We start from the raw sequence: 576,716 nt of genomic DNA, 5'->3' as shown, positions 1-576,716 counted from the left end.
TAATTGGCTTCATAGCCTCAAGAACAGATGCTGTAAGGCGTTCTCTGTGCAGGTATGATTCACCACTGAACTGGGCTTTGTGGACCAGGTATCGGCGTCCTACGGGCAAAGCCTGTGGTATGGATTAGTATCGATTGATGCCATGTGGAAATATGCGCTCGGCTTCCTTGGCTCGCATCTCGTCGGTGTTACCCGAGCGCCGCCTGCATTCTAGAACGTGATCGGGTGCATGGATGCATGCATGGACGGATGGATGGACATACGGACGGACAGACAGACAGACGTATGGACGGATAGATGGACGCATGGACAGACAGACGGATGCGCAAACAGACGCATGGATTGACACAGGGACCAACACACGGACGAATGCACGGACGGCCGGATGTATGTACGGAAGCATGGATGGACTATGGAAGCTCCGCCCCACTCATCATCCTTCACTATGTTAATCTGCTGTGATTTCTTTAGCTGCCCACGTGTCAACTCAGGTGAAGCATACCTAAGGGGGGGGAGGGGTGAGCAGTGCGCCGCATATGTTTCGAAATATGTAATTTTTAGACAAAAAAAGTCACGCTGGAAGAAACAAATGACTGATTCTGATTTAGAAAAGACTGCAGAATTCAAATTGCGCAAAAAACTTTTTTTTCAATAGTGTTGCTTACCCTGTCCCCTTAAAATCCCTGTGGTTGCTCTCTCTCCAGCCGCTGCCGAAGCGCGCAGGCCGCGCGCACGCTTGCGTAATCATTTTGAAGATGGAGAGGGTTGCAATCTCGCCCACTGTTTCTTATCGCCAATAACTGTTTGTCTTGCTCACCACTAGGTGACATGAAAATAGGCTTTGGTTTAAAGCCCCTCTGGTCACTCTCGCTCCAGCAGCCGCCGGAGCGCACCGGCCACGCGCACGCCTGCGTAATCGTCTTGAAGGGAAAGAGGTGCGATCTTGCCGCCTGTTCCTTATCGCCAGTGACTGGTTGCCTTGCTTGCCACTAGATGACACGAGAAGAGGCTTTGGTTTGAAGCCCTTGTGGTTGCTCTCACTCACGCAATCGCCAGAGCACGCAGGCCACGCGCACGCTGGCGTGATCGCCTTCAAGGGAGAGAGGGTTGCAATCTCGCCACCTGTTTCTTATCGGCAATGACGGGTTGTCTTGCTCGCCACTAGATGACACAAAAATTGATATGTGGGGTTTAACGTCCCAAAACTACCACATGAGTGTGATAGACGCCATAATTGAGGGCCGTGGAAATTCTCACCACCTGGGGCTCTTTAACGTGTACCCAAATCTGAGCACACGGGCCTACAGCATTTTAGCCTCCATCCGAAATGCAGCCGCCGCAGCCAGAATTCGATCCCGCGACCCGCGGGTCACCAGCGACACGAAAATAGGCTTTGGTTACAAGACCCTGTGGTTGTTCTCGCTCCAGCAGCCGCCGGAGCGCTCAGGCCACGCGTACGCTTGCGTAATCGGCTTGAAGAGAGAGGGGTTGCAATTTTACCGCCTGTTCCTTGATTTGATTGATTTGTGGGGTTTAACGTCCCAAAACCACCATATGATTATGAGAGACGCCGTAGTGGAGGACTCCGGAAATTTTGACCATCTGGGGTTTTTTAACGTGCACCCAAATCTGAGCACACGGGCCTACGACATTTCCGCCTCTATCGCAAATGCAGCTGCCGCAGCCGGGATTTGAACCCGCGACCTGCGGGTCAGCAGCCGAGTACCTTAGCCACTAGACTACCGCGGCTGGGCACCGCCTGTTCCTTGTCAACTATGACTGGTTGTCTTGCTCGTCACTAGGTGACGCGAAAAGAGACTTTGGCATAGAGTAACATAAAAATTAAAAGTGGTCACTCTGGCCAAAAGCAGCGGCGCTACACCGCTTTACGCCGGCTGTGAGATGGCAAGACATCACTCACTTCTTTCAAGCAAACGCGCGTGCTATACTTATCTACTACAGTACCTCTCCTAGTGCAATGTACGTCTCCGTGTCTTTGCGACTGCAATTGTGCCTTTCTTATTTGTTTTTACTGCCTCGCGTGCTCAAGGTCAGGCAGCATCTCGTATGATTCGGATACGAGAGAAGTGAACATGGCGTCGACGCAATGGCAGCTTTGTCACACTCCATGTTCATGAGCACTTAAACCAATAAGTAAGTACGGACAACAGTAGGGAGACGCAATAAAAGATGTGCGATAACGTGCCCCGCGTGCGTCGTGATCTTCGCTTGTTTCATCTGCCTTTCAGCCCCACGTCTGGAGCTTTGGCACCCTACCAGAGTCCTGGTAGACTGCGGTCATCGCCCCGACCTTGAAGTCCCGGAAGAAAGTACTGATGCTCTCCTCATACAGGCCAGTCTCTCTCCTTCTGTGCCCTGCAATATGATGGAGAAAGGTGGCCTTGGAGCGATTCGAGTGGATCGCTGGCCAACTCGACTTCTTCCCGGAACAACTGACATGATTCATACGGCTCCGGTGCACAGCCCCTTCTATCTCTGACGTCGTCGCCACCATCTAGGATGCCAAGAGCTGCGAAAACGTGGCCATGCTGCTCCTGCTGGACGTGGAGAGTGCCTTCGACGGTTTCCCAGACGAATGCCATCCACGCGGCCCTGGGTCGACTTGGCATCTACGGGTGCTTCCACAGCTTCGAGACCGCCTTCCTGTCCGGCAGGACCTTCCTGGTTCGAGTCGGAAAGGAGACCAGCCAAGCCAGGGACATCACCGCAGGCGTGCCACAGGCTTCCGTACTAAGCCCCCTCCTCTTCAACTTGGCGATGGCAGAACTCCCAGGCATCGCCACGTTGAAATACAGGCACCAGGATCCCGGCCCGCTGCTTCGTCTACGCCAACGCCATGGCACTCTGAACTCGGATACCGGAGCGGTTCATTCCAGTCATCAGAAAATCACAGCAGGCGGCGTTGGACACCATGATCACCTACCTAAGAGGCGTCGGACTCAAGGTCTCCGCCACCAAGACCAAGGCCCTGCTGATCCATTCGCTGGTGGTAGGATGACGCTACGTGAAAAATATAAGGGTCTGCAAACGCTGCCTGCCTTTGCCATACTGTTAATTGCTCGAATATTGGGGGGGGGGGGTACCGTTCCCTGGCATTTGCTCTCCTAATTAGAGCGATGGCGTAAACCTGGGTGACAGATACCACCAGCAGCGGGCATTGACGGTTAAGTAATTGGTGTTCACCATCGACCACTGGTTCACTTGGATCCCAGCTGCCAAGGTTACCACCATACAGGTCCGACGTGCCCAGGGAGCCATCAGCAAGCTGCAGCAGCATGGTCAAGGCGGCTCCACCAAGTTGGCTTTACTGCTTAACAGTGCTTCGGCGTCCTCTGTCCAGCTGTACGACTTCCCACGGTTGGCCTTCACACCTGCCAGGAAAATGAACCTGGATGGTCATCGCAGGAGAGCGGTGAGGGCCATCCTCGGGCTCCCCAAGTACTCCCATGGCAGCGACTCTGGCTGACGCCAGAGACTGACCATGGTCGCTTCGTATGCTCCAGCGTGAGATTGGGAACATCGACTGCCTTCACCCTGCCACGGACAGCCGGACCCTCATAGAGCACCTTCGCAGGCAGCCGAGGTTACGGATGGGCGGTCTCTGTGCACTCTATTACCAAATGCTCCCGGAGCCACCACCACCCCATCATTCCCCACCTGAAGTTCACTGCCCTTAGATGGGGCAACCAAGCGCTGAACACATGCTGCGTCACTGCAACAGGCTGCCGCTTCCAAGCTCTAGAAGGAGCTAGCCAGGCCGACTGGAAGTCTTCGCCGACGGATTAGTCATGCCAGATAGAACTGAAGCGGCTACCTGTGTCATCCCATCCCGTTCCGTCAGCAGGCAGTGCCAACTGCCCTTCCCGGCTAGCTCCACGGCAGCGGAGCGGGTGGGACTCCATTTGGCAGCGGACCTGCCAATTGACGACGTCCCTGCTGAGCCGATTGCAGTTCTGTGTAACAGCAAAGTGGCCCTGCAGACGCTGGCCAACCACCGCCATAACGGGCTCACGGGGAGCCTCCTGGCGTCCAACTACAGGGCCCTTGCGGTGACCGGGACATCCGTGCCCTTCCACTGGCTGCCCTCTCACGTAGCCATCGGTGCCATCGCTGGCAACGATGAGGTGGACACCCTGGCCAAGGCAGCACACCAGCCGGGCATCCCTATCACCCAGGCCGTGGTGGCCAGAGGCTTCACGCAGGCTCGTATCAAGACGCTCCTCGCCTCGGTCGAGCCAGACCAAGGTGAGGAACTTCTTGATACGAGCTTCAGGAAAACGCTTGGTTCCCCAGCCGGAGACCAAGCGTCTTCTAAAGGTAGACCTTACCAGGAGGGAACGAGCGGGCCTGCTGAGGCTGCGGACTGGATGCGGGTGGTCCGCGGCCCGCCGCTACCTCAAAAGACGCTGCGCCTCAGCCTGCAGCTGCAGCGGTTCCCCTCGACTCTCGAGCACCTCCTCTGGGCCTGCCCTGCCTTCGAAGAGGAACGTTTGAGGGTGTCACCACGGCCAACTGGAGACATGGCCTTCCTGCCACCAGCCTTGAGTACCTGCTCTTCCCATATCATCCCCAGTGCTCTCGAGCCTGGCAAAGTTTCTGGACGAGACGGGAATCGCGGTCTACCGCTGAGAACGGGACCCTTGCCACCCCTTTCCTTGCTTCTGGACTGCTGTTCGGGCTGCACACGTCTGTGTCACCGCTCACTTAACCGTTTTCTCTCCTATCCACTTCTTTACCATTCCCTTTTCTCACAGAGGCTGTGCAATGATCGCTACCGGGCTGCAGAAACTCAGTGCCTTCTTTCTCTTCTAAGCACTATTACCAGGTTCGCTGGCCGCTTGAGTGATGGGGCGATTCGTTAAATTTTGTTAATCTCTTTTTTTTACTTTTGTTCTGGTGTTCTGAAATGCAAAAAATTAAGCTGCCTAATTTCTGAGTAATACGAAACTCAATCGGCGCAAATAAAATGAAATTTTTATTGCACGTTTTGTATAAAAAAAATTAGACATGCACGTAGTGTGAAAGTGTCAATCTATAAAAGCAGCTTTTATTCACAATCAACTTACGGACACAACTCACACACATCGAACAGAGAATACCAGAACCAATGCGAAAATCAAGATTTGCGAGTAGGGCACATCATATTTTACGACGTGTCCTTCTCAATCACGTTTGTGAAGACGGCGCGCATAGTTTTTTCACAAAACTTGAGTACCAAACAAGACTGAAGTTGAACGGTACGAAGAGGCTTGAAGCGATGAAGTTTTTCGGAAAATAGCGTCACTGAAAACGGTGTTTCGGCAAGTTGGCTTGTCCTCGTCGGCGCAACAGCGTTGCCTTGACGATGAAAACTTCACGTGTCGTAACGTTCGCTCAAGCGACACACTCTGTAATATTTGAGTGACAGTAATAAAAGTTGACTCTGAAATTTTCAAACTTCGGCTACAAGAATTTCATGAACAGGACTCGGCCTATTGATTGATCATCATCATCATCATCATCATCATCATCATCAGCCTTACTACGTCGACTGCAGGACAAAGGCCTCTCCCATGTTCCGCCGGTTAGCCCGGTCATGTGCTTGCTGCTGCCACCGCAAACCTCTTAATCTCATCTGCCCACCTAACCTTCTGTCTCCCCCTAACCCGATTCCCTTCTCTGGGAATCCAGTTTGTTACCCTTAATGACCAGCGGTTATCCTGTCTACGTGCTACATGCCCGGCCCATGTCCATTTCCTCTTCTTTATTTCAACTATGATATCCTTAACCCCCGTTTGTCCCCTAATCCACTCTGCTCTCTTCTTGTCTCTTAAGGTTACACCTACCATTTTTCTTTCGATTGCTCGCTGCGTCGTCCTCAATTTAAGCTGAACCCTCTTTGTAAGTCTCCAGGTTTCTGCTCCGTAGCTAAGTACCGGCAAGATACAGCTGTTATATACCTTCCTCTTGAGGAATAGTAGTGTAGTGGCAATCTACCTGTCATAATTTGAGAGTGATTGCCGAATGTGCTCCAACCCATTTTTATTCTTCTAGTTACTTCAATCTTGTGGTTCGGTTCTGTGGTTATTACTTGCCCTAAGTAGACATAGTCTTTTACAACTTGAAGTGCACTATTACCTATCTCGAAGCGCTGCTCCTTTCCGAGGTTGTTGTACATTACTTTCGTTTTCTGCAGATTAATTTTAAGACCCACCTTTCTGCTCTCCTTGTCTAACTCCGTAATCATGAGTTGCAATTCGTCCCCTGAGTTACTCAGCAATGCAATGTCATCGGCGAAGCGCAGGTTACTAAGGTACTCTCAATCAACTTTATCCCTAGCTTTGATTGATAGGTGGGGTTTAACGTCCCAAAACCACGATATGAATGTGAAAGGCGCCGTAGTGGAGGGCACCGGAAATTTTGACCATCTGGGGTTCTTTAACGTGCACCCAAATGTGGGTGCACGGGCCTACACTATTTCCGCCTCCACCGGAAATGCAGCCGCCGCAGCCGGGATTCGATCCCGCGACCTGCGGGCCGGCAGCCGAGTACCTTAGCCACTAGACCACCTCGGCGGGGCGTGGAAGCAGCCTATAATTACCTGACATCGTTTGAACTACACGCCAAATTAAAATAGTGCTAAAACTATGTAGCCAATCCAACTCGAATCCAAGCTTTTAAATTTGCCTTCACCAATCAGTCAAGCGACACTGCACTTCTGTCAGTCCAGTGAGGCTTCTAGAGAACTGGGTTTAATCATATGTACTCATGCAAAATCAATACCTGTTCAATTGATTTGTCTGAATTCTCGTGCTGACCTATTGCATTTAGGAAACAATGAAAAACCTTCGTGGAACAAGAAATCTTGGGTTTAGCACACAAAACAGCCGCGAAAAACATGTGCTGCCCGATTGAGTCATTTTCAAAGAATGCATGGTGTACTTTTTCGGCGTAGCTCACTGTGACTTTTGTTCTCTGCCCGATAGAACTTACTGTCTTTGTCTTTTCTCTAGTTAGCACACTAACCGAGCGAGATAAGTGAGCACGATCCAACGTCTAATATCGCTGAGCGAGAGGCGAGAAGGAGCGCAGGCAAGCACTACGAACACAAGTCAATCCCTTCTCGCGCTTCGCCCGATTTAGAATTCACAAAATAAACAATAAGAAAAGACATATAAACCAAAAAAAACTTCTTTACAAGGGTATTTTTTTTCGCAAAAGCTTGAGAGAGCCAATAAATGCGAACGTTCACATCAACGTCCCCTCGTTCAACTGGATATTTGGATCATAGAGTTATTTGGATGCCCGGTCACGACTACGAGCGTGCATGCATGTTCCTTGAAGCCAAAACTATCGCTGAGCTTCCGGAGCCTGGCTATACTACAAGCACAGGGTTCCCATTACGCTGTAAATCATTGTTTGGAAGGCAGGCAATCACTATGCCATCCTTCGTCAATCTTCGGGGAAGCTTGGTACCTGCTGCACACTTACAAAGAACTTTGTACATTTTTGTATCATTTTAATCGTGACATACGACGATTAAGAATTATCCAGGAAGCTTTCTTTAATCCCCGAAATTCCACAAAGTGGCTATGCGCCACAGTTAATTCGTGAACATGATCAAGCTTTTGTACAGACTTGCAGCATTGGACGACCCCCTCGTTGCACAATTCGCATTCTGACACCTGATTGTTCCTTTGCTGCTTTTAACGCTTTATCACTGATATTAACAATATTATTTTCCTGACATCAAGCCGTCCTAAAGCCAGTTTACAAAGCAGTCCCAATCTGCAGTGCGCCTTAGTGGTAAAATACTGGGCTGGCACGCAGGGAACCCGGGCTCAAATTCCATTGCCGTTCCAGTTTTTTTTTTTAAGTTTTGTGCGGTAGTGGTTACAGACACCAGCGGCGGCGGACAACTTCGGCGTCGCACTAGACTTGTGTTGTGGTGCCATAACAGTTTTCGCTGTAAAAAGCGATGAAAAAAAAGATCGACACCTCCCACGCACAGTGGTAATTGATGATATGCGAAAAGCACGAGTGAGGAAGGTTGACATGTCACTTTAAAATCAGCACAACGTTACCAGGCCGACGTGAATTATGCCGTACATGACATCCATGTCATATGATTATAAAGTTAGGACGTGTCATTTACCTTTATCGTCTAAACACATCACGTGATACCAAATTCGGTATATGTGGAGCTAGCGAAACGGCCGCGAGCGCGCTACGAGCGTAGCATGTAATCAAGTTTTACATGACACGTGTATTATGATTATCATGTTACGACGTGTCATTTACCTTCATCGTCTAAACACATCACAGGATACCAAATTTGGTATATGTGAGCTAGCGAAACGGCCGCGAGCGCGCTACGAGCGTAGCATGTAATCAAGTTTCACATGACACGTGTATCATGATTATCATGTTACGACGTGTCATTTACCTTCATCGTCTAAACACATCACATGATACCAAATTTGGTATATGCGGAGTAGCGAAACGGCCGTGAGTGCGCTACGAGCGTAGCATGTAATCATGTTTTACATGACACGTATATCATGATTATTATGTTATGACGCGTCATTTACCTTCGTCGTGTAAACACATCACGTGATACCAAATTAGGTATATGTGGAGCTAGCGAAACGGCTGCGAGTGCGCTATGAGCGTAGCATGTAATCATGTTTTACATATCTAACACATTCTAAATGCCGCAATAAATAAAATATATCTGATGAAACAACAAAATTTATTTGACGAAGTTTGACAAGATTACAAGGTGGACTATAAGTGCAACTTCGGAGGTCCCGGAGTGAAAATTGTCGGGGGGACCTCCTAACAAAACGTAAATGGGGGTTCACAAGAAACTAGGCAAACAGTTAATTATTTATGTTATATAACTTTTATAGTTTTGGTAATAAAGGGTAAAGTATTCATAAATATTAAAAATAAAAAAGCCATCCATGGCGATCACAAATGTAAATTATAAAATAATTTTAACAAAGCCAGAAGAAATCACAAAAATTAATTCAAACAAGGAATAATGACAGGAACAGCTACACATGCGAACAAAAATCAAAATGGGCAAAAGTAGAACACTTGGAAGTGGCAACAGCCCATTGCGAAGTAGTAGGGTAGACAAAACCTAATTAATTTTAAATGTCTAACAAAGTGGTAATGAAATGCTCCTTAGTTCTACGTTTGAATGAGAATAATGAGGATGACTTTATATTCGATTGCAATGAATTCCAAATTGAAATGCCTAAAAAGCAACAGTGAATTGCCCATAACTTGCTCTAATTTTAAGAAGGAGTAGATTAAGTCGCTTTGAAAATCTTGTATTATTGTTATTCTTGAAGCTGGAGCGAGTAAAACCTGGAATATTGGGATCGGTATTGATACGACGAAACATTCGTAGTGACAACTTATGATGGAATAACATGCGCAAAGGTAGAACATTTACACAACGTAATATGGGATCAGAGGTATGATATATGGTATTATGGAATCAGAGATGATATTGAAATGTAACCAATTGTATATAATGCCTGCTTTTGTAAGATTTCTAGATGAGCAAGATGTGTGTAATATGAATTACCCCAGGATGAAAGGCAGTATGAGATGTGACAGGTGACTGTATGGCGCACAGTATAAAGACATAAGAATATCCAGTTGAAAAAAAATAGCGAGTTTTTATAATGATATGAATGCCGAATGAGATTTTTTGAATAAGTGATTGTGTATAATAGTGGAACTTCAGATTCTCATCTAGAAAAACTCCAAGAAATTTTGTTGTCGTGTACCTTGAAATCACATCATTATTTAAAGAAACTGCGTTAAGATGAATGAGCAGATTTTTTGACGAATAGAATAGCACAAATGTTGTTTTAGATGGATTAATTATCAGCTTGTTTTTTACACACCATGAATGAACACTATATAGGTCAACGTTCAGTTTATTCTGCAATGAGCCAGGATTGCTATCAGATACGAAGACGGTGGTGTCATGGGCATAAAGTAGACAATGTGCATGGGTTAATATTTGTGGCAAATCATCGATGAATATTAGGAATAAAAGTGGTACAAGTATTGATCCTTAAACTTCAAGTTTGTTCAAAAGAATATGATGATCGATGGAATCAAATGCTTTGGTGGTGTAAATGAAGAGAGATCCGACTAAAAGACCTTGGTCAATGGCTAGTTTAACCCTTTCAACAAAACTAATAGGAGCTAATTCAGTAGACATATGCTCGTTAAAACGGAATTGGTCATGAGTTTGAAGAATAAACTTGGACAAGTATTTACTTAGGTGATTGTGTATTTATTTTTTATTACCTTGCTGAGGAAAGGCAAAATGCAGATAGGACGATAATTACTTATGTACGTGTGGTCACCTTTTTCAAATACTTGGAATATTTTAGCAGTTTTGAGTCTATTAGGAAAGATCCCATCTATAAATTATTTGTTCATTAGATGTGCTAACGCAGGCGAGATCTCTTTAAACACAAGTTCAATGCCTGAGGGGTTTAAAGGATCAAGACCTGGATCGGTTGATTCAAGAGAGTTGATGATAATTCATACTTCTTCCGGCGTCGTTGGAAATAAGTAGAAAGAATGAGGACAGCGCGGAAAAGTGAGTTGCATCGAATTAGCTTGACCACTGTCTGTGAAGCTGATATTATCGCTGAAAGCATTAACAATATCTTCAGGGTAGCAGAATTGTGGTGTACACATGATATGCGGTTTCTGGTTGTACTGATGTTCAAGAATTCTTTAATTACCTGCCAGTTCCGTCTAGTGTCGCTTACGTTTCTTTTTATTTTATTTTTGTAGTACATACGCTTGGAACTTTTTAACCTATCGTGACTGATATAATATTTGAGTACGTGTTAAAGCGCGACCGCAAAGCATTATTAAAGGGCTGGGCGTTAAGCTTCTTACGAAGATTATCTCTCATTTTAATAGATCGCAATAAATAATCACTGATCCAGGGCTTTTTTGGTTATCTAAACCATCGAGTGATGGTTGTGTTACTTGTGCATAAATTAGAACATTCTGATATTACTTTAGAAAAACATTCAAAAGCATTAACGCTGCATTGTTCTTTCCGCACGTTAGTCCAATCAATCGCACGAATCATGCTTATTAATTTCTTGGAATCAAATAATGTTCTTACATAATTTTCAGACTGAAAACGTGATGAATGACCTATGCAAAAAAAAAGTAGGGTAATGGTCTGTTGCGGCATATTCCACTATTCCCGCTGTGCTAAGATCTGCAGGTAAGCTAGGAAGCAGATGGTCAATTAAAGTATTGGGGCCATCTATCTGACATCTAGTTGGGACACAATTAGTGACTGAGAGACCGCAGCTAGGGTAAGTGCGTAAGTACTCGGAACATGATTGGTTGTTAGGATCGATAATGTGGATGTTAATATCACCACATATAACCTTATCTTTGTTTTCATCAACTAGTATGTTCATTAACTGCTCAAATTCCTTACAGAACTCAATGTATGAGGATGAGGGTGAACAATAGATGCACGCAATTATGATGTTACGTTTAGAAGGGAGCTGCAGGCTATTACTGTCAACTTCTAACCATACTGATTCGCACAGACAGTGATGAAAAACAAGGTCATGACGACGTTTATATGACAATGATTTTACTGAAATAGTTGAACCACCACTACGATAACCTTCGCGGTGACAATATTCAGGCGAGTAACCAGAAAGACGGTATAAATTTCCGTCATGGGATGATAACCACGTTTCAGATAGGCATACAAAAAAGGCATGATCCAAAACACAAAGAGCGATGATAGATCATCATGATGCGTACGAACACTGCATGTGTTTAAATGCAATAAGGATAATGTGGGTTGTTTTTTCTGAAGCAGAGTTTTCGCTTCATCAAGAGTAAAGACATGTTCATCTATGATGATTCAGAAGTTATTGATTCAAGCACAGAACGTACATATTTCCCTACTTGAATACTGACACATCATTCACACAAGATATGCGATGAACACGGGTATCTTCTGACTTTCTGGCCTTGATAGTACAGTTATCGGTCTCCAAAAACTTCCAACCCTTAGACTTCTTCAGTTCTAGCATACCATGCATGCGCAAAGAGCCGCTTGTTGTCGGGTGTGAGGTGATCATTCACGAATATGGAAGTCGCTGGCTTCTGTTTCAGCCATATTGCAGTTGTTATGAGCCTTGACCGAGGAGCTTTGGAAGCGAAGTCAGCTTTTTTTGTTGTTGTTGTTCCTTCCTTCGCAGATACGCGGTGAACAATGTCAATGTCACCAGCAGCGACTGGGCATCCAATCTTGTCACCTAAAGCCTGCATAATTTCCAAACAACCTTCACCTTGCGTTTTCGGGAGGCATTTAATTTCTACGTTATTTTGGCGCGAATACTGCGCAAGGTCAACTACTCGTAGTGTAAGGCTCTTGAAATTCTCCAACCAAACCTTGTTTTTGTCTTTCAAGGATTTGTTTTCTTGGAAAAGGCTCTCGCTTCTTGTTTTTATAGACTCATACAATTCAGTAAATACACTGAGACTTGGGCGCATATCTACGACATCAGAACGGAGAAGGTCAAGCTCTTTAACAACTCGCAGTTGGTTGGCATATTGCAGAATTATACAGGTCAATGCACACAAGGCACAAGAAAAAAATGGCAGTATGGGTAGCTGCGGGAACGTATGAGCTATACATAAAAATATTAATGGCGCTAACCTGTACAAATATACAGAAGATAGTCAGGGCAGTCTTTAAGCCTGAACCACTGCTGCCAAAATGATGACCACCGTTACAGGGCAGTCGTTTTTATATGCAGTGATCCCTGCATTGGCGTCGCTGCACGCACCACTGCGATGACGATACTTGGGTATACAGCCTGCTTTACATGTGTGCTTCTTGATAGCAGCGTCACACAGGATGTCGCTGGGAATCAGACGTACTCGAGATCTGTACAAATTAGCAGATGATAGTTAGGGCAGTCCTTAAGCCGAAACCACTGCTGCCAAAGTGATATACATGACACGTATATCATGATTGTGATGTTTGCACCAGTCGTATACTTTCGTCATCCATTGGCGTCACGTAACACCAAATTTAGTATATGTCAAGCTAGCGAAACGATCTCGAGTGCACTATGAGCGTAGCATGTGGTAATGTTTTACATGGCACGCACATCATGATTCTCGGCTGCTGACCCGCTGGGCGCGGGTTCGAATCCCGGCTGCGGCGGCTGCATTTCCGATGGAGGCGGAAATGTTGTAGGCCCGTGTGCTCAGATTTGGGTGCACGTTAAAGAACCCCAGGTGGTCTAAATTTCCGGAGCTTTCCACTACGGCGTCTCTCATAATCATCTAGTGGTTTGGGGACGTTAAACCCCACATATCAATCAATCAAATCAAGCACATCACGATTATCATGTGTGGACGTGTCATTTACCTTCGGTGTCCGTTCGCTTAAGGTGATACCAAATTTCGTATATGTGAAATTAGCGAAACGACCGTGAGCGCATCATGAGCATGGGATGTAGTCATGTTGTTACATGACACGCATCTCATCATTATAATGTTTGCACCAGTGATATACTTTGTCATCTATTCACGTCCAGTAATCCCCAATTTGGTATGTATGAAACTAGCGAAACGAGCACGAGAGCACCATGAGCGTGGTTTGTAGTCATGACTTACATCACGTGCATATCATAATTTCCACGTTAAGGTCTGTCACTTATGCTCGCCATGCAGTCTTGTCATGACATACCAGTTTTGTAATATGCCATGTGAACTCTCGGCAAGCACTCTCAAATTATGACAGGTAGATTGTCACTATCCCTCAAGAGGAAGGTATATAACAGCTGTATCTTGCCGGTACTTAGCTACGGAGCAGAAACCTGGAGACTTACAAAGAGGGTTCAGCTTAAATTGAGGACGACGCAGCGAGCAATGGAAAGAAAAATGGTAGGTGTAACCTTAAGAGACAAGAAGAGAGCAGAGTGGATTGGGGGACAAACGGGGGTTAAGGATATCATAGTTGAAATAAAGAAGAGGAAATGGACATGGGCCGGGCATGTAGTTTGTAGACAGGATAACCGCTGGTCATTAAGGGTAACTAACTGGATTCCCAGAGAAGGGAAGCGGGTTAGGGGGAGACAGAAGGTTAGGTGGGCAGACGAGATTAAGAAGTTTGCGGGTATAAATTGGGAGTAGCAAGCACAGGACCATGTTAACTGGCGGAACATGGGAGAGGCCTTTGTCCTGCAGTGGACGTAGTCAGGCTGATGATGATGATGATGATGATGATGATGATGATGATGATGATGATGATGATGTGAACGAAACCATCGCAAGAGCAGCAAGACCATGAAATGTAAATCATTACATTCATGTCATGAACTTCATGTTATGACTAGTCATTTATGCTCGTCAAACGGTCATGCTATGCTACCGAAATTTTGGTATAGATTCCATTATCAAAACGACCAGGAAAGCTTAATGTTGTAGGCGGCTAGATAGATAGATAGATAGATAGATAGATAGATAGATAGATAGATAGATAGATAGATAGATAGATAGATAGATAGATAGATAGATAGATAGATAGATAGATAGATAGATAGATAGATAGATAGATAGATAGATAGATAGATAGATAGATAGATAGATAGATAGATAGATAGATAGATAGATAGATAGATAGATAGATAGATAGATAGATAGATAGATAGATAGATAGATAGATAGATAGATAGATAGATAGATAGATAGATAGATAGATAGATAGATAGATAGATAGATAGATAGATACGCTCAAAGTCGCCGAAGTTCGCTAAGAAATGCTCCGCATTTAATAACCACGTGACAACTGCTTGCCGGACAAGACAATCGACCAAAGGTAAGAGCGCACAGTCGAATTTTTTTTTACCACTTAGTATGCCCCCAATATAGGAAAGAAACCAAAAGGATAGTTGATCGTGAAATTAACTGGCAAACACGTTAAAGGCAGAGAAGCCAAGCCAGCCACACAAGGTGTGTTTACATATGTGTGCTCGAGTGTTCTTTATCCATGTACTGCTCTTTATTATCAAGTGCAAAGCATTTCTTAGCAGACAACGGTGATTTTGCCCGTATCTATCTATCTATCTATCGATCGATATATCTATCTATCTATCTATCTATCTGTACGTCCGTCTGTTTGTCCATCCATCCGTCCGTCCGTTAGTCTTTCTGCCTGCCCGTGCATCTACCCGTATGCTGTCTGTCTGTCTGTCTGTCTGTACGTCCGTCCGTCCGTCCGTCCGTCCGTCCGTCCGTCCGTCCGTCCGTCCCTCTGTCTGTCTGTCTGTCTGTCCGTCCGTCCGTCCGTCCGTCTGTCTGTCTGTCTGTCCATCCGTCCGTCCGTCCGTTTGTCTGTCTGTCAGTCTGTCTGTCTGTCTGTCTGTCTGTCTGTCTGTCTGTCTCGCCACCTACGACTTCTAGCTCTCCTGGGCGTTTCGATAATGGGATCTATACCAAAATTGGTATAGCATAACATGACTGTATAACGAGTGTAAGTGACTAGTCATAACATGAAAATCATGGCACGCATGTCATGAATGTGATGATTTACATGTCATAACCTTGCTGCTCTTGTCCTGTTTTCTTTCACATGACATATTGCAAAACTGGTGTGGTATGACATGACTGCATGGCGAACATAAATGACAGGCACTAACGCCAAAATCATGACGTGCTTGTCATGTAAGTCATGACTACATGCCACACTTATGATGCGCTCGCGGCCGTTTCGCTAGCTTCACCTATACCAAATTTGGTATTACATTACTTGAATGGATGGCGAATTTATATGAGTGGTGCAAACATGATAATCATGACATGCGTGTCACGTAAGAACATGGCTGCATGCCACACCCACTATGCGTTCGCGGCCGCTTCGCTAGCTTCACATATACCAAATTTGGTATGACGTACGTCACACGAACAGACGACGAAGGTAAATTCCACGTCCAAACATAATAATCAGGAAAAGCGTGTCATATAAAACGTGACTACATGCTACGCTAATTGTGCACTCGCGGCTGTTTCGCTAGCTTCACAAATACCAAGTTTGGTGCTCCATGACGCGAACGTACGATGAAGGTATATGACTGGTGCAAATATGAAAGTCATGACATGCGTGTCATGTAGCCCCGCCGTGGTGGTCTAGTGGCTAAGGTACTCTGCTGCTGAGCCGCAGGTCACGGGTTCGAATCGCGGCTGCGGCGGCTGCATTTCCGACGGAGGTGGAAATGTTGTAGGCCCGTGCGCTCAGATTTGGGTGCACGTTAAAGAACCCCAGGTGGTCGAAATTTCCGGAACCCTCCACTACGGCGTCTCTCATAATCATATGGTGGTTTTGGGACGTTAAACCCCACATATCAATCAATCACCAATGCGTGTCATGTAAGAACATGACTACATACAATGCACATGATGCGCTCACAGCTGTCTCGCTAGCTTCACATATACCAAATTTGGTATGATGTGACGTGAACGGCCGACGAACACAAATGCAATGCGCAAACTCGATAATCATGACATGGAAGTTATACACCCATAATTAACATGCCTACCACTGCTGGAGCTTGTATATCAAGTTAGTGGTGCCATCGTTACGTGACTATAGACAAAATACTGGCATCTTACCTAGATACTTGAGTGTGCGTAACATTTCCACTTATGTTTACTTTGTACTACCTCCGTCTGCCTCGTAACTTAGTGCTGATTTTCAAGTCACATATCAACCTTCTTCATTCGTGCTTCGCATATCATCGATTGCCAATGTACGTGAGATCTGCAAACTTTTTCTTCGCGGTGTATCTTCAATAATCACTCAACGGTTAAGGTGTAGCTGGCTTTCACTTGTGCGCCAACATCTCCTGATATATCATACCAATAAATATGAATAAAACGGTCTAAAACGCTAAAAAGTTATATCACAAATAATGACGTTGTAGCGGACGTTGATTCCGGTAGTCGCAATAGTTTTTAGTTGGGTGCGCGTACCAATTCATATGCCGAGGCACATGGCGCCATGTGCGGCAAACATAAACCACACTTTATTTTCCGGCGGGCTGCGGGAGAGAAACGCGGCGGGCCGCGTTTTTCGAAGCCCGTTTGTTCATGGCAAATAAACCACAGTTGTCTGAAATACCAATGTGTTCTTTTCACTCCAATTTGGGGCGAGTACGCAACAAAGTGGTGACCCGCGACGTTTGGAAAAACAGCATACGTGACAGACGAGGAAGGCACTTCCAGCTTATTCCTAATCAATGCCTTGAATTTAAGGTGCCCTCATTTCTGGCCCACAACCCCAAGGGTGTGGTGGTTCAGCCAAGTCGAGGCCCGCTTCCAGCTTCTCCGCATCACCTCGTCAAAGTACTTCCGCGTCGTTGCAGCACTGCCACTTGGCATCACTGACGCTATATGCGATGTGCTCACTTCCACTCCATCAAAGAAGTGCTACGACAAATTAAAAGCACCACCTTGAGATGTGTTGAGGTGTCCGAACAGAGCAGGCTGCAACAAGTCTCCCCTCATGAAGAGCTCGATGATCAGCGTCCGTCGCAACTACTTTACCAAATGCATCAGCTGCTGGCAAACAAGCATCCGAGGAGCGTCAACAGCCATTGCCTCATGAGTTGTTTCTGCAGAGATTGCCGCAGTCAACACGGATGATGCTCGCTGGTTTGGACGACATGACTTTCGAGCGTCTGGCTGAACTCACCGACCACATCAACGACAGCACCGAGCCATCAAAAATGTCTAGCGGGAATGTGCGAACATGCAGACTGGTTAGATCGCTTAGAGGGCAGAGTTGACCGACTGGCTGCAGCAGTCGAAAACATCGCCCTTTGCAACAAACACCGTCCCGCACGGCCAACTACTTTGTCCCGTGCTGGAGCCCGCAGCACCACGACCATTCAAGAGCGTCTGCTGGTACCGCCGCCCTTTCAGAGAGCAATTGCCACTCGCTGCACTCAACTGTGCTCGTGGACGGGAAACGCACCAGCCAGTCGCTAACGATGAAATGTGACACCTGCCAGTGCTCAGGTCGCCTCTTCTTCATGGTCGATCGCATCACCCGCACACGCCTCCTTGTCGATACCGTAGCTTAGCTATCCTATACTAGCAGCAGCTCAACATCGCCGACGTGACAAGTCCATTTCCAGCCTGATTGCGGTCAATAATACTGCTATTGCATTATATGGAATTCAGTCAATGACGATAGACATCGGACTCAGGTGCACATTTCGATGGCTCTTTGTTGTGGCCGGTGTCAGAATTCCCATTCTGGAAGCGGACTTTCTGAGCCACTTGAATCTTGACGTTAGAGTTCGTGATCGAAATCTCGGGGACATTGTCATTTCGCTCTCTGTTGTCGGAATGAAGTCTGACATATCCTCATGCGGTATTTGCACTTTCAACCCAGAGTCAAACGTTTAAAAAATTCTGGCGGAATTCGCTGAAATCACCCAACCTCGCAGCCCCAAACTGCCAATCAAGCACAAGGTGACGCATCACATTGTCACCACCGGACCGTCCGTCACCGCTAGACCTCGAAGGCTCGCTAGACAAACACACGAAGTCACCCGCCGTGAGTTCGGCTACACGCTCCAGTTCAGACTTCTTCGACTTTCTTCCAGCAACTGTTCTTCTGCGCTGAACATGGTGCCAAAACAAGAACCCGGTGACTGGTGAACCTGTGGTGATCATCGGGCACTCGTTGTTGTGACAATGGCAAATCAATATCCTCTCTCTCACATTCATGATTACAGCGCACGCCTTGCGGGAACGATCATCTTCACTAAGCTAGACCTGCTGGCTGCTTATTACCAGATTCTTGAAGAATCGAGCGGAATTCGAAATACGACCTTCACAACACGCTTCGGCCTCTTTGAATTTGTTCACGGACTGAAGAATGCAGCACACTCGCTCCAGCGTTTCATGAACGAGGTCACTCGCGTACTGTTTTTTTGTCTTCGTCAACTTATACGAGATCTTTGTCACAAGCGAAACGCTGGAAGAACAAGAAAACCACCCGAAGCTCCTTTTAAAGCGTCTTCACGAGCGTGGTCTGGTCGTCTTGACGGCACGAACGTTTACTTCTAGCGAACGCTCATGCCAGTGGTCGCGATTATTTTTAGTTGTGTGCGCATACCAATTTATAAGCCGTGGTGCACGGTGAATACGCGGCCAACATACCACACGTTATTTCCGGCGTGCCACGGGAGATACGCAGCAACGCCCCTTTTGTGTTATCGCGTTTTTTGAAGCATGTTTTTTTGTGGTAAATAAACTAGTTTTATCCAAAGTTTCAAAGGATGTAGGTGTGTTCATTTCACTCCTACTTTGGGCGAGTACGCTGCAACGTGTACTCTTGTGTGGCTGCCTTGGCTTCTCTGGCTTTAAAAAGAGCCTGCAACACTTTTTCAAGTATCCATTAAATGAATTCGCTAAAGGAACTTATTGCATAACGAATTCACGACCGTAAAAAATTTTTGAGAATCCTTCCTGTAGGGGCAGGGTTACTAATATTTGTTGCACGCTGCAATTGCATTCTCTGTTCTCTCGTCCTGACGAGAGAGCTCGGAGCTAAGCAGGGAAGCATGACACGAATAACGAAAATGCCTTTCGTGCGCCTCGTAACCTTGAGCACATTTCTGGCGAATTTCGTCTTGCTCCTCGGGCCAGGTCCCTTGCCGCGTCGTGCCCACTGGTTCTCAAGGCGAGCGCGAGTGCTTTTGGCACGCTTCTTTTCTAATCACTGGGTATACTCAGTGAGTGCAGATCTCCACGCAGCTACTCATCATTAACACCTTGAAAGCGAAGGAAGCGGCGCGGAGAGCTCGCAAAGCTACAATGAGCGCCAGCCGCCAAGACGCCGCGGTGGGAGCTTGCGAGCACGAAGACGCCAGCGTAAACAGCAATCGCAAGCCGGCACATAGCAACTATCCGGAGGTGGCGGCAGTGGCGGGGGCTCGCGCAGCCGCGTTCGTCGACAAGTGGGTCGTTAAGTGAGAGCCCGTGAAGCAGAGGCGGCACGTAAACTTCGAATCGGAGCGGACACGGGAAGTAGGTGTCAAGTGCCGGAAATGGTCGTTGCCTGAGGTTGGTGGCGCCGACGTGCGCTTCAAGCGTGACTTCTTCGGTCACTCATTTAGCCACAGCTGTAAAGTATGTGACTACTGGTGGTTTGACAGAAACCTCACCACCATCGTCTCCACCTAAAACAACCAGTCCGGTGCCAACGCTTCTATCGTGCTTCAACGAGTTTCAGCCGCTGTCACGTCATCGGCACCGCCAACCGACTATGGTGAGTACCGCGTTTGCTTCACGCGCGAATACTTTTTGGTGGCGGAAAAGGTTCCCACCATGAGTGTAACGCACGTGTACTACAAACCTCCCAGGCCTGACCGCCTGCGCGTGCTCAATCCAGTCGAAGAACGCCCGATAGCTCTACGACTACCCAAGTGGACATCATGGCGGCTGACAACTGCCGGCTAGTCCCACACATGATGTCCCGTTACGGTCTCTCGTTTAGCTCTTATGACCACAAGCACCCCCCACCCCCCCCCCCCCACGATCAGAGGGACCTGTATGAACATTGCCTTCTCCAACTTTCAGATGCAGCCTCTCATTTATGACCATACCGCCACATACTTCACTGCACCCAAAGTTGTATTCTTCAAAGAATAACGCGTCTCACAAGTCTGTAATCAGTAATGTAATGGTTTTATATATTTTATACATATGCAAATGATTACATCTTCTCTGTATATAAGTATATAATTCTACCGGTATTTGAATAATAAACCTTGTGTTATAGGGCTGTATACAGTCACCCCTATAACATGAAACGTGTAGTCTATATTTAATATGATGATGATATGTGGGTTTTAACGTTCCAAAACCACCATATGGTTATGATAGACGCCGTAGTAGAGCGCCCCGGAAATGTCGACTACCCGGGGTTCTTTCACGTGCACCCAAACATGAGCACACGGGGCTACAGCATTTTCGTCTCCATCGAAAATGCAGCCACCGCAGCCGGGACTTCATATAATGCGGGGGCGAATGTTTTATGGTTTTACAGCCATTGCAGCTTCGTCCTCTCATCATCGTTCACTTCGTGGTGATAGCGTTTTTTTTTTTTTAATACGCGGCTTTTCTGTGCGGTCACGTGCGCATTCATGGACAAGTCGCGGCCTCTCGCGGTGGAGCCAGCCATGCTCAAATCAGCCAATGACTGATGCATTGACTGTGACGAGCGATTTTTGAGCTTGTGTTGTCATTTGTCAAGAGATGGGAAAGCATCTTTGAGCTGACTTTGGGAATTTATTGCGAGTTCCAGGCCGCGTGCTGCGTTATAGTATTTGAAATAATTGACTCGTGTGTTCTCTGTAGCATCAACTCCATTATCAATCGTCAGCGTTTTCTGACCACGCTCAAAAATTGTCGCACGGTCTCCTAAAAAGGGCTATAGAAAAACTGCTCTTCCAGATTTTGCTGCGACTACACTGAGCGTTGCGCGCAGGCGATGGCTTATAAAGCATACTTGTGCAATGTTTTCTCCCATTTTAAAAATAGGTCTTCGAAAGCGAGCAAATGATGCAGGCTCCCGTAAACAGAGCATGTGATTAGCTGTTGCAGTCACTAGAAATACCCATTTGTAAATCGAGTCGAAGTAATAAATCGGCAACCTTGGAAAGGGACGTTATGCGAAGCATGCGGGGGAAAGGAAACCGTGTTGTAATATTTTTATTGAAGCAACGGGTTATCAAAATGACCCTGGATATGTGTACCAATGTTGCACGCACAGGCATGTGTTGAACAGTCTCAGATGTTCATATAACCAGTTGCTTGCACCTGCGCAACGATGCCAACAGGAACTTGAGTATTAGCACCAGAAGTTATAACCTGATATGAAGCGCTGGTGCTCGCGAGGATTGTAGTCCTGGACACTGCTACATATATCAACTTCATTGGATGGAACTTGTAACCACAAATGACGTTAACCCGGCGTGACGGCTCTGTCATAAGAGTACAGTGGCGCCCACGTCTGTGTACAGCGCGCAAAGAGCTGGTGTTTGCTCTGCGGGGTGTAACCTTGCGGCAGGTTCGGGCTCTGACTTGAGGTGTCAGGAGCATGCGCGACCTAGTAGTCAGGATGATCACGTCAGATCCTGCAACTACCTGTAGGTGTCGCCCCACAGAGCACAAACCACGTGCCCACTCACTCTACAAACGTGGCTGCGACTGTACATATATAATGGGATAACTCTGTGGGATAGCCAGCACTGCAACCCCAATTGACGTTTCACGTACATTAGGGTCTGTTTGAAAAGTAGTTCGGAGACCTAGCGTCGCTCTGTGATAGAATACTTGATTGGCACGCAGAATGATGCGGCTCAATTCCTGCTGGGGCCGTGACATTAGTTCTTTGCATACGTCGAGTCAACGCTGCCGATGTCAGCTATTTCCTAACGCTCACACGTTAAAATTAACCATGTGTTTTTTTTTCTCGCCGTTCCTGAGTACATAGTAAGTGTCAATCACATGTGGCATATATACGGCATACTAGTGGAACATAACAGCCCGCGGATATGTGCCACTCTTTGGCGAAAAGTGTTTGCCATCGTACGAGACGGAGGGGGACAGTGAGAATTTATTAGAAGGCAGAGAGGTCGACCTGAGCTAGTTCGCTCTAGCCTGCTTGTCTACACAGGGGATAAGGGAAAGGGGAAGGAAAGAGGGATGAAGGGTGATGATGGGGACAAGAAGAGGTGGTGCGTATGTACAGTAGCCACTTAGCAAGGTGGTGCGTATGTACAGTAGCCACTTAGCATAGTACCCTACAGTCTAGTTTCTAGTCCAGTGCTTTTTATAAAGTCTAGAACAGCCTTTGTAGCAGTTTTTGACACTGTCTGGTCATTCATTGCTGACAATATGTGGCTTTCACTTAATGGTGTTCGTCCAATGCTTGCCAGCGTTGCAGTTAGCATTTTTCTTTGCGCCACGTATAATGCACAGTCACAAAATATGTGAGCTATCGTTTTGCGCACTTGGCAGCGTTCACAATCCGGGCTGTCCGCACGGCCGATTAGGTGGGTGTAGTGGTGAGTGAAGGCAACGCCCAGGCGAATTCGGTGCAGTATATTCGCATGTCTTCGGCTGATTTTATCTGGAAGACGAAAAGTCATACCGGAACCTGTTTCCCGCAGGCACTTGTTCCGGTGATCTGGTAGCGACCAGTAAGTGGCAGCGCATTCGCGCATGAGTGATCTCAACAATGTGTTGACGTCACTTCGCGAGTACGGTACTTTGACGTACATAAGAGCGTTGTATATTGCCGCTCATGCTTTGCCATCGGCTGTTTCGTTGCCAACCAGGCCGCAGTGTCCAGAAATCCATTGGAGTGTAATCAAGTGACCGCTCCTGTGTGTTAGGTCAAATGCTTGGACGATTCCTAATGCTTACTCGTAAAATTGGCCTCTTCTTGAGCAAAAATGGACGGGATTGTGACATTATTCATGTCTTGAACAGCGCGCCATATTCGTCAAACCATCTTACCCTCCGAAACTAATTTTGGTTTACGCCAAGTTAGAGGGTGATCCCGAGAGCCTCCGTACGCAAGCGAATAGATAGATAGATAGATAGATAGATAGATAGATAGATAGATAGATAGATAGATAGATAGATAGATAGATAGATAGATAGATAGATAGATAGATAGATAGATAGATAGATAGATAGATAGATAGATAGATAGATAGATAGATAGATAGATAGATAGATAGATAGATAGATAGATAGATAGATAGATAGATAGATAGATAGATAGATAGATAGATAGATAGATAGATAGATAGATAGATAGATAGATAGATAGATAGATAGATAGATAGATAGATAGATAGATAGATAGATAGATAGATAGATAGATAGATAGATAGATAGATAGATAGATAGATAGATAGATAGATAGATAGATAGATAGATAGATAGATAGATAGATAGATAGATAGATAGATAGATAGATAGATAGATAGATAGATAGATAGATACGCTCAAAGTCGCCAAAGTTCGCAAAGAAATGCTTCGCATTTAATAACCACGTGACAACTGCTTGCCGGAAAAGACAATCGACCAAAGGTAAGAGCGCACAGTCAATTTTTTTTTATCACTTAGTATTCCCCCTATATAGGAAAGAAAAGAAAAGGATAGTACGCGAAGAAATGCAATAAACTGAATCAATTACAAAAACCGTGCTGAAGCCAAGCACCTATGCGTTCTCTGCTCTACTATGGGCAACATCTTTTACACGCCCGCTGCTCTTTAAAGAGACACGTCCACTCTCATTGGGGGTCATTGTACTATCTTCGGAGAGTCGTACGCGCGAACCACAAAAGAGCTAGGGCGCTTATTAAGAGAATGTCATCAATGGCATAGCCAAGAGTTGGCACACCAAGCCCTGCTCCCTTCCCGAAATTTCTGTTTGCCATGACATACAGAGCGAAAATTTACCATTTCAAAGGGGTGCCTCCCCTCCTTCAAATCAAGAATGTACCCCCCCCCCTGGAAAAATTTTCTGCCTACGCCCCTGAATGTCACATATAAAGCAAGCCAAGACTCTTCGAAAGAAGTCACACATCTTGAGTGCAATAAATATGGTGCAACGTTCCACCACTTGTGCGAGTCGGCTGCCGAGAACTCGGTACGTGTATGTATAGCGCCGAGCCAGTGCCTCCACTGGCGAGCACAGCAACCATGTCTAGAGCTACATCAACAAAATTTGTTGCAAAAGCGCCTTCATTTATCAGAATAGCTACAATTCGACAACCGTGCATATGCATAGCACGTTCTTCTTACAAAACTTGCGATAAATTTAAAGCTGAAAGTGAAACGAATTGTGTCTCATTTATAGACCACTGTGTGAAGATCACGGGCATAAACTAACAGCTTTGACGTGAGAGAAGGAGCTTCGCACAAAATCGTGAGGCGAGGACTTCTTCACGGTGATCCAACCGTTGAATCCTGAGGTCGTATGCTCTCAAAGTAACGGATCAGCGAGGACGCCTTGAAGCACTCGACGCCGGACTCCGCTGCAGCTGGCGTCGACCCGCGGCGAGACACCCAGCTGCCGGCCTCTGAGTAACTCGCCGAAGCAGCCTGCAGCACGGCCGAGCTGCGGCTCGAAGGGTCGCTCTCGAACGAGTACCATGACGTAGACGACTCGTGTGGCGACGGCGAGCCACCGGCACGGCTCGTCGCGATGCGCTCGGTGGCAAGTTCGCTCGTCTCGGTCGGCAGCATGGTCAAGTCCAGCTTAACCAGGCTACTGACCTCACCCGCATCGCTGATTCCGCTACAAGAACGTCCTGCTGCAGTCACGACGCCCAGCTCACGCGTGTAGTAGCGTCGCACTCTACGACGGACCAACTCAGCGGCCGACACCCGCTCCAGCTCACACTTGTCTAATACCTCCAGGAGAGGCATGTCCCTTACGCCCTCCGTGTCGTCTGGAACGAGCTGGTAACACTCCTCGCACGCGTCGTCGAGTTCCAGCGGCGGGGCAGGCGGTGACGGTGGCCGTTGTTTGGGTTTCTGCAACTGTGCATGCGACGGCTGCTGTGGCTTGGCGGCAGCGCCGATCACTATCTGCGTTATCTTGGACAGCTTGCGCGCAGCCTGCTCGCCGTCGCCTGCACGCAGCAGCGACGACTTTTTGAGCGTCAGACCGGCGATCTGAGACTTGACGTGGTTCATGTTGAGCTGCGAAGGCGAGTAGGCGGGTGGGAGAGTTGCACACCTGACGACCGGAGGCGTGGGAGTCGCTTTCCCTGGAACGGCCCCTCCACCTATTCTGGCCTTGATGCCTCCCATGTGCTGCAGCCGGGAGCAAGATGCACCCTTGCGTTCCAGGACGGGTCCCGGGGCACTGCGAACTTTCTCTTTGAAGTAGAGCATCTCGTCCGAGCTGGACAGGGCACGGGGACCACTGGTAGGCAAGGCGGCAGCTGTGGCGGGGACACCTTTGACCACAGTGATCGGCGTTTCAGACGCTGGCTCCTGGATCGTTCCGAGCACGTGGTAGCGTAGCGTGATGTTCTGGGTGGCCTCAAGAAGCACAGACAGGTTCTTGTCCTCCAGCAGCAGTGACTTGCGGTCCGTAAGAGTGGGGTTCTTGAGGCGACTTTTCTTGAGCAGCTCACTCACCATGGTTCCCTCGTCAAGCGCCACGTCGTTTTGCCGCAACGGCGTTCCAGGCTCAGGCAGCTGGTGGAGCACGTCGTCGCCGTGTTCTTCGACCAGTCTCGAAGGCACTCTCTCGTGCTGGCCTTCGTCGGGGTCCTTGTCCTTGGAAGCCTGGTCACCCTCAACGAAGAGCCCCTCCGCCATGCTCGCCTGCTTAAAAGCTCCTGCATCCACGACAATGCAGTTCAAGAGACGCATTCAGCACAGCGCCATCCTGATAACTACGACCACTGTTAGCATTATGTGCTAACTTGAGGCTGAAAATATTGTTTCTCCGCCGAGCTTCTGCGCTGTTAGGTTTCTAAAAGGAAGAGAGATTCATTATATGGCTGAATTTGAATTTGCCCACATATGGCATTTAGGAAGACTGCTGTCCCGCATGGCAGCTATACCTATAGTCGATAAAACGTGATTTAACTGCCCCTGCTGTTAGGTATACTACATTTACATAATCGGTCACATCCGCCACTGCAACACGCGCCTTGTATTTAGCGTAATAAGATCAGTTATATATGTTTATTCTACGTACTTTATATATTATATTCTGTAGCCTCAAGTTGGCATTTCTAGAGGTACTGCAAGAACATATCAACTCATCTACTAGAACCTCATTCACACCCTCCATTCCCGGTTTATAAATAAATTTGTCACAAGCAAAGGCAAGACACTATTTCTCCGCAATGCGGTCGCATACGACCACAATGTCTTCGCAGGCGATCTCTCTCCCTTGCAGTCTTCTCGGCTCAAGATACATTTTATCCAGCGCAGCCACCGGCGTCATACACTACGCCACTTACCTTATGCAAGAGCCATTTGATTAGTCATACCCGATCAAAAGTTCGTACGCGCATGCTCACCTCTCCATTCTCGTACACTACACGCGTGATTCGTAGTTAGAGATGCAAGCCGAACAACCGTAACCGTTTCCTTTTTCGCTTTCGAGCCTACCTTTGGGAGAGGCAACGAGTGAAGGTCAACGTATGTGCACAATTGAAACTGAGAGAAAACTCCATTATGCTGACACAGAAAACAATTAGGTCGGCAAAATAAATGCACAGCTTAATGAGACTCAAAAAGTATATTCTGCCTTTAGGGCTCACTCGGGATCAGACACGCCAAATTTTTCCTGAACAGGACTGACTCCAAATCGTCCTAAAGTTTTTTCTTCTTAACATGAAAGGGGATGTGCACATTTTTCCCAAGTACGTTTCTGAGAATATACCATTATCTTTTACGCCAGTTTCATGGCCCAGCTTTGCGCACGTATCGTGCCACGGCCAACGCATTGGCCTCAAACATTTCTTGGTATCTTTTGATCAGTCGGTATTGGCGTGTGAGGCACCTCATATACCAATGACGTCTTACTAGACAAATGAATGGGAGCCAGAAAAGCTATTGTCAGCACTTATTCTCGATGTCCAGATTGTCAACAATTATGCAGAGCAGACTTACAGCACCTCGTTTGGATCTGTTCTGCTTTCTCGCGAGGAAGAACACACATCCACCACCTGCCCCGCGACGACATAAGAAGCTTAGGCGTTGCGTTACAATCTATTGACGAAGCACGAAAAGCACTTGCGATCAATGCTGTACTATATAGCATACTATGCGACGACGCAAGAAGCTCAGGTAGCCCCACCGCGGTGGTCTAGTGGCTAAGGTACTCGGCTGCTGACCCGCAGGTCACGGGATCAAATCCCGGCTGCGGCGGCTGCATTTCCGATGGAGGCGGAAACGTTGTAGGCCCGTGTGCTCAGACTTGAGCGCAAGTTAAAGAATCCCAGGTGGTCGAAATTTCCGGGGCCCTCCGCTACATCGTCTCTCATAATCATATGGTGGCTTTGGGACGTTAAACCCCACATATCAATCAAGAAGCTCAGGTATTGCGCTACAACCTATTGATAAAGCGCAATCTATCGATAAAGCTCAATTCCTGAGCTTCTTACGTCGTCGCGTGGTATGCTATATAGTATAGCATAGGTCGAAAGCACAGAAAGCACTTGCGACCTATGCTATATATAGTATATAGCATACCATGCGACGACGTAAGAAGCTCAGACACTGCGCTGCAATCTATTGATGAAGCACAAAAAGCACTTGCGATCTATGCCATACTACATAGCATATGTGGTCTCTTTCGAGTGGCATCGATGAAGTCGACCATATGGCGCGAGAGTGACTCTATTGATCCTTTGATGAAAACGGATTAACACGGATGCTGTACACCCAGCAATCCCTAGCTATCCCACCTATATTCCCAAACTACAGGCCGAGAGCCGTCGTCCTATATGAAATAAAGGTTCTGCTCATCCATTCATTCTCAGTGTGACTCAATCGTGCTGAGAATCACCAAAACATTACTCCTTTAGAACGAATAAAGGCTTTGACTCAAAGCTCGGTCCGAGTATGAGTGAGACGACTATAATGAATGAGTTTGCCGACATATGCAGCAAATAACACGAGAGGTTTTACGCACAAAAACCACGATATAATTACGAAGCACGTATTGTGCAGTGCTTAAAAAAATTAAGATCTCCTGATGCTCTTTAGCGAGCACTGACATCACACAGTGGCGGGCCTATATCGCAAAAATTGCGCGCTTTGTATGTCAGTCCTCATTGCGAGCTATAAAAGATTTCACATCATATTTTGATGCATCTCGCACTCGCTGTAATGTTTTCTCAGGTTCGAAGAAAAGGTGCTGCATGGTCGTACTATGTACAACTGTCACGCAACCTGAATTCCATTGGCTCATCGCACAGTTTTGAGGAAACAGGGGCATGGAAGCTTCCCTCTATTCGAATTGTTAGTGAAAGAAACAGGGCCTAACTTCTATGTCTGGCTCACGACATGTGCGCGAATAACCTCGCGTGTTATTTTTGAATAAGAACGTTCCTGAGCAAACAGTGGCATTGAAGGAGGAGAATAAAGAAGGAGAGGCTTGTCTGATTGCTGATTGCACGCTTCTGAAGCATTCGAAAAGCAACTTACCCGAGGAGCTCCTCGCAACAATGCTGCGGTAATTTGGTTTGTCACATTGTACACCGATGCTGATGCTGATGACCTCAGATGGATGGCGCTCACCCACAGAGGGGGATGGGCCAAGTTGATTATTATGATGATGATGATTCTTGTTACTATGGCGCACACCCACAAAGGGGATCGGCCAAGATCCGGGTGGCAGGATCTTAAGGAAAAGGCTTATGGTATTTCAAACACAAAGTAATTTTGCACTGAAAAAATATATATAGAGAAAGAAAACCCCAAAATCAAAAAAAGGAATATATCTGAGCAGGGATCGATGCAGGCTATCAGATGCGATTTGAGACAGGAGTAATGGTGGGTCTAAAACGAATGATATATATATATATATATATATATATATATATATATATATATATATATATATATATATATATATATATATATATATATATATATATATATATAGTCCAGTAGATCTTCCGTGAGCGGTCACAACGTGGTTGATTTCGATGTTTCGGCCTAGAGTCTGGCCTTCATCAGGATTAAAGGTACGGTTTGTTGGTGCTCAGCTTTATACAATCTCAAATCAGAGGGAAAGTAAAGAGGAATATATATATATATATATATATATATATATATATATATATATATATATATTAAAATAGAGGTGTTGTACGTCGAGAAAGGTTCAGACGCAGCTTGGCAAAATGAGCTTTATCAGGCAGGTCTGGCTAATGGCGAGCGGCGTGCACGAGCCACCTGCAGCCACCGATCATCCTCGTCTTCTTCATTACCAGCAGAGCGTCCGTTATTCAGATTCATTACAATTACTCGCCGCGAAATAAGGAGCCATCCTGGTGACCTATGGACAAGTAAACAAGGGAGGGTCGTAGCAGGGCTTAAGTCTCGAGACGTGGACAATTTCCTGGTTACGACGACGTTGGTCAGAAGATGGTTCCAGCGGCTCGATGAGGTAATTCACCGGTGACGTTTTTTGTAGCACACGATATGGGCCGTGATACATGGGGACCAACTTGGTAGAAAGACCAGGTGTAGCAGAAGGGACATGCAGCCAGACGAGTGAACCTGGATCGCAGGAAGTGGTGTTATTTGATGCGTCATGGTGGTGCTTTTGGCGTCCTTGGTCTTGGGTTGTGAATGATCTTGCCAGTTGGCGGCATTCTTCAGCGTATGTAGCGGCTTGAGACAAAGTCGTGGACTCTGAGGAGTCAGGTTTGTACGAAAGAATGGTGTCCATAGTGCAAGAAGGTTCGCGTCCGTAAAGGAGGAAAAAAGGAGAGAACCCAGTAGTGCTTTGAATGGCGGTATTATAAGCGAACGTGATAAACGGGAGCACTCGGTCCCAATTGGAGTGGTCTGACGAGATATACATAGACAGCATGTCACCAAGGGTGCGGTTGAAGCGCTGTGTCATTCCATTGGTCTGGGGATGATAGGCGCTTGTAGTGCGGTGAACGACGTGGCACTCACGCAGCAATGCTGTGATGACGTCTGACAAGAATACGCGACCACAATCACTCAGTGACTCCCGAGGTGCTCCATGACGTAATACGATGTTGTGAAGAACGAAAGTCACAACGTCTTTTGCTGTAGACGAGGAAAGGGATGAAGTTTCGGCATACCGCGTGAGATGGTCGACGGCAACTATGATCCAGCGGTTACCGTCAGCGGTGTTGGGAAGCGGACCATAGATATCGATGCCGACGCGGTCGAATGGTCGGGATGGGCATGGTAAGGGTAGCAAGGTACCGCTGGCGTGATAAGGGGGAGTTTTTCGTCTCTGGCACGTCGAGCAAGCCCGAACGTATTGTCGTATAAAACGGTACATGCCACGCCAGTAATATCGGAGACGTATGCGAGAATAAGTCTTCAGGAAACCTACGTGGCCACATTGGGGGTCGTCATGAAACGTGCAACAAATTTCGGATCGCAGATGACGTGGATTCACGAGTAGCCACTGACGTCCACCGGGTGCGTAGTTGCGTCGGTACAGCACGTCGTCGCGAGTGGCGAAGTGCTCGACTTGCCGACGCAACGTGCGAGAAGGGGGGGAAGCCGTCCGCCCAGCCAGGATGTCTAGAATCGAAGCAACCCAAGGGTCCTTGCGTTGCTCAGATGGCATGTCGGCGATGGTGACGGCAGTGGCATCACAGGTTAGACTTTCGCAGAAGTCCGGGTCTGGGGGTTGAGGCGAACGGGATAGGACGTCTGCGTCCGAATGTTTCCGGCCGGAGCGATAGACCACGCGAATATTATAATCTTGGAGGCGTAATGCCCATCGGGTGAGGCGACCGCTTGGATCCTTTAGTGACGACAACCAGCAGAGGGCGTGGTGGTCAGTCACGACGTCAAAAGGGCGCCCGTACACGTAAGGTCGAAATTTCTCTATCGCCCAAATAGTGGCGAGGCATTCCTTTTCAGTGACAGAATAGTTGGTTTCGGCTTTGCTAAGAGTTCGGCTTGCGTAGGCAACCACGTGCTCTTGGAAGCCGTCTTTCTTCTGTGCAAGAATAGCGCCTAGCCCGACACCACTAGCGTTGGTGTGGATCTCTGTGGGTGCCGATGGGTTGTAGTGTCGCAGAATAGGCGGCGACGTGAGGAGGCGGCGCAGTTCATTGAAAGAATCGTCACAGGTGGCAGACCAGGCTGAAAGGTCTCTAGAGCCGGCGAGGAGCTTGGTCAAAGGAGCGATGATCGTCGCGAAATTGCGGACGAAGCGCCGGAAGTAAGAGCAAAGGCCTATGAAGCTTCGGAGCTCTTTCATGGTGGTCGGTTTGGGAAACGCTGAAACGGCTGTAAGTTTGGCAGGGTCAGGAAGAATGCCGTCTTTTGAAACCACGTGGCCAAGGATCGTAAGCTTTCGAGCGGCGAAATGGCACTTCTTCAGATTCAGTTGCAGCCCCGCGGCAGAAATACACGCGAGGACTTTCTCGAGGCGGGTTAAATGGGTTGCGAAATCAGTTGAAAAGACGACAATGTCATCTAAATAACAAAGACAAACGTTCCATTTGAGGCCTTGAAAGATAGAGTCCATCATCCACTCGAAAGTAGCTGGCGCGTTGCAGAGGCCGAAGGGCATGACTGTGAATTCGTAAAGCCCATCGGACGTGATGAAAGCAGTTTTTTCACGATCGGTCTCTGCCATGGGTACCTGCCAGTATCCAGACCGCAGATCTAAAGAAGAGAAAAATTCGGCCCCCTGTAGGCAGGGGCCCCCTACTGCAGCCACCGATCATCCTCGTCTTCTTCATTACCAGCAGAGCGTCCGTTATTCAGATTCATTAATATATATATATATATATATATATATATATATCTGTGTGTGCGTGTGTGTGTGTGTGTGTGCGTGTGTGTGCGTGTGTGTGTGTGTGTGTGTGTGTGTGTGTGTGTGTGTGTGTGTGTGTGTGTGTGTGTGTGTGTGTGTGTGTGTGTGTGTGTGTGTGTGTGTGTGTGTGTGTGTGTGTGTGTGTGTGTGTGTGTGTGTGTGTGTGTGTGTGTGTGGGAGTAATAATTCAATGGGCCAGTTAGTCTTCGTGAAGGTATGGGATATGGCACAACGGGAGCGTTGTCAACAAGGATAAATATATTTATTTCCCAACAGTTTCGGAAGGGGTCCTCCCTTCATCAGGGGATGAGTTATACTGACATGAACTTCCAAACTTCGTTGCTGCTGCGTCCCTCTCGCCTCGAAAGATGTTTGCGAGAGTGAGAGGGAACTAAAAAAAGGAAAGAAAGAGAGAAAAAAATAGAAGAAAAAAGACGAAAAAAAGAAAAAAAAAGGAAAGAAAGAAAGTAAAAAAGAGGAAGAACCACTGTCAACACTGAGAACGAAACGTACACGGACAGTTGGTTTCGTTCTCAGTGATGACAGTGATTTTTCCTCTTTTTTACTCTCTTTCTTTTCTTTCTTTTTCTTTTTTTCGTCTTTTTCTTCCCTTTTTTTGGTTCCCTCTCACTCTCTGTTTGCAGTTGTATTCATGCAAACAGAGGTTTCTAAACCTTACTGCTGTCGCGTAAGCCGTATGAGGCAAAATCGGGATAAGGGGACCGCTAAGAGATACTGTGGCTAGTGCATCCGTCCTCTCATTGAGATATATGCCACGATGGCCTGGTACCCATAAGAGCTGCAGTTTTTGCAAGTTTGTCATGAACCGCCAGTGGGGCTCCAGGCCAACTTCGTCGTCCTCGCCCACTTGCCATTAGATGTGCTGGCGGTGTTTTAGTGCGATAGCGATATTTTTCGTCTCTAGTACGTATACTTCAAACCCTTAATGCATATTTTTATTGTATGGTGTTACTCTTGAAATTCAAACTGTGTATTACCACAATGTAATCGACAAAGTTTAAAGTGACTTGTGTCAGTGAAGCTTTCGCATATGGCTGCGTTATGTGCAATGGGTAGCAATATGAACAATTATGCACTGAAATATTGTTGAACTTGCTGTGCACCCACCACGTGGTCTTACGAGAATACGCGCAGTAACGTCAGTGCCTTTTGTAATGGATGGCCACCTCTAGATCACGAAGTTGTTAATATTGTTACGTGAGTAACGAGACAAAGTATTGCGAATATATTCGAAAAATATATTTGCAAGAGCGGTTGCAGCACTGGCCAGTCTGGCTCCGAGCTCGAGCAGCCAGCGAGCCTCATCTTCTTCGTCGGGCGCACACGCGCATTCGCACTATGGTTTGTGGCAGCCTACAGGTAGCATATAACCCCCGTCGGCAAAGGCGCCGTCTCGGCGCATCTAGATGTCAAGATCATTGGGCGAGTGGTACTGCTTCAGGCGTGCGACGTGTACGATGTCGCTGGCCCTAGGGGTGGATGAAGACGGCGAGGCAGCAGGAGTGATTTCATAAGTGACGGGAGTCACCTCACGAAGCACTCTGTAGGGCCCTGTGTACCGAGAGAGCAGCTTGTCAGACAGGCCAACGTGCCTGGTCGGAGACCACAGCAGAACCAACGAACCGGGCGAAAAGTGCACATCGCGGTGTCGTTGGTCGTACCGACGCCGTTGGTTTGCTTGGGAGGTCAGAAGGCGAGCACGAGCGGTTTCGCGTGCGTGGGCGGCCCGGCTGATGGCGTCCAGAGCATATTGTGAAGTTGGAGCTGCTGGTAACGGCATCGTCGTATCGAGGGGTAATGTGGGTTCGCGGCCGAACAGCAAGAAAAAAGGGGAGTAACCAGCCGTGTCGTGGCGCGAAGAATTGTAGGCAAATGTCACGTATGGTAAAGCGATGTCCCAGTCAGAGTGATCTGAGGAAACGTACTTTGCAAGCATGTCAGTTAGGGTTCGGTTCAGGCGTTCTGTGAGGCCATTTGTTTGCGGATGGTACGACGTAGTGAGCTTGTGGCGTGTTGCACAAGAGCGTAGAATGTCCGCTATGACTTTCGATAGAAATGTGCGGCCTCGGTCCGTGAGCAGCTGGCGTGGAGCACCATGTTGCAAGATCACGTCGTGTAGAAGAAAATCGGCGACGTCAGTGGCGCAACTTGTTGGAAGGGCGCGTGTGATTGCGTAGCGTGTGGCGTAGTCTGTGGCCACAGCTATCCACCTGTTGCCAGCAGAAGACAGAGGAAAAGGGCCGAGTAAGTCCAAGCCGACGCGAAAGAAAGGTTCAGTAGAAATATCGAGTGGTTGAAGGCGCCCAGCCGGAAGCGTCGATGGTGTTTTGCGGCGCTGACATTCCTCACACGCCGCGACGTATCTTCTGACGGACCGTGCCAGACCTGGCCAATAGAAGCGACGGCGAATCCGGTCGTATGTGCGGGACACACCCAGGTGACCGGCAGTAGGAACGTCATGAAGTTCGTGGAGTACAGCCAAGCGGAGGTGTTTGGGTATGGCAAGCAGCAGAGATGGGCCGTCTGGATGGAAGTTATGCCGGTATAATGTGCCATTCTGGAGTACGAACGAGCGATAGGATCGGTTCGATGGGGAGGAGTCGAGGCGCTCAATGATAGCTCGTAGGGCTGCATCACGGCGTTGCTCGTCGGCTATGTGGTTCAGTTGAGAAACGGAGCACACGCAGGCGTCGTTGTCAGGTATGGTGGCCGATGGGTCAACTGGATAGCGAGAAAGGCAATCGGCGTCCTGGTGCAGGCGTCCAGACTTGTATATCACAGAAAAGGTGTATTCTTGCAGTCGCAGAGCCCAGCGACCAAGTCGACCTGTAGGATCTCTTAAGGATGAAAGCCAGCAGAGCGCGTGGTGGTCGGTGACGACGGAAAAGTGAGTGCCATATAAATATGGACGGAATTTTGAGACCGCCCAGACAAGAGCAAGGCATTCTCGCTCTGTGATCGAATAGTTACGCTCTGCAGGTGTAAGGAGGCGGCTAGCATACGCGATAACGCGGTCGTGTCCCTGTTGGCATTGGGCGAGAACGGCTCCGATACCGTGACCACTGGCATCAGTTCGGACCTCAGTTCGGGCAGATGGGTCAAAGTGGGCGAGGATAGGGGGCGTCGTCAAAAGTGTTATGAGGTGAGAGAAGGCGGCAGCTTGAGTGGACCCCCACGAAAATGGAACGCCTTTCTTCAAAAGATCGGTAAGTGGTTGGGCGATTGCCGCAAAATCTTTCACGAACCGCCTAAAGTAGGAGCAAAGTCCCACAAAGCTCCGGACATCTTTGGCGGATTGGGGTACTGGGAAATTCGTGACGGCACGAATTTTCTCAGGGTCCGGTCTCACACCAGAAGCATCGACAAGGTGGCCCAGCACGGTAATCTGTCGGCGGCCGAAGTGACACTTCGAGGAGTTCAACTGGAGGCCAGCTTTGCGGAAGACGTCGAGAATGGCCGACAGACGCTCAAGGTGGGTCTCAAACGTAGGTGCAAATACGAGGACGTCGTCTAGGTAACACAGGCATGTTGACCATTTGAACCCGTGTAGCAGAGAGTCCATCATACGTTCGAACGTGGCGGGGGCATTGCATAGGCCGAAGGGCATAACCTTGAATTGGTATAGGCCATCTGGAGTGATGAAGGCGGTCTTTTCTTGGTCTTTCTCGTCTACGGCAATCTGCCAATAACCAGAACGAAGGTCGATGGATGAAAAGTAGCGTGCGCCGTGGAGACAATCGAGGGCGTCATCAATACGTGGTAAAGGATACACGTCCTTTTTGGTGATTCGATTTAGATGCCGGTAATCGATGCAAAAACGCCATGTGTTGTCCTTCTTTTTAACCAGGACGACGGGTGACGCCCATGGGCTTGATGAGGGCTCAATAATGCCTTTAGTTAACATCTTATTCACTTCAGCTTGAATAATCTGGCGCTCCGACGCGGACACGCGATACGGTCGACGGTGAATGGGAGCAGCATCACCGGTGTTGATGCGGTGCTTTACAAGAGAAGTTTGGCCGAGTGGGCGGTCGTCAAGGTCGAAGATGTCACGGTAGGAAGCTAGAAGGCGTGCGAGAGCGGCTGATTGCGCTGGGGGAAGGTCAGGGTCGATCATGGGACGTATTGACATGTCGAGGCATGTGGCATCGAGTGGGCGACAAGGAAAATTGGGGCATGCGTCGGCTGCGAAAGTGGTGACGTGATCATCGGCTAAGGACCGCAACGTGGCAATTAGGATGCCTTCAGGGAGGACTTGCTTTGTGAAGCCGAAATTTATGACGGGTAGACGGGTCCGGTTGGAGGCTACAGTTACGATGCAGTGAGGGACGGTGACGTCACGTGCCAGTAGGACATCAGGAATCGGCGTGACGATGTAATTCCCATCCAATACGGGTGAGGTCGTGGCGAATTCGGTGAATGTGAGGGCTTTAGGCGGTAAGCGGAGGAAGTCTGTGGCAGAAAGGCCGTGTTGAGGTTCAGGGTGAATATCCGGCTGAAGAGGAAGGTCTAAGCAAAGAGTACCAGCGGAACAGTCGATCAGAGCAGAATGGGTCGACAGGAAGTCCATCCCTAAGATGAGGTCATGAGGACAGTTCTGGAGCACCGTGAATAGAACAGGGATGTAACGGTCGGCGATGCGTATGCGAGCCGTACACATGCCAATGACAGGAACAGTGCCGCCATCGGCCACACGTACAGCTTCGGTAGCAGGGGGCGTGAGTACTTTTCTTAAGCGGCGACAAAGATGAACGCTGATTATGGATACATGAGCGCCAGTATCGACTAGTGCCGACAGAGAAATACCGTCCACGTGTACATCGACAAGGTTTTTGTTCGTATGAAGCGTCAATGGAGGGTTTGGTTCAGACAGGGATGATGCAGCACTACCTCCAGGGGCTGCACTGTCTAGTTTTCCGTCGGGTACGATGAAAAGTTAGGCGGCGAGTGATGGCGGCGTGGCTGGGGCGACGGGGAACGACGGCGTTGAGGGGACGGAGAACGAGCAGGAAGGCGGCTGTTAGACGTGTCGAAAGCAGGGGCGGTACGGCTGGACGAATACCGGCGAAGATCTTCATATGGGCTATAAGGTGCGAAAAACTGGCTCCTATGTGGCGGCGTCCAGGAGGCACGGCAGTAGCGGGAGACATGTCCAACGCGGTGGCACCGGAAGCAGATCGGTTTGTCGTCAGGAGTTCGCCATTCCGCCGGGTTGCGAGATCGTGGAGCAACAAATGGGTCACGTCGAGGTGCATTAATGGGAGTTGGTCTGGAGGAGGGGCAAGAGATGGGGCAAGCATCAGGGAACCCGCGGTTGGCGAATTCTTGTCGTACGACCGCCTGAATAACGGAGATCGCGGGGGTTGTCGGTATCGTATGGTCGAAAGAAGTGGGCTGAAGCGGCGCTGGACTTGCTGCTTCAAGTTCCCGTCGAACGATACGCGTTACACTCTGCTCAAAGGGCGGTGTGCCGGTAGAATCGGAGCAGGTGGACGTAGCCGCCGTGTTTGGCAACCGAGAAAAAGGAGGGCGCACCCGACGGCTTTTTGCTGTTTCGAAACGGCGGCATTCTTGAATTACACGGTCGATGGTCGAGACGTTAGTGTACACCAGCAAATTGAAGGCGTCGTCCGCGATCCCCTTCAAAACGTGTCCAACCTTTTCAGCCTCAGACATCGCCTCGTCCACTCTTCGGCAAAGAGCGAGAACTTCTTGGATGTATGACACATACGATTCAGTTGGCGACTGGACACGGGTAGCCAGCTCCTGTCGTGCAGCTGCGTGGCGACCGGTCGGGTCCCCAAAGATGTCACGTAGCTTCTCCTTGAACGTGTCCCAGCTGGTGAGTTCGGACTCATTTGTCTCGTACCAGACACGCGGGGTTCCGTCCAAGTAGAAGAGAACATTAGCGAGCATCATGGTAGGGTCCCAACGGTGAGTTTGACTGACCCGTTCATAAAGGCGAAGCCATTTGTCGACGTCGAGGCCAGGTTGCGCAGAAAATGTCCCGGGATCACGTGGTGTTTGGACGGCGACAAAGGTTGTCGGAGAAGCCGCAGATGATGAAGCGGACGCGTTGTCACTGGAAGCCATGGCGGGAAGCTGGAGGATGCGGCCACTGCGGAGCTGCGTGGTGAGGACGGGGATCGTTCCACCTCCACCAAATATGTTACGTGAGTAACGAGACAAAGTATTGCGAATATATTCGAAAAATATATTTGCAAGAGCGGTTGCAGCACTGGCCAGTCTGGCTCCGAGCTCGAGCAGCCAGCGAGCCTCATCTTCTTCGTCGGGCGCACACGCGCATTCGCACTATGGTTTGTGGCAGCCTACAGGTAGCAATATAAACACATGTTGTGACACCCGATGGCAATGCACGCTTGTAACGCGCAATTTTACTGCGATATTACACCTTGTATGGTGAATCTTGTATACAGGACGCACGCGTTTGTAAAGCATGAAAGTTGCTTTCACTGCATTTCCAAGCAGAGGAAGTTATCATCACTATAATTCTACGCGGTCGCGTGGCTGTGTGCTAAAACACCTGCTTGCCACTCAGAGGCCCTGGGTTCGATCCTAACTTGGACTCAGAAAGTTTCATTCTTTAATAACGCGGTTGCGTTCAAGAGCTCGCTTCGCAGACATTCCGGCGTCGGTGTCAATGGTTGTGAGCGAAAAATTATCCTGTACGTGACCTAAACATCAAGAAAGATGCAAATAAATGAAAATTTTTTAGTCTGAATGGAGGTGAAACCCGGGTCGTTTGCATGGCAAGCAAATGTGTTCTACCACAGAGCAGCGCATCTGCTTACAAATGTAGTGAAAATAAGTTTCTCTGCTTGAAAATGCAGTGAGAGTAATTTGCGTGCTTTACAAACACACATGTACTCTAAGGCTGAGCTTCACTAGCACCATGACAAACTTGAATTGTTGCACAAATGAAGAAATGAGTAGACATGTAATATCACAGTAATAATACGTGGTACAACTACATTGCGTTCGGGCGTCAACATATGCGATTATCATTATTTCGTGGTGTAAAGCGCGCCACCCACTACGAAGGGCACTCACTTTACTGCGCCTTTTCCCTTAATGCCACGTAGTGGGTGCATGGCAAGTTCGAAAAGATTTCACGCACGCAATGTCCCGTGCTTTAAACCATGCTACCCATTCCACATAATGCAGCCGTATGCGAAAGTTTCACTGCCACAAGCCATTTTGAACTCAGTATATACTCATTAGGGACAGGATATCGCTATGGCGTTCAACTCTTCAAAGCGACGCTTAAGGGTCCCTCAATTCTTTAATTGTTTGCGTCTTCGTCAATTTTTCGGTGACGCACAAGATGATTTTTCGCCCACAACCAACGACGCCAACACTGATTTCCTATAGGTGGTGTTGCTCGAGCACACATTTCCGGACGTTCCTGAGAGGCGCCCAGGCAGCCAAAGGTCGAGAGTGAGACGCGATCGGACGAGAAAGAGGGGCGAAGGAGGAGGGAGAGCAAACGGTGAGACAAGGAATGGCGAAGCACTGCACCTACCCTCTCCTACACTCTCTCGCACCACATTATCCGGTTGCTAGGGGTAAGAATTCAGCTTTCAGTAATTAGACGTGAACTAAACACGACACTAAAGAAATCGCAATAATGCAGCAAATGCAGTCAGTTTCAATGTTACGCAAGAGACGCCTGCGAAGAGCACAACACAGCGGAGTAATTAACGTACCGATATTATTACATGCGCAGTACACTGCGAGCTTGAACAAGAGGCACACGCTTTCGTTTTTCTCGCTAAAGTGACCTGGCTCAGTACGCTTGCGTCAAAGCACAGGTGCCTTGTAACGTGGGTCTAGCGAATAATTTAACGCTCCAGATACTTTTCATTCGATTGATCAAAGCTGTTGGTGAGTCATGCACGTGAAAATGTCAGTGCCCCATGCAATGGTGTTTTCACGTGCGCTGTTAAGCCCGCAAATTCATTCGTAGGACGTCGCTCTAGCATCAAATTAATGGGTAAACTCGAGTTTGGCGCTTACAGGTATAACTTCAGATTATCTTACCATTGCGCGCACAGCGACGCAGTCACCATGACTTTTCAGCGAGGGTTCGTGGGCAAACCCATTAGTCAAGCATTCAAAGATTTCTTGACTTTGAGTCGTTCATATACGTCACCAAACTTGTCGTATGCACCAAGCAGTCCTCCATGCCTCGGAGTTCCACCTTCGAAACGAGCTCGGTGTCAAATGCGACCTTCTCGCTCGTCAGCATGAGTGGGTCAACGCACACTGCCAAGAGCTACTTTGTCCTTGTATCGCTGGTCAGCATCGGCGTCCAATTTCTAGCCGTACACGCTCAAGTGAGCCGAGCACGCATCGCCCATGGCTGCAGCAGCTTCACAAATGGTAAATCTCATACGTTATAAAGGCAAATAAAATTAAAACAAGAGCAACTTGCCGGCAGTAACTTGTGTGAGCCTGTTGCAACCGCCGGACTGTACTGCTGGTATACGCCGCCGGTCGCATGTATGGTGGACTTCAAAATGGTGTCCGCGTGGTTGACAGTACAGCTGGCGAACTTTCCGTTGTCGTGCCCGCCAACGTGACGTCACGTGAATACAGTGTACTAGAAGGGGAAGTGTGTCGTGCGCGGCGCGTTCTGATGGAGGCGAGGGGGCCCCCGCCGCGATGAAGCAGGTTGAGTACAGCCTGGGGACGCTGCGAGCCAGAGGAGCGCGTGTGTCAACACATGTTGCGCTGTAAGTTTGGCTGTTAACGCGTGATCAGTTCCTCGTTGCTGATATTTCTCGCATTAAATAACTCCGCTCCTCGCCAGATTGTGCTGTACGTGAGTGAAGAAATTGTGGTGGTGTTTGCACTTGTCTACTGGAATGAGAAAAAATGGCTGGGAGGCAGCTTTTGCTTTGTGCCAAATTGTAACAGCGGCTACCACTCGTGTAAAGAGGCGCACTCCTTATTTCGAGTGCCGTTGAAGCTGACCGCCGGAAAGAATGGTCGCGAAACATCAAGAGAGGTGATCGAGTCCGCGACAAGAACAGCACTGTCTGTGAGCGACACTCCAAAGCAAGCTTCATACAGCAAACTTTCAAGACGACCATCGACGGTAAGGTTATTGAGATCCCCAGACACCTGCCGCCCTTATCAAAAGATGTCATTCCTACAATTCTCCTTTATGCTCCCAAGTACCTTTCAAAAGCACTGCCGAAAAAACAGAAGAATCGCAACCTTAGTGATCAGATTCTTCCCAAGTCGAAGTGAAGACGTGAAAGCGACACGTTATCAGAAGTTGAGTCAAACGAGGTTATCAAGGCATGATGTTCCTGAACAGGAATGCCAAAGAATGTGGAATGATGTTGATCGAGACGGTGCTGCTGATAAAGCTCGTAACCAAGAATTTCAAGGGCTGTCATTTTCAAAGCACACGATTCTAAATGAGTAGTCGGAAATTTTTCTGCCGTGTGTTGGGGACTCATTTCTTCATGCCGAGTTGGAAGCCGGCGCTGTTGAACATAGCAAGGTAGCATTGAAAAAACTCATTCAGATTACGAAGCAAGCTGCTGAAAGTGCTGCAACCACCAAAATTCTCATAAGAGGATGCACCAAGAGGAACTCGTAGCACGAGAAGAAGCAGAGTTGCTGATAAAAAATGTGAGCAAATTGACTTTGTGTCCTGGCGTGGGAATGGAGCCTTTAGCTGGTAAATGTCCATCGTTTAGTGGGTGTTCTCTTCGAAGAACTGCACGCTTGTAGTAAATGACTTCAGTGCTTGTGTTCACTGCAAATATAAGAGAAAGCTGATACTCAACCAGCTTTCCAAAAGACGATGTCAGAAGATGTTTACGAAACAATGTCCTCGCAATGTACGACGTAACTTTCGGAGAACGAAAGCTAAGCTTAGCAGCGCAAAAAATAGCTTGAGTCGAATGAAAGCAAAAAAATGAGCAGCCATCTAAAAAAGCAGCAGCTGAAAAATTTAGAGGCGTTCGATTGGCGCATCCCGACCGTTTAGTATGCGAAGCAGTATAAAAGATATAAAACATACAGGACCGAACGCAGACACTTGCATGCAAAATAGATATTTAAGCTCTATAAGTGAATACGTTGAAACTTACCCAATACTATGTGAAAGTACATCACTACGATATAAAATTTAGTAACTTCAAAAAGAAAAGCGTTCAGCTGGTGTAAACGATCTCACCGAATTGTAGTCGGGTGTTTTCGTGTACGCTCGTTATAGCGAAAGAACCACTAGTGCCTATGCGGAAGGGCTGAATTTCTCCACTAAGTGGCAGTTATTGCATAAAAAAATGGCAGCATATCCACGGAGTGAATGATGGAGAGTGGGGCGAAGCATTCGTCCGTCTATGCGTCCGTCTGTGTGACCGTCCATGCGTCTTTTCGTGCGCCCGTCCCTGCGTTCGTTCATGCATCCGCCCCTGCGTCCTTTCATGCGTCCATCCATGCATCTGTCTGTGTGTCCGTTCGTCCATCTATTCAACACTCCAAGTCCCACCATCTCGCATCTTTTTCTCATATATTCCCCATATAGAAGCACCGCCATTCAGTGGACATTCCAAGGACTAAACTAGAGGTGGCACACGCACACTTTCTTACGGCTTGCGCTTCGGGTCTACTTCCCACCTTCAACCACCTTGAGTTCATGGTATATACTAGTTCACTGTATTCATGGCACTGCGGCCCAATGCTCGCTAAACCTTTCTAAAACCAGGGAGGTTACGCCCAGCGAGTATAACGTAGCAACCTTTTCCTGTCAGATAGTGCTCAATGTACATGCCAGTGGCTGCTAATGTGAAATGAAAGACTGGAGGATTCAGCTTTTAATTTCTTACGGCTTGCGCTTCGTATCTGCTTCCCCCTTTAACCACCTCGAATTCATTCATGGTATATACGAGTTCATTGTATTCATGGCCCTGCGGCTCAATGCTCGCTAAACTTTTCTAAAACTAAGGAGGTTACACCCAGCGAGTATATTGTAGCAACCCTTTCTTGTCCGATAGTGCTCAATGTACATGCCACTGGCTGCTAATGGGGATCGCAGCGTGCGCGTTGACTAAAAGCCGAATGCTGCTGTCTCTCATTCCCCATGAGCAGCCATTGGCATGTACATTGAGCACTATTTTTTATTGTTAAACAACGCACAGAAGAAATCTCTCACCGGCACCACCTTGGAGGTCAAATGTTATACCTATTTCGGGTATGTGCCACTAGTGGTTACGTACTACGAGGAACGCACAAGCCACGCCATAAGGAGCTTCGCCCCTAAAAGTCGCGACGACAACTTGGAGCAATACACAAATCAGCCACGCAGCCCTATCACAGAGCCATCATGGCAGCGAGCGTATGGACGGTGGCATCATGGACGGACGGACGGACGGATGGATGGATGGATGGATGGATGGATGGATGGATGGATGGATGGATGGATGGATGGATGGATGGATGGATGGATGGATGGATGGATGGATGGATGGATGGATGGATGGATGGATGGATGGATGGATGGATGGATGGATGGACGAATGGATGCGCCACCTAGCCGTAATACTTGGTGAACTAACGACTAGATTTATCTTTTTTTTCTTTAAATAGTGAAGTTGAGGACTGGTACTTTGCAATTAAGGGCTTAATTTTCACTCGTGCCTTGACTTTAGCCACCAATCAGATAACCTTCTTCTAGTTAGTTCTACACGCTTAAAGTCTATTTTGCCCTCCCTGTCCCTAAACCCCAGTGCTTTGGAAAACTCTGCGCCATCATCCTGAACTATAGGGTGAAGCCTTTTACAGAACATTATCAGGTGTACCGCAGTTTCCTCCTCCTCTCCAAATGCACTGCATACCGTGTCTACCCCTTCGTATTTGGCCCGACATGCTTTGCTCCACAATACTCCCATCCTTGCCTCAAACAGTAGAGAACTACCCCGAGTATTATCATAGATTTTTTCCTTGGCAAATTCCTGCTTAAAAGTTCAATAGATCTCCGTATTGCGGACATCTTAATCATGCCAATTCTCCACATGTCAGTCTCCGTTTCATTCACTTTCTTCTTAACCGATAGTTCTTCTTGGTTTGGCCACCTGCTGTTTTCTAAGTATTTACCAGTTAATTTCCTGGTTCGCTTCCTCCATTTTGTATCAACATTCTTCATATACAAGTAGCTGAAAACCTTCCTAGTCCAACGCTCCTCCCCCATTTCTCTCAATCACTTCTCAAATTTTATCTTGCTGCTAGCTTCCCTGCCCTCAAATGATGTCCATCCCATATCACCTTGTACTCCCTGATTTGGTGTATTCCCGTGAGCTCCTAAAGCAAGCGTACATATTTCACGTTGCTCAATTTCTAATCTTGCTTGAACTTCTGATCTCATGCACAAGACCGCATTGCCGAACGTCAGCCCAGGAACCATGACCCCTTTCCATATTGCTCTCACAACATCATACCTATTGTAATTCCACAGTGCCCTATTTTTCATGGCTGCTGCATTCCTGTTATCTTTAGTCGTCACGTAAATTTCGTGTTCCCTTAGGTACTAGGTCCCATTGCTTATCCATACGCCCGGATATTTGTATTTATCTGTTATCTCTAGCGTAACCTCTTGTATCCTAAGCTCACTACCTTCATTATCATTAAAAATCATGACTGCTGATTTTTTTCTTACTGGATCTGGAATCTAACCTATCTCCTTCATTACCGCAGATATCTATCAATCTCTGCAAATCTTACTTGTTGTCAGTCATTAGCACTATATCATCTGCATACATTAATGCTGGTAGTGCCTGATCAATGAGTTTTCCTTGTTTGACGAAAGAGAGGTTGAAGCCAAGTCCACTTCCCTCTAATTTGGCCTCTAATTCTTGTAGGTACGTCATGAATAACAAGGGTGACATTGGACACCCCTGCCTAAGCCCCCGTTTCCCCTCTGTGGGCTTGGATACCGGTTTTTCGCATTTTATAAATACCTTGTTACTTTCATAGATTTCCTTTAAAAGATTAGTGACTCGATCTGCCACACCTAGTGTGTCCAGTATTCCCCACAATGTCTCTTGAACCACGCTATCGTACGCTCCCTCGATATCCAAAAATGCTAGCCACAGGGGCCTGAGTTCCTTTTCTGCTATTTCAATGCACTGCGTCAGTGAGAACAGATTGTCTTCCAACCTCCTGTGTTTCCGAAACCAATTCTGCAGTTCCCCCAGCACCCCCTCATCCTCTATCCGTGCCTGCAGTCTTTCCTTTATAATCGCATCGCCAGCCTCTAGCCAGCAGCGCTCTCTAGTGGCGCGCGGAGCGGTCATCACTATAAGGACCCTCTTTCCGATGCCGCATAGCACACTTCCCCTTCTAGTACACTGTACCTATACACACAACACAGTCCACTGAGAATTCATAATCTAGAGGTGGCTATATACTACATACGGAGGAGGGAACGACCCACGGCCTAAGGAGCTTCAGCCTTAAAAAAACGGCAGCTAAAGCAGCCTGCTGGGCGCTCTAGATAAGTCTGAATCTATCTGTACGTGCGTCTGCGTGCAAGAGGCGTTCTGGGGTCTCTAGTAACTCTCGTCGTCCAAACCACTGTACGGATATCGAACACCGAACGTGCAGCAAGTTTTCTGCGCGTGTACGCGGTGAGTGCGTTGACATCCAAAATGCAATCCCGCCGCTAGTGCTCCTCGGTGATGACGGCAAGCCTTATTATTTGGTATAACAATACAATTTGTTGCTATCCCACTGAAATTGCTAAGAGCTTAAGTGAAACTAACATATTGTATCTCTTGGACCCGATGTCATATAACTCCAAAACGCTGACTAAATTGACAATGGCCACTCAAGTTGCCGAAGCTGTTTTCGTACTGTCAGTTACCTAAACGCGAAGCAGAGCTTAGTAGCACAGAACACTTACGACAGTCTGATTAGCGAATGCGCTTTTCGAGCGTCGCAGCCTCCCCCACCCCCACACATAAAAAAACGAAGCAGTGAAGGCGATGCCATGATGCTCTTTGTTTTTATTGCATAGCAAATATATGGACACTCTCGGGCTGGATTTTGCTGCCAGCGTCGACGTCGCCATCACTCACCGTATATATATATATATATATATATATATATATATATATATATATATATATATATATATATATATATATATATATATATATATATATATATATATATATATATATATATATATATATATATATAGGTGTGTGTGTGTGTATGTGACGTAGGAAGGCAGTGACTTGTAGAAGAAGCCGAGAAGAAAGAAGTCGGAATGGAATAAACATGGTGTATGAGCAAGGCCACGTCGCCCATTCATCATAGCGTCGCACGACTCGACAGGATGAAGACCTGGAAGCCACTTCACCAGCCACGCATCATCAACGAAGTCCTCAACATGACGCCTTGACTGTATGTGGCCTGCAGAAGCGGATCATCGCTGTATGTCGTGACTAGCACCATGGCATCATCACTGACAGACCTGGACATCCCGAAGTACACAGGATCAGTGGACGACGGACCCGTACAGGACTGGTTCAACTTGTTCGAGCTCCACGCCGCCGCTGCAACGTGGTCGAAACGGGAGATGATCACCAACTTCACTGACTACATTTCAGGTGAGGCACTCAAAGTTACCTCACTCACATATTCGAGAATGATGAGTCTTGGGAAAAGATCAAAGAAGAAATGATCACCTGTTTCAAGAGAGAGAGAGAGAGAGAGAGATAAATAGAGAGGAAAGGCAGGGAGGTTAACCAAGCTTGGCTCGGTTGGCTACCCTACACTTGGGGTGGGGGAAAAGGGGAATAATAGAACGAAAAGAGACAGAAAAGAAGAGGAGTAAGAAAGAGAAGCATAAATAGTCAGCTCGAAACTACACAGCACGGCCTCGCACAGTTCTTTCACAAGTGGTCGTGAAGTTTGGTGTTCCTTAAAAAGTACAAGAGGGCTTTCGTGGCTTTGCGCGTATGGGAAGCTGTCGGCCAAGGTCCCAGGATCTTCTCTTCTGTAAGCGGCCGTGAATCCAGCTGACAGAGCTTGGCTTCCATAATACGTCGTTCGGTCTGGTATGCTGGGCAATGACATAGAATGTGCTCAAGCGTTTCCTCGCAGGCGCAGATGTTGCATGCCGAAGTGCTCGCCATTCCAAGGAGACGAGAGTACGAATTCGTAAATGCCACGCCCAACCTCATGCGACACAGTAAAGTTTCAGCGCATCGTGGGAACCCGGATGGCAAACGAAGTTGCAAGTTTGGGTCGATCGAATACAGGTGCGTGTTGGAGAAACCCTGCGTATTCCATTGTAGGAGAGATATACGGCGAGCAAGTGATTGTAGTAGCCTTGCAGCGTCCGTTCTCAAGAGTGGTATGGGCGTGCGCTGGTCTTGGTCATGAGCCGATCGAGCAGCTTCATCTGCGCGGTCATTGCCAACGATTCCGCAATGACTCGGCAACCACTGAAATACAATATCGTGACCTTCCGCGAGCGCTTCGTGGTAGTCGTGCCTTATCTGATATACTGATTGTTCATGTAGCCCGTGCTGCAGAACAAACCGTAGTGACTGTAAGGCTGACCTGGAGTCGCAAAAGATGGCCCATTGGTTAGGTTCCTGGTGAAGAATGTACTTTACTGCACCTTGAAGTGCTGCGAGCTCTGCTGCTGTCGACGTCGTGGTGTGAGAAAACTTGTACTGAAGCAACACATTTTCAGATGGAACAACCACTGCTCCTGTGGAGCTGTTGGAATTAGTGGAGCCATCGGTGTAAACATGTATGCGGTCGAAGTACCTTTCGTCCAACAGACGCAAAGTCAGTTGATTCAGGGCTAGCGTTGACATGCGTGCCTTCTTAAAGATTCCAGGAACTGATAAGCGCACGTCAGGTTGACGAAGACTCCATGGCGCAGTTTCTGGATGCATGGCAAGTTTGAAGCCAGGCGGTAGTATGTCCTGATGTTTTGTCACGATACCGCAGTACGAAGAATGGGGCCTCCGAGCTGTCAAACACGCTAAATGATGTGACGGTAGCCGTGATAAATGCCGAATGTGCGCTCTCAGCGTCTCGACAATGATGTGCGTTGTGACCGGTTGTTCTTGTGCAATAACAATAGTTGACACTGTCGATGAGCATCTTGGAAGGCCAAGGCATGTCCGAAGTGCTTGGGCTTGTACGCTTTGCAGTGCACGGATGTTAGTCTTGCACGTGTTGGACAGGACCGGAAGGCTGTACCGGAGAGTTCCGAGAAAGAGGGCTGTATAAAGCTGCAACATGGAGTCCACGGATGGGCCCCATGATTTCCCGGCGACGAACTTGAATACATTCTCAATTCCAATGAGCTTTTTCTTCAGGTATGTGACATGCGGGCTCCAGGTTAGGTCACGATCTACGATGACGCCTAAGAATCTATGAGTGCTCTTATATGGGATTGATCTGCCATCGATGCACAATGAGTTGAAAGACATCGGTTTGCGTGTAAACGCCACCGCTGCGCATTTTTCTGTGGCGATAGTCAAACCTTGCTGGCGAAGGTATGTCGATGTCATTGTTGCTGCTTTCTGTATTCTTGCGCGCACTTGAGGTCGTGTCACGCCGGACGCCCAAATGCAGATATCGTCAGCGTAGAGATATACATAAGCCGTCTGTGGCAGCATTTCAGTGAGCCCCACGAGAACCAGGTTGAAAAGTGTAGGACTCAAAACACCGCCTTGTGGCACCCCACGACTTGTGAAATACTTATTCGTAGACCCATCTTCAGATAAAACGAACATAGATCTCTTTGTGAGGTAGCTTCTTACCCATCGAAAGACACGACCTCCAAGTTCAGCTGCTTCAAGAGCATTGAGAACAGCCTCGTGGGTCACGTTGTCATAGGCACCCTTCACGTCTAAGAACAGAGCTACCGACAGCCGCTTCTGAGCTTTCTGATGCTGAACAGAGGTCACTAAGTCAATAACGCTATCAATTGAGGAGCGACCTCGTCGAAAACCAGCCATAGCATCAGGATAGATGTTATAATGTTCCAGGCACCATTCCATGCGTGTAAGCAGCATCCTCTCCATGACCTTGCCAACGCAGCTTGCTACTGCTATAGGCCGGTATGATGCCAAATCGAATGGAGACTTTCCGGGCTTCAGCAAAGGCACCAGGCGACTACACTTCCACTCATCAGGCACCATTCCATCATGCTGTTTCAAAGAATACGATGAAGACCTGTCCATACCTCATCAGCGGAAGGCTTTTCAACTCACCCATCGCAGTTACGCGAAGTCTTCCCGCAGTAAGCCTATTTTCCAAACGAGACCTTAGAGAAAATATACCATTATTGTACCATCATATGACTATTCAGAAAAAAACGTCACGCATTCGAACACCGACTGGTAACTTGCACGTCGCAACAGACAAGGTAAAACCTCCGTATACCGAAAGGAATCAAGACTATTTCGCCAAAAGACTGAACCTAAAGCCGGCTTTCTCAAGAGCAATGAAATCGGCATTTTCAACGCGTTCACTGCACCACAACACTTCAGATTTTATTGAACCACCCGAATCCCTTGATGCTTCGTGTCACACACAAGGCCCAGACGGTTTCGAACGTGCGACGGAATGTATGCGTGACGAGCTGGTGAACCCTCACAATACCAGCCCATACCCTGACGTTCCGAACCAGGGTCGTTCGACAGACATTCTCAGCCAAATCACGCTGCAAAAAGAAAAACATACGCCATTAGAACCATCTGAAGTCATGTCTGTTGTGCTCTCATCGTCAAGGGGTAACACACATGAGAGTCAAAGCACTGCAGAAATGTCGAATCCACCAACGCCGGCGCATTGTCAACTGACAGAAGCATTTACAATCAATGATGACTCACAACCATCTTGGGAGCTTTCTCATCAGTCTGTAACGATGATTTCATCTCAAGACAAGCCTATCAGTACAGTATCGACTACTGGCTATCTACTTATCACATCACCATGCAAAGAAAAGCAGACTTATGTTCCTGAAAGATGCCCATCTGACCAACTGTCGCAACAAAACGAGCAATTTCAACAAAGGCAACTCCACGAACTTCAGGAACTACAACGGCTACTCGAACAAGAACAACGATCAAGTGAAACCTCCTCACAAGTACACTTGTGGCTTAAAGGTCATCAGAGACAATAGCAATTAAAGAAGCAAAAACAAAGTCAATAATGTCTAAGCCATCTTCGCAGAAAGCAACATCGGCAAAATTTTTTGCACCAGTTCTCAAGGCCGTGTCTGCGATCCAATAAACTGAGAGAACGCCACAGAAAGTTACGAGACATGAAGCTACCACATATACAACGGAGAAAAAAACATCGTCCCATCAGGCTTGGTTCTCACGCACGCCGACTAGAAGCAAAGCGTCTGTTGCCACGACGGCGCTGGATCCGATGCCGAAGACATTCGTCAATTCAATGCTACACAAATTTCAAGCCTTGTTCGTTCTTCACGAGACCTCAAGTCGTGTCATCATCAGTGCAGATATGCAGCGCGGGGTTATGCTATCCCGGGCGCAACAGCCAGCCTCGTCTACCAGAGCTACCCTAGATATGACCGGACTGCTGCCCTCTGCTGTGAAGCTTTTGTGAGAGTTAAGAAACTCCCTCTGAAATCGAACTACTGCGCATTTTGACATTTTTCACTTTATGCTTTTTGTTGTTTTGTTGATTGTAACGTGCTCATTCTTGCGGGGGGGGGGGGGGAATCCTGTGACGTAGGAATGCAGTGACTTGTAGTAGAATAGTAGAAGCCGAGAAAAAAGAAGTCGGAATGGAATAAACATGGCGTATGAGTCAGGCCACGTAGCGTCGCACACACACACACACACACACATATATATATATATATATATTCCATTTGTTCTAATAACTTGACCCCTATACATTCTTGGCATTAGTGTCTGTTAGATCTCATTAATATTGTGTCACAACAGGGAAAAACGAGCCCTTAGGTATACACTTCTTTCCCTTATATATATATATATATATATATATATATATATATATATATATATATATATATATATATATATATATATATATATGCAAACGCAAGAAAAAAAATCCAGAAAGACTCCGGCGCACAAAATCGAGCGTGGAACCTCTGCGTCGCGAATGTGAGGCATTAACCACTGAGCCACCGAGGAGCGCGTCCTTCAACGTTCAAAGGGCAAGCTATTTATATCTGCCACTTACCTCAGCTGATGGGACTCGGGGGGAAGGGTGGGGGATTATCGTGTTTTCAGCATTACTAGCCATTACTAGCACGATGGCGCAATGAGCACGCGCTCTAATCTTCCACGCGTACTTTGTCCCGCTTAGAGCAGGGAGGCGAGGCTTCCTCGCGCGCCCTTATCTCGCGGGGAGGATCGTGTGTCTTGGCTGGCCTTGGGCTTTACCTGGAACAATTCTGTTGTAGATACCGGGTGCCCAAAGGTCACTGCAATCATTAAAGTCTTAGTTCACGAAAAGCACGCGCTTTCCAGACATAGTGAAGCAACAACTGAAACGATTATTTGCGCGCAACTGTACCTGAGAGCATGTTTCATGCGTCATATGCGCGTGAGAAACGCGGGACACGTTTCGATCTGCTTTCCATTCTGCGCGTGACCTTCCAATTTGTTGCTATCGCGTTAAATGCTTCGCCTTTGCGGCAAAGCTGTGACTTTTTATTTTTTAACCATCAGCTACTCCCCTTGGAAAGCGAGGGGCGTACGTGTAACACGCCGTGGCCATTTCACAGTGAGCCTTCCGACAATAACCGCCAGCGATGGCCCCACTACTGAAAGCTGCGCTTATTAAAACCTAATCACTGCTGATCCGACCAGAGAGGTGTGCTTTTATTAAAGAGATCACATTTTTAAAAAATTCGGACCCTATATAGCAAGCTTGAGTTCGAAAGGGCATGCAGGGTCTTTGAGGGGCTTTTACCGCAAGAGCGATTTCAAATGCGGATGTGCAGGTGGAAAGAATTACGTAAAAGGACTTCTGAATGAGGATTAACGAATAAAGGAAAAGTGTCAACGCACTCCGACCGTTCACGTGTTATGTTGACGCGAAGTACGGAAAATTAGATCACGATGTCCTGAAGTAGACGTGACTGACATTCGGGCGGCACGAGTGCAGTTATTAGTGAAAATTCCTTGAATTACGTGCCGCGCAACTCTTCAAACGAGCTATCAGCTGCGTTCCTGAAACGACGACCGCCGATGAATCGCCGCCTCCGTTCAAGCTACCAGTTGGACTAGACGTCAGGAGCCACTGCGGAGAGCACGTTTTCTCGTTGCGGACTTGCACAAAAGAAGTTTCGTCGGCACCAAACATAGCATCGTGGATTACTTAGGATGCACGTGCGACAGCTGTTTATTCAGCGGAATATAATTCTAGATACATGATTGTGACTTTGGTGGCCCAGAGAAAAAGGTGCACATGTTTTGATGCACAGGCGTGGCTATTGCCGGAGAGACGCACTTCCAAATACGCAGTGAATCTGATTCGGCGAAGGAGTGGAATCACTGTAAATATAGATATTATGCATAAAATTTATATGCACAATTAAGACAAAGTACCAAAAGGAAAGTTTCATCGAACACCATACTAAAAAGTTTTAAAAGGCATGCATATACAGGTTAAAATGTAAAGTAAAAAATATACAAAATGTGGTTAAACGTCTTCGTTTTTAAATGTACAGGCTTGGGCTGCCCATCTATAACTTCCTATTTTTATTCCACTTCAGAATCGGTGCACTCGTCAGCAAATCAAAGCCGATGGCTCTGATGCCACTGCAGGAAATAATTCATAGTAGTGAACCACAAGTACACATCACATGTCCTGCAGAAACAATTAGTTTTCAGTTTTACTTAACCTGAGATAATAGCACAGCTTGCAGCTTCTGCACCTTTCTGCCTTTTCTGGCTGGTGGAGAATTCGTTTAGTGGAAGGTGGTGGAGCAGTCCGAGCTGGCTTGGCACCATTGAGGCTAAATATCTGACGAATGAGTTCTCTTAATGTGAGCTGGTCATTATCTGTTTTTTTTTTTCAAGTTCCGGAACCTCCGAGTATGACGTGTGGTGTGCTTGATATAATATCTGTTAACACGAGCAATGTCAATACTGTGGAAGAAGAGTATCTTCCACCAGCGAACACTCCTTATGAGGACACTGTAGTAGCCAATCATCTGGTTCAATTTATCTAATCAATAGCATTTCAGCATTGTACTCGTGTATTAGCAATGGCTTCAGTGCAGAAATATCAGCCGAAGTATTCCCCCTTTTTCCCCTTCTTTTTGGTGTGACAGTGACATTTGCTGTGTAGGTGGTGTTAATCACGTTGACAGCATGATATTCTTTCCATTAAAAGTAGTAATATACCATGATCACAGAGCCATCTTAAGTCTCCTCGTAGCACTTTTTCTCCCATCGTGCGTCTTTTAGTTCACCAGGAAATCCTCAGCGGTCCTTTCTCGTCAAACCACAAGCCAACGTTCTTTGGTCAATCGGGTAGCTGAATAAACGTGTCGATGTGTAGAAGTTGTACATGATTATTCAGTACCCCTGATCAAGATAATGACACACAGCAAAAATCAATGAGGTCCTGGCTAATCACGCTTACCTGTATATGCACTGAAACGTACCATGTATCTGGTGCTGGTATCAGCTAGGACCCAGAGCTGGCAGCCCCATTTTGTCACCTTTTCTTACATATATTGTGTAAGGCTCGATTCCCTTTACATTTCACCATCCGGTTCAGAGATCACATTGCAGTTGAAAAAGCTTCGCCGACACATGATTCACGTGCTCCGTAAGCTACCACACGAACCGGAGCTTTCTTTTAGATAGCTGGCTCACATCGTCCAAGTGCAACATGGAGCACAGCAAGCAGCGCTATGAAACGGCATCGACACATTATTTGGCGTGGAAGCAGGTCACTGTGGAGTTCTTCGACGTTCCAGTAAGGCTTCAGCCATGGAACCTTGACGAGGCCCATGTAGACTATAAGGCCAATGAACTTCATTATTTCATCCGGGGAGCGAGAATGCATCGTTTTTTCGAGCATTTTTGTCCAGTCGTATTTGTGTTCTCGCAAAGCTTAGTAGATCACTTGCATATTGAAGAAAAGGGCAAAAAAGAAAGGCTGTACAAAATTTTTTTTTGTCCTTTCCCGAGTGCCACACCCATGTAATCGATCATGTAAATGTCAGCTGCTTGTTGCGGTACAAAGATGATCCGCTTCTGCAATGGTGGCAGGACATCATTGTAATACGTTGTTGAAATACTGCCAAATAAAGATAATGCAATAGGCACATGTAGTGACCCCGCAAGCTTACTCAACAGCAAGCTGAACGAAACGCGAAACTAACCTTCGTCCACTTGTTGAGCTTCCAAGCTGATCGCCCTAAGTTGCTGCCCAAACTGAAATCCGAGCTTCCAAAGTCGTCTTCTGACTTTTCGCCGCTCGTTTTGTCACAAAATCAGCCATTTGAACTTTGGAATCATGATATCCGCGTCGTTTCTTAAGCGCGTCGAGTCGCGAACTTCAAGCCATTCTCTCAATTAGCTGACACGACCGCACTCGAGATAAACCGCAATTTTGCACTGCCACCTCACAGAAAGAAAAAAAACTACTCCAAGAAAGGAAAAGTAGTGTTGGAAATACAGCGTTGATGGCGCTACATGTCAGGGTGCACTAGCAACTCTACAGTGCACAAAAACAAAATCAGTTTGAAAGCATGTTGAAAGCTATTGGTCGTATATGACCCATGGCCTGATGGGGCGGCCCCGAAAGTGTTAAAAATTATGATCATCAACCAACAGCCGAGGCAATTTGAAAATAAATGTGAAAAAATGTGGAGTTGTCACGCTGCTTAAAAACGTGCGTAAGAGAGAGAAGCACTTATAAATGAAAGAACCAGCGTAGACTAATTCATGCCAACAAACTCTGGTTGGCAGAAAACCCCCCTGAAGATGAGTGGTTTCAATGGCAGAAAATAAAGGACAAATGAGGCCCTCATCTCCTTGAAATGTTCATACCGCCATCACATGTATACATATACAAATGCCAGGGGTGAAACAAGGTAGATCTGTTCGGGAGCAATCCTAGGAGCAGGCAAAAGTGCTTTTTGTAGCAGACTTGGAGCACCTAAAAAAACGTTTTAGAGCAGGCTTGGATCAGCTAGGAGGGCCTTTTCGAGCAAAGTTTACAGCAGTAAGAACAGTAAGAGCAGATGTAGCCCTGTTCAAAGCATTTTTTGAGCAACGTTTGTTGAATGCTGCATTTTTTCAAATTGTGCAACAGCTTACTATTGTGATAGTATGGACACTCTACACGGGTGTTCGTTGTTGCCTGCGCATCGTATGTCCTATCTGCGTGTTAAAGTGCGCGAATGAAGGCAACAAACACGGCTAAAGCAGAAATCAAACGATGTGGCTCATTTCCGACGCTCGACGAGCGCATGCGAAAACATCTCCCCATCTGCCCCAGGAGGCCTGTAGACAAAGCACAGAGGAAGTGCTCCGCCTGTCTTGCAAAAAAAGAAAAGTCACAGTTTCGTCGTAAGGGCAAAGCATTGATTGTGATAGCAGTAAATTGTAGTGTTATACGAAGTGAGGCTAGCAGCTCCAGGAGCAGTATTAATCGTAGCAAACATGCCCTTGCTAAGTAGCCTAGGTTTATTCAGCGTGGCCACAGTGGACGAGCACAACAAGGGGCGTGCGGAACGACTGCGTTGATCAGGAGCACCTCCCACGAGCAGCAAGTGATGACACGTGTGTCGCCTCTGGGGACAGCTTTCAATGTGTAGGGCACACGAGTATTGGGAGGCCCTTGTCCGGGCATGCTTGGATTGATAGTAATGCAAGAAACACATGAGCAAACAAACGACATGTTTAATAACGTGCATAAAGAAAATGAAATACAATATTTAATAGAAACACAGGTGAATGTAAATGAAGCAGTTCACTCGATGACCGTGATCACCGCCTTGTGGTCACTGTAGGTTGGCAATGGCACGCACTGCACTCGTGACGCGATACCCTTTCCAAATACAAGATCTAAACAGCTGTTGTTGCATGTAGTTGACTGGGTGATGTCGAAAAGGAGATGAAGTCTAAGTTCAGCATCAAGAAACGCCGGAAGTTCCCAGTGACGATCACCGGCACATTCCTCTTCGCACATTGCAGAGAAGTTGTGACGCAAGAAGTTAATGACGTCGTTTCACGAGGTTCCTGGGGAGATGTAGACTACTGCGACAACGAAGCCCTGCGATGTTTTCACCGCACACGCATCCCCCCCAACTCATATGCGGCAGCGAGTTGAATGGATAGGGAGTGTTGTGTGGTAAACGTGTGATCTCGTCCAGGCGTTCGTAAACTACCACTGTAGAAGCTCGACGGCGTTGTCGTATTGCAAGGCTGACACACTTGTATCCTGGCAATTTGACAACAGTGTCTATCCACATCTCTGTGAAGCATAGCAAAGGTACCAAATGAATAATGTGGCCGTAGGTGACATCGACAGCGTGAGCGAGCAACAAGCGTACATTGATGTTGCAAATTGCTATCTGTGCGGTGACTGGAGAATGGCAAAGCATTTGGCGGTGATTGTACTAATTCGATGACTTTCTAACCGACGAAATTTGTCTGACAATGCCCGATCCGGATTCTCTCTACCATCGTAAAAGGTGAAGTTCTGTTCTGCGTTTGTTAAGAACAGTCCGTCCAGTGTGGTGGCCCCGCCTCAAAGCAACGTAAACAAGCTTCTGAAAATGGCGCTTGTGGTGTTCGCACACCACCTGGCTGTATGTTCCCCCCTGGGATTTGTGTATGGTTACAGCACTTTCTTTCATTTCAAGGAATTGCTTGCGATGGCAAGAAACACCTGTTTTTTTGTCCAAAGCGATAGTGGAGGTGCGAGTTCGATGGTCACGGGATCGGCAGGCACAACAGGGCCAGTGACTTCTCGAGTAGTCTTGGACTTGACGCGAGCAATGTTGCCTGTTGCTTGAGGGTGAAAGTGGAGTCAAAGACGTTTGGGGAGGCCCATTTTACCAACTGCACGTGCTTGAGTGTGACCCGCCGCTTCATTAACGAAGCCGTCGGACACGTCAATGTTGAGGCTTTCTTGAACATAACACAAGTTTTCGCAGCAGTTTGCCGACCTCAGCTGTGGTGAGCGAGTCTAACCAGCGCTGCACGAAAATTTTTCATCTCCTTGAGGTGGCCTTTTCTTGTACACCAGCGTTTTTTGTACGCTAGCGTTTTTTACAGTTCCATGAGATGGGATCAAAAACAATTAGCTGCCAGCCTTGCTTTGTATGATATTACAATTTGCTGCTATTGCATTCATTTCTTCGCCTTTATGGTGCACGTGTGACTTTTTTAGTTGCGTACAGCAGCCCATTTTTTTTAACCTTAACGCGCAAGTGTCAACCGCACAGTCAATAAGTGCGAAGCACAGCGGTCAAATGAACGAGAATACATGCATGCACTCTTTAGCAGTCATGTGCACCTGTCTTGGCTAGTAGGCTGTTCAGAAAACTCGACACTATCCCCACTTCTTTTGAGCAATGCTAATGCCATTAAAGTAAAAAAAAACAGTTTCACCCAAAAAGCGAAGCAATAAATGGGATAGCAACATATTGTATTATTGGCACTCTTTCAGATCGGATATCACGTAACTCTACAAAACACTGGTGTAAGAAAGAACAGCCGCGCCAGAAGAGATACTCTTCTTGCAGTCTCTTCCCATTGAGAGCGTAGCACGTAGACATGCCGATGGCTTCATGAGCCATTCGCACTGATGCCTGCCACAATCGCGACCATGCCCTTAGAATCAGTGTTCAGTGCTGCTGCTGAAGCGATCACAGCCTTTATGAAACCGAAACTATAATCGTTTAGATAAAACCAAAAAGACAACATTTAATTATGCTTTCAAGCACGACGCCTGATGACCTGGGCATCTTACGGCTAAATTCTGCTGCTGCGGTGCACCAGGAGTGATCCGGCGCAGGAAAACAAGTTCGGCACACAATGGCGAAAATGATGCAGCTGTTCCACCCCTGAAATACACGGTGGTATAGACAAATCCCTCAAAAAATAGTATTTTGGCTAGGCCCAGGCCCCGAACAAGAACTGCAACCACCTTGCTGAATTCACTGTTTTTGTAAGGAGTGGAAACTGAACTTATACCCACAAGTACTCTGTACTTCTTTATTACGAATAAGTTTTGAAAGAGGCTGACTTATATATGGCCTAACCTTGGGTGGGAACACTGCATGTGCGTTATTAGTGGCTTTTTTTTTTTCGAAAACATTGATTCAGTGTATATTTCCTTGTATATTAGTTCATTCCACAAAGCAAGAAAATAAGCTATAAAATGAACAAGGATATGGTATTTCTCGCCTTTTGTCTCAGCCCCTGTGAAATGATGACACAAACCCAAGATGCCTAAGTTTTGGTAGCACAACCTTTCCATCTTGAAACTTCATCTTTGATCTAACATCTGAGAAACTTTTGGGTGGAAGCCTTGAGAGCAAGTGAACATAATTAATGGCTGCACTGTGTGCCACATCAAGGAAGCCTGTGCACTCCACCATCACCACCACATCAGTGTGTCTTTGCCATTTCTTCTGGTTGGTGCATGGCCGTCCCTTGAGCTGAAGCTGCCCCGCTTCCATCAATTCAAGTGAAAGTTGCAAACTGACCATGGCTTGCAACGCGAAGAGTGTGTGTGTGTCTCTGTATGTCAAATGCACGAGCGCAAAACTACACTCAGGGCAAGTATTGTGGGGGGCACAAGCATCAGGATGGACTTCCAAGGCTGCTGGACGACAAAAAAGCTGCACACATTTCATAACTGTCCTTGAGCATGGGCACACGAGCCTCGGAAGGGAGCGGAATGTCAATAGAGCTTAAGATGTCCGGTCACGGAGTCAACTAGCTGCTCGGGCGCTGGTCCTACCCCGAGCACGGTGCGAGTGCCGGGTGCCAGTTGTGTGCGACCAGCATCACGTACCAGGCTTGTGATGAGACCCTTGGCACGTGCTTGGCTCGCCAACGAGAGCATCTCATTCTCCGTCGATGCCCGAAGCACCACCTATCAATAAATACAAAATCAGCACAGATCAATTTATATGAATAACTGACAAAGGTCTCCAGACCTGGTAAACCAAGGGAACTACTGACCATTAAATCCATCTAATTAACCATACTATGAAATTACACTTAGTCAAATCAGTGGTAGCTTATGTAAGAACTCGAGCAGTTGTTTTGGCCTTATTATAATGGCTGAATGCAAGAGACAACTCAAACTGCGTGTACAACTGGTAAGAGCCAAAGCTCGTGCAGCTGGCAAGCAACATCATTTCTACATCATCACAAAAAAATTTAAGTAACCGCAACATCTAGCACACAGAACAAGCTCACGAATTACTCCTTGATGCTGCCATTCATTTCCAGCGGGCTATGAATAATCAAACATTTATGTCTGAAAAGGGGTCGTGTTTACACAGTGCAGAAGAACGAGGACATAAGGACACAATACAGGTGCTGGACATAAGGACCCAATCATTTTAACAAGTCAAGGACCACCCCTCAGACTTGGTGAGAAAACACAGGGCGGAGGGGGGGATGTTATCTCACACGCTCATCAAGCGTCGGAAATGAGTCGCATCATTTGATTGCTGCTTCAGACGCAAGTTTCTTCCCCGTGTCATCTCTCTATACTTATCTTAGAGCAAGCTTGACAGGACCAGAGGAGAGTGCAAGCACTGAAAGTACATGGCCTACCCAACACTGCAACTTCGCTTGTTGTTGAGTGATGCTATCAAGGTCTGGTGATTTGGAGCAATTTTTGGAGCAGAAAAAATTTACATTTTAGAGCACTGTGGAGCAGCAAAATCTGTATTTTGGAGCACTTAGGAGCAGCAAAATTTTCTATTTTTGAGCACTTTGAAGCAGCAATATTAATCATTTTGGAGCAATCCGGAGCAGCTAAGGGCACATCGTGAAGAAGCAAGATGCATTCACATTCAAGGACATGAATAATTATTTTGGGGTCCTTGTGAGGAGCTAGAAATATTTAAATTCATTGCAGACCTCATGAAGCCAGACATCTAAGAAGCACTCCCTATTTCAGTTGATTATGCAAAAATAATATCGTCATGCTGTTGAGCATTCTGGAAAAATTATTCAGTGATTGTTTTCGTTGCAAATAAACAGAATACTCGTTGAATAAAATAGTACTTCATGAAGTAACATTCTAAATACATCTACGTGGTTATCAGCAGATATGGTAGACAAACGCAGCGACATGCAAGGCTAGAGACTCACACAGTCCCAACTGCATTTTTCTAAGATGAATTCAAGAAAAAAAAAAGATGGGGGGGGGGGGGTCTTTTTCTTTAGAATTGATTATATTTCTGGCGTAACATGACGCCATTTAGCTAGTCTCATAAAGCCAACTTCCTCTCGCACTCATCTCTTCGTGCTAAAACTACACTCATGCTAAACTACACTCATGCTACACTCATGCTACACTCATGCTAAACTACACTCATGCTACACTCATGCTAAACTACACTCGCACTCATCTCTTCGTGCAAAACTAACGCTGCCGAGCGCGTCCTGTGCTCGGCAGCGTTGCAGCAAGATTTTTGCAACAGCACTGCGGTCTCTATAGTTTGCTTAAAAGCTTTGCTGCTAAAGCATATATAGAGTCGCATAATGAAGTATGCCCACAACGTCACCTTAACAAGAATCGTGCATTGTCTTCGCGTGGGGCAAGATTCATGCATGATCCAAAATACGTTTGATATAGATGTGGAATTTTATATAGAAACGGTTGCGTACTTTGTGAGGCCCACGCGTACTGCTCGGTCACAGATAAAACTCTGGGCTAAATTTGGCATTCCACGTGTGAATTGCCGCATAGGCGCGGCTCAGCACAGCACTTCTACCCGTGAGTCTTTCAGAGCTATCTACGATGTTGCTGCAGCCCCAAGAAGTAGTAAATCAAAATGTACACAAGTTTACTTTTTTAGCGTCAAAATCCTTGCTTTACGAATCTCAAGGTCTCCAGATTGACAGGCATGTATATGTGAATGCTGCCTCATAACACATCTTGGTAATTTAATTATTTATTTATTTATTACATGCTGTGGACACAAAGACCATATGGAGTAAATAAAATACATTAGGTCCACAAAAATTAAAAATTAGGGGACCCTCGAGCTTTGCCTTTAAGAGTTGAACACGATAGCGATACCTCGTTCCTAGTGCATACTTAGTGCACGAAACCTTTTCAAACTTGCTATGCGCCCACTACGTGGCCTTAAGGGATTAGGTGCAGTAGCGTGTGTGCCTTTTGTAGTGGTTTGTAGTGGATGACCGGTTTTAAGCCACGAAGTCATTATAATTTTGATTAAATAGTCAACAACGCGCTGAATGAACAACCAGACAGAGAAAACAACACACAGACACCACGGGCGCTCACTTACAACTGTTTATTCCTTGAAGAAACAGGCTAATATAAACCCACTCTTCGTCGACACATGCGAAACATGATCAGCCCTTCCCTTACGTAAAACGCTATCGGACACATGCTCTCTAGATAACGTGTTTCTGACTTCTACAGGTTTAGTGACGTTTTGCTTACACATTTATTACCCCATTTTTTTATGTGATATGCCTCCAAAATTTCCTGTGCTAACTTGTTTGTACTTCTTCCCGGGATCCTAATCTGCGTGAAGTATGGGGTGCATCCACAAGCTGTAACATGCGCGCTTATATGTGAGTCGTCCTTATTCTTTCTTCCTTGCATCATTATGAAAGGAAGACTTCCCATTACAAGTTAGCATGGGAAATTTTGGAGGCATATCACATAAAAAAATGGGGTATTAATAAACATCAGTCAGAAACCTGTATGAGTCAGAAATGTGTCCGATAGCGTGATTATGTAAGAGAAAGGCTGATCATGTTTCGCATGTGTCGACGAAGAGTGGGTTTATATTAGCCTGTTTCCTCAAGGATTAAACACTTGCAATTGAGCACCCGTGGTGTCTATGGGTATATCTTTCTATGTGTGGTTGTTCACTCGGCGCGACGTTGACTATTTAATCAAGACATGCACCTACTAGCCCAACAGCGAGTTCTACTAAAGTCATTATGAAATCACATTTTCTGACGCCCGATGGCAATGGTCGCTTGTACACGAATTATTACGGCAATATTTGATGCATTGTGAAGCATGTATACAGGACACATGTGTTTGTGAAGCATGAAAGCTACTTTCACTGCATTTCCAAGCAGAGGACATTCTTTTCACTGTTTTCCCAAGCATAGGAGTGGCTTTGTGGTAGGACATCCGCTTGCCACGCAATCAACCCGGGTTCGATCTTTACTCCGACTTAGATTTTTTTAATTTATTTTATTTGCATCGTTCTCAATTTTTCGGTTATGCATACGATGATAATTCTTCACTCACAACCAATGACGCCAATGCCAAAATTTCTGCAAAACGAGCTCTTTAATGCTATCGCGTTAGCGATCATGAAAGCTGAATGATACGGTTGTGGGCACCGAACCGTAAAAATAGGAAAACACGGTTTTAGTGAAGGCCACTTTAACGTAAAATATTACACCATTTAGAGAGGTGTAACACCCTATCAATCCATAATGATGCAAGGAAGAAAGAAGTATTTGACTACGTTATATCAAGCAAAATTGGGGGTTAAAGCACTTGGGTGATGGTTCCCCGAATCACATGAATCATAATTTCTAACAATTAAAACTTCTCGCAATCGAAGCAACATCCCAGGTTCCACTCACATTTGTATTTTAGAGAGCCTAGCTGATTTATGCCACACAGCTTCCTTTGGTACACAGTGCAGAAGTATTTTTACAATTGTTCCCCAAGCAGAAAATGGCAACGCTTGCTGGAAATTGAGCTCTCGACATCATGCTATGCAGACGAATGAAGGGAATTCAATCACTGAACCCGATGCTGAAATGACTTTCAAGAGATGGCCTTGGGAAGGAACCCACCTTCCTTTGCCCCTGGCGCTCCCACTGGCGCAACGCCCTGGGTGCGTCCCTCTGTGCCTGCTTGTAAGCAAGCACAGCTGCATGCGAACACTGGGCAGCCGCCTTGCCCTTCTCCATCTTGATGTCGGCACGCACCACCAGCACCAGCTTAAATTCACTGCTGTCGTCGCCGCTACTCTGCAAATCCACACCAAGACCAATCGAGGCTTCCGCAACACTTAAAACCTTGAATGAGCACTGAAACCTGTCTAACAGCAGCGGTACTGTAAGACCCAGTCAAGACAGTGCAGTAGACATTTTTCTGTAGTACACTCTCAAAGCAGTTGCACTCTTCGAGGTGTCCATGATAATACCAATGAGTAGGAGTGTGCAAATATTCGAAATTTCGAATATTTTTGTAATAGTGTTTGCTAGGCTAGTGCGAATAGTGGTTTTGATTATAATTTCGAATCTAATAGTGTATATCACATGTTATAAGCAAAAACGGGTATATTTGTCATGATCTAATGATAAATATTTTTCAAATTGAAACAAGGCCTGAGCAAATGCCATTTTTTCGTTCAAAGGAAGCGGAAACAACTTTGAATAATAGCAGGATTAGACTTTTGGTGTAATGCAAGTGATAACCAGCAAAATATGTTATGTTTTAGTATTTACTGTACTTTGAGCATATAAGCCGGTATAACTAAGATTTAAACATCAAAACTGATGAATCGATGTGAGGTTATGTTCATTTAGCCTTGAAGTGAGGAATTTCCAATAATTAGGCGTTTTCACGGCCCAGAACCCCTTCACTACAGTGATACCATCATTCCAGAAAGTTACATGAGAATTATAACACACATTTAAATAGGTGCTTTCACAGCTTAGCAGTCATTTACTGCAGTGAAATCACCTTTGCGGAGATTAAACGCGAACTGATATACATTTATTTGTTCATTTTGAATACTTGAAAATTTTCAATAATCTAAATTCAAATCGAAGCGAGTTTGAATATTCCAAGCATTCAAATATTCGCGCAAGCCTAGAGTTTGCTAGTGGATTCACACTGGAACATTTACTATTCGAACTTTTCAAAAACAAATGCAGTCAACGTTTGATTAAAAGCAACACCTTCAGACCTATGATATGCTTCATGTCACACATTTTGGTACTGCGGCAAAGCTGCCTATCAGGCTCCACTACGGTCGGAAATGTATTGACTCGAGAAATTGCTTATTCCAACAAAAAAAAATGATACATGTGGCAGAGCTGGGGGTTTAATTAATGCCGGCTTGGACCTGAAATTTGGGCACGAAGTCTGAAAAATCAGATGCTGAAGATTTTTAGCATACCAAATTTCATATGAAGTTCTGAATGAGATCTAAGAGACAATCGTGCCAAGGAAAATGTTTTTTTTTTTCACTATGTTTATGAAGTGCCGACGGAGTGGCACTTCAATTCAATTCATCTATTATTCCATTTTTCTATCCATACACAAAAAAATGGAGAAGGCCCGAACAGAAAGTGAAACACCATTCACTTGAAGGGGATTCGGGCCCCCTTACAAGGTATACAGCAGAACAGTGGATGTGATACAAAGAAAAACGTACGATACACGCTTATGTGCCAGCACATACCGCTTGTTTGTACATTTCCTGTTTTGCTGTTTTTTTTTTTTTGAAAAATAAATATTCTTGGTACGTGTGAGAAACCGCACGCTATACTTCTGAAATGAGAGAGGCCTTCATTACATTTTGCAAAAGAAGAGAGAAATAACAACATTATATAAATGCATATAAACTCATAAGAAACAAAAAAACAACGTACAATTTCTCATAGGCGTAAACTACCGAAGATACACAAAAAAATGACCTGATGTTTTCTTACTAGTTGACTCAAACATAGCTGTCTTATCAAGAATGAAGCAATGCAGAGGACAAATTGTATTAGATTTGGTGCAACTATAGTGTTGCCGACAACACTACATAGGAAAGGCAAAGACGCTCAGCCTCTCCTCCTCTTTCAACTTCTGTGGAAGCCCAGTACAGCGTAGTCCCTATCATAGGTGTACACTTGAGGAAGGGGGTAGCGATTGTGGTGAAAATGTGTCAGTGGTAATAAACTGGAGCTGACTGGTCCCAGCCTGACACCAACCGTTACCAGTTCGGGGCCATTTGTGACCAGTCGAGGACAAGCTGGGACCAGAAGGCTCACATCCATTCCCAGTAAGGGGCAAACTGAGGCCAGCTAGGGCCTTAACTGGGCCAGTTACTACGAGTGGGGAGCTAAGACCACACTCAACTGGCACCAGCCGGGTGCCAACTGAGCACACCTGGACAGTTACTGAAGTCTCGCATCACTTGGACCAATACAAATTCCTCTTAGTTGCGCATACTCATCTGCGAGACCAGTGTCCTGCATGTTAAACTTGCTAGTCTTGTAAAGGTAATGCTGCTCTTTTACTGTTTCATCAGGTAGCATCATGCGAACTGTTGCTCGTTAAATATTTTTTTTGCTGTAGTAGGCAACATTTATTAGTGGTTTCTGCTGTTTCTCTGAAAAACCAAGCATTTGTTGAGTGTTAATGAATATTGTTCTTTAGTTGATAGATCAATGCTGACTGATCCTGGCACACCAACATGAAGACATCTGCGTTCGATAACTGATTGAATGAAAAAATAACTAGTGCTCACAGATCAATAATTACAACTCTGTGAGATACAGCCACTTGTGACATATTATGCAATATACAAGGCTGGAATGAACATAAAGAAACTAACACTTGACAAACCTAAATGGTTGCATCTACATTCCCTGAAGTAGCTCAAGGCTCGTAAGCCATAATGTCAGTTTTGAGAGCTCTTTTTAAAAATGCAAGAACGGTAACATCAAAATGCTGCATATAATACAACCGGGTGATTCCATGAGAGATCGACAGGGGTCCAAAAGTTGATATTTTAGATTTCATTGAGTATTTTATATTTCGTGCACCTCTCACCAGGTAGCCCGAAAGTCAACTTTGTTTTATGATTAACGGCATAACTTACGAGAAAAAAAATATCAAACTTCACCAACACGGAGGCACCAATTTCGTCACCTGTCATTTTCGAAAATTGCAGATGCTATAAAAAGACAATTATTTTTGTTTCAAGGAAGATATTTTTTACCTGAAATGCAGGTCTAATGAAGAATGAATTCATTTGGTTTCAAGTTTGTAGACCTTAAGAAAATAGCCTTTTAAAATGTCTAATTTTGCAACAGTTTAAAGTAAGTTACGTATTCCCCATTTTTTTCTCTGAAAGTAATGCAAGCAGCGTTTTCAAACTTGACACGTTTTAAGGATATAGTGTGTTCATTAGGTTCATAAATTATTGCTGCCGTAGGGCAAATGTAAATTTATATATATTGCCTCAAAGTTTTCATATTGGCAAAAGTGTACTCCACTGAAATTTGAATAGTAAAAAAACCCCCATCTTCGATTTTTCTTAAAATGTCGTAAATAGACAACCGAAGGCCATCATACAGTAATATAGAAAAACATGTTGCATTATTTTATTTTTAGCGACAATATGCGTGCTACAAATCAGAGCTTTTCGAGAATGCGCTGATACTCGTATTTCACTCGTATTTCGAGATCCAGGCTTCGACATCAACGCTGTCCGTACCGCTGAAGTTACCAGAACCGTGCACCTGAGTCAATACCACTGGCTGCACCGGAACCGCAGTCAAAGTAGAAGCCACAAAATTTCCTTCTGTTGACATTTCGGAGCTGTCCAGACCACGTTCACTGTGTAATTCTATCTTTCGTCGTACCTAGCACCCCGCACCAAAATGTTGCAAATACATTCGTTTATTTACTTCTTTATTCGATAATGCCAGCTTGCATGCTAAGTCATAGGCAGGAGTGGATTACTTATTTATACATATACATTTGATTTTACATTTTTCAATGCAAGAAACAACAGAAAGGACTTATAACAAGAACAATGCATTAAGTATTAAAAAAAATCTATGAGTTTTAACTTAGAAAAATTGAAAACAAGAGTCAATGTAATACTTTTTCTCCATTTTTGCACAGAATAAGCAAGTTTAGCTTAAAGGGACACTAAAGTCAAATAACAATTTACGTCAGAGTGAAAGCTCAATGTATGACGTCTAAAATGACAATATTATCAACAACAGTGCCCTACTTACCCTACTTACAAGAACACAAGCGCCGCAGTAGGACATCTTCAAAATTATCCTGATGACATCAGGCGGACCACTTACAATTAATCACTAGTAATCGACCTAACTGCACCACATAAAAACCTTTCCATGCATCAAGAGACGCAATAAAATGCTGCTTGTTCGTTTCTGTTAGATTCATGAAAAAAAAAACTGCCGGAAGTTACTATGGGGAATAGCAATAGTAGTTCAAAAATTAAATTTTCGCATGGTTACACGGTAAAGGTGGCGCCATATAGCAGGGTGCAGTTGAAACAAAAGCATCTGCAATCTCGAAGCCAATGGCGGGAAATTGATCAATGGCCGTTGTTGCTGCTTCGGCTCCCGCTGCTTTCAGTTTGCTGCTACTAGAGCAGTAAAGCCGGGGAATGTTGTGCACGGCAACAGTGATGTGAAACGGTCTAGTCGGTCCACTTTTTGAGGCGGGTAATTCGAAGTGCGCTAACCCGATGCAGAGCAGTATATTGTGATTTTATTTCAAATTAGGCCCTACCATGGCACGAAAGTAACACTATGAGGTTTCTGGACCACCATTTCTGCAATCAACGTCAACTTAATAGTTTACATTAGTGTCCCTTTAAAACGACATGAATTAATTCATCAACACAATGAGCTATCAGCTTTCATAAGCTATTTACAATTAAAAATAGTCCAGCAGCGAAGATGGCGGCCATTATCAACCAGAACACCAATATGTCTTCTTTTTCATTTTGCCTCCCTTCCCGACGGCGATAGTTGCGACACCGCAACAATATATTTGAATTTGATGCAATTTTCCAATGAAAACCTGTTGGAAGTCAGCGCCCGTCTGGCTGCAGCGGTAGCCATTGTGCCAGATGCATCAGGTGTTAAGCAAAAATGTGCTTCCCAGCTACATGAATATTTATTCAGTGAGCCGTTTTCCAGGAGACTAGCCTGCGCATGCGCAGCGGCTGTGACGTTACGCGCACCATAACTTTTAGGGACCACTGGCATAAAGTTTCTCACAAAAATGCCTAGAAGGAAATCTGGTGCCATCGTCTATGCGAATCTTTTAAGGGGCCTCGTTGAAGCGCTGGGAATGATGGTATATGTGTCTGCAAGGCTTGTGTTGACTGGTGTTGAGTGAGGCTTCAGCTCAAAAGTGAATACCACTGTGTCTATAACAAAACCTTAATAAGCGGATCTCATCCACGCATATTATATTCTAAAATAAAAGTCCACTCACTTTGACGGCACTACTAAACGGCAAAAGAAAAAAAACAGATGACATAAAATGGCTGAGGGAACGCTGGCTTTGTCGTCTGCCTGCCAAGTTTAGCGGCCGTTGGTTACTTTTTACGCTTCGTAAAACTGTACATCGACGCAAAAGTTTGAATGTTAAATAAAACACGTTTCTGTGCAATGGCAAAACATAAATTGTTTATTACATGCTCTTTTAGTCAGAAATCAACAATTTTAACATGAAGCCAGACAAGTCTTCAAGGTATACAAATCCGCGTCAAGTTCAATGCTCGCATATCCCGGAATTCCTTTGCATCCTGCAGGTCCGCCAGATTTCCTGCTAGGTAAGTTTGTGAGAAACTCTATAGTCACTGGGTGGGGCCATTTGCAAATTATCATGAAAAATACCTAGCCCTCGAGATTTTCTACGAACAACTTCAGAGGCCACAGACCCCCAGTTTCAATTGTGGCGATCTCCACTGGAGGCGCTGTTCGGGACAGAAAAAAGCTCATTCCACTAAGCTAAGAGCCTAGGGCACTAATGAGTAAGAGCCTAGGGCACTAATGAGTCCACCCCGTACAAAGGGCCACACATCATTATTGCTTTTTTGCCCGTCATGCACAGTACTACGTTCAAAAACGACAAAACCAACAAACCTAATCTTGCGCATAAAATAAACTCTCCAGACACTTTTAGACCAAGTTCGTAAAGTTAAAATTAAGAACTATAAACTGATCCAATATATCAGGACCGATTCGGTCCCTTCTTCAGGGGTGACTATTCGACCAGCTCCGGAGCTAGCGCCTAATATTCAACACTTATCTGCTTATCGGGACGTTGACTCTAGAGACATCCAGTTTTTCGAGGATTTTAACCTCCGAGCGCGTCCGCATACTGTTCGAGCGCACGCGACAGGTGCCACGATCCGGGGAATTAGCATGCAGTACAGGATGGATGGATGGATTGATATGGCTGTGCCAGGTGCGCAGCCAGAAATTTTTTTCGTGGGGGGGGGGGGGGAGGATACGACCTCAATTTCGGGAAGGGCACCCCCTTAAAATGGCCATTTTTTGCTCTCTATGCCATGGTGGAAAAAAATTTGGGGGGATGGGGGGGGGCACGTGCTTGGTGTGCCCCCCCCCTGGCTACGCCCCTGGGCTGTACCCTTTAGATCGGTCAGCGGCTAATGCCACCTAGTCGTAACACTAAGTGAACAATAACTAAATTTATCTTTTTTTTATGGTGAAGTTAAAAAACGTTTTCAAGTAACCATGGAATGAACTATCTGGAAGAGCTTATTGCCTCACAAATTAAACGGCTCAAAAATTTTGAAGATTCGTCCAGTACGAGTAGAGTTACAAAGATTCGTCGCATGCTGCAATTGCATTCTCTCGTCTCTCGTCCCGACGAAAGCGCTGGAAGAAAAGAAGGATGCAGGCGCAAAAAAAAAAAAACGTCACACGCACCTTGTGACCTTGAGCGCTTTTTCCTTTATTTGTCTTCAAATGCTCGAATGAGCGGCTTTTTCTGTGTGATCGCGCGCGCTGTGTGGACAAGTAAAGCTTCCTGCGGTAATCTTTGTAACGACCGAGCGCGCCATGTTCCAATCAGCCAATGGCTGACAGATGGGCTTTTTACGAGCATAGGCGGATCAGCCGAGGGGCCAAGAAAAGCACGAGCCCCCCCCCCCCCGAGAAAAGTTGGGGGGGTGAGCCCCCACCCACTTTTGACAGTGGTCACTGTCGGCTGCACGCTGGGGAAACCAACAACCAAGGCAAAATTTTCTCTTACCACAGTAATCGCTCAATTATATTGTTATGAGGAAATGAAAATGTTACCAGGCAATGTTTTAATATAGTGAAATTTTTCCAAGATTTCTGCTGTGACGATTTTCTTGAAGGCTCTTTGACTTGCGGGCCGCCTATGCGATGCTTTCGCACCTTGTACTGTAGCATTGCAAAGCAGGCTACAGTACAAGGCGCAAAAACGTATACTGCTTTGTTATGGATGCTTTGCCTGCTTTACTACGAATGGGAACGAGCAATCGTTTTATGGACCCGATCAGAGCGTTGGCTTCTTCGGGAAAATCATTTTCTTTCACCGAAAATGAATAGCACCATCCCTGTCCTGTCAAAGCTGCTGTGAGCCGATGATTGTGACGAAATATTTTTAAATGTTTTAGTTTTGCCGGTACTGGAAGTGCCAAAAAAAGGTCAGCCATATATATATATATATATATATATATATATATATATATATATATATGGCTGACGAGTGAGGTAGGTTTGCCCCCTCATTCGCGAAAGAGTTGGTACGCCACTGACTTTGAGTGATTTTTGGGCTTATTCCGTGATTTGTCGGGAGAAGAGAAAGCAATTTTTAGCTGACTTTGATAATTTCTTGTGAATTCCAGGCCGCGTGCAGCGCTATGATATTTGGCTCGCGTGTTGTCGGGAGCCTCTACTACTGATCCCCCGTGTTTTTTGGCCATGCTCAAAAAGCGCTGCAGGGCCCCTATAAGCACTGGCGCTTTGCAGTGAAGAGCTTAATTTTCACTCGTGCTTTGATTGTAGGTACAAATCAGATAACTTCCTTCTAGTAAATTCTACCCACATAAAGTCTATTTGTCCTCCCTGTCCTTAAGCCCCAGTGCTTTGAAGAACTCTGCGCCATCATCCTGAACTATAAGGTGAAGCCCTTTACAGAACTTGATAATATCAAGTGTTCGGCAGTTTCCTCCTCTCCACACGCACCGCATACCGTGTCTACCCCTTCGGTATTGGTTCGCAATCCTCCCGTCCTCGCCTCAAACAGAACAAAACTACCCCGAGTATTATCATAGATCATTTCCTTGGCAATTTCCTGCTTTAAACAGTTCGATAGATCTCCAGTGCGGACTTCTAGATGGATGGATTGAATGAATTGATATGGTTTTACCCCTTAGATCGGACATAGAGGCACATAAGCGCATCAACACTCACCTCGCCGACGTCCCGGATCATCACTCCACTGGTGCAACCCAAGAGCTTCGAAAGGCCGCTGCGAAGTCCAAACTTCGCGCCCAGCAACCAGCCCAGGGTCAGCCCCGAACCCAGGCCCAGCAGCAGCGACACGCCATTTGCCATCAAAGCTGACCCGATAGACTGCATGCCGTGCCTACGTATCGTCGCGACAGCCTACGGTAATTGGTTGCGTCATGTTAACGCAGCCTGCCGCGTACACGTGGAGGTACCAAGCAAGAACAAACACGCGCTCACCTCGCAAACGTCCCGCGTGTCCTAGCTATCAGTCCGCCGGCGTTGCCCTGCAACCAAACGATAGGGTCAGGCCACGTTCAGTGAAATCGACGCACTTATTGACATGAAAGTGCCGCCATCCATACCGTCAACGCAGCCTGCTCTCTTCTGCCAATCTAGTTGCTTCGGCACAAGTACAGTGTACTAGAATGGCTTCTAGATCGCCGTAGCACACGGACGAAGCAGCGGGTCAGCTCGCACCGCTGGGCGCCGCCATTTTGCTTGCATCAATGTATCCAGCCCTGTGCATTTCTTAGTGAACTTCGGCGATTTAGAGCGTATCTATCTAACCTATGTATACGACTTTTAGCTCTCCTGGACATTTCGATTATGATATCGATACCAAAATTGGTATGGCATAACATGACTGTATGAAGAGCATAAGTGACTAATCATAACATAAAAATCACGACTGTATGTCATGATTTACATGGTCTTGCTGCTCTTGCGAAACTGGCATGGTATGACATGACTGCATGCCGAACATAAGTGATAGACCCTAACGTAGAAATTATGACATTCATGTGATGTAAATCATGACTACACGCAACGATCATGGTGCGTTCGCGGTCGTTTCGTTAGCTTCACACGTACCAAATTTGGTGTTGCGAGACGTGCGAAGGTATATGACAGGTGCAAACACATGATAATCATGATGCATGTCATGTAAGAACATGACTACATGTTAAGGTCATGATGTGCTCGCGGCCGTTTGGCTAGCTTTCTATATACCAAATCAGTATTACGAGGCGTGAATGGACGACGAAGGTAAATGACACGAGGAAACATGATAATTATGACATGCGTGTCATGTCAAACATGACTACAAGCTACGCTGTTTGCGGCCGTTTCACTAGCTCGTGACGTGAATAGACGACGAAGGTAAATGACACGTCGACATGGAAGTCATGTACGTGGCATAATTTACGTCCATGCATGCTCGTAGTTAACGTTGTGGCAATTTTAAAGTGACATATCAACTTTCCTCTGTCGTGCTTGGCATATCATCGATTCCCACTGTACGTGGGATCAGCCAATTCTTTTATTGCGATAACAATTACCTATATGGACACTCTACCGCTGGATTTTGCCGCCGGCGTCACTCACCACACATGTATCGTCATCATCAGCATGAGTATACGTTCACTGCAGGACAAAGGCCTAGCTCTCCCATGATCCACCAGTTAACTCGGTCCTGTTCTTGCTGCTGCCAATTTATATCCGCAAACTTCTTAATGTCATCTGCCCACCTAACCTTCTGTCTCCCCCTAACCCGCCTGCCTTCTGTGGGAATCCAGTTAGTTACCTTTATATGACCAGCGGGTGCGCGCTAGATGCCCGACCCATGACTATTTCTTCTTCTTGATTTCAACTATGATATCCTTAACCCCCGTCTGTTCCCTAGTACACTCTGCTCTCTTCTTGTCTCTTGAAGTTACACCTACCTTTTTTCTTTCATTGCTCGCTGCATCGTCCTCAATTCAAGCTGAACCCTCTTTGTAAGTCTCCAGGTTTCTGCTCCGTAGCTAAGTACCGGCAAGATACAGCTTTTATATACCTTCCTCTTGAGGGACAGTGGTAATCTACCTGTCATAACTTGAGAGTGCTTGCCAAATGTGCTCCACCCATTCTTATCCTTCTAGATAATTCAATCTCGTGGTTTGGATCTGCGGTTATTACCTGCCCTAAGTAGACATAGTCTTTTACAACTTGAAGTGGACTATTACCAATCTCGAAGTGCTGCTCTCTTCCGAGGTTGTTGTACATTAAGGTGCGAAAGTAATTACTTTCGTTTTCTGCAGATTAATTAAGGTACCTTTCTGCTCTCCTTGTCTAACTCCGTAATCATGAGTTGAAATTCGTCCCCTGAGTTACTCAGCAATGCAATGTCATCGACGAAGTTCAGGTTACTAAAGTACTCTCCATTAACTCTTATCCCTACTGTTCCCATTCTAGGCCTCGGAAAACCTCCTGTAAGCATGCGGTAAATAGCATTGGGGAGACTGTATCCCCCATCGTTACACCCTTCTTGATTGGTATTATGTTGCTTTCTTTATGAAGCACTATGGTAGCAGTCGATCCCCTGTAGATTTCTTCCTGTACGTTTATTTTTGCTTCATCGACGCCCTGATTCCGCAGTCTCTGCATGACTGCTGATATTTCTACTGAATCAAACGCCTCCTCGTAATCTATGAAGGCTATGTATAGTGTGTGACTATATTCTGAACATTTCTTTACCACCTCATTGATAGTATGATAGTATGTGGTCGATTGTTGAGCCTGTTCGAAATCCTGCTTGTTCCTTTGGTTGATTGAATTCTAATGTTTTTTGTTAGCAATTACCTTTGTAAATAGCTTGTGTACTACAGAGAGCAAGTTTATCGGCTTATATGTATACGTATCTATATATATGAAAACGCAAGAAAGGAAAAAATCCCGAAGACGACTCCACCGCGCGGAATCGTACGTGAAATCTCCGAGTCGTGAATGTGAGGCGTCAACCACTGAGCCACCGAGCAGCACCTCCTTCATCGTTCAAACGGCAAACTATTTATCGCGGCAACTTATTTATCTACCACTTACCGCTGGTGATGGGCATCTTGGGTGGGGGGCTATCATGTTTTCAGCATTACCAGCAAGATGGCGCAATGAGCGCGCGGCGACGCGCGTTCTCATCTCCCGCGCGTACTTTGCCCTGCAGAGTGGAGAAGGTGGACGCTCGCTCGCACGCCCTTATCTCGCGGTGGGGACGATCGTACGTCTTGGCTGGCGTTGGGCTTTCACTAGAATGTTTCTGTTGTAGAGGGCACACAAAGGTCAATGCAACTGTTGAACAGCTTCCGTTTGCGAAAAGGGCGCGCTTTTCAGACACCGTGAAAAGACGCTTATTCACGTTCATCTGTACCAGTGAGTTATCGTGCGTCATTTGTGCGTGAGAAACGAGGGGCGCGCTTCGATCTGATTGCCATTCAGCGCGTGACCTTCCAATTTGTTACTAACGCATTCACTGCTTCGCTTTTGCAGAGAAAACTGCGACTTTTTATTCTCTGACTCGTTATTCTTTTGTGTTTCACTCACCCAACGATATCAAATTTTTTTTATAAATTTTCTTTGGACCTTTCATGTTAACTGCAGCATGCAGCTGTTAACTGCAGCACGCATACTGCAGGGAGCCACTTTGTCCGTGTGTCGCTGTTTAGCATCGGCTTCCAGTTTCTCGGCGTACGCGCTGCAGTGTACGCATCGCCCATAGTTGCAGCAGCTCCACAAATGGTAAATCTCGTACATTCTAAAGCCAAATGAAATTAAAAGAAGAGCATCATGCCCGCAGTGACATTGAAACCACAGGTACACCTGCCATTTTCAGAATGGTGGCCACGCGCAGTTGCCAGCACAGCTGCTATGGCCAAAGTAGTAGACCAGGTGTTCTGTGGGTATGTTCTGTGAGCTGGCGCACTTATCACTGCCGTGCCCGCCAACATGACGTCACAGGATGCAAAAAAAGAGTGGCAGATACGACGTACAGTGGGAATCGCTTATATGCGAAGCCCGAATGAGGAAGGCCGACATGTCACTTTAAAATTAGCGCAATACGAGGCGGTGGTAAATGATGCGACACGTAACTTTCACGTCATGATTATCACGTTTGCATGTATCATTTTCCTTCGTCATCTATTCACGTCACTTGATACCGAATTTGGTATATGTGCAGCTAGCGAAACGGCCGTGAGCACGCTATGAGCGTAGCATGTAGTCAGTGGCGTACCAACTCTTTCGCGAGTGTGTCACAGAACACCTACCAGTTGAGTGGGGGAGGGGGGGGGGGGCTAATTTACTGCACTCGGCATCCGGTATATATATATATAGCGAGAGACAACTTCTTCGACGCGCCAACATGTATGTGTTGGGCATTGCTTCACAACTTTTTGCGGCGTGCGGCGTGAATACAGTTATGTTGATGGTGGCCTCCTCAACAGTAAATATTCTACTGCTTTATTCATCACCGCTTTGCAGGCTGCCTCCATCACTCCAAGTTGCAATAAGCAAGGCTGATCAGAATTATATGAGATTAAAGTGGAAACTTTTCTTGGCGCTTCTCGTACGGCAGAACTAAAATATTTAGAAAGATTAGTCGCAATTATGTGCTCACAGCAGCTTTGACAGAGCAACGGTGATGGCAATCCTTTTCGGTAAAAGAAAATGATTTTCCTGAAGCAGTAAATGCTTTGACGAGTCCATAAAAAGTTTGTTCGTTCTTATTTATAACTGCATCGGCCAGTCACAAGTGAATAAAAACATGAACAAGTGATGCAATAGGATCCCCGTTCAGCGCTAGGCTGCTCTGCAGTGCTACTGCACAGGGCGGAAAACGTCACAAAGAGCCTTCAAGAAAAATTGTCACTGCTGAAATGTTGGTAAATTATCACTACATTGTATCTTTGCCTCGTAATATTTTCTTCTTCTCGTAACAATATAAAGAAGTGATTACAGTGGTGAGCGATAATTTTGCCCTAGTTGTGGGTTTCCCCAGCGTGCAGCCGACAGTGACCACTGTCGAAAGTGGGGGGGCTCAGACCCCCAACTTTTCCCTTTGGGGGGAGGGGGGGCTTGCTCTTTTCTTGCCCCCCCCCACCCCCGGCTTATACGCATATGCATGTAGTAATGTTTTAAACCACACAAATATTATGATGATCATGTTTGGATGCGTCCTATACCTTCGTCGTCCATTCACGTCCCGTAATACCAAACTTGGCGTATGTCAAGCTAGCGACAGGGTGGCGAGCGCAGTTAACGGTGACGCGTGCCCACGCTGGGCTCAGCGACACCACGCTTGCAAAACGCGACCTTTCTGACACTAGGCGCGACCAGCGTCTGTCGGCGAGGCATGGTAGCAACCGGCGCGAATTGCGACATGCTGCATTTCGCGCCGACGATATGTTACCCAGACAGCACCAAGTCTGCTTAGCTTCATGATGGAAGGACGCCGGGTACGCTAAAACGCGCATGCGTCAAGGCAACGCACCACGGCGTGCCCCTGCGAGTATATGCCAGGCAGAACAGCGCCTGGCGTGACATCGCCAGCATGACGCGACGAAACGAACGCCGGCGCACACGCACGCCGGGTCACATCGAAGTGTTTTGGCGTCTTGAGTGTGGCACGTAGTCATGTTCTTACATGACACGCATCTCATGATTACCATGTTTGCACCAGTCACATATAGATTCGCCATCCATTCATGGGACGTAATACCAAATTTGACATATGTGATATAAAAAGCTAGCGAAACTGCCGCGAGCGCATCATGAGTGTGGCATATGTAGTCTTGGTGGTAAATGACACGCATATCATGATTATCATGTTTGGACGTGTCATTTACGTATGCCATTCGTTCGCGTCACGTAATAACGAATTTAGTACATGTGAAGCTAGCGAAACGGCCGCGAGCGCATCATGAGTGTGGCAGGTAGTCATGTTATTACATGACACGCGCACGCATCTCATAATTATATGTTTGCAACAGTCACATACCTCGTCATCCATTCACGTCCCGTAATACCAAATTGGTGTATGTGAATTAAGCTAGGAAAACGACCACGAGCGCATCATGAGTGTGGCATGTAGTCATGTTGTTACATGACACGCATCTTATGATTATCATGTTTGCACCAGTCACATACCTTCGTCATCCATTCACGTACCGTAACACCAAATTTGGTATATGTGAAGCTAGCGAAACGACTGTGAACGTACCATGAACGTACCATGAGGGCGCGTAGTCATGAATCATGACTTACATGACATATATATGTATGTCATGAATTCCACGTTAGGGTCTGTCACTTGTGTTTGCCATGCAGTCATGTCATACCATGCCAATTTCGCAACATGAACGAAACGACAACGTGAACGAAACAACCGCAAGAGCAGCAATTGATTGATTTGTGGGGTTTAACGTCCCAAAACCACCATTTGATTATGAGAGACGCCGTAGTGGAGGGCTCCGGAAATTTTGACCACCTGGGGTTCTTTAACGTGCACCCACAAGAGCAGCAAGACCATGAAATATAAATCATGAGATTCATGCCATACATGTCATGATAGTCTTGTTATGACTAGTCAATTATGCTCGTCATAAGTCATGTTATGCCAAATTTAGTATTGATACCATTAACAAAACAGCCAGGAGAGATGAAAGTCTTAGGCGGCTAGATAGATAGATAGATAAATATGGGCTCAAAGTCGCCGATGCTCGCAAAGAAATTCTTCGCATTTAAAACGTCTGCGCGCGGTAGTACAAAGGATAATGGCATAGCTTCCACAGTGTACTTGGGGGGGGGGGGGGGTCGCGACTATTTGCGCAGCCCAGGAAGGACTATAGCGGCGCCCAAAGAGCCGTTCATGAAAAGTTCAAATAAAAGGGAGTTTTAGAATACCGTTTGCAAGCGCTGCGGGCATTGCGGGCGTCATAAGAGCTTTAGAACAGCGTTTGCCCTGCTGCGAACCGCAACGCACGACCGCAGCGACATTGCAGCCTCGAAACCAGCGCTTGCGAGCCACATTTGGGCCACCATCACCGCATGCAATTTCGAATTTTCTGCGTGCGGTCCGCGAACGCGAACGCCGACTCACGTTACGACGCATGCGCAGGGCTTGCGGTGAGCTATTCTAAAACTCCCTAAAGTTTTACACCTTGCAACTTAGAGTCAACGTTATTCAATCATATATGATTGAATAACTCTGCTTAGAATTATGACAGCTTGGGCTAGTTGGTATGAAATGATGATCATAGCACGAGAACAAAACGACGACAAAGAGACAAGAAGGACACGAAGGACACTCGTGTCTTTCTTGTCTCTTTGTCGTCGTTCTGTTCTCGCGCTATAACTATCGTCTCTGCTTAGAGTTGCAGTTTTTTACGGAATGTTTTATGTTGTGAAGTGACAATAAACATTTTGCATTTCCTTAAGCCAGCACACCATCATTTTTAGTGGCAAAAACAAAATATTTTAATAATGCAACTGATTCACTCATACAGCCAAAAAATAGAAAGCAAACGCACCATTTGGGCTGCCAGTTGCTGAACTGAAGGAAAACTTATATAAACTAATACAAAAACTCAATACTTTTTGCATGTTTGCAAAATAGTAATTGCATGAGCACAAGAAAAACAAAAGAAATTATTTGGGTTCTTTCAAAGTTATGCATTTGACCACGTTTGGGCTATTGCAGAGTTCAATTTGGCCGTTGGAGGTATGCGCCATCTGGCAACACTGGCACTGTAAGCTGCATTTCACGGAGAAAAAAAAAACTGCATCTGCTACTTTTGTTCGATTTGCGGCAAGCGTGCAGCGTGCGTTATCACTTTCGCTTGTGGCCGGAGGTGCAACACGACGATGTATGAGCCTTCTGACCGGCAGAATGTGATCAAAAAGTACCTCCAAGGCTTGCATCATCACGACGACGGCTACTCCCACGGCTACCTAAAATCAGATGAAGAGCTTGAGCTTTTTGAGATGTCATTGGCTGCCGTCAACGAGAGGTATGCTGTGCGGACATCAAGAGACCTCACCAAGTCGTCTAAACGTAAGGATATATCGATTTCTTCTTAATGTATCGCTGTGCGCTCTTATTAGCATTCAAAAACACAGCAGTAATTTCAATCTGGCAGAACGAATTTTTAGTTCGGGTTAGTGCTACAATAGAGTTGGCGTTTTGGGGTTTAGAATATAGAATAGCGCACCGCGAGCTCTTGCGGTGTGGTCGCTGCCACTGCGCATGTGTCGTAACGCGAGTCGCCGTTCGCGGCCCGCCCGCAGAAAAAGATCGCGGCCCGCGAGGCCCGCGAAGTGCTGGTGTCGAGCAAGGAGGTTTAAAAAAAAAATGATGGAGTGGAAATTCTTGCCCACGAGTGAAGCCGTGCCAACCGTAAGATGGCGGCGGCGGCAGCCATCTTACCATGGGCATAATGAGCTGTTGGCGTTCGGCGATTGAGGAGAAGTTTACTGTACACTTAACTTGTACATGCGCAAACGAAACGAAAGATAGTGTATACATCTTACAAATGAGCAGCAAAATTTAATTGATTACTGGGTATCCAAATGTTACATGTCAAAGGAAAATTAAAGTGAACCAAGTTAATCACATCTTACAGGATAACACTGACGCATGCGTACTGGAGTGGGTGCATGGCTAGTACGGAACAGCTGGAAACTTCAGCTGTCCCTCTTTTACTTTGAAGAAACATGCGTGCCATTGTCGAAGGAAAGACTCTTTGCCGTGCGTTTCCAGCTGCTGATCGAGGTAATTCCACACAATGAGCCGTATTTTCTGGTGTGCGGGATAGGCGCCTCAATGAGGCTTGTGCCATACTTCCGCTAAACAGAGTCGCCGCCACAGTACGTACAAGGTCACTGTAAAGACCAGTCTTGCAAACAGCCCACGTTCTGTTCCCATGCCCACCGTGCGAAAGCCAAAGAGGCGTTGCACCATGTGCCAGACGCCCCTCGCCACCGAGCACTGAAACAGGGCATGTTGGGTCGTCTCTCTTTTGCCACAGTTTGGGCAGCGGTCATTTGGAACGACTCCCCAATGGGCTAACCGGTCAAGCGTAGCACATCTTGTCAACCAGTCAAATTCGCGTACCTGTTTAGGTACGCCATTGCAACGCGATCGTTTCCATTTTTTCGTGCAGGATGCTGTTTCTTCCTCTTTGCTCAGTGTGCTACTTGTCACCATTTTTATTTCCTGCGATGAAACATCTTCCCGACTGCATGAACCTATTGATTCCAGTGTTCGTTTTAAGCCACTGGCACCTCTGTAAAACTTAACGGAATTTCTGCTTGTGGCCCGATGTACAGATTTGCTGTGAAAGTACCTTTTAGTGTATTGCTCCAGTACATCAAGAGCCTGTACCCAGGGTAGTTGCTGTCATCGAAGAGCTTCTGTGTTTTTTGTGCCGCCAGCACTCTCGTGAATATTGGTATGTCTGGGAGACTCAGGCCTCCACGGTTTGTGGGAAGCTGTAAAAATTTCCTTTGTACCTTTGCTGGTTTTCCTCCCCAAAGGAAGGTCCCCGCCATGAAGGTGAGGCGTCTTGTAACACGGCGAGGTAGAAGGCGATGTGTGCTACGTAAAACGCAAGAGCACATGCACGTGTCTTGATTACTGTTGCTTTTGCCGTTAGTGACAGGTTAAAATAAGTGGCTGCTGCTATGACATCGGTGGATTTCCTAAGCACATCATCCCAGGTCCTTTTTGAGACATCTCTTTCCTCAAAAAGTAAATGCCTAACACCTTACAGGTTGAACGTATTCTAAGTCTCCTGGCAATTGTTCTCTGAAGCCTCCAAAGCGCAGCGCCTTACATTTGGTGATGTTTAAAACAGCACCAGACAGATAGGAATACTCAGCAAAAATGTCAAGGAATGTACTATAGCTAGACAAGTTACGAAAAAATACCAAAATATCATCGGTGTATGCGACCATTTTGAAGGTTTCCTTGCCTGGCAGTTTGAAACCTTTCTAATGAAAGGATTTTGAGACAAAATGAATAATACCGGAGACAATGGACAGCCTTGCCTCACCCTTACTTGAATTGCAAAGCTTCTGGCCACTTTGTTGTTGATATAAAGACAACTTGATAGATCCTAATAAAGTATTTATACCAGTCGCACATACTGCTCTGGGAGACCGAAATGCGCGAAATAGCGAAAAGATACCTGTGTTCAACTTTATCAAATGCTTTGGCCTGAGTAAGAGAAATATATACTCCTGAGATCTATATTTCTTTGGCTTATGCAAAGAGGTCTCTGATGATTGTAAGAGGTACGAAGACGGAACATCCTGGTACTGCACATGACAGCAAGGGGGACACAATCTCTTTCAAGAAAGGCCGCAGACGCCGTGATAGCAGCGTGGCTAATAACCTATAGTCTGTGTTTAGAAGGGTAATGGGCCTCCACGATTTAGGATCTGACGGTTCCATACCCTCTTTCAGCAAGAGAATCACCCTTCCTTCACAGAAGGACTGCGGTTTTCGGCCATCATGCAACAAAATATTCACGAGATCGGTGATCGCATCTCTCAAGATATCGAAGAAACGCAGATAAAATCCCGTGAGTATTCGATCTGGGCCTGGTGACCTGGACGTATTCATTGATTTTAAGGCGTACCGTACTTTTTTATCAGTTTCTGCATATACTACTAAACCGTCTTCCGAGCCAAGCGATGGCAAACCTTTGCAAAAGGCTCAGAGTTTGGCACTAAACTCGTCGTCCCGTGCATCATGGTCTGCAGTAAACAGTTTTGCAAAGTAGTATCGGAAAACTTCTCGAACTTTGTCCAGGTCACTAACAATGGTATTGTTACGGGGAATAAACCACTCGTCTTGCTGTGGTAACCACAGCAAGACGAGTGACCCCGGAGAGTACTGTACGTCGCGGTGCCGGCGATCGTAAGCACTCTTTTGGTTAAGCTGCGAGGCACATAAACGATCCCGGGCGACTTGGCGGGCGATGTCAGCTCGGGCCAGGGCATCACGAGCATAAGCAGTCGATGAGGCGGCGTCAGATTGGAGCATGGTGTCCATGGGCAAAGGCGGGTCATAACTGAACAGTAGGTAAAAAGGGGAAAATCCAGCTGTATCATGACGTGAACTGTTGTATGCGAAGGTACCGAAAGGTAAGTGGATGTCCCAATCTTTGTGATCCTTGGAAACGTACATCGCTAACATATTCGTCAAGGTACGGTTGAGGCGTTCCGTGAGGCCGTTGGTTTGCGGATGGTACGCTGTAGTGAACTTGTGGTGGGTAGAGCAGGATCGCAGGAGCTCGTCGACTACTTTAGATAGAAAACAGCTGCCGCGGTCGGTGATCAACTGACGAGGAGCACCATGACGCAGAATGATGTCATGAAGAAGGAAATCGGCTACATCAGTAGCGCAGCTGGTGGGGAGGGCGCGTGTAACGGCATACCGCGTTGCGTAGTCGGTAGCAATAGCAATCCACTTATTACCGGTGGCCGACACGGGAAAGGGTCCTAGAAGATCGAGGCCGACTCGGAAAAATGGCTCATCTGGTACTTCAATGGGCTGGAGGGTACCAGCAGGTCTCAGAGCAGGGGTCTTGCGGCGCTGGCAGAGGTCGCATGCCGCAACGTACTGTCGCACAGAACGGTAGAGGCCAGGCCAAAAGAATCGGCGGCGAATGCGGTCATACGTGCGTGACACCCCTAGGTGTCCAGCGGAGGGGGCATCATGCAGCTGGGCCAAAACGTCTGAGCGAAGATGCACAGGAACAACGAGTAAAAGCTCAGCACCATCAGGGCGGGTGTTGTAGCGGTGCAAGATGTCGTTGTGAAGAACGAACAGTTGTAAGGAGTGGTCAGGGTGGGGAGAGTGCAGACCATTGATAATAGCACGCAAAGAGGGGTCGCGGCGTTGTTCAGCAGCTATGTCGGTGAAGTCGGTAATTGAAAGAACGAGGGCCTCTTGCTCATCTTCCCTCGTGTCAGGGGGATCGACTGGGTAACGGGACAAGCAGTCGGCATCCTTGTGAAGTTGTCCGGATTTATAGGATACGGAAAAAGTGTACTCTTGTAAGCGCAGCGCCCAGCGACCAAGGCGTCCCGTAGGGTCCTTGAGTGAGGAGAGCCAGCAAAGCGCATGGTGGTCCGTAATAACTGAGAATGGTCGGCCATACAGGTACGGTCGGAATTTCGCAATGGCCCAGACGAGAGCTAAGCACTCGCGTTCTGTGATGGAATAATTTTGTTCCGAGCGCGACAACAGACGGCTTGCATACGCGACGACGCGGTGCATTCCTTGTTGCCGCTGCGCGAGCACTGCGCCTATGCCGTGGCCACTGGCGTCAGTACGAAGCTCCGTAGCAGCAGATGGGTCGAAGTGTGCTAGGACTGGTGGATTGGTGAGAATGTCGACGAGCGACGAGAAGGCGTTTGCTTGCTGTTGGCCCCAGGTGAATGCGACATCCGTTTTGAGGAGGCAGGTTAGAGGACGGGCTACTTCAGCGAACTTCTCGACAAAACGACGGAAATAGGAGCACAGTCCCAGAAAACTTCGGACGTCCTTGACTGAGTGGGGTGTGGGGAAGTCCCGAACTGCTCGGACTTTCGCAGGGTCTGGTTGAACGCCCGCAGCGTTAACAAGATGGCCGAGTACGCAAATTTGGCGTTGCCCAAAGCGGCATTTGGACGAGTTAAGTTGCAAGTTGGCACGTCGAAAAACATCAAGCACTGCGGACAGACGGGTAAGATGGTCGTCGAAAGTAGTCGAAAAAACAATAACGTCGTCAAGATAGCAGAGGCAGATGGTCCACTTCATGCCTCGAAGGAGAGAGTCCATCATGCGCTCAAATGTCGCGGGGGCATTGCATAATCCAAAAGGCATCATCTTGAACTGATAAAGACCATCAGGAGTCACGAAGGCCGTCTTCTCTCTGTCTTTGTCGTCCACAGCGATCTGCCAGTAGCCTGTGCGAAGGTCTATTGAAGAGAAATATTTGGCACCGTGCAAGCAATCGAGTGCATCATCTATGCGCGGTAGGGGATAGACATCTTTCTTGGTAATATGGTTGAGATGGCGGTAATCAACACAGAATCTCCAGCTATTGTCCTTCTTTTTAACAAGTACAACGGGTGAGGACCAGGGACTAGATGAGGGTTCGATTATGCCCTTATCAAGCATTTTATCGACTTCTCGCTGTATAATAGCACGCTCCGGGGCTGACACACGGTAGGGTCGTCGGCGAATGGGTCGAGCGTCACCGGTGTCGATGCGATGGGTTACTACAGATGTCTGGCCCAAATTACGGTCGCCGAAGTCAAAGATGTCCTGATAAGAAGCAAGCACACGGCAGAAAGCAGAGACTTGTTCAGAGGTGAGCTTGTCAGATAGCATTGGCTTGAAAAGGTCGGAACAGGAACGTGACAAGAACGACGTTGATGAAAAATCGGGTGGCGAATTGGTGGTTAGAGCGGAAACTGTGTGGTCGACCAGTGGTGTAAGATGCGCAAGTGACATGCCGCGAGGAATAACTTGCGCTGAGAGGCCGAAATTGAGGACGGGAAACGAAGTTCGGTTGTCCTTAACGGTAACCACCGTGTTGGGGAGTGCAACATTGCGTGTCATGGCGACGTCAGAAATCGGGGCAGCAACATAATCACCATCGGGTACTGCAGGATATGGCGAGAGTTGGACTTGGACTGCGGCTTGCGGCGGAAGTCTAAGGAAATCGACAGAGCGTAGACGAGGTGGGCTGGTAGAGACGGTCTCCGAAAAGGATGGTAGTTCGAGCTGAAGAAGACCTTTGGAACAGTCAATGAGCGCAGCGTGTGAAGTCAGAAAGCCGAGTCCAAGGATTAGGTCATGAGGGCAATTTTCCAGTACAGCGAACAGAACTGAAGTTTGATGCTTAGAAATTGTTAATCGCGCAGTGCACATTCCAAGCACAGCAGGAGTACTCCCATCCGCGGTACGAACGGTAGGTGCAATCGCAGGCGTCAGAACTTTTTTGAGGCGGCGGCGGAGGTCGGAGCTCATCACAGATATTTGTGCACCGGTATCAATAAGAGCCGTTATAGGTAAATCATCAACGAGAATTGTTAGGAGGTTGCACCGCTGGTCGGGAGTAATCAGAGGATTTGCAGTCCAAGTCGTGTATGCAGCGTCACCTCCGGGGGCTGCACCGGCTAGTTTTCTGAGCGACGGTCGTAAGGAGACCGAGAACGGCGGGGTTGGGGCGAGCGGGACTGACGACGCACGGGCGATGGCGAGCGACTGGTCCGACGTTCTGGATTATACTCTGCACCTGTCTCAGCACGGTAGGACGGGGCATAAGGTGCACGTTCAGAGCGAGGCCGCCAATCATAGAAGCTCGGTCGAGGTGATGAGGTCCACCGGCTGCGGCAATGGCGAGCGATGTGTCCTATCCGATGGCACGTAAAACATATGGGCCGATCATCATGAGTGCGCCATTCAGCTGGGTTTCGTCGTGGCGCGAACGTGCGGTTCGGAGTGGCAGCCGCAACGACTGGAGCCGAGCTGGAAGTAGCAGAGGCATTTTGATGAGGTGGCGAAATGCCCATATTCGCGATCTCTTGGCGAACCACGGCCTGTATCATTGAAACAGCACCGAGGTTGTGTTCTGGCGCGCTGACGCTAGACATAGCGGGAGCCATGGCCTCGAGTTCCCGACGGACTATTCTGGTGACGTTTTCTGGCGCTGGTGGTTGGTGTAGTGTGGGCAAATCTTCGCAAGAGGACGTAGCCGCCGTGTTGGGAAGGCGGTCAAATCGGTGAACTATGCGCCTACTTTTTGCCTGTTCGAAGCGACGACATGCTTCGATGACTGACTCCACCGTCGAGCAGTCCTTGCACAGGAGAAAATTGAAGGCGTCATCCGCAATTCCTTTCAGGATGTGTCCGACTTTGTCCTCGTCGAGCATGTCCTTGTCGACCTTGCGGCACAAAGCCAACACGTCCTGGATGTACGCGATGTACGGCTCCGTGGATGTCTGGGCACGAGTCGCAAGCTCTTTCTTTGCGGCCACTTGACGTCCGATGGGTTTCCCAAATAGATAGCGCAATTTCTGCTTACAGACGTCCCAGCTAGTCAACTCTTCTTGATGTGTCTTGTACCAGAGTTTTGCCGTGCCATGCAAGTAGAAGATGATGTTCGCCAGCATAAGCGTTGGACCCCAATGGTTGCTGCTGCTGACGCGCTCATATTGAACAAGCCAGTCATCGACGTCTATGCCACTTGTGCCGTTGAATGGACCTGGGTCACGAGGTTGCACCACAACGATCGGCTGCGGGGCTGACGGATCTTGTTGACATTGAGTAGCCTGGTCAGTCATCGTGGTAGCTGCAATGCGCCGTCCGCTGCGAAGATCCAGCTCGTTGGGCTGTATAGCGAGTGGTACCCAGCACCTCCACCAATGATGTTACGGGGAATAAAGTATACACTGATGAACAAATGTGTACTGGCGAATATACTGGCGAGCTAATGCGTACGACGCTGCTGCAGTCCGAGCACGTTCCCGTTCAGCACTTCGTCGTCGTCATCCTCAGGCATCTACTTAGCCCGTGACAGTATCATCCTCATTTAGCACCTCCTTCATCGATGTAGCGGGGCTGGCATCGACGATCACGGTTTCTTTGCCCAAATGTCAAGTTTTCAATTTCATCTGCCGATAAGTGCATTTCTCTTACGAGCCTTGTAGCCTGAGACCTCTGCTTTAAAAGATTTTGATATTTAATTTTTTGTGCTTCAAGGTATTCGAGCATAGTGAATGTAGTTGACTCACCTCTTGAACGTGTCGGAGAATCTCATTCATCTTGGCCGTGAGGCGAGCGTGGCATGCGTTTTCTGCCTGTTGAGCTATGAGGTGCCATCGAGGTTTTACGTAGTTCCATGTAGTCGAAGTTATGCAACCCACTTCTGCCAGTGAGGCTGCCAGGTCAGTTTGAAGCACGGAAATACTTTCATCATCATGAGCAATAGTTGGGTCCATCCTCCATGGTTTGTGGATTCTTCTTGTGCTCACATTTAAGTTGAAGAGTAACGGAGCGTGGTTGCTGAGTTTCTGCTGGCTTGGCACAAGCTGGACCACCTCACATGCTTGTAGGTTTGCTAAAAAGTTGTCGGGCACATAAACTCCATCAATTCGGCTTTGGTAAAGGCCACAAGCGCGGGTTGCGACGAATCCGACTCCATGTAGAGTTAACCACCCATCTGTCAGCTTGTGATCTTGAACTAAAGCTTTAGTTCTCTGGCGTAAAAATTGTTGGCGCCTTGGCCGGGACCCTGACGTCCCGTGCAATATTGAGCACGCAGTTGAAATCTCCAACAAGCACGTATGATATCGACTCGATCAAAAATTTTCTGACACCGTAGTAGAACCAGTTCATTTCTGACCTCGTTACGGGCGCATATACGTAGACTAATGTGACTTGTTGGCAGTTAAGTACCACATATACTGTTATGATGCGGCCTTCGGTGTCAATAAGACAGTGAGCACCCCTCCTGAGTGTTGCGTTCATGAAAACAACTCCTGTGCCACGTGCACGTGCATCTGTGAGTGAGAAGAAGGCCTCTGCATGAAACCTCTCCTAAAACTCTGCAACATCAAGCTTAGTACGAAAGTTTGTCTCCTGCAAAAAGAGCATGTCAACGTGATGCGCCCGCGCGAAGTCAAGTACTACCTGCTGCTTCACCAAATTGTGGAAACCGCGAACATTGAACAACATAAAAGAAAGTGATGCCATTGTTGAAATAAAGGTGAGGAAGTTGCTCAAAGCAAAGAAAGGTTAGAGTGAAGAGAGCCAAATGCTCGAAGTACATATCGTCGTCGCACACAGTTGGTGACGTTCGCCGTGGCAGTGATCCCACGCGGGATTTCTTAAATGTTTCCTGTTTAGTGGAGTCACTGCCGCTGCTCCCACTGCCTGGCTTGGAATGGCGTTGGGAACTCGAAGGACTCGATGCGTCTACAGATCGTGCGGGTTTGGAAAAAACCTCGATGTCCGCCGGTTCGTCCTCGTTGGTGGTCGGCTTCTTAGCTGCTTCATCGATGTCGAAGGCGTAGCGTTCATATTCTTCAATGTCGTCGTGATTGCAAGGTTAGCGTTTGGTGTGTTGTCATTGGCATCTGTCGCTGTTGTGGCAGAGGAAATCAAAGCAGTGCTTTCTGCAATGCCTCTTGTAAATGGGTAGCTGGTCGTCCGGCGTTTGGCGCTCCTTGGACGCAATTGATGCGCTGCAGTTATGTCAAGTTTCGATGCTGCCTACTGGTGAAGAAAAATCACTGGACATTTCCGTGGAACTCCTATTTTTGTGTTCATATTGCGTCTGAGGGGACTGTTCATCTGTAGTTGCCTTTTCTGGCGTACTGGCCGGCTTGACGTGAGTAGCGTCTTCTGACTGTGCATCTATGAATTCATCGGTCAGGCTTTCTTCATCCCAGTGGTCTGGTGTCTTGACTCGTGTCGTTTTCTTTTGAGGACGCAGTACTTCATAGGTTCTAGATTGCTTGGCCAAACCTGAGGAGCTTGAAGTGGATTCTTCAATTGTTGGGAAATCTTGGACACTCGGTGACGACGCCTTATGAGTTGCGTCTGCGTATGATCCGCGCTTGAAACAATCTTTGGTCGGTTGATCACCTCCACACCTTCTGCAGGCTTCATTGCACTCTTCCACAGCGTGTTCGTACGCGCTGCACCTATGACAAAAAGGTGTGGCACAGGCCACGGCCATGTGGCCTCCATTGTGGCAACGCGCACAGTCGCGATGCATGCTACGGTACTCCAACAAAACGTGGTGTCCATGGATCGAAATGAAGTTCGGTGCGGACTTTGCCATTTCCATCTTCACCACTCGTGTACCGGTAAATGTAGACTGGCGTCTGCAGAGTAACATATTGTTATAGCGAGCTGTGATGAAATGGCTTTATTTAGAAGAAGTGAGCGATGGTCGTTCACGCCAGCGCACTGCGATCTTGCCAAGACTCTTCGTCTTCCTCTCTCTCTCTTCTCTGCCTTTTACTAGCCCGTTACGTTCTCCCGCAAGCAGACGAAGTCAGTAGGGCGAGTTATGATACACCCGGAGGGTAGAAAGGTTCCAGGCGAGCAATGTGAGTGAGCTGCATTCTGCTCGATCGTTGACCATTAGACAAAAGACCAGCTATTACGTAAGTGAGCTGGCTGAGACGCTCCAAAACTACAAATGGGCCTGAATATCGTGACAGAAGCTTTTGACACAATCCACGCTTGCGTTGCGGTGTCCAAAGCAACACCAAGTCACCTTTTTCGAATAATACCGGTTCGAGACGGTCGTCGTAATGTTTCTTCGAACGACGTTGAGAGGCCAGAGTTCGAAGACGAGCGATTCGACGGGCTTCTTCCGCAAGGCACAGGGTGTTCGATACAGAGTCGTCTTTGTGTACAATGAAGGATAAGAAAGTGTCTAGAGGGCATAGTGGCAACCTGGCGTCAACAGATAAAGTAGGCTGAAGTTTGTTGTTTCATGTTTCGCCGTGTTGTAGGCGTACGTGACAAAAGGCAGCACTTCATCCCAGTTTTTGTGATAGGAAGAAACGTACATGGCAAGCATGTTGGTCAGCATTCTGTTTGTCCGTTCGATGAGGCCATTCGTCTGCGGGTGGTACGGTGTGGAATGACGGAACTGTGTCGTGCACATGCGTAGTAATTCTTCAACGGCATCAGCAGTGAACTGGCGGCCACGGTCACTGATAATAACACGCGGTGGGCCATGGCGAAGGACCACGGAGTGGAGCAGGATGACTGCCACAGATGCAGCGGTAGAAGAGGGTATGGCTGCGGTTTCGGCATACCGCGTAAGATGTTCTACGCAGACGATTATCTAACAGTTCTTATTGTTAGATAATGGAAATGGACCCATAATGTCAATTTCTACTTGTTCGAAAGGCATACTTGGTGGTGTTATTGGCTGAAGGGGACCTGGTGTAGCGGTGGCCGGGCGCTTGTGACGTTGGCACGTCTCGCAGCTAGCGACGTAACGTTTCATTGTTTCATACATCTTAGGCCAGTAAAAGCGTTCCTGTGTGCGGTTCAGCGTTCGTATAAAGCCGAAATGACCGGATGTCGCATCGTCACGCATAGCACGTAGAACATCGAAGTGAAGGCTCTCGGGAACAACTAGAAGAAAATGTGCTCCATGTCTGGAGCACATTTTAGTAGTTAGTTTTATAGAGCAACTTGTCTCGGACCGTAAAGCGACCGCTGTGTTGGGAGGCACGTGTGGCGGCAAAAAGAGGATCCAGGTAGAGATCGTTACATTGTTCTCTCTGGAAGTCAGCCGCGTTGGGGAACGTGCTTGTAACAGCGGCAAAGCAGTCGTCAAAATTCTCAGCATCGCAGTCAGTAGTTGCAAGAGGAATCCGGGAGAGGCAGTCTGCGTCAGCGTGCGACGGCCACTCTTGTACGACACCGTAAAGTCGTATTCCTAAAGTCGGAGCACCCAACGTGCGAGGCGGCCAGAGGGGTCATGCAAACCAACCAGCCAGCATAACGAATGGTGATCTGTAATTATCTTAAATGGCCTCCCGTAAAGATGACAACGAAACTTTTGTACGGCGAAAACAGCTGCCAGACATTCCTGTTCCGTAGCTGTGTAATTGCGTTCAGATTTGCTCAGGCATCGGCTGGCATATGCCACGACATGCTCTGCGCCATTGTGATGTTGTACAAGCACCGCTCCTACGCCGATATCACTAGCGTCTGTGTGGACCTCAGTCGGGCAAGATGGATCGAAGTGATGCAACAGTGGAGCTGACGTTAGTACAAACTTAAGTTGTGAGAATGTGGCGTCACATTCTGGTGGTTGAAGGTTGCATCCTGTCACAAGATGCTCGTCAGCGAGTACACGATCTCCGCAAATCGTGGAACAAAACGACGAAAATATGTGCATAGGCCGACAAATGAGCGAAGTTCTCGTGCGGATTGTGGTGGTTTAAAAGAACTCACTGCTTCTATCTTGCGAGGATCGGGTCTGACGCCATCCTTGTCGACCAAGTGCCCCAGCACCAGAGTTTAACGTTCGCCAAAGCGACATTTTTTTAAATTCAGAACCAGCCCAGCTTTTTTCGATGCAGTCGAGAACAAGATTGAGACGGTTGTTATGTTCCTCAAACGTACGGCCAAAGATCACAACATCGTCAAGGTAGCACATGCATATCTCCCATTTCAGACCACGTAATACAGTGTCCATAAATCTTTCAAAAGTGGCTGGAACGTTACAAAGGCCAAAAGGCATGGCATTAAATTCAAATAGGCCATCCGGAGTTACGAAAGCAGTCTTTTCTTTGTCGCCGGGTTCCATAGGTATTTGCCAATAACCAGATTGCAAATCAAGGGTTGAAAAATAAGAAGCGGCGTGCAAGCAATCTATGACGTCGTCAATCCGCGGTAAGGGATATACATCTTTCTTCGTCACAGTGTTTAGACGCCTGTAATCTACACAGAATCTCCAGGAACCATCCTTTTTCCTGACAAGAATCACCGGGGCTGCCCACGGGCTGGACGACTCTTGCACGACACCTTTGTTCAGCATGTCCTTTACTTGTTCGGCGATAACTTTGCGCCCAGAGGATGACACTCGGTAGGGCTTTTGGCGGATGGGGTGTGCAGAGCCGGTGTCTATTCTGTGACGAGCGCGGGACGAGGGTAACTGAAGAGGTGCATCTCTGTTTGAAGTAGAAAGCAGCAACATGTCGAGAAAGGACCTGCACCAGCGCTTGCGGTTCCGTTGTACTGAGAGTCTTGCTGATCATACCAAGCATTAGATCTTCATTATGGCGAATATCACAAGGAGAGGAAGAGGTGGTGAGGTCCGTAACTAGTGCTGCTATTGAGCTGCATGAGGCTTCATCAAAGCGAGCTATCTTCATCCTGCGAGGAAGCACAACCGGCATGGCAGAACAGTTCAGCGCCCACAATGTTGCTAATCCTTTTGTCATGTACACAACAGAACAGGGTACAAGTATGTCCTTCTTAGAACAGTTCTTGCGTAGAGGCCCCACTATGAGGTCAACACAAGCAGCATCAACCGTTGTGAAAGAGACTCGGAACGGGTGTCAGGCACCAAGATGGTGCTATCACTTCATCAATCACACTAAGTGTGTTCCTATCTTCGCCACGGTAGTCTTATTCGAAAGCGACGGTAGAAACAAATTGTTTAATGATATTTCCCCACTACCACAGTCGACGGAAGCACCGCATTGCTCCAGAAAATCGATACCAAGAATTACATTGTGCGAACAACGAGATAAAACCATAAATTCAGATACAAATACTTTTCCAGCCAATGAAACACTCACAACGCATACACCAAGAGGATTAAGCGACTCGCCACCTACACCACGAAAGGTGATTGTATCGTTCCATGAAAACATAACTTTGCGACCTAAGCGGTTTCTGAAGGCGAGGCTCATCACAGACACAGTATCCCCAGTATCAACTAATGCCATCGTCGGTATTTCATCAATCAACACATTCACTTTGTTTTTCAGCATCACAACAGGCAGAGGTATATCTTGAAAAGACCGTCCGGCGACCTCACCTCTATTGGCCGCGGATGCTAGTTTCCCGGCGGCGGCGGAGAACGACGCAGAGGAGACGGCGAGCGACGAGAACGGTTGGATGGTGGTGTGAAACTCCGCTCGGATGCCGGCGAATCGCTGCGTCTAGTCTCCCGCGAAAAACGGTCCCTCGGAAACAAGTCAGTTGTCCGCATGTCATATGAAGCACCGGGTCTTGGTGGCGAAGATATGACTGGTGTCCTTTGTGATTGGCGGCGTTGTTGGCGGCAATACCGAGCGATATGTCCAGTGAAACCACAGTTGTAGCACACGGTAGGGTCACGTTTTATACTATATTCATCGGAACGAATTCTGGCCGCTGCTGTCGGCGAGGAAGTTTGTTATCAGGCGAACGAGTTTCTGCAATTCTTTGGAATCCATTGTATTCGTCGTAAGTTGCATCTTGGTAGTAGGGTCGGTACTGTCCTTGCCACAGCGGGACGTAGTCAGGCTAAGAGTCCTGAGTATAAGAACGCGGCTGTCCTCGTCGTGATCGAGCGTCATAGGCAGGGCCTCTATCGTAGAGACGTGGCTGATACTGAGGTGTGGTATTAGAATCCTCAATGTCCTCCGTCACTCGTTGCAAGGAGAAAGAAGCAATGTTTCGCTCGAACTCTGTTGGCAGGTAGGGGGGATGAGCGCTTGGGTGGTGTGCCACTTGCGCGTACAGGCGGTGTTCTTCGCGTACTATTTGCCTGGTTGCTGTCTATACTCGCGATAGTCGTCACATTGGCTAGCCTGCCGAACTTCGGAGTGATGCGCCTCGTCTTCAGTTGCTCAAAAGTGCGGCAATGGCGAATGACATCGGGGACAGATGTCATGGTGTCTTTCGCGATGAGGAAACTGTAAACATCCTCGGCGATTCCTTTAAGAATGTGCCCGACTTTGTCTTCCTCAGACATTCTGGAGTCAGTGATCTTACATAGCTTTATTACTTCCTCAATGTAGGTCATGCAAGCTTCACCTGGCACTTGAGCGCGTTGCATTAGCGTCTGTTCTGCTCTTTTCTTCTTCGTTGTTGGGTCGCCGAAAAGCTCTTTCAGAAACAAATCCCACGTCGTTAGTGTTTCCTCCCGATTCTCGTACCTCATTGATGCAGTATCCGTCAGAAAACGCGATGTACAGAAGCTGAGAAGCAGCATCCCATTTGTTGGCGGTGCTCACCCGTTTGTAATGGATGAGCCAAGCCTACATGTCTTCATCAGGTCTGCCGGCGAAAGGACGAACATCTCTCAGTTGTTGAGCCGAACTGGTCGGCGCAGAAGTCGAGAGGGGTTGGTGGTCATCTGATTTGTGGGACATGTCCAGCCCAGATGGATTCGGTGGAAGTCCAGCAAGGCGACGGCTTTGTCGAAGAACTTGCGGTTCAGCCTTCGTCTTCGGGTGTCGATTACCCAGCACCTCCACCTCAACTGTTACAGCGAGCTGTGATGAAATGGCTTATTTACAAGAGGTGAGCGATGGTCGTTCGCGACAGCGCACTGCGATCTTGCCAAGACTCTTCGTCTTCCTCTCCTTCTCTTCTCTGCCTTTTACTAGCCCGTTACAATATGTTATACGACGTACTTTGCCGAAAGGCTGCAAAGCAGAGACAACCGCGTCGTCGGACATGTACGGCGGCAACCTATACACACTCACAAACAAACTTGGTATGGCCGACGACTTCCACTTGAACTTTTTTCTTCTGAAGGACAAAACCTTCATTCACCATGAGCTTGATGGCTTGTTCCGCTGTCCTTGTCGCTACAAAGAACTTCAAAGCACCGAGGTGTTGCAGGAACAGCACTCATTCCCTATCGGTCATCTCTTCGAGACACTCGATGATCTCATCGATGGAGACCACGCCTTCAAGAACAGTAAACGTGAAAAGATGTTCTTTTGGTGGGGTGCGTACTGGCCTCGACCCCATCCTCTCAGGGGCCCCAGGGGTTGGTGACTTATCGGCCGAAGCCCCGGGAATCCTGACTGTGGGTGAGACGCCAAAGGGACGACGCCGTAACGCTGGATGCACGCGTCGGCGAGAGCCGTTCTCACACAATTAAACACGAACGCTGACAAAAGAGCGTTTTCCGCGCACGCCCAACGAGTTTAACGTGGCAATTTTTCGGGTCAGGTATTGCTCAAAGTGCGCCCTTGTGTTACTAGTTTTCTCTTGGAAGCCTTGAATTCGAGGCAAATTTTATTGAAGATCAAGTCACTACCACCAGTCTCTGCTGAGTATTTCTTCGAAAACAACTATATTTTAATTTATAATTAACATAACCTTTAGACTAAGAAGTTAAAGCCACTTTTTGTCAAAGTCGGCTCCTCCAGAAAAGAAGCATGTTTCTGAGATCTTTGGAGGGCAAAAGCTGACTTCACTACTGCTGGTAAAGCATTGCAGGAGCTTTCACTCCAGCTATTTCCTTTAAACCTCCTTGGTGTCGAAGCCATAGAGTTTCTCACAAATACCTAGAGGGAAATGTAGCACTACCGTCTATGCGAATTTCTTAAGGGGTGATGTTGGAGCGCTGGGAATGATGGTATATGTGTCTGTGCGAGGCTTGTGTTGGCTGGTGTTCAGCAAGGCTTCGGCTCAAAAGAGAATACGACTGCATAAATGAAGCTTTACTAAAACAAAATTTATAGGCTGATCTCATTCGCACTTATTATATTCTAAAATAAAAGTCCATTTACCTTGACGGCACTATCAAATGGCGAAAGAAAGAAACAGGCGGCTTAGAAGTGGTGGAGAGAACGCTTGCTTGTCGTGTGTGGAAGTTTAGCGGCTGTTGGTTACTTCTTATGCTTCGTAAAATTGTACATCAATGTATAAGGTTCTAGTGTTAAATACGTGTTTTTGTGCAATAACAAAAATAAATAGCTTATTACGTGCTCTTAGTAAGAAATCAATCATTTTACCGTGAAGCCAGATGCATCTTCGAGGTATACAAATTCGAATGAAGTCCGAAGCTCACGTATCCCATCAATCTCTTTCATCCAGCAGCTCACTAGCGCCACATATCCCTCTAGGTATGATTGTGAGAAACTCTATGGTCGAGGCCATGTGTAGTTTCCGTGCATTTGAGTTTGCGGGGCAGCTAAAGTCTCTAGATTATTCCCCAGTAGGGGTAAACATTATTCTAAAACTCATATGGTGCCTGCTATGTCCGCAGCGCCTGCGAACGTTATTGTAAAGCTCCCTAATAATTAGTGTCCGTGCAGCGCTTGTCTCCTCCTTTTCCTGTCTGCCGTGTATTTTTTGTGCTGTTAAACCTTAAGTATGCTATACCAACTAGCCCAAGCAGCCACTTAGTGCAGCACTATTTTGGAAGATCAGGTTATCATTGTTCTGGTTACCGGTTCAAAGTTTTCCTGGCACCAATTTCATTAGGTTTTAGTAGTGGAGCGTTGCTTGGGTTACTGGGCTATGACCCGAAGTTTAGAAATTCTGGTAAACGTAATTGGAACTTGACTGTTATTTTTAGGTTTCAGTCATCATTAGATAGGCGCTTGCATGCAAATCGTCATTTTAAAGAAAGTAACAAGTCTGCCCCTGTGATGTTTACATAAATGCTCTGAATTCTAAGAATAGCCGCACGTGGTCGTTTGTTTTGTATGCACCTGTGCCTTTTTTTCTTTGCAAATTGAAAAAGCAATCAGGTGCGCAACACGAGACACCATGTTCAGTTTGGCTGAACTCCATGCCGGGCCATGGTCGTGTGTGCCATCCTTCGTCCTGCTAGAAGTGTGAATTAGGCATGAAGAGCGAGGCATATGCCTGATGTGTAACTCTGTATATGAGATGCTGATGTACGTGTCACCGGCAAGCTTTTTGTAAGTCGCAAGGCCCAGCCAAACTATAGCATGTTAGTGCTGCTTTTAAGATGTTCCGTCTTAAAACAACACAAATAAGTTTGCTTGATTTGTAAATATAATCATATTTATTTTCATTGAGGAGAGCCTTGGCGGAGGCAGCGCATTTTTATGTTTCGTTGCATCCATTACACAAAAACTAGACCTGACATTGCCCTCGGCCGTGCACAAAACTAGGCACAGTCATTAAATCGTATTTATTGTTACTGTTTTTTTTTTTTTGCAGCCAATGTCGTCTTCTCTATGATCCACTCCGGCTGTAGGATCTCCCTGGACAATGTGCCATTTCGTGTTGTCAAGGAAACCGTCAAAGTCTGCGTATTCGGAACGGAATACTATAAGAAGACTCTACAGAAAAAAAAGGACCTGGTATGTCTTATGGTTACGTGCTTGCGAAGCAGGCTCATAGGCAGTCATTATAGAAGATAGAAGTGGGGCGCAGTACTTAACACCGACTTGAGGAGAGAAGAACACGGACTTGAGTGTTCTCTTCTCCAGGCCGTGTTGAGTACTGCACCTTATGTGTATCTTTCATAATGAAATGCTACCAACTAGCTCAAATGGCCGTTTTGCTTCACAACCAGTCAGCCAGACGAAGGAAGAGCTAAAGGACTTGCCCCCTCCCCTCCTCGAAAATTCGAATGAAGTGGGCTGTTTTGCCGTACATAAATAATAAAAGTATAGGTTTTTCATGGCCTTCAAGAAGTGTACCCCCTTTCCCCCCCAAATAAAAATCCTGGTTATGGGCCTGTTACAAATGTTTCAGTCTCGTGCAGGTATCCAGAAGCTTTCCTATTCTAAGATTATGTGCAGGCAGTGTAGAGAGAGAGAGAGAGAGTATGCTAGAGAAGGAAAGGCAAGGAGGTCAACCAGACCAGTGTGACTGGTTTGCTGCCATCCCATTCCTATGTGTACATAGGAATGAGATGGGGGAGATTGCAAGAAGGAGAGAGGAAGAAAGATAACTCCTCACTCAGCGTTATGTTACTATAGGTTAGGTTACTCCAGGTTTGCTCCAGAAATCAATATTTTTGATTTTATTCACAGGGTTCCAACATCATTGACTGGCCAAAGGAGGTGCGTGAAAAGAAGCGAATGAATCTTCAAGGAACAAAGAAGAAGGGCTGTGGAGCAACAATGACCTTGAAATGGATTGAATTGTATCCAGGTTATAAGGTACTTGAATATACAACCACAACTAAGAATATTCGTGGGTTATTTTCTGGGGACCTTTAACATGGCACTTAGGTCTGTGCAAACCAACAGAAAACAAGCAGTTTTAAAAAATACACATTGTCCTCGTAGTGGCTCATGAATAATTTGTAGCGGATGTCCACTATTATTGCTTCTGCTGATAGTAGGGGGCTTTAGTAGAGGGATCAGATAACGATGCCTCCTCTCCTCTATGACAGTCTTGAACACATGTTGTGTATCGTTACGGTATCGTTATCGGGGCTAAGGAATGGTCCGCTAAAACTCCCTAATATCAGCTTTTTCTGTTGACCCCAGTGCACTATGCAGACAAACTTGTTTGGCATAAAGTGGGGCACCTAAAAACTTGTTACTGTTTGCTTTAAACAGGTTTGTTTTGGCTAGTTGGTCAATAATTAATATGATTTAAAATGGTACTTCAAGATAAAGACAAAGTGATGAATGAACAGAAGATAGAACTTTTTAACTCAAAATTGAAAGTTTATTGCCACTATTTACAGTAATATATATATATATATATATATATATATATATATATATATATATATAAACTTCGAGAATAGTGCAGCATAGGAAACAAAACAATAAAATATTTATTTAATCCTAACAGTTTCGGCTAATGGACCTGCCTTCTTCGGAGGATCTAAGTGAAATGATACAAGTTCCCGTTGCAGAGGGCCACCCTCACAGTTTGAAGACCCCCAAAACGAAAAAAAGAAAAAGAAAAAACGAGAGAAACGGGCGAACGAGGCAGCAACAGACAAGAAGAAGAAAGAGAGGAAGAAAAAAGGAGCGACGGAGAGCCGCCAGAAAAAGGCGCGTAATCCTTGCATTGTTACTAAGGATAGATAAGACGCGCCACCAGTGGAGGCGACCAAGGAAAAGGGAAAAAGTGAAACATATTGCCGCTTACTCGCATCCCACACATAGATTGAGTTAAAGTTCACGTGGTTCGAGAAGCATACGACCCGCTCCAGCTTTAGGAAGATATTGGCCAGGGTGGAAAGCTAATTTTCCCTCTCCCCCTCACCCATCTGCCCTCTCTTGCAGAAAAGTGTACAACCAGTCATACTAAAAATAAATTAATGGGTATTCTTTAAAGGATGAATAAACAAAAATGTAAACAAAAAATAATAAAAAAATTAATATAGTATAAAAGAAGTACTTAAAAATGAAAATAAAGTAATAATACTAACACACACCGGTTGGTGCACGTAGCATCGAATTCGTTTATTTTCACGCGCTATATTGATCATCCTATGTGTGCGACTTCACATATGTATAAATAAATTGAGTAATTCACTTTCTGTGTTTCACGAAACTTCGCGGAGGCACGTCAGTCGGCCAGGGCTCTCGTTGATTTCGTGGGTAAGTGATCTGAATTTCTTTATAAAGTATGACTCCTGCTGTTCGCGCTACGGTGTGTTCTGCAAGACGAATTGTACAAGTATGACACGCGTTCGAAAGAGTGACCAGGAAGGTTGATATGTTTGGAGAACGGCAAATTGGGGAGGCCCTTTACGTGTTCCCTGTGGTTGTTGAAACGCAAACAGAACGCGGGAACTTCAATAATTTCGCTTAGATCCTCCGAAGAAGGCTGGTTCACCTGCTGAAACTGTTAGGATTAAATAAATATTGTTTTGTTTCCTATACTGCACTATTCTCGAGGTTTATAACTTTAATTACGGTAGCCGGAAAAAAGTCTCATCATATAAATAAATAAATAAATAAATATATATATATATATATATATATATATATATATATATATATATATATATATATATATATATATATATATATATATATTGTAACGCACTCTTCAATAAACTCTTTTAATACGCTAACGTACGCTGGGAGAACTTGTGCCCGATAATAATAGCACAGCTAGATTGTCTCGAGGATTCCCTTCTGCCTCTTCTTCTACGTTCGTCTTTTTTCCCAACACGGTTCGCGCGCAGCTGGGTCCCACAGGCTTGTGCGTCGCAAATCATCTAGAAGGCACAAGTATTTGCTAGCGTGCGTAATTTGAAGTCACCTTGTGTTATTGCCCCCCTTTCCAGAGTGCATCGTCCCCATGCTTGTGTCAAACTGGTCGCATGACAGTCATTCACAAACCCTAGTTGGGGATGTCGTTAACGTCAAAGAACGTTGTATCTTCAGCGTTTCATTGCCTGTCGTGATATGGTTTCATCCTGACGACATGCACAGTTTCCATGCGATGCCGCCGTCGGGATTGAATATCCTGTCCCTCTGGCATAACTTCGTAGTTGAGCGAGCCGACGCGACGGAGCACTCTGTACGGACCGAAATAGCGGCGAAGCAGTTTTTCTGACAGGCCACGTACTCGTACAGGAATCCACACCCATACTCTGTCTCCTGGTGCGTACTGGACGTCTCTTCTTCGCAGATTGTATCGATGCGTGTCGGTTTTCTGCTGTTGGAGAATGCGATATCGTGCCAGCTGTCTGGCTTCTTCTGCTCTTTGTATGTAGTCGTGAACGTCATAGTAATTCTCGGGCGTCTCGTCAAAAGGTAACATTGCATCTAAAGGTGTCGTTACCGTCCGGCCAAAAACAAGTTGGAATGGCGTCATCCGTGTTGTCTCTTGCATCGCAGTGTTATAGGCGAATGTTGCATAGGGTAATATTTTATCCCAAGTACGGTGTTCTATATCAACGTACATTGACAACATATCAGCCACTGTTCTGTTCAGTCGTTCCGTAAGACCATTTGCTTGAGGATGATTTGCCGTCGTTTTTCTATGACTGGTGTGCGTCAATTTCATGATACATTTCATCAGGTCGGCCGTAAACGCAGTCCCTCGGTCCGTGATCAACGCTTTTGGAGCTCCGTGCCGCAGTACTATGTTGGAGACGAAAAATTCGGCTACTTCAACGGCTGATCCTTTAACAAGAGTAGCTGTCTCGGCATATCTGGTTAAATAGTCGGTGGCTACTATTATCCACCGTTTTCCCGATGACGACGTAGGAAATGGGCCCAGTAAGTCCATTCCCACTTGTGTGAATGGGGCTTCTGGTGGTTCTATCGGTTGAAGGAGACCTGCTGGTTTTAGCGGTGGCGTCTTACGTCTTTGGCAGTCCCGGCAGGTTCTGACATAGTGTCGTACAGAGCTAAGCAACTTCGGCCAGTAGTATTTAGTGCGGATGCGTGCTAACGTTCTGCTTACTCCTCAGTGTCCAGCTGATGGATCGTCGTGGCAAGCCTCCAAAACCTCTGGTCGCAGAGGTGAAGGGACGACAAGCAGGAATGTCGCTGTATTGTTGTCAAAGTTCCTTTTATACAGGATGTTGTTTCGTAGAACAAACGCTGACAAGCCGCGGACAAAAGGTCGTGGAACATCGACAGACTGTCCTTGTAGGTACTTGATCAAGAGGAGTATCTCAGGGTCGGATCGCTGCTGAAGTGCCATCTCTGATGGTGTCACAGCTCCCAAGAAAATAAAATCTTCACCATCCTCGGTGGAAGCAGAAGCAGCAGGTTGAATCGGAGCACGTGACAAGCAGTCCGCATCACTGTGCTTGCGACCGGACTTGTACACAAGCGTGATATCATACTCCTGTAATCGCAAGCTCCATCGTGCAAGCCGTCCACATGGGTCCTTGAGATTAGCCAGCCAGCATAGCGAATGATGGTCGCTTGTAGCCCGAAAAGGCCTGCCATATAAATATCGTCGAAACTTGCTGATAGCCCATACCACGGCAAGACATTCTTTCTCGGTCGCTGAGTAGTTCACCTCAGCTTTCGAAAGAGTGCGACTGGCATACGCAATGACTCGTTCTTGACCGTTTTGCCATTGGATGAGCACGGCCCCAAGACCTAAATTGCTTGCATCTGTGTGGATATCGGTTTCCGCTTCCTCGTCAAAATGCGCCAGAACAGGATGGCTTTGAAAGCACTTTCGTAGTTCATTGAAGGCATCCTCTTGTTCGGCAAGCCATACGAAAGGCATTTCCTCTTTTGTCAGCCGTGTCAGCCTTGCCTCCACAGGTCGCTGACTCTAGTTTTCCCGATGTGGGCTTGGGGAACGAGACCTTGGGGAGCTTGCTGAAGGTCGGGGGCTAGGCGATCTATACCTCCCCGTTGTCGTTGCCCGAGGTCGGTGTCGTTGGAAGCCACTTGAGGTTTGACGACCTGACAGGTATTCTTCAATTTCGAAGGGACGTTCACCATTTTGTGGTCGAGGTGCATTAACAGGAAAACCACGTAGTCCTGCCTGGCGGTAGTGGCACGTTCGGTAGAGATGACCAGGCTCCCCACAGTGGTAACACAGCGGTATCCTGTCGGGGGTGCGCCAGACATCGCTCTTTCTTAGTCTCCTCTCTGGCGTTGGCTGCAGGGTGCTCGGCGGCATCGGGTACTGCATAGGTGTAGCCACCGCGACGTCCGCACGTCCTGGAGGTCCTCGTAGTAGGACATCAGCATACGTCATTCTCGTCTGCTGTTGTAGTGGCGGCCCTGGCTGTGCGTTGCTCGAAGGTTCGCGTACCACCTGCCTGACCTCCTCACGGATCACATCGGCCAGAGACGAAATCATTGGAGTGTTCTGGTCAAGATGCTGCCTCTGCAGCTCTTCTCGCACAACAGACCGCACCAGCTCGCGTAGTGCTTCCATGCCGTTACCGAAGGCTGGTGGCAACAAGTCCAAGGAAGCGACGATCGCATCCCGGTTGTATACCCTTGCTCGCTGTTGTAGCGTCCTTTCCATTGTAGTAGCCTCGGAACGAAACTCGGCGACGGTGCGCGGCGGGCTTCGAATTAGTCCGGCAAAGAGTTCTTGCTTCACGCCTCGCATCAGATGGCGCAGCTTCCTGTCTGCGCTCATATTTGAATCCGCTCGGTGGAATAAGCGAGACATGTCTTCCACATACATGGCGACAGTTTCGTTATTGCGCTGATTTCTTGTCTGGAGCGCAGCTTCAGCTCTCTCTTTGCGGTCTGTGTTCGGGAAAGCAGCGAGCAGCTCCCGTCGAAAATCATTCCATGACCGGAAGGTGGCTTCGTGGTTTTCATACCACGTTCGTGCGCTATCTTCCAGTGCGAAGTAGACACTTCCAAGTTTGTGCTCTTCCCCATATCCGTTAGCCTTTGCGACACGTTCAAAGTGCTCAATCCAGTCCTCTGCGTCCTCGTAGCTTTCGCCGTGGAAAGGCTTTGGTAGCATTGGCTGGTTTACTACAATGTTGGCTGGAGTGACCTGAGCTGTCATGTCAGTTGCGTACCCGTTCACAGCCGTTGATGTTCCAAGCGAAGTCGATAAAGGTGAAAATTTAGGACCGTCACCACGTAGGCGTCGACTGCAGCGCTGATGAACAGGTGTCAGCTCGTTGGGTCGAAATCGCTGTGGTTCTGGACTGTGCTCCGTCACTCGAGAGGGGCTTGGCATCATACCCAGCACCTCCACCAGATTTGTAACGCACTCTTCAATAAACTCTTTTAATACGCTAACGTACGCTGGGCGAACTTGTGCCCGAGAATAATAACACAGCTAGATTGTCTCGAGGATTCCCTTCTGCCTCTTCTTCTACGTTCGTCTTTTTTCCCAACACGGTTCGCGCGCAGCTGGGTCCTACAGGCTTGTGCGTCGCAAATCATCTAGAAGGCACAAGTATTTGCTAGCGTGCGTAATTTGAAGTCACCTTGTGTCATTATGCACGTGAAAAATAGCAAGAAAATGCATACCATAACGAAATGTACCACACGGAGAGTCTCGGCATTCAAGCTGAGACTATATGTCTTGTACTCTTTTGATTTTTCATCCTCTGTTCATTCCCACGTGTACACATTCGGGAAAAATAGAAATAAAATTTGTGTTCTTCTTTCAGTGCTTCCTTCTTACCCTATCTTGGCACACTGTCTTAAACTGTGAAGTAGGCTCAATATATGTGACAATGCCTACTTTCTAGGTGGACGTACCCCAGCCATGCGGCCAGACAAGACAGGGTCGTCTGAAAGCGGACAAGGCCAAGCAGCTGCAGGAGGCTCTCAGGAAGCAGCAGGCTGTGACCAAAGAAACACGAGTATACCTTAGAATCGCCGACTGCAGCTCTCATAACCATGGATTCGAGAACATTGAAGCTTTTAGCCATAATATGGACAGTAGGAAACGTTCGTTAACATTCCGTATCACACCTGTCATTCATGGCTACCTTCCTGACAAAGAAACAAAATTTTATGAGGAAGCAAGGAGGCAGTCATCAGTGTGCGGACATTACAGTGAAAATGTTCCTGCATACCTGCGCAATCGGCCTCACGGGTTTGTTAAACATATGTTGAGGCGGCTTGTTAATGCAGAGGAATACACCCACACAGACATGAAAGAGCTGCCCATTGAAGGCATGTTCTCTGTTCATTCTGAAAGGAGTGATGATGATGTGTACATAGTTGACTTCACAAAGCCATCGTGTACCTGCCCTGACTTCAGGAAGCATAAGTATCCCTGCAAACACTTTTGTGTTGTTTTCAAGTACAGTGACAGGTGGGGCTTTTCCTCTCTTTCGCAGAGTTACCTCAATCAACTGCAAAGTACACTTGGAAGCTGTCCACAAGCAGGAACAGGTTCTGAGATTCCTCTTGTCAATGAGCCCAGCTCGTCCGAAGTGTCGCCACAGCCTTTTGGCCCAGCAGTATCAGAGTCGGACATTCCCTTGATTGAATCAATCATTGGTGAAGTGCCCTCACAGCCTGCAATCGCTTTGGTTCTTGGTCCCTCACTATCAGAGTTGCGCAAAAGTATAACCGAGGAATGGGAGAAGTGCAGTTCCCTCCTTAACAGCTGTCGTGATGTTCAAACACTGTTGGAGGCGAAACGCTTATTGCAAGCCACTTTCCGTAAGTTAGCTGAATCTGTGCCACGTACTTCAGGCCTTGACACACCGACAAAGGGATGCTCGTCTTTGGAGCCCCCTCGAAAGAGAAAGCGCCTATAGTTTGCCATCACTCTGCCATTAATTGGTTGACTGTTTGCAGGAGCTTTGGCTCGGACTGATTGGAAAAGATCAAGGGGGAACTTTCAAGAGATGGCGACTCAGCAAGCTTTTACATTGTTTAAAAAAATTACAAACGTAAAAACTCAATTTTTACCACATGTATAATACTTACTCTATAACCCTCTCTTACTCTCAATGAAGCTTTCTGCCTTTTCGGCGGCCTCCAAAGGAAGCATTATCTTGCTCGGGGTTTCGTTTTGAATGACGAATGCACGGGCTTTTGTACCCAAAGTGTCGCGAGGCCTGTCAGTTACTATTAAATTTCTGAATTGTCCGACCTTACCAACTTTGTAGCCATTAGGGCAGTAAATTAGGTAATCTTCAAGCCTCACTGCAAATTGTGACTATGTCCCATCTGTCATTTTTTCGATTGAGTAAAAAGGCGGCAATACTCTGTGGAAGACAGTCTGGGACCTTTGAGCACTGTTTCTTTAAGCATGTTAAAATCCTTCCTTTCAACTGCACTGAGTCGAACAAGCAAGCTCCTGGCTCTCTTGTTTAGTCGGGGCAACATGAGCCCCGCTCTCCACTCAAGTGGTACATCATAGCAATCAAATGTGGCCTCGATGTCGTCGAACCATGACAGAACGAGCCATACCTGCGTAGGCATGGGCAGCAACACGTCCTTTAACAGGCTCGTGTACTTCCTCCTCCTGTCCTCACTCCGAGCTGCCTCTGTGTTCTCGGCATTTGCAGCGGCATTGGCACTGTTATTTCTAAGCCATCCCATTGCTATTTCCATCTCCGTAACGCGTTGCTGCATTTGTAACATTGTCATCTAGTCGGAGCCTGACCCCCCTGAAGGCTCTCCTGTGACCCTAGTCATCTCAACGTTCAAGCCCACATCCGTCAGCCCCCCACTTTGGTCGGGTTCCATTTGCCCCACCCCGCCACTACGCAAGTTATACCCACTGGTCATAACAAGCTGTCAGCCAATAGAGAAATTCAACACCCACCTGCGCACCTTGTGCTTCCAGCAGTAGCGGCTACAGCCTCGTCAGCTCACGCCCCAGATGAGTCCGTCACCCTGGAGTCAGCCCGTGTCTGCTCTTCCATCACAATGGATGTTGTTCCGATCTTCTCAGCAGGACATCCTGTCAACTGCGCCTGTGAAGTTCGTGTGTGTGCCCCTTTCTTCGGTGCGAACCGACAAAGCAGGCTCTCGTATGTCGCTGCTGAGAATGAGACTCCGACTGTTTGTATGCAGTTGGTTTATTCACCATGTGCACTCAGCACGCTCCGGAATTCGTTTCTTTCCCTACGCTCCCGATGTGTCTGTTATAAACACTGCTGCACGGGGTCTTCATAAGTTCATGCACGGTGTTCTCAGGCAAAGGTCACATCCCACAATTTGGGCACAACGCTCGAATGCCTCCAGTCGTCGGGCCATTTAGCGCAGAAGAGTCGCAGTCCGTGGCGAGCACTTGAAGTCATAAATTGGAGCCCCGAGCTCGTTGTGTAGACGCTTGCTATCGTGGACCCCTCGCAATGACCTGCACCCACCGCACGGTCGTCAAGTCTGCTGACAGAGGTGTTCCGACCCACATCAATATGTGTTCTCGAAGGCCCGCTTCCCAGAGACACCACCGTAGCCAGTCGATGTATGTGCTAAGCACACGGTGTAAGAAGGAGAGGTGACCGAACAGCGCTCCTGTAGCGTGGCCCTGTAATGGACGGAGTTCTCCGGCGCGATAGCAGATGGCGCCACAAACTCCGGCCCGTCGCTTCGCGAAGCGGCCCTGTCAGGACGGAGGGCTTGCGGCTTGCTAAGCCGCAAATAAAAGCCATTGGGGTTCATTATGATCGTAGATTTTTCCTTACATCGCAAACTAGGGCTTGCCGCGCAACTAGTTCGACAGATCTCGCTAGCTGCTGGCGCTCACAACGATCATCAGCACAGTCGCAACGGGCAGTTCGCGGTGTCTCGCGCATTTCGCCTTCCGCGCTCGAAACATCGTCTGCTAAAACTTCCTACTTCAGTTTACAATAAATACATACGCTACCGCTAGCGGGTTTCCGGGAAGACGCTTTTGTTGGTTTCCGAGTCTAATTTACGAAGACTAACAAGCTACTTGAACTTCCTGAATGTTAGCAAGTATCATGAATCAATCATGCGACCATAGTATTTTGGGGGATTTCACTTGTTGGTAATGCAAATAAGAAAATGGTGGACTTTTATTTTATGCTTTCGGTGGCATATAAATAATAGGACAGATTCTCTCAATTCTTATTGCCTGTTTAATGTGCCTTCAAAGCAAAAAGCAAGGTCACTTCTGTCACTGTAGCACAGCTAGGTCACTGTAAAGATCACCTTCACAAGGTCACTGTAAAGCACAGAGCAACTCGGACAAGCTTGGACCACTTCCTCATTTCTTGGCTTTTCTTTGCCTCCTTTTGTCGCTGCTGCTTGCAGTGCTGCCGCATCCTCATGCAAATGTAGTAGTGCAGCACCTTCGCCATTACGTCTGCTTTGTGCAGGGAACATGAGAACATGAAAAGATATGTAAGCAGCACATGGTCCAGTGTCTTATTGTACACACAGTTGTCGCTGGGCTGTTTCGCGAACTCCTTTTCCGTTGCCTTCAGGAGGTAGTATATGTTCAAGTTTAGATGGATGAGCTTACCACGCGTTTTGCAATTCACCAGATCTGCCTCTGTAATGCCACAGAATCCAGTTTGTTTAATGAGTCCATCTCTGCAAGTAGCACACACGGTCTTTTTACCAATATTTCTGCAAAGATAACCGGTGACGTAGTAGATTATGCAATCTACCGTATCTGCCATCCTGTAGTCATGCTCCAGGACATCTTCACATTCCCAACTTCCTACCTCAATGAGTCCATCGAGTCTCGCTCTCAGGCTGTCAAGCCTGCTCGATTGCTGCTCATCTGGCTGAAATGCCAACCTCATATCACCAAGAGTGATGCAAGGTCTTTTCTCTTCGGCATTTACCGTGCAGTTCCCAAATTTTCGTGGTTTAAGAAGGGTGTACAGGGAAAGCATGCGATAAAGCTGGAGAAATGTAGGGAACGTAGGGGATTCGTTCTGACCTCCAGCTTGCCGAAACGTTCCGAAGAAACACTCGAGGCGGTCTTGATTCAGTTTTGCTGTTAGGATGTAGTCAAAGCCACACTCAGTCAGTAGATAATTTGACAGTTGAACAACTGACTTTAAAGTCACCCTGAGGCCTTCTGCAGTAGAGGGGGTCAAAAAGAAGTCCTTGTGAATTTTTCCACTGACAACTTCTTCTTCCCATTTGTCAAGCCACTGTAACGCGTCTTCAATGACTTGGAAGTCATTTCCACCCAGTCGCACTCCCTCAGCCGGAAACCGACGATTCAAGTCATCAAACAGATTGTTCATGAGTAGAGTAAACTGCACTGTGGGGTCCACATCATACAAGCGGGGCGCACCCCGCTTAGCGTAGAACTGAAGCCCCTTGGCAACAGACTCGCTAAATATCTGCGTTGCCAGCTTTACTCTCATCTTCAACATGTTTGAAGGGTTCACATGATTGTATGTGATTTTCGGGCATGCTCTTTCATCCCCTGCGTGCTTTGTATCTCCTACATACAAAGCGTCATAGCATGACCACCGTACACACTTCCCATTGATGTGGAACTCCTTTTTGCTGTAGAGGCGGTTTCTAATGCATTTAAATAAATGCGGTGCATCTGAGAGCATGTAAACTTGCCTCGAACTGTCAGATGGGTGTTCAAAAGAGTTGGTGTTACTTTCCAAAACACCACTAACTCCGAAATGCTTCCACATGCTACGATTGGTTGATGCACCATCACAAACAACTCCATCGATGCGTATTCCAGCTTGTTCAAGTTTTAGGATGCATTAGAGGAGCAGCTGTGAAAGCACAGTTCCTTTCGTTGGTCCTTTCGATGCAAAAACTGCAACAGGCTGGAGATAGCTGTCAGCAAATGGAGCAAAAGCAAATACAAGTCCATGGTCGGCAAGCTCCTTACAGTCTCCATCGTCCTGCCCATGGTCAACTAACCCGGAGTATGTCATGGTCTTCGAATTCACAGCCAGTTCTTTCCTGACTTGAATTTCATCAAGCACCAGCATTTCTCTTCGTTTCATAGCACTCTTGGTTGCCATCTTTGTTGTGAGGGCTGCCAGAAACCGCTCATCAAAGCCGCACTTCAGTCCCATCATGCTGACGTATTTCCTGATGGTGGTGACACAGGGCAGAGGGAGGTTCCTCAAGAACGAGTACGTAGAGGAACTGCGGATAGTACGAGAGGAACTACGAGTACGAGAGGAACTGCGAAGAAGGAGACACAGTAACAGCCAGTCATCTGTGTATCTTCGATTTCTCTTATTTGTGCATTTTGCTGCTGAAAGACACTCTGAAATGAGAAGTAGCTGTGCTGACGGAATGTCGTGCTGCTGCAGGCGGTGCTGGAGGTCTTCATTTTGAAGCGACTTCATCTTGTTCTTCGACTGCTTCAGTTTCATCGATAGCACCTTGTTCCTTGCCAAAAAGGCGCGCCTTTGACCTTGTCAGTGACGTTTGTCAGTGACGTCTGTCAGTGACGTCTTGGCCCTTCGGAGTGTTTCAATTTTTCCCCTTTCTTTATAGATTGCACCGGTATCCTACCACGCTGAAGCACCCTCCGTCCCTTCTTTCTGGCCACCTGACGAGACGTATGGATGCGGAGGGTGTCACAAAGAGAGCTGCAAGCCTTGCAGAAACTTCCTTCGGCCACTGTCATTGTGCACCTTGAATGCCTCCATTTTCCTAGAAGATCGCCATAAGCACACTGAGGCTCCGCTTTGGGATATTCCTTGATGCTCGGTCCTCCTGAGCAAACCTTGATTGCTTCTACGGCGTTCACAACTTGTTCCACATCAGAAAGGGTCGTCACACTCGCAATTAGCCCAACGACGGCAGGTTTGAGGGACTTCCCGAGCAGAACAATGTTCACACTACGGTGGAAGAATAATAAGAGGTGTGTGAACGAAGGCCGTTGAGGGCACCGACGGTTCAGTTGCGCTTCCGTTCCCTTCGGCAGGTGGCAGCACTTGTGTCGGGGCCATCGTAGCTGGGCTCAATGCATTGCCCGTGCCCGTCGGGGCCGTGAAAGGCAAGCGCAGCAATCACAAACTCAATTGATGGCTTGTGTAGACTGGGTGAGCAGTAATGTGCGTCTTTGCTCTATTCGATGCAGCACGAGAGATCGCAAGGAAACCTGTCTCCTACGCAACGCGGGCGTTTAAAACGGGATGGGTACAATCAGCTGGCGCTACGTTATGTGCACACGGCATGCGGCCGCTATTTTCGTTTAGCCTACAACAGAAATATGGCAGTCGTGCAGGGGATTAAATCTAACACTGCTATACCGCACCTAAGAGGCAAGCACTACTGTTGCATAAAAATAGGAAGCTAATGATGACCCCCCACTGAAAACTCGAAAAATCACTTTTGCGACTGCATTTCTCCGCTAACCGCTGCGGTAGCTTCGTGGCTATGGCGTTGTGCTGCTGAGCCCACGGACGCGATTCCCCGCTGCTTTTATGATGAAAGTGAAAAGCAAGAACACCCGTGTGTTCGAGATTCCGGGCACGTTAACCATCCCCAGGTGGTCAAAATTAATACGAAGCTATCTTCCACTACGGCGCGCCTCATAACTCGCGTACTTTCGACTTTCGGCGCCGTAGCCCCATCATTTTCACTTTTTTGTTAAAGACATCAGAATTTACACATTACAGCACAATGAACTAGAAAACACAAGAACTTCTACTCACGTCCTTCCCCTCTTTGTGTAAAACAGGCGTGTAACAAACACTGCTTCGGCAATTGCACACAGTACAATCCACCAAGTCACGTCAGCTTGGCAAGCTTGCGCAGTTGCTGGGCTTTGTTCTTCATTTGAAGTAGCCTCTGTTTGCAAAACTGCCTCATTCTCATGGCAACGTAACCATGTAGCAAGGTAGCCATGATTTCTTCTTTGTGGTTTGCACAAGGCCCCGCCACGGTGGTCTAGTGGTTAAGGTACTCGGCTGCTGACCCGCTGGTCGCGGGATCGAATCCCGGCTGTGGCGGCTGCATTTCCGATGGAGGCGGAAATGTTGTAGGCCCGTGTACTCAGATTTGGGTGCACGTTAAAGAACCCCAGGTGGTCTAAATTTCCGGAGCCCTCTACTACGGCGTCTCTCATAATCATATGGTGGTTTTGAGACGTTAAACCCCACAAATCAATCAATGGTGTTTGCACAAGGAAATGAAAATTTTTGCTCTTCAAGAACACTCTCGACAGTGAGTTCATACACATTCTTGTCAGCCTCATGCCTATGAAAGTGGGCTTCTGCGGCTTGAAGAAAGTGGAAAATATGACGCTTCGGGTGCAGAAGGCCACCTCTGGTTTTGCACAAAACAAGAGCTCCTTCCGGTTGTTTGTGCACTTCACTTTCTTCAACCAGGCCTTCTCGATATACGAGGCAGACCGTGTTCCGAAGAACGTTTCCTACACATGAACTCTGCAAGGTGATAAACAATGCACTCAGAAGTCCCTGGGATTTCATAAACATGATCAAAGACATCCTCACATTCCACTTCTGCTGAAACTAATCCATCTAGTTTTTCTTTCAGCTCCTTGAGCTTTGTCGTCTGTGCACCAGCTTCTTGGAAAGCAAGCTTTAGGTCTGTCAGCGTTAGTGCACAGCGTTCCTGGCTACCCTGAAGTTCGCGATTTCCAAATTTCGGTGGCTTCATTAGGCTATAGAAGGACAGCATATTATAAAGTTGAAGGAAAGTGGGCATAGAAGGGTGCTCATTCTGACCTCCTACATGGCGAATGATGCCAAAAAACCGCTCTAGCACATCCTGATTAAACTTCCCCGGCAAAACATACTTAAAGCCGCAGCTTTTTAAGAGGTATCTTGACAGCTCCAGTGCTGAGAGGACTGTCACACGAAGGCCTTCAGCTGTCTGTTCGGTTAAGAAGCTTGCTCGGGCTATCCTGCCTGATGCGGCCTCCTTTTCCCACATTTTTAGCCAATGCAGGAAGGAAGCAAGAACCCCTAAATCCTTGCTTCCGTTTGTAATTCCCTCCTAGGGATGGTTCCTGTTCAGAGCGTCAAAGAGGTCATTGAACTTTTTGTGAACTGCGCTGTCCCTTTAACATTTTGAAGGCCATCTGTTCCCCTAGTTGAGTAGAATTCTAGGCCATCTGCTACGCTTTGGCTAAAAATTTGTGTGGCCAGCTTCACACGCATCATTTCAGTGTTTGTAGGGTTGATGTGCGCAAAAGTTATCTTAGGGCAGACACGCAGGTGGGCAGGTTGCTTCCCATCCTCAACAAATAGCTTATCGTAATGAGCCCAATGAGCATGCTCACCATTAAAACAAAGCACCTTTTGGGCATGAAGACGATTACGCACACACTTCATCAGATGCGGCGCATCTGAAAAGACATAAACACTACGTGTGTCGTCTGCTGGGTGTACAAAGGAGTGCCTAGTGCGCTGCAGCGATTCACTTATTCCAAACTCCCTCCACATGGAGCGATTTGTGCTTGCACCGTCACACACCAGTGCATCCACGAAGGCCCCAGCCTCCTCTAGCAGAAAAATCGCTTTCAGAACCAGCGTAGCCAACTTCTTCTTGAGGGCAGCGAAAAATCGGCTGTCAAATCCGCATTTTGCCCTAACCAAGCTCAAGTACCTCCGAATTGTTGTTACACATGGTAAAGGTAGCACATCATTGCCACGAAGGAAAGAGTATGCTGCAGGGCTGCGGATGTGGAATAGGAGGCACATCAAAAGCCAGTGTTTTGTGTAACGCCGGCTTTTCCTATTCTGAAATCGGGCTGCTGAAATGCACTCTTTGACTGCGGTTAGTTGTCCGCTTGGAAGATTCATTTGACTAAGTTTGACATCAAGCTCTTCCTCGGAAAGCGTTTCAATGCGTTGACGAGCTTGCTTAAGTTCTGCAGAAAGGTTCTTGAACCTCCTGAGAAGGCGACTTTTCGATCTCTTCAAAGCATAATTAGCACGTCGCTGGGCTGCTATCTTGTTTTTGTTTTGCTGCCATGGCAAAGTGCGCAAACCCTGAGACTTCCCTTTGCGTTTTTGCACCAGTTTTCTTTTTTGGTGTATCCGCAAGGTGTCTGAAAGGCTGGTGCATTTTTGGCAAACGGATGCGTCCGTGTTGAGTATGACTTGGCAGATGTTGTGCCGCCATTTGTCGTACATGTCAACAAATGCACTTTTTGGCTCCACATCTGGATACTCAAGCGTACTTAACCCTCCAGCACAGAGCCTGATTTCTTCTACATGCTTCAGGAGGTCTCTGACATTTGCAACTGTGGATATTGGGCCTGAATGCTGAATCTTTTCTACCAGCACTGCCTTTTCTAGGAGCACCGTCTTCATGTTCATACTCGCGTCGATCTCCACAATTCTTGGTGCCACCAATGATGATGTAAAGCTTGCGACTCCTGAAGAACACGACGCAGCTGCGCCTGGCTGGTTGACATGTGGTGAATTTGACGCACCTTCATTGGCGATTTTCACACACTTTAACTGGGAAAAGACGACGCTTTTTGATTGGCCAAATTCAATCCTGTGAAAACCCCATGTTTTCGATGGAAGGCAGGGCTCCAGTGGGCCATCAAACAACGTTCCGAAGGGCGAGGAAACAGCCTTCGTTGACAAATTCGTTGACAAACAAAATTTGCGCTTTCATCGGGCTGCGCCGCGAAAAGTGCGCCGGAGCCGCATCCTCCGTGCTCTGGGCTATGGAGATCAAAAGCGGCTGTTCAAAAAGCTCCTTCATTACAGGCGCCGCATTCTTCTTTTTCGCTGGGGGAACGGGCTGGAGAGGCTGTCGTTCTGCGAGTCGCTTCCTGCTTTTAGTCGTCTCAGAAAGGTACACAGGGTAATCAGGAAACTTCGTTGGCACAGCGTCCTTTGAAAGTTCCGCACGTCATGGTACGCTCATCAGGACGTGTCCCTTGTATTCGGTAGTCCATGTTTTCGATACCAGGTGCGGCTCAAAATGTCTTTCACACACGTGGTCCGTTGGTTGCAGCACCCGGTCTTTCCTTGGGATTGCTTGGCGCCACACTTTCAGTTGTTCCTCTTCTTTCGGTGCCGAAAACAAGGAAAACTTCTCGCGACAGGACTTATATCCTGTCGTGCAAAGAGGCACGAAACACTTTTTTCCCATCACGGAACTTCACTGAATACTTCAAACAAAAACACGGCACTCCATTCCGCTGAACATGCCCGTGAAACAAGTCGCTGTCGCAGCTTTCTTACGTTCCGAAGGCCACCGAATATGTGGCGCCATCTAGCGGAGCTCCTCAAAAGCACGAGCAGGCTTCGCGCTCGCCACTGAAGCGGTTAGCCGGCCCCGTTGAGACACCTCTTATTCTTCCACCGTGGTTCATACTCATGTCACTTTTGATGTGCACTGCCTTAGATATGTAGATTCGCTGCCGCAGAATCTTGCTTCACAGCCATTTTTGAGTACACATTATCTCAGATGCCCTCCATATCTACGCGATGTACAGCCCATGAGAATTCGGGAAGACGCACGGACTGTGCACTTTCACAAAGTACGTCAAAGGCGGATGGGCAAAGCTCTGCAATTCCAGTTCTGTTCTCTGTTAAGTCAAGCGTGTTGTCATCACCATCCGGTGGATTGTCAAGTGCATTTGCTGCGCTATGACTGCATTCTCCATACTGGGAGACAGGCGGCATGACTTGGCTGGCAGCTCACTGGTGTTAGTTTTCCGCTTCACCGGTTTTCTCGAAGGCTTCACTTCCTTCGTGAGGTAAGTGGGGCATCCATCAAAAATTGATGGTATTGCGTCCTTCGCCAACGTAGCTCTACGCTCACCTTGCATGAGGATATGTTCCTTGTACTCGGCACCCCACGTCTTCACCATGAAATGTGGAGCAAAATGCCGCTCGCACACAAGGTCCTTCCGGGTCAGAACACGGTCCTTTCGTGGGATCGCCCACCTCCATGCCGCGAGTTTCTCGGCGTCTGCGGGCGGCTTGAAGAGCGAGAATTTTTTGCACGACTTGTAGCCGCTGTTGCACTGCGGAACGAAGCACTTCCCCATGTCACTGATGCCTTATGAGGCCATAAAGCACGCATGCGAGGTGTGACAAATAAAATAGCGGGAACAAAGCAACAAAGCCGACGCTGCTGTCACACTCGACTACGGGGTGCGCTCAACAAGCGGCCACTCGGGAGGGCTAGAACGACGCCCGCCATCTAGTGGAGAGGCGGCCAACTGCGAGCGCTACGAAGTGCGCTCGTCGCGGCCGCTCGCCGCAGTCGTTCGGTCACTTCTCCTTCTTACACCGTGGCCAAGCATCAGCATTCGCCGGCAACTCGTTTTGTTTATGTGAGTCGCAGGCGCCGCGTCGGTTCACCCGACATTAACCTTCCCAATGGCTGAAATATAAGAGCAACTGTAGGCTTCTGCCATGTTTTGTTGTCAGACCAGGCTTTGGGCAAGTTTCATAGTGCAGTGATGCATAAAAATATTCATCATTCCAGAACGACTAGGGATAGCTAAATGAAACTTTGTCATTTATCATTCAGCGCAATTTCGAATAAGCATGCCAAATTTGATTGCTGTACAACAAAAACTAAAAAATTTCACTTTTGATCCCCTCCTCCCCCTTTAAAATGTTTAGAGCTTTTAAGATTAATATGCTACGTTTAGTGAAGTGCTGCTACAGTGTGTAATATTTCTTAGTAACTGCTCTGAAACTGCTCCAAAATGGTGTTGAGAAATTGAAAACACCGTACTTTAACCGTGTGATCGTACATCGAGTCTTAAAAAACTGTATACTATCGTCGAGTACGTGGCTTGTATACATTCTGTTAACTAGCACAATGACAATGCTACCTAAAGTACTTGCATTGTTTATATACGTGATGTAGCTTCATATATTATTACAGGTAAATGGGCATGAGCCATCAATTGTAGTGTGAAATCGCTTGGAAGCGGAGAAAGAAGAGGACATTGCTTTCTGGTCTGGGTGCGGACAAGACGTCGACTTCTGGCTGTCTCTGTTATTTCGCTCGTGGTACTGGTGCGGGGTGAATGTGCCTCGGCTCCAGATTTTCAGTTGACACACCGAGCTAATCGGAGACAGCTACAGCTCCCACGGCAAGAAGCAGTCGCCACCTGCGAATACTATCTCCCGAATACGGTCCTCTCTCTCTCAAGACGAGATGGCAACCTCGACTACCAACCAGGCGAGTCAAACCAAGGACGCCTATTAAGTCTATTGGATTCAGGAAAAGTGCACGGAACCGTATACAAAAAGGTGCAGCCGGTGCCGACACCTGGTGCAGCAGTGTCGCAGGTTTCTCGGCACCCGTTTCGGGGTGCAAATGCAATGCATCAGCAGCGCCACTGCTAAAATGTCAATCGAATGTTGAGGTGCAGTGCAAGCCTTTCGTCTGCTACGGTACGGGCAGTACGGGGCTAGTGAGGCTTAGCACGCACCGGCAAGCGGTTGTCAGTTGTGTCAGTTGTGTGTCCGAGGATTTGCACGTGATTTGTTAACATGGAGGAACTCCACATCGCCATGGAATTGGTTGAATCTGACAGTGAAGATGAGGAACTCGACGCAGTGTTGTGTCAAATTGGTGCCCAATTGGTCCGCAGCGATCGTAACCGCACACCTAGATGCTACGAGGAAGTTGTGGCCCGTTATTTTGACTACGAATTCAAGCGCCTGTTTCGGCTGTCAAGAGAGACGTTCGAAACACTCGTGGGGCGCTTCAAGTCGTCGCCCTTTTTTCCTATGCCGCGGGGAGGACGCCCCCTAATCCCAGTGGAGAAAGCTTGCCCGATTTTTCTCAGCTACTTGGGCACGCAGAATAGTATGTATAGAATCGCGGATACCTTTGATGTCTCCGAGTCATCCGTGTCTTTGTGCTTGAAACGGGTTCTTGACTTTCTCTTTAGCATCAGTGATGAAGTGATTGCTTGGCCCAGCGATCAAGAGCGGGCGAATATCAAAGCAGGCTTTGCTGCTAGGAGCGACGGTAAAGGTCCGAAGAACACTATTGGGTGTATTGATGGTTGCCACATAGAGATTCCGCACCAGAATGAATCACCGGCATCCTACTACAATAGAAAAAAATTTCCTTCAATCATTCTTCAAAAAAACTGCGATGCAAACAGCCGTTTCACTGACATTTTTGTTGGTTATCCTGGCAGCGTACACGACGCACGTGTGCTGAGAGAGAGCCCCTTCTACGGCGCTGCAGAATCTAAGTGCACCAGCGATTATTTACTAGGGGACGCAGCGTACCCGCTCCTTCCATGGCTATTGCCTTCATACAAGAACAACAGGGCCACGTTTGAGCGCTACAAGCGAAAGTTTAATAAGAGGCTCAGCCAGCGACACGTAGCTATAGAACATGCCTTTGGCATGTTCTATAGCTGGCCTGAACATGCCTTTGGCATTTTGAAGCAGCGCTTCAGGTGGTTATATCTTGTGGATGCAGACACCATTGATCAGTGTTGCCTCATTGTCGCAGCAGCATGTGTGCTGCACAACCTATGTAGCAGAAGTCGCGGCACATTGATCAACTTCGAGGATTTACCGAGGGAAGACGACATTGAAAATGACAACGATGGAGCCATCACAAGCACTGCAGCTGTTGGAGAGATGTGTAAACGCCAACGCAAGAACATTGCCGAAACGCAGTGCTGAGACTTCAGGTTCAGTGTTTTACATGCTTGTGTGAACTACTTTGCAAGAACATTGTCGATACACAGTGCTGAGGAGACTTTTAAATGTTTTGCATACTTGTGTGAACTGCTACGCAAGAACATGGCCGTCAAGACTTGAAATCGTGTGTTTCACATGCTTTGCTCCTCCGATTTTCACCTTCCTATGTGATTTGTACCAATGCCATAAAACGAGACTTCATGAGAACAAGAAGTTTATTTTTTTGCTTCATATGCTGTCACAAAACGTTCCAGCAGGGTCTGTGTGTTGAGCAGCCCTGTTTTTTTTCAATCTCTTCAAGCTCCTGCAGCAGCTGCACCAAAGGCGGATCTTTCGCCTTACGCTTCTGCACTTCTGCTGTTTCCTCAGCACTAGACTCCTGGCTGGCTGGGGCTGCAGCTTGCACTCGAGCCTCTGGTTCTCTGTGAAAAAATATATTGTATAGTAGTGGTGCTTTTACCTCTCTTTGATGACCAAACTTACGTTTCCTTGTTCTCTCGGACCATTTTGCACCCCTGTGTATAAGTCACGATTGGGCTGACATGGTGTTGCTTATCCATGATGTCTGCCATCTCTCTGAAAATTGAATGCAATTGGCATCAAAGCATCAGTATGTACATGGCAACGTGCCTTCGTCACCACTTTGGTGACGAAGGCACGGGTGGGCTTGGTGTCTGTGCCACTGCACGGATCACTAATCAATTCGCTCCCGCTATGCAGATGGTCCGTTACGTCATCGCTCATCTGCTGCTACCTGCGCTTGCGCATGCGGTAGCGCCGGCGGAACATGGCTTCAGCTGTCCTGGAAGCGACGAAGGCAGCGCATGCCCTCTGCCTATCGTCAAATGCCTGGCTCGACCAGAAGAGGGACTCTGGGCAGCTGAGCTCAACCAAGCCTGGACGGTTGCATCATCATCGACATCCACGAGCCCGACACCTATAAAAGAACAAGGACCTTCAACGGAGCGCTGTGGGCTTGGTGTCTGTGCCACTGCACGGATCACTAATCAATTCGCTCCCGCTATGCAGATGGTCCGTTACGTCATCGCTCATCTGCTGCTACCTGCGCTTGCGCATGCGGTAGCGCCGGCGGAACATGGCTTCAGCTGTCCTGGAAGCGACGAAGGCAGCGCATGCCCTCTGCCTATCGTCAAATGCCTGGCTCGACCAGAAGAGGGACTCTGGGCAGCTGAGCTCAACCAAGCCTGGACGGTTGCATCATCATCGACATCCACGAGCCCGACACCTATAAAAGAACAAGGACCTTCAACGGAGCGCTGTGGGCTTGGTGTCTGTGCCACTGCACGGATCACTAATCAATTCGCTCCCGCTATGCAGGTTGGTGAGCCCTACGTTGTCTTTTCGAAAAGATCTGGTAATTACTTTCTGGTACAGCTGCCAAGCCCGCATTGCTGTATGGTTATTATTGCCGAGTGTGTCCATGTAATTCGTGCACTACTAATTCTAGCTGGAGATGTTGAAACTAACCCTGGCCCTTCAAATATCTCTGAGAACCTTCTTGCTGAATTGCGTAAGCTATCTACAGGTCAAACACAACTAATTGCAGAAGTACAGGGCTTGAAGTCTCAGCTCGGTAACACCGATAAAACAATTGGCGAACTGAACAAAAGATTATCAGACCTTGAAAGTCATTATCAGTCTCTGGTACCACTTCGAAAAGAAATAGAAGTCCTGCGCGTTAACACGGAGCAGACCTCCTGCAGAATCTTTGCACTAGAAGCCCGTATTGATGACGCTGAAAATCGCTCAAGGCGAAACAACCTAATATTTTACGGTATCCCGGACCCTTCCGCATCTGAAACATTTTCTGAATCGGAGCGGCTGGTAATGAATCTTTGCCGGGACAACCTACAGGTTCACTTAGAACCAAGAGATATCGAACGCGCGCATCGTCTCGGTCGACATTCACCTGAACGCTCCCGGCCCATAATCGTGAAGATTGCTCTGCACAAGACAAAAACTGCAATATTATCGAATGGTCGCAAGCTTAAGGGGACAAGTTACGGCATAGGTGAAGACTTCTCACGCTCAGTCCAAAATGCTAGAAAACAACTAATTGCTTTTGCGAGAAGTAACAACAAGCCATTTTCAATGCACTTCAAAACACTGCACATGAATCAGAAGCGCTACATTTTCGACGCCGAATCAAACACCGTCAAAGAACTATCGTAGCAATCAAGCCACCGGGAAAAAAAAACGACCGCTGTTGCGGTTACTAGCAAAACTCTTTCACTTTCTGTTATTTACACTAACATTCGCAGTTTCCTACCCAAACGGGAACTTATATCTAGCACTGTATCATCCTCTGAAAGCAATGTGCTATTACTTACCGAAACGTGGTTAACTGATGACATCCGTGATGACGAAGTTCTGTCAGAATTACCAAACTTCCAGTTGTACAGGAATAACCGCGCATCTACTCGTGGTGGCGGTGTACTCATTGCTGTTCACGAGCAATTATCTTGCTCAGTCGTACATATTAAAACAGAGCTAGAAATGCTCTGGGTACTTATTAAGGCACATCCTCAGTCCGTTGTACTGGGCGTTTGCTACCGACCACCCCGTGCTAGTTCCAATTTTAGCAACCAACTTAATCAGGCCATGTGCCAGCTCACGTCTGCTCATCCAAACGCGCACGTACTTTTATTCGGTGATTTTAACTTCCCACAAATAGAATGGCGCACCAGCAATGTGCATTCATCTACGGGTGTAGGTGAAGCTAATGCGTTTCTTGATATTTGCCTAAACTTCAACATGACCCAACTAGTCACAGAGCCAACACGTGTATCGCAAGATACAGCCAGTGTCCTGGATCTGATACTAACCAACAATCCTGAAAGCCTGTCACGCATTCACTATCTACCCGAAATCAGTGACCATAAGACAATTCACGCCACTTTTTCTTTTCAACCACTTAAACGAGAAACCTACAAAAAAACGATCCATCTATATGACAGAGGGGATTACGAAACAATAAACGAAGCTCTTAGCGCATTCTTCCACACTTTCCAAGCAACTTTACATCAACACACAGTAGATACGAATTGGACCCGCTTTATCGGTAAACTGACGGAGCTAACCGATAAATTCATACCTAAAGTCAGCTTCACAAGCACCTGCAACAAACCCTGGTTTACTAAAAATCTAAAACGCCTTGAAAATAAAAAGAAACGTTTATTCCGATCTGCCAAACGTGCAGGTCAACCGAGTGTATGGGATAGGTACTATGAGGCTGACCGCAATTATCTTTTAGCCCTGCGCAAAGCAAAAAACTTCTTCTATAACACAGACCTACCCAAGCTACTGCAGACTAATCCCAGACAGTTCTGGAAAACACTTAAGGCTGACAAACCGCGTGACACTGTACTAACCCTTGAATCTGGTGAAGCTATTACTGACGGGGAATGTGCGAATCTATTCAACGCTTCTTTTGCTACAGTTTTTACTGATGAACCAAGCATACACTCCCGCATACCTTCACTTGGCTTTAATTGTAATCATGACATGCCAGCAATCAATTTCTGCGCAAATGGAATATTGTCTATAATAGAAAAAATGAAATTGTCATCCTCTGCGGGCATGGATGGTATCAATTCCAAAATTCTAAAAAATGTTAAAGAGAGTGCTTCGCTTTTTCTTGCTCTAATATTTTCCCAGTCCCTTTCCTCAGGAATCATCCCATGTGACTGGAAGATAGGGAAGGTCGTTCCGGTCTTCAAATCAGGCGATAGAAACTCTCCACTTAACTATCGCCCCATCTCCCTAACAAGCGTCCCCTGCAAGATCATGGAGCATGTCATCTACTCCCACATAATGAATTTTCTCGACAGCAATAATTTTTTTCACCCTTCACAACACGGCTTCCGCAAGGGGTTGTCGTGTGAAACACAGCTGGCAGCCTTCTTGCATGACATTCATACTAACCTCGACGTTAACGTGCAAACTGATGCCGTTTTTCTTGATTATGCTAAAGCATTCGATAAGGTGCCTCATCAACGATTGTTCGCTAAACTTTCCCAACTAAATTTACATCCCACCGTCATAAAATGGATAATAGAGTTCCTTACTAATCGATCACAACGCGTCGCTGTAAATAACCACCTGTCTACTGCCATCCCAGTAACATCAGGTGTCCCTCAAGGCTCCGTCCTTGGCCCGCTACTATTTTTAATCTATATTAACGACTTACCTTTGCATGTAACCAGTAATATACGTATGTTCGCAGATGACTGCGTTGTCTACCGCACAATACTAAACACCTCTGACCAGTTAACCTTAGAGAACGATCTTACTAACGTTTCGAAATGGTGTACCACTTGGTTAATGACACTAAACGTAAATAAATGCAAAACTATGTCATTTACGCGTAGCAATAATCCGCTCATGTTTCCGTACACAATCAACAGCTTACCCCTAGAACTGACTAACTCTTATAAATACCTAGGTGTCACCGTGACTAGCGATCTGATCTGGCGTACGCATGTCCAAAACATCATTTCATCGTCTAACAAAACCTTAGGCTTTTTAAAACGTCACCTCAAAAGTGCTCCAATGCAAGTAAGATTACTTGCCTACACATCACTAGTTCGACCGAAATTGGAATACGCATCCGCCATCTGGGACCCGCACCAAGCATACCTCATCTGCGCTCTAGAATCAGTTCAAAACCGTGCAGCTCGCTTCATTCATTCTTCGTATTCATACGACATCAGCGTCACATCACTAAAATTACTATCCAATCTTCCATCGCTCGCTCTTCGTCGGCGCATTTCTTCTCTTTGTCTTTACCATAAATTTTTTCACAGTTCAATCCTGCATCAACCATCTTACATCAAACCCGCAACACGCATATCAGCCAGGACAAGCCACACGCAGCAGGTTTCATTAATGCGCGCTCGAACATCAACATTTCTCGCGTCATTTTTTTCCCGCACAGCAAAAGACTGGAACGACCTCCCTTTTTCCATTGTCGACATAATATGTCCATCTTCTTTTGCACAACATGTCACTGACCATCTTCTAACAAATAACTTTTAAAGTGCTTTTTTGAATTACATGTTGGTTACGTGTGTTATTTATTGTACATGCATATTTCCTTGTAATATGAAGAAATGTATATAGTTGAAACCCATGTATTGATTACGTTTGTTAAATATTATTCCCACCCCTTATGTAATACCCCCATTGGGGGTCTTTAAGGAAAATAAACTGACTGACTGACTGACTTGCACTCGCACTATAAAGAAGTTTAGGAGAAGATAGAGGCTTGCAATGATGTGATCTGTTGAACAGGAAATGTCGCTTGAGCCAAAGTTATCACAAGAGGAAAGACAAGCCCTCTTAAACTTTAGCTTCAACATCATTCTCTTTCAATTATCTTTCATGTTAAGGCAGGAGAAAGACAATGGAAAATCAGCCAGTTCGGTTTATTATTGCATTCATAACCGGCAAATAGTGCAACAGAGGATCTCTGGGTTGACGTGTGCAAACAAAGTAGTGCTACTAGTGCATAATGGAATACAAACAAATTGTGGCCGGACCACACGACTTGTAGGAACCATAAGTGCACCCTACAGTGGTGCAATCGCCTGTCTACAGTTCCCATAACAAGGATGACAAAAATAGCTGAAGCTCCAGACTTGCTAGAGACTCAGGCTTTCCTAATGCTTTAGCGTAATGTGACTTTGGGCGACTGGTTGCATGTAGTGCAAAGAAATGAGAAAGAGATGCATGATTGCTAACTAAATTTATTTTGCACAAGCCCTGCCACTTTAAAAACAAAAAACTGGGGTTTTCAAAAACATTTTTGAAACTCCTAACAGCTCTTTTGTTGCATGCAGGTTGTTTTGCATGATAACTTTTTTGGGGGCACATTGGGGTTTACTGTAGGGCATATTTGTTCTGCAGAAAAAAAATTCAGTAAGGGAGAAGGCTGCTTCAATAAGCTGGTTCGAGTGAAAAGAAAAACCACTTAAGTGCGTGCCACTGTGCAAGTTTTTTGTTTTCTTTTTCTACGCATGAAATAGAAGTTGGTTATGGACAGAATTACGCACTCAGAAGGAAGATATAATAAGCACTGAAAACTTACTCTTCAAACCTACACTCCACAGTTCCGCTACCGGACTTCCGATTGTTTTCTCGGGCTCTTTTGTAGGCTCTTTCAAGTGATTTCCACTTATTCATCACTTGGAGCACACTCGGGGAGCACTCGAATTCCTCATTCAGGGCATCCGTCATGTATAGGAACAACTGCTTTTTGTTCCTGTGAGCAAGAAAAAAAGTTAACAAAGTAACGCACACGTGCTTATCACCAACGTGCTCATCACTGCCTCACCTCAGTCCTCCCTTCTTGCCGATGTTTCTGAAATTCTCCTTATAATTTTCAATCAAAAATCTGGTCCTCCGACCGCTCCATAGAGCTTCTTCCGAGTCGTCGCGACGCGCACAACCCGGAGAAAGCGCAGCAGCTGCAGCAGCGGACGCCTGCGTCGTTGGCTCAGCATTGTTTGGCGGTGTTGGCTGCGTTGTAGGCATAGCCGGCATGGCATGCTCGTTTGTCGGGTCAGCATTGGCAAGACAACCCGACGCACAAACTACCCGCACTTGTCTCCCATCTGAAAAAGGCAAAACAGCAACCACAAAAAAAACAAAGGGTAATGAAGAAATGTCCCCGTCGGGCCAGTGAGCGGACAAATGGTCCAGCATGCTTTTCCAAAATTACCTGTGGTAGTGTAGAGTTCGGCGTCGCCGTCAAAGACGATAACTCCAAACTTGTCCACGATGGGAAAAATTTCGGTCTGGACACCGTCGATGTCCGCGACCACCGGCATATTTGTCGTCTGCTGGTCGCGTTGTCGTCTGCTGTCTGCTAAGCATGCGCGGGGAGCAGGTTGTGTGACTGCACCCAAAATGCTGCACCCTCGCGATGGGAGGTTCAAGGGTTCGCGGCACCGCGGCAGCACCTTACCTGCACCCGCCACAATCGACGTTGGTACAGGGGGCGCCGCTGCACCTTCGGGAATCGAGGACCTAGATGCAGCGCACCATGAAAAAGTGCAGAAAGTGCAGAAAACCTAGGCTGAATCGAATAGACCTATTCTTTCCTCCCGCATGTTTTTCATGCGCCGCAATCACCACGCTCATTTCATGCAGACATTGATGACGATGTTGATGACTGGCTTGACCACTTCGATCGAGTTGCCAGCATCAACGAATGGGATAAAGCTTGCAAGCTGCAGAGAGTTTATTTTTCTTTGGAAGACTCTGCCAAAACGTGGTGAAAACCCGAGGGTTTCTTTGCGACAACGCAAGAGTTCAGCCGACTGTTTCGTGATGCGTACCGCAGTGCCGAAAGGAAGGAGAGGGCAGAGCAGGCCAGCTCGTCTCGGAACCAACAACCTAACGAGAGAGTTTCGATGTTTGTCTAGGACATGCTTCGACTTTTCAAGAGTGTCGAACCTGCAATGTCTGAGGAAAAGAAGATGCAGCATTTAATGCATGAGGTACAAGAGCAGCTCTTCGCCGGGCTCGTGCGCAATCCACCGACGACTGTGGCCGAGTTCATAAATGAGGCAACCACAGTGGAGCGTACTCTCCAGCATATGTCGTCACAGTATGAACGCCACGACGTCACCACTGCTGCATGCTCTATCCGGCCTAACAGCGAGAGGCATGCCCTCGCAGAGTTCCATATGAAGCGTCGTGCGAGACGAGCTGCGCCAATTCCAAGCAGCGGGACCCCAATCACCCGTAAATGCTCCGGCAGACTTCATCTAAAATGAGGTCAGACAGGTGGTCACCCCACTTGCACCAACAAGGCCTGAGCCTCCTGTGCTGACTTATGCGGCCGCCCTGCGATCTCCTGTACCGCATGCTCCCGATCCCACTATGCGGACAATGGATCAGGCTGGCCATCAATTTCAGGGCACCTCTTAGACTCCGCCACCAGCCTCAAGGTTTCCAACTGCACCCACTTATCATCCGTCTGGATCGCGACAGAACGGCACAAATGCCAGCGTGTGGCGTACGTCGAATAACCGTCCACTCTGCTACCACTGTGGCGAAGGAGGTCACGTCTATTGCAATTGCCAGTACTGCCAACTTGGTCTCCGTGGCTTCCACGCTGATGCTCGATTTCCACGTTACGGTGAGCGTCCCCGCGACATCCAAGCGTACCTTATGGGCCAGCAAGATCCTCGTTTTGGTCAACGCCCCCAATCACAATCACCATCACCTCGCCGCCCCCCATCACCTAGCATTCCCTCGTCATCTTATGCTCCTTTCAGAGGCCGGTCACCGAGTTTCCACAGGGGAAACTAGAAACCGCGGCTCTTAGGGGTGAAGCCGCATCCCAACGAACTGCCAAAGAGCCCCCCCTCGATGATGCAAAGACCCGACGAAGACCGTTCTGATTTTTCAGTAGTTTCCAAAGGTCGTAAGACTGTTTCCGCCGACATCACCGTACACGTCGATAATCACGTCGTGACTGCCCTCGTCGACACCTGCGCCGATTGTTCGGTTATGAGCAGCGCCCTGGCATCCCAACTGAGGAAGGTAACTACCCCTTGGCAAGAACCCTCGTTGCGCACGGCAGGGGGCCACCTCGTCACGCCGACTGGAATGTACACAGCACGTGTTCGAGTCCGTGCTTCGACGTTCACAGGGTCTTCCCTCGTATTACCTGTGTGCTCCCGTCCACTTATTCTGGGACTGTACTTTCTTCACGAATACGGCGCATTTATTGACCTACGAGACTTGCAGCTGTCGTTCGAGGACCCGTTTCATCCTGAACCTGAGAACACCTAGTTACCGAAGGCGGCCCTACCAGTGTCCTCCGAACCTGTTTCTCTGCCTCCCCTCAGCAGCCTCGTTATCAGCGTTGAATGTGACCAAGACATCCTCAATGCTGTAATTGCGGAATAAAATTTGTCCCTACTTTTTGCACAACAAATCTGCGTTGTCCAAGTATTCAGCCCAGGAGGAAGTAGGTTTGCCTATTAGTCACAAATTTCAGCGAGGAGTATCGCCATCTTACCAAACACACTGCGATCACATAGCTTGAGGATATTGCTGACGTCCCTGGTGCCTCAACATTATCTACCCTTTCGTCCATTCGACCATTCCGCCATGACATTCGCAAGCACTCTCAACGTAAACCAGAATCTACCGTCTGTACAACGGGAACATCTTTTGAAGATACTCAGCTCATTTCGGGACTGCCTTGCTACGACTTCGAAAGTGAACCAAACACCACTTGCCAAGCATTGCCTCATGACTGGGCCTACCGAAAGACCTATACGACGACATGCCTACAGAGTCTCGCAAAAAGAACAAGACTCTATACGCCAACAGGTCCAGCAGATGCTCAAGGACGATGTAATCCATCCATCGACCAGTCCCTGGGCGTCGCCTGTTGTGTTAGTAAAGAAAAAAGATGGTACCCTGCGATTTTGCGTCGACTATCGAAAGTTGAATGAGATCACAAAGAAAGACGTGTATTTTTTACCTCGAATAGATGACTCGCTGGACCACATTCAGAACGCTCGTTACTTTTCTTCCATGGATCTACGCAGTGGCTATTAGCAAATTGCTGTTGATGATCGCGATCGCGAAAAGACCGCCTTCATTACTCCTGACAAACTCCTGAGTTCAAAGTCCTTCCTTTTGGCTGATGCTCGGCGCCTGCTACTTTTCAAAGAATGATGGACACGGTTCTTTCTGGGCTAAAATGGCAATCGTGTCTTGTCTACCTCGACGATCTGGTCGTCTTGTTGGACACATTTGAGCAGCATGTCCAGCGCTTACAGACAGTTCTTCAGGCGATTCGAACAGCTGGACTTTCTCTAAAACCTGAGAAATGCCACTTTGCTTTCAAGGAACTGAAGTTCCTTGGTCATGTTGTCAGCCACGCCGGTAGTATACACCCAGACCCTGAGAAAACGAGTGCTGTTGCCGCATTTCCTGTGCCAACGAACAAGCACGATCTCCGCCGATTTCTGGGACTGTGTGCATATTACAGATGCCTCGTCAAAGGTTTTTCTAAAATCACTGAGCCTCTAAATGAACTAACAAAAGATGGCGTATTACTTGTTTGGGGGTCGGGATCAGCGTCACACCTTTGACACGCTACTACGAAACCATCTCCAAGCCCCACCTGTACGTAGTCACTTTGACGAAAACGCTGCCACAGAGGTACACACGGATTCCAGCAACGTCAGACTTGGAGCTGTATTGGTTCAATGCACAATGGCGTAGAGCGCGTCATTGCCTATGCAAGTCGAACATTATCATCCGCAGAGAAAACTACTCTGCAACAGAAAAAGAAAGCTTAGCCGTTGTTCGGGCTATAACAAAGTTTCGGCCTTATTTGTACGGTCGCCCATTCAGGGTAGTTAGCGACCACCATTCTTTATGCTGGCTCGCCAACCTCAAAGATCCTTCCGGTCGTCTAGCACAGTGGAGCCTTCGGCTGCACGAATTTTGTGTTACAATCATTCACAAATCAGGACACACACACCGATGCTGACAGTCTCTCACGTGTGCCATTCGGAAGTATGAACGCGGACGTTGAAGAGGATGATACATTCCTTTCCTCTGTATCAGCAACCGACTTGGCTCAATAACAACGCGACGACGTGGAGCCAAGTCCGCTGATTGACTACCTCCAAGGCCGAGAAAGAAGTCTTCCTCGAAACTTCGCATGCTCACTGGCCTCATTCTGCATCAGGGATGGAGTCCTTTATAAGAAGAATTTCCATCATACCCAGGCTACTTACCTACTGGTTGCGCTGACCTCGCTTCCTGACGATATTTTACATGCTTGTCACGACAAACCATCATGCGTACACCTTGGCTACACGCGCACCTTGAAAAGAATTCGCCGCTCCTACTACTGGCCACGCCTCGTGAAGACAGTCAAGCAGTACGTCCGCACATGCCGCGGTTGCCAACGCCATAACACTCCACCTGTCCAACCAGCAGGACTACTACAGCCTATCCCCACACCGAAAACACGATTCCATCAAATTGGCATTGACTTGCTCGGATCGTTTCCCACGTCTTCGTCTGGAAACCGGTGGATCGTGGTCGCCACCGATTATTTAACATGTTACAGTGAAACAAAGGCCCTGCCCAAAGCTACCGCAGCCGAAATCGCCCAGTTTTTCATCACCAGCATCGTCCTTCGTCACGGAGCACCAGCTGTGATAATTACTGATCGTGTGACAGCTTTAACCGCAGAGATGCTTCAAAAAGTGCTGAAACTAAGTCGTACAGAACATCTGAAAACCACGGGTTATCACCCCCAAAGAAACGGACTAACTGAACGATTGAACTAGACCATTGCAGATATGTTGTCAATGTATCTGGCCATTGATTACAAGAACTGGGACGATGTACTCCCTTTCGTAACTTTTGTTTACAATACAGCAGTCCAAGAGAGTACAGGTTTCACCTCATTTCGCTTAGTTCATGGTCGAGAGGTCACTACAATGCTCGACGCAATGCTCCTTCCCAGCAACCTGGGCATGTTCAACGCGGACGCTGCCTTGTTCACTCAACACGTCGAGGAAGCCCGTCAACTTGCTCGACGCCGTATTCAGACTCGCCAAACTGCCGACGCACGCCGCTCCAACCTTACACACCAAGAGGTTACCTTCCGACCAGGCAATGAAGTTTGGATGTGGACCCCCATCCGACAGCGTGGTCACTCTGAAAAGTTGCTACGGCGCTACTTCAGCTCGTACAAAGTTCTACGCCGACTCAGCGACGTTACATACGAAGTTCTCCCTAAGGGCACCTCAAGACGTTGCCGTCGATTTCCACAAAGTGATGTGCTGCATGTGTCAAGGCTCAAGCCATATTTCTCGCGTCGTCAATCGAACGTGGACTGACTTATCATGCAATGACTACTTTTTTTTTTTCACTTTTGTTTCTTTCTGGTGTGTCTTGTGTCCTAACTCCTTTCTCAATTAAGTACGTCTGTGATACCAGCCCATTTTTTTTTTTGCCTCACGATGCAGTTGTTAGATTCCATAGTAGCATCTTTTATTTCTCTTTTTTTTTTTCAACGCTCATCACCAGCATCGAAAGGATGCTTTTTGAGGAGAGGGAATAATGTCACAGGTAAATGGGTATGAGCCATCAACTGTAGTGTGAAATCGCTTGGAAGTGGAGAAAGAAGAGAACATTGCTTCCTAGTCTGGGTGCGGGCAAGCCGTCGACTCCTGGCTGTCTCTGTTAATTCGCTCGTGGCAATATGTACATGTACCTGACAAGCTATTTCTATGAAATATGCGCGAGATTATTTTGATATGTGCTATTTACTAATTATTACTGTGACGGCTGTGATGTCCGACTGATTGCATTTAGAACTCATCAGCTTTGGCTTTATCCCACAAAAACTTTCATTTCAAGTGCATAGCGCATTAAGCTGATTTTAGTTTCAATTTTTAATGTTTGCTGTTTTGACGAAGTATGAAAACATATTGAATATGTACCAATATTAAACTGCTACTTTGGCAATATTTACATGGGACTGTAACTACTTTTGAAATTTACTCAGCTTAATTGCTTCTATATCATGTCTGCCGTAAGTTATGGTATTTTGAATATATGTTGCCCGTATTTGTGTTCAATGGCCGTCCATCTGTTCAATTATTTCTCTCTTGCCATTTGAAGTATTTATAGCACATGCAATATATTTATTCATAAATAATATCTATGAGTGTTTAAGTGATGCTTTAATTTCAGGATGTTCTGAATGTGCTGCCATTTTCTCTGAAAAGCACCATTTTTCTGCTCTAAAATCAATGTCACTCCCATCATCGTATGTTTTATACTAGCCGTTGTTATGGTCATATATTTCCAACATTGGAAACAGCTGCGTGTGTAGAGATACTAGCTTCATCTATCGTGTCACTTGCATTTTCAATTCATAGATTGTATAAAAACATGTTTTTATGGTTCTGTTTTCAGAGTGTCTATATAAAACTTTCTGAAAAGTTGGCATCGTCTCAGTACTTTTATGAAAGCGCATGCGTTTATACTTTCTTTTTAGCATTTCAGTATAGCAGCCCTTGACAAGATGCTCTTACATTTTTTTTTCTGGTGGTTACCTCAATCCTTGAATTGTAAGAGTGGTGGATATCTGCACGAGACTGCAACATTTGCAACAAGCGCATAATCGTAAGACATACCGGATCCTCTTTTTTCTTCTCTGGAGTCTTCTTATAGTATTCTGTTCTGAATATGTGGCCTTTGACGGTTTCCTTGACAACTCAAATTAGCACATTGTCCACAGCAATTGTACACCCGGAATGGATCATGAACAAAATGACATTGGCTGAAAAAAAAACAATAAATGCGATTTAATCATTGTGCCTAGTTTTGTGCATGGCAGAGGGAAATGTCAAATCTAGTATTTGTGTAATGGCAGCAAAGAAACTTAAAAATGCACTGCCTTCACCAAGAAATTATGGCTCTCCTCAACGAAAATAATTATATTTGCAAATGATGCAGACTTTTTTGTGTGGCTTTTAAGAGTGAACATCTTGAAAGCAGGACCAACATGCTACAGTTTGGCTGGACCTTGAGAGTTTATAATAATATGACAAAAAGCTTGCCAGTGACACATACATAAGTATCTCAAATGGAGTTCAACACCAGGCTTGTGCCTCGCTCTCGACGCCCAATTCACACTTCTAGCAGGATGATGTATGGCACACACGGCCATTGCCCGGCATGGAGTTCAGCCCAACTGCACATAGTGTCTCGTGTTGCACGAATGCTTTTTCAATGTGCAAAGAAAAAAAGTTCACAAACAAAAGAAACGACCACGCGTGGCTATTCTTAGTATTCAGAGCATTTATGTAAACATCACAGGGGCAAACTCATTAGTTCTGTTAAAGTGCAGATTAGCGTGCAAGCACCTATCTCATGAAGAATGAAACCTAAAAATAACAGTCAAGTTCCAATTACGTTTATCAGAAATTTATGAACTTCGGGTCATGGCTCGGTAAGCTGAGCAACGAAAATAAATCGGGGCCAGGAAAACTCTGAACCAATAACCCCAGCAATTATAACCCGATCTTCCCAAGGGCCAAATCATTTCTCTAATATTGCACTCACCCTAGCCCTTGGAGGTGCTTGCTTGCTTGCTTGTACCTATGCCTTGGCTCGTACCCACCATAGGAGATCGGCCATTAAACCGGCAGTAATTGTAATGGGGAAAAAATGAATTTCAAATTTTGATGAAAAAAAGTTTGGCAGATCCCACGTACAGGGGCATCGATGACATGCGAAGCACGAATGAGAAAGGTTGATATGTAACTTCAAAAATGCACAATGTTATGAGGTAGAGGTATGCCCGCCGCGGTAGTCTAGTGGCTAAGGTACTTGGCTGCTGACCCGTAGGTCGCGGGATCCAATCCCGGCTGCGGCGGCTGCATTTCCGATAGAGGCGGAAATGTTAGAGGCCCGCGTGCTCAGATTTGGATGCACGTGAAGGAACCCCAGGTGGTCGAAATTTCGGAGCCCTCCACTACGGAGTTTCTCATAATCATATGGTGCTTTTGGGACGTTAAACCCCACATATCAATCAGATCAACGAGGTGGAGGTAAATGATGCCGTACATGGCTTCCGTGTCATGATTATCATGTTTTGATGTGTCGTTTACCTTCTTCATCTATTCACGTCATGTGATAACAAATTTAGTATATGTGGAGCTGGAGAAACGACCGCGAACACGCTATGAGTGTTGTGTGCTGTCATGTTTATTTATTTATTACATGACACGCGTATTAGGATTATCATGTTTGCACCAGCCATATACTTTCGTCATTCATTGACGTCACGTAACACCAGATTTGGTGCTAGCAAAACGGCCGCTAGAGCATCATGAAGGGCTCAATATACTCCAACGTAGCGTTGACGCGCACACACGCTGGGCACAGCGACGCTACGTTAGTGAAACGCGAGCGCTCTACAGCCTGACGCCAGGCGCGACCATCGTCCGTCGGCGCGGCCCGACGGCAACCGGCGCGAAATGCGACATGCTGCATTTCGCGCCGATGCGTTACCCAGACAACGCTGCGTCTCCCTCTTTTGGTGACGGCCCTGCCGCGGTGGTCCAGTGGCTAAGGTACTCGGCTGCTGACCCGCAGGTCGCGGGATGAAATCCCGGCTGCGGTGGCTGCATTTTTGATGGAGGCGGAAATGTAGGCCCGCGTGCCTCCACTACGGCGTCTCTCATAATCATATCGTGGTTTTGGGACGTTAAACCCCACAAATCAATCAAAGCCCTACATGTTTATATGGACACTCTCGGTTGGATTTTGCCGCCGGCGTCACCGTCACTCACCCGATATGTGTATTTCTCGATAACTCACAGCGCAAGAAGGACGATGACGCAGCTAGGCGAAGGATAAGACAACACGAGCACTGACTCTCAACAAAAGTTTATTAAAAGGAAAGGCACGAATATATACACAGGTGAACCAGCTTCGACAGAGCAACTACGCATGTGCAGCAGTCATTCAAGTGACAACACTTTAGAACACTTTAGTTGTCAACGGCAACTAAAGTGTTCTCACTTGAGTGACTGCTGCACATGCGCAGTTGCTATGTCGAAGCTTGTTCACCTGTGTTAAATTCGTACCTTTCCTTTTAATAAACTTTCGTTGAGAGTCAGCGCTCGTGTTGTCTTATCCTTCGTCTTCATCTTCGTCCTTGCGCTGTGAGCTATCGAAAAATCACAGCACATCCACGGAGTGAATGATGGTGAGTGGGGTGAAGTGCCCGTCAACCTGTCCGTGCTTCCGTCTGTCCGTTCGTTCTTGCTTTGTCTTGCTTTGTCCGTCTGTGCGTCTGTCCATCTACCTCTCCGTCCGTCCATCTATTGAACACTCCAAGTACCGCCATCCCCCATCTCGCATCCCCCGTATGTGGATGCGAGATGGGAGATAGCGGTATGTGGATGTATCCCCTGTATGTGGATGCTAGTAGCAGGTATGTGCCACCGGTGGCTACCCACTACTCTACACACATCGCAGGATATATAGACCGACGCCTTAAGGAGCTTCGACCCTAAAATGAACTACTACCAACTGTGTCCAGATTTCCCTTCTTATTCACTATATATATATATATATATATATATATATATATGTGTGTGTGTGTGTGTGTGTGTGTGTGTGTGTGTGTGTGTGTGTGTGTGTGTGTGTGTGTGTGTGTGTGTGTAACGTAAGAAGGCAGCGATGGTTCGGAGTTAGAAGTAGAAGCCGAGAAGGAAGAAGTGAGAATAGAATTAACATGGCGTATGAGCCAGGCCACGTCTCCCAGTCACCATAGCGTCACACGAGTCGACAGGATGAAGATCTCACAACCACTTCATCAACCGGCCATCATCATCGAAGACCTCAGCGAGACGCAGTGACCGCACGCGGACCACAGAAGTGCATCACCACTGGACACCGTTGCAACCATCATGACGGAACTATCAACGGACCTTCCCATCCCGAAGTACACCAGAGCAGCGGACGATGAACCCGTGCAGGACTGGTTCTACCTGTTCGAGCGCCACGCTACCACTGCATCATGGTCGGAACGGGAGATAGTCGCCTACTCTACCGACTACGTCTCCGTTGAGGCCTTCAAATTCTACCTCACCCATATATTTCAAAACGACGAGTCATGGGAAAAGATCAAACAAAAAATGATCGTTTGGTTTAAAGAATACAATGACGACTACGACGAAGACTTGCTTATAACACACCATCCACAGACAACCGCACTCGGTCGTCAAAGTCAAAAGCAGCCTCCACGCATTGACCAACCTCATGCTTTTCCATCGCGTGGATCTTCGGTCGCTCACATCGCGCACCTCGCGTCTCACATGTTCACTATGGTCGGAATAGAGCAGAGAAGCTCGGAGCATACTCAGTCAAGCCCGGGACCTATGTTTCAGTTTCATGCGCCAGAAGAGCTCGCATCGTTCGTTGCACAGAAACACAGTCATTCCCAACTATATTCTGACCCATCCACGCCTATTTCGGTGTCGCCATTGAGAACACAGCCATCCGAAAGCCCAAACACGGGAGGCTCGGAAGCAACTCGTTTACAGGTTGCCAGGTGCCAGAAGCCTACGTAATGAATGCTGTCGCAGGCGCCTCTGATGTTCCTCCAGCCAAATCTGTCCTACCAACGTCACTGCCTGAAAAGCGTTACAACAGCCCACAGACTACCAGCTGCCGACTGGACACTACATCAATTTGTAAAGAAAACCGGCATGATGTTCAAGAAAGGCCCCCACCTCAGCACGTTCCAATACAACTGCAGCAACGCCAGCAAAAGCGAGTCCAAGGATTCGAGACACTCCAGCAGATGCGGCAACAAGGACGACGACGCAAAGCGAGGCTCTTAAAGCAAACTCAAGACGCGATCGAGGCATATACGCATAAGGTATCGGCGCCACAAACGCGTTTTGCACAAGAGATCAAGACTGCGCCTACGATTACAGCTCCGAAACCACAGAAAACGACAAAAGGGACGAAAAGGCATCATCTGTAAAACGCAGAGACCAAGACACCATTCCGTCAGCCGCGACCGTCGCACTCGCAAACTGGAAGCACACCGTCTGTTCCCACCACGACACACAATTCGACGCCTTCGACATTCGAACCTGAAATGCTACAGGGACTCCTAACCTCGCCCGTTCCTCACAAGAACTCAACCGTTGTCATCACCAGTGCAGATCTCCAGGGTGTGGTTATGCCATCCAGGACGCAACAGCCAGCCTCGTCCACCCGAGTTCTCTTAGATATGGCCGGACTGCTTCCCTCTGCTGTAGATTTTTTTGTGCGAGTTAAGGAACTCCCTTCTGAAATGGAACTATGGTGCATTTTGACATTTTTCGCTCGCTTTAACGCCCCTTTTTGTTGTTTTGTTAAGTGTCTAACGCGACTTCTTCCGGGGGAGGGGGAATCCTGTAACGTAAGAAGGTAGCGATGGTTCGGAGTTAGAAGTAGAAGCCGAGAAGGAAGAAGTGAGAATAGAATAAACATAACGTATGAGCCAGGCCACGTCTCCCAGTCATCATAGCGTCACACACACACACACACACACACACACACACACACACACACACACACACACACACACACACACACACACACACACACACACACACACACACACACACACACACACACACACACACACACACACACACACACACACACACACACACACACACACACACACACACACACACACACACACACACACACATATGAAAACACAAGAAACAAAAATAATCCACCCAGAAAAACTCCAGTGCACGTAATTGAACTTGGGACATCTGAACTGCGAGTGTGAGGCGTAAATCACTAAGCCATGAAGAGGCACGGAGACGCTCTAGGTGCCGACCAGTGCGGACGCGCGAAGATCGGCTCCTGCTTTCAAGAATGCTTTCCTGTGGTATTCACGAATTTGTCGCCGAGTTTTTACTCTCATCGTGTGCCTAAGTTCTTAAGAAATCAGCAGATACCACCTTTGTGCCGGTGAGTGGACTTTTAAACCATTTTTTGGGACATTTTTACACGGCAACGCCACCGGGGGATTTAGGCCTAACCAAGGAGGCGATTGTCGCCGATGCGCCGGCTCGGCGCCAACGCGACTCAACGCTCTGCGCGTTCCAGTATCTGCAACTGAGAATAGAATACCAAGTAGATGGAGAGGACATCTCTCCAGAGGATTGCACGGAAGAAATGGGTTGGAAGGAAGCCGAAACGAGACGCTCAAGGAATAAGCAAGCCGCGGTTAGCGTTCCTGCTGCCAAGGGTTCGACCGAGGCCGGCGTTGCGGGAGACGCTCGAGCCAGTCGTAGTAGGTATGACACCAAGCATACAATCGTGCGAGCTGGACGCATGCCGCCACTACCTAAGGACTTCAGCAAAATTGTGCTACGACCACGTGGAGGATTAAATATCTCGAGAATTGGCACTGGAGCCGTGGCAGACGCGATAGTACTGGCGGCCGGCGTCAAAGAGGAAGAGGCCATGCAGGACATCATCTGTTCCAACTTGCAGCAAAACATTATGGTGGCAAGCACTCCGGACCAAGACAGAGCTTCAAGATACCTCAAGGTCAAGCAAATTGACATTGGAGGCAAAGTTTTCGAGGTTAGCGCGTACGCCGCGGCACCCCACGACACTTGTAAAGGAGTGATTCGCGGGATCCCCGTAAGCGATACTCAGGACATTTTGACCCGAAAGATTGTGAACGCGAACAACCCGCTCGCGCTGCAGGCGAAGAGAATCAAGGACACCGGGACAATCATCATAGCGTTCGAAGGACACAAGGTGCCCAGATTCGTGAGATATGGACCTTCACTTTTGCAGTGCTCCCTTTACCGCAAGAACATCGATATTTGTTACGTCTGCGGAAAGCTGGGACATCGGGCTGACGTCTGTCCGAACCCAGCTGAAACAATCTGCAGAGGCTGCGAAATCAAGAACCCAGATAGCCTGCACCAGTGCAATCCAAGATGCAGGCTGTGCGACGGTCACCATCCCACGGCAGACAAGGAGTGCAAGAACAGGTTCTTAGTGCCATACGTCGTCAGACGCAGACGTTGGGAAAGATCGCGAGCAGCCGCAGAAGCCCGGGACGCATCAATCACATCGAGTCCAGACATCAATGACAAGCAGCTTATTCCAGCCTACGGGACCCAGAGCATCCAGACTACACAAGAACAGGAAAGGCGGCCCCACTCCAGGGGGAGGTCGCGTTCCAGAAGAGGTTCTAGACCCAAGGCCCGCTCCCAATCACGGGGGCGCTCGTGTTCTCAAGGTCCCCATCAGGGTCGGGATCAGCCTGGGCGGCACCCGAACGGCCAGCTACCTGGCGTTCAGTTCGAGATCACGGCTTCACATCCGGGGAGGACACCTGCAGTTACTTCGAAAGGCAGCTGGGCTGAGCGAGTGCGCAACGGCGGGGCAGATGTGATGACAGGTAAGCTGCCAGAGCATGATAGAATTGCCCAGCTAGAGCAAGAAAACGCGAGACTTACAAAATCAAATGAGAGGCTATCAGCTGAGTTAAAGGAAATAAAAATTCTTCTCACTAAGCTAACCAGCGCGCAATCTTCACAGCCAATGCCTCAGCCAGTTGATGTCCCTGTGGCTGAAAACGTGGGGGACTCGAGAACCGCGAAAAAAAGGGCAGTCATGGCAGAACACGTGGAAGCCAACCAAACGACCATGTCAGATATGAAAGAGGTGTTTGTAACGCTCAGCAAAGTAGTAGCCAATCTTAGCGAGCAGATGGGTAGGCTACAATCAAGCGTGGCGGCACTGGAAGAGCATATGACTTTGCGCATTACAAAGGTCGAATCATATCTGCACAACACAGCAAGGCCTCCTCATGCACCAAGCTCACCCCTTCGGCCACCAATACTAGTGGTACCAAACCTGTCGACAGGTGCAGCATCAGGCTCTGGCCACCCATGTAATAACCATGATGGCAGCGCTACGTGAAGCATTTCGTATCTGGCAATGGAACTGTAGAGGTTACCTTAAAAAGAAGGCAACCCTGCAGCAGTATATCAGGAGCAGCCAAGAAAAGCCTCATATTATATTATTACAAGAGACCCTTTCACCTCAAGCAACGTTGCCTGGATTCCGGCCTGTAATAGGGGATACTGAAGGGAGGGGAGTCTGCACCTTCGTATGCAACAAACTAACGCACGTAACCCATGACCTCAAGATAGAAGCAGGCCGATTGGAACACGTCTTGGTAGAGATCGTGCCGGGTACCAGCAACCGTCAGAGCATTTTCATTCTTAATATATACAGCAGTCCAAAGGAACAAAAGCAAGGGTTCAAGACGGTTCTAAAGAAAGCTGTTAATATCGCCGGGGAATGTCCACTCGTCATAGCAGGTGATTTCAACGCCCCTCATCATACATGGGGTTACAAGTACAACACTGGGAAAGGAAATCGACTTTGGCAAAGTGCCAGTGAACTTGATCTCACCCTAATCACAGACCCCAGCCTACCAACAAGGCTTGGTACATCTTGCTGCAGGGATTCCACCCCGGACCTTACATTTGTAAGGAACATCAAGAAGGCCCAGTGGATGAACCTTGCTGTAGACCTAGGGAGTGACCACTGCGTTCTTGCCACTACCTTCTCCGTGGAGCGTAAAAAGCAGAGAGAATTCCACTTCACAGACTGGGATAAGTTCAGGAAGATAAGGATGGAAAGGGAACAAGATGGCCACAGACAAAGCTTGGAGCAGTGGGTCAAACAGATTAAAGATGACATCAAATCCGTCTCCTCCACCATTACCACAGATATTCTGGTTGAAAGAATGGATAGCCGGCTTGCTCATCTTCTTGAGGCAAAGCAAGCACTACTGAACCGTTGGAAGGGTCAGCGCCTGAACCGAAGACTGAGGAAGAAGATAGCTGAGGTAAACAGATCAGTCGAGGAACATTGTCGCGCACTATCGAGGCAGCAATGGGACGAAATCTGCAACTCCGTCGATGGTCAGATGCGCAATGGCAAGACATGGAATATGTTAAAGCATCTCCTCAACGAAAACACCACCAAAACAAATTAAAAGCATGTTATCACTCGAATTTTGCATAAAGAGATAGGGCGCACTACAGAACAGCAAGTTGTCCAGCAGCTCGTGCATAAGTACCTCCCAATCAAAAGAGGATTGGCACCACCAAGTAGACAGTACCAGGGCACACCAAATCCAGGTCTTGAGGGCGACTTTAACATCGAGGAGATCAGAAGAGCCTTGCATGATCTCAACGGTAGGTCGGCCCCTGGCCCGGACGGTATATCAAACAAGGCCCTGCATAACCTTGATGACGATTCAATTGAAACCCTGAGGGATATGATCAATTCAGCATGGAAAGAAGGCAGGGTGCCAGAGCAGTGGAAGCTGGCCAGCACAATCCTTATTCCTAAGCCAGGAAAGCCCCTTAACTTGGACAACATGAGGCCAATATCCTTGACATCATGTATCGGCAAGGTCGCAGAACATGCCATACTGCACAGGATAAACAAGTACTTGGAAGATAACAACATATATACACACAATATGGTTGGATTCAGGGCAGGGCTATCCACACAAGATGCATTGAAGCTTATCAAACACCATGTCATTGACAATGAAACCAGAGACGTGAGAGCCATTCTGTGCCTAGATCTAGAAAAAGCGTTTGACAACATCCACCATTCATTCATACTCGAAGCAATTTCCAAGCTTGGTCTAGGGAAAGCCTTCTATGACTACGTATGGTCCTTTCTTACAGATCGGAAAGCCGTGATGAAGATTGCAGATATCGAGACCGCAGAAATCGAACTAGAAGCAAGGGGCACGCCACAAGGGGCAGTGATTTCACCAATGCTGTTTAACATTGCCATGATTGGACTGTCAAAGAAATTATCGAGCATTGAAGGATTGAAGCACAGCATCTACGCAGATGACATTACCATCTGGTGGACAGGTGGAAGCGAGGGGCAGATTGAGAGCGCTCTGCAAGAGGCGATTGACACCGTAGAAGACTACCTTCGCCCTTCCGGGCTCAAGTGCTCCTCGAGTAAGTCAGAACTTTTGCTTTATCGGACTGCACGCCGGGGACCAAAGCCCAGGGGATGGAAGCCGTTAAACCAGATAGACATCCATCTCCGTACAAATCAAGGGGATGCCATCCAGAGGGTCGACTCCATCAAAGTCCTGGGAATGCTGATAGAGTCTACCGGCGCCAACAGCAAATCTATAGCCAAGTTAACTCGGAAAACAGACAGTGCGGTGCACCTCATACGCAGAGTGGCCAACAAAAGAAATGGGATCAAGGAGACAACCTCATCAGGTTGATGCATGCGTTTGTTCTAAGTCACTTCACATACGAGGCAGCAATGCACAACTGGTCAAGAGCAGAGTCCGAGACACTGAATGTGCTCCTCAGGAAAGTTATCAAGAAGGTCCTGGGCCTACCCATACATACCAGCACCGAGCGTCTGCTTGAGCTTGGCATACACAACACGCTCGAAGAAATAGCAGAAGCCCAAGAGAGAGCACAGTTTGCAAGGTTATCTACTACAAGGTCGGGGAGAATGATCCTGCAGGAGCTGGGCCAAAACCCAATAGCAATCAGACGCAATTACAATGATATCCCTGACAACATCAGGGAGACTATCACGGTATCTCCTATACCGAGAAACATGCATCCAGAACACAACGTCGGAAGAAGAGTAGCGAGGGCCAGGACTATACTTCGTCAAGTCTCAAACGAGGAACGAGGGGTCGTATTTGTTGACGCGGCTTCCTACGCCAATGGGAAAGCGTTTGTGGCAGTGGTAGTCGATGGGGCTGGCCATGTCGTCAACTCAGCGACGGTCAGGACGAAAGACCCAATCATTGCGGAACAAGTGGCCATCGCCTTAACACTCAAGATGGATAACATTGAGGTGGTCTACAGTGATTCCATGGCAGCACTACGGGCGTTCGCCAAGGGGACGGTCTGTGAACAAACGCTAAAAATACTGCAATGCAAGAACATAACACATCATCTTCTGAGTTGGTTCCCAGCTCACCTTGGACAAATCAACGATTCCCCTCCCAATCTCAACTAAGCAGCACACGAGGCGGCGCGAGAACTCTCCAACCGCGCCTCCCCGGGGATGCGTTCTAGCGGTGAAGGGGATAACCGGGAAATTCTTACAACATATAACGAGCTCACTAAACATTTCTACCTGTCTAGAAGGATTTTTCCTCCACCTCACAAAAATCTAACCCGGCCCCAAGCACTTACATTAAGGCTTTTGCAAACGCGGATGTACCCTACTTTGAAAATGTTACACATCATGTACCCTGACCTATATCCAAGTAATCTTTGTCCACATTGTGGGGAAATAGCTTCATTAGAACACATGCTCTGGCAGTGCACCAAATTCGCTCATTTATCGCACATCACCTCTGCCAGATGGGAGGCGGCAATTCGCAGCTCATCCTTGGCAGATCAGCTCTGGGCTGTCCACCAAGCCCGCGAGGCGGCTGAGGAGCTTGGCATCTCAGTCCCCACGTGGGAGCTGCCCGCAACACAGTGATCTGTGTTTTGGAGGACCAAATAAAAGTTTATCCAATCCAATCCAATGAAGAGGCACATCCTTCAACGTTCGAACGGCAAGCCATTTATATCTGCCACTTACTTATATCTACCACTGGCGATAGGCATCTCGGGGAAACTACCATCGTGTTTTCAGCATTGCCAGTACGATGGCGCAATGAGCGCGCGGCGCCAGATCGTCACGACGTGGCGCCGCGTACTTGGCCCCGCGCAGAGGAGGGGGGTGGACGCTCGCTCGGGCGCCTTTAGCTCGTGGTGGGGAGGGTCGTACGTCTTGGCTGGCCTTGGGATTTCACTGGAACGATTTTGTTGTAGTTACCGGTTGCACAAAGGGCGCGCTTTTCAGACACAGCGAAGTAACAACTGAAACGCTTATTCGCGTTCATCTGTGCGTGACAAACGCGGGGCACGTTTCGATTTGCTTGTCATTCTGCGCGCGATCTTCAAATTTGTTGTTATCGCGTTCATTGCTTCGCCTTTGCGGCAAAACTGTGACATTTTTCATTTTGCTTGCAATTCCCAGCTGTACACACAGTAGTAAAATGGGTCCAGTGTGCCGTATGGTTACGGTCGTCGGCAGGATTTTGTATTGGGGTATTGGGGGGGGGGGGGGAGGTTGCAAACTCGTCTTGCACCACTGCTGGGGGAGGGGACGAGCACTGGTGTAGCTTGGGAGGGGGCAAGTGCCCCCTTTTTTACCCCCAAGCCGACGCCCATGCACGCATGTGATCGATATTCTTCACCCTCAAATGCACAGCCTGTATTGCCGAGAGTTCACTTTCATTGTCTAGGAAGAAAAGTTGAATTGTGGAATTCAATTTGTAACACGTGAGACTTTAGTTAGCAAAAATCTGGCAAAAAAAGCTTGTGTTACAAACGAGCAAACACGGTATACACTTAATCTATCCCTTGTATGTAGATCAATTTTTTGTTTGGCTCGAATTTCTTTTGTTAGATTACCACTCTCAAAGAGAAAAAATTCATGCTAATCAAGCAAATGATTTCTAACTGAAGATGGAAAAATTTCCAGCTGAAAATCTAACTTCCAAACTCGGACTGGAAAACTTCAAGCTGGAAATGGAAATGATTCCCGATTGGAAAGCCATTTTTAGCTTGAAGCTTTCCAGTCTCAGTCTGTAAGTTACATTTCCAGCTGGAAATGGCTTTCCAGTTGGGAATCATTTTCATTTCCCGCCTAGAATACCATTCACAACCTAGGGTTGGTTTAATTCTTTGCCGGAAATGGCATTTCTAGCTGCGAATTCTCTGCCTGCATAGCAGTTTCCAGCTGAAATCCAGGCTGAAAACTCAATTTTCAGCGGGAATTCGCATCCCATTTTCATGCCGGAATCCCGCAATATGCTCACATGCTTCCTAGATGTTGCGAAGGCATACGACTGTGTTCCACACGACCTAATGCTGCAGCGCATGACCGAGCTGGACCTGCCACAAGAATGGATAGACCTACGTCGCCTCTATTCCGATAGCTCGGTGATGGCACGCTTGGCAGATACGTTCTCTGAGCCAGTAATGGTCTGCAGGGGACACAAGCAGGGATGCCCACTCTCGCCACTGCTTTACATGCTATATGCATCAGACTTGGAAAGTGCGCTCATCCAGTCAAATGTCGGTTTCCAGATGAAATTCCTGTCGGAAGGGCAGCCCGAAGTATGGTCACTGCCAGGGCTGGTTTTTGCACATGACAATTGTTCTTCTTGCAGAAGACTGACATCAGCTACAATAGCTGGTGGCAATATCAGATCACCATTTGGCAGACCTAGGCTTTCAGTTTAACCCTCAGAAGTCGGCTGCTGTCCAATTTGCTGGAGAAGTGGACACAAACCTCCCGTTAGAACTTCCTAATGGAGACAAGTTGCCTTTCTCAACAGATTACCGGTATCTGGGAGCGACCATGGGCATGGGAGAAGACCCATTCTCGGGGCACGAGGATTGATTGCGACTGACCTCCCAGCGCGCGAGCTGCAGTCTGCGCCGGAGAAGCCTCTGAGGCTGCAGTAAATATGTATTGGTGCTAGGGCTGTGGAAATCGATCCACGTGCCTTGTGTGAGAGAGATAATAAAACATTTATTTGTGACCGAGGAAGGAATGACGGTGAATGGGATCCTTTGTCCAGGATCCCATTGGCACGGACCGCTTTCCTCGCTCGTCTCACGAGGGCCTCTTGGGTCTTCGGATCCGAGCTGGACAGAGCTGCCTCCCACACTACAGTGTTGTGCTGTGCAATGGGTTGTAGAGGTGGATTGTGTGGGCATTCCCATACCTTGTGTTACAGGGTGGCTGTTTTAGTGACGCAGAAACCAAATAAAGATCTTGTAACGTTGGCAGAACCTTCAATGTGGTGCGTTTGTGTCGGGATCTATCTTGGACAGTATGTATGGATTGGGGTAAGGGAAGCCGGGGCAAAGTTTATAGCGCCATCTCCCAGGCTCCTAGCGAAGCAGAACATTATCGGGCAGTGGTTTGTCCCGGCGTTCACTCACCTAAAGTATTCTTGCACCGTGACTCGACCCTATACAGAGCGTGCGGAGCGGAAAGGTAGACAGTAGAGCACTTTCGTCAGAGACTTGGTGCTACAGTGCCAAAAACTTCCATCCTGCCCACCAGATAACACTGCACTACCTTATATAGTACGCAATTTTATGGCTAGGTGGCGTGAGCCACCGCCTAATCTAAAGGGCACAGCCAGATACATCCTTCCATCCACTGGTCCTGTCGGACAGGAATGCAGCAGCAGATGCCACCACAAAGACAATAAGGCTCCAACCGTGGTGGAAGTGGTGCCAAAAGTGAACTCTATTTTGACTTTCGTTCATTTTTGCAGCGAAGACTGTCATTAGATCACAACTCGAGTCTCGCGCAGTGCCGTAGTTGTCCGCCGCCGCCGCCAGTGTCCGTAACCACATTGCACGAAATTATAAAAAAAAAAAGCTGGTACCAATGACGCAGTGCGGCTCGAACCCGGGTCCGCACGGTGTTAGGTCAGTATTCTACCCTGAGCCACTCTGGCTCTCTTCCTTTATTGCCTAAGTAACACTGGTGCTTGGCACTTGTTGGCAAACTTGCCTTGGGCAGGCTTGATGTTGGGAAAGCAATCGCGTTATTACGACTTATAAAGTGTTTTAAAAGAGCGAAAGAACAACCAAGTCGTCGCACAATGCGAATAGCGTAACGGGTAGGTTGTCCAGTGCTCCAACCCATTACAAAAGCTTGTTGTTGTTCACGGATTAACTTTGGCGCATACCCACTCTTCGTCATCAGCCACTGCATGAAAAATTGGCGCAAAATGTTTAGTGGATACCATGCTTCTCTTAAGAATGACGAAAAATACCATAGCGAATGCCAGCCTACTACACAAAAATTGTTGTTATTAATGCCGTAGTGGGTATCAAGCAAGTGTGCTTGCAGCAGTTGCCCGATGAGTGTTTAGAAAAGGCTCTGAAAGGCCGCTCTTCTAGATTTCGCTGTGACTGTGCTGCGCCTTCCAGGAAAACCTGGCGTTTTTTTCTTTGTTCTTTGCTTTTTATATGCCTAGGCTGGAACACAACATATATTTTCACCCGTATGTTTTCAGCCACAAATCATCATCATCATTCCGAAAAATTCGGTCCACTGCGGCGTTCGTATTTTGGAACGCATTTTCGCAACTCGTATGGTTGAATAACTCTGGTCGGGAGAACTCATGTGCCACTGCAGGGTCTGCTTGTCTGCCATGAATTGTATATGTGTAACCGGCGCTTGCTTTGTTGAGCGCGCGGTTTCCTTTTTCGTGTGGGTCGGCGTGCGATGGGTGGCAAGTGGTTTCCTGTGGTGTTGCGTTGTGGGCCGCACACGATTCGCCATATATTCACCTTAACAGCGTAACGTTTTAGCCGATCGGCGTAGACAAACTTGGACGGTGTAGACAAGAAGTGCTATCTGGCGGCGTTATGGACAACCAGGCAAACAAATAAAACCTTTTCTGCTTTATCCTAGAGGAACGGTGATGTTCGTTGACCTGCACATGCTTCCGAATAGTATCTGTCATTGTTTGACAGTTCCGAGGAGCTTTTGCATGAGGCACGATCAGTCACAGACATGCTGTGACGTTGTTGACGTGTGAGCTATCCGCTGAGCGTCTGCTCTTCGCTGATTTCGCATAGAGAAAGAAAAAAAAAGTTGTTTTCTTTCTCTATGGCTTTGTACTCCACACTGGCAAAGCCGGCAGCATGGACTGGCATGCCTTGAAGGATTTCGGGTTTTGTAAAGTTAGTACATCATACGTAGACAGCGCATTCGGTTGGCTTTTGTTATTGCAGTCTTCGTCTCACCCAAAATTGTTTATGAGTTTGTTGAGCATTTCGGCTATCAAGAGCGTGAGAAGAGTGCCTCAGAGAAAACACACACACACACACACACACACACACACACACACACACACACACACACACACACACACACACACACACACACACACACACACACACACACACACACACACACACACGCGCGCGCGCATGCACACACACAAAAACGAATCATTTCCCTTACTTCCCCAAAATATCAGCTGTCGCCACGGGAACACGCTTCCACAAAGAAAAAAAAAAAAACGCCGGGTAGAAATGAACAGACATGGCGCATGTTGTTCTTGATTGGTTTATGAAATCATGGAGTTAACTGCACTGTCATATGAAGGTACCAGAAATAAATGGGCCTAATTTGTAAAAATTCTTCAATCCAAAGTGACTAAACCAAAAATAAAATAATGCACTTTGAAAACTGGAACAACACTTTCACATCTATAGAAATGTTGCCGCGAAATTTAAAACCTTTTGTCATCTTTTTTTTTTCGTTTGTTCATCGTGCTTGAATTAACGGTAGCGAAGGTCAAAAAGGAGAATTCGCCAGTCTGAATTGAGTCATTGGCTAACTTAAGCATCCTTCTCAGGCAGTTTTAATTCAACAAATCAAGAACTTGCACCAGGTCGACAGCTGTAATTGTTATGATTTTATTAAATACAAGGGCAAAATTTTTGCTACGTGATAAATCAAGCCTTTGCAAACTTTAAGGACCACATTTTTGCTCTGTTATAAATGCATGACGTCAAAATTACCCAGCATGCGCATTAAACAGTGATCGTGCGTTTACCGCGGATTTCGTCATTATTTCATTTTTGCTTCGTAAAATATGGGGCGGCCTCGGGTAAAATTGTGTTACAGCGTGCGAAAGGCTTCCTTTATGTGATACGGTATGCGGTGCTGCGGGCGTTTAAAAATACCTACAGCAGTGAACGAAAGCAGCGCGCAAGTGAGCGTTCCATTTCGCCACAACTGGCCAAGATAGATACAATACAAGGAATGTATATCTGGAATTTACGCTTCAAACACGCAATCATGCCGATATATATGACTCTCATCTCCTTTCTTCTTCGTTGACAAAAACACGCCACTGGTCTGCCCATTGAGCAAAGAATACGGCTGCCGTGTTTTGCTCCATATTTCACGTAACGGCAGCGGAGTGGCGGCACGCTTCCTGGGCCGTCGAACTGGCTCGCAAAAAGAACGCAGCGGCGGCAGAGGAATGCGCATTCCTGCGCCCGCCGGAGCTCGACCAATGGGCGTCGTCGGCGGTGACCACGTGACCCACGGCATTCCGCGCGTGCTTCTGCTGCAGTCGTTGGAATGCGCGCTGCTGCTTCTGCTGCTGTTTTTGTCTGAACTTCGGCGACGCGGCTGGCGATTCCTGACGAGGAATTCTTCGATGCTCGGCGCACGAAGAGACGTGAGCGAAGGAAAGATTGTCACCGCTCGTTGCGGACCTCAAGTTTCGCACTGACCGTGGCCGTACCATCTCCGCGCGGGTGTTACCTCCTGCCGGCATTCCTCTGCCGACGAGCGTTGGTGCGCCAACGCGCATCCTACTGCCCTGTTGATCAGCTGACAGCTCGGGCGACCGTCGTTACGCGGACTTCCTCACCTGTTTCGTTCTGTTCACCGTGCTGGCCACGCTGGATAAGATCGGCACCCCTAGCGTTTAGCGCGCATAGCTACAGCTGGGTCTCCTCCGCAGCGCCGTGTGCGCACTCCATCAACCGCGTTCATGCCTGTCCCAAAAATGTAGGTATACATTTTTGTGCCTATTTCTTCTTTACACTTGCTCAATGTTCCTCGCTCCTATAGCCCGGAATGCGCATGCCAGTCACTGCATGCGCTCTCTCGTGCAGCACCGGTAGATTCTTGTATTCAACTTTTTTTTTTTCTGCTTCCTCCCGCTCATTCTTTTTCTTTGAAGTACTGTGGAATGCGCAGACATAAACGTTAACTTCTCTCAACCTTAGCATCATTATGAATGTGATATAGGTATGACTGACGATAGCTTTGCTCAACGTTTAAATACCTCTCACAGCAGGAGAAAATAAATTATCATTTTCAGGTAATTTGTTTATAACTAAAAAATAAAATGTTTCACTCATCGTTTAATTTGTGTGGCACGCCAAACTTGTGACTAACCCTGGGTATGGTAAAGTAGGGAGCATTCGTAATTCATTAAGTAAACAGAGTACAAAGGTGCATGATGTACTTGTGCATCTGAAATAGGTAGTATAACTGATGAATGGTCGTATAATGACACAGTGAGCAAAGATATGTGTCATTAAAAGAATAAATAAAAAGCAAACAACAACAAAGGCATTGCAGGAATTATGATACTCAACGGATGTGACGGTGCAATCATTGCACGCTTTTTACGGTCCTTGCATGATAAAAGAAATGTTTGCTTCTCAAAACGCGTGAAATATATTTTTTTCATGGTTATATCTGGAAATCTACTCAGATGCCTTAAGTGTTACATATATTAGGTTCCTATTAAGCAAATGTGCCGCTGTTACATCTACAGCTTCCATGCTTTCGAAGCACTACTTACCTCTACGGTGCCTTTCACATTAAGAGGCGCTTGCTGCGTGTCATGTAGCTCGGACCTTCTTCCACACTTGCATCACTTCTTATATAGGTCTGTACTTGCCTTTTACACATACAAATAGATGGATTTCACTAACCTCACTGAGACAATCACGTTCCAGCACCAACATGGCAGGACACGAATTATGATGTCATGTCAGTGTCATCAGTAGCTCACAAGCTTGTTCCTTCGTTATGCACGCACAGAAGCCCAGCAACGTTCCAGTGATGTTATCACCCTGAAGCAGGTTAGTTGCTGTGTGCTTATATTGCTTTGGATATCCTCTAAGCTATCATGTTGGAGTCATGTAATGGGTGCATTACATCATGTAAAACATATGTATACTTGAAAATTAACTATTGGAATGTCTTATTTTTTGGGCACTTTGTGTCACCTCTTGTGCCTCATTTCTAGGATGAAAGGAAGTAGGGCTAGTTGGTCGTGCTCCACCATAAAATTAAACTACGTTGTGCATTTGCACTCTAGTGGAAAGAAATGGAAGACATCTGGAAAAGCACATTTTGCCAGAAAGGAAGGCAGGAATAACATGTGACTGTACATGCTTGGTGATTGCGGTTCCACCGATAAATCTGGCACACATGTGGCTCTGTGTGAGAGATAGCCATTCAGGCATAGCAAGTTTATCGAAGACTGGCTCATGCAGCGCACATGCATCCACTAGTATCGATATGCCTAGCCTTAAATGCTAGATGTGTTCCTTCGTTCATGTGCCCATATAAAACTGCACGTTCATCAATATTTTGGTTTATATTTACCAAGACAATGCAACGGACTCTGATAACCTGATTAATGGTCCCTTTGTGCAGCTGCTAATCTCCTATTTATGCCTACGACATGTCTGCCCTATGGAGCAGCGACATCAGATACCCTACACAGTGTCTCTATAGAATTCTGTAAAACTTGTTGGTATGCGTTTTGAAACACATCTGTGTTCTTGTTGTTCATGCGCTCTTCACGTCAGTGTGTAATGTTCCTAGCTTATCAGCAATTCTAATTATCTTTTCAACCTCAACACTTTTCGCTCAGCTGGCTGCTGTTTTGATGTTTGTGTGCTGTTTTTTTTAGGCTTTTTCTGCATCGGCTATAGCACTTCTCCACTGTTCTTCGGCTTGGAAAGATGCTACATCGCAACATCAAAATGCATTCCGTTATTGTTGGCCAGTCTAATGTTTTGACCAACACTGTTTTCCACTGCTCTTCCATGCATGTCATTGCTAGGCACTGATTAAATGGCTTGCAACACTAGTGCGTGTTGTGGTATCTACCACTCTGAATCATGATCCTTGGTCCACGATGCTTTTTGGCATTCTACGCTTGGCTACCATTGCTTCTGCCACTGTGCATGCACCAGCACCCAGAGTAAATGTCTTCTTCAGTATGAGCGTTTTGTAACTGAAGACAGTTTAAGGTACACGAAATACAAAAACATTTTTCTCATTTTAGTATTTAGTGTACCTTTAACTGGCTAAAACAGCACACAAACATCAAAACAACAGTGAGCTGAGTAAAAAGTATTGAGGTTGAAAGGATAATTAGAATCGCTGATAAGTTAGGAATAACAATCACTGGTGTGAAGATAAAAAAAGAGCACGTGGACAACAAGAACACAGATGTGTTTTAAAAGGCATACCAATGAGTTTTACCAAATGCTATAGAGACCCAGTGAAGGGTATCTGAGGTCGCTGCTCCATAGGGCAGACATGTCGTAGATTTTCAAAATTTAAGAAATGCAACTCTATCCACAAGAAGACAAGGGCAAAGAAGAAAATGCTGGTGGCAACACCTGTAAATTCTCACACAATCGACCGTGGCAATCACAGATTCTGACAGCACCTAATAAATCTTACTTAGGTTTTTAATCAATGAAAATTGGAGTACACTCTGCTCTCCAAAGGCCAGAGACATTAAACGGCACATGCAAGACATTTAGCTGAAATGTTGGGGCTGAAATATGAAAGAAGTGACTTGAAATGCACGACATTGTGCTAACATTGTTGCACAAAGGTTTCTGCGAAAAATCTAAAAATGAAACTCTGACCTCTATTTTCTCTTTTAATAATGAGTAAATGTTCAGAATATTAACATAAAAATGCTCAAGCATTAATTTGTCAGAACCAAGTGATTCTTTGTTTCACTTTGTGTCCCTTTATTAAAGTGATTCTGAAATTTTCTGAATTCTTCTTGGATGCCTCGTTGTTGTGCATTGTCTTCGTTGTGGTACATAGGTTTATATTCATAGAGGTTCAGCAATGGTTGAACTGTTTTCATTGTCTCTGTTCTCAGCGAGATCTTAGTCATTCACGTCTTCTACTTCATAGTTTAGTATTTTGATGATAGTTTTTATTGTACAGCATGATGAAGTTTTCACTACAACATTGGTATTTCACATTCCACTCTGGTTCTTTTTTTTCTTCGTCTTTTGCCGCTAAGCTGCAGTGATATAGTAATTCTTGAGCATGGCAGATCGGTAAATTTGATATGGCATTGTCTTTTGATTGGCATAGCTCAGGTCATAGATGGAGAGTACAGGAGAGCTGGAGGGTTCAGACCTTTTCCCGGCAGCCCAGGATACTTCTAAGAGCTTGGCTAAGGCTTTCGTCTACTGGCAACAGACTGTTGGCCATCCTGTTTTACAGCTATTTCACGGGGGACTATTCATGTCCGCTCGTTCACCTTTCATGCTTTTAAAATTCAATCACGGGGCAGTCCAAGGCCGTGGTCACATTGAGAATGAATTCACAGGGCGATGCCAATTGCGGCATTTGCATGGCTTTCGTGCAAAACAGGTACAGAATGCACTAATACGTACAGGACAATTAAAGTTTGTTTATGCAACAGACATTTGTTAATTATCTTCGTATTGCTTTCAATAAGTCTTTCTCACTCACTATGCATATATATATATATATATATATATATATATATATATATATATATATATATATATATATATATATATATATATATATATATATAAAGGGAGACAAAAAGAAATGTGGAAGAGTAAGCCGACTGCCCTGCCCCTTCTGGGAATGTTAAAACTCTCCGCCTATGGCTCAGCTTGAGCGCCGAGGAAAATGTGGCTAGCGTGTCTGGTACATTTCCTGGCACATACAAACCCTTCTTTTTTTCGTTATTAGCTCATGAAAACACAACACTCATGAAAAGCGTAAATGAAAAGCATACTAGACCTCTGCAAACCTACCGAAAAAGGTTCAATTCTTTGTAAAGGAAAGAGGGTGAGCTCACACTTGTGCCAGAATATTTTGCTGTTGCTACAGCCCTACTCGTCTTATTAGTGTGCATATGGTTATCAGTGTTTGAATTAATATTACTGGCTTGATTTGTTGTTTTCATTGTCGTATTCTTGAACGCGGACCGTTTTGACGGTTGAGTTTCATGTTTCTATTCAAGTGATGCTTGCTGAATAGTTCATAAAAACGCATAATCATGTACAGAAATTCGGGTGAGTTTGTACTTGGTCCACAGTCGTATTAGGAGTGCATAATAATATAATGCCTATTAAGAATGACTTTTTTAAAACTCAGATGCAATAGCTGTTCTTCGGTTTTTAGATGGTGCTTTCACGCATGTTTCCATGTTTGGTGTATAATAAAACCTGGCTAGTTTCTGTGAATAAGCTTTAGTTTGAAGTGTTTGCTTCGTCTGTCTGTAAGTCTGTCCGTCTGTCTGCCTGTCTGGCTAAACCACACTCGTCACGCCATCTAGTAGTCACTTCACGTACTTTAACAGCGCAGTGCCATCTAGTGAACATTGTAAGAAGCAAGGGGTGGCTACTACAGTGGAGGGACTGGGCCACATCATAGGGAGCTTTGCCTTTAAAAGTGTTGCAGGACCCTTTCAAGTTCAAGTATCAAGATGCCAAGTTGTAAAGTTCAAGCAACTATGAGATCGGGCCAACATTTGGGAACAGGTCAACTGCTACTGTGGGTGAAACCCAAAAAAATGCAATGTCGAAAGAAAGAAAGAAATAAGAGAAAACAAGGCAACTGAACATTATGTGCATTTGAGTAGTGCAGCCCTTGCATTGAATATGTATATTATAAATAAATGAAAGCTATGCATGTTGCATCAAACTCATACTAAGTGGTAATCCTTGTTTGTCTCTGAGCAATGAAAGAGCATCCAATGAGTATAAATGTACACAACCAAAAATGTTTGTTTTAAGTGTGTTTATGTATAGGAGAGTTGAATGAACGAAGAAAGTTCTGTCCACTTACCGCAGCATTATGGTGCAAATTTTCAGAATCACAAAAATGACAGTGATGGATCATGTGATGTCAGCTAGAGCACATAAGACTAGAAAGCAGACTCTATCTGTCAAAGTAAAACTGAAAAATGACTGCACCCATAAAATGAATGAAAAAGGACTGCACGCAAAAAGCTCTTTACTTAGGACCACTGGTCGAGTGCTTTTACAGTGGCTCTCTGAAATTGTGTCCTTTATTTCACACTTTAAACATGTTAAAATAATGAGTTCTGCTGACTCAGTTCTGAATTCACTTCTAGTTAGAAATGAAGTGTTCTCTGAAGCAGGCATTCATAGGCTTCTTAATTCATATCACATTAAATTGCATTGTTTGTGTTGCTGAGACACTAAAAGGTCAGGTAGCATTACTTACTAAACTATTAGTCACTTGGTGTAGCCACTGTACGGATGCAATTTGCACGTATCTGTGCACCCTTGACATACTATAAACACTGACACGTCTGATTATTTCGTCATTATCATCAGCCTGTTTTGCGTCTTTTGCGGGACGAAGGGCTCTTCCAATAATCACTAACCCACATCATCATGCACGAGTCAATTCCATTTTATGCCTCTAAATATTTAGGTTTCCTCACTCTAACCAACCCTTTGCCATCCTCGGCCACGCTTCTTATTTCTTGGTATTCATTCACACATTCTAACTGGCCATCTGTTTTCATCCTTGTCACAATGTCACCTACAGTGGTTCATTTTTTTCTCCCAATGTCAGCCGTAATATTGTTGACTCATGTTTCTCCATTTAAAAATAATAGAGCTTTGTGAATATCACACTACAAGTTATTGGGTATACTGATAAGTTGTAATGTGCTGAGCCAAGTATAAACATTCATTGAATCTATTGTTTTTTTATCTGCTGCTCGTAGTAATGATGCATAGTTCGTCGTAGTGCATCTGCTAAGAGTTTTGAAAACTGGGCGAGCTTGAAATTCATACCTACTGAAGCAGGGGACTAGAATAAGTGGATGACAGAGGCACAGATGCTATGTTGTCCACTTCTTCTGGTACCATGTTTCTCATGTACTTCAGTGAAGAACAGTTGTTCTGTCATACTAAGCAAAAACCGAGTGAGAGAATTTAAGCTCCATTGAAAGGTGAGTATGAAAAATAATTTTTGGCATTCTCCTGGGCTCTTGCTGGGCAGTGAATGTTTCATAGGGGACTGATGTACTGGTCCTACATGGAAGATGTGGTTGCATTGGAATTTTGTACAGGTGTGGTCCTACAGCAGCCGAGAAGCGCAAGCTTCCGTTACCCCTTACGACGTCTTCATCATCGGCACCTCCCAGTGAAAAGCAGCCCCGGTTGTATGACAATGGTTCCGTTGATGTCGAGCCATTGCAGCCACTCGACATGCGACGCTCGCGGCCTTCGGTGATTCGGCGCTGCTCAGCAGCAGTGCGGCCCTCGCATGAAGAGCGGGAGCCGTCGAGGTTGCTGAGGAGCTCAACAACCACAGTGTCCGGCATGACGGGCATGCGCGGACCTTTCGATCAACCGGACCCCGCGGTGGAGGCGCACTTCAGAAGGTCACTTGGGCCTCAGTACGCGGCTCTGTTTGCTGGACCAACCGAACCTGCCAGTTCGGCACTCACCGTGGACGACCACTTCGCTCGGGCGCTTGGGCCAGACACTTGGTTGCGCCTTCAGGATGGCCTGACCTCCTCTTGACTGACGCAGCAACGTCAATCGCCGGTGCGTTCATGGCGACGTTGCATATGCTGGGGAAGTGAGATCAAGTCAGGCCCACAAATCAGGCAATCTAGGCTGCGAACCCAATAGGGCTTTGCAAGCACTTTTGCTCTGTCTACTTTACTAGACCTACATACACTGGATAATGCAAAAATGAAAACTGACTTTATAGTTTATTCCAACATGATGATTCCTGTGTGTGGATAACGTTATCACTTGAGAATTTTTATGGCAGAAACTGTGGTTTGTAGCTGTGACCTCTACCAACTTCAACGCTTTGGGCACCAACACGTAACTGAAAAATAGAGACTCTGCAAGGCAGTGCGTCACTGAATTTTTTGTTTTCATTGGTTCGACATACACTAAGTCAGGAACCAGGTCATTGCAGAGCTGAGTTGAAAACAATCACGAAGTAAAAATAGAACAATCAAATAGAAATGTGAATTATGATTTTGCACTGTTCGGCCATTCCAGTACAGGTGAATCGATGGCAGTTATAAATGTTGGAAAATTATACCTTATTCTTATGTCTGCACTGAGAATGACGGAGGAAAAAGCATCAATCTAACATAAAAGAATTTTCACTGCTTCTTCATGCTTCACGTATCATGAAAGCTTGAAGAACACTTGATGTTTGACTTCAGAGGTAGAACACAGTAGCTTAATCACGAACCTGAGTACAACGCCTTCACATTCATTAGTCAGGCTTCACTTTTTGGTGGACACCTCTACAGTGCTGCAGGGTAAAAAATGTCTGTACGTGCAAAAATCTTTCTTAGAGATACAACCTAATAAAGTGAAGCTTTCGGCTAGTAGTTGCTGTAGCTTTATGAAATTCGAACAGCGCGAATCCAACATGGAGATACAAGAAGAGACCGATAAGCTCTTGTCTGAGTCTCTTCTTGGATCACTGTGCTGATTTTGTGCTGCTCTTACTCTCTTAGAGCACATGCCTTCTGCAAGCATAGTGGCGAAGTGCCCAGTACACCACATTTAATCATTTACCGAATCAGTGGAGTACTCTCTACGCATCGGTGTGGCATAATGTTCCTCTATACAGCTGCACACTTTGTTGATGCTGTTGCTGCTGATGATCCCGAGTGCTTTCTAATGAGTAGGTCTTTAGACCACCCATTTGTTGTCCCGTTCATGTGGTGCGTCACCTTATGCAATTTTATGCTTCTTCCACACAGTGTTACATCTGCTAACTAGACTTTCTGGCCTGCATCACCCAATTAAAAAGTTTTTTTTTTTTCGGAATAGCTTCAACCGTTGGCATGGTTCTGTGATAGAACATGGCTGCCACGTAGAAGGCATGGGTTTGATTCCGGATGGAGCCCCTAGGCTTCATTATATGAATCCACCGTGACATTAAGAAAATGCTACTGGCACCAGAGTTTTTGTGACATGGGCTCTTTATCACTATTGTGCTAAAAGACAATATAGAGACTGTATAAACCTAGTTCAAAGGCTGCGATGAGGAAATGTAGTGTAAGAAACTGTGCAAATTTAATTACCATTAATTCATCTTTTGAGTGCTCAATCACGATTCAAGCAAGAGAGGCACAATGTGTGAATATTAAAAAAAAAATGAAAAATTTAAACGTGATGTGTGGAAAAATTACCAATTATAATAGCAGTGAATAAGCCACAAACCTTGATGACATGCTGAAGAAATGAGCTGTGTAAATAAGAAAATTTTGCATGCAAAGCAAATTTGAATATTAAAGTGCGAGTGTATATCAAATTGAATATTTTTTTAATTATTCGTGGCAAAACTGCAGAAAAAAATTTGGAGACGATTCTTTAGCACATGAGACAAGGAAAGACATGGAAATTTTCAAGGCTTGCTTTTCTGTTAGACACAATATTAATGAGAATCAATGCAAAATAATGCCAAGAAGAGCATTATTGCCTTGGCATAATTGTCTGTTAGTTCTTATGAAATTGAAACAAGCAAGTTTTTCTTTTTGCTAGGTTGATCAAGCACTGATGGGGTGATGTTCCATGGTTGTTTTATTAAGATTGATGCAATGTGGAGGCTGAATTGTATGTATGTACAGCATTTGGTGCAACCAAGATGTTGCTGACAACACTTGGCACGTGAAAGGCAACGATATTGTATTCTCAGCCTGATTTTCTTTTTCAACTTCTCTGGAAGCCCAACTGACGTGGCAGACAAGGGTGTGCTGCCTTCCAGTTCAGAGTTCCAAATCTGTCTTGTAGACATCAATATATAAGAACATCTGAAAATTAGCTCGCTAAAAGTCTTTGGTATCTGATTTCGCTGACTTTCCACCTTAATTTTAGGGGGTTTCAAAATAAGCAGCACCCAAGGAAATAGAGAGCACGGGATGAATCGCGCAGTCCTGTCTCCTTCTTTTTCTTGTGTGCTGTTTATTTCGCGCGCCCCTCTTTTGGAAACCGGCACCAACTCGCCCAACATTTTATTTTACCGTTACTCGAGCCAATACACTTGCGACCGTAGCGGAACTTGAAAGGCCGCTTTGCCATAATATAGAAGTGTATTGAGACGAAGCATATTAAGAAAACTGGAGGGGCACTTTGCAGGTTGTTTTCGAGAAATTCGAGCGTAGTAAAGCGTTAAAAGAAGCTTTGCCGCAATATAAGTGTGTGATGAAGTGATGCATATATAAAATCTAAAGTGGTCACTTTTAATTGGACTGACAGTCTTTAAAAAATTCGACCGTAGCGGAGTGTTAAAGGCAGCTTTGCCGCAATACGAGTGTGTGATAAGATGAAGCTAAAAATTGACAGAAAATTTTTTTTTCAATTTTTTTTTGCCCACAATTTCGTGTCGAGCTATTTGAAAAACATTATAGAAATATTCGATTTGGTTCACATTTAAATACTTGAATTCTCTTTGCACTCGAAATTTCGATATTTGCACAGCTCAAGAAACTTATTTTAAATAAGTTTATGGCTACATCTTCTGTTCACGTTTTGCAGATGACTTGTGTGTGTCCACACAAATCTGTGTCATAACTGATCTCGTTTTCGGAACTTTCGTGTCAGGGCTCCTCTTGCTGTCTGAGAACTGGGAGGTCATTTGACGTCCACGACATTTGCCGATTGGTTGTGATTCTCATAATGTAGCTTCACACCATGCACTACAATGCAGTCTAACCGCTTTATGGAGGACACTGATGTAACTGAAAAATGGGTATAACTGATCGCCTACATTATAACAGAGGTTGACAAGAAAAAAAATTTGGGAGGATGCTTGAGCTTTGTCGTCAAGACTAAAATGCGACAGTGTAATCGGCCCCTAGCACATCACCTTCATTCTTGTTGTAAAAAAAAAAAAAAGGAACTTTTGTGCAGGTAACATTGGCCATTTCAAATTATCCGAGGATGTTTACTTGATGTGTAGTTCCCAAGTGCCCATTATGGCATTACACCCATTGGCATTGGCAGAGGGGTGCACCTGTCCCCCTCAAGCTTCAGCAGCACTTGCCCTCAGCCAAGCTACACCACTGCTTTCCCCTCTCCCAGCCGCAATGTAACACTGGTTTGCACGCCCCCCTCTAAAGAAACCCTGCTGACGACCATGATTACACAATAGTTCTTCACTTTGCTAATTGGCAAAGTACCCAGTACTACTCGTCTGAAAGATGCCATGTGCACTTGCGCAGCTGCACACTTTGCGATGGGCGGGCAGCTTTAAACCACCCGCTCATTGCACGATTCACATGTTTTGACACCTGGTGTGATTTTAGGATTGTGCTATGCATCAAACTACATGCATTAGAAAGCCTTCTTTCACCACATGACCCTCATATAGTGTTTTTTTTTCCATTATTATTCCATGTATAAATCATTTCTCGTTCCTCTTTACATGTACATTGCGACATGTCTTGATTGCATTTCTTTTTTGGGTATTGGGTAAAAGGTGAATTCACAGGGTTTTCTCGCTTACATGCAATATCTTCTCGAAATCTCCAAACAATCTTTCATCCAAAAACTCATTTTCCTCTTCTTGTTTGTGCAGGTGTGTAAATAAACTCTTCTGCAGCGAATCCTTGGCCCGGTGTACAGGAAGCCTCCTACAATGCGCCTCACCGTCTTCTGGACTGGGGAGCACTTCCTGCATGGCGTTACCCGGTACTTTTGCAGAGGAGTCCTTGTACAGAATATATGTGTCGCTTAACAACGTCTTTAAGAACAATCTCGGGAAAGAACGTGCAACAGCCCTGTAGGCCTTGTGGTGTACAAGGTAGCATAAACACTAGGAGTGCAACAATTGACGACCCAATGGTCATCATGTGGAGCTCTCAGTGAACACTGACCCTTCGCTGTGTCTATCACTTGGGCTGGTTGGTTGTATATGGTTCCTAATAAAAGCACAGATATATTTGTGACCTTTAAGTGGTAGTTGTTCATGTTGCCATCATTCTAGTTCCATACAGCTGAGTCGGCATGTCTTTTCCCACTTTCGAGTTCTGCCTGAAACGTAGATGCACAGCGCGATGAATTACACTGAAATGGAGTGTTCTGTCTGCCAAGAGAACACGAATGACGAAAGCGTTTTTTCTCGTATTAGTACATGACACTTTGCCAATACTGAAAGCACCACCTTTACCCCGATAATATGAGAAAACGTGTGGCAAGAAAATACATGCTGCCTTGAAATTCCTGCAGTAGGTCGTCATGACGTGATTGATTCTGAAGGTGTCTGCTAGGGCCTAAGTAACTGCTTATTACTAAAAACTATTTAATTTACATTATGCAACAATAATGGACACGAAATTTTAACATAGCAAGTTTTATTTATTCAAACCAACATGGCCTAGGTAGATAAGAGGACTGATATTGGTAACATGACACGGATGATGTGCTGAAGCTTCTGTGAAAAATATCAAACATACGAATTCGACCTTTAATTTTTCTTGTAAATCCCATGGTGCCAAGGTTACCGGAGTTCTGAAAGGTAATTTGCTTGTGTAAACTGATTTAGTGTTTCAGTTAAGTGTCCTTTAATGACATAATAAAGAAAAAGACCATATTTCTCAGATCAACAAGTTACTCTTTCATGATGCCAAAATCACCATGCTTGCTGCAAGAAGATGCTTGGTAAGTGAAAAAGTGTGTGAAAGAAAATACAGCTGCAGATATTGATTTTTATGGCACGATATTGCAGCATTCTTGACAAGTGACAAGAGCCTGGTCCTGAGTCGGCCATCGTACCACAGTGCCTGGATTACCCACCACTAAATACTGAGCATAAGGACAATACCGTTCTGAAAGGAGTGTGCTCAGCACGCGGCCTATCTTCGAGTCTGCTACTGTGCCAACATTCTTTTCTAGATACTACTCTGCTATCCAGCTGGCAACAGTACTAAAAAACGCCCACTTTGACAATACTTCAGGCCACGACACTGCAACCGTTGGGATGCCACGCTCACTTTTCATGCTTGTACAGGTTGATTTAAACGGTGCTTATTCTTTTCGCGACAATGATGTGTTCTTATTAGCAGTGTCGTGGTCACCCAACTCAATGAAGTGTTTTCACGATAGTGTTATGTATCTGTTGTGCCTACTGCTGCTTGGTGCTATCGAGGCAAACCCGGGTCTGATGGCTAAATCGCAAGAAGAAAAGCTTGATTTTGTATTCAATACTGTTCAAAGACTGGATTCAAGCAGTGCAGGTATTTTTGAATGTGTTAAGAAGGTGCTTTAAATTCATATCGATTGTGGGGTCTCGAATGGGCAAGCGCCATCACCTCCCTCTTGGAGTGAACGGACACAGCTGACGCGGTCGGAACAAACCAAACAACACATTTATTTAACTACTTTTGAACGACGATATCGTCAGCTGAGTTATGATTCCATCAATCGTGATCGTCACGCTAGGACATGCTTACACAATAGTAAACAACACTAAACAACATGATAAACAAGGCGGTGTCGCTAACGCCTGACTCACGAAGTGGGCCCACCGCAGACAGCCCGCGGTGCTGACCACGGCAGACTCACCTCCGGAGGCAACCGTCTGCACCACCGCCCCACGCCAAAAGAGACTCGCTCAACTCTCTCGCCCGCCAACAAGGCTTGCCTTCCGCCAGGGGTCACGGGTGGATGGATTGATCTTGCTGTACCCTTTAGATCGAGCGGTGGCCAACACCACCTAGCAGTAATACTTAGTGAGCCAACAACTAGATTTATCTTTTTTTTCCCTTTAAATGGTGAAGTAAAGGACTGGTACTCTGCAGTGAGGGGTTTAATTTTCACTCGTGCCTTGACTTTAGCCACCAATCAGATAACCTCCTTCTAGTTAATTCTACCTGCTTAAGGTCTACCTTACCCTCCCTGTCCCTAAACCCCGTGCTTTGAAAAACTCTGCGCCATCATCCTGAACTATAGGGTGAAGCCCTTTACAGAACATTTTCAAGTGTTCGGTAGTTTCCCCCTCCTCTCCACACGCACTGCATACTGCGTCTACCCCTTCGTATTTGGCTCGATATGCCTTGGTTCGCAGTACTGCCGTCCTGGCCTCAAACAGTAGAGAACTACCCCGAGTATTATCATAGATCCTTTCCTTGGCAATTTCCTAGCTGCTTAAAAGTTCGATAGATCTCTAGTGCGGACTTCTTAATCATGCCCATTCTCCACATGTCAGTCTCAGTTTCCTTCACTTTCTTCTTAACGGATAATTCTTTTTGGTTTGGCCCCCTGCTGTTTTCCAGGTATTTACCAGTCAATTTTCTGGTTCGCTTCCTCCATTTTGTATCGACATTCTTCATGTACAAGTAGCTGAATACCTTCCTAGCCCAACGCTCCTCCCCCATTTCTCTCAATCGCCTCTCAAATTTTATCTTCCTGCTAGCATCCCTGCCCTCAAATGATGTCCATCCCATATCAGCTTGTACTCCCTGATTTCGTGTATTCCCGTGCGCTCCTAAAGCAAGCCTACCTATTCCACGTTGCTTAATTTCCAATCTTGCTTGAACTTCTGATCTCATGCACAAGATCGCATTGCCGAACGTCAGCCCAGGAACCATGACCCCTTTCCATATTCCTCTCACAACATCATACCTATTGTAATTCCACAGTGTCCTATTTTTCATCACTGCTGCATTCCTGTTACCTTTAGTCGTCACGTATATTTCGTGTTCCCTCAGGTACTCGGTCCCATTGCTTATCCATACGCCCAGATATTTGTATTTATCTGTTATCTCTAGCGTGACCTCCTGTATTCTAAGCTCACTACCTTCGTTATCATTCAAAATCATGACTGTTGATTTTTCCTTACTGAATCTGAAATCTAACCTATCTCCCTCATTACCGCAGATGTCCATCAATCTCTGCAAATCTTCCTTGTTGTTGGCCATTAGCACTATATCATCTGCGTACATTAATGCTGGTAGTGCCTGATCAATGAGTTTTCCTTGTTTGACTAAAGAGAGGTTGAAGCCCAGTCCACTTCCCTCTAATTTGGCCTCTAATCCTTGCAGGTACATCATGAATAACAAGGGTGACAGGGGACACCCCTGCCTAAGCCCCCGTTTTACCTCTGCAGGCTTGGATACCTGTTTTTCCTACTTTATAACTACCTTGTTACCTTTATAGATATCCTTTAAAAGATTAGTGACTACATGTTCCACGCCTAGTGCGTCCAGTATTCCCCACAATTCCTCTTGAACCACGCTATCGTACGCTCCCTTGATATCCAAAAATGCTAGCCACAGGGGCCTCTGTTCCTTTTCTGTTATTTCTATGCACTGCGTCAGTGAGAACAGATTGTCTTTCAGCCTCCTGTGTTTCCGAAAACCATTCTGCAGTTCTCCCAGCACCCCCTCATCCTCTGTCCATGCCTGCAGTCTTTCCTTTATAATCTGCATCGCCAGCCTGTAGACCACTGATGTAACTGTTATGGGACGGTAGTTGTTTATGTCAGCTTTGTCCCCCTTTCCTTTACAGATCATGCTCATCCTGCTAAGTTTCCATTCATCGGGAACTTCCCCATCGATTATTAGTTTGCTCACTGCCTCTCTCAAAGCCTACTTAGACTTCGGACCTAATGTCTTTATCACCATAATTGGAATGCCATGTGGACCTGTTGCTGTACTACTCGGAACCCTTTTCTCAGCCCTTTCCCACTCTCTTTGTGAAAATGGAGCCATTGCACCACTTGGTTGGTCCTTGTCTATTGTGGTGCATAAAGCACTTCTTTGTTGAAATTTTTCTGTCACCCTTGTTCTTATATATTCAATAGCTTCGTCCCCTTCTAGCCTAGCACCTAGGGCTGTAGTTATAAACCTCTGCTCTCGGCTCGTCTCATTTCTTAGGGAGTTTAGATGGCTCCAAAATTTCGCAGCTGCCTTTCTATCTTTTTTATGTACTCTGCCAGCCACTGAGCTCCTTTTCTTCTAATCTTTTCATTGATCAGAAGGGAGGCATCCCTTCTACAGCTTAGAAAGGTTTCCCATTTTCTTTCAACATCATCTGTCGGTTCACCCCGCTGCTTAGCATGTCTGTGTTCCCTAGAGGCTTTCTGACGTTTTGCTATGGCTCTCTTAACTTCCTCATCCCACCAACTTTTGGGTTTGTGACTTCTTTTCCGGGTTGACTTGTCACGCGTCTTAGCAAGCTCTAGCTGAAACAGTCTAATTCGATTCGTTTATGTCCACACTGTCTTATTATCCTCCGTGATTACTTTCTCAATTTGTTTAGTGGCTATTTCAATTTGCCTTTCTGAATAAAAATTTTGCTGTAGTTGCTCATCTTGTCTCCTTCCCACTTTCACTGCTCTTCCAAAACTTAGCTCGATACGTTTGTGATCACTACCCAGACTTCTGGAGCTACCTTCATCTATGTGCATTCCCCTGAGCTTATCATACATCCTATGTGACATCAGTGCATAATCTATCGTCGACTGCAGCCTTCCTACCTCCCATGTTATTTGCCCTTCACACTTCTCGGTACTGTTGCAAATGATCAAATCAAGCGTTTCACACATATCCATAATCATTTTGCCTGTCGTGTCAGTATACCCATCTATATCGTCTATGTGCGCATTCATGTCTCCTAGTATAATTATCTCGCACTCTCTTCCTAACTCCTGAATGTCCTTTGATATACACTCTACCATTGCCTGGTTTTCTTCTCTGGCCTTTGCTCCCGTGCACAAGTACACGAAACCAAGGAGTGTCATTTGACCTGCCCCTTTCCCTTTTAGCCATAAATGTTCCTTGCACTCCTGCTTGACCCTTTGCCAGTCTGTACTTTTATGAATGAATGCCCCAATACCACCCCCCTTTTTGCTGCCTTCTGTTTTATTACAATATTCCCACACGTAGTCCAGATTGTTCGGAGGTTGTTCCATGTCCCTGAGATGTGTTTCTACAAAGCCGTATACCATCGGCCTCTCTTCCCTTAGCTGTTCTTCTATCTCTTCCCACTTCAGCTTGTTCCTACCACCCTGCATGTTAATATACCGTATGTCTGAATTGGCTCGGTGCTTGTGGCTACGTCTATTTATGCCCCGGACTCCACCTATCTTAGATACTGGTGTCACTTTGGAATCGTATCTGTCCATACCACCTGTCGAAGAGTCTCCCTGGCTGTTTTCCTCGTTACTAGCTATCCTGCACCCCGAAGGGCTCGCTTGCCCCCCAAAAAAGCTACTGCGCGTCCTGCAAGCCGCCAGCCCACCTCATGACTTAGCCGTCCATCGAAGTGAATTCTGTCTCGTTGAAAACCACCCCACCTATGCACCTCTCTGTTTATTTCCACCACCTCAAAGCCTTTCTCTCGACTCATCCGCCATATCTCTTGGTTTGCGTTGACAACCGCTTTTTGCAGGTGGCTATCACGCGCTGGTACCTCCGGTATCGTGCATATCACTACGTGTACCTTAGGAGAAGTGGCGCGCATATCATCGACGCCTTTCGCCAGTGTAGTTTCTAGTCCTGCTGTATCTTCATTTAAGACATCGTTTAAACCACCTGAAATTATCACGAGGTTTCGTCTATCAGCTGTAGATTTGAGTTTTGCGCTCGCTTGCCTCATGACTGCTTCAAGCTTGCGTCCTGGGAACACCTCTACTGCAACCCTCTTGTCACCTCTTACCCTCTCTTTGATGGCTTCAGTGCATCGATTTAAATTCGAGTCCCCGGCGATTATCACATGCTGTGACTTTTCAGCTGGAGCGTTCTGCACCTGGGGGCTACTTGCACCTGTGACGCCGGCTGCTTTGTCACCTCCCAGCCCCACCACTACCTCGCTGAAGCTAGGCCTTGCGACAATTGAACCGGCTGAACCTGTTTTTTCCAAGCTTGCCTGCTCTTCCTTCTCCACCGTTCTGGTTGCTGGTTCCCCGCTGTTCTCTCCGTAGGCCGCTTCTTTGTTCAGCTTCGCTAGTGCTTCCTCGGCGGACTTCAGTCTTTCTCCCATTGCCCTCGTGCTCTGTCGCCAACGCAGTCTCGAGCTCGGTGATTCTCATCAGCAGTTCACTCTGGGCAACCATCATTTTCTCCATTTTTTCCTCGACCTCACATTGCCTACACTTCGCGTCAGCCTCTTCTCTATCCGCTTCTACACTTGGGTCCACTTTCAAAACCACTCCACATCCTGAACACTTTACAGTCTTTTTAACCATGTCTTTCTGACACCAATTGTCCCTATACTCGATAATTACTAAACTCGAGCCCTGCACTACGAAAAAAAAAAAGAAAGTCTAAGCTCTACTACAAAAATTTGCGCGTTCAATGTACGCGCACCTCCCCCACGGGGTGGCAAAAGGAAAAAAAAACAACAAAAAATTTCAAACACACACACCCGCACTAACTAATAAATACTTGGTGACTGGCCCCAGAAAAAGCCGTACCATAAAATAAGTGCTACAAAGATTTCAACCGCTGCCTTATAATTATAAAGACAAGCTCAAAACATGCAAAAACACTTATCTGCGCAGTCGATCCGGAGCACTCAAGAAACACGTCCATCCGCCGTGACAGCCCGAACCGAACCGACAGCCCGAACCCGCTCGCTAGCACAACGCCACCTATCGCTCAATATTTGTCATCCCCAAAATACGGCTTCTGTGCGAGACAAGTGCGCCACGCGGCGCAAACAACTTTACAAGAGGTGTGAGCATCCTTACACAATTTAAAGTGAACTTGAACAATTAGCTCGGCGTGTTTTGGAAGTTGAAGCCAACATTCAGTTTGATGTTTCTGACAAAACCCCACGAATTTGCGAAGGGTGGCTTTCTAAAATGCAAAATCAACTCGATAATTTTGAGCGAAAGTTAACTTGAGGTTCCTTGTCAGGGGAGGCTACTGTGCACTCTGCTACATCACAAGTAGTAAATATTTCCAAAATAGAAGACAAGGTGGATGATTTAGAGAACCGCTCCCACAGGTGCAACTTGCCGTGTTACGGGCTTCCGGACTCTGAACAGAATGAGAGATGGGAAACATCTGAGCGTCTCGATCAGTAATTTTGTGATAACCTTCTTGGTCCAAAAGTGTCCTCCATAGCAAGAGCACACAGATCGAGCCGTTTCGTGAACGATAAGAAGCGACCAATTATTGCAAAGTTTTTTTAATGACAAAGAACTGGAGGCAATACTCGGCTATGGTTACAAACTCAAAGAAAGACTGTTCAGCATCTCGCGTAATTACTCCCAAACAGTGCGAAACAAGCGGCGCAGCCTTCTACAATATTTAAAATCAATTCAGAAAGAAGGTGATCGTGTGCGACTCGTGTTCAATAAGTTGTTTATAAATGATGATATTTATCTATGGAACAGCGATCTGACCTGCATGACGAAGATGTCCAGACGAGCCGCAGATGGACCATTATCAAGTGATCACGCCACAAATCTGCCCACTAGAACATTATTGGGGAAGAATGACGCTCAATGCCTTATTCCTTTCCTGTACACTAACATACGAAGTGTCCTATCTAAAACAGTGCCTTTTTCATCCATGATTGATTCATGTTCAGCATCTCTTGTAATACTAACTGAAACGTGGCTCACTGATACTGTGCCCGATAACTGTATTCTGAATAGTTGGACGTCCTTTAACTTATTTAGGTTTGATAGGAATAATCGATTAGGTTGGGGTGTTTCGGTAGCTGTGCAAAAAGAGCTTTTTGTGGCACGTATCTTCCTCGACACTTTTTTAAAAAGTGTATGTGCTAAGCATAAATAAGGTCTGATAATCATTGGCGCCATTTATCGACCCCCTGACATGAATAAGACGTTTTCTCAAGAATTCCGACGGCTTCTTGAAATCATGACTGCTTGTTTTCCTAATTTGGTCTTGCTAATATTTGGTGATTTTAATTTCCCCAATATTGATTGGGACAACCTTTACACAACAACCTGCCTATGGGTGGCGCATAGTTTTTCGTTGTCACGTCTCGACTTTTCTCTGACACTGCTTATCACCCATTTTACGTGGTCTTCGACTACATCAGCCAATATTTTAGATCTTCATCTAACCAATGATCCTGACATATGCTCTGACCTAACTCATCAGGATGAGCTTTCTGATCATGACATCATAACAAGCACTTTGACAGCTTGCTTTCCAAGACGTCACTGTTCTGATAAATATATACGATTCTATGGCAGAGCCGATTTCGACAGCATAAACTCCGAGCTTCACGTGTTTACTTTACCGTTCCCTAAAAATTACAAAGCTCGAACTGTTGAACGTAACTGGTCAATGATTAAAACCACTCTTACCAACCGATCGTTTCATTCTACTAACAAAGATAGCCTGCTCTTCAACAGCACCTTAGTTAGCCACAAAGCTTCGACGCCTAAATAATAAGAAGAAATGTTTGTATCGTTCAACAGATAAAGACCGTCGCTCCGATTCCCGCTACCATTACAAGTTTTGTGATAGGCAATATCAGTCGCTCTTGAAATCATCAGTGACATTTATTTGCTCATGACTTGTACTCCATGCTCACTAACAATTTACAGCGCTTCTGGCGTGTAGTAAATCCTAAAAGCTAACCTGACATAACACTTGTTGACGAGCACGGCGATATATGGTTCATGACTGAGAATGTGCGAATCTGTTTAATAACGCCTTCTCATCTGTATTAACACATTAAGACACCACATTATTACCTTTCGTTGTGAACCTTACCGGCGTATCTATGCCTGAAATGACCATTAGTGAGGCAGGAATTTCTTCTTTGCTAAATAACCTTAAAACTTCTTCAGCATTCGATCTCGATGGCGTAATAATAAAGTGTTGAAAAATTTGCCTCCTAGCTTATAAGTAATCACCATTATTGTGCGCAATCTTCTCGCTGTCTTTATCTACTAACACTATTCCAAGCGGCTGGAAGGTAGCAAAAGTAATACCAATATTCAAGTCCGGAGACCGCATTCATCCATTAAACTACCGCCTCATTTCTCTAACCAGTGCCATTTGCATGTTACTTGAACATGTGATCTACACTGAAATTATTAACTATTTAGAAGACCACAACATCATTTTTGAGTACCAACATGGATTCCGTCAAGGTTATTCATGCGAAGCGCAGTTAGCCAGCTTTTTAGATCAAATACATTCATGCAAAATAACAAAAACAAAAACGCTGACTAAAGTGAAATACACAAAACTTAAAAAGACGTTTCGGCTCCGCACACGGGAGCCTTGTTCACAGTGACCGCAAATGGCGTAGTGCGCTCTTCTTATGCATGTTTAATCACGTGTTGCAGACATCGCGCGTACACAGGGGGGAGTGTCCCAGTATTTCTGTTCAACGTATGCGCAGTAGTTTGAATGGCCAGAGATTCCATGTGCAATCGTGGTAACAACTTTCTTTCCGTGGCAATGATGCAGGCTTTATTCCAGCCGATAGCGTGCCCAGCAGACGCAACATGTTCTGCGAGGGCATTAGAAGCTACTTTCTTGTTCTTTACGCCATTAAAATGTTCCCGGAGCCTTCTTTTGTAATTGCCCGTTTCGCCAATGTATCCATAGTCACAGTCTTTGCAAGGAATTTTATACACCACGCCTGGAAAATCATGTCTGTCCAACTTATCTTTGACATTTGTAAGACGGCCTCGGAGCTTTCGTGTCGGAACGTGAGCCACTTAGACGTCGTAGCCGCGCAATACCCGAGCGAGGGGTATTGTTTGTCCCCGACCAGACGGGATTCCGTCGGACTCTTGACTAAATACATTCATGTTTAGACTTAGGACATCAAGTTGATGCAATTTTTCTGGATTTTTTCAAAAGCTTTCGATCGCGTTACTCACCATAGACTAATAATAAAACTAAGCAACCTTAATATACATTCAACCGTTATTGGATGGATCAAGAATTTCCTCTCATCTAGATCACAATACACATTTGTTAACAACAACACCTCGTGATCCACTAACGTAACCTCCGGTGTTCCGCAAGGCAGCGTTCTTGGCCCTTTGATTTTCTTGATCTATATTCAATGACTTGCCCAACTGCGTGTCCTCTCACATCAGACTTTTCGCAGATGACTCTTGTAGTATAGTGCGGCGGACGCGCCACACGGAGAACACAGGGCACGGTGCTGAAGCGCCGGCCGACAAGAAGTATGCAGCAGCCGGTAGCAAAGCAGGAACTCTTTTTTTTTATATACACAAGCACCACGATATATACTAAAACCTCTTGATATTGGGAAAGTAACGACACTCTCCTCTACGCACGTGTTTCCTCCTAGATTCTCCTCGCCAGCTTGCCGTACGCGCGGCGCCATTTTTCGCCGACACTCCCGTGGGCGCGCCGCAGAATTCAATGGAGGCGGGTTATTCGCGGCAGCTCGCGCGCCACAGTAGGACTGAAATTGTTTTTTATGGTAATAATAAAAGAAAAACACTGAGGACAGTTTATTAAAGAATTAGCTTCTTCCAAAGGTTGTTTAAGTGGGGCATGCTAATTAAATAAAAGTTTTTATGAGGCGCTCTACGATGCGGATGTTTTTCTTCCGCATAATAACAAGCTGTGCGATTGCATCTCGTGTAGTTTCGCTTGTGGCGTGTCCGTGTGTGTTCGGATATTTTTTTTTTCGCGCTTGTGCGCCAGTATACAACACAGGTACACACAGCGTCACATATTGCAATGACTTCGTGGATGGCGGATCGTTTAACCATGTGTTCATGTTTTCGGCGTGAAAGTAGGTTTGCGCAGTGGTCTCCAAACTGAAGAAGGCCTTTGAGCAATGCGAATGCGATTAAGTGTCGCCAACAGTGACTCATCTACCACTATGACAGAAACATAAAAAATCATTAATTAAAACACTGTGTTTGGACGTTCAACTAGCGATCAGAGTACTTGTGAGAGGAAAAACTCTGTACCAGGAATGTCATCATAATTTGCGGGTCGATAGCTACCAAAAAATCTTGTCTGGACTAACTGATCCCCGTCAGAAGTACCCATGTGACGCTGGTATGAAAGATAATATAGGTTCTTATTCGGGAATGGAAGGCATGATAATGCAGGCGTCACCAAAACGATTGCGACTACGGTCTCCTAGAAAATGGCTCACTCGCTATCACCATGCTATAGCTTTTTCTTCGTTGCTTTTCTGTATTTCTCTCTTTATTTCGATGGACCGCACCTCTTCCGTGATATTGCGTGTTAAAAAACAAATAACAAAGTAAATACTCTTATGAAAACGAGCGCCAATTATTGTCATCTCTATTGATTTATTCATTTTTTTCGCCAACAAACGTTCTCGTAAACGACTTCTAACAGTCGCAAAAGCGTGATCGAGGAGCTGTGTCATCCCACGTAATTGTTCGCAGCAAAAGCAGACTACAGTTGTGCATTTTCGACGATTGCCGAGGTGCGTGCAAGGTGAAGAAGTATGAGCTGAATATTTTATTTATTTTATTGATTGATTTAGACACACTGCAGACCAGTATTTTGGTTCAGGCAGGAGGGGCATAAAAAACATCACGTGATTCGTAACAGCAATAAAAAAACTTGTATCCATGCGCTAACAGAGGTAACATGTCTGTGAAATAGCAACACGATTTATAACACATTTGAACACTCGAATCAACAAGCAGATAACGCGTTTGAGCGACATAGCGAAATTGTCATCTGAAAAAATCTGATGAGGCAGTGAATCGCATTATTCAACTGTTCTGGGAAAATAACTTCATTTGTAAACACTAGTTCGTGCAAATGTGGTAGACAAGGATTGACCATGTTTACGGCGGGTATTCCTAGCAGTGGCTGGCTGAACGCAACAACGTACATTTAAAGCAACTTTCTGTGACATAATTTTGTATACAAACGTTATAAACGATTCAACTTTCTTTTTGTTTCTAACAAAGGAATTGAGCACATTGATGACAACTCCACTTTGAAGCAACGCACGAGTAGCCGAGAAAAAAAAAACTACATATCCACGAGGTGAATGATGACGAGTGGGCCGAAGCGTGCGGACGGATGGATGCACAGACGCACGGGAGCATGGACGGACTGATGGACGCTTCGTCCCACTCATCATCACTCCGTGGATATGCTGTGACACCGTTTTTATAGACATCCAATGCAATGCAACTTGTTACTACGACGACATGGGACTTACGACCCACGGCGCAAGGAGCTTCGCCCCAGAAACACGTATCCCGATGAGAAGGCGGAAACAATATCTAAAATGCAGCATTCGGTGATGCTTTGATACGAGCATTAGGAAAGGCGCCTTACCTGGCAAAGTACACTGTTCTTTGTCACAACGAAGTATTTTCGGCCGATGTCGTGCAGTCACTGCTGCTTGCGCAAGCCATTGCGTTTATCTTGGGGTATCATAAAAGGGCGGAGTTATTTCACTGTGGTTGTTGTAGTCGTAGGTGCAACAGCATGGCTAAGCGCCCTCACAAAGTACCGAAACAAAGCGTGCGCTACGTTTGTTACGCAGAGCATCGGTGAAAAATGGCGCGAGAGAAAAAAATTGCCCGCAGCTTCCCTCGGGGGAACACTGAGGAGGATGCGGAGCATATAATTGGTTAACGGGGTGTTAAAGTGCGACTTACTTGGGTCGATGGCTAAATTGGTTAACGTGGTTGTGAAATGGGGTGTTAAATTGCGACTTACTTGGGTCGATGGCTAAATTGGTTAACGTGGTTGTAGGAGGGGGTGTTAAATGAGTGAACACGTACACACGTATGCGAAAGGACGGCGCTGGTCGAAGGGACGTCGATCATTGTGTTTGTGGATTCGTTGGAATTCATTTCACCGTGACCTTGGACGTCGACGCGCCGTACAAACCAACCGACGAGCGGCAACTGAGCGAGCGAGCGCCGACCTTGAGTATATATACAGCACAACGGCGCATGCACTGTCAGCTGTTGAATGTTCTCGAAGCGCGACGCCACATGCGCGTCCACTGGAGAATCAGGAGAATTGTAGATGTCGAACGCGGTGTGTAGAGGAGGAAGGGTGCACAGATGGTGGAGGAGTGAAGCGCGCGCGGTGTGTAGAGGAGGAAGGAATGCACAGATGGTGGAAGAGTGGGCGACGGCGCGACGGCGCATGCGCGCGCGTCAGCTGTCGAATGTTCGAGAAGCGGTGCGGACGGCGCACTACAAGGCGCGAGTATAAGATGCTCCGCATCTAAAAGCAAAACACAAGCAAAGCCCAACATCCAAGCGTCTCTAAGGGCAACCGGGAAGAAGACCAATCATCGTGCAGAAAAAATGTCTGAGCGCGGGAGGACGCGAGGGGGGCTAGAAGGGAGAGAGCCGGTCGAGCGCGCGGCGGCGAGTACAGTGGATGGCGGTACTTTCCCAAGATCAAGGGGTTTTATTATATACTAGGGTTCCTCAAGACACCCTAGCGGGCATCGAGGCACTCTAATGGATGGATGGATTGATATGGCTGTGCCCTTTAGATGGGGTGGTGGCTCAAGCCACCTAGCCGCAATACTTAGTGAACAAAAACCGGATTTATCTTTTTCCCCTTTAAGTAGTGAGGTTGAGGACTGGTACTTAGCAGTGAAGGGTTCAATTTTCACTCGTACCTTGACTTTAGCCACCAATCAGATAACCTCATTCTAGTAATTCTACTCTCTTAAAGTCTATTTTGCTCTCCCTGTCCTTAAACCCTAGTGCTTTGAAAAACTCGGCGCCATCATCCTGAACTATAAGGTGAAGCCCTTCACAGGACATTATCAAGTGTTTGGTAGTTTCCTCTTCTTCTCCACACGCACTGCATACCGTATCTACCGCTTCGTATTTGGCCCGATATCTCTTGGTTCGCAACACTCCCGTCCTGACCTCAAAAAGTAGAGAACTACCACGACTATTATCGTAGATCCTTTCCTTGGCAATTTCCTGCTTAAAAGTTCGACAGATCTCTAGTGCGGACTTCTTAATCATGCCAATTCTCCACATATCGGGCTCCATTTCCTTCACCTTCTTCTTAACCGATAGTTTTTTTTTTTTTGGTTGGAATGCATCTGTCGTGTGATGAAGTGCGAGGTTCCTACACCACGCATAAGGCACGTGACGTCAGCATAACATGAAGTCAACAAAGACGTCATCATGACGTTTAAAAATGTGAAGTTTTGTGACGTCCTCGTGATGTCGTGAGCCTTCCTGCAATGCGCATAACGCGTTTTGCGCTGCTTCCGTCAATGAACAGTCCTGCTTTGATCGCATGGATGACGTCATACACACGGCATGGCCGCCGCTAGGCCGATTTTTGACGGAGGCAGTGCAAAACGCGCTGTGTGCGGTGCAGGAAGCCTCATGACGTCACACGAGGACGTCATAATACCTGGCATTTTGGGACATCGTGATGACGTCTTTGTTGACTTAATGTGGTATTGACGTCGCTCAACTTTCGATACACTGACGATACACACATTCACTTGACTGTCGCGTGACTTTTCACCGACTATTATTACTCGGTTTTAAGTGTGGAACACTTTGAGGGCCCGCGCTTGTTTTATGTTGTCTTCAACTGAGTTGGAGTAGCAAAGCCTTCTGTAGCACATTCAGCTTGTGCTCGCACCAAGGAGAAATCTTTTTTTTTCTTGATAGGGTATATAAGGAGACGTTAGAGCACAAGTAAGGCGCCGGCTACTCCTTAGCCCTTTAGTGAATGTTGCACACATATCTTAACGGAAAAAATAAAAACGAAGTGCATGAAAAATAGGACACCCGAGCACACATGAACAAAATCACACTCATACGCACATATCCAACACCAACACAAAAATAAGAAAATGGTCGAAAGTAAATGGATGTTAACTATAGTTAACATTCAATCCAACCTGCACTAAAAGCAGGACTGATAGTTGGGCTAGTTGGTGATACATTAAGGGAAGTACCGATGAGTTTGTGTGCTGGTACTTCTCATACTGCACTAAAAAGCAGTGCACATGTCTGGTCCTTATGGAGATGTAATCGCTTATGTGTACATATCAGTCAACACGCCATGCACTTCAGCACACACGTATGACAGATGTGATATAATACTGCGCATAATGAGTACGACATGTGTTACACAAATGAAAGTTCGTTATTTCTGAGTACTTGCCAACGAATTCGCTGTCTTCTAAAAAACATTTTAACGCTTTTAAAGCTTGCGTCTGTAAAGCACCAGTTGGCCACGGGACCAGAAGTTTCCTGATACTAAATGGTCTGCGCGCCTATATGCCCACAGTTCCGCTTCAAGACGGCGAATCGGCGCGTCATGATGTGGACTGTCAATAAGAATATGTGGACAGTCTATAGGTTTTCATCTACAAATTCACATTCCCATTCGGGAGTTCCAGCTCTGCCAATTCTGTAAAAAAAAAAAAAAAAATGGTGCATGCGGTGCCTTCTATTTAGTGTTAGCGTAATTTCGAAATCAATGAATGAATCGATGTGATATGAATCACAGCCCTTTGTACCTTGGTCAAACCAAGTATTTTACAGCGAAAGCTGTTATGGAATGAAAACTCCGGTCACGCGCGGCGCCGTAGTTCTCCACCGCCGCCGGTGTCTTTAACCCCACTATCGCGAAATAAAGAAAAAAAAATCACCAAAGACACAGTGGGGCTCAAACCAGGGTCCACTGCGTGCCAGCCCAGTATTCTACCTATGAGCCTTACCGGTGCTTCGCACTTGTTCGAAAATTGCCTCAGGCAGGCTTGATGTCGGGAAAGGAATCGCGTTATTATGAGTAATAAAACGTTTCATAAGAGCAAAAGGACAACGAGGCGTCACACAATGCAAATAGCGTAACGAGTGGGTCGTGCAATGCTCCAACCCATTACAAAAGCTTGTTTTTTGATCACCTATTAACTGTGGCGCATACACACTTAAGGCATAAATTTCTCATCGTCTTCAGCCACTGCATGAACAATTGGCACAAAATTCCTTGCAAGTGTGTAGTGAATACAACGCTTCTCAGAAGAATGACAAAAATAGCATAGCGCATGCTGGTTTATTACCCAGAAATTATTAATATTATTGCCGTAGTAAGTACCCAGCAAGTGTGCTTGCAGCAGTAACCCACTGAGTGTTAAGAAAAGGCTCTGAAAAGCCGCTCTTGTAGCTTTCGCCGTGACTGTGTTGTGTCTTCCGTGCAGGCCAGGCGTTTTTTGCTGATCCGGAAAGTTGTGGCCGTTATAATACTACGCAATGATTTTTTTCGATATTGGCAAAGAAAGTGCAACATATTTACGAGGTGCCTGTCATGCCGCTTCACAGCGGCCGCTGTGTTTCCAAGAATGTTGCAATGGCCAGACAAATCCATTGGAATTTGATCTCATTTTGCGCCTGGCTTGCTTTGATGAGCTCTTTAAGTGTTTTGTCATACTACCACTAATTAGTAATTACCGTCGTGTTTGTACTGGAGAGTCGTGTTAATGCGGCCTGCGAATCGCTGAAAAGTACCCATTTTTTCGCGTCTGCTATCAAGTGTATAAACTTGATAGCATACAGAATAACGAGGAGTTCAGCTGTTGTAGATGACGTCGTGACACATATTTAAATGATTCCTTAACATTGAGCTGCGATATAAATGCTGATGTTGAAGACTTAGAATACTTGAGCCATCTCTGTAAACGCGTGTGTATCCTGGGTATATACATACGCTTCAAATAAAGATATCACATTTTCATCACAGTCATTCGTCTTATACACATCACGCACTTTGACTACAGTTTCTACGAAACACTCATGAACCGATAGTACTCTATCATCCCACTGTCTGTAAGCGAAGTAGCGGCGCCATACCGAATGTAGAGCAAGTAAAAAGATAACGTCCAAATGCCCAACAAAATTTCCAAACGACGAAAAGCGTATGCCGTGCGGATTAACAGGGAAATATATTTTTAATGTCCTCTGCAATATGTCCCAGAGGAATATGGCATTCTTAAAATCAATTTATACATGTTCAATAGTTTGTGGCTCACTGCAAAGAAAGCACACATTTCTCCTTAGTACATAAAAACCTCTGCCTTCCAGCCATGTTTTCACAAGCAAGATTCCTGTGTGTAGTTACCCACATGTTTTAACTTGCTTTAGAACATCTTGGTCAAGCGCTTTTAGACATTGATTTATGATGGAGTACAGGAAATATTACACTGTCAAATAAGTCCTTCCGAAGACACTTTCTTTTCAAGTTAGATAAGTAATCCTTAAAAAACCTTGCCCTTATAAATCGATATGACAACACAACTTCGCGGAAGAACAGCGACAAGCAGTATCGTTCCCCTTTCTCTGACCGTGCAGAGAAGTCATGAGGCATTTGATGAAATGGCATTGTTTGAAGCAAAAAAAAAAACATAACAACGCACCCCTCTTGTCTCTTAACAGCATGAAACGAGATACTATTTGGTTCAGAAACAGGTGACGCAAAGAAAGACCTCCTTGCTTAACTGACCGAAACGAATTTGTTCTTGATGTGCACTTCCATGTAAAACTCCAGATGAATGTAGCAAACAGCCTTTGAATTTACTGAATGCTTCTACACGCGCAAGTGAGTGCTTGCAACATATACGTAATTTTAGCAGCTAGAAAAACGTTTCATATTGCGGTACAAGAGAAAATTGATGATTCCCGGTCTCTTCAAGTTCCAGCTGTCGCCCGCAGCTCCTCTGTTTTCTCAAACCATGGAGTGATTCTCTGTCTTAATATATGTCCAGTGGCATCCCGACATAACGGCTGGGTGTCATGAGCGATTGAATATTTTTTAAAGAAGCAGGCGTAAGCTCCCAACTGTTATGCCACAAGCCGGCGCTTTTATCCTTATCATACTGCCGCTTGTATCACAAAAATTTTCAGTTATTCTCAATAAGGAATTGAAACTCTCTGTATCAACACCCAAAAAAGCAATATCATCAGAGTATGCCGTCACACAGACTTCACATGCATGTAGCTTAAACATTTTAATTAAATTGCTGCGAAAAACGTTTCTGAAAAGTGATTTTAAAAATAAAGCAAAAAGAAAAAAAAACGCCAGGCCTGCGCGGAAGGCGCAGCACAGTCACAGCGACAGCGGCCTTTCAGAGCCTTTTCGAAACACTCATTGGGTAACTCCTGCAAGCCCGTTTGCTTAATACCCATTAGGTAATTATTAATAAATTTACTTGGAGAGTAGGCCGGCGTTCGCTATGCTATTTTTCGTCATTTTTCTGAGAAACATCGTACCCTCTAAACACTTGCAAGGGATTTTGTGTCAATTGTTCATGCAGTGGCTGACGACGATGAGAAATTATGGCTGAAGTGGGTATGCGCCACAGTTAATTGGGGAACAAGAACAAGCTTTTGTGATAGGTTGGAGCATTGAATGGGCCACTCATTACGCTATTAGCATTGTGCGATGACTTGTTGTTCTTTCGCTGTTTTAAAACGCTTTATAAGTCGTATTAACGTGATTGCTTTCCCGACATCAAGGCAAGTTTGACACCAAGTCACAAGCACCGGTGTAGCTCAATGGTAGAATACTGGTCTGGCACCCAGCGGATGCGGGTTTGAACCCCACCGTGTCTTTAGTGCTACTTTTTTTGTTGCAATTTCGCACGATGTGGTTACAGACAGTGGCAGTGGTGGCAGCGGCGGGGACAGACAACTGCGCGTTACCCGAGTTGTGATATTATAACAGCTTTCGCTGTAAAAGTAAAGGGCTTAACGGACGGCCCTGGCGCACAGAGGAAAGGATTTGTATGCGCTAGCTTCATGGTATGTGCTGTGAAACTGTCCATTTCACAATTAAATTTGTAGTTGAACTTTTGTATTACATTCTAATATCTTTACACATGACCGAACGAAGACCAACGAATTCGATTAACCCAGACGGAATAATAAGTATTACCATGCCAAATGCCATGGCTAGATTATTTTGAAACATGGCCACTTTTAAGAAGTGCCGCATGGCATTACTCCAAGATGCTTTCGACGACGTGAATATTCGTGTATAAACTCCTGCCTTTAATGCCACCCGTCGGATGCGGCCCAACCAACATGGGTATAACTTCCTATATACAACCTCCTTGCTAGAAATTTTATTGATATCTTGTATCCACATTCGTCAATGTGATTGGCCTTTATCCTGTTACTTTACGTAAGACATGTTAATATTTTACTTTGGGCATAAATACAGTGTGCGCACGATTAAACGATGGAGGCGAAGTTTCGCAATCAAAAGACTCTGAAAATACAACACACAATGCTGCAGCCACGTCCGACTGGAACACTTTGCAAATAATTAGCAGATCCCACGTACGGTAAGTATCGATGATATGCGAAGCATGAATGAGGAAGGTTGATATGTCACTTTAAAATGACCACAACGTTGCGAGGCGGACGTACATTATGCCGTACATGACTTCCATTCCGTGATTATCATGCTTGAACGTGTCATTTACCTTCGTCGTCTGTTGACGTCACGTCATACCAAATTCGGTATACCTGAAGCTAGCAAAACCACCGCGAGCGTGCTATGAGCGTGGCACGTAGCCAAGTTTTACATGGTACATATGTGTTCATTATCATGTTTCGACGTTTCATTTGCGTTCGTCATCTATTCACGTCACGTCATACCAAATTTAGTACATTTTGGAGACAGCGAAACGGCCGCGAGCGCGCTATGAGTAGCATGTAGTCAAGTTTTACATGACACGCAAATTATGATTATCTTGTTTTGACTTGTCTTTTACTTTGGTCGTCCATTCACGTCACGTGATATAAATTTATTATATGTGGAGCTAACAAAACGGTCACGAGGGCACTATGAGTGTAGCTTGTAGTAATGTTTTACACGACATTCATGTCATGATTATCATGTTTGGACGTGTCATTTACCGTTGTCTTTCATTCACGTCACGTAATACGTAGTTTGGCGTATGTGAAGCCAGTGAAACGGCTAAGAGCGCATCATGAGCGTGGCATGTAGTCATGTTGTTACATGACACGAATCATTATCATGTTCGGACATGTCATTCACCTTCATCGTGTCTTCGCGTCACGTAATACCAAATTTTGTATATGGGAAGCTAGTGAAACCGCCATGAGCGCAGCATGAGCGTGGCATGTAGTCATGTTGTTACATTCTACGCATCCCATGATTATCATGTTTGGACGCGTCCTTTACTTCCGCCAACCGTCATCCGTTCGCGTCCCTTAACACCAAATTTAGTAATGGGCGCGAGGACGTCCACTAAAGGCGCAAGCACTGCAATCGCTGTGAGGCACAGGTTTGGATCACATGATCTTGCCTCGCTCTGGCGAAGGAAAACTGGCGGTTGCATGCGTTCTTTTTAACCGTGACTTCGCGGTGTCTTCATTCTGAACAGCGTTGTATTGCTCTGGCTTAAGGTGCGCGGGCCTCTGCAGACTACATAATGCGAGAAGTCGCAGTAAAGTTAACGGTGGTGTGCCAGAGTTTGCTGCGTATGCGATGCCTCAGCCACGGCCGCAGGCAGTGCTACTGTCCTCTCTCCCTTTATTTGTTGTGGTTGTTATTTCAAGCCCAAGAGGTTAAAAAAAACCCAGACCATGAATGTTCACATAAAAGCACAGAGTTTCCCAGAATACCTAATATTGAGGGAACTCTGGCGCTAGTGTCTATGAGAGTTGCAACACACGGCGCTTCAGCGAGCATGGGAATGATGGGTAGTACACACATTTGTCTAATTTTCGTACTTCTGGCCTGCTTCTGGCTCCGTGTGTGCTCGTGTGGCTCGGAGCTGTTTTTTCACGAAAACATAAATTAGCAAATGTTCACCGTTTGCGCTTCACAACCTTATTCATTTCAGCTTACTATTTCGAATCAAGTCCCTAAGTTCAAAAGGGTTCGTTCTTTCTTTCAAAACAAAACCGTAACCAGTAATAAACAAAGCCGCAAGTACGATTCGCCACCCTCAAGTACGAAGACTAGGCAAATGTGCGTACTACCCATCATTCCCATGGTCGCTGAACGATCGCAGCGCCAGAGTGCCCTCGAGTTAATTTTAGGAAACTCTATGCATAAAAGCATGCTGTTTCAGTTTCCGCACGGGAGCCTTGTTCACATAAAAAAATGAATGTGCAAACGGTCTGAATATGTATATTTTAAAATAGGACGTAGGAGCGTACATGTGGGGGAAGTTGCCATTAGTACTAAAAATGTGCGCCGTTGTCTAATTGTCAGGGAGTGAAGATAGCCTGGAATTCCAATTCTTTTCTCTTCATTTTAGCTATTTGCATCCTACTTCGATCTATTTCCTGGCCGTGTTTCCGTGCGCCAGTCGTAGTCAGGGGCTGGCACAGCAAGCCCGTGACCCCTCCCCCCCCCCCCCCCCGAAAAAATATCCCATTATATATGCGCACAAAATAAGGGTGTAGCACCTTTGCCAGACCGGGCTCAACTCTAATCAAGGTGGTGCCCCGTCTGAAAAAAATTCTGCCAACACCTCTGCCATCCGCGACTTCAGCTCACAGGTTTAATTGCTTGCTTATAGACAACGTCTGTAGAATGGGCCCATAGCCACTGTCACTTTCCCTCAAAATTCTTTTGATCTACAGGCGAAAACCTGGTCAACTTCAACAACCGATTCATCTTCTGAGAGCTGCATGAAATAAACACAGCCAGCACCTCCTCTATTTGTTTCAGTGACCGGGCGAACACTATCTTCAGGCCGTCGAGTGTGCACTCCGCAACCGCTCACCGCTGCCGCATGATGGCGCTGCGCGGGTAGATAACGGGACGTAGATAAATAGACGTAGCCACGAGTGCCGAGCCAATTCAGACATAGGGTATATTAACATGCAGGGTGGTAGGAACAGGCTGAAGTGGGAAGAGATAGAAGAACAGCTAAGGGAAGAGAGGCCGATGGTATACGGTTTTGTAGAAACACATCTCAGGGACATGGAACAACCTCCTAACAATCCGGACTACACGTGGGAATATTATAATAGAACAAAAGGCAGTAGAAAGGGGATGGTATTGGGGCATTCATTCATAAAAGTACAGACTGGTAAAGGGTCAAGCAGGAGTGCAAGGAACATTTATAGCTAAAAGGGAAAGTGGCAGGGCTATGGACCCTCCTTGGTTTCATGTATACTTGTGGACGGGAGCAAAGGCCAGAGAGGAAAACCATGCAATGGTAGAATGTATATCAAATGACATTCAGGAGTTAGGAGGAGAGTGCGATATAATTATACTCGAAGATATGAATGCGCACATAGAAGATATAGATGGGTATACCAACCCGACAGGCAAAATGATGTTGAATAGGTGTGAAACCTTGATTTGATAATTTGCAACAGTACCGAGAAGTGTGAAGGGCAAATAACATGGGAGGTAGGAAGGCTGCAGTCGACGATAGAATACGCACTGATGTCACACAGGATGTATGATAAGCTCAGGTGAATGCACATAGATGAATGTGGTTCCAGAAGTCTGGGTAGTGATCACAAGCGTTTTGGAAGAGCAGTGAAAGTGCGCAGGAGACAAGATGAGCAACTACAGGAAAATTTTTGTTCAGAAAGGCAAATTGAATTAGCCACTAAACAAATTGAGAAAGTAATCACTGAGGATAATAAAACAGTGTGGACATACACGAATCTAATTAGACTGTTCGAGCTAGAGCATGCTGAGACGCGTGACAAGTCACCCCGGAAAAGAAGACACAAACCCAAAAGTTGGTGAGATGTGCAAGTTAATAGAACCATAGCAAAACGTCGGGAAACCTCAATGGAACACAGGCATGCTAAGCAGCGGGGTGAACCGACAGAGGATGTGGAAAGAAAATGGGAAACTTTTTTAAGCTGTAAAAGGAATGCTTCCCTTCTGATCAATGAAAATATTAGAAGAAAGGAAACTCAGTGGCTGGCAGAAGTACATAAAAAGATAGAAAGGCAGCTGCGAAATTTTGGAATCACCTAAACTCCCTAAGAAATGAAACGAGCCTAGAGCAGAGGTTTATAACTACAGCTCAAGGTGCTAGGCTAGAAGGGCACGAAGCTATTGAATACATAAGAACAAGAGGGACAGAAAAATTTCAACAAAGCAGTGCCTTATGCATGGTAATAAGGGCTGCAGCGCGAGCACGAAGGTGCTAGACCACAGTACCACAGTACCACAGTAGACAAGGATGATTCAAGTGGCGCAATGGCTGCATTTTCACAACGAGAATGGGAAAGGGCTGAGAAAAGGGTTCCTAGTAGTACATCAACAGGCCCAGATGGCATTCCAATTATGCTGATGAAGACATTAGGTCCAAAGTCTAAGCAGGCTTTGAGAGAGGCAGTGAGCAAAATAATAATCGATGGCGAAGTTCCCGATGGATGGAAACTTAGAAAAATGAGCATGATCTATAAAGGAAAGGGGGACAAAGCTGACATAAACAACTACCGTCCTATAACAGTGACATCAGTGGTGTACAGGCTGGCGATGCAGATTATAAAGGAAAGACTGCAGGCATAGATAGAGGATGAGGGGTTGCTGGGGGAACTGCAGAATGGGTTTCGGAAACACAGGAGGTTGGAAGATAATCTGTTCTCAATGACGCAGTGCACCGAAACAGCAGAAAAGGAACACAGACCCCTGTGGCTAGCATTTTGGATATGAAGGGAGCGTACGATAGCGTGGTTCTAGAGGAATTGTGGAGAATACTTGACACACTAGGCGTGGAAGATGTAGTCACTAATCTTTTAAAGGGTATCTATAAAGGTAACAAGGTAGTTATAAAGTGGGAAAACAGGTATCCAAGCCTGCACAGGTAAAACGGAGGCTTAGGCAGGAATGTCCCCTGTAACCCTTATTATTCATGATGTACCTACAAGGATTAGAGGCCAAATTAGAGGGAAGTGGACTGGCCTTCAACCTCTCTTTCGTCTAACAAGGAAAACTCATTGAACAGGCACTACCAGCATTGATGTACGCAGATGATATAGTGCTAATGGCCGACAACAAGGAAAATTTGCAGAGATTGGTGGATATCTGCGGTAATGAGGGAGATAGGTTAGATTTCAGATTCAGTAAGGAAAATCGGCAGTCATGATTTTTAATGACAATGAAGGTAGTGAGCTTAGTATACAGGAGGTCACGCTAGAGATAACCGATAAATACAAATATCTGGGCGTATGGATAAACAATGGGACCGAGTGCCCAAGGGAACACGAAATATACGTGATGACTAAAGGTAACAGGAATGCAGCAGTGATGAAAAATAGGGCACTGTGGAATTACGATAGGTATGATTGATTTGAGAAGAACATGGAAAGGGGTCATGGTTCCTGGTCTGAAGTTTGGCAATGCGGTTTTGTGCATGAGATCAGAAGTTCAAGAAAGATTAGAAATTAAGCAACGTGGAATAGGTAGGCTTGCTTTAGAAGCTCACGGGAATACACCAAATCAGGAAGTACAAGGTGATATGGGATGGACATCATTTGAGGGTAGGGAAGCTAGCAGCGAGATAAAATTTGAGAAGCGGTTGAGAGAAAGGAGGGAGAAGCGTTGGGCTAGGAAGGTATTCAGCTACTTGTACATGAAGAATGTCGATACAAAACGGAGGAAGCGAACCAGAAAATTGACTGGTAAATACTAAAAAAAACAGCAGGGGGCCAAACCAAATGAATTATCGGTTAAGAAGAAGGTGAAGGAAGTTGAGACCAATATGTGAAGAATTGGCATGATTAAGAAGTCCGCACTAGAGATCTATCGAACTTTTAAGCAGGAAATTGCCAAGGAAAGGATCTATGATAATACTCGGGGTAGTTCTCTACTGTTTGAGGCCAGGACGGGAGTGTTGCGAGCCAAGACATATCGGGCCAAATACGAAGGGGTAGACACGGTATGCAGTCAACTCGCTCGCTGGATGCCGTGCCGACCGGTTGTGCCCTCGCGATCTCCGACGTCAGCGTAGCTCTGGCTGACTGGGCTCGCCCTACGTGATCTCCTGACGCCGACCTCCAATGACAGTGTAGCTATGACCGACTGGACTTGCTCTACGCCACCTTTTGTCGACGACAAGAGCTCTCGCAAGTGGTGTCCCGTCCTCAGACTCCGGTGACCATGTTTCCATCTTTCTTATCTCTTCTATCTCCTCGAAATGACGTCGCTCTCTGGCTTACCACCTCACGCCTCTTTCTCTCTTTCTACACCTTTATTCCTATCCTTTTAATTCCTCCTCACCACCATCTCTTGTGAGCTACTGTTGAGGTGTGGCTCGCTGAAGCAGACAGTTACGGGGCTCCCTTTTCTCTTCCTTTTCGTCTTAGAACCACTTTGTGAGTCGGCCTCATGCCTCTTTCTCTCTCTCTACACCTTTATTCCTATCCTTTTAATTCCTCCTCACTCCCATCCCTTGTGAGCTACTGTTGAGGTGTCGCTCGCTGAAGCAGACAGTTACGGGGCTCACTTTTCTCTTCCTTCCTCTCTTATAACCACTTTGTGAGTCGGCCTCATGCCTCTTTCTCTCTCTCTACACCTTTATTCCTATCCTTTTAATCCCTCCTCACCTCCATCCCTTGTGAGCTACTGTTGAGGTGTCGCTCACTGAAACAGACAGTTACGGGGCTCACTTTTCTCTTCCTTCCTCTCTTAGAACCACTTTGTGAGTCGGCCTCATGCCTCTTTCTCTCTCTCTACACCTTTATTCCTATCCTTTTAATCCCTCCTCACCCCCATCCCTTGTGAGCGACTGTTGAGGTGTCGCTCGCTGAAGCAGACAGTTATGGGGCTCCCTTTTCTCTTCCTTCCTCTCTTAGAACCCTTTCTGAGTCAGCCTCATGCCTCTTTCTCTCTCTCTGCACCTTTATTCCTATCCTTTTAATTCCTCCTCACTCCCATTCCTTATGAGCTACTGTTGAGGTGTCGCTCGCTGAAGCAGACAGTTACGGGGCTCCCTTTTCTCTTCCTTTCTCTCTTAGAACCACTTTGTGAGTCAGCCTCATGCCTCTTTCTTTCTCTCTACACCTTTATTCCTATCCTTTTAATACCTCCTCACCCCCATCCTTTGTGAGCTACTGTTGAGGTGTCGCTCGCTGAAGCAGACAGTTACGGGGCTCACTTTTCTCTTCCTTTCTCTCTTAGAACCACTTTGTGAGTCAGCCTCATGCCTCTTTCTTTCTCTCTACACCTTTATTCCTATCCTTTTAATTCCTCCTCACTCCCATCCCTTATGAGCTACTGTTGAGGTGTCGCTCGCTGAAGCAGACAGTTACGGGGCTCACTTTTCTCTTCCTTCCTCTCTTAGAACCACTTTATGAGTCGGCCTCATGCCTCTTCCTCTCTCTCAGCACCTTTATTCCTATCCTTTTAATCCCTCCTCACCCCCATCCCTTGTGAGCTACTGTTGAGGTGTCGCTCGCTGAAGCAGACAGTTACAGGGCTCTCTTTTCTCTTCCTTCCTCTCTTAGAACCACTTTGTGAGTCAGCCTCATGCCTCTTTCTTTCTCTCTACACCTTGATTCCTATCCTTTTAATTCCTCCTCACTCCCATCCCTTGTGAGCTACTGTTGAGGTGTCGCTCGCTGAAGCAGACAGTTACGGTGCTCACTTTTCTCTTCCTTTCTCTCTTAGAACCACTTTGTGAGTCAGCCTCATGCCTCTTTCTCTCTCTCTACACCTTTATTGCTATCCTTTTAATTCCTCCTCACTCCCATCCATTATGAGCTACTGTTGAGGTGTCGCTCGCTGAAGCAGACAGTTACGGGGCTCACTTTTCTCTTCCTTCCTCTCTTAGAACCACTTTGTGAGTCAGCCTCATGCCTCTTTCTTTCTCTCTACACCTTTATTCCTATCCTTTTAATCCCTCCTCACCCCCATCCTTTGTGAGCTACTGTTGAGGTGTCGCTCGCTGAAGCAGACAGTTACGGTGCTCACTTTTCTCTTCCTTTCTCTCTTAGAACCACTTTGTGAGTCAGCCTCATGCCTCTTTCTCTCTCTCTACACCTTTATTGCTATCCTTTTAATTCCTCCTCACTCCCATCCCTTATGAGCTACTGTTGAGGTGTCGCTCGCTGAAGCAGACAGTTACGGGGCTCACTTTTCTCTTCCTTCCTCTCTTAGAACCACTTTGTGAGTCAGCCTCATGCCTCTTTCTTTCTCTCTACACCTTTATTCCTATCCTTTTAATCCCTCCTCACCCCCATCCTTTGTGAGCTACTGTTGAGGTGTCGCTCGCTGAAGCAGACAGTTACGGGGCTCCCTTTTCTCTTCCTTTCTCTCTTAGAACCACTTTGTGAGTCAGCCTCATGCCTCTTTCTTTCTCTCTACACCTTTATTCCTATCCTTTTAATTCCTCCTCACTCCCATCCCTTATGAGCTACTGTTGAGGTGTCGCTCGCTGAAGCAGACAGTTACGGGGCTCCCTTTTCTCTTCCTTCCTCTCTTAGAACCACTTTGTGAGTCAGCCTCATGCCTCTTTCTCTCTCTCTACACCTTTATTGCTATCCTTTTAATTCCTCCTCACTCCCATCCATTATGAGCTACTGTTGAGGTGTCGCTCGCTGAAGCAGACAGTTACGGGGCTCCCTTTTCTCTTCCTTTCTCTCTTAGAACCACTTTGTGAGTCAGCCTCATGCCTCTTTCTCTCTCTCTGCACCTTTATTCCTATCAATTTAATTCCTCCTCACTCCCATCCCTTGTGAGCTACTGTTGAGGTGTCACTCGCTGAAGCAGACAGTTACGGGGCTCACTTTTCTCTTCCTTCCTCTCTTAGAACAACTTTGTGAGTCGGCCTCATGCCTCTTTCTTTCTCTCTACACCTTTATTCCTATCCTTTTGATCCCTCCTCACCCCCATCCTTTGTGAGCTACTGTTGAGGTGTCGCTCACTGAAGCAGACAGTTACGGGGCTAACTTTTCTCTTCCTTCCTCTCTTAGAACCACTTTGTGAGTCAGCCTCATGCCTCTTTCTTTCTCTCTACACCTTTATTCCTATCCTTTTAATTCCTCCTCACTCCCATCCCTTGTGAGCTACTGTTGAGGTGTCGCTCGCTGAAGCAGACAGTTACGGGGCTCACTTTTCTCTTCCTTTCTCTCTTAGAACCACTTTGTGAGTCGGCCTCATGCCTCTTTCTTTCTCTCTACACCTTTATTCCTATCATTTTAATTCCTCCTCACTCCCATCCCTTGTGAGCTACTGTTGAGGTGTCGCTCGCTGAAGCAGACAGTTACAGGGCTCCCTTTTCTCTTCCTTCCTCTCTTAAAACCACTTTGTGAGTCGGCCTCATGCCTCTTTCTCTCTCTCTCTCTACACCTTTATTCCTATCCTTTTAATCCCTCCTCACCCCCATCCCTTGCGAGCTACTGTTGAGGTGTCGCTCGCTGACGCAGACAGTTACAGGGCTCCCTTTTCTCTTCCTTCCTCTCTTAGAACCACTTTGTGAGTCAGCCTCATGCCTCTTTCTCTCTCTCTGCACCTTTATTCCTATCCTTTTAATTCCTCCTCACTCCCATCCCTTGTGAGCTACTGTTGAGGTGTCACTCGCTGAAGCAGACAGTTACGGGGCTCACTTTTCTCTTCCTTCCTCTCTTAGAACAACTTTGTGAGTCGGCCTCATGCCTCTTTCTTTCTCTCTACACCTTTATTCCTATCCTTTTAATCCCTCCTCACCCCCATCCTTTGTGAGCTACTGTTGAGGTGTCGCTCACTGAAGCAGACAGTTACGGGGCTCACTTTTCTCTTCCTTCCTCTCTTAGAACCACTTTGTGAGTCAGCCTCATGCCTCTTTCTTTCTCTCTACACCTTTATTCCTATCCTTTTAATCCCTCCTCACCCCCATCCCTTGTGAGCTACTGTTGAGGTGTCGCTCGCTGAAGCAGACAGTTACGGGGCTCACTTTTCTCTTCCTTCCTCTCTTAGAACCACTTTGTGAGTCGGCCTCATGCCTCTTTCTCTCTCTCTCTCTACACCTTTATTCCTATCCTTTTAATCTCTCCTCACCCCCATCCCTTGCGAGCTACTGTTGAGGTGTCGCTCGCTGAAGCAGACAGTTACAGGGCTCCCTTTTCTCTTCCTTCCTCTCTTAGAACCACTTTGTGAGTCAGCCTCATGCCTCTTTCTCTCTCTCTACACCTTTATTCCTATCCTTTTAATCCCTCCTCACCCCCATTCTTTGTGAGCTACTGTTGAGGTGTCGCTCACTGAAGCAGACAGTTACAGGGCTCACTTTTCTCTTCCTTCCTCTCTTAGAACCACTTTGTGAGTCAGCCTCATGCCTCTTTCTCTCTCTCTGCACCTTTATTCCTATCCTTTTAATCCCTCCTCACCCCCATTCCTTGTGAGCTACTGTTGAGGTGTCGCTCGCTGAAGCAGACAGTTACGGGGCTCCCTTTTCTCTTCCTTCCTCTCTTAGAACCACTTTGTGAGTCGGCCTCATGCCTCTTTCTCTCTCTCTACACCTTTATTGCTATCCTTGTAATTCCTCCTCACTCCCATCCATTATGAGCTACTGTTGAGGTGTCGCTCGCTGAAGCAGACAGTTACGGGGCTCCCTTTTCTCTTCCTTTCTCTCTTAGAACCACTTTGTGAGTCAGCCTCATGCCTCTTTCTCTCTCTCTGCACCTTTATTCCTATCATTTTAATTCCTCCTCACTCCCATCCCTTGTGAGCTACTGTTGAGGTGTCACTCGCTGAAGCAGACAGTTACGGGGCTCACTTTTCTCTTCCTTCCTCTCTTAGAACAACTTTGTGAGTCGGCTTCATGCCTCTTTCTTTCTCTCTACACCTTTATTCCTATCCTTTTGATCCCTCCTCACCCCCATCCTTTGTGAGCTACTGTTGAGGTGTCGCTCACTGAAGCAGACAGTTACGGGGCTCACTTTTCTCTTCCTTCCTCTCTTAGAACCACTTTGCGAGTCAGCCTCATGCCTCTTTCTTTCTCTCTACACCTTTATTCCTATCCTTTTAATCCCTCCTCACCCCCATCCCTTGTGAGCTACTGTTGAGGTGTCGCTCGCTGAAGCAGACAGTTACGGGGCTCACTTTTCTCTTCCTTCCTCTCTTAGAACCACTTTGTGAGTCGGCCTCATGCCTCTTTCTCTCTCTCTCTCTCTCTACACCTTTATTCCTACCCTGTTAATCCCTCCTCACTCCCATCCCTTGCGAGCATCTGTTGAGGTGTCGCTCGCTGAAGCAGACAGTTACAGGGCTCCCTTTTCTCTTCCTTCCTCTCTTAGAACCACTTTGTGAGTCGGCCTCATGCCTCTTTCTTTCTCTCTACACCTTTATTGCTATCCTTTTAATCCCTCCTCACCCCCATCCCTTGCGAGCTACTGTTGAGGTGTCGCTCGCTGAAGCAGACAGTTACAGGGCTCCCTTTTCTCTTCCTTCCTCTCTTAGAACCACTTTGTGAGTCAGCCTCATGCCTCTTTCTCTCTCTCTGCACCTTTATTCCTATCCTTTTAATTCCTCCTCACTCCCATCCCTTGTGAGCTACTGTTGAGGTGTCGCTCGCTGAAGCAGACAGTTACGGGGCTCACTTTTCTCTTCCTTTCTCTCTTAGAACCACTTCATGAGTCGGCCTCATGCCTCTTTCTTTCTCTCTACACCTTTATTCCTATCATTTTAATTCCTCCTCACTCCCATCCCTTGTGAGCTACTGTTGAGGTGTCGCTCGCTGAAGCAGACAGTTACAGGGCTCCCTTTTCTCTTCCTTCCTCTCTTAGAACCACTTTGTGAGTCGGCCTCATGCCTCTTTCTCTCTCTCTCTCTACACCTTTATTCCGATCCTTTTAATCCCTCCTCACCCCCATCACTTGCGAGCTACTGTTGAGGTGTCGCTCGCTGACGCAGACAGTTACAGGGCTCCCTTTTCTCTTCCTTCCTCTCTTAGAACCACTTTGTGAGTCAGCCTCATGCCTCTTTCTCTCTCTCTGCACCTTTATTCCTATCCTTTTAATTCCTCCTCACTCCCATCCCTTGTGAGCTACTGTTGAGGTGTCGCTCGCTGAAGCCGACAGTTACAGGGCTCACTTTTCTCTTCCTTCCTCTCTTAGAACAACTTTGTGAGTCGGCTTCATGCCTCTTTCTTTCTCTCTACACCTTTATTCCTATCATTTTAATTCCTCCTCACTCCCATCCCTTGTGAGCTACTGTTGAGGTGTCACTCGCTGAAGCAGACAGTTACGGGGCTCACTTTTCTCTTCCTTCCTCTCTTAGAACAACTTTGTGAGTCGTCCTCATGCCTCTTTCTTTCTCTCTACACCTTTATTCCTATCCTTTTAATCCCTCCTCACCCCCATCCTTTGTGAGCTACTGTTGAGGTGTCGCTCACTGAAGCAGACAGTTACGGGGCTCACTTTTCTCTTCCTTCCTCTCTTAGAACCACTTTGTGAGTCAGCCTCATGCCTCTTTCTTTCTCTCTACACCTTTATTCCTATCCTTTTAATCCCTCCTCACCCCCATCCCTTGCGAGCTACTGTTGAGGTGTCGCTCGCTGAAGCAGACAGTTACAGGGCTCCCTTTTCTCTTCCTTCCTCTCTTAGAACCACTTTGTGAGTCGGCCTCATGCCTCTTTCTCTCTCTCTCTCTACACCTTTATACCTATCCTTTTAATCCCTCCTCACCCCCATCCCTTGCGAGCTACTGTTGAGGTGTCGCTCGCTGAAGCAGACAGTTACAGGGCTCCCTTCTCTCTTCCTTCCTCTCTTAGAACCACTTTGTGAGTCAGCCTCATGCCTCTTTCTCTCTCTCTGCACCTTTATTCCTATCCTTTTAATTCCTCCTCACTCCCATCCCTTGTGAGCTACTGTTGAGGTGTCGCTCGCTGAAGCAGACAGTTACAGGGCTCACTTTTCTCTTCCTTCCTCTCTTAGAACAACTTTGTGAGTCGGCCTCATGCCTCTTTCTTTCTCTCTACACCTTTATTCCTATCCTTTTAATCCCTCCTCACCCCCATCCTTTGTGAGCTACTGTTGAGGTGTCGCTCACTGAAGCAGACAGTTACGGGGCTCACTTTTCTCTTCCTTCCTCTCTTAGAACCACTTTGTGAGTCAGCCTCATGCCTCTTTCTTTCTCTCTACACCTTTATTCCTATCCTTTTAATCCCTCCTCACCCCCATCCCTTGTGAGCTACTGTTGAGGTGTCGCTCGCTGAAGCAGACAGTTACGGGGCTCACTTTTCTCTTCCTTCCTCTCTTAGAACCACTTTGTGAGTCGGCCTCATGCCTCTTTCTTTCTCTGTACACCTTAATTCCTATCCTTTTAATCCCTCCTCACCCCCATCCCTTGTGAGCTACTGTTGAGGTGTCGCTCGCTGAAGCAGACAGTTACGGGGCTAACTTTTCTTTTCCTTCCTCTCTTAGAACCACTTTGTGAGTCGGCCTCATGCCTCTTTCTCTCTCTCTCTCTACACCTTTATTCCTATCCTTTTAATCCCTCCTCACCCCCATCCCTTGCGAGCTACTGTTGAGGTGTCACTCACTGAAGCAGACAGTTACAGGGCTCACTTTTCTCTTCCTTCCTCTCTTAGAACCACTTTGTGAGTCAGCCTCATGCCTCTTTCTCTCTCTCTGCACCTTTATTCCTATCCTTTTAATTCCTCCTCACTCCCATCCCTTGTGCGCTACTGTTGAGGTGTCGCTCGCTGAAGCAGACAGTTACGGGGCTCACTTTTCTCTTCCTTTCTCTCTTAGAACCACTTTGTGAGTCGGCCTCATGCCTCTTTCTTTCTCTCTACACCTTTATTCCTATCATTTTAATTCCTCCTCACTCCCATCCCTTGTGAGCTACTGTTGAGGTGTCGCTCGCTGAAGCAGACAGTTACAGGGCTCCCTTTTCTCTTCCTTCCTCTCTTAGAACCACTTTGTGAGTCAGCCTCATGCCTCTTTCTTTCTCTCTACACCTTTATTCCTATCCTTTTAATCCCTCCTCACCCCCATCCCTTGCGAGCTACTGTTGAGGTGTCGCTCGCTGAAGCAGACAGTTACAGGGCTCCCTTTTCTCTTCCTTCCTCTCTTAGAACCACTTTGTGAGTCAGCCTCATGCCGCTTTCTCTCTCTCTACACCTTTATTCCTATCCTTTTAATCCCTCCTCACCCCCATTCTTTGTGAGCTACTGTTGAGGTGTCGCTCACTGAAGCAGACAGTTACAGGGCTCACTTTTCTCTTCCTTCCTCTCTTAGAACCACTTTGTGAGTCAGCCTCATGCCTCTTTCTCTCTCTATGCACCTTTATTCCTATCCTTTTAATCCCTCCTCACCCCCATTCTTTGTGAGCTACTGTTGAGGTGTCGCTCACTGAAGCAGACAGTTACAGGGCTCACTTTTCTCTTCCTTCCTCTCTTAGAACCACTTTGTGAGTCAGCCTCATGCCTCTTTCTCTCTCTATGCACCTTTATTCCTATCCTTTTAATTCCTCCTCACTCCCATCCCTTGTGAGCTACTGTTGAGGTGTCGCTCGCTGAAGCAGACAGTTACAGGGCTCACTTTTCTCTTCCTTCCTCTCTTAGAACAACTTTGTGAGTCGGCCTCATGCCTCTTTCTTTCTCTCTACACCTTTATTCCTATCATTTTAATTCCTCCTCACTCCCATCCCTTGTGAGCTACTGTTGAGGTGTCACTCGCTGAAGCAGACAGTTACGGGGCTCACTTTTCTCTTCCTTCCTCTCTTAGAACAACTTTGTGAGTCGGCCTCATGCCTCTTTCTTTCTCTCTACACCGTTATTCCTATCCTTTTAATCCCTCCTCACCCCCATCCTTTGTGAGCTACTGTTGAGGTGTCGCTCACTGAAGCAGACAGTTACAGGGCTCACTTTTCTCTTCCTTTCTCTCTTAGAACCACTTTGTGAGTCAGCCTCATGCCTCTTTCTTTCTCTCTACACCTTTATTCCTATCCTTTTAATCCCTCCTCACCCCCATCCCTTGTGAGCTACTGTTGAGGTGTCGCTCGCTGAAGCAGACAGTTACGGGGCTCACTTTTCTCTTCCTTCCTCTCTTAGAACCACTTTGTGAGTCGGCCTCATGCTTCTTTCTCTCTCTCTCTCTACACCTTTATTCCTATCCTTTTAATCTCTCCTCACCCCCATCCCTTGCGAGCTACTGTTGAGGTGTCGCTCGCTGAAGCAGAGAGTTACAGGGCTCCCTTTTCTCTTCCTTCCTCTCTTAGAACCACTTTGTGAGTCAGCCTCATGCCTCTTTCTCTCTCTCTACACCTTTATTCCTATCCTTTTAATCCCTCCTCACCCCCATCCTTTGTGAGCTACTGTTGAGGTGTCGCTCACTGATGCAGACAGTTACAGGGCTCACTTTTTTCTTCCTTCCTCTCTTAGAACCACTTTGTGAGTCAGCCTCATGCCTCTTTCTTTCTCTCTACACCTTTATTCCTATCCTTTTAATCCCTCCTCACCCCCATCCCTTGCGAGCTACTGTTGAGGTGTCGCTCGCTGAAGCAGACAGTTACAGGGCTCCCTTTTCTCTTCCTTCCTCTCTTAGAACCACTTTGTGAGTCAGCCTCATGCCTCTTTCTCTCTCTCTGCACCTTTATTCCTATCCTTTTAATCCCTCCTCACCCCCATCCCTTGCGAGCTACTGTTGAGGTGTCGCTCGCTGAAGCAGACAGTTACAGGGCTCCCTTTTCTTTTTCTTCCTCTCTTAGAACCACTTTGTGAGTCGGCCTCATGCCTCTTTCTCTCTCTCTCTCTCTACACCTTTATTCCTATCCTTTTAATCCCTCCTCACCCCCATCCCTTGCGAGCTACTGTTGAGGTGTCGCTCGCTGAAGCAGACAGTTACAGGGCTCCCTTTTCTCTTCCTTCCTCTCTTAGAACCACTTTTTGAGTCAGCCTCATGCCTCTTTCTCTCTCTATGCACCTTTATTCCTATCCTTTTAATTCCTCCTCACTCCCATCCCTTGTGAGCTACTGTTGAGGTGTCGCTCGCTGAAGCAGACAGTTACAGGGCTCACTTTTCTCTTCCTTCCTCTCTTAGAACAACTTTGTGAGTCGGCCTCATGCCTCTTTCTTTCTCTCTACACCTTTATTCCTATCATTTTAATTCCTCCTCACTCACATCCCTTGTGAGCTACTGTTGAGGTGTCACTCGCTGAAGCAGACAGTTACGGGGCTCCCTTTTCTCTTCCTTTCTCTCTTAGAACCACTTTGTGAGTCGGCCTCATGCGTCTTTCTCTCTCTCTGCACCTTTATTCCTATCATTTTAATTCCTCCTCACTCCCATCCCTTGTGAGCTACTGTTGAGGTGTCACTCGCTGAAGCAGACAGTTACGGGGCTCACTTTTCTCTTCCTTCCTCTCTTAGAACCACTTTGTGAGTCAGCCTCATGCCTCTTTCTCTCTCTCTACACCTTTATTCCTATCCTTTTAATCCCTCCTCACCCCCATCCTTTGTGAGCTACTGTTGAGGTGTCGCTCACTGATGCAGACAGTTACAGGGCTCCCTTTTCTCTTCCTTCCTCTCTTAGAACCACTTTGTGAGTCAGCCTCATGCCTCTTTCTCTCTCTCTACACCTTTATTCCTATCCTTTTAATCCCTCCTCACCCTTATCCTTTGTGAGCTACTGTTGAGGTGTCGCTCACTGATGCAGAGAGTTACAGGGCTCACTTTTCTCTTCCTTCCTCTCTTAGAACCACTTTGTGAGTCAGCCTCATGCCTCTTTCTTTCTCTCTACACCTTTATTCCTATCCTTTTAATCCCTCCTCACCCCCATCCTTTGTGAGCTACTGTTGAGGTGTCGCTCACTGATGCAGACAGTTACAGGGCTCACTTTTCTCTTCCTTCCTCTCTTAGAACCACTTTGTGAGTCAGCCTCATGCCTCTTTCTTTCTCTCTACACCTTTATTCCTATCCTTTTAATCCCTCCTCACCCCCATCCCTTGCGAGCTACTGTTGAGGTGTCGCTCGCTGAAGCAGACAGTTACAGGGCTCCCTTTTCTCTTCCTTCCTCTCTTAGAACCACTTTGTGAGTCAGCCTCATGCCTCTTTCTTTCTCTCTACACCTTTATTCCTATCCTTTTAATCCCTCCTCACCCCCATCCCTTGTGAGCTACTGTTGAGGTGTCGCTCGCTGAAGCAGACAGTTACGGGGCTCACTTTTCTCTTCCTTCCTCTCTTAGAACCACTTTGTGAGTCGGCCTCATGCCTCTTTCTCTCTCTCTCTCTCTACACCTTTATTCCTATCCTTTTAATCTCTCCTCACCCCCATCCCTTGCGAGCTACTGTTGAGGTGTCGCTCGCTGAAGCAGACAGTTACAGGGCTCCCTTTTCTCTTCCTTCCTCTCTTAGAACCACTTTGTGGTATGCAGTGCGTGTGGAGAGGAAGAAGAAACGGCCGAACACTTGATAATGTTTTGTAAAGGACTTCACCCTGTAGTTCAGGATGATGGCGCAGAGTTTTTCAAAGCACTGGGGTTTAGAGACAGGGAAGACAAAATAGACTTCAAGCGGGTAGAATTAACTAGAAGGAGGTTATCTGTTTGGTGGCTAAAGTCAATGCACGAGTAAAAGTTTAACCCTTCACTGCAAAGTACGAATCCTCAAGCTCACTATTTAAAGGAAAAAAATAAATCTAGTTTTTGGTTGAATAAGTATTACGGCTTGGTGGCGCTAGTCACCGTTCGATCTAAATGGTACAGCCATATCCATCCACGGGATGCTGGCACTGAACGAAGGAAGCTCGCGCGCGAATTCATGTTTTCATGCGAGTTAATTAGCAGTCGTGCTTCTTGAGTGCTTTCACGGATGCAAGGAGGATGCAAAGTAACACGAACATAGCGGCACGCTGTTATCACCGCGCTCTGTTAGGCCGTGCCAACGGTTCGATATATGCATTCACGTTTCATAGCATTCGCGTTTTATTTTCTCTTTCAAGCTAATGCAACCGCTTTATTTGCATGCCTCAGTATATAATACTGCTGTGTACCACTCTGCATATTTGACGGGAAAAGAAAAATAAACTGTCCTTATTTTTCGTTCCTCGTTAGCTTCAAACAAAAAACAAACAAAAAAAAACTCGCCGGTCCCTTTATGGATTCACCTGAGACAACTGAAAAGCAAAAACAATCTTCGTTTTCTTCCGATACAATACACTGAATGTTTTTTACTTCCCTCCGGGATCTTTTTGCACCTAACATGGTTTCTTTACTGCCTCAAGGACTCGTTATGCCCTCAAGGTGGTTATGCCCTCATGATCGACCCATTTAAACCAAGCGAAGATGCTATATTACACCGTCAAGTTCTGTGATCTTCCAATACGTCACAAACATTTATGTTATGTGGCGCCACATGATGACGCTTTCATGTAATGATAATTTCTTGCATCACTCGTGTATCACGCCGCAAACGCGAGAAGACGACGGACGCCGCCGCCCATCAATTTTCACTTTTGAATGAGGCAGTTAAATATATCGCTTCAATGCACTGTATGACTGTAGGTAGCTCCACGAAATTTCAGCTTGCGCTGCTGAATGGGTAACTGTGCTTGCAGTAATCAGACAGAACAATATTGGTCTCCTAATCATAGAGAGAATCAAATGAGGGTAAGACAGAGATGTTAACCTAAAATTGGAGCATCCGGTTTGCTACCCTGCACTAAGGGAAGAGAGAATGGCGAATAAAGATGGAAAAGAAAGCGAAGAGCGAAATAGACGCGCGAAAAAAAAATGAGCTGGGGTGCTATAGCCTATTCAATAGGCCACTACCACGCAATAAGTTCAATAAGGCCTTCCGGGCTATCTTGACTCTGATATGCCGTCAGAGTCAGAGTAGCCGTCATTTACAACCCGAGTATTTTATAGATTATAAGTAGTCGTGGCTGAATTATACCCGTCACGTTTGGCAACATGGCAATTGGTATCACTAAACGGGAGTGCGCTGCATCCGAACAGTCAACAATTGAGTCTATCAGTAACAACGCTGCCTCGCGATCACTGCCGTGCGCAACGCTAACATTATGCCCCGAAACCGAATGGGAGTCCCTGGGCACCACACAGCCATTCGGCCTCTAGTCTGCTCGCTACCGAATTAAGATGCTAAAGGGAAGAAGAAAGAAACAGAGCTGGGCACTCGGATATTAAGGCTACAACAATCCGTCCACGAATACACAGACAAGCTGAAGCAACTGACCACAGGCCGCATTTTTAAAGCCTTTCCCCTTGGCTGAAGTTGAGAGTAGGCAAGAAACTTCAGTCTTCAACAGCACCTGCTCAAAACATAGGCCCTGATCGCAGAAATGACGCCGCATACGGAGCTGTTCTTGTTTATTTCACGATGATTTCATTGTTCAAGCTATCAAATGGGGAATCATCTGCCATAGTTCCTCATTTTCTGCCACTTGATTTTTTCGGTGGCAACACATGTAATGCTTTTAGAAGGGAACGAATGATGGCCTATGTCCCTGGAAGCAGTCTAGTGGCATTTTGTGTTGTTTAGTGCATGAATTTCAGGCTTTTGTATAATGTGCTACGCCACTAGAGAGTAGCAAGCATCGGGGAACATTGGGTATCTAAGCTTTTATTATTAGCTCCTGGCAAAGCTTTTTTCTCAAAAATCTACTTTCAGTTAGTCAAAGAAGCAACTCTCAGTCAAGCGAACGCCACGGTGACAAAACGATCTTCCGTGGATTATTGGCATGAGCTATCTTGTATAGGCATAGCAGACGACGCGCGAGCTGCTCGATCAAGTAGTCGCGAACGACGCTTGTCTGAATTGAGCTGGGTGTCCAGAACAACATGTGCTTCATGGTTCTCGTTTCCAAGTTTCCACTACATCTTAGACAATGCGAATACTGCCGGAAACCGAGCCGTATAGCAGCTTCGATTGCAGCCGTGGCATTCGTTTGCACGAGCGAGGACGCGGCGGCATCTGTAATCCAGTTAAGGCGCCTAGCGGCGAAACGGCCCGTTCCCATTGAAATCCGCTCCTTCGCCCGGGCACTGAACAAATGGAGGAGGCGCTGACACAGCTTATGAATGAAGCTGTAAAAAAAAAAAAAACAGGATATTGGCAATTTTACTGAAACATGAAACTGCCGTTCCGATCATGGTATGCAAGACCTATAGCAGCATGCACATTCAAGGCCGCAAAATGATATGGCTGGCTGATCACATTTTTTATCATGATTCACCCCTTTATAAAAGCTCTGTAACTGAACCAGTCATTAACAATTTTCACCCATGTGTGGCTCAATGGTGACCAATTGTGCAAAGTGTGACCCGCATAAAACCTATGGTTGTTGCCATTTCTAATAGTTCTGTTTCCTTGGCTTTAAGTCGCGGCATTTCTGTCAAGAAAGCATCTGCATAGTCCGACTTCTTTGGCGCATGATACGAAAAAAAACAAAACAATTCCTGGTAGTATACATTAACTGCCAAAAGCTTTCATATTATCATTATGTCCTCTCACTCATTTTACTTTTGCGCAATAAATATAAGGATGTGCCGCAGAGAAAAGTTATAACTCTGAATGAGGCACGCGCCTGCGTGATTCTCACATTTGCCCACAATGATAACAAAAATCCGTGGCTGGATGAGGCTGTAATAATGCTGTCTTGCTTCTCGCAAAGCGTGGAATCCGCTTGCGCTGAACTTCGTATAGGGCTATGTGTGCTAAACAAAAATGTAATTTTCATATGCTTGTCATGTCAACCGTGGCCCCGCGTAAGACGCAAACCTACAATGAATGAAGTAGCGTGGTACGTTGCACGCATTTCTAGTGGTGAAGTTTTTTTAACCGTTGATACTGATTTGATACTTCAATTCGACACGGAATAAGTTGCCACCTCTTACAGAGGCGGCGCGCTCGGCCCCCGTGGTTTTCATTCAGGTAGCCATAGCAGACGACGCCGGCATTGAGGCATTATGAGAAGCGTAAAGCTTTTCCAGCGCAGTTATTTAGCACTTCGTCTCGTCAGGAAGGAAGCTGCAGCAGCATTTTACTGATTTAGTTGAGGGAAGTATAAGAAAATATTAATAAAAAGAAGAGACGCGAAAGCGGCTGCGGGCGAGAGGGCGGCGGAGCAATCCAACCACGTACGTCACAGGTACGCCTCTGCATGGTGGCGCCACGGTATGTCCTCGCGCCCATATGTGAAGCTAGCAAAACGACCGAGAGCGCACGATGAGCGTGGCGTGTAGTCATGACTTACACGACACACATGTCATTATTACCTCGTTAGGGTCTGTCACTTATGTTCGCCATGCAGTCATGTCATACTATATTGGTATTGCAATATATCATGCGAACGAAACCACCGCAAAAGCAGCAAGACCATGACACGTAAGTTATGACATTCATGGCATATATATGATTTTCATGTTATGACTGGTCACTTATGCTCGTCATATATACAGTCATTGTATGCCATACCAATCTTCGTATAAATTTCATCATAGAAATAGCCAGGAGAGCTAACACTCATAGACGGCTAGATGAATAGATAGATAGATAGATAGATAGATAGACAGACAGACAGACAGATATATATATATATATATATATATATATATATATATATATATATATATATATATATATATATATATATGTATATATATATATATATATATTGTTACGTGAGTAACGAGACAAAGTATTGCGAATATATTCGAAAAATATATTTGCAAGAGCGGTTGCAGCACTGGCCAGTCTGGCTCCGAGCTCGAGCAGCCAGCGAGCCTCATCTTCTTCGTCGGGCGCACACGCGCATTCGCACTATGGTTTGTGGCAGCCTACAGGTAGCATATAACCCCCGTCGGCAAAGGCGCCGTCTCGGCGCATCTAGATGTCAAGATCATTGGGCGAGTGGTACTGCTTCAGGCGTGCGACGTGTACGATGTCGCTGGCCCTAGGGGTGGATGAAGACGGCGAGGCAGCAGGAGTGATTTCATAAGTGACGGGAGTCACCTCACGAAGCACTCTGTAGGGCCCTGTGTACCGAGAGAGCAGCTTGTCAGACAGGCCAACGTGCCTGGTCGGAGACCACAGCAGAACCAACGAACCGGGCGAAAAGTGCACATCGCGGTGTCGTTGGTCGTACCGACGCCGTTGGTTTGCTTGGGAGGTCAGAAGGCGAGCACGAGCGGTTTCGCGTGCGTGGGCGGCCCGGCTGATGGCGTCCAGAGCATATTGTGAAGTTGGAGCTGCTGGTAACGGAATCGTCGTATCGAGGGGTAATGTGGGTTCGCGGCCGAACAGCAAGAAAAAAGGGGAGTAACCAGCCGTGTCGTGGCGCGAAGAATTGTAGGCAAATGTCACGTATGGTAAAGCGATGTCCCAGTCAGAGTGATCTGAGGAAACGTACTTTGCAAGCATGTCAGTTAGGGTTCGGTTCAGGCGTTCTGTGAGGCCATTTGTTTGCGGATGGTACGACGTAGTGAGCTTGTGGCGTGTTGCACAAGAGCGTAGAATGTCCGCTATGACTTTCGATAGAAATGTGCGGCCTCGGTCCGTGAGCAGCTGGCGTGGAGCACCATGTTGCAAGATCACGTCGTGTAGAAGAAAATCGGCGACGTCAGTGGCGCAACTTGTTGGAAGGGCGCGTGTGATTGCGTAGCGTGTGGCGTAGTCTGTGGCCACAGCTATCCACCTGTTGCCAGCAGAAGACAGAGGAAAAGGGCCGAGTAAGTCCAAGCCGACGCGAAAGAAAGGTTCAGTAGAAATATCGAGTGGTTGAAGGCGCCCAGCCGGAAGCGTCGATGGTGTTTTGCGGCGCTGACATTCCTCACACGCCGCGACGTATCTTCTGACGGACCGTGCCAGACCTGGCCAATAGAAGCGACGGCGAATCCGGTCGTATGTGCGGGACACACCCAGGTGACCGGCAGTAGGAACGTCATGAAGTTCGTGGAGTACAGCCAAGCGGAGGTGTTTGGGTATGGCAAGCAGCAGAGATGGGCCGTCTGGATGGAAGTTATGCCGGTATAATGTGCCATTCTGGAGTACGAACGAGCGATAGGATCGGTTCGATGGGGAGGAGTCGAGGCGCTCAATGATAGCTCGTAGGGCTGCATCACGGCGTTGCTCGTCGGCTATGTGGTTCAGTTGAGAAACGGAGCACACGCAGGCGTCGTTGTCAGGTATGGTGGCCGATGGGTCAACTGGATAGCGAGAAAGGCAATCGGCGTCCTGGTGCAGGCGTCCAGACTTGTATATCACAGAAAAGGTGTATTCTTGCAGTCGCAGAGCCCAGCGACCAAGTCGACCTGTAGGATCTCTTAAGGATGAAAGCCAGCAGAGCGCGTGGTGGTCGGTGACGACGGAAAAGTGAGTGCCATATAAATATGGACGGAATTTTGAGACCGCCCAGACAAGAGCAAGGCATTCTCGCTCTGTGATCGAATAGTTACGCTCTGCAGGTGTAAGGAGGCGGCTAGCATACGCGATAACGCGGTCGTGTCCCTGTTGGCATTGGGCGAGAACGGCTCCGATACCGTGACCACTGGCATCAGTTCGGACCTCAGTTCGGGCAGATGGGTCAAAGTGGGCGAGGATAGGGGGCGTCGTCAAAAGTGTTATGAGGTGAGAGAAGGCGGCAGCTTGAGTGGACCCCCACGAAAATGGAACGCCTTTCTTCAAAAGATCGGTAAGTGGTTGGGCGATTGCCGCAAAATCTTTCACGAACCGCCTAAAGTAGGAGCAAAGTCCCACAAAGCTCCGGACATCTTTGGCGGATTGGGGTACTGGGAAATTCGTGACGGCACGAATTTTCTCAGGGTCCGGTCTCACACCAGAAGCATCGACAAGGTGGCCCAGCACGGTAATCTGTCGGCGGCCGAAGTGACACTTCGAGGAGTTCAACTGGAGGCCAGCTTTGCGGAAGACGTCGAGAATGGCCGACAGACGCTCAAGGTGGGTCTCAAACGTAGGTGCAAATACGAGGACGTCGTCTAGGTAACACAGGCATGTTGACCATTTGAACCCGTGTAGCAGAGAGTCCATCATACGTTCGAACGTGGCGGGGGCATTGCATAGGCCGAAGGGCATAACCTTGAATTGGTATAGGCCATCTGGAGTGATGAAGGCGGTCTTTTCTTGGTCTTTCTCGTCTACGGCAATCTGCCAATAACCAGAACGAAGGTCGATGGATGAAAAGTAGCGTGCGCCGTGGAGACAATCGAGGGCGTCATCAATACGTGGTAAAGGATACACGTCCTTTTTGGTGATTCGATTTAGATGCCGGTAATCGATGCAAAAACGCCATGTGTTGTCCTTCTTTTTAACCAGGACGACGGGTGACGCCCATGGGCTTGATGAGGGCTCAATAATGCCTTTAGTTAACATCTTATTCACTTCAGCTTGAATAATCTGGCGCTCCGACGCGGACACGCGATACGGTCGACGGTGAATGGGAGCAGCATCACCGGTGTTGATGCGGTGCTTTACAAGAGAAGTTTGGCCGAGTGGGCGGTCGTCAAGGTCGAAGATGTCACGGTAGGAAGCTAGAAGGCGTGCGAGAGCGGCTGATTGCGCTGGGGGAAGGTCAGGGTCGATCATGGGACGTATTGACATGTCGAGGCATGTGGCATCGAGTGGGCGACAAGGAAAATTGGGGCATGCGTCGGCTGCGAAAGTGGTGAGGACGGGGATCGTTCCACCTCCACCAAATATGTTACGTGAGTAACGAGACAAAGTATTGCGAATATATTCGAAAAATATATTTGCAAGAGCGGTTGCAGCACTGGCCAGTCTGGCTCCGAGCTCGAGCAGCCAGCGAGCCTCATCTTCTTCGTCGGGCGCACACGCGCATTCGCACTATGGTTTGTGGCAGCCTACAGGTAGCAATATATATATATATATATATATATATATATATATATATATATATATATATATATATATATATATATATATAGATAGATAGATAGATAGATAGATAGATAGATAGATAGATAGATAGATAGATAGATAGATAGATACGCTCAATGCCGCCAAAGGTCACTGAGAAATGCTTCTTTAAAAGCGGCGTCAATCCCATATGGACCAGGGGACCTGCTCGTGCTTTGATTTTTTATAGTCTTATCAATTTCACCTACAGTAGTTGCCATTTCTAATAGTTCTGTTTGCTGAGCGTTAAGTATCGGCATTTCTGTCAATAAAACATTTCCATAGTCCTACTCCTTTGGCGCATGACACGAAAAAAAAAAACAATTCCTGGTAGTAATTATTAACTTTCAAAAGCTTTCATAATAATATTATGTCCTCTTACTATATAGTGCCATTTACTTCTAGTTCTAATATCTTGTTTTCTGGAGCATATACATTTTTTTATCTGATAAAACTCGCTTTGTCGGCGTTTCACCCACTAAGTATTTCTCGGCTCTTACACGTATAATTGCCCCTCTATATTTATCCTGTTCAAAACTTCCCAGTTTGTTTTTAGCTGGCTGCAATTCATTCGTCGACAATCCTGGGTTTTGGGTTTCGATTTTCACCGGCTCTATTAGCTCCAACCGGAGGTCGCTTTCCTGTTTGTATGGCATGACTGTACGATCATATTTCGATGGAGGCGGAAATGCTGTAGGCCCATGTGCTCAGATTTGGGTGCACGTTAAAGAACCCCAGGTGGTCGAAATTTCCGGAGCCCTCCACTACGGCGTCTCTCATAATCATATGGTGGTTTTGGGACGTTAAACCCCACAAATCAAATCAATCTGTACAATCATAAGTGACTATTCATAACATGAAAATCATGACATGTATGCCATGAATTACATTTCATTGACTTGCTGCTCTTGCGGTGCCACCCTCCCGAAAGAGTGAGCAGGCGTTGTGCCCCTTGTTACGGCTCGCACCGCCGCCGACACTGCGATATTTCACCGAGGTTACGGGCCGCCAAGGTTGTTAGGTTGTGCGTTTCTCAGCTCGCGACTGCTTCTGTGCAGAGCTGATAGACGAGCGGACAAGACAACGGTGACTTAAGGCAAATTTTATGTACAACATAGAATAGAGGTGTTATATATTGGGCGCTGGAGCCGACAGCTTAGGGACTCGAAGAGCCGAGATACCTTCGGACGCTCTAAAGCTGTCGTCTTCTCCCTGACGCTTAGGTCGGCTGCTTGGCACCACGCTGCTTGGTTCTTTATAAACCCCTGTTGAATCCTAACATCATTGATTGATACGTGGCGTTTAACGTCCCAAAACCACCATATGATTATGAGAGACGCCGTAGTGGAGGGCTCCGGAGATTTCGACCACCTGGGGTTCTTTAACGTGCACCCAAATCTGAGCACACGGGCCTCCAACATTTGCGCCTCCATCGGAAATGCAGCCGCCGCAGCCGGGATTCGAACCCACGACCTGCGGGTCAGCAGCCGAGTACCTTAGCCACTAGACCACCACGGCGGGTCAACCCTAACATCAGCGACGAGCAATCAGTACTGCCGCTATGTTGCGCCAGAATCCTCCAATCTAGAACCGCCGCGCTGGATAGCATCCATGAGCGAGTGGTATCGCTATGCGTTGCGTAAGACTCGCCACACTTGATGGCGTCGATCGCATCATCGAGCTGCTATCAGGCCCATGGGTTGAGGCAGCTCGCCGTGCGTTTCGTAAGACACACCAGTGCCGCCTGGCTAGATGACGTCGTTGAGGTGATGACGTCAGGTGGGCTCGCTCGCTGCTTAACGCTGGTTGCCTTTGCAGAATCAATGACAATCGGTCTGGACTCCCAGGCATGACACCCTCCAGGTGGCAGTTGCCAGCTTGCTCTCTCCCTCTTTCCTCCTTGTACCTGTGTTTCCACGTTTGCAAATATAATAATAATAATAATAATAATAATAATAATAATAATAATAATAATAATAATAATAATAATAATAATAATAATAATAATAATAATAATAATAATAATAATAATAATAATAATTTATCGAATTCATACAAATACCTCACGGGTTCCTATATTTGGAACATTGTGTGAGGGGTAGGATAAGACTAGTAAAAAACAAAAGCTAGAAAATTGTGCAAGATATGGCAAATCCAACTATACAGTAGAAAAGAAAACAGATGATTAAAAAGGCATTGATGGACATGAAATGAGGCGTAACAAAACACGCTAAGGCAACTGCAATAGATACATACATATGTGAAAAAGAACCACGAATTAGAAATATATCCTATACAAGAATACAACATAAATGTATGGAACATTTAAGAAACTTCTAGTAGCATAGCAGTAAGACAGTGAATTTGTTTGATAAAGCACTTGCATGCAGAGAATCTATGAGGAAAAGAATAGAATTAGCTTATCTCTAAATGTTGTGGGCTCATGTATGTTCACAATGGCATCAGGGAGCCCGTTCCACATTTTTATGCCCCGCAAAGTGCAGAGTTGTCATATGAGTGCGTTCGCCCTGGCACGCGTTGAAAGCATAGGCTATTGTTGAGACTGCTAGCAGAGCGATGCGGTTTTGTAAAAGGCAATGTGGTTTGACGGTTACAGTAAATGGTCTTGAGTAGCAAGCAAATAGAGCAATATTCCTACGTGTCTGAACATGTGAAAGTGAATGCTTAATTTTAGGGGCGAAGCTTCTTAAAGCAGCACCCATTTGTCCCTCGTAGTCGTAGTAGTAGTAGTGTGTAACCAGTCTAATACCCCTGTCACACGGCCACCACCAAACTCCGTTGAACACCGTCGACGTAAATCTCCCCTAGGGGGTTCGACGAAGAAGGAGTTGTGGCAGTGTCACACGGCAATGACAAGGTTGTAACAGTTGCCGCGAGGGGGCTCAGCTGGCGCTGTTTGATTTTCGGAAAAGTATTCTAATTTGATCCCTATTGATTTTTTTGTGAATCCTCGTTATGCGTTTTTTACAAAAAAGCACTATAAAGTAGGTATGCGACTAACAAATCATTAAAAATAATTTCAAATAAAAACGCATTTGCTAAATGTAGCAATGCTGCTAGTGACGCTGGCCACATTGTGTTTTTAGTTGTTTTGTTGCTTGTGTACATGCCCGGTACGAAAGTTCTTATGCTTCCTTGCCTCGTGAGCGCACATTTTGTGTTCTTCAGCCATGAGTGACACAGCGGACGACGTGAGGAAGTGGTGCGATATTGCGCTGGTAATGACGTTGATCGGCTGGCGCCGGCCGGCCCGAATCGCGAGACGCGAGGCACGGTGTGTAGGGCATCGGTGTTGAGAGTAAGTGAACTCTGGTGGGCGTAAATATTGTAAACAAACACGCGTTGTGAATGAGTACTACAACGAAAGAACGTTTAATATTGCTAAAATGTATTATTCTTTCACTGCGGCCACTTAGTGCTCGAAATTTTTTTCTGACCTCTAGACTGCTGGGGACGAGAGTACCTCGTTTCGCTGCGAAGGGAGATCGTTGAACGTCCTTTGCGAAATGCTCCGTTCACTTTCGTTTGCGTAAGGGTAGCCGTGTGACACCGACCGCATCTTCGTTGTCGTAAAGACGAGGGAGTTAAACGGTCTTCACGGGTGCTTGTGTGACAGGGGTATTACATTTTGACCTCCCGGGTGGGGCCGGTGGGAGATTTCTTCTGTGCGTTGTTTAACAATAAAAAATTTGCAGCGTGCGCGTTAACTAAAAGCTGAATTCCCCTGTCTCTCATTCCCCCTCAGCAGCCATTGGCATGTACATTGAGCACTATTTGACAAGAAAGGGTTGCTACGTTATACTCGCTGGGCGTAACCTCCTTGGTTTTAGAAAGGTTTAGCGAGCGTTGAGCCACAGTGTCATGAATACAGTTAACTAGTATATACCATGAACTCGAGGTGGTTAAAGGTGGGAAGTAAACACGAAGCGCAAGCCGTAAGAAAGTGTGCGTGTGCCTCCTTTCGTTCAGTCCTTGGAATGTCCGCTGGATGGTGGTGCTTCTATATGAGAAATATATGATGAAAAGATGCGAGATGGTGGCCCTTGGAGTGTTGAATAGGTGGACGAACGGACACACAGAAAGATACATGGACGGACTCACGAATGGCTGCACGGACGGATGGACGCATGAACGGACGCAGGAGCGGATGCATGGACGAACGCAGGGACGGACGCACAGATAGACGTGCGGACGCACGAACAGACGCACGCACGGACGGGCGGATGGACGCATGGGCGGCCACACAGACGCATGCATGGACGAACGGAAACAAAAACGAATGGACGGACGGATGCTTCGCCCCACTCTCCATCATTCACTCCGTGGATATGCTGCCATTTTTTTTTATACTAGATAGTCTGTTGTATTCATGAGCAATGAAGCGAGCTGCGCGATTCTGGACAGCTCAATTGATTTTATGAGGTAGTCCTGGTGGGGAGACCAGATGGCTGATGCGTATGCGAGCTGAGGGCGTATGAAATTTTGGTAGGTGAGCTTGCGAGTAGTCGCAGGTGTGCTGGTAAGGTTACGCTTTAGGTAGCCTAATGTTTGCGATGCTTTCGCAGTTATTTTTTCTATGTACGTAGACTACGATAGGTTAGGTGTGAAATGAATACCAAGATATTTGTAGCAGGATGTAGTTAAGAGAGCGTCATTTTTAAAGGTATATATAAACGCGGGAATCGATAGCTTTCGCCCAAAATCATGATTTTGCATTTGATAGTGTTTAAGCTTATAAACCATTGACCACACCAATGTTTTATACGACCGAGGTCACGTTGTAGCGCACTGTAGTCACCGACTGTATCAATGATTCTATGTAGCACACAGTCGTCTGTGAACAATCTGATTTTGTATGTTATCTAGGATGGCAGGGAATTAATGAATATGAGAAATAATAGAGGGCCTAAGGCGCTCCCCTGTGGAATACGAGAAGAAACGTCAGTAATGGGAGATGAAGTGCCTTCGATGACCACGCGTTGTTTGCGGAATGACAAGAAGTTTCGAAGCCAGAAGACAGATAAGGAATCAACATTTAGTGATGAAAGCTTTTCTGTGAGGCGACAGTAGACGACACGATCGAATGCTTTTGAGAAGTCTATAAATATGCAGTCGGTCTGAGAATTATCATCAGCGTGTCGGAATAAGTCATTAGTTAATTCTAAAAGCTGCGTTTCGCATGAAGAACCTGTTCTAAACCCATGTTGGTTATGAAAAAAGAAAGTGTTAGATTCCAAATGACTGGTTACGCTTGAGACAATGATGTAGTCAAGTAATTTACCGGATACACTAGCTAGTGACATCGGTCAATAGTTACTAACCTTGTTTTTATCTCCCGATTTGCTAACGGGAATGACTTTGCCAATTTTCCAATCGTATGAAATTTCACCTGTGCTCAACGACTACTGAAAAAAATATGAGCGATAAATATACTCGACGGGATAACTGTTATTTTAAGAATTTTTGAGTTAATGCTGTCTGTTCCAGATGAAGTGGAAATTTTTAATTTGTTGATTAATGACGCTATTCACTCATTTGTACCATTTATAGGGCTCATGTACTCGTAGTTCACATCTGGGGGAAAAGGCACACTGAAACAGTTTTCCTATGTAAACACAGATGTAAAGTAGTCGTTGAAAATGGTTGCAAAATCACTGCGTGGAATGGCATTCCCGTCGTAGTCGGAGAGTGAGATGTGACATGACTTTTTTGAAGGCGAGATTGTTTTGCAGAATTTCGCAGGATAATTGATGATTCATGATTGAATGTCATGCGATAAAAATTTGGATTTAGCCCTGCATACAGCATCCAAATACTCTTTTTCAGAAGCTTTATGTCTTTCCTTTGACAGTGAAGAACCCGAGATCTTAGCTATTTTGTACAAACGTCGCTTTTTATTTCTTAGTGGACGTAGTGACTTTGTGAATTATGGCTATGATATGTTAACACGAAAGGAAATCCGTGGTATAGGATCATGAATGTGTTGGTGTATTTTGTATTTGAATAGTGCCCAGTTTTTATGAACCGATCACTGCGAAAAAGAAGGGAGGAATTCGTCAGAAAAATGTTGCATGCCTCTGTTGGTGGCTTCATTGTCGGCTTTCTTTAATTTAGTATTAGTGTAGGCGTATAATGACGCGAGAAGTGTGGCTTTTGAATATCTGCGTGTATGAGGGCATGATCACTGAAACCATCGTGACAAGAGAGGTCCGACTCTTTCCGGGGAGTACGGTAAAATGAGATCCAGGATGTTCTTACCGCGGCTAGGTTGGTTCACAAGCCGGACAAAGGAGAAGTCAAGTGCGAGTTGTAGGAATTCATTAGAAGCACCTGTTAGGGAAATCAAGTTAGTCCAGTCTATGTGGGGAAAATTGAAATTCCTGAACAAACATATATCCGATTTTGGGTATTTCACCTAAGAGCGCTAATATTGTCATGTATACCTTGAGTGAATTCCGTGGAAGAATTGGGTGGGCGATAACAGATGCCGAAAGTGGTGTTGGATGAGCACGACGTGATTCCAACGCATAAAATCTCAAGTGGGCTATTACTGTCGACTAGGAAAGAACTAACATGCTTACTGACGGCGATAAAAACACCGCCCCCTCTTTCAGCAGTCCTGTTGTTCATATGTATATTGAAACGGCTACAATCCGATAGAACTTCATCAGCACAAGTACCTGGACGTAACCATGTTTCTGCAAGCAAAAGAACGTCGCAGGAGCTATCATCCAGGTACGAACCAAGTCGGTTGCGTTTCGGCAAGAGACTGCGAATGTTCGTAAAAGATACTGATGAGTAAGCATTTGAAGCCCTTTTATTAGTTGGCATATTGTTGCGATCAGCTACACGTGGTCTTGATCTGGCTGTTAGCCATCTAGAAGATTCTTTTATTGTGTCAGCAGTAGGATCGTAAGAATAAACAACGCTGTCAATGCACAGTCTGTCCATGTTAAGCTTGTAGGGTACATTTTTTGACTTCGCATGTTCTAAGAGCTTACGTCTGGCTAATCGTGTAGGTGCTGAAAAATCTTCCCTTACAGTGAACTGCGTGCATTTAAATTTATTACCTCGTTCTAAAATATCCTGCTTGTCTGTGTAGAATGCAAGTTTCACTACAATAGGTCGTTTTTTATCAGCGCGATACTGACCAAATCTATGGGCACGCTTGATTTGGGCTGGTAGCAGAGATGTGCCAAGCTTCTGGGAAAACAGATCAATGACCCTTTTTTCTGCTGATGACCAAGTTTCGTGTTGATCGTCCAAGACACCAAAAAATACCAGGTTCGATCGTCTCAGTCGATTTTCGGTATGGTCACACCTAAGTTCAATTCGCCTGATTTGCACGTTCAAAGCATCCGAAGGACCAGCAGTTGGATCACATATTGTCTGAACCTGTTTTTTTTTTCATTTCCACTGCCTCGACCTCAACAACGCGAATTCTCGAGGATAACTGTTTTAACTCAACGTCGACCGTCGCCTGCCAGTGGGCGCGTAAGTCATTGCGTATTTCCTCTTGGCCTGCTTCTGTACTTCGAACTGTAGCAAGAACTTTTGTTAGTACGTCATTGTTAGAGGAACCTGAATTTAGTTCAATATCTCCAGAAAGAATTAGGAATAGGTTTACAAGACACATGGCTACTCTACGTTTGAGCGTCAGAAACATGTTCAATACATCAACCACAATTTAAGGGCAGGACACCACAATGAAACAACGATGGCTGGTTTTCACAGCAGCGTTTACGCTGAAGTAAATAACCTGAAATAATACGGAGGGTGAGTGCACTATTTTGCGAGCGGTGTCGTGCCCCAAAAGGGCGGAACTCATCGGCTGCTTAGACCCTGTGTGGCCATCGACGATTGTTTCCTTTCTCCGTGCTGATTGTGGCAAAAGGAAGCCAATGTTGTCAGGCGAGATCAATGACGGAGGCTAGGGTAGGGGCTTGGTCCAATGTTCGGGTTGTTCTTCACTTCTACTGGCGCTGTACGGGCTCGCAGGGAGTCCGCAACAGGCATGTTAGCAGGCAGGAGCAGAAGGGCAGCTTGGAATAATACGCAGGGTGAGTGCACCGTTTTGCAAGAGGTATATTAATAATAATAATAATAATAATAATAATAATAATAATAATAATAATAATAATAATAATAATAATAATAATAATAATAATAATAATAATAATAATAATAATAATAATAATAATAATAATAATAATAATAATAATAGTAATAAAATCAAAACTGGTATGGTATGACATGACTGTAGGGCGAACATAAGTGACAGACACTATCGTGGAAACTATGACATGCATGTCATGTAAGTCATGACTATCCGCCGTGCGCAAGCATGATAAACATGAGATGGATGTCATGTAAGAATATGACTACATGCCACGCTCATCATGTGCTCGCGGCCGTTTCGCTAGCTTCACATATACCAAGTTTGGTATTACGTGACGTGAACAGACGACAAAGGTCAAGTACACGTCAAAATATGATACTCCTGATATCCTGTCATGTAAAACATTACTTCATGCTACGCTCATAGCGTGCTCACAGCCGTTTCGCTAGCTCCACATATACCAGATTCAGTATCACGTGAAGTGAACAGACGATGAAGGGAAACGACACGTTCAAGCATGATAGTCACGACATGGAAGTCATGTAAGGCATAATTTACGCTCCCCTCGTAACGTTGTATTGATTGTAAAGTGACATATTAACCTTCCTTATTCGTGCTTTGCATATCATCGATTCCCACTGTACGTGGGATCTGCCAATTTTTTTTTGTAAATAGTTTGTAGAGAACGGACAGTGAGCTGATGTGCCTGTAATTTTTCAAATCCTTGATATCTCCTTGCTTATGAATTAAGAGGATGTTGGAGTTCTTCCAAGGTTCTGGGACCTTTACCGTGAAGAGACACTTCATATACTATAAGGTGGTCAGTTTTTCTAACACAATTTCTCCGCCATCTTTCAGGAGGTTCATTATTACATCATCCTCACCAGCGGCTTTGCCTCTTCGAATTCTTTCTAGGCCTTCCCTTACTTCCCCTGTCGTTACTGGTATAATGTCGAATTCCTCTGGACTGTTATTTTTTCTCAGTATATCATCCTGGTTATTTTGGCTTCTGTACAGCTCTCTGTAGAACTCCCCCACCATCTCGTTTATCCTATTCATAATAATTATGACATTGCCTTTTTTGTTCTTTAATGCATACATCCAATTTCCGCGTATGTACAAGTTGACCTTCGCAGCTTTTAGTCTTCTGCTACTTGTTACAGCCTGCTCAATTGTCTCAATGTTATACCTTCTGGGGTCGGCTACTTTACGTTTAACGATTAACTTTGAAAGCTCCACTAGCTCGATTTCGTCGGTTGCACTTGAGGTTTTTATAGTTCATCATCTCTTAATATGATTTTTCGTCTCATGAGATAGTTTGCTAGTGTCCTGTCTAGTGATTGTGCCTCCGACTTCCCTTGCACTCTTTTTGATGATACTAGTAAGATTGTAGTTCATTGTGTCAACGCTAATGTTGGTTACATCGTTTAGTGCCTCGAATCTATTCTGAAGCGAAATTCCGAATTCCAGTACTTTTGCTCTCACCGCTAGTTCATTAGTTGGATTTTTGCGTATCAGTTTTTGTCATTGTTTTCTTAAATCTGTAAGTAAATACGTGCTCTTACCATTCTATGATCACTGTATCAGATCCTGCCAACTACTTCAGCATCCTGTACGATGCCTGAGTGTGCAGAAAGAATGAAGTCTATTTCATTTTTATTTTCGCCATTAGGACTTCATCATGTCCATTTATGGCTAGCCCGTTTTCTAAAGAAGGTATTCAAGATCTGTAAACTATTACGTTCTTCAAACTATACTAATAACTACTGTCTGACATTTTTAGAGCCGGTGCCATATTCTCCCACTGCATGGTCTGTGGCCTGCTTCTTGCCTACTTTGGCATTAAAGTCGCCCACCAGAATATCATACTGTGTCTTTACTTTATTAATGGCTGATTCTACATTTTCATAGAAGCGTTCTACCACATGATCATCATGGCTCTATGGAGGCGCGTAGGCCTCTACCACCTTTACCTTGTACCTTTTGTTAAACTTAATTATGATACTTGCCACCCTCTCTCTCACTGATGATATAGTATTTCTCTGTTGCAAACAATATTCTTGTGTTTGAGAAAACCCAATCTAGTTTTTTTTTTCTGTCAATAACCCATGGTAGCATAGGACGTGTCGGTTCTTCAGCACTGTATAGGCCTCACGTGTCCTCCTGACTTTGCTGAGCCCTATTATATTCCATTGAACACCCTCTGATTCCTCAAATAGGACAGCTAGATAGCCTCACTAGACAGCGTTTTAGCATTGAAGGTAGCCAAGTTAAGAATAAATGCTTTGAAAACCTATTACAGGGAATGTCGATGGAAGGAACGTTTTGACAGATGAACTTTTCTTCGTCAAAGCAACGCTATTGACCTGACGAGAACAAGTCAACTTTCCGAAACACTATTCCAGCGACGTTTTTTCTCGAAAAACTTCTGATCGCTTCAAGCCTCTCCATGCTTCTGAACTTCAGTCTCGTTTGCTAATGAAGTTCTGTAAGAAAACGATGCGCGCCGGCATAGCAAACGTGATTGAGTCAAATACGTGTCCTACTCGTGATTGTTGATAATTTTTGCATTAGTTTGGATATTCTGGTTTCAATGATTACAAATATCCGTGTGCCACTTGTAAGTTAAAGCTGAATTTATAGATTGACACTGTAACACTACGTGAATGTTTTTTTTACAATAGGTGTGATAAAAAGCTTCATTTCATTTGTGCCGATTGAGTTTCATTTTATGGAGAAATCAGTCAGTTAACCTTCGCCTCTTCAGAACACACAAACAAAATTGAGAAAAATGATAAAAGTTTACGAATGGCCGCATCGCCCAAGCGGCGAGCGGACCTGAAAGAAGGAACGAGTGCATTCCGCTTGTATGTGAAGAAAGAAGGGCTTCACTGGCCACCTTCCTCCCCTTTCCCTTTTTAGTCTTTTCTCTCTGTTTGGTGACCTCACCAGGGACGTCATGAAAAAAAAATTTCAGTTTGTGATTTATTTCTAAAAGATGCCCGGCAACCGCCAGTGATAAAACCGGTGCTGCGCTACGTAGCGTGAATACCTGGGAGGTATAGGGAGTTTTCGCCCCCTGACGGGGTATTGGAAGCTTCACGCTTCCATGTCGGCGTCGGCGAGTGAGTGTTGTGGCCTCAAGTAACAAAATGCCATCGAGAAAAAGCACGTTCAGGTCGTTACCTTAAACTACAGCATTCCTGAGCTCATTCTCGTTTGTTTTATTCTGTTAATGCCACATATAGCCGCACAGAAGTTGCAGTAGAGTGCTTCGTTTTTTTGTTGCCTTTTTTGCGTGAATGAAATACCACACACGGTAAGTCCTCATTGCGGTATTCCCCGCCACAACATATTGCGGTTCACACACAAAGAAAAAAATATACTTGAACTCACTCCGTATCACAGCGTTTCGAAAGAGCAAACAGCGTATGCTGTCAAACTCTGTTTCTAGAACCTCATTATCGAAGGCTGCGAGCTTGGAATCGCACAAAGTTTATACGAAATATCGGCCTAGTTTCCGCAGCAACCATGAAACCAGCAGATTGCCCGACAATGTGACTAGCGCGCACCTCCGTCGCAGACGATGTGGTTCAACAGCTAGCACGCTCTTCAAGCGTCCGCGCATGGGCTAGCTGCTGCCGGAGCGTGGCTGCAGCGCTGGCCGCATCGTGATGCCATGAGCTCCGAGATTTCCCCGAAGTGTGAAACGAACTGTACATATTGTCATATAGTAGTGACGTGGACGAAGGGAGCAGATAGTAGGTAAGAGATCAAGCTGTTTATTAGGCCGAGCTTGTGGCCAGAAAACTGAGGATTAGAGTGCGTCAATACAAACTGGCATCGCTAATCGGCGAACAAAGCGTCGGCAGTCGATGAACAGACAAGTGTTGAAGCGCGTCGGCATTTATAAACGTGCCTACACGTGCCGTGGAATATTCTAGCGTTATCGCTAGCGGCCGCATAGGTTCCAGATTAATCTGTAATGTTCATAAAGTGGGCGCAATCTTAACAACACAATCTACTTTACAGGCCTAAAGCTTCCTGAACACTGCCGGCGTGGTTTGCGCTAAGAATTACTAGCAGAGTAACGGGCCGATAACAAATCTTAAGGAAAGACCGTGGCACTGCCCCCCCCCCCCCCTTTAAAGAGGCATAATCCCGATGCTTTAACAAAAGATGGAAGTACCATAATAAAGTAATACCCATGAAACACGGGAAAAAGTAATCTACATTGAAGTAAACCCCTTTTTGTCGCCAAAAGGGTATTTTTACAGAAAAGAGTTGCACCAATGAGACACGGCACCAGACACAGTAATGGCCGCTGCCAACCCGTTGCTAGGGACGTCATGCAGGCGTTTGAGAGTTCGCCTTTCCGGGTCGAAAAGTAGAAGCGGGATCTTCTTTACCCAAAAGGGTCTTTGCCGGAAAGGAGTCACTTCTTTGTCGTGTGTTACTGCGCCCGAATGCCTTTTCGGATGATGTCCCCTTGTCTACATTAGGGCGCCCGTGTGTCACGGGTATAAAAAAATAAACCATAAGTACAAGCAATGAAGCATGGCAATAACAAAATACAGTTCATAAGTTAGCGCCTGAAATGGCTTGAGGCGGACGACATGGGTGACTTCAACTCATGCATGGAGCCGTTGAGAGTTCGTAATGCCATCGGAAACAACCTCATTTAGTCGAGTGAGCCGAGACGTTGAACAACCCTGCATGGTCCGAAGTACCGTCGCTGAAGTTTTTCGCTGAGTCCACATCATCGTATCAGCAGCGTCCACACCAAAACGTGGTCACCGAGCTGGTATTCCACAAAGCTTCGTCGAAGATTGCAACGGCGCATGTCTGTTGGTCTGTTGGTTCTAGATGCGGAGGCGGGCGAGTTGTCGTGCTTCTTCGGCACGCTGCAAGAAGGGGGGGGGGTCGAAGTTTTCTTCTTCAGCGACGTTGGACAGCATGGCAACGAGCGTCATTGCCGGGTTTCTACCCTAGACCAACTTGCATGGCGTCATGGGCGTCGTTTTTTGAACGGTGGTTTTGTATGTGAAGGTGACGTACGGAAGGATGGCATCCCACGTTTTGTCTTCGACGTCGACGTACATGGCCAGCATCTCGGCGATGGTCTTATTTAGACGCTCGGTCAAGCCATTGGTTTGAGGGTGGTACGCCGTTTTCGGCAGTGGCTTTTCTGGCTATAACTCAGGATTGTCTAAGTCAGGTCAGCAGTAAACGCCGTATACCACTGTCGGTGATAAGAGCCTCTGGGGCGCCATGTCATAGGACGAAGTTCTAAACGAAGAACATGGCTACCTGGCGGCACTGCCCTTAGGCAGAGCTCTTGTTTCGGCGTAGCGGGTGAGGTAGTCAGTAGCTACAACGATCCATTTATTTCCCCAAGTTGACGTTGGGAACTGCCCCAAGAAGTCCATACCGATCTGCTGAAACGGTCGTCGGTAGGGTCGATTGGCTGGATGAAGCCTGCTGGTCTCGTGGGTGGTGTGTTTCGTCGCTGACAGTCTCAGCTCGTCCTTACGTAGCGAGAGACGTCGGTGGCAAGGCGCGCCAAGTACTTTTCTTGTACTCTTGCGAGTGTGCAGGAAATTCCGAGGTGTGCAGCCGTCGGGTTGCCATGTAGAGCCCGGAGAATGTCTTGTCGCATTGCTGAACGTAGAATGATGAGACAGCTGGCTCGGACCGGAGAGAAGTTCTTCTTTAGGAGGACGTTGTTTTATAAGAAAAATAATACTTTCCTCGCCTGAATACTTGTCGAATGACGGTAATCCGGCCCTCGAGGCCGGACTATCATCATTCCGAGCCGACCCGGAACTGAGGAGCCTAGTGGTCTGGCCCACTAGGCTTTTCAGTTCCGTGTCGGCTCACTGTCCCTCGGCGAAGTCGTCGGCACTTATGGTTCCTAAGAAGCACTCATTATCCTGGTCGCCCTGTGGTGGAGGATCGATGGGGGCGTAAGACAGGCAGTCAGCGTCGAAGCGTTTCCTTCCGGACTTGTACACGACGGTAATGTCGAATTCTTGAAGTCTCAGACTCCACCATGCGAGAAGACTTTAAGGGCTCTTAAAGTTAGCTAGGCAAGACCGGACGTGGTCATTACTCACAACTTTGAAATAAGGTAAGGGTGAAACTGACGACGCCCGAATGATGGCAAGGCACTCTTTTTATATTGTGGAATATTTGGCCACGGCCTTGGATAGCAACCGGCGAGCTTAAATGATAACCTTTTGCAGGCCATCGGTGCTTTTGCCCAATGACGGTGGCGTCCTGCGTTGCTTGCGTCTGTGTGTTCTTCTGTTTCGGCGCATCCGGCAAAATGCGCAAGTGTCGGAAGTGTTTGCAGGCATCGTTTAAGTTCCTGATACGCGTCCTCTTGTGCCGTTTCCCGCCTGAAGTCGATGCCAGTTTTCGTGAGGTGAGTTAGCGGCTCGGTAATCTCTGAGAATCCCTTTACAAATCGCCTTTATGGGCACATAGTCTAAGCAATCGACGTGCTGCTATCTTGTGAGTGGGAAGTGGAAAATCGGCCATAGCGGCTGTTTTGCGTGGGTCAGGACGGACTCCAAGCTTGCTAATAACGTGTCGCAAGAACAGCAGCTCCTTGTAAGTGAACCAGCACTTTTTCTGGTTTCAGGGCGAGTCCAGAAACCTTGGTAGCTAGAAGTACAGCTTCAAGGCGCCAGAAATGTTCGTCGAAGCTCGAGGAAAACACGACGACGTCGTCCAAGTAGAGGAGGAGAGCCGGCCATTTCAATTCAGCCAACATTCTGTCCATAATGCGCTGGAAGTACGTCAGAAACAACCAAATGGCATGCCTTCGAACTCGAGGAGGCCGTATGGTGTGATAAAGGCAGTCTTTTGTCGATCTCTCTCGTCAACCTCGATTTGCCAATAGCTGGTCTCGAGGTTCATCGAAGAAAAGTACTTCGCGCAGTGGAATCGATCGAGGGCGTCTTCTATACGTAGGAGAGGGTACACATTCTTTTTAGTGATTTTGTTCAGGTGGTGGCAATCGACGCAAAAACATAGAGCTGCGTCCTTCTTCAAGAATACCACGGGTGATGCCCATGGACTCTTGGACAGCTGATTGATGTCATCACGTAGCATCTTGTTCACTTCTTTCTTCACGGCCTCGCGTTCGCACGTCAAAACTCGGTACGGGCTCTGTCGAAGTGGTCGGGCACTTTCTTCTGTCATGATGCGATGTTTTGCGGATGTGATTTGTCGACTTCTTCATGATGACCAGAAAGAGCCCTTGAGTTGCAGGAGCGGGGTCATCAGCTGATCTTGCTCGCGCTTCGGAAGGCTCGGGTTGACGTCGAAATCTGGTTGGGGACGTTGATTCGTCGAAGTAGCTTCGGCAGCCTCAAAGAGGGCGTAGGAATAGCTGGCGTCCACAAGTTCATCGATGTAGGAGACCGTCGTACCAACGTTAATGTGGCTATATTCGTGGCTAAAATTTGTCATCACTATCTTTGTTTTGCCGTCACGCAGCTCGGCTACGCCTCTTGTGACGCAAATCTGACAGTTTAAGAGCAGATGCTGATTGCCCTCGATGATGTCTTCACGGTTTCCATGTTTTTCGGTACCGAAGCAAATTTCAACGCTGGAGAAGGTTGGCACGGTGACCTGATTTTTTATGCCATTTAATGCGTGATTCTCCAGCGTCGTGTAATGCGGTAGCTCTTTCTCTGATGTTAGTGTTATTGGCTATGCCTCTTGTGACGCAAATCTGACCGTTTAAGAGCAGGTGCTGTTCACTCTCGATGACACCTTTGAGATTTCCGGCTCTTTCGGTGCCGACGGAAATGGTAATGATGGAGAAAGGCAGCACGGTGACCTGCTCTCATAGTGCATTCAATACGTGATTCTCCGGCGTCATGTAGGGCGGCAGCTCTTTCTCGGAGGTTAGTGTTATTCATTCAGACCTCAGGTCGATGACGGCGCCATGGTGACTTAGGAAGCCCATCTTTAAGGATCATGTCCCTCGAGCACTGTTTTAGAATAACAAAGCGCGCAGGATAAGTCTGGTTGTTGATTTTGATTATCGAAGTGCAAGCTCCAAGCAGTGGTAGCAGGTGGCCAGCAGAAGACTGTATTTCGGGTCCATTCCAAGCAGTCCTCACTTTCTCCAGCTTGGCGACGAACGGCCCTCTGATGACGGAGTAGTCGGCGCTTGTATCGACGAAAGCGGTGACGTTGTGACCATCGGTGAGAATGCCGAGGTCGCTAGTTGGTCACCTGAGGCTGCGGTTGGGTCGTGACAGCAGATAACAGCTATGGCGGTTTGTAGCACTGTTTCGATGTTGCATCATCAGGTCTTCTGACTGCGAAGTTTGGACGTCGGGACAACGTGGAGGTCACGCCGGCTTATTGAAGTTTCCTCGCGTCGTCGTCGTCGTTGGTGGATGACCTTCGGCAGTTCGTGGTACAGCGACCACACCACTGGCTGCTCCCTTTAGTTTTCCGAGTATTCGCTCGGGGAACGGCCCGGAGTACGGCCGGTGTACTAGCGGCGTCGCGGTGACGTGTAGCGTCCTGGCGACGGTGAACAATAAGGTCATCGGGGTGTCCACTTCGCTCCTGCCAGGTAGTCGGTGATATCTTGACGTCGTTTATCCCGCTGTCGACACGGCGCGTTCACGTCGAAACCGCGTAGTGCCATTTGTCAGTACTGGCAGCGGCGGTACGTGTGGCCAGTTTCCCTGCAATGGTAGCATAGTGGGCGGTGGTTGGGAACACGCCAAAAGTCGGTCTTCCTCGGCGTGTATCGCTGGCCGGCTGGCGGGCGGTGTTACGGGGGGGGGGTTGGTGGTTTTTCTGGCGGTGTAACTGCGGCGTCTAGGCGTGGGCATGGAGGAGGGGCCTAACGGCGGGCTGCTGCAGCATAGCTCAAGGCCTACACCTGCGGCTCTAGAAGCTTACGAATGCCCAGAGATTGCTGGATACCTCCTGATGGACGACGGCCACGATGGAGCCGACTTGAGGTTGCGCTGAAGCTAGCAATTTCCACAGCTCCTTTTGCAATGTGGCTCGGATTGTCTCACGCAGGTCGGTGGTTCCTAGCACTTGGTTGTTGGTGTAGCTTGTAGCCGAGCGGTTCTATTGCCGTGTCCGCATGCCGAGCGTCATCTCAATTGTGGATGCTTCCGAAGCGAATTCAGCGACCATCTTCGGAGGGTTCCTGATCAATCCGGTGAAGAGTTCCTGCTTCACACCTCTCATAAGGAAGCTCACTTTCTTCTCCTTGGTCATGCTGGGATCAGCGTGACGGAACAGATGCGTCATTTCTCCTGTGAAAATTGTGACATTTTCGTTTGGTCGGTAGTGGTGGTGGCGGAAGAACTTTATTGTTAGTTCAGAGGAAGGAGTAGAATGGGAAATTGCGAGCTGCATCCGGGTCTCGAGCTGAGCAGCGGCCCTCTATTTTCGGACAACGCTCATGATTGTTTCCAAGAGTGTGCCGCGGAAGCACAGACTCCCAATTTTCGGGCCAGGTTCTTGCCGCGTCTTCCAGGTAGAAGTATTTGCGACGGAGCTTAGTTCTCTTGTGTGTACCATTGGCTGAGGCTGGCCTGTCGGTCGTAGATCTCCAGCCAGAACTTCGGGTCTTCAAACGATGACCCGAGGAAAGTCGGTGGTTGCCTTGCCTGCTGCATCAAGATCGCGGGCTGTTGCGCAGCGATTGTCATCGTTGCCGCAGTCGAGGTCATGGCTTTGGTTTTCCTAGTTTCGTCCTGTAAAAGCTCGTATACGGCGGTAGGCCTTGCTGCCTGTGGCTTCTTCGCTGCTCGTGGCTGACGTCGGTGTCTTCTCCGTGATGGGGGCTGGGTTCGCTGCTTGACGGGGGGCGTCCGGTACACGAAAGAAGCCGCACCTCCATCATATATCATGTGGTCACGACGTGGGCGAAGGGAGCAGACTGTATAGGTAAGAGATGAAACTCCTAAGAGTCTGAATGGTCTACCGAGTTCACCCGTTGAAGTTATTGCTGGATTCCAGATGCACAATGAGAGTGGTGCGGCTCACTAGCGGTACATACCCTTGAACAATCCAGTGAGGAAGACGCAGTGGTAGAAGTGCACAAGCTCGGGCCCGTAGTCCGACAGCTCGATCCCGCTCCCGGTAGACGACGTCATCTGTGGCGCTGTCTTCTGCCCGAACACCAGAACCAGGCCATGCCAGGGACTCGCCAATAGCCTCGACGGCTGAATGGTCACCAGGACCCCGTGACAGCAGTCGCCGGCTAGGTCGATGACTTGATCCCCAGGTACCTGCAACCGATGAGCTCGCAAGCCGCACACTAGCCACGTTGCTTGCTTGCTTGTTCCTATATTCTTTGGCTTTTACCCACTACGGGGGATTGGCCATTCAACCAGTGGTTATTTCAAACCGGCGGAATTTCAAATTTTGATGGACCGATGGATGGATGGATAGATGAACTTTATTTGGTTCGTCAGAACGTGCACGTTGCAGGCCGCTCCCACGTCGGAACAGAAAGACCAAGTATCTCTGCTGCGTCGCGAGCCCAGTGAACTGCCCATAGCTGTTGTTCAAGTCCGGAGCTTGCAATAGCACCCTCCCATTTGTACGGCGTGATGACTTCCCCACAGCTTAACGGGGGACACCGCCCGATTAAAATTTTGATGAAGAAAATGAATTAGTCAGTCGTGTAAGGACTATGAGTGTGCATAATTTTAAGGTTACTTACGAATAGAGTAGGTGAATAACTAATAATTGAAATTAATAAATGGGTGGTAATTCCAAGGAACTGTTAATTCATTACTTAAAAAAAGAAGAAAATTTAACAAGCAAACCTTCTTGTGACTCTGAGAAATTCACTAAATGCTACGCAGACGCTCCTGTTGCTGTGGCCCAGAGAAGGAGCCCCAAGGAAAGGATATTTTCAGAGTTAAAAGCAATGTTTTCTGAATATAGTTTCTAAATGTTTCTTCCGTTGGCTTGTGAAACGTCAGCAAATAAGTACGAAATGATGAATGTTTTTTGGCTCTTGACACTGAAATCAAAGGGGAGATGGTACCTGACCAGACCTGTATAAATAAAAATTAAGAGGCCAAATCCGGCATCGAAATTTTTTTATTACACTAACACTTTGCGAGAGGGGCACCGTTTATTATTCCAAACAAAAGAAATATGACTGTATTTTTGAACTGGTATTCTAATTTTTACGGAATCCTGAAGTAAACGCATTCTTTCACTGCTATTAGAGCTTGATAAAAAGAAAAGTAGTGGCTAAGACGAAATACCAAACACCTTTTTTAAACGCTATGCTGAACCCATTAGCAAGTACTTCCATCTCATATTTACAAAGTAAACTAGCGATTGCCGTCTTCCGGCTGAGTGGAAAACAGCGAAAGTTGTGCCAGTTCACAAATCTGGTGATACTTCTATTCCATCGAACTACCGGCCAATTTCTTTAACTTGCACTAGTTGCAATATTCTCGAGCACGTTATCTTAAAGTTAATAGCCAAATATGTAGAAGAAAACAACCTCATCTCTCTTTCTTAGCATGGGTTCAGAAGTGGGCTATCTACTGTCACTCAACTCGCAGAGGCTATGCCTGACTTCGGGCTGGCAATAAACGAACAATCGCAAATCGATGTATTTCTTTAGATTTCTCTAAGGCCTTCGACCGCATGCCCACTCTAAACTCATCACTAAACTCATAGAAAAACTAGGCGATGGTCCAATAGTTGACTATATAGATTAGTGATTACCTTTCAGACCACTACCAGTTTGTGCACTATAATGGACAGAATTCCGATTCTGTTGAAGTCCTTTCGGGCGTTCCGCAGGGATCTGTTATCGCTCCGCTCTTGTTCCTGTTATTCATTGATGACATTGTTGAATCAGTAAATGTTAAAATTAGACTGTTTGCAGATGACTGCATGATTTACAGTGAAATCAAACACATTGACGATCAGGTTGCCCTTAACAAATCTCTAAACAACGTAGCCCAGTGGTGCCAAGATTGGCAGATGGTTGTTAATTCTGAAAAAAAAAACGGTCGTGATGGACGTAAAGAGAAAGAAAAGCAAACTATTACTTCCATACTCGCTCAATAGTGTCACCCTTCGCGCAGCAACTCAGTATAAATATTTAGGGCTTCTAATATCATCTGACCTCAAATGGACTGCGCATGTACAACAGGTGACGAAAAAGGCAATGAACAAGTTGTTTTTTCTAAAACGGACCCTACGCTACGCTACCATGGATACGAAGTGGTTATCTTACATTACCTTTATAAGACCTATGCTAGAATATGCGAATATAGTGTGGTTTCCTTCAACAAATACTGACATAGCTTTGCTCGAGAGCATGCAGTGCAAGTCGGTAAGATTTATCTTTAACCGCTATCAGTGAACGGATTCCCCTTCCGAGCTTCTGCTCCAAGCAGATCTACCTACGCTCTGCGATAGAGCAAAAAATACATCGGTTGAAATTCTTTTACCAACTGTTGAACGGCCACTTCAAAACTAATGCCTCCGTCTTCACTACCATAAAAGCAAGGGGGAAAGTGCGCCAAAAACACGACCTGATCCTCAAAGAATATTTCTGCCGTAACAATACCTTCAGGTTTTCATTTTTCCCTCGCGTAATAAAAGAATGGAATGCGCTTAATTCAGCTACTGTAGCACGGCCAGCACTTCAAAAATTTCTATTTTTTTCCTTTATTGCCTTCTTGACTACAGGTCAAACTAATATGACAATCACTATCACACGTGTTTCATGCGTGACAACGCGTCAAACAAAGATATTACATCTTCATTACAGTCGGTAGTCTTATACACATCTCGCACTTTTATAACAGCTTCCACGAAACACTCATCAACGAATAGAACTCTCACATCACAGTGCCTGTACGATTGCATACTACGCCAAACCGAATGAAGACCAAGTACAAATATAACATCCAAATTTTGCACAGAACTATCACAAGGTAAAAAACGAATTCCATATGAAGTAAGAGGTAAATCTTTTTTTTAAAGTCCTCTGTAAAATGTCCCCCCCCCCCAAAAAAATAGCGTTCTTACAATCAATAAACACATGTTCAATGGTCTCAGGTTTGTTACACAGGAGACAGCTGCTTCGCCATGGTACATACATCCCTCTTTCTTCAAGCCACGTTTTTACTGGCAAGGTTCCCGTATGAAGTTTAAAAAAGAAGGTTTTCACATTGGGTGGTATACACATGTTTTTCACTCGCTTTAGTACGTCATGACCATATGATTTTTCATACCTTGAACGGTACAGGGGCACAGGAAAAACATTCTGTATTAGGTATTAGAGCCGAAGTATCGGCCCCCCGAACCGCACCACGAAAGCGTGGACAATTTAGAAGTGGTCCTTATTGGTGCGCCAGCGGACGCCGGCTGTGGCCCAAAGAACAAGACAGAGCCGAGAGTTGATAAACAAACAAAATTATATTCTCATTAACGGCAGATCAAAAACAATACACACGTATGCACACTCCACAATAGTTACATACAATACGTCACCAAACAGACAATGTACTACACAGTACAATCAACCACACTTGAAACAACGGACACAGACAACAATACGCACTACAATGCAGTCGCATGCATTGAACAACCAAGACCCTTAAAGACTAAAGAGATATAAAACCTATTCAGTCCAAAGTCCTTGGAACAAAAGTCTGAATGATACTCTTCCGAGGATCACTCACTCAAAGTCCAGCGTTGTTGTCGTTCCGCAGCTCTCGAAGTTCTCTTCCAGGAAACCTCCCGTCTTCAATTGGCCACTCTTCAAACTTCAACTTCTTCGCCGGAACACGTCGGCTTCACACTCGCAGCGGTTGCCACGGGTCTTCGCTCGATAGCGGTAAACACACACTCTTGCCTGTAGCTCGAGCCGTCCCTACGGACCACAAACTTCGCCGACTACACGGCGGACTCTCTACGCACTCTGGCGCTCACTTCCGTCTCCTCCTGTTCTGTCACTACGGGCAGAACCTTCGCCGACTACACGGCGGAATTCCTACGCGCTCCGGCGCTAACGTTCCGTCTTCTCCTCCTTTCTCGTCTCGGCTGCTCGGTTAAATACCTTGCGCGCGACTTTCCAGATGTTTCTCGTCATTTCGTCGGCGCGATACGCAGCGAAGGCTGGGGAGAGGCACGAGACGGTTCGACTGCCCTCTCCCGAGGATGATTCACTCGGTCTGACCCCGCCTCCTTCGTTCTAGAAAAATCGCGGTCTTGCTGGGCCGCCGATGTGGGGTGAGGAGGATCGTCTGCGAAGCCGTGCTTCTGCGGGGAGAGCGCGCGCCCGGGAGCCCTGGATGTTTGCTTTCTTTTTTTTTCTTTTTACCTCGCGGCGTTTCTGCCGCCCGTTGTCGCAAGGATTTGGCGGCGCGCTCTTTTTTAGCGCTCGTTCTGTGACACTGCCCCCCACTTTAAGAATATTATCTCATAATATTCAAAACCACACAAACGAGCGCGAACAGTCACCACACCCTCTCACAGACTGTAACACAATCCGTCGCTCATGACACTTCACATTCACAATATATCACTCAATACAATCGTACATTGTAGTTCAATTCCACAGCACTTGAAATATAACCACAGGCACATGATTACAACACTTCATCACACATTCCAAACAATACAAACGTACAAGGTTCTGTCTATACAACAATTATACAACACTATACATCACATCATCGCACAGAACACTGACTCGCTCGACATACACTTGAGACACAGGATAACAAGAACATTAACACAACATATGTCACTCAGCCCTGCCAAACACATTCTGATTCGACCTCAGCACTTATCCTGAATACTTCGAACAGCGCTTGCACCCCTTTTTGCGGTGCTCGCTCGATCTCTTCTTGTGCTTCCACGTTCTTTTTCGGCGAGCCCTTTCCAACGACGATATCTGAGGCGTCGTCTCAGCCATCGTTGTCTCTTCCGACACCGTTAACGCGTCATTACCTTCGACGGGTCCTGTCTGTTTATTTACCCGCTCGATCATGCCTCTACATTTTGCCCGGCTGGCCAACTCCGTCTCCTTTACACTGTCAGTCGGTTGAGGTCGTGCCGACGTACGTCCAGTTGCTCGGCCTGTGAACTTATTCGACACGATCGTCTTCTCCTTCGCTGTCTCTTGCGCCGCAGCTTCACCTTGGGCTCTAGTGAGACCCGTCTCGGGATGTTCCTCCACTGTATCTCGCGGCCGCTGTGTTGGCGAGGGCTCTATCTTCGGGTCTTCTCCCAAACATTCTGGATCACTTGGCCCTCGCGCCCCGTCGATGTTTCCGATGACAAGGTCATACAGGGGGGTCGTCATGCATAACGCAGTAACCTTCCCGCTGAAGTACGGGGTTTCAACCTCAATTTCTGCTTCGGGAAGCATACGGACCGTACGGTCAATTAGGCAAACCGGTTTCGTTCTGCCTGTCAACTCTCTTTCCCGTACCAAATTTCTCCTCACGATAACCGTGGAGCTACCGGTGTCTCTTAGAACCATAATCTTCTTGCCTGCAATCTTTCCAGGAAGCGTTGGCATTCCCTTCGTAACACCGGTTGGCTGTTTTGACATTACAGCCCCCACAATAGGAATTTTCTCCCCATTCTTCAACTCTACGAATCCATCAGTGACGGCATTATTATCAGATTTCGGTGCTGCTTGCACACAGGATACCTGGTGAGTTTGACTCACTCCGTTCCGACATGCATCTGCTTTGTGCCCAGTCTGACCACACTTGAAACATTTTACAACCGTAGGGCTCGTAAAGATCGTTCGACAGTTTTTCGCGCGATGACCCACTCGGTTGCACAGAAAACATCACGGAATGCTCTCTGGTGCACGCTTCTTTTCTTCGGGAGCCAATTTCTTCGAATCGTCGGGACACTCCTTCTTTACCTTGGCCAAATTAGTGCCACCTTGCGCTTCCAAGAATTGATCAGCCAATTCAAGCATTCCTTCAAGTGACTCAGCCTTCCTCTCTTTCAAATACAGCGACAGGCTTGGGTGGCAACTAGTAAGAAATTGTTCTCTAATTAGGAGCTCTCTAAGCTCATCGTACTCCTGTGCTGTCCCTGAAAGCTCAATCCATCTGTCGAAATAATGGCAAAGTCGGGCGGCATACTGCGTAGCCGTCTCACCATCAGCTGGCTTTCCTGTCCGAAATCTGTCCCGGAATCCTTCCACAGTGAATCTAAATCGCTTCAACAAAGCCGCTTTCACCTTTGCGTAGTTGGCTGCATCGGTCGGCGTCAGCCTACCGTACACACTGAGCGCTTCACCACTCAAGCAGGTACTCAAAGCAGTTGCCCATTGCTGTTCCGGCCAATTCTGGCTCCTCGCAATCGTCTCAAATCTGTGGAGGTACGCGTCTAGGTCGTCCTTCCTTTCATCAAACGCTACGAGCAGCTTGCTTGGGTTCAAGCGGAAGCCGTGATCTTCCCGTTCGCTGCTTTCAACTCTAGCTTGGACGGGAGTTTCACTTCGCTGTTGCAAACGGAGCCGCTCGAGTTCCATCTCGTGCTGCCGCTGCCGCTCCCTTTCTTCTCTTTCTTCTTTCAGCTGGCGCTCTTTTGCCTCTCTTTCTTCTCTCGCCCTTTCGGCTGCCAACTTTTCTCGCTCCAGCTCCAACTTCAATTGCTGCTCTCGTTCTTCCTTCAGCTGTCGCTCTTTTGCCTCTCTTTCTTCTTTCAGCTGTCGCTCCTTTGCTTCAATTTCTTCTCTCGCCCTTTCAGCGGCCAGCCTTTCTCTCTCCAACTCAGCTGCCTTTTCTTCCTTGGCCCTCTCTTTTTCTTCTTTTTCCTTCTGGGTGACCCACTTCCGTAGTTCGACGCCAGAAAGACCCATCTTTTCACCAAGAGCAACTAACTTTTCGAGATCCATTGTGTCTCGCAACTCGCAACTAAAACCTTGCCGCGTGCAAAAAGTATCTGCCTAAATCAGTCTATCGGAACACTCTCCTGCACTCGTTAACGAGAACACTAAACAACACACAAAATCGTTCCGATAGCACTATCAACAACTCGAGGCTTTTTCTCACTACTTTGGGCACACCGTGCACCAAAAGGTCCTGTCGCGGACGCCAGATTAATTGTCACACCTGTCCCGTTTATTAGGGAGGCGATCGCCGGGCTAATTCCAAGAGCCGAAGTATCGGCCCCCCGAACCGCACCACGAAAGCGTGGACAATTTAGAAGTGGTCCTTATTGGTGCGCCAGCGGACGCCGGCTGTGGCCCAAAGAACAAGACAGAGCCGAGAGTTGATAAACAAACAAAATTATATTCTCATTAACGGCAGATCAAAAACAATACACACGTATGCACACTCCACAATAGTTACATACAATACGTCATCAAACAGACAATGTACTACACAGTACAATCAACCACACTTGAAACAACGGACACAGACAACAATACGCACTACAATGCAGTCGCATGCATTGAACAACCAAGACCCTTAAAGACTAAAGAGATATAAAACCTATTCAGTCCAAAGTCCTTGGAACAAAAGTCTGAATGATACTCTTCCGAGGATCACTCACTCAAAGTCCAGCGTTGTTGTCGTTCCGCAGCTCTCGAAGTTCTCTTCCAGGAAACCTCCCGTCTTCAATTGGCCACTCTTCAAACTTCAACTTCTTCGCCGGAACACGTCGGCTTCACACTCGCAGCGGTTGCCACGGGTCTTCGCTCGATAGCGGTAAACACACACTCTTGCCTGTAGCTCGAGCCGTCCCTACGGACCACAAACTTCGCCGACTACACGGCGGACTCTCTACGCACTCTGGCGCTCACTTCAGTCTCCTCCTGTTCTGTCACTACGGGCAGAACCTTCGCCGACTACACGGCGGAATTCCTACGCGCTCCGGCGCTAACGTTCCGTCTTCTCCTCCTTTCTCGTCTCGGCTGCTCGGTTAAATACCTTGCGCGCGACTTTCCAGATGTTTCTCGTCATTTCGTCGGCGCGATACGCAGCGAAGGCTGGGGAGAGGCACGAGACGGTTCGACTGCCCTCTCCCGAGGATGATTCACTCGGTCTGACCCCGCCTCCTTCGTTCTAGAAAAATCGCGGTCTTGCTGGGCCGCCGATGTGGGGTGAGGAGGATCGTCTGCGAAGCCGTGCTTCTGCGGGGAGAGCGCGCGCCCGGGAGCCCTGGATGTTTGCTTTCTTTTTTTTTCTTTTCACCTCGCGGCGTTTCTGCCGCCCGTTGTCGCAAGGATTTGGCGGCACGCTCTTTTTTAACGCTCGTTCTGTGACACCATACAACCTTCTTTTTGCACTTTCTACCTATCTCAAACAAAACTAAGCAATGATCACTGAAGGAAACAGCATGAACGTCATAGTTCTGACATAAAGGTACTATCACAGAACAAACATATGCTCGATCTAGTCGTGCGTGACTCGAACCTTGAATATGTGTGAAGTGCTGGTGACTGCCACCCATCGCAAACAGAGCTACGTCATGTAAAAAGTACTTATTAAGGCTGTCTCTAAGCAAACCAACGCTTTCATCACCTAATTTAGCAGTATACGTGCAATCTTCTTGGGTCAAAACACAATTGAAGTCACCCAACAGAATCACACATTTCCGACATTCAAAGTACGCTTGCATTTCCCGAAAAAAAAACAAACATCTGTCTCTCAAACTTGTAGGTGCGTATACACAGATAACTCTAAATTTAGTGTTCCCGTAACAAATGTCACAGAAAACAGAACCCCCATGTAGGCAACTTTTGACCTCTTCCACTACAATACCAAGAAAGTTCTTGACAAAAATAATACATCCGGCTGATGCTCCCACTGCATAGCTCACACACGCATTGTACCGCAATGAAAATTCTGCTACCAAGCTATCAGTCGCGTCCTCAGTACTAACTTTAGTCTCCTGGACCGCGAGCAAGTCAAGGTCTTTTTCTTGCATCAAGCATTTCAACTGGTACTGTTTGCGACGCGTTCCTAGACCACGTACATTCAGCGTACCAATACGTAAAGGCGCAGTCATGCTAGCCATGTTGATGACAAAGATGAAAACTACAATGCTGCGCTTACCGTGTCTCGTATACCGTGCAGTGGGAAAACCGGGGTCTTACGCGTCTAGATCCTGTCCCCGAACCGGCGACGATGACGCCGACCGGGTTTCGAGGGCATATTTTTTACTCTTAGCGCCCGTAACACGATGCCACAGACGCTCCGGGTGTTTCAGGTTGATTCCGTGCTCTCCATTCGGTAACGCTTGCCGCGTCCCGTGGTCGCTTCCGGAGACTTTGTGCTGGCTTCTGGCGTAGCGATTTCGCCACTGGTACCCATATCTTCCTCCATCGATTCTTGAATGTCCTGCTGGCCACCTGTTGCGGCCAACTCCTCGGATTCTTTCGTTGGATTGGATTGGATAAACTTTTATTTGGTCCTCCAAAACACAGATCACTGTGTTGCGGGCAGCTCCCACGTGGGGACTGAGATGCCAAGCTCCTCAGCCGCCTCGCGGGCTTGGTGGACAGCCCAGAGCTGATCTGCCAAGGATGAGCTGCGGATTGCCGCCTCCCATCTGGCAGAGGTGATGTGCGATAAATGAGCGAATTTGGTGCACTGCCAGAGCATGTGTTTTAATGAAGCTATTTTCCCACAATGTGGACAAAGATTACTTGGGTATAGGTCAGGGTACATGATGTGTAACATTTTCAAAGTAGGGTACATCCGCGTTTGCAAAAGCCTTAATGTAAGTGCTTGGGGCCGGGTTAGATTTTGGTGAGGTGGAGGGAAAATCCTTCTAGACAGGTAGAAATGTTTAGTGAGCTCGTTATATGTTGTAAGAATTTCCCGGTTATCCCCTTCACCGGTAGAACGCATCCCCGGGGAGGCGCGGTTGGAGAATTCTCGCGCCGCCTCGTGTGCTGCTTCGTTGAGATTGGGAGGGGAATCGTTGATTTGTCCAAGGTGAGCTGGGAACCAACTCAGAAGATGATGTGTTATGTTCTTGCCTTGCAGTATTTTCAGCGTTTGTTCCCAGACCGTCCCCTTGGCGAACGCCCGTAGTGCTGCCATGGAATAACTGTAGACCACTTCAATGTTATCCATTTTGAGTGCTAAGGCGATGGCCACTTGTTTCGCAATGATTGGGTCTTTCGTCCTGACCGTCGCTGAGTTGACGACATGGCCAGCCCCATCGACTACCACTGCCACAAACGCTTTCCCATTGGCGTAGGAAGCCGCGTCAACAAATACGACCCCTCGTTCCTCGTTTGAGACTTGACGAAGTATAGTCCTGGCCCTCGCTACTCTTTTTCCGACGTTGTGTTCTGGATGCATGTTTCTCGGTATAGGAGATACCGTGATAGTCTCCCTGATGTTGTCAGGGATATCATTGTAATTGCGTCTGATTGCTATTGGGTTTTGGCCCAGCTCCTGCAGGATAATTCTCCCCGACGTTGTAGTAGATAACCTTGCAAACTGTGCTCTCTCTTGGGCTTCTGCTATTTCTTCGAGCGTGTTGTGTATGCCAAGCTCAAGCAGACGCTCGGTGCTGGTATGTATGGGTAGGCCCAGGACCTTCTTGATAACTTTCCTGAGGAGCACATTCAGTGTCTCGGTCTCTGCTCTTGACCAGTTGTGCATTGCTGTCTCGTATGTGAAGTGACTTAGAACAAACGCATGCATCAACCTGATGAGGTTGTCTTCCTTGATCCCATTTCTTTTGTTGGCCACTCTGCGTATGAGGTGCACCGCACTGTCTGTTTTCCGAGTTAACTTGGCTATAGATTTGCTGTTTGCGCCGGTAGACTCTATCAGCATTCCCAGGACTTTGATGTAGTCGACCCTCTGGATGGCATCCCCTTGATTTGTACGGAGATGGATGTCTATCTGGTTTAACGGCTTCCATCCCCTGGGCTTTGGTCCCCGGCGTGCAGTCCGATAAAGCAAAAGTCCTGACTTACTCGAGGAGCACTTGAGCCCGGAAGGGCGAAGGCAGTCTTCTACGGTGTCAATCGCCTCTTGCAGAGTGCTCTCAATCTGCCCCTCGCTTCCACCTGTGCACCAGATGGTAATGTCATCTGCGTAGATGCTGTGCTTCAATCCTTCAATGCTTGATAATTTCTTTGATAGTCCAATCATGGCAATGTTGAACAGCATTGGTGAAATCACTGCCCCTTGTGGCGTGCCCCTTGCTTCTAGTTCGATTTCTGCGGTCTCGATATCTGCAATCTTCATCACGGCTTTCCGATCTGTAAGAAAGGACCATACGTAGTCATAGAAGGCTTTCCCTAGACCAAGCTTGGAAATTGCTTCGAGTATGAATGAGTGGTGGATGTTGTCAAACGCTTTTTCTAGATCTAGGCACAGAATGGCTCTCACGTCTCTGGTTTCATTGTCAATGACCTGGTGTTTGATAAGCTTCAATGCATCTTGTGTGGATAGCCCTGCCCTGAATCCAACCATATTGTGTGTATATATGTTGTTATCTTCCAAGTACTTGTCTATCCTGTGCAGTATGGCATGTTCGGCGACCTTGCCGATACATGATGTCAAGGATATTGGCCTCATGTTGTCCAAGTTAGGGGGCTTTCCTGGCTTAGGAATAAGGATCGTGCTGGCCAGCTTCCACTGCTCTGGCACCCTGCCTTCTTTTCATGCTGAATTGATCATATCCCTCAGGGTTTCAATTGAATCGTCATCAAGGTTACGCAGGGCCTTGTTTGATATACCGTCCGGGCCAGGGGCCGACCTGCCGTTGAGATCATGCAAGGCTCTTCTGATCTCCTCGATGTTAAAGTCGCCCTCAAGACCTGGATTTGGCGTGCCCTGGTACTGTCTACTTGGTGGTGCCAATCCTCTTTTGATTGGGAGGTACTTATGCATGAGCTGCTGGACAACTTGCTGTTCTGTAGTGCGCCCTATCTCTTTATGCAAAATTCGAGCGATAACATGCTTTTGATTTGTTTTGGTGGTGTTTTCGTTGAGGAGATGCTTTAACATATTCCATGTCTTGCCATTGCGCATCTGACCATCGACGGAGTTGCAGATTTCGTCCCATTGTTGACTCGATAGTGCGTGACAATGTTCCTCGACTGATCTGTTTACCTCAGCTATCTTCTTCCTCAGTCTTCGGTTCAGGCGCTGACGCTTCCAACGGTTCAGTAGTGCTTGCTTTGCCTCAAGAAGATGAGCAAGCCGGCTATCCATTCTTTCAACCGGAAGATCTGTGGTAATGGTGGAGGAGACGGATTTGATGTCATCTTTAATCTGTTTGACCCACTGCTCCAAGCCTTGTCTGTGGCCATCTTGTTCCCTTACCATCCTTATTGTGACGAAGCAGGGAAAGCGAGAGCAGACGACGGAGTGGCCGATCGCTGGAAGGCGAGAAAAACGAAGGAGCTCGGGCTGCAGAGAAGATTAAGAAGGGCGCGCGCAGGCGAGACAGTTTTTTTTGGAACGCCGGCAGAACGGGCGGCAGGTTGTTGGAGAACCCGCATCTACGCGCGAGGTTCGCATACACAGGGCGCCTGTCTTCGGGACAGCGAGCGCCTCACGGTCCTCGCCTGGCAAGACCTGGGACGCGGCCTGCTGCTCTCGGAGAACCCGCACCTACGCGCGAGGTTCCAGATTGTCCACCGCCGTCGAGACGAGCGTCGCAAGGTCCTGGCCTGGCGCGGACGAGCCCTGTCTGGCTACCGGCTACCGAGCGACGGTTCGTTCACTCGGCCCTTAACCCCTGCTGCTGCTACGTCGTTTCCACACCGGACATCTACCCGACGACGATTACGTCATCACAGGGACTCAACCAGCCCACAGCCTCCTGGTCCCCAAGCACCGCCACGTGAGACAATTGACTAGTAGTGTACGCTGCCGCTTTATGTATTTCGTGTGTGTATGCTGTCAAATACAATTGTAGTGTGGTTTGTTAACGTCAGATACCGTCTCCTCCATCCGCAACGCGTCACACGCTCTGCGGCGCGACGAACCTCACCAACAAACATCACATCTGGCGTCCGCGCGACAGGACCGCTCTTATCCTATAAAAGAGCAGCGCGTCGCTTATGCGGGTCTGACGGTTGACGATGGAGACGGACAAGCTCACAGCAATTGGAAAGGAACTGGGGTTGAGCGGTCCAGGGCTAAAGCAATGGATCGATGAGGAGCGCGTACGTGAACGAGAAGCGCGGGAAGTACGTTTAGCCGAACGCAATGCGGCAAAAGAAGCTGATGCCGAGGCACTGGCGAGGCTACAAGCAGAAAAGGAGGTTCTCGAACTAAGGTTGAAGCTCCGAGAGTTAGATGCGACAACGGGTAGCGTGACTACAGGTCAATCAGTAGAGGGTCCGCACATGGGTTCTCCTCAAAGCTACGAAAGTCCGCACAAACTCATACCGCCCTTCAACGAAGTTCGCGACGAGCTGGACGCGTACATCCAGCGCTTTGAACGCGTCGCCAGGAGCCAGGATTGGCCGCAAGACAAGTGGGCCCTTTCACTGAGCCTTTGTTTGACAGGTGAAGCGCTAAGTGTTGTTGGCAGAATGGCACCTGACCATGCCATGGATTACGCAACGTTAAAGAAAACGTTGTTGCAGCGCTTCCGGTTTACAGAGGAGGGCTACCGCACTAAGTTTCGGTCGGCGAAGCCTGAGGACTGCGAAACGGGTCGACAGTTCGCTGGGCGATTACTAGGTTATTTCGACCATTGGCAAGAGATGGCCAAGACCGAACGGACGTACGAAGCTCTACGAGACGTTATTGTTTCAGAGCAATTCATCACGCAGTGCCACGAGAAGCTGGCAATCTTCCTGCGGGAAAGGGATTGCCGAGGAATTGAAAAGCTAGTAGAAGCTACTGATCATTATATGGAGGCGCAGGGTTTCGTCAACCTTGGTAAAGGTAAGGACGACAAGGACCATAAAAAGCCACCAGATCGAGCGCAGGCCGCACTACGGAAAGAGGAAAAGGACAAACCACATTGTTTGCTTTGTGGAAAGCGCGGTCATAAGGCTTCAGATTGCTGGGCAAATACTAAAGGGCCAAGGACAAAACCAGCCTTCTGCGGAAAATGTAGACGTAGTGGGCATAGCAAAGAGGACTGCCCTAACAAGGGAAGCGGTAAAGCCTCGTGCCTGAAAGAGCAAGCAGAAGGTCCGAAAGCATCAAACCAGGAGACACAGGCTTCCCGGCAAGGTACTGATTGCTCGAAACGTACGAGAATCAAGTGGGAGGACAAGTCTATGCCTACGGCCGAAGGCGTCCTTGAAAACCAGCCCGTTACGGTCTTACGGGATACAGGATGCGACTCGGTTATTGTGAGAAGGTCCCTTGTACCAGTCAGCAATCTGACGGGGAAAGTTTCCTCTGTGTGTCTTCTTGATCGAAGGGTACTGAAACTGCCGGAGGCCGACGTGCGAATTATTTCACCCTTTTTCTCAGGCAAGACTCGCGCGATCTGCATGGATGACCCACTGTATGACGTCGTTCTGGGAAACGTCCAAGGGGTCCGTGACGCCTCCGATCCTGATCAAGATTGGAAAAGACACCTACGTCCAGCTAGTCCGATGAAAATATCATCTAGGGTGGGAGCGGACGACGGATCGCTGACTGGATCTTATACTACAGATGCATTCACTTCGGTTGCGAGGCAATCAAAGGAAAACGAAGTCGCCGCGACAGTCGGACAGAGTTCTCGTCGCCTGCCGGTACCAACAATAAGTCCCCTAGATATGAGTGCACGTGACTTGCAGAAAAGTCAGAGGGATGACGCTAGCTTACAGAAATGCTTTGAGGCCGTCGATAAACCCATCCAGACCAGGTTTGCCGAGATTCTTTTCTTTACAAAAGAAGAAATTCTATACAGGAGGTACAAGCTCAGATCGAAGAGAGAAACTGAACAACTTGTTGTACCTACAGCCCTCCGCCATTGTGTAATGCAAATGGCTCATGAAGGAATTCTTGCGGGCCATCAGGGTATAAAACGCACAACAGACCGTATCCTCGAGGAGTTCTATTGGCCAGGGGTACTTTCTGACATCACACGATTTGTGAAATCGTGCGACACGTGCCAGAGAACTTTCCCAAAACACTTAGTTGGGCGAGTACCGTTGGGTAAAACCCCCGTCATTGATACACCGTTTAAGAGAGTGGCCATTGACATTGTGGGACCATTATCTCCCAAGTCAGAAAAAGGGAATAGATACGTTTTGACAATGGTGGACATGGCAACGCGGTATCCTGATGCGGTGGCGCTGCCAAGCATTGAAACAGAAAGGATCGCTGAAGCACTGTTGGAGATGTTCTCGCGAGTGGGGGTACCTCAGGAAATCATCAGCGACCGAGGCACGTCTTTTACGTCCCACCTAATGCGCGAATTCAGCAGGCTTCTATCCTTCACACAGTTGCCGACGACACCATATCATCCCATGGCAAATGGTCTTGTCGAGAGGTTCAATGGCACACTTAAACGAATGATAAGACAAATGTGTCAAGAGTGCCCGAAAAGTTGGGACCGGTACTTAGCGCCTTTACTTTTCGCCTATAGAGAAGTTCCGCAGTCAAGTTTGGGCTTCGCCCCGTTTGACTTACTGTATGGCCGTTACGTCAGAGGGCCCATGTCAATATTGAAAGAGATGTGGACTGGTAATCATCTAGATGATGAGACGAAGACCTCGTACGGCTATGTAGTTGACCTGCGGAGACGTCTTGAAAACACTTGTCGTCTAGCCAAGGAGGAGCTGCAGAAAGCCAAACTTGTGCAGAAGAAGCACTATGACATGAAGACTAGACCACGGCGTTTAGCTGTTGGAGACAAGGTGCTGCTGCTACTCCCGTCGGACAACAACAAACTGATTCTAACATGGAAAGGGCCTTTCACAGTTCTAGAGAGGAAGAATGACGTGGATTACGTTATTGATTTAGGAACGCGAACATCTCTGTTTCACGTCAACCTCCTCAAAAAATATCAAGAACGACCATCGGTACCACAGCCAACAAAAGAAGCGTCAGTCGCGTGTCTGGCTGATGATACTGAGCACGACGATCTACCATGCGTACCTTTTCAGCAAAAAGAATCTGCTGCCGATGTGAACATATCGGAAGCCTTTCTTCAACGAGTTAGCGAATCCGGGTTGACGATTCGACCAACGAAAAGTGAGATTGGTCAGCAGTCAGTAAAGTTCCTCGGTCATCACGTCGAAAATGGCATCATCAAACCCCAGATCGAAACCCTTGATAAAATACGGGCAGCCAAGCGCCCACAGACGAAAAAAGAAGTACGCTCTTTCCTTGGACTTACGGGCTATTACAGAGATTTCGTCCACAAGTACTCCGAGATAGCAGGACCATTAACTGAACTGACTAAAAAGAGAGCCCCTAACAAAGTAATTTGGGGAGTGCAGGAACAGAAAGCCTTCGATGCACTCAAGACCATGCTGTCTACACAACCTGTCTTGAGAGCACCCGATTTCGCTCAGCCTTTTGTACTTCGCACCGACGCCTCGTCAACAAGCGTAGGTGCCATACTTATGCAGCGGCATGGTGCTATGCTACACCCAGTGTCGTACGCTAGCCGACGACTGCAACCACGAGAAACTGCCTATTCGACAATCGAGCGCGAAGCCCTGGCACTCACGTGGGCCATCCAGAAATTTCATATTTACTTGTTCGGGCGAACGTTCATACTACAAAGCGACCACAAGCCTCTCGTTTACATCAACTCCGCCAAACACATCAACAGCCGTGTTCTACGTTGGAGCCTCATACTCATGGAGTACGACTTCAGCGTTGAATATATAAAAGGCAGTGAGAATGTAGGAGCAGACTATATGAGCCGGTTGCCAAGCGCATGAACATCATCGCTACACGGCTTGAGGATTTCGCAGTGTCGGGTATAATTGATGGAATTTTTTTTCGGTGCACATTACTTACCGTGACGGACCAACTTTCATCTCGTCTTGCGAGTACCTTTGAGAGTGTCGGGTGTGCGGGGCCCTGAACACTGGTGACAACTTTTGTGTCTCTTATGTGTGCCGAGTGTGCGGGGCTCGGAAGTGTAGTGCAGTGCTCCGAGTGCGCGTGTACTACGGTGTCCCAAGGGGTCCAGTGGCAGCTGCAAGTTCTTCACAGCGAAGAACCTTCTTAAGTGGGGGGGTAATGTGACGAAGCAGGGAAAGCGAGAGCAGACGACGGAGTGGCCGATCGCTGGAAGGCGAGAAAAACGAAGGAGCTCGGGCTGCAGAGAAGATTAAGAAGGGCGCGCGCAGGCGAGACAGTTTTTTTTGGAACGCCGGCAGAACGGGCGGCAGGTTGTTGGAGAACCCGCATCTACGCGCGAGGTTCGCATACACAGGGCGCCTGTCTTCGGGACAGCGAGCGCCTCACGGTCCTCGCCTGGCAAGACCTGGGACGCGGCCTGCTGCTCTCGGAGAACCCGCACCTACGCGCGAGGTTCCAGATTGTCCACCGCCGTCGAGACGAGCGTCGCAAGGTCCTGGCCTGGCGCGGACGAGCCCTGTCTGGCTACCGGCTACCGAGCGACGGTTCGTTCACTCGGCCCTTAACCCCTGCTGCTGCTACGTCGTTTCCACACCGGACATCTACCCGACGACGATTACGTCATCACAGGGACTCAACCAGCCCACAGCCTCCTGGTCCCCAAGCACCGCCACGTGAGACAATTGACTAGTAGTGTACGCTGCCGCTTTATGTATTTCGTGTGTGTATGCTGTCAAATACAATTGTAGTGTGGTTTGTTAACGTCAGATACCGTCTCCTCCATCCGCAACGCGTCACACGCTCTGCGGCGCGACGAACCTCACCAACAAACATCACACTTATCTTCCTGAACTTATCCCAGTCTGTGAAGTGGAATTCTCTCTGCTTTTTACGCTCCACGGAAAAGGTAGTGGCAAGAATGCAGTGGTCACTCCCTAGGTCTACAGCAAGGTTCATCCACTGGGCCTTCTTGATGTTCCTTACGAATGTAAGGTCCGGGGTGGAATCCCTGCAGCAAGATGTACCAAGCCTTGTTGATAGGCTGGGGTCTGTGATTAGGGTGAGATCAAGTTCACTGGCACTTTGCCAAAGTCGATTTCCTTTCCCAGTGTTGTACTTGTAACCCCATGTATGATGAGGGGCGTTGAAATCACCTGCTATGATGAGTGGACATTCCCCGGCGATATTAACAGCTTTCTTTAGAACCGTCTTGAACCCTTGCTTTTGTTCCTTTGGACTGCTGTATATATTAAGAATGAAAATGCTCTGACGGTTGCTGGTACCCGGCACAATCTCTACCAAGACGTGTTCCAATCGGCCTGCTTCTATCTTGAGGTCATGGGTTACGTGCGTTAGTTTGTTGCATACGAAAGTGCAGACTCCCCTCCCTTCAGTATCCCCTATTACAGGCCGGAATCCAGGCAACGTTGCTTGCGGTGAAAGGGTCTCTTGCAATAATATAATATGAGGCTTTTCTTGGCTGCTCCTGATATACTGCTGCAGGGTTGCCTTCTTTTTAAGGTAACCTCTACAGTTCCATTGCCAGATACGAAATGCTTCACGTAGCGCTGCCATCATGGTTATTACATGGGTGGCCAGAGCCTGATGCTGCACCTGTCGACAGGTTTGGTACCACTAGTATTGGTGGCCGAAGGGGTGAGCTTGGTGCATGAGGAGGCCTTGCTGTGTTGTGCAGATATGCTTCGACTTTTGTAATGCGGGATTCTTTCGTGTAGTCTTTGCCATCTTGCGTTGTCGCGTCGGCTGTCTCTTCTCCAGTTGCCTGAACCGCGGCGTCGGGTCCCACGGCGTTGCTGCCAGGGGCCAACTTCTCAGCCTCTTCGGCGTCCATTAGATTATCTTGGGCGTCGTCTGTTGGCAGCACGTTCTTCGTAACTCTGGCATAACTCCTGACGCAATCTTGACTTTCATGAGCGAACGCTCGGCATACACCACAGCGGGGAGTCTGGCAGTCTCGTCGTATATGTCCTTGCATGTGACACCTTCGGCAAAGCGGTGCCCGACCCGGGGCCACAAGAAGGACGGTCCCCCTCCAATCTTAAAAAGGTGCGGCAAGTCTTCTAGCACCACGCCTTCCTTCAGTTTCAGTCGCACCGCCCTCGTCGTCGATATCGCGTGTTCAAAGCCCGCGACGGTCCAGTTGTCATTGGAAACCTCCAGAACTTCACCAAACTCACCTAACGCTTGTCGAATGCTCTCATTCGAGACCGAAAAGTCAACCCAGTGGATTTTCACGGTTACATCATATTGGATAGGGTCGATGATAGCACAGAAACCACCCTTGACTCGGAGTCCACCTGTTTTGAGTAATGCAGCTTTGTCATCCTTGCTTCGCATCTTCACCAGCCAGATGTGATTCATCTGGAAGCTCCAATGCCAGTGATCGCCTTGATGAGTCCGACTTCTTCCAACGGGGCCCGAAAGTATTCCAACCGGTATGGTCTTTTTTCCAAATCCCCGTGCAGAAACACACACTCTTCCATACTGTCACCCGACGGCAGTGTAGGCAACAAAAACCGGTAATCCGATGGTGCAGAAGGGAACCTGACACCGCGGCCAGCAGCAGCCGCCGAAGCACCTCCCACGGAGCGAGCCATCACACGTCCGTCTCCCACCGAAGCCGAGAGTGGAGTGTGAAAAAATTTCTAGAAATAGTTGAAAATCTCATGTCGGTGCTGCCAAGTTCCATGGCCTAACCTAATCGCATACGGATGAAAGCATCCCCACTCTAACACTTTATTTTATTTTCTTCATCATTTGGTTGTGGGCCATGTACTGCTATGCCTGTATGATGTATACATTAGTTATTACCATGATCACGACGCTTGCATGTCATGATGTCATTACTCTTGTGTGCGTTTCTTATGCACTCTTCTTATATTGCCACAGCATTGCCTTGCTTGTAAAAAGTTAGTATCATTTCCATTCCTGTAATAACCCTCAAGGAGGGTTGACAGTATTTTGTAAATAAAAATAAATAAATAAATAATAAAAACGTTTATGTAATAGGGATTTAGTGACAAAACTCGTATCAAGTACAATGAACATTACAGGACCATTTAGACATCAACGCGTGAGAGTCTCAACCATTTCATTTACAACATATGCCTTGGTGATTTGGTACCCATACCAACCGCACTGTACTTAAAAGGGCCCTGAAACACTTTTTTTGAGTAACCATGGAATTAATTCACTGGAAAAGCGTATTACCTCACTAATTGAATGCCGCAAAAATTTCAAGAATCCGTCCAGTATGAGCGGAGTTGTAAAGATTTGTCACACGCTGCATATCACATTACCTCTTCTCTCGTCCCGACGAAAGCACTCGAAGCTGAGCAGAGAGGGATGGGAGGGGCCAACAAAGAACGTCACTTGCACCTGATGACCTTAAGAATGTTCTTCTTTTTTTTATTTGAATACGCTGCTTTTTCCGTGTGATCGCGTGCGCACTCGTGGACAAGTGACTGCTCTAGCGGCGACCTCTGTAACAACCAAGCGCGCCAGGTTCAAATGAGCCAATATCTGATAGATGGGCTTACTGAGCTTATTTTCCGTGATTTGTCGAGAGAAGGGAAAGCTATTTCTAGCTGACTTTGATAATTTATTGTGAATTCCAGGCCGCGCTATATTATTTGGCTCGCGTGTTGTCGGGAGCCTCTACTACCGATCGGCAGCGTTTTCTGACCATGCCCAAAAAGTGTTGCAGGGCTCCTATAAGCGTTTTGGGATTAAGAAAGCGAAATCATTCTAAAGGGAATACTCGAATGGAGAAGCTGAGGATAGGGATGTACATATGGAAAACTAATCAGTAACAATGCAACAGCTGAATTATTGATTGAAAGTTTTCTTTGGGCCAAAATAATTGTTGAAATCTCTGCTTCAAATATAAGAGTGTAATCCGGGAGACGTATTGAGAATGACCAAGACAATGTCTATGAGAAGATGCCTACCCCTCCTTTCTCTTCACACATGAATGCATCCATAGCAATAACATCAACAAGTCCTAATTGAAGTAGGCAGTCTTCTAATAAACCTTTTATATATCTGATAGGTAGAAGTATGGCATTAGAAGGGAATATATCATCACATTCAATTTTTGGTTTTTACCAATGAGTCATTAGAAACAATGCTGCGTATGTTAACGTTTAAAAGTTCTAGCTGCTTTTTAACAAACAAAATTTGAGGTCTATGTATTCTAGACCAAAGGTCATTAAAGTGTTAGATAGGTATGTGGGGTTTAACGTCCCAAAATCATTATCAAAAATGTTCTCGATTCGGATATGAATACGAACTGTCAGCGTCTAAGTGAAGAAGCGTAAGTTTTTAAATATGCTTTTATGGTAAGCATGCGGAATCTACAAGGTAAGGTGGGGATTGGGTCTTTTCGGCATAACACACTGTTCGCTGTGAATTTGGGAACCCCCAGACAACTTCGAAGGGCCTCTCGTTCTAAATACTAAGGGGATTAATCTTATATACGGCCCCCAAAATATAAAACGCAACCAAATTGTAGAATCGCGTGAACATACATACGGTAAATCACAATTAGACTGTCCTTGCGTAGGCCAGTGGGATGTTGACCAAGTTTACGAATTGTTCCATTAGTACGAGATACGTTGAATATGTCCAATGTGGTTTCGCCATTTTCATCATAAAGTCAGTTTTTCATCATAAATCTTCTTTAAATATTCAACGCAGTCATTTTTTGGGATCACCTCTTGGTGATATTAAAGGGGAATGGTAAATGGAGAATTCAAAAGAAAAGCCGCATTCTTCCAACCGCCAGCACGACTCTTCCTCTTTCTTCTCCTTCGGTGCAGTGACTCCGGACTTTGCGATTTTCTTGAGTTTTTCTTCTGTTTTTAATCGCCAGTGTACGCCACACTGGCGCAGGCAACACATTGTCAGTAGTTCATCTTGCCACGCCAAATTGGAAAATCCCTTGACTCGCACACATCACTCACAACAATGGTAAAGAACCACAGGTGGTCGAAGTTTACGGAGCACTTCAGTGCGGCATCTCTCATAATCATATCGTGATTTTTTGACGTAAAAGCACACATGTCGATCAATCAATCAATTAATAAATGCATTTACATCTCGCCATATCTTCGCTATCGTGCGAACGGCAGCAGCCTTTGTGTTTAATCTCTGCCGTCTTCGGCTCCCGCGGTGCACACGCGACGACAAGTGCAGCGCAGAATGCGAGCTCAGCGGGCGCATACCTTCGAACTATAAGGTCAAACAATGCAGCCACACTTGTTGCCGCACACGTGTGCTTCATCGATATTGTGTAGAGACCGCCGCAGCAGAAGCCGGCGTTTGTAGAGCAGCAGTCACGACGCGGACGCGGGAACAGTCTGCACGGTGCGCTGTAGATCTGTGAGATGCCACGAGCTCTTGTGCTGCAGTGCTGCGTGTCGACACTGGCGGGCTCTTGGAGTAACCCTGCGTCGTAGGACGATGGTGTGCCGGCAAGTGCAGCCTGACGCACCATGACGGATGAGTTCGAGCTCTCGCAAGGTAAATCAGCTCGCGGAAAGTGCATGCGAAGGAGTCTGTTTGCGGAAATGAAATCCCGCGGCCTACCTCTTAGTTGTGGTATAAAAAATGTCGCTATACATGCACATGCAGTCAGTACGCACTACAGCACGGAGCACGTCAAAGTAATTATATAAATATATATATATATATATATATCAGCGTTCGTTTTCAGAAGTCTTCCAGAAAACAGTGGTGAAAAATAGCTAGAATGAACAACTGTTTGCTGCCTTTATGAGTTTTCTGTGGCAGCAGAAATTAAAATTCTTACTGATAAATGAAGTAGGCGGTCAGTTCCAATGTGAGACTTTCTGAGAAAAGCCGATTGTAGCTTTGGGATTTCGAAAAAGCGGCCTGTGGCGATTACCACGTAGTACTAAAATTTGACGAAATTCACCGGCGAAACTAGATTCGAAGCGCACATTACTGAAACTAGGAAGTGGTCAGAGTGCCATCACAGGCCACATATTTTAGCACCCCATGTAAAGGCCTATATCGATGAATGGCCACAGAAACATTCTCGCAGTTTCAGGCTCAATCTTAATGCCCCCCGTGGGGATCTGTCGTGCATATGTGGAACCTAGACTCATTCATTTTATGAATTCACATTCAGGAATGCTGGCATGCCAGTGTAGGCCACATATTACAGTACCAGATAATGGCGTATTGACGATAACCAAGCAGTAATGTAGCCTCAACTCCATTGTAGACTTTATGCATCAAATCTGCGGTTCAGTAAAGCTTGCCAGCAGGACGAGTTGTTTCATACTGCAAGGTAAACTAAAGTACCCAAACAAAGACCGACACACAAAAAGACCGGATAAGAACAGGCGCAATGTACCAGCCCTGTCTGGTCTTTTGGAGCCCTTGTCTTTATTTGTGCACACCAGTTTGTCTTTAAATAAAAGTAGCACCCACATAGATCTTCCACAATGTAAACTCTTTCATTCTCGTAATAATAATCAGGGATGTTGCGATGTCGGTATATATATAACACTTGGGTGTTTACCCTTCCTAAACAACGATACGATTGTCGCAGACGCAGTAGAGCGTGGCTCCGGAAATTAGGACTATCTGGTGCTCTATAGCATGCACCGAAATCGCACAGTACACGGGCCTCTAGCATTCCGCCTCCTTCAAAATGCGACAGCCACGGCCGGGATCGAAGCGGCGACTTTTCGAGTAGCATGGCAACCACCGTAACCGATGCACCATCGCAGCGGACGGCATCGCGGCGTAGGTCATGGATAATAATATCTCACGTAATGCATATTGACGATAGGCGATTTACTGCTGTAAGAAGAACTTACCCGTAGACCTTACGCACAAACAGAACGCCTAGGTTACCCTGCAGGGCTCTTTTAGAACTTGATGGTCTGTAAAATTGTGCCTTAGAGTGTTAGGATGTGTGCTGGTGAAGCTTGATTGAGGGGCACGTGTGTGTTGAGGGGTGGGGGCAAGTGACCCTCTGGCACCCCAATGCCCATGCTTATTATCTAGCACACACACTTTCATTGTGTCTAGTAATCATAATCATTAACGCTGGCATGTCAACGTAGTCGACATATAATAATTCCCCGTATGAAATATCGCCGATGAAGACGCGCTATTGTAATGCGAATTCCGCCGTATCCTGTCAGGATTTATGGGGTTTGTGACATTCCAGCGCTGCCAACACCGTTGGAATTTCGCTGTGTCGCGATGGTAGCGAATGTCAAAGAGCGGCAAGCAGCCGAACAGACGCCACTGAAGCCTTCACCCAGAGACGGAATAGGTAGGCAGCCGTTTTGAAAACAGCAACCTTTACTAAAGCAGAATATTGTTTGTACAAAGCCGCGACCAGCACGACGACGTTGGCTGGGACGAATCCCACAAACCGGCCACAAACCCCCTTATTTGAGGCCGGCATTTCCTCAAATTAAAGTTCCAGTCTATTGTCTGAGGTGGTGGTGGTAGTGGGTAGAAGAGGAAGAAGGCACCAAATTTCTGCAGCCTGGTTGGAAAAACGGCGCAGTGCTTGCGGGGAAGGGGAGAAAAGTGGACAAAAGAGAGAAAGGTCAAGTAAGCAGTGGCGCAGACGTCTCCAGATTGTCTAAGGCCGGTTCCCGGGGCTTGGCGGGGGAAGAGAAGGCTTCCCCAGAACTGTGAGTGGCTCACCGCTGTCTCCGCAGAAAATGGCGCTGGAAAAGGGAGACTTCACCGGAACTCTGGACGACTAGCCGATCTCCTGTGGGAATAAGGGCTCCCGCACGAAGACAATGCCTCCGGCACAACAATGCATAAAGAAGACGCCCACGATGACCTGCCCTAAACGAACACTTCTTTGGTTCTAGTGGTCGTAATTATAAATGTTGGCATGTCAATGTAGGACACGCATAAGGATACCCTATTTATGACGAATCGGTGATGAGCTACGCACTATTGTGATATACGGTAATATGAACTCCATCATAGACTTCGGCGAAATGAAGACAAAGGGACAAGGCAGGGAGTTTAACCATGCAGAAAGAGTTATGGTTAGCTACTCTATATATACACTAGAGAATCAGGAAAAAGATATCGCCACGTTACTTGCTGAAGTTTTGTTATCGCCCTATTACACTGTAATTCTGAGCGCAAACCGCACCTGCAGTGTTGAAGAAGAGACCATTCGGTTCAGATTACGCCCACTTCGCGAACATTACAGATTATTCAGGAACCTTCGTGGCTGCTAGCGATAATGCGAGAATATTCGACGGTACAAGTATAAATGTCGGTACGCTTCGGTTGACGCTCTGTTCACCGCTATTGGTGTCAATGTGTATCGCTGTAATATTATTTTTCGTTTGTCGGTCCCAAGTTCGGCCCAAGCAAAGTTTCATCTTTAATCTAGAGTCTGCTCCCTTCGTTCACGTCGTGACCCCGTGACAATAAATAAAGAGAAGAAAGAGGTATGACTCGAAACGCAAACATAACACCCACATTGATCTGCACTGTATCAGAACAAACGCTTTCTTCGGTTCTTGATGTTGATTGATTTATCGATTTGTTGACTGATTGATTGATATGTAGGGTTTAACGTCCCGAAACCACCATATGGTTATGAGAGACGCCGTAGTGGAGGGCTCCGGAAATTTCGATCACCTGGGGTTCTTTAACGCGCACCCTAATCTGAGCACACGGACCTACATCATTTCCGCCTCCATCGGAAATGCAGCCGCCGCAGATGGGATTCGATCTCGCGACCTGCGGTTCAGTAGCCGAGTACCTTAGCTACTAGACAACCGCAGCGGGGCGTTCGTCGTTTCTAATAGTCATAATCAGGGATGTTGGCGCGTTAGTGTAGGGCGCGTACAATGATACCTCTTATAATAACACGTCAGCGATGACCTATGCACTGTTGTAATCTGTCACGTATCTTTTTTTAAAGGGGTTATGTCTTCTATTCTACCTGAGCAAAATGCTTTTTTTTTTGCTACTGACAGCATGGTCGAGTCTGCTGTTACAATTGTCTGGCTAATATAGCTTCAATGTAGCTCGAGCACGCATATATATATATATATATATATATATATATATATATATATATATATATATATATATATATATATATATAACATAATATTGATAATATTGCCGGCAGTCGAAAGGGAAGTTTGGATGTGGCAGTCATAATTTGGAACATGTAATTCGAGCTGGAATTGGGTGTGCAAAAAAAAAAACGGCTATAGAGGCAGCGAATGGACGATATGGGAATCTTTCACGACAAAACAAACACTATTCTTGTGCCTTCGTCACTGCCATTCTTTGTTGCATGGACATAATGACGATGACTAGAGTGATAAATGGAGTGGTCCTTCTAGTGGGTTACACCCTCTTAGGCTGTCGACCACGTTTTCTTGTTTTTGACTGCTAAAAATACTTTCAAAAAGGCTTCTACTGTCCTTAGCTTCGTGTCTGCTGGCTTTCTGCCCCTTTTCTTCCCGAATAGATCGGAGCTCCCAGGTTTTATTTCGGTTGTCTTGCATTTGAAATATACCATGCTGAAGCGATGAACCGAAAGAAAGACATGATCTTGTTGTGCGATAAAACTACAGAACAGTAAACGGCAGTACGCAGCAGTAAAGTCGGCCGCTTGCTCTTTAAATGCGAGTGTGGCCCTCCATCGTTATGTCTTTCAATGTGTAACAATTCGCCCAAAACAAACTTATTGCGCAATTAAAATACGCCGGCAAAGTGTCTAGGACTCAAACGAAACAGAATAGACTCAGTAATGATAGTTGTTCTGGTCACTGCTGTCCACTCATTCCTACTGTAATGGGCCTGGGTGTGTTGATTCAAACAGCTGCAGGATTCAAATCATTTATAATGCAAAACTTTTTTATGCACAATTTACAATCATTAGTTCATCCATTAAAATTGCAAGTGATAAAAAAGTGAAAGTTACTTGGGCGTTTCTCAACGTTTTCGTAAGACTTGGCCCAATTTCTCTTTCTGTATATGACTCTCAAAAAATTTACACCATCTTCCAGTAAAGGGAACAATGTGCAGATGCCAAACAGCGGGTGCTGACACTTACACAGACGGCGACATTGACGCTGGTGCCCATTGCGGCGTTGTGCAGGAGAGAAATATGGGGAGGCGAGAAGCACGGAGTCATGAACCAGCGTTTCCTACTGGAACACGTCAATCTCTGTTTACGAGCAATGAGAGAAAGACGACTCCGATTGGACACAGATACCCACAGTAAACTTTAATCTTTCAGTTAACGCGCACACTGCTAAATTTATTGTTAAACAATGCACAGAAAAAATATTTTGCCAGCACACCTTGGTGGTCAAGATCCAGCACCTATATAAAAGGGGTGGACAGTGAATGGTTGGGCAGCGCAAGCTGACGGTTTATTAAATGAAGAAACTTGCTAGCAGACGCTGCCTGCATCGTCGATTTGAGGCGAGAGGGGCAACAGGAAGTGGAGAGGGGGAGGGGACGCGCATGCGCAATGGGAGTGTAAACGCCACGGTGAGCAGTGCCCGAAGAAAGAGGGAGGAACCAGGGAAGTTTAGCAGAGACTCCCTGCGTCGGCGTTGCGAGGCGAGAGAGGGGGGAGTGTAGGAGAGGAGAAGTAGGGAAAGGAGAAGCGCATGCGCAGTAAGAGAGGTAAGGCCGCACACCGGATTGAGCTCGTAGCGACGGGACGGCGTCCGACGTAGACGTGCCGTCGTCGCTGTTATAATGAAAAGTGCGAGTCGTACAGGGAGCGAGGTGCCGAAGTAGAGCAGCGACCATGGCAGCCAGCCAGCCAGAAACGAACAAAAATTCTACGCTCCGCGCGCACCGAGCTACTGGCGCCCATGATCTTTTTCCCTGGCGGCAGCCGCCACTAGCGCTACGCTACAAAGGCTCCCCGCCTAGCGTGTTACGCGATAAAAGATTAACAAAATGTACAAGAGTGTCTGGGCCACAAAGAGAAAGGGTCCCTGAGCTGTTCAGGCAGCCAACTGAAGGGACTATCGGCAATCAGTGGGTTTCTGGCGGGCGACATTGGAAATGGCACAGCGGATGATGTTGGCGACGCAGGTACGCTGTTGGATGGAGCGGGCGAGGGTCCTGATGGAGGGACCCTTTTGGCCATAGCGAGTACCAACGACAACGTGAAAAATGGTTAAGGGCCGAGAGAACACACACGGGTCATTTCAGTGTGGTCGGTTGTCGCGCGCACTCGGGCACTGATGCATGAAAGATAGGTTGTAGCATGTGCGTAGTACGGCCAGGCCAGTCCAATGGGTCTGGTTGCACGTCCATGTTGGTGCTGGTGGGAACGTCGACAGGGAGGGCGGTCCACCCAAGTAGTGTGTTGATGGTGCGGGTACCATCGCTTCCGGTTGCACATTACCGGCTGCGGCGGCCGCCTGATCAGCTGAGTAGGGTGCAAACAAGTTGGAAGTAGTGCGCTCTGGACCGACGAAATGCGACATGGCTTAGCGTGAGGACAAGGCGACTCAGACGGCACTTATAGATGGCTTTTTCCGGTTTTTGACGACGTGTAATGCGTAGGCATACGCCGATGAGTCATCGCGTTGTTCGAGCGAGGGCCGATGTTGGGCGACGCGAGATCGAGTGGCGGGTCTGTGGCATCGCAGTTATCAGGGGCCGTCGGCGGCGTTGAAATTCTCCAGAACGCGTACGGAGCGGTAGGCGGACGGTTTACCTGCGCGTCTGTTAAGGCATACACGGTGTGCTCCACCTGTGGTGGGCCAGGCAGGTGGTCCTTGGGATTTCCTGTCATCGTCACAACATCATGCACTGGCCCGGCTGAGGTCGTCGAATCACCCGGGGCAGACAGTGCAGTCGACTAGGTCTCTACAGCGAATCCTCAGAGACCATTAGCTAATAATGCTCTCTCCCACATAAGGTGGCATTGTTCAAAGTGTGGCTGCTCCCCGCTGTTCTCTGAGACAGAAATATTTTCCACTCACAGATATAAGGTGACCAGGGAAGTGATAGAGGCCTTCAACATCGCAAAAAGAAAAGATTACTGCATTAGCCAAGCATTGATAACTTTGAGCGACTGCGAAGTGTGCTTTTTAGAAAATATGCTGTAGTCTGAACGTTATTGCAGCACGTGGTACACGGTCTTGTTGTATAGTAACCATGTTTTTTCTGCAAAATAAACTAGTGGAGAGTACAGAGGTGTCCTTATCGTTCTTTTTGTGCCTGTCTTCGTGCCCTGCTTCATATGTAGCCCCGCCGCGGTGGTCTAGTGGCTAAGGTACTCGGCTACTGACCCGCAGGGCGCGGGTTCGAATCCCGGCTGCGGCGGCTGCATTTCCGATGGAGGCGGAAATGTCGTAGGCCCGTGTGCTCAGATTTGGGTGCACGTTAAAGAACCCCAGGTGGTCAAAATTTCCGGAGCCCTCCACTACGGCGTCTCTCATAATCATATACTGGTTTTGGGACGTTAAACCCCACATATCAATCAATGCTTCATATGTAATCATGAACTATTACCAACTCGCCCAACTTTCAACATTACTGAATGATAGCAGGTTGATAAGATACGACAATCTAATGGCTAAGCTAAAAAGATCACGCAAAAGATATGAAGGACTACTGGTGCTAAGGAAACAACAATGTCATTGTTGCGTAACGAATTCGCATTATTTTGTGCAGCACTTTTTGTTAGCGCATGCACTTCATGTGCCTAGATACTGCAGATGATGAAAATTTCATACCATTCCCCGCTACTTATCTTCTTTGGCTTAACTGCTCGATAAAACACTGCTAGAAGCTATTGATTTAAACCGACATCATATTTTTTTGTCTTGTATACACGTTTTTTTTCCCACAAAGGTGCCAGCTCGTTTCCGTAATAGAAAAGGGACCCACCTCAACTCTTTCGTTACCACGCCTATTCAAATCGATCAACGGTGACCGACGCTTTGGATCATTGATTTCGCCATGTTAAATTTGTTTCTCGTGCACCCAGCAATAGTTAGTTCAGGCACTCAACTTTCAGAATCAATTTTAATTTGCTGGTTTCTGCAACATACTGATTTTTGACAGACCTTTGCGCGAACCAATGTGCGTGTGTTGTTCGAAAAGTGCACTAGGCTGGCGAACTCGACAGAAGTGCGTGCCCCTCGTGATTACGGTACAGCATACAACATTGAAGTTCTGTAATGAAAATAATCTTTGCAAGCCGAATATCATACTAAAGTGTCAGCTTCGCAATTTGACATTGTTTAACAGCAATTACTGACATAATATTATTGCTATAATAATATTCGTAACAATATGCAAGGTATTCAATAGGGAGCTGTTTCTCGAAGACAGGGAAAACTTGTTCTACAAAAAATATTTGCGAAGGTCTGCCGCTTGTCTAAAGTGTCGAAGTGGCCATCAATCCAGAAATTTTAGCTTGCATTGTTATATCAGACACAGGGTTGCATTTAATGTCACTAGTCGCTCCTACGACGCCGTCGTCCCGCGTGCATGGGTGCGCACCAGCACTGCAAAACTCATGCCCTCGTCAAAAATCTCTTGTTACCTAACCTGAATTGAGTGAGGACGAGCTTAGAGTTCGAAGATGACAGCACCTCAGCTTCAAGTTTCATGGCGACGATGTTTTGCGTCAGCCTCACACATCCGCAGCCGTTCATGGGCTTCTGTTGTATACATCCTCAAGTTGTCTCCTCCGCCACAGCTGTGTATAGCTTCTGACATTTGTGCACAATCTTATAGCTGCTCTGGTTACGTGCGTGGTCCACACTTCGCTGGAGTGCGGTGGGCTGGCGCTTGCTGCCTAACTCCTTCTCCTAACTACAGGAGGGCTCCCAGAGCACATCTATGTGCAAAGGCAAAAAAAAAAAAAAAATGCTTGGATGCCTATATGAGAACGTTAACTTATGCAGAGTGAGGTGGCTCATGGAAAGATGTGACGCTAGATGAAAAAAAAAAGTTCATTGGACACTTCATTTATAGAGAAATAATTCACACCATGGGTATCTATCAATACTGAAACACCTGGAGACTCCTATCACAATACAGCGAAAATATACTATGAAAAAAGTACGAGTACACTTGCGTCAGGAAAAACTAGGCAAAGGTTCACCGCATAGCACGAACAACGAAACAGCACCTTGGTTCTGATTTTCTCTGTATATGTGAAGAGGAACAATTTGTACAACATTCATTAATTTTTACACTGTTCCTGGGTAATTTATCTACAAATTGTATATGCTGAATTTTCTTTGTTTTTAATAGTTTTGCGTATATAGTGTTTTTATTGCGCTGTTTATTATCTGACAACTCAAAATTTCACACTTTTCACGTTTTTATTCATTCTAAAATGTTTTTAATTGTTTCTCTACAACATATAATTTTTAGAAAGAGCATTTCATTGTGCAAAGTTTGGTCTGCTGTTATGCGTGCTGGATTACTTTTCAAACTGGCAAAAATTATTTGGCTGATACATATGAAAAACAACCATTTTCACGTGGTAACCAAAAAGTTAAGCGAGAATGTTTCATATTTGAGCATATCGACCTTCTTTGCAATACAAAGCAAGGCAGCAGTGTCTCAATATGCCTTATCACTATGCAAAGGCAATGAAACATAGGCTCATTGTACGAGAGTTCTTTGAATGCCACTTCAGTTAGTCATTGCAGATGCTGTTGCTATGTCGGTAATGAGTACTTGCATCGTTAAATGCATTGTTTAATATTTAAAGAAAAAGCGGCCTGCATAAGCGGCTCTCGCCTACAGCAGCGGCGTCGTACTCTGCACAACACAGACCCTCTTTGTGTGCTCCTTCTCTCTTTCTCAACCCTTCAATTATTCCGTCCAACTCTGCTGCAAAGCTGTAGCGTAGCGTACCGGTTTTTCTAGGCGAGGTCAACAACATATAGCTGCTCTTTGTCTCTCGTCTGTGCGCTCCGCCCTTCATTTTGTCATGGTATTATAAATGACTGGGATAGAGCTGTACTGCTGGTGCATACTGGAGCCGATGTTTCCACAAGCGGACTTGTATCCTTCAAGGCAGCAGCGGCTTCTTCGTCGCTCACCTCCGCTTGATTGATTTGTGGGGTTTAACGTCCCAAAACCACCATATGATTATGAGATACGCCGTAGTGGAGGGCTCCGGAAATTTCGACCACATGGGTTTTTTAACGTGCACCCAAATCTGAGCACACGGGCCTACAACATTTCCGCCTCCATCGGAAATGCAGCCGCCGCAGCCGGGATTCGATCCCGCGACTTGCGGGTCAGCAGACCAGTACCTTAACCACTAGACCACCACGGCGGGGCACTCACCCCCGCTTTCGCAGTTCATTCATTCATTTGTTTGAAAAAAAAAAAAGAGGAGACAGAGTTAAGCGCCACACCCGCAACTAGTGCAGTCATAGGAATTGAATGCATTATAACACCTAAAATCATTTAGTTAATTATACTGCAGCTAGGTCGACTCAGTAGAGACATTTTGGATTAAAAACATACAAATTACGTAATATTATTATGTGCCGTCTCCGCCTCCTCTGTTCGCGTTGGAGGAGACGTTGCAAAACAAATGCACAGAAGCGTTAAGGAAGGCAGTTGCAGGTCTGCTTGTCGAAACGTCGCCTACGGCGCCAACCCTGTTTACGAATTGTTACAGCAGGGCTGTTAGGGTCAAGCTTAGCCGTATGTCATAGATAGAAAAGGATGATTACCACAAACTGGTAATCACCTGACAAGGTGAATCAATAAGTGAGCTAGCAGACCTTACAACTAAAACGGAAAACATGTTAGCAGAGCTTACACGGCGTCTTTCAGAAATCGAGACCCATGTGGCTGAAATGAAAACTAAAAATTCAAAATTAGATGACCTGGACAACCTTCTTAAGGTCTACACAAACTCAATGAATTTCCAGGCCCGAAAGCTAACGGATCTTGAAGATCGATGCAGACGTTCAAACTTGATTGTTTTTGGTATCCCAGAACAGCCGGAAGAAACTGAATCTGATCTTAAAAAGAAAGTCGTCTCTGAAACATTTCACAGCAAGCTCGGCGTTAAATGCACTTCTGTTGCCCGGATTCATAGGCTTGGAAGATCAGGCTCAAATAGGCCGATTATCTTGTATCTTCAAGACTTCACCGAAAAGCTAGCTGTGCTGAAAAAGGCGAGCAACCTAAAGGGAACTAACATCTTTGTTCAGAACGACTACTCAAAGCAGACGTTGGCAAAACGTAAATTACTGTGGGAAAGTGCAAAAGCCGACAAAGAACAAGGCAAGAAGGCATTTTGGTGCATGATAAGTTGCGTGTAGGTGATGATCTGTTTATTTGGAATGACGTAACAAACAAACGTCAGTTAATTGGAAGCCGTCGGTGTGCCACGGCATCGCCTCAGTCTATCGGCAGTGCACCCGATAACGAAAGTACGGGTAGCAAGTGTTGACCAGCCGCGCAGAAGCAAGTTAGACTGATTAATATGAATGCTCGAAGCATTGGAAATAAAACCGAACAACTTGAGGCTGTACTTTTAGCATACAACCCTCATGTTGTTGTAATAACGGAAACGTGGCTCCACAGCGAAATGTGTGACCAAGACTTAGTGCCTCCAGCTTATGAAATGTACCGCAGAGATAGGGCCTCAAGAGGTGGTGGAGTTGCAGTACTTGTTAAAACAGGAATCACTGTCACCCGTTTACCGGACGTTGAAAGTACAGAAAGCATATGCCTGAGGCTTTCACTCTTCAATAAGTCTTTTGTATTGTATGCAGTGTACAGGCCGCCGAATTCGTCGCCGGATTATTTGTTTAACTTGAAAACCCATATGGAAAATTACAGTAATCAAAAGCTAATTGTCATCGGCGACTTCAATCTGCCTAATATTAACTGGAACCAAATGCAGTCGACATCAGATTTGATTAATGCAAATATACTGTTCGATATAATGCTTTCCCACAATCTCGCCCCAATTGTTCAGCAACCAACACGTGTTGGTAATGCTTCGTCCACGTTACTAGATCTTGTGTTCATGCATCGCACTATTCTTGATTGCTGTGTTTGTGTTGAACCCGGCTTATCTGATCACGACATGGTCACAGTTTCTTTTCCCTTGCATTGTAATCGCTCCAATAGCCCACCTAACTCTAAACAGGTCAAAAATTTTTCCCGTGCTAACGATACGAGCATCCAAGATTATCTTGAATGTGAATTGGTGCATTTTGATGGGGACGACGCTTCTGTTCTCTGGGATAAGTTTAAGAAACTATGCTTCCACTGCATTGAACGGTTTGTACCAAACAAAACGAAAAAACCCCCAAAGTTCACACCATGGATCACAAGGCCAATAATACAAATGAAGCGTAAAGCCAAGCGTTATCGGAAAAAAGGTGCTCCCGCTAACATTCTCAGGGAAATTCGTAACTCCCTCTCCGAAGCTATTAAAAGTGCCAAGAATTTTTATTTTACTGTCAAGTTGCAAAACTTCATCAAAGAGGACCCTAAAAAATTCTGGTATTTTATTAGGGACCGTAAAAGCTCTGTAAATCGAATCAAGTTTAACGGCACTATAATTGACAATCCCCAAACTATCGCGAAAAATTTCAACGACTATTTTCATAGTGTTTTTTCAACTTCTACCCTGCCTGTCTCAATTAGCATTGACGCTTCTGATTCAGATCCTAACCTCATTTCTTTCGATGGTGTCCTTAATTTACTGCTGCAATTAAAAGTTAAATCAACCCCTGGACCAGACAACATACCCAATGCATTTCTCCGGCGATATGCCGAAATATTGGCCAAGTACATTGTTGTGATCTTCCGAGCCTCAATAAGTTCAGCAACTTTACCCATCGATTGGAAATTGGCACGTGTTCTGCCCTTTGTGAAAAAGGGGGACCCAGAGTGCATACCAAACTACCGTCCCATTTCTATGACTTCCGCATGTTGCAAAATGCTAGAACATATAATTGCCACTCGTATAAACAGCTTCTTAGATGATAACCACATTTTATCTCCCTTTCAGCATGGATTTAGAAAACGGTTTTCCACAGTCACCCAGTTGGTCTCAGTTATTCATCACATTGCTTCTATTTTAGACAAAGCTGGTCAGGTCGATGTACTGTTTTTAGATTTCAGTAAAGCATTCGACCGTGTTCCCCATAACAAGCTCATCGAGAAATTGCAGACTATAGGGCTTCCAAACTACCTAGTATCCTGGGTGTCTGCTTACCTGAACGGCCGGAAACAGTATGTCGACGTCTGTGGACAGACATCACCTCATCTCCCAGTAGATTCCGGCGTACCGCAGGGTAGTGTTCTAGGTCCGCTGCTGTTTATAATTTATTGCAATGATATTGTTAATGCTAGCACTGATCCGGTTAAAATAAGACTTTTTGCAGACGACTGCATTACTTTCACAGATGTACAATCGCCAGATGACCAGGTTGCTCTCGACACTGCCCTTAACAATATTCTTTCGTGGTGTAACAAATGGGGCATGGTGCTCAATTTCGATAAATCTGTTTGCCTTCGAATTACTAACAAGAAAAATCCCCTTCAGTTTTCCTATTCCTCCAAAAGCCAACCCTTAAAAGAAGTCAGTCAATACAAATACCTAGGTATAACGATAACGAATAAGTTGTCCTGGAATGCACACATTGCCGATGTTTCGTCATCGGCTTTCCGTAAACTGTGTCTTTTAAGGCACAAACTCAGAGACGCCCCGTCGCAAGTGAAACTATTAGCTTATAACACTTTAATACGTCCAAAGCTTGAATACGCTTGTATTGTATGGGATCCGCATACTAAGTCTAACATATATTCCCTCGAAAAGATTCAAAGACGAGCAGTGCGTTTTATTTACTCAAAGTATGGTCGTGGTACATCAGTTACGGAACTAATGCGAGATAACGAATTCCAGACGCTACAATCGCGGCGCCAGCTTCTCCGTCTAAAATTCTTGGACTCACTAATTAACAATAAACTTGGGATAGACCCATCACATTATGTTACCCCAGTTTCGACTAGGCAAACTCGTCATTCTCATGTCCGATCTTTAACTCCGTATTTTGCGCGGACAGATTTATTTAAGTTTTCCTTTTTTCCGAGAACTGTAACAGAATGGAATAACTTGCCTTCTGATTTTCTCCAAACCTTCGATCTTGATGAACCCAATGTTTAATTCTGTGAATCTTGACCCCCCCCCCCTCCCAATATCGCTTGATTTTTTTTTATGTTTCTCTTCTACTCGCTCTTCTCCTACACAGATGTATTTTAGTCAAGCTGTGTTACTCATGTACTGATCGCGTGCTTTCTTTGTTTTGATGTTTTTCTTCTACTCGCTCTCCTCTTACACAGATGTATTTTAGTGAAGCTGCGTCACTCATGTACTGATATTGTGTTTGTGTTTGTGCCCCTCCTGCTTGGGCCTTTTTGGCCTGCAGTATTTCACAAATAAAAAACTAAAACGCGCTTGCTTGCTTGCTTAATTCTCTCCTGTGGCTCTTTCCCACTAAGAGGGATTGTTCAAGAAGCCGGCGGTAATTGCAAGTGAACAATTTAGGAGTATGCAGGCTGGAGAAATATGATTACTTTGTTTTAACAAGACGAGATTGTTTTGGCACAATGTGAAAAAAACAACAACGTTCAATTCTCGTCATCTACTTCGTCGCCTTTCTCTTCCTTTACCCCTTCACATCGACAAGACATGCGCCGATTTGTCAGGTGAATGATGCAATAACTTACGGGCGAGAATGCGAGCGCAGAGAAAAGAAAAGAGAAATCAGAAGAATTTGAGAGAGAGAGAGAGAAAAAAAAAGAGAGATGAAGACCCAGAAAGGAACAACAGAGATAAAACACATTTTTACTTTTTTTTTTTTTTTGCGGATGCGAGATTCAAACTCGCGTATAGCAGCTATCCCAAGGCGAGCGTCCCAACCACTCGAATATCCATGCACGTTCGTAGAGCAGAGCCTTGTATAGACCAGCCAGGCGATGGGAGAGAGGAGTGAAGGAGGCGAGATGTCAGGGTTACCACGAGAAAAAAAAAGGATGGGAGAACGAGTACAGAGAAAGCATTAAAGCAGCAATGGGTGCAACGAAAGGGGCGCAACAGAGAGAAAATTAGATGGCGAGAGGCCGACTACAAAGGGAGAGAGAGAAGGTAACACGAAGGGAAAAAATGAAAGAAACGAATGGAATAAAGAGATGAAGAAACAGAAAAAGAGGGAGGAAGCGAGAAAGTATGAAATACAAAAAATCCACGCCCAAGCAATCTGTAAATATAGTTAACCAGTGAAAGCTGAAATGTTCGGCCATGGTTTTCAGCAGCGGGTTGAACCCAACGTGGTCCTAAATCCTATCGCAATTATTGGTTACATGTTCATGTTTTTTAGGAGCTTACACACGTTTGACTTGGGTTTATAACAGTGTTTACTTCACAAGCCGCAAATTGTGCATCACATGATCATGGTCATCGAAGAGTGTAGTAAGCTGTTAAAGGTGTTTCGCAATTTGTTAATCACAATGGTATTTTTCGAGCCACAGGCGATCACAGATGCCGTAGCCGAAGCCAAAGGGCCGCTAAAGTTATTCCCACCGAAAGCGGATGTTGGCCCGCCGAACTCGTTCACGCAATCGTCACGTTGAAGCTGCAACGCCACTTGTTCGGCGTAGACACTGCGCCCTGTCGCCTATAGGCAGAAAGAAATTAGGTGCCTCTTTTTTTCTTTTTCAAGATCCACGCATTCATTGTTTGGCGCGGCGTTGTTGCAAGCGTTTGACATCGTCAGCTAATTGATTGATTGATTGATATGTGGGGTTTAACGTCCCAAAACCACCATATGATTATGAGAGACGCCGTAGTGGAGGGCTCCGAAAATTTCGACCGCCTGGGGTTCTTTAACGTGTGCCCAAACCTGAGCACACGGGCCTACAACATTTCCGCCTCCATTGGAAAGCCAGCTAATTCGGCGGTGTGGTTTGCAGCATCCGTCCGCTACCGGCTCTTGAATTCCCGTTCGCTAATTAGCACGGCTTGGAAGTCTGCCGGATCATCGGTACGAAGTTGCCGGCACTCGGCCTCCCGGGCCTGTTTTTGGGCCAAGAGTGCAGCATCGCTCCGGCGAATGCGAGCTCTCTCACGTTTCTACTGTTAGAGCTCTTCTATATTCTAAAAAGTTTTTTGGGGGAACTGTGCACTTACGCCGAAAAGGACTCTTTGCTCCTCCAAAAGCAGAAATGTGCGCAGAATATTGCACACGGAATTTCAAGCAGGGAATCGCAAAAGAAAAGATCTACAATAACTCTCGGGTAGTTCTCTGCTGTTCGAGGCCAGAACGGGAACATTGCGGACCAAGACGTACCGAGTCAAATACGAAGGCACTGACACGTTATGTAGGGCGTGTGGAGAGCAGGAAGAAACGGCTGAACGTTTGATAATGTTCTGTAAAGGGCTCCATCCTATATTACGTGGTAATGGTGCGGAATTTTTCAAAGCATTCAGGTTTAGGGACAGTGTAGGCGAAATAGACTTTAACGGGTAGGAATAACCAGGAGGAGGCGAACTGATTGGTGGCTACAATCAAGGCGCGAGTGAAATTCCATCCTTAAACACATAGCGATAGCACTTAACTTTATGGCTAGGGCGTGTGAGCCACCGCCTGATCTAAAAGGCAATGCTGGATCCATCCATCCATCCATCCATCCATCCATCCATCCATCCATCCATCCATCCATCCATCCATCCATCCATCCATCCATCCATCCATCCATCCATCCGTCCGTCCGTCCGTCCATCCATCTATCCGTCCGTCCGTCCGTCCGTCCGTCCGTCCATCCATCCATCCATCCATCCATCCATCCATCCATCCATCCATCCATCCATCCGTCCGCCCATCCGCCCATCCGTCCGTCCGTCCGTCCGCCCGTCCATCCATCCATCCATCCATCCATCCATCCATCCATCCATCCATCCATCCATCCATCCATCCATCCATCCATCCATCCATCCATCCATCCTTCCTTCCTTCCTTCCTTCCTTCCTTCCTTCCTTCCATCCATCCTCCCTCCCTCCCTCCCTTCCTTCCTTCCTTCCTTCCTTCCTTCCTTCCTTCCTTCCTTCCTTCCTTCCTTCCTTCCTTCCTTCCTTCCTTCCTTCCTTCCTTCCTTCCTTCCTTCCTTCCTTCCTTGGAAATAATATCACTAGATAATGTCAGTGGTTTTCGTATAGTTGGCAGACAGACAGACAGACAGACAGACAGACAGACAGACAGACAGACAGACAGACAGACAGACAGACAGACAGACAGACAGACAGACAGACAGACGGGTAGATGCACGGACAGGCAGAAAGACTAATGGACGGACGAATGGATGGACAAACAGGCGGACGTACAGACAGATAGATGGATGGATGGACAGACAAACAGACAAACGCACGGATGAATGGACAGACAGACAGGTAGATTAACGGACGGACGGACGGATGGATGGACAGACAGACAGACAGACAGACAGACAGACAGACAGACAGACAGACAGACAGACAGACAGACAGACAGACAGACAGACAGATGGATGGGCGGACAGACAGATCGACAGACAGACAGACTAACGAACGAACGAACATACATACATACATACATACATACATACATACATACATACATACATACATACATACATACATACATACATACATACATACATAAATACATGCATACATGCATGCATACATACATACATACATACATACATACATAGATACATACATACATACATACATACATACATACATACATACATACATACATACATACATACATACATACATACATACATACATACATACATACATACGGATGAATGGACAAACGGATGGATGAACGGACAGATAGACAAACAGACGGACAAACGGGTGCTTCGCCCCACTCGTAATCTCTCACTTCGCGGATGTCATGTTTTCTGCTACGCCTGCTGTACGAAGTTTCACGAACAAGATCGTGTGTTCTTGCCGTCCACGTGGAGAAATAGCCAGAGAAGTGAATAGATTTATAATAAAGCTATCCACGTGGATGGTTTTCCACGTGGACAACTAGACAGAAGGGTGAATAGCTTTATGATACCGCAAATAAAGGGGGGGGGGGCAGAAAGGCTACCTTGCCTTTGAACCTGGAAAACTCATTGTTGATTCAAATGGCACCCGTTCAGACTATCGAACAAAAGCAACATCACATGCACCGGCACAAAATTGCTTTCTCCACATTTTTTTATATGAAAGCAGCTTACTTACGCACGCCTGAAGAATGCAAGAGGCTGCCTTAAACGTGTCGTCGTTGTGTCGCCCGTGGTGCCGCATGTCGCTCTGCAGTAGAACACTTACGAGGTCAAGTGCTTTAAAACAACGTGATTATATATGCCAGATTACGTCGCGACAGGAGCTCGGAATGTGGACGTTTTTTATCCGCACACCACGGTACAAAACGTTATTTTAGCATTTTGCCAATTATTCAATATGTGCAAGCTGCGCCTGCCTACGTTTCCTTTTTATGTATCCACGGTTACGACAGAGGGTCATTACAATAGCACCGTTCAAGGACGGCGCACCAACATTGTCCGTGAACAATCACAATTGGGAGCTCACTCCGGTTTCTGGATTTCCCTTCTCTTTCGATCTTTTACAATCCGTTTTTCTTTCCAATGTACAGCGTATTTAACCGGATCTCATTATCGCTTAACCGCTCGGCCTGTACGTTTCTTCTTTACCCGATTGTGAGGATGAGTGTGATATGCCACGTACAGGTGAGCTTCAATATCCCCGCAGCATTCCGTCATCCCAGGGTTGTATGCAGAATTCCTTTTGCGGGGTGAGAGTGGGGCACTTTCTCGATCAAGTAGGGGCCGGGTAGGCAAATGATTATTTTGTGCTATGTATGCAAGGCCAAAAAAAATGAGCAGGGGCCGGGAAGGAGGGAGGCACGGGCCCAGAGTGCCATCCCCTGGCTACATTCTCCTGCATCCTCATCCTCATCATAATGCATCCTCATCATACCCTCGTTTGCTTAAGCCTTCAACTTCACTGTAATCACCCAGTTATTATTTACTAATCACTCTGTTGTCGTGATCTCTGTTGTCGTTCTGCACTAGTCATCACCAAGTCATAGTCATGGCGTCAAAAACCGTCATAGTCAATGCGCCGTTGTATCAAACTTTTCATTCTTAGGCAGCCATCGCCAATGCATCGATGATGATGATTGATATCTGGGGTTTAACGTCCCAAAATCATCATATGATTATGAGACGCCGTAGTGGAGGGCTCCGGAAATTTTGACTACCTGGAGTTCTTTACCGTGCACCCAAATCTGAGCACACGGGCCTACAACATTTGCGCCTCCATCGGAAATGCAGCAGCCGCAGCCGGGATTCGATTCAACGACCTACTAGTCAGTAGCCGGGTACCTTAGCCACAAGACCACCATGGCGGGGCGTCGCAAATACGTCGTTGCCGTGCCTTTAGTTGTCAAACACGTCATTGTGATTCGTTCACATCGAATGCAATGTCTTCATTACCATGCACGGCAGTGACACGCCGAGAAGATGGCATCATATTAGTGAATTGTTGTGACTATGTAATCTTTCTTGTCCCTATACGGCCCAACATTCCTGACATATTCGTCGCGACTTCGAAGCATTGCGGCGTTAATCATTTCGGCGTTCATTATCATCCAGGCGGCATACAGCGCTACCATTCCTATACGCAGTATTTCTCACACTGAAGTCATTCTTTCCTTGTGGTATATTTCTTTACGCCCTTGTGATTTAGTTCTTCGTCACCATACATTCGATGAGGAGATTAAGTAGCATAACATCACGCCCAACGAGGAGGCGTTCCTTCATCCACGCACGCGTCAAGCTTCATCGTTTAGTTTGTTCTCACGAATGGTTCCTAGGAATACGAAGTTCTCATGATCGTCCTTGCGTTTGTAGTATTTTATTGTCTCATATTTCAACGCTCTACTTATCAAGTTTTTAAGTGTTCGACGAAACTCCACTTTCAACGCTTCTAAAAAATGTCTGTTAAAACGGTGCAGTATTCTGTATCTAGTAGGTCGGTAAAAGACCCCAGTACCACTAATCATCGCAACTGCAAAATGAATACTATAGTTTTGCTTTAACGCCCTTTTTGCTTTCTAAATGATCTCCTTTCATAAATGACATCACAGTTAGGCTGAGCAATAGGCCTCCTTTATTTAGCCGTTCAAAATTCAGAGCTTACTCCGATACTTGGACAACCACTGCTGTTGAAAATAATGTAACGCCAGCGTGCAATTAAATGCACGAGAAAGGTCTAAACCAATGATACACCCGTGTTCCTTTCACTGTAGGCGCTTTTCAAAACCGAGAGGACCATCGTGCGCTTTTCGATTCAACAGTCTTTTTTGAGACCCATATAAGAGTTATGCCTTGGGTGTAGTCTAGAGCCCGTGTGAATAGTTCATGTGGAGTGTTAATTCGGTTTTCAAACTGCCTCCGAATACTTGCTCGGGGTGCTAGACATTTCACCGCACCCCGAATACCATCCCAGGTGCTTTTGCCATGAGCCTTCACATGAAAGGGCCATTCTGCGTGAATCCCAAAGCCTTGTTTGTTATCGTAGAGGTGCAGATGGTTTCGTTTTTTTTTTGTATTGAGATGTAGCCCCGTTCGAAAAACAAATAATTTTCTGCGATTATGGCAATCGTAGCTTCCCCAGAGTCATGACCTCTGTCTGGAAGACGAACACTGCAACCACATCCTGTTCTATGCAGTCAAAAATAACAACTAAACTTTTCACTACGTCTGCGTCAGGACAGCAATAAACTACGAATGGGTAGAGCGTTGCTTGCTCATTAACCTAATGGTAAGTCTGTCGAGCTTCCTAGAAAAGTGTAATTTTCTTAGGAGTCCAGAAGAAGGAGCGCTTTGGTTTGTGTGAGCCCTGACTTCACATGACGAAGGTAGGTTGCTTGCTTTTTGCTGGTGTAATGATGTAGAATCACTTTGTCTAGCATGTCTGAAAAGTTTTCTCGGAAATATTCTGGTAGTAGCAAAAGTGTTTCGAGTATGCATCGTGGGCCGCTGACCCACTGTTGTTCATGTATGTGTTCGAGATCAGTGTGGAAGGCTGAGCTGTTAAGGAGCGTGCTTTCGGCATGATTCATGCCAGGACAGGCGTAAAACCTCCCAAACATGTCTTCATATTCTGGGTTGCGAACAGTTGTAGCTAACAGTTATTCTAGAGTCTTCTTTATTCCTGAACTGTGGATCATTAATTTAAAGTTTCAATGCCCTATGGAGACGCATACAGAGTGCGTGCCACTTGACCTCGCTACCACGCGGCTTGATGGTCACAAGTTCGCAAACATGGAAAATCCACACTTGATGTCATGGGTACTTTTCCACTCAGCATAAAGCTTCCTTAGGTTCAAAAGCAGAAGCCATTTTTGTCGCCCTGCTATTGCATCATTTCTCCCTGGGAGGCAGTATGAAACACTGTAATCCTCATAAAACTCTCTTATTAGGCACTTTGCGCACACACTTATTGGATGTCTCTGAATTCTTTCGTGGTGGAGTGCCCAGGATTCTGTGTCCTCGATCTTAGTGCTTGTACTGCTTGTCTCCGCGAAGCACCGAAATAGTTCATAACTTCCTTTTTGTATCATGACTATGGAGCAAGGAATAGAATCTTTACCTTATCAACACATTTTCCAAGTGCCTTAAAGTTTGTTCTGACGTTCTTCATCAACGTCACATAGTCATCAGCGCAAAATGAGCCTGTTTTTTTTTGTTCTAACTGTTGAACGGGTAGATGAAAAGGTATGTTTTGTCTCTATGCAGCAGTTCTATAGCAGAGGCCTCCTTCAGCTGCACAGAGTAGTTCGCTTCCATCATCGGACTTTCCATTGGTTGCTGTTTCCGGTTCTGCCAAAATCAACTTGTTCATACGTTCCCTATGTGCGGCTTCTGAAAGGGTTACGACTTGCCGTTCCAAAGATGTGCTTTGAGTAGAACACCCCTTTTCTATTTCACAACAGCTACGCTTGCGTTCTGGGCCCAATCTATAGCTTCTGGAATAGCCCCAAAGATGATGTGAGTATGACAGGGATGTTTAAATTATGCAAGGTCCTCGACAGTTGATGATGTGCGCAAGGAACGAAATCGAGCAACAAGAGAACGCAATATGGGAAGTTTGCTTTCTTATGTACAGCTACTGATGATAGCCCCACTCTGTAAGAGTGCACTGTGATCGCTGCGTCAGAAGCTGGCGATTCATACCACTCAGTTCTTCCAGAGTCTTGATATACCGGCGTTTCCCGTACACAGTTTTGGGGCACCCATTCAGTTCAAGAGAGCAGTGAGGTAATTGAGCATCTGAAAATAAAGTGCCAAATATTGCGTTATCTTTTGACGTCAAATGCAGGATGAGTGAGCGACAGAAAAGAGGTTTGTCCTGCAGTTTTTCTGAGTAGCACTTGTAATTAGAGCGAAAAAAATCTGGAAAGATGGCGTATTCAAGTGATCAAAAAGGCGTAGAGAAAAGTGAAATGTTGCTAGAGCCAACGGTTTAACAAAGTGACTTTTGTTATTCAAGCTATCAGCCATTTTTCTATTCGCCATATTTATGCACGTTTTTCTCACGTAGCATGACAGTAAAAAAGGAATAAGGATGAAAAACGCAATCGCTGTCCTATCGGTATCAAAATCACTTGGCCTGAGAGGCACGCCCAGTTCTACAGCACACGCTAGTGTATTTTACGGCAAAGCCATGCAACCATCTCACACATGCATATGTAAAATATCAGTTTTCATCAGGTCACCGAACGACACCGAACACTCGGTCTCCGCAAATACAACTTTTTAAACTAAACATAGATGAATGCAAAGGCCATGGCAGGAGGGGGTTGGTCAAAACTTACCAGGCCACGCTGCCATGGGATTACATCGAATAGTAATCTGGGAACTTCTTACCAATGGCACATGCATTTATCGTTGTAGGTAAATTTAAGTACGCTTACATTGAGAAGCCATAGACAGCGTGTCAGACGTGTCCTCCGAACCGCCTTCACGATCCATTTTCTGGTATTGTGGATACTGATGTGCAAGATAACCCGTGTGATTACTTCTCTGCAGCTTTCTGAATTGTCGGAAGCGTCAGTCACCTGATAACGTGTTTCATCGTTCCGATGAAAAACGTTATCATCGTGACTTTGTACGTTATCATCGTGACTTTGCATAATGCAAAATAACTGAAATCTCTCACGGACAGCCCTGTACCTTGCATTATTCGCAGCACGCTAGCTTGGGCAACGGCGAAAGGGTATCTCAAGCAGGCGTGTTGTGAGGTAAAGCCGAAAGAAAAAGAAGCTAAGCACAAGCGTGTAGTTGCTAAGTTCAATTTTTTTCTTGCTTAGAACAAAAACTACTCTTGTGAAACATTTGGTATAAGCTATCGACATAGAGTACGATAAAGCAGTTTATAGCTCAGATTTTTCTTTGGACCACTATATTGCAAAAATGATGATCTAATGTGGGTAAAATAGTAATTTGACAATTTCAAACGTTGCTGAACTTTGGAGCCGTGGTTTCACTTATATTAGATAAACAAATATTTTTTTCGTTATGAAAACAAATATTTTATATTGGTTTTTATATTTTATATTGTCTTTTTATATTGGTATATATTTTATATTGGTCTTTTATATTGGTTTTGTGATTATATTTCTCACGAAACAAACTGTTTTTTTTAAAATATCCCCAGAATGCCGCTTTCAGCAATACTTTGTCACAATGAAAAATATGTAAATTCCTGAAAAATTGAATAAACTACTTTGTTCATGACCAATTATTGAAGAAAAAAAAATGAGCGCTAGTAATGGCGCAAAGCGATAATTTTATAGAAATTATTTTGCACAACACAGAGTGACTTCCAAGCACCAAGTTCAAAGCACCCTTTAGGTGCCGAAAAATGATTGACTGATTGATTGAATAATACGTGGGGTTTAACTTCCCAAAACCACCACATCAATATGAGAGACAAAAGTGGAGGACTCCGGAAATTTCGACTGCCTGGGGTTACATGCATCAAAATCTGGGTATACGAGCTTACAACATTTACACCTCCATTGAAAATGCAGCTGCCGCAGCCGGAATTCAATCCCGCGACCTGCAGGTCAGCAGGCACAAGAGCACCACTGCGGGGCGAGGTGGTGAAAAATTTTTGCCCGAAAAATAATGCGGATTTCCACATGAACGTGTAACAACGTAATTGTTTTCAGCGAGATCTGAGATGGCCAAAAATTGAAAAGGTATATATATATATATATATATATATATATATATATATATATATATATATATATATATATATATATATATATATATATATATATATATATATATATATATTCAGCAGGAAGTTCAAGGGGTCTGGTACGTATAAAGAACACAAGCGAGTACACGTACGAAAGAGCAATACTTTTATGCCAACGTTTCAGCCGTGGCACGGCCTTCGTCAGGGCCGTGCCACGGCTGCACGAAGTCAGGCCTTCGTCAGGGCCGTGCGATGGCCTTCGTCAGGGCCGTGCCACGGCTGCACGAAGGCCGTGCCACGGCTGAAACGTTGGCATAAAAGTATTGCTCTTTCGTACGTGTACTCGCTTGTGTTCTTTATATATATATATATATATATATATATATATACATATATCCTCCGTCCTTTGCACGATGTTTGTGCATGCGTTAAAGGGCCACTCACCTGGTTTGGCAATTTTGAGCTGACAAGCGTAGTGCGTAGACGAGGCGTTCATGATCACGTCTGGCAAAATTTGCAACGCTACGCGCCACGGAAATGGGTCAAACTTCAAGATGAACGCCTCCTCTCTGCCGGCGCGCGCCTAGAGAATGAGGGCATGACGTGCGCGTATGAATGGCCCTACGTACACGGCAATGCAGTGACGTTGGTCCTCTACGTAGACGACACTGCTCTGACGTTGCAGACAGTGGCACGTGATATGGCGAAAATTAGTTGACACGGCATGCGTAGTTTATGTAATTTGTTGCTTGAAAAGATCAATAAAACTCTAGATAAATAATGAGAAGCAATAAGGAAATGTGAGTGTCTTTTTTCCCATTTTTCTCCCGCGAATCGCAACGAGATGCGGGGCTAATGTGTCGGCGTTTCGCATGCGTTCGTGTCCCCGCGGTCAGCGCATGGAGCAGACGACCGCCGTGGAACGCTCCTACGCGTTCGCGCACTCATTGTGCTCATCTATTTTACTGCATCTAAGGCAGCGTTTCCAAAAGATCCCGTAAAAATAGGCAGAATACCACAAAATAACGCTGGTCAACAAAGCAACACCACTCGTGTGCTCGGGGGCTGGACTTGTTTGGGCACGTCATGCGCACGTCACCTCATGGTCGGATGCTGGAGAGGGTGGGGAAGAGATTTGGCTTGCGAAGGCTACGCGGAGGAGCAGCAAGGGTTTCCAGCTCACCTCCTCTCATCCTCGTTTCACACCGCTTCAAAAAACCTGTTTTCTCCGTTCGTGATAAACCGATTCAAAAAATTTTTGTGGCAAAATGTTCCTCATTGGACACCCAGCAACTTCCACTGCCTAACTGAAATTTGATATGGGGCCTGGTGAGTGGCCCTTTAAGAACTCCAGTTGGTCAGAATTTCCGAAGCATTCCATTACGGCGTCCCTTGTAATGATGTGGTGATTTTGGGATATTAAAGTGCAGATATTACTATTATTAGAACTCAGGGGGATCTTCGCGAAGCATGCCTTCCCCCCTGTTCCGTAATGTGGGAGGATGAATAAATTTGACGGATTACGGGGACGAAGACAACGGTGCATGTTCTACTGCTACGGAAAGTCGAGCAACCCTGACCAACTCAGGGCAGGTTTCCCCGCTCAAGGAGCGTCTATCGGTGATCTCTAAATCGTATGAAGTTATTTTGGGAAAAACTGCGGCGGCAACGGGACACCAAAGTAAAGGTAGGCAGTGTGAACAGATTTTAAAAACTGATTGATTGAAATCGCACGAACTTGCCTCCTGGAACAATGCATATGTGGAATAGGAGTCATGACGGCATGACATGATAGTATATATTGCCCCGTAAGCGCGTGCACGGTTACACCACGGGGGGAGGCGGAGCGAAAGTTCATCACAGCACCCCTGTTTTCCCGTTAAGTCTACGTATGCGGCAGACTTCGTACCTACCCCCCCCCCCTTCTTTCTGAAGAGGGCAGTGCCCCTCGCGGCTACGCCTATACATTTGCTCACCAAGGCGTCTATCGATTTACCCCTGAAAATTGAAGTTTTTCCTGGAAGGCTCCCCTCTTTTCACATATCGCCATGTCACACGGCCCTATACAAGCCAACCACGGCTGTACCAATACTCACCGGAGCGTTTACAAGGGAAAAGACGCTCTTCCGCCTGCCACTCGTTGTCTATTTGTTCTACTGTCATAGACTTTGCTAATACTTTTGTTAATAAGGAAAGTAAAACTGGTTAATAGGGATTTTTCGATTAGGGGCCCCATAAGTTTGGGGGCCCAAAGGCCATTTCATGTGCTCTCTTGGTTTCAAGCAGGAGCTAAGAGTTTTTGAATAGCGTGTCTGGTACTTCGGACACTCCCCCTATTCTATAGGTATCTCTAGTTTGCCTGGCGCAAAGCTTTTGGTACAGGCTTCGGAGCTCCCGCTGAATTCGACAAACAGCATCCCCAATGTGAATAAGTCTCGCACACGGTGCAGTGGCCATGATGCTATTTATTTGGGACCCCAATTTCAGAACTCCGTTTTTTTGCCTATGTTTTCCTCGATGAATCGCGTTTCTGTGTGCGTCTTTATACTGCGGCAACAAAAATATTTCCTCTTTTTTGTTTTTAACTGTCTGCCCGTCCTAAATACCAGAAGTCACTGTAGGGCTCTCTGGAGACAATGCCCTCATCGTTGTTTACGTGTACCACTAGCACATGGAAGATTTGCCGCTGGTACGTCATGAATTGGTGTCTTTTCGTGACGTCACACTGACGAGGAACGTCACGAAGACGCCGTGGCCACGATATGACAACCAAAAAATATCCGTTTGAAATAGTGGTATCATTTAGGCATTCTCACAAAACATGTTCTTGTTCAGAGCATCAGTCCTAAAAAGATCAAAATTTGTGTCAATACCCCTTTAACGAGACTTGCACTGCCAAAAAGACGAATGTGAACATTCATGCGTGCAGGGTGAGGGCATTTGTGTTTTTCTGTTGTTATTTCCGCTTTCCCGACTTACCGTCACTGCGATTTTCTATTGTTTTGCGCGCAAAAAGAAATGAAGAAAGACCGACAGCTGCAGAAATAGCATAACCTTTTTTCATGTGTGCCCTTATCGAAAGAATTTTCTTTGGCTGGATTTTTCCAGCTGCCACAGGCACGGTTGCTGTCTTTTAGCATGAGAACTGCCTCGCGAACACGGCGGAGGCTTAGGTGCGCCAAGAAAATACTGTGTGTACATGTACTTGCGCATGAAAAAATGTCGGTCAGCGTATCTGGTGGAATACGTGGGAAAAAGATGACGAGCGTGCGAAATGCGACTTTATTAGCGTTTCGTTAAAGTGAAGATGACGAATGAAAGCCCACCTTCCAAAACTCTAATGAGGTTGTGTGTCTCACTTTTCTGTTGTTTGCTTATCCAGCTTTATGTGTACACAATTTTTTTATGGAAGGCATCTGGGAGGTATCTGGCTGTCAGACGCCAAAAGAGACGGTGTGCGCTCACCGCCATCTTTGTGAGGACTCGATGAATCGTAATGTGGGCTCTTGGAGACTTCACTTTCGGTCGCCTTTACGCCCGACATCATCTTTTAAATCCCGTTACACCATGAGATTTAATATGCTCCTTTAGTCAATACATTACATGACTACTTGCAAAAAAACTGCACAGCCCCTCTAAAGGGTAGTCTGGTGCGTCACAGCGTTATGGTAACTTCGTTATCAACAGTACATACGTGTACGCATAAGCATTTACATAAGTATGTGTCTCTATATTTATATATGTGCATGTTTTCCGTTATTTCTGTTCGTATCGTGACTATAACACACTTTCCAACAACATTCCACTATGTTAAGATGCGTTCCTTATGTACAGTTGCGTTACATTTTGTGATAACACGTCTATTTACATGACACGTGAAAATATTTTTGGGTCGAAGGGGGATGTGTGGTGCGTTATTGCTGCTCCGTGTTCTTGTTGTTTCCTGTTAGCTCCAAGTTCAAGAAACCGTAAGCCTCGTCAACCCGTTTTGTGGCTTTTATAAAAGCTCGCGACCCTCAACAACTCATATTACGGAGTCTGATGTTAAAATAAAATCATTGTGATCATTATATATTTTTATTGTACTATGTGCGTAATACGACATCGTTTGACAGTGAAAATATTGCGACAACGACATTAACCTCTGCCCCTGGCGAAAGCCAATAGGATTCGGTGCATCTTGTATTCATCTACAAGTAAATGCCGTTATGCTGTAAATCCTCTACACTGAAACGTTTCCCCATCCATTTTCTGCTCGCCTATGGTTGCCTTACTTCGCAATGCTCTAAAATATATTTGTCTTAACTACAAGCAAGTTGCGCTTGCATGGGTGCCACCACATTTGTTTACGAAATCGGCACGGTGCCGGTAGCAGTCTCACGCACCAAACGTTGTTTGTGTCACCATTTCAGTTGTTTACACTGATGCATGGGTGTGTGCGTGCCTATGTGTGTGCATGAGCATGCCTGTGTGTGGGCACATGCAGCCGCAGTGCGAGCCGTCGAGTCCTCACAAAATATGGCGGTAAACGCGCATTGTCTCTTTTGGCGTCTGATAGCCAGAAACCTTCCAGGTACCTTCAAGGAGAAATGTGTTCAGGCAGATTCCGACGAGCCCATAGAAGGCCGAGATATCCAGCCGGGGAAAAACACTCACAGTTTCGCCACAAGGGCGGAACAATGAATGCGATATCAATAATTTGGAATGTAACGTTGAGAACCGCCAGCGGATGGAAACGTGCAGCACGCTGCTCACGCACAAATGACGTACGAAAACAATACACACAGGACGAGAGCCTACTAACGTTACTGACGTTTACAACTCGACGAATAACGCACTTTTTCAACAATAACGATGCACGAAACGTAATCACAGGTATATATATATATATATATATATATATATATATATATATATATATATATATATATATATATATATATATATATATATATATATATATATATATATATATATATTGCAACGAGGGCAGTGGGCATGGAGCTCGAATATAGAAAAGGAAGAAGACTTGCTGTGATCGCAGGCTTGCGTTCAGTTAGCCCTTGCGCTCAATAAAGCTTTCGTTCGCCGAGTCAACTCCTGCTGGTTCAACACCCCGTTTCAAGTGGTGGAAGTGCTGGGATACATCTGGTCCTCATCCTGGAGCTTCGTAGCCGCACACTCCAACCACCTTCTGCGATGACTGATCCGGGACCGTCTCAGGCCGCCACTCCAGCTCTCGCACCCATACCTGTCTTCTGCGCTGGCGCTCTCCGGCAGCGCGACCCCCCCATATTTGGTGGCACAGAGGACCAAGATGTGGACAACTGGATTGCCGAGTATGAACTGGTGAGCGCGTACAATAAGTGGAACGCAGCCGATAAGCTCACAAATGTGAATTTTTACCTGACCGACGTGGCGAAACTATGGTACAGAAATCATCGAAGTGATTTCAGTACGTGGTCGGAATTGGCAAAAACCCTCTCGGAAGTCTTTGGACGTCCTGCTGTCCGCCGCCTTCATGCTGAGCAGCGCTTGCGTGGCAGAGTACAGAGAACAGATGAGACTTTCACGAGCTACATCGAAGATGTGCTCTTCCTCTGCCAGCTCATCAACCCGACTCTGGATGAGGCAGGCAAGATAAAAAACATAATGAAAGGAATCGACGATGGTGCATTCCAAATGCTTGCTGCGAAGTGTCCCCAGACAGTCGCCGAGGTGATTCAGCTCTGCCAAAGTTATGATGAGCTGCGTAGGCAACGTGCTTCCACACGTTGCGCTGCTCAAGACACCGCGGACCTTTCATCCCTCGACTATCGCCATGACACTGCCGACCACTCTGCTTTAATGCCACTCATAAAGCAATTCATACGCGAGGAGGTCGCCAGGCAGCTATCTATAATCACCAGAACTACCGAGCCGATGGCACCCTTATCGCCTTCGCTTCGTCAGGTCATTGAATCGCAAGTTGCTGAAGCATTGCCGCCAGCTCCGGCTCCACCATCTGTTACCGCACCACTAACATATGCAGCCGCTGTTGCTCGGCCACGCGCTCCATCGTCTCCGGCTATATACGAAGCAACTCGCCACGTTTATTCGTCGACGCCACCTGCCCACCCGTTGACTGTCCCGTCTCCGGCTGTATACGAAACAACTCGGAACGTTTATATGAAGCCGCCGCCTGCACGACCGTTTCCGATACCTAATTCGGCGACAAGTGCCCCTACCGTCAGCCAATGGCGCACTCCGGATAATCGGCCAATATGTTTTTCATGTGGCATCCCAGGCCACATAGCTCGTCACTGCCGCCGTCGCAGCTTCCCTTCTCATGACATTGCAGGGGCCTCACACTACATGCCCATTCAGCAGCGATATCCCGTTCCTGCCGATCCACCTCTAGACATACGTACCGGTCGCCGCCCATCCGGCTCAAGCCGTTCGCCTTCTCCTCGTCGCAGATCCATTTCTCCAATGTTACGTCGCAACAGCCCACCGCGAGGGGAAAACTGACGGGCGCAGTTCCGGAGGCAAGAACCGCGTTGGCAGCGAAAATTTCAAGACCTAATTGCTGTCCCCCGAACGAAATCGAACTCTATATTGATGGCATAAAGGTGCACGGACTTGTTGACACTGGAGCTGCCGTATCTGTAATTAGCGAGAAACTGTGCCGAAACTTGAAGAAAGTGACCACGCAACTTACCGACCTATCTTTGCAGACAGCTACATCCCATCATATTCAGCCTTCAGCTGTGTGCACTGCACGAGTCGTCATTCAAGGTGTGATGTACGTCATCTCATTTGTAGTTTTATTCCGTTCTTCGCATGACGTTATCCTTGGATGGGACTTTCTTTCGTCAAATTCTGCTTTGGTCGACTGTGCTCGTTCTGAACTCGCATTATCTGTGCCGTGCTATGACCCCGACGATGGCGCTTCGTGTAGAGTGTTTGCTGCTTCTGACGTTGACATTGCGCCTTTCTCAGCTGTTGTTGTCTCGGTGTCGTGTGCCTCCCCCCCGAAATCGCCTGTGTTGTTTATGCCATCGGTCCCATCTGCGTGCCGTCGAAATATCATGCTTCCGTTTGCCGTCGTCATTTTTCGCAATGGTCACGCTGCCATTTATGTGTGCAATCCCTCGGACAGCCCGTCATCCTTACTACGTGGAGAATGCCTGGGAAGCTACGAACCTTGCGAGTGCATTCTTCCGGCTACTATACCCGATTCAACGGTTTCACTCCCAATTTGTGCTGTCACTCCTACCAACGCGCCTAATGATGCACTGGACGTATTCTCGGATGCCATCGACTCTGAGCTCGCACCAACTCAGCGCGAAGAGATTATAAATCTTCTTCTCCGCTTTCGTTCTTCATTCGATCGTGACCAGTCAGGCTTAAGCCGAACCTCTGCGGTCGTTCACCGTATTGACACCGGTCAACAAGCCCCACTAAGGCAGCGTCCGTACCGTGTGTCATCTGCTGAACGCGTGTCATTGACGAACAAGTGGACGACATGTTGAAACGTGGCATCATCGAGCCCTCCAACAGTCCCTGGGCTTCACCGGTTGTTCTCGTCAAGAAAAAAGACGGATCCATCCGGTTCTGCGTTGACTACCGCCGACTCAACAAGATAACGCGCAAAGACGTATACCCTCTGCCGCGCATCGATGATGCTTTGGACTGCCTACAAGGAGCAGAGTTCTTTTCTTCGTTAGATTTACGCTCCGGCTACTGGCAGGTGCCCATGGCAGAGGGTGACCGCCCGAAGACAGCCTTTGTAACACCGGATGGACTATATGAATTCACCGTTATGCCCTTTGGCCTCTGCAATGCACCTGCCACTTTCGAAAGAATGATGGATACCGTCTTGCGAGGTATGAAATGGAAAACGTGCCTCTGTTATTTGGACGACATTGTGGTATTTTCAAGCGACTTTGCGACCCACCTCAGCCACCTCGAGCAAGTTCTTACGTGCCTTTCAACGGCGAGACTTCAACTTAATTTGAAGAAATGCCACTTCGGCGCTCGCAAGCTTGTAATTCTCGGCCATGTGGTTTCTAAGGACGGCATTCTCCCGGACCCTACGAAACTTAATGCAGTCGCGGCGTTCCCAAAGCCAACCACCGTCAAAGAGCTTCGAAGCTTCATCGGCCTATGTTCTTACTTCCGGCGCTACGTCCGCAATTTCGCCTCCATTATCGCCCCCTTGACCAATCTTCTTGCCGGAAGGTCTGATTTGTCAGCGTGGTCACAGGCGTGTGATGATGCATTTCAGGAACTCCGACGGCTTCTCACCACGCCTCCCATACTCCGACATTTCGATCCATCTGCTCCAATGGAGCTTCATACAGACGCTAATGGTGTCGGGCTAGGGGCCATACTGGCCCAACGCAAGGATGGCTTTGACGAGTACGTCGTTGCCTATGCCAGCCGCACCCTCAGTAAAGCCGAGAAGAATTACAGTGTAACTGAAAAGGAGTGCCTTGCCATTATTTGGGCAATTGGAAAATTTCGGCCTTATTTATATGGACGTCCGTTTGATATTGTGACAGACCACCATGCGCTTTGCTGGTTATCTTCACTAAAAGATCCTAATGGTCGGCTCGCTCGTTGGGCATTGCGGTTACAGGAGTTCGATATCCGTGTTGTCTACCGTTCTGGCCGTAAGCATTCCGACGCCGATGCCCTGTCATGTTCGCCATTGGCTTCAGAACCTGTCGGCTCGCCTATCTCCACCAGTGCTGCCTTGGCCATCAGCATTTCGGACATGCCTTCCGAGCAATGCAAAGATGCTTGGATTTCTTCTCTTTTGGACTTGCTCTCAAACCGGACGCCCGCTCCAGTTTCCAGGACGCTTCGCCGTCAAGCAGGACACTTCGCTATTCGGGATAACCTGCTTTACCGCCGAAACTACAGTTAGATGGGTCGTAAGTGGTTGCTCGTCATTCCCCGACATCTGCGCTCTGACATCTGTGCCACGTTCCACGATGATCCGCAATGTGGCCACGCTGGTGTGTTAAAAACATACACTCGCTTGCAGCTGCGGTACTACTGGCGCGGTATGTACCGTTTCGTTCGCCGTTACGTAAGGTCTTGCCTTACGTGCCAGCGACGCAAAATGCCCACTCAGCATGCCACAGGTCCCTTGCAGCCGTTGCCATGTCCAGCACGAGCTTTCGATCGTGTCGGAATCGACCTTTACGGTCCGCTTCCCTATACTTCGAGTAGCAACCGCTGGGTCATTGTCGCTATCGACCACCTAACGCGGTACGCTGAAACAGCTGCGTTACCTTCTGCTACCGCAAAAGACGTTGCGTGTTTTATACTGCAAAACCTGGTTTTAAGGCATGGAGCACCTCGAGAGTTACTAAGCGACCGCGGCCGCGTTTTTCTCTCCGATGCTATCAAAGTGTTGTTGAGCGAGTGTCGCATCATACACCGCACTACCACAGCCTATCATCCGCAAACTAATGGGATGACAGAGCGTTTTAATTGTACGCTTGGGGATATGCTGGCCAGGTACGCTTCATCCGACCAGTCAAATTGGGATAGCATACTGCCTTTTGTGACATATGCTTACAACACTACAACGCAAAGCATTACTGGATTTTCGCCTTTCTTTCTTCTTTATGGACGCGAGCCATCATCAACAATGGATACTATTCTTCCTTATCGACCGGACCCTTCAGAGATGACTACCGTTTCTCGAGCAGTAGCACACGCTGAAGAATGTCGGAAGCTTGCTCGTGCGTTCACGTCACATGACCAGACGTGCCAAAAACATCGCCACGACGCATCAGCCACGCCTATGAGCTTTGCACCGAACTCACTGGTGTGGTTATGGATTCCTTCTACTCCTCCATGACTCTCCCACAAGCTGTCGTCCAGGTACCATGGCCCTTATCGAGTTATACGCCAAACATCCCCTGTCAACTACCTGGTCGAGCCGCTGGATGCATCTCCGGACAAGCGCCGTCGGGGACAAGAAATTGTACACATTTCTCGGCTCAAGCCATACCATGACCCTTCTGTGTACACCTGTCCTTAGGTCGCCAGGATGGCTCCCTCATCGCCCGGGGGTGATTGTAACGAGGGCAGTGGGCATGGAGCTCGAATATAGAAAAGGAAGAAGACTTGCTGTGATCGCAGGCTTGCGTTCAGTTAGCCCTTGCGCTCAATAAAGCTTTCGTTCGCCGAGTCAACTCCTGCTGGTTCAACACCCCGTTTCAATATATATATATATATATATATATATATATATATATATATATATATATATATATATATATATATATATATATATATATATATATATATATATATATATATATATATATATATACGTGAAATAATGAGTGTCCCAGTTGTTACTTCACTGTGTTTCAAAATTAAGCACACTCCTTTCGCTAACGGGGCCTGCCCAGTGAGCGAAGTTGATCTTTGTAGCCCAGGGATCTGGCGCGATCATTCCGAGGAAAGGTCAAGGCCCACGATTCCCCCCACCGATGGATGTGCGCGAGTGCACAAGAACTTAACTCTTCCTCCCCCACCCTCATGCAAGGGGCAAAGTATGTGTGGGAGATTAGCGCGCATTGACGCATCGTGACGAGCTGAGTGCCGAGCGCGGGCGGCTTTTTATTGTGATAGCAACTAAATTGCCACTTTCGGCTGGATTTTTCCGCCAGCGTCAGCGTCGATGTCGGCGCCACTCACCTTATACGTATATGTATCTCTACATATGAAAATGCAAGAAAAAACAAGAAAAAGACACCGGCATGCGGAATCTAACTTGCGTCCTCCAAATCGTGAGTGCGAGGCATTAACCACTACGCCACCGAGTAGCACGTCCTTCGATGTTGAAACGGCATGCTATTTATATATACCACATATCTCTGCTGACGGGCATCTCGGGGGGGGGGGGATTGTGTTTTCAGCATTACCAGCAAGATGGCGCAATGAGCACGCGTCACCAAATCGCGTGGTGGCGAGCGCTCTGATCTCCCACTCGTGCTTTGCCCCCGCTTAGAGGAGGGGAGCGACGCTCCCTCGCGCACCCTCATCTTGCAGTGGGGAGGAAGGGAGGACCATACGTCTTGGTTGGCCTCGGGCATTACTTGGAACGATTCTGTTGTAGTTACTGGGTGCACAAAGATCACTGCAATCATCGCAGTCTCCGTTCGCGAAAAGGGCGCGCTTTTCAGACACAGCGAAGTAACAACTGAGACGCTTATTCGCGTACATCTGTACCTGTAAGTACGTTTCGTGCGTCATTCGCACGTGAGAAACGCGGGGCACGTTTCGATCTGCTTTCCATCCTGCGCGTGACCTTCCAATTCGTTTCTATCGCGTTCATTGCTTCGCCTTTGTGGCAAAGCTGCGACTTTTTTTCTTTCTTAAGTATTCCTATATATAGATACGTATACACATACGGTGCATGGCGGCAGCTTTTACAATGGTGAAAGCCAGCCGAGACTGTTCATATAATTGCCATCGTAATAAAATGAACGTCGCCTGGAAGTACACCACTCGATGGGCGGAGCAACCCGAAAGCAAACGTACTTCCGGAAAAAAGCGCACCATGGCGGCTTTGTTGTGGTTACACAAAGCGGCGTGTTGGGGAGAGGTGGCTAGTGAGTCTCCGTAGGTCTTGTACTGAACCATGATGAACTGGAGGAACGACTGTGTGCCGCATTGTTAGCTTCGCAGTGTCCCCCGGCTGTTGAAGTCACGGAGTCTGAACAAAAGTGGGTGGAACGTGTGTACATATGAGCACCATGCTACGGATGAATGATTCGGAACGCTCAGTGAAATCATGCTGCTACAAAAAATACACGTTTTAAAAAACCATCTGAAGATTCGATAGCCACCATCGTCGCCACCTGCAATCGGGACGGGGTTTGGCTGACAGACAGCCGCGATCAAGCAATGCAGAGGAAACACGGAGAGGGCGACTCGCCGACGGGGCAATTAAGCGAAACAGTGCGGAGGAGGGAAATGAAGCACTGCGCAGCCACCGTCACTTAGTGACGGCCGAGTGCCACTTAGAACTTGACGAATACACGAGAGCAGCCCTTTTGCTCATCTGAATGATAGTCTCTGGCTGCAGGACGTATTATACATCCGGAGTCTCTCACGGTGTCGAACCTATACCTAATAATGGGATTTTCAGGCAACGTATTAACGAACCTATTCAATGGTGTAAATGATCAGCGGGTGGCGCTCTTGCCGAAGTCATATGCAAATAATCGTTTTAAAACTGCAGTAGTAACTGGAAACTAAGTTGGCATTCTTTTTTTTCACGAAGAAACTCATAGTTTTGACTTAGGGGTGTTGAGCTTCGGGATTAAAGAATGAGGTGTAATCTAGCCTTCTTGTAGCACCGCAGAAGCGTGGCTCTTTGTGCATACGAAAGGTGATCTAGCACTCGTTAACGCATACATTTTGTCTATATTTTGTCTAGTGGGCCAGGCAGCGGCACTCAGGGCGAAATGCTCACCAAACCATTCGTCTTTGTGGTGCAGGTTGTGGCGACCATCTTCGGAACGGAAGCTGCTGAATATAAATCCGTTTTGACAGACCCATCACATGGCTGGAAGGAGCTTCACGGCATCGAGATTCCGCTGCGTGGTCACCGTTGTCTTATCGAAGAAGCTGCCCTTTCCTTAGTCCCGACTCCGACGCATGCGCCAACATCGGTGACGTCAGCAACCTCGGACCTTCCAACGGCTATAAGAAGCCACGTACCTCCGTCGAACTTCAGTGGGCCAGGCAGCGGCACTCAGGGCGAAATGCTCACCAAACCATTCGTCTTTGTGGTGCAGGTTGTGGCGACCATCTTCGGAACGGAAGCTGCTGAATATAAATCCGTTTTGACAGACCCATCACATGGCTGGAAGGAGCTTCACGGCATCGAGATTCCGCTGCGTGGTCACCGTTGTCTTATCGAAGAAGCTGCCCTTTCCTTAGTCCCGACTCCGACGCATGCGCCAACATCGGTGACGTCAGCAACCTCGGACCTTCCAACGGCTATAAGAAGCCACGTACCTCCGTCGAACTTCAGTGGGCCAGGCAGCGGCACTCAGGGCGAAATGCTCACCAAACCATTCGTCTTTGTGGTGCAGGTTGTGGCGACCATCTTCGGAACGGAAGCTGCTGAATATAAATCCGTTTTGACAGACCCATCACATGGCTGGAAGGAGCTTCACGGCATCGAGATTCCGCTGCGTGGTCACCGTTGTCTTATCGAAGAAGCTGCCCTTTCCTTAGTCCCGACTCCGACGCATGCGCCAACATCGGTGACGTCAGCAACCTCGGACCTTCCAACGGCTATAAGAAGCCACGTACCTCCGTCGAACTTCAGTGGGCCAGGCAGCGGCACTCAGGGCGAAATGCTCACCAAACCATTCGTCTTTGTGGTGCAGGTTAGTTCCTACTTGCCTACGCCATGTTATCGCAGTGAAAACCGCTTTTTAGTGTTGCTGCCACGCCCACTTGGTAGCTTTTTTTCATGCATTTGTGCTTTTGGCGTGGATTTGTTAGTTTGCGGGGATATTGAAGCAAACCCAGGCCCTTCAGATAAAGAAATACTGCAGCAGCTTCTCTCAGGACAAAAACACATCACTGATATGATGAACAGTGTCTTATCAAAACAAGAAAAAATCGAAAAAGAAGTTGCTAGCTTGACTGAAAGGATGAGTTCCGTCGAAATACAGACAAAACCTTTGATTGAACTGAAAACAGATGTAAACGACTTAAAGCAAAGAGCAACACAGCTTGAGAAAGACTTTGAATTCGCGGTCAAAAAAATTGACGAGTTAGAGAACAGAAGTCGACGAAATAACTTGATTGTTTTTGGCCTAGGGGAAGAAGCTAATGAAACGACCGCTGACCTTACTGAAACAATAAAAAAGGACTTGTTTGAGGGAAAGCTGGGAGTGAATGTCAGGGGCATAGAAAGATGTCACAGATTGGGAAAAAAGAATGGCAAAAAACGCCCAGTAATTATAAAAATACTCGATTACCGAGACAAGGTAGCTATTCTGCAGAGGTGTTCCAAGCTGAAGGGCACCGAGCTGTCGATAAGTGAAGACTTTTCCGCTCGTGTACGTGATATCAGAAAAAAGTTGTGGCAAAGTTCGTCGCGCGAGCGTGCAAGTGGATCTAAAGTGAAGTTAGTTTTTGACAAAATAAGCATTGATGGAAAGTTTTTTTGCTGGGATGATAATAAGAATACAAGATATAAGTTATCTAACCAAATTAAGGTTCGGGGAAACTAGATGAACGATGCTTAGTGGTGTTAAATGTAAATTGCCGCAGTATTGTTAATAAGGCTGAGAAGTTGGAAGGCATGCTTTTAGCACATGACCCAGATATTGTATTACTAACTGAGACATGGCTACGAGATGATGTTTTTGATAGTGAGTTTGTGCCGAAAAATTACAGAGTGTTCCGTAAGGATCGAAATGGGAGGGGAGGGGGCGTTGCTATTCTTTTTAGGAATAATACACGTGTCGTAAAAATGCCAGACGTTCAAGACTTAGAAAGCATCTTCTGTAAAGTGTATATTGGCAATATTAAATATCTTCTTGGTGTCGTTTACAGGCCACCAAATGCTTCCCTTGATGTTATCGCAAAGCTTAAGGATTACCTTCATTGTCACGTAAAAACCGAAGATAAATTAATCATAGCGGGAGATTTTAATATGCCAAATATGAATTGGGAAACGTTTATATCAGACCCATGTCAAGCTGCGGATACTCAAATATCCGATATCATGTTTCAATATGATTTGACGCAAATAGTCACCGACCCTACCAGAATAGATCAGGGGACGAAATTTATCCTAGATATATATCTTGTAAGTGGCAATATAAAAGAAAGCATGTTGTGCAGCGTCACAAATGGCATATCGGATCACAAGGCTGTGGTACTAAAGCTAAAGGGAGTTGAACTTAGTCAGCAGAGGATGGTGAAGAAATTTCCCAATTTTTCAAAAGCAGATGATGAATCTATAATTGATGTTCTGGCCTTTGAATATGATCATTTCAATGTAAGTAATCGTAGCGTTGAAGATCTGTGGCTTTGCTTTAAGAGAATGATTGAAGATTGTGTGCAGCGTTTTATCCCTTTAATTACAAAGAAAGTAGAGAAGCACAATCCCTGGATAACAAGAGAGACGTTACAGCTGAAGCGAAAGTTGAAACGGTTAAAAAAAAGGTCGAACAAGGCTAACAGTCCTAATTTAAAAACAACTATTTGCAATATACGTGAAGAAATTAAAGAAAAATCTTTTCGTGACAAAGAAAAGTATTTTAACGAAAAATTGCCGTCATTTATTAAAACGTGTCCAAGAAAATTTTGGAAAGAGGTCACTCCGGGCACGTGCTCTACCGATGTATTTCTTTTAGATGGAAAATTAGAGAGTGATGAAAAAGCTGTCTGTACGGCCTTTAACAACTATTTCAACAGCGTCTATACAAAAGATAATAATCATCTCCCACCTTTCGATGCGAACCTACCACCAATATCAGATGTCACTATTTCTGAAGAGGGTATCTTTAATTTATTGCTAAATCTGGATGTTAAGAAATCTGTTGGACCAGATGAGATACCGAATGCCTTCTTAAAACGGTACGCAGAGTGGTGCGCGAAATATTTGTGTGTGTTATATACTAGGTCTTTGAACGAAGGTGTACTCCCTGAGGACTGGAAGATTGCCCGAATTAAGCCTCTACACAAAGCAGGTGATAAAACTCAAATAAAGAATTATCGACCAGTTTCGTTAACCTCTACAGCTTGTAAAATTCTCGAGCACATAATTCACAAACAGATTGTTACATTTCTTGATGAACACAAAGTACTAACAAAAGCGCAGCATGGATTTAGACGTGGATATTCTACCACTACACAGCTGGTTGAAACCATCCATGATTTTGCTACCGCACTAAATGAAGGTGAACAGCTAGATGCCATTTTTATGGACTTCCAAAAGGCCTTTGATAAAGTTTCACATAAAAAATTACTTCATAAATTGCAATATATCTTGAAAAATCCGAAACTTATAGTATGGATACGAGCGTATCTTGAAAACAGGCAACAATTTGTTTCATTTAATGACAGTTGTTCCAGCAAACTACCTGTGGATTCCGGCGTACCTCAGGGCTCGGTCCTCGGACCTCTTTTTTTTCTATTATATATAAATGATATAATGAATGACCTTTCTGTAAGTGTAAAGCTTTATGCTGATGATTGTGTATTATACACGAAGGTATCAACTGCTGGAGATCAGATAAGGCTCAATAATCAATTCAACAAGGTCGTCTCTTGGTGCCAGGAATGGCAAATGTCAATTAATTACAACAAAACTGTTTATATGAAAATAACACTAAAGAAAAATCCTTTATGTTATCAGTACGGCACAAATAGCGTCAATCTTACAGAAGTTGCAGAATACAAGTACCTTGGAGTATGGATAACTAATGATCTAAACTGGAACAAACACGTCGATATAACTACAGGTAAATGTCTACGGAAACTTTTTTTTCTAAAGCGATCCTTAAAATATTCTACCCCGTCTGTACGCATGTTGGCATATAAAACACTCATTCGTCCAATGTTGGAATATGCTGTAGTAATATGGGATCCATTCACTAAACGTAACATTAATCAATTAGAAAAAGTGCAGAACAAGGGCTTACGTTTTATTTATAACTCCTACGGTAGAACATCCGTATCTGAATTATTGGTAAAAAGCGGTCTGCAACCCGTTGTGGACAGAAACCGCACTTGCCGGCTTAAGTTTTTCTATCAATTAATAAATGGTCATTTAAATGTTGACAATGCAGGCATTCTTCGGTATTCTTCCGGTTACGCAACTCGCAAGCGACATAGTAAAACGATAACTCCTTTACCTTCACGGATTAACTGCCACAAGTATTCGTTCTTCCCTAGAACTATTAATGACTGGAATAGCCTGACAAATGATGTCGTTTTACAGAAGAAACTGTCATTGTTTGAAAACAGCATCGCCTAAACCATCACTACACATTGCATTGTATTATTTGTTTTATTGTAATTATTGTGTTAGTCTATAACCCGTATTCTACGTGTTACGTTATTATGTGTTATGTTACTCGAAAAATTTGTTGAAATAAGCGTTTGTGAACCTTCGCCTTGTATATTCAAATCGTACGATTTATTGTGTTTTCATTATTTTTTTGTATGTACCGATTCTCGAACATTTTTTTCCCACCCTGCCATGATCTTTCAGCTGAAGGATCGCAGTATTTATAAATAAATAAAATAAATAAATAAATATGCCTTGTCCCGCCGTCAATGGCGAAACAAGTCTTAGTTCAGAATGCAACTGAAAAAAAAAGAACACAATACTTTGATATTTATAACCAAACCGAATGCATTAGAATTCAATGCCTAGGAACATAATGCAGTATTAAATGTTCATCGTTCAATGGGCCACCATGTTCAAAGTTCCACAAAATTAATAAAAAAGGAATTAAGAAGGTGTAACAATATCAAATGGGTTTTAAACCATGTAACAAAACAAATTGAAAATAATTGCACAGAGTTTAACTGAATTAGGAAATAGGCTGCTACTGACTTGCCTAAATATTCATTCAAATATAGGAATCTAAACGAATGTACGCACTTGACATTACGTTACTAACGCGAGTGTACTAAAAAACTTGTTTCCTAGGAATTATGGTGTCGGCGCCCATATATAATTAACTAAAAATTTCGGGTGAGATATCATATCTGTGGTAGATAGCTAGGTAAATAACTTCATTGATTCATAAAAAATCATTTGAGGGCGTGTGTGTGGGGGGGGGGGGGGGGGAGTGGAATCAGGATGGTGAAGGGCCCACGGGCCACTCTATAGGCGGCCGGCCACTTCTGTGCTTCGGCAACTCCTCTGGGCCCGCTCACTGTCCGGAGCTGTAACTGCGGTTGCGAGCTATATACGCGCAAAGCAGCCTTTCATTACTCCTGGTGTTCTGCCCATGTCATGAGGGATTGGGTTTCTTCGGGTAACTCAGAAATACGTGATTGAAGTCGGCTCTTGCTAGGAAACAAGCTGGAATGAGGAGAGTCTTCGTCATGCGTAAAAGGAAAAAGAAGGAAAGGAGTCATCACTGTTGCTGGTAAAAGACTGCGCCACAAAATCAGCTCACTTCTGGAAAGAGATTTATGCGGAGGGGAAATGCCAAGCGGCAATTTGGGTAAAAAGGTGCCATATTGTGGTAGCTGAGGAGTCGATCCCTGGCAGCGCGAAGCGGGCAGGCCGCTTAGAGCCCGCTTTACGAGTGCTCGGGCTTGGGTTTGAGCAGCTGTGTTGCCTGGAAGCACGTGTTGTGTCATAGAATTGTACCAGGCGTTCAAACACGTCAACTGCGCAACGAGTGGGTGGCTTAACAATCATCTTATTGCAAGGAACTCAGGCCTTCACCACTATCAGCAACAGTGTCAACAAAGTGTGCAGCTGGATAGCTGCGCGTGCTGCCTTGCGGTTGTATTTTCGATAAGGGGCATGATGGGCAGGATCAGAGGGGCAGGCCCACGCCATGTGGTAGATAGCTAAAGACTTTCTTCTCACAGTGCGAGAAACTGCTGGAAAAGGTGGCTCTGGCCTTGAGGCCCAAAAGCCCTTAACCCGATGAGCCAACGCAGCAGCCGACGCTAATAGGATCCCGCGGTAACGAAGCGGCTCATGCCGCTGCCTGCGTTTCTCTCTCCCGGGCCGTCACCTCTTTCGACCCCGCGTCTCCCCCAGGCACCTCAGCTCTTATGCAGTACCGCGAAATTCTTCATTACTATCGAAACTCACGCCGTCTTTACCCAGAACCTGCACGGGGTCTCTCTAATGCGGACGAGCGACTTCTGAGACACTTGCAGACGAACATCTTGTGTTCTGCAGCCGCCCAGCATTTCATGCCGGGTATACACGGCTACTGTGCGCACTGTAGGGTGCCGGCCGACACGTACCACATAATTGCAGTATGCCCAGCTATACCTCTTCCTTTTAGATGCTTATACTCGCGCCTTGTAGTGCGCCGTCCGCGCCGTCCGCGCCGTCCGCACCGCTTCTCGAACATTCGACAGCTGACGCGCGCGCATGCGCCGTCGCGCCGTCGCCCACTCTTCCACCATCTGTGCATCCCTTCCTCCTCTACACACCGCGCGTGCTTCACTCCTCCACCATCTGTGCACCCTTCCTCCTCTACACACCGCGTTCGACATCTACAATTCTCCTGATTCTCCAGTGGACGCGCATGTGGCGTCGCGCTTCGAGAACATTCAACAGCTGACAGTGCATGCGCCGTCGAGCTGTATATATACTCAAGGTCGGCGCTCGGTCGCTCAGTTGCCGCTCGTCGGTTGGTTTGTACGGCGCGTCGACGTCCAAGGTCGCGGTGAAATGAATTCCAACGAATCCACAAACACAATGATCGACGTCCCTTCGACCAGCGCCGCCCTTTCGCATACGTGTGTACGTGTTCACTCATTTAACACCCCCTCCTACAACCACGTTAACCAATTTAGCCATCGACCCAAGTAAGTCGCAATTTAACACCCCATTTCACAACCACGTTAACCAATTTAGCCATCGACCCAAGTAAGTCGCACTTTAACACCCCGTTAACCAATTATATGCTCCGCATCCTCCTCAGTGTTCCCCCGAGGGAAGCTGCGGGCAATTTTTTTTTCATCCCCCTTCCCCCTACCCACAAGAGAGGCTTGGGAGCAGTTCCTGCTTGGCTGCTCCACCCGGGACGCTCAGCGCTTCCTGCTGGCCCGCGCCCGAGCAGCGATGACCTCCAGTGGACTTCTGGAATAAGGAGACCACCCAAGTGCATTTGTAGTGCAACTCTCCGTGCTTTTCTTAATAAATGTTTTCTACCACCACTAGAAATATCCGCCTATTATTTGTAGGTGCCGGCCCCTGAAGAGGCGGTCCCTACATTCCTGCCTTGGTTTTCCGGTACATGTTTTTACCAGTGGACATTTATTTCGAAAATTCAAAAAAGACAGGCATGTTAGGGCAGTTTGAAATGATAGACATTACGCGCATAGACTTTCAATTCCTTGTGGCACGGTTTAGGAGTCCGCTGAGAAGCGAACTAGCAATTGAGAAGGCAGGGCTTGAACAGTGCCCAAACGAGGCTTCATAATGCTATCACATTATACCATTTGTCTTATGAGCTCTCCTTTCTTCGGTGTTGTCTCGCGCTGTAAATATGGGAATATCAAAAGGGGATAATGATGCGTCTTCACGTTTTAATTCGTGTGTGTGTGTGTGTGTGTGACAGTATATATGTAGTATTCATGCCACACTCCTGCAAAATATTACAGGTAATTTATGTTCATAATTAGCCAGTCAACAATCCAACCGAGAGCTTGAATAGCGTTTTCTTATGTCTTTCTAATCAAGAGCTGTTATAAGCACACGTGCGTCGTTCGTCATATACGAAATAAACATAAAAGAACCAACCATTGATCATTGGGTTCATATTTATTAATCAGCTTTTACTAAACTTTCATCGGTCCAAGCATGCAAGAGCCATTGCTTACTCTTCAGATTTCATTACCTTGTTGGATGGACGCTACCGAGCTTCCATTCAGCTGTATGTTATGATTTATTAGATCAAATACGCTTGCTATGTCGTTAAATATCGCACTTGTGATCAACCTTTTTTTGACAGTTATTTTACTGCCTCTTATCGTCCTCTTACACGTGGCCAATTGCATTAGATTTTCTTCTATGTGTTTTTATTAAGGATCTGACATAACTGTATGCTGTTTTCTAAGGAAATGTCTAAAAGTGGTGTCCAAACCATCATTGAAAGATGTGAAAGTTGCTGTTTTTAATGAGCCAAACGAGTTTGACAGATAACTTGCTTCTTTTATACATTGGTATTATTTTTTTTTTCAATTTTTAGAAGCGAAGAAAAAGTGAAGGATAGCGACACTGCATTTCGACGTCTGCTAAAGGCACGACAACTACTGCGTGTGCGCAAATGTGCGTAAAGCACTCACTGTTGTCCATTACCACAACTGCTCTTAGAACATATGTACGTGTATTTCTCATAAGCAATAAGTCAAGTTGTTTGGCATGGTGTTTATTGGTTATCGGTGTACGATCGGAATGCTCAGTGTTAGATAATAGTTGCGATGAGGTACAGAAAAAGCCTGCAAATAACTATTCACAACTCTTTTGTGAAGAATACTTTTACACCACCCAATAGCATTTCGCTTAATGCTGGCGTTTGTTATACAACACCGACAACCTCTTCTGTGTCGACAGCTAAAGTGGACATGACGCCCGATTTCATATCATAATCGGTGCTACATTAGTTAACAGCTGACGAAATTTTACTGCATTAGATTGAGCACTTAGTTGTACAATTGGATACTCTGATTAACTAGCGAGTTGACTGCGAGTCGGGTAACACTGGCGCACTCAGAAGCCATGACATATACGTAACAAGCAACTCTTTCTGAAAGCGTTTGAGATCCAGCGAACGATATTTTTCCGTGGTCACTTGAGCGTCAAATTGAGATATTTATACTTGTTCAGCTCGGCACAAAAATTGAAGAGCTTTAGGAAGCGAAACTCTGGCATCCCACTCTTTGCAGTGCATGGCGTCACACAAGCCATAGGGAAATGGCTGTGACTCGTAGGGCTTGTTTCGCTTTGAAACTCTCTTTTACAGTCTGCTTATCATGTATTTGTAATTGAGAGATAAGCCATGTTTATTCGCTAAAGCGTGATCATTAGGTTTTACGTTGTGTATATGTATGAAGACCTGACTGTGAAATTCGATTAGCAGGGTGAAATATTATGAACAAATGTTGGGGGACTCTTAACCTTCGCCTTTAAAAGGGCACCTATGAGTAAAATGATTTTTCATTTATCAGTAAAACGTGTTTTAACAATTTCAAAACCACCGTTCTTACCACGAGAACGCGTTTTGTAAGCGAGAAAAACGTGCGAAGAGATTGTGCGGGCTGCGATGACCGCTTGAAAATTCTGCTCCAAACGCTGTAACATAATACATTTTCACGCTGTTTACCAAGGCCTACGTAGACAAACATAGACATAACAGACCCTGAACTTTTATGTTTCGCTGAAATGCTCAAATTATTGGTTGATCGTGGCATGGTACCTTGAACTATTCCATTTATATATTTTTTTTATCTCAGAGTGACACCATACATCTTCAAGTGAATCGGTAGCGCAACATGGAACCCTCAAGCTTACCCAAACTTTTTCGCTGTCTACGCCATGATTTGGTGGCTAACACATGTCGACTGTGCAAGCCACTTTTCAGAGAAGCCAGTGTTGTCGTTCGAACGTAGCGGGGCGCTATGCAGACCTAAAAATGTTCATCGCATACAGAATCAAAAGCTGAAAACCTTTACCTCGAAGGAGACGAGGGCCACGAAGAAAGAGTAATTTGACATTTAAAGGTTTCCGGAGAAATCAAGCGTATACGCGCGCACGCATGCCTGTCGAATGCTGACGACTCGGAGTAGCCTTCCACGACGAAGGTCGGCTTCACGCTTGATCACGCAGGCTACACTTGGTGCCCTCTGGTGAGCTCTTATGATGTGCTATAATAATAAATATTACGACGGGTTTTACGTTTCGAAACTACGATATCGTTATGAAGAACACTGCAATGGCGGGCTTCGGAAGTTTTGACCAACTGGTGTTCTTTAACGTGCACAGACATCCCACAGTCACACGGGCCTCTGAACCCGTGACCTTTAGGTCAGCGGCCGAGCATCCTAGCCACTGATCCACCGAGGTGGACCCTTATGACGCGCTGACCACAGGAACTTTTAGCCCACGCGTTTTTGTGCACCTTCGTATATGGTAAAAAAATATATCATCTTGCAAATATACGTATCTTATGTTTTGCCCACGCGTTTATAACTCCTTCGTATGGGGTAAGATGTACCGACTTGCAACCCGTTTACCTCCCTTAGCGCATTTTCGCTCACTCTCTTGCTTCTACAACTATATTTAACGATAACTTTATTTTGTTTAACTTGACTTTTCTGGGAAGTATGCTCTTCACGGAAAGTTCTTTGCGAATTGTATTATTAACACGATAGCGTGAAATAGATTGTGTCGCCGAAATTCCGATTTCCGCGTCGGCATCTCTGCATGGCTTTGAGTGAAAAAGCAGCATTGGCCGTAAATTCGAGGTAGATGCAATAAAAGTATGGGCCGGAGGGCGTTTGCACTTAAGCCTTCCTCGTGGCATGACTCCACCGAGAAACGAAGAAACGCTTGCGATTAAGGAAGCAATTGTGAGTGCGCACGCGTTTGTGCGTACATGTGAACCGCTACGAACAGCAGCGGTGGCGAGAAATGCTCCCGGCTGGGCCAAAGCACCAGCGCTTTTGTGGAATGAGGAAAGTGGTATGAAAGGATGGGCGGAAAAAAGAAAGAGGAGGACAGGAAGACGTCCATCTTGCATGCGCCTCGGTGCAGTCGCCGTGCTCTCACAATCCCCCCCCCCCCCCCCCCCCCCCAAAAAAAAAAATTACCGCCAACTGCTCAGAAACACGGGAAGTTAGCTCTGTTTATGGGAACAGTGGCGTCTTTTGAATCGAATTTTGAAGTTTCGTCAGCTTTTCCCATTTTCGTTATAGTATGCCTCTAAGAGTCCGCCAATTTTTATTCATAAAATTTCGCCCCTAGCCACCAAATTTCACAATCAGGTGTTCTTATATCACACGAAAAGAACACACACATGGCGAGTGCGAACCAACCACTTACGCAGCTGGACTCTTGAAGCGCGCTGATTTAGCACACAGAAGGACGCGTGTAAATGAATGAAGAAGTATACAAATGACGAGCGGGAACAACGGTCACATTTATTACATCGTTGTGTTCAGTACCACCTTACTTTCTCGAACGCGGCCGCTGCCGTGAGTGAAGTGTCCTTCGTGCGCACCCTGTAACGTTACGCTAACGTTCCTGTCAAAGAACGACACGTGCGAACCACCATCTTCACGAGAGAAGCGCGCGCATCGCGACGAGCGGCACAATGATTTTTAGGACCCGTAAACCACCAACAGACGCTGATTGATATGTGGGGTTTAACGTCCCAAAACCACCACATGATTATGAGAGACGCCGTAGTGGAGGGCTCCGGAAATTTAGACCACCTGGGGTTCTTTAACGTGCACCCAAATCTGAGCACACGGGCCTGCAACATTCCTGCCTCCATCGGAAATGCAGTGGCCGTCGCCGGGATCCGAACGCGCGACCTGCGAGTCAGCAGCCGAGTACCTTAGCCACTCGACAACCGCAGCGGGGCCACCACGGACGCTCGCGTGCTGCTCTCCATGCTTTTCCTCTATCGAGAACTGCTGGCATGACGTTAACTGACGCTGATACAGATGACGCTGCGTACCAGAGACGCTGTCATTGGGCGAAAGAAAGCCTGTTTAGGCCAAGCTCGCCTTGGAGAACCTAGACCAACAAAGACGTCTCGTCGCCAGGGCCAAGGAGGTAGCGAAGGCCAGAGGGTTCCTACAATGAGGAGATCTCCCACCTAAGGTGAACGTGGAACCTACACCGCTACACTGTTTCCAAAATAAACGTCTATTCCTCCTCCTCCTCGGCTAGCACATGCGTGCGCCTGTTGCGTTTCCACCTCGGAGGATAGGAGAGGTGGTCAAACGAGCTGACGAACGCAGCCTAGCGAAGCAAAGAGCGACACGTGGAAACGCGTGCACCAGCATTCACTGCAGACTCGGTATAGTGCTTAGAATATATACTGGTATACAACTGCAATGCCGCATCTACATTTCTGGCTCTGGGTGGTTTACGGGCCCTTTAAAGTGTGCTCTACTCGCACTACACGCCATCTCATTGGTGATTATGCAAACACACTGAAGTGCATCCGAGCTCTCCTTATACCGCCAGCGGAGAATAGTGAACTATGTAAACAGCTCGCCGTCAGTATTCTGAAATAAGTTGATTTGGTGGTCAAGTCGTTTAGCGCCGCACGCTACGGAGCGAGGTCTCGAGGTCCGATTCCTGGCGACTTTTGGGGGCGAAGCGCCCTATGCCGTGGGTCGTGCGTCCGCAGTGTATGTATATATGCAGTAGTAGTAGTAGTAGTAGTAGTAGTAGTAGTAGTAGTAGTAGTAGTAGTAGTAGTAGTAGTAGTAGTAGTTGTAGTAGTAGTAGCAGTAGTCGAAGTAGTAGTAGGTAGCCCCCTCCACGGCCAGACTAGAGGAGCAGCACGTGCGCACCCTTTTCAATGGAGGAGGAAACCTGCGCACATTAATCAAAAATAAAAAGACCGTTGTTTTCGATGACATAACTTAGGAGTATTGATGACTCAGTATCTAATAAAATTTTTTTTGAATTTGTGCTTACTAAAAAAAAACTAGTATCAGAACAACGCAATTAGAGCCCTATCTGACCAGAAAGGGTTGCCACGTTGAACTCACTCAGCATAACCTCCTTGGTTTTAGCAAGGTTTAGCGAGTGTTGGGCCACACTGCCGTGAATACAGTGAACTAGTATATAACCATGAACCAGAGGCGGTGAAAGGTGGGAAGTAGATACGAAGCTCAGGCCGTAAGAAAGTGCGTGAATGTTGCCTCTCGTTTAGTCCTTGGAATGTCCGCTGTATGGCAGTACTTCTATATATGGAATATATAATGAAAAGATTCGAGATGGCGGTACTTGGAGTGTTCACTAGATGGAAGGGTGGATGGACGGACGCATGGATAGACGGACGCAGGAATTGACGCATGGACGGTCGTACAGACGGACGGACGCTTCACCCCACTCATCACCATGCACTCCGTGAATATGCTGTGATCTTTTCTAGTTTTTTTTTCTTCTTTTCATGTGTTCGCGCACATTTCAGAACGTCATATCCGTAACGTAAATGCGTCACTGAAGTCACTAAAGGCCATAAAGCGAAAGCGAAACAAGTCTACTAGAAGTGTACTTCACAGCTTGGTTGGTCAAGAATAATTAAGAAAGCAAGATGTAAAGCAACCCTAAAGTAATACTCGGCGGTGTCAGTGTGACACTCGTCCATCGTAGTGGGTAGCGGTTACGTTACTGTGTGGCTGACCCGAAAGTAGACGGTTCGATCACGGCTGCAGCAGTCAAATTTCGATAAAGGTGAAGTTCTGGAGGGCTATTTGCTATGCATTGTTAGTGCATGTTTAAGAACACTAGCTTGGTTGATATTTTCGGAGCCTTACACTACGGCATACCTCATAATATTATTGTGGTTTCGGTGTGTAAAACTCCGGATAATATTATTACCACGGAGAAAGAAAGAAGTGGAAATTTTAAGGGCTTCTTTTTTCTTGTTTGACGCAATATTAACGAGAACGAACAGACACCACTACCAGTGAAAGTATAGGGGATGTTATTAGTATATACAGCAAATTTAATGTAAATGGGAAGAAGGAAACGTGGATGAAAAAAAAATTGGCAGATCCCACGTACAGTGGGAATCGATAATATGCGAAGTGCACGTTAAAGAACCCCAGGTGGTCGAAATTTCCGGAGCCCTCCACTACGGCGTCTCTCATAATCATATGGTGGTTTTGGGACGTTAAACCCCGCAAATCAATCTGATAATATGCGAAGCACGAATGAGAAATGTTGATATGTCACTTTAAAATCAGCAAAACGTTACGAGGGGGAAGTAAATGATGCCGCACATGACTTACGTGTCATGATTATCATGTTTGAATGTGTCGTTTACCTTCGTCATCTATTCACGTCACGTGATACCAAATTTAGTATATGTGGAGCTAGCGAAACGGCCGCGAGCACGTTATGAGCGTAGTATCTTGCATGACACGCGTGTCAGAATAATGTTTGCACCTGTTATATATTTCGTCGTCCACTGACGTCACGTAACACCAAATTTCGTATATTTGGAGCTAGCAAAATGGCCGCGAGCGCATCATGAAGGACCCAATATACTCCGATGCAGCGTTGACGCACGCGCACGCTGGGCACAGTGACGCTACGTTAGCTAGCGAAACGGCCGTGAGCGCATTATGAGCGTAGCATGTAGTAATGTTTTACACGACATTCAAGTCACGATTATTATGTTTGAACGTGTCATTTACCGTTGTCTTTCATTCACGTCAAGTAATACGTAATTTGGCATACGGGAAGCCAGCGAGATGGCCGCGAGCGCATCATGAGCATGGTATGTAGTCATGTTGTTATATGGCACGTATCTCATGATTATCATGTTTGCACCAGTCATATACCTTCGTCATTTATTCACGTATTGTAATACCAAATTTGGTATATGTGACGCAAGTGAAACGGCCGCGAGCGCATCATGAGCGTGGCATGTAGTTATGTTGTTATAAGACACGCATGCTGTGATTTTCATGCAAGGGTCTGTCGCTTGTCTTCACCCTGCAATCATGCCATACCATATCGGTTTTGCAACATGCCATGGAAACGAAACCACCACAACACCTGCAAGACCATGAAGTGTAAATCATGACATTCATGACGTACATGTCACGATTTTCATATTAGGACTCCTCAAATATGTTCTTCATACAGTCGTCTTGTACCATACCAAGTTTGGTATCGGTACCATTATCAAAACGGCCAGGAGAGCTAAAACTGTTAGGCGGCTAGATAGATAGATAGATAGATAGATAGATAGATAGATAGATAGATAGATAGATAGATAGATAGATAGATAGATAGATATTATTATTATATGTGAGGTTTAACGTCCCAAACCCACCGTATGAATATGAGAGACGCCGTAGTGGAGGGCTCCAAAAATTTTGACCACCTGGGGCAGATAGATAGATAGATAGAAAGATAGATAGATAGATAGATAGATAGATAGATAGATAGATAGATAGATAGATGATAGATACGCTCAAAGCCACCGAAGTTATTTAAGAACTGCTTCGCATTTAAAATGCTGCCTACATCTTCCCATGGGGGGAACTCGGGTAAAGTAGTATACATGATAATAAGGGTTGCAGCGCGAGCACGAATGAGCTAGAAGAAACCGACGAAAGTCGAGGTACGGAAGGCAAAGAGGACAACACGAGCGCCAAACCAACTAGCCCAAATCGCCATTCTTCTTAAAGTAGTATACATATAGTAGTAGTAAACATAAAAAAAACAGATGTTGCCAGGAAAACCAGCCTCTGGTGGGTCAGCTTCCCTGCAGTACTAGCTGGAGTCCATGGTCAGGGACCCCATTGGTCATGGCCGCTGTGCTGGCATGCTGGATCATGGCTCGTTGGGCCGGAAGGTCCTGGCAACCGAGCAGGGCCGCCTCCTAGTCCTCTCTAGTGTGATTTGGGTTCGGTGGTAAATAGCTTACTTATGTAGTTACAAGAGGGAAAAGATGAGAAAAGCAAGCCCCGTAACTCTCTGCCCCTGGTGCGACACCACAAAAGTAGCTTACAAAGGATGGGTGTAAGGAGGGATTAAAAAGTATATATATATATATATATATATATATATATATATATATATATATATATATATATATATATATATATATATATATATATATATATATATATATATGTGTATATATATATATATATACATATATATATATATATATATATATATATATATATATATATATATATATATATATATATATATATATATATATATATATATATATGTGTATATATATATATACATATATATATATATATATATATATATATATATATATATATATATATATATATATATATATATATATATATATATATATATATATATATATATATATATATATATATGTGTGTGTGTGTGTGTGTGTCTGTGCGCGTGTGTGTGTGTACCACATTCAAAAGGTGATTCCAGGAGAAGCCGACGAAGAGGAAGTGCGCGTGCATTAAAAAAAAACGCATGGCATCTGGACCACGACGTGTCTCCATTTTGTAGCGTCACACAAGTCGACAGGATCAACCTCATCAACGTGCCATGGCTAAGCCAAAGCCTCCGCTCAACATACAGAAGTTCAAGGGAACACCAGAAGACGTCCCCATTGACAAGTGGCTTCTTCTTTTCGTCATGAAGGCAGCCGAGGCATCATGGACTCGCCGCGATCGGGTCACTCACTTCAACGAATACATTGAAGGGGAAGCGTTCAAGTGGTACATGGCAGAGATTTTCGGCAACGGCGAGACAACTTGGGACGATATCAAGCGTGACATGCAAGCCCGCTTTGCTTCGACTGACGGAGATGCCTTCCGTCTCTTCATTCACTACCGACTGAAAGGAGGGCAGGCCATCAAGGACTACTACGACGAGAAAAAGCGACTGGGTTCCTTGGCTAACCTGAAAGAGTGCCACATCATTTCTGGGCTGACTGATGGTGTTCCTCCTGATGTGGAACTGGCGCTCGCCGGACTGTCTTTCAACTCGTCATTAGAGTGGCTCACCGCTGCTCAACGGGTCGAGACATCTTTAAAACGGGTGAGAGGAGTTTCCTTTACTCGTAACGCTAGTATCGCATCAAGAACTCCACGTCTCTTCAGCAGATCGCAGCAACCGACAATAACTCTTTGACCGCGTGCCCCGCAAAACGAGTGTAGATACTGCTCAGCTGCTGGTTTCCCACGGCAGTTTCACTGGCACAACGAATGTCCGCGCCGCGGCAATGTGTCCGCTATTGATACTGAACGGGGAAACGAGGAGGGCGACCCAGAGTTTCATTGATACACTTCAGTGCTCTCATCAACGGAAAGCCAGTAAATGCAATTCTCGATACAGGAGCAACAATTACTTGTATCAGCGAGGATGTGTACAAACAGCTAAAGCTTCAGTTGATGAGAGACTCCAGCATCATGGTCCAGCAAGTTGCATCAAGCATTCGAACTTTGGGTCGCGTAAACATTCAGTTACAAATTGGGAACGTCATCAAGAAAGTTTATGCACATGTGCTGCGAGGCATGAGAACGCAATATTTTCTTGGCCTAGACAGCGCTTCATACTTCGATCTTTCTGTAAATCTGGAAAGCAAGTCAGTGACACAAGCACGTGAGAATATGAAGCTTCCGCATCACAATGAAAAGAAAACCCTTCAAGCCCCACTGATGCGAACCCTGACTTCAGAAAACTTATCAGAGCATGAGGCTGTGGCGCTCGACTCTCTTTTAAGCAAGTATGACGAGATATTTTTGAAATCTCATACAGATATTGGGTGTATCACTACTGAGAAACATAGGATCGCACTTACCAATGCTGTCCCTATTCGTCGAGCACCACACCGATGTTCACAGGCAGACAAAGTGGAGATCAACAAACAAGTTAACACTCTCCTCAAGCAAGGTGTTGTGAGGCCTTCATTATCGCCCTACGCCACACCTGTCATTTTAGCAGAAAAGAAAGGTGAAGGACGCACTCGTCTATGTATTGACTACCGGAAACTCAATGCCATAACGGTACCCGACTTTCAACTAATTCCACGTATAGATGATATTCTTGACCACTTAGGAAAGGCGGAGTTTTTCACTACGTTGGACTACGGGATTTTCACTACGGGATACTGGCATGTCCAAAGGCATCCTGACGATGTTCCGAAAACGGCATTTGTCACGCCTGATGGTCATTTTGAGTGGTTGGTAATGCCGTTTGGGTTGAAGAACGCTCCAGCTACATTTGAAAGAGCCATGATATCAATAATAGCGAAACATCAGTTCACCAATGTTATTAATGACTTTGACGATGTGGTCGTATACTCAGAGACATTTAATGATCATATACGACACCTTGAGGCGCTATTGAAAGCTCTCAAAACCGAGAACGTAAAACTCAAACGAAAAAAGTGCCAATTTGCACGCTGCAGCATTGAATACCTGGGCCACAAAATTTCACAAAGAACAGTGACACCTAAGCAGAGTAATGTGGCTGCCATACTAAAATTTCCTTCACCAGAACGAGAAAAAGATCTCCAGCGTTTTCTGGGCACTGTAAACACCTACCGTCAGTACATCTCCCACTTCAGCAATATCGCTCTTCCACTCACAAAACTACTCCACAAAGGCAGCAAGTGGGTGTGGACAGTAGCATGCGAGCAAGCCTTTTGAGAACTGAAGGAGCGGATAACTGAAGAACCGGTGCTTCGCATATACGCCCTTTCGAGACCATGTACTGTGTACTGTGACGCATCTGGCGAAGGCATCGGTGCAGGGCTGAAACAACCTGATGACAAAGGCAAAGAACATCCTGTTGCTTACTATTCCCGCAAACTACTTGAGCACGAGGTGAACTATGCCATTACTGAAAGAGAATGTTTTGCTATTGTAGATGCCATTGATAAATGAAAGATGCCATTGATCTGTTGTAACAGATCACCCTGCACTCCAGTGGCTGAAGAATGTTAAAAATCCTCAAGGTCGTCTCTTCCGGTGGTCTTTGAAACTGTCAATGTATGATGTGAGCATCAAACATCAAAAGGGCGCAAGTAATGTTGAAGCAGATGCGCTCTCCAGAGCCCCAATAGTCCCAATCTTCTATCACACGACGACCTTCAGCGATGCAACAATGAGCGTCCAAAAGGAACGCACTCATTGGAAAATAACAACATCATTGTTAAAAGAAAAGGACTACGGAAAATATACGTGCCCCATGAACTACGCCCAACCATTCTGAAGAATGCACATCAACATTTTGGGCATGTCGGAGTGAAGAAGACGCTATCACTCCTGTCTCCGCAATATTATTGGCCGCATATGGTAACCGATGTTTCCACTTACATTCTGCATTATGATACATGCCAGAGATGCAAGAAGACGAAAACAAAAAAGTTTGGGACGCTTGAATCACTGCTTCCAGCTGAAGAGCCCTTCGACCTCTTTGCAATAGACACCATAGGAGGATTTTCTGGATATGGCTCGTCAAAAAGGTTCATACACTTGGTTATTGTTCATGCGACTCGCTACGTATGGGCGTTTGCTCATAAAAGTGAGAACAGCGACGCCTACACTTCATGCTTAAAAACAATTTTTTCTTCTTGAAAACCACGGAAGCTCCTTTCAGACCGTGGAACAGGATTTACCGCAGGAAAATTCAAGCAGTTTTAAAACATAATCGTATACACCAACTATTCACCTCATCTCATCATCCACAATGCAACGGCATGAACGAGCGGACAAACCAGACTATCGTAACGAGACTTAAATGTAAGATCAATGACGAACCACAGAAGTCTTGGACTAAGCTGCTTCCGGAGTTAATTGACGAATACAACAGAACACCCCACGAAGTGACCGGCTCTCACCTTCCTTTCTGATGTATGGAATTTCATCTTATCCTACTGTACTGGAACAACGAGAAGAAACCGTCGAACAAGCGCGAAAAACTGCAGTTTCCAATTCTATCGCCTACCATAATAAGAACAAAGTCATTTATGATAGAAAATTTCTTCCGATTGAGTTCCAAGTCGGTGACTTCGTCCTTTACGAGACACTATGGCATCCCAACAACGGCAAATGAGTTCTGTCATGGAAGGACCCCACAAGATTCTACGCAAGGTCTCAACAGTCAACTATGAGATCAACCGCTCCGTGCTGCCCTTGCGTAGAAACTCTGACATTGTGCATGTTAGCAAACTGCGGCGTCATTTTGAGCCTTCTGAACTGAGACTTTCTCGAGGGGAGGGGGAAGTGTGACGCATTCACAAGGTAATTCTAAAAGAAGCCTACGAAGAGGAAGTGCGCATGCATTAGAATAAACGCATGGCATCTGGACCACGACGTGTCTCCATTTTGTAGCGTCACACACACACACACACACACACACACACACACACACACACACACACACACACACACACACACACACACACACACACACACACACACACACACACACACACACACACACACACACACACACACACACACACACACACACACACACACACACACACACACACACACACACACACACACACACACACACACACACACACACACACACACACACACACACACACACACACACACACACACACACACACACACACACACACACATATATATATATATATATATATATGTGGAGCGAGAGAGATAGAGAGAGAGAGAGAGAGAGGCGCAAGGACAGGGAGCGACGGAAGTAAAGAGAAGAAGATAGGAAAGATGAACACGGTCACAGGAGTCCGAGGACGGGGCACCGCTGGCGAGAGGTCTTGTCGGCAACAGGAGATGGCGTAGGGCTAATTCAGTCGGCCACAGCTACGCTGTCGTTGTCGTCGGGGACCAGCGTCAGGAGGTGGCGTAGGACCAAGCCAGTCGGCCAGAGCTGCACTGTGATCGGAAATCGCGAGGGCACAACTGGTCGGCATGGAATCCAGCAAGCGAGTCGGGTAAAGAAGGATTGAGCCGGCATGCCCATACTATCTGGTAGGTGTCAGCCACCTTCGCACAGTACTGGCAGAGGCCGGAAAGGAAGCGTCAAAGTATTTAAGCACTCCTGGGCACAGTAAAGTATTGGTAAATAGCCGGAGAAGAATTCTCTCGTCCGCCTTCCTAAGTCCTTTGCAGGGTGTAGGAAAACGGCGGTGGAAGTCCCAGTAATAGGTAATTATCTCTCTATAAGTTAGGAGAGGAACGTTTCCTTCTGGATTACAGTGGTCATCAGTGGGCGAGGCAGTGGCCCGAGGAATGACTGCGCGGGTGGCAGTGTGCGCCCCCTCATTGCCTGCCAGGCCCGGATGGCCAGGAGTCCGGATTAGTGAGCGGAGAGATGGGTAACTTACCCGCGGCCAAAATTTAAGAATTTGGACAGCTAGGGGTCAGATCAATCCTAGTTGAAAATTTTGGCAAGCTCCTTTGAAGTCTGATATTATATTAGAACTGTCGTGAGATATAGCCAGAGCTATGGCCACCTCTTCAGCATGGGTAGCTTTGGTTGCGCGGCTTTCCTGGCTTTGGAATTTTCCTGGCTTTGGAATAAAGGTTACTAGGGACGTTTTCCAGTCTAGTGGGGGGGGGGGAGTATTTATGCGAACGAGATCGCATTGATATAGTCGAAAAGCGACTGGTGCGCTTTATCGGGTAGATTTGCAAGGATTTTAACGGTGATTTTGGCTCGCCCGGAAGCCGTACCTCACCTCATTTTGGCTAAAGCAGCGCGAAGGTCGTGCAACTGGAAAAGAGCATCCAGGGTCGAGTTCTCCCTGCCTGCATCGCAGCAATATGCGGAGTCTCGCGTGTCCTGCTGAGTGCAAAGATTTTGGTCTCGTTGTGAGAGGGCTAGTTGTGTTGTGGAGCCGTGAAAATTGTGAAAAGCTGGGTGCAGTTGTTTTTGCGTTTCGCCTCGCGTTTGAGCGGGATCAATCAGACTGCAGAAGAGTTTTCATGTATTGCGACTGGACATTTGCCTGCCGGCAGTGTTACAGCGATCTACCCAATTCGAGTTGGCGAGCTGGGCAGCGCACTCGGCCGCCTTCTGAGTGAGATCCAATATTAGCATGCAAAGTTGGTGGTTGTGTTTTTGTCAGCACCATCTGTTTGTGGGGGTTGCGACGGGCCTCCCAAAGATGGAGGAGATAGTTATCTACATACGGATGACTACCTGTGAGTTGTATTTGGTATTGTGTTTTCTTAGTGTTTGGAGCATAGAGTGAGCCCACTGGGAATAACCAATCTCCAGAATGGGAGAGTAAGGTAAGGACTGCCGGAATGCTTCCCAGTTCGGTAGGTGAGCCCGTGTGATGGGGCGTTGTAGGGGTCGTGTACTCAAATAAACGCGTCGCAAAGGGGGGGGGGGAGGGTATCGCGTGAATTTATTGAATGAAGCATAAGCATAGCCTTCAACGAGTAGTGGGACACTGACGTGCGATCCAGTGCCTACATATACGGGGTGGCCAGTAAGTGGTTGTGCAGCTCGAGCAATCGGTTTTCATTAGCAGACGGCGCCTGCATCGGCCTTCCTAGGCGAGAGAGAGGGGTGGGGGAGCAAACAGTTTGTCCAGAGACGCATGCATGTATGCGGCATCATACGCGAGGCGCGAGCATGCGCAGTGGGGGTGCGGACAACGCCGACGCATGAAGCGTGACATCGTGCGACTAAGAAATGTTCCGCATTTACAAGATAACGTACCGTGGTTTGGGACCAAACCTGCGACATTAGAATAACGCATTCTATGCTCTGCTGACTTAGTTACCACGGCAGCTATTTCCCCGTTCACTTCGTTGGATATATATCTGCTTTTTCATGTAGGAGTGTGAGTCACTTTTTGAATATATTTCATTGTGTGGACGGGGAGATAAGCACCATCGACACTGAGCGCTCGCACTTGATGCACGGTGATACGTGACGTAACGCTACATTTCTTTTAAATTTTCTATATGCGTACTATTACTAGCAGAGAAAAGTATTGGCAGTTACTGAGGCAACAATCTAGACCTATTCTCTTGGACCGATGAACCACAGCTACGGCGTAGTTCTGGAGGCGGAGTTCCTATTTATTCTTCTTACTGACGTCATCTAATCTTGGCAGCGCATCCCACAAAGCACTAGTGTGTTACAATGAGCATGCTTTTTTTTCTTTCTTTTTTTTGCCCAGCAAATGGCAAAAGCACAGCAGTCATAACTTTCGCTAAGTTTGAAATCATGTCACAGGCCTGGAGTACAGTGGCCCAAATTCTTTAGCTATTGGTAACGCACAGGCATACAGCCAACGAACTTTAATTGGAATGACTGCTCAGGGTGGCGACATTTTTGTGCGTCAGCGCCGTACGACGAATCCGAGTGGCAAACCGGGGTGAGGTTAAGCGCAAGCTCAAAAAACTCTATAAAGCACTTTGACAATCTATTTATGTCAGGGTATGCTGGGACTGTAACCTTAAAAATATAAGAACGGTGGTTCCTCCATCATAAAAATTAATATGATACGCTAGTGAACGTTCTCCTCGCAAAGATGGCTTATTGTTTATTATACATTGATATATGAAAGCTTGAACAATCACTATTCGTGTTCGGAGTCTGTAGCATCTTTTGACGTCGATGCACCGATAAGTTTACGCTGTTAAGAGCAGTGCCTGCGCCAATGGGGGAGCGGCGTTCTTCGTTCATCTGACAAGTCGCCGAAGGGCTGCTGTACTGCTTTCCGCCGTTTATTTCCTTTGTAGCCGGGAAGTGAGAAACCGTGCAGTCCGAAACCATAATGGGTTTCACGAGATGACCACAACATTTTTTGCTGTCGCAACACCTTTCTCGAAGAGACAGCGCCGTCAGCCCAGATGACAACTATATCCCCGATAATTGGGCGATGAGTTCGGCGGACTTTTTGAACATTGGTACGACGGACCTTTTGATGCGTCCCGTCGTCTGAGTGTGGGACCCTTCACCCAGCGGCATTCGCATGACAAGGAAAAGCTATCTTGGTGCCACAGGGCAATGCAGTGGCCATGCTCCAATGGTAGTCGTGTGTTTGGACGGGTGTGGGCACCACCATCGGAAATAGTGCGAGTGTCGTGCGATTGGACAGCGTGATCTCAACGCATTCCCCGATCTAGGTAGAGATTCGGGAGAACGTACTCTTTATAACGAGCCACCCAGCTCACTCACCAAAGGTCTTTTTATATGTACAGAACGTAATAAACCCTCTATTAAATTCACCTTCCTGCTGCCTCGGCATCTTTGTGCCGCATCTCCGGTGGCTGCACAGGCCTGTCGCAACAAGGCCCAGTGACTCGTCCCCATCTGGGCGACTAACGCCAATGATCATGACTAAACCCTTGTAGTAGGTAAAACATTTAACGTACATCTGGACATGGCACATGGTGAGTACCGTTTGAAGATGGGAACACCAAGTACAAAGTATATTCACTTATCCAAAAGCGTCGTCATTTGAAAAGAGGAACGTCAAGGTGTGCGCTCCCACAATAGGGTACCATGCATGTACTCATGCATGTACCACACAACGCCTCAGGAACGCGAGAGGCAAAAAAAAATGACAGCATGTCCACGGAGTGAATCATGATGAGTGAGGTGAAACTTCGAAGTGTTTTATCGGTAAACCGTAAATCATCTGTCCATCCACCCATCCGTCCGTAAACCCACCCGTCCGTCCATCTGTCTGTCTGCCTGTCTGCCTGTCTGTCTGTCTGTCTGTCTGTCTGTCTGTCTGTCTGTCTGTCTGTCTGTCTGTCTGTCTGTCTGTCTGTCTGTCTGTCTGTCTGTCTGTCTGTCTGTCTGTCTGTCTGATGAACACTCCAAGTACCGCCATCTCGAATCTTTTCATCATATGTTCATCATATACAAGTACCGCCATCCAGCGGACATTCCAAGGGCAAAAACGTGAGGTGGCTACTACATACAGGAGATGCACGACCCTGAAGGAGTTGCGCCCCTAAAAGAGGAAGAGAGAAATCTCTTTATCGAATCCAGTGGTTCGGGGAACAGCTCCCCGCCAGCAGCCACTAGCTTTTAGGTTCTGGTTGCGTTTTCGCCCAACTGGACGAGCCAGAGTTGCTCGTCCAGCTCTGAGCTTAACAGTAGAGCCTTGCATTGCTCATCATTATCTATTTTGTGACCGTGTAGAGAAACATGAGGGAAATTCACAGAATGTGTCTCAGATGCGAGCTCGTAGCTTAAGTCTGCAAGAGTTGCTTGAGCCGTCGTCCAATGAGAAGGTGTTCCGCTTCCTGATGGCGCATCCCTTTCTGGACCAAAGCAATCGCTGCGCGATGTTTGCCCGTAGACATAACTTTTTCATTAGAGCAGTTAGGCAGTTACGTCAAATAGGAGCATTGAAATTCTTCTTGCGAGAAAAGCATCACAGTTTTGTTATATGTGGGAGGAGTGGCCTCTAGCAATTATTGTAGTGTAACGAAATTCAAGCAAGTTGAATGGCGAAACCAAAACTGAAGCTCTGATGAGTGTAACAAGCACTCATCAGAATGATGTCACTGTACAACACACAACATTTATGGAGACGCAGTGTCTCAGTGTTCCTTAACGTAGTTGCATGAGGCCTTCTAGTGCAGATCGCACACACCTGCGATAAAGTCGGATCATGTTTGATATAACGACGCTAACTTATTTTGAACACGGCAGTCACGCTTTTGCGCCTTTTGGTTTTCAGTTCAGAGCTGAATTCGGGCAACTTTTATTACGTTGTAATTATCACCAAAGGCCACTTTTTCGCAATCTCAAAGCCATGATGGGTTCTTCCTAGCTCCACTCTCTAACAATAACTCCGCTAATTACGCTCAACTGAACTCACTAACTTCCCGCCTAATTTCCCCGATTAAAAAGTGCATTTATGTTTCTTATTTTTGTCTGAAATGAAGTCTTCAGCCTTCTTAAGAAGCCTGCGGCTACAGAAAAAGTATTTCTGGAGGTATCGAACAAATATCGCACACATTTCCCTGATTTATGACAATTTCGACACATTGTTTGAAGCGCTTGGTATACCAGCTCACATACAAACGCGCTCAAGAACACACATGAAGTTTGGTCCCCGAAACCCCCAGAAAAAAAAAGCGTTCTTGGTTTTGCTACTGGTCATCACTGTCGCAGTTGAAGCAGTATAGGTGGCGGAGAACACTGTTTGTGCGTTTGGAACTAGCCCTACAATGAAGAGGAGGCTTCACATGCCAACACGACGCGAAAGGCTAGAGATGTCCCTGCGTTATCTCCAAACCAAATAACCAAGTACGCCCATCACACGGACCATACTTTCCTGCAATGTTTCATCGCAGGCCTCCATTGCGCTGAAACTACCTGTCGGCGCTCGTTAACGTCCTGATCCAACACTTGAATTCACCGCTCCCAGACGGCGACCCATCACCGCCGACAGGGAGCACTAAGACGGGGAGGTGTGTGAGATACACGGCTAGTAAAATGTTGCGTGCAAAAGAGGCGCACAAAATCACGGAGATGGCACGAACGTCTTGTCTTCGTCTTCTACACACCATGGCACACTTTACGGGTAATGACGTACCAGCAAAGCACAATTTAATATCCTTCTAAATATACAAGGCGAGTTTGCATAACCCCGTGCTTGTGCGTAGGTATAGCGCTGTGGGAACGCGCCCGGTATTAATCGCCGTGGGGCAGAGAGGTCGTGGGTTCGACCCGAATCATCGAAGCCCTTTTTTCTGTTCTTCTTTTGTTGTTTTGCCGAGTGAATTGCACTAATGTCATTTCCAGGGCGGAAATGACGTCAATGAAGTCTTGGGGAAACCTGACGCAGAACATTTTCGTGTTGAAACGCTATAGTTGCCCATCACGACGGTACGATATTTCCGCACTTACTGCATGCGGTAAACAACCGCTACTAAAACTCTCTACTGTCCTCACTCCGGTGACCACTCGTTTGTCGCTAAAGCAATTGTTGTCACGTCACCCTCGTTCTTTACAGTTACAGTATCCTCTGTTACCTTGTGTTTCTTCGTGCGCTTAAACGACAGTTATACCATACAATTTTTTGACGTCTACTGAAATATATGTCGACGATGATCTGTTGCGCTGTATATATACTATCATCAATCACTGTTTATGACGCCAGCAGAGTGTACGTCAGAAGCATACTGTTATATATACTGTATCGATTTGACGTCCGCGCTATCCCACATTCACTTGCTATAGATATTCTTGTAGGCACCTGTATTTAGCAAAATTGTAATGAAAACTAAGTATAAAATTTACAGCACTTATTCCTTATCTTTTGAAATTTTTGCAGCATGGTCACATTCAATATGTTACTTGACGCTTGCTTTCTCGTCTGAAACAGAGAGAAAAAGAAAGGTGGAAATCGAAATGGCGGCAGCCTAACCAAATTTCACCCATTAAGCTTCCTTATGCTTGTCGACAGATAGATAGATAGATAGATAGATAGATAGATAGATAGATAGATAGATAGATAGATAGATTACTTAGGTACTTAGAAAATTTGTTTATGATTAGGGTCGTGGGCTGCTCCCACATAGGGACGGGGAGATCCCCGCCACGTCGTGAGCCTTCTGGCCACCCTTGAGTTGTTGTAGTGGGACCGGGCTCTGGAGCACGAACTAAAATTAGTCTGCAGACAAGCCTCAATCCTTTTCCTGAAAAGAGCGTTACCTCCGGAGCATGGGTCTAAGATTACTACGATCTTCACAGCCCGTACAAAGTGTCGAAATGTTCGAACAATGACTGATTCGGGAGGACAGGGTATCCTTGTCGGAAGCATTGTGAATAGATTAAAAAAAAAAAACGATCGCTTTCTTTTTACGAGAATGCCATAAAGAGCTTGTTTCGCAAACATTCCGGCATCAGTGTCAGCGTGGGCGTCATTGGTAGGCAGCTAAAAGTCATCATCTTGTGCATGACCTTAAAATGGAGAAAGATTCAAATAAAATAAAATAATAATTTACGGGTCCGAATGAGGAACGCAATCAGTCCGTTTGTGTGGCAAGCAACTCTTTTACCACAAAGCCACGCGCCTGCTTGAAATTACAAAGAAAAGCACCTTCTTCTGTTTGGAAATGCAGGTAAAATAACTTTCGTGCTTTACAAGCACAATCTCTGTATACAAGCTTTACAATACAAGATTTATTATTGAATTAAAATTGCGTGGTACAAGCTATCGGCCGTCAGAACATGTCATTATTGTAATTCTTCGTGGTTTAAAGCTAGCGATTCATAAAAAAACTTTAATGATCGTAAAGCAAAGGCATGGGGGTCTCCTGCGGTATGGTTACTGTTGCGAAAGAGGAACAGAGCGTCTACAAGCGCTATACTATCGAGAAGGCGAGAAGGTTAAGTAGTAGTGCACGTGGGCAGTGCGGCAACAGGCGTCTTCTTAAATGCGAAGCATTTCTTTGCGAACTGCACGCACTTTTGGCGTCTATCTATCTATCTATCTATCTATCTATCTATCTATCTATCTATCTATCTATCTATCTATCTATCTATCTATCTATCTATCTATCTATCTATCTATCTATCTATCTATCTATCTATCTATCTATCTATCTATCTATCTATCTATCTATCTATCTATCTATCTATCTATCTATCTATCTATCTATCTATCTATCTATCTATCTATCTATCTATCTATCTATCTATCTATCTATCTATCTATCTATCTATCTATCTATCTATCTATCTATCTATCTATCTATCTATCTATCTATCTATCTGTCTATCTGTCTATCTATCTATCTATCTATCTATCTATCTATCTATCTATCTATCTATCTATCTATCTATCTATCTATCTATCTATCTATCTATCTATCTATCTATCTATCTATCGAGCTGCTTACGTCTGGGTGCTCTCGTGATCACCCAATTAACTTGGCGAGAACCAAAATTAGTATGGGAAAGCAAGATGGTTTGACGAATATGATGCGCTAGTCGAGACATGAATAATGCCACAATCCTGTCGCGTGCGTTGTTAAATACTTCCCGCCAAACAGTGACGCATACACGCGAGTATGTATGTGCCATAGGTGATCGACACTCAGTGTCTACCCAGGAACGTCGAGAACAGACATGGACAATGGCAACGCATGACCGTTATGAAATACCCGACACCGGCAGCGTTTACCCTACGAATGCAAAGAATAAATGTCGGTGTCCCAGCTGGGATCGGACCAAAGCAGTCTGCACGGCAATCAAGCATACTACCACATAGCCACGCCAAATCTCGGAATTAGAGTAGGGTAGAGTAGAACCTTTGACAGTTGCACGCACCTATGCTGGGGGGGAATGGCCATGAACAGGGTAGTTCTAAAAAATCATTTTTAATGATAAATTAAATGTCATCTAAGTAAAGATGATAGAAGTAATAATGTAACCGAATCGCAACTACTACCAATACATGAATAAAAAACATAAATAGGAAATTTGAGCTGCGTAATAAGGAAATGCAATTAAGAAAATATAAGTATCCATTGGCTCTACGATCTACAAATACATAATAAACTCCTCTAAGCTATCGGCAACCTTCCCGTCACTGAGGCCCATGAACAAAGCCTTGAAGGAGAGCACATTTGGTATATTTAGATCTGTCCTATTTCCACGAATAAATGCATAAACGTTGGCAGTGCACAACATTTAGTGCCGACGAGCGTTGAAAGTTGGGTATGTTGGTACGGGAACATCTGAAAAAAAAAAAAACTGCGCAGCAAGAGAGGACACAAATACAGGAAGCGCGTGCGAGTTTGTCGTTCCTTGTTTCTTCATATCTCATCTCGCGGCACAGCTTTTCATGGAAGTGATTTCTGTGGATTATCGGCCTTGTTTCCACATTAACAATTATATCCGTGCGCTGGCCGACAATGCGGCACGCGCCAAACTGTAGCACACGACGTGGTTAAAGTATACGCCCTTGAGGCATCGGTGGACGCGTGAGGTGCTGCCGGTGCGCGATTGCAGCGCTAGTCGTATCGCGATGCCAGGCGCTCCGAGATTTCCCCTAAGTATAAGACAAGCCTGTACTCTTATGATTCAGCCGTCCCATCGGGTTAACTTCTGTTGTGGTGAAAATACAAAAAAGAAAAAAAAAACACAAGAATTCGGCGCGTGGAATATAACTTTGGTCCTCTCAGTCGTCAGTGCGAGGCGTTGTCACACCGGTCCCGTTAATTAGGGAGGCAATCGCCGGGCTACTTCCAAGGGTCGAAGTATCGGCCCCCCGAACCGCACCACGAAAGCGTGGACAATTTAGAAGTGGTCCTTTTTGGCGCGCCAGCGGACGCCGGCTGTGGTCCAAAGAACAAGTCAGAGCCGAGAGTTGATAAACAAACAAAATTATATTCTCATTAACGGCAGATCAAAAACAATACACACGTATGCACACTCCACAATAGTTACATACAGTACGTCACCAAACAAACAACGTACTACACAGTACAATCAACCACACTTGAAACAATGGACACAGACAACAATACGCACTACAATGCAGTCGCATGCATTGAACAACCAAGACACTTAAAGACTAAAGAGATATAAAACCTATTCAGTCCAGAGTCCTTGGAACAAAAGTCTGAATGATACTCTTCCGAGAATCACTCACTCAAAGTCCAGCGTTGTTGTCGTTCCGCGCCCTCGAAGTTTCTCTTCCAGGAAACCTCGCGTCTTCAATTGGCCACTCTCCAAGCTCCAAACTTCTTCGCCCGAACACGTCGGCTTCACACACGCAGCTGTTGCCACGCGTCTTCGCTCGATAGCGGTAAACACACGCTCTTGCCTATAGCTCGAGCCATCACCCCGCAGGTGGAAATCCTCTTCATCTCCTGCTCCGTCCCTACGGACAAAACCTTCGCCGACTACACGGCGGAATCCCTACGCACTCTGGCGCTACTTCCGTCTTCTCCTGATCTCTCGTCTCGGTTGCTCGGTTAAATACCTTCCGCGCGACTTTCCAGAAGGTTCTCGTCATTTCGTCGGCGCGATACGCCGCGAAGGCTGGGGAGAGGCGCGAGACTGTACGAGGGCCGTCCCCGACCGATGACTCAACTCGGTATGACCACGCCTATTTCCTTCTGCAACTTTCCAGTGCTTGCCCGGCCGCCGATGTGGGGCGAGGAGGTTCGTCGGCGAAGCCACGCTTCCGAGGGGAGAGCGCGCGCCCCGGGGAGCCTTTAGATGCTTGTTTTCTTTTTCTTTTGACCTCGCGGCGCCACTCTGGCGTTTCATCGCGACAATTTGGCGGCGCGCCCATTTTTAGCGCTCGTTCTGTGACAGGCGTTAACCGCTGAGCCACCGAGGAGCACATCCTTCACTGTTCAAGCAGCAAGCTATTTATAACTACCACGTACTGCTGCTCACGGGCACCTCAGGAAGAATTATCGTGTTTTCAACATTACCATCAAGATAGCGCAATGAGCCCGCGTCATCACATCGTTGGCGGCGCGCGCTCAAATCTCCCACGCGTACTTTGCCCCGCTTAGAGGAGGGGAGTGATGCTCCCTCGCGCGTGCGTCTTGGCAGTCCTCGGGTTTCAACTGGAACAATTCTGTTGTAGTTACCGGGTGCACAAAGGTCACTGCAATCATTGGAGCTTTCATTTGCGAAAAGTGCGCGCTTTTCAGACAAAGCGAAGTAACAACTGAGACGCTTATTCGCGTACATCTGTACCTGTGAGTACGTTTCGTGCGCCATTTGTGCATGAGAAACGTGAGGCATATTTCGACCTGCTTTCCATTCTACGCGTGACCTTCCAATTTGTTTCTATCGCGTTTATTGCTTCAGCTTTGCGGCAAAGCTGTAGCTTTTTTTTTCAAATCCGTAAATGTTCCAGTGGTCTGAGCAGTCCTTATAGAATGGAGCGTCTGACGGCACCAGGCAACCAGTGTTGCAGAATAGGAACCTCCAGTCTATTCAGATTTAATAACGGGGAATTATAAGTGGCCGCAATTTCAGTCCTATTCACTTTTCGGAATGAAAAAAAAAGCAGCCCTTTTCCGCTCCGGGAATGGCCGGGTCATTAAATTGCATTCTTGTAATTCCTCAGGGTAGGAAATGCATATTAATACTTTTATCGATTATAGAATGGGCGCCCCATAAACCTATTGTCATCAGACGAATTAACAACTGCAATGATTCGCAAAACGCCTAATCAAGGTCATCGAACAGCAGCTTGGTGACGTATGTATAGAACAGCCACCCGACCAATTCCTATCGGGGCAGTTCCCCTGCTACCTATAGGGTTTGTATAGTCGAAATGTTTGAACGAAGGGTGATGTTTTAACATTGTTTAAGATTATTAGTGTCAATACTAAAATGATGACATAGCGTATTTTTATAATGACAAGAGTAGTGTTCCAGAAGACTAAGCAGTTTTGCCAATCGTTTGGAGCGGTCGCGAATATGGAGAGAACAAAGATTTTTTTTTGAGGGGAAACAAGACCCTGTAGATCTGCCGAGGGAAAAAATCACAAGACGTAAGTGTGGAGGGGGGTACGCCGCCACCGTATATAGTTCCGCACGACTAATACCACGGGGAATCGAGCCCTGTTGTACGGAACAGCGTTCCATACAACGACGTTCTAGGAACTAGCTTGTTTTAGGTGGAACGGAAGAACCCCAGTTCCACTGAGGATTGGTGGAACTGTAACGGTAACTCGTTAATCTTATATACGCATGAACGGCAGAGGGAATGGCGTTCCTTCTGTGAACGTTCCGTGGCCCTGAACAGAGGCACGCACGCAGCACACCATGCGGGACCGGGTAAGTTGGCTATCGAAGGGGGGGCGGAATCGTACCGCCAGCCCTGACCGTGCTGTATCCTGTTTTTCACTTCGAGGCGCATGCTAGAGGCGCAAAGAACAGCGAAACCAACCACGTGCGAGAGGAACAGCTGTTTTTCTACGGCAGAGCTGTTGCGCGCTCGAGGTTTCTCGCGAGTCGTATAAAGCTAGTTAGGAACATCGCGAATCGTCTTCCACGTCTGCTTTGTTCCCAGAACACGTGCGTCAGTTTGACCGCCGTGGGATGCGAAAACTCCGATGGGTGAGAGATTGAGTGCAGAGAAAGATGAGAAAAGCACGAGAAACACAGAGCTTTATTAAGGTCCCGAGGAACATTACATCAAGGCGATGTAGAGCAGCGGGCCGCTCAGACGTCGGGAAGGCCAGGCGAAGCCTCGTCGCCACGTCTTAGGCCCTCTGGATAGCCCTTAGCTTACGGGAATGTTCTGAGCTCCTGAGCGCAGAGCTCCGTTCTTCTTCAATCGTGCGCGGAGAACCCTGTAATAAGGGGCACTACTAGAGCATGTGGTCTAACGTACACGTGGCGCCAAAATCTGGGCGTGTTGCATCAATTCCTTCAGTGAGTTGGCGGTGGGATTGAAGACTGGGCAAGAGAAAAATAAAAAATGAAAATAAGAAACTGAATAATTCGCTCAACCTCGAACAATGCAGTTAAATCGCAAGTCCACTGCATTTCTGGCGGATGATTTTAATCACCCAGGCATAAACTGGCGGATATGTACACCCGAAGGCATTAAACGACAGGCTGACTGTGAGGAATTTATTTATGTGCTAGCCTTGTTCAAATTGACACAAATGTTTTCACTGCCAACAACTCGTGGGGATGCTATATAAGAGCTTGTATTGATTACCGAACCTGATCATGTACTTGTCAATGTTTTAGACAATACCAGTGATCACGATGGGCTTCATTGTCAATATACTTTAGAGAACAAAATGCCAGAAAATCCAAGGAAAATAATCTACAGCTACACGCGGGCTAGTGTTGATATGATTATGGTTCTGGTGTCATCTTATTCATTGGAGTTTTCGCACACTTGGTCGCTGCGCACAACTAATGAAAACTGGCATCTCGTGCGGATGCAGGTAACTGAACTAAGAGAAAAATATGTTCCTAAAATTGAAGTGACAGCGTCAACCTAGGGCACATGGTTCAACTTACATGTCAAACGCTGCATAAAGAAAAAAACAATTTTACTTGAAAGCAAAACAGTCGGAATCTGATAACAATTGGGAACGTTACCCTTATCAATCCAAGCAATGTATGGCAAAAATCTAAACAGCCAAATATAAATTCTTTAACAATGATATCACGACGCTCTTAACAGAAAATACACAAAATTTTGTGTGCTAATGAACCCCAAACCGTCTTCGTCATCACAAGTGTCGATTTCCAAAGATGATGTACTTTTCCCATCATGTGTTGCAACGAAACTAAATGATTTTTTGGTCAAGTTTTTACAGATGAAAATCCAATGATTGATTGATTTGTGGGGTTTAACGTCCCAAAACCACCATATGATTATGAGAGACGCCGTAGTGGAGGGCTCCGGAAATTTCGACCACCTGGGGTTCTTTAACGTGCACCCAAACCTGAGCACACGGGCCTACAACATTTCCGCCTCCATCGGAAATGCAGCCGCCGCAGTCGGGATTTGAACCTGCGACCTGCGGGTCAGCAGCCGAGTACCTTAGCCACTAGACTACCGCGGCGGGGCAGATGAAAATCCAATACCGTCCTACCTTAACTTCCCGACTCTTGAGTCGTTCATGGACGATTTAAATATTTTGCACGAAGGTATAAAATGAGCCATTGAAAGGCTCCCAAATAATCCAACCTCCAGCTGGACGGCATATGCGCCAAAATGCTAAAAAAAGCCTGTAATTTCTCACATTCTAGCTGCTCTTTTTCACCAACATATTGATAGTAATCATGTATCGGGCGCCTGAAAAATTGTTTACGTCACTCCTAATCTTAAATCAGGTGACCCTTTATGCTTTGTAACTGTAGACCGATTTCACTAACAAGCATACAACGTGAACTTTTAGAGCACATTATATCATCTACAGTTATGACATATCTTACCGCGATCAAGTTCTTACGAAATCAGCATGGTTTCCAGCACGGCCTTTCATTTGAAGCTCAAGTATTCGAAATAATAACTGATATTCGCGAAACGATACACAATAAAACAGACGTTTATGCTATATTTATAGACCTCACCTAAGTCTTCCAAAAGGTCCTCCATAACCGCCTAAATATGAAACTTAGCGCCCTGAACATCACCCGTAATATCTATAAATGAATTGCGAATTTTTCGTTTGATAGCTATCAGTCTGTTTGTGTTAATAATACTTTGTCTTCATTAGCAAAGATAAAATCAGGAGTTCCGCAAGCTACCGTGTTAGGACCAATCCTATTCTTAATTTACGCCAGTGATATAAGTAACCAATGGTCGTAACCAATCAGATTTTTGGTGACACAGGTGACTGTGTAATTTACAGACAAATGACTGACCATATTGATGTGAGTGCGCTGCAGTCTGACATAAACCAAATCACCCGCTGGAGTTATCAATGGCAAATGGAAATTAATGTCTTAAAAACAAAGTACATTCAATTTACGAGAACTGTGAAACATGAGCTGCATTCTTACATGCTTAACGATAGGCTAGTCGATAATATAACCACAATAAAATAAGACGTTCATCTTGCACACAACCTCTCATCGAATGATCATGTTGAGGCAATAACCAGGATTCATTAAACGTAATTATCGGATTCATTAAACGTTTAATTCATTAAACATTCAATGAATCCTCTAGGATTCATTAAACGTAATTTGCCCTCTGTTAGCCAGTCCACCAAACTTCTCGCATCCAGAACTTTAGTTAGTTCGAAAACGGAATACGCCTCCTTTATTTGGAATCCTCACCAATAATACATTGTCCATAAACATGCGACCATTCAAAACAAAGCAGCCCGTTTTATCACAGAAAAATATTGCTCGGTATATAGCATAACTGCTATTAAAACGTGGTTGACATTGCCTACTCCAGAAAAGCGTAGACCTATCGCACTGCTGTCTGATTTCCCCAGGATTTATTTCAGTGATTCATTCTTCTTATATTCACAGTATAAACTAGCATCGCATTTTTCACCTGGATCATGCTCACGAAATACAACCCATTTTCATAGAACTAACTTCCTTCATGACTCACAATTGTTTCTTCCAATTTATCATTAAAATAAACTGCCAAAAGATGATGTAACTGTGCGTGATCAAGACATATTTGTTAGCAAATTAAAGGAGATGTGGAATGTGTAAATGTAACATTTTGTAGCTTTGATTTGTGTAGTGCAGTGTCAATATTACATGAGTTTTTGCATACCTTGTTTCATGCCTCACAGAGTGCTGCATTCCATTATTATGCTTTCTTTGACGCGAACGTCTCGTGATTTTTGCATTTACCTTTTTATTTTTCATGTTCTGTGTAAATATTTTTTTTGTATGTAACTCTCGAATAGGCCCTTGGGTGTATAGATAAATAAATAAACAAACAAAAATAAATCAGCAAATAATAAATAATTAATTAAAAATAAATAAATAAATACATAGGGTATAATAATAAACTCTTGGTCATTAAGGTTTTCGGTTAGGTAAGATTCAAACTCGTAATCCGAAGGCAAGAATCATAGCAACTTGGCTATCAAGTTTTTTTTCGCTGTATTTTTCAACATAGGCATGGCACTTCGAAGGATTTAAATACTAAAAGAGAACACATGTGTTCATTCTGCTCGTATTGCGAAACAATGCTGAAACACAGGAGGAGAGAGAGAAATAGATGAAAAGGAAAACGCAGGAAGGTTAGCCTGGTAGGAGTAACAAGTTTTGGTACCCTGTGCAAGGGTGGGGCAATGAAAGTTGTAAAGAGAACAGAGACGAAAACACGGAACATCAGCATTCAGCTCGTGAGCGAATACAGCAAGCATGGACATTTTTCAAGTATACACTAGAACGGCAGTAAAGATAAACACCTCACCAATGCAGTATAACATTCTGGCTGACTTTGCAGGTCTTCTAGCTGAGTAACCATCTTAACGAAATGGGATATTGAGAAAATTATTCGCTCTCGATTTCTCTGCTACATGCACGCGCACTAGCAGAGCAAAACATTGCCTTGTAAAGGAGACATAGGCAAGCACACGGTGGGGAGGGAGGGGAAGCCCCCCTAATCACCGGGGGGGGGGGGGGGTGCAAAGTCAGACTGTGACATAGTAGAGAAGATGGCACTTCGACTCGAGGGGAGTACGCAAAGTTAGTGCCATACCCATACATTGACATAATAGAGAGGATGAGGGAGGGGGGGGGGGCACTGCAACGAATTTTCACCAGCCCTAAAGTAGAAGCCTGTGCACGCCTATGATGGAGTATGGCAAGTTGGTGGGAGAAGGGTGTGAGGAGGAGGGGAAGATGAGCATAAAGGGAGGAGAGAGAAAGAGAGAATGAGATAGAAAGCAGTATAGAAAAAGAATGAAAGAAAAAAAGAGAAAGAGATACAAAGACAGACAATTATACAGAAACATGTTCGCTGACTATGAACAGGGGACTTAAATAGGTTGCAAATGTGTACCGTGGACATTATTTTTTAGTCATACTGCAGATGTGCTGGTATTGAATCGGCAAACATTATGCGCGTGAGTACTGTTCTTTTCAATGCAATTTTCTGGGCAAGAATATGTTGGTGCATGTGCAGAGATTTCCATTTGCAAACCTGAAGCGCAGTATCCAGAATACGCATTTGAAGACCGACGGAGAAAGTGGCTCATCTGTAGAACTTGTATAAGACTAGCTAGTACGAATGTTGCAGTGATACATGCCCGTAGTAGGGACGGCAGTCTGAAAAATTCTTCTAGGAGGTTTCTTTTTTTTATATTCCTTGTCTGTGCATGCAAGCTGTGGTCGGTGATGTCTACTTTGCATAATATATGTACTTGATGTGAGCTTTGAAATGTTTAGTTTATTCCGTCACAAGATTATCCGTCACTATATTTTGATTAAAAGATGTAACGCTGATGCAACTGGTTACGATGTTAAAAATTTAACTGCAGGGAGTTTCATTCGCTATGAAGGAACTGGTAAGGAGAAATCGTTCCAGTATTGAGAAGGAACGAGGAACCCGCCTTCAGGTATTGCTCTAGAAGAACGTATACAACACTGGCATTAAGTCACGGTTAAGCTAAATATAAAGACATACTTCGGAGCTACTCAGTCTACATAAGCATAGAATCACAGTAGGCACGTTGCTTATGAACATAACGTGTTTGTTTGTCAGCCAAGCCAGTTAAAAAAATACTGCTTTATTGGTAAATTGAAGGCTCTGACTATCTAATGTTCGAAGTCTGAAAAACAGCTCTTAGACGAAAACATGTTCTATTTTTGGAAAAAGACGTAAATCCATTCCCATTCACTTCCGTGCAAAATACGCCTAATTCCATTTCTATTCTACTCCAGGGTCGCGAAAATGTGGAATGATTCCGGAGTCATTCCAATGCCGGAGTGGCAACACCGCAACACTGCAGCCAATCGCAGCAGGCCGTGCCCGATTGCTCCCGCTCGGTACGTATATCTGATGGCGACATTGTCGAAGAGAGCTATCGAATTTGGTTGCTCTTTAGGCGAAGTTGTGAATTCTCTGCTACGTGCAGTGGGCTACAATATTTAGCGAACATTTTTTGAAATAATTACACTTTATTAGTGCGCAGGGAACGTTTTTAGGCAAAAGGCAGATAGGACAGAGCCCACACTTACAACCTGGTTGTGTGTGCTCTGTCCTATCTGCCTTCTTCCTAAAATGTTCCCTGCGCACCAAGAAAGTGTATTTCTTTCAAAAATGCATTACCAACCAGCCCAAGTAGGGCACTCTTTTGAGTTTAGCATACATTTTACAAGATACCTGGTTATAGATTTGCGACGTGTTCGGACTTCGTTCGAAAATCGCTTGAGGATTCATCTAAGATATACTGCAGCAAATAGCTGTGAGCACTGGCCCGTATAGCTAGGATTTGTTTTACAGTTGGGTAAGGCTGGGGTTGTGACTTTGCTGAAGGGATTGACTATTTGAGAGAAACCCCTATTTTCATTACCTATTTTCGGTAAGCACCCCACTCCTTCCAATTCCGGGGGCGCGTGCGGGGTGGAGGAGGGGCCAAGGCACTCCATCTGGCTACGGGCCTGGCCATGAGACAATTCATCTTCACCGTGCGGTGGCGTGGGGCGAAGTTTTAACGCGGTAGTGTTAAAGAGCTCGTCTTGCATAAATTCCGGCGTTGGCGTTGGTGTCAGCGTCGTTGGTTGTGAATTAGAAATCATCACCTTATCTGTGATCGAAATAAAATGAATAACTTATATAAAAAACCCAGGAGCAGAGTAGGGATTGAACCAGAGTTGTTTGTGTTCAAGTGGGGATCAAATCTGCGTCGTTTGCGTGGCAAGTGGATGTTTTACCACACGGCCACGCCTCTGCTCGTGAAAACAGTGAAAATAACTTCCTCTGCTTTGAAATGCAGGCAAAGTAGCTTTCATGCTTCACAAACACAGGCGTCCTGTATACATGCTTCACAATGCAACATAAAATATTGCAACAATAATGCCTGGTACAAGCGTCCCTTGCCAAAGGGCGTCAGAATATATGATTATCATAATGGCTCCATGGTTGAAAGCCGGTACGCCACTACAAAAGGCACACATGCTACTGCGCTATTCCCTCAAGGCCACGTAGTGGGTGCATAGCGAATTCGAAAAGGTTTCATGCACTAAGTGTTTGAAGTGCGCACTAGGAAAAGGGTGTCGCTATCGCGTTCAACTTTTAAAGGGGAAGATTTAAGGTCGCCAAATTCTTTGTCTTCCCACGTGGCATACGATCTAGAACACCGGTGCACTATCGGAGGTCATGTTTTTTTTTAGTATTTATTGAGCATGCGCACCGATGGCCTGTAATGAAACAATGGTATAAAGAAAAATGATCAAACACGTGTAAGTTTATTGTTCGGACTTTTAAAGCTTTTTGCAAAAAAAAAACACTGTAGGCAAAAAGAAAGCGACATAATCGAGAGTAATAAAAAATAAAAAGTGCACTCTCGTTGTCTCGATTATCGATATGCGGGGTTTACCATCCCGAAATAACCATATGATTATGAGACACGCCGTAATGGAGGGCTTCGGAAATTTTGACCTCCTGGGGTTCGTTGTCTCTAAAGAATGCATAGTTCAGATCCAGGATGTGCCTCACAATAGTCTGGGAAGTGAAAAATTTTGGTTAGGTCACCCGTAGTATATCGCTTTCTGAAAATCACCCATTGTTCAACACGTGCACAGCAATGACCCTTTCTGATCGCTCTTTCCTTTGAGTGCGGCGAGCGCACGCACAGCACACGACCCGGACGCTGCGTGTGTATTGTACTCGTATAACGTACGTCGACACGGTCAGCATGCACGCAGATATATGCGGATCGGCTTAAAATATGGATGACAATCAGCATGCATGTCAACCGTTCGATGGCAGATATGCCATTTAGCGATAATTTCTACAAACGCGTAAAAAACTAGAAAAAAAAGATGCGGTGTCCACAAAAGTGAACGTTGCCGCAGTGTCACCTTCGTGAAAACGGAATACGCGAGCACCTGGAAAGTAGCCTCACATGTCACGCGTGGAGCGGTGCCGTTCTTTCTACAGCCTGCGCCCTCCTTTTTCGCGTGTTATATATTTAATTGTTGATAAACCACAGGAGAGAGTGGTAGAGATACGAAATATCTGATATCCAAGAATCGTGGCGTCATAGATTTAGTGCAAATCTATCAAAAATTCAAATAGTTTCGATTTGTGGGTGCGTCGCCCAGCGTTGTCGCAAAGGGTGAATGTGTAAAACGCCAAGCGCTGACAGCAGGAGACGGCGCAACTCACTTTTGTTCTCGCACTTCGCCGTATATATAGTGTCACGCTACATGGGGTCATTGAATCCATTTGACGCGCACTCAAGTTTTCGCTTTACATAATATGACAATTGTTCGCATGCGATTAGGGTTATGTCCGCCTTGTGCTCCTGCCCATGTAATAAACGAGAAAAGAGAATGGCCATGTGCAGAAAAAAAAACGACGTCTTCAACGAAGAATTGACAGGACTAGCGACCACGTTGGCGAAAGCGGTCGATGACATGCACGCCATTTCCCCTCAGGTACAGGTAGTGATATTCACAATACCGGAGGTACCAATCCATGACGGCAACCTGCAAAGAGCAGCTGCATCGCAAGCAAAGAGGTGGGGCAGATTAGTCGAGAGAAAGGCTCTGAGGTAGTGTAAATAAACAGAGAGGTGCATAGGTGGGGTGGTTTTCGACGAGACAGACATCAATTCTGTAGGAGGCTAGGTTATGAGGTAGGTTGGTGACTTGCAGGACGTGCAGTAGCTTTTTTTTTTTTGAGGGGGGGGGGGGGGGGGGGCATGCGGGTCCTTTGGGGTTTAGGATAGCTAGTAACAAGGAAGACAACCAGAAGAACTCTTTGACAGGTAGTATAGGTGAAAACCAGTGGAGATGAAAAAGAAGGGAGAAGGTGCGCTAAAAAAGAAGGGACAAGAAATGCTAGTCCATAGCAAAGCCAAATGATATAGAATAAAACGAACGTGTTCAGAGCACCTCTGGGTTTCGGGCAGAGTAGGGGGAGAGAAAACGTGGAGGTGTAGCTTAATTGTGGATGGAGAGTAACTGCAGGGAAAATGATTTTGAATAGTCAACTGCGTAGGCACTGATATCAAAGAATTATGTCATGGGGCCGAAATAATCCTCTTAGGGGACATGAATGCTCACATACATGACCTCGATGGATATTCAGACACCAATGGGAAGATATTGCCAGATCTTGGCGATTAACCTAGTCCTTAGATTGTTATCGCGGTGCCTAAGTGTGAAGGGCAGATCCCGTGAAAGTCGGACACAGGCGCTCGAACATTCATTATTGTCTCATAGCAGAGGGAATCTACAAAGTTCGAGAGATGAGCATAGACGAGTAAAACATTAGCGGCTTCGGTTGTGACCATAAACACAACATCACAAATGGAATATAAAAGTGAAAATAAGAACATAGAATCAAAATTGGGAAGCTCAAACTTAAATGACACACAAATAACAAATATAGCCGCTAGAGTCGAGGACTAAGTAAGAAAACTACCGAGCAAAGACTGGGAGTGTAGTGAGCTGTTACATGTAATGACGAGGAAGACCGAAAAAGAGAACAAAACAGTTTGCTTGAACGGAAAGAGAAAGCCAAAACGTTAATGGAACAAAGAAATCCGGGAAGTGATCGAGAAGGGACGTGAGGCATCACGGGAGTGCAGAAAGGCAAAAAGGGAGAAGCAGCCACAGGATGAAGTGAAGAATATATGGAGAATATCTTTAAAGAAAACAAAACATTGTGTAGGTTGAGGCAAAAATTAAAGGCGAGAGTGAACGCTGGATGACAGATATTCGTGAAAAGAAGAAAGCTATGTCTATAGAATATTTTGGAACCACCTAAAAGCACGCGCTAAGCGGGAAGTCACAATGGAACACCATATGGTAGATGAAGGAGAAAATATATTGGAAGGGTATGAAGGTCTATAGGTTACATTCAAAAGGTAACAGTAGATTCGCTCAAACCTTGTCGGCCAGGGAATTTTTTCGGTGAGTGAAAGAATGAAAAAGAGTGCGACCGAGGAAGAGGTTGTACTTGAGGATTTCAATTGGAAGAAAGCCAAAGGAACTATTTCTAAGCGCACTACTCCGGGCTTAGATGGGGTTCTCGCCTCATTAACGAATTAGAACATAGAACTAAGGAAGCACTGCTGAAATCCGTAGAAAAGTGCCGCCAGGAGAGCGAAATACCAAACAGTGGCTGGAAAAGTAGATTGAACTCAATCTATAAAGGCAAGGGAGAAAAGTTTAACATTCGCTCGTATATACCGCCAACCATTACATCGATGTAAGCAGGTTGGCGATGCAGCCAGTAAAATAAAAATAGAAACGCGGACGGAGCAAAATGACAATTTGGGAGAACTTCTAAACCGCGATCCTGAATCGACATGCGGTTCGACGATAGTCTGTCGACTTTTATTCAGTGTATATAAATATCCCAAATAAAAACAGGTCCTCATCTGGACATCACTAGGACGTGTGACTACGTTAGTCAGGAAATTTGTGGGATATATAGAAGAAAGTCACCATACGTCACGACCGTATAAAGCCATATTGGTTTGCATACAATGAGAAAGAATAAGTAGAAATGACAGCGTTGAATTCAGCAAGGTGCTTAGGCAGTGATGTCATTGTCTCCGCTGTTATTCTTGCGGTACATGGTGAGGATGTGAAAGTCGCTAGAAAGTAGCAACGTTGTGTTTAATATGACACGGAAACAGGCTGGCGCGATGGTTGAGCAGAAGCTTCCAGGTCTATCTTATGCTGAATGTATTGTCCTCTTTGCGGAAGGTCAAGACAGTATACAGTGGCTGGCAGATATATGCGGAAAAAAAGGCGAGGCTCTAGGTCTAGGATTTAGAGCAAGAAAATGTGTATAAGTGATATTGAGTGATCACGAGGAGCAGGCGGTCTCAACACAGGGCAAAGAAATACCGAGGGTAGGCGAATACAAGTACTTAGAAGTATGGGTATATATATATATATATATATATATATATATATATATATATATATATATATATATATATATATATATATATATATATATATATATATATATATATATATATGATGTGTGGAAAGGGGCACGCCTCACGTTGGGCGCTGATGGGAAGACGATGGATTAGGCTGCAAAGAGGGATATGGGATGGAGATGCTTTATAGTAAGGGAAACTCAGAGTGAAATGCTATTTGAAGAGAGGCTTAGGAAAGTGAAGGAGAGTGGACAGAGGGGCAGGTAAGGTGTTCAGGTGTTTGTATAGTAAGAGCGTGGACACAAAGCAGAAAAAAAGAACTATGACTCTCACCCGTAAATATACGGCTATTAGAATGGGCGATATGGGAACAAGGAGCGTTAAGCGAAAATTCAGAGAGGCGGAGAGGATTTATTGGATGGCAGCGATGGAAAAGAAGCCGGCTCTCAGTAACTACCGAAATGGTAAGAACGAAAAAAGGTGGGAGAGATTTTGTGATAATTTGAGGGGCAGCGCTTTACTGTTCGCAGTGAGGTCGGGTTGCCTTGGAACGCGTAGTCATAAAGCGAGACTCAATAAAGAAGAAGAGCAATGCACATACTGTGGGGGAGCTGAAGAAAGAATGGTACAAGTTCTGATTGAATGTGGCGATATCCACACAGGTATACCTGTGGGTACGATCTTACATGAGGCCTTGAGATTTAGAAACAACCATGGTCAGCTGAACAGCTCTGCGATAAAAGCAAGTAAGATACTGTTGGAGTATTGGTGGCAGAAAAGTAGATAAAGGAGAGGAATAGTGGGGAAAATGATGTCATTCTGCCTGAAGAGGCAGAAAGATGGACCGAGAATTTCTATTTTTCTTCGTTATAATAAGATCGATTCAATCGAAGTAGATAAAGTATTAGACCCCATACAGTAACTCTACTCCTTCCTGAAGTCTTTAGGCCCTCTTCCGCCACTCCGTGTATAGCACGCAACGCACGGGTTGCGCGCTATATATATATATAATGTTCGGGCGTGCGGGTGCGCTTCTTCGCTCACCGCGCGTTGAAAAACAACTTGATTAATCATTGAAGACGCACAAAATGTTTATGACATTGCCCGTACACGATGATGTTGGGCTTGGACCTATGTACCTCTCAAGAGTGCACTTTGCTGACAGTGTCAGAAGCCCCGAAGTGCGAGCATGACCGTAGCTTCTTGAGGGCAGAAAGCACCATATCACACACTACCTAATAACTTCGTCTGAGCACGCTGAATGCTTTTTCCCCCTTTCTACTTGATATACAGAAGAAACACGGCCCTTTTTTCTCATTTCTGTGCATCTGTTGCGATTTTCTTAATACATACCTGGTGCTTGCTTTCGCGATTATATTGGGACGCCTTTTCCTCTTCCTTCAGTCATTGCTGCACCTTCTCGCATTTTAAACGATGGTATACAACATTTGGTTGTGCAATATTCCTATCACATCCAGGTATCGACCCACGCGATGAACGTCGCTGTTCATTGTTTGTGCGCAAATACTTACTGTTTCTTCTTCAGTGAAAGGGTCTTGTGAAGGTGAAACATCCAGATTTGTTTCGTTGGTCTCCGCTTTTCGCCTCCTTGATATTTGGCGTTGGGGTGAAGCTCGTGAAGTAGGATCTTTGCGAAGCTTCTTTGCATTCGGAATCAAGTAGGAAGGAAAGTCCTCGAAGAGAGTGTCAGCAAGATGTTTGCTGATGCGGCACGCGGGCTCATAGTCTTCATCCTGGAAGTCTGCTACATACGACAGTCGACGCAGATTTTTAGTTGATGATGAAATTTTTTCACAATTTTCTTTCACCATTTAGAGCACAGCTGAGCATTGCTTGATAATTAGTGTAAAGAAACACTCGGTCTTTTCGCCGACCAGACTTGCAATACGAGACAATGCAATACACCATCACACAGCTAATATATATCCATGTACGTACTGCGCGTACTGAAGGTACCACAACTGTATTCTCGAGTATAGAAATCACTGCAGACTGAACACTGAGAAAGCACCGAACAAATTGCAGCCACGATGGGCGAATCCCAGAATAAAGCAAACCCTAACAGAAAGGGAAATTCATAGCAACCTGCTGGTAGCACTATGCCACAAAGTAATTCATACGGATTTCTTAGAAAAAAATCTGCTTACTTGTCGGAAAGTTAGAACCTTGTCAGTTTGTTTTTCGAGAGATGTTTTTCCACGAAGTCGAAGAATAGCGAAGAACTAATTTGCACTAGAGAGTCTTAGTTCCACGGCAAGTGGCTTGCGAGCGTAAGCAGCTGTCTTCGCATTCTTCATCGATGTGGCTTCCAGTACATTGAAACGCAAATCAGCTTAAGTTCCCCGTAATTAATGTTTCCAGGTGGGGCTTACACCTCGACAGTGTATACACCACCACTCTCAGGGCGTGCCATCCGAGGGGGTTGTTCAGCAACAAGTGTCCTCTCTTTCTCCTGTTTTTTACTTCCTTCAGAGATACAACTCAGGCATGTGTTTTAAAGAGCTGTCAAGCTGCAGACCGCAGCTTTTAGCCCTGAAAACCTCTCCAAATGTATTTGTAAAAATAAATAAATAGAAAATAGCTAGCGGAGGGAAGGCTGCTTGTAATTTCTGTAAGCGAGTTCTCTTAATTGCGGCCTCGTTGTCCGACGAGACCAAGGGCCAAAGGTATTTGGTGCTCTCTGCTTGCAGAACAGGTGCAGCGTTGTTTAACTCTCTCTGTGATTGTAGCCAGTCATTTATGCATCCTGCATTATGTCTTGTTAGCCAACCCTTCCCCATTTTTACTGAGTTTCAGCTTGTACTATCCACGAGCACATGCATACCTACATTATGCGGCGAGCTGCTTGATAACAATAGTTCTTTTTTTTTAAGGAGACGATCCTTCATCTACCCTCGACTTCTTGAATAATCCCTCTCCCCTCCATCGAGAACCCCCATTCCGCGATTTCACATCGAGCAACACTCTTGTGCTGTGCGCGTGGCGCAAGAGATGCATGGATGGATGGATGCTATAAGCGTCTCCTTTATAATAGGGTAGGGACATGTGTGCCCCTGCGGGCTCGAGAAAAAAAAACAAAGCAAAAAGTTTCTTTTTATGTTGGCCTAATGCCTTATCTAATTCGTATAAATTGATCTTTTATAACGAAGAAAAATAGGAATTCACGATCCAGCTCTCTGCCTCTTCAGGCAAAATGACCTCATTTTCTCCACCATTTCTGTCATTTATCTCTACTTTTCTGCCGCCAATAGTCTAACCGTCTCTTACTTGCTTCAATCGCGGACGTGTACAGCTTTTCATGGTTGTACCTAACACCCAAGGCCTCATGTAGGCTTTTACTCACACGTATTCGGCCCGAGATCGGGCTAGCACAATTACTGTGCTACAGATAGGAGGCTGGTGGTGCACATACTATGCAGCGGCACTTTTTTGTGAGTGATGTCAGCCAATTGATGGTGAATAATACGCTTTGACTGCAGTCTGCTCAGAAAATCTGTGTCCTCCATTGTCGAATTAGTCAAGGAAGGTCGCCGTACGTTATTACTACTTGTGAGAGAAACGCAACCTAACATTCAATCGGATGTTCACGCTGGAATGTCTGCATTTTCGCGCAATGTCACGTTTCTTGCATTTTTTATTTGTAAGAGTTGAGCTTGTATTCTGCCTACTACGCACTGCTGTAGTGCGACTGCATTCAATTTTTCCTTCATGCATGCTTGCCCTGGTTACTAAAAAAAAAGAGAGAAGGAAAGAAATCCCATACTCTTGGTCTATGACAACCGCGGATGCAAATAATGTGGATGAAATTCGCATTTTTTCTCATTGAGTTCACCATGAATTGAAGGTAGGAAAGTTGATAAATTTATTCAAGAAAATTACTTGGCTGATAGTTCACTACGCTGCGTTCTGAAATTGATTATATGCATGACCGTGATGCAACAAAGGTTCGGTTATTGGGTAAGACAAAAGTCTTTTCTTTTCATGCGAATAATGTCCTATATTTCCGTCACTCGATAACAATGACAAGAATTGCTCAAAATAGTGTAAAAGAAAAAAAATTGACGTATTGCTTGAAATTTAACGACATAAGTGTGAGACACGTCGTATGGATTAAATTTTTTACCATCTGGATTCCTTAGACGTGAAACCAAATCTAAGCAAACGAACGTGTCTGTATAAATTTTCCTTGAATGTTGAAATTGCGCACGGCGACTCAAGTTTAATCACCTCCGTGTCATTCCATTTCCTGTTCTTTTTGAGCCACAGTTTACGTATCGAAGTGCCAGAATTTACTAGACAAATATTTCGCTGTATTGAGGACCGTGCAATAAAAGCTTATCTGACGCACAAATTAAGCGTGTCCGATAGGTGAAAGCGCAGCCATTAAACATCTAACAGCAATATACAACACCATTTCTCCTTGCCCCAGTGTAGGGTAGCGAAGCGCGTACAAGCTGGCTAACCTCCGTTCCTTTCCTTTGCCTCTTTCTCTGCTCTTCGTTTACCACTGAGTCACTACAACGCTGCACTGACACAACATTTGCTACTCCTCATGTTTGAGATGGCGCCACGTGCACTGTAGTATGTGCTTTCTACTAAAGCGCGGTACCTAAACCGAGATGATCCTGGCGAACGGAAGGTACGACGACAATATCCAGCACCCTCGGCAAGTGCCCGAACTGATCTTATTGCAGTGCACACAGCCTAGAAAGGCCTCATGTGTCTCTAGATCGGGCTAGGTAAACGTACAAACAGTTAAACTTGCTTTAACTGAGTGGGCCTTTTGAGGACGAGATGACGCACGCACACTCGCTAGCCTTATGTGGCTAGCAGACGACGCAGGAAGTAATCCACACTAAGTGTGCTTCAGCCAGTGGCCAACAGGCGGCAACTCCACTCGATCTTGGTGCGTATACCCGGGTGAATATTTCCGCATCAAATCAGAACAACACGTACCATTCTTTCCTCAGTTTCCCCACAGTATGGACATTCTCCTTCCTCTTCATTGAATCGCGCTCTATAACCACGCGTTCGAAGACAACCCGACCTCGTTTCGAACCACTCTTGCGCTCGAATTATTATAAAACATCTCCCTCCCTATTTTGTTTTTGGCCTTTCGGTAGTTACTGAGCGCCTACTTTTTTCCCATCGCTGTCATCTAATAAATCCTCTCCACCTCTCTGACTTTTCGCTTAACGTTCCTTATTCCCATATCGCCCATTCTGACAGCCGTATATTTACGGTTGAGATGCCTAGTTCTTTTTCTCCTCTTTGTGTCCACGCTCTTCCTATACAAACACCTGAACACCTTACCTGCCCATATATCTACTCTCCGTCATTTTCCTAAGCCTCTCTTCAAATATAATTTCGCTATGAGTTTCCCTTACTTCAAAGCGTGCCCATCCCATATCCCTCTTTACAGCCTCATTCGTCGTCTTCCCATGAGCACCCAAAGCGAGGTGTGCCACAGTCCTTTGATTTACATCCATTCCTGATTGCAACTCTGACTTCATGCACGTCACCGAGTTCTCAAATGTAAGCTCCGGAATCACTACTTCTTTCCAGATACCTCGAAGCACTTCTTACCTGTTCTATCCCCATAGCGCTCGACATGTGTACTGAAGCATTCCTCTTTGTCTTTGTGCCGATGTTCTTTCATGTACCTCCATATATGTAGTATTGAAAACCTGGCCAGTTGGTAACGAGTCATAGCTGGTCGAGGTACACAGCGCAAAAGTAAAAAAAAACGAAGACAGTGTAAAGGAAGGACACAAGACGAGCGCTGACTTTTAACTTAATATTAAATTAATAAACACCAAACATATACATTTTTCCGCGCATGTACTTACAAGGAAAGAAAACTGAAAACACTTTCGTGTGCACACGTGACACCTTTATAGATGTCAGACTCGGCCTAGGTGGCGCTGCGAAAAACGCCGCCACCAGCGCTCCTAGCGCCACGTTGGCCATAAATGGGTAGCGCAAAGAGAGCCGTCCGCAAGCGAACGTGTGTAGGCCCTCCTCTTTAAATGGTGTTTTGGCATGGTTTCGTGAAAAGCAAAGACCTGACAAGCTTCCTTCTTCAAGCCAAGCTCGCTTCAGAAAAGTAGCTAGCTCATCAAAGTGAACTGCGCGTATACAAAAAAAGATGTTTCAGTTATTTCGGCGAGCTGCCAGTGAGCGTCGCATGACATCGAGTGCGAGGCAAGCACTCCGACGTGCGTTCTGTAACGCCTAAATGTGTTAAAACTTGGCATATACATGATGCCAAAGCGATGACTACACGAGCAACGTGTCTTACGATCAGTGGCACGAAGTTGGCTTTATCCGGCACGAATGGTTCTGACGATTTTCGCCTTTGCAGTTGCATTCTCCATCAATCACTCGCTTCCTGTGCATTGAACTGTTTTATTACGCATGCTAGAATGTTTTGTTGATGATTGTCTTTCATTTTATATACTGTATATGGGGATACATATGTGTCCACTACAACGAAAAGCAAAAACGAGGCCCCCGAGATAGTTTCGGCAATCGCGGTGACCAACGGCAAGATAAACGTGATTGTGGTCGCGATGATTTCGCAATTTAGCTGTATGGCATACGTATTCCCATTTCTTAGCTAATGCCAGAATATAGGGCCTTCAAAGCACTAGGTGCGCATACTGAGTGGCGAAGACTTGAAATTATCAGTGGTCGCGTCTGTGCGATGTTTATCGCGCGCGCGTCACCTGTCTACTGTGCCACGGCGCCAACTGCAGTCAGTAGCTCTGTTAAGCTTTGTTATCAAAGTTACAACGGTTCTCTGTCAAGGCTATGCTCAAAACAATAACAGGAGACATGTATTATCACACTTTCTAATGCGACCGTTTGTGGAGAACGCGAGTAATTCGCCTACCCGACGTGTTCGCAATGGCCCGTATCCACCGCTGTCACAGTTCTGCTTCGCGAAAGTTGCGGAAAGTACTAAAACTGAAGCCCTTTACTTCCGTGTAAATTTACAACGCAACAGTAGCGTCAACTGAGGTCTTTTTTTTTTGTAGAGCGTGGAGCTGATCCGTCTGCTCTTGTTTTCACCATCATTCTGGCGAGTGAACCAGCAAGTACGTAATGGCGGTTCAGTGACGCGTACTCCAAGCGGAGAAACATTCGTAGCTTCTTTTCAAAGTGTTCAATGCGCAAATACACCTAATACATGTTTAGCTCAATCGTTGTTTCGTACGCTGTAGCAGCACCTGGTTGCGCAGCAAACTGTGCAAGGCATAGAAGTGTGGCAGCTTGGGCTAGTTGGTATGGCATGACGATAGTTATAGCGCGAGAACAAAACGACGACACATAGACAAGAAGGACACGAAAGACACGAGCGCTCGTGCCTTTCATGTCCTTCTTGCAAGGCAGTCATGCAAAGCAGTCAGGCTTTGCAAAGCAATCAGGCTTTGCTCATGCAAAGCAGTCAGGCTTTGCATGACTGCCTTGCATGACTCATGCAAGTCAGACTCATGCAAGGCAGTCAGGCTTTGCACTACTCAAAACATCGTCGACAGGGGGCGCTGCGTACACACAAAACTTCCATCCTTGCGATGCAGATTATAAAGGAAAGACTCCAGGCATGGATAGAGGATGAGGAGGTGCGGGGAAAATTGGAGAATGGGTTTCAGAAAAACAGGAGGTTGGAAGACAATCTGTTCTCACTGACGCAGTGCATGGAAAAAAAATTGCCCGCAGCTTCCCTCGGGGGAACACTGAGGAGGATGCGGACCATATAATTGGTTAACGGGGTGTTAAAGTGCGACTTACTTGGGTCGATGGCTAAATTGGTTAACGTGGTTGTGAAATGGGGTGTTAAATTGCGACTTACTTGGGTCGATGGCTAAATTGGTTAACGTGGTTGTAGGAGGGGGTGTTAAATGAGTGAACACGTACACACGTATGCGAAAGGGCGGCGCTGGTCGAAGGGACGTCGATCATTGTGTTTGTGGATTCGTTGGAATTCATTTCACCGCGACCTTGGACGTCGACGCGCCGTACAAACCAACCGACGAGCGGCAACTGAGCGAGCGAGCGCCGACCTTGAGTATATATACAGCACGACGGCGCATGCACTGTCAGCTGTTGAATGTTCTCGAAGCGCGACGCCACATGCGCGTCCACTGGAGAATCAGGAGAATTGTAGATGTCGAACGCGGTGTGTAGAGGAGGAAGGGTGCACAGATGGTAGAGGAGTGAAGCGCGCGCGGTGTGTAGAGGAGGAAGGGATGCACAGATGGTGGAAGAGTGGGCGACGGCGCGACGGCGCATGCGCGCGCGTCAGCTGTCGAATGTTCGAGAAGCGGTGCGGACGGCGCGGACGGCGCACTACAAGGCGCGAGTATAAGATGCTCCGCATCTAATATCAGAAAAAATCTAAGGCCCCTGTGGCTAGCATTTTTGGATATCAAGGGAGCATACGATAGCATGGTTCAAGAGGAATTGTGGGGAATACTGGACACGCTAGGCGTGGAACATGTAGTCACTAATCTTTTGAAGGTTATCTATGAAGGTAACAAGGTAGTTATAAAGTGCGAAAAACAGCTATCCAAGCCCGCAGAGGTAAAACAGAGACTTAGGCGGGGGCGTCCCCTGTCACCCTTATTATTCATGATGTACCTACAAGGATTAGAGGCCAAATTAATGAGAAGTGAACTTGGCTTCAACCTCTATTTCGTCAAACAAGAAAAACTCATTGATCAGGCACTACCAGCATTAATGTATGCAGATGATATAGTGCTAATGGCCGACAACAAGGAAGATTTGCAGAGATTGATGGACATCTGCGGTAATGAGGGAGATAGGTTAGGTTTCAGATTCAGTAAAGAAAAATCAGCAGTCATGATGTTTAATGATAATGAAGGTTGTGAGCTTAGAATACAGGAAGTCACGCTAGAGATAACAGATAAATACAAATATCTGGGCGTATGCATAAGCAATATATGGACTGAGTACCTAAGGGAACACGAAATATACGTGAACACTAAAGGTAACAGAAATGCAGCAGTGATGAAAATGGGGCACTGGAGAATCACAATAGGTGTGATGTTGTGAGAGGAATATGGAAAGGGGTCATGGTTCCTAATCTGACGTTCGGCAATGCGGTCTTGTGCATGAGATCAGAAGTTCAAGCAAGATTAGAAATTAAGCAACGTGGAATAGGTAAGCTTGCCTTAGGAGCTCACGGGAATACACCAAATCAGGGAGTACAAGGTGATATGGGATGGACATCATTTGAGGGCAGGGAAGCTAGCAGCAAGATAAAATTTGAGAAGCGATTGAGAGAAATGGGGGAGCAGCGTTGGACTAGAAGGGTATTCAGCTACTTGTACATGAAGAATGTCGATACAATATGGAAGAAGCGAACCAAATAAAATTGACTGGTAAATACTTAGAAAACAGCAGGGGGCCAAACCAAAAAGAATTATCGGGTAAGAAGAAGGTAAAGGAAGCTGAGACCGATATGTGGAGAATTGGCATGATTAAGAAGTCTTCACTAGAGATCTATCGAACTTTTAGCAGGAAATTACCAAGCAAAGGATCTATTATAATGCTCGAGGTAGTTCTCTACTGTTTGAGGTGAGGACGGGAGTATTGTGAACCAAGACATATCGGGCCAAATACGAAGGGGTAGGTACAGTATGCAGTGCGTGTGGAAAGGAGGAGGAAACTGCCGAACACTTGATAATGTTCTGTGAAGGGGTTCACCCTATAGTTCAGGATGATGGCGCAGAGTTTTTCAAAGCACCGGGGTTTAGGGACAGGGAGGGCAAAATAGACTTTAAGCGGGTAGAATTAACTAGAAGAAGGTTATCCGATTGGTGGCTAAAGTCTAAGCACGAGTGAAAATTAAATCTTTCACTTCAAAGTACCAGTCCTCAACTTCACTATTTAAAGGGGAAAAAAGATAAATCTAATGGGTAGTTAACTAAGTATTACGGCTAGGTGGCGTTAGCCGCCGCCCGATCTAAAGGGTAGAGCCACATCCAGCCATTCATTCATCCACTTCAGAGCCTGACGTCTATCTAGCAACGTTAGCGGTGATAATCTAAAAATAATATTTCTTTACCATGGAGATCAAATGACGGTTCACTGACGCAGTTTTGTCCTGCCTTTTAAATTCTGTGGGCTTCGAATATTTCTCATGTCATCTGGTCGTGGTGGTGGAAAAGAACCCTCGTTCTCGAAATATCGGTAGTGCACCAGTTCCTGCAGTGCATTGCCTGTCAAAGGCAAAACACCTCGGAGAAAATTTCGGTGCTCCCTCAGTCTGTAGCTGACATTTTAATTATCATATTGGCGGTTTACTGACGTGGAAGCGTTTATATTAGTCAGACGGTGAGCTACGTGTGTGTAAACTCTTCGGCCGATGTGCAAACTCTTCTTGCCTCTGCCGGTTATCGTAGTCGCAGTAACAACATGCAGGTGTAACGTGGACCCGGTCACGTTGACGTCGTTTATTCTAGCGTGATTCACAGTGATTAGGCATTGCATTTCACTCATTTTCTGCCGCTGTCCCGCAGGGAACGATGGAGCTGCTGTGGTTTTTATCCTATGGTACATTTCATCTCTTTGATACCCTCACACCTGCATTTCATGCAGGGGCGCATTGAGTGGCCCTGCATGGCCCTGCTCTCACCATATTGTGGCTCTCTTCATGGCACGGCGCATCTGCAGGTTTTCGCCAAAAGAAAAGCGTCATTAACAAAAACGAAATTTAAATACGCATGTACGCAAACAGTATTCGGCAAATCGGACGCCTCGCATGCCATCGACGAAAACTACGATTCCCTTTCAGTCGGTTGGAGCCAGGCTTCGTACGCAGGAAGAGCTTGCGCCCCCGCAAAAGCACGGGGGGTCGTACATACTAGCAGAAATACAATCTCGCTTCCAGACTGAGATCTTCGCTTCGAGGTTCAAAGTCTACGACAACATCCATCGCGGCAATCACGAAAGCTGTGGCCAAGCAGTGGCCTATTGCACGCGTGGTGACGTTGAGAGCAATCAGACACGCGTCATCTATTTACCACAAGTTTAGAGTGAAAGAAATTGAGTAAGTTATATTCGGTTTCCACTTTATCTACACTAAAAACTTATGTTCAATACATAATCAAAACTGCACGCATTTTTCAATATCCCTGCTACCTGTTACCGTATTCTTGAAGTCCCTTGCTAACTGTACGGGTCGTTCGTCCAACCAGGATAACTACAGCGGAAAATATCTATTACGCTTACGTTTTACCCCTGCCTTCAGGAAGAAGGTGGTCACGAACATCGATTTCACTGTTGTCTTTACTGAAGATTGTTAGCTAACATTTATTTTTTTTTTGCTAATAAAGCTCAAGGTATTGCGTGCGATGTCTCATGCATGTAAACAGACTATCATGGCTTCATGAGGCGGCATCAGTGTCATTTCGTCGATATATATAGACTCCGGCTGAGGCCCAAAGCACGAACAAAAAAAGGCCACTGTATCAAGGGGCAATGTAACAATACCATTTGAAGTACCTTTCTCTTAACTCGTATATGGGTCATTTCTGAAGGCGCTTTGGCATCGGGCCTCCTACAACATATCTTTACCTCCAATATGACCAAAATCTGGACGACGATTCTGGAATGCGGAGTTTATTTTGCACGGTTATATATCAATACATGTTGACCACGGCTGCCCCCCCCCCCCAAAAAAAAAATGCTATATAGACAAGTCATGCATTTGTAGCTCAGGACCGCAGAAAAAAAAATATGTGATGAAGACTATCACGTAAGCGCCGCGCTTCGCTTTGGTGAGGTCTGCGGGTCGTGGGTTTGACACTTCTGGTCAAGAGTGCAGACGACGGCGGAAATTTCTTTCCGGAGAACGACAACTCATTTGGTAATGCGCGTGCGCCATGTCAGCACTAAAGGCCTGACCCCGCGTATCCGTCGCAGCGCGTTGCTTTTTGACGTATTCAAATAAAAAATGGCCTTTTTAAAAATTTTTTAAGCCTACGAGAACCCGAAGCATTTGCCGAGTACAAAAAATACCGCAACGCACTTACATCAGACTTAAAAAAGGCTAAACGAGAATATTATCAGAAAAAATTTCAGAACATATGTGATAACCCAAGAAGGGTCTGGGAAACAGTGGATGCCCTTACTGGGAGAAAGAAAGCAAGACATGACGTCACAGAAATGCAAGAGGAAAACGGGGTGCTGCGTGGAGAGAACCTAGCCAATGCTATAAATCGTCATTTCGTCAATGCGGGCGCGTATAGTGGTTTTTCTGAAAGAGAAGATGACTCGTGTTTCGAAGAAACAACAGCTATGCAGAATTCAATCTTTATGCTTCCTACTGACAGTGCTGAGATAGCTAACCTAATAAAAAAACTTAAGAGCAATGTGACGCCAGGGATAGACGAAATCACCGCAGCTGAACTAAAGTTGATATGTCCGCTAATATCCGAGGCGCTTGCTTACATAGTAAATCTTGTACTGAAAACAGGCGTGTTTCCGGCACAGTTAAAAGTTGCAAGGGTAACCCCAATTTACAAAGGAGGTGGCATTAATAATATGTCAAATTATAGACCCGTTTCAGTACTCTCGACATTATCAAAGGTTTTTGAAGGCGTTATTCACGACAGGTTGTTATCCTTTTTCAATAAGTATGGCATCATCACAACATGTCAGTATGGTTTTCAGAAAAACAAGTCTACTGAACAAGCGTTAACGATTATTAAAGATCAAATAATTACAAATATGGAAAATAAGAAATTTACGCTTGGTTTATTTTTGGACTTAAAAAAAGCCTTTGACTCAATACATTATGATATATTGTTACGGAAACTATCACGGTACGGCATACGTGGGGTCACCCTTAAGCTATTACAAAACTATTTGCATAACCGGTACCAACTAGTACAAATGAAGACAGCCACATCAAGTCGGCTTCAGTTGACCCAAGGAGTTCCGCAGGGTTCTATACTGGGTCCTTTGCTCTTTTTGCTTTATGTTAACGATATTGTATGTATACCCGCCTCACCACAGCTTATTATGTATGCAGACGACACAAATGTATTTTTCACATCAGATCACTTAGAAATACTAGAAAAAAATGTAAATGAATATATGACGTCACTCTCAAACTGGCTTAAACAAAACAAGCTACAGTTAAATGCCAAGAAGACGACATATATTATATTTCGCCCAATAAATAAACATGTTAAATATGACATAAAGATAAGCTTTGACGGGAACATCATAAAACGAGAAAAACATCAAAAATTTCTTGGGGTATGGTTCAGTGAAGACTTAACGTGGAATGTCCACGTTAATCATTTAGTTAGGCAACTTGCGGGAACGGTAGGATGCCTGTACAGAATTGGTTCCCTCATTCCTCAGTGGCTGAAGAAAAATTTGTACAATGCCCTATTCTATTCGAGACTCTGTTACGGCGTACTAGTATGGGGTACCACAACAGCGAAAAATTATAACAAACTTATAATGCTACAAAAGAAAATACTTCGCTGTTATGAAAATTACCAGGGTAGAATAGACCGTTTGAGCACTTCAGTGCTCTTTGATAAACATGAAATCTTAAAGGCAAACCAAATATATTATTTTAAACTGCTTCAAGAGGTACACAAAAATAAGTGGTATAAACAAAAAGAAAATGACCAACGTTATCCTGCAAGAAGAAACTTACAGCGTTTACCGAGAACCAGGACAAATTACGGAAAGCAAACACTGCATTACCAATCAACGCGAATAGTAAATGAATTCCAAAATGGCTTGCAGTTTGACGTCAGCCTAGGGACATTTAAAAAACAAGTTAAACAAATTTTGATCAAAAGAGAAATAACTTATCATCACTAATCTATATTGTGTAAAAAGAGTAGGTAGAATGTTAATGTTAAGAAAGTAAGTAGTGCATTATGGTATACGATGCATCCATTTTATGTTCCTGCATCTGTATTATGCTAAGTGTATTATATGTTGCTTGTTTTTTTTTTTTTATTCCTGTATTTCTTTTGTTAACGCTCATGTGGTACATGACATGTTAGTTTTTGTTGCTTGTTTGTATCTGCAAAAAAAAAAAAAAAAAAAAAAAGTGCATCTGTGACGAACTACAGGTGCAGAGGCCTTTGTCAGGCGTATGAAACGCCTTTTGCTTCTGTATCCTTTTTCTTGCCTTTCAAGAAATAAAATAAATTACTACTACTACTACTACTACTACTACTACTACGTGGCGTCGTGCTCTCTCCCCACGAAGAGAAAGGGTGCGTGGCTAAGCGAAATGTTCTCCGAAATGACGCGCTGCTACTCGGCGCACCCGTTCATATGCGCAGTTCTGTTTTCGATTACTTGGCTTGGGACGCGGTACAAATGCAGGGAAGCTCTATATAGCCGCACCGTCCCAATATAAAAGCTCGTTATTTTCAAAAATAGTTGCAAAGCGCAGAACAGACGTGGTTAAGCATAGTTCCATGAAATCCTGCGAAATAAGAACAACAGCAGCATTCATAAGCCACCACAAAGGCTACCAGCATCACTATCAATACTCAGCGTTGCCGGATTAAAAGGCACTACCGTGTTAATTCAGAGCCTTTCAGACCAAAGAAAACTGCTTATAAAATGGCTACGTGCTCTTGGGTTTAACAGCTACGATCACTATGAAGGGTAAGCTTTCTGTCGCGCAGGAAAAAACTGGATCGAAAAAAGTCAGTTGCCCGTCCCTTTAAACAAACATTGTCTACGATCAAAATTAGCACTATTGCCGCAAGTGCTATAATATATGCGACTACAGGGTTTGTCGGAATAAATTTGCAAACGCATCATTAGCGTTGATAAAACATATGTAGGCACAGTATGCAGATTTTATGCATGTAATAAATAATTTTTAGCACTACATTTCATAGGGATGCAGCAAAAAAAAACGATAAGAACTTTTTACATGCCCAGTTCGTCATTTTATTTGGTGTGGTTGTGTGTAATTTACGAACTTCGCACATTTCGTGTAAAGCGAGACGACACAACTCACCGATAAGGTCCGTTTATTCTGTCACATTTTTTTTCAAACCTTGTGGACTTTTGGTGTGATGTACGATGCGTGGACGGGCAAGATAGTTCTAGTCCTCTGTAGCGCACAATCAATCAACAACTTGAATCGCTCATTCGCTTGTTCTAAACAGACAGATGGCTTTTTGCTCAACAACAACAACAACAACAACAACAACAACAACAACAACAACAACAACAACAACAACAACAACAACAACAACAACAACAACAATAATATTAATATTAATAATAATAATAATAATAATAATAATAATAATAATAATAATAATAATAACGACAATAATAATAATAATAATAATAATAATATATTATTATTATTATTATTTTATTACTACTAATAATATGGGCACAGCAATTTATCTGCCACGGGCGCCGCCGTATTTGGTTACGCCGCACTATATATATATATATATATATATATATATATATATATATATATATATATATATATATATATATATAAATATATATATATATATATATATATATATATATATATATATATATATATATATATATATATATATATATATATATATATATATATATATATATATATATATATATATATATATATATATATATATATATATATATATATATATATATATTGTGGCAAAGCCTTCGAACAGTAGGTCGTCCTCTCCAGTGCTTTCTAGTGGGTCGCCCTTTTCATAAGAAGAAGAGCAGCTTGTGCAGAGAAAGACCAATTGGTATGCCCGGATTGCCAGTCAATACATCGATCCACCCTATTATCGTTTGGAGCCAGTCAGTTGGGTGTGGGCCACAGTGCTATTCTGTCATCATCATCATCATCAGCCTGACTACGTCCACTGCAGTACAAAGGCCTCTCCCATGTTCCGCCAGTTAACCCGGTCCTGTGCATGCTTGCTGCTGCCAATTTATACCCGCAAACTTCTTAATCTCATCTGCCCACCTAACCTTCTGTCTCCCCCTAACCCGCTTTCCTTCTCTGGGAATCCAGTTAGTTACCCTTAACGACCAGCGGTTATCCTGTCTACGCGCTACATGCCCGACCCATGTCCATTTCTTCTTCTTGATTTCAGCTATGATATCCTTAACCCCCGTTTGTTCCCTAATCCACTCTGCTCTCTTCTTGTCTCTTAAGCTCACACCTACCATTTTTCTTTCCATTGCTCGCTGCGTCGTCCTCAATTTAAGCTGAACCCTCTTTGTAAGTCTCGAGGTTTCTGCTCCGTAGCTAAGTACCGGCAAGATACAGCTGTTATATACCTTCCTCTGGAGGGATAGTGGCAATCTCCCTGTCATAATTTTAGAGTGCTTGCCGAATGTGCTCCACCCCATTCTTATTCTTCTAGTTACTTCAATCTCGTGGTTCGGCTCTGCGGTTATTACCTGCCCTAAGTAGACATAGTCTTTTACAACTTGAAGTGCACTATTACCTATCTCGAAGCGCTGCTGTTTTCCGAGGTTGTTTTACATTACTTTCGTTTTCTGCAGATTCATTTCAAGACCCACCTTTCTGCTCTCCTTGTCTAACTCGGTAATCATGAGTTGCAATCCGTCCCCTGAGTTACTAAGCAATGCAATGTCATCGGCGAAGCGCAGGTTACTAAGGTACTCTTCATTAACTCTTATCCCTAACTGTTCCCATTCTAGGCTTCTGAAAACCTCCTGTAAGCACGCGGTAAATAACATTGGGAGATTGTGTCCCCCTGCCTTACACCCTTCTTGATTGGTATTCTGTTGCTTTCTTTATGAAGCACTATGGTAGCAGTTGATCCCCTGTATATTTCTTCCAGGTTGTTTATATATACTTCATCTACGCCCTGATCCCGCAGTGTCTGCATGACGGCTGATATTTCTACTGAATGAACAACGCCTTCTGGTAATCTATGAAACCTATGTATAATGGTTGGCTATTTTCTGAGAATTTCTCTATTACCGGATTGATAGTATGAATGTGGTCGATCGTTGAGTAGCCTGTTCGAAATCCTGCTTGTTCCTTTGGTTGATTGAATTCTAATGTTTTCTTTACTCTGTTAGCAATTACCTTTGTAAATACCTTGTATACTACAGAGAGTAAGCTAATCGGCTTGTAATTCTTTAAGTCCTTGTCATCTCCTTTCTTACGTATTAAGATAATGTTAGCGTTCTTTCAAGACTCTGGTACCCTTCCCGTCAGGAGACACCTCGTAAACAGGGTGGCTAGTTTTTCTAAAACAGTTTGTCCTCCATCTTTCAGCAGATCTGATGTTACCTGATCCTCACCAGCAGCTTTGCCTCTTTGCATGCTCTCCAAAGCCTTTCTGACTTCTCCTATCATTACTGGTGGGGTGTCATCTGGGTTACTGCTAGTTCTTATAGTATTAAAGTCGTGGTTGTCCCGGCTACCTTACAGATCTCTGTATAACTCCTCCGCTATTTTATCTCTCCTATCCATATTGGCAGTTATTTTGCCTTCTTTGTCCCTTAGTGCATACATCCGAATTTTGCCTATCCCAAGTTTCCTCTTCACTGCTTTGACGCTTCCTCCGTTTTTCTTAGCGTGTTCAATTCCCTCCATGTTATACCTTCTTACGTCGGATACATCACGCCTATTAATCAACTTCGAAAGCTCTGCTAGTTCTATTTTGTTTGTTGTACTTGAGACTTTCATGATTTGACACTTCTTAATGAAATTCTTCGTTTCCTGGGAAAGCTTGCCAGTGTCCTGTCTAACTACCCTGCCTCCAACTTGCACTGCACACTCCGTAATGATACTCGTCAGATTATCATTCATTGTATCTACGCTAAGGTTGGTTTCCTCACTAAGAGCCGAGTACCTGTTCTGAAGCGAGACTGAATTCCTGTCCTTTCCCTCTCAGTGCTAGCTCATTGATTGGCTTCTTGCGTATTTCTGTCGTTCCTTCCTCAAATCAAGGCGAATTCGAGACCGTACCATTCTATGGTCACTGCATCGTACCTTGCCAACCACTTCCACATCCTGCACGATGCCTGGGTGTGCACTCATTATAAAGTCTATTTCGTTCTTATTTTCGCCATTAGGGCTCCTCCATGTCCACTTGCAGTTTCCTCGTTTTCGGTAGAAGGTATTCAAAATTCGTAAATTATTGCGTTCAGCGAATTCTACTAGTAGCTCTCCTCTGGCGTTTCTAGTACCGATGCCATAATCTCCTACTGCCTGCTCTCCCGCCTGCTTCTTCCCTACCTTTGCATTAAAGTCTCCCATCAGTATTGTATACTGTGTTTTTACCTTGCTCATTGCCGATTCCACGTCTTCTTAGAAGCTTTCAACTGAAGCGTCATCATGGCTGGATGTAGGCGGTGACGTATTCTGTCGGCGCTACATAAATTCATTCAGGCAACTTGGAGGATACGCTGCTAGTGGTACTGCCAGATATATCCAATTCTTTGTCCCCCTTCCTCATCCTTGTTAATTTGTATTATATATTCTGGTTTATCGAATTATTCTGCACCTTTTCGCTTGTTTTTTCAAAGGAACATTATTATTGTTCTTATCTAATTTCTTTCTTTTTTAGCAAGCGTTGCGAAAAAATATGTATTATGAGGTACAGTATGGCCAATCCCTTATGTGGGTATGAGCCAAGATCTCCTAGGTGACAAGACAAGACAAGAGTCGCTCCCCGCATTGGCTGTCGCTGTCGTGCATCATCGATGAGTGTCCGCCAATAAACGTCATATCAATTTAATGGAGACTGCTGAGAGTGCTGTGCCCTTCAAACATCTTCGGTTCGCATTCTATGCCCCTGGAGCTTCGATCCCGTACCATGCCTTCTATCATGCACCGAGACGCCGCTCAGCAAACGCTTCCTCCTACGCCGACGCCATGTTCCGGTGTCCCCCGCATCCGCGACCCTGCTGTCTTCACCGGTGCGGATGGCACCGACGTCGAGGACTGCGTACGAACGCGTGAGCGTCCCCAATCATTGAGATGAGGCAGGTGAACTCGGCAACTTGGTTTTTTACCTCGCGGGCGTGGCCGGCATGTGGTACAACAACCACGCATCTGATTTCCCGACTTAATCCGCTTTCAAAACCGCTGTCGTCGACGTGTTCGGCCGTCCTGCCGTTCGTAAGCTGCAAGCCGAACAGCGTTTACGTGAACGAGCACAGCAGACCATCGAGTCCTTTACAAGTTACATCGAGGACATCCTTGACTTGTGCAAGAAAGTCGACCTGAACATGTCAGAGGCTGACAAAATCACCCTTGTTCTAAAAGGCATCACCAACGATGCCTTTACCATGCTCCTGGTCAAGAGCCCCCGCACTGTGGCAGTCGTCATTACATTATGCCGAAGTTATGACGAGCTGCGGCGGCAGCGCTTGATGACCGTCGACCGCCACCACGTGATGCTGGTCTCTCGGCTTTGTCAGCAGTTCCTGACCACACTACCTTGCTAGCCGAAATCAAGTCATTTGTGCGTGAGGAAGTTGCCCGCCAGGTCTCTTTACTGGCTTTTGCTCCGCCGCAACATGCTCAGCAGCCATCAAGTACACTTCTACCTCCGCTCCGCCGAGCCATTCAGCAGGAAATCGCGGATGTCGTTCCTGAATACCACCAGCCGCCTCCTGTATCTGCGCCACTCAGCTACGCCCAAGTTGTAGCCAGGCCGCCCCCACCGAGTTCTGTGGCTTGCCCCTTAAGTTACACCGAAACCACCGCGAGGCCCCAGGCCTTCGGAGAGACTGTGTCGCCTACATACGCCGACGTCACCCACGTGCCCCGAGTGCCGCCCACCATGCACTCATATCAGCAGCCGGCTCGCCCATCACGTTCTGCGACATGGATGGGACCCGCGAACAGATGGCGCACTGCTGACAATCGCCCCATCTGCTTTGCTTGTGGTTGCGTAGGTCACGTGGCACGCTATTGCAATCGTGAGCAGCAACCGAAGGTCGCCTCCAACTCTTCCAGCCAATCAAGCCGCTCTTATGACCAACTGCCGCCTATGTCACCGTCGTCCCGCCCCGCTCCGTCTACCCGCCGTTCACCATCTTTGCGACGTCGCTCACTGTCGCCGATGCAGCCACGACCACTCGAGGGCGACCAGGAAAACTAGTCGTCACAGTCCACGAGGCAAGGGCTGCGACGCTGTTGAACTGCGGAAGCCCTCAAGATAGCCTGTCGAACGTGATAGACGTACTTGTCGATGGCGTTCATGCATCTGCCCTCATATATAGATACAAGAGCCGCCGTATCCGTCATGGACGCAAAACTTAGCCGATTACTGCGCAAAGTGACCACGCCACTTTCCGGGCTCTCCTTTCGTACAGACAGCGCCCAAAGCATTCACCCTACAGCGATGTGCACAGCCCGCCTTATGATTGAGAACGTGATGTATGCTGTCGAATTCATCATAATTCCTTCATGCTCTCACGACGTTATCCTAGGATGGGAATTTCTCTCCCGCCACGACGCCGTCATTCGTTGCGCACCAGCAGAAACAGAGCTGACACCATTCTCTTCTTTGACGCCGGCCGACAGTCAATCTGCAGCAAGCAAGTTACTCGTCAGAGACGACACCCAAGTGCCTGCCAACTCGTCCGCAGAGGTGTCGGTTTATTGCGCAAGCCTTTCTGACACTGCTGCACTCCTCTCGCCATCTCATCGTGTTTTCATCAGAAAAGGCTTGCCGGTTCCTTTCGCGACCGTGCAACTCACTCACAGCAGCACCACTATTTTTGTTCTGAACTGATCCCCGTACAGCGTTACGCTGGTGTGAGGGGAATGTCTCGGCAGTGTGGAACCTATCGAAGACGCACAAGTTATGGATCAACCCGATGACATGCACTGCTCAAGTTCCAATACGCTTAGTGCTGTTTCCACATCTGCTTCATCATCCGATGATGTATTCGGTTCCTCCATTCCCGAAAACCTTATGCCGGGCCAGCGTTCCCAGCTTCTGGGCCTGTTGGAAGAATTCCGCTCTTCTTTCGATGTTGCTCAACCTTCTCTCGGCCGCACATCAACCGTTACGCATCGCATCGACACAGGCGCACAGCCACTACTGCGGCAACGTCCATATCGCGTATCTCCCACAGAACGCCGTGTAATCAACGAGCAAGCCGACGACATGCTTCGTCGCGATGTTATTCGACCCTCTAGAAGCCCCTTGGCGTCTCCTGTCGTTCACGTCGCGAAGAAAGACGGTTCTGTGCGGTTCTGTGCGGACTACTGACGCCTCAACAAGATCACTCGTAAGGACGTGTACCCACTACCGCGGGTAGATGACATGATTGACAGCCTGCAAGGAGCATAATTCTTTTCATCCCTCGATTTGCGCTCAGGGTACTGGCAAGTACCTATGGCTGAGGACGCTCGACCGAAGACCGCTTTTTTCACCCCCGACGGCTTGTACGAATTCAACGTCATGCCGTTTGGGCTGTGCGATGCTCCCGCCACCTTTGAGCTCATGGTGGATACTGTTCTGCGTGACCTGAAATGGCACACGTGCCTGTACTACCTCGATGACGTCGTCGTTTTCGCTCCGGACTTCTCGACACATCATCTTCAACGCCTTCAACATGTTTTAACGCGTCTGAGTGATGCTAGTCTGCAACTGAACCTAAAGAAGCGCCGATTTTCAGCTCGGCAGCTGACAATACTCGGCTACGTCGTGTCCAAGGATGGATTTCTCCCTGATCCTGCCAAGCTTCGGGCCGTGACCGAGTTACCCGAGCCGACATCCGTCAAGGAACTGCGCAGTTTCGTAGGGTTGTGTTCCTACTTTCGTCGCTTCATTCGAAACTTGGCGACTATCATATCGCTGCTGACGAGGCTCCTCGGAAGTAACGGGCCTCTCCATTTGTGGTCATCACAGTGCAATGACGCTTGCACAACGCTCCGTCGTTTGTTGACGTCGCCTCCCATACTCCGCCACTACGACCCTACGGCCCCTACCGAGGTACACACGGATGCCAGTGGTGTCGGCCTTGGCGCTGTCCTTGCGCAGCGCAAACCAGGGTTCCCGGAATATGTCGTGGCGTATGCAAGCCGTACGCTTACTAAGGCCGAGGCTAATTACACCGTCATCGAGAAGGAATGTTTGGCAATCATCTGGGCCCTTACAAATATTCGATCTTATTTGTATGGTCGCCCATTATATGTCGTCACCGACCATCACGCACTATGCTGGTTGTCATCATTGAAAGATCCTTCAGGCCGTCTCGCCCGGTGGGCACTTCGCCTGCAAGACTACGACATCCGCGTGCTGTACTGCAATGGAAGGCAACATGCTGACGTCGACGCCCTGTCACGCTCTCCCTTGCCTGACGACAATGCCCACAACTCAGCGTCTTACCTTGCCATTTCTTCGATTATCATTCATACCATTGCTACTGAAGATCGCAAGGATCAATGGATTGCCTCACCGATAGACTTGCTGACTGATCCATCTACTCCATCCACTCGCACGTTGCGTCGTCAAGCCCACCATTTCGCCGTTCGCGACGACCTTCTCCACCGACGCAATTACAACGGTGACGGCCGCCAGTGGCTACTACAGGTTTTCCCGCTCAATTTAATCCAAGCGCCAGCCAAATTAATCTAGGCGCCAGTCAATTTAATCCAGCCGCCACTGAAATTAATCCAGGTGCCATTCATTTTAATCCAAGTGCCACTGAAATTAATCCAACCGCCAGCCGATTTAATCCGGACGCCAGCGAATTTAATCCTGATGACATTGTGACTTCAAAACGACCAAGAATTTTCGGGAATATGTGGAGTGAATTGAACAGGGAAAAACCATGAATGAGTCACTCGTGACACAGTGTGACTCCCGCGACATTATCTCGCCTATCACCCGCGTTAGCACTATTCACACCTTCGACATGCATATCAAAGGAAAAGCCGTCCACACAGTAATAACTTGATAATCATTAACCAGGCCAATGATCTCATCACGAGTGACTTAGGTGACGTCCTCACGCATATCACCCACGCACGCACTGTCTTAACCTTCCGTCATGCATATCAAATGAAACGTCTTTGAAAGGGCGGGATCTTGATACCTAAAACTCGGCCAAGTCACCTGATAGCCAGTTCCTCAGGGGACGTCATCACGAATATCACCCGCGCACGTTATTTACTCGCCTACCGACATGCATACCAAACGAAACGTCTGTGAGAGAGCGATAACGTGTTACCTATGACTCGGCCAACTGACTTGATCACTTGGGATTTAGGTGACGTCATCACGCCTATCACCCACGCACGCAATGTCTAACCTGCCGTCATGTATACCAAACGAAACGTCTTCGAGAGGCTAATAAATTTAACGCTGTCAATCGGCAGAGTGACGTGATCACTAGTGACTCGTGTGACGTCATCGCGTTTGACACCCACGCACGCAGCGTCTAACCTGAGTTCATACATATCAAATGAAACGTGTTTGAGAGAGTAATAACTTGAACGCTGTCACAAGGCCCAGTGACGTCATCACTAGTGACTGCCGTGACGTCATCTCGCCTAAGACTCACGCAAGCACTCTATAATGTGCCTTCATGCATATCAAACAAAACGTCTTTGAAAGGGTAATAACTTGAATGCTGGCACTAGGCCGCGTGACGTCATCACTAGTGACTCACGTGACGTCATTACGCCTATCACACGCACACGCAGTGTCCAAACCTGTCTTCATGCATATCAAACGAAATGTCTTTGAGAGAATAATAACTTGAACGCTGTCACAAGGCCCAGTGACGTCATCACTAGTGACTGGCGTGACGTCATCACGCTTATCACACACGCACGCAGTGTCCAAACCTGTCTTCATGCATATCAAACGAAATGTCTTTGAGAGAGTAATAACTTGAACGCTGTCAATGGCCCAGTGATGTCATCACTAGTGACTGGCTTGACGTCATCATGCCTATCCCACACGCACGCAGTGTCCAAACCTGTCTTCATGCATATCAAACGAAATGTCTTTGAGAGAGTAATAACTTGAACGCTGTCACAAGGCCCAGTGACGTCATCACTAGTGACTGGCGTGACGTCATCATGCCTGACACCCACGCACGCAGTGTCCAGACCTCTCATCATGCATATCAAACGAAATGTCTTTGAGAGAGTAATAACTTGAATGCTGTCACAAGGCCCAGTGACGTCATCACTAGTGACTGGCGTGACGTCATCACGCCTGACACCCACGCACGCGGTGTCCTAACCTGTCTTCATGCATAACAAACGAAATGTCTTTGAGAAAGTAATAACTTGAACGCTGTCACAAGGCCCAGTGACGTCATCACTAGTGACTACGTGACGTCATCATGCCTGACACCCACGCAAGCACTCTGTAACCTGCCTTCATGTATATCAAACGAAACGTCTTAGAGAGAGTAATAACTCGAACGCTGTCACAAGGCCCAGTGACGTCATCACTAGTGACTGGCGTGACGTCATCATGCCTGACACCCACGCAAGCACTCTGTAAGCTGCCTTCATATATATCAAACGAAACGTCTTAGAGAGAGTAATAACTTGAATGCTCTCACTAGGCCTACCGACGTGAATACTAGTGACTCATGTGACGTCATCACGTCTATCACACACGCACGTGCTGTCCTAACCTGTTTTCATGCATATCGAACGAAACGTCTGTGAGAGAGCAATAATGTTATACCTATGACTCGGCCAACCGACTTGCTCACTATTGACTCACGTGACGTCATCACGACTAACAGTCATGCAAGCACTCTCTAACGTGCTTTCATGAATATCAAAGGAAACGTCGTTGAGAGAACATTAACTTGAAGGCCGTTGCAGGCAGCGTCTGCTAGTAAAAAACTAACTTCTCGCGCTGCACAGCCATTCACCAGCTAACCGGTATATGTAGGCACCCGATCGCGCGTTTCGAATTCAGTCAAAGGCGTCTTTACATGGCTTTTGTTTGACTTGACGCTTTTCTTGACTCGTGTAGATGCGATGGAAGCAACAGTACCTTCAAGCAGCAGTGTGGTACAACCCAACAACAGTGTCACATCGCTCGTTGAGGGCAGCGCTTCTCCTTCATTCAATAAATAGAAATTATGAAGTCGAAATGACAATTAAGCATTTTACAAACCATACTCAATTACGCAACATTCAACCGATACCCTCACCTCCCTGCGACACGTTTACTCCAGCTCGTCGTGTGGGTAGATGTACGCGTCTTTTTTGTTGCTTCTCGTGTTTTGTAGAATGCCTTGAAAATGCGGGCAGCCAGGCCGCAATACTGTGAACGGACAGGCGTTCTACACTAAACAGGCACGCTTATTCCTAGCACACTAACCTATAAGAAACGGCGTGGCGTAGAATGTAGAAAGGAAGGCACGAGTCAGCCACAGCATTGAATGGCGCATCAGTAAATGGCCAGTTGCAAATAGCAATAGTATGTATCTCAAGTATGGGGACTGCCCTCTATTACAACGGATTTGTTTCACAGGATAACCAGATGAAATAATTGTTGAGCCGAAGGAGTGATAGACAAATCTTTTTGTAGCAAGCTTTGGAGCAGGCAGACCGTGCGTCTTATGCTTGATTAAGGATATACAGTGTTATGACTATAGCCGAATTATAAGCAAACGCCTGTTTCGTTTCTTGTGCTCATATCATGTCATTTTGACACGTGAGCACAAATTAGAGGGCGAGGAGAGCTTTTATAGTGCTTTTATAGTGCCTATATATACCTATTTCGGGCGTTGTAGCCTCAATTCGTATAGGTGCCTGTAAATGTCTGTTTTCAAAATCGATGCCTATATAAACGCTATTTAACCTGAAATTTTGCTTTCAAGTACCACTGAGCCCGGTATTCATGTTACCGGGCAAAATATAGGTTTCGGGACACTGTGTGGTGCCAACTACTTTTTATTTCATGAGTTACGTTTAGAACTGTCAAACTCAGAAGGCATTTTAGCCAAGAGGGAGGTAGACTAGCCTCTAAACATGTATACCATCCATGTCGCGTCGTCTGCTCAGCCTCTTTCCAGTGTGCGCTCAGATGCGTAGGGAGCAGGAGGTGCCTCTGTGCAGCGGCAGGAAGATGAAGAATGGATGCGAAACTGTGGAAAGTCATCAGGGGAAGTAAGGAAGTAGAGGGCAGATAAAAAAGCAATATCTATGTAGTTTTTGTTTTTTGTTTGTAATTTACATGTGGTGCCTCACTGGGTCTCCTGAAAATATTTATTTAGGCAGTGGAAAATGTTGCCTGCCCAATGAAAAGGTTTGTGTCACTAGAAATTTTAATTTGATTATTAGGATCGGCGAAAGCATAATCTCAGGAGGTGAGCTTGAAACCTTCGCCACTAACTCTAAGAAGACTTCGTAAGTCCAATTCCTTCCCCGATATTGGTATGAAATTCACTCGGAGCTGGAGCATCACACGACGTGCATGAGCACGTCATGCGCGCGTAACCTAAATTCGCATGAGATGCCCATGTCAGCCCGTGCGTGCAAGCGGTGTTCTGCCGTCTCGATGTTCTTTTGTATTGTACTGCGAGTTTTTGTGGGATGGATCCCTATCTGCGCGCACGTTTGGAGAGGCTGGCTTGGATAACGTATCCTTACCCCGATACACAGCGTCACACCGCTGCATCTTCTGCTAGGGACGATACACCAAAACCATGCCCAGCGTTGTGAATGCTGGCCCCGACACAATGCGCAAACTGCGAGAACACCAACGCAAACAAAATGGAGGCACCTTAGTCTCGCGTCTCTCTCGATATGAAATTAAATAAATAAAGCGAATAGATTTCGCCTGTGTGTTCTAACATTTTTGTAAACTTTCATGCTTCTATTTAGGCAATAGTTTAGTTTGTACAAATTACACACGTTGTCTCAAATAGTTCTCGCAGTGTCACGTACTACTTTGACATAGGCAGGACCATTCTATCACCTTCACCATGTTGGGGCGCACGCCCATGAGATTAAGGTGAAGCCGTGTTCAGTTTGGCCTATCACCTCTTTATGCCACGCGTAGTACTGGAAATCTTGGTAAATGAGATCTAGAGCGCTCAGTGCATTCATTCCTTTACGCTTCTCAAAACTCTTAAGTTTGTGTAACGACCCTTAAAGTGTTCACAGACAGAAGAAAAATTGAGCCTGTGTGGTTAGGCCAAGTTAATACGCCGCAAAAAAAAAAATCCTTCTGGCGCCTGGCACTCTGACTATTTGCGCATGTATAGCCCTTCTTATCTATGGCACACAGAAAGAGACCCAGAAGCATATTTCTACGATGGTGCACACTTAACTGACCATGCTGAACTAGAAATGGAGAGACCATATTCTGCGAACCCCGCGGAAAAACGCATGTTTATGCTAAATTATTACCTGCTTGTACAATTATAAACTAGAACATTTTTGCTTGCTTTCATGTCATAGAGACACATACCACACCTGTTTATTGGAAAATTTGAGTTTTGTCAAAGATTATTCTGCCTATATTCACAATTTTGGAAGCCTGAAACAGTAATTTGGCCACCTAATATTGGTGCTTCAATCCCGGTTTTTCAGTGCCTATAGAGCTGGCCTCTATAGTTACGACCTACCTGACATGTTTTCGCAACGCCGAAGCAAAGATGATGCCCGTTTAAAACATCTACCGTACCTCAAGAAAAAAATTGTGGTTCTGATAACGTCCAGCTCGTCAAATTGGTTATAAAATGGGTGATGAAAGAAAACTGGGGCAAGTCCGTGAGAAACAAAATTTATTATCGGATCGAAGAAAGGGCTGTATGGCGGTAGCCACTTGACTGTGTGGTCGCTTGCCGCGAGGACAGCCTGTTCGGCGCGGCGGTGCGCTGGTGCGTTGTCAAACAGGAACACTGCCTGTATTCCTGGTTCCTGCTGTGGAACTTTACTCGACACTTCTGCAGTACAATACAAAAGAACATCGAGACGGCAGAACACCGCTTGCACGCACAGGCTGACATGGGCATCTCATGCGAGAGTAGGTTACGCGCGCATGACGTGCTCATGCACGTCGTGTGATGCTCCAGCTCCGAGTGAATTTCATACCAATAGCGGGGAAGGAATTGGACTTACGAAGTCTTCTTAGAGTTAGTGGCGAAGGTTTTAAGCTCACCTCCTGAGATTATGCTTTTGTCGCTTCTAATGATAAAATTAAAATTTCTAGTGACACAAACCTTCTCATTGGGCAGGCAACATTTTCCACTGCCTAAATAAATATTTTCAGGTGACCCAGTGAGGCACCACATGTAAATGACAAACAAAAAACAAAACTACATAGATATTGCTTTTTTTAATCTGCACTCTACTTCTTTACTTCCCCTGATGACTTTCCACAGTTTCGCATCCATTCTTCATCTTCCTGCCGCTGCACAGAGGCACCTCCTGCTCCCTACGCATCTGAGCGCATACTGGAAAGAGGCTGAGCAGACGACGCGACATGGATGGTATACATGTGTAGAGGCTAGTCTACCTCCCTCTTGGCTAAAATGCCTTCTGAGTTTGACAGTTCTAAACGTAACTCGTGAAATAAAAAGTAGTTGGCACCACACAGTGTCCCGAAACCTATATTTTGCCCGGTAACATGAATACCGGGCTCAGTGGTACTTGAAAGCAAAATTTCAGGTTAAATAGCGTTTATATAGGCATCGATTTTGAAAACGGACATTTACAGGCACCTATACGAATTGAGGCTACAACGCCCGAAATAGGTATATATAGGCACTATAAAAGCACTATAAAAGCTCTCCTCGCCCTCTAATTTGTGCTCACGTGTCAAAATGTCACGATATGAGCACAAGAAACGAAACAGGCGTTTGCATATAATTCGGCTATAGTCATAACATTGTATATCCTTAATCTAGCATAAGACGCACGGTCTGACTGCTCCAAAGCTTGCTACAAAAAGATTTGTCTACCACTCCTTCGGCTCAAAAATTATTTCATCTGGTTATCCTGTGAAACAAATCCGTTGTAATAGAGGGCAGTCCCCATACTTGAGATACATACTATTGCTATTTGCAACTGGCCATTTACTGATGCGCCATTCAATGCTGTGGCTGACTCGTGCCTTCCTTTCTAACTTCTACGCCACGCCGTTTCTTATAGGTTAGTGTGCTAGGAATAAGCGTGCCTGTTTAGTGTAGAACGCCTGTCCGTTCACAGTATTGCGGCCTGGCTGCCCGCATTTTCAAGGCATTCTACAAAACACGAGAAGCAACAAAAAAGACGCGTACATCTACCCACACGACGAGCTGGAGTAAACGTGTCGCAGGGAGGTGAGGGTATCGGTTGAATGTTGCGTAATTGAGTATGGTTTGTAAAATGCTTAATTGTCATTTCGACTTCATTATTTCTATTTATTGAATGAAGGAGAAGCGCTGCCCTCAACGAGCGATGTGACACTGTTGTTGGGTTGTAACACACTGCTGCTTGAAGGTACTGTTGCTTCCATCGCATCTACACGAGTCAAGAAAAGCGTCAAGTCAAACAAAAGCCATGTAAAGACGCCTTTGACTGAATTCGAAACGCGCGATCTGGTGCCTACGTATACCGGTTAGCTGGTGAACGGCTGTGCAGCGCGAGAAGTTAGTTTTTTACTAGTAGACGCTGCCTGCAACGACCTTCAAGTTAATGTTCTCTCAATGACGTTTCGTTTGATATTCATGAAAGCACGTTAGAGAGTGCTTGCATGACTGTTAGTCGTGATGACGTCACGTGAGTCAATAGTGATCAAGTCGGTTGGCCGAGTCATAAGTATAACATTATTGCTCTCTCACAGACGTTTCGTTCGAAAACAGGTTAGGACAGCGCGTGCGTGTGTGATAGACGTGATGACGTCACATGAGTCACTAGTATTCACGTCGCTAGGCCTAGTGAGAGCATTCAAGTTATTACTCTCTCTAAGACGTTTCGTTTGATATACATGAAGGCAGCTTACAGAGTGCTTGCGTGGGTGTCAGGCATGATGACGTCACGCCAGTCACTAGTGATGACGTCACTGGGCCTTGTGACAGCGTTTGAGTTATTACTCTCTCTAAGACGTTTCGTTTGATATACATGAAGGCAGGTTACAGAGTGCTTATGTGGGTGTCAGGCATGGTGACATCACGTAGTCACTAGTGATGACGTCACTGGGCCTTGTGACAGCGTTCAAGTTATTACTCTCTCAAAGACATTTCGTTTGATATGCATGAAGACAGGTTAGGACACCGCGTGCGTGGGTGTCAGGCGTGATGACGTCACGCCAGTCACTAGTGATGATGTCACTGGGCCTTGTGACAGCGTTCAAGTTATTACTCTCTCAAAGACATTTCGTTTGATATGCATGAAGACAAGTTAGGACACCACGTGCGTGTGTGATAGGCGTGATGACGTCACGCCAGTCACTAGTGATGACGTCACTGGGCCTTGTGACAGCGTTCAAGTTATTACTCTCTCAAAGACATTTCGTTTGATATGCATGAAGACAGGTTTGGACACTGCGTGTGTGTGGGATAGGCGTGATGACGTCACGCGAGTCACTAGTGATGACGCCACGCGGCCTAGTGCCAGCATTCAAGTTATTATCCTTTCAAAGACGTTTTGTTTGATATGCATGAAGAGAGGTCTGGACACTGCGTGCGTGGGTGTCAGGCATGATGACGTCAAGCCAGTCACTAGTGATGACATCACTGGGCCATTGACAGCGTTCAAGTTATTACTCTCTCAAAGACATTTCGTTTGATATGCATGAAGACAGGTTTGGACACTGCGTGCGTGTGGGATAGGCGTGATGACGTCACGCCAGTCACTAGTGATGACGTCACTGGTCCTTGTGACAGCGTTCAAGTTATTACTCTCTCAAAGACATTTCGTTTGATATGCATGAAGACAGGTTTGGACACTGCGTGTGCGTGTGATAGGCGTAATGACGTCACGTGAGTCACTAGTGATGACGCCACGCGGCCTAGTGCCAGCATTCAAGTTATTACCCTTTCAAAGACGTTTTGTTTGATATGCATGAAGGCACATTACAGAGTGCTTGCGTGAGTCTTAGGCGAGACGACGTCACGCCAGTCACTAGTGATGACGTCACTGGGCCTTGTGTCAGCGTTCAAGTTATTACTCTCTCAAACACGTTTCATTTGATATGTATAACTCAGGTTAGACGCTGCGTGCGTGGGTGTCAAACGCGATGACGTCACACGAGTCACTAGTGATCACGTCACTCTGCCGATTGACAGCGTTCAATTTATTAGCCTCTCGAAGACGTTTCGTTTGGCATACATGATGGCAGGTTAGACGTTGCGTGCGTGGGTGATAGGCGTGATGACGTCACCTAAATAACAAGTGATCAAGTCAGTTGGCCGAGTCATAGGTAACACGTTATCGCTCTCTCACAGACGTTTCGTTTGGTATGCATGTCGGTAGGCGAGTAAATAACGTGCGCGGGTGATATTCGTGATGACGTCCCCTGAGGAACTGGTTATCAGGTGACTTGGCCGAGTTTTAGGTATCAAGATCCCGCCCTTTCAAAGACGTTTCATTTGATATGCATGACGGAAGGTTAAGACAGTGCGTGCGTGGGTGATATGCGTGAGGACGTCACCTAAGTCACTCGTGATGAGATCATTGGCCTGGTTAATGATTATCAAGTTATTACTGTGTGGACGGCTTTTCCTTTGATATGCATGTCGAAGGTGTGAATAGTGCTAACGCGGGTGATAGGCGAGATAATGTCGCGGGAGTCACATTGTGTCACGAGTGACTCATTCATGGTTTTTCCCTGTTCAATTCACTCCACATATTCCCGGATATTCTGGGTCGTTTTGAAGTCACAATGTCATCAGGATTAAATTCGCTGGCGTCCGGATTAAATCGGCTGGCGGTTGGATTAATTTCAGTGGCACTTGGATTAAAATGAATGGCACCTGGATTAATTTAAGTGGCGGCTGGATTAAATTGACTGGCGCCTAGATTAATTTGGCTGGCGCTTGGATTAAATTGAGCGGGAAAACCTGTAGTCATACCCCGCAGTCTGCGCTCTGACACATGCGAATTTTTTCATACTGATCCGCAATGTGCGCACTCCGGGGTATCGAAGACTTACCAGCGCATTCGCCAACGGTACTTTTGGCGCGGCATGTACCGCTATGTGCTGAAATTCGTTCGCTCCTGCATAGAATGTCAGCGCCGCAAAACTTCAACGCACCTGTCGCCGGTAGGTCTGCAACCTCTACCTTGCCCTGCCAGGCCCTTTGGGCGCGTTGGCATCGATTTGTGTGGGTCACTTCCACAAACGTCGGCTGGTAACCGCTGGGCCATTGTCGCTGTGGACCACCTCACGCGATACGCCGAAACAGCCGCTCTCCCCTCGGCTACAGCGAGCGATGTCGCCTCCTTTCTGCTCCAACTATTCATTCTGCGACACGGTCCACCCCAGGAACTGCTCAGTGACCGAGGCCGCGTGTTCCTGTCTGAAGTCGTTGAAGCCATTCTCAAAGAGTGCAACGTTGTTCACCGCAAAACTGCTTACCACCCGCAGACAAATGGCCTCACCGAATGCTTCAACCGTACGCTCGGCGACATGCTCTCCAAGTACGTTGCCACGAATCACACAAATTGGGACTACATTCTACCCTTCGTCACTTACGCATATAATCCCACCCCTCAGAGCACTACTGGCTTTTCACCTTTCTTTTTATTATATGGAAGCCACCCGTCGCACACCGTCGACACGATACTTCCGTACAAGCCAGATCTGTCCGAGTGGGTGCCTAATTCTGCTACAGCCAAGCTTGCTGAAGAGTGTCGAGAGCTTGCAAAGACCTTTACTGTGCATCATCAAGAGCGGCAAAAAAGCATTCGCGCTGACACCATCACTACTGCGTCCCCGTTCTTCCCTGGAGCGTTCGTCTGGCCCTCGATCCCTACCAATGCAACTGGCCTATCTTCAAATCTATTGCCCGAATACGAAGACCCCTACCGTGTCATCAAATGCACTTCCCCTGTCAACTTTTGATTGAACCCATCGAACCATCTTCGGACATGCGCCGTCGAGGACGCGAAATTGTTAACGTGGAGTGCCTCAAGGCCTACCATGACCCGCTCATTGTAACCAGCTGAAGAAGAAGAGCAGCTTGTGCAGAGAGTCGGTCCCCTCATTGACTGTCGCTGTCGGGCATCATCGACGAGTGTCTGCCAATAAAGGTCTTAACAATATATATATATATATATATATATATATATATATATATATATATATATATATATATATATATATATATATATATATTCATATATATATATACATATATATATACATATATATATATATATATATATATATATATATATAAGGGAGAGAAGTGTATACCTAAGGGCTCGTATTTCCGTGTTTTAACACAATATTAATGAGATATAACAGACAGTAATGCCAAGGAATGTACAGGGGAAGTTATTAGAACCAATGGAATGTAAATAAGAAGAAAGAAGAAAGAAAAGTGGATGAAAAAATTACCAGCTGTGAGCAGGAATCGAACCTACGACCTTCGAATAACGCGTTCGATGCTCTAACCACTGAGCTATCACAGCGGCCGTCCCTCCATCCACTTTTTGGGGTTTATATGTGAATTTAGAAGTAGGAGTGACAGTCAGCGCCATCTATAAGCCAAACAACGAGTGTGAAAACACTCTTATTCGCATGTTTGGCGTCACGTAGCACGTGAACTTATTATGAGCGGCCAGCTGATTAATTGTCCCTCTTATACAACCTAAACACACCAAGTCTGCCAGTACGAGACCCTCGTTCAATGAAATAAGGGAAAGAAGTTGGTGCTGACTGTCACTTCTACTTCTAAATTCACATATAAACCCACAAAAGTGGATGGAGGGAAGGCCGCTGTGATAGCTCAGTGGTTAGAGCATCGAACGCGTTATTCAAAGGTCGTAGGTTCGATTCCTGCTCACAGCTGGTAATTTTTTCATCCACTTTTCTTTCTTCTTTCTTCTTATTTACATTTCATTGGTTCTAATAACTTCCCCTGTACATTCCTTCGCATTACTGTCTGTTATATCTCATATATATATATATATATATATATTATGAATGGCCCGTCGAACCTACAATATATATATATATATATATATATATATACATATACACATATATATATATATATATATATATATATATATATATATATATATATATATATATATATATATATATATATATATATATATATATATTGTAGCGATGCTGACGCCGACAGGTTAAAAAGCAAGCGTCTTTATTAGGGCGAACTTGTGCCTTCTAAAAACTATGGTCGTCAAGTTCGTGTAGCCGAGTGCACTATCTTCCTCTTCCTCGTTGTTGGAACGTACGAACGCGTGGCGCATGCCAGCCGAGCCGGTTCTTGCTGGTGCTGGTGCCACGATGATTGTGGCGTTGTGGCGGGCTACTTGAATGTGGTGAACCTGTCGCAGCAATATATATATATATATATATAGCATCGAACGTGTAGCATAGAGCATTGAACGCGTTATTCGAAGGTCGTAGGTTCGATTCCTGCTCACGGCTGGTTATTTTTTCATCCACTTTCTTTCTTCTTATATACATTCTATTGGTTCTTATAACTTCCTCTATACATTCCTTGGCATTATTGTCTGTTAGATCTCATTAATATTTTGTTAAAACACGCAAAAACGAGCCCTTAGGTATACACTTCTTTCCCTTATATATATATATATATATATATATATATATATATATATATATATATATATATATATTGTAATAAGCGAGACAGACACAACACCCGTTCGTCGGGCAAGCTGCTCTATTCCGCCTCTTCTTCCTTGCTTTTCAGCCCATGGCCCACAGCTGCGGTGACGCTCTTCGTTACATTCGGCCACACTGCGGACCTGACAAAGAAAAAAAAAAAAGAAATTACAGTTCATTGCACCTGCAGCGGTCCGACTGCTTTTTTCAAGCGCGACACATGCGCGGCAAAGTTGTTTCTTTTGCGTTTATCAAGAGTGAAGCTCGCATCTGAGGTGTTCACACGCCAGGTATTTTCTCCTACACGCTGAGTAATTATGAATGGCCCGTCGAACTTGGGGAGTAGCTACTTGCCAGGCCCGCTGGTGGCCCTTTGCACCCAGACCTCGTCACCGATGTTGTAAGCAGGAGCGGGTCTACGGCGTCTGTCATAGAGGTGCTTTTGATTTTCTTGTGCGTGGGTGGCTTTCTTCATCGCCTCAGTTCGGATCTTCTGACAGGCCACTTTGCGATCGTTGGCACGTGGAATTATAGTGGGAGCATCCAGACTGAGGACCGCTTTCAGCTGTGGTAGTTTCCCATAAACAATTTCGTAGGGCGTCTCCCCGGCAGACGTCTGCAGTGCCGTGTTAATCGCAAAAGCGGCTGACGGAAGGTGGACGTCCCAGTCGGCCTCTCCTTTTTTCCCTGCCTTCGTATATGGAGCGAGTCGTGCCTGGATGCTCTGGTTGGTTTTCTCAGTAAGGCCGTTTGCTTGAGGACGAAACGCGGATGCGAAGTGGTGCTGTACGCCTGCCGTGCAAAGGTACTTTTTCAGTTCCCTGCTACGAAACGTTGTAGCCCGATCAGATATTAACCTTTTTGGTAAGTCATGTCTCCATTCAAATCGGTGCTTGAGGAAGTCGATTAGGTGAGTGAATGCAAGAGATGGCACGGCGTCCACTTCTACGTATTTTGACAGGTAGTCTACTGCTACAATGACGTAAGAATTTCCTGCAGTGGTGGTGGGTAGAGGTCCCATGTAATCAATGCCAATCGTGTGAAAAATTGTTTCGGGTATCTGGATTGGTGTTAGTAATTCAGGTTGACACCCAGGCAGTCGCTTAAACTGCTGGCAAATTTTGCAACTGGCGACATAAGAACGGACACTACTTTGCATCTTCGGCCACCAAAAACGTTTTTGTAGTTTCTGGAGCGTGGCTCGTTGGCCGGCGTGTCCGCCTTCTGGGGAGTCATGAATGGCTCGTAATATTTCTGACCTATGGGATCGGGATCACCACGTGGTTGTTCTTCGGATAGGTCCGCTCACCAGTGACTTCGGTACAATGTGGCATTGCGCACCACAAAAGTTCTGTTATTTCCCTTGCCAGTGATAGATGCAATAATGGATGCCAAATCTTTATCCTCCTGTTGGGCTCGGGGTTTGCCTGGTTTGTTTCGTGCAGTCAAAAGCGTTCCATGAGAGTGCATCGGTGACGTTGTTTAGCCCCCCCGGCGCGGTGGCGCACGTCAAAATCGTATTCTTGCAGCGTGATTATCCACCGGGCAAATTTGTGCTTAAGTTGCTGCTTGGAGAACATCCATGCTATAGCAGCATTATCAGTCACAACTGTGAATTTACGCCCGAAAAGATAATGTCGAAACTTATCATCGACGCTCCATACCACTGCAAGACATTCAAGCTCATCGGAGTGATAGTGGCGCTCGGTGTCTGAAAGTTTTCGGCTGACATAAGCGACCACGTGTTCCACGCCTTTTGGATCACGCTGCACTAACACAGCTCCTAGGCCGACTTGGCTGGCATCAGTGAGCCCTTCAGTGGACCAGTTTTCATTGAAGTGACTTAGTATGGGGCAACAAGTGAGTTTTTGTTTTATAGCTCGAAAAGGCTTTTCTTGTGAGACGCCCCATTCAAACCGCGCGTCTTTTTTTAAGAAGACCGCTCAAGGAGGCTGCAATCAAAGCGAAGTGAGGAATAAACCTTCGTAAATACGACGCCATACCCAGAAATGAATGAACCTGCTTCAAGCAGGTTGGTGTGGGATACTGCGACACAGCAGCTATTCGCTCCGGGAGTGAATGAATGCTGACAGGAGATATATTATGTCCCAGGTACGAAATCTTGGACACCCCAAACTGGCATTTCTCTTGGTTCAAATGAAACCCTGCTGCATAGAGTCTCTGTAGTACTTCGTGCAAATTTCGAAGGTGTTCATCCTCCATCCTGCTAATGACCGCCGCTCTTCGTTGCAATATATATATATATATATATATATATATATATATATATATATATATATATATATATATATATATATATAGTTATAAACTTCGAGAATAGGGCAGTATAGAAAACAAAACAATAAAATATTCATTTAATCCTAACAGTCTCGGCTGGTGGTGGACCAGGCTTCTTCGGAGGATCTAAGCGATCCCCCGAAGAAAGCTGGTCCACAAGCCGAAACTGTTAGGATTAAATAAATATTTTATTGTTTTGTTTCCTACACTGCACTATTCTCGAAGTTTATAACATATATATATATATATATATATATATATATATATATATATATATATATATATATATATATATATATATATATATATATATATATATAATTATGAATCACTGTTCATTAATGGCTAAATTTCACACACCATGATTATAAGGCTTTCGTTTTTATATTACAGGAAAGAAAATTAATATTCTGGAACCCATCATGTTCGATTTTTACACAAAAACGATCAAATATTAGGCTCGAAGCGCACACGGAGTTCAGTTTTGGCTGTGTTTATATCGATCAAAAAAAAAAAAAAAACGGAGGGCGGAAATTCATCGCAGTCACGGAGGCGTCCGCGCATTCTTTGTCGGATGATGATGATGATCACGTATGTGGTGTTCCCATTTATTGCAGGAAGTGGGGCACCTTTCGTTTATTGTCCTGCCCAGAAAGATAACGCATTGAAGTAAAAAAGAAAAAAAAAGTAAATTCACAACAGGCCCGCACTGAGCCGAATCAATCATTAGCCATGTGCAGCACATTGGTGTTACGTGAAGACGCGTTGTGTGCGATGTTCTTTGCCCTTTCTTTCCCACTAATCCGCGAAACGGGCAAGAACAAGTGGCGTCCACACGCGCATGTGTTATGTAGACGCTGCGTTTGAAACACGTGCTTGCAAATAGTTCAGCCACCATGGTGGAACAGTGGTGGTTAAGCGGCTCAGCTACTGTACCGATCACGGAGGAAGGAAAGGTACCTTTTCTTCCTCTGTGGTACCGACAATGGTACTGATCGCGGCTGCAGTGTTCTTCAAAGCAACATTTTTTGTGAGCATTTGCCAACGCACACCCATATCGCCCATATTTTTTTTTTTTTTGAAATGCCGCGCAAGAATCTAAAACCGAAAGTTTATCAAAAACACACAAACCGTAATAAACAAGTAATTTGTAAAAAAATTGTAAAATAAAGCCACTAAATTTTATTATATTTTAAGTTAATATTTATAAAGTATGCGTTACGATTAAAGCTGATACCTTTGGTATATAGCGAAACTACCTAACATTACGAGTGGCCAACTTCAGCGTGTATGCGTTGCACATGGCGCGTTGCTACGAGCAGTTTCAGTTGTCGAGAAGTTTCCGAATTGTGACTTATTATTCGCGCTGGGCGCCCAGTGTGCGAAGCAAGATGTAGGCCCTATCGGCGCATCGTTCGTTCCGCGAATGCGATGAGCGTAAAAATGCCCATTTAGTGGCGTGCTCGCAGCCGAACGGTGGCTGCTCGTTGTTCGTTTCTAGGGCCTTCTGTGTTCGTTTAGCATCTGTGTATACGTCGTGTACGGGCAAAGCGCGCGCTTTCCTCCCCGCTCGTGCCGCTGAGAGATGGATGACGATCGAAGGAAGGATCATAACAAAGGCGCCGTAAAGCACGGCACCCCTGACGACGACGGCTCGTTGAATCGCAGGATGTTCGCGCTTCGGCTGGTGACGCTGGACTACTACCTGGCTGCGCCGTCGGCCCCCCTGGACCCACTCGTCTCCAAGCTGGGCGGCTGGGAAGTTTGGCAGGTGCCCGTGTTGCGGATCTTCGGTGTGACGCCAGCAGGTGCGTTGTTTTTTTGTTTTATTTTTGTCGTGAGTGCCTCTTCATGGTTGTGGCCGTGTGCATGGACGCAGACACCGTACTCGATGGCGGAGTGGCTGCGTGGCCTCGCTCTTTTGTTGTTTGTCGCCCGCTGCTTGTGCGTTGCCGCGTCCGGACCCGACGTGGTTAAAAAAAAGTTGCCTCACTAGCGACAGCGTTCTGGCGACGTTATTCCCCGCTGTTATCTCGCGTACGGCACGTTACGACAAAGGCGAATGACTCGTATCAACGTCTTTCGGGAACTCGGAGCGGAGTTATTGGTAGATGTGGCACCTCACGCTCTGGTCTCCGTTTCCCATGCCAAGGCAGCGACGCGTTCCGAGAAATGAATGAGGTCTCTGTTAGTGGACTTCGAGGAGACGGCGAGGCTTGAAGCTCTCTTTTGTTAGGTGTTCGAAGGCGAGTGACCTGGATTGATATCGGATACTTGTGTAGGCACTGCGTGCCGCTGTTTCTGTGAATACAGGTACGCTTACTGACTTCTCTGCCAGTGTTTTTCATGTGCGAATTTGTGAATAATCAAAGTTAAGTACCTACACTCTACGTTGAGTATGTAGGCAGCAGCGGTACTGATGTTGGAGTTCCTGCAGGGGCTAGCTTAACGTCAAACTACTCATTACTCGTTACGTATGCTTGAGTGAACAATTAAGATTAGTAGTTACTTGAAGGTTTTTTTTTGTCTTTTGTGTGCGTGTGTGGCGATGCAGTGTACACGAAAGCTGTGTTTCTGTGGGCTGGTAAACAGTACCACGAAGCAGGCTGAATACCTGCATGCCTGTATGACAGGCGCAGTAATTGCGGCTTTGCTGAAATTCCCGAGCCACATAGGAGTGCGAGGTGACCTGCACTCCAAGTTGTATATGTAGGAACAAAAAAATAATGGAACGACATCTTTAAAGTCTCAGAGGCTTAGTCATTGTCTCCTAGACAATGCACTGATTGTATTAAAAAACAAAAGGTCAGAAAAGTACGAGAGGACTGTTTATAACTTGCAGTGTTTTGTGGCTTGATGAATGATGATGTAGCTTGTCAAAATATTTAGGCAAAAGGGTAGTCACGTAGCCTAGGCAGTGTTGATAACAGTATTAAGCAGGCGTGCAACAACTGAAGGTGTCAAGTGTAATGTTTACTAATTAAAAAGGAACATGTTTCTCACTGTATTTTTTTTTTCCCCACTTGTAGCAAAATATGCCAGCAATGGTGCTAGTTGGTGGGTGCATACACTGTCTGCTAATCAAATTTTGTTGATAGCTTTGTCCCAGTGAACCGACACAGTTGTCCAAGTGCATACTTGTGTTGTGCATCCTATGAAGTTTTTCTGTTCCAGTGCGGCAGCTGCTGATGAACAGGGCTTATAAACTGACTGTCCTGTACAACAGCTCTTTCGTGGGACTATGTCAGATGAAGTTGTGGGCTACTCAGGTTATTTATATTTGAGCAGTCGCTTTTAAGCTCACAAAACATATTTTCCTCATACATTCGCAGGGCTGAACTTCTGTTTGGGAGTTCTCGTGCCTTTGCGCTGCGAGTGCTATCAAAGGGCGGCAAAATGTGGCGGTGCTACTGATGCAGTTGTTTTATTACCATGGGCCGTTTTCAGTTGCAGATGAGCATCAGCAGGTTTTAAATCCTGTGGGGTGATTGATTCCTTTTTTGTGGCTTGTGCAAATGAGCCAATCATAATCAAGAAATCTGATCTGGTTTCGTCTGAAATCGAAGTTGAAGGTAGTGTGACGCACATGTAAGCTTATTGTTCTGAGATGTAACGTGGTGCATGTTTTCTCCAACAGCAATGTTGAACAGCCAAGAACCAGTAAGATGTGCTATTACATTGTGTTTTGGGTCGTGGGGAGCAACAAAGGAGCTAGAAATGCTCGGAAACGAGGAAGTAATGTCCACACATGGGTTAGGATGTACTGAGGAAACTCAATCGGCTCATAATTTGCCGAACTACGCATTCAGTATTGTTTTAGCACGATTCATGGTAACTTGGTTCAAGTGCCTTTGAAGCAATTTGATTAGGCTTGACTTTGCATCTTGTTGAAGGCTTCTCTAAATCACTTAAATTTTATTTAGGACTTCTCGTCTCTTGCATTAAATGATGGCCCGGAGTGCTCTAAAGGGAACTCTGTTAAGTGCAATGATGCCTGAAAGATTTTCCACTAATGCTTCTGTAAGTGTAATTTTGAACTCTTTCAGGGGCTGCAGCAGCCTCACCTCGGAAATTTCAAGCACATTTGCTCACACAGTTCCTGCTATCGTTGAGACTAGCATGCATGGGCATCGGCAGGATTTTGTCTTGGGGGGGGGGGGGGATGAAATTGTATTGGGGGGCATATCAGAAAGTTTGAGGGGGGCAGCTGCACCCTCTGCAGACCCCATGCTTGCACAGTGAGAGATGAAGCACACGTGGTGCTCAAACTTTTTTTAATAGCTGTGTCATTACTGACAATATAGTTATACCAGTGGTGTCATTTCAAGGCTAAATTTAGTACCAGATGAGCGCATCCCAAACCTCATCTCTACGAAAAAAAAATGTGCTGTAGTTTAATGTGCGAGCATTATGGGGAATAGTTTCTACTATGTGGAAGATGCACGAGCTCCCACACCTTACTGCAGCAGCAAAGCATTAAAGACTAAGAATAGGAAAACCTTGGGCACCAACATGTGTGAGTGTGCTTTGAGCAGCCCAATCGAAAATTCTCGCGGGGCGTGAAAAAATGGCTATTGTGAGAAAAACAGTTCAGAGGAAGTAAGCAGTAGTGCCGTTCAAGGAAAAAGGCACACATGGGTAATGTACGCTGTCAATGAATAATGATTAATCAGAAATTGTGGGAGCAGCTTTGTTTTCAATGAGGCTGGGCCTCTCTAGATGGGGTCACAGATGTTTGCAGAAGTGCACTTTTTTTTTTGTGATCACATACAGGTGTGATTAAAAGAGTGGGGTGTCGTAGATCACAAAAAGGTGAATGGAGGTAAAACTCTGCTAGCCATTTGAGTGGGAGAATACATATAAAGCTTGGAATGATCTTCACAGCTAGGTTATTTGGAAGAAAAAAAAAGAACACACAACTATGCATGCTACTCCACTGCTTTTCTATGTCATACTAATGAACGGTACTTATGTTGTGAGACACTTTTTTAAAATGAATCGTCTCTCAGGTTATGTGCAGTTCGCAATATTAATGTTTCCATCAATACAAGCCACTGGTCTAGTAGTTGAGGTCCTTGACGGCTGATCTGCAAGTCACTGGATCGAATCCCGACTGCGGTGGCCACATTTTTAATGAAGGCAAAAGTGCTGGAGGCCTTTGGACTTGAATTCAGGGGCTCGTTAAAGAACCCCAGGTGGACAAAGTTTTTGGAGCCCTCCACTACAGCATCTCTCATAATCATAACGTGGCTTTGGCACATTAAACCTCGGTGCTTAATATTTTCACCAGCGTTGTGCACTACTGTGTTGCAGGCTGCTCAAGCTTTATCTGCTTGCATTGAAAGTACACCGGTGTCAGTAACTGGCCTCTTTATCTGACATAACAGCAAAGTGCCATGCCAAACAATGAACTGATAACATAACTAAGTTCTGGATTGGTTAAGTAGGTTTAAGTCATAGTATAACTGTGACTTAGTTGTGTGTTACCTTGTAGTGGAAGATTGCACTTAGAAGTTGCGGTACAGGATGGCATGGACTTTCTTGTATATTTAATTATGGCCTGGAGAGCCTTTAGGGCATGTAAGTTATGCATTATAAAGACAGTAAGTAATTAAGCACTCCAAAATGACTTTTAATGGTTAGAAAGAAAGCATTGAGATAACAAAAGCAACTGTAAATTTCATACTGCCTCGCATTCGCTATGCTTATTCATACTTTACAGGTTTTATGAAAAGGAATACAGCTATGGGTGCATCCAGTGCTTTTGTTTAGTGTGCTAGGAGTAGTAATGTTATACCTGGCATGATTATTATGGGATGTTGAGAAATTTCACTCTTTATTGTTATGACACTAATGCTGATGACCAAAGGCACTACCAGTGATGCGATAGTGGTGCTAAACTGTGCCAATAGGTCGCACCTGTTACGTTTCTGCAGAAGACTCATAATTTGCGCCGAGCTTTCGTCAAGATGTCATTTTTGCGGCCTTTCAAAGAAAAGCAATAGGGCTAGCACTGAACGAAATTGTTTCATTGATCGAAATTTTGAGTTCATGTGCGCAATGTTTCCCAGCCGCCTACTATATGTGCATGCGCAGTTACAATTTATGAAAGGATGTGAGGTGCAGTCCATGTGACCAAGATATCCGAATGCCTTCCCAACTAAAGAAATAGTCGTGCTCATTTGCCTAAGGGCATGAACTCCTCCCTCTCAACCCTAGGAGCAGAACTATAGTGTACAAGAAGGGGGCAGTGGAAGGTTTCGTTGGTGGAAGTAGCGGCTAATCTTTAGCTTAGAATTTTCGCGGTAGGCTATCATGTTCTCAAATGTGCTCATGGATGTTGGGCTCATTGTTCGTCCAGGTCAGTGCAGAGTGTGTGCCTGTTAGTGTGGGCATGTGTGAATATTTTTTCTCGAAAATTACAAATAGATTGCATGGAATATTTGGTTGGCTTGCATCTTCATACAGTAACTGAAGCGTAGGAGAAATCTTTTAATTAAAATGTGAACTTTATTAAGGAGAAATGTGAGGTTATTGACAGTCACAGGTTAGGAGAAAAAGTTAGGTTGTGCGCAAAAAGAAACAAATGAAATGTAGTTACATTATTTCATCTTCTGAATTTTTATAAACAAACATGCATTCATGGGTCTGTGTATACATTTCACTAAGTGTGATACAACTTCCCCATATTAGTAACAAATACTTATGTTTGCAAATGTGAGTCTGGTAACATGCCCCAAAGTAGCCGATTTGCTGCTCTGAGATTGGGTTTTATCTGCTCCAGAAGCTGCGCTGAAATTGCTTCAACCAATCCCATTACTGCACTATATTTAGAGACCAACTTCACTATCAAAAGTATGATGTGTATCAGTGATCTTTTATTTACGAGTGGCTTGTAAAAGAAGAAAGTTCATACCAATGTGTAATTAGCTGTCTGTATGATATAAATCAAGGAGCGGGCACTTTTCAAGGCAAAGCTCTATCCAACCTCTACGTTGCTTATTTTTAGCAATATGAAGTTAATGGGCTTGTAGACTTAAAATATTTGCTATTTAATTTATAAACATAATGCTGATTTTTATCTCGTCGAACACATCGGCATATAATAAATGTTGACATAGCGATTGCACCACAGCGGTTAATTGGGAGTTTAGAACGTGTTCAGTTATGTGGTATTTATTTTTGTTGACTAACACTGTACACAGGGTTGCGAGTGACACCTAAGTGCGTCAAGATATTCTTCAGTGTTTTCGATCGTTTTAGTTGGACCACATGCGTGACACACACAGTGGAGCATGCTCTGGAATGCGCGCCAGCTCCTGAGATTGTGTCTAAATGTACAGCGAGTCGTGTACTGACAGTCAAAGCGTTAAATTAGGTTGAACTTTCACTTTTCGAAAAGCTTTGTTCGTTGTTATTTGGTTAGACCATGCACCGACGCTTGCTTCATTAGTTTTTGAGGCCACTGAAAGTGTTCGTGAGGTCAGACATCCTTTGGCCTTGCAATGCACAACAGGGGCGCAAAATGTTGGGGCAGGGCCATGCTCGTTGCGAGTGCATTGCGTTATGAAGCTGTTATTTTCAATGTTGACATCTGTTTCTTTCTTGGCTATGATGCTAATGTTTGTTTGTTAGAAGCATATGGGACTGCATTGCATTTTGTACGTCCCTATTTATTTCCCATTCTTTCTATCTTAAAAATAGTTGCAAACATCTACAGTATAATAATGAACTTTTGTTGTCTTTATTTTAACTTTTCATGTTCCAATTGAAATGTTATATATATATCATTGCAAACATCTACAGTATAATAATGAACTTTTGTTGTCTTTATTTTAACTTTTCATGTTCCAATTGAAATGTTATATATATATCATTGTTTATCTAGTTTATCGAGAAGAAATTCTTCCCCCTTATTTAAGAATGTATATTTTAAAGCTCCAGCTTATTACTTGATTTCTGCCACTGTTGAAGTTCCGCACTAGTCTTTTTCTAATTGCTTGCTTCACATGCATTTTTTTTACCCATTGTTGCTCAGTAGTTTTGGTTAAATTTGGCACTGATGTCCCTTCTACTTTTTCCCTAATACTCTCACTCGATAGCTTTTAACAAATAAAATAAGTTAAACCATTGAAAGCAGTCCTATCTTCCCATGGGAGTTTAAGCATTGAACGCAATAGTACAGCAATAGACACAAGAAGTAAGATCCATGATTTATTCCTCTGTATTGTCATAAACATCCATTGACTAAACAGATAAGCTATCATGCTGTATGCAACCGAACATGAACATTAGCTTGATTTTGTAGCATTGCCTTTTCCCACGCTGTTCTTTTCATGCTTTCTGGGCTTCCTCAGTGGTAAGAGACTGCTTGACCGACTTGATTAGTGGGGCCTGGCTGCGTGCGGTGCATAACTGTGTCGTAGGATCGGGCAGCAAAAGGCATATATGCAAAGTCTTGGCGTATGTGTCACTTGTTGGATGGAAGCACAGGCTGTGATCGTGCTGGCACAATGAGAAGCTTTGGCTGCGTGCAAGTGTGCGAAGTTCACATCATAAAATGAGACGAAACATATATACCTTTTTTTTATGCTCTCAGAGTTTGCACATTGGAGAGAGAAGGGACGTGTTACAAATAAAGAATGAAAAATAATTCATGAGACAGTGTAAGCAGGAAACAGATTTGTGCTAAAATGAACTAGCAGATATGTTAAAGGAGCACTGACATCAAACTTCAAAATCAAGATGAGCCTTTCCTGCGATTGCTCAGTGTGCATAGGTCGTGTTGACCGAATTTTAATCGAATCCGTCACGGGGAAGTTATTTTATTTTGACAGCAGACAGCGTATGAGAGTTTATTGAAAATGGAGTGCCCTGCGACATCGACACTAGTGCTACGTGTTCGGTGTGATACATTCCACACATACCATCCTGAGTGACGATGCGCTAGTAGCGATGATGTCTATGATCCAACTGTTCTTATTGTGGTGCCAACTGGTACCGAAGCCTGGAAACGTGCTCGCTCGTCACGTCTGATTTTCGTCGCACTGCTTTGATTAATTTCGTGAAATTATCAAGATGCAAATGACCTTTGAAAGAACGGCAAAATAAAAGAGCATGATTCAACAAGTGCTTGTTGGTCAGCATGTCGGAGAACCGTTGTGAGTTGCAGTCGTCTCGTTCGAAGCATGTAAGAAGCGCAATGAGGGTGTCTTTTCATATCAAGTATATGTTACATGCCTACACGACCACAAGCTACCAAAGTGGAAGAGCGTATAGACAAATATAATCGCTAAAAAGTAACACGCACAAATCGTTGAATTTTAGTTCGTCTCTAGACTTCTTTGCATTTGCGTAATATTGGGTTACGGCCACCGCAACCGCGAGTGGCTGTATAGATGGGGCTATCTGGAGGCGCAAAGAAGAATCTTGGAAGCAGGGAACGTATTCTATTTCCTCGCTGATGCTCATTCCCGACAGCGATCTTCCATTGGCCCCTTTGCTTATACCTGACTGCTGTGCAAGCCAAAACACACCAATATAGCTAATTGAGACACACGAGCAAACATGGCTGAAGCATGCATCTTCGGGCACTTCCTCACTGCTGCTTTGAACGGCATTCATTTTAGAATTGCTGTTCGGTGAAGGGTCGATTGAAGCAAAAATAATTCGCGGTGTCGTGAATCGTGGGGATTCCAAGCTGCAGACTATTGTATTCAACCCGAGTCGACAATTTGTACAGCAACGACAGCAGTGCAGGTGACAAAGCATGACTGAATGTGTCCGCCTAGCAGACAAAATGTTTGCAGAGCAGCTGAGCCTGATGTCACGCTTTTCTGTGGAGAGATGGTCAGCTGTGGCACGATCTGGAGGTGACTGCGAGGTAGCACCACCGGTAGTGCTTCCAGCGCTAAAAATGGCGGGATTGCCATTTTGAATCGTGCGAGATACCAGTGATATAAATCAATTAAAGTGATAGTTAATTATTGCTCAGTTGCATTTTAGGCCGCGAATCGCTGCTACCGAATCTATAGCTACTCGTTGACGCAAAAATCTTGGCACGAGTGAATTCGATGTCAGTGCTCCTTTAACAGTGATTAATATAACATTAGCTACAATAAATGTAACACTATAACTTCACTTTGAAAAAAAATAACAATCAGCAAATAAATACAAAAACTTGAAATACAATGCAAAAGGCACAGTCAAGCAATGTCAAACATATTGTTCAAATAATGTTCAAAGCATTAAAACTTGAAGGATACCAAGTGGTATGTGCAATTGTGTAATTCCTGCAAACTGCTGAGCCATGTTTTTATGAATGTGGCTGATCAAGGTGAATTTGGCTCTGATGTGAGTGTACGAGCCATCATTATTCCGAAGTGACACAAATCAAGGGTGCTGGAATCAAAGGTGTTACATTGGCCTTAAACCGATTCATTTCATTCCGTGAGCACTGTGCTTGCTTGCCTCAATGTAATCTCTTTGAGCTGCTACACGCTTGATCATTTCAAATGGGCAGTATATCAGATACCTGGATCACACAGCATACGAGATGGGTTACATACGAAGCCACAGGACACGTTGGTGTGTATGTTGTACTGCAAATGGGGAGAATGACCTCTTGCTTGCAAAGAGTAGGGCGAGTCGGTATGAATACATTTTGGGAAGACTTGAGCACGCACACAATAGACGAGCACTGAAGGGACACTATAAAGCAAAAGTGTTTTTCCAGATTGGTAAAGTACTATTTCACAATCCTGAAAACACCACTATTACCGCCGCGCGACGCTTGGCAAGTGACGAAATGCGCCAAAAGAAAATGTGGGTGGAGACACCACCTACTGGTTCCTATGTAGCTTCAAATCGATTAAATTGAATTACATTGTCATCTATGTGTGACATGGACCTAGCATATGGAGTTGCACGAAGTTTCATCGAGCTAATGTCACAAAAAAAAAAAATACATTTTGAAGTTTTCGACATTATGCGTGGAGATTTCGGCACAGAATAAAAAAAAGCAACTGAAATTCAACCTTGATTTTAAATCTTGATTTTCTGTGCTTATAGTGAACTTGTAATTGTGAAACATATGTCATTGGAGTTTTCACGGTGCTGTTTGTCAGTCTAAACCGAGTAATTTCTCTTCAGTGCCCCTTTAAACAAAGAAATCAAAAGGGTGTGATGAGAAATGGATCACCTTGTACTTCTGCTGTGTGGGCTACTTATTCTGCAGTTGCCCACTTGGGGAAAAAATGGCATGCGTTGGGCCATCATCCTGTGCATCACAGCATGGGACATGTAGGTCAGTGGGGTGCTCATGCTTCTCGCACTTTCACTAAATTTATTAAGGGTGGCAAAGTGCTTTTGATGCTGGGCACAAGCTCGTCATGTGTGCCTCTAATAAACAGTTCCCCCACAGAGGTGGTCTAGTGGCTAAGATACTCAGCTGTTGACTCGCAGGTCGCGGGATCGAATCCCGGCTGCGGCTGCTGCATTTTCGATGGAGGCGAAAATGCTGTAGGCCCCTGTGCTCAGATATGAGTGCACGTTCAAGAACCCCAGCTGGTTGAAATTTCCGAAGTCCTCCACTACTGTGTCTCTCATAATGCTATGGTGGTTTTGAGACGTAAAAACCCCTCAAATCTTCTAATAAACAGTTGTTAATAGGCCAGTCTGTTGTCTAGCTGCTTTTTCTGCATTAATTGATTTTTTTATATTTTTTTAGTGTTCTATCAATTATGGAATATATCACATGAACACAAACGTTTGAGAAACCTTTTGCATCCTTTTTTCATTTTGCTGTCATCGTAATGATGCTGCGACGGCTTAAATCATGTTCTCATTGCTACGCCACATCATTTTCAATTTCACTCTCATGCTGTGTTGAAGAAAAGATGCCTACCACTGCCGACAGTGCGTATGAGCATGCACGTCCTGCTGAAATGTACAGCCGAGAGTCTGGTGGTTTGTGCTAGGCAATGCATATCATTCAGACTGCGATGGGCATCACATCCCAGCATGCTCTTTCGGAGATCTCCGTTGGTAACACCACCACATACGATGCCATTTTTTCCTTATTGTAAAAAAGTATTTCTCAAGAGTTAATAGAGTGTCTGCTGTCGAAGTTTGTTTGCCTCGTTCTTCCGCCAAGAGCCACCACAAAGGCACAGAGTTAACACATGTAGTTTATACTGATAAAACAATTGCGAACAGATCTGAATGACCAAGTTGCTGCACTGGTCTGAACCCTTCTTGGAAGTCTTACAGAAAAACAGCTTTTCCGGCCACACAACTTGCAGCTGCTTGCTCTCTCTCTCCTTCTTTAACTCTCTATACTATAAGGACACGGCCGGTAAATGGCTTGGATTCCACGGGGTATGCTGTATTGTGTTATATCAAGTGTGTCTATACTTCAGCTGTTATTAAACTAAACTGTTCATTGTTTGGTTTGTCTGCAACCCTTTTTTGCTAGGTGCTGTGAACCTGAACAAAGAAATAGAGTGGAGATGAATGGCTGTGGAAAAAAACAAAGGTCACTGCATCTTACTTGTATTGACTTTTAAAGGACACTGCTGTATATTTTTATTCGAAGGAAAAGAGATTAAGGGCAAAAGGAAAGGTGAGAAAGACTGACTGTGCCAAAGATGAATCAAATGTGTGATAAAACAAAAAAACAAATAATTTGTTGATGCAATGAGCTGCCCAATGCAGTGACATTTTCAATCAACTCATACTAAAACATTTCAATTCATCCTTTGATGGCACATGCTAGTTCTGTGGAGAGGTGGCTGACACCTTCTACATAGTCTGGGCTTGCCAGTGAAATCTATCTACCCCCCCCCCCCCCCAACCCCACGAGAGAGGACTGGTAGGCGGCCCTGCTCGGCTGTCAGGACCTGATGGCCCAAAAGGCCCTGATTCAACGAACATTGGCGGCGTTGCTTGCCAATGTAGCTAGGGGTTCCACCTAGTGCCGAGAGGGGAGGAGGCCAATAAGGCCCCAACGCAATCGCCTCTGCAACTATTTATAGGTTATTAAATGTTTACAGCCACAACCTCCATAAAACCAGTTTGAGCTCTCTCGCAAGTTCATGTAATGTCCTCGAAGAAAAACGTCAGTTTTTGAAAAGGGCAAGGGAGTTTGCTGCCATTGAAAAGCAGCAATATTTTTTACTTTGTTTCGTGTGAAGAGTGATTTTAACTGCTCTGACTCCTAATTTGCTTTTGGCATCAAAGTGTACCGGTGTGCGTACAGCATAGGTGGTGTTCAACACGAGTGCACCATTACGTTACTGATGTCTTCCATCTGCGTAGTGTTGCTACTCTTCAGCTGATACAAACAGATGCCTATGAGTTGGCAGCTTGCACGACAACTGCTTTAATGTCCTACGCAGAATTCATCCGAATGCTCCACATTCCTTCAGCTTGTTCGGGATCGTATGTTGAGTGTTTTATTTGTATGAAGTTGCAGACCAGCATCGCTGTGCACCAGAAACACTGTTTTCAATATTATGCAGTGCCAACCTGTTGTAACAATGAGAGGTGTAATCTCGTAGGTCTTTCATAAATGGATGTAACCTAGAACATTGTATCAGTGCTGCAATGTTGAACAGTGATATTGGTAAAGGTCAGATGCGGACTCCTCTTGATCTTTTTTTTTTGCTTGCACTGCAAATTAGCAGTAATTTCATTTCATTTTGCCACTTCCCTCGTTTTGCATTTCTCAGTGTCTGTTTTGTCTTTGAACAGTAGATGCCGTGGCAGTTCTTACCTTGAAGTGTTAGAGCGTTACTCATAAACGTTTTCCAAGTTGTAAAAAACTGTACATGATGATCTCTACTTGTAAGGGAATGATCGTTGAGAAGTGTGGAACGTTGGAAATGTTTGCAAGATGTTTGAATTTGATAACGAAGTACATATTGAAAGGCTGACTCCAGCATCGTTGACGTCACGATGTCTTGGCTCGGTTCAGAGTTCGCTGACAGTTTTAGTAATGAAGCTAGGTACAGTGGCACCACTCGTACAAGAAAAAAAATTATTCTGCCATTCCTTATATTCAGTCCTGTGTATGGTGGCAGTAGAATATGCTGGAAATCATGAATTCAATTAAAGATGATGTTATTTTATCGCCTGGGTGCCAAACTGGTTCATGGAATCATTTATATTAAATAATGACGTGGGGCATGCTACAGTTAGTATTTTTTTTTCTAGCGCTTATTGTTAGAGAAATGCCAGTAACAAAGCAAAGCAAAAGTACGCACTCAGCATCTTCTTTGGGAGTTTTCTGAGGGACACATAGGTGTTGACTTTTATTGAACGAAACTCCATAATTGTGGTTTTCCCTGGAACATTGTTGGAGGGTGGCATCAATGCAGTGTCTTTCATCATCTTTCTATAGTGGGATACAACTTAGGGGCTCTGTGATAGAAATAAGCGTGTCATTTTCACTGCTTTTTTTTCAACTGTTGAATGCACCGACATCATTGCAGGAGTGGCTGTGTGAAAAAAGAAGCTGCTATAATTTTATTTTTATGGAGAAACCACGCTGTTTTTGGACTAGAGCAACACGGAGAGGTTGTTTTTATTATTGGTAGTGATGCTTCACCACGTGAGATTGCCGACATAAACCGTGCGTTTTGATTGGTTCGACGCAACAAGTTGTGTACGATACTGATCACACTAAGGAGCGCCTAGACAGATCACACTAAGGAGCGCTAAAAATTATGAGAGCACTCTTTATATCCCTCAGGTAGAAAAAAAACTTTTCTTTTGAAATATGAAAAAAAAAGTGAAAACATTTGCAAAGTGACGCTAGGAGAACTGCACAATGGCCACTATGATGCAAGTTGTCCGGTACGTCTCTGTAAGAGATGTGCGATGATTGCGTCTCTGTAAGAAGTGTGCGATGATTGCAAACGGTTTTCGATGTCAATGGGAAAGTGAAATGCGAAAGGGAAAGTTTTTTCTCGTCTTCTGCTGGGGTTTTGAAGTTTGAAGGCTAATAACTTGCGTCATAGTACACCGCTTTCGATAATTCTTTTTGCATCCGTTGAATTTCAGTGATTCTTTTTGAGTTACATAATTTTGAGTGCTGCAAAATGCAGATGAAAAGGCTTCACAGGGCCCCTTTAAGAAGTCTGCAGAGGTTCCACACAGAAGATTGAAGCACGGCAGCCAATTGGCTCCGCGACAAGAAAAATACTTCTGCTGATGCACTGGGCGGTGTTCTTTGAAGGCGGAGTCACCGGCCGTCAGGCTCGTGACAACAATCAGGAGTGAACGCCCATTGGCATAGGTCTGTGGCATTTGCCTCAGAGAAGCAAATGCTACTGACTTCCACAGCTGTATCAGACTGCAGTATACATCACTCTGTGGAGATGACCAATGGAATGCACATCCTGCGACCTCATATTTGGCAATCAATTTTTTTCGCAGTCGGAGTTTTCCTGATATATTCAGTTCTGAAAGTTGGCTTCACATCAGATGTATTCTGTTCTGAAAGTTGGCTTCACATTATTGGCTATCACTTTACCACCACTAATTATGACACTGAAGTCTTTATATAAATGGTTCTACCGTTAGATTTCTTTTGCAGTGCTGTTACATTGCATTAGTGTGGTTCTGATATCTCCTTCTGCAACTGTTCTCTTTCAGCCCTCGAAACTTGGCATTGCCAAGATAACTTTCGCTTCTTGCATTTATTGTGGTTGAACCTGAGTTGGATAACCAGAGTTGGATAACCGAGCCTGGCAACGAACTCCGTTGCTTTATTGTCTTGGGAAGAAAACTGTACTTGAAGCAGTCATTTTGTGATGTGTGTAATCGCTGTGTTGGTGTCCCGATTCTAAGTGCATTTCAATTGAATGCAGGCCAGAAAGCATGTCTCCACGTTCATGGGGCCCTGCCGTACTTGACAGTGCCATGCTCAGAGCCACGGCCCGAGCGTTTTGCTGTTGTGCTTGCCTCCGAGATCGACCTGCTGCTCAACACGGCTGCTGGACGGGCCACCAGCATGCACCGGCATGTCCACCATGTGGCTGTCTTTCGTGGGACGTGAGTGCAAACACATAGTGTGATAGTGTTTAATTTTTTTTTTTTGACTCTTGAGAACTGACTGATTCAAATGGCGCAACCTGACTTTCGTCCGTTCAACCACATAAAAGTCAATGATGATAAATACTATGGGGCACCGCAGACAAGTCGAAAATTGTCACTTTCATATATTTATGGTGCTGTATGTATGCATGCAAAACAGTTTTTTTAAAGTGTTGGGTTATTTGGAAAAGGCTGCCACTTCAGGGGAATGCAGGAAATCTTTTTCTTACGCTGTTCACATTTGGTTTCTGTCCCAAAATTTAATTAGGCTTGCATGTCGGCATTTGTGAGTGTGCAAAGCTTGAAGTTTGTTTTCGTCCCTCGGGCAGCTTCTGTTTCTTTCACTGGTAAATAACTGATGTTGATGACATCTTGACCAGAGCTTCTGTGTTCACCGTACGTGTGCAATTTCAGCTGTTCACTGGTGGGTGCTGGGAATGCAAACAGTGCCACTATATACTAGTCCCCCTCCACCTCTGTAACAGCATATCAGCCTATCATTCTAACTGGGAAACGTATTTATTTTGATTGACAAACTTCATGAATAATAATTAATGTAATTTTACTTATTTATTACTACATTTCATGAATAAGCAATAATTATATACCTTTGGAAAATATGTTTCTTGCTTCACGGTCACTGTAAAAAATTTTCCACAAGTTTTTTTTTGTCATGGGCTGTGCTGAATATTTTTCTTCTGCAATTAAAAAAAAAAGCAAAGGACACATTTGTCAATGGAATTTGCTGTTTAGAGCTTAAAATCACACATTTATTGAGCTGTCCAGTATAATATACTAAAGAAGCCTTATAAGTTGCAATTTTTCTTCAGTGTACCTTGTTTCTTGTTGTACTCGAGGCCCTTCGAGTAAGCTAATTGAATGCACAAGTTCTTTCCTGGGAAAATGAGATATGCGAATCTTTATCACTTCAAAAATGTGTGTGTAGTAAAGACGCAAAAATGTGGGAGGCACATTTTCATTGTGTCATGCAGCCAAAACACAACTTTTTCTGAAGGGGAAGTGCATCTTTCTTTTTGAACAAACAAGAAAACTTGATGTGGTAATGACTAAGTGCTGTATAATAACGGGAGGAGAAATACCCAAGAGTAGGATGCTGCCTATATCGGTGCGTTAGCTGAAGAAAGTTGCTCTGAGCTTTAAACACTGTAATCAGCTTGCCTTGGTGAAAGTAGAAAACAACTCAGGAGTGCCATTTGCAGTGAACTTTGAGAGCGTGTTGCAGCTGGTCATCAAGACTGTTTGGAGCATTTGTTCTGTAATCATCAAAGGAAGTAGTTCAGTACAGTCATGAATGACACAAAGAAGCTATGTACTGTCATGAATTGAAACTGCATTCTTTAATGAGGGCAGTCTCAGCTCATCAGTCGGTGTCTCATACATGCCAAGTCTCCCGGATTGGCCAGGAGACTCTCGGATTTTGACCGTTTTTTTCCGGTTGTACGGTTGTCATGAAAATCTTCCGGAAATTGAAATTTCTGCGCATGATCTGGCCGCATTGACAAAAAAACAGCTCAATCCGCCCCAGGCTTTTCGAACCTGCCCCATTTTATTATATAAATGAGTTAAGAGGCGTTCATCTCAACGTATAGTATAATGTGGCAGTTTGGGCTAGTTGGTATGACATGACGATAGTTATAGCGCAAGAACAGGACGACGACAAAGCACTCGTGCCCTTCTTGTCTCTTTGTCATCGTTCTGTTCTCGCGCTATAACTATCGTACAGTATAATCTCAGTGATGCGAAACCGCGGCAGATACGAATTCTTGAAATTCCCCAGCCAAATTTTACTATGTTCATTGGGCTTCAATTCAAATGTTCCTAACATGTTTCCTAATCGCAGCGGGTGATACAAACTTTAGTATGGAAACCGTCAAACGAAGGCCGAGAGCAGCGTACTTGAAGCTTTGAAAGTACGCGTGCGACCAGCGCATGCACTGTCTTTTACAGTGCATGTGATTGTCGTTGCCACGACCACTGTGGACGAAACCACGGTCGCTCTTGACACGATCATGTATGGTGACGACTTAACAGACAGTGTCCCTGAAAGTGTCTGCTCAGCCAGTCAAACCAACGCTGCTTTCTGCAAACTCTGCGGACAAAACTGCGGCAGATGCTATCGTAGATGGCATAAAACAACTTAGTTTTGAAGACACGTGCACAGCCAAGCGCATGGGGATTGTAAAATGAACTACCGTTTGCCGCAACCGCAGCGCACAAAACCGCAGTCGCGGCGACGCGAGAGCAATCTACGAGCTTCGAGGGCATGCAGCGGTAGGTTAAAAGCAGTAAATGCGTAAAATTTTTTAAAAAGTTGCAGTTTCGTTGCAAGTGCAAAATAATAAATGCGACAGCTATAACCTGGAATGTAACGCTGAGAACGGCAAGTAGATTGAAACGTGCAGTGCGCTGCTCACACAAATAACGCACGAAAACGATACTTGCAAGACGAGAGCGAACTAACAACGTTTACTGCTCTACACGTAACGTGCTGTTTAAGCAAAAACGATGCACGATATATAATCGCAGGTACTGATGAGTATAAATTAACAGGTGTCCCAGCTGGTATACCTCGCTATGCATGAAAATCGCGCTTTTTTCGCAAAAGGGGCCTGTGCAGAAAGACCAAAGTGACCTTTGTGGGCCTGGCAACTAACGCTTTCGTTTCAGTGAAAGCCAAAGGCATGCGATTCCCCCTCGAAAGAATAAGCGCGCGCGCACAGGCACAGGTGCACAAACGAATCTATTAGTGAGCAAAGGTTTGACCCGCGCATTTGCGGCAGCCAGCTGCGCCATCCCGTCCGTTCACGTGTGTCCCAGGAAGACGCATGCGAGTTGTTTTGACCAAAATAGATAAATAAATTCTGCTAGTTGTGTTGATTCTTTGAGACTCTCACCTTAGTGAAAAACTCTACCCTCGTGTGTTCGGCTACTTCTAGCCACTATAAGACTGCAATGCTGATGTTGGCGCTTGCGGTTGAGACCCCCCTCCCATTCCCTTTTGTTTTTCTTCATGTTTTTTTGTTTGTTTTTCCTTGGTTTTTGGTCCCCCCCCCCCCCCCCCCCCAACAATCGCTCCGGTGTTATTGCCCAACAAGCCTGAACTGCTTCGGGGAACAGTGCAGACATTTTACAAAACAAAACACTCTTAATCTGGGGGCAGTCTACCTGCCCGCATATGCATGATGCCCGAATGGAGCACAGAAATTAACTTCAGCTCGTAATTTTAGATCAATTAGTTCTTAAGAGTATCTTTCCATGTGCCAGCAAAACTTCTCGTAGGGCCCCTCATCAGGTTTGGATTTTCAAAAAAAGTAGACACAATTCATAGATAACTTGGTGACAGTCGTGTGAAGTGGTTGGAAATGCGTAGGAATAGCTGAAAATTGCAAACGGAACTTCATACAATTTTCCTCTTGAGGGACTTGCACGTTGATTGAGAGTCAGTACGCCTATGCAAGACACACAGCTTGCAGTGCCCCAGCCATTGAATGTAGTCATGTTAAGCCAGAAGTGGTGTTCAAAAGAAAGACTTGGGGGAAGACTGCCTCAAAGATTCTACACTAGCCCACCATGACTCCATGTTCTATGAGCATTTGTTTACAACCAAGCTAGTATTTATTGGTAAAACAGAGAGGTAGCCAATGGTCGAACATGGTCAGCTTTTGGAACTTGCGCTGAAGCGGCATGGTGAAAACACAACGAAATACTTTAAAATCTGTTATGTCTTATTGATGTGCGGGAGGCAGTGCACTGGTGTGTTTTAAAAAAATCCAGCTTTAACTTTCTCAGCTATTTTATCATCCCAAAATAAACAAGAGTACAGCTTTCAAGGTTAACATTATTCAGTTGAACGGATTTATTGTTTTATCTTTGATATACTCTCTGATTTGTGATAATTCATGCGTCACACAAAAAAAACAAAAAAATTGAAGAATGAAGTGATGGTACCTGCCCCTTTGCATCTTTCATTCTTTTTGATGAATTGCTCAAGATGAAATCGCGCTAACTCTCACAAACAGTGGGTCAGATTGAGTCGAGGTAATGAGGAATCCTGGCAGTAGATTAATTCCCGATTATAATGATATGGTGATGATAGTAACTGGCCATTCATGTGCAGGCGCCTCTACGGGTTCCACGACAGAGAGGAGACCTTTCTGCGAATCTACCTCTACAATCCACTTCACGTGCCCAAGTGAGTCTCTTTTTGCAGTGGCCAAGATGAATTCTTGCACCAGCGTGACTTTGTTTTCTTCGATTTGAAATGCTGTCTTCTCTGTAAGAAAGTGTCATGTGGCTATTGTTTCATTGTGTTAGAGGAGGCATAAGAGGTTGAAATGTTGCAACTTGTTCTTTTGTTGTTCTTTTGCAAGTTGTTTTTTTGAAAGAGAATCTCTGCAAAAACCTAACGCAGTAGATGAAGAAGTTGCAAGGAAAGTAGCGGGCTTCCAGCTGACATTTCTTCATAGCAGCATGGTAATATATATCCTACATGCGGGGTTTTTGCACTTGGCCTTTTTTATTACTGAAAACCAACTAGTCCACTCTTTTGGTAGGTAGACAGTGTGCCCAGTTGCACATTGATGTCTTTTATTTCCTGCACTCTTCTCGTTAAAAGCCGATGTGCTGTATCACATTTGGTGAGGTTATCATAACTATTTCTTGTTCCTGGCATTTTTAAAACATTGTATGGGCTTGTAGATAGTGCCGCATTCTGTTTTGCTTCACCTGGGAGCAAGCGACCTGAGGTGTGTTCAGCTGGCACGCCAATTTTATTTTCTCTTTTCTCTGTGCTTTTTACCTCTGACTCATTTAAATGCCCTGCGCAAGAGCAGTGGGCTGGATGTTATCACTTCAAGCTCCTTTTTGCCTTCTAGTGTCACTAGAATGGTACTATTTTGTAATCACATCCCAGAAAGTTTTCATCGCAACCTTAGTGACTGCACCAGCTTTGGATGGGGACTACTTGCCTAGAATGATGCGATGATTTTTTTGTTGAAGTAGTGAAGAGAATATGTATGTCTACATGCAGAGTTGCTGAGCTGCTGCTATCGGGGCATGTGCTGAAACAGATTATGCAACCACACGAGGCCCACATTCCCTATGCCTTGCAGGTAGGTATAACACCACCCGACCCTGCTGTCACTTTTTTTCTCTGGCGTTGCTTACTTACTTTGGTAATAAAATGTTAGTTGCCAGTTCATTGACCTTGCCGCATGTTCACGTCGTGGTTTTGTTACTTGAAAACTCCACAATTGAATTTGGCTACTGTGTCAGAAATGAAAACGACATCAGGCAGACTGCAGCGTGTTGCTGTTTTATGCCTGGACTGTGGTGGCGCTGTTGCGATCTTATGCTTTTGACTCCAAGATGGCACTGTATCATTTCGCAGTTCATGGTGGACCACAATCTCCACGGCATGAGCTTTGTGCGCGTGGAGCTGTTCAAGTTCCGGCGACCCCTGAGCTGGGCGCATGACGACAGAAGCAGGGCCCTGGGAAGTGGACCTGGCATCTGGAGCCTGCGAAACCTGCCCGTGTAAGTGCTTGCTTCTCTCTGCAGCTGCGCTTGAATGAAGTCAAAACCCGCTTCAGTGCTACATAAATGTTACTTAAGGAAAGAAGGGTAAGCTTAAGGGGGGACACGGGTCTTAAAAGGCCGAAAATCGGGAAAAAAACGACATTTTTTGAATCTGCAACTGTTTTTGCACTTATCTAAGAAATTTCAAGCTTCTCGCGTCATGATTTCTGGCACAAAATCAATTTATAACACCCCTGTGAGATCAATCTGAGCACAAATAGACGCTAAAATCGCGCTTTTTTCACGCCGAACCATTGCCATTACACACGAGCTATCATGGTCATCTTAGTCTCGTTTGAAAGAGTCGTTCATCTTCAATTTCCCGTCACATGCGGCTCGCCTTGATCATTGGTTTTTCAGCAAAAACGTGTCATCGAGAAGCATCACCGCGCGATTGCATTGGCTGCTTGGGGCACGTGACAAAATCTAGACACCCGATTGGTCAAGTGGCGTTTCCGGCGTCTGCTTTTTCATCGTGACACGCACGAACATGCGCCACTTTGTCATGGTGCTGTCGACTGCCTGCCGCAGTAAAGAAGTTCCTCACTGCACTAATTCGTGAATGGGGTGTGGCGATCGTTCATCCGCAGTGAACTTCAGAAAGAGCCCCGCTATCACTCAAAACAGGGAGGATAGCGAACTCGCGCCGTTCAACGGCGGTCGCCGAGTCACCCGTGTAGGCCTAACTCACATACGAGCCCGTTGGTTGTCAACAACGTCGCTGAAAGCGGCAGTGTTTTGGGGCTTCAACAGTTACAGGACGGCAAGTAAAAAAGCAGAAGTGAAGCTACGAGAGATAGCAATCTTTGCAACGATGAAATGGAAGCGCAGTCTTATCGCTAAACGCACCGATGCCGTGGGTTCCCCCCGCCTGACGTGAACTGCGTGACGGGTCGTCACAGTGGAGTTCGCCGCGCGTAGGCAAACAGAAAATCAATCCATTTATGGTGAACGTGCTCGCCGCCCGCGCAATCAAGGCTACTGGCAACAGGTAGAGTACTTGTAACGACACGTCCGCAACGATGAACATATTGCGCCGCGCCCTCCACTCAAAATCTTACGTGAAAAGGAAATTAACACCTCGCTGCTCTTGGAGCCTTAAAATTGATGTGCGAGTGCCCGAGTTCGGTCTGCGACATCAACAGCTCAATCTGGACAAGCCGGAAAACCGCTTTATTATACGACGGATCACGGATTACGTGCGCACATTCGTCGCACATAGGCGTCACCGAACTGGTAAGCGGCCTAGTCGGCAGAAGAGCCCAAGGCGACCGCATCAGCTCGCAAGTGTGCCTCTGCAGAAAACATGCAGCGGACATTGAAAAAACGCCATTTAGGTGACGCAAAACATAAGGATTACATGCCTGGTGCCTACTGAGAAAGCCGAATTTGCAAATCATTGTACATAAACAGCTTTTCCATGCTACTGTCTGCCCAAAATGGACTTGTGTTTTTGCATGATTTCTCAGGATTCAAATTTTGCTGCAGTTGCAGACTTGTCTAAAAGATATCTCTGCCTCCAGAGCAGCTAGAACTGTCATTTTTCTTGTGATATGTAGCTGTATCTTTAGTTTACACAACGAAATGTGTGAATTTTTGATTGAGATTTTCAAAAAATTTTATTTTTGCCAGAAATTTGAGCAAAAAGTAGGTGTGTCTGCAGCACTGAAATGCAAGGTGCAACAAACCTTGGTAAAATTACCAAATTAATAAAAGCACTCCTACCGTTGTGTAGCTTATGTTCATTAGTACACAGGCATGTGCCAATAGTAGCTCTGCAATACAAATTCCTCTTGTAATATACCGACAAACAATAGGTAATTAATTTTAGGATATCTAAAAACTAATTGGTTTAGAGAAACAGTAATTACATTTTTGAAATAAGCATCAAAAACTCAATCACATTGTCTTTATAAACACACAAAAATATCTGGCACTTCGTCTCAAGTACAGTGGCCCCCCTTAAGGGGGTACGCAACTTAGGGATCGGGATAATTGGCAAAAAAATCGATCTTTTGAAAATCAAGTTTTAGTTTCTGGAACCTTTTTTTTCTGTCTGATTCCAAACTATCTACTCTGAAAACTACACAGAGGTGTTTCAAAAAATTTGTTTTGCTTCCTAGGTGGCGAAAATTGCTCTAGAAATTGGGAGAAAACAGCGATATTCATAAAATTATAACTTCGGGATGGGGCAGCCGGGAGTGAGCTTCTTTGTCACATTAGAAAGAGCATTTCTCCGTGTTCGAATTCCCTGTGTCAGCTGGCTTCTCCATTCAAAAAGAACCGTGCAAAAAGCAAATGAAGCAAATACTTGAGGAATGTTAAAAGGCCTCCGATTGGTTGCGTCCGCTATGTTGCCCCAGCTCACCTGGCCATTGGCCCGATGCTCGCCCCGGGAGATCGTCGTCTGCTGCTTGTGCGTTGCCAGGACATGGCTGTTGGAAATTTCTAAATTGCTACTTCGTGACATGTTCATGGCTCGACGGTCACTCAGGATTTGATTGGGCTTTAGTTCGGAGCTGTAAGCGTATGTTCGATCACATTACTGTGGTGTACTGTGCTTGCAGACCGTGTGCCGTGCCATAAGGGTCGTGCTTAAGCCTAACTTCATTGACGGCGAGACAAACCTCGATTTTTGCAGGCAGGAACAATGCGCTAGCGCACTCGTGGCAACGTGCTTCATTGCATACAACGAAGCACATCACTCGCTAGCTCAACTCACTCGCATCACTCGCATCAACCACGGACGGGTACTTTACGCATTGTCAGTGGACCCCTGACGATCAAGCTCGTCAACCTCCCCTTCACTGTCAACTATTGCTCAGAACAGAGGCAGGCAGTTTCCCACGTCAGCACTTGAAAATGCAATACTAAGCACAGTGTGTGCCAATTTTTGTCATCATAGCTACACATTCCGAGCCTCGACACCGAATGTCGCCGCCAAGTGCATCACGAGCCAGCTGCACTGTCCACGCAGCCGCGCACTTCACGGTCACATGGAGTGCTGTCGATAAGCCCTAGTGATGCGATTTAGACGTGCTTGGAGCTGTGCTTGGTATCCCTGTGAGCGTCTATGAATGTTCGGAAACAATGAAAGCCTCGTAGATTAGCATCAGTGATTATTTGTAATCAAAAAGTGCTTAATTGTGTTAACGACAGCTTGAACACAAGAAAGGTGTAATAATTTCAGTATATTGCCTTATTCAATAACAATGTTTTCTGTCGTGCCTATCGCGCCACTCCTTCATACAGATAACTTGGTTTGAAACCCATTCTTGTTCTTTGTGGGTGAAAAGAAGGAGATTATGAAATAAAAAACCAGCGAAGGCACACTGGGAAAAGGCCACATGTCTGAGAAGTCAATTATCACAAGACAAACCTAAGATCACAATTTTTAGGTGTCTTAGAAACCTAAAGAGAAGGTGAAACTTTAAACGCAGTTTTGTCTGCAGTGTTTTTTTTTTTTTGCATTATGCTCAGTTCGTGGAGCAGATATCTCGGCAACCACTGCACAGATTTTGATTCCGTTTGTCTTGTGACACTCCTTGAACTGTGCTGCAAGGGGCTGTAATCTTATCTTTTCATTTTACTACCTTAAGGATTTTTTGTAGGGCTTGTTTTTAGCGCAAGTGTGCTCATTGCAGTGGCACTAGAGAAAACGTGCACTATGTTTTAGTATTGCAAAAAAATTACTTTGAGAAACCAGCCCCTTTCAGTATACAGCTGGCAGCATGTGCAGTAATTACCAACTATTTACATCATTTGATAAATCCTATAGCCTCTACACGAGGTTCAATTAAGAAATAATTTGTCTCTCATTGAGTTTTCGTGGTATCACCTCGAAATTTTTATGGAAGCACTATGAGGCCATTCTTTTATGGAAGGACATGAAGCCAATATTCATCAAGATCCAACCAGAAACAAAAAAGTTGGTTCCCAAAGGCACGTTCCCAATTAAGAGCTCGTTTTTTATTTGTCAGAAACGTTCTCATTAATAAATGTTATTTAGCCTCATGTGATGCTGTCGTGAACGTTCTGCAACTTTATTGGCTGCACAGGATTTGACCAGCCAGTTGATAGCGCAGTCAGCCCTGTGTGCTCTCAGTTTTGAAAAAGTGTTCCAAGTCCACCACTGTGATATCCTGGAAACAGCCAATATGTTTTCAAGATAATTTTCTGTGAAATAATAAGGAGAAAAAAATCAATACTCCTAACGTCTCTTACTTATTTCTATTGTGGGTATGTTGAGCTTTCAATTATTTACCCCAAAACCCAAGGGTTCATGTAGGCTTGTGCCTGAATGTACACCTGGGTGAATATCTTCACATTCAGTCAGAACATGCTTCATCAACCTCATTCTCTGTTTTGCGAAGTCAACTCAACCTCGCTTAAAACGGTGAAGTGCTTGGCCTTAAGTTATCATAAAATGCCTGCCTTGCTGCGGTGGTCTAGTGGCTAAGGTACTCGGCTGCTGACCCGCAGGTCATGGGGTCGAATCCCGACTGCGGCGGCTGCATTTTTCGATGGAAGTGAAAATGCTGTAGGCCTGTGTGCTCAGATTTTGGTGCACAAAGAACCCAGGTGGTCGAAATATCCAGAGTCCTCTACTACGGCATCTATCAACCATATCAATCAGTGATAAAATGCCTCTCTTTTTGTTTTGTCTTTACCGTTTTGGTAGTGACCCATAGCTGGCTTTTTTTTTTCATTACTGCTATTTAAACGAAGATAGTAAATTGGTGTGCCACCTGGAGTTGACAGAAAGTGCACCACATCACCATGATAAATGAAATCGTTGCTGTCATTGTGTAAATTACTGCGGCAAGAATTAGAAGTGCTTTCCAGTAAAGCTGAAAGCCTGTATGGTTGCAGTATGATCGATAAAATGGGAGCCACAAGTGTAAGCATGCTGCTTGCCTCATCAATCTGGCATTGCTTGCGAGCTTGAGCACTGGAACACACAAAAAATTAATTTATTAGCACATTTTGTGGCCTACAGGTGGCATCACAATAAACAGTCTCGTTTCAGGCAATGATGGGTTTGTAGTTTCATACAAGGAGCCCACGGAGAGTTTTGCAACTCATATGTGGCTTTTTATGATGCGTCACGATTGTCAAGGTCTAGATAGGGTCCGGCGTAGAGCGTATGCGTGACCAAGTGGACATAGTTAGGCTACACCAGAGAAAAGTGGAGAATTTATAGTTTGGTGTGACAGCATAGCCGACGCGCCCGGTGTAGTTTGGCGTGCTTGGCGACATCGGTGCAGAAATAGAGCATGTTCCTATTTTACGCGCTCCACGCGCTGTCATTATACTACAATACACTGCCCGCAGCATAAGTGGTCTGCAAAATGGCGGTTCGTGAGGCGCGTTTGGAAAGTGCGGCCGTGGTTTACTCGAGATTGAACAATGGCCACATTATTCTGTGTCTACTCGAAGAGATTATAGATGACATGTGCGTGTAGGCTAGCAACACCGTGGACAGCTGCGACACAAAAAGAAAAATAAATGCCTGGGAAACCTTCGTAATGCACTCTCATATGTACATAGGTCCGCTTTCGTTTTCGATGCGATCTCAGTAGCTATTTTCTGGCTTCCTGAGCATTTCAAGCAATGCTTGTGAGGCAAGATGTTCCTGATGCGAAGTCCAACAGTGCACGCAGCGAGAAAATAATGTACATCAATGAAAAGGTGTCGATTGAGAAGCAAAGAGCAAGAAAATTGTTTACGTGGCAACCGAACAACGCTGAGCTACAAAGGCTGCGAACACGTTTGACGAAGACAGTGCGCATGCGCCACTTCGAAACAGCTCGCTGCGGTATGGTGAGTGCACGAGGCTCTAGAGTGATGAATTGGCTGCCGTTGCTGGCTGCACGTGCCTAGCGTATTTTACATAGGCACACGTCACCTCATGCGTTGAACACGCCGGACTATATCTAGGCCTTTAGAACTCACTCCTCAGTTACCACCATGCCCAGAGGGCACCACAGATGTTTAGGGAGAGTGACCCCAGCCATGTTCACCCTACATTCCGTTTTTTTCCTGTTGTGTTGATAGGTTAGTGACTTTATGTACTGTTTATACAGGGAGCTGTTTGGAGACTTGGAGAAGCAGACAACGTGCGAGCTGGAGCTGGACTGCTGCGCCAAGGACATACTCAACGCCAACGAGAAAGGTGCTGTGGAGGCACTGAATGAATCATTGGATTCAAGCTCCCCTCACAGTTGGCTTATATGCTTCCTCGGCATCACCACCTTGTTATTCTTCCCTTGGAAAATTTAAGGCTTTTATGCCTGGCCTCCACAAACCATGGGGAGTCCCTAAAAGAATTATCTGAGAGAGTAGATGCTGATGTATATGAAGGCTCAAAGTGTGGGAATTCAACCAGAATGTGAAAGATCAGCGGTGCAGTCACTGTATGTAGATGTATCCAAAACAATGTTTCCTTCGTGCTCTGGATCGCTTTGTGATATTGTGAGTGGATTCGCTTGAGCAAAGTAGAAGTAGTGTCCAAAACGTAAAGCCTGTATGCATTTCTGAACTCAGCTTCCGGTGAACGTGATTAGTCGAACAGAACAGAAGGTTTTATTGTGCTAAATGAAGAAGAATACATGTGCATGATATACAGAAAGAGGTCCCATAGTCAGAGACTGCAAGGGGACCTCTTGTACAATGTAGAATTGAGAATGATTGTGATGTACATAGCAGGGAGACAGAGCTACAGTAAAATGCAATTGAAACAAATAAAGTAGGAATATACTCTTGTAATCTCACAGAAACAATAACAAGTGATTACAGAACGCAACTCACAATGAACAGGAATCAATTAAGAAACAGCAAAACAGGCTAGTTAGTTGACATGATATGATTTTTTAACTTCGATTTAATTACCTTCAGGGAACGGCATACTTTAATGTTGGAAGGTAAACTATTTCAAAAAGAAATTCCGGAAAAATGAATGGTTTGTTAACCATAATTGGTGCGAACTTTTGGCAGTAGAAAGTTATTGTCAAGGGCAAATCTTGTGACATTGTTATTTGAGAGAATGGTAGTAAAGTGTGGAAGTTGGTGTGGAATGGCATTCAAAGCTTGCGGGGGTCTGAGTTCAGTCACTGCTTATTGCAATAAAGATAATCAAGTTCTTAACAAATCATGCATTTTGGCCGACAGTCGTTCCCATTTGTTTAAAGAAAATGTGATTGCTTAAATGTTTAAAGGGAGAATGCATAATTCATACTATGAGTAATTATACTGCTTATTAGCATATAGATTGCACTGTTCATGCGCTACCCCTCATACCTTAAGCAATCGCGAAATTCCAACAGCAGATGTTCTCCTTAGTAAATGCAGTGTGAAATTACATTTCACGAGAATTTTCTGTGACTGTATTTTGCAGAAGTGATTATATGTGCTGTGCTAGTTGAAAATGAGTAGAATAATTGAGAAGCTATAATGCTGTGCTTGGTTAATGGTGGCTATATAATGATCACAAAAAAAAGGCCACCGCATGAGACCATCATTTCTGTTTGGAAGCAGTTTTAAATGTAAATTTGAAGTAGTTCATTCAATAGTGAAATTGTGAAAAATGTGAAATTTCTTTTCGTCTGCTCTTGAGCATGGCTGCTGTTAACTGTGTTTCAGCACCTCTACTGGTACATCTAATTAATTTGGCATGTACCGTTTGTATGCTTGTGTCCTCATTTGAAATCCGCTGCACATTTCAGAAGAGTTTGTCAGAATAGTTTCTGCACCGAATGTAGCTGTGGAAGTGCTGCGTCATTCTGCGCCAATCTGATCTGCTTCACCAAGCTCCAGCTAAACGGCAATATGCACGCACTACGCCAAATGTAGCTGCATCTTAACATCGACCGAGCAACACGCATTGGCTACACGAAGGATGCAGCCTCATCTTTACCCAGTGTAGTTTGGTCACGTCGTATTTCGGTTCATGCACGAATCTTGGGCCACGTGAACAAAATGCATGAATCTTGTCAAGGTGGCGTTTGTATGCATACCTAAAGACGGTAGCGGTGTTGCGAAAAACTCACCGCACCGCTGCCGAACAACCGCTGAGCACAGCACGCAGCATGCGCTCTGCAATGGAGATCGTCGAACCATAAAAGCTGAAAAACATAAATATCTGTTTCACCGGTGAAACGATGACTACAATAGCAACAATTTGTAGGCTTGTGCAAATAGTGATTTTGGTCTAATAACTTCGAATTGAATTCGAATAGTTTATATCACAGACTATAAAGGCAAAGAGGCATATTTGTCATCATCGTTACTGCACAATAAATATATTTTTAAAATTGAAACTAGGCCTGCCCCAATGCCATTTTTTTTTAATCAAAGAGAGCCGAAACAACTTTGAATAGTAGCAGGATTTGACTTTTGGTAGAATGCAAATTATAGTCTTTAAAATGCTATGTCTTAATATTTACTATACTTTGAGCATGCTCGAAGTTTTTGTTTTATGCTCGTTCAGTGTCAGTGGACACGGGCTTCGATTGGTGACGCTGCCGTGTTGTGTGCACTCGCTGTGTCTCATTATTGGGGACAGAGTACTTCAAAAAATAGAATAGCCAGCGTACCTCATACGTGTTTTGTTTTGCTAGATTGTCATCACTACGCTGTGTCTCATTATTGGAAACAGAGTACTTCAAAAAATAGAATAGCCAGCGTACCTCATACGTGTTTTGTTTTGCTAGCTTGTCAACTGCGGTTGCACCCACGATCACCAGTGTTGTGGTGAACCATGCTGCTGCAGGTGTGGCTTTCCCTTGTAAGTTTAGTTTGTTCGCCATGCGTGTGGCCAGACCTTTGCAGCCACTTTGCTCACCCTGCGCCAGTGAGCCTGCTTGTGTTTTGCTGATGCCATTCCACGTGGTAGCTGCACTGTCTTGTTATTGCTGGTTGTGCAGATGTGCTCAGCCCGGGACTGGCAGCTCTGTGGCAAGAAGAAGAAGACCGGCGGCAGGAACCGGTCTCATGGGAACCCCTTTCGCTAGGTATGTGCTGTCGTTGAACTGTGTCCGTAAATGTCGTTAGTGGGTTCTAGAACAAAAGTTTTAAACATATTTACTTGGGTCGTGTGAACAGCAAAATTTTGAGTATGATGGGAATTCGAATAATAGTTTAAGTGCAATTGAATCAGATAACTTTGTAATATTTCTCGAATATTTTTTTAATGCTTAGGTAAAAGTGCGGAGAAAAAAGTTGCAGAGGATCCCTAAGCATAATCTCACGAGATGAGAGCATGAAAGCATTTGTTTTTGCTTGGTTGATAAGATGTTCTATGAATCACATTTTCAGGTTCCGTAACCCATTTTCTTATTACGAAATATCTTCGCTAAAAACTACCTGCAACAGCAAAAGTTTGTTGTACCTGCAGAGGTAGCAAAAATCATTGTTTAAATTGAAAAAGAAAAAAAACTGGCGTAAAAAAAAATTGTAGCTCTGTAGTAGCGCAACCAGGAACCTATTTGTGGTAATCGGAAAGAGTATTTATCAATCTTCGAATTTTCCGCTTCAGTTAGGTCTTCCATTCAGAAACAAGCATACAAAACGCAAATGTGCGAGGTCTGTCTCGAGGACTCCCATTGACTGCGTCCGCTATGTTGCTCCAACACGCATGCTGCTCCAACACGCCATGCTGTTGGTTTGATCCTTGCTCAGAGAGTGTTATCTGTGTTTTGCGCATCGTGAAGTCATTGCTGCCGGAAACCGCGTTATAAGGTCATGCTTTTGCAATTGTTCTGTGTAGATGACTCGATGATCACTTGTAACTTAATTATGCTGTAGCTTGGCGGTGGCAAGGAGAAGCTCAATCATCAGATTACGACAGTGTGCTTTGCTCATCGCAAACATCGCACATCTTTGACAAAACTGTCCTGGTTATCAGCACTTCAGACTCAGTGTTGCCATGGCTGCTGATTTATCAGTAGATCTACTGGTTTTTGAAATTTTCTGTTGAGTGATAAGGCGTCTAAATTTACTGACTTTATTTTCTACAGAAACTATCGCAAAAGCTGCTACTTTTCCGGTGTCGAGTTTAATTTGATGTGGTGCCATGTGTTGACAGACAAAAGATGAGGGAATGCCATAAGCTCACTCAAATGACACAGCAAAATAATTGCTAGGAATGCGTGAGCAAGTATTTTTCAAACAAACAGCTTGCACAACAGAATTGAACAAAAAAATAAAAATAAAAATGCTTTTCCATCAACACCATCCCTGCCTTTCCTTTTTGTCTTTTCTCCTATTTGCTCTGTGCAGTGTACAGCTTAATTCACTGTACACCTGAAACGTGCCTGTTAGCCAGTGCTAGCGCGTGTGAAGTGCTCTTGCAGGAAATCCACTTGTAGATTTTCGGAATCACATCGGCATTTTGCAAGAATTTTATTGCTCATGTGTTAGCAAACGAAGTTGCAACTGACCTTTTCGACCACAGCTACCGGAAGGAATTACTATTATTTTTTTGTTCTATACTCTCCTGCTTTTTCTCTCTGCCACTTCTCTGTTTTTCCAAGTGTACAAAATAAGCAGAACTTGCTCACAGATGTGACATTCAGGCATTGCTTTTGGAAAAGCCTTTATGGCTCCGAGGCAAGAAAGCCGATGGGGAAATATTGCAACACCATGGGGACGTTGACTACGTGGTACATGCTTCTAAGGGAAATAGCGCGCAAAGACGTAATAAGACGAAGAGATGGCGTGCGATATATTATGATGTAATAATTCTTGATGTTTAACATCACAAAACCACAACATGATCATGAGAGACGCCGTAATGGAGGGCTCCAGAATTTTTGGCTGCCTGCAGTACTTTGAGGTGCATCTATATCAATGCACTGGCGTTGTAAAACACTCTTGTGGGAGTGGGTCCAGAGAGCAGGCAAAGGCAAGCAGAACCGCCTCGTCCCCTCTTAATTTTATTGCGTACTTCCAACAAGAGGATCTGTTAGGGGCTTCCATTGCTCACCATGCACTTCCCGTAAGCTGATCCCCTCTCGGAAAAATGTTGCACCCACCCCTGCTTGCAAATGACGCGGCTATTCTCTCAATCCACCAGTCTTCTTCAGCAGGTGGTTCGTCATGCCTGTTTCAACGTGCTAAGTACCACGAGAAACCTTTGCATATTTAATCAGCTTTGAATCGTGCTAGGTTGACACCTATGGGACACTAGTAATCTGAAAGTCCTTATATTTACTAGATTAACAATATAAGCGCTAAATTAGCAAAGCAGTAACGAAGCATAAAGACAAAACTTTAATATCTGATGATATTTACTGATATTCAATAAAAAAATCTGCTACCGTATGTTTAGTGTCGTGGCAACACTGATCATGATGATCAAAACTTTTACTCCCAAAAGAGGGGACCAGCAACACTGAGGACCTCGAGATGAAAGCCAATGCTGTGTGAATCTTTGTACTCTCAATCGAGCATGGCGTACTTTGAAATGTTGGGCACCGTGGCTCCGCACACTACGACCAAGCTTACTGCTTGGAGTCAAGGCTAGGCCTCATTTTTCCCCCACTGTGTTGATGTACGAATCTGAACTAGATGAGTAGGAGCATTGCGCTAGTGGACATGCACAAGTGAAGAGGCCGCAATGCACTTGGTCGCAAGCCATGAATCCCATCACGCATGGGCTCTTTGGTACCATGGATGGGCATTTTATGCACCGGCCACAGCCCCCCCCCCCCCCCCTCCCGCTGAACTTGTGGTGTTGTGAGTGATCAAAGTACTGGTAAAAGTTAACACCCCAAAATGCAAGACCAAGCATGCTGCATGCTGATTTAGGGCTACATTTGTTTTCGTTATTATGAGCCATCATGGTCACTTTCTGGAAGTTTGAATACATAGAATATTGAAATTTTGGTGCGAATCGAGTATACAGGCAACAACTTATCTTGACATTGAAGCAAAAGCTATGGAGGTGGGGATTCTGCATGTTCATATTGCTCCGCAAGTAGTATGGTAGCTTTTGGCCGATACCAGTTTAGCTTGCTCAGATTGTTAACACGTCTAGAAAAAAGGTGTCTACCAACCTGGAAAACATGGAAAAGTTAGGAAATTTCTGAAAAACCTGGCCAGGTCATGGAAACTGACAAACGTTCTGTGCGACCGTCACAAAAAATTAGCATTACCATTGATCAAAGCTTACAAAGTCTCTCTCTCAGCTGCAAATGCAGTGAGCTGCTAGAAGGCATGTGAAAAAAAAAAGACAGTGCATAGCTCTTGTTTCTGAGTGTAAATGTGAAAGGATACATTGGCCTATAGAACACAAAGTTTACTGACGTTTCAGTACCCTATATGGCAAAGAGCCTTGTTCACAATAAAAGCCATAAGAAACGCACAGTGTGCTTAAGTACGCCTGAATATGTCGCATAAGTAGCCAGAGTACATTGTCAGAAGCATCCCGTCACTCCTGTTCAGCGTATCTACAGTTGTCTGTATCTGCATTTCTCGTGCAGATATGATGCAAGCTTCTTTTAAATGCCGAGCATTTTATAGTTACTCCTGCTCGGGAATCCGGTGTCAACAGTGATGTCCACTCTTCTAATAGTTGCTCCTGCTCGTAAATCCGGTATCGATCGTGGTGCCTACACTTCTACTGCGCATGCTCGCGTCTCGCGTTTTGTGCCAACTGTCTCGTGCAGCCGTCCGGGGACTTTCGTTGCACTTCTAGTGTCAGAGCCCAGAGACATAGAATACAAACATCCATGTGCTCGGAGAAAGGAAGAAAAAAATTTTGCAGTGCGGCTCTGTTCTTGCAATGTAGTCGTTACTCGTTGACAAGGCAAGGTACACGGAATACGTGAGTAGTAGTTATTCATTTTTTTTGTGCTGAAAAGTATATTTTTGAGGTACACAAATTAGGTGAGGACCTAAATCAATGGTAAACACAGCAATCTAGGTCGAATAAAATCTAGTCCAATCCACATTCTAAATAGTTGAGTCAGTAAATACTGCAGTTCAGGTCGATCTAATTTAATCCCTTCCACATCCTAAGCGGCGTGGGCTACAAGCATTATAGTAATCTAAATTATACTCCAGTGGCAGAACTGCCCAGGTTCCCGTGTCCTCATTTTACATGTATCCCTGGAGATGGCACCACTTTTACGTTTCCCATCAGCTTTCACTGCGATATTGTACTATCGCAGGCTCTTTCAAACTTTCATCTTCTGTTACTTTTAGCTTGTGTGTTTGCTTCCTGGCTCTTCAGAGCATCAAACAGCTGACTTGCTCACTGCCTGGCTCAGGGGTTTTATTTTTGCCAGATATACTTTTTTTTTCACATTTACCGCATGCGCTTGGAACATTCTCAGTTTGTCTGGTAAATATGTTTACTTATTTCATATGGAGCGCCTGATTTTTTTTTCATCACTCGAGTGTTTGTTTCCAGTGCGCAAAGTTTTCCAAGCAGACGTACATGGAATTTGCTTTTAATCATCATGGAAATTCTGGAAAAGTCAGAGAATTCAGAAATATCAAATTGGTAGACATCCCGAGAAAATTGCATACACGAAGAATGTGAATGAAACATTAGATCGTACTGTGTACGTTTTCGTGTCATATTGCTGATGTATTTTCCTTGGAGAACTAAACAGCCTGTTTGTGGCCATGCTCTAAAGTGACAGACGCCATGTTTAGTTTGGAAAACGGCTGTGCTGAAAGGTGGTGCCGTCAATAAAATGGAAAGACAAGGAAAGCATTCTTGCAAAGAGAACGGTAACTGTATTTTACCTTCAACTTCCCGAAACCGTTTGAGTTTCATAGTAAATGAAGCGACATTTATTTGAACAAGGCAAATGAGAATATGATCAGTAGGCCTGATTACTATTTTTTGGTGCGGTTGCAAGCATGCGCATTAGTGCTGTAGCTTCCACATGCTGCATAGAAAGATTGCCACTGAGTGTAGCAAACACTATTGAAAATATACTGAGCAGTTCGAACATTCGCACAACCCTGAATGTGCATATTCCTCGAGATATGGTACTGCAAGGTTTTATGGAAGTGTGATGATGTCTACAGGGAAACTCTTCACTCATCTATATACAAATTATCTTCACCCATGATTGGAATGCAGAACCATGTGCAGAGGGGGGGGGGGGGGGCATCTGTGTGTTCGGAACTACTTTAGTCCAGCTGAAGCGCTCCTGCAGAACTTGTTCGTTGCATGTGTAACCTTCTATCCACCAGTCACTGTTTTTGTACTTGTTTGTTGCAGAGGAAGACAGCTTCCCCCCGACGGAGAGTGAGCAGTTCTACCTGGCCAGGCTTGACAAGCTGCTGAGCAGGCCAGTGGTGGAAGAGTGAGTGCCTCTTGCCATGTTGAGTCTTCTCAAGGCTTCTCAAGGAACACCTGGCAGAGTCTTGGCAAAATGATAGCCTGAAAGTCACCGAACACACTTTACAGTGGTAGCTTCGAAATAACAAAACATATTCTAGCCCTGGAGCATTCATTTTGCACACAATAAAAGATGTGCCATGAGTAAATATTTTAAAACTATTTCTTTCCAAAAGATTTAAACTAGTGATCTCGTATTTGTGTACGTGTGGGGACCCATGACTGACAAGGTGTAGTACGCCGTGTGGTAATAATAAAATCATTCCAAATAAATTTATACCATCCTAAGTTAGCGTGTCTGCATTTGGGCACTGGTTTCCTTTATGCCAGTTCTGTGTAGGGATGGCATATTTCATGTCTCATCATAGCTACTGAACGTGTGATGTATGGTTACATATGACTCTTTGCTAAAGGCATACTTACTCTTTTGATGGGCCATTTCTCAGATCGCATTTGAACAGCGGTGATAGAATGCTTGCATGCCCCCGATTCTCCCCCCCCCCCCCCCCCTGAAGGTTGCCGTATCTACTTGCATAACCCTCACACTTGTTTTTTTCGCAAAGACCGGTGAAAAATTAGAAGTTGTGAAAATTACACGGCGAAAATTGGCTGCAAAACGTAAAGCGAGAGAAAAAACAAAAACAAAAAACGAAGTGGCTGCAAGTTCAAATTTTCACGCTAGCAACTAACTAAAAGCTTTAAGAAATACTAATTAAGACTTATCTTACCAATAAAACCACAGGTTCAACACAAGGCAAGATATATTTGAGGCACAAAAGATGCAAGCAAACCATTGGGAGTTTTTGAATACCATACACAAAGCTTGCAGGCATTGTGGGTGTTGCATTAGTCTTTGTCACTCAATGGAAGCCCGCAAAAGGTTAGCGTACGACGTCAATCTTGGGCTGACGACCGTCTAACACGGAATCATCATCAGCTACCTTCTGTCGAAATAAAATTTTACCATGTGTCCCAGTCTTAGGCACACAGAAGGCCCAGCACATCTTGGTGGCTTTCAGCTGTCTGTGCTGCCGTTGCCAGTAGTGAAAACAAAATTTCTTGACACCAAAGTGCCTACCGGCAACCCTGTTGCCGTTGTTTAGTGCATGATCAGTCACTTTCAACTTGAAAGCAGCTGTGTAGCTTCTGTATCGCCCTATAGTATAACCACATAACAATGTACTAAGACATCACAACAAACATTTGCCTCTTTGGCTTGGATTCGACTGGATTGCGTTGATAGTATGAATATGCTTAAGAGATGGCGTCAGGATGTTGTGCGCTGTCATCATTAATGGTTGGAAGGAGCAGAGGACATTATGGCTGCAATTTTCAGAGGTGCGATAATTACTTGCTGAAAAAAAAAATGGTATTAATGGGGGCGTGGGGTAGGGAGTGAGAATTGCGCGAGTGCGAGGATTACGCGAGTGCATACGGTAATCACTGAGACCCTCGAACCATCCTTTTTCCCACCATATGGAGGGGATTCATTCTTGCCAGAAAGACTCAGTCTCAAATGTGGGGAAAAACTAAACTCATAGACAAAACTGTTTTACTGCCCACCGAAACTCGAAACTTGTTGGATTCAACAAGTTTTATTTCACACTCGTGACGTGTTGCCTGACCACAAAGAAAGATACTGTTACGCCTGCGAGTCCACACCCAACGTAAATGCCTCTGCAAAGGCAATCTGCGTCAAGGCCAGCAGTCGAGCCTGCCTAACGCGATCAACTCAACGACGTCAGCAAGTGGTGGTGCCGGTCTGTCACACAACGCACAGCGAGCTTCCTCAGCCCACGAGCCGTTGAAGCAGTCGGCGCCTTCCAGTCTGGCGAGTCTTGTGCAATGCGTGGCAACATCCCTCGTCCTTGGGCGCAACCACGCGCTGCGGGGGGTCCCCATTGAAGGATTCTGACATCCCGGTCAGCGGCGCTTCTGGTTGCACGTTTGATGACTCAAAGGATCTACCCGGTGCCTATAAAAAAAGCCCTGCGGCGCGTCACCAGCAGTAGACCTATGTGTCAGAGAAGCCTCTCGTTGCTTCAAGTCTCCACGCAGTTGGCGCGCCCGTTGTCCTTGGCAGCGGCGAGTGTCGTGGCGCACTTCGTAACTTCGTCGGCGGTGCGCTTCGTAACAGAGAGAGAAGCTGACGGATGCGTGCGAGAGAAGACATCTCGGCGCTTCGAGTCCCTAAGCTGTCGGCCCCAGTGCCGAATTTGTAACGCCTCTTTTTCTATCCTGTACATATACCTTACCTTAACTCACCGTCGTCTCGTCCGCTCGTCTATTAGCTCTGCGCAGAAGCAGTCGTGAGCTGAATAACACACGCTACCTAACGGCTGGTGACCATGTCGGCGGAGTTCGGAGCAGTGGCGCCTTCGGGACCGTGTTGGTGTCGCGTCTTCGTAACAATGCACAAAAACATGTATTATACAACACGATCTTTCGTACTCGTGTTGTGGGCTACGTATGTTTTGTGTGCTTTTTCTTTGTGTTCAGACAGCATGTTGCAAGTGTGAAGTATGTACAACCAACTAGCCCCTACTCTGGCCCTTCAAGATTTATTAAACATTTACAAGCTTCCGTATTGCCCCCCCCTCCCCTTTAATAATAGAACTAATTTCTGCAATCAGGTACTGTTTCATACTCATTCTAATTGTACTTGCGAAAACTCGGTACTTGTAATACCTATGTGCTACAGTTGAATACGGTAATATCGAACCCACATATATTGAATTTTTGGGTATATTGAACTTGTAAGTTATCCCCTTGAAATGTCTGTGTATAAGTATAAAAATTCGCACATTTAAATCAAACAGTATTTTTACCTGCCTTCCAATATATCGAACGCTGCACGAGCTGGAAGGATCGTTTCAGCACCCGCCGCGCCCTGCGGACTCCGCAGCAGCACAGCTCAGCGCGCGAGTTGGAAGACCGCGTTTTGGCGCACGCCCGGCGACCTCCTCGTGGCACTACGGCTCCGTCAAAACCCGAAATGCTCGCAAGAACGTAAGGGCGGGAGGGCTCGAACTGCACAATCTCTAACTTGCGAAACCGCTTGTTTTTTTTCGTTTCTCTTTCTCTTTCTCATGCTTTCTCCACATACCCGTCAGCTTGGAGAGCAAGAACGAAGGAGTCGACGTCCTCCTTCTTTTGCCTTGTATTTTTGTTGCCGTTTTTCGAGTTTTGATCACCCAACCACAACTCGCGCTTTTTGCTGTTGCACTGGCAGATAGCAATCGCTTCACGAGTCGCAAGCGCTTTGCTTCTGTTGTCGCGTCTCCTACGTACGATTGCATGTGCAGCATTGTGCAAAGCCGCTGCGGAATTTTCGAATTTTCGACTTCTCGTGTAGCTATGGCCAGCGTCAAGAACCGCAAGACCCTTGACTTTGTGACGAAGTTGAAGGCTATTCAGCGTGTTGAGGCGGGCGAGAAATGTTCGACCATCGTGGACGACTTCAGGATACCACAGAGCACTCTGAGCACCTTGTTGAACAACAAAGCAGATATCAAAGCAAAGGCAGCAGAGCAGTGAACGTTGGGAGCCTGTCATATGTGCGCTTTTGCCCACGAGAACGTAGAAAAGACACCATGCCTGGTTTTATAAGTGCGCACAAAGAACATTCCAGTGGATGGCCCCATGCTGACGGCCAAGGCCAAATGGTTTGCCGCTGCCCTCAGTGAAACAACTTCCCCGAAAACACCGGGTGGCTTCACATTTTTAAGCAGCGCTACTACATTGTTGGCAAAACGAATTCTGGCAAAAGCGAAGCTGTCAGCAACCAGGACATCTAGCTGTGGATGATGTGGCCAGAAATTTCCGCAAAGTTTTCTCCCGCAGAGATCTTCAATGCCTGGTGCGACGTGAAGACGGACACAGTGGTCAACAGCCTCGCAATGCAGGCTTCGAGACGAGGTAACGTGTGGAAACAAGTGAAAACGACGACAATGAGTGCATAGGAGACGTGTTTCATGAGTTGTCGTCCTGCTTCCCGGCAGCAGTTCCACACGTGTCTGTGGACGACTTGTGGAAGCGGACTGCAATTTCCAGACCATTGCGAGCCTCACTGACGAGGACATAATAGCTGCAGTCAGAGGGACCTGGGATGCGCAGGCCGATAGCTCAAGTGATGAGGAAGACCGTCCAGACGAGGCGCTGGCTACACATGCGTACTTCGCCGCTAAAGTGGCGACAGGGTTCGGCATCACTTGATGTTGTATCGACCGCATGGAGGAGAACTGGGCTGTCTCAGCAGGACAGCTTTGGTAAGATCGAGACTAGGGTCTTTAACATTTCAAAAACAAAGGAGCAGGCTAAGATTAGCAATTTTTTTTCACGCAAATAAATCGTCCTGTTGCGGCGTGTGTGCGGAATCAGTTGTCATTCTTGAATGCACCTATTGTAGGTGATGATTCGCTACAGGTGAGCTCTCGGGGCCTCTATTTTTTGATATCAAGTTTTTCATGTATCGAAGTAATTTCTGATCCCATTCGAGTTTGATACATCCGTGTTCGACTGTATTTGTAGAAGATGTGGATTGTCCCTTGTATCTGCTTCTGTTAGCTATGGAGCTGGTGTTGGTGCGGGGAGGAGCCAGATGTTCATTGCAGGAAACAATGGTTCTGCCTGTGTGTCGTAAATTAATGTCTGTTTCCTGTTGTTCGGCTGAGCTCGAATTTTAGACGGCACCCATGAAACTACCCTGAGCATGGTTTGACGATGGGCCACTTGTTCTCTCTCGCTTTTGCAGGCAGGACCAAACGGGTAGGTGGGCATGTCGATAGTCTGGGGAGATGGTTGCTTCTTTTTCTCACCCATTCTCTTGGCCTCAGGCTTCGGCAAGCAGCCCAGGAAAAAGCACCATTCCTCGCTGCTAGACACTTCCCATGGGATCTGTGAGTGTTTCTTCCTCACTTGTGTCTTGTGCTTCGGGGCCATTTAGTGATTACTATATATATTCTTAGCGTAAGATTGAAGTTGTCTTAAAGTTGAAATGCTTATTTATTGTTCCCATGTCTTTGGCTATCATATAGAGTTGTGCAAGAAAGTTGAGTAAGTGATTGATGTCACTCTTTCTTTTCCAGGATTTTGACGAGGTGTTTTTCTTTACACGGCTCTGAATATAGTGGTCTTAACTTTTCCAGACTATGAGTGCGAAACCCACAATTACTCGCGTAGTGAACGCACTTTTTTTGTTCAAAAATCGTAGCAATGTTGGAGAGGCATTTATTATGAGAGGCAAATTTTATGCGAACTTTTTCTGGATAAAGAAGAAATGCAGTCATGAAAAAAAAAAAACGGTCGCTTAGCTTTTTGTGATTGACATGTGTACGTGTACAATGTTTGGAAACAGCTCCTTTGTTGCACTTCACTCATCTTCGGTGGTTGAAGGTGCTGCTGCTGTGCCACGCCCGCGCACTCTATAAAAGTGCCTTGCAGCTTTCTTTTCACGCAGTTGTTCAAGTTGTGATCTTAAGGGGCGCCCAGAAACGTGCACTACGACGCTACTGCACACTTAGCCGATTTCATGGCAGCCTTGCATGATGATCACGGCCCGCCGTGATGACCGTCAACGGTCACCGCCGTGAGGATGTCAACCGCCGTGAGGATGTCAACGGCCGTGATGACCACGGCCGTTGACATTGCAGCAAGCTACTATCAAAGCATCAAAAGAAACCAACAATAACAAGATTAACAACAAAATACGGCTGCTCCCTCGCGGTCCATAGAAGGTTACTGTAAAAAATGTAGCCCATATCTTGCGTTTTTTGAAGTACGCGTAGATAACAAACATGAATTGTAAATTATAGTGAGAACAAGGGGTGCTACCATGTTGCGGAAATCGTCACGATTTTTTCTGGATGACAAGTGATTTCTTGTGGTTTTGCAGGAGGCTGCAATACGACGATGAATGGCCCTTTGTGACACCCATGGTGACAGCAAATCTTGTCGTTGCTGTATTACGCTAATTGCGGAACTGCGCCTGGGCACATCTGCACGGCGTGTGCACAAAACTCTTCATAGACTGACAAAGACGACGATCATATGCAGAAGTGCAACAGCTGCGCCAATTACACCAACTTGATACAAATCTCCATTTCTCTGTCGAGCTGCGCCAAAACCATGAAATTTGCCGAAATAGCACTATGCTGCATCAAAATGCCTGACCAGCCTCAAAATTTTCTCAGTTGCACTAATTGCAGTGATAAATCGCGGCGTCACATTGGCTACCTGCAGTTTGCGTCATCATTCAATCCAAGCGCGCAGACCCTAACCCTAAAGCACGGTGTTAGATATGTTCCCATTAGGTCAGAGCACTCGCGAGACGCGATCGACCAGCTAAAGTAACAAAACCGTGCGCCCTGATTGTAGCGAATACCTATCGGCGGGACGACGCAACTTCAAGAAAAAAAAAAAAAACGCAGCATATCCACGGAGTGAATGACGATGAATGGGGCGAAGCTTTGGGGGGTATTATCTGTTAACCGTGAATCATCCTTAAAATCTTTACCTTAAAATCTTTTCTTTAAAATCTTTGCCTGCCATGTTGGATCTGTGGCCGCTACATAGGTTCATTTAGTTTTACCAATTACTACTTTTAGGTGAAATCATGCAGAATAATTTCTGGGGAGCTCTGCAGAGTTCTCTAGAATCATGGGTGGGCCCCTGGTAGCATACATGCAATGATGTGTCTCAGTATGCTTAAAGGTTTTTATTCATTAAAGACTGTGTAGTAATATTTGTAAATTCGTTGTAAATTCGTCAAGTGGGTGATTTCACGAAAGTGGGGTTTAGGGCTGTCGTGTGTGACAAAAACAACGATGACCGATCAATAGGCAATGTTATTCACCAGATGGCTGTGGCTCATATCAATGAGCAGATGAAAATGTCTTAAAAAATTGGCCCTTTGCTTAGTAGACATCTGCTATCCAAAATAGTCATTGTAACCTTCTCTCAAGCCAAGTTCGAGGGTCAGGGACCTCTGTCGGTAAGTTGCGATGACAGAAGAGTTGATCGCTTGTAGAGGAGTGGATTTTACATGGAGGTGCCAGCAGCTTTGGAAGCAGGAACGGTGCTAATTTCTTCTACAGTGTCCACCAGCAAATGCTATCAGTTCTGTGGAGTTCTGCAGAGTGCAAGCACTGGATCTGAAAGTGTTGCATTTATTTTCTGAAACGCGAACAGTGGACAGTCAAGACGAGGCACTGGCCGAGGCCCTGGCTCAAGCGGCATCGAGCTGGCAGCGGAGTGGAGTAGAGGAGGAGGACAGCATCTTGGGGAGTCTTTCGACACCCGACAATGTGGTCGATGACGACGACGACAACGATGTCGAGGACATGACACAGGTATGGACGAGGGCCCCCGTGGAACTTGAAGCTTATAGAAAGCGTGGTAATACGTCCTTATTACTGTACTGAGGATTGTGCACAGTGGCGCCACATGCCTCTCGCCACTCCTTTGAGGGGGGCGCTGCGACCCTGCCATCTTTTGCCGCTCCGTACAGCGCGCGAACACATGAGTTCAGGCCCGCTTCTCCACTCATCGCGTGTTGGAAAACAAGTTGCCTAATTGCTGAAGGCACAGAATTGGTTTGTTTTGACTTCTTATTTGCGCTAGGTGCATCGAGCTTAAGTTTATTGAAAAATGTGTAAATGTAAGAGCCCGAAGTACAGCTTTCCGCCATCAAACGTGTAGACATTCTGAGGTTTGAAAATAAATATGTATTGCTCATAAGCACTGGCAATAGTTGAACATGTTCAAGTGAAAAACTTTGCCGGACTTCACAAATGTCTTGTTCACAGCCTAAATTGCTTCCTAGTCGGTTTGTGTGTGGGTGGAAGGCTTGTCGTTTGCGTCAGTCAGTTGGTTCGTGTGGTTTACGAGGAGAATTCTTAGGAATTTTTTGGCTATGAGATCTGCGGATCGTCGCGAGTGGCTGTCGTCGACGCTTTCAGGCCAGCTTAAGATGGGAGCGCGTTGCAAGTACAGCTGGACTCTTGTTTGCAAAACTTCTAGCACATTTCTGCTTGGCAGGTGTTCAGAGGTCTTATCAAAAAAGACCACTATCTTGTTCAAAAGAGCTACAAACTCAGGCCTCGGGTAGTGTAGTTCGCCCCTCTCGTGCTCGTAGCAGCTTGTACAGCTGATGCTGCTTGTTGTTGGTCGTCAGCAGCGCAGCGCAAGAGTTGCATCCGAGGTCTGTAATAAGCTTGGCGATGTACCGTATTTACTCGATTCTACCGCGCTCTCGATTGTAACGCGCACCCGGTTTCCACGACGAAAAAAAAAAGTAAGACATCGATTGCAACGCGCACCCATTTTTCTCGTTGGCCCGCACGATCACACCACTCGGGAAAAACGACTCCTTTCGGGAGCGTCTTCCGTTTAAATATGAGGTACGGGGGAAGCTTGTGCCTATCTGATGTGCAACGGAGCATTACCGTCACTCTAGTTTTACCGTGGCCCGATGTCGGCACGCGAACTTGCTTCGCCCCCTTCTTCTCGCCAGTTGTGGTGCCAGGCATGTCAAAGTAAAGAGGCGTCTGATCGGCATTCCCGATTTGCCCAAGCAGGTAGCCGTTGTTGTGCCGCTAGTTTAGGACGAACCTCTGAAAACTGTGAAGCTTTTCTTCGTACTCCTCCGGTAACTTTTGGCATATGCCCGTTCGCCTTCCAAGGGAAAAGCCTTTCCTCTTCATAAAGTTAGTTAGCCAGCACCTGCTCGCTTTAAACTGGCTCGGCATTAGCCCTTTTTCTAAGGCTAACTGCATAGCCTGCACTTGGAGCAGTTCTGTCGTCACGGGCCGCTGTGCCGCTCACTGCTCAATCTCATACACGCCGAGCAGCTCTTCAATTTGCGGAAACCGACCCTGCTGTGGTTCACTGAAGCCTTTGCATGAATCTTTGACAATATTCTGCTTTTGTTTCCGCCAGTCCCACACGCACGTTTCGGGAACTCCGAATGACCGCGATGCGGCCCGATGTCCGTCTGTTTCGGCACATGCGATGACTTTTCTTTTAAAAGCCACATCGTGGTGCACTCGTCGAGTTTCTGGAGTCGGCCCTTCCATGCCGTCGATGCTAATGAACTACAAGATGACGAACTCCTCAGCACACGTACGAAGTGCCGCACATGCGAAACACATAGGCAGAAATGGCCGACGCGCCATGCCAAAGCTTGTAGGGGGCGGCCATTTTGGAAATGCCGATGGCAATAGAATGACCGTATTCTTTTTTTTTTTCGCAATCGATTTTAATGCGCATGCGATTTATGAACTCGCCTAACCGAAAAAAAGGTGCGCGTTAGATTCGAGTAATTATGGTAACCGCCGAGGTATGCTAAGCCGGAAAAGGTGACAGATGGAGACGGACAAGCCGTGTACTCTAACAAAGACCTCAGGTCCTTATCAAGTATATACGATATCATCACAGTCTTTTGCTCAACTTCCGCATTAGATAACTTGATTTCTTTTGGTCTTTGGATGTGCAACTTGACGGTGTGGTCCAGAGCAGCGGTGACGGCTCTAGCATCCAGCATGTCATTTCTGCCGCACATTGACCGCACCCTTCCGAAGATTGCTTCGATGCGGTCACTTTTCAATTTCTTTCTCAGGACATAACTGACGTCTTGCTCCAGGAGGAAATTTGTTGTTTCCACCGTCGACTTTGTTGTAAAAAGCAAGGCTTTGTACGTCTCGTTGGTGATGCCAGCACTCACTGATTCGATGGAACTCTTGTATTTTTTCCACATTTGAGAAAACTCACCCTTCAGCCACAGTAGGCGTTTGTCATCGCTCATAAAAATTGGAGCTTTGTGGCCACTTCCATTGAATAAAGTGTCATGGCTGTCAAACTATTTCTTCATGGGCTTCATGAAGAAAATGGTTGAACTTTCTCCCTTGAAATCTCTGGCAGCACCCGTTGAATTTCGCTGAAGGTGCTCTACGGCTGCAGACACTTAAGGGGTGAAAATTTGAATGGCTTGCAGCATATTCATTTTTTCCAAATTGTAAGGGAAGACATGTTTCCTCGTCAAATCTTGGGCCAGCTTCACAGTCTTCTGTTTTTGATGCTCGTATAGTTTCTGCACAAACGCAACACTAATCACCCTTGTGCCATCTGTTAGTTCACGCTCGAGGAACTGGTTTCTAACGTTTTTGAGCACGTGGCAGGGGTCAAAATTCAGAAAGATAACGCGGTCGGCGTCGTGTGGATGACATACAACTGTGTTGAGGTTGCCATTACCCATGTGCCTAAACATCGTCACGTTTGCTGAATAATTGTTCGTGACAATGTGACTGATGATAAAGCCACATGATTCCACAACAGCAATGACCTCCCTCGTCCATGCAAAGAGGTCTCTACCGCTCAGTTGCTTCATGAAGTAGTACGAGCATAGAATCTTGTACCGACTAGTGGTACCATGCAGCACAAAGCAGAGGACTCTATTCGCAAAAGCTCCTTTCACTGTATTCGCCATGCTACTCTCTGGCTTGTCCTTGAGGCCAAAGACTGCATCAGCCTTCCTATCATAGATACACTTTTGTTTTATGCTAGCTTCATCTATTATTAATGAGGCCATATGTTGTTTGCTGCTGATTAGCGAGGCCTCGTGAACCTGACGGTCTTTCATAGCATTGCTCATAGCCGATGAAGTTGGGCTTGGACCTATATACCTCCGAAGAGTGTAGTGTCAGAATCCCCGAAGTGCGAGCGTGATCGTAGCCTTTTGGGGACAGAAAGCCCCATATCACACACTCCCTAACAACTTCTTCTGGGTACGCTGAATGCTTATCTCCGTAACATTCTATTTGATGCAAAAGAAACACGGCCTTTGTCTCTCCTTTCTGTGCATCTGTTGCGATTTTCTTAACACACATGTGGTGCTTGATTTCGTGATAATACACGAGCGCCTTTTCCTCTTCTTTCAACAACTGCTGCACCTTCTCATTTCGAACGATGGTACGACACTTAGGAGCGTAATCTTCCTATCATAGCCAGGTATCGACCTGCGTGATGAGCATTGCTGTTCATTGTTTTCATACAAGCAATTACTGCTTCTTGTTGAGTGAACGCATCTTGTGAAGTCGCAACATCCACATATGGTTTGTTGGTCTTTTCGCCTCCTTGATGTTTGGCGTAAGGGCAAATCTCTTGAAGCACGATCATTGCGAGGCTTCTTTGCACTTGGTCTCGTGTAGGAAGGATACTCCTCCAAGAGAGTAGGCGCAAAGTCGGGAAGAAGTTTTCTGATGCAGCACGCAGGCACATAGTCTACATCGCGCAAGTGTCTGCTGCATACGACAGTCGATGCAGACTTGTCGATGATGATGAGGTTGTCTCTCGCAATATTCTTTTGCCATTTAGCGCACAGTTCAGCATTGCTTGGGAATGTCTAAAAAGAAGCACGGGGTGTTTTCCCCATACAGGACTTGCAATACGGAACACAACAATACACCATTGCACATCTAATATATGTCTATGTACTGCTCGTACTGAAGGCTGTACGACCATCGTCCCGAATCGGAAAATCTCTGCAGACTGAACACTGAGAAAGCTCTGAACAAAATGCAGCCGCGGTTGGCATTTACCAGGATAAAGCAAGTCTCACTAGAGGGAAAGAGTAATCAGCAACAACCTGTTTGTAGAGCCACAAGAGAATAAAAAAAAGAGCTGTTTACTTGCCAGAAAGTTGGGATGTTGGTTTCTCTTCCATAATATGTTCTTCCACAAACTCTAAATATAGCACAGAAATGATTCGCACTAGAGATTTTAGTTCGAAAGCAAGTGGCTTGCGAGCGCAAGCAGCTGCATTCTTCACAGTATTCATAGACGTGGCTTGCAGTACGAAGGAACGATAAAGAGCTCGGGGTCTCCAGAATTAGCGTTTACAGGTGATGTTGACACCTTGACTATGCATGCTACTCCTCCAGAGCATGCCGTCCAAAGGGGTTATTCAGCAGCAAAAGTCCACTTTTTTTTATATTTTTAATCGTCGGAGATACAAGTCATGTACGTGCTTCAAAGAGCTCTCAGGCAGCAGACTGCAGCTTTTAGCCCTGAAATTCACTACAGATGTATTTCTAAAAATAAAGAAATAGAAAATAGCTAGCAAAGGGAAGGTGTGCTCGTCATTTCTGTAAGCAACCACACTTAAATGCGGCCTCGTTATCCAACGAGAGCGAGTGCCAAAGGTGTTTGGGGCTAGCCGCTTGCAGAACAGATGCAGTGTTTATCTCTCTACCTCTCTCTAATCGTTCCCAATCCTATATGCTTCATGCATTATGCCTCGTTAGCCCATTTTCCGCATTTTTACTGAGCTTCAGCTTGTTTTATTAACGATCACATGCACACCTAAATTATGCGTGGAGCTGTCTGATAACATTAGTTTTTTTTTTAAATGAGAGACGATCTCTCTACCTCCGACTTCTTGAGTAATCGCCCTCCCCCTCATCGTCGAGAACCCTTGTTCCACGGCTTCAGATCGACAATCTCCCTTGTGCCGTGTGCGCCGCGCAAAAGATGAAATTGCAGGGTCGCTGTGCCCCTACGGCCGACAAGTGGCAAAACATACTCAGAAACTTGTATTGTATTTGCGACGGTTGAAAAGGCCGTAAGGAAACAAGCGCACGCAAGTGCAGTCTAGCCCGGCCGTGCCCTGTGGCACATCCCCAAGAGAGATAATTACCATAGAGGACGATCGGGTGATGTCTTAAGAAGCTTCTTTTCATCATATATTGATTATATACTAGAACTGCCGCCTAGCAAACATTCCAAAAAGTACCATTTTATCATATATACAAGTACCGCCATCTAGCGGGCACTCCAAAAACTAAACTCCCCTGTGGCACATAACCAAGAGAGGTGGTTACCACAGAAGACGATCGAGTGAGGCCTTAAGGGGGGACACGGGTCTTGAAAGGCCGAAAATCGCAAAAAAAAACGAGTTTTTGAAGTTGACATTTTCAGAATATGCAACTATTTTTGCACCTATCTGAGAAGTTTCTAGCTTCTCGCGTCACTATTTCTGGCACAAAATCAATTTATAACACCCTTGTGAGATTAATCTGAGGTCAAATAGACGCTAAAGTCACGCTTTTTCCACGCCGAACCGTTGCCATTACACATGAGCTATCGTGGTCATCTTGGTCTCGTTTGGAAGGGTCGTTCTTCATCTTCAATTTCCCGCCACCAGTGGCTCGCCTTGCTTATTGGTTTATCAGCCAAAACGCATCATTGAGAAGCACCACCGCGGGATTCTATTGGCTGCTTGGGGCACGTGACAAAACCTAGGCACGCGATTGGCCAAGTGGCGTTTTCGGCATCTGCTTCTTCATCGTGATGCGCACGGACAGGCGTCATTTTGTCATGGTGCAGTCGACTACCTGCCGCAGTAAAAAAGTTACTCGCCGCACTAATTTGTGAAGCGGGTGTGGCGATCGTTCGTTCGCTGTGAACTTCAGAAAGAGCCCCGCTATCACTCAGGGCAGAAAGGATAGCAAACTCGCGGCGTTCAACACCGGTCGCCGAGTCACCGGTGTAGGCCTAACTTACGTACGAAGCCGTCGGTTGTCGACAACGTCGCTGAAAGCGGCAGTGTTTTGGAGCCTCAACAGTTACAGGACGGCAAGTAAAAAAAGCAGAAGTGAAGCTACGAGAGATACCAATCTTTGCAATGATAGAACGGAAGCGCAGTATTATCACTAAACGCGCCAACGTTGTAGGTTCCCCCCCCGTCTGACGTGAACTTCTTGACGGGTCATTAGAGTGGAGTTCGCCGCGCGTCGGCAAACAACAGAAAATCAATCCGTTTACGGTGAACGTGCTCGCTGCTCGCGCATTGGAGGCTACTGGCAACAGGTAGAGTGCTTGTAACGACGCCTCCGCAACGATGAACATATTGCGCCGGGACCTCCACTCGAAAATGTGGCAATCTTGCATAAAAAGGAAAATTACACCTCACTGCTCTTGGAGCCTTGAAATTGACGAGCGAGTGCACGAGTTCGGTCTGCGATATCAGCAACTCAATCTGGACAAGCCGGAAAACCGCTTTATTATACGATGGATTGCGAATTACGCACGCACATTCGTCGCATATAGGCGTCACCGAACTGATAAGCGGCCTCGTCGGCAGACGAGCACACGGCAACCGCATCAGCTCGCAAGCGTGCCTCTGCGGAAAACATGCAGCGGGCATTGAAAAAACGCCATTTACGTGACACAAAACAGCAGGACTACATGCCTGGTGCCTACTGAGAAAGCTGAATTTGCAAATCATTGTAAATAAACAGCTTTTCCATGCTACTGTCCTACCAAAATGGACTTTTTGCATGATTTCTCAGGATTCCAATTTTGCTGCAGTTGCAAACTTGTCTAAATGATATCTCTGCCTCCATAGCAGCTAGGACTGTCATTTTTGTTGTGACATGTAGCTGTATCTTTAGTTTACACAATTGTAGGTGTGAATTTTTGATTGAGAGCTTGAAAAAATTTTATTTTTGCCGGAAATTGGAGCTTAAAGTGGGTGTGTCTGCAACACTGAAATGCAAGGTGCGACAAACCTTGCTAAAATTATCAAATAAAAAAAAGCACTCCTACTGTTGTGTAGCTTATGTTCATTAGTACACTGGCATGTGCCAATAGTACCGTATTTACTCGATTCTACCGCGCCCTCGATTGTAACGCGCACCCGATTTCCACCGCGAAAAAAAAAAAAAACGTAAGACATCAATTGCAACGCGCACCCATTTTTCTCGCCGGCCCGCACGATCACACCACTCGAAAAAACTACTCCTTTCGGGAGCGTATTCTATTTAAATATGAGGTACGGGCGAAGCTTGTGCCCATCTGACGTGTAACAGAGCTTTCCGTCACGGTAGTTTTACTGTGGACCGATGTCAGCACGCGAACTTGCTTCGCCCCCTTCTTCTCGACGGTTGTGGTGCCAGGCAAGTCGAAGTAAAGAAACGTCTGATGGGCATTCCCGATTTGCCCAAGCAGGTAGCCGTTGTTGCGCCGCAAGTTTAGGACGAACCTCTGAAAACTGTGAAGCTTTTCATCGTACTCCTCCGCAAAACTTTTTGCATATGCATGTTCCCCTTCGGAGGAAAAGCCTTTCCTCTAAATAAAGTTAGTTAGCCAGCACCTGCTCGCTTTAAACTGGCTCTGCATTAGACCTTTTTCCAAGACTAATTGCATAGCCCGCACTTCGAGCAGTTCTGTCGCCACGGGCCGCTGTGCTGCTCGCTGCTCAAGCACATACTTGCCGAGCAGCTCTTTAATTTGCGGAAACCGACCCTGCTGTGGTCCACTGAAGCCTTTGCGTGAAGCTTTGCTGTCGAGAATCTTCTGCTTTTGTTTCCGCCGGTCCCGCACGCACGTTTCGGGAACTCCGAACGACCGCGATGCGGCCCGATTTCCGTCCGTTTCTGCACACGCCATAACTTTTCTTTTAAAAGCGGCATCGTGGTGCTATCGAGTTTTTGGAGTCGGCCCTTCCACGCCGTCGATGCTAATGCACTAATAGATGACGAACTCCTCAGCACACGTACGAAGTGCCGCACATGGGAAACACATAGGCAGAAATGGCCGACGCGCCATGCCGACGCACGTAGGGGGCGGCCATTTCGGATTTGCCGATGGCAATAGATTGACCGTAACTTTTTTGTTCCTACTCGATTCTAACGCGCATGCAATTTATAAACTCGCTTAACCGGAAAAAAGGTGTACGTTAGATTCGAGTAATTACGGTAGCTCTGCAATAAAAATTTCTTGTGTCATTATACCGGCAAACAATAGGTACAATAAAAATTTCTTGTGTCATTATACCGGCAAACAATAGGTACAATAAAAATTTCTTGTGTCATTATACCGGCAAACAATAGGTAGTTAATTTTAGGATATCTAAACAACTAATTGGTTTAGAGGAACAGTAATTATATTTTTGAAATCAGCATAAAAACTCAATCACACTGTGAATTTTCTTTATAAACACGTGAAGATATCTGGCATTTTGTCTCAAGTAGTGTCCCCGCTTCAGAAGCTTCGCCCCTAAAAAGTTACATCATATCCCCGAAGGGGACCATGAGGTGATGCGAAGCATCGCAGTTGTGTAGGGGGAGCAGTCGGTTTTTTCAATCAAGAAACTCGCCAGCAGACGCTGCCTGCGTTGGCTTTGCGAGGCTCTGCTGGGTGGAATGCCTAGAGGAGAGGGAGGAGCAAGTGTAGATTAGCAGACGCTCTCTGCGTTGGTGTTTCGAGGCAGGAGAGGGGGAGTGTAGGAGAGGAGAGAGGAGGAGACGCCCATGCGCAATGGGGTAGCGAGCGCAAGCAGGTGGTATGAGAGAAGAGAGCAATGTGCAGCTGCTGCAGAGAGGAAAGAAGGAGAGTCATGCATGCGTAGTGTGAGTGCAGACAATTGACGCGTGACATACCCGCTAGCAAGGGATGCTCCGCATCTAAAAAAGGGACAGCGTGCGTAGCCTTCCTACAGAACCTCATTGCAGTGAAATCATGTGCTCGACATTTGAACAACTTAATTATAAGTGTGGCAGTTTGGGCTAGTTGGTATGACATGACGATAGTTATAACATGAGAATAGAATGACTACAAAGAGATGTCTCGCGTCCATCTTGTCTTTTTGTAATCTTTCTGTTCTCGCACTATAACTATCGTTAATTACAAGACAACGAAAGTAAATTCGAAAGGACTGCGTAATTGTGGCAATACCCACACCACGCTTTTTGTGCAGTGATGCTTATGCTACACATTCGCTTCAAGGCAGTTTCTGAAGGCTGCCTAAGAAGCCGACCTGTAAAAAAGCCGACTTTTTTTGCCGGCCCAAAAAGTATGTTTAGGAATTTGGACTCTGCATACAAAATTAGGGGGTACTACTATAGTGAAGGTGGACAGATGAGATTAGGAAGTTTACGGGTATAAAGTGGCAGCAGCAAGCACAGGACCGAGTTGACTGGCAGAACATGGGAGAGGCCTTTGTCCTGCAGTGGACGTAGTCAGGCTGCTGACAATGATGATAACCGCAGTGAAGAAGTCGACAAGCTATTCAGGACAGCTGGAGTTGTGCTTGGTACACGCAGCCTGATTATCAATTAGCCACTTCATGAGTGAAACTTTAAAGAAGCTTAAAGCTCTTAAAGCAGCTAAAACACTTACACCACCACCACTTTGCGGCACGTGGAGCAGTCCGTTCACCTAAATTTTGCTAGGAGGTTGCTGGCGGACGCACCAGTATGCCAGTGCTTCCAGGGTCTATAGGTGGATTGAGAAACAGGACAGAGATACTAAAATGCACGTGAAGTGCACCTCCTACTTATAAGTCTAATACTACAAAAAATAGAAAAGATGTCACCCATTCGTTGTGAAAACACTGAGTAAAGAATGCATTACTCAATTGAGACCTGTCGGCAAATTCGCCATGTCGGCATTCATAATTTTAAGTGAGGTACGGGCCTCTCAAATTCATCAATTTGGCAAAAAGTAGCCACCAGGGGCGACCCTGGCCACTAAACTAAGGCTGGCATAGTTAACAGATTCACAATTCGCTGTCCGCGATTACACGTGAGGTCGAATCTTCGCCGAAGCCTTTAAAATCCTGAGAAAGAGCAAAAGTTCGCTTCTTTACACCTGCGTGGGATGAGTGCGAGCGCACGAAGGGCTCGAGAGAAACAAAGCGGCGCACTCCGCTGTCTGTGGCCTCATCAGCCGAACCTCCCTCGGTGCCTCGCACGACCCGCAGTTAGCCGACGCTGCAGCAGAAGTGAAGACCGTACCACTGAGATATAACACCATACTAGAACACTATCGCTTAACTCGCAGGCTGTATCCGCCACCTCACCTCAAGCTGACTAAAGAAGCAACATTTTGAAGACTGCAAAGTAACACGTATATGCACAACATCTTACTGCATAGAATCTACCCGACAATATACGCCTACAACTGCCTGATATGCAACGTGCCCGACACACTGGCACACCTAATATTTGGCTGCTTGTAGAGCTACGAAGATACTAATACAGGGGTGCTACAGCTGCGCCAATTGCGCCATACAATTTCATTTCATACAATTTCATTTCTTGAGAGATACAATTTCATTTCTTTCAGCCGTGCTGCGACAAAACCCTGAAATTTGTTGAAATTGCGCCACGCTGCGCCTAAATGCTCAACTGGCCGCAAAATTTCTCAGCTGCGCTAATTTTAGCGGGAAATAAATGCCCTGTTGGCAAACTTTACAAAACGCTATTCAATCCGATCCAGTTGTCCAGACGCTGTGCGGGCGAACGCCCCTACCAATGATGTATAAAAGTTGGTGCGCGCGGGTGTGGGGCACTCGGCAAGTTGTTGCGTTTTGCTGTATTTCGTCCGCTGGCTACAACGCTGCTGGCTGTACATGGACATTCATCATGACCAAAGGTAAGCACCTATTCAAACCGCGTTTCGCGCAAAAAACTTTGTGGGTGTGCCACCGGTTTATTCGAGCGAGTGGAACCTTTTGACGAACGCTGCCGACATAACTAATAAAATGGAGGCCGGGTCAGCACACCGCCATTGTTAAAGTAGCAGGGCCCACGTTCACTAATTCGCGTGTCGTGAAATGTTAATACGCACCCGTTCTAAATGTTCTAACGGCTGAATTTCCGAGACAGGTGGATATTTTAGAGAGAGATTTTACCTTTGGCACGAATATGCTGGTAAGCATGGTTACGCGTGACGGCGTTTACGATCAGGCGTGCTAGTGCGGACATCTCTCGCGATAGGCATCTTCAGCTTTCTAGTGAGTGCGTGTGGCGTAGCCTTGTTGGCGCTGCCTTGAACGTGTTGCACGCATTTAGTACGGAGCAACGGAAACGTGATTCTCGCTGCAACCTCCTCCTGCGCAACGACAAGGAGTGAGTAGCACATGCACTATCGGAAGCTGCGTACCCAAGAAGATCGTAGCATTATCCAAGCTTGCGGTCACGGCCGGGCCGGGTACGAATAACACTCGCACAGTGCAGCAAGCGCACGGGCAGTGAATTGTTCTGAGCTTAGTAGGCGACGAGGCTTGGATCCATGCGGCAAAAGGCACCGTGTTTTAATAAAACGATGCTAATTTTCACACCGTTGTATTTCATATTGCACTTTTTGTGTGCGTGCGCTTTCTGTTTTAGATGGCATGAGCTTTTCATGATTATTTTGTTTCTTACAGGGAGAAGTACGAAATTCAGTGCGTCGGTCGTAAACGAAGTGGATTGCAACGGCGATGCTATCAGCAAGTGGTGCAAGCCAGGTGTAAAGGACATGGAGGCTTTTTGAATTTTTTGCAGTGTGTCAATTTCCTGTGCCCAGCATGGCACTGCTGCTGTCAAGCGGCATGCAAGCCAAAAGAAGCATTTAGAGGCAGCAGCGAAGCGGCGAGACACAAGTGGTGTGCTGCTAGCTCCTAAAACTGTGCAAGCCACGATAAATTTTTTGCAGGGAACGCCTCGTGCCACATTGCAAGATCAAGTGTGTGGGGCGGAAGCCATTTTCGCTATGGCTGTTGTTTCAAAGGACATTCCCTATGCCTGGGGCACCACTGCTACGGACATTTATGAAAAAATGTTTACTGACAGTGACGTGGCCAAAAAGTTCAACTGCGCAAGGGCCAAGCTTTCTTACGTCATCTGTGATGGGCGGGGGCCCTTCTTCAAATAAAAGCTCGTTGCAGAGTTGTGTCTGCCGAAAGTGTTTTTTGTCCTTGTGATTGATGAAACTCCAAAGCCTGAGCAGCGTGTCCAGCAGTTAGATCTACCTGTGCGGTATTTCTCCGAGAGTAGGCAGCAGGTGGTTGTTGAGCACTTGCATTCGTGTAACCTTGGCCGGGCCACTGGTGACATAGTCGTGGAGTGCATAGAGGATGCCCTAGCTGAGCTACCGGGTCAAGGCTTACTCTGCTTCTTCAGTGATGGCCCTGACGTCATGAAGAGTGTGAAGTCCAAGTTAAAACAAAGAATTAACCCAAATCTGGTCGACGTGGGAGAGTGCACTCTGCACAAAGTGCACAATGCATTTTCAAAGGGCCTAGATGCATTTTGCTCTGATATTGAACAAGTTGTCAGAGATGTGTACTACTATTTTAAGCATTCATCTGTGCGTTCTGAGAGCCTAAAAGAACAGCAAGAACTCTTGGGTTTAGTTCCTCATGTTTTTCTCCGGCACGTGTCCAACCGCTGGCTGACACTACAGGATTCGCTAGGCCGTGTGCTATAACAGTTCACTGCTTTGCAGTCTTTTTTTGTGGAGAAGAGCCACGCTGTGCGTCAACCAAATGCCCAGACTCAGCACAACAGGCTCGCTGCAGCTTTTGCCAGCAAGACTCTGTTTGCTAAAATGTTGTTTCTAAGAAATGCGGCAGAACTTTTTGCTGGGTTTTAGCGCTTGTCTCAAAAGCAGGAGCCACTTCTACATGTCCTTCATGATGAAATCCTGGCACTGGTGCGAGGAGTTTTGAGCCGGGTCTTAAGAAGTGAAGTGTATTGCACCAAGACTGCAAAAGAGTTGACAAAACTGAACCTGGACAATGGAGCGTTCCGGAAGGTGCGCCCGGAAGTTGGGATGGACACTGAGAAGGCTATGGAAGGCTGGGACCCTGCAGAAAAAAAAACTTTCCACCTTGGGGCTCGTGCATTCTACATCACTTGTGCAAAAGCACTTCTCCAGAAGCTTTCTCTCACAAACAAAGTAATCATGCATGCAAAGTTTCTTGCCTTGAAATGTGAGAATGCTGAACAGGAGGTGCGGTCCTTGCGGTACATTGCCGGGCAGCTGCAGCCTCAGGTCATTTGTGGGGATCAAGTGTCATCGCTGATCGACGAATGGAACATGCTCAAGTGTGATGGGGACAGAGGCACCCTGCACTTGGAAGGAAGGGTGGATGTGTACTGGGCCAAGGTGCTTTGCCTGAAGACTACCACCGGAGAACTGAAGTATCCGTTGCTGTCTAAGATTATCAAAGCACTGCTTTGCTTACCACATGGCAATGCTGATGCTGAAAGAGGTTTCAGCGAAAACAAGAACCTGTTAGATGGAAGAAGCTCGCTGAGCATTGCCAGCATAAATGGCATGCGCCAAGTGAAGAGCTTCCTTCAGCATTATGACGGGGACGCAACTAAGGTGCCACTCAACGCCGACCTGCTTAGGAGTGTGAGGCAATCACGGGCTAAGTATGCGCAAAGATTGAGCCTCGAGGCAAGCTCGAGCAAACGCAAGGCAACGGAAGATCCTGTCGTAAAGCAGCCTACTCACGAAGCAGCAAAAGCTGCTTTAGAGGACCAAGTGGCAGCCAGCAAGGCATTGCTCACGAGTGCAGAAGAAATAATCAACGCAGGTGTCAAGAAAAAAGACATGAATAAAGTGTCAAGTGGCCATGTACTGTTGGCAAAGGGGAACGCCAGCCTGGAGATTGCGCTTAGAAAGCTCAGTAAGCTCGAAGAGATTTCTAAAAAAAGAAAGCATTAATGTGTGGTGTCTAGACTCGTCAAGTTGAATGGTGTCTGAACTAGTCAAGTGGAGTGATTGAACTTGTCAAGTTGTCATGTCTCTATTAATCAAGTTTTATGAGCTTCTTGCCATATGCAAGATCACTTGTTTTTGTCTTGTTAATAGGTGTGAAAGCTGTGTGTTATTATGGTTGTGCGAATGTTCTCGGCTGTTTATTTGCTATTTAGGTCATCTTATGGCAAAAAATAAAATGTTTGAAACTACTCCAAATTTGAAATTTTGTGCTCCAAAATGCAGGTATGTCTTCCCGTAATCTGCTCCAAATTTGGGTTTATCTGCTCCAGAAGCAATGTTTGCCTGCTTCACAAATTGCTCCAATTTATATTTTGGCTTTAGCACCCCTGCTAATACCAAGCCTGCAACAATCGCATGTATCGATCTCATTGCTAAGACGTGGGAGGCCAAGATCGCCGCATGGGACCTAGCTGACCAACGAGGACTTGTCGCCCAGGCGCAGGAGCTGATTGGAGCCAGCAGATTCCTGGAATGAGGGACCCTCCCACCTAAAGTGACCCCAAGCTCACGAGCTCGGGAGCACTGTTTTAGTACAATAAATGTTTATTAGGGGCGAAGCTCCTCTTAGTCTAACATTTTCCTGCGTCAGGAGCATCCAGCAGTATCTTCGCAGTATAATAGATGGCGCTGTCTCATCATCATTTCTCGTCTCATTTCCTTTGTGGCATTGGTCTAATAGATAGTGTGCAATAGGACGGCACGGACGGATGCACGGACCAAAGCATGTACGCAAGCATGGACGGTAGCACCGACGAAAGCATGGATGGATGGGTAGATGGATGCACGTACGGATGCACCAACGGAGGGACGCACCGACGAACGGAGGCATAGACGGACGGACGCACAGACGAGGAAGAGTCATGAAAAATCTTGGGACATAGTAGAAAGCTGAAATCCATTGTGGTCATTCTTTGATAGCCCAGATGCTACAAAGCAGTTTTTAAAAATTTTGATGAGCAGTCTTTAAGTTTTAACTTTCTTCAGGACTATAATTAGCAAGAAAATTCATTCTGCGAAAACTGGCTCAGGAAACTCAACACTTGCGTTTTCATCAGAAAACTTGAGCAGAATAGCTATAAGTGCTTTTACACACTCTTTTCTTCTTTTGCCTTGTCTACATCTTCTTTTGGTGTCGTTTGTAATTTATTTTTAGGCGTAAAGCATCGAAGTGCCGGGTCCTGCAATCTCGGAAACACTCGGCGTCACGCTCGATAGCACCGATTCAAAGCTCGTACCGAGTCCGACGATCTCGGAAACACTCAGTGCAATTGTGGCTCCAGCCATGCTCGATGTGTCAGATTCTCCACTTGCGACGGCTGACAGCACAGTTCAGCCGCTGCAAGCGTCTACGCAGTCGGCGCTCTCAGCAAACTGGCCGAATCTCAATGCTCGTACAAACCGTATAGTGTGCCTCCGCGCACAGGACAGGAACAACCAAGTACAAGGAACACAGAACTAGTGCAAAAAGAAATAATGAAGAGAAAACAATCGAAAAAATAGAGAAAGGCCAGGAGCAGCTCAGCAGTCACCAGTCAAGGCGAACGGAGCAGCGAGCAAACATCGGGCAAGGGCGCGCCATAGTAGGGAGCGACCACCCCCGCTGCTGCGCAGCAGCCAATGGCGGGCACGCTTTTTCCCTTGAGATATGAATGCGCTGCTCTAGTCAATCAGCACTCCCATTTGCATCGCCTTGCGCGAATACGCCAATAGAGTCTCAACCGTGCAACTGACGCCATTTTTCAAGACAGCAAACAAGAGGGAAAGAATTGACGCTCAAAACAACACCAAGATGGCACTAGACGACCGCGTGATTTAAGAATGGCCCGTGCGCAATGTTTGGTTTGATTTGGGCATTTTTTGCGCGTTTTGGAAGCCGCCACGACCTCGAATGTAGCATTTTTTTCCCGCCTTGCAGCTGAATTGGGGTTCGATAATTACAGAATAAGTAGTTTATGAGACGTACATCTCAAAAATATGGTTTTTTGAAAAGTTTTTGCGATTTTTTGGTTTTCGGGAACTGCGTACCCCTCCAGTGCTTAAAAACGTATAATAAGCATTAGTGCAATATCTGGCAACACTCACTTTGAAAAAGTGGTAACTGTAAGTATGGTGACAGTTTCGTGTGGTAGTTGGTCTTTATAACCTGAATTTATGAGCTCTTCCCATATGTGAGAAAAGAGAAGGGGAATGTGCTTGAGAATTGCGAAGAATTAGTGTTATGAGGTTAGGCGAATATTGCAAAATAGGCTCTTTATTTGAAATTTTTGGAAATTGACTTTTCCTGTGATGGACAAGAATCGAGTTTGTGATGAGTACGACTGTTAGGTCGAATATGAATGCATAGGCTTGTGTGAATTGTGAATTCTAGCTTCAAAACTAAGTAGAAGAGAAGAGGGGTTTTGGTTTAATAATTGTGAATCGAATTCGAATGCCATATATCGCGTATTAGATACAAGTGGGCATATTGTCAGCATTTCGCTAACCTGCAAAATATTTAAAAAAATTGGAACAAGGCCTGTGCAAATCTCATTTATTTTCATTCGAACAAAGCAGAAACAACTTTGCATTGTTGCAGGACTTGAATTTCAGTAGAATGCAAGGATAACCTGTAAATTATGTCAAGTTTTGAAATTCACCATATTTAGCGCACTCGAATTCAAATTGAAGTGAATTTGAATACAGTATGATACCAACTATAATGAAGTTCGCTGCAATGAAATTTCCACCACAACGCCGATTTTTTATTTGCCGTTAGCCACCTATGGAAGACAATGTGAAAAATCTCTGGTCACAACAAATGCTTTTCCTGTATACTTTCGGTACAACGAAGTTTTCACGAGTACTACCACATAAAGAAAAGAAGTTTCCCTTTTGATTTCTGTGAAGTTCTGCAGCCAGATCAGCCATTTTTTTGTTGGCTCAAGACATCCAGAGCGCGCAGACGCGTCAGAACACGCATGTTTTCATGCACATTTTCTGCCACCACATGCACATTCCGTTAAATTTTTTGCCACCGAAATGCTGTGCGACAGATTGCCCATCTGCTGTGATGCGGCCAGCAGGTAATGCGCATGTGAGCCGCGGCAGAATCGGTCTTCAAGACTCCCGCAATGTTTTTGATGACGTGCTCAAAACAAAACTACTGCTCATCGTCACTAGCCCTCCGATTGTGAATGACATCCATGGCATTGTGAAGGCACACGCGCGGCTAGCGCGCATGTAGTCTAATCATAACCACATTCTGCCCCAACCTCTAGGAACACAGATGCTGTCGTGTCGACGCGATCACGGGCGACTACGAAAGGATGCGTGCATCCAACAAGCAACAGCTCGACCCAATACTACTTGCCGCAGCCTTGCTGACAAAACCACGTCGATGCGAACTAAGATAGCAATGATGCCGTTTGGAACGCATGCGCACGACCGGCGCAGCACGCTTAAGTTGATAACGGAACTACCGCTTGCCGCAACCGCTGCACAGGAAACCGTGGTCGCTATCGTCTTGTTCATCGATAGAGAATGCGCTGCGGAGGTGCGCAGCTAGTACAGCTTTAAATGAAAGGCAATAAAACCGTAAAACGGCCCGAAGCGTTCCGGCTTTCCTGCCGTTCACTTATTGATATGGTAGTACGGAGCTTCAGCACTTTCATTTGCAGATTGCAATGTCCCTCTAGCGAAGCTTCGGCACACTCAAAGGGTCGTCTGAATATCGCCTTTTTCCTTGTATAACCCGCCCGCGCATACAATCGGCACCTCGAGTAGCAAACAGCGAAAGAAAGAAAAAAAAAAAAAGCCGCCATATCCACGAAGTGAATGATGATGAGTGGGCGAAGCTCCGGAGGTAAACCTGGTAAACCATGAATCCTCCGTACATTTTGCCCACTCGATTTTATTGCAACGCTCCCCCTAGCGTACGTCGCCGCACTATATCGAACGATGACACGCGCCATATGTGGCATCATTCCTATTTTATAACACCTCGCATCTTTCATAATCAACTACACGTACCGCCGTCTAGTTTATAACATCTTGCATCTTTTGGACGGACGGACGGACAAACGGACGGACGGATAGACGGTTGGATATGGCTGTACCCTTTAGATCGGGCGGTGGCTAGCGTAATACTTAGAACTGAACGAGAGGTGGCTACATACAGGGGACGCACAGCCCACGCCTTAAGGAGCTTCGCTCCTAAAAAGTACTTGCGTATTGACACAGGGTCGCCTTCTTTGCATCACCGTGAAGCCAACTTGCCCACCAAAGTTCTCGTATAACCCGCACGACGACTTGGGCTTCAAATTTTCTGTATATTTTGATCGAGTTCTATGCAAGAAAATACTCTTACAGGTACGTTTGAATTGGCAAGAGTTTAATGCATGCACACGCGGGGACCAAAGGACGAGTCATAATCATGAGATCTTGATAGATTTTGTGGTCGATAGATCAAATTTTGCTACAGTGAAATTCTACGACAACGAATTTTTTCGGGTATCCCGTCAATTTCGTTTCAGCGGGATTTGACTGTACAGTGAAACCCCTTTATAAGAGACACTAATTGATTGATTGATTGATATGTGGGGTTTAATGTCCTAAAACCATCATATGATTATGAGAGACGCCGTAGAGGAGGGCTCCGGAAATTTCGACCACCTGGGGTTTTTTAACGTGCGCCCAAATCTGAGCACACGGGCCTACAACATTTCCGCCTCCATCGGAAATGCAGCCGCCGCAGCCGAGATTCGAACCTGCGACCTGCGGGTCAGCAGCCGAGTACCTTAGCCACTAGACCACCGCGGCGGGGCTAAAAGAGACACTGATATGTGAGACAAATGGGCATAAGAGACACCAGTGTGCCTACATTAAAGTACGCACTGATGAGAAAATGCATACGAGGCACCCTGCTTATGAGAGACATCTCGTATAAGAGACAAAAATTGCTGCCCGGAGCATGCCTCTTATAAAGGGGTTCAGTTGTACTGTAATATTCTCACAAGCCTAGAAATGCAGTCTGGTTTAGCGAGAAGCAGATCTTGACCACCGTGCTGCATGTGATGAAGCGCTGTTTTTGCCGTCGACAGGTGTTTCAGTTGGCAGGCGAAAGGGAACAAGACGATGCAGATAGCTCGATGTCAGACCACTCCGATGGCAACGAGGCCTACGACCCTTTCCAGCTGGATGGTGCAGACGACCAGCCAGGTGGGCATTGTTACTCGTCAACAATCGTGCGTGGTCACTGTAAGCAAAGATAAAGCTGGGTGAATTAAAGGTAGTAATCTGGCACGTGGGGCATTTTAAAAGTTCCACCGCCTGCATGTAATCGAAGTCTGTTATTTTTTTTGTGTATTCTTGGAAATGGGTCACTCGATCCTAATAGCACGCAAATGTGCATCTAAGAAGAAACCCAACATGCTCTCAGACAGCTGCTTGCTGTAAAACTTTAATTTCCCTGAGCTACAAAACGTGGTTACTCAGAACCTGCGCTTCAACTTGGCAACAGTGACTCGCTTTCATTTTTACGAAGAGGCGCGTGCTTGAAATCAGTCAAAGATGGCATGAAAGCAACAAAGTTGTTTACGGCAGCATAGCAGGCTTAGGCTGTTGCCTATTAAAAGCATGCAGTATGCTTCCAATAGTGCTACATTACACACGCAGTCAAGCAGGTAGGTGATGATGCTTAGTGGGCTAGGGAATTGTCAACCAAAATTTTAACGGTCATTGGCAGCCGCCACCTAACCGTCACTCTTTTTTGGTGCTTATTAAAAAGACTGAATACCTTATGCAGTACATCATGGCATCATTGAGTTGAGAGCTGCTACTTGCATTCGTGGCTTATTGTGTTCCAAGACACACGTGATAGGTCGTAGCTCTAGAGAACTGCATCAGATCAGGTTGCCTTGTGAAAGGTTACTGGTGGGCATTGTGCTCCTTTCTGATTTTTGTTGCCCTCATTGTCATTCTGCTGCTGTTGAAATGCTTGCAAAAAGAGCTAACTTGCTTGTGGCACCACAAATCTACATGTGGTGCTTGCCAATCTAAAATATCTTTGTCGCATTTAAATTGGAGTAGAAAACATGCTAGAAATGTTGGAAAAAAGTGTTCATTGTATGTGGATGCAGTTTTAATGGCGGCCACATAGGAACATTGTAAGGGCTACGAAATATTGCCAGATCACCATGTTTGAGATAATTGTAAGTGGAATTGTGTGTGTGTGTGTTTAAAATGTTCATGTGGATACAGTCCCTGGCAAATATTCAAAATTACAGACAAACCTACAATAAGTTTATTTCAATGTTTAGGCCAGGGACCGGCTTTTGTGAGGGAAAATGTGTGTGTGGATGTGTACATGCATGCATATACAGTCGGACACGGATATATCGAACACCAGTAATCCCACTCCTGCACCAATTGCACCAAAGTGCGCCAAATTAGATTTACTACACCATTCTGATAATATCAATGGAAATTGCACCAAACTGCACCAAAGTCAGATTTCGAAACTCATCTATCATTGAAAATAGCGACGCCGGCGCGTCGATACATGTACACCTTGTTCTTGGAGGCCACGAAAGTCACAATCTCGTACCTATTTAATTTCGCTGTATAAAGTGTGGTCATGCATGCGTCCTAACATCCACGATGCACCTATTTAGTTTCGTTGTATAAACTGTGGTCTTGCGTGAGTCCTAAAATACACGATGCTATGCTTGGTGCCCGTGCAACTGTGTTGTGCAAGTCCGCTTAACGGCGAAACGCGCTCTCTGCAGGGGCTTGTGACGTTTAGTCCTATCGGTAGCATGAAACTATGGCGGTGCTTTATCGGTGGACGTCGTACATTCCAGGAACGTTTCTGATAGTTTGTGTGAAGAGTTGCGCATCATGTAATAAATCAATTTTGAATTTTCACTAATAACTGCATCCGTGTCGTCAGAATGTCAGTCACGTCTATGTCTGGACATCGCGATCTAAGTTTTCGTGCTTGACGTCAGCAGAAAACATGTAAATGGTAGGAGCGCATTGGCACCTTTCTTTTAATATACTTTATGCATGGATCATCTTACAAAAAGCTTTTTCGTAATTCCTTCGACCAGCAGATCCGCATTTATAATCACTGTGGTGGCAAGAGCGTCCAAAAGACCTTGCCCTTTCGAACTCAAGGTTGGTAGGGTCCGAATTGAAAATTCTCGCATGCTTTCTTTTTAAATGTCGTCTCATTTGTAAAAGCATGCCTCCTGGTCTGAGCCGCTGCAATTTGGTTTTAATACGCGCAGCTGTAGTGAGGCCGTCGCTGGCGGCTCTGGTGTCAGAATGCCTGTGAAGCGATTGTGTCTTGTTAGACATCCGCCTCTCGCTTTCCAGGGTCAATAGGTGACGGTTAAAAAAAAAGAAGAAGAACTTCATGGCATTTTGTTTATTGCTTAGTTTTTAAGGAATGGGTGGAGGGGAAACTGCTGCGTCGCTTGAAGTAGCTGGCGCACGCCATCTTGAGGCATGATGAGACTGCTCGGTAACTTTTTGTGCTAATAACATCTTCGTGTTTAGATAACTTACGGCATGAAAGCTTCGCAAACTGGAGTGATCATCGTCCTTTTATCCAGCATTCTTTTAGGTTACGCGATATCGGATCTCAAGTAAGATACAATTTGTTACTGTCACGTAGGCTGTTAGGAGTGAATGCGATACCAACAAATTGTATTGCGTGAATGGTGCAAACATGGTAATTATGAGATGGGTGTCATGTGAGAACATGAATACATGCCACAGTCAAGGTACCAATACATTTCGACGGGACACGGTGCGTGTGCTCGCCGGCATTCATTTTGTTCCGTAACTCCGGCGTTGCCATGCCAGGCGCCGGTCCTGCCATATACTCGCAGGCGCGCGCCGCGCTGCGTTGCTTTGACGCATGCTCGTTTGAGAGCGTCCGGCATCCCTCCATCACAAAAAGAGGGAGCCTCCATCACGAAAAGAGGGAGAGGCAGTGCTGTCTGGGTAACACATTTGCACAAAATGCAGCATGTCGCATTTCGCGCCGGTTGCCGTTGCTTTGCACCGACGAACGCTGGACCCGCCGCTCGCGCCTGGCGTCAAACTATAGAGTGCTCGAGTTTTGCTAACGTAACGTCGCTGTGCCCAGCGTGCGTGCGAGTCAACGCTACATCGGAATATATTGGGCCCTTCATGATGCGCCCGTGGCCGTTTTGCTAGCTCCACATATATCAAATTTGGTGTTACGTGACGTCAATGTATGACGAAATATATGACTGGTGCAAACATGATAATTCTGACACGGGTATCATGCAAGAACATGAAACACACCAAGCTTATAGCGTGCTCGAGGGTGTTTCGCTAGCTTCACACATCCTAAATTTGGTATCATGTGACGTGAATAGATGACGAAGGTAAACAACACATGCAAACATGATAAATGTGACATGCAAGTCATGTACGCCATTATTTACCTTCACCTCCCGACGTTGTGCTGATTTTAAAGTGACATATCAATCTTTCTCATTCGTGCTTCGCATATCATCGATTCCCACTGTACGAGAGATCTGCCAATTTGTTATTTATTTAAAAATGCCTAGAGACACCCGAAACATCTCTTGCACGCCGATGCACGTACAGATGGAATCAGACTATAGAGTGCCCAGCCGGCTGCCCCAGCTGGCGTTTTCTTCAGAAATATGTAAAGAGAGACGCCGTAATGCTCCCAAACATGGTCGTACCGCATGGTAGGCAATTGTGCTGTAATGTAAGCATCAGTGGCAGATTGTAGCCAACGTGAGATAGAAGCCGCGGCTTACAACAGTGTCGACAGGCACGCGCTCTACTGCTCTAGACCAGTGTAATTCTATCTGTACTGCACGAACGGCACGTACGAATGGACCTCTGAAATGCCGCGACGATGGTGTGGCCGCCTTGTGATCAAGGCTCAGTGCATACCTTTATATTGCCGCTCTAGAAAGCGAAGCACTTTTTGCCCAGTCTGTTCACATTGAGAGTACAAGGTAAAAGGCCAGTCATAAATGGCGCGTGCGCTGGCGATCACACCCTTAAAGTCAAAGCTCATAACGCTTCCCCCTCGCATTCCAAGCTCGTTCTTTCCTGTGCCTTGGACACGAGCGATGCGTTCCTCTCTGCCTGAGTAACAATAGATGGGAGGCCTGGCATGCGGGGGGGATTTTATTGCATCCGCGCTCAGTGCAAAAGAGATAGGTTGGTTTATCTTGTCTCTGCTTTAGCGTCGTTCATCACCCCATTTGCGCTTTTACTTGCATGTAAAACACAATGCGCCGGGGTATACTATCGATTGGGACATTAAACAAAGTATGACGGCCAGTGGCGTAGCCAAGGGAGAGAGGCACATCAAGAATGTGCCCCCCTCCTCCCACTCCCCACCACCTCCCAAATTTTTTTCGCCATGGCATATATAGCGCAAAATGATCATTTACTTGCTCACCCCAAGCCCTTTTTTTAATTTCTGGCTACACCCCTGGTAACGGCAAAAACCAGTTGAGAATGTCCGTATAATTGCTATCCTATTAAAAACAAAATAAATCTTGCCTGCGAGTTGTTTAGGCATAGGCAGGTTTTTGGAGTATAGAGAGAATGCCGTAGCCACACAAAATTTTGCTGTAAAAGGAAGGTGAAGTTTGTTAAATTGTGTAGTTTCAGCACAGAGATGAGTGCTGGAGGAGGTTGGCTTTGTGAGACCAGCTGAGTGACATCATATTACGCCCAGCAGTCTAATCAGTCGTGAAGAAAAAGAATATTTTTTATTCTTGAAGTCACCTTAGGTAACTGCACTTGGAACTGTGCGAGTCTCTAGCGTTGTACGTCACAGCATTTGTCTACCATATCTGCTTATAACCACATAGGTGTATATGTGTTGTTATTTCATGAAGTACAATTTTTTTCAACCAGTGTTCTGTTTATTTGTTACAGAAATAATCGCTGAACAAGTTCTTTCGGAATGCCTCATAGCATAACGACATTATTTTTGTATCATCAATTGAAATAGGGAGTGCTTCAATAGGATGATTGGCACCATGAAATTTGCAATGAACCTATATTGGGAGCCAGGGCGACCACTGCAGAGGCCAGCACTGGTGTCGCTGTGACGTAGTAAACGACATCACGTGACTCGCCTTTGCCGTCGTCAGTGCAGTGTGCCTAGTTTCAACCCAGAATCAGTTCATTTTCTAACTTCGAGGTTTGTTCATACGCTCATTGCCGCAGTACCGAATGCATTCGAGTGAGTCTTAATGCAAATGAGCCCTTCCAAAACGTCGCGTCACCGAAATGGGTGGATAAAACTGAAATTTGCGAATCAACTCGGCATTCATCCTCAGGTGTGCAACTCATTCAGCGATCACTTTTTTTTTAAGCGTGCGTGCATTTGCGAAAATGTTGCATCTGGGATTGGAGATAAAATGTTTGGTATGTATGACGGTGTAGTTCGCGGATCTGTAGGTATAGGAATTGATTGCCTCTATTTGTACCACGCTAGAAAGAACAATTTTGAAAGCGTGGAATCGCAGCAATCATTCTGTCCGGCCCTTCTGTAGTTAAAGGGACACTAGAGGCAACTATTAAGTCGATGTTGATTTTTGAAATAATGATCTAAGAACCTTGTGGTGTTACTTTTGGGCCAAGGAAGGGTCTATTTTAAAATAAAATCATGTTTTAGTGGTTTGCGTCGGGTTAGCGCACTTCAAATTACCCGCTTCACTGAAGCGGACTGACCGGACCGACTCACGTCACTGTTGCCGTGCACAGTGATGCCCGGCCTTACTGCGGCTAGTAGTAGCAGACCGAAAATAGCGGGAGCCACAGCAGCAACAATGATCATCCCGCCATTGGCTCTGAGAGTGCAGACATGTTTTGGTTCAACTAGGCCCCGCTAGATGGCACCACATGTCCAGTTTGACCTTGCAGAAATTGAATTTTTGAACCACTCATGCCATTCCCCGTTACTAACGTCCGGCGGTTCTTTTTTCCATTAATCAAACAGGCACGATCTAGCAGCATTTTATTGCATCTCTTGATGCACAAAAGGTTCTTTATTTAGTGCAGGTAGATCAATTACTAGTGATTAATTGTAGGCAGTTCGTCTGATGTCATCGGGATCATTTTGAGAATGCCCTACTGCGGCGCATGTGTTCTTGTGCCTTTACCTTAATTTCTTGGTAAGTAGGGCATTTTTGTTGGTAATATTGTCAAACGTTGAGCTTTCACTGTGACCTAAGTTGTTATTCGACTTTAGTGTCCCTTTAAAGGAACGCATGATTCTGTATCTACTTCTTGCCCAAGTGTGAGTTTCCGTGCATACGCTAAAACCAAGAAGCTGCATGTTCGATAACTTGCTGATAAGGGTAAGCAACCTAGCATTGATTATTCCGTGTGCAGCAAGCACTTTCGCGAAAATACTTTTTGTATTGTGTAGTGGTTGATATCTGGTGATTATGGCGTGGGACTTTCAGTAAATGTACACATCAGAATTCGCGATTTATTCATGCCAGGTCGACAGGCCTTTTTCAGCTGTCAGCAGTTCAGGGCGGCGAGAATGATTTTGTCTTGAAGCTCTCATTTTGCTTTGCATATGCAAAGGTTTTTTCTGTTAGCAGCCATGATGTGCTGAGCTGCTGGTAAACAGAATGGTTTGTGCCAGAGACCAGCAGAACCACTGAAAACAAAAAATAAGGTCACTGCAAATAATAGTCGAACAAACGATGCGAGCAGGTATGATTGCAGTGTTCAATGGTGCATCACATCAGTCAATAACCCCATGCAGAGAAGCGCGTGTAGTGAAAGCGAGGATTAGGGAGACAAAGTATATGTGCATGCAATACGACTTGTTGTTATATATGTATTATAAAAAAATCGTCCAGTAATAATTCTGGTGAAAGTAGCAATCCGCACAAATCACGGTTGTTGGGAAGAGTAATGCTATTGCTGCAAAAAAACTCTAGATGCCCTCACGAAGGTCAGCCGAATTCAACTAATGCCAAAGCATCCCCCGTTTCCTTCAGCCACTTGATACCGCTCTGAAAACTACACAGCGAGGTGTTGTCGTGGATTCTGCACGGCAGTCCACCCTGACCAGAACGTTACAGTCTCAGCCGCCCACCTTCCACGCGAAAGAATGAGACCACTGCACACTATCTTGCTTGCATCAGCAAACATAAATGTTCGTGCAATAAGAGAATGGTTCGATTTACAGATTACTAGATGATTTTCATAACAATCCGCCTTTTACCAGAGCGCCTCTTCACGTTATGTGCCCATGCGGCAATGCGCATGCACTCCGTTGAAAGTGCTTGACGCGGCGATGACCGAACATTGGCTCACTAAAAATATTCGTTGGCAAACCCACTAAATTCTTTCGCAGCTAATACAAACACAACCGATGCTTGCCTGTGATTATGGCAGACCAGCCTAAATAACAGGAGTTGTCGAACACGTCGCACAGCCTATACCACGTGATGTCGATTTTGTCCTCGCAGCCAATATTTCTAGCGTTTCACAAGTGCCTCAGAATAATTTTTCATGTCCTTGAATGTAAATGCAACTTGATTGTTCTCCAGAATTGTTACTCCAGATTCTCCAATATGAGAAATTTTGCTGCTCCAAAGTGCTCCAATATGAACATTTTGCTGCTCTGAAAATTTATCCAAATCGGAAGAGCTCAGTGTTATCACTCATCGAACCCACATATATAGAATTTTCGGTATATCGAACTCGTAAGTTATCCCATTGAAATTTTTTTGTAAAAGTATAGATATTTGCACGTGTAAACTGAAAGGTATTTTTACTTGCCTTTGGATATATCGAACACCGCGCGAGCAGGAAGGTGCGCTTCGGCACTCGCCGCACCCCGCGATCTCCGTGGCAGTGCGGCACCGTGCGCGAGTTGAAAGGTGCGCTTTGGCACTCGCAGTGCCCAGTGACCTCTGCGTGGCACCACACCTCTGCCAAAACCCGAAACGCTCGAAAAAACGTAAGGGCGAGAGGGCTCGGACTGATCAATCTCTAACTTGTGGAACAGCTTTTTTTTTTCTGTTTCTCTTTGTCTCTTTCGTCAAGCTTTCACCGTGTACCTGTCTGCTCGGAGAGTAAGAAAGAAGGAGCCGACATCTTCCTCCTTTTGCCTTTTCTTTTATTTTTTTGTATTTTTTGTGCTGATCTCTTTGGGTTCAATATATTCGTGTTTGACTGTGTGTGTGTATATATATATATATATATATATATATATATATATATATATATATATATATACATACATAGTGGGAGTAATAATTCAATGGGCCAGTTAGTCTTCTTGAAGGTATGGGATTTGGCACAACGGGAGTGTTGTCAACAAGGATAAATATATTTATTTCCCAACAGTTTCGGGAGGGGTCCTCCCTTCATCAAAGGATGAGTTATACTAACATTAACTTCCAAACTTCGTTGCTGCCGCGTCCCTCTCGCCTTGGAAGATGTTCACGTGCTCGCAACGTGAACAGGAATGATATAATTAAGGGACCAAACAAAGTATCAAAAACGACTTCTCAAACGAACTTACTCCTCATCAGCGCCACGAATCAACAAGATACTTTCCCGCCATTTCAACATAATCAGGCAAAGAAAACAACTAACTTCTATTTTTGTGAAGCCACCTCACGTGGTGTACCGCAGGGATAAAAATCTGAAGGACATTCTTGTCAGAGCAAAAACAAACACCCCCAAAATTCAATCAGGGTGCCATCCCTGCGGAAAAGCTCGATGCAAGGTATGCCCACAGATGGTCACAACACGTGAATCCAAAGCGAACTTCTCGGATTTCAGATTCTGCATAACTGAAAGCCTTAATTGCGACTCCAGTAACGTAATATACATGCTACATTGCAACATCTGCGGGCAAGAATATATCAACCAAACAGACACGTCATTTCGGCTGCAGTTCAATAATCACCGGTACCACCCCACTTCACTGCCGAAGCTATCTTTATCTAGACATCTGCGCCTGCCAAACCACAGTTTTGAAAATATCAGCGTAACTCTTTTGCAGTCCGGTTTCTCAAACAGAGGTGAGCGCGAACAGCGTGAGCCATATTTTTTCAAATTTCGAACATTAGTAGCCGGCATCAACGACGTCCGCGGAAGACTCTCCTGCCTCCGAGAAGTAAGCCAGGAGGAAATTGGTGACAAAGATTGATAGCTGGAGAGCATGCTTGTTTTTTCTGACTCACTCGTACGTGTACACTGTCCTTTCTTGTTTTTTTTCTCTTCTTTTTTTTTTCTTTTTTCTTTTTTTCACATGCACATACAAAGTGGTTCTGTTCGCCTACCACTTGATGACCATTGAAGGGAAACGGACGCCCCGCCGCGGTGGTCTAGTGGCTGAGGTACTCGGCTGCTGACCCGCAGGTCGCGGGTTCAAATCCCGGCTGCGGCAGCTGCATTTCCGATGGAGGCGGAAATGTTGTAGGCCCGTGTCCTCAGATTTGGGTGCACGTTAAAGAACCCCAGGTGGTCGAAATTTCCGGAGCCCTCCACTACAGCGTCTCTCATAATCATATGGTGGTTTTGGGACGTTAAACCCCACATATCAATCAAGGGAAACGTACGGAGATGAAAGAGAGCCGACCGACCCATTAAGGGGAAACCCTTTCCTTACGCACGCCGTCATGGACCCCTCCCGCTACCGCGGCGACAATCTTGGGTGGCCCGACACACGCCGAGAACTGACCAGCACGGGATTAGAACCGGATGTGGACGTACACGGACATTTGGTTTTGTTCTCAGTGTTGACAGTGGTTCTTCCTCTTTTTTACTTTCTTTTTTTTCTTTTTTTCTTTTTTTCCTTGTATTCTTTTTGCCTTTTTTCTTCTCTTTTATCTTTTTTTCTTGCTTTCTTTTTTTTTGTTCTCTCTCACTCTCGCAAACATCTTCCAAGGCGAGAGGGACGCGGCAGCAACGAAGTTTGGAAGTTCATGTTAGTATAACGCATCCCCTGATGAAGGGAGCACCTCTCCTGAAACTGTTGGGAAATAAATATATTTATCCTTGTTGACAACGCTCCCGTTGTGCCATATCATATATATATATATATATATATATATATATAGACACACACACAATGCAGGCTCAATAAACGGAACCTGAAGGGATCAGAAAATTGTGTTGTGTACAACAGGAGTTTCGTATTTTGAGAGATGAACAGAGATGCACATTTAAGATACGAAAACAAACATATCAGGTGTTCCGTACAACAGGAGTTCCGTTTACTGAGATATGAACAGAGATGCACATTTAAGGTATGAAACCAAAATATCAGAGGCAGCTGTTTCATTTAAGCAGTAGTTCCGTTTAACAGATTTCAGTTTACTCAGAGTCTACTGTGTGGGTATACTGTGTGTAATTTATCTATATAGAATTTCTTTATTATTAGTGTGTGTGTACACAGTGCTCAGGTTATGAGATACGAAATTACCAGATTGTGCAGTTGGGGTGAGGAAGACAGCCGCTACAACCACTCGAGACCAAGGGACGCAGACGGGAGCACGACCACCCGTGCTGGTTCGCCAGTTGCTGGGCAGGGCACGAGCACGACGATTCACGCGCCTCTCTCTGCGGCGACAGCAGCAGCAGCAGCAGCAACATTCGCAGATGCGGAAGCAGGAACGGTCGCCAGCGAAACGCACTGGAGCGGAAGGACCTCATCGACCGGGTGAAGCTCCAGGCTCGTCTCCTCCGGTTGCTGAGGATTGGCAGCGCTGGCAGAGCTGTTGCGTAGCATCCATGCTGATGGCGCCAGGCGAAGGCGGCAGCACGCCTTCCGGAGAGAAGCCGAACCAGTCGCCATCCTTGCCCATCAGAAGTGAGTAAAACTCCATTTCATATTTAATCTTTATTTCTTTGAAAGAGGGTGTATTGCACAAGGGCTGTGTTTTTTTAGAGAATGTAACGATGATTCCACGTGAATTAGCATTTGGTGCACAATGCATGAAGCTTGACGAGCAGAATACAGGGGTGATGCTGGAACAAAAGTCATTCCAGTGTTTCCTTTCCCTGGAAAGAAATGAAGTGGAGGATATTTCAGTGTACGCAAGCTGTGACTTACCAGTGTGATGAGATAAGAGAGTTTCATGGATAATTTGCTTTTGTGGAAAAACGTGCACAGCTGGGTAAACAAGTGTGCACATTGAGTGCTTTGCGTGTGGTGAGGGTGATTAAAAACAAATGGAGACCGTGAGAGGAGTACCGTAGGTGGAGCGAAATGATAGCAAGACAAAGCAAGAAAAGGGAGCTCGCTTTTAGAAAACACTCGGCACCTCGGGCATATTCGCAATATCATAGAATCGCAGACCACCTGGTTGTCGGTCCACACAAATGTCAATCACGGTCTTCTGTTAAAGGGTTCATGACAACCAGTTTTCGTTGGTGGTTTGTGTTATGGGGTTTAATTCTTGCGTGTTCACAAATGAGTCGGTGAAACTTCAGTGCACTTGGTAAAGCATATAAATTTATAACGAGCATTTTTTTAAACAATCGAGTGTCCTGTGAGTCAAACAACACTGGCACCTTGTGTGTCGTGACGTAGCGAGCTGCTTGCTTTGCGAGTGTCTGCATTCCAACCAACAATTTTGTTTCGTGGTCAGCTGCACATACAGTGGAGCTACTGCATGTTTCTTCAGCTTGGCATTAAAAAATTGAACAATTTGAAGAGGCTGAAACTTGGGTAGATTATGAAAGCGCCACTCTATACAGCACATGGCATCACACACACCATGGCGGATGCCGGCAGTGTTTAGGATTGCCACCAGGGCGCGGAGTCCATAGCCAGCGACTTCTAAGGTTCATGTTGTAATTATATATTATTTAAATCTCATTTTTCATGTATGTGCTTCTATTTTTCACTGAAAACCACAATTTGGTGGGTGGCAGTGTCATGTACCCTTAAAACGGAGTTGATTATGGCTAGAGATGGGCTGCATCATTGCTGTGCTGTTAGAAGAGTATAGAAGAGAAACAGAGATTTAATGCAAGTAGCGTAGCTGTGGCAGCGTTACATTAATAAAACGTGGTGTTATAAGCAGTTGTCGAGATACACTGTACAGTGAAACCTTGTTCTTGCATACCTGCCGGGAACGCGGCATAGCTACACTTTAAATGTGCTATGCATTGAGGGGGTCTGCCCTATGAATGGCTAGTGCATAAGCCTAGTCAATGTTCTAGCCTTGCACAATTGTACCGTGCACGATAAACGCCCCCTTCCAGTAGCTCGAGTTGTCATAGCTACGATGGGTTCGATCGTATAAGGCAACAGGCTTGCTCAACAAAACTACACTTTGTTGCTACGTTAGCAATAAAAATGTAAAGGTCACATTGAGGGATGGTCGGCTCTATGAAGATAATAAAGGCTTATGCCTTTCATCGTTGATCGCCTTGTCTTGCAGGGAAATCCGGGCTTGTTCTTACTGTGTAGTGGCCGGTGCAAGAGAAACCATCTCCCCGTCTGCACGCTCATGTTGCTCAACCACCCAGTTCCCTCTTCCGCTACGAGGGTTGGTTTCCTCACCGAGGGAGAGTGACCCGTTTCGTGAGCTGGGAAACGGGGATAGCGTGCGCCGGCCGTAGGGCGTTTGGCCCTTTAAAAGAGGCTTCATTGTCTCCGACGTGTACCCTCAGCTAGGCTGTTGCGCTGCCGTAAAGGAAGCATGGGCGCACATGCTTCTTCACATTTTCCTCCCCTTAAAAAGGCCCTCGAATGGCAGAGGCTGAAACAAGAGAATAATTTGTTATTCATCATCGAGGAAGGCTAGGACAGTGGGTCCCCGTGTATGCCCTCCTGCGGTTGGTCCTCAGACACGGATGTTGCCGGGGCCCCCACTTGTCGCTGGCGTGCCTACTTGTGTCATAACCAGTCATTGCCACCACTGTCGCCTTTGCCGCCGCTACTACCACCGTAAATCAGGTGCCGGTAGTACTGTGGTCTAGACAGCACCCTGTTTAGCCCCGTCACTCAGTATGTTGATAGCGACTGAGAGTAGCCAGTTGGTGAAGTGTTTCATTCAGCACTGGATTCAAGCTGCCTTCTCCAGCACGGTGTGGGTTGCCGCATTAGGTCGAAGCTCCTCCGGTCTGGTGGGCTCGGGATTTTCATCTTTGGCATGTCGTTCTATGGCCTCAAGGTAGCAGAGGCCATGAACGTGTCCGAACAACCATGGCTCGACTGGGTCCTTGTGACTGTGGCTCGAGGCAGCTGGCAGTTGGTCACCAGGTGCCTCTTGCGTAAAGGCCCGGTGGTGAGGGCGATGGGGTAGGATGGAAGTGGCGTTGCTTGGTCAAGGGGCCACAACGAAGACATGGAGGTTGTTGGGGGTGATTCGGCAGTAGGAGTGGTCTGCTCTCTGAGCTGTTTCAGCGGCACCTCTTTCCCTTTAGACTATTCATCTGCTCGACATAGAAAAAGACGAACATTCGCACAATAAGTTGTACATTAACCCTCTCACCTCGCGTTGAACATAACAAACGCAGGCTGCCATGTAGAGTTGTCTTTACCAGTTACGCAGGAAGTAGTGCGGCTCTGGGCTACTCACAGAATCTGTGAGACACGTGTGTGCCACGGCATTCAAATGACTTTACAGTGGTGAGAGCACCCGTACGACCTTGTTGCTAACAAATGAAGGGGCACTTCAATTTGCTTATTATAACCTGAGTGGGCATAACAATCAACAATACATTTTACTTACCCAAAACAAATAGTCAGTGATATAGCATCTCGCTTGTAGGTGCTGTAAAGGTTGAAGGTGGAAGTAGCTGATGGCATCCCACCGCTGCCACCAGTTGTTGCGAATGGGGGCCTACCCGGTCTCTTGTGGTAGCGTGGTGTAACCGGGTGGAGGAAGCGAACGCTGACAAGAAGAGGATACGAAAACAAACAGGTTTAGGACACTATTTACACTTATTTACAGCAAAGAAAGGTTATTTGTTTCACAAACCACGAGCGTGGTGGTTGAACCGTTATATGGTTCAGAGCGACGTTTAGCACTCTGTGGCGTCGTTTTAAGTCCTGTCGGGCTCCTCCTCTTTGAGTGGAACACCAATCACACGCACACAACAGGTGAGGGGGACGAGCATGCACGGTCCATGTGAACGTCCAATATTGAGTCGTGATCACTGCACTGCAAGGTGACGCCAGCGGGGCTCTTCCTCGTCGTGTATGTGCCGCTAGTTGAGAGGTCCCAAGTTCCTGACAGCGTACATCAAAGGGTCCGCCGATCTGTTCGCTCAATTAGCGGGGCGATTTGCGGCGGCCGCTACGGTCTCTTCCAAGGAAGATGCTGTCTTTTTGTCCTCTCTCGAACGGTTTACGGCGTCGTGACGACACAACATCTCATCCTCCGGCTAGCAGGGACAATGCCTGATGGGCATAGGCAGCCGGCCGGTCGGCTACTTGATTGGGGATTAAAAGAGCGCCGCTTCCCCGTCAGCAGCTCTGGCACCGGTCACAACAGCTTCCCCAGATGAGTCGCCGAGGTCATCAGGCATCGCTGCTGCTCGAAGGGACGACGAAAGGGTTCGCATTTGAAAGTCAGGAACTCGCCTTTGCTTGCCGCATGGTTGGGATAATTGCCGAAATCTTCGACAGCGTCTGGCAGATTGGGCACCAAAGGGGCTGAGAGCCTCCCCAGTAGATCGGCTTATGCACAATGGTGTCTGCCGAGACGAATCGCCGGGCCAAACGTAACAGCTCCTCCGCCGCCCGGAAAATCTCGGCTGGCCAGCGTTCCCAACCGCTGGGCACGAAGAGAATGGCTGGGGACGAGTACGATGGCCTGGCTTTGACCCTCCAGCTGCGAACTTGTAACCAACTCCAAAACCAGCTCACAATGATGGACAACAGCAAGGCTAACCACACAACACAATACCATGCTGCAGTCAAGCACATTGGACCCGCTTAAAACCCTCCAGGCTTCTCAAGAAACACAAACAAAAGAAAAACCTGTACGCTAAAATTTTGAGACAGTTCAGTGCCGCCAAAGTTACAACAATCATGGACGGGGAGATGCTTACCAAAGATGGAACAAATTGCCGTGCGAGAAAAGCACACAAAGGCACATACAATTTGGCCCCATATAACCATGATTACACTCTTTCAAAACTAGCTTCCTACCATCCGCACTATGTTGTAACTTACTCTGCTAATTTCATGACTAACTTCATGAAAGACAACTACTTAATTTTCACACAAATGCAGCCTGAACCTACAAAAGGTATCTGGGCACATTTTCTATTCTCTCATGACACTTAATGTAGTTGTGAGCGCCTACTTGTAGGACACCTTGACGCCAATGAAAACTCACTTACAGCAGATCAAACTGCGTCCTATAATTCCTAGAAATATATTTCTAGCTCCAATGTTCGGTAAAGCATAACGCTCAGCCCAAGAGATCACCTGATCCTTGAGTACACACTAAAATAACAAAATAAAGGGAAATGCAACTCGTGTACCAACACGCTAATTTGCTGGATGTAGACATGATGTAGCTTCATGTCAGCCCATGTTTTTAAAGAACGCACATGACTTTGTTGTGCGCTCTAGCACAACATCATACTCTCATCCAAAGAGCGCTAGCAAACTAACACACACCTAACCAAGGCAAATCCCTAAAACCAAGGCATCGCTAAACACGCATCTTAACGTAAATGTTCACAAAGAACCAAACGCAATGAAAAATAACACTAGATTTCATGCACTTCCGGAGCACCCAAGAAAACCTGCATAAGTTTTGCGCTAAATATCCTGTACCAAATTATTCTAAAACATCAGCATTTCGAAAATCGCATTTGGTTTTTTTCGAAAACCTTGAAATTCTCATTTATTTTTTTTTAACACGGTATACAATTTCTTACTACACAAAAAATGGCACGAAGCATACACACTTCGGCTCCGCTCGACCAACGTTACCATGCTTTCAAATTTAGCGGGCGTACCTAATCTTCATTCATGACTAACGCGCTCTTATATAAAAGAAAAACTCATTGCAAGCAGTCGGCTGACTCATGCGGGTTACTACTTCCGCATAACGCTCAACAACTAAACTCAAAGCTTTGACAAAGCTTACACACAAACAAATTCTAGAAGGAAGAAAAAAATATCCGAGCAAACTAGCTGTGGAGATGACACAGGAACACCACTTTAAAACCAAAAATAGGCAAACAAATTTGCTTCTAAGAAAATTTCTGTACCCTGCGGTCTCCAGCTTACAGCTGTTCCTCTCTCTTCAATCGTACCCGCGGTGGTCGCGGTCCTGGCAGATTTTCAGAACGCCTGAGGCAACGACGCGTATGTGCTACCAGCTACCGGGGTCCCCACGCAGCGTGTTGGGAGTATCCAGGCAGAGTAAGCTTCACCACTAGGGCGACGCGTCACAGCCCCTCGAAGCCCGCCTGTACCCTGTTTAGCTACCGGTGGGTGGCCGGCCGGCACTGGGGATCGAACCCCGCACCTCCCGTAGCTGAAGCGGACGCGTACGTGCAATGCCACAGCTGCGGTTATGTGCTACCAGCTGAACGGCACAGTCACGCATCATTCGCGATTTCAGGCAACTTCTGTCATTCTGACGGAGGGGACCCGAGCGATGCGTGGGAAAGAGTGGCCATGCCTTTTTTGGGGTAGCTCCCGTGTTGTGTTTAGCTATTGTGGCCTTTTTTCTAGGACCCCTTCGACAATGCTGTCCCTGCAAAGCTTTAAATCTCCTGCGTACATTCCGTCGCAAAGATGCGCGCTGTGGCCTACCCTTTCGCTGCTGGCGCCTTACTTCCCGCCACAAAGGCCTCTTCGCTGAGCTGGACGATGAGCTATCCTCTTTTCTTTCTCCCCGAAGCTTGCTTCCTCCTTCTGTCCTTCGCTTTGTCGGGCGCGTATGCTTCACTCCTCTACGGCGACGTCTATGACCGACTTTTCCTGCACCGTTAAGAAATTGGCCTCGGGTTGCGTCATCGGTAGTTTTACAGCTCAAGGGTGCTTCTGCACCAGCTGCCACAGTACTTCGGCACTATGATTTCTTAGCTCTGTCGCCTTGTCTGGCCGATTCATCTGTGCTAACGCTGTACTCAGGTGCGCCCTGAAATGTTCTGTGAATAGAAAGGAAAGACCGGTGCTCTTGACGCAATTCCTTTCGCCAACCTGCTTTTCTCTTACTTTTTGTCCGGTTGCTCGGACGCATGCAAACTGACTTGGGCGTCGATGCAAAGTGCCTAGTACTACTTTCTACACTCAAAGGTATTGCGCCTTCTTTTACACGCGTAGTACTGTTTGTCTCTCTCGCAACTTTCCATGTCGCCTGCGTCTGCGCCGCTTCTTGCGGCTCGTTTCCAAGCTTTCCGATAGCAACTCACACTCATGAACCCTCTCACAGCTTTCGTCAGCTGTCGAACCTGTGCTGTCTAAATGATTTTTGAAAAAATCACCTGCTTCACATTCTAGACTGGTGGACAGCTTCACGCTCTTAGGAACAGTGTGGCTGTTTTTCTTCAAACATCTAGCTGGCATTGCTGAGAGCTGTCTTCAACTGCACTGATATCATTCTCTACTTTCGCTGTTTCCCCTGAGCTTTCTCCGGTGTCCTTGATTACTTCCACATTGTCTGCAAGATCCACCGTCGCGACAAACACAGTTGAGGTCTGTACCAGCCTGTCTACCGCTATTCTAGCTGTCTCGCTAGTATTCAACTGACACAGCACCTAGTTGCACTCGCTCTGGCCTTTGTCGGCCTCTCTACTCAACGCAGCATCATTCGCAGTGCTCAAACTCGATTCGTCTTTGAATCTGCTGCTATTTTCACACGTGCTAGCCCTGTCTGGGGCTCTAAACTGCACCTCACTCATTTAATTATCGCACTTCTCGTGCGCTACAGTTGCGTATGGCTGAATCTTCCACCGCCTTGCCTCGACTTTTTGTTCCGACAGTTCAATCTCTAGGCTGAGTGCTCGCTCACGCTCTTCACCTTGCTCCCGTTTTTCTATCTCCCATTTTTGCTCACTATCCACCTTGGTGCTATAAGAGACACGCGGACCTCTCTCAGGCTTGGTTTTACTACCAGCACACAGTCGCGCGTTCTTCAACGGAGCGTTCGTGAGCTTGTATATTCAATTTGCTTTCTGCCAACTCTGATGCCGAAGCACCGCAGTAAAGCTGCCTTAGCTACATTCTAACTATTGAACTCCTCCTCGGAAAGGTACCTTGTTCTACCCATTAAGTCGCACAAAAGGACACTCAATAAGGCAATAGACCAACAGTCTTCGTCGAGCCCTAGGTCTGTGCAAACATTCTCGTAAGAAGTTAGGTAACTTTCTATATCCTCACCCTCTTCGAATGCATAGATCCTCGAATGTACTTGAGACCATCTAAGGCACTGTATTGATCTCCTTGTCTCTTCCTGTTTTACTTTCAGGCTTTCCTTCCACTGGTCTCTTTCTTTCTGTCGTTCTAATCTTTCTTTTTCTTCTTTTTCTTTTCTACCTCTTCTTTCCTTTTCTTCTGTTTCTTTTCTATCCCTTCTTTCCTTTTCTTCTCTTTCCCATTATCTTTCTCGCTCCTCCATTTTCTGTTTTTCGAAAATCTCTACCGCGCTTTTAATCTCCTCCTCACTGGTCCCAAGCTCCTGACAGCGTACATCAAAGGGTCCGCCGATCTGTTCGCTCAATTAGCGGGGCGATTTTCGGCGGCCGCCACGGTCTCTTCCAAGGAAGATGCTGTCTTTGTTGTCCTCTCTCGAACGGTTTACGGCGTCGTGGCGACACGACGTCTCATCCTCCGGCTAGCAGGGACAATGCCTGATGGGCATAGGCAGCCGGCCGGTTGGCTACTTGATTGGGGATTAAAAAAGTGCCGCTTCCCTGTCAGCTCTGGCGCTGGTCACAACAGCTTCCTCATCGCCAGTTGAGTCGCCGAGGTCATCAGGCACCGCTGCTGCTCGAAAGGATTATGAAAGGGTCCGCATTTGAAAGTCAGGAACTCGCCTTTGCTTGCCGCATGGTTTGGGTAACTGCCGAAATCTTCGACAGCGTCTGGCAGACTGGGCGCCGAAGGGGCTGAGAGCCTCCCCAGTAGACCGGCTTATGCACAATGGCGTCTGCCGAGACGAATCGCCGGGCCAAACTAACAGTGCGCATAAGTCATGCACATTGTGTGCATTGGCTTTGTGCTGTGTACAGTGAGAGGTTTGTTGGAATGGCCGTGTAGGTCCAGCAGCGTGCACATGGTGCACCATCCGGCTTTATGCACATTGCTGGACGACGCATGGTGGTAGTTTTGAAATGCTAAATACAGCTTTCGCCCTGCACGCTGTCATGACATTGACTCAAAACTTTATTTCCCAGCAAAATTTCTTCGTGGTGTTCTTTAACTGGCAAATTTTACTTCATTAAAAGCAAGATCATAAATACATTGGTTCCTGTGGAGAAATATTTTATTGTTATATTTTTTATTTTGTTACGGCCTGCCACGTTATAATTATAGTTAACTTTATTTCTTATTGATTGTGATTACAGTGCCTGTACCAACCCTGTCACCATTCCCTGTACTGATAAAGCAGCCAGCTAAAGAAACTGCACGATGTTTAAAAATTAGTTTGAAGCTCGTTGAAGGCACGGATTAAAGAAGTACACAGGACAAAACAGTGCGAGTTGTGTACTGTCCTGTCCACTTTCTTCCTTTGTGTCTTTGATACACTTCAATGTAATCTTTTAAGAGACCCTGCAGTACTTTTCCAAGTTATCGTCGAATGGCTTCATTAAAGGAGTTCATTGTCTCACAAATCGGCCGCCATGAAGATGTTTAGAATCTATCAAGTACAAGCAGAGTTACAGAGAATTGTCGTACACTGTCATTACTCTTTCTTCTTCCTTGCCCCAATGAGCACTGTGGAACCTAAGCAGGGAAGGATGGTACAGTTTAGAACTGTGTGTATAAAGCCCATGATTGCATTGTTGGTGACCACAGCTTCATCCATAGCAGATGTGACACTGTAGCTTTATTTTAACTCGGTGCTAACAGCACACAGTGCTGAAAGGTGGTAAGAGTTGTTGAAGCAAAAGCACATTTCAGCCATTGTAAGTGTGCTGGCATAAAGCTCGCTCAGTATTTTATATAAATTTCGAAGTTTGCATGCGCCATCAAATGTTGCACGCCGTACTTTGCGGCACTGACAGCACCTGGAAGAGGCTCGGCGGTGATCCATCTACTTCCTTTACGTCGTCACGCTGCAGCCGACACATGTTATGATGACGTCGCAGTCTCCATTACTCTTTTGCCGTGTTTGTAGACTATTTATCAGTGGCTGCTCGCAAGTCCGTGGCTGCGACGCACGCATTGAAAGTTTTGTGTTTTGCATCTTAGTTTTCCCGATTCCTAGGTGTGGTAGTGCCACCTGGCAGCTTGTACTTTTTAGAGCTCTCTTGAATCGAGACAAAGACTGGTCGGTAATGAGAAGCCTGTAATTATTATTTGTCATGCGTTCTAGCTAAAGATGTCTTGTGTTATGACTAACAGGCTCCCAGCAGCCCGCTGCAGCGAAAAAACGGGAGGCCAAAATTTTTCTCAGTACCACTTTTAAAAAGTGGGGGTCTTGCGCTGCTGTCGCACACTTAACAAAGCCGTGAATGGCTGAAATTGTAGCTTATACATGGCTCTTGTGCAGAATAAGGACAAAATTTGTGTATTCAATAAGAAGATGAGTGTGTTGGCGTAATGACGGCTTGTTTTTATGGACACTTTCGATGATTCGAGTATTTTTTGCCATTCTGTAAAATCGTAATTAGTGGCCTTTTTAATGAAGAAGAGAATCAGGTGCTCGTGACTAAGTTGGCAATGTGCTTCTGGTACATGCAGGTCACGAATCAAGCTCCCATCTGCTGGATGCTCTTCGACCATGCTTCATTCAGCTCTCTCGCCTGACAGAGCAGGAAATGGTTCGGTGGCGGCATCAGGAGCAGCCAGAGGGTCGCCGGAGGTGGAGTCTGCGTGATCTGAACAAGTCCGACCGCAGTGGTGCTGCCCCAGATGTGTCCAAACCTAAGAGCCAATGCCGGAAGCGTGGGCTTTCTACAGAAAGCAGTGCCAGTTCACAACAAAGGGCTTCGGCTAGGGGAAGACGTGGTGCCCTAGTGAACTCTGTGTTGCCTCATTCAGAACAGTTTACAAATGTGGAAACCCGCTCAGTGGAGCCAGCTCACCGGACTCGTCGTGCTTCTTACAGCTCTGCGTCGGAGGACGGCCAGGTATTGCACAGGCATGCGAAGGCCAAGACTAGGAAAGCCAGCAAAAGAGTTAAAGTGGCAGCTGAGTCTTTCTCCAGTGACAGGACATTAAGAGAGAGAGAGGTGGGCAAGAAAGCCGATAAAAATCGTCCTGCGGAAGCTCTGGCTAATGCTGGAGGTGATGCAGAGTCTTTGGACTTCTGTGCGGCTGCAGCTACTGCCGATCTCAGTGCAGAGCTTCGCGTACCATCTGCCAAGGAACGTGTTCCACATTCACGCCAAGAAAGAAAGCTATCATCAAAGCGTCAGCTTGCTGTTGAAGTAATTGAATCAGTACCAGATTCTGGCACGTCATCATCGTCGTCATCTTCACATCTCGTAAACAAACCCAGCGATCCCGATGCGAGTGTCAGCAGGCCATCTATCATCTGTCGGATCCGGATCCAAGGAAAACATGGAGTGATCTCTACCACCAGCACTCGACCTCGCGTGGTTGGCTTCGTCAGTCCTGACAAGTCAACAACAGAAAGCTGTGTTGCGGATCTGGGTAGCCCTCCAACATTGAGTGTTAGTGAATCGTCGAGCAGCACCGTTGTTGGAGCCCAGATGTCGGATGGGCCTGTGCCTGCTGCCACATCTTTAAGCCCTGAGGTGACAAATCATGGTGATTCATTGAAGATTAAGGTCTCTAAGAGGAATAAGTCAAGCTCTGCAACGCCTGAAGCAACAGAAACTCAGTTGAGAAGTCCCGAAAGAGTATACACATCAACAGAATCTCTTGCCACACATTTGAGCCCTGAGGTGGTAGATCCTGTCGAAGTGTCGAAGTGCAAGGTTTCTAAAAAGAGTCAGTCAAATATTGTGACACCAGAAGCAGCTGTTGTGCAGTTGGAGAACTCTGAAGCAGTCCACACATCAGATGCTTCATCACTTGCCACGTCTTCAAACTCTGAGGTGGCAGACTCGGGTATGGCACTGAGGCGGCCCAAAAGGTCGAAAAAGGGACAGGCAAGCTCTGCGACAACTGAAGAGCCTGCCGTGCAATCGGAAAGCACCAAAGACATCTGCGTGGGGCACTCTTTGGAGTCTGCTGCCACTCCTTCAACCTCGGAGCTGGCAGATTCTGGTACTACTTTGAGGACGAAGCTGTATAGAAAAAGCAAGTCAAGTGACATGACCCCGGAAGCACCTGCCGTACAATTGGAAAACTCCCAATTGGCTCCCGTGTCAGATGCATCAGCATCCCTTGCCACACATTTGAGCTCTGAGTTGGTAGATTCTGGTATAGTTCTGAGGCACCCCAGGAAGAGCAAGTCGAACACCGTCACACCTGAAGCACCTGCTGCGAATATAGAAAGCGCCGAAGCTTCTTGCGCATCGAACGCTGCGACAGCTGTAGCCACATCTCTCAGCATGGAGGTCTCTGACTTTGACGGGGTTGGGCTACCCAAGAGTTCTTGGAAGAGCAAGTTAAGAACTGCAGCATCTGACACATGTGATGGTCATTTAGAAACCTGCGAAGCAGGCCACGTTCTAAATACTCACCAGTCAGACCCCACAACTTTAAGCACCGAGGTGACAGATCATGGCGCATCATTGAGGGTCAAGTTTTCTAGAAGGAGCAGTTCAAGCAAAGGAAAACCTGAAATACCTATTGATAAACCAAAAAGCTCTGAAGCAGCCCACATGTCAAATGCTTCTAACCCTGTTGCAATACCTTTGAGGTCAGACATGGAAGATTCTGGTGTGCTGTCGAGGCCAAAGAGATCTAGAAAGAGCGAATATGGCACCGTCACTGCTGAAGCAGCTGGAACAGATTTGGAAAGTTCTCAAGTAGGCCATGTGCCAGATTCTGTAACATTTTTTTCTGGACCTTCAAGTGCCGAGAGGGCAAACGCTGGTACAGTGTCAAGGTCGAAAAGCTCCAGAAAGAGCAAGTCGAGTATCACGACAGCTGAGACACTCTTGGAAAGCTCTCAAGCCAACGCGATGCCAGACGTTGCAACATCTCGGGCCATACCCATGTGTTCCGAGGTGGCAGATTCTAATGCAAAGCTTAGGCGTAGGAGTTCTAGGAAAAACAAGTCGAACGTGGTGATGCTTGAAACACCTAAAACACATTTGGAAAGTTTCAAAACTATGCTGAGTGGTGCTCCTCCTACAGCAGCTGAACCAAAAGCCTCCGAAGCAGCAACACGTGGCTTGCCCAGCCGGAGAAACACTCGTTCAGCTCGTGATGTTGGGCCTAGGAGAACAAGGCTAGCTTCCACCTGCAGTTCTGGTAAATCAGCCGAATTTCCTGAACCCGTCTGCAGTGGTCCTGCGAGCATTGAGAACATTTACGACGAACAGCTGGTGCCTGTGATGGGTGGCCAAGACGCAATCATAGGAACATCACAATCAAGCAGCGATGTCGATGCTATTCAAGAGCCTGAAAATGTACTATCGGTTTCGCGACCGGCACGACGTAAAAGAATTGTGTCGCTGTGCTCCAGTTCGGACAGCCAAGATGCAACCAACATACCATCAGATGACAGCACAGCACGCCCTGGAAATGAACTGCGAGCAACTACTAGGCGTACAAGGCGCCAAGCAGCAGGCACTAAATTATCATTGAGACATGTTGGTGCCACGCGTTCAAGCAGCGCAGAGTCAGTCACGAGTACCAGCAGTTTTGAGGTGTTGTCCAAGGGACATACAGAGATGAGTTTGCCTAAACAGGAAATATTAAGCAAACAAGCTAGTGGAGTGGAAGAAAAGAGCTATTCGAAAGTAGCTGTAAGGCGCAGTCGTGCCAGAGGGAATAGTGCTAGTGCATCGTTGAGCTGTAGCACTGAAAGCACGAATGACGTGGAATCGGGTACCACTTCTGCTGTGCAGGAAGCTGCTCAAACTGTGAAACCTAAAGAAGTAAGACGCCGCAGCTCACCGAGAATCTTCGCTAATAAGTTGGCTCTGAGAAGGAAGGTTCGGGAAGAAGACAATGAAGGCAAGCTCGGTGCCCTTGAGCTGCAAAACAATAAGTGCCTTGTCATTGACGCATCAGACAGCTCACCAGCCTTGGATGTTGGTGTTGCCTCTAAAGCCACCACTGGGGTGGCTACCTCCAACGTTTCACCATTTGATAGTGCTTCCTGCAGCACAAGTGCAAGCTTTGCCAACCTTGCCAGCAACCGCACCACCACGACTAGGCTAGTAAGTTCCGGCTTACAGGTGACGAGCAGCAGCATGCCCAACGAGGGGATACTCAAGCCCGGGGCCCCTGAAGCAGTTGGCCCTCACGAACACCCAGTGCTCGGTGCACCTAGGTTGGGCACACCATCAGGCAAGCGAGAAGTGGAAGGTCTGCCGATACGTTCGAGCAAGTCGCGAAAGAAAGCAGTCCTTCCTGAAGCTCCCGACCCTCAAATACAGGAACTGCTCGTCACCTATGAGAGGCTTACTATCACAACGCCTAGCGAGCTGTCGGTTGATGACAGTGTTGGCAGCAAGCAGCCTGCCGAAGCTGCAGGAAGTGCAGACCCACCACAAAAATCTTCACCAAGCAAGGGGTCTGATTCCGTTGAGAATGAAGACCATCAAAGATATGAAAGTAATAGAGAGCCTGAAGCAGAGCATCTTAAAGAGCTCTCAAATAGCAGTAATCTTGTTGATACAAGAGAATCTGACATTTTAAAGTCAAGTGCACCATCAAGCAGAGGTGGAGCAGCTGATGCCGGTGATTTGACAAAAGAGGCTCCTAAAGGAGTGCAAAACAGGCCAGATTCGATCCTGGAACCTGTACCTGTGCCAAGCTGTCCACTTAGCGAGCCAGGTACGACAGACGCTGACACATTATCCAGCCATTTGAATACTGCAAGGGAAGGTCTTGGTTTGGCTAGGGAGTTGGAAACTTCATTGCTGTACCCCAAACAGCGCCAGTGTGATGTTACAGATTCTGATGCCCTCCTTGCAAGCAGCGACATTCCTCTTTCTGATGTAACCATGATTGAACCAAACATTGAGCTGGAAGCACCTGAAGAAGTAAATGTGCGTTTAGCAGCTAGTTGTGACCTTGCAGCTGTAAATGCTTCGACAAATGTCAACCTTGATGCGGGTCAAAACGGACCCAAACCTGTTGAATCTGTGCAAGAAGACAGCTCTGTTATTTCTGTCGGCAAAGCAGAGCTTTCTGAACTAACAGCTAAGCCTGGAGTTTCTTGCATGGCTCACACCAATGCCCCTGCAGATGAATTGTTGAGCTCCAACCGCAATAAGTTGCTGACAACCAGTCATTCCAGCCCATTGAGCACATCTAGTACAGCAAGAAGAGAACCTCTTACTTCACCTATGGGCAATTCTTTTGACAGCTCAGGTTCAAGCACCATTGGTACAGCTGTTGAGCACTGCGGACCTCATGTGACTAGTCCTATTGAACAGAGTTCCTCTCAAACATTGGATGGCCGCCAGGCTGTTTCGGAATGCCCAGCTGCCGATGTCGTGACTGAGTTAAACGCATCCATAGAGTCAGGCCAGAAAGCAAGAGAAGACTGCACTGAGAAAGCTACTGATTCCGTCAGAACGCCAGAACCGGTTTCTATTCCTTGTGGGCAGAAGGAACATAAATTTTCAACAGTCTCAAGTGATGATGTTCAAGTAGAGGCGGAATTGTCATCTTGTATTTGTGCTGACAACGAGCAGGCTGCAGCCAGCCAGGAAAGAGCTGTTGACTCTAATTCAGCTGAGGTTTCATCTGCTGATGATGATGACTTTCTATGTCTCAGCCCTGATGGCGATGACGAGTGGATTTTACTTGATGAGGTCAGGGATGACTCTGTAGAGCTATTTCCATCACCTAAAGGGAGCATTGCAGCACAAAGCGATGAAAGCTGTGGTGATGATACGGTTGTTGAAAACATTGCATCGGCCTCTGATGTGAACCTTATTGACATTGGTGTTTGCAAGAAGGCTACAACTGCGGACGACATTAATGATGTTGGCGGAACAAGCGAGGACGCTGTTGGACACTTAAGTGGTGCAAGTAGTGAAAAGGGCGTTTGCTACGAAGGTTCTTTAGTCGATTCTGTCGAGAACAGTGGTAAAGAAAGCAGGAGCAAGAAAAGCGTCGCAAGTGTTTTCAGGGAGAGTAGTATTGGCAACAGCTGTGAGCCCAATTGTGGAAGCCATGATGAAAATGCGAACAGTATTGACAGTGTCACCAGTGTCGCTGGTGATGAGTGCGTTGTAGACGAGAATGGTGAGAGTTGTCCAGAGGCTGCAAGCAGTATGGAAAACTTCGAAATTTCTAATGAAACCTTAGCAAGTAACAGCTGTGGTGAAATTTTTCGTAACTTTGACAGTGACAGTAGTATGATAGATGTTGGCAGGGAACATTTTCTGAACCCTTGTGATAATGATGAATGTACAGAGAAGATGGCAAAGGGAGATTATGTCGACCTTACTTCTGCAGACTTTGTTCAGGACATGGGCAGTGAAAATTGTGTTGGTGACAATAGAAGCGAAGGTGCAGAATTCATTGCCAGTGAAAACTTTATCGAAGACATTGGCTCTGAAGAAAGCATGGAGGTGTTTAGCGGGACTGACTGTGAGTCAAAGCAGCACAAAAAAGAAGCTGTAATCGACGAAATCAGCAGTGATTCACGGCAGCATGAGGACACTTGTGCCATAGTGGCTGTTTCAAAATCTGTTCAAGTGGTGGTTGAAAGACTGGATGATATTGACCCACGCAGTGCCATTGGAATGTTGTATTGTAAGGCAAAGAACGCTTTAAAGTATAGTAGGGCTCCTTGCAAAGTAGCCGAAATTGCCGAAAATAAGCACAAGGGGAAGCCTGACAATTCACAAGCCAGGCAGGCTGGCACAGAAAAGAGAAGCAGAACTGTTGGCCGATCTACAGCAAGGAAGTCGCCAGTCTCTCATCGGCAGGCATTGGGACTTTCCAAGTCTCTGCACAAAGACGTTAGAGCACCTAGTAGCCAAACGGCACCGAAATATTTGCAAGTCCTAGACCAAAGCCCACGGGAGCAGGACAGCAGTGTTCAGCTTGTTTCGGCAGAGAAGGCACCTACTTCCAACCAAAAGACCTTTAAGTCTTCCAAAACGTCTCACAAAGGCCTCTTGGCTTCTGGAAACCAACTTTCTTTGGGTGATTCACAGGCTGAACGTGCAAAAGCTGAAGAACAGGATGGTGATGTGGCACCTTTTTCAGGAGATAAGCCTTCTTCTGTTAGGCAGGCATCAAAATCCTCTAAGTCCTTGCACAAAGATCACAGGAACGCTCGCAGCCAACATTTTGTGAAATCAGCTGATGAATCGGAGGCTAAGCCTACTGGTCCAAAAAAGAAAGATGGAAGTGGTAACCGTCTCTCTGTGAATAAGTCGTTCAGTAGCCACCAAATTGCCTCGAAGTCTTTTAGCCAGGATGTCAAGTTTGCTAAGAACAAGGACAGTGATACCACTATCAGAAAACCAGAAGCACTGCGTCCTTTCGTAAAAAAGCGAAAGGTAGGTGTTGTCAACTCTTCATTGGAGAGATCCGTGAGCCGTGATCAAGAGGCTTTGAAATCGTCCAAGACTTCCCACCGGGCTTTCAACGTTGCCAAGAAAAAGGACAGTGCTGCCAGTGCAAGCAAAGCAGATGCACAGCAGCCAAATAAAGAGAAGCTGGCAGACATTGTTGACAGTTCTTCAGTGGGTGAGTCACCTTCCGATGACCAGAAGGCTTCAAAGCCTTCCAAAACTTCTCACAGGATTTTTAAAGTTACAAGGAAGAAAGAAAGTGTGGCCAGTCTTGGTAAAGCACAAGCACAGCAGCTGAATACTGAAAAGCAAAGTGACAGTGTTGACCATTCTTCAGTGCAAGAGTTGCCATGCCATGATCAGGCGGCCACAAAATCCTCCAAGACTTCCCACCAGGCTTTCAAGGTTACCAAGAATAAAGAGAACGCTGCCAGTGCTAGCAAAGCAGAAGCACAGCGGCCGGGTATAGATAAGCAAAATGACACTGTTGACTCTTCAGTGGGTGAGTTGCCATCCCATGACCAGGAGGCTTCAATATCTTGCAAAACTTCCAACCAGGCTTTGAAGGTTGCAAAGAATAAGGACAGTGTGACTACTCTTGGCAAAACACGAGCACAGCAGCTGAGTACAGAAAAGCAAGGGGACAATGCTGACCGTTCTTCAGTGATACAGTTGCCATGCCATGACCAGGCGGCCTCGAAATCCTCCAAGACTTCCCACCAGGCTTTCAAGGTTACGAAGGGTAAAGACAATGCTGCGAGTGCTAGCAAAGCAGAAGCACAGTGGCCGGGTATAGATAAGCAAAGGGACACTGTTGACTCTTCAGTGGGTGAGTTGCCATCCCATGACCAGGAGGCTTCAATATCTTGCAAAACTTCCAACCAGGCTTTGAAGGTTGCAAAGAATAAGGACAGTGTGACCACTCTTGGCAAAACACGAGCACAGCAGCTGAGTACAGAAAATCAAGGGGACAATGCTGACCGTTCTTCAGTGATACAGTTGCCATGCCATGACCAGGCGGCCTCGAAATCCTCCAAGACTTCCCACCAGGCTTTCAAGGTTACGAAGGGTAAAGACAATGCTGCGAGTGCTAGCAAAGCAGAAGCACAGTGGCCGGGTATAGATAAGCAAAGGGACACTGTTGACTCTTCAGTGGGTGAGTTGCCATCCCATGACCAGGAGGCTCCAATATCTTGCAAAACTTCCAACCAGGCTTTGAAGGTTGCAAAGAATAAGGAAAGCGTGGCCACTCTTGGTAAAGCACAAGCACAGCAGCCGAGTACTGAAAAGCAAGGGGAGAGTGCTGACCGTTTTTCAGTGCTACAGTTGCCATGCCATGACCAGGCAACCTCAAAATCCTCCGAAACTTCCCACCGGGCTTTCAAGGTTACCAAAAATAAGGGCAGTGCTGCCAATACTAGCAAAGCAGAAGCACAGCAGCCGGGCATAAGTAAGCAAAGGGGCATTGCTGACTTTTCTTCAGTGGGCGAGTCACCATCCCATATTATGGAGGCGTCAAAGTCCTTCGGAACTTCCCACCAGGCTTTGAAGGTTGCAAAGAATAAGGACAGTGTGGCTACTCTTGGTAAAACACAAGCACGGCAGCCAAGTTTTGAAAAGCAAGGGGACAGTGCTGACCATTCTTCAGCGCAAGAGTTGCCATGCCCTGACCAGGCGGCTTTAAGATCCTCCAAGACTTCCCAGCGCGCTTTCAAGGTTATTAAGAATAAGGGCAGTGCTGCCAGTGCTAGCAAAGCAGAAGCACAACAGCCAAAGCTAGAGGACACTGTTGACTGTTCTTCGGTGGTTGAGTTACCATCCCATGAGCAGAAGGCTTTAAAGCCTTTCAAAACTACCCACAGGGCTTTTAAGGTTACAAAGAATAAGGACAGTGCGACCAGTCCTTGTAAAGCACAAGCACAACAGCTCAGTATCGAAAGGCAAGGGGACAGTGCTGACCATTCTTCAGTGCTAGAGTTGCCATGCCATGACCAAGTGTCTCCAAAATTCTCCAAGATTTCTTGCCATGATGTCAATGTTGACAAGACCAAGGACAGTTCTGCCAGTCCCAAGAAAGCAGAAGCAGAACAAGCAGTCATGGAAAAGCAAGTGGATAGTGTTGATCCGCTTTTGTTTGATAAGTCACAGAGCCATGACCAGGAGTCTTTTAAATCTTCGAAAACTTTCTGCCAAGATTTCGAGGTTGCCGAGAACAAGGGAAGTCATACCAGCCCTAATAAAACAGAGGCACATCAAAAAGTCACAGAAAAGCAAGGAGACAATGCCGACCCATTTTTATTGGAAAAGTCTTCAAGCCTTGACCAGCAGGTCTCAAGGTCTTCCGGCCATTTAAACAAGGATATTTCAACCTGTGGCAATGAGGTACCGGTGTGTGTAAACGGTGAGCCAAGGCCTGATAACTTGGAGAACGAGAAAGTAGGAGGTCATGTGGAACAACAAGATGAATGTGTTGAGCCTCTTCAGATTGCGAAGTCGGAGACATTGCCTACAACTGACATGGGCAAGGTGCCTGGTCTGCTAGACCAAGTTCTTGATCTAGGCGAGCTTCCCGATGCCATCAAGTGTCTTCTGGACTCCGAGGTTCCGCTCCCCGAATTGGATGCCGACTGTTTCAGCTTACCACCCGACTCTACCCGGTGGCTTTCTGAAGACGGCATGGTGGAAAAGCGGAAACCCGATGAGCGCCCGCAAAACAGCAAGGAGGATTCAGCATCATTCTGCCCTTCGAGCGACATTGAGCTTGGAGAGTTCAAGGCTTGCTCACTCACGAATGAGGGCCTCGTTGCTCTTGTACCAGCCGTGCCCCCTCCCACCTGTGGCCCGCATTTCAACAGCCCGAGTACTCCTCGTGTTCGCAAGAAGTGCCTGAGGGGTTTGGCCCACTGGCAGAAGACCAAGCTGGAAGCATTTGCGCGTGACTCGTGCTTTGAGGTGGATTTTGAACACAATCCTGAACTGCGCATTGCCTTCTGTCGTGACCGCAGTGTCGTGCTGACGCCCGCTCGATCTGCACCGACAGTCTCTTTGCTGGCACCAACCCTGCAGCTGCCACCGCCCAGCCCCGACGACGATGTGGCGAGTGTCCGTGAGCTGCCGGCATCAGACGCATCGACTGACCCTGCCATGCTTTTGGTGTCCCCACCAAGCACGCCCCCACGACTCGAGGTAAGTAGTTATCGGCATATGATTGCCACTTATGTCCTTAACGTCCTCTTTTTTATGCTTGTTCGAGTAGGTTTTCACTGACTGCCTGGATCTATCTATTCAGATGAACTTTACATAATTAGGCAAAGGTAACAGCACAAAGATATTGCAGTGTTCAGGCGACTACCAAAACATTCGTTTAGCTCATGGCCTGTGGAGCACTCATTGTGCTGATTAAAATAATTGCATAAATCTTTAGTTTTGTTCGGATTTTCAGAATTGAAAGACTAGATTCTGCGACGTTCTACCCAGAGTAACTTGGAATTTCAAAACCTCCCTATGTGTAACATCCCTGTCAAGTGGGCCAATCATAGCTCCGCATACTCACTCATGAGTACACTCACTCACACTCATTCATACTCATTTGAACGTGGTGAGTGTGAGTATGAGTGAGTACTGATGAGTATGGGTAGGAGTGAGTAGAACGTGAGTGAGTACTCATGAGTATGAGTAAGAGTGAGTATGGACATGAATGAGTACTTTCAGTGTGAATAGGAGTGAGTATGAACGTGAGTGACTACTCTGAGTATGAGTATGAGTGAGTATGAACGTGAGTGAGTACTCATGAGTGTGAGTAGATGTGAATTTGAACATAAGTGAGCACTCATCAGTGTGAGTATCCGTGAGTATGAATGTGAGTATTCATCAATGTGAGTGGGATTGAGTGAGAGCTTGTGAGTGTGAGTAGGAATGAGCATGAACGTGAGTGAGTACTTTGAGTGTGAGAAGGAGTGAGTATGAACTTGTGTGAGTAGGAGTGAGTGTGAGTAGGCGTGAGTATGAACGTGAGTGAGGGCCTATGAGTGGGAGTAGACGTGAGTATGAACGTGAGTGAGGGTGAAGGCTGAAAACATTGTGGTGAGAGAGTATAAGTGAGTAGTCTCTCCAAGTGCCGACCTATGGGACCAATGCACTTACGTGCACCTACAGAGAGTCCACTACTGTCCTTGAGTGACGTTTTAGGCTATGCAGTGATGAAGAGGGAAGTGGGCGCAGTTGCAACGGAGCAAAACAAAACAAACACTAATGGAGACAGGCTAAGGGTCCTTTTTCAGAGGCAAATTAAAAAGAGTTATAAGGAGTAATTGGTTTATGGTATATCATCAAAATTAGCACTGAATTTGAGAAAAACAAGCTTACATAAATGGGATGAAAAATTACAACTGCGAATGGTTGCTCACAGGATAAGTTTATTTTCTTTTTGTTCTGTTTGGTGTCTTGCTGAACACAAACTACATTGTTCAAAGCTGTTCAACCACTAAAATACAATTTTGTGTCCCTTTTTTGTGCATTGCACATTTGTAACATTGAAACAGCTGACAGCAAGGCTATGCACTTCGCCAGCATAGTGTGTTCCGTGAATGCACTCTAGCTGGAATGAGCCCTCCTTTGAGTGACAACACCGCACATCAGATTTGGCAAATTGTGCTTAAATGGGTGGTGCCACCATATTTGTGGCTTGCACATTCTTTGCTGCAAGCATTTCTCATAGGTTTAGGAAGCATAATACACTCACCGAAGTCATCTATTCTCTCTAAATAATTTAATGTCACCTTATTTATGTGGCCAGATCTTGGTCTTGGTTTCTGGGTACAAAGTTGGGCAATGTAGGTGGCTTGATCACGTGACCACAAAAGGCTGTGACGCTCATCATGCTGACTATCGTCTGCTCTTGCACACATGCCACATAAGCATCAGCAAAACAGACACGCAGACAGTTGCCATGGCTAGCTGCAGCATTGGCGAGTGATGTAGCAACCGATGCTTTGCCGGTATGCAACATGCGGAGGTTCGGAAGTGGCTCTTGTCACTACAGATTTGGTGTGACGTCACTGCAACTTTTGCTGCCCTTCCCATCGAGCTACGTCAGTGTTGGAAGGGCTAACGATGGGTGTCGACGGAAGAATGAGCATTTAGGCACACTTTGGAAGTCAATTAAAATATATTCTAAACGTTTGCTGTCTGAGCATTCATGTGGAGTGTCCTTGCATGCAGTGCAAATCCACAACAGACTTGTTATGGCCTCGAAATTTGGTGACACTACCCTTTTTAACGAGTGACTATGTCCGTAAGTGCGAATTATTTGCCTACTTGACAGGGGTACTACTACTCGGAGAGATACTAAATTGTTGCTCTTTAGAAAAACCTGTAGGTGCAGTGTGGGCAGAAAAACTCCTGACAACTTCAGCGTTAACAGCTTGCCACTGACACTGCTTTCAGACAAGCACGTCGCAACTGGATGGACCAACGTGCCGCTTTGCCCTCAGTGGAGCCAGGTTACCGGCAGACACGGTGAGATGCCATCCTCTATGCTTACATAGTGATGAAATTCCCTCAGTATTAGAAATATGGTGTCTTACTTCAAGTTCTCATGCGCTAACCCTAAATCGCGCACAACACAACCGCTGTGTCTTGCCACTCTTCCCAACCAGGCCGAACTCCCCTCTTCCCCACACACGCAACCCCCACAACTCCCAGCCCCCATGATGATGATGGTGCCATCATGTAGTGTCCTCTCTTGGCCAAGTCCCGATGATGATGATCATGCCATCACGTAACGCCCTCTCTCGGCCACCCTCACAAAGTATTCACTGTCACTAGACTGTTTTCAAATGCAGAGGTGTGGTAGCTAGGCTCACACAAATAGTGAATTTTAGGTTCAAAGTGCATTTGAAGCAAATACCGTATTTACTCGCATAATGAACACACTTTTTTTTCTCGAAAAACTGGAGACAACTTTAAAGTGCGTTTATTATGCAGGCAAATTTTATGAAAACTTTTTTTGGGGATCAGCATAAAATGTAGTAATGTAAAAAAAAAGTTAGGTCGCTTAACCTTTCGCAATCGACATACGCGTACACTGTTTCGAAACAGCTTCTTTGTTGCACTTCACTGATCTTCAGTAGTTTCAGGCGATGTCTTCTGCAAGCTGTCCCTGCACAGCCCGTGCACTTCATAAAATTGTTTTGCGGGTTCCTTTTTTCGCAATCATTTAACCACAACAATGGTATCTGCTGTGATCTTGAGGAGCGCTCAGAAGTGTGCGCTATGATGCTACGACGCACTTTGCCAGCTTCGGGGCAACCGCACATGACAACCATGACGACGTCCTTGCCATTGCAGCAAGCAACCACCGAAGCATCAAAACAAACCGTCGATATCAGGATTGACAACAAAATACGGTGGCCGCCTTGCTGTCTACATGAGAAGTTACTGTAGAAAAGGTAGCCTATGGCTTGCTTTCTTTGAAGTACGCGTGGATAACTAGCAGAAAGAGCAAATTGCAACCAAAGCAAGAATCAGGGGTGCTACCACGTTGCGGAAATCGTCACAATCTTTCCTGAGCAACAAGCAATTTTTCTGGTTTTCCAGAAACCTGCGCCGCGATGGCGACAAATGGCCCTTTGCGACAGCCATGGCGACAGCAAATTCTGTTGTCACTACTCGAAAATCGCGGGCATTTGGTTGAGCCCTCAGGTTTCCCATTTGCAGGAAGCGACCGTCTGTTGGCGCGGGCAGTTCCGTGACCTCCGCTCGCTGTGTGCTTTTCAGCTACGATGCCTTTACACTTGTACTGTTCATGAACCATGCTGTGGCGCACAGATAATTTTAAAAAACAGGGGACATGCCGCGCACAGATGAAAAAAAAAAAAAAAATATGGCACGAGGCAGCAGACAAAGGAGGAAAAGGAGCAAGCCGAGGGGGGTCAGCATAATAATAAAAAAAAAAAAAACAGAAAAGATCCAATAGGCGAAGGGGCACCAGGTGTCAGCTTGCGAGACTGCAGCGGATGAATGTAGAGGGTGAGTTTATTATGCAGGAGTAAAAAAAGATCCAAATTTTGGTGATTGAAACTGGGGGTGCGTTTATTATGCGAGTGCATTCGTTACGTGGGTGAATATGGTAGTGATTTCGGTGGAATGATATTGAATAAAATTAGAATAGTGTATATGACATGTTATAGTGAAAATTGGCCATATTGGTCATGGCCTAACTAGCCTGCATAATACTTTTTAAGACTTGAAACAAGGCCTGTGCAAATGTCTTTTTTTTTTTTCCAGTTCAAAGGATGTAGAAATAACTTGCAATAGTAGCAGGATTTCACTTTCAGTAGTATGCAACTGAAATAACCTGTAAAATATGTTATGTTTTAAATTTCCCTATACTTGGAGCATATAAGCTGGTATAACAATATCTTAAACTGATGGTCATTCCATGCCAACTGTCCCAACTAGGGCGCTGGCCAAACATAAATTTCTGTCTAATAGTTTGAGAGAATTAAACACATATACACATTAGTTCTAAAGCATTTTCCCAAATTATTTTGAGCAGCAAAAAGCTTTTGCACCAGTGACCACTATTTAAAATTCGAGAGATCGTGGAAAACCAGATATGAAAAAAGTTACTTATATATTCATAATATCGCACATCCTTTCAATACTTGCTTTTTTTGCGTTTTTAGAGTAACGTGCTTGTAATATAAGACAGTTCCTTGTGATAGCTACAAAATTTTCACTCTAGAGCATACACAAAACTGAGCAAATAGTAGTGTTTTCGAGAATTTTTTTACAAAACGCGACCATCAATACAATGCATAAATTACTTCTGTCAAACTCTCCATAAGACATACTATTTACAAATATTTTTGTTTTGCCGGTGTGTGGCGCATAGACTCTAAAAATAAAATCCTGAACTTGGCAAAAATGCCACTTTGGTGTAAGTTGAGACATCTGTAGCACCCTAAGGTGGTCCAAGCAAAAATCAGCAGGAAACTGCATAGGATTGAAGATCACAGCGAATTTGTTCTCAGAAAGTTTAATCAAAGTGATTATTTATCATAGCGTAGAAAAACATTTTTGAAGTTTTGTCCCATCATTGCATAGCTTTGCCAAGGGGGCTGTATAAGCTGGCTGAATTCACTGCATAAAAAGAGTGGTAGTGCACTTACAACACATGGTTCAAAGTTCTTGTTGTTAGTACTCTATGTTGTATACCACATATTGAGGTGATGATGAACAGAGGTAAAGATCTAATAACGTGAATGAAGTACATGTGACTAACCTCCCAATAAATGATCCTTTGAATGACAATCCTTCCTTTGAATGACAAAATGCCGCTGCCTCTTTACTGGAATGCACACAAAAAGAGAGACGAGCTCCTTTACCCACCCTCATTATGATCGGCTGGTTTGCTTACATCTGGTTGCTTCTCCAGATGGTGCTCCGCTGCTTTGCACCTTCGAGAACAAAAGTCACCGACAGCCCTGTGAACTAGAAAAGCCGACTTTTTATTTTGTGTTTACCTGGCCACGTCTATGAGCATGCAACAAGACTTGCGTGGTGAGAGGTGGACAAAAATAAACGTGAATACTGAAGTTGTTTAATCGCACTCTGATTCACTTTACATTGTCATAATTCAAGGCTTAGGCGTGTAAAAACCGAGCGCTGAAGCAGAAGGCTGGTGCAAGTTGCAGCCTAAGCGCACTAAAACAAGCGAACTTGAAGACAGGGGACCTGTGGGACGACTGCTTTCTCCAATCATCGTGGTGCATCTAGCGCAGGTCTTGCAAAAAATGGTGCATGTTTAATGAACCCGTGTCTGCGCGTCCTGCTGCCGCTCATCGCTGCGACCGCCACTGCTTACTCGCTCACATGTGAAGCAGGTTGTAGTGTTGTCAGAAATGCTTCCTACTGGTCTTCGAGGTTTTCTTTCTTCTTTTACGCTCTGTTTGTTAATCGGTGCAATACTTAAAATCGTTTGGGCATCCCGTACCATACAGTACAGGGCAATCGCATTCTCTGGGTAGTAGGTGCAGTTGTGGTTTAATTTTCCTGGATTCCTTGCATGGAGTAGTGTACCATGAAGACATGTGCCTGCTTTTGCCCTCTCTCTCAAGTCGCTGCTTGTTCTTTAGTCTCCTTTCTGTGAGCAGGTGGGTAGTGGTGTCATAGCTTCCTGCAGTGCGCAAGTATTTGAGTATTTTTTAGGTATTCACTCCTCTGCCTTTCTGGAGCCCAAATATCTCATCAGAATACACGCGAGTCTCCACAGTACTCGGAGAAGTAGCCTTGTTAGTACTGTTCGTGGGAGCAATCAAATCCCAACTTTGGTCAAAATGGCTGTTTGGGCAAGTCGGGGATACATGATTACTTGAAATATGAGCGCATAACAGAGACAGGTTCCTGTCTTAATCCATTTTCCACGTCACGCGCTCATATTTCAAGTAACCAGCTTTGGTGTTTGGCAGAGAATATGCTATTACTGGGGTCATGTGTTGAAGTGATGGCTCCAGGCCTTAATCATTCTTATGCTGTTTGTTTGATCTGTAGAAGCATATAATACAACGTGTCTGCACGTTGCTTGAGCTTACTTCTCTCGTAAGGTTTCATTGGCAAGTTGTGACACTCGTTTGGGTCACACATAGCTTCTATTAGTTTCCCAGTCCTGATAAAGCACATCTTGTTGTCTTAGATGAAATGCACGAACACACATACGAAGTACTATTAGATAGCTTGTAGGATAACTTCAGGAAGCTAATGCTATTGCTGAAATGAACTTAGCGAAAACGGATGCTTTGGTGAGTTCGTACATAGCTAGAGATGATAACTAGCACATAAACTACACACGCAAGGGTGAAAGTGTACTACAAACTGGGATTAAAATTGTCTGAGGATCAGTGCGGTGTCTGTGCATTTTATGTTTTTCCTGCGTGTGATGCTCTTCCATAACTTTCAGCTTCTAATTTTTTAAGAGATCTCAGTTGGTCGGTTTATTGATCATAGATCAATCAATCAAACACTCAGTTGATGCATGGTTGTTGCAAGCAGCTGTCTCATCACTACGGGCAAGATTAGTGACTTCCAGCTTGTATAGGGACATTGTGCTATGCGTTTGTGGAATGCAGGAGCGAGTGCTGACAGTGCTAAGCCTGGAGGTGCACGTGCGAACACGGAGCGACCTCCGTCCCGACCCCGATTACGACCCCGTGCAGTGTGTGCTCTGGTGCGCTCGTGGCTACGGTGTGGATGCACCGCTCGAGGCGGGTGCGATGCACTGGTGCTCTGTCGGAGATCCGCGGCAAGTGGACATGGAAGACCTTGTAGGAGCCTCTCTGTACCGCACGGGTGTGGCTACAACTTCACTGCGCACCCAGGTTGTGCGCTCCGAGCTGGATCTTCTCCATGCTGTGGTTGAGCTGGTGCACAGGTGAGATTGATGCTTGCATCATGGTGTCCTGCATTCTGATCATATTCCTGCATTCCTGCATATTCCTGCATTCTGATCACGGCCCTGAGGCAGTGTCTCTTAACGACACATCAGCAGTCTGCTGGAATTGGTAAAATACCTTTAGAGGAATGACTATTTCTTTTTTTTATGATCTAGCGTGGAATACTGTGCCTATGTAATAACTCTTTGAGCTTGCATGTAAATGCTTCTTGTTGTAAAGTGAAATATCTTTTTTTCTATTCAAAACGTAAATTAATATATTTAAGCTTGCTCATAATTACAAACAAAATCTTTTTACTCTGTGATCACTTATCTACTATGCTAACCTTTATACACTGCAGTATATCGTTTAATGCTATCTACGCTGCTAATCTTTATGCACCGCAGTCTCTTGTTTAACAGAGCCCAAAGAGATCAGATTTGTTTACTGAGAGATGAAACAGAGCCCAAAGAGATCAGATTTGTTTACTGAGAGATGATCAAGAATGGAAAATCTAAGAATAAAACCAATCGTGCTGGAGGCAGTTGTTCCATTTACATGGCAGTTTCGTTTACTGTGAGTCTACTGTATTTTCCACGTTGGTCCAGCCACTAGCTGTGCAGGCTGTTGTTTCACATTTTTGTGCGCATATATTCCATTTCATGAATAAAGTAAATAATAATTCGATTTCATTTTTATATTTCTAAATACAATTCTAAAGAGAACATGACACTAATGAGTTATACAACAATTGCAATGTTTACCCCTTTGGTTCCTCTTACACTATAGTCGGTTTCGTTTCTCTAGGGTGCTATTGACAGTTTGTCACCCCATTCATTCAATTTTGATGGTGTGCTTATGGTAACACACGAATGTTTTGTCAGACACCAACGCTGGCTGGTGTCTGACTAGTGCCCAAAAGTTGCGCAAGATTGATGAGAGAACAGGCAGCATCAGTCATCCTCTCCTTCTTTGCTCACAATCACGAAGGGTATGCCCACATGTAATGTGTTCCTGATTTTGCAAAGAGCAAGAAAGAAAAAAAAAAAAAAGACTGGTGGGGAAATTTCGCAAGCTGCGGAAGCAGCGAATTGGCTGCAATGGGAAAGTATGTTTGCGTTGTATGCATGAAATACTACTTTCTTCTTGTATTTTTGAGAGCATTGTCGAAGCATTGAGAATGCCGTCTTCTTGTACGAAAAGTGATTCTAGCCTGCTGCCTGGGGCTGTTGTAGAGATTTTCCATGCGTAATCCCAAAGCACTGTTTTGGGTTGCCGTCTGGCGCACGAACGACAGCCAGTTGCTGCAGAAGGGTGTTTGTCATCTTCGATGTAGATGGGACCCAGACGTGCTGCTGGGGTATGATGTAGAACGAGCGTCCTGGGGTTACCTGTGCGATCGAGCCGAGCGCTTGGATCTGGACCTGTATGCGCGGCTTTCACGGGCACCGCCGCCACCGGGCCGCAAGGATATCTTGGGACGCATCCTGCTGTGCGCCTGGCGGATCCTGCGCAAGGAGGTTCGTTAAGCATTATGCTGTGTTAACCTTGCATGGCTGAGAGAGATGGTGACATATTTAACCAAATTGTGCAATGCCTCAGGCATGAAAGAGGTTGGGGGGTGCTATCACCCCCTTCAAAGTTGTTTGCGCCTCGTGGTGCACTCGTTTTCCGCAGATGACTCACGTTTAGGGACAACAACCATCAATTGGTAGGTGGTGCAGCGCTCACATGTTATCTTCACCATCACCCTCATTATGGTTAGCGTGGTAGCACCAACTGTGACGCCTGGCGGCAAGATTATGTGGGCGGACAGAAAAGATTGGAGAGTCCCTTTGGTGTGTGGCACAATACTTGGGGATCAAGAAGGCACAATACTCATGGATACAATAATCATGGATACAATACTCGTGGATACAATACTTGTAGATACAATACTCGTGGGCACAATACTCGCAAGAAGGCATACTACTTTTGGATGAAAACATGAAAGTTAGGGGCTGAGTAATGATCATACTTTCAGTTCCAGAGTCAACAGTTTGTGTCATGCTAGGAAAATTTTGACTCAACTTTTACTTCAGAGCCATAATGATTATTAGCTGCCATGTTCGCTCTGACATGACATGGCTATCGTGAGATAGCCATGTCATGTCAGAGAAGTTTCTAATATTAGGCGTTATGAAAAAAAAAAAAAAACTCACATTTCAGTGTATGAGTACGGTAGACAGCTACGAAGTGACAGTTTTTAAAAACGGATTTTGGGATTTTATTGAGGTTGTTCTGATTACATTTCATGAAATGCACAACACTGATTAGACCCATAGCCATAGGCTTGTAGGGGTCTAACAAGAAAAAGTATACAAGCAGAATACAATTTGTATAAAAAAAATCAGCTGATAACATCAAAACAATTATGATTTTTCAAGAAAACAAACAAAAATACAAGAAGATATCATTAGTATTGAAGGTGACGTAAATGCTTGATAGAACGTACAGAAATATATAGAGAACACATTGTTGCACTTTGTTCATAAATAATCAAATAAACAAGTACAGACAAAACATCAAACTATGTGTAAGGTTTTGTACATGGTCAATACTATTGTTCTACACGCTAGCCCTAGAATCTTAAATCTGAAGTGGTATGTTACTCCACACTGCAGCTCCTATGAACTGTAGTAGGCGTTCACCATACACGTTTTTAGTAGGTGGAAGATTAAAATTCCGCAATGTCATGCATCTAGTGACGCGGGACGAGGAAGAAAAGATAGATACATCGAAAGGTACACTGTGTGCAATAACCTTACCGATGGTGACTGCGGTTTTATGCTGCCATCAGTAATCAAAAGGTAGAATTTCCAAATTGTGAAATAAGGACGCACTGGGTTCATTATATGCTGCATAATCTATTATTCTAAGTGCATGCTTTTGTGATTAGCGGATAGGATCAAGGTAAGTTTTGAAGGTCCATCCCCATGAGACTAAGCAGTATGATAGATGACATTGAACAAACGAAAAATAAAGGACTCGGAGAATATTTCTTCTAAAATAATTTCTAGCAGCCAGTAGCATACTGCAGCCAGATGCTAGCTTAGTACATACAGAATTAATTTGTTTTTTCCAGTGTAATTGGCTGTCAAACACTACACCGAGATATTTAAATTCTTTTACATACTCAAGTTGGCATTTGTTCATTGTGTGTCGAAATGACTCACAGTTTACATTTCGGTAACGGGAGTGAAAAATGGTGTATTTGGTTTTCTTTGCATTCAGTGTTAATTTGTACACTGTAAACCACTTACAAATATATTTTAGTTCTTCATTAGCTCTATATTCTAAATCGACTATGCTAACGGCGGTAACTATTAAAGCTATGTCATCAGCGTAAATTAGCAACTCGGTCGATTGGAGTATGCATGGCCAATCATTTACGTATAGTGAGAATAACAGTGGCCCCAGGACCGACCCCTGACATTACAAAGGATTAAGTCTTGCTGATGAGGGAAGTTGATGGGGCATGCCATTTTGGTGCTGTAGCAATAGCTGAATGTCAGCCCAGCGTTCTCCTGACACGTTTTCACGATTGCCCTTGTGTTTTCCTACGTGTGCAGGTAGCGCTAAACATCTACACCTTTGAGAACACCTACTTCCATGTGATGCATCGGCGAGTGCCCCTCTACTCGTTCCGCCTGCTTTCGGAGTGGTTCAGCAAGGACCTGTTCAGGTGAGCGTACTGGTACCGCCTCCTTCACTGGCATTGCTCTAATGCGCCACATTTGACAAAGCTTGCAGCTTTAGAGGAAATGAATAAATAAGTGTACGTTAAACTGCAATGTTAACTTTTGTAAAGGTGGCTGCAGTGTAAATGTGCTAAGCTGTGAAAGCCTCTTTCCAGAGGAAATCCGCATTACCGCAAAGCCCTATCTTAAGGCCGGTGAGCTTACACTTAGGTGCATGAAAACCCTAGGTAGTTGAAATGTTCAGAGTGCACTACTGCAGTGTCTCTCATAATCAATTCACCATTTCGGGACATTGCACTTCAATAGTTATTATTATTACCACACCGCCTAGCAAGAGTTGTTGAAAAAATTATTGTAAATAAGGTTTAAATAAGCTTTCATTGTATCTTGGTACAGCTATGGAATGCCGTGTGCACACAATGTGGTGTTCAAAGTGCAGTTGTCATTTTATCATTGCTCTTGTGAAGGTGTCTTGACATGGTTGTCAAATCCCCCAAGGTGTTGGCCTACCGCCAGTGTGATTTGGGCTTCTTGTTTGGGGGACGTTGAAGAAGATTGCTTATTTAAGGGTTGCTAATAGTAAATCGTGTTGGTGCACTTTCAAAACACTTGCACCATTTGGAGGTAGAGGGTGGGGAAGCATCTTTTTTGTCATGCAGAAGTTACTGTCATCTGTCTTGCATGCTTTTTCTTGCTTTAACATTGTGTGCCTGACACTTATAGCTCACATGATGCGCTTGCTATCAGCATGACATGGCGTTATTGATGGAAAGATTGCAAGAACTAAGGGTTCAAGAATGAAAATGCGAACAAGCTAGATGACGAGCATCGTGGAATAACTAGCAGTGCGACTAGCAGTTAGGATACAGACAATAGAAGGAAAAGACACAGCGCTTATTAGCTTTGGGAGTCGACGATTACTATGCTTGGGAATATGCCAGCTGTCTGTGACAATGCTTATGGGTTTGGGTGCAGGTGGCGTACTGTGGAGCACTACGCGCTTCGTGCGCGCGGCAACCTGGAGCTGCTCGACGAGCTGAATGTGTTTGGCAAGACGAGCCAGATGGCGCGCATCTTTGGCATTCAGTTCTACGAGGTGCTAAGTCGCGGGTCGCAGGTGGGCACCGCTTTTGTACATCTCTTTCAGTCTCCCTGTTTTCGCTACCCTGTGTAGGGTAGCAAATCGGCTTTCCTGGACTGGTTAACCTCCCCCTGCCTTTGCTTCTCTACCATTTCTCCTCTCTCTGGTATGACGTGATGCCTGGGTAGGCTTATTATTTTTTTTTGCTAAGGAATACATAAAAGATGCTTCAGGGATCGGTCCTGTAATTTTATATGCTGTTGTCTAATATGAGAGAACTCTTGCAATAGTGTGAATTTTATGTTGAGGTTTAATAAATTGAGGGCTAACTGTACAGTCGAACCCTGCTACAACGAAACTGACGGGGTACGGGAAAAAATTTCGTTGGAGCAAAAATTTTGTTGTAGTGAAATCGAAAAAAATAACGCTGATTTGAGCTAGCAAAACGAATGAACGTTTATTCTCAAAATTCAAAAAATGTCGCTGCTTCCTATTTTTTCGCAGCAGCGTCACGACGTGATTCTCACCCATGCATAGTGAGGGCATGGTGAAAAGCGTGCTGAAACAACGCCTAAAAGCGCTTTCGTGAACGAACCAAACCAGTGGCATTAACACATTAACACCAGCAGCTATCCGCCGTCAAAAGTATCTGACAACGTCGAGATAGAGGCAGGGTATCGTGGAGCGGCTTTTGCATTATTTTAAGCCATTCTTATCATTCAATATCACGACTAGCAGATTTTGTTGATAATGCGAATGAACAGCAGCTCTGATTAGTTACGACACTGGCCAAGCGCGAACATAATGATAAGCATCGGAATCGGAAAAGGCATCGTTCCGTGGTTGCAAACAGCAGCTGCCAGAAAGACACCATGAACTGAGCGACTGAGCTTCAGCTTCGGAACGTCTGCGGCTCAAAAGCAAGCCAGTGGCAAAACAAAAGCAGGGCAGTATCATTGTCATCTCTATCGAGCAATGGTGGCGGTTTCTGATGGTGCCAATGCGTGTTTTAGACTTCGTTGATGCATTTTCAGGCTTTGAAAATGCATAGAAATGTTAAAGATAGGGTTTACTGCATAGAAATAAGTATCGGAGCCTAGCATTGCATCGTAAAATTTCGTTAAAGTGGGATGATCGAATAAAAAGTGTTCGTTGTGGTGAAAATATTTATGCATTGACTCCTATGGACTGCTAACGGGAATCAGGAATTTTTCGTTGTCGTGGAAATTTGGTTGAAGCGGTGTTCGTTGTAGCGGAGTTTGACTGTACTTGGTTGTTTCTTTAGCCGTCAGTTGAGAGTGTGTTTTAGTGACTTGGTGTCGTCAAAAAGTGTATGAATGAAGAGCTTAAAAGGCACACAGATGTTCAGAATAGTTAATGGAAGTAGGGCTGCTGTGGCAAGTTTGCAGCAGAGCTCTTTCATCCACTCTCTCGATTATTGCATTGTTAAACACTTCGTTGAATAGAAGCAGTTAATTTCCGCTGAAATCCTGTCTTCAATGTTTCTGGTCTCCACATCACTTTTGTGTGTGTGACATTCTCAGTTCCGGGTGGAGTCCATGCTCTTGCGGCTGGCACGCAGCCATCGAATGGTGGCACTGAGTGCATCCACGGCCCAGCGCGCTCGCCAGAGGGCGCCTGAGTTCATTCCTCTCGTGCTGGAGCCTCGTGCACAGCTCTACACGGACCCTGTTGTGGTGCTGGACTTCCAGTCTCTCTACCCGTCAGTCATCATCAGCCACAACTACTGCTTCTCCACCTGCCTGGGACGAGTCGAGAATCTCGGCAGGTGAGTGCCCGGGTGGTGTTGCTGTTGCCTGGATGGAATGTGTGGTGCAGCATGCCTACATGGGCGCACATGGGCACATGCTCACTTAGCAACGTAATTCATTTTTGAAACTGCCACAGATATCAAACTTCAGTGAACAGAGACTTTACTGCTGTATTTAGTCTTCAGTTTTTAATTTTAAAAACTGGTCCTATGTTTTGAGACTCATTTGGTCTTATCTTCAAGGGGTGAATGTTTGGCTGACTCCTAAGCTAGCATTTTTTACTAGTTTTTAGTGATGGTCTCCTTCTCCACCATCGCTCTTTGTTACTGCGTTGTAACGCAGCGACAAGTGCACGTACATACTCGATAAGTTCCCAGTTGCACGGGGACCTTACCGAGCGTACAAGTGGACGGTCTACGAAACCAGTAGAGAAAACACCGCAGGAGGAAAAACAATGGGAAGAAGGACGATGGAGAGGGGGACACCTCTGAGAAAAGGCGTTAGCTTCGGAGCTGGCCGAACAGTCACCCCTGAGGAAGGGACCGAATTGATCCGGAAACATCGGGTCAGTTTATAGTTTTTATATTTTAACATTAGAAACTCTGGACTAAAAGTGGCTGGAGAGTTTATTTTACCCAGCTAGACAAATCTCTGTTGCATACGTTCACTTTTAAATTCCTAACACTGTGTATGTCAAAACTCTTCTTCATTTACCTCGTTGTAACTGGTAATTCCTTATATCCATGTTTCTACAGGAAGTTGTGAGTTCAGGGGCAAATGGGACTGCAATGTATTTTATACCACTGTGTTGCAGATGTTGGTATGAGTGCTTAGCTAATAGCCACGTCAACTAGCATGGTTCACTCACCGTCCTGTTTTCATTTCAGTTCGGCACCTTTCGGCTGTTCTTCGCTTGAGGTGCCCCTGCAATATGTGAAGGTGCGTGTTCTAGACCTTGACAGCCTTTTCGCTAGGTTTGCGTTATGCTTCTGCAGGTTTGTATTTTCTGTGGTGCCCTCAATGTTCTTTAGAATGAAGTGGACGGAAGAGCCGTCATTCGTTTGTCTTCTGAGTTACCATATTTACACTATTGTAGATCGACCCATTTTATCTAAATTTGTAGGCTTGTACAAATATTTGAACAAATATCATAGTATTCGAAGACCCCTGGATTCAAATTTGAATAATCATATTTACATGCATAGTTTTCGCACCCACATAATTCTCGCACTCCCACCGCCCCTTGCATTGCCCTACAAAAATTACTTTTTTTTTTACCCTGCAGACATCGGGGTACAAAAGAATCTAAAATTTCGGATGCTGAAAATCTTCGTTGGATTCTTTCTGACAGTCTGGTTCAAAACTTAATTAATTAAAGCCCCCACCTCTGCCGCGTAGGTTCGTACCAGCTCTTTTGCTAGTCAGTTAAGGGCTATAATGGAGTTTTAAAGGCAGCTTTGCTGCAATACCAGTATGTGACACCGTGAAGCATAAATATATGGAAGGGTTATTGTAATCTCTTAGTACATCTTCATGTTGGAGCCAGCGCTTTTTCGACTCAAAGTACCTTTGCTATCGTAGCAGAGTCTGAAAGGCAGCTTTGCCACAATACGAAAGTGTGATGAAGTTAAGCTTATAAAAGAAATCTGAAAGGGTTAGTGCCATTTGGCTGTTAATAACTGTATTTGTCTTCGGGAAGTTTGAATGCTTTGAGTAGGCAAAATTCCAGTGGGAATCGAATCGAATAACAAACACAATTAGAAAAATATTAGGAATTTCGAATATTCCCACACCCTAGTTGAAGCCTTAAGGGGAGATCCTACTTGAAGACACTTTTTCTTTAATATTCACCCTAGAGCAATGAAACTTGAGCTGTTTATGGAAATTTTTATGCTGATTTCAAATATATAATTAGTTTTCTTGCAAGTTACACACTTTTAGCTCTGCAACATGACAAAGTGAAAACCTTAATCCTTTTGCTCCCCCTCTTTTCATCCTTAAAATTCTGTAATGTTTTACCATTTATAGTTCATAATGCTTCAAATAAAGTGTGGAGTGCAAATAACTAATTAGGAAGCACTTACAAAATATGTAATACGCGTGAAAAATAATAGACGTAAAAAGTCCATATTTCACCTATCCTAGCAAACGTATACATACAATTTTTTATTATACAATAAAATATTGAAATTTAAACTAGATAATTGCACTTGTTATACTTTAGAAAAAATTTGGGCGAAATTTTATGCAGATTCGAGCACTAGAAGTGCCCGAAAAAAGAGGGGCACTTTGGAAAAAATGGCAAAATTTGTGTTTTGAGGAAAACGAGTTTTAAAGTTAAAATTGAGTTTTTCTTTATAAAAGATATTATGAAATCAGATGAAATTTGCTCACCAAAAAGAACAATCTTTATTGTAGTGGCCACTGCGACTAAAACACGCCAGCACCATGAGTTTGTCCCTCTCGGCGTTTTCGAGCCGACTCCTTACAGACATTTCGCTCACAGACAGGGCCTTGAAACGCTTGTCAAACTTTGGCTCCATCTGGCAGAGCCATGTGCCAACTGCAAGCTAGGAAGAAGTTCGCCAGGACTGCGATATCTAAACTAAGTCCTGTGTCATGCCATTTTGCAGCCATGTTTGTGCCACATACCGTCGTACATAATGGCAATGTCGTCCCTGCTAAGTTCTCTCACTAGGAGCTCTTTCGACTTCTCAAGATTGGCGCTGACGTCATCCATTGCCACATCACGAACTTTCCGGCTGACGGGTGTCAATGACTTTGATGCATTGGCTTTTGCAAGCCAACAACTGCCGCAAATCGGACCAGCTGCTCTTAGCCTATTCCTACAGAGCGCGCCACACAATGGCTTTCACTTGCGAGCAATGCCTTTTTTCATTCATAATAGAGATAACTACCCGAGAAAAGCATTGTTCAGCTGCGCTGCTGGACAAGACATGGACCCCGCAAATAGGTTTCACAGCACATACAGGCGCGCAGCGGCCAATGGCGGTCCCCGATTCGTACCATGTGATAAGCCAGAAACGCGCAGAAGAGTGGTTCTTTTTATTATTTCTTGTGCTGCATCAGTGAGAGAAACTGTTGTTATTTGAAGAGTGAGGCTCGACTCTTCGACTCATGGGATCAACAATGGCGAGCGGCGGCGCATTATTGGCGGCAAGGTGCTCGAAGACGGCACACTTTCGACTTTTTAACAGGCACCTTGTGCTCTTTAGATGCAATTTTATAGCATTTCCAGTTAAGTCTCGACCGGTGTAATTTTTTAATTACAGTAGAGGTTCCAATCTTATCAAAACAGGCGAAAATGAAAATCGGTAATTTTGAAAAAAAACTCGCGTTTTCGACCTGCACTTCCCCTCAATGCAGTATCCACAAGCAATTCTTGGCAACTTCGTGCCATAGGTTGATTTTGCTGCATATTCCCTGTCGCCGCATTTTTTTCGTGCTGCTTCCGGGGCCCATTATGTGCGTACAACCACCAAGCGAAAGGCAAAAAAACAGCCACATAACATGTGCAGTCAGCTGCCTAACGAAACCAAAGCATCAAGGCAATGCCCGACACGGAAAACAAGTACAGGTGATGGCAATAGGGTTGTTGCACATTTAAATAGGGCAGGCACAAATACACTGGCATTTTGATGATGATGTTGATTATGGTGGCACGTACAGAACTAGGCATTGTTTTCGCTGCTGCGAGTAAGCATATGTTATTCAGAAACATTTGCTATTCTGAAACTTGTACCAGTGAAATATTTTTGCATTAAACTGATGGACATTTGGAGGGGGCTTTTCGGAATAGTAGTTAATCTGAGATTTGCTGTTATGATATTTTACTCTACCATTCAGAGCTGCTTCCACTTTTCTTTTTCTGTGAATAAAAATATGGTATTGGCACTTGCCTTGTTTTGTAAAAACAATACTGTGCAGGTTGATTGTGTGATGACAAATATGCTCATTTTTTAAATATAATATATGATATTGTCACGTTACAACGTGACTGTAACCTGCTGATAAGGGCACGCAAGGACGTCAAACTGATTCGAACAACGGCAGTACGACTATTGTTTTTCTCTGCACGCGCATCTTTGTCCTCTTCTGAACAGCGGCACATACAAGCATGCTAGCATCTGTAGAAATAATAGTTTCAGAACTTGTACTAGTGGCATTACCCCCCTTCCCAAAGGACATCGTCCCGATGTCATAACATTATTGCCAGATGAAAACACACACGATAAGCAGTACACAAGGGGGTGTTCACAATCACTGTAAGTCTACTCAAGGAAGTGTGACGAATAGTCAGCGTTGGTAAAATGGTTTCATCCTCGAAACATGGACGACGTGTGGCTGTTGTAAACGGCGGGATTGACGAGCCATGTCCTCGTCAAGAACCTCGTAGTTCACTTCGCTGAGACGACGGAGAACTCTATAGGGACCAAAATAGCGGCGTAACAACTTTTCCGACCGGCCCCGTTGTCGATTAGGAGTCCACAGCCATACTCGTTCTCCGGGTTGGTAAGAGACATCGCGACGACGAGCGTTGTACCGCAGCGAGTCGATGCATTGTTGCTTATAGATTCGTTCGACTGCAAGCTTACGGGCCGCGTCTGCCAGTCTGATAAATTCGTTCGTCTTGACACTAATCTGGTGTCTGTCTGGTAGAAGCATGGCATCCAGCATTGTAGTGACCTCCCTGCCATGAAGCAACCGGAATGGTGTGAATCCAGTTGTTTCTTGCACAGCTGTGTTGTAAGCGAACGTGACATAAGGGGGGATGTCATCCCAGTTTTTGTGGTCTTGGTCAACGTACATGGATAGCATGTCGGCGATCGTCTTGTTTAGTCGCTCTGTAAGGCCGTTGCTTTGTGGGTGGTATGCAGTAGTTTTTCGATGTACTGTGCCGCTAAGCTGCATGACGTCTTGTATCATCCGGGCGGTAGAAGCTGTGCCACGATCAGTTATGACAACTGCTGGTGCTCCATGTCGGAGGACGATGTTTTTCATAAAAAAGTGGGCAGTCTCAATGGCGGTGCCACGTTGTAATGCCTTCGTTTCGCAGTAGCGCGTCATGTAATCAGTAGCGACTACAATCCAGCGGTTGCCGTCACGAGACTTGGGAAAAGGTCCGAGTAGATCCATGCCTATTTGTTGGAACGGTTGTGTCGGAGGAGCGATGGGCTTCAAAAAGCCGGCTGGGCGCTGATGTGGTGCTTTACGGCGCTGGCACTCGTGACACGTCTTCACGTAATGCTTCACGTCTCGACTGAGCTTAGGCCAGTAGTAGTGTTGGCGAATCCGGGCCAAGGTACGTGTGTATCCCAAGTGGCCTGAGGAAGGCTCATCGTGACAGGCGGACAAGACATCGGCTCGTAACACTGGCAGGACAACGAGCAGGTACTCAGTCGCGTAAGGGTCGAAGTTTCTTTTATAGAGGATATTTCTGCGGACGCAGAACGATGATGACGAGCGGGCGAATGCTGGTGGTGGATGCGGCGTACGGCCTTCGAGATATTCGATGAATTGTCGAAGTTCGGAATCGTTCTTCTGCTGTTCGGCCAAGTCGGATACACTAACGGCGCAGAGAAAACGGCCGTCGAGATCGTGATCACCTGACACTGTCTTAAGAGGAGCTCGGGAAAGGCAGTCCGCGTCAGTATGCTTCCGGCCAGACTTGTACACGACTGTCAAATCGAACTCCTGAAGGCGTAAGCTCCACCTGGCCAGACGTCCGGAAGGGTCTTTAAGGTTCGCCAACCAGCAGAGCGCATGATGATCAATAACAACTCTGAACGGGCGACCATACAGGTACGGTCTGAATTTAGCTATTGCCCAGACAACAGCTAGGCACTCCTTTTCAGTTGTTGTGTAATTTGCCTCAGCAGATGATAAAATCCGACTCGCATAAGCAATAGGGCGTTCGACACCGCCTTGCCACTGGACAAGGACTGCACCAAGGCCGATGTTACTGGCGTCTGTGTGTAGTTCAGTGTCGGCATATTCGTCGTAGTGTCCGAGTAAGGGCTCAGATTGGAGACGCTGCTGGAGCTCGGAGAAAGCGCGTGTTTGCTCAAGACCCCACACGAAGGGAACGTCGTCTTTTGTCAGACGAGTGAGGGGTTCGGCAATGTTTGCGAAATTTTGCACAAAGCGTCTGTAGTATGCGCAGAGGCCTAAAAATCGACGCACATCACGTTTGTTGGTAGGTGGTGGAAAATCTGCGACAGCCAATGTTTTGTCTGGGTCCGGCCGAATACCATCAGGGCTAACAAGGTGACCGAGGAACTTTAATTCGTTGTAACCAAAATGACATTTTTCGGGTTTCAGTGATAGGCCTGCCGTGCGAATTGCAGCAAACACAGATCTAAGTCGCTGCAAATGCTGCTCAAACGTTTGGGAGAAGACAACGACGTCGTCTAAGTAAACAAGGCATGCTTCCCACTTGAGACCGGAGAGCACTGTATCCATCATCCTCTGGAATGTCGCAGGGGCAGAACACAGACCGAAGGGCAGCACCTTGAATTCGTACAGACCATCAGGCGTTATGAATGCTGTTTTCTCTCGGTCGCGTTCATCAACTTCGATCTGCCAGTAGCCACTGCGTAAATCCATAGAGGAGAAGTATCGGGCGTGTCGGAGGCGGTCTAGTGAGTCGTCGATGCGCGGAAGCGGATAAACGTCTTTCTTTGTGACTTTGTTGAGTTTGCGGTAATCGACGCAAAATCGGAGAGTGCCGTCCTTCTTTCTTACCAGTACGACGGGGGACGACCATGGACTGTTCGAGGGTTGGATTACGCCATCTTCGAGCATCTGCTTCACTTGAGAACGTATAGCCTCTTGTTCCTTTTGTGATACTCGGTAGGCGTGTTGACGTATGGGTCGCTCAGAATGGTCAGTGACAATGCGGTGCTTTACGGTTGGCGTTTGTTTTATCTTGGATGTAGACGCGAAACAGTTGCTAAACATGCGGAGGATACAGCGGATTTGCTCTTTCTGTGCACATGACAGCTTCGGATTGACATCGACTGCATCGGTTACCGCGGTGTCACTTTCAACGGCTGCAGAAATTGGGGCTATCGTCGTACACGCTTCATCGTCAATGGATTCGAAATGAGCGATAGTTGTTCGCTTGGCCAAATGTTGGTATGGTCCACTAAAATTGGTGACCAACAACTCAGTCATCCCACGTTTAAATTGAATTATGCCGCGGGCAACACAGATTTGCTGAGACAAGAGCACCGAAAGGTTGGCTTCAGCGATACCACTACTGGCATGGTCTATGTCGCCCTGTACTGTAACGAACATACTGGTGTGTGGCGGAAGTGTGACGGTGTCGTCGACAATGCGAAGTGCAGTCTTCTGCGGATTGGTATCTCTAGGCTTCGGGCCATAGTCGTCAGCAAACGTTACGAGGCAGTCTCGAAGATTTATAACAGCGCCGTGCTCACGAAGGAAGTCCATGCCAAGGATTACTTTCCGGGAGCATTCGGGAAGCACAATGAAAGAAGCAACGAACGTCGACTCACAGATTTGCAGCCTTGCGGTGCATCTCCCGATTGGTGTCGAGAGATGACCACCGGCTGTCCGAAGGTTTGGTCCATGCCCCCAAGGAGTCGTGACTTTCCTGAGTTCAGCCACAAGTTCAGCGCTGATAACTGAGTAGTCGGCGCCGGTGTCGACTAGAGCAGTCACTGGATGGTTGTCGACACGAACGGCAATGTCAGCAGAAACGGGTTCGTCAGCGATGTGAGGTGTCGGCTGAAAGGAATCGTCGAAGGTCGGTGGAAGGGTCGGAGGAGGCTGTTTTGACGATAGGTTAACAGTGGTCCCACCCCCGGAGGCCGCTGATTCTAGTTTCCCCGGCGTGGACTTGGGGACCTAGCGGATCGTCCCGCAACAACATCGGCGAAAGTGGAGTATTGATTCGCGGACGTAGAGCGTCGAGGAGACGGAGAGCGTGATTGGCGTCGCTGAAGATTCGGAGACGGTAGACTTGCCAAGTATTCTGCAATGGCACGGGGTCGTTCGCCGTCCCTGGGCCGACGAGCGTCTGGCCGAAATCCAGGTAGGCCCATCTGTCTGTACGAGCACTCCCGGTACAGGTGACCTGGCTCACCACAGTGGTAGCATAGTGGTCGATTGTCGGAAGCGCGCCACACGCTAGATTTACGCAAATTGGGTCGCGGATTCTCATAGTGTGGTGGGCCCGAGAAGTACTGCGGCATCTGCAGTCGTTGGTTTTCATAGCGTGGCCCGCCCGAGAAGTGCTGTGGCGTCTGCAGGCTAGTCGGTCGGGGGAAATAGCTGGCTGCCGGTGCAGGAGTACGTAGAGCTTCCGCAAACGTTAGCAGAGGAGCTTCGGTTGGAGGTGGCGCTAATGGTCGTACCAGCTGCCGCACCTCTTCACGGACGACGTCTGTCAGAGCAGCCACTTGAGGCTGTGAAGGCACTGCGTGAAGCTTTTGCAGCTCGTCAAGGTCTTTCACGCTCGTGACATCGGGTGTTACCAAGGCTGCTGACAGACATGCAAGGTTGTCGGACCGCTCATACTGCGAAGATCGCTGTCTCAGCATTCGCTCCATTGTCGTCGCTTCACGGAGGAATTCTGCCACGGTAGCTGGTGGGTTTCGTACAAGTCCTGCAAACAGCTGCTCCTTGACACCCCGCATCAGAATGCGCACCTTTTTGTCTTCCGTCATTGCAGAATCCGCTCGACGGAACAGACGAGACATCTCCTCAACAAACATGGCCACGCTTTCATTGGGTCGTTGATTGCGAGAATTGAGGAGACGTTCGGCTTGTTCTTTCCGGTCAGCGCTACCATACGTGTTCCGCAGCTGAGTGCAAAACACCGGCCAGGTTGTCAGGGCGGCCTCGTGATTCTCGAACCAAATACGCGCCGAATCCTCCAGGTAGAAATAGACATACCGCAGTTTCCGGTGCTCGTCCCACTCGTTGGCGACGGCGACTCGATCGTATTGGTCCAGCCAGTCTTCAACGTCTTCGTAGGGCTCCCCATGGAAGGGCTTTGGCGTTCGGGAGGCTGGTAGCCATGGTGGTGGCGGAGTCGCGGACGGTTCAGTCTGGCTTGCAGTTGTCGCATATGCCATGGTTCTGGAGCGTTCCGGAAGAGGGCTGAACTGGGGTGGTAGGCCTAGTTGCCGCCGACTGCGTCGAAGGTTGGCTGTTTCTACTAAGGTGTCAATGTTGGGACCGAGATCTTCCTCGTGGTAACAGTGCATAGACTATTACCCAGCACCTCCACCAGTGTCACGTTACAACGTGACTGTAACCTGCTGATAAGGGCACGCAAGGACGTCAAACTGATTCGAACAACGGCAGTACGACTTGTTTTTCTCTGCACGCGCATCTTTGTCCTCTTCTGAACAGCGGCACATACAAGCATGCTAGCATCTGTAGAAATAATAGTTTCAGAACTTGTACTAGTGGCAATATATACTATTTGAATCTGATTTGAATTTATTTGACCAAATCACCCTTTGCTTCAAAACGAAAATTTTCTATTCGCTCAGGCCTAGTCAGAACAATTCATCGAAGATTTGTCAATGATGACTGATAAACATCATCCTCAAATTTCGTCCACATAATTAACGAAAGAAAGGGAATTTCAAGGGCTAATTTTTCTTTGTTAAGCACAGCATTTACAAGAACTCTTGTTAGTTCTCACTATACTCATTATGGGCTTTCACAGAACCTTGATTTGCCATTACATCACATTACGTTTGTGACTGTGCATTTGTTTTATGTCCGCAGAGCTTGCGTGACCACATTACGGTGTCTCCAGCTGGAGTGGCATTTGTGAAGCCATCCATCCGCAGAGGCCTGCTGCCACAGTGAGTTACTGAAGCGTTTGTGCTCCCCCTGCTATTTACTGTGGCTCATTATACAGATCAATCATGCACTGATGCCCAGCAGCATGTGTTCTACTGATGCTCGTTAGCATGTATTCTTCACGTTTACCTGCGTACCAATGTGATTGTGCGTTATTTAAGGTTGCACTCTGATGAGAATGCTGCATGCATCAGAAAGTACAGACTGCATCTAGCAACCGCTTAGAGGCGTTTTGAGGAATGGAGCTTGTTTCTGAATAAAACTTCAATAAAAATTCTGCTCACAAGAGTCGGAAGGCTTTGTCGAGATAAAATGTAAAGGCACCAGACCTCATAAAGATTACTGTATTTACTCGGGTGTGATAGCACACCTGAACATTGTTAAAGATGTTTCATTTCATTCTTTTTCCCACGTAATAATTACACCCTCACTTTAGTGCATGATGCCCCTAACCTTTGCAGGTTTCTGCAAGTGAAAGCACAGCCTCCTAGATCAGTATTTTCAGTTCTCAAGTAGTATTTATGGTGGGCCTTTGAAGTTGATTTTGGTGCATGTAGTGAGCAAAAGTAAGGTTTTCAAGCTCCATGTTTGTTTTTGGAGTTCACATGTTGATATATGAGCTTTATCATTGAAGTCGTTTCCACGCTATCTGTGTTTTTATTCAGATTGCCTTTGTGCTTCTTGCATTTGTGACTGGTCAAGATGTATTTTTCAGCTAGTTGGTTCATAATTGTAAACCCATTATGTTTGCAACTCACAAAAAGATTTTTGTGTGGGTCACTGGTTATCACAACTTGCTTTCACAATGATTCTTGTATTTAGTAGGGTTGCTTGGGTTTTATACATTGAACAAGACTTTGTCTGAGTGTGCCATCATGTGCAGTTTAGGGCAAGGTTAAGCGAGGGCTGCATATTCATGCACTCACTTTCACAGGTACTCTTGCAAGGTGTTTGACCCTCTGTGAGGCACGGTTGTCTCACACTATGCCAATCTTGCTAATACGTGCAGTGGGTCGGGAGTGTTATTGCTAACCGACGCTGACGCATCGGGCAATCATCACAATATCACCATGAGTTATCGCTAATCAAGCTTGCATGAAAGGCAATGTTCTCATTGGTCGTGGTGGCACTAGATTAAGAAGTGATAGCAAGCTGTGCAGAAACTTTTGTTGATAGGGCATGTTGAAAGAGCACCAGGTAATACTGCATAATTTTTTCTTGTCTTTCTTTGTGACTGTGGCTGCGCTTCCAGCAATCACACTGCTATCCCTGACAACGAATTCTACGGTGACATTAGTGAGCACTACAATATGAATGAAAACGAGGGCTCTTTCATAGAATGAGAGAAAAATGGAAGGGCAGTGAACACTTCATGCAGCTTCTATATAATGTAAAATTCTACTTGGGACAGGCTTACCTAGCGCAATGATAGCACTGTTAAACTTGTGTCAATTAAAAAATTTTTGTATGATAATTGTCTGGGTAACTACAGTATCTAATAAATGGGAAGCAACACCTTCCATATTTGTATATACAGTAGAATCTCAATAAACAGAAATCATCTAAATGGAATTGCCAGGTAAATGGAACAGTAGCGACTAATTTTGTTGGTTTTGTATTCAGAAAAGGCAAAAAAAAAACTTTTGTTAATCGGAACTAAAATTTGCACTTCACTGTATAAACGGAACCGAAAATAGAACTTCTGGCAGACCCATTGCCATTAGCATCAGCCTTTTCTGGTTCTGGCTTTTTCTTTTCTTTTTCCTAGCCGTCGTAAGCCTCTTTTTGGCCTTGCCTCGGTGGTAGTCGACGCTACGAATGCTACATTGCCGTTCTTGATCAAGTCGTTCAGTCTTTGTTCGAGTCGCCTTGGTTATAGCTGCATCATTCCTGCCGCCGTGGTGCCTATTGGGGTTCATTGCCGCGTTAGTGTCTTCCAACTTTGGTGGCTCATAAGCGCTTGCAAAGTTGAGGCCTCGTCTCCGTTGTTCCAATGGCGACGCAGAAGCGGGCACACCATACGCTGACATTGGAAAAGAAGATGGACATCATTCTTGACTTTGAAAGCGGCTCATACTCAAAGACGGCGCTCGCGACGAAGCACGGCGTCTCGAAAAGCAGCCTAACGAGGATCCTGCACGACAAGGACAAGCTACGAGATGCCTTCAAAACTTCGCGATTCGGGCCCCAGAGGAAGCGTCTGTGTCATGGTGACCATGAAGAACTGGAGAGGTGTGTGGTTTTGTGACTTAAGAGAGCCCGAAGCCAGAGCACAACCATCAACGGGCGGCTAATCTGTGCCAAAGCAGAAGAGTTTGTTCTTCAGCTCCGAATAAAGGACTTCTTGTGCTGTGAAAGCTGGCTGACACGGCTTAAAAAATGAAAAGGCCTTGTTTTTCGCACTATCGCGGGAGAAGCTGCAGCAGCTGATGGGACTGCGTGTCGTAACTGGTAGGCAGGACGGCTGCCGCAGATAATGCGGTAGTTCAAGGACAATGACATATACAATTTCGATGAAACCGCACTTTTTTTAAAGTTCCTGCCATCAAAATCAATCGCTTTAAAAGGTGAACTGTACACAGGGGGAAAACTGAGCAAAGACAGACTGACTGTTCTTGTTGTAGCATATATGTCGGGCAGCGGCAAGTTGAAGGTCCTAGTGATAGGAAAATTGAAAAATTCTCGCTGTTTTAAGAGAATGACTACCGTGCCCGTCACTTACGACTCCAACTCGAAAGTTTGGATGACCCAAGCCCTCTTCAGCAAATGGCCGCACATAGAGGATGCGCGATTTTCGCGACAAAATAGGAAAGTCCTTTTCCTCGTTGACAACTGCCCTGGACATGGGACTGTAACAGGATTGAAATCGATTCAGTTGGAGTTTCTCCCAACTAACACTACAGTACTGTTACAGCCCATGGATCGGAGTGTTATTCAAGCCCTGAAGTCACGATTCCGCAAGGGTCTCTTGCAAAGGATGCTCTTGTGCATGAGCCAGGATAAAAAGTAGAAGGTGGATGTTTTTGGTGCCGTTCACATCATTGTTGATGCCGGAAGGCAGCCGACTCCCACAAGCATAGCAAATTGCTTCAGGCACGTAGGATTTCCTTCAAGTGACCTGACATCCGACTTGGAAGACTTTGAATGCGACAGCGAAAATTCTCTTGAAAGGGGGCAAGGGGTAATTGAGCAGTGTGCTAAAGGAAATCACTCTGGACTTCGATGAATACGTGCAAGTTGACAGTGGTGTTGCAACTTACCCTGACAACATTGTGGAAAGCATTGTTGATGAACTATGCAATGAGGAGGAGGAGGAGGAGCTGGAAGAACTCTGAAGAGGTAGCTTCCAAAGAAGTTGCCACACTTCGTGGGGCAGAGTCTGCTGTGCTTTACCTGAGGAATTTGTTTCTTAGGGAGCCAGAATCAGAAGAGTTTCTTCGAAGCCTAAGTGACATGAAGAAAAAGATTCGGAAGATGAAGATGCAAGGACTGAAACAAAAGAAAACTGATGCATTCTTATTCCACAGTGATTAATTGCTGCCTAATAAACTTGTGAATGCTGTATAAAAATTTCATGTAGTTTACTCGCTTTCTCAAAAACTACGAGTTACATGCAGTTCATAGTGTTTAGGCATCCATAAAGTAGTATTAGGAGAGTGTGTACACATAAATCAGCACTTTTCTACATCTCTCTCAGTAAACGGAACTCCTGTTAGGTGGAACCAATTTTTCTGGTCCCTTGGAGTTCCGTTCACTGAGAGTTTACTGTATGTTGATATCAGATACTGAAATGAATTCTGGTGTCCCCTCCCTGTGATGCGCAGTCATGTTCTCAAGTTTGTCTGCAGTTTCTTATTTAATTTTGTTCTTATGATCTTCCTTATGGACACAAAGCTTCTGTTACTGTCACTCACACTTAGGCTGTTTTTGTTTTGCCTGGGTGAGCATGGTGATCTGAATAATCAAACAAACTGCTTGGCCACTTTCAGGATGCTGGACGAAGTGCTCGGCACACGAATCATGGTCAAAAAGGCCATGTCCCAGTGTGCAAACAAGGTGAGCAGGCTCTATAGTAAGACAGTTCGCTTTGAAACTGTCTTTTGTATGACATGCATTTAAAGTTCTGCATTTTGAAAGCCTAGTACAGTTGAACCCACTTGTGCTGATCCCATATTTATTTCTTTATTTGTGGTATTGAGAAAGTGTTGCACCACTGTCTTCTGTATGTATCCTCATCAGTTACGAATTACAGTGGAACCCCACTTATACCACTTTCAGGAGACCACGCAAAACCATCATATAACCTGGGCATTGTATAGTTAAAAAACTATGATTATAGGCAGTGACACTCAGCCTTGCCCGAAAAACAGGTACAAACTGCTTCAATAAGCCCACGGCACGACCTTGTGCCTCTGAAAGGAATGTAGAATAAATTATTCTTGCCAGGTGGAAGCTAGTGGCAGCATTACTTAGTTGGAGGAGGTGCGAGTAAATTTTCGTTCTCAACCTTAAAAAAAAAAAAAAAAAATCCATCGCACCTCTTTCGACTGATAAATAGAGTCAGAAAATTGCCTGCGCGTGAAAATGAAAGTGGAACCGCATTGCCGACATCCTCCCGTCAGAAGGGTCAAACGCAGTGTGATTGCTATCACACAATGAATATGGACCAGGAGTTTGTATAGAATAACTTCGTGTGCGACTGAGCGGCGCGCGTTGTAATTTGTTGGCTTGAGAAGCGCAACTAGTCATGTCCCGCTGTTATAACGAATGTTGGCGTCCAGTAAAGGTAATATCGCACGGTGAAAACAGCTGTGTTGCGCTCATACGCGTGCACAAGCCTGCGACTGCGATCTGCTGTTTGTCGCCTAAGAAAGGATTCTGCGCACCGAAGATGTTAAAATATCACTTTTTCAGCCAGCTGTAGCTACTCTTGTGTGGATAGAGCTTGACTAGGTAACAACCCCGGATACATAAGCATGCAATTCATTGAAAATTTTGTTGAAGCGCACTAAATAAGAGACGGACAGAGGAGGTTGACAAGGACAGTGCTTGCTCTCACAACTGAAGTTTTATTAGTCAGAAATTGTGGAAAAGCCTACATAGGCCAGTGAGGAAGATGCGTGAACGACTGCCTTAGAGAACACCATGCATCTGTTAAGGCATCAAGCAACACTAATCTTGCAGATCATTGTGAAAACTGCGAATGTTCATTATCATCATCATCAGCCTGACTACGTCCACTGCAGGACAAAGGCCTCTCCCATGTTCCGCCAGTTAACTCGGTCCTGTGCTTGCTGCTGCCAATTTATACCCGCAAACTTCTTAATCTCATCTGCCCACCTAACCTTCTGTCTCCCCCTAACCCGCTTGCCTTCTCTTAGAATCCAGTTAGTTACCCTTAACGACCAGCGGTTATCCTGTCTACGCGCTACATGCCCGGCCCTTGTCCATTTCTTCTTGATTTCAGCTATGATATCTTAAACCCCCGTTTGTTCCCTAATCCCCTCTGCTCTCTTCTTGTCTCTTAAGGTTACACCTACCATTTTTCTTTCCATTGCTCGCTGCGTCTTCCTCAATTTAAGCTGAACCCTCTTTGTAAGTCTCCAGGTTTCTGCTCCGTAGCTAAGTACCGGCAAGATACAGCTGTCATATACCTTCCTCTTGAGGGATAGTGGCAATCTGCCTGTTATAATTTGAGATTGCTTGCCAAATGTGCTCCACCTCATTCTTATTCTTCTAGTTACTTCAATCTCGTGGTTTGGCTCCGCGGTTATTACCTGCCCTAAGTAGACATAGTCTTTTACAACTCGAAGTGCACTATTACCTATCTCGAAGCGCTGCTCTTTACCGAGGTTGTTTTACATTACTTTCGTTTTCTGCAGATTCATTTCAAGACCCACCTTTCTGCTCTCCTTGTCTAACTCGGTAATCATGAGTTGCAATCCGTCCCCTGAGTTACTAAGCAATGCAATGTCATCGGCGAAGCGCAGGTTACTAAGGTACTCTTCATTAACTCTTATCCCTAACTGTTTCCATTCTAGGCTTCTAAAAACCTCCTGTAAGCACGCGGTAAATAGCATTGGGGAGATTGTGTCCCCCTGCCTTACACCATTCTTGATCGGTATTCTGTTGCTTTCTTTATGAAGCACTATGGTAGCAGTTGATCCTTTGTATATTTCTTCCAGGATGTTTATATATACTTCATCGACGCCCTGATTCCGCAGTGTCTGCATGACGGCTCATATTTCTACAGAATCAAACGCCTTCTCGTAATCTATGAAGGCTATGTATAGTGGTTGGTTATATTCTGAGCATTTCTCTATTACCTGATTGATAGTATGAATGTGGTCGATTGTTGAGTAGCCTGTTCAAAATCCTGCTTGTTCCTTTGGTTGAATGAATTCTAATGTTTTGTTTACTCTGTTAGCAATTACCTTTGTAAATAGCTTGTATACTACAGAGAGCAAGCTGATCGGCCTGTAATTCTTCAAGTCCTTGTCATCTCCTTTCTTATGTATTAAAATGATGTTAGCGTCCAAGACTGGTACTCTTCCTGGCAGGAGACACCTCGTAAACAGGGTGGCTAGTTTTTCTATCACAATCTGTCCTCCATCTTTCAGCAGATCTGATGTTACCTGATCCTCACCAGCAGCTTTGCCTCTTTGCATGCTCTCCAAAGCTTTTCTGACTTCTTCTATCATTACTGGTGGGGTGTCATCTGGGTTACTGCTAGTTCTTATAGTATGAAAGTCGTGTGGCTACTGTACAGATCTCTGTAAAACTCCTCCGCTATTTTAACTATCCTATCCATATTGGTAGTTATTTTGCCTTCTTTGTCCCTTAGTGCATACATCCGATTTTTGCCTATCCCAAGTTTCTTCTTCACTGCTTTGGCGCTTCCTCCATTTTTCAGAGCGTGTTCAATTCTCTCCATGTTATACCTTCTTACATCGGATACCTTACGCCTATGAATCAACTTCGAAAGCTCTGCCAGTTCTGTTTTGTATGTTGTACTTGAGACTTTCATGATTTGACGCTTATTAATGAGATTCTTCATTTCCTGGGAAAGCTTGCCAGTGTCCTGACTAACTACCCTGCCTCCGACTTCCACTGCACACTCCGTAATGATACTCGTCAGATTATCATTCGTTGTATCTACGCTAAGGTTGGTTTCCTCATTAAGAGCCGACTACCTGTTCTGAAGCGAGACTCTGAAATCCTGTACTTTTCCTCTCAGTGCTAGCTCCTTGATTGCCTTCTTGTGTATCAGTTTGTGTCGTTCCTTCTTCAAGTCTTGGCCAATCCGAGACTGTGCTATTCTATGGTCACTGCATCGTACCTTGCCAACCACTTCCACATCCTGCACGATGCCTGGGTGTGCACTTATTATAAAGTCTATTTCGTTCTTATTTTCGCCATTAGGGCTCCTCCATGTCCACTTGCAGTTTCCTCGTTTTCGGTAGAAGGTATTCAAAATGCATAAATTACCGCGTTCTGCAAATTCTACTAGTAGCTCTCCTCTGCCGTTTCTAGTACCGATGCCATAATCTCCTACTGCCTGGTCTCCAGCCTGCTTCTTCCCTACCTTTGCATTAAAGTCTCCCATCAGTATAGTATACTGTGTTTTTACCGTACTCATTGCCGATTCCACGTCTTCATAGAAGCTTTCAACTGAAGCGTCATCATGGCTGGATGTAGGCGCGTAAGCCTGTACCACCTTCGTCTTGTATCTTTTATTCAGTTTAATTACGATACCTACTACCCTTTCATTAATGCTATAGTGTTCCTCTATGTTGCCAGCTATGTTTCTGTAAATTAGGAACCCCACTCCCAGTTCTCTTCTGTTAGCCAAGCCCCTATAGCAAAGGACGTGCCCATTCTGTAGCACCGTACAGGCCTCATCTGTCCTCCTAACCTCACTGAGCCCTATTATATCCCATTTAACATCCTCTAGTTCCTCGAATAGTACAGCTTGACTTCCCTCACTAGATAAGGTTCTAGCGTTAAACGTTGCCAAGTTCAGGTTCCAACGGCGGCCTGTCCAGATCCAGAGATTTTTAGCACCCTCTGCTGCGTTGCAGATCTGACCGCCGCCGTGGTCAGTTGCTTCGCAGCTGTTGGGGACTGAGGGCCGTGAGTTATTTGACGTATGCATGTGGGAGGTAGTGGCCAGATACTGCATCAGGGTGGCCAATCCTTCTCTGGTGAGGGAGTGCGGTCCCGGCGGTGGTTACCGGTGAGGCCGCACCCTAGGCCTCTTAATGCAGTTCCATCACCACGCGGATTTTTTTTTATCCGGTTGGGAGCTGCATGGCACCGGGATTGAACCACGGACCTTTTGCATGCGAGGCGGATGCTCTAACCACTACACCATCGCTGCATGCTAGAAAGCACTGGGATGTTACCCAGTGTTTAAAGAAATAGAAATATTATTTGACACAAGGATCATCTAACACGTGAGATAGTGGAATCTTACCACATCCGAAAGAAGGGACATGACTGTGTTGGCCAAGCTACGATTGGGCTGCATGATGAAGAATACGTGTATTTCAACACTTAATAATTGCAAAATATAATAAATGACGCATAATATGCACAATTTGTAATCCCGATACAAATGATTTCTGTTGCACCCTTTCTGGTGCACATGCGTGTTCCATGTAACTTCTTGCGTGTTCCATGTAACCATGTAACTTTTTTGAATTATTTATCTGACTGATAAAACTTCAGTTGTGAGAGCGAGCGCTGTCCTTGTCAGCCTCTTCTGTCTGTCTGTTTTTAGTGTGCTTCAACAAAATTTTCAATTGTAAACATAATCCAACTAGTCCAACTTGCCATGTTGCTGCATGCAATCGAGGCATATGTAGAAGCACGTGAACTTTCAGGAGAATAAATTTTCCATTCTAAAGAGACATTTTGTCTTACTTTTCTAATTGTCGACGTAGGTGAACGCAAGTTCATACGTTGCATTCGTGAATATTTGGAGGACGTTTGATTCGAGTAAAGGTGTCTTTTTTTTCTTTTGGACAGAATTATAAAGCCGTCGTGAGATGCTAAGTTGGCATAAAACTGCTTCATGTAACCATGGTTTTCAATACATTACTTCTATGGAGATTTTGCTGGGACCAAACCGATTTGTCATAAAATGTGGGTCGTTGCGAAACCGGGAGACAAATAATCGAAGTTCTACTGTGTGATGCATTATCAGAAATGCGTCAAATTCACATAGCATCGTTTTAAGGCGCTCTGTACTATTACATTCCAATAAAAGGAAATGAAATAAAAGGAAATGAATGTAATGGACATTTAACATATAATCTTGTTATTTATGATGAGTCAGCTTTGGTACTTTCGTAAAAAGAATCAAGTATTGGAGGGGGGCCGAAATGCATCCACAGCTCCTACTTTGGTTGTACTCTATTGAAGCAGAGGAAAAAAAAAGAGTTAATTTTGCGGTCCTGGAGCGTGTCACGTTGGAACGATCCTTGAACATGGTCAAGTCTTCAGTAAAGTGATCCACTGCAGCAATAAGCAGCATTTTGAAATTAAATGACTACTAGTTCTTTACTCTGGAAGTCGGCAAGAATCAGATAAGATTTGGAGAATACTCTGAAGAATTCTCCATGTGCAGTGTAGCATTTTTGCCTCGCCATGGCTGTGTGGGCCTTACCGGCTCAAAGCCTAAATAGGAAACCAAGTTTGGCAGTATTTTGTCGCTGGATGACATGCAATGAACATTCAGTGTTTGGCTTTGAAAAGCTAATGAAAGAAACAACAACCTCAATCGTTTTTTTTTTTGCAGGGCCTTTACAGAGTGCTGGACGCACAGCAGCTGAGCCTCAAGCTGATTGCCAACGTGACATACGGCTACACGGCTGCTGGCTTCTCGGGGCGCATGCCCTGCGTGGAGGTGAGGCCACCCTCGTGGCGAGGAAAAGCACGCCTGCCAAATGTAGTTACGCATTGCTTGTCACCTTGCTGCAGATTTTGCAAGGGCCACATTGAAGAAAGCCGCAGGGATGCATCTGAATTGATCTGTTGTTGTGACTATGTTGACTGTTTCATTCCTATTTGTTGTGGCTGCACCTCAAGGCGGCAGCATAAAAAAAAAGTGAGCTGTTCTATTTCGTGAAACTAAATGACCAGTGAAACTGTTTAACACGTGACCTGGAGGTAACAAATTTTTTAGCGTAGCCAATCACACACCCTGCACTGAAAGCAGAAATGGCATCCAGGAAGCCTCTGGGAGTTTGCATATGCTGTTTTGAAGATTACCATTTAGTTAACATGTATTTTTTAGCCACATTATCTGTTTCTCGACAACAGTCATCTTGACTGGCTTGCCGTGTGCACTTCACATTTTGGGCTGTCTTAGTTGGTGTTTAACCTACCCCCCCTTTCCCCTATGTGTTTCCATCCCCATTTTTAGTGAAACAGTGGTGAGTTGGGGGGTTGGCCTAGTTTGTGCAGCTCATACATTTTTGTTGAAGCAGGGGAAAAGTATGTTGTACCGTAGCCACATACTGCCATATACATTCATACCTCGATTTAACAAATCCGGATATAACGAATTACTGCTTATAACAAAGTAAGTGAAGAATGGCTCAGTCATAGATACAGTGGTACAAATGTATGTTCATAACAACTTTTTGGACTTTACGAAGTATTTTTGTGGCAGGTGTAACTTCGTTATAATGATATTTGAGTGTGCACATTTTATTTGCTGTAAGAACACTTGTGTGTGAAGGTGAAGTGCATTCTAAGGGAAGGTAAGTTATTGTAATCGAGGTGGTGTTAAAGATGTTCCCTTGTAGATTGTTACGTAAGAATCTTCAGTATTTGGTACTTTTACGGAAATGTTTCACGTTTGGAGGTGGTGTGGATTTATTTCATTGAAGAGACTTATTCTGTGATGGCAGGTGGCGGACAGCGTGGTGAGCAAAGGCCGTGAAGCCCTGGAGCAAGCCATCCGCACGGCTGAGGCTACTGTACCAGGCGCAAGGGTCGTGTACGGCGATACAGACAGGTTTGTCTTGACCTGAAGTTATTGTAGTCGGCATAACTATAGCGATGGGTGCATAGCAAACTAGTGGCTTAAAGTTGATTTAAATATTTCTACAGATTATTTTGAGTTGTACATATCATACTTCATTAATAAGTGAGACTTTTTGCTAGAACTCAACTGTCTTGCAGGACATTAAAAAAAATAGAACTACCATATAAAGCAGACTATAAGTCGTGTGGGAATATAGGTCGACCCCCAAAGTTCAGGTCACCGAAAAAAAAAAGGAAAACAACCCAAAATTGCCGAACGACATTTATTTGCGAATTGGGTGCACCGCACCCAGATCGTCGAAGCTCCCCTCAACTACCATCGCAGCTGTTCCTATTCGTCAGAAGAAGCACCACTGTCTTCTGAAGACGAGAGTTTGTCGCTGACCGCCTTCTACAGTGCGTTGTCTTCCATGCCATACAGCGAGTTGCTGATGGAACATTTCCTGAAAGCATTTTCCACCGTGGAATCTGGCAAGGAACACCAGGCCGAAAGCTCCCAGCCACAGCAGTCGCAAGCGGAGGCCTCTGTAGGCGGCCCGTCGGTGTCTTTGGGTTGGATGGTGGACGTCGTACTACCTGGTATCACGGCGAGGTCCGTTTTTCCATCGCACAGTGCGTGCTTCACAGCGTCAGTTAAGTGACCACAAAACGCATCTAATACCAGCATGCTGCAAAGACCCAACAGTGCACCTGGCTGACGGTTCCAGACTACTCGTATCCATTCGAGCATCATGGCCTCGTCCATGTATCCCTTTTTGTTGACGCAAACGACAACACCGGGTGGGAACACTTCCTTTGGCATTGTCTTACGTTTGAAAGTGATAAAGGGTGGAAGCTTTCTACCATCTGCCATGCATGCCAGCATGACGGCGAAGCCTGAGTGCTCGTTGCAGGTGGACAGCAGCTTCATATCCTTGGTGCCACGCTGCATGATCATGGTCAATGAAGGCATGTCAAACCACACGGAGGTCTCGTTGGCATTATCAATCTGCCCCATCATGTAGTTGTTCTGCTCCCGAAATCGGTTCACGAAGCCCTGAAAGTTTATAAGCTTGTCCTCGAACTCGTGTGAAGACTTCTGACAGATGGATGTGCGCTACTGGAAAGACAATCCTTTGCATCTCATGAATCGACGCAGCCAAGAGTTTAGTGCACGAAACTCTTCTCTCGTGAGCCCAGCTTCTCGAGCGAGTTCCACAGCTTTCTTGCGAATGATATCCACAGTCACTGGCAGCGAGCACGCATGAACTTCCCACACCAAGTTCCCTAGCGTATTCTCCAGCTGCGAATGAACCGCACTTCGCCCACGAAATGACATTTTGCGAGGATTGCACATCTGCAGCTTTCTTTTCTGCACCCCACAATAGCGCATGCTTTTTTCTAATACACCGAAGCGGTGCTGAGCTGCCATATTCCCATTCACTTCTGCAAACTCAACAACCTCTAGTTTATTTAAACGCAGCTGAGTGTGCCTGCTTTCTTGTACGGCTACTCATTTTCAGTGAACGAAAAAAAGACCACTAAATATGAAACACAACATCAAGCGGAGCGAGAACTCAGAACAGATCGAAGGCAAATCACGAACACAAAAAAAACAGACAAGAGAGAAAAAAAAACAACCTGCTAGTGGATTTGAATGCGACTATGGCCGTGTCCAGCTTTTCATGCATGTGCAAGCCACATGTTGCCAGACAGCGGTGTACCATCGGTTAGACACCGCCATATAAGACGAGGGGTGACTTTAGCTCGTTGTTTTATTGAAAATATTTCGACTGATATTCCGGTTTATACGGTAGGCTTTAGCAGACATCACATTTCAGGTTCGTAGCTAAAGTGCTGGCAGCTAAAGTGCTGGCAAATGCTTAAGTCTTGTGTGCTGTACAACATGCTTTCAAACCTCAAGTAAATTTAATTTGGGCAAGAATAACATATGCATTCAAGCTTGAAGTGTTAGCTTGAGGCAGTGGAAATTTCCCCTGAAAAGTGGTTTCACATTGTAGTATTAACGTGGTGCAGTGAAACTACTTTTTGATAGAAGTGTGGTGGAAGGGGGGGGGGGGGGGCACATGTAAAAAAATCTGCCACTGCCGCGCATCGATGACGCACTAGACTGCCTGCATTCCGCGACCTACTTTTCATCTGTCGACCTAAGGTCAGGTTACTGGCAAATTCCGATGCACGAAGCTGACAAAGAAAAGACGGCATTCGTTACGACCAACGGACTTTACGACTTCAACGTTATGCCATTCGGATTATGTAATGCTCCTGCGACGTTCGAAAGATTTATGGACTATATATTGCGTGGTTTAAAATGGCATATATGCATGTGTTACCTTGATGATGTCGTAATTTTTGGACATACGTTTGAGAAGCACAACACTCGCTTAGACCTCGTGCTAAGCTGCATTGAAAAAGCTGGCCTGGTATTGAATTAAAAAAAGACTTTGGCGAGCGACAGACATTGGTGTTAGGACATCTCGTTGACAAAGATGGCATTAGACCTGACCCACAAAAGACAGCGGCCGTTGAATTGTCCGAGCGTCCTAAGTCTGTGAAACAACTGCATAGCTTCATCGAGCTCTGCTCGTATTTCTGCCGGTTCGTACCCAAGTTTGCGGATGTCGTTCACCCGCTGACGAGCCTTCTACGCAAGAACAGCCCGTTTCAGTAGACCTCCGAGTGTGATGCCGCTTTTCACTAGCTGAAGTGTTTGTTAACTTCGCAGCCAATACTTCGGCACTTCGATCCTTCGTCGCCCACGGAAATTCACACAGACGCAAGTGGCATCGGTATCGGTGCCGTTCTCCTTCAGCGTTCTGGCAAGAAGGAACACGTTGTGGCGTATGCAAGTCGTTCTTTAAGCAAGCCTGAACGCAACTACACAGTGACCGAACAGGAACGCCTAGCGGTAGTCTTTGCCGTGCAACGGTTTCGCTCATACATCTATGGTCGCCCGTTCACTATCGTCACAGATCACCATTTCCTGTGTTGGCTGGTAAACCTTCGTGACCCATCCGGCCGCCTCGAACGATAGGCCATTCGTTTGCAAGAACATGTCTTCACCATTTCATACAAGACTGGCCGTCTACATGCTGATGCTGATTGCCTCTCCAGAATGCCGCTACCATCGACAGATTGTGAAGGCGATAACTTTGACCACCTTATCGCTTCTCTGTCGTCTGGCTTTCCTGATGCCGTGACTTTCGCCGCTGAGCAGCATAATGACCCAAGCTTGAAAGCTCTCTTCCTTGGAGCGAGAAATTCATTAAGCGAAGGCCGATTCTGTGTCTGAAATGGTCTTCTTTACCAGAGAAACTTGTTCACAATGGGCGCCCGCTTTCTGATAGTTGTTCCTGCGTCTCTCCAAACGTCTGTTCTGCGTCTCACGCAAGATGAACCCACCTCTGGCCATCTAGGCACCACACGAACACTTAGTCGCACGAAAGAGCGGTTCTATTGGCCGAAAATGAGCAAGCCAATTCAGAACTACGTGGCCAGCTGTACGCAGTGCCAGAGCCACAAGCGGCCCTCCTCGGGTCCAGTTGGTCACCTGCAACCTGTAAAGCCTCCCGGTTCCTCTTTTGAAAAGGTTGGCATTGATCTGATGGGACCATTTCCACGCTCCTCAAAAGGTAACCGGTGGATAATTGTATGCGCCCACTACCTGACGCGATACTGCGAGACGGCTGCCTTATGCTCCGCCACGGCAGTTTAGGTTTCGGAGTTCCTGTTGCATTCAGTCATCCTCCGACACGGACCTCCTCGCGTGATAATAAGTGACCGTGGACGACAATTTACCACTGATATTGTCGAATCATTACTTCGTTTGTGTGCCTCCAAGTTCCGACACTCAACTGCGTATCATCCGCAAACTAACGGCCTCACCGAGCGCACAAACCGAACGTCGATCAACATGTTGTCAATGTACGTCGCCTCCGACCACAAAAACTGGGATGAAGTTTTACCATTCGTCATGTTCGCCTTCAACACGTCGAAACATGAAACTACAGGCTACAGCCCTTTCTATTTGCTCTACACTCGCTCACCTCGACATACGCTGGACACTATCTTTCCTTTTGTCATCCATGACGATTTAACAATTGCGGAAACTTTGTGTCGTGTGGAAGAGACACGTCGACTTGCCTGCTTACGTACACTGGCAGCGCAAAAGTCCTCCAAAACTCGCTACGACAGTCAACACAGGCATGTAACCTATGCCCACGGTGATCTAGTGTGAGTGTGGACCCCAACACACAGATGTGGCTTGAGCCCAAAGCTACTGGCACACTACACCGGTCCTTTCGTGATACTCCATCGTCTCAGCGAGGTCAACTATGAAATTGCACGTGTCACCACTAGTAGCCGACGTTCATGCAAGACAGAGGTGACGCATGTTGCCCGCCTGAAGCCGTTTACACGAAGGATGCAAGAATGACTCGCCCAGAGGGCTTCGTCTGAGACCGGAGGAATAAGAAGTATCACTACCAGGAAAAACAAGGGAAGCATGGGTAGAGAAGGAAAACGACGTTGCCTTCACTGCGATCCCTCTGAGTGGGTACGAGCCATGACGGTGGAGATCATCATCATTATACTGTGATCGCATCGCCGACTCGGGGCCCATTAAAAACCCCCATTAAGTTACCTTGCCTTGTGTAACAATATAATTCGCTTCTAATGCTGAGAATTTAGAAAATTTTTAATTTGTGTCAAAACGAATTTTGACTCTAATATTTGATAAAATATTCATAGGTCTCGTACGAGCGCTTTAGGCTTTATAATAAATAAGGTAGGGAATAAAGGGTGGAAAACTAGGATTCTGAAAATATTTGCATGCTTTGAATTTTTGAAGGGTTATTACAGTTTTACTTGGGAAGAGCAAACAGCGCACAAATATAGACGAGGACAGAGGAAGAGACCACACCGCGCTGAACTTGTAACTAAACTTTATTGAAAGATACACGCACATATATCAAGCATTCGACCCAGTCGCGTAGAAAACCAAAGGCGTCTGCGCATCAAAGCAAACAAAGTACGAAACAAGCCTAATCATATTAAACATCAACACGTGTGTAACAACCCAGATACAAACAAAAACACACCTTCCTACTTGCCAAAAGCATATGCGACAGTCCTTAAGAAACTAACAATCTAACATGGCAGCGCTGAACCCGGGTAACGAACTTCATTTTCACCAAGGGCCACGGACGGCTTGCTTACACACCTTTCCCCCTCCTTTTCAATGAAAAAAGCCTCCATCACTTCCCTGGTGCACTTGTCCCGATGTCCAAACAAACAAGTGGCTTTATCTGCCAAAGGTTGGCAGCCACACTCCCTACAATGAGCTGGCAGGTGCAACCCGCCAGCGGCCGTTGAAGAGGTTAAGTGTTTTTTTAGTCTCACGTTAATGCACCGCCCGGTTTGTTCTATGTAAACCCCCCCGCATGACAATGGCAACATATATACAACACACGGTTTACACTGAACATATCTATTTTTTCTCTTCTCCAGAAAGAACGAGCAGGTCTTACGTAAACTCGAACTTCTTTTATGCATGCGGGAGCAAACAGAGGACAACTTCTTGGAAGTGGTTGTCACACACGTGTTGATGTTCAATATGATTAGGCTTGTTTCGTACCTTGTTTGCTTTGATGCGCAGACGCCTTTGGTTTTCTACGTGACTGGGTCGAATGCTTGAGATATGTGCGTGTATCTTCCAATAAAGTTTAGTTGCGAGTTCAGCGCGGTGTCGTCTCTTCCTCTGTCCTCGTCTATATTTGTGCGCTGTTTCTACTTCCCAAGTATGAACCACCAACTAGCTCAACTATTGCTATTATTGGGATATTACAGTATTTGAATTCGTATTGACTGGAATTGAAATTGTTGAAAATTTCGAAGTACTTGAATTGAACAAATTGGTGTATATTAATCCGCATGTAACTGCCCTTCTCTCTAAAGGTGGTTTCACTGTCGTGCAGGTGTTCGAAGCTGTGAAAGCACTTTTGGTGGGGAACGTGATCCGCACTGCCGCGAAGCCTTACTTGAAGGTTAAATGAACATCATACCCTCACATTGGTTCGTCATCTTTAAAGTTTAAAAGCTTGTTACACTGCTTTATGTGCTCTAAGTATAGTAAATTTTAAAACGAACATAATTTGCAGGTTACCGCTTGCATTCTACAGGAAGTCAAATCATGCTACTATTCAAAGTTGTTTCATCTTCCTTGAAACAAAAAAAAAAAACTTAATTTTGAAAAATGCTGTGTAAGTTAGGTCATAACAGATATGACAATATTGGTTTATAATAAATTATATATATTATTTTAATTTGCTTCAAACTGAAGATTTACTTTTTGCACAGGCATATTGACAACCAAGGACAAGGAGGGAGTGTCTCTGCAGTGTCTTTAGACATGGAAGTTTTTGTATTTGACAGCTGCAACTCCACACATGTTTTTCATTACTTGAAACTGCTGTTAAATGGAACATATTTTCGTAGCCCTTTTAGGTTCTGCTCGAAGACATTCTGTGGCATGTGTGTGCTGTTTTGTTCATTGTGAGCTGCAGTGGTTGAGCCTTTGTGCAGAAACACTCTCAGAAGAAAAGTGGAGGGGATTTCACCACACCAGTAATACACATGCTCTGCCTTCTATTGTATGCTCTTCACTGTGGTTGGCTGAGCAGAATTTATAATACCAAAGCTTCGGGGATGACCTGATGGAGCACCATTTGCTAGGTCTTAAGGTAGCACGTACTGATCAGCATACCAATATGTTGTGCTTTTGTTAAAGGGACTCTAAAGTCAAATAATTTACACTAGAGTGATAGCTCAATGTATGACAACATCTAAAACGACAATATTTCAACAACAGTGCCCTCCTTCTGAAAAATTAAGGTAAATGCACAAGAACACAAGCGCTGCAGTAGGTCATTTTCAAAATGATCCCGATGACATCAGACGAATCGCGTACAATCAATCACTAGTAATCAATCTAACTGCACTCAAATAAAGAACCTTCCTTGCATCAAGAGATGCAATAAAATGCTACTTGTTCGTTTCTGTTTGACTCATAGGAAAAAGAACCGCTGGACTTTACTATGGGGAATGGCGCGAGTGGTTGAAAAAAATTTTGCGTAGTTACACGGGACAGGTAGTGCCATCTAGCGGGGCGCAGCTGAAACAAGCATTTGCAACCTCGAAGCCAATGGTGGGGAATATATCAATGGCCATTGTTGTTGCTATGGCTCCCGCTGCATTTGGTCTGCTACTGCTAGCGGAGTAAAGCCGGGCAATGTTGGGCACAGCAGCAGTGATGCGAGACGGTCCTGTCGGTCCGCTTCTTGAGGCGGGTAGTTTGAAGTGCGCTGACCCGATCCAGAGCACTAAACCGTGATTTCATTTCAAAATAAGCCCTTTCTTGGCACAAAAGTAACACTACGAGGTTTCTGAACCGCCATTTCAACAATCAACGTCGACTTAATAGTTTTCTTTAGTGTCCCTTTAAAAAATAATGTTGGTATGTGTATTGCTCGATTGGCTAATGTCTAGCCTTTCTTGAGCAATGTGGATGCTCCAGCTTGTGTGGGCGTCTCATTGAACACACAGTCGTATTGCATTGAACATGCGTCAATTGTTTAACACTGTACTGGCCATGCTATACTAAGAATGAGGGTGTGGCACTGCCATGTCTAAAGATGTGAGCTCCATTCCCGGCCATGGTGGCCATATTTATAAACTGTTCTATACATTGAGTGCAATGATGTGGAGATTACGGGGACTTTCTCGCATTAGATATGTTTTCACCTAAAAATTGTTCTGTGATTTTACCAACCTTTTTAAATTTTTTGGCTGAATAAGAAATGCAGATACCTTGCGCTTTAGAAAAAAACGGACCCAGTTGTACAGTGATTAATGCATTGTTCTGGATTTCTTAGTGTCTCTTTGGTTTTCGGTTTTTGCTGTTTCATTTGTGGGCCGGGGCGACACATCCCGTGCATACTCCTGCTCGGCTCTCACAAGTGTTTACAATGTCCATGAAAGCCGCGTGCGAGGCGCACGTAGTTGTACATTGTTGACTTGCTGAGACTCTGATGGAGCTGTGAGTCCGAGCGAGTCCAGGTGAGCAACATTCTGGGGAGTTTGAGTCCGAGTGAGTCCGGTCACAAAAATTTTAATGTCTGTGTTCTATTGAGCCCTAAGAGAAATATACCGTATTTTCGCCTGTGTAGTCAGCCCCTGCATATAATCCTCATCCACACTTTCAGCTTGCCGACAAAGAAGAACAAAAAAATTCTCGCGTATTGCCCGCATATATGATATGAAGGAAAGGCGGTACAAAAGCTACTGCTCAAGCAACATAGCTCATATGTGCAACATTGCTCTAAAGATGGTCACTAGTGGAACGAGTCAAAAACGAGCATGAATCTCTTTGCGAACATTGCACCGGGCCTCTTCTCCTATACCGTTTTGACCTAGTCCACAAACAAGTCACTGATCCATAAAAACGTAAATGTAGCGTGTAAAACACGAACAAGAAAGGGTACACCACAAGCGCTTTGTAGTGTACCCTTTCTTGTCCCTGTTTTTTTCGCGCTACATTTACGTTGTTATGGATTAGTACCAACTCGCTCGCCTCTTCGTTTTGCTTCACTTTAAGTCAGTGTTCATCCATGCGTTCTTGTGTGCATGCAGCACCACACCGGCAGGCTAAGGAATATTCGGAACAGTTTTCCTTTTCAGGATGACGTACGGTCACAGTTTCGTGCCGTTGGCCAGCGCAGTTTCTTGCTCCCGCTGGTCAGCACGCTTACCAAACTGCTCCCCGTTTTTTCAGTCGTTGTGTCCAACAACGTGTGAAAATAAACAGGAGTTTCATTTGCATTCTCGATTTAAGAGAAAATGTAATTGTGCTGCTTTCTCAAGCCAATTGCATATCTTTGGTGCTTAGCAGCTTCTCCTCGTAAGATGCCGGCAAACACTGACATATTGTAGTCCGCCATCTGATTGGGAGCCCTTGGCCCTTCATAAAGCGGTGCAGCCATTCGTGACTCGCAAGGAGCCTGTGAGGTAGGACTAGCTCCATTTACAGTCGCCGCTCTTCCATTTGGCCATCTTGGTGGATACGGCGTGACCCCTGCTTCTCACATCTTCGATGACTTTTACTAGTCGCATCTGTAGCTCAGGTTAGGCACCGGTCTTGGGGCCGCGAAATGATCTACGGTCGTGTTGCATGGCTTGTAGGCCGTCTTTCTTTTTCTCCACAGTTGCACGCAACACTCGTCCACATCGAGCTATCTTCCCGCTTTGCGATTCCCAAATTCCTCGGCGATGGCGATGATCTTCAGTTTTGGCTGTGCGGTGAAGGACTGCCGCTGGAAGCTACTTATGGTGACAGAACAGGTTGACTTAGGCTTTACGAATGGGTCAGGATGTAGAGAACTTTGCAAAAAGGCTTTTTCTTTATTTCTACTTTTAGACAGCACCACCTTTCAGCAAGCCCTTTTAAAAAGTAAAAATGACGTCCGTGATGTAGGAGCACGAGGAGGGTGGTGGAGGGTCACTGTGCCGCCACAAACGTCCAAAAAATATACTTGTAATGGGACACTGAGGTTTACACTGAACAATCAAATCGCCTCTCCCCAAATGTTCCTCTAAACGCTTCGACGATGCAAGTAAGCGAAACCGAAATCATCCGCAAGCTGCCGTATTACTTGCAAAGCAACACGAATTTGGGGAAACCGCTTCCTTATTCTTTGCTGCACTGTTCAAGGACTTCATGGCACTACACGTATTGCTGTAAAGCATCACTATAGGAAAAAGTTCGCGTAATATTCGCGCCCCCATTTCGGCACCTAAGTTTCCAGGTCTTTGGTGTGGGTTATGCACTCGAATTTTCGGGTTTTTGGTGTAGGTTATACACGCAAAAGTATGGTATATATGTGCTTTCTTGAGTGAGTTTGAGTGAGCTCCACGCTTTTTGTCGACATATAGTGCTGACCGAACTTCTTGCATAGCTTCCACAGCATTGCGTCTGACTTATGAGGCGGAGTATAGATAGGCAAGTACAGCTGTGTGCTTCAGTTTTGGTATGCATAAAAAAATACAGGTTGTAATTAATGTGTAGTTCCCCATTATGCGATGCCTCATAGATTAAATTGTGGTATTGGCATGTTGAACCTCAAAAATTATTATTACTTGCTATCAGACAGAAGGGAGTGCTGTTGCCTGAAATATAATATGCTTACTGTGCAGCCTGTTTGTACTGCTGGAGGGCCGGTCCCGAGAGGAGGCCTTCCGCTTGGGCCAGGAGATTGCCGACCGAGTGACAGCACAAAATCCACGCCCAATGCGCCTGAAGCTTGAAAAGGTATGGGTCCACTTTTCAGCTCTTCATTCTAGTTGGCGTGTTGTTCGGTGTTGTTTGGGATCTATACATTTATGCAGATTTTCAGGGCTGTGGAGGCTCAATGGGGAGAATGACACTTGATTGAGAGTACTTCTTGATTAAGTACAGTTATACTGTACTCTCAATCAAGTGTCATTATATTGAGAGTTATACTTTGGTATAATAAAATTGTTCATGTAGGAAGATATTTTACTTCTCATAGCTTCATGTTAGAACACGAGGTATTATTAACTTCAAGGTAATTAACTATGCTTATGTGCATGTTTAATATAGTCCAGTTTCATGGCTGCTGCAATATACTCTCCCGATGATGATGCAAATGGCAACAGCTCCAGTACTTTAATTCTCAATAAAATGTCTTCAAGCTTGCTTCTTTTTATGCACAAGAAACTTGCTGAGGTCTACGAAAGTGCTTGCACTCTTTTATGAAGACGTTGGACTCCTGTGCAGCAGTGCTCTTGCGTATCCTCTTGGTACAACGTTGTGCTTGTTCACATGTCTTTGCTCGGCTGCAGTCAGCAGTGCGTGTGCTTGTGCAGGTGTACCAGCCGTGCGTACTACAGACCAAGAAGCGCTACGTGGGCTTCTCCTATGAGAGCCCCGACCAACAGGAACCAAAGTATGATGCCAAGGGCATCGAGACTGTGCGGCGCGACACATGCCCTGCTGTTGCTAAGGTAAGGACGCAGTGCAACTTCTTCATGGTCTGCTAACCTTATGAGGGTCTCGTTTGGGCTTGTGGGGCCTCGATATGGCGAGCGAGCGCCACGCTTTTGGAGAGAAAAAACACAGCAGACGCGGTCGGAACAAACCCAAAATAACGACATACATTTATTTAAACTAATTAAAACTAATTTAAACTAATTTAAAAACTAACTTAATTTAAACTAAAATTTAAACTAATTTAAACGGCGATATAGTTAGCTGAATTATTATAACATCAATCGTGATCAACACGCTATAAGCCATCATTACACAATATTAAACAACACTCAACAACATGGCAAACAAGGCAGTGTCGCTAACACCTGAATCACCACGTGGGCCCACCGCAAACGGCCCACGGTGCCGTCCACGGCAGACCCACCGCTGGAGGCAACCGTTCGCGCCAAACACCACCAAAGAAAAAGTTTATTTCTTGCGCGCCGCCACCAAGGCTTCCCGCCAGGCGTCGCCGCTGGCGCTAACGTTTTTTTTAACCATGATGATAAAGATGGTGGCAATCAACGCTCGCGAACACAACGCCACCTACCACTCAATAGCTGTGGCCCTGAAATACGACTTTTGCGCAGAACACGTGTGTCACGCAATGCAAACTACTTTACAGGGGGTGTCAGCACCCCCACATTTTGTCAGTCTTAAGTCATACCATATCCCGAAAAAAAAAAAAAAAAACGCGAAAGAATCAGCTACACAAGCTCTAACGAAAAATGAGAACACATGTCCCTAAAGAATGTCTGTGCACGGCGACACCGCCGCCGGTCGACACTGCTGCATTGTCCTGTTTGACGACGTCACCTCAGTACAGGTCCCCGCAACAGCAACATTGCCGTCGATGTGACAAATTGTCACTCGAGCCGACACATCTCCCGACTGCGACCAGCACTCCTGAGGGCGCCGGACTGCAGGCAATTGCGCAGGTCCCAGGCATCTTCATCGCCCAACCTCACGACTGCATTCCTGGCCAGCGGAGTTGACGACGTGCAGAAGACTACCAGCTGCGGGCTACTTCACTCCCGTCGCGTACATTCAAAACATTCGAAAGAACAATGCAGTAGGGCAAAGGGAAGGAGCTTCAGGCTGCTCGCCCACGTGGTACAATGGTCAATACTGCTAGCTAATACATCGGCGGCGGCCGAGACGCCCAGCGCAAAATAAAATAACAATGACTTTTCCTAACTCGTACATTGCAAGATAAAAAAAAAATAAGTAAGGGAAGCAGAGTGCAACACCTCAACGTCACAATCCACCTAGTTGTGCCACGTGTCACAGGTGGCTGCGCAGAGCCTTGGGCCTAATGAATCGCTTGACAACAACCGCCATCCACCAAGCACCTAGCCTAGGCGCAGAAGAGGCAGCTGCAAGGAGACATCCACTCTGTAAAGTGGCCCTATCGCTCGCTGCACACAACAGCTCACCGAGCGATCGGCAACCATTGTCCCGGACGGCGTCACGATGCCCCGGTGTCGAGCCGCAATACCAGACAGCAACGACGCCCGGCTCCCTGAGCCCAAAAGATAGAAGAAGCTATTTACGGAAAAACGGACCACCCAAAAGGCTTCCTACTTATTCACTTCAGGCCTGGCCTACAATCCATGTGCTCTAAGCTTTGCTCTCCCCAGGATGCAGACCACATGGCTCTCGTTCCAACTCAACAATCTGGGAAACCAACAACAGCAACAAAATAAAAACACAACGTGCCGACAAGTTCTAACACGTCACGAAAACTGATCTCCTCGCTCTCAACAAAGCACACCACCGACGCTTGCAAAGAAGTCCACCTAGGCCAACTCTACCCCTGCTCAAACAAAAGCTTGTACAGAACCACGAAAACTGTCGTTCAATACTGCAAGAGCCCCACGTTGGGCGCCAGTGTGGGGTCTCGATAAGGCGAGCGAGCGCCACGCTCTTGGAGTTAACGGACACAGCAGATGCAGTCGGAGCAAACCTGAAACAACGACACACATTTATTTAACTAATTTAAAATGACAATATCGTCAGCCGAATTATTATAACATCAATCGTGATCAACACCCTAATACATTCTTACACAATATTAAACACTGTACTCGGCTGCTGACCCGCAAGTTGCGGGTTCGAATCCCGGCTGCGGTGGCTGCATTTCCGATGGAGGCGGAAATGTTGTAGGCCCGTGTGCTCGGATTTGGGTGCACGTTAAAGAACTTCAGGTGGTCAAAATTTCCAGAGCCCTCCACTACGGCGTCTCTCATAATCATATGGTGGTTTTGGGACGTTAAACCGCACATATCAATCAATCACAATATTAAACAACACTCAAAAGCATGGCAAACAAGAGGGTGTCGCTAACGCCTGACTCACCATGTGGCCCCATCACAAACGGCCCGCGATGCTGTCCACGACAGACCCACCGCTGGAGCCAACCATTCGCGCCAAACACCACCATAGAAAGAGCTTATTTCTTGTGCGCCGCCACCAAGGCTTCCCGCCAGGCGTCTCCGCCGGCGCTAACATTTTTCACCATGATGATGGTGGTGTCGATGGATAGATGGATGGATGAATATGGCTGTACCCTTTAGATCGGGCGGTGGCTAGCGCCACCAAGCCGTAATACTTAACCAAAAACTAGATCTATTTTTTTTTCCTTTAAATAGTGAGGTTGAGGATTCGTACTTTGCAGTGAAGGGTTTAATTTTCACTCGTGCCTTGACTTTAGCCACCAATCAGACCTCCTTCTAGTTAATTCTACCCGCTTAAAGTCTATTTTGCCCTCCCTGTTTTTAAACCCCAGTGCTTTAAAAAACTCTGCGCCATCATCCTGAACTATAGGGTAAAGCCCTTTACAGAACATTATCAAGTGTTCGGCACTTTCCTCTTCCTCTCCACATGCACTGCATACCGTGTCTACCCCTTCGTATTTGGCCCGATATATCTTAGTTCGCAATACTCCCGTCCTGGCCTCAAACAGTAGAGATTTACCCCGAGTATTATCATAAATCTTTTCCTTGGCAATTTCCTGCTTAAAAGTTCAATAGATCTCTAGTGCGCACTTCTTAATCATGCCAATTTTCCACATATCGGTCTCGGCTTCCTTCACCTTCTTCTTAACCGATAATTCTTTTTGGTTTGATCCCCTGCTGTTTTCTAAGTATTTACCAGTCAATTTTTTGGTTCACTTTCTCCATTTTGTATTGACATTCTTCATGTACAAGTAGCTGAATACCTTTCTAGCCCAACGCTCCTCCCCCATTTCTCTTAATCGCTTCTCAAATTTTATTTTGCTGCTAGCTTCCTTGCCCTCAAATGATGTCCATCCCATATCACCTTGTACTCCCTGATTTCGTGTATTCCCATTAGGCAAGCCTACCTATTCCTTGTTGCTTAATTTCTAATCTTGCTTGAACTTCTGATCTCATGCACAAGACCGCATTGCCGAACGTCAGACCAGGAACCATGACCCCGTTCCATATTCCTCTCACAACATCACACCTATTGTAATTCCATAGTGCCCTGTTTTTCATCACTGCTGCATTCCTGTTACCTTTAGTCGTCACGTATATTTCGTGTTCCCTTAGGTACTCGGCCCCATTGCTTATCCATACGGCCAGATATTTGTATTTATCTGTTATCTCTAGCGTGACCTCCTGTATTCTAAGCTCACTACCTTCATTGTCTTCAAAAATCATGACTGCTGATTTTTTCTTACTGAATCTGAAATCTAACCTATTTCCCTAATTACCGCAGATGTCCATAAATCTCTGCAAATCTTCCTTGTTGTCGGCCATTAGCACTATATCATCTGCGTACATCAATGCTGATAGTGCCTGTTCAATGAGTTTTCCTTGTTTGACTGAAGAGAGGTTGAAGCCAAGTCCACTTCCCTCTAATTTGGCCTCTAATCCTTGTAGGTACATCATGAATAACAAGGGTGACAGTGCACACCCCTGCCTAAGTCCCTGTTTCACCTCTGTGGGCTTGGATACCTGTTTTTCCCGCATTATAACTAACTTGTTACTTTTATAGATTTCCTTTAAAAGATTAGTAACTCCATCTTCCACGCCTAGTGTGTCCAGTATTCCCCACAATTCCTCTTGAACCACGCTATCGTATGCTCCCTTGATATTCAAAAATGCTAGCCACAGGGGCCTGTGTTCCTATTCTGCTATTTCGATGCACTGCGTCAGTGAGAATAGATTGTCTTCCAAACTCCTGTGTTTCCCAAACCCATTCTGCAGTTCCCCCAGCACCCCCTCATCTTCTATCCATGTCTGCAGTCTTTCCTTTATAATCTGCATCGCCAGCCTGTAGACCACTGATGTCACTGTTATAGTACGGTAGTTGTTTATGTCAGCTTTGTCTCCCTTTCCTTTATAGATCATGCTCATCCTGCTAAGTTTCCATCCATCGGGGACCTCACCATCGATTATTATTTTGCTCACTGCCTCTCTCAAAGCCTGCTTAGACTTCAGGCCTAATGTCTTTATCAGCATAATTGGAATGCCTTCTGGGCCTGTTGATGTACTACTACTAGGAACCCTCTTCTTAGCCCTTTCCCACTCTCGTTGTGAAAATGGAGCCATTGCGCCACTTGATCCATCCTTGTCTATTGTGGTGCATAAGGCACTTCTTTGTTGAAATTTTTCTGTCACACTTGTTCTTATATATTCAATAGCTTTGTCCTCTTTTATCCTAGCACCTTCAGCTGTATAGTGCAGTCCACTTATAACGATATCGAGAAAACCTAAAAATATGATCGTTATAACCGGTGATCGTTATATCTGGACTGCCGCCAAAAAATCGTCACCGGACGTACCTTTAGTAGCTCCAGGCTTCATTTCGCTATTTTCACCAATTAATAAATATTGTAGATAGTAGGATGTCAAAAACAAGACTTTATTTCTTACTCCGAAGAACGCATCACGGGTTCGCTGAGGAAGAGAGACTGACCGACGGCGGGGTGGGAGCAGTGGGAGGAAGAAAGCACAGCCAGAGGTACACAGCCGGAATGCCAACGAGGCCCCGCCCCGATGCCGCCGCGCCGCTTTGCTTTTCGCTTTTTTTATTTTCTCTCTCTTTCCCGCTTTCGTTCGGCAAGCTACGAGTAGCTTGCCGGCTTGCCGTTGTAGAAGGCGGGGAGCCGCGGAGCGCGGCGCTTTGCTTTTCGCTTTTTTTTTTTTAATTCTCTCAGCCTCTCCGCGGTCGACGCGCGGCGAGGCGCAAAACGTGACACAGCTGGCGCCATCTGTAGCGCGTCGCGCCAACTCGCGATGCTCTCCTCGGCTTTTTGAACGGCCGGGACGCGCTGCCGGCGCTGTGCTGCAGTGGCGGCAGATACGTACTCGCCTACGCTAACTTTTCGTCTTGTCTCGGCATAGTTCGTTTCAGAGGAACTTATCAATCTAAATGTTACGATTATTCTGAATGAAACATGCCGTCCGCGGCAAACTTTTCATCGTTGTATCCGATATGCGGTGGATAACATATCGTTATATATGGTTTTTTTCCCCATAGCCCCAATGCATAAAATGAGACTGTTAAGTCGACCCATCGTTATAACCGATATATCGTTATATGTGGTATCGTTATAAGTGGACTGCACTGTAGTTACAAACCTCTGCTCTAGGCTCATCTCATTTCTTAGGGAGTTTAGATGGTTCCAAAATTTCACAGTTGCCTTTCTATCTTTTTGTGTACTTCTGCCAGCCACTGAAGCTCCTTTTCTTCTAATCTTTTCATTGATCAGAAGGGATGCATCCCTTCTACAGCTTAGAAAGATTTCCCATTTTCTTTCAACATCATCTGTCGGTTCACCCCGCTGCTTATCATGTCTGTGTTCTCTAGAGGCTTCCCGACGTTTTGCTATGGCTCTCTTAAATTCCTCATCCCACCAACTTTTGGGTTTGTGTCTTCTCTTCGGGGGTGACTTGTCACATTCCTTAGCAAGCTCTAGCTCAAATAGTCTAATTAGATTCGTGTATGTCCACCTCATGACCTATCCGCCCATCGAAGTGAATTCTGTCTCGTTGAAAACCACCACACCTATGCACCTCTTTGTTTATTTCCATCACCTCAAAGCCTTTTTCTCGACTCATCCGCCATATTTCTTGGTTTGCGTTGACAATCGCTCTTTGCAGGTTGCTGTCACGCACCGGTACCTCCGGTATCGTGCATATCACTACCTGTGCCTGAGAAGAAGTGGCGCACATGTTTTCGACCCCTTTCGCCAGTGTGGTTGCTAGTCCTGCTGTATTTCCATTTAAGACATTGTTTGAACAGCCTGAAATTATCATGAGGTTTCGTCTATCAGCTGTAATATTGAGTTTTGCGCTCGCTTGCCTCATGACTGCTTCTAGCTTGCGTCCTGGGAACGCCCCTACTGCAACCCTCTTGTCACCTCTTACCCTCTCTTTGATGGCTTCTGTGCATCAATTTAAATTCGAGTCCCTGGTGATTATCACATGCTGTGATTTTTCAGCCAGAGTGTCCTGCAGCTGGGGGTTACTTGCCCCTGTGACGCCGGCTGCTTTGTCACCTCTCAGCCCCACCACTACTTCGCCGAAGCTGGGCCTTGCGACAATTGAATTGACTGAAACTGTTTTTTTCAAACTTGCTTGCTCTTTCTTCTCCGCCGTTCTGGTTGCCGGTTCCTACTGTTCTCTCCGTAGGCCGCTCCTTTGTTCAGCTTCGCTAGTGCTTCCTCGGCAGACTTCAGCCTTTCTCCCATTGCCCTTGTTTTTTCTTGCTCTGTCGCCAATGCAGTCTCCAGCTCGGTGGTTCTCATCAGCAGTTCACTCTGGACAACCATCATTTTCTCTATTTTTTCCTCGACCTCACATTGCCTACACTTCGCGTCAGCCTCTTTTCCATCCGCTTCTACACTTGGGTCCATTTTCAAACCCACCCTGCATCCTAAACACTTTACAATCTTTTTAACCATGTCTTTCTGACACCAATTGTCCCTATGACTTGTCTCACTCGATAATTACAAAACTCGAGCCCTGCCCTAGGAAAAAGAGAAAGTTTAAGCTCTACCACAAAAACTTGCGTGTTCGATGTACGTGCACCTCCCCCACGAGATGGCAAGAGAAAAACAAAAATATACAAAAATCAAACACACACATGCACACAAACTAATAAATATCTGGTGACTTACCCCCCGAAAAAGTCGTACAATGTAATAAGTGCTACAAAAATTTTAACTGCTGCCTTATTAATTATAAAGATAAGCTCAAAACATGCAAAACCACTTATCTGCGCAGTCAATCGGGAGTGCTAAAAAAACACGTCCATCCACCGTGAGAGTCCGAACCGAACCTGAAAACGCGCCACCTACTGCTCAATAGTTTTGACCCTGAAATTCGGCTTCTGTGCGAAACACGTGTGCCACGCGGCGCAAACAACTTTACAAGAGGTGTGAGCATCTCACAGGCTGGAGGGCGATATCATGGTGCTTTCTCAGCTGTCGGAAGTGAAAGAAAAGGAGTCTTTCTGAAGGCTTGTTTTTATGTTAGATGCCGACAAATGAATCCGACAGATAATTAGGTCAGTGAAAGTTAGTATGGGAAGGTCAGCTGCCGCCTCGTGCTCGGATCACGTGCCACTTGGCACCCTCTTGCAAAAAGAGTGTTCTGCACACTCTACCTGGGCCATGAGCTGCACTGGCTAAGACAATGAGGAAATGCGGGCACATAAATACCCAGCAAAGTGGACAAGGAACTGCCTTCTGTCATAGCTCAATTAGTAGAGCTTTGGATGCATAATTGGGAATTTCCGTGTTTGGACACCACTCACTCAAAAGGTGATTTTTCGTCCACTTCAATTCATTTTCAGTTTACGTTTCTTTACTACACTGCAGTTAAAAATTAAACAATGTCTCCAACGGTTGCCCTGGCTTCTTTAGAAGTTGGGTTTTTTGCTCAAGCGTTGGATAGCCAGCATCTATGATGGGATAAACATGGCGGCACTTGGACTGGTCAGGGGTCACCATTTGTTGATGGGTCCAAATGCAGCTGCAAGGTTTACCAATCATCGTATTTGGACCCATAACCATTTGAGGATGGGGCCAAATAGGGTGACTGCAACTATAACAAGAGGTCCCTACAAAACATTGCTTGTTACAACCACTGTGTATTTAACTTCTGCGTTCGGTAGTGAGCTGGTATTCTAGGATAACTTTTCATGTGAGATCTCCTGATCGAGTGTTTTTTTTTTTTTTTTGCACTTTCCCAAGTATGCTGTCTTCCCGGCTGCGGCAGCTGCATTTCCGATGGAGGCGGAAATGTTGTAGGCCCGTGTACTCAGATTTGGGTGCACGTTAAAGAACCCCAGGTGGTCAAAATTTCCGGAGCCCTCCACTACGGCGTCTCTCATAATCAAATGGTGGTTTTGGGACGTTAAACCCCACAAATCAATCAATCAATCAAGTATGCTGTCTTGGCTACATGCCAGGTGCTGGGTCCGCAGACATAGCAAAGGTTCTAGTATGAGGATGCTAACTCCTCCCCCGCTCGTCTTCATGCATGCTGAATGCTGTGCTTCAGCATTACATGCACTTGCACTTTGCTGTTTGTAACTGGCTTTTAGCGTGCTTTGTACAGATTAGAAGAAGTGTGGCTACATCTGGCACATGTTGGAGGTATAAGTAGGATGCTGCGGTGAGTCGCTCATTGGGAGTGCATTCTAGATCAGCCCAATGCTGTGAAGCTTTTCATCAAGCTTGTAAAACTTTCTGCTGCTTTCTTCATTATATTGTTTTTTTGCATGTGAAATCATGGTTTTAAGAAAGAAACCATGGTGTTCCATGTCCATATACGTACTATAAAATTTTGGATGAATATGCGGGTATTTTTCTCTTTTTACATGGAGGCAGTGCAAAAGTAGAAACTCTCATCTTGCTTCACTAATAATGATGGTCAAGCCCTAATTTTCATCATTACGGCTCCAAAGTGTTAGCACGCGTATGAGTGATTTGCATTCAGCTTTATTACATGTGTATTAAGTACTTTGAACAGCATAAGGGAAGCCTGAACTTTGAATGCAAGACATTATTAGAGAGAATGTGTGCTTAGTGACATCTACCGGTAAGTAACTTGTGGAGTGATCGGGGTATTGAGTCTGGAATTAAAAAAAAAAAAAAAAAACTGGCATTCATCCGGCAGGCACACTTGTTGAAAAGAAAACTTGTGTGAGCAAGTCACAACGTTATCATGAAATTATGTTATTGGTGTTTTGGACATCTTGTCATAGTCTTACGTGATATACTCATCTGTATAATATCGGCATCGCAAAGTAGTGACCATCACAAGGCTCGCTCCCCGTTCTCATTCATCGCAAGCAAGCATGCCATTAACATTCTTTACTTCCTACACCTGTTCTTGTGTCTATGTTCTTTTATTATTTCCATCGAGATTGTTATTGACGGTGTATTGGGTTTCAACTTTTGAGTATTTTGCCATGGTTCGTATGTGGACCTGTAGCCAATTTATGTTGAGCAGATAATCAGTCGAACTCTATTTGTGTGCAGCTCCTGGAGAAGATGCTGCGTGTGCTATTCACGTCAAGGGACATGGTGCCAGTCAAGCGCTTTGTCAAGCTGCAATTCTCCAAGATTCTTGCCGAGCGGGTCAGCCCCCAGGACTTCATCTTTGCCCGCGAGTTTCGTGGTCTACATGGATACCAACCCAGTGCATGTGTTCCTGCCCTTGAAATCGCCAGGTGAGGTTTTATGTTCCAAAAAAGATATGCATGTTCATTTTGGGACTTATTAGTAGATGAGAGCATATAATACGCTCTTTCGTAAAAGCCAGTTCCCACATTTCCATCTTAGTAGTTGAGAAGAAAAAAAGAAAATTGAAAAAGGGAGTGGGGGATCACGCGGCTCGTATTGGCTGTTGCACGCGATAGCGTATTCGTATCTTTGGTGTGCACTTACCATGGTGTCAGCTCATCGTCTGCTCTGGCGATTGATGTTTTAGCGTTCGTGTACACTGTTTGCAATCATTCTAGTCGGTCCTCACATGTGCTCGTCAGTCTTCCGCCGGCTTCATGAGATGATCGTTGACCGTCTTCACGGTATGCCGATTGTTGTGCTGTCAGTAATGATAGGCATAACAAAATTGAAGACTGCACGCATTCAAGAAAGCGTCGGATAAAAAGCTTGTACTCATGGCACAGTTCGGCCACACACCAACACGCGGCGACAGTTCTACCGATGCTTCCTGCTGTGCAGTTTCTGCTCTAGCTTTTCAAGACAACGAATGCATCGATGCTTCCAGCATTGAGACTTATTGGCGCAAGAGTCCGTTGTAGAGAGTGTGGGGGATGTGTTGCTTAAACAGCAACAGCGAGCTCTGACATAGGTCGCAAGCAGTGGCTAGCATGTTGTCTCGATGGCCATCACTAGACTACTTGTATGTGTGGTTTGCTCTCAGCATTGAGATGACAGGCAGCACACAAACCGTTTTGCATCCTAGAGCAGCAGGATTTGTTCTGATCAGTATTTCTAGAGTTACATGAGATCATACCCCTAAGAATTAGCTGCTAGCCTTACTATGTACAACATTCCCATTTGTTGCTATGGCACTCATAGCTTCAATCTTGCAGGGAAAGTGTGATTTTCTGCCACGCAAGTGCACGTGATAGCAGTCATGAAACTGAAGAACCCGCTGTTCTCCACGAAGCTGGTAATGACCAGCACAGGGACGGAACAGCTGTTCCATTTGTGCCAAACTTGTTTACCTGTGCCATCTTGCGCTGAGCTACCCCTGTTGCGCCTATTGTTTTATCAGTTCCATACTGCCCGCAGCACCATAGTTTAGCCGCAAGGTGTGAAAGCCATCAAGCGCCGTGCCCAGAAACATAGAAACATCGTCTTGCTGTTGGTTTCATCGAGACGGTTATAGTTTACGTTTCGTAAAGGCTGTGGTCGCTCCAGCAGCAGCCATGAACTTTGATTCGAAGGGCGCGGTCACGATCACCATGTGCACATGATCATGGCAGACATAAGTGCGAATGGCTCGTGAACCCTTCTATGTGCTGCGCTCTCATTGCAAAGGGACTGCATGATCATTTATTTCTCTTTCGCCCGGCTTGATGGAGGCGGAAATGTTGTAGGCCCGTGTACTCAGATTTGGGTGCACGTTAAAGAACCCCAGGTGGTCAAAATTTCCGGAGACCTCCACTACGGCGTCTCTCATCAAATGGTGGTTTTGGGACGTTAAACCCCACAAATCAAATCAAATCAATCTTTCGCCCGGCTGCTGTAGAGTTACGTGATATCGGATCTAAAAGAGTTGGCTGCCGGCCTTATAATTTGTTGCTATTGAATTCATCACTTCGCCACTCCAGTGGAACTGTTTTCTAACTTGATGATAACATTTGGAAAAAGAAAGGAGGATGAAAGTAACGGTGCTCAAAAGCAGGGGTGATGGCTGGTTCCCAGAACAGCATAGCAAAAACAGGTGCATTTGACTGCTCATCGAGCACATGGGCGTATTGCCGCTGTGGTTCGCGCTAGTCCACTCGGCAGTTGACTCTCACGCATGCAGGTTACATAAAAAAGGGGTGGTTGTACATTACTAAATATTCACAGTTGCACCACAGGGGTGAAGCAATGAATGCGATAGCTGTAAATTATTCATTTAAACAAAGTGAGGCTGACATCTAACTCTTGCGTTCTATCTCACGTAACTGTACATAACGCTGGTGTACGATATTACGGCCACTTCAAGGAGAGGAACGTTTTTCACACATTCTCCTTGCAATGAGAGCGCAGCACGTTGAAGTGTATGCGACCTGTCTGCTGATGGTTGCTGAACTAGTGTGCGCGCCAGCGATCGCGACTACGCCCTTAAAGCCTGATTACACTTAACCAGTGGAGCACATCAGCACGTTGCTTATTGACGCAGCACTGCGCCCTCTCTCTATGAAGAGCGAGGACTTGTGGCTACAAAAAGCTGTGTGCCTTCTCTCTTCAAAGAGAGAGGGCGGGGCGCTGTGTCATAAAGCAACGCGCTGACAAGCTGCAATGGCTATATGTCGTCAAGCCTTCAGAAGCTTAGTTCATAGATGTTGATCTGGCAACATACGCCCCCCTTCCCTCACTTCTTTTAATGCTCTTTTGAGACAGGCAGAGTGCTTTCCGTCTGCTTTACTACAGGCCTCCCGGGTGAGGGGTGCAATTACACGCGCCCGCTGAGTGACGGGAGATTAGTGGGATCGTTTGATCTCTACTTCACCTTTGTTCTTCGCACCTGCTCATGTGTGTTTACCCGTAGGTAAAACATATAATATTCGGGGGGTATTTTATCAATTTGGAAAATTTGGAATTCATATGGCACACGATGTTAACGGCAAAAACCCTTCGAAGGTGTTCATATAATTCATCTTGCCATATTAAGGCTATTGCACAATTTAGCTTAGTGTTTGAAAAATGCAGCATGTGCAAGGGGGTTTATTAGCGACGACAGGTAATAGGCAGACAGCCGGTACAGAAACAAATGCTCGGGCAGTCCAGTGTCTACAGCTCGTGCTCGCGCTTCGCACTCAGCGATGGTCCCACTATCATTGCCTTGCCAATTCCCCACTACAATGCCCCGGCGACGAAGACGAGCCATCCTGGCGACTCAAGGTGACGAGAGAACAGGAGGGTCGTAACAGGGCTTGAGGCGACTGACGTGGACCGTCTCGCGACCAAGGCGGCGCTTGTCCGTGGACGGCTTGAGTGGTTCAATCACATAGGTGACAGAAGAAGGGTGTTGTATGACGCGGTAAGGGCCCGTATACTTCGGTGCAAACTTGGGAGTCAGTCCAGGAGAGTGGAAAGGCAGTCGGAGCCACACGAGAGAACCGACGGGGAAGGTATTCTGAACAAGATCATGGTCGTGGCGATCTTTTTGGAGGGCTTGGTTATCGGCTGTGAAGGACCGTGCAAGTTGACGACACTCTTCGGCATGTTCAGCCATTTCAGAAACTGGGCTGAACTCTGAGGCATCAGGATTGTATGGCAAAATTGTGTCGAGTGTGTTGCATGGGTCACGACCATATAAAAGAAAAAATGGAGAAAAGCCTGTTGTTGATTGAATCGCCGTATTGTAGGCGTACGTCACGAAAGGAAGAACAACGTCCCAGTTGGAGTGGTCGGAATCAATATACATAGCGAGCATGTCTCCGAGGGTTCTGTTGAAACGTTCCGTTAGGCCGTTTGTCTGAGGGTGATAGGCTGTTGATGTGCGGTGTACCGTACGGCATGAATGTAGGAGCTGCTGCAGAACTTCGGACAAAAATACGCGTCCTCTGTCACTCAGGAGCTCCCGTGGTGCACCATGACGAAGAACAAACCGGTGCAAGATGAAGGTTGCAACGTCACGAGCACCAGCCGAAGGCAGCGCTGCCGTTTCGGCGTACCTCGTCAGATGGTCGGCAGCCACAATCACCCATCGATTGCCACTAACAGAGCACGGTAGCGGGCCGTATAGGTCAATCCCAACACGGTCGAATGGGCGTGCAGGACATGGCAAAGGCTGCAGTTGACCGGGTGAATGAGGGAATGTCTTGCGCTGCTGACACTGGGAACATGAGCGAATGTGTTTGCGTACAAACGTGTACATACCCCGCCAGTAGTAACGTTGGCGGATCCGCTCATACGTCTTTAGCGCACCGGCGTGTGCGTGTTGCGGTTCAGCATGAAAATATTTGCAGATATCAGACCGCATATGGCTGGGTATGACTAGCAGCCATTTACGACCCGTCACTTGATAGTTGCGACGGTATAACAGGCCATCCCGTATGGCGAAATGCGTTGCTTGGCGGCGAAGAGCACGCGGGTAACCGGAAGTTGATGCGTCAGAAAGCATATTCAATAGCGAGGCGATCCAAGGGTCCTTGCGCTGTTCGGATGGCATGTCTGTGACGCTGACGGCAGAGAGGGGAAGGTCCAGGGCTGATATATCCGTATCATCGGATTTCACGGGTGATCGTGAAAGCGCATCTGCGTCAGAGTGCTTTCGCCCCGATCGGTAGACGACACGTATGTCGAATTCCTGGAGGCGTAGTGCCCAACGTCCGAGGCGGCCGGAAGGATCTTTTAGCGAAGCCAACCAACAGAGTGCGTGATGGTCAGTTACCACATCAAAAGTTTGGCCGTACAAATAGGGGCGAAACTTGTTTAACGCCCACACAATCGCGAGGCACTCTTTTTCCGTAACAGAATAGTTGGCTTCTGCCTTAGTGAGGGCGCGGCTGGCATAGGCGACCACATACTCCGTAAACCCTGGCTTGCGTTGCGCGAGTACTGCACCAAGGCCAACGCCACTTGCATCCGTGTGTACTTCGATTGGCGCAGTAGGGTCGTAATGGCGCAGTACGGGTGGTGAGGTAAGAAGTCGGCGCAGTATTGCGAAGGATTCGTCACAGGCTGCTGTCCAATTCGAAAGATCTGCAGGGCCAGCAAGGAGTTTGGTGAGTGGAGCGATGATGGAGGCAAAGTTCCGGACAAAGCGACGAAAATAGGAGCACAGGCCCACAAAGCTCCGCAGTTCTTTAACAGTAGTCGGCTTAGGAAATTCGGCAACAGCACGAAGCTTGTCAGGGTCGGGAAGAATGCCGGCTTTCGAGACGACATGACCAAGTATGGTGAGTTGTTTAGCCCCGAAGTGACACTTCTTCAGGTTAAGCTGAAGCCTGGCGTTTGTAAGGCACTGTAGAATCTTGCGCAGACGAGTGAGATGCGAAGTGAAATCGGGTGAAAAAACCACAACGTCATCAAGATAGCACAAGCAAATGTTCCATTTGACACCACGTAAAATGCTGTCCATCATTCGCTCGAATGTGGCAGGCGCATTGCAGAGTCCGAATGGCATCACGGTAAATTCATAGAGGCCATCCGGTGTGACAAACGCCGTTTTTGGACGATCAGACTCAGCCATTGGGACCTGCCAATAACCCGAGCGAAGGTCAAGCGAGGAAAAGAATTCTGCACCTTGGAGACAATCGAGAGCGTCGTCTATGCGGGGAAGAGGGTAAACATCTTTCCTCGTAATGTTGTTTAGGCGCCTGTAGTCTACGCAGAACCGGACTGAACCATCCTTTTTTTTGACGAGTACAACTGGGGAAGACCAAGGACTACAAGAAGGCTTGATGACTCCGCGCTGTAGCATGTCGTCTACTTGTTCTGCAATTACCCGACGCTCCGCTGGTGACACACGATAAGGGCGCTGGCGCAAAGGAGTACTCTTTCCTGTGTCAATTGTGTGCACAACGGTGTTTGTTCTTCCTAGCACCGCTTGGGGAAAGTCAAACGAACGCTTGAATTCGTGCAGCAGGGTAACAAGCTGCTCTCGTTGAGCCGGGGCGAGATGGCTGTCAATAGAATGGTGAAATGCATCGGTAGACACGCTGTTCAAGGCAAAGTGAGGAACGAACGCGTTCAGCTCCATATTCGGCTTGGTGTCGAAGAAATCGGCAGGCACGATAGTACCTTCATCGATGAGCTGAATGTGGCCGAGCGTCTCGTTGCGGCGCAAACTGAGGGGGCACGAGTTGGGATTGGAAATAAATATCCCGGTAGTGTCTTGACAAAGCTCAAGAACGGCGAATGGCAGCGATGTGTGGTGGCGGCTACCGAAGATGTCAGATGGCGTGAATAGGGCGGTAGCGTCAGAAAGTGAAGCACAGCAGGCAGGGACAAACTGGGCGCTGAAAGGAGGAAGGTCTATGTCCGTCGCGACGACAAGGTTAGCCACACTAGATACGGCCGCATCAACAGAAGGCGCATCACCAAACGGTAACAGCTCCACTTCGGCCCGAGCGCAGTCCACGACGGCGTGATGACGTGATAAAAAATCCCATCCTAGGATGACATCGTGGGAACAAGAAGCCAACACGTGAAATTCAATGGTGTACAACACGTCTCGAATCACAACTTTTGCTGTACATGACGCGACGGGCTCAATTTGTTGGGCGCTCGCACTACTAAGAGAAACCACGGGAGAAAGCATCGTCACTTTACGAAGAGAGCGGCAGAGTCTCTCACTAATCACAGATATCGCGGCACCGGTATCGATGAGTGCGAGTGTTCGTACACCTTCGACGATTACATCGATAAGATTGGCAGGAGACAGGCGAGGACTTGAACGATTAGACGATGACGCAGCTCGTGCCTCCGGAGCTGCGGCAGTTAGTTTTCCGTCTCAATGGAGGTGGGTCGTCGACGCATAGGCGACACGGAACGACGACTTGGTGAAGGTGAAGGCGAGCGGGAAGTAGAACGTCTAGAAGCGAATGTTCGGGCGCCGGAAGCAGTTTGCGCATCGCGTTCGTGAACTTCAGGTGGTACGTGAGGCGCGTGGTATGGAGGTCGAAACAAATAGTTAGGATATCTTGGTGCGTTAACTGTGAAGCGCCGACGACATAGACGTGCAACGTGACCTGGAATTCCGCAAAAGTAACATATAGGCCGGTTGTCAGCGGTGCGCCAAGGATTTCCGGCGTGTTGCTGTGGAAACGGCGCGGTGGACGGTCGCACAGGTTGTGGCGTATACATTGGCAGACGAGATGCAGCAGGCATTGCCGCGACGGCCGCATAAGTCAGTGGCGCGGCAACAGGCGTTGGTTGAGAGGCAGGCGTAGGTAATGGCAACGCCTCGGAGACCTGCTCCTGAATAGCCTGTCTTATTGTCGGCGTTAGGCGGTTCGTTGGTGCTTCGGTGGTCGGCAGATACGAGAGACATGAAAGTTGTCGTGCGACCTCTTCGCGTACATATTCTTTTATCTGCTCCAGCAGGGAGCTGTCACCACCGACGGCCAGGGCAGCGAGAGAGTCGTCTGCAGTCGTCGACCTCCGAACTGCTGCACGTTGTTTCCGAATCTCTTCCAAGCTCTGGCACAAGGTCACAAGTTCGGATACGGTACTTGGGCTCTTTGCCAGCAACATTTGATAGGCATCATCGTCTATGCCTTTCAAGATATGCCTGATCTTGTCATGTTCGGTCATCTCAGGGTTGAAGCGCCGGCATAAATCGATTACATCTTCAATATAGCTTGTGAAGTTTTCGCCCTGCCTTTGTGCACGTCCGCGTAGGCGCTGCTCAGCACGCAGCTTGCGCACTGCGGGGCGATCGAACACAGCTGCGAGGGTGGTCTTGAAACCGGCCCAAGTGATAAATTCAGTGCGGTGGTTTGTGAACCACAAGCTGGCAACGTCTTTGAGATAAAATGGGACATACTCTAATTTCGAGGGGTCGTCCCACTTGTTGGCGGCGCTCACCTTCTCAAACAGCTGCAACCAGTCCTCCACATCTTGGTCCTCGGTGCCACTGAAGAAGGGCGGATCTCGTTGGCGCAGGGTGGTAGGCACGATGACCAGTTGAGATTGGGCCGTGCTTTGCTGGGTGGTGCCTTGCTCGGTCGTCTGATCAGGCATTGCTGATGTAGTGGGCAGCTTCCGGCTTCGAAGTTCCAGGTTTGCGTACCCAGCACACTTCCACCACTTTGCAAGGGGGTTTATTAGCGACGACAGGTAATAGGCAGACAGCCGGTACAGAAACAAATGCTCGGGCAGTCCAGTGTCTACAGCTCGTGCTCGCGCTTCGCACTCAGCGATGGTCCCACTATCATTGCCTTGCCAATTCCCCACTACACATGCAACAATTCACAAGTGCTTTGAATGGGAAACATCTGCTCTGAATGTTCTTACTGCTCTAAACTTGCTTTGCTCGAAAAGGCCCTTCTGGCTGCTCCAAGCCTGCTCGGAAACCTCTTTCTGGCTCCTCCAAGCCTGCTACAAAAGGCACTTTTGCCTGTTCCCAGGAGTGCTCTCAAACTCATGTGCCCTGTTCCACCCCTGTCAACACACTTGAACATGTGCAAGAGAGGTTTGACAGCACCGCTGTATAAAGCATGCCAAGGAGCTTACAGAGTATGATATTTACAAACAAGGCCAACATTAGGTCCTCGGCAGACTGGAGGCTTCCAGCATCTAAGGAATATGCAGAGCTGTGTATCTGTGTATGAAGGTATGGAAGCACTGTTTACATCAGTGCCGCATTTTCTTATGTATAACTTATCCTTGCACATTGCTAAGTCTCAGTGTTTGCTGATAGATTCAGAAAAAAGGAGTGAACCTCGCTGGTTAAATCTTTTACAGTTCAGTTTTTTCCGATAAAGTCCGGTTTTAAGTGAACATTTTTCATGTTCCAACAGCCTTTTCAAATTTTAGAATCAAGCACTGTATGTCTGCAAGAAATGTCAGATGCGGCGCTTGTTCAAATAGTGCAACATCGCGAACAGGAGAAATGTGCTTCAGAGAAAAATTCACTGTCAGCCATACTTGCTGCAAAAGAAGTGCGACGAATGCTTCGGACTTCTTGCGTCGCGCTGCCGGCACATAGACTGGTGAAGGTGCATTGCATGATTCAACTCCTTTGGAGAATCGCTTCATTATGCAGTCGCCGTCCAATTTCCTGGACCCTCAGGGACAACAAAAACGTGCGGAAAATTGGGCAGTCTAGAAAAATGAATGCACGCAAAAACGCACCTTTTTCACAAGTATATTTTGCTGACGGACAGAGTCACAGCAGGATTACAAGATCCTCATTGAAATCTAGCAAATGTGTTACTTAGATGGTTCTGAAAAGAGTCGTTTATTTAAAAAAGAAGAAAAGAAATTTGATATGCCGGCATTACCTCATTGGTCAACTCTTTGGCCCAAAAAAGCGGTAGATTTTTTTTACATGGCATTCCACATTTCTGCGAAGATGTCTGCCTTAAATTCAGCTAACGTCATGCTGTTGCTGTACACCGATGACAGTGTTATCAGTGCTCGCTTGAACTCCCAGCTCGTTGGCTCTGTAGGCGCTGCCTCTTCGATCTTTGAGTCGTCGGAATGCTCCGCAACTTGACGAATGACTTTGTTATCGGTCGATTCCGCACGAAGCTCAAGGTCTTCGTAAGCATTGGCGAAGCCGTCAAAGGTTATCCCAGCTGAAATCGAAACGCTGTAAGCACGCAGATCGTTGAAAGCAACGTCGATGGACAGAAGTTTGTCACGCACACTGTCCTCTCAGGTCGAGACGGCCGTTTCGGCGTCAAGTGTGAAGTCTGCGGGGCAAAAACGATTACTAAGAGTCTCTTGCATGACCGCTTTCCACGATTCTGCAAGCATGCGGACGGCAGAGCCTAGGGTCAACAGCGTCAAGTTGCGAATCACGCCTTGGTCGATTGGCTGCAGGATAGCTGTGGTGTTGTTCGGCGGCAGAAATTCAGCCTGTGCAGCCTTTAGGTCCTTGATGTGGCCATACGCAGCGCAGTATTCACAAACAGCAGAACTTTTCGATGTTGCTGCTTGAACCTTCTGTCCAGATTGCGGACATGCACTTTGAGTAGCTACTGCATCAGCCATGCCTTCTTGTTGCCTTCATAGAGTACAGGCAGAGCCACTGCCACCTTGGAACATTTCAGAAGCTTTGACTTCCTTATCACAAGCAACGGAAGCTTCCTGCTGCCTGACATGTCTCTGCCAATGAGGACAGTGAGCCGCTCTTCACTGTGCTTATCACCATGGCATGGGTCACCAGCAAATGCAAGCGTTTACTCTTGCAGCAGCTTCTAAAACAGTCCGGTTTCATCGCAGTTGAATATATTGTCAGGTAGAAACTGCTGAAGCAAGGACTGCACCCTTTCATTCCGATATTTGGTGACCTGGGAATCGTCGACAGTGCCGTTTTCCAAACACATACTGTTGAATTTCAAGTCATTGCGGCTCTTGAAATTGCAAAGCTACCCATTGCTGAACTTGAAGTCCTTCACGTTCATCTCAAGTGTAAAAACCTTTGCCTTCTGCTTCAGGTTGTCACCTGACACTGTGATTTTCTTGGTCATCATGGCTTTGAACAACAGGAGGAACGTTTCCTCGAGCTTCGAGTAAACAACCTGACTCACATTCTGCAGCCCCGGTTGATTGGCAGCCGCTTCCGAGATCTCCGCCTTGTTTTTCATGAAGTTCAAAAGAGTTTGCTTTGAAATTTCAAACTCAGTCTTCACCTCTGCCTGCGACCGGCCACTTTGGATCTGTTTGATGATGGCGGCATTCTTTTCTATTGTAAGCCTACGAGGGGGATTTGTGCGCTTTGAAGGCACTGACAAAGATGAAGGAGCAGTTGGTGCCATAGCTGTTAAAGGTGAATTTGCTTGATGAAAAGTGCAGTGCCAAACAGTTAGAAACTCGGTGGCTGCTGACGCCCAGGAAACGTGAACACTGAAGATAGTGCGCTGCAGCGCACAATCTACCGCAGAGCTGACAGAAGAACAACACATGAACGAAAACAGTGAGGTTTGACCACAGGTTTGACTAGGCTACGGCTGGCAATGAATCGGCGTGCGCTAGATTGCGGCGATTGCGGCGATTTCGGCTTGGATGGTATGGCAGCCGTGGCGCGGTGCTGCTGGCCACACTAGGCCACACCTGCAATGCGAGTTTTGTGGGTTCGTAGGCATCAAAACAACCAAAATGGCGGCATTTATGATTACTTCGAGTTTGCGGTTAGCAGTAAAAAGTCCGAAAAATTGGATAGCGGAGGCTATAAGCATTCGAATTTTCATACATTTAATACATTGACTCTATGGGGAATCAAAGTGCCACATATGAGTCCGGGAAATCAGGCATGTCCGGAATTTCGGGCTTCTGAGAAGTACACGAAGAAGATACTAGCCAAAATCATGCAGTTATTTTTTTTTTCCTAGGATAAATCTAAGGGTTAAATTGTTCAGAAGTCATGCCCATTTTGTTTTTTCGTAATACTTATTGGTTTTTCAGTAAAACTGCATGTAACGAAAACCTTTATATAGCAAAGTATTGCCAACATCCGTCTTTTTTATTACGGTTTAACAGTGGATGACCGTCTGCTGTATTTTGGCTATTGCAGGCGCCAGCTGCGGCGTGATCCTCGTGCTGAGCCACTCGTCGGAGAACGGGTCCCCTATGTGGTGGTTTACGGGCACCCAGGCCAGCGTTTGATTGAGCTTGTGCGGTCACCTTTAGACCTGCTGTCTGGTCAGCTACGCATCAATGCCCACTACTATGTGGCACGTGTAATTGGTCCTGCGCTCAACCGTGTTCTTCGCCTGCTTGGTGCCGATTGCCTTCAGTGGTGAGTGTTGCCACGCTCACTATGATATTTGTCGCAATGCTACATTTGGGTGAAATCTGGTTCCGCTGTCTGTGCAAGCTACCCGAAGAGCACCAACAGATTCATCATCTTTATGAAAGGGAACATGTCTGCACGTGGCTGGTAGCCTTCTAGGCCACATAAGGCATGGCCCAATGGCAATGAGAAAAGGAGAGAACAGTGCCATTTGTTCTACCACCTGCACTCCCGTAGTGAACGTGTCGATCTTTTATGCCTCCTGTTCTGTTTGAACATTCCAGAAAGCAATGTTCTGTTTGAACATTCCAGAAAACTTGCGTCGTCTTGGATAAAGATTGTTACTACAGTAGACTCGCGATAATTCAAACTCTGATACTTCATACTTTCAATTAATTCAAGTAAAATTCAATTTTTGGTGGGTCCTTTATTCTCTCATTGTACTTAAAAGCCTCCTAAATCAAACTCTATCATTCCATTAATTTGTACTTTTTGTAGTTGCATACCAAAAAATACCTGCTGCATTCCCACTACTATTTAAAAATTTGCACGCTTACATAAGTCGAGAGCGCTCATAACGAACCTGAGCTTGACGTGGCATCCGTTCGCTGTATCCCGAAGTTTGTAGTAAAGAAACACAGCTTTTAAAAAAGTTGCGAGGGAAAACAAAATCTTTTGCCCAGAAAAGTCCGTGATGCACGTGTTTCGAAGAGCGGAAGCGATAAGGGCAGTCTCGAGTTTATTTCAAAGAGCAACATGCTCTTCGCTGAGGCCCGTGGCGTATGCTGCATGAGACACTGGCTCCAAAGTTTCGTTGTTCTCGCACTCGAATTCTCTTGCCGTGTACTTCATTCACAATGCCCTAATCTGTGCATGATTCCTCAGTGTTGGCATCATCATCGGCCATAATGAAACCATCGCAACAGAGGTCCCACTTACTCTCCCATGTCAGAGTCGACAATGCGCTTCCACAAATTGCCGCCGCAGTGGTCGTGTTCGAAAGCTTCAGGCTCGGTTTTTGCGCACATGTGCCCGTCACCACAACAGTTTCGCGCGCATTTGGCCGTCACCGCCGCCAAAAATATTCACCAACTCCACAGCTGAATACTGGGATGCTCGAAGCGGCAAGTTTGCTGCCAGGGGGTCAACAGCTATGAGCAAGCGCTCCACAACATGGCACCTAACGCGTGGATTACGCCCAAACCAAGCGGACACACTTTCGATGTTTTGTTGAACAACGGAAAAAAGCATGGAAAGCCTCCCGTTCGCCATCCTGACCACACACGCACACCATGAGCGAGCAGGACGCGCACATGCGACACAGATGCCCAAATGCGTGGAGCAGCTCTAGGCCTGTTTCTAGTCGGAAAACAAAACTTCTGAATTTGAGCCAGTGTAGCTGGCATCACAGAGCAGTGGAGACAGGGGAAGGAGTTGTGATCAAGAAAGGAAAGCAGATTTGCGAGAGAAGAGCAAGGAGTTGCGATAGAGTGAAGAGAGGAGAGGATACGGTGAGAAGTCGACCTTGAAAATCAAAACACACGGGAAAGATGCAGGTCGGGTAGCTTGCTTGAAAGGTCCGCAAAACGTGCAACTCAGGCGTAGAAAAACTCGAAAGAGTGCTAGCTTGCAGAGGTGAAAGAATCGTTTTGTTGCACGGGTGGGCTTGAGTGGCCTCACAGACTTCGATATTTCACGATTCGTTCCGCCTAAATAACACCCGTTTTTACACTTCCGCACAAGTGAGGTGGGCATGCTCAGCCGAGTGTGAAGTGAGCGAGAACAGGTTCTAAACACGAAACGAATCGCGAATCATCGGAGTCAGTCGGGTAGTGTACGCGCAGGCACTACAACGATACAATAACACAAGACGCAGGCGATTGAATACAGTCGGTGGCCAACGATGTTGGCAAATGGTCTGGTCACTCCAGGCCGGCGATGCCAACGACAGTACCAGCAATCAAAAACTGAGAGGAGATGGCCGACCTGTCTTCGAAAGATCGGTGGCAGTGGGAAAACACAGGGCTCATCATCTGGTGATGCAGAGTAGCGGGGAGGGGGGACAAAGGACGGAGAGCTGCGTAACAAGAAGGAGTCAGGGAAAGCGGCAACTAGAGGGGCACGGAGGCAGGGTCGGCGTTTAACAATAGCAATCTATGGGCACCTTGTCGATGCCTGATCAGTGGTTGAAAGTGGTTTCCCGGGAAGTCGGCAGAGCGTCGACTCCATTCGCTGTAACCGATCGGCGGCGCTTGTAGATGTTCGTTTGAAATTTTGTGCCATTGAAATAATGCATATTTTCACGGTCACACGGATAATGTTCGTTTTAAGCAAAATTTCATTTTAATAAGTAGGGCTGTTATATGTGGGCTCGACTGTAATCCTAAGTCTCAAAATGAAAAGTAAGCACCTCTGGCGTTTAATGAAAAAAGGCTTTGCCAGGAAACAAATGTTTGAAACAAACCATGGTAAACCGTGATGCTTCTCAACTGGTATAGAGAGCTTTGTACTGAAGGCACATACCTATATCAAAGAAGCAGTGGGCAATTCATGATTTCTTTAAAAGGTCTGAACAGCGACATTATTGGCCAGATAGCTTGTTGACCTTACTCCTCTGCTTTCTGTTCATTGCATGCAGTTAGGGTTTAAAAACACTTGAAAACTTCTTAAGTGTGATAAAATCATTTCCTAATCATAATGCATAGTGTCACTTGACCCAAAGTCATCTATCTGAGAACTTCTGATAATTCAAACTCCTTGATAATACAAACAAAATTCAGAGGTCCCTTCAAGTTTGAATTAACGAGAGTCAACTGTATCACAACTTTTGAAGCATATGAATCAATTTAGGGGAATTACAATTTTGCAACATGTGCCGGCAATAGAAAAGATGGCATTGATGTTTCCTTCTAATTTTGCTTCTTGCTTTGGTGCTGTGCCTTAGTTTCCTTCCCGCCTATCTGCCGAATCCTCGCAGGTTCCTTGTGATGGATGTACTTGAGTAACACATATGAGGAGTGTGTTACTTTGCGAGTCTAATGGGAAAGCTGAATGTGTGATCATTGATTCAATGTCCATGAGATCGACTTACTTATTCATGATCACTGAATGGTTTTTTTCCTAGTTTTTTAAGCAAGTAAGACAGAGAATCAAAAGGTGCCCTTTATCCATTTCTACTCTCATAATTCTAATTGGTCACTGTGATCAATAATATGTCACAATGTTCAATAACTCATAAAATGCCGTACCTTGGTGCACAGAACGTGAGTGGTGTGCTTTGTTGCAGGTACGAGGAGCTTCCAAGGCCTCGCTTTGTGTCTACCCCGCGTCCAGGTACAATGGCCGCCTACGTGGTGGTGAACCAGCTGTGCCTGGCATGCGGTGGACAGGCGGAGTCGCGACAGCTGTGCGCCTCTTGCGAAGCAGACCCTGCCTATGCAGCGCTCATCCTCGGCGGCAAGGTGCAGCGTGTCCAGAAGGCACTGCTTGAGCTGCAGACCGTGTGCCACAGTTGCATGGGCTTTCAGGCCGGCAGTGTCTGCTTGTCAGTCGACTGTCCCGTCCTCTTCAAGACATCGCGCGTCACAACAGAGGCCCAACAAGCCCTAGAGTGGAACCGAGCCAGAAACGATGTCCCTGCCTCGTCGTCCTAGTCGTGCTGGCCTCTCCTAGCCAACCCTGCCTTTCTATACGTATGCACCATAGTCTGGCAGCTGTTCTGATCTTTCTCACGCACAGTATTTACATCTCTGAGAACATGACTCGACGTGACATAGACGTGTGGTGCCGTAGCTGTGAGCTGCACATGCAACATGCATGACATTGGTGTCCTCGATAGATACGCTGGAAACTCCGCTTTGTTGTGACAGACAATCCAGCGTTAAGAAGGCCAGTGATTTATCTAATAGGCTGTTTTTTTTTTAGCGAGAATTTTCGCCAGTACAACTGTGTTCATGACAAGTTCACCTCTGTAAGCATGAGTGCTCCAAGCATGGCCTTGTTTTGCTCAGGTGAATTTGAACAAAGCGGACAGTGCCGCTATTCGCACAAGTGGTTCATTGTCAGAGTTAGTCATTGCCGACGGATGGACCAGAGGAACTGCACAACTGGATGAGCGTTGTGATCGTGCAATTTTCTTTAACACGCTGCAGTTCATTTTCAAGAAGCTGTGTGATCATGAAGACTTTTTTTTTTGTTCATGTGTGTTGCTGCTTTTCCCGTTTTTCTTTGGCCAAGCAGGCCAAGTTCACAGGCCCACACATCTGCTTGGAATTGGTGCTGCAGTAAGCACCTGATTCACGCTCCATATTTATATTCTGTGATCCAGGTGGAGGGAGATGATCAGTAGTCATGGTGGCAGGTAGCCACGTCAACATCTGCAAGATATGCAGCATAGTCAGTCACATTTATGTCCGTTTGTGTGCTGTGCGTTTATTTCTGTTTGAAACTGTGCATGTGGAGTGCTTTGGGTGAGTGGCGGGTGTCTGGGTTGTGTGACCTCTCTTATACTATGCGTGATGAGCCAAGCAGCTCCTCTCGTGTCTGTGTCTGCATTTCTGTACATATAATGGCTTTCAACTGTATCATTGTGTTCGATTAAAATGAAGAAAAATCTATTTCACAAATTTAAACTGTTGTCACGCTTTGTGTGTGGGGCAGGGCTGCTAGGCACTGACACGGCCTTTTAGGAGCTTGCTCATCAAGCTTCTTATGCTCGCGCCTTGTCCGTTGTTGGCAGCCTGTACACTAGTTCTCTTTGCTTCCAATAGAGGCGCCAATGTGCTCGCTCTCGCGAGTCAAGCAAACGGTGGCGCTGCATGTTAGATAGATGACCTCTAGAGGGGCACACCTGCATACAGCACTTGCGTTTGGTGCAGTTTCTTTCTCATCGCTGGGAGCTCAATCAGTGAAGACTCTTCGTTACCTCTCCGCAGCATGTTCGTTACAGCTCTGCAGCACGAATACCCCTGAAGCCAAGGCAGCAGCATGGTGGGCTTGCAATACAGCAGCAGCTCGGGCTCACCGCCAAGACCTTGCTGTGAGAGCATGTGAGGCCGAAGTGAAGAGGGCTGCCCGTCAAGCAAACGTGGAGCTGTGGGCCACTGAAGCAGAAGATAGGCGGACATGCTGTAATGCAAACCTGTCATGTGTTTAATTGATGGTAGAGGAATTTGTACAAAGTATTTGCGGATTACCCAATCATCTCCGAGTAAGCTCCTCTAACATAATTCACTTTGAGGGATATGCCGGTGATTTGCATTTAATTTGTAGAGCACTTTAGGGACCCAGGCTGTCGTATTCTGTCATTGCTTGGTGTAACACAGGCAAAACCACTTATATAAAAAGAAAAAAAAAGATGAAGCAAGTGAAAAATAGGGAGATACAAAGGGAAAAGACAGAAAGAAAAAAATAGAAATAAAGACAAATAAATGAAAAAAGAGAAGAGGAAAGAGAAAACAAGGGAAACAAAGAAGGATGACCAACACTGCGCTTCCTTAAAGTATGGCACTACTTGTCCGAAGTTGCGTAAATTTTTATAAGTGCATAACGCTTTAAGCTTCTGGCTTGTCGCGTATCCATACAATTCATGTGGTTGGGTTATGCTCACAATAAATTGCTCAGTACAGGCCTCAAACAAAACTAGCAATGCTCAAAACTGTGTTAAAGGGAAAAGCATGGTTTAAAATAAAATATAACTAACAAAATAGCCACGAAGTAATTCGTATAATTTAACCAGAAATTGCTAAAAATGTTTCAGAAACCACTGGCTCACTCCGGCGCCGTGCACCATCACCTTGTCAGGCATGGGATTCGTCCTCCCATCGGCACACCTTTAGGGCCTAATCAGTGTGCACTCATTGGCAACCGCTACTGGAAAGACAGCGTCGATGCCACGCAAACCCTGAGCACAGCAAACAGGTGCAGCGCGACAGGCTTAGCGACATAGGCCTTTGCCTCTCCAAGTGAAGGCTCTCTGAGTAGCAACAGAGTGTAAGTGGCAGGGCTGGGCAGAGATGCTCCAAGAAATATTCCGAAATACAGACATACATGCACGGGAGCCCGGAAATACAGAGACTGAGATACATTTGTCTTTAACGTAGCTAGATATTTTAGAAATACATTTGCAAGACGAAGAGAAAGTATCCCGAAATGCAGATACAAGGATAGAGATGCTGCAATGCTTCTTTCTTTTTATTTGGGGACGCTGATGCTCTGCATGAATGAAAGTACTGTAAAATATTGTCATCAATATTGGAGTGCATTGAAGCATATCACTAAATACACTAATATACATGAATAATTGCAGGGAAAGCGTACAAATATTTTGCACAGAAAATCGGCTTTGCTGAGAAGGCAACAGCAGCTCCTCAAGTATGCTGTGCACTAGACATTGTCGGGTTGGTTTCAACATAAGGTTCACGAAGTTTGCAAATAGCCTGCCTGCTTAAAAAATCTAATCTGCTGCACGAGCCGTGAAAAATAACGACTTGAAATATACTGATGACTGTTCTGCTGTCAGCGGAATCGAGTACTTCACGACATGGGTGTGCCTTTTCTTGGCTTCGTACAAAAAAGAAAAAGTATTCCCATTTTCAAGCGTGCCAAATCATTTCTGATGAATAATAATAATGAAATAGTATAGTACCAATATGATAAAATCAATAAATTTATAATACATTTCGCTACTGCGCTACTAATATATTTTTGAAATATATCATGATACAGAAATGTAGGTACTCTAAGGTATTGCTGATATAATATAGTGATACTGTTTGGCTATGGTAAGCGGTGAAAACAAGCCCAGTATTGTTAAAGTTCTGACCACTCCAGCTCATCACCGCCAGTAAACTGATCCTGAAACTTGACACAAAGCAAGCGCAAGTGGGTCTTCTACATCGCCAGAGTAATCCAGCCGTGGTGTGTGAGAATGCAGCTGCCACTCAACTTTAATATCGCCGGAACAACCCAAATGCCTCTTTCGTGCACGAAATGCATTCACAGCATATCTGCATCTAATTGCCATTGCTACAATGCGAATAGTGAATTTCAGATTCAAAGTTGATAGTGCATTGGTTCGAATAATTTAGATTTGAATTATTATTATGTATAGTATAACATAAAAATTGGCCCCGTATCTGCATGTTTCACTGCAAATGTCATCGAAAGACGATAGTCTTGCGTGTAGAGAGAGTAAACAAAACGTTTAATTGATCTTCAGCGCGAGAAAAACGGTGAATTGTATTCTGGAAGTGCTGCGTTAGAGTCTCGATCCTTGCAGCGAAGGCTAGTGAGTGCATCGAGGCATGTTAGAGTAACGGCACCTAATGGACCATATACAGTTACTCTAAGGATGAATGGATGGGTGGATGGATTGATATGGCTGTACCCTTTAGATCGGGTGGCGGCTAACGCCACCTAGCCGTAATACTTAGTGAACCAACAACTAGATTTATCTTTTTTTCGCTTTAAATAGTGAAGTTCAGGACTGGTACTTTGCAGTGAAGTATTTAATTTTCACTCGTGCCTTGATTTTAGCCACCAATCAGATAACCTCTTTCTAGTTATTTCTACCCCTTAAAATCTATTTTGCCCTCGCTGTCCCTGAATCCCAGTGCTTTGAAAAACTCTGGGCCATCATCCTGAACAATAGGGTGAAGCCCTTTACAGAATGTTATCACATGTTCCGCAGTTTCCTCCTCTCCACATGCACTGCATACCGTGTTTACCCCCATCGTATTTGGCCCGATAAGTCTTGGTTCGCAATACTCCCGTCCTGGCCTCAAACACTAGAGAACTACCTTGAGTATTATCATAGATCTTTTCCTTGGCAATTCCCTGCTTAAAAGTTTGATAGATCTCTAGTGCGGACTTCTTAATTATGCCGATTCTCCACATGTCGGTCTCTATTTCTTTTACCTTCTACTTAGCCGATAGTTCTTTTTGGTTTAGCCCCCTGCTCTTCTCTAAGTATTTACTTGTCTATTTTCTGCTTTGCTTTCTCCATTTTGTATTGGCATTCCTCACGTACAAGTAGCTGAAAACTTTCCTATAGAACGCGGTTGCTTTAACGTTGAAATTACAATGCTGTGGCCGAGTATAACAAGCGGAACTACTAGTTCGTGCAAGTATGGATGCCAATGATCGATAACGTTTACGGCGGGTACTCCTAGAAGTGGCTGCCTGAACGCAACAAGGTACATTTAAGGCAACATTCTCTGACATAATTTTGTTTAAAAACGTTGAACGATTCAACTTTCTTCTTGTTTCTAACAAAGTAATTCAGCATATTGATGACAACTCCTGTCGGAAGTAACCCACAAATAGCCGAGAAAAAATCGCAGCATATCCATGACGTGAATGATGACGAGTGGGGCAAAGTGTGTGGATGGACAGATAGGCGAACGCACGGACGAATGGAGGCATGGACACACGGAAACATGGACGGACTGATGGATGCTTCGTCCCACTCATCATCATTCACTCCGTGGATATGCTGTGACACCGTTTTTATTGACATCCAATGCAATGCAACTGGCTACTACGACGACACGGGACATACGATCCACGGCGTAAGGAGCTTCCCTAAAAAACGTATGTTGATGAGCAGGTCGAAAGAATATTTCAAATGCAGCATTCGGCGATGCTTTGATACGAGCAATAAAAAAGGTGCCCTACCTCGTAAAGAACACTGTTCTTTGTTGGAAGGAAGTTTTTTCGGCCGATGTTGTGCAGCCATTGCTGCTTGCGCAAGCCATCGTTTTCACCTTGGTGTTTCATTAAAAGTGCGTAACCATTTTCACTGTAGTTGTTGCAGTCATAGACGCAAGAGCGCTGCATAGCGCCCACGCAAAGCACAGATAACAAAGCGTGCGCTACATTTGTTACGAGAAACGTCGGTGAAAAATGGCGCGAGCGAAAAAGAAAAACACAAGCAAAGCGCAAGATCCACGCGTCTTTAAGGGCAACCACGAAGGAGACCAATCATCGTGCAGAAAAGATGTCGGAGACCAGGGAGGACGCGAAGGGGGCGAAGAGGGAGAGAGGAGGTCGAGCGCGCGGTGGCGGTACTTTCCCAAGATCAAGGGGCTTTATCTAGCCCGGCGGTGACTAGGAAAACTTCTTTAGCAACTATACTGCAACGATGGTGGTGGCTATGCCACGAACACGTTTTGCTATTAGCCACAAACGCGATAACCGCTGTGACTGCTTATCGGTGTCATGAACCCGTACGAGGGAAGCATATGGTTCCTACTCGGAACGTTAGACAGCACCAGAATCGCAGCGCGCGTGGGCGCCCCAGTGGGTTAGTCACGTGGTATTTTTTTATTTCGTGGGCATTTGTAATTAGCAGAAAACAATAATTAACAAATGTAATGTTAAAAACTGTCTAATCAAACGTTTTGCAAAGCGATCTACAACTTCCTCATTGAAACTCTTTATCTATCTTCATTCCTTCAAAGTTAGTTATTTCAACAGATCTAACTAAACAATAAATTTAATTTAACACCAATTTAGAACACAAAAAATAGTTTGACTGACTCCAGGCGACGGTCAGCAACATGCATTTCGTCGCGTCATAATTGCATGTGTCGGCATATTTTTTAACTCTGGCTAAAGATAGCTGGGGCACCCTGTGTATCTCGCTCAGAGCTCACTCGGTCTCAGCTGAGCAATATTTTTTCCCGACTCGTGTCCCCCCCCCCCATATATATATATATATATATATATATATATATATATATATATATATATATATATATATATATATATATATATATATATATATATATATATATATATATATATATATATATATATATATATATATATATAATGAAAGAAGTAAATACTTAAGAATGCCTAGGAAAGTATAGGGGAAGATATTAGACCGAATTGTAATGTGAATATGACGAAAAAAAGTGGGTGAAAAGATAACTTGCCATGGGCAGGATTCGAACCTGCGACCTTCGAATGGCGCGTTCGATGCTCTATCACTGAGCTACCACGGCAGCTATCCGCCCAGCCACTTTATTGGGTTTATATGTGAATTTAAACGTGGGAGTGTCAGTTAGCGCCACCAGTATCCATGGCGGCGAGTGTGGCACACTCTTTTGAGCCCGTTTGGCGTCACGTAGCACGGGAACTTAGTACGAGCGGGCAGCTGACCTACAGTCCCTCGTATACAACCTAAAGGCACTAAGTCTGCCCGTACGAGACCCTCGTTAATGAATTGAGGAAAGAAGTATATACTTAAGGGCTCGTTTTTGCGTGTTTTTACACAGTAATGTCCCGAGCAAAACAAGACCTACAGCCAGGAGTTCACCTGAACCAGAGCAACGAAAATGTTCTCTTCTTCGCAGCCCCAAAACGAGTATTAGCCACAGCGGCTCGTTCATCAATGGTGGCATTACCCCCTCTCCCAAGAAGCATCGTCTCGATGCTGTACATGAAGAAAAAAAAAAGAAAATAAGACGAAAATTACGATGCAAGCAAAATGAATGGCGTAAGGCGGGATAACGTAATTGGTTGTGGAGTCAAGAGTTAAATGAAGAATAAGAAAAAATAAGAAATAATGTAAGGAAAAGACAAAACAAAAAGAAAGACGTGAAGTTACCAATAAAGTCAGTCACTCACTGGTGATTCACAGCACGAAAAGTATATGGTTTGAGCCGTGAAACGTGAATGACTTCAGTTTGTGGGGTGAAACGGGAACGTCTCGAATTGCCTTGTGGGAGAACCTCGTAAGTGACGTCGCCGAGACGTCGTACGACCTTGTAAGGGCCGAAGTATAGCGGCGAAGAAGCTTTTCTGAATGGCCACGCTGTCGATTAGGGGTCCACACCCAGATTTCATCACCAGGCATGAAAATAACTTCACGGTGACGAAGATTGTAGCGGCGCGCGTCTGCGGTTTGGTGATGTTGATTACGGTGACGAGCAAGTTGACGGGCCTCTTCAGCGCACTGCGCGAATTTGGCGGCATCCGTGTGGTATATTCCTAAGTTGTCGGGCAGGAGCATGGCGTTGAGCATCGTCGTGACCTCGCGACCGTAAACCTAGCGAAAAGGTGTGGACCCGGTACTTTCTTGAACAGCAGTGTTATACGCAAATGTTACGTAAAGAAGTATGGCGTCCCAGTTCTTGTGATCGATGTCCACATACATAGACAGCATGTCTCCAATTGCCTTATTGAGTCGTTCAGTCAGCCCGTTTGCTTGCGGGTGGTAAGCCGTTGTTTTACGATGTTTTGTGCCACTTTGACAGCTGGCGCACCATGACGTAAGACGATACTGTTAACGAAAAATTGGACGACTTCTGTTGCGGTGGCTTTTGGAAGTGGCTTTGTTTGACAGTAGCGTGTTAAGTAGTTGGTAGCGACCACAATCCACCAATTTCCAGACAAAGACGTGGAGAATGACTTCAGCAAGTCCATGCCAATCTGATGAAAGGGCACCTTTGGTGGGCCTATCGGTTGCAGTAGTCCCGTTGCTCGTAAAAGTGGAATCTTACGCCGCTGATAGTCGCGAAATGTGCGAACGTAGTGCTTCACAGTCTTTACGAGACGTGGCCAGTAGTAGGAGCGTTGAATCCGTTGCAGCGTGGCCGAGGTGTCCGGACGATGGCTCATCATGACACGCATGTAAAATGTCACCACGAAGTGTAGCTGGCGCAACAAGCAAATACATAGCTTGTGTAGGATGAAAGTTCTTTTTGTAAAGCACTCTATCGCGGAAACAAAAGGAAGATAGCGAGCATGCAAAGCTTCGAGGAGGGTGGGCATTGCGTCCTTCCAGGTAGTCAATGAGCGGAATGAGCTTCGAGTCATGACGCTGTTGCTCAGCCAAGCGGGTCGCTGATACAGCAGGAAGAAAAGTGTCGTCGTCTTCAAGGTCAGTGTTGGCATTTTCGACCGGTGCACATGAGAGACAGTCGGCGTCGGTGTGTTTCCGCCCAGATTTGTGAACGATGGTGACATCAAAATCTTGTAGCCGAAGGCTCCATCGTGGTAGACGGCCCGAGGGATCTTTGAGATTTGCGAGCCAACAAAGGGAATGGTGGTCGCTAACTACCCTGAATGGGCGGCCATACAAGTATGGGCGGAACTTTGTTATGGCCCAGATAACAGCGAGACATTCCTTTTCGGTTGCAGAATAGTTTTTCTCCCCTGGAGATAACGTTCTGCTCGCATAAGCGATCACGCGCTGTACGTCGTTTTGCCACTCCTAGTCCAACGTTGCTGGCGTCAGTGTGTAATTCCGTGTAGGCGCTTTCGTCAAAATGACCCAGTACAAGTGGACCATGGAGGAGGTTTCGGAGGGTTTCGAGCGCATGGCACTGATCGGGACCCCAAACAAATGAGCGTCTTTTGTAAGCTTTTTGAGCGGTTCAGCCACTTTCGAAAAGTTTTTGACAAAGCGCCTGTAATACGCACAGAGCCCCAGAAATCGGTGTAGGTCGCGCTTATTTGTGGGCACGGAGAAGGCGGCAATGGCGCGGGTTTTCTCCGGATCTGGGCGGATGCCGGCATGGCTCACAACATGACCAAGGAGCTTCAGTTCTTCATATCCAAAATGACATTTCTCGGGTTTGAGAGAAAGCCCCGCTGTTCTGATTGCCTGAAGAACTGCATGAAGGCATTGGACATGTTGTTCAAACGTGTCTGCAAAGATCACGACGTCATCAAGGTAAACAAGACATGATTGCCATTTCAGCCCCGTGAGGACCGCATCCATCATTCTTTGGAAAGTAGCTGGCGCTGAGCATAGACCGAAAGGCAACACTTTAAACTTGTACAGGCCGTCGGGAGTATTAAACGCCGCCTTTTCGTGGTCGTGCCCATCCACTGCGATTTGCCGGTAGCCGCTACGCAAATCCATGGAGGAAAAATATTTGGCGTTGCGTATACGCTCCAATGAGTCATCTACCCGGGGTACAGGATAAACATCCTTTTTGGTGACCTTGTTCAGCTTACAGTGATCAACGCAAAAACGCAACGTACCGTCCTTCTTTACAAGCATCTGCTGGACTTGGTCACGTATAGCATCTTCCTCTTTTTGCGACACCCTATAGGCATGTTGTCGGATGGGTCTCTCGGTGGGTTTCATAATGATACGATGCTGAGCAAGTGGTGTCTGTTTAACCTTTGACGTAGTGGCAAAGCAGTCTTGAAATGTGCTGAGTATACGCAAAAGGCTTTCTCGTTGAGCAGAAAGCAGTCTCGAGATCTCGTTTACGTCGAGAGTGCTCGCGAAGGCCTCGTCAGGGTGGCCATTCGATGAAAATGAAGCTAACGTGGACGAACCATCGCCATCGGCAAGTTCTTCACAATATGCAATGGCAGTGTGTCTCGTTAGGTACCGATATTCGTCGCTGAAGTTCGTGACCAGCAGGTGAGCATGCATTTTGCTAGGTTGAATGATTCCTCGGGCAACACAGATTTGTCGTGAAATAAGGAGAGACAAATTGGCCTCTGCAATGACCGCGTCAGACACGTCCTGTCCCAATTCTACTTTGACAAAGAGGCTGCTTCGAGGTGGGAGAGTCAGAGAATCGTTGGTAACACGGAGCAGTCTTTTCCAGAATTGTGTACTGTCAGTTGCAGCGCAAAAAGGATCCTCGAACGACACAAGTAATTCACGGAGGTCGATGATGGCACCGTTTTCACGAAGGAAGTCCATTCCTAGAATGACTGGCCGAGAGCACACACGCAATACGAGGAAAGATACCGCAAATGTCGACGTACGTATTCGAATGCGTGCCGTGCACATGCCAGTAGGCGTCACCAGATGGCCACCTGCCGTGCGCAACTGGGGTCCCTGCCACGGTGTGGTAACCTTCCTCAGTTCAGATGCCAGTGTGGCGCTCATTACAGAATAGTCGGCACCGGTGTCGACGAGGGCGTTGACAGCATGATTGTCGACTAAGACGGCGATTTCAGCAGAAACGATCTTTCTGCTGTCGGAGAACACTGCAAAACAGGAATGGTCCTCGTCCGGTCGTTGCGTCGAAGGAGGGCCTTTTACAGTTCGCCGGGCCGCGACTTCACCCCCAAAAGTTGCCGTTCCTAGTTTTCCCTGCGGTAACTTGGTGACCGGCTCCTGAAAAGAGCGGTAGACGATGAGGGGAAACTGGGTGACGTAGACCGACGAGGCGATGGTGATCTTGACTGGTGGTGCTGAATAGTCGAAGGAGTTCACTGGCCCGTGAGATATGCTTCGATTTCGCGGGGGCGCTCACCGTAGCGTGGCCATCGAAGATCAGGGTGGAAGCCACGGAGACCTAATTGCCGGTATTGACAGTTCCGGTATACGGGACCTGCTTCGCCGCAGTGATAGCAGAGCGGATGGTTATCCGAGGTGGCCCTGCCGCGGTGGTCTAGTGGCTAAGGTACTCGGGCTGCTGACCCGCAGGTCGCGGGTTCGAATCCCGGCTGCGGCGGCTGCATTTCTGATGGAGGCGGAAATGTTGTAGGCCCGTGTGCTCAGATTTGGGTGCACGTTAAAGAACCCCAGGTGGTCTAAATTGCCGGAGCCCTCCACCACGGCGTCTATCATAATCATAAGGTGGTTTTGGGACGTTAAACCTCACATATCAATCAATCAATCAATCCGAGGTGCGCCACGTGCTTGCCTTGCTACCACTTTGTCTTGAGGCAGACGGCAGATGGGTGGGTGTGCTAGGAAACCTTAAGCCGAGAGGCGGGCTCGAAGCATTGTCGTGGAATGGCTGCATAGCCTGGTACCTTTGAGACGTCCCCCGCTACGCCATCGATTACCAAAGAGAGGGAAGACCACTCAACCCCTTGTCTATCCGGGTCCGGCTATGTGTCTCAATCACTTCTCACATACAGGGATTCGTGCTGGGGCCGGGAAGTAAGAGACGCTACGACCTGTTTTTGTTTACTGATTCATTTATATTATTACTAACTGCAAACATCGTATACCCGCGTAAATCAACCACTATACAAAATTATAACATATGATTTAGACACTCGCGACGTTCAACACAGGGCATGCAGGCACATAAAGAAAGTAACTGCAACAATACAAGGGTATGCATATATAAAGAAAACACACGACGACCAAATGATGAAGTTATCAATTAATAAAACCACGCAATGTCTTAACGCGCCGCTTCCCTGCCTGCAAAGCTCGTCTAAATAGGGTGCATAAAGTTCGTCTCACGAATGGTCCGTGTTTGCTTGCTTGCTTGTTCCTTTCTTTTGTGGCTCTCACCCACTAAGGAGGATTGGCCAAGAAGCCGGTGGTTAATGCAAGTAAATACCTATAGATTTTCTAGATTAGGGGAATATGATTACTGTGTTTTGACTGTGGAATTAATTTGGCGCAATGTCAGAAAAAAAGAAAAAAAAGGGGGGGGAGAAATAATAGAATTTGTTGAATATCTGTGGTGGAATTGTTATATGAAATTCTCCTGAAAGTTGAATCATTGCAGTGTATCAGCTTAATAATAAGTGGTAGTGTGACTAGTAAAATTCCAGAGCTGATCGCTGACTCAGCAAGGTAATCTTCTTGTGTTATATATGAATTCGCAGAGAGCCCCGCAGATGTTCCTGTCACTGTGTCCCAATGAAGTGGCCCCAAAAGACAAAATATTGGGAGTATTAAGTGATATTCCTAATTTTCTGAATAAAATTTCGAAGCAGTTTTTTCTTTGATTTTTGAATCGGTGACATGCGATAAGAAAATGGTCGATATGTTCAGGTTCGTTACAGCTTGAGCACAGAGGGGATGGCACCAGACCAGACCTGTTTAGGTAGAAATTAGGAGGTGGTACACGGCAACGTAATTTTGTTACCAAGACTTCCAATTTACGCGTGGGACACCAGTTATTGTTATCAGTCTTCCTAGTCTTCGTCATCTTCTTCGTCTCTCTCAGCGATTTCCATCTTAATCTTCTTTCATAACGTCCCGCAGTAACTCGATCGCTTCCTCGTTTCCCATCTCTAACTTTCATTCCTCGTCATACCATCCCTGCCTCAGTCATCATCTCATCGACTCTCATCGCTATCTCTTCACACCGTTATCTTCCTTTTCCATTCCGCCTCTCTACCACCTCGAGCACATCGCATCGTCCCCCCGATCGCCGTTCCGTAGTCCCTTTTTGTAGGACCCGACTCCGCCCCTCCGTGGCACCTAACCAATTGCCACTGTTGACAGGACACATTTCTCTGTCAGTCAGTGTGTGTCAGCTTCTACGGCCGCCCCCGCGGCCCACACTAGTGGAAAACCCTCTCCCAAGCCAAACCGAGCAAGTAACAATGTACAAACTCAAGCCTCAGAGAGAGGGAGAGATGGGCGAGCTGTCCGAAGACACGTGAATTAGGGGGGAACAATGGTCCCAAAGCTCCCGACAAAGGGCGTAGTCTGTAATGGCCAACGTCGGGAGTTTGCAGTGTTGTGCCGAAATGTTTTCGGCCGACTCAATTGCCCCTGTTTCTGGTACTTGATGAGCCGATGTCCAGACCGAGTCTCAACGTCTCCATGCAGCTCGGTATCTCCCACGAAATTCTCCGCAGCCGCCGCTTCTTCGTCATTCAGCGAAAACAAATGTTTAATGACTCGGAGACAAAACAAACAGGGACTCATGATCAACAAAACGTTCGTTTTTTGTTGTTGTTGTTGTTCGCCTATTGTTAGTGGCGCATACCCACTGTGAGGGATTGGCCAAGTAACGAGTGGTTTCAAAATTTACTGTTCAGATTTGGAATGATGGAGGTTTGGCTTGCTGCTTGATCCTTTCTTTTGTGACTCTCACCCACTAAGGGGGATTGGCCAAGAAGCCGGTGGTTAATGCAAGTCAATACTTTTAGGTTTTCTAGACTGGGGAATCGGATTACTTTTTTTGACTGTGAAATTAATTTGGCGAAATGTAAAAAAAGGGGGGAGAAAATAACTAATAGACTATAACTTGTTGGATATATGAGGTGTAATCGTTATATGAAATTCTTCTGAAGGTTAAATCATTGCAGTGTAACAGCACACACCTGGCACGAACTCTCGTGTCCACACTTCGTTGTCTTCTTTCTTGAATGAATATCCAACAGAACATCCTGACAAAATAAGCATGGAGGAGGTCCCGCATCTAGAAGCCAGACGTATCGAAATAAGAAAAGTACGAGCAGCGACGGTCCCGTTCTTCTCTGTGCCAAGCTTAGCGTGACAGCGCAGACAGACAGACAGACAGACAGACAGACAGACAGACAGACAGACAGACAGACAGACAGACAGACAGACAGACAGACAGACAGACAGACAGACAGACAGACAGACAGACAGACAGACAGAGAGCGAAGTTAATGCATCCCGAAGAGCTACTGATAGGACTTCCTTAAATATTAATTTTGTTTTACTGTTGAGAGAATAACTCCGTCAGATGCTTTTAAAGGATCTACTTATACTTCTAGTGTACGCAATTCCTTTACAGATATATCGAGTATGATTTCTGTTCCCATTAGTAGAGTGGTTAGAAGGGGCGCTGATTTGTGAAAGTATCTTGAAAAGGCGCCAAATGGGTACTTCGTTAAGGAAGATTCTATTCCTTTATGTATTAACTTTTCAATTACTTAAACAATACCGGTGAAATAGAAATGGGTCTGCCATTTCAGTTGCTATTTTGATCACCAACTTTCAAAATATTGGAAATTCCGGTGAAGGATATTTACAAGCGTGCCTAATCAGAAGATTAAATTGCTAGTGAATTGTAAGTGCGCAATGACATGCCTAACTAGCGAAATTCTAGGGTTTTGACGTACCAATTCGCTATACTTTTGGGAAATAAACTCTGTCGTAACCTTCTGAGTCGTCACTGGAAGATAATTACAATGAGCTTATTGCGTGCCTATGAGGGACGTGAAGTTATTGCTAAATGCATTGGAGGTGATGGAAATTCTGGTGCGTCCCGGAAATTTCGATCTATGCAGCAGATATATGTACGCCCCTAACTCCTATTACCCTCACCTGTTTGTGGTCGTGCGTCGAAAACGTTCGACCCAGACATCTGGGAGGTTGGCGCCATTAGAACGGCTGTGGGAGGTTGCGTGACATATCCCACGCCGATGCTCCAGGTGGCAGGCTGCCGGAAGGATTTGTGGTGCAATAAACTTGGTCCAAGGTGGCCATGCATTGAGGGGTTATAACTTTCCTTGCGCGAATGATGGAATGCGTAACGGACACATGGGACGTATATCTGTACTTGCAGTGCAATCCGTCCCTCTTTTCGAAGGTGCACGGCGGATCTACGCCCGCTGCGTTGTTGACTGGTGATGTTGATTCTAGCTGGTTGAAGTAAGGCGTTCCCCTCTTTGCGGACTCTGGCATGGAGCTTCCAGGTCAGGACCGGAGACGTCATGGTACGGTTCTCCTCGCAGATCCTCACGCTAAAGTATTCTCGAAATGACGAAGACGTCTTGTTCTGTGCCAGAAGTGTTGGACCACGTGAACAGTTGTGCAGGTACCCACACCTCTAACTACATGCTCTAGAATGCGTGATTTGACGTGTCTGACTAAAAACATCAGTTCCAGAGCTTTCAGAGTGAGAAGTATCAAACGGCGCTTTTTCTCTTTTTATCGCCCACATGGGTCCGTCATGCGCCTCTACAAGTTTTGATAAAAACACTGCGAAAAATATAAAAAAATGAACTCAGCCTCACTGACTTACTGTTGAAAAGGCTGATAAAATATCGACGCCTTCTCGTCACTTCGTCTTACCTCGTTGAGAACTGGAGATCCGATTGAAGCCATTTACGTTTCCCATCACGCAACTTTTCCTACTTGTTCCGGATCTTCTACTGTTCTTTTGCGCCCGGCATCTTCACAGCTTGCGTGGACTTCTGAATGAGAGAGAGAGAGAGAGAAGTAAACGTTTATTTTGAAACAGTGCCCCGAGCGTGGCCTGGTGTCACCCTAAGTTGGGAGGATTCCCTAGTCCAGGAACCCTCTGGCGTCGACTGCCCTCTGCCCTGGCCACGAGTTGTCGCTGGTCATCAAAATCCTCGAGGACGAGCTTGGCCTCCCACGTTACCATTAGGTGGTCGTCATTTATTCCTGGGGTTTGGTCCTGCTCCAATTGCACGTCGTGGTTTGCATGGCACTGGCATTCCAGGAGCTAGTGTGGCAGTATGTCTGGTACGCTGCAGATCTGGCACACGTAGCCATACGTCCTTGGGTAGAGGCGGTGCATTAATATGCCACGTATATAAGTGTTGCTTTGTAGGCGTCTGAAAATCACGCTTTCTTCTTTGGTTCGTCTTGGATGGGGTAGAGGGTACAGCCGTCGCTCCAGTTTGTAGTGTTGAAGTAGCGACGAGTAGGTATTTTCTACTACCTCCATCTCTGCAGCCACGGATCGAACATCCTTTGGTCCCAGAGCAGCCCGGCTGACGTGCTCGCGGGCAGTGGTGTGAGCCGCTTAATTTCCCTGCAGACCCTCGTGTCCAGCAACGCAGATTACGCAGGTATATGGACTTGGAGAGCTTCGCCGTTTCAGGATGGGAATTGCGTTGGTTGAGACGCGGCCCTTCACATGATTCCGGCAAGTGGCTTGCCAGTCAGTGAAAATCACCGCGTCGTCTTTATATGTGGTGGTGGCGAGAGCAATTGCCGCTTCTTCCGCGGCGTCTGATTTGCGTGCCTTGACTGTGGCCGACGCCAACTCTCGGCCTTGAGGGTCGACGACGCTGATAGCATATGCTTTTCTACGGGGATACAACAATGACACAACTGTAAAGAAGAGGAAGTACTCCGGCGCAGAGGCAGCAGCATCGAGTGTGCAGCAGCGGCAGCAGCATCGAGTGTGCAGCAGCGGCTCGAGCTCGGAAATTGCGGCTGGTGCATCGCCTTCCAAGCCTTCCAAGCACCAACCTTTCTGCTTAATAAATCTCCTTTATAATTGGTGGAGACGTGCTGGGTACCGTTCCTTACACCTTCCCGCTACCATCCTGGAACTCCGTTCTCGACGGCTACCTTCTGCTATGCCGGACGCCGATCAGCAGACGCTTCCATCTCTTCCGGCCACCTGTCCAGGCAGTGTTCCTCAGCGGGAGCCTCCAATCTTCAGTGGAACAGATGACAACGACGTTGAAGAGTGGCTCTCGACTTTCGAACGGGTGAGCGCTTTAAACAGATGGACGGACGCGGACAAGTTGACACGCGTTTCGTTCTATCTCACGGGTGTAGCCAGCCTTTGGCTTAGAAACCACCAGGCAGACGTCCGAACGTGGCCGCAATTTAAAACGTCGATTGTAGCAGTCTTCGATCGACCTGCCGTCCGAAAACTTCGTGCCGAGCAACGTTTACGCACACGCGCACAAGAAACGGGTGAAACCTTTACAAGTTGCATAGAGGACGTCGTCGATTTGTGCAGACGCGTGAACGCCGAAATGACGGAAGCTGAAAAATGTAAGCACATCCTCAAAGGGATTGATGACGACGCTTTTCAAATGCTCTTGGCGAAAAGCCCGACCACTGTTAACGACGTAATTAGCCTCTGCCAAAGCTACGATGAATTGCGGAAGCAGCGAGCGCTGACAAGACGTCCTCCAGCGCACGATTTGGCATCGCTGTCTAGTGCGTTCAGTGGTCATGACCACGCGTCACTAATGGCCGAAATAAAAGCATTTGTCCGCGAAGAAGTTGCACGACAGCTTTCCTTGGTGCCTTTCACACCAGAAGCTACCACAACTTTACCATCGTCTCTACGTGACGTCATTCAAGGAGAGATCGCCGAGGCCTTACGAGCTGCTCGCGAGCCTAATCTTGTGGCTGCTCCTCTCACCTACGCCGCGGCTGCAGCCATGCCAACTCGCAAGGCGCCTGCGCCTCCGTTCCAGCCTCGCGCGAGCTATCCCCCAGCTCCAGTTCACTGGACCAGCACTAACACCGCCAACCCGTGGCGCACCCTCGATAATCGCCCGATATGTTACACTTGTCGATACCCCGGACACGTCGCAAGGTATTGCCGCCGCCGGACGCATATCACCAATGAAAACCGCCGTGAGCCTTTCTTCCCGCTTGATTCCAACGCGCGATACGGTTCCTCCACTCCAATGCCAGCCCGCTACCAGGACGACCACCGCCCTCGGCCGGGACGTCTTCGCTCGCCCTCTCCACGCCGCCGCTCGCCTTCTCCTATGCGTCGACGGCCCGCACCTAACGAGGAGGAAAAGTAGACGACGCAGTTCCTGAGGCAAGAACTGCGCGAGTTTCGGTTTGCCCAAGTCCTCATTTGTCACCTACCAATGTTATTGATGTGTTCGTCGAAAATATCCCTACCGTCGCTCTTGTAGATACCGGTGCAGCTGTTTCGGTAATAGATGCTGGATTTTGCCGCTCAATTCGTAAGGTTACGACGCCTTTCTCCGGATTATCGCTTCGCACAGCCAGTGCTCAACCTGTTCAACCGACCGCAGTATGTACAGCCCGCGTGACAATTCAGGACGTTCTGTATACGATAGAGTTCGTTGTTCTTTCATCATGCTCCCATAATATTATTTTGGGATGGGACTTTTTGTCGCGTCATAACGCCGTAATCGACTGTGCTAGGGCTGAGGTCGAATTTTGCTCACTGGATGACCAAGCGTCCGTCGACACCCAGTTTGCCGCTAAACTTGTCGTTAGCGATGACACCTACATCCCTCCATGCTCTTTTGCGTTCGTGCCAGTTTCATGCAGCGCCATATCCGACGGCACGGTCTTCTTCACACCATCTCCAATATTCGTCGCCCGAAGAGCTATCCCCCTGCCTTTTGCTGCTCTCGATCTTGTACAAGGGTCAACCACAATGCCAATTTATAATTATGAGTCGTCGTCTTTATCTCTACTTTGTCGCGAGTGCCTTGGCCACGTCGAGACAATCAGTTCTTCCAGAATTATATCCGTCCCCGATGAGGTGCCTTCTACCTCCGTCTGTGAACTGGCTGTCGTCTCAGCGCCTGACTCAACGTCGGCAAACATATTTCAACCATTCATCGCTGCAGATTTGACATCTTCGCAGCGTTCACAACTCCTCACCATTCTTGAGAGCTACCGCCACTTTTTCGACGTTGAACAAACATCTCTCGGCCGTGCCTTAGCAGTAGAACACCACATCGACACTGGGTCCCACTCACCGCTGCGACAACGACCATATCGCGTGTCCGCTACAGAACGCCGCGTCATTGCTGACCAAGTAGATGACATGCTTCGCAGAGGCGTCATTCGACCTTCACAGAGCCCATGGGCGTCTCCGGTGGTTCTCGTCAAAAAGAAAGACGGTTCTATTCGTTTCTGTGTCGATTTCCGGCGATTGAACAAGATCACGCTGAAGGATGTCTATCCACTACCGCGCATTGACGATGCTTTGGACAGTTTGCAGGGTGCCGAGTTCTTTTCCTCGTTAGACTTGCGGTCAGGCTACTGGCAGGTGCCTATGGCGGAGGTCGATCGCCCCAAAACCGCTTTTGTCACGCCAGACGGCTTATATGAATTCACCGTCATGCCCTTCGGACTTTGCAATGCACCTGCAACGTTCGAACGAATGATGGACAACATCCTGCGTGGACTAAAATGGAAGATATGCTTGTGTTACCTCGATGATATCGTGGTCTTCGCCCCTAACTTTGACACACACTTACGTCGCCTTCAGCACGTCCTTACTTGCTTAACTAACGCCGGCTTGCAATTAAATCTCAAAAAATGTCGATTTGCCATGCGTCAACTGAACATTTTGGGCCACGTTGTTTCCAAGGAAGGCATCCTCCCGGATCCCGAGAAATTGCGAGCTGTTACGGCGTTTCCTAAACCTGCCACCATCAAAGAACTTCGAAGTTTCATCGGCTTGTGTTCGTATTTCCGGCGATTCGTCCGAAACTTCGCGTCTATTATATCACCTCTCACGCAACTTCTCAGCAGCTGTAAAGACCTCTTATCGTGGTCCCCTGCCTGCGACGAGGCTTTCAACACCCTGCGACGGCTTCTTACGACGCCACCAATTCTACGCCATTTCGATCCTGAAGCGCCAACTGAAATCCACACCGACGCCAGTGGTGTAGGCCTGGGTGCTGTGCTCGCACAGCGTAAACCGGAACATCAGGAATACGTCGTGGCATACGCTAGTCGCACACTTACCAAGGCTGAGAGCAACTACAGCGTCACAGAAAAGGAGTGCTTGGCCATTGTGTGGGCCCTTGGAAAGTTTCGCCCATATCTATATGGTCGTTCTTTTGACGTCGTGACCGACCACCACGCGCTGTGCTGGCTTTCGACGTTAAAAGACCCATCTGGCCGCCTCGCTCGCTGGGCGTTGAAAATTCAAGATTACGACATACGCGTGGTTTATCGGTCAGGACGCAAGCATGCTGACGCCGACGCCCTTTCCCGTTCCCCCCTGTCCCAGAATGCCACAGCTGACTCCGCTTGCGATTCCACATTGTCATCGCTTGACTTTGACACCATTGCTATCGAACAACGCAATGACCCGTGGACTGCGTCTCTCCTCAATCATCTCTCCGACACTTCTGAACTCCCAAAGACGCGAACGCTTCGGCACCAAGTTCCACACTTCTCGATACGTGACACGCTTCTCTATCGACGTAACTACACACCAGAGGGACGCAAGTAGCTGCTCGTCATTCCACGAACCCTGAGGTCACAGATTTGTTCCTCTTTTCACGCTGACCCACAATGTGGTCATGCAGGAGTCTTCAAGACCTACGAAAGGCTTCGACATCGCTACTACTGGCGTGGCATGTATACCTTCGTCCGCAACTTCGTCCGCTCTTGTGCCGAATGTCAGCGCCGAAAATCTCCACCACACGCCTCCGCCGGTGAACTGCAGCCTTTACCATGCCCTTCCCGACCCTTCGAACGGGTTGGAATAGATATTTATGGGCCACTTCCATTGACTCCGACTGGCAACAGGTGGATAATAGTTGCTATCGACCACCTAACGCGCTATGCTGAGACCGCTGCTCTTAAAACGGCTACAGCACAAGAGGTTGCCACTTTCCTACTACGTCATTTTGTGTTGCGTCATAGAGGCCCTCAAGAACTCCTCAGTGACCGCGGCCGCGCCTTCTTGTCCGAGGTCATTGAAAAATTGCTCGCTGAGTGTGCTATTGTACATCGCACATGTACCGCTTACCACCCACAAACCAATGGGGCTACCGAGCGCTTTAATCGTACTCTCGGTGACATGCTATCTATGTATGTGACGCCTGACCACTCTAACTGGGACTTAGTTCTCCCATTCATTACATACGCCTACAATACGGCAACGCAAGCGACAACAGGCTTCTCCCCTTTTTACCTCCTCTACGGCCGTCACCCCTCCCACACCATTGACACCATTTTGCCCTATCGACCAGACGCGTCCGAGTGCCTACCGATCTTGGACGCCGCCAGACACGCAGAAGAATGCCGCCAATTAGCTCGTCGCTTTACCTGCGATGACCAAAACAGGCAAAAGGCAATTCGTGATGCCCAGACCTCAACTCCCGTTTTTCTTCCGGGTTCTCTTGTATGGCTCTCAGTGCCGCATCGCACACCTGGGCTCTCTTCCAAACTTCTGCCAAAGTACGATGGGCCATATCGTATTGTCGAACAAACTTCGCCAGTAAACTACCTCATTGAGCCTCTTACTCCACCATCGGACTTGCGACGTCGCAACCGCGAGGTTGTACACGTACAGAGGCTCAAGCAATACCACGGTTCAACGCCGCCTGCACAGGACTAAGTCGTCAGGATGGCTCCTTTTTTTCTCCGTGGGGCCATTGTAAAGAAGAGGAAGTACTCCGGCGCAGAGGCAGCAGCATCGAGTGTGCAGCAGCGGCAGCAGCATCGAGTGTGCAGCAGCGGCTCGAGCTCGGAAATTGCGGCTGGTGCATCGCCTTCCAAGCCTTCCAAGCACCAACCTTTCTGCTTAATAAATCTCCTTTATACAACTAACATCCATTCGATGTGCGTAAAGGCAAACACAGACATGAGAGAAGCTGCTTCACTCATCGCGTACGGTATTGGAGAGGGAAACGACCCAGACACCCTCCACTACCCCGACCCACTCCACATACGCAGTTTCCAACAGAAATAAACGAACAGCACACAAACGAGCATATATGTGACTGACTAAGCTACAATTCTTGCAGATGTCGAAGTTGATCCCTGCCACCATGACTAATGATCATTTTTTCCACCAGGATCTCCGAATATAAATAAGAGCGTGAATCAAGTGCTTACTGGAACACTGATTCCAAGCAGATATGTGGGCCCATGAACTTGTCTTGCTTGAGGAAAAAAAAGCATCAGAACTAGGAACAAAAAAAAAAACGCCAGGCCTGCGTGGAAGGCGCAGGCGCAGTCTCAGCGAAAGCCAGGAAAGCGGCTTTTCAGAACATTTTCTAAACAATCATTGGGTAACCGCTGCAAGCACACTTGCTTGATGCCCACTATGGCATTAATAATAAATATTTTATGGTAGTAGGCCGGCATTTGCTATGCTATTTTTCGTCATTCTTTTGAGAAGTGTGGTATACGCTGAACTATTGCGGGCAATTTTGTACCAATTGTTCACGCTGTAGCTGACGACTATAGATATGAGGAACTATGTCTGAAGTGGGTTTGCGCCACAGTTAATAGGTAATCAAAAATAAGCTTTTGTAATGAATTGGAGCTTGGAACAACCCACTTGTTACGCTATTCGCATTGCGTGACGCCTCGTTGTTCTTTTGCTGTTAGATAAACCACGTGCTTAGACAACATGACGCTCATGTTGTTACAGCGCAAGAAACAAAGATTTTGTCAGACCGAGATTGTGCCGGAATGTGTTTCCCGTGTGCTGAAAGCGTGCTTCTACATGACGCGCCGATTAACCGTGCCTGGTCCTTGTATCGAAACTCGTGGTACTGACGTCGGAGCTGCTATACTTAAACCGCTGCGAAATAAACGGCAGGCCTTTTCTTGCTTGCCTATCGCCTGGACTGCCGTTGCTTCCTTTCTTTCACTGATCACCTACTGATAGCGGTGGGCGCCGCTATGACATGGTGTCAGAAGTTATGTTGACCGCCCACCTTTAACGACATAGGGAAGTTAGTTACGAAAGATAGAGCATCTTCTGCGGTGAACACTCCCACCCTAGGACAGGCTGTCCAGCTAGAGAGCAGAAGTGCTTTAACTGCGGCATAAAGGGACATTTTGGAAAGCTGCGCCTCAAAGGGACTTCTCCAAGCAACACGCGAAAGGTACGAGTGTCGTCCGTACAAAAAGACACCGGGAAAAATTTTCTAGGCGCAGTGGAGGCGACTGGTGCCAAGGCGCGTTACGTTCAGGTATTGGTTAATGCAGTGCCTGTTTTCCCAAAAATTGACTCGGGGGCAGAAGTGTCCGTTATTCCAGCATCGTTTTCTGGACTTCCCACGAGCTTAGAAAAGGCAGACGACATCCTAACAGGTGCTAGCGGTGCCCGACTAAATGTTCTGGGCAAGTTTCGGCAGATATAGTTTGGAAGGGACAAACGTTTCGCCAAACATGTTATGTCGTCAGTCCTTCGCGCCATGTACTGCTAGGGTTGCCAGCTCTGGAAGCATTAGGAGTTATTAAGTTCGCTGACTCTGTCGCTGAGAAAAAGTCTGACTACGAGGTTTTGTGCCCTCAGGTTTTTGAAGACTTAGACTGTGTGCCCGGGGAGTATACAATCAGGCTAAAACCAGACGCAGTTCCATTTGCAGTAAGCGCGCCACGCAGGATTCTTATACCGCTTCAGGAACCTGTGAAACGGGAACTGGATAAGATGGAACAAAGGGGCGTGATTCGGGCAGTCGAAGAGCCAACCGAATGGTGTGCCGGCGTTCCCGCACAAAAGCCCTCGGGAGACGTAAGGATCTGTGTCGACTTTACGCAGTTGAACAAGTTTGTCCTGAGAGAATGGTATACGTTGCCTACTGTAGACCAAGCACTAAGCTCACTTGCCGGCGCGAAATGGTTTTCCAAATTAGACCAAATTCCGGATTCCACCAGGTGTGACTGAGCAAGGCCTCACAACTACTGACCACGTTCATTACGCCGTTTTGGCAGTACTGTTTCACTCGGTTGCCGTTTGGTAGTACGTCAGCCCCAGAGTACTTTCAAAAGAGAATGTCTGAAATCCTGGCAGGCCCTCCTTTCCTGGCAAGCCGCCTGGCAAGCCGCCTGGCAATCCTGGCAAGCCACTGCTTCTTCGTCATTCAACGCCGCGGGTGGCCATCCGCGCAGAACGCTATAATGAGCCCTGGAGCCACAGAGGCTGATGGAAAGTCAGGCCGCACCCGGCACAGGTGCTGCAGCAGGGTCGCATTCACCGAACCAACAAAAGGTGCTCTGCTGCTCCCCCATGCCACAAATTGCAAGGGTGTGCGCGGATTATTGCCACCGTACACTAACACACTGTCTGTAGACAACAAGGTGCCATGAAAAACATGCGCGAGAAGAGAACCATCGGCATCGCTGGTTTGTACCGCCTGGCTTGCCATCGAAGTTGCCATCTTTCTGGGCGTCGATGCCAAGGGACCAAATTCAGGGGGTAACCCACGCAGGCGGAGGCTGCTTCTTGCTATGGGAAACGTAGCTGGCTCCACGTTGGCCGACATAGCCGAAGTACACGTATACGTCTCCACCAGTAATGTCACGAGCAAAACAAGGCCTACAGCCAGGGTTGGTTGGTTGCTTGGTTGCTCAACACCTTGGCGCAACCCACCTAGGGGGATAGGCCGTGAATGGGACGGTGCCTTGCTTTTTAAATTAATTCACTTCTTGAAAGAGAGGGTTGGAATAAATGGGTAATATAGGTAATAATGAAAAGGTGTTAAATTTCTAAAAAAACCTTGAAAACAAAAACAATAAAGACATAAAAAAGAAAAAAAAGTATACATAGAACAACAACTGAAGTTACTTATTTTTAGCATTCCAATCTTTTAGATTCTCGTAAGAAATTCGTAATAGCGGTAAAAACGCTCCTGTGGCTGAATCCAAATGCGACAGCGCCAAATGAAAGAATCACCGGAAGTGTCAAGTTTAAGCCCAACTTTTGTAGGGGTTCTTCTAGTAGATTTTTCCTTTGAGTTTTGAATTTTCGGCATGAGAAAAAGAAGTGCTCCAAAGACTCCCTCTCATTACAATAAAGGCACAAAGGCGACTGTGCCAAACCCGACCTGTGAAGGTAAAAGTTCAATGAGGGGACTCGACAACGCAGCCTGGTAATCACTATTTCTTCCTTTTTTGATGAACACCAGTTGTTCTTCCAAGGGAACTTTAGCTGTGGGCAGTCATATACATAGGAGATTTTTCAAAGTTATTGGCCGTTCTGCGTTTTTCAAAGCGTGCTGCTGTGATATATTCCGAAGTAGGCAAAATAGGTAAAACAGGACAATCAAGGGAAGATACAGCTAGTGCATCTGCATGCTCATTCAGAGCTAAACCTCTATAGCCTGGTACCCAAACTACTCGGACGAGTCGTACATGTGTAGAAATGAGCGAGTAGAAAGTTTCTAAGGTACGCGAAAAAGTTGGTGAGCCTAAGGCAGTACAGAGCGAGAGACAGTCTGTTAGACAGCCAGGGGTTCACCTGAACCAGAGTAACGAAAATGTTGTCTTCTTCTTCGCAGCCCCAAAACGAGTATGAGCCACAGCGGCTCCTGCATTAATAGTGGTAATATTAACGAGATCTAACAGACAATAATGCCCAGGAAAGTATAGGGGAAGATATTAGACCAAATTGTATTGTCAATATGAAGAAATAAAAGTGGGTGAAAAGATAACTTGCCATGGGTAGGATGCGAACCTGCCACCTTCGAATAACGCATTCGATGCTCTACCACTGAGCTTGCACGGCAGCTATCTCCCCAGCCACTTTATTGGGTTTATATGTGAATTTAAACGTGGGAGTGCTAGTGAGTGCCACTTAGCACGGGAACTGAATACGAGCGGGCAGCTGACCGATAGTCTCTCGTATACAACTTAAAGGCACTAAGTCTGCCAGTACGAGGCCCTAGTTGATGAATTAAGGAAAGAAGTATATACTGAAGCGCTTGATTTCCGTGTTTTTACGCAATATCAATGAGATCTAACAGACAATAATGCCTAGGAAAGTATAGGGGAAGATATTAGACCGAATTGTAATGTGAATATGAAGAAAGGAAAGTGGGTGAAAAAATAACTTGCCATGGGCAGGATCCGAACCTGCGACCTTCGAATGGCACGTTCGATGCTCTACCACTGAGATACACAGCAGCTACCCCTCCCCCCCCCCCCACCGCCACTTCATTGGGTTTATATGAGAATTCACACGTTTAAATTGGCGACATTGGCGACAACAACACAATTGCAGAGAAGAGGCTTATCCAGGTGACAAAGAAATTATACAAGGATAAAGGTGACTTCCTAGCCTACGACAAAGCTATCAGAGAGTGCTTCTAGCAAAAAATAGCAGAAAACGTTGAAGAAGATGCCGGATCAGATATACAGAACAAGGTTGTATACTACATGATGCAGCAAGCGGTAATTAAGAAGGACCGAGCAACAACAAAGATATTGTTACGGGGAAGATTTATTCACCGAGAGCTGGTCTTGCTAACGGCTTAAAAAGCGCACAGTCATGCAGGCCAACGGGAGAAGCTCGGGAGTCCAGCCCACTACAACCACGTTGTCGTCTTTTTTAATTGGGTACCAGTTCAGCTGTGTCGGGGCGACAGTTCCATACCCGTATCTGCTCCCCGGCCCGTAAGGCACCGTCTCGGTGCCTGTTAAATGAGCGAGTCGGCGTATAGGGCTTGAGACGAGAAACGTGGACTAGTTCCGTTCTGGGTGCAGCAGCTGATGAGTTTGTGGTAGCGGCAATCTCGTAGTTCACAGGTGTGATATGACGAATGACTCGGTAGGGCCCAGCGTATCGCGATAGTAGTTTCTCGCAGAGACCAACACGTCGAGATGGGAGCCACAGGAGATCAAGAGATCCCGCAGAAAAAACGGCATCTCTATGTCGACGGCCATAAAGAGACTTCTGTGCTGTCTGCAACGACGATAACCGAGCACGCGCTACCGCACGTGCCGTGACTGCACGGGTGATTGCATCCTGAGCGTACGAGGTGGAGGATGGTCTGATGAAAGCAGTGTGTCGAAGGGCAGTAAGGGATGACGTCCGAAGAGTAGACAAAAAGGGGAGTAGCCCGCTGTTTCATGACGCGACGAGTTATAGGCGAAGGTTACGAACGGAAGAGCTATGTCCCAATCAGTGTGGTTGGTAAATACTACGCACATGGAAAGCATGTCCGTCAATGTGCGGTTTAGTCGCTCCGTAAGGCCGTTAGTCTGAGGGTGGTAAGATGTGGTGAAGTTGTGACGGGTAGCACAAGATCGGAGTAGATCATCAACCACACGAGATAAAAAGTAGCGACCACGGTCTGCGAGCAGGTGAGTCGGAGCGCCATGCTGGAGAACAATGTCGTACAGCAGGAAGTCGGCAACGTCGGTTGCGCAGCTGGTTGGTAGTGCTCGAGTGATTGCATACCAAGTGGCATAGTCTGTGGCCACTGCAATCTATTTATTTCCAGTTGTAGAAGTAGGAAAGGGACCTAGCAAGTCCAACCCCACTCGATAAAATGGCTCGGCTGGAACTCCAATAGGTTGAAGAAGACCGGCAGGGGGAGTCGTAGGCTTCTTTCGGCGCTGGCAGAGGTCGCATGATGCGACGTAACGCCGAACAGAGCGGTAGAGGCCCTTCCAGAATACTCGTCGTCGAATGCGGTCGTAAGTTCTGGAGACTCCTAGATGTCCAGAAGTTGGAGCGTCGTGGAATTGTCGCAGAAGTTCCTTCCGGAGGTGATGCGGTTCGACGAGTAAAAGTTCCGCGCCGTCGGGGTGTAAGTTGCGGCGGTACAAAACGTTGTCTTGAAGTAGGTATCTGCTAGGAGAAGGGTCAGCATAACGCGATTGAAGGTGGTCAATGATGGTGCGCAGCGATGGACCTCGGCGCTGTTCGTCAGCCATGTTCAGAAAGTCGGTGATGGCTAAAACGCAGGCATCGGATTCCAAATCATTTGAGCTAGGTGGATCAACGGGGTGCCAGGATAAGCAGTCAGCATCGCTGTGCAGCTTTCAAGATTTGTAAACAACCGAGAACGTGTACTCCTGTAATCGAAGTGCCCATCGGCCGAGTCTTCCTGTGGGGTTTTTAAGCGTCGACAGCCAGCAAACCCCATGATGGTCCGTGATGACTGCGAACGGACGTCCGTATAAGTACAGACGGAATTTCGCAATAGCCCAAACGAGGGCTAAGCATTCCCGCTCAGTGATGGAATAATTTTGTTCCGCTTGCGACAAAAGGCGGCTAGCGTAGGCTATCACACGGTTGGTGCCATTCTGTATCTGAGCGAGTATAGCACCAATGCCATGACCGCTTGCAACGGTGCGAAGTTCTGTTCGAGCCGCTGGATGAAAATTAGCCAACACAGGTGGTGATGTGAGGGCGGTAATTAGCGACGCGAAGGAATGTTCTTGGTCCCTTTTCCAAGAAAAGGCCACATTCTTTTTGAGGAGATCCATGAGGGGCCTAGCAATATCCGCGAAATTGAAGACAAAGCGGTGGAAGTATGAGCAGAGCCCAATAAAACTGCGAACTTCTTGTGTGGAACGCGAAACCGGGAATTCTCGGACTGCACGGACTTTGTCAGGGTCGGGTTGAACACCAGTGGCGTCAACAAGGTGGCCGAGTAGTTTAATCTGCCGACATCCAAATGAGCATTTCGACGAATTCAGTTGGAGACCAGCGCAACGAAAAACGTCAAGAATTGCCGAGAGACGAGACAGGTGGCTTTCGAAGGAGGGCGAGAAAACTATTACATCATCCGGATAGCAGAGGCAGGTCGACCATTTGAAACTGCGAAGAAGAGAGTCCATCATACGTTCAAAAGTAGCCGGGGCATTGCACAACCTAAAAGGCATAACCTTGAATTGGTAAAGGCCGTCGGGTGTGATGAATGCTGTCTTCTCGCGGTCGCAGTCATCGACCGAAATTTGCCAGTATCCGTATCGAAGGTCGAGGGACGAGAAATAGTTGGCGCCGTGGAGGCAGTCGAGCGCATCATCGATTCGGGGTAAAGGATAAACGTCCTTCTTGGTGATCCGATTCAGGTGGCTATAGTCGACGCAAAAACGCCAGGTGTTGTCCTTTTTTTAACTATGACCACGGGGGAGGCCCAAGGACTCGATGAAGGCTCAATGACGTCTTTACTCAGCATTTTCTCGACCTCCGTCTGCATTGCTTGGCGCTCAGCATGTGACACGCGATAAGGGCGTTTGTGGAGTGGACTGGCGTCGCCGGTGTCGATGCGGTGGGTTACGGCACTTGTGCGGCCCAGGGAACGGTCGTCGACGTCAAAGATGTCCAGGTAAGAAAATAGAACACCCCGGAGCGCTGCAACTTGGGAAGGTAAGAGGTCGCTGGATATCATTTTGTCAAGGAACGCGTTATTTTGCGACGTAATGACAGGTTCCGTCATGGTCTCAGTGTCAGGTGTAAAAGAACAAATCGAACATTCATGAAGGGTGGAAAGATCGGCTAAAGTGATGCCTTGAGGAAGCACTTGGGTCGACGTAGAGAAGTTCAAAACTGGAAGTAGCACCGTGTTGTTAGCAACAACCTCTATAGTATGTGGTAGTGCGATGTGGTGCGTAAGGGTCAAATCGATGAGGGGAGCCATCAGATAGTCTCCATCAGGAACGGACGGGAAGGGCGACAGAGGAATGTACATAGCAGCCTGGGGTGGTAGCCGTAGAGATTCCACGGATCGTAGCCGAGTGCGACTTGGAGGAGTGAAATCAGAGCACAAAGGCAATTCGAGCCGTAAGATACCGGTAGAATAATTGATGAGGGCGGAGTGGGCGGTTAAGAAGTCTATTCCAAGGATGACGTCGTGTGGGCAAGCATCGAGGACTGCGAAGAAAATGGAAGTGTGGTGGCCAGCAACAGTAACGCGGGCAGTGCACATACCGAGCACCGATGTTCGACTTCCGTTGGCAACTCGAACAGTAGAGAACATAGCTGGTATGAGAACCTTTTTCGAGCGAGATTGAAGTTTAGAACTCATAACAGATACTTGGGCACCAGTGTCAATTAGAGCAGTAACGGCGTGGCCATCAACGAACACCCGAAGTAAATTGCGTCTTGAATTCGTAGCCGGTTGAGGGTTTTCGTTCCGAGTCGTCAACGCAGCGCCACCTCCAGGAGCTGCACTCGTCAGTTTCCCGGGGAATGGGCAGAACAAGCCGGTGACGGAGAGCGGCGGCGTTAAAGGGAGCGTGACGGCCGACCCTGAGGCGACGGCGAGTGGCTAGACCAGTTTCTCTGGGCGACGACGTCAGCGTAGGATGGTTCGGAGCGTGGAAATAAACGGTGAGCTGAAGGGTCCAGAATATGGTCATCCGGAATACCGGGTTGCGAATAGTGTCCGCGGTCCTGACGGCGATCGACATTACGAAAGCTTGGCCGGAAATACCCCTTGTTGCGGCAATGGCGGGAGATGTGCCCAACTCGAGAGCAAGAAAAGCAGGTGGGTCGATCATCGTGCGTGCGCCACTCAGATGGATTTCGGTAGCGTGGTGGAAACCGAGGAGTCGAAGCTGCCGCAGCGACAAGTGGAGCAGAGTGGTGGTCAGCGTTGTGGACGGGAGTGCTCATGGGCTGCGGCATAAGTCTGGCGGGCTGGGGAAACTGGACGCCCAGGTTAGCAAACTCCTGACGTACGACGGCTTGAATAAGCGAGACTGTTGCCCAGTTGTCTTGCACAGGGGGCTGATAGGAAGCGGGTGCCATGGCTTCCAGCTCCTGGCGAACAATCCTTGCGATATTGGCAGTAGGCGCAAGTGAACGGGGCGCTGCAGAATCCTCGCAAGACGAAGTCACAGCAGTGTTTGGTAGTCTCGCGATGTGGTGGGTGATTCGCCTGCTTTTAGCTTGCTCAAATCACCAGCATTCAGATATGATGGAGTTGACAGTGGTGCAGTTCTTGCACATTAGTATGTTGAAAGCATCATCAGCAATGCCTTTCAACACGTTGCTGATCTTGTCCGCCTTGGGCATGTTTTTGTCAGTCTTCCGGCACAGTGCCAGTACGTCTTGGATGTATGTGACGTACGACTCCGTCGATGATTGAACACGCGACGCGAGTTCCTGCCTGGCTGCCATCTGGCGAGCAACTGACCGACCGAACAAATCGCGAAGCTTTTGCTTGCATGTGTCCAAGCTGGTTAATTCTTCTTCATGCGTCTCATACCAGGCGCGTGCCGTACCCCGTAGGTAGAATAGAATATTTGCCAGCATAAGCGTTTCGCATAATCTGCCGGAAATTAATAAAGTCTATTTCTCTCTCTAAGCGTTTCGTCCCACCTGTAGTGCTTGCTGACGCGCTCGAATAATGCCAGCCATTCTTCGACGTCCGTGCTGTCCGTCCCGGAAAACGTGCCAGGGTCGAGAAGATGGGGGGGAATCACAGGTGATGGAGCCGGCGCGGATGGCGAAGCCTGAGTGCCAGTTTCAGGCATCGCGGCTGGACAAAGCTGGCGTTCACTGCGGAGTTCCAGAGCCGGGTTGTTTGAAGACCCCGGACCTTCCACCAAAAGATGTTACGGGGAAGATTTATTCACCGAGAGCTGGTCTTGCTAAAGGCTTAAAGAGCGCACAGTCATGCAGGCCAACGGGAGAAGCTCAAGAGTCCAGCCCACTACAACCACGTTGTCGTCTTCTTCATTTGGGTTCCAATTCAGCTGTGTCGGGGCGACAGTTCCATACACGTATCAATATGAATCGTCTTTGACGCATCGTCAAGCCAGAATCCAGGCGAATCCTTGAATGAAAACGTAGAAAATGGGCCAAATATAAACCCCGAATTCACAAAATTGCTGATGAGCTTTCGACATCACAAGATTGCTATGCCAGCAGACGTGGAAAAAGCATTTTCAGAGATCAAAATACATAAAAATGACCGAGACACACTGTGACTTATGTAGTGGGAAAGGATACTTTGCGAAGATATGCCAAGCTGAAAGATAAAAACGTGGACGATGACGAGGATTACTTTCGGAACTACACCAAGTAGCTTTCTTATAGCGGCCACAATTCATCGACATTTGGATAAATTCGAAGAGAATTATCCTGCAGTTGTGGCGCAACTCCGGAAGGGAATCTAAGTCGATGACGTTTTTCTAGGAGCCGACGAATACTCGATATAGACAAAAGATATTGTGATGGGGCGGTATCTAGGGTGACCTCCTGTCGGTGGTGCACCGTAAGAATATAAAAAAAAACAGAAGACATTTTTCGTAATGCAGTAATTTTAAGAAAATGGGCTTCAAATGACGCTGAACTAAGAAAACTATTTGGTGAAGAAGGAGATGATCTTGATCGAGCGATAAGAAACGAGGGACAAATCAAGATTTTGCGACTTAAATAGAATGTCGTAGATGACGTGTTGAGCTTTCCCGACACTACATGGCGAAATGACAAGGACATGGTACAACTCTCAAAAAAGACAGATTTTGCAAGCCATGGCAAGGGTTATGACCCTCTAGGTTTTTTGACACCATTTTCAGTTAGAGCACAAAAATTGCTGCAAAAAATTTGGATGAAAAAACTGAAATGGGACGACCCGTTACTAAGTCAACATCGATCAGCTTGGAAGGACTGGTCGGAGGAGCTTCAGCACTTAGATGACTTCACCGTTAACAGATGCTATGAGAACAGGCAAACTGAAGTGAAAGCATCGACTCTACACGTGTTCTCCGATGCAAGTCCACTGGCGTATGGAGCAGCAGCATAAATTGTAACAGAATACTCTCATCGAAGCAATGAAGCCAATTTAATCATTGCAAAAGGTAGAGTCGCTCCAATCAAAAAGATTACACTAGCAAGAGTGGAGTTGTTGGCTGCCACAATATCAGTCAGATTAGCCCGTCATATAACTGAGAATTTTGTCAGGAAACTAAGGAGTGTGAAATTCTGGACTGACTCTCAAATTGTATTATGCTGGATAAAGTCAAACAAGACGAAAGATCTGTTTGTTCGCAACCGCGCAGCAGAAATCAAGAGCAAGCCCAACGAGAGTCAATGGGGCTATGTTAAAAGTGATGAAAGTCCTGCGAATTTGATGACGTGATGGATGAAGATGAAACATTTGGTGAACAGTGAATTACGGTGGAAAGGCGCCACGTGGATCAAGAATGAGAAACAAAGGCCTGATTATGACATCACGCAAGAAGCGGACAGTGGTAACACCAAAAACGATGGGAAGACTGTGGCAAGTTTAACTACCACCACGAGTCAAGAAAAGATAATTGATGTGGTACAGATTTGGAACATACAAGAAAGCGTTGCGAGTTACCGCGTGGGTGATGCGTTATATAGGAAACTGACGAAAAGAAAGGAAAGCAGGTTTGCTCACAGGAGAAGAATCAGGCAAGGCAGAGTTTGTGCTGATAAAGCAGGAGCAGAAAACGTTACAAAATGCAGTGACACGAATATATGACAACATGGATCTGTATGGCACGAATATCCTCGAAGACAATCAATGTGCCCTATAAGCGTAAAAGGGAGGCTTCAGGGGAGTGATTTGAGCTTTGATGAGAAGCATCCTATTGTTTTACCAAGAGAAAGTCACTTTTCAGAACTCCTAGTTCTGATCGCGCATCAAGCGACAATGCCTGGTGACGTTGCGGCAACAATGGCACATCTACGAACGAGGTTTTGGATTTTGCGTGGCCGACAGATGGTGAAATATGTTATAAAAAATGCATCGCATTAAAAGGTTTAATTCCAGGCCGATGGCACAAGAAATTTCACCACTACTGGCTGAAAGGATAACACACAAGGCCATTTGACACAGTTGGTATAGACTTTGCTGGACCGCTAATTGCTCGAGAGGAGAAAGGCGACAAAATTACGAAGTCCTACATTGTGATATTTACGTGTGCAGTAAGAAGAGCCATGCAACTAGAGTTGGTCAAGAGGATGTCAAGAGAAGCGTTTACACAAGCATTCCGACGATTCGTAGCTAGAGGAGTATTGTGTACAACTATTTACAGTGATAATACAAGAGCGTTCAAAGAATGTGAGGAAGAGATGAACAAGATATTAAAGAGGGAAGATGAAAGGGTGCAACAGTATACCAGTAACCTGAAAATAAAATGGAAGTTTATTGTAGAGTTAGCTCCTAGGTGGGGAGGATTTTATGAAAGACTGATCAGAACCTTTAAGGCGTCCATGGAAAAAACTATAGGTGCTCGACTTTTGGATGAAGAAGAACTACTGACGGTGGTTGTTTAAGCAGAAGGAGTAATTAACAACCGGCCTCTTATTTATGTGTATGACGATCCTAGCGTGGCACAACCCATCACACCGGCGGACGTTATAGGAGGCAGGCAAGCAATGAACAAGCAGGAAGACAACAGACTCGGAGAATATAGTTGGATGAATCACTGGAGTGCAAGAAAACAGACTGATGAGGGTGGCGGAGAGGAAGTACCAGCAGTCGAAGGGTCGCCGATGTTGCGACGGCTGCGCGTCTCCATCAAGGTACGGGAGGCGTCCACCTCCACCAATAATGTTACGAGTAACTTCTTTATTATTCCATTCACAACGCGCAAAACTCAACGAGCAAGATGGTGCCAGTACAGCATCAATCTAAATATTAACTTCGTCTTCTTCTTTCATGCAACCGCGTTGTAGCGGCTGTTATGTATCAATATGATGGTGCGCTTTCTGACAGAATGTCACACGGACGTTTGAACAGAGTGTTACCCATTACCAAAAGACGTCAAGATTAGCTCAGCTTCCCAGTTAACCAGACCGTAATACGTGTTGTGCGCAAGCATCGCTTCCTTGGCATATTATTGGACCGCTTACTAACCTGCGGACCTCCTATCTCGAACATGGAAGAGCGGGTACCTAGACACTGATTGTTCTTCGATGTATTACAGGAACCAAATGGGGTGGCACAACACATTCACTTCTGATGATTCATAGAGCTTTTGTTCAACAAGACATCGCATATGCATTACCAGTGATGATAAGTATGTCTCAAATAAATGAGCGTAAACTAAACGTCGTAGCCCGCAGTCTTCGTAGCCTCGGCTACCGCGCTGAACTCACAGTGGCCTCGTAATCGCAGAAACAACAGAACCACCAATTCAAGTTCTTCGCATTCAAGAACTCCGCCACCACTTCCTCCGCTTATTGCAAAGGCATTATCCGCTTCGGAAAAACTTATTCAAAGAAACGGGCGAATTGTTGACCCCTTGCGAGCATATGAGGGGGAACTTCAACAAGAGCAATACTTGTTGCGTCCAGACATCAATTTTCCTCCTTGGCAACTTACATCACCTCCATTCACTTTGGACATCAATGGGAAAGAAAAAGAAAATCCTTGATACACTACCTTGAAGGCAAACTTCTAAAGCTTCAGCAAATGTGCAATTATAGAGGCCATTTCACATTTGTTTTCACGAATATGGCTCTACAATGGACGAAAGCTCGACCGCGGCTTTTCTTATACCCGCATAAAAAAAAAAAAGATTTGCGACTTTTTTGAAAGACATCTTATACAGCAGCAGAGCCTTCTGCAATATTATAAGCTTCTATATTCATTGTTGAAAGCCAACAAAAGCAAAACTGGCCGAAGGAGCCCTGAAAATGATTAAGGATTATTATTTTCATATAGATCATAGCATCATATATGAAATATTACAAACAATTACCATCATTTATCTGGAAAGCCGCAAGATATTACAAGTCGTGTAGGAGTGCTAGGAAACAAAATTACTGACAAATTACCCACTGTAGCACACAAAAAAGATCAGTTGACAACAGTGGTCATTTATTTCTCAAAAAAAAAAAAGAAGGCTCTTTCTGAACTGTGCTACAAACTACGCAAGGACGCTTGGTGTGACGAAAATACGAAGTCTTCACTGTAATATCAAAGAGATCCGTCTCTCTGATTTTCACCTAATCAAAAGATTGATCAACCATTTGACACAATACAGCACCGTCTGCGAATAGGTGTTTCATACACGTCTCACTTCTTATGCTGCGTGAAATGAAGAACGTCCCCGCACTGTGACCACTGCGATCATGTCGATGCATCAGAGGAGCATATTCTTACAGAATGCCTGCAATATGATCAATAAGCCACTGAATTGAAAGATCGCTTGGACTGACTCGACAGACAATCATGTACAATTAAAGAAATACTTGGACCGTGGCCAAATTCCGATAATCAAAGGCGCGCAGTCAGTACCCTCCGTGATTTTTAATGGGCACAGAGATAATGCACTGTCATATTATACCTTGCCATTTTTGTAGAGACTCTACCTGCAATGTGATCCCGATATATGAACTACACTACGACTACGCATACTGTACTCATTCATGCATTATAAGCCCTGTAATGTATACAGTATGCACATAGTGCTTCTGATTCGAATTTCTTCTTTTATTCCTGATGTTTCTTCTTTGTGTGCTTATTCTATACATTACTGTCATGATGTCGGGATAGCCGGCTCTAACGTAGAATACCTTCCCATATTCTGCCAAATAAAAAAAAATGAAGGGCTCCGGAAATCTCGACCATCTGGTGTTTTTTTAACGTGCCCATTGCACGGCACACGGGCCTCCACAATGCCGCCTCTACGGAAATGTGAACGCCGTGGCGGGGATCCAACCCGCGACTTTTGGGTCAGCAGCCTAGCGCTATAGACACTGTTTCATTGAGGTACACAAGAACAAAAAGAGAAAAAGATGAAGAAACCAAGGCAGAAAGATGTAAAGAAAGGTGTAAAAAAGAGGAAATATTCTTGGTGGAAAAAGTTTTTTTTGAACCAGCCGAGATTAGAGTCCAGGTACCCTGGATCCGAAGGCGAGTGTTCTAAACATTTGGATATCCAGACATTCTTTGTCTTGAAAGTGTTTTCTGTCGGGGTCCACCGCCGCTCTACTAACGTACTTCTGTTACGGATTTGACGTTGCGAAATCTGTGCTAAGAGATTGCAAAGAACAAAACGAGAAGGACACGTTACATCGGTGGGGCGTCAAACCAGAGACCTCTCGCCGTGCAACGCGCTGTGCAAACCACTAGTTTTATTATTGCCAGACATGGAAGGTCACAATATATACGTTGTCCGGCTGCTTCACGGTGAGCTATTTTTATACACAATGTAACCACGGTGGTCCTCTGAGCTCAGCCACTTCATTGCGTTTTCGGCATAAATAGCGACATGGCTTGAGCCCCGCTTGACGGGCGAGCTTCAAAGGGCGTCGCCCCGTGCGTTGCGATGTGCGCGTGCCTCCACATGGCGTGGTCACAAGCTCGCGTGCGTGCTTATCTCTGGGTTCGGGTGCTTATGAGCTCTTGTGCTTCCGTTTCAAGTATGCTGTTATGTTATAGTGGTTAAAGAGAGCACGAAGGTCACTTCGCTCACTGCCACGACCACGTTTACGGAAGAAGAGCGATACTCACATACGAAGAAGTAAGAATTGTGATAGTTGCTTGCATTCACCCTCTGTATATTTCTGCGTTCGTTTCGTGCGTCTTTCTTTCTATTTGAGCAGCGCACTTTTATAGTGTCGAGCTTTGGCAGTTGTTAGTCTTGTGTGTGCTGCTTTCCTGCTTTATTTCTGCTCGAGGTGCGTGCTGCAAGTTTCGAGCTGCTTGCCGTTCTTCGCGTGACATTGCAATTCCTGGCTGTAGAATTCATTCTTTCGCCGTTGTGGCGAAACAGTCCACATTAAACGCTTTACAGCTTCTCTGGAAACACGTTTCTCCTTTGTTTAATACTGATTCGTAGGCAGGAATGAGTACCATTTTCATTATTGCCAGACATGGCCACACTTTCCCATGGCAGCGCTTCCGGCATGCGGCTCAGGTTACAGAACCTACATTTTGACTAGAGCATCCTTCAGTACCAACAATTATTTGTGGTATTGCGATTTCTGAGACACTTGCCGTAGTTTGCTTACAGACTGGCCTAATGTTTATATCACAGTTCCATACAGCGATGTAGTGTTTTCAAATGCTATGAAAGCCGGAAAAACACGTGGTAATGTATAGTTCCATGATCCGTAGTTAAATAACGAATGCTATGGCGCGTTAGCGGCAGTTCTTTTTAAAAGGTTCCTTTTAGCAGCGCACATCATGACATTGTTTTTTTATTAACATCACCGAGGTCATGACCTTGCAGTAACAGCTGGTTAAGATGCTGCGTGATTTTTTTTACTCATGTGCGTGCAGCTATGGTGACATCAGATTATTACTGGTACCACCTCCGATGCCTTTGTGTGCCCTCTTGGCACGGCTTGCAAACATCAGAAAGCAGTGGCAGCACAAAAAGGACGCGGGGACCAAATCACTTCCCTGCGCTGACACTATCTAATAAGATAAAAAAAGTCACGATGGCCGCCATGTTGAGCATCCTACGTAGAGGACCGGTCTTTGACGTCACGTAAAAATATGTATACTATAGTGTCGCCAGGTGATGAGAAAATAATTGAGAATGAGTAGAAAAGATGTGAGGGCGAGAAAAGGAGAAAAAAGGGTGAGATTAAAATGTAGTAAAGGAACAACAGAAAAATATAGCAAAAAATGCCGAAATAAGAGAGAGAGAACATCTAGGTAAGAGAAAGAAGTAAAGAGAGAGAGGAAAAATGCCAGGCCTGCGTGGTAGGCACAGCACAGTTCCAGCGAAAGCTAGAAGAGCGGCCTTTCATAACCTTTTCAAAACACTCATTGGGTAACTACCACAAGCACACTTGCTTGGTACCCACTAGGGAATTAATGATAAACTTTTGGGTAATAAGCCGCCATTCGCTATGCTATTTTTTGTCATTCTTCTGAGAAGCGTGGTATCCGCTAAACACTTGAGAGGAATTTTGTGCCGATTGTCCATGCAGTGGCTTACGACGATGAGTAATTATGGCTGAAGTGAGTATCTGCCACAGTCTATAGGGGAGCAAGAGCAACCTTTGTGATGTTTTGGAGAATCGGACGGCCCACTCGTTACGTCATTCGCATTGTGCGATGACTGGTTGTTCATTCGCCGTTGTAAAACGCTTTATAAGTCGTATTAATGCGATTGCTTTCCCCACATGAAGCCTGCCTAAGCAAGTTTGACAACAAGTGACAAGCACCGGTGTAGCTCAGTGGTAGAATACTGGGCTGGCACCCAGCGGACCCGGGTACAAGCCCGTGGCCTGAAATGAATAGCTTGTTGGAATACTATTGTGAAAAGGACGTACGAATATACCATAACGGCTCACAAGCGTACATTTAGGAAACACTAAAGTGCACGTGCTTAAAATCACTACTCATGATTAGTGCCCTACTAACCAGCATGACGAATTCAACTTGCGTCATTTCTCATGAGCTGCATTGCATGATCGCCTGCACTTGTAACGTCTGCTCTAAACCAAGCACGCGTCGAACACTTTCCAATTTCACTTTTAACCACGTGCCCAGACCCCCCCCCCCCCACTAAACAAATAATAACAGGCATGAAATATGGTTAACGTTGCACAAACGCCACCATGAGGCACTTCTCGGGGAACTGGCGTAACGATGAGCTGTGTTATCGGTTCGGTAGTTGCACTGGTGTTTTCTTGCCGTACGTGAGGTGAGCTTCCTTAATGCATGTTCATATCCCGACGGTACGCTTGTCGTCGGTAAATCTGTCCTCGTCTTCTAAAAAAGCGGTTTCCAAGACGTCCGTCGCATAGGTGGTGCACGTTCGCCTTGTCGTGTCGTTGCTTGAGTTCTGACCTTGCGGGACTGTGTTGTGCTCATCTGTGAGGTTTTGGCTAGGCTGCTGCTCGGTTCTTCGCATGAGTTGAGCTCAGCGCCCTAGAATGCAGCCTAACTTCCAATCGCCGATTGTTGTGGTGAGCTTCCTCATTGAACGACTGCAGTGTCTCGTTCTCGATACCGACATACGAGAGTTGCTGCAGAGAGCGTGGGATGCCTGTGTCTACACAGCTCGTTTGAAGTATACAAAAGATAGCAGTAGCAACACGCTTAAAATGCTATTTTTCTCACTGTAGAGGTCTTTCAAACGTCCATTCAAGCATCGTGTTGAGCGCAGCTAAGCTTCTGCTCATGTGGACGAACTTTATTGAACATAAATTCGCATAGCTGGTCCGCTCCCACAAGCAAGCTTATGCTAGTTTTTGCATTCAGACCCGGAATCGCACTCATGTAAGCAATAAACTTATTTTCATCTAATGGCTGGTGCAAAAATACGTTTTTAATTGGCATTTCAATCAGTTGTTCACAGATGAACGGGGCTTCTATCGCTTTTATTTCATATCTGGAATGGTCATATTGGTTCATCACCGTCACTTTGACAATGTTCATCCGTCTTTTCGGTGCTCCGCTCGCTCCTCCAAATGCCTTGACATCCATTTCGATGGTGCGCACAGTGGGTAATCAGCTTCTCGGAAATGTTTTCTCATATGAATGCCCGTTGGCTTCCATTGTCAAGTATACCTCTGATTAAACATGAGTCAATTTCGGTAATCAAACATGCACGAAATGTCTGTAGTAGGACCACATTTTTTTATGTTGCGATGATGACTTGTTCGTTTTGACATGCATGTCATAGGGGTTCTTGATTCGTTTGAGCGGTGCTTCTGAGCGTATTCGGGGTCGCCGTTGCCTGTCTTCCGTTACACGCCAGATAGCGACGGCATTCTTTAGAGCAATGTCCTTCGCTGATAAAACATCTGCCAGCCTTATCTGAGCAGCTTTTTTTTTCGTCTATGATAATGGCGGAAGGACATGCCTGTGCCAGGTACCCTGGGGAAAGGCAAAACAAAAAGCATGTACTGTCGTCAGCACTTTTAACTCGAACGCTCCGACGCGTGGTCTCGGCTCTCTTGGACTGAGGTCAGCGCCGCCAAGCGTTGAAACTGATATGCTTGCTGCAGTTAACGATAGATAGACTGCGTATTGGTTTGACTAGTAAATTTCTGTTTCCAGTATGCCTTACCGGCGGGTCTTATGCACTCACTTCGCATCCAGTTTTCGCCTCGTTTCACTCGTGGCTACGTTATCGCGCGTACCCATGGCATTTGTCAACGCGTATAGTTATGTCGAAAATGATCAATCGCATGCGACAGCTTGCGCGCCTTTTTAGTTTGAATTTCCAGCTGATGCTCAAAAGGTAGCACATATATAGAAAGCAGAGCAAACGAAAGTTCATGGCATTTGTGATAATTTATTTGATTTGATTGCTTGATATGTGGGGTAACGTCCTAGAACCACCATATTATTATGAGAGATGCCGTAGTAGAGGACTTCGGAAATTTCGACCACCTGAGGTTCTCAACGGGCATCGAAATATGTTTGTAAATGTTGCACAATAAATAAATCTCAAATGCGGCAAAACTGTTGATGTTCTGATGCGATAATTTTCAGGCAGCGTGAATGATACTGTTCTCGCAATTTAAGAGTGTGCTTTCTTGCTGGGTTCACGCTGCACGGAAGATGTGGTATTTGAGTGCAATGTTTGTGCTGTTGTCAGCAAGATAGTCGTGTGGATAATGCAAACGAAGCAAATTTCATGCATAGTTATCGGATAAAAGCTTAAATATCCATTTTGTCTTGTAACTAAATCGTGGTTCTGGCCCGTTGAACCTCACATATTGTTACCCGCACAAATCTTGCGCTCTAAGACATCATCATCTGTGCAGCGTGAGCCGAGCAGGAAGGCACAATCTACGGTGCTAGAACATTTGAATTCACGCTGTCTGAAAATTGTCGAATCAGAACATACACAAAGACAGCATTTTTTAGACTTATTTATAGTGCAACTTTTACAAATACCATGAACATGCGTTAACTGGGCTTTTTATATATGTGCTTTCTTTGGAGCATAAGCTGGGAATTCAAACTCGAATGTTGCGTAAGCTGTCGCCCGCAGTGGTTCGTTGTCGAGATAAGTATACCGGGCACGCGCGTTAACGTAGCCACGAGCGAAACGAGACAAAAACGAGATGCGAAGTGAACGCGTTCGACCCACCAGTCAGACATACTGGAAACAGAAATTTACTAGTGAAACCAACACGCACTCCATCTTTCGTTAGCTGCAGCAAGCATATCAGTTTGAACACTTGGCGGCGCTGTCCTCAGTCCAAGCGAGCCGAGGCCACGCGTCGGAGCGTTCAAGTTAAAAGTGCTAACAGCTGTACTTTTCTGATTCATTGCGTGGCTACTCAGAGCAGATGCCGTAGGTGAAGCGTTGTGAAACGTTCCTCTTCGGTGATCTCGAACACCACGACCGCCGGCGTTCACAAAGGCAATTCTCTCACGAGCTTCTACCTCCGTGCGCACGCACTTGAGTAGCTGCCGAAGTTCCGTCTCTGACGTTGCAAGTGCCTCGGCGTTCGTGTGCCGGCTCTGTCGCTTCAACAACTCTACCAGGGTATCTCCAGGGATCACCTTGGTAGGACCTCAATGTGCGCGGCGGCATAGGAGAGCTCCGGGCGTCCGAGTGCACTAAGCCCTCTGGTATTGATGTGGGTGGCATCCAAGAGGTTGCGCAACTAAGCCACATCGCTCGAGGACTCTACTGGCTTGAGCGTTCGCAGGCTCGACAAGTATTGTTGTTCGATAATCTTCGTATTCCCAAAGCGGTCTTTTAGAAAAGTAAAACCATTCAATGTTCGATAACATGGAGCTTTCGTGAACCGCGTACCTCAACATGTCTTAGAAAGTTTGCTACTGCATTGCTCTTCCGCTGACGTGAAGCAGCTCAAGGTTTGGCAGACAAGAGCATCTGATCTCCAAGGACACGGTTTCCTGTAATGTTGGTACCTTCGTTCTAAATGTTGGTTGCCGCACTGCCGGGAATCCTGCACTTCTTCGTCTTGAGCTCCTACATGTAGTGACTCAGCAACGACAGCGTAGCAGCTGCATTGTCCTCATATTCTACTAAGGAGGCATAATATTCTGTGACTTGGCCGTCAGCTAGGTGTGCTTCCAGCTCTAAGCTGAGCACCCGCAGGCCTTTGTTGCATGCTTTTAGCCTCTCGTGTCCCACACGAAGGTCTGATGAGGCGAACTGGTTGGATTCGATTAGTTGCCGTGCTTCGTTTCGTAAACGCGTGTGCAGAACTCGCTGCGTCGCTCGCTTGCCTTTGATGTGCGCCATCTTCGTTACCGGCAAAGTAATTTCGTCGGGTCGCTTGGATTGCAGAGTCCCAGGTTGCTCGGCACCATGAAATGTTGAAGAAGGGTGTCTTCGCCGGTAGAGTGGAGCGAAAACAAAGGTTTAATGACTCAGAGACAAAACAAACGGGGACGCATGATCAAAAACGTTCGTTCAGCCTGCTTGCTTGATCTTTCTTTTGTGACTCTCACCCACTAAGGGGTATTGGCCAAGAAGCCGGTGGTTAATGCAAGTCAACACCTTTAGGTTTTTTAGACTAGGGCGATAGGATTACTTTTTTTTTGACTGTAAAATTTATTTGGTGCAATGTAAAAAAAGGGGCGAGAAGAGAACTAAAAGAATAGAATTTGTTGAATATCTGAGGTGTAATCGTTATATGAAATTCTTCTGAAGGTTAAATCATTGCAGTGTAACAGCACACACCTGGCACGAACTCTCGTGTCCACACTTCGTTGTCTTCTTTCTTGAATGAATATCCAACAGAACATCCTGACAAAATAAGCATGGAGGAGGTCCCGCATCTAGAAGCCAGACGTATCGAAATAAGAAAAGTACGAGCAGCGACGGTCCCGTTCTTCTCTGTGCCAAGCTTAGCGTGACAGCGCAGACAGACAGACAGACAGACAGACAGACAGACAGACAGACAGACAGACAGACAGACAGACAGACAGACAGACAGACAGACAGACAGACAGACATGCAGGCAGGCAGGCAGGCAGGCTAGGCAGGCAGACAGGCAGGCTAGGCAGGCTAGGCAGGCAGGCAGGCAGGCAGGGCAGGCAGGCAGGGCAGGCAGGGCAGGCAGGGCAGGCAGGGCAGGCAGGCAGGCAGGCAGGCAGGCAGGCAGAGAGCGAAGTTAATGCATCCCGAAGAGCTACTGACAGGACTGCCTGAAATAATAATTTTGTTTTACTGTTGAGAGATTAACTCCGTCATATGCTTTTGAAGGATCTACTTATACTTCTAGTGTAGGCAATTCCTTTACAAATATATCGTGTATGATTTCTGTTCCCATTAGTAGAGTGGTTAGAGGGGGCGCTGATTTATGAAAGTATTTTCGAAAGGTGCCAAATAGGTACTACGTTAAGGATGACTCTATTCCTTTATGTTGGAATTTTCAATTACTTAAAAAATACCGATGAAATAGAAATGGTTCTGCCATTTCCGTTGCTATTTTAATCACCAACTTTCAGAATACTGGAAATTCCGGCTATGTGAAGGTTATTTTCAAGCGCGCCTAATCAGAAGATGAAATTGCTAGTGCATTGTAAGTGCGCAATGACATGCTTAACTAGCGAAATTCCAGGTTTTTGACGTATCAATTTGCTATACTTTTGGGAAATAAACTCTTTCGTAACCTTCTGCGTCGTCACTGAAAGATAATTACAATGAGCTGATTGCGTGCCTATGAGGGACGTGAAGTTATTGCCAAATGCATTGGAAGTGATGGAAATTCTGGGGCCTCCCAGAAATTTCGATCTATGCAGCAGATATATGTACGCCCCTAACTCTTATTACCTTCACCAGATTTGTGGTCGTGCGTCGAGAACGTTCGACCCAGACATCTGGGAGGTTGGCGCCATCGGAACGGCAGTGGGAGGTTGCGTGACATATCCCATGCCGATGCTCCAGGTGGCAGGCTGCCGGAAGGATTTGTGATGCAATAAACTTGGTCCAAGCTGGCCATGCATTGAGTGGTTATAACTTTCCTTGCGCGAATGATGGAATGCGTAACGGACACACGGGACGTATATCTGTACTTGCAGTGCAATCCGTCCCCCTTTTCGAAGGTGCACGGCGAATTTACGCCCGCTGCGTTGTTGACCGGTGATGTTGATTCTAGCTGGTTGAAGTAAGGTGTTCCCCTCTTTGCGGACTCGGGGATGGAGCTTCCAGGTCAGGAGCGGAGACGTCACCGTACGGTTCTCCTCGCAGATCCTCACGCTAAAGTATTCTTGAAATGACGAAGACGTCTTGTTCTCTGCCAGTAGTGTTGGGCCACGTGAACAGTTGTGCAGGTACCCACACCTCTAACTTCATGCTCTGGTATGCGTGTTTTGACGTGTCTGACTGAAAATATCAGTTCCAGAGCTTTTAGGGTGAGAAGTATCGAACGGCGCTTTTTCTTTTTATCGCCCACATGGCTCCGTCAAGCGCCTCTACCAGTTTTCTAAAAGGACTGCCGAAAATATAAAAGAATGAGCCTAGCCTCACTGACTTAATGTTGAAAAGGCTGATAAAGAATCGGCGCGTTCTCGTCACTTCGTCTTACCTCGTTGCGAACTGGGGATCCGATTGAAGCCATTCACGTTTCCCATCACGCAACTTTTCCTACTCGTTCCGGATCTTCTACCGTTCTTTTGCGCCCGGCATCTGCACAGCTTGCGTGAACTTCTGAATGAGAGAGAGAGAGACAGAAGTAAACGTTTATTTTGAAACAGTGCCCCGAGCGAGGCCTGGTGTCACCCTAAGTTGGGAGGGTTCCATAGTCCAGGAACACTCTGGCTTCGACTGCCCTCTTGGCCCTGGCCACGAGTTGTCGCTGGTCTTCCAGGTCCTCGAGGACGAGCTTGGCCTCCCACGTTACCATTAGGTGGTCGTCGTTTATTCTTGGGGTTTGGTCCTGCTCCAATTGCACGTCGTGGTTTGCAAGGCTCTGGTATTCCAAGAGCGAGTGTGCCAGTGCGTCTGGTACGCTGCAGAGCTGGCACACGTAGCCATGTGTCCTTGGGTAGAGGTGGTGCATTAATATGCCCCGTATATAAGTGTTGCTTTGTAGGCGTCTGAAAATCACGCTCTCTTCTTTGGTTAGTCTTGGATGGGGTAGAGGGTACACCCGTCGCTCCAGTTTGTAGTGTTGAAGTAGCGACGAGTAAGTGTTTTCAACTACCTCCATCTCTGCAGCCACCGATTGGATATCCTTTGGTCCCAGGGCAGCCCGGCTGACGTGCTCGCGGGCAGTGGTGTGAGCCGCTTCATTTCCTTGCAGACCTTCGTGTCCAGCAACGCAGATTATGCAGCTATACGGACTTGGAGAGCTTCGCCGTTTCAGGATGTTAATTGCGTCGGCTGAGACGCGGCCCTTCGCATGATTCCGGCAAGTGGCATGCGAGTCAGTGAAAATCACCGCGGTGTCTTTACATGTGGTGGTGCCGAGAGCGATTGCCACTTCTTGCGCTGCGTCTGAGTTGCGTGCCTTGACTGTGGCCGACGCTAACTCTCGGCCTTGAGAGTCAACGACGCTGATAGCATACGAGTTTCTACGGGGGTACAACAATGACACAGCTAATAGCCATTCGATGTGCGTAAAGGCAAACACAGACATGAGAGGAGCTGCTTCACTCATCGCTTAGGGTATAAGAGAGGGAAATGACCCAGACACCCTCCACTACCCCGACCCACTCCACATACACAGTTTACAACAGAAATAAACGAAGAGCACACAAACTAGCATATATGTGACTGAGTAAGCTACAATTCTTGCAGATGTCGATGTTGATTCCTGCCACCATGACTAATGATCTTTTTTTCCCACCAGAATCTCCGAGCATAAATATGAGCGTGAATAAAGTGCTTTCCGAAACACTAATTCCAAGCATATGTGTGGGCCTTTGAACTTGTCCTGCTTGAGGAAAGAAAAAAAAACAGGAAAAAAGCATCAGCACACTAGAAAAAAAAAAAAAACGCCAGGCCTGCGTGGAAGGTGCAGGCGCAGTCTCAGCGAAAGCCAGGAGAGCGGCTTTTCAGAACCTTTTCTAAACACTAATTGGGTAACTGCTGCAAGCACACTTGCTTGATGCCCACTATGGCATTAGTAATAAATAATGTATGGTGGTAGGCCAGCATTTGCTATGCTATTTTTCGTCATTCTTTTGAGAAGTGTGGTATACGCTGAACTATTGCGGGTAATTTTGTACCAATTGTTCACGCTGTAGCTGACGACTATAGATATGAGGAACTATGTCTGAAGTGGGTTTGCGCCACAGTTAATAGGTAATCAAAAATAAGCTTTTGTAATGAATTGGAGCTTGGAACAACCCACTTGTTACGCTATTCGCATTGCGTGACGCCTCGTTGTTCTTTTGCTGTTAGATAAACCACGTGCTTAGACAACATGACGCTCATGTTGTTACAGCGCAAGAAACAAAGATTTTGTCAGACCGAGATTGTGCCGGAATGTGTTTCCCGTGTGCTGAAAGCGTGCTTCTACATGACGCGCCGATTAACCATGCCTGGTCCTTGTATCGAAACTCGTGGTACTGACGTCGGAGTTGCTATACTATAACCGCTGCGAAATAAATGGTGAACCTTTTCTTGCTTGCCTATCGCCTGGACTGCCGTCGCCTGCTTTCTTTCCCCGATCACCGACTGATAGCGGCGGGCGCCATTGTAAAATGGTGTCAGAAGTTATGTGGACCACCCACCTTTAACGCCATAGGGAAGTTCGTTACGCAAGACAGGGCATCTTCTGCGGCGAACACTCCCACCCTAGGACAGACTGTCCAGCTAGAGAGCAGAAGTGCTTCAACTGCGGCGTAAAGGGACACTTTGGAAAGGTGTGCCTCAAAGGGACTTCTCCAAGCAACAAGCGAAAGGTACGGGTGTAGTCCGTACAAAAAGACACCGGGAAAAATTTTCTAGGCGCAGTGTAGGCGACTGGTGCCAAGGCGCGTTACGTTCAGGTATTGGTTAATGCAGTGCCTGTTTTCCCAAAAATTGACTCGGGGGCAGAAGTGTCCGTTATTCCAGCATCGTTTTCTGGACTTCCCACGAGCTTAGAAAAGGCAGACGACATCTTGACTGGCGCTAGCGGTGCCCGACTAAATGTTCTGGGCAAGTTTCAGGCAGATATAGTTCGGAAGGGACAAACGTCTCGCCAAACATGTTATGTCGTCAGTCCTTTGCGCCATGTACTGCTAGGGTTGCCAGCTCTGGAAGCATTAGGAGTTATTAAGTTCGCTGACTCGGTCGCTGAGATAAAGTCTGACTACGAGGTTTTGAGCCCTCAGGTTTTTGAAGATTTAGGCTGTGTGCCCGGGGAGTATACACTCAGGCTAAAACCAGACGCAGTTCCATTTGCAGTAAGCGCACCACGCAGGATTCTTATACCGCTTCAGGAACCTGTGAAGCGGGAACTGGATAAGATGGAACGAAGGGGCCTGATTCGGGCAGTCGAAGAGCCAACCGAATGGTGTGCCGGCGTTGTTCCCGTACAAAAGCCCTCGGGAGACGTGAGGATCTGTGTCGACTTTACGCAATTGAACAAGTTTGTCCTAAGAGAAAGGTATACGTTGCCTACTGTATACCAAGCACTAGGCTCACTTGCCGGCGCGAAATGGCTTTCCAAATTAGACGCAAATTCCGGATTCCACCAGGTGCGATTCAGCAAGGTCTCAGAACTTCTGACCACGCTCATTATGCCGTTTTGGCGGTTTTGTTTCACTCGGTTGCCGTTCGGTAATACTTCAGCCCCAGAGTACTTTCAAAGATTGTCTGAAATCCTCGCAGGCCTTCCTGGTTTCGTTAACCTGATGAACGATATTCTCATATTTGGCGACAGCAAAGAGCAACATGATTCTTGGCTGTCAAATGTCTTAGCTAGGTTGGTACACTCTAACGTTACGCTTAAAAAAGCAAAGTATGTATTTGGTGCACAAAGCATGAGCTTTTTGGATCATTTTCTAAGTGAAAAGGCGTAAAGCCTGATCCGGCTGGAACGCAGAGCCATTAAAGAGCTGAATCTGCCCTCGAATATTTCAAGTTTGCGCAGTGTTCTCGGCATGGCCAATCACCTAGGCCGCTTTTTGCCGAACTTAGCGCAAACCACTGCCCTACTACAGGTGCTTTTGCAGAGACTAAATGGGTTTAAAGTCCATCTCAGAACACAGCTTTCGATAGCTTAAAAGCTCTTATCTGCTCGTCAGAGTGTATGGCCATGTACGATCGACGACTTCCCACAATTCTTTCGGCGGATGCCTTCTCGTTTGGTCTCGGGGCCGCCCTTTTCCAAAAACAACGTAGTGGTGAACGCCACCCGTTAGCGTTCACTTCAAGGTCATTGACCAAAACCGAGCAGTGCTATCACAAGTTTAAAAGGAGGCACTAGCATTAACATGGGCTGCCGAAAAATTTGACGAATACATACGAGGTATCGATGTGACGTTCGAAACAGACCACAAACCTTTTGTCTCTTTGCTTGGTAAAATGCCTATCGATTTGTTGACGCCAAGAAGGCAGCGCTCGAGAATGCGGTTGATGCGGTGTCAGTTTGAAATTGTGTACATTCCCGGTAAAAGCTTGATTACGGCGGACGCTCTTTCACGAGTGCCGATGAAAGCAGATAAACTCGCCGGTGAACTGAGCGTCACGGAAGTCTCGTCATTTGTTAGATCTTGTGTTTAAGAGCTTGAAACGGGCGACAATTTTGTTAACAGAGTACGTGATGCTCAAAAGACAGACGTTGTTTGTCAGGCCTTGCTGAAGTTGTGTAACCAAGGCTGGCCAGAAAAACCAAAACTTCCTCGCTACCTAGCTCCGTACTGGCAGGAAGGTGCCGTAATTGCCTGATGCAATGTCATGTTGCTAAAGGGGACTAGATTGGTAGTACCTCAATGCCTAAGAAAAGATGTACTAACCAAGCTCCATGATGGGCATTGGGGCATCTCAAATACAAGAGCTTTGGCGAAAGAACTAGTCTGGTGGCCAGGCCTCGGCAAACAACTCGCATGGCAAGTAAAATATTGTGTTACTTGTGCACGGTTCGTCACCAAGAACTGTGAGCCGTTGATCTGAACCTTAACGCCAAGTTTCGCGTAGGAACGAATTGGGGTCCACTTGCGTTTTGTCAGCAACTGTCACTACCTTGTCGTGGTCGACTACCTGTCGTGGTATCCGGAAGTAGCCCTTCTTCCCTCAACGAAAACTGGTGTCGTTATAGAAATGCTAAAAAAGCATTTTTGCACGTCATGACATTCCGGAGACCATGGTGACAGATAACGAACCACAGCTTTCTTGTACCGAGTTTGAAAAGTTTGCCCATGATTACTACTTTGGTCACGTCACTGCAAGCCCCAGGTACCCTCAGGCTAATGGGGAAGTAGAACACATGATTCAAACGATTAAGTGCCTGATACTCAAATACAAGGACCCATACTTGGCTATGCTTGCCTACAGGGTAACTCCAGGCGTCCTCGGCTCTAGCCCAGCAGAAATCCTTATGGGCTGGCGTCTTCGAACAAGAGTTCCAATGGCCCCGCTGCTCCGTGATCCAGTGCAGCCACCGCTGCTTGCTCTTGCGACCAAAGACAGAGCTAACAAAAAGTTGCAAGCAAAGTACTACAACAAACGCCACCAAGCCAGGAAGTTGTATAAACTAACACTAGGTGATTCCGTTTCGGTAACAGATATGAAAGCCAGAGGAACTGTGCTTTTTGGCGACACCGCGTCACGGAAATTAACGGGCGCCGTACTCCCCGACTGACCGTGAGAAACGGCGGCGCATGAAAAGGATCCGAGAAGGGCAAAATGGGGTGCTCGTCTTGAAACGTCGCCGCCGACAGTTAATCCTTTTGTAACTGTGGCGACGTCTGCAAGGTCGTAGAAGGCCGCGGTATACCCCGAACAAGGATTAGACTACAAGACGCCCCGACTGAGAGCTAAGTGGTTGACTGTTTCCACGGGGAAAAGCGTGGGAAACGCTCTGGTGGCCCAGCCGTATGACAACAACCCGACAGGTTGTCACTCTCGCTAGTTGCGGGCCCTCTCCCAATTAAAAAGGGGTGGGGCCAAAATATTTTTGGGGCGGAGTTTCCCATCAATTAAACGCGCATGATTGGACCCAGGTAGAGGCCTCTTGTCCCCAAGGAAGAGAGTGAGGAGACACGAGGGGGATTTAAGCGCAGGATTTTGCCCTGCTAGGCAGACTAGTGGCTGACCAAGATGGTGTAGAAACAGAACAAGCATCTCTTCTAGAAGTTTTTAGTGTGGCTCTGTATCGGCTGGCCACCTAAACTTAGCCGTTCGTCTAGCTGTGACGCGATATTAACGTCTGCAACGTAGACATCGGGACTTCGCTTCGAGTTAGCTCAACCTGCTCGAAGTCACCTGCAAGCACTAGCCTCCCGGAGCCACCAGCGTTGCAACACCGCCGACATCGCAGTCGTGCCAGAACTCTCTTCGACTTCTCGCATCCGATCGTCGGGGACACAACGCTGCCGGTCATCACACGTATGCCTTCACCTGTTTATATCTTCGAACTTTCTCCTCCGTAGTTCTATTGTTAGTTTGTGTAGTTTGTAATAGTCCTCTCTCGTAAGCTGATTTATTGTTTCTGTTATATATTTCTTTAGTTGTATCAAGTGTCGATGTATTTTGTTAGTTGTATTGAAGTGTTGCATTAGATCCCGTGTTGCTGCAATATCACTAGAGTAAAGTTGTTTTGTTTTCTCACGTCTCTGATCTCTTCACTGTCTCCGCTTGCGTACGGAACGAACCAACCTGCTGTCATTCCCGTCGCCGACTTCGCGCTGGCGACGCTAGAGTGGCAGCTTGTAACACCTTGGTAATAGGTTTTAATTTTCTTATTTCGCTATAGTGGTTGCGAACACCA

General features: G+C 46.2%; 6 protein-coding genes, 1 long non-coding RNA gene and 1 other non-coding gene across 12 annotated transcripts; 4 read left to right on the top strand and 4 right to left on the bottom strand.

Moving 5' to 3' along the window:
- Positions 1-24,967: 24,967 nt before the first annotated feature.
- LOC142817418 (uncharacterized) lies at positions 24,968-29,371 on the bottom strand. The gene is made up of 2 exons (XM_075894444.1): positions 29,314-29,371; positions 24,968-26,486 (listed from the first exon to the last, which is right to left on the bottom strand). Exon 2 carries the CDS (start codon positions 26,464-26,466, stop codon positions 25,078-25,080), a length of 1,389 nt encoding a protein of 462 aa, XP_075750559.1. The 5' UTR covers positions 26,467-26,486; positions 29,314-29,371; the 3' UTR covers positions 24,968-25,077.
- Positions 29,372-59,450: 30,079 nt separating this feature from the next.
- LOC119174147 (peptidyl-tRNA hydrolase 2, mitochondrial) lies at positions 59,451-72,700 on the bottom strand. 2 transcript variants are annotated; one of them, XM_037424968.2, is made up of 5 exons: positions 72,564-72,700; positions 72,439-72,485; positions 72,163-72,357; positions 63,769-63,945; positions 59,451-59,821 (listed from the first exon to the last, which is right to left on the bottom strand). In XM_037424968.2, exons 3-5 carry the CDS (start codon positions 72,328-72,330, stop codon positions 59,627-59,629), a joined length of 540 nt encoding a protein of 179 aa, XP_037280865.2. In that variant the 5' UTR covers positions 72,331-72,357; positions 72,439-72,485; positions 72,564-72,700; the 3' UTR covers positions 59,451-59,626. The 2 variants fall into 2 exon arrangements, with proteins under 2 accessions (XP_037280865.2, XP_037280866.2); XM_037424969.2 differs by having other exon boundaries at positions 72,163-72,337.
- Positions 72,701-79,768: 7,068 nt separating this feature from the next.
- Positions 79,769-109,308, top strand: LOC119173651 (uncharacterized). 2 transcript variants are annotated; one of them, XM_075896106.1, is made up of 4 exons: positions 79,769-80,062; positions 97,694-97,836; positions 98,515-98,643; positions 104,607-109,308. In XM_075896106.1, the coding sequence occupies exons 1-4, from the start codon at positions 79,873-79,875 to the stop codon at positions 105,627-105,629; spliced, it is 1,485 nt and encodes a 494-aa protein (XP_075752221.1). In that variant the 5' UTR covers positions 79,769-79,872; the 3' UTR covers positions 105,630-109,308. The 2 variants fall into 2 exon arrangements, with proteins under 2 accessions (XP_075752221.1, XP_075752222.1); XM_075896107.1 differs by lacking the exon at positions 104,607-109,308 and adding an exon at positions 99,354-99,825.
- A 9,470-nt stretch (positions 109,309-118,778) lies between these two features.
- Positions 118,779-131,446, top strand: LOC119187511 (uncharacterized). Its single transcript, XM_037435648.2, has one exon. The coding sequence runs from the start codon at positions 118,980-118,982 to the stop codon at positions 120,612-120,614; it is 1,635 nt and encodes a 544-aa protein (XP_037291545.2). The 5' UTR covers positions 118,779-118,979; the 3' UTR covers positions 120,615-131,446.
- Positions 131,447-148,057: 16,611 nt separating this feature from the next.
- LOC119173650 (transcription cofactor vestigial-like protein 4) lies at positions 148,058-159,934 on the top strand. 2 transcript variants are annotated; one of them, XM_075896105.1, is made up of 3 exons: positions 148,074-148,703; positions 155,068-155,548; positions 159,558-159,934. In XM_075896105.1, the coding sequence occupies exons 1-2, from the start codon at positions 148,687-148,689 to the stop codon at positions 155,522-155,524; spliced, it is 474 nt and encodes a 157-aa protein (XP_075752220.1). In that variant the 5' UTR covers positions 148,074-148,686; the 3' UTR covers positions 155,525-155,548; positions 159,558-159,934. The 2 variants fall into 2 exon arrangements, with proteins under 2 accessions (XP_037280342.2, XP_075752220.1); XM_037424445.2 differs by lacking the exon at positions 159,558-159,934 and having other exon boundaries at positions 148,058-148,703; positions 155,068-155,554.
- Positions 159,935-244,197: 84,263 nt separating this feature from the next.
- PolZ1 (DNA polymerase zeta catalytic subunit) lies at positions 244,198-526,514 on the top strand. Of its 2 annotated transcripts, none has more exons than XM_075896104.1 (32): positions 244,198-244,408; positions 319,012-319,116; positions 362,984-363,123; positions 377,188-377,371; positions 381,552-381,626; positions 382,464-382,545; positions 382,824-382,969; positions 389,098-389,186; positions 391,936-392,022; positions 397,251-397,335; positions 402,124-402,137; positions 402,206-402,268; positions 404,559-404,719; positions 424,004-424,121; positions 434,416-434,790; positions 444,811-454,883; positions 457,143-457,214; positions 461,828-462,129; positions 463,467-463,650; positions 465,742-465,854; positions 466,846-466,987; positions 468,496-468,740; positions 469,611-469,662; positions 478,513-478,592; positions 482,580-482,646; positions 488,393-488,500; positions 489,510-489,616; positions 499,894-500,008; positions 500,587-500,724; positions 510,270-510,460; positions 521,665-521,889; positions 525,170-526,514. In XM_075896104.1, exons 2-32 carry the CDS (start codon positions 319,022-319,024, stop codon positions 525,534-525,536), a joined length of 14,295 nt encoding a protein of 4,764 aa, XP_075752219.1. In that variant the 5' UTR covers positions 244,198-244,408; positions 319,012-319,021; the 3' UTR covers positions 525,537-526,514. The 2 variants fall into 2 exon arrangements, with proteins under 2 accessions (XP_075752219.1, XP_037280863.2); XM_037424966.2 differs by having other exon boundaries at positions 434,407-434,790.
- On the bottom strand, positions 266,109-269,011 carry LOC142817417 (uncharacterized). Its single transcript, XR_012895221.1, has 2 exons — positions 268,689-269,011; positions 266,109-266,305 (listed from the first exon to the last, which is right to left on the bottom strand). It is a non-coding gene; the product is annotated as an uncharacterized LOC142817417 (long non-coding RNA).
- Positions 526,515-531,821: 5,307 nt separating the features above from the next.
- On the bottom strand, positions 531,822-531,893 carry TRNAA-CGC (transfer RNA alanine (anticodon CGC)). Its single transcript has one exon. It is a non-coding gene; the product is annotated as a tRNA-Ala (tRNA).
- Between the last annotated feature and the right edge of the window lie 44,823 nt (positions 531,894-576,716).

This window comes from Rhipicephalus microplus, chromosome 5, assembly GCF_043290135.1.
Source record: "Rhipicephalus microplus isolate Deutch F79 chromosome 5, USDA_Rmic, whole genome shotgun sequence".
NCBI classification, from domain to species: domain Eukaryota; kingdom Metazoa; phylum Arthropoda; class Arachnida; order Ixodida; family Ixodidae; genus Rhipicephalus; species Rhipicephalus microplus.
Note: the sequence above shows the minus strand (reverse complement) of the source record. Positions and strands in the feature narration are given on the sequence as shown.

What these genes read in the sequence shown, in the direction of transcription:
- LOC119174147 (XM_037424968.2), bottom strand. Translation starts at nt 72,330, where the DNA reads ATGCAGTCTATCGGGTCAGCTTTGATGGCAAATGGCGTGTCGCTGCTG. An exon ending in TGATCCGGGACGTCGGCGAG is followed by an intron (nt 63,946 to 72,162) that starts GTGAGTGTTGAT and finishes GTGGATTTGCAG; the next exon opens with AGTAGCGGCGACGACAGCAG. An exon ending in AGCGCCAGGGGCAAAGGAAG is followed by an intron (nt 59,822 to 63,768) that starts GTGGGTTCCTTC and finishes ATTTATTGATAG; the next exon opens with GTGGTGCTTCGGGCATCGAC.
- LOC119187511 (XM_037435648.2), top strand. Translation starts at nt 118,980, where the DNA reads ATGATGTCTGCCATCTCTCTGAAAATTGAATGCAATTGGCATCAAAGC.
- PolZ1 (XM_037424966.2), top strand. Translation starts at nt 319,022, where the DNA reads ATGTGGAATGATTCCGGAGTCATTCCAATGCCGGAGTGGCAACACCGC. An exon ending in TGTCCCAGTGTGCAAACAAG is followed by an intron (nt 482,647 to 488,392) that starts GTGAGCAGGCTC and finishes TTTTTTTTGCAG; the next exon opens with GGCCTTTACAGAGTGCTGGA. An exon ending in CCTGCCCTTGAAATCGCCAG is followed by an intron (nt 510,461 to 521,664) that starts GTGAGGTTTTAT and finishes TGGCTATTGCAG; the next exon opens with GCGCCAGCTGCGGCGTGATC.
- LOC142817418 (XM_075894444.1), bottom strand. Translation starts at nt 26,466, where the DNA reads ATGGCGGAGGGGCTCTTCGTTGAGGGTGACCAGGCTTCCAAGGACAAG.
- LOC119173651 (XM_075896106.1), top strand. Translation starts at nt 79,873, where the DNA reads ATGTATGAGCCTTCTGACCGGCAGAATGTGATCAAAAAGTACCTCCAA. An exon ending in CCTCACCAAGTCGTCTAAAC is followed by an intron (nt 80,063 to 97,693) that starts GTAAGGATATAT and finishes TTTTTTTTGCAG; the next exon opens with CCAATGTCGTCTTCTCTATG. An exon ending in AATTGTATCCAGGTTATAAG is followed by an intron (nt 98,644 to 104,606) that starts GTACTTGAATAT and finishes CCTACTTTCTAG; the next exon opens with GTGGACGTACCCCAGCCATG.